The 443,644-nt window shown below is 38.8% G+C and overlaps 3 protein-coding genes and 1 non-coding gene across 15 annotated transcripts; 3 read left to right on the top strand and 1 right to left on the bottom strand.

The window, feature by feature from the left end:
• The first annotated feature begins 12,466 nt into the window (after positions 1–12,466).
• Positions 12,467–76,815, top strand: LOC5564892 (organic cation transporter protein). Of its 4 annotated transcripts, none has more exons than XM_021849716.1 (5): positions 12,467–12,718; positions 13,091–13,249; positions 57,813–58,185; positions 58,258–58,401; positions 75,528–76,815. In XM_021849716.1, the coding sequence occupies exons 2-5, from the start codon at positions 13,204–13,206 to the stop codon at positions 76,513–76,515; spliced, it is 1,551 nt and encodes a 516-aa protein (XP_021705408.1). In that variant the 5' UTR covers positions 12,467–12,718; positions 13,091–13,203; the 3' UTR covers positions 76,516–76,815. The 4 variants fall into 4 exon arrangements, with proteins under 4 accessions (XP_021705408.1, XP_021705409.1, XP_021705410.1 ...); XM_021849717.1 differs by having other exon boundaries at positions 13,107–13,249; XM_021849718.1 differs by having other exon boundaries at positions 13,116–13,249.
• Positions 76,816–88,636: 11,821 nt separating this feature from the next.
• Positions 88,637–383,566, top strand: LOC5564866 (organic cation transporter protein). 9 transcript variants are annotated; one of them, XM_021855313.1, is made up of 12 exons: positions 88,637–89,398; positions 131,074–131,342; positions 160,311–160,968; positions 328,500–328,951; positions 363,788–363,931; positions 364,082–364,334; positions 372,491–372,758; positions 374,016–374,316; positions 374,457–374,637; positions 382,393–382,538; positions 382,610–382,734; positions 382,800–383,566. In XM_021855313.1, exons 3-12 carry the CDS (start codon positions 160,647–160,649, stop codon positions 382,825–382,827), a joined length of 2,220 nt encoding a protein of 739 aa, XP_021711005.1. In that variant the 5' UTR covers positions 88,637–89,398; positions 131,074–131,342; positions 160,311–160,646; the 3' UTR covers positions 382,828–383,566. The 9 variants fall into 9 exon arrangements, with proteins under 9 accessions (XP_021711005.1, XP_021711007.1, XP_021711008.1 ...); XM_021855315.1 differs by having other exon boundaries at positions 160,410–160,968; XM_021855316.1 differs by having other exon boundaries at positions 160,498–160,968.
• LOC5564886 lies at positions 102,396–103,785 on the bottom strand. Its single transcript, XM_001649154.2, has 2 exons — positions 103,540–103,785; positions 102,396–103,482 (listed from the first exon to the last, which is right to left on the bottom strand). Exons 1-2 carry the CDS (start codon positions 103,554–103,556, stop codon positions 102,666–102,668), a joined length of 834 nt encoding a protein of 277 aa, XP_001649204.2. The 5' UTR covers positions 103,557–103,785; the 3' UTR covers positions 102,396–102,665.
• Positions 216,142–216,213, top strand: Trnav-aac. Its single transcript has one exon. It is a non-coding gene; the product is annotated as a tRNA-Val (tRNA).
• Positions 383,567–443,644: the final 60,078 nt, after the last annotated feature.

Genomic DNA, 443,644 nt, shown 5'->3' on the forward strand with positions numbered 1-443,644 from the left:
AGGTACAGAGACGGGGTGCAATAAACCTGGCGACGCTGGAGGTAAGGTAAATCCGGGAATGCCGGATGTTACGGGCCGGGGTGTTGCGACGCGGTTTGAACTGGCCTAATAAGTGAACAGGTCTAGTCGCGAGCATAACCGCAACATGACAGTTCGCATAGTAGTAGTGGTATGCGAAAAAGAGAGATGCAAAATAAACCTGTCGATGTGTAGATGGTAAAGGGTGAGGTTAATAAAAACCATTGGTAAATAGTAGAATTTCGCCATTTGGAAACTAGAGGAAAAGTCGATAGATTAGTAAGTGAACTTTATTTGCTTATATTAAATAATTTCCGGTGATAAAGTGTTCGAGCAGGATAAATCGTCGGTTACAGTTGTAAAGGGACCCGTGAGTACGACCTGGAAAGGATAGATAAGAAATATGTGAGAAATCAAGTGTAAACATTATATACTTACCTCTAGGCTCTGTGGAAACCCAACTCCTTCCGCCAAGGAAAACTGTGGTCGTTCCGGTGATCTAGACTGTAGACGTGTCTTTTCGGTGATTAAGACTGTAAGTAGACACTAGGATAAGTTGAAGGAAGAGAGTTTTCATTAGTTGTGATTGCATCTAGATTCCAAAATAACAACGAAACGCACTAGAAGTACTAGGGTACATGAGCGAAAATTGATTCCAAGGTGAATTGAATTGGAAAGTATTTGTAAACGGCAAGAGGAAACCACTTTATTGTAAGTAAAATTAGAGTGAATGAGTAGTTGATGAGTGAAATGATTAATTGATTTCAATAAAATTTTAGTTTGAGCGTTGCTGAAAACCAGTCAGCTGCTTTTGGAAAATTTGGTTTCCCTTCGGGAACACTGGCTACAGTGAAAAGTCGTTTGTTGGCTGAAGAACAGAAGCGAAACGGTCGTGATACATGCGGTACTGGCAGCAAGAACCGAGAAGCAAAAGAAAGGCATCCGTGAAGGTAAACCGAAATTTGCTGGAAAGTGCTACGGTTGCGGAGCCTTTGGCCACAAGCGGTCAACATGTCCGAAATCTAGAGACCAACGAGTACGAGCGCAAGCTGCAGAAATTCCCAGGGATCGTGAAGTCGCGTTGATTGGTTCCGTACCGACTGTAAGTTCAAGTGCGAAGAGCAAGATAGTGTGGATTCTTGATTCGGGTGCCAGCCGGCACATGGCCAAAGAACCTGGAGTGTTCTATGGAATGAAGACACTTGCTGAACCTGTCACGATTGAGAGTGCGCCATAAGCAAGGTTTTGTTCGTTCCAAATTTGAAATTCAACCTGATCTCGTTGGGAGCGCTGATGAACGTTGGAGTTGATGTCGAATTTATGAAGGATCGTGCCATCCTGACCAAAGACGGGGAGATCATCGGTGAGGCCACCAAGCAAGGTAATCTCTATTATTTGACCATGGATGTGTAAATCGTTGGCACTGCCTTGACAACCGATAATGGAGTCAGCAAGCACGATTTGTTGCACAAGCGCTACGGACATTTAAGCCATCGAAATCTATTGAAGCTCCAAAAAGCGGAAATGGTAACTGGAATGGGTAAGTTGAAAAAGGAGGAAGCCTTCTGTTTTGCCTTTCTGCAAAACTTGTGCGACTACCATTCAATGGATCAAGACCTCCTACCAGCAGGCCGCTGGAGAGAGTTCACACGGACGTTTGTGGAAAAATTTCACCGGCCACATTTGATGGTTACCAGTACTTCGTGACGTTCCTGGACGATTACACTCATTTCGCAGTGTAATCGTCCAGGACCAGGTGTTTGAATATTTCAAGATCTATCAAGCAATGGCAACCGCAAAATTCGGTGTCCAGATAGCAGCCTTGAGATGTGACCTAGGACGTGAATACTTTAGCAGCTCCCAGTTGGCTTATTATGAGCAACATGGCATCCAGGTGGAGTCAACGGTAGGTTATACACCACAGCATGATGGGGTCGCTGAACGTTTCAATCGGACCATTTCTGAGAAGATGCGAACGTTGCTGCTTGAGTCCGGGGCTCCAAAGTACCTTTGGGGTGAAGCACTGTATAACGCAGTATACGTCACGAATCGAAGCCCAACGGAAGCACTGGAAGTTGAGAAAACACCAGCTGAGAGTTGCGAGTATTCGGTAGCTTGGCGTTTTCGTGGATAGCAAAGCAAAAGCGAAGCAAGCTCGATCCAACCGGTAAGCGATGCGTGTTTCTTGGATATGCACCATGCGGCTATCAATTGTGGGATCCGAAGGCCAGAAAGCAATTTGTGGCACGTGATATAAGATGTAACAAAGTCGAGTTTCCGTTCCAGATTACACCAGCGGCGTAAATGAGTGGGTGTTTAACAGAACAGTCGATCCCACTTGTAGTTCCAGTATTCATTGAGTCAGAGGGGGATGGTGGGAGGTACCGGAAATCGACCCTGCCAATGAAATCGAAGTTGCTCTGGACAATATTACGATTGCTGACCCGCAAGATGACGAGTCGGAGCAAGAGGGGGAAGAAGCCGAAGACGAAGAAGCCGAAGACATAGTGTTAGAACCGTCGGCACTCCCACCACAAACGGTAGGTAAGAGTTCCTCCCAGGATGGGACAACTCCGAGGACCAGTGGTCGGGAGTGCAAGAGACCAGGTTGGTTCCGAGATTTTATGTCTTCTTATAGTGCAAATACTGCTGTAAATATTTCCACTTAGATTCCTATGTGCTACGACGACATCGATGACCATCCAGAAGCAACCCGGTGGTATCAGGCTGTAAATGACGAGCTTCGTGCGTTGAAGCACAACCAAACCTGGACATTGGTGAAGCGACCGGCGACTGTCGTTCCAGTTTCATGCAAGTGGGTGTTCGCTGTGAAGACCGACGCTGATGGCAAACCTGTTCGCTACAAGGCTCGCTTGGTAGCCAAAGGATTTATGCAAAGGAAGCACATCGATTACGAAGAAACATTCGCACCCGTCGCCAAGTTAACTACAATCCGGACCATTCTGGCGGTGGCAAAACTCGGGACCTCGAAATACATCAGATGGATGTTCGTACAGCGTTCTTAAATGGCAAGTTTACCGAAACGGTATACATGGAGGTACCTGAAGGCATAAAATCTAAACCGGACGAGATATGTTTGCTAGAACGTTCACTCTATGGCTTGAAGCAATTGCCAAGGTGTTGGAACAACCGTTTCAACAATTTTCTCCAGGATCAAGGCTTCGTTCAGTCGAATCATGATTATTGCCTCTACGTGCGTCAACAGAAAGAAGAGATAATTTATATCATAGTATATGTAGATGACTTATTGATCGTGGCGAAGACCAGAGCGACGGTGGAAGAAATCAAGCGAATACTCAAGAGCGAATTCGAGATGGCTGACATGGGTCCACTTCATCATTTTTTAGGGATCAAGGTGGAGAGAGACCACGCAAGAGGCGTCATGAAGCTTTCCCAAACCGGACTTATTGACAAGATGCTGCAACGATTCGAGATGCAAGATTGCAAAGCGTGCAAAACACCTGCTGAAGTGCGACTACAGCTGACACGAGCAAGTGGAGATTGCCAATACCCATACAGAGAGCTGATTGGAAGCTTGATGTACATTATGATGGGCACACGACCAGACCTGTGCTATATCGTTGGCTATTTATCAAGATTCCAAGATGAAACTGGACCTGATCATTGGCAACAAGCGAAGCGAGTACTTCGATACTTACAAGGGACAAAGCATCATCAACTGGTATACAAGAGAAATCCACATAAATCACCGACAGAGGGATTCGTAGATGCTGACTATGCAGGAGATGAATCAGATAGAAAATCTCAGGTTATCTACTTAAAGTATTTTGCTGTACCGTGGCTTGGTCTTCAAAGAAACAAGGAACCTTTGCTATGTCATCAACAGAGGCCGAATACGTAGCGATGAGTAGCTGCATCAGTGAGGTAATTTGGATGACCGGTCTAATGAGTGATCTGTCTCAAGCCAAGAATCTGGGGTCTGTTTCGGTATTTGAAGACAACCAGGGTGCCATTGCCATGGCCAAAAAGGAGGAAACCAAACGGGTGAAACACATCGACGTTAAATTCCACTTCATTCGGGATGCTGTGGCCGACGGACGAATTCAACTGGTATACACCCAATCCAAACATCAAGAGGCGGATATTTAAAAAAAATTGCTAGCTGCACCACTATTTCAAGAGCTGCGGCAGAAGATTGGACTATACGTAATCAACTGAGAGGGGGTGAAGAAGCTCAACTTAGTAGCAGTTGATACAAAGCTTACATCGTAGTAGCAGTTGATTTGTTCTGACAACCTATATAAGCACAGTTCAATTGTAAAATGTTCATCCCTCAATAAACCTTCCTAGAAGCTAGACATAACTTTAATAATAATGTTGATAATAATAAAATTTTATAAATGTTAAATAGTTTTCAGATTTTTCCGCCAAAATTTCCCTGCTGCTCTGGAAAGAATATAAGATTATAATTTTAATGCCACACAGGTTCAAAATTGTAGTCGATCTAATGATGAGAAAATTGGCCATGTTTTTTCAGTGAAAATGAAAAATGTTACAAACTAACGTAAACATTTGCTAATAAATCTTCGAGCTGTTTAGTAGAATACCTATAAGTAGATGAAAAAAAAAAACCGAATTTAGTACTATACCGTTTAATTCCACTAGAGTTTGTATCCTTTGACAGATACGCGTATTTCGACCTCAACTGTAAGGCCGTCTTCAGTGTCGTGTACTAGACTCGACTTGTGTATTAAAAAAGTTGAAATTTAGCGTGACATAATTTGTGTACCATCCCTTACTGTGACGCTCAGATCCTTACCTCATCTCGCTAACTAAATATCCTTTCAATGACAACTGTGGAGATGCAGAGGTATACTCGATCTCTAGTAACAATGACTGTCTAATTAATATTTTTCCACTCCTCGTCATTTATGCTCATGCTAATGCATGCTGTTCCCTTTCGATCTAATAAGATTATTTTAAATATTTGCATAACCTCATGATTAATTTTGATAATTTGCTTAGCTTAGCTTAGCTTAGACTGACTACACATATCAATGGTTGCTATTCCGTGATTGACCGAAGTCAGTGAAAATGCACAAAGAATCAACTAGAAGTTCGGCTGGGATTGGCCATAATCTTCTTCAGTGTGCATAATTCAGTGCCTCTATTTATACAAGGTCAATAACGGCGCCGGCCACGTCCTTGCAGTCAGGTGGGATTGAGGGAAGGAATGCTAGTGTGTAACCTTTGCTATTTGGAGACCGTGTTTGCCTCTGCATCTCCACAAAGGTTACTGGGAGGGATGTTTGTTAATGGGGCGGATCGTTGGGTCAAAGGATTCACTTTGATAAGTGATTAGACCATGATAAATAGTTATTTGTCAAATATAAATATGCTTTTATGAAAATATAATATTTTCATTTGATATTAACAATTTCTATGTAGAGGAAAATTATGCCGACACTTGAGGTGACGAACCATTCAAAGTTTGTTGAACAAATACCTAAATGTAACATTCCTACAGCTGTCAGGACGAAAGCATGTGTTATTATATTTTACTTATTTGAAAAGAAACAAAAACTCGATTGTCTGGAACATCATAGAACACTCTTATTCTTATGCCGACACTTACAGTGGCGAACCATCCAAAGTTTGTTGAATAAAGAACCTTTCGCAAGTCTACATTTGTAGTGTCGAACCATTCAAAGTTTTTTTTTAATTACAAAAATAAAGATAAAAAGAAATGAGTGTTTTGAAAACAAAAAAATGTTAAACATAAATACTTCTTGAATTAGAGTTTATGTCGACACGCACAGTGACGAACCATTCATAGTTTGTTGAAAAATTATATTTACGTCCTACCGTTGTATCGGTTAAATGTGCATTCATACACATTTTATAGATTAGAAATAGTAGCATGAAACGAGCTCACCAATTGATCCGTCATCCTTGACTGACAGCAACAATCCACATTCAGCTTAACTCGTTTGCTCGGCTATATAAAAGCACTCAGAGAAAATAGGCGCACGACTCGAGAGGGAAAACAGCTGACGACTGCTCGGGCTTTCTTGACGCACTGCCAAGGTCGAAGATCAAACAGAACTAACCGATCGTGGAACTTTTTCACTTCACTCGACCGACGCGCGACATGTTTGATCCTGCCTGTAGGATTTTTCGATATTTAACCAAATTACACTAATAATTCTACTCGCATTTTTTAATTTATTTTCTTTTTTCTTCATTTACAAAATTGATCGCGCACATCTAGCTTCAGTCACATCCTTCTTTAAACTAGTCACCGTTTCCTTTCTGTGTACTCAAAACAGCCCTAGATCTACTTCTCTCTCTCACACTCTTTCTTCCATTCACTATGTTCTTCCCGCTCTAGAGCGTCCACGTATCGCATTGAAAGCTCCCTTGTGTTGACTGTCGATCCATTCTAAATGATGGAGGAGGATTTCCGTACGCTTCTCGCTCGTTCATCCATACGATGGTTACACTGATGCAAATTGTTATCAAAATTCAAATATTTTATAATTACAACTTTCACCATACTTAATCTTATTCCTACATCTTTCTCCTCCTCTACTCTTTGTTCTTATTATTTATGTAATTTTCCAATACAAAATTTTTCGAAACGAAGTTATAATAAATAAAAAAACAAGAAAAAATTATAAGAAAACAAAACAGACTATGGTTTGCATAAGCTAAAATAACGCGTCTATGGGCTTAGTATACCAAAACAAAATATTTATTATCAGAGATAACCAGAAAAGCCGTAGTTTTAATATTCCTGTAAAAAAAAAACATATTAGTACTATTCTTTCTCAAGGAATACTTACCAACACAATCAAACAAATAACTGGAGCAAAACAGAAACTTTTAACGAAAATATGAGAAAAAAGCAAGCAAATACAAATGTGTTATTGCAGAAAAAAAAACAATCACTGGATTTCAGCACGCTCTTTTGATAGAGCATACCAGGCTCCAGAAGAATCTATCAGATTTCAATGGATCATTAAAATAACCAAAACGGCCGCTGTGGAAAGCATAGATAGCGCCACCGTAGCCTTGTGTGTTTGACAGAACAGCAATGCTGTCACAATGTTAAATCCCATATACAGTGGCGCCTTTGTTTTGATGCGGTGAGCACTGACAAAAACTACCTTCAATGATCCATTCATAAAATACTCAATAACTGAGTAGCAGACTTTCATTTATATGTTCTATCAATCAATTCTTGGATAGAGCTTACCAGGCTCTATAAGAAACAATCTTGCATCAAAATCAGAAAATTATCATCAACTAATAAGCAGTATTGTATTTATATATTCTACCAATCATGAACAATACAAGCTGATCTTTTTATACATTCTTCGATAGAGCATACCAGGCTCCAGAAGAATTCAAGCAACAGAACTAGTAAATATTGCAAAACACTCTTAGTCCTAATTGCGTTTATTTTCATTCTGAATGATAAAAACTGCATCTAGTCATGTGTTCTTGGGTGGAGCTTGCCAGGCTCCAGACGAGCAAGCAACAAAATCTGAAAATTTTCCAATAATAAAGTCAAATATTTTACATATTCTAATTCTAAACATATGAATTTGACTAAATCGAATTTTACAATGACTGACTCTAATCATGTTCTCCTGACTGGAGCTGATCGTTATCTAATCTTACACAGTGTATTTTTTACACATGATTTTCATTAACTCTCAGCACTTTACAATCACCAAATCAATAATGTAATCTTGGTTGGAATTTGACAATTTCCGAACAAATTCATTAAGTGCCAAAACTAGAAAACAGAAATATTATCAACCATAAATCAACATTTATTTACATATTCTTGTCGATACATGACTTTCACGAATTATCAACACACTTACTCATTGAATCTAATCATGTTCTCTTAGAAGGTGTATATCATTTAATAACAAATTTTGAAAACTAAAACTAATCAACTAACTAATCATGTTTTCTTGGATGATGCTCGACTGTCTCCTGGCGCAACAATCAAGTAGCAAAAACAAATATTTTCTAACAACTTCTTAGTCAGTTTCATCATCAACAATATCAGAAAATTTCCCAACAATAAAACGGAATTTATTAACATATTCTAATTCTTGATACATGACTTTCACTTAGTCTCAGCACTTTACAATCATTGAATCTAATCATGTTCTCTTGAATGGAGCATATCAGGCTCCAGATAAATCCATTACGTAACAAAATCAAAGATTTTTTACAATTTCCTTAGTAGTTATATTTAGAAATTCTAACTCTCAACGCTTTTTAACGATTGAATTGGACTATGCTCTATTGGATGAAGCTTATTAGCATCCAGAAGATCCATCAAGCAATAGAGGCAGAAAATTATTCAACAATAAATCAAAATTAATTTACACATCTCTCCGACGCATCTACTCGGGAAATTAATTCCCTTTATCAAGATTCACTCGGACGCACCAATCCACTCGAAGATTGAATTTCCTTTAACCTGATCCACCCGGATCATACCCCGGTCAACCAGTCAGTGATTTTCGATAGCGATCGATACAGATTCGTTTTGAACCGTTAGCGATCGCCATCGTTGGTCAAAGATCTATAAAGAATTATGAAGACTGGTTGGTCGGGACGCCATTTCTCAGACGCACCAATCCACTCGAGGACTGGATTTCCTTTAATCTGTTCAACCCAGATCATACGTCATTTCTCAGACGCACCAATCCGCTTGAGGATGGGATTTCCTTTAATCTGATCCACCCGGATCATACGCCATTTTGCAGACGAAGCAACCAGCTCGAAGATTGGATTTCCTTTAATCTGATCCACCCTGATCATACGCCATTTTGCAGACGAACCAACCAGCTCGAAGATTGGATTTCCTTTAATCTGATCAACCCAGATCATACGCCACTTCTCAGACACACCAATCCGCTCGAGGATTAGACATCCTTTAATCTGATCCACCCGGATCATACGCCATTTCTCAGACGCAACAATCTGCTCGAGGATTGGATTTGTTTTGATCTGATCCACTCGAATCATACGTAATTTCTCAGACACACCAATCCGCTCTAAGATTAGACATCCTTTAATCTGATCCACTCGGATCATACGCCATTTCTCAGACGCACCAATCCGCTCGAGGATTGGATTTCTTTTGATCTGATCCACTCGGATCATACGTAATTTCTCAGACGCACCGATCCGCTCGAGGATTGGATTTCCTTTAATCTGATCAACCCAGATCATACGCCATCTCTCAGACGCACCAATCCGCTCGAGCATTAGACATCCTTTAATCTGATCCACCCGGATCAAACGCCATTTCTCAGACGCACCAATCCGCTCGAGGATGGGATTTCCTTAACCTGATCCACCCGGATCATACGCCATTTCTCAGACGCACCAATCCGCTCGAGAATTAAACATCCCTTAATCTGATCCACCCGGATCATACGCCATTTCTCAGACGCACCAATCCGCTCGAGGATTGGATTTCTTTTGATCTGATCCACTCGGATCATACATAATTTCTCAGACGCACCGATCCGCTCGAGGATTAGATTTCCTTTAATCTGATCAACCCAGATCATACGCCATTTCTCAGACGCACCAATCCGCTCGAGCATTAGACATCCTTTAATCTGATCCACCCGGATCACACGCCATTTCTCAGACGCACCAATCCGCTCGAGGATTGGATTTCCTTAACCTGATCCACCCGGATCATACGCCATTTCTCAGGCGCACCAATCCGCTCGAGGATTGGATTTCCATTAATCTGATCCACTCTGATCATACGCCATTACTCAGACGCACCAATCCGCTCAAGGATTGGATTTCCTTTAATCTGATCAACCCAGATCATACGCCATTTCTCAGACGCACCAATCCGCTCGAGGATTAAACATCCTTTAATCTGATCCACCCGGATCAAACGCCATTTCTCAGACGCACCAATCCGCTCGAGGATGGGATTTCCTTAACTTGATCCACCCGGATCATACGCCATTTCTCAGACGCACCAATCCGCTCGAGGATTGGATTTCCATTGATCTGATCCACTCTGATCATACGCCATTACTCAGACGCACCAATCCGCTCAAGGATTGGATTTCCTTTAATCTGATCAACCCAGATCATACGCCATTTCTCAGACGCACCAATCCGCTCGAGGATTGGATTTCCTTAACCTGATCCACCCGGATCATACGCCATTTCTCAGACGCACCAATCCGCTCGATTGCATGCATTCTTCGATTGAGCTTATTCGGCTCCTGATGTATCCATCAGTCATCAAATTCATAAAACACTCAACAACTCAGTAGCAGACTTTCATTTATATGTTTTATCAATCAACAACATCAAACACTGATTTTTTTTATGTATTCTTGGATAGAGCTTACCAGGCTCTATAAGAAACAATCGTGCATTAAAATCAGAAAACTCTCAACAACTTATTAGCAGATTTGTATTTATATGTTCTATCAATTAATGAACATCAATAGCTGACCTTATTTATGCATTCTTCGATTGAGCTTATTCGGCTCCTGATGCATCTATCAGGCATAAATATCATAAAATACTCAACAAATCAGTAGCAGACTTTCATTTATATGTGTTATCAATCAACAAACATCAAACACTGATTTTCATATGCCTTCTTGGATAGAGCATACCCGGCTCCATAAGAAACAATCGTGAATTAAAATCAGAAAACTCTCAACAACTTATAAGCAGATTTGTATTTATATTTTCTACCAATCAATGAACATCAATGGCTGACCTTATTTATACATTCTTCAATTGAACTTATTCGACTCCTGATGTATCCATCAGGCATAAATTTCATAAAATACTCAACAACTCAGTAGCAGACTTTCATTTATATGGGTTGTCAATCAATTAAAAATCAAACACTGATTTTCATATGCATTCTTGGATAGAGCTTACCAGGCTCAATTAGAAACAATCGTGCATTAAAATCAGAAAACTTTCAACAACTTATAAGCAGATTTGTATTTATATGTTCTACCAATCAATGAACATCAATGGCTGACCTTATTTATACATTCTACCCGGCTCCATAAGAAACAATCGTGAATTAAAATCAGAAAACTCTCAACAACTCATTAGCAGATTTGTATTTATATGTTCTACCAATCAATGAACATCAATAGCTGACCTTATTTATGCATTCTTCGATTGAGCTTATTCGGCTCCTGATGTATCTATCAGGCATAATTTTCATAAAATACTCAACAACTCAGTAGCAGACTTTCATTTATATGTTCTATCAATCAATTAAAAATCAAACACTGATTTTCATATGCATTCTTGGATAGAGCTTACCAGGCTGCATAAGAAAAAATCGTGCATTAAAATCAGAAAACTCTCAACAACTTATTAGCAGATTTGTATTTATATGTTTTATCAATCAATGAACATCAATAGCTGACCTTATTTATGCATTCTTCGATTAAGCTTATTCGGCTCCTGATGTATTTATCAGGCATAAATTTCATAAAATACTCAACAACTCAGTAGCAGACTTTCATTTATATGGGTTGTCAATCAATTAAAAATCAAACACTGATTTTCATATGCATTCTTGGATAGAGCTTACCAGCACAGACAAACAAAATTACCTGTTTGCTTTTTTTTGCCAATCCATCCGTGATCCGACAAACCTATTGAAAACAGCACTACCGACTGTGCCATTGTAGGATTTTTCGATATTTAACCAAATTACACTAATAATTCTACTCGCATTTTTTTAATTTATTTTCTTTTTTCTTCATTTACAAAATTGATCGCGCACATCTAGCTTCAGTCACATCATTCTTTAAACTAGTCACCGTTTCCTTTCTGTGTACTCAAAACAGCCCTAGATCTACTTCTCTCTCTCACACTCTTTCTTCCATTCACTATGTTCTTCCCGCTCTAGAGCGTCCACGTATCGCATTGAAAGCTCCCTTGTGTTGACTGTCGATCCATTCTAAATGATGGAGGAGGATTTCCGTACGCTTCTCGCTCGTTCATCCATACGATGGTTACACTGATGCAAATTGTTATCAAAATTCAAATATTTTATAATTACAACTTTCACCATACTTAATCTTATTCCTACACTGCCCTCGTCACCCGCTCCCACAGGAGCAAGCGTCAAGGTCAAAATATCAAACAGAACTCGCAAAACCGAACTGTCCTGCTTGGGCTTCACAAAGCACTCCTCATGGTTAATTTTGATAATTTGTTGTCTGACCTGAAGTACCGCCAAATATGAGGCTTCCAGATGGACATATTCCACTCTGCCTTGCCCGCAACCCTAACAGCCATTCACTTTTGTGAAAATTATGCCTCCCGCGCGAGGGCAAGCGGTAAGCAAACGGATGGACGACGGGGTAGTTCACCCTCTTTCTGCCGGTTAGAGTAGGCAGTAGCGTTCAATGAAGATTCACTTGTCTTTTATTCGTGTGCCGGCCGTCGACGATTCAAGAAGTGACCGCACAGTTCCGCAAAAGTGCGACCCCGGGTTTGCTGCGGTGTGGTGGGCTGTCGCGTGTTGTTAAGGATCAGTTAAAGTTGCTGCAAGGAAGATCTACGGCGGCAACGAAATCCGGAAGGTGAACTGGAGTGATAGCTGCAGCGTGGAAAGTGCAAGTCCACGCCTTCGGATCAGTGGTTTAGATCTACAGTACTGGTAAGGATAAAGTACACAAACACCGGTTTTTATACAAAATTACAAATTAATACAAAGTTTGGAGATCTGTATCAACGGTTGGCCTGAAACTTGAAAAGCATGTCGAAAATGACTTGATTTTTTTCCGTGAAAAAATAATGAAATTCTATCAAAAAATTGTGATGTTCTACCAAAAAAAAAAAAAAAAAAATCACTATATATTTAATTTGAAAAATTGATATTTTTTAAATAAGAATATTTGGAGTTATTTCCAGCATGCAGTTCAAGTTGCAACCGAATTGCTAGAAGTAGAGATACAGGTGTCTAAACTTGACCATTTTGTATGAAAATCGGCCTTTGTGTAGTTTATTCTAACCAGTCTCTTACTGATAGAGGTGGAATATTCTAGTGGAAGTAGTTAGCAGTTTTTCACGCGAGGAAAACCGTACATCTGGTTAGTTTCGTTAGGCTGGTTGTGGATACCGTTGAGAAGTGGGTGGCGAAAGATGGGCGAATCTAACATTGAAATGCGCGGTCGAACGGAAGACGGAGGTAAGCACATATTGGAAGGTTATATTTCAATCGCATGACAGTGTAAACATTTAACCGTATCGATGTGCATAGAAATGCTTGACGGGCCAGATAGGCAAAGGGGTAAACGCGCAGCTTTTCAGCAAGACCAAGCTGAGGGTCGTGGGTTCGAATCTATGTGAGCAAGGATCTTTTCGTCATGGAAATTTTCTTCTGTCATACGATATACCCATGCAAAAATGGTAATTGTCAACGACAATTAATAGCTGTGGAAGTGCCCATAAGAACACTAAGCTAGGAAGCCGTCTCTGTCCCACTAGGGACGTAACTCCAGGAAAAACAAGAATAAGGATTGCTTAACCGGGTGAAATGGAACATTGTCCACCGTTCAAGTGCATTTGGTTGCCGTTGTCCGGGAGAAATTTGAACTGTTTGCGATATCGACCATCATCAAGTGGCAGTCAAAACATGTATATTGTATGTGATTCGTATACCTATCATAAGTGCTAATACTACATTCGAGACTAGGGGAACGTATCGGTTGTCATAATAAACCGTTATTAGAATGGGGTCAGTCACTTTTTTTTTTATAAAATATGTATATGTAAAACAAGGAATTCAATTGTTGATTTCAAACCTAATATATGAGATATGATTCTACTCCACAGAACGGAAACATCGTTTAATCTTTCTTAGTCCCTAACAAAAAATTAAAAATTGTGACTTAAAATCGTTCTCGACCCGAAAATTCAAACAGCTCGCAAAAATCAATGTGTAGTTTCACATGTAACCGAGTGTGTAGCTTGATGTTTCATGTCCATAGAGGACCACCGACCTTAAGCGAAGTATGCACTTCGACAGAAAAGTAATCGCCTATCTCGATGCGTGGGAAATTTCTTGCAAGAAATGCTCAAGAAAAGCATTTTTCTTTGATCGCAGTACGCAGTTGAAAAGAAATGTCAATTCAAATGGAGCTCACTGTAGATAATTTTTCGACCATTTCTTGCGCAGAAATTTTTACTTTTCTTGAGCGGAACAGCATACTTAGCTTTATTAGCGTTTTGTACATGGTGCATCCGGTACGGGTTGAATCTTTATCGATCGCAGCTTCTTATGGAGCCGATTTCCATAAATCTAGAGAATCAAACTACGCCATGTGCTTTTAATTTGATCGATTGGTCCACCAGTGACCAATCGATCTAATTTTTTATGGTTCTCTAGATTTGTGCTCTTTAAAATTGGAGGTTTGGCCTCGATGCATCTTCACTTAAAGAAGGATCCGAGGTCGACGGACTCATCAACCACCTCAAAAGTATTCCCGTCTATCGTGACACTGCTTCCTGAGTGCGTCCTGTCACGCTCAGTTCCGCTTATCAGCGTGTACTTTGTTTTTGACGCATTTACCACCAGACTTTTGCCACATTTCATATTTCAGGCGGCTGTACAGATCTGTCACCGTTCCAAATGTTCTGGCGACAATATACATATCATCCTCGGAGCAAACAAATTGGCTGGATAATCGGGGATAGCACTTTGTAGGCGGCGTTCAAGATAGTGATCGCACGATAGTTTTCACATTCCAGTTTGTCGCCCTTTTGTAGATGGGGCATATGACCCCTTGCTTACATTCCTTTGTAGATTTTCGTTTTTCCAGATTCTGACAATCAGCCGGTGTAGACAGGCGGTCAACATCTCCGGGCCCATTTTGTTGAGTTCAGCTCCAACACCATCCTTACCAGTCGCTTTGTTGGTTTTTAGTTGGTTGACTTAACTTACCTTCTTTCAATGTGGGTACAATTTAGTTTCCACTTTTCGCTGTGCTGACGTAGCCATTTCATCCGTCTGTGTTTTTCGTGCAATTCAGGTGTTCGTCGTAGTGCTGTTTTCATCTTTCAATCACCTTACGTCCTTACTAGAAATGGGCAAAACGATTAATTTTAGTGAACGGATCCGAACCGAATCACTCATATTAGTGAACCGGATCTTTTGAACGGTTCAGTGGCTCAGCGGCTCGCAAACAAAGAGCGAACCAAGCGCACGGAAAACAGAGCGGTTCACTCCCTGTTCCGCGACCTTTCGTATCTTTTGCTCTCGCATTATTTGTACATTCTCTCCCAGAAACTCACGATATACTCGGCAGATTTTCCCTACCCGAACCAAAAGGAAGAAGCTAAATGTGACTTGTCATTCAAGTCGGTACTTTCTCTCTCAATGTTTCATATGCCTGTATGCTAGTGAGCGGAGCAAGTAAGTTGTTTGGCTGCGTATGCTGAGAGTGCGGAACTGCAGCAAACTGTGTTTGCATGTGTGCGGTGGCGCGCAAAGCATGGCACGTGTCAAGCGTTATAATAAATCCGAGAAAAGAACGAAGCATAACTAGGGCAAAATAATTGGTTCCTTCTTTTTCCGGGTCATTTTTTGTCTGATCCATGCTGTTGAAATGATCCGACTCTTGCCAAACAAAGAGCCACGGATCACTCGTTCTTTTGAGTGATCCGGATCTTTTGAACAGCTCCGAATATTTTTGCTCATCTCTAGTCCTTACACCCTTATCAAAACACCTTTCGGCTTACGACACGACGCCGTATTTCTCGCGGCACGAAATTGGTGAAATATAGTAGTCTTATAATACGGATTTTCCAGGTTCCAGGTACCGTATATGAACACGTACATGATATTAGTCTATTTATCAAAGCCTGTTCAACCATATACGGAAGATTCAGATTACTTACTGGAACTGAAAATGACCCAAAAGATCTTACTTAGTTTAATATTGACGAAAAGCGCCATTAGCAGGCAGTGCCGAATTCGTTCTCATTTGATTTTCAAACAGGATCAAAGCAAGATAAGAAAAACATCCCATCTGTATCGGTCCATGATCGGCAATGTTTCGAAAGTTGTAACAAGCTTGATAAATAACAGCAGTTCCAAGTAAAATCCAGTTTTCCTTGCTTATTTGCCTTTGGGGGTACGTGTGATAAACAATCGCTTAAGGACATATCTCTTTGAGTACCAAAATGGCCTCTAATATGGCATCTTACTTCCCCCTTCAGTTTCCGCTCCATCCTCCTACACATCTTATAGTGTTTTTGAGAGCGATCACAAAAAATGATTAGTTGAAGTTACTAACCTTATTGTAGAAGGATGGTTTCTTAACTGAAATTCACCGATTTGTGCTCGAAAACCCCACCGGAACACGAATTCACTGAGTCAACATTGTTTATGACGGGATGCGCAGCTCTTTTTGATTGGAAGTGATGTCAGTTTATATGTTTGGAATTAACATTGTTTGGATAGAGTTCTGTTTGATCTTCCGACCTTGACACTTGCTTCTGCGGGAGCGAGTGACAGGATCAAACATGTCGCGCGCCGGTCGAGTGAAGTGAAAAAGTTCCGCGATCGGTTAGTTCTGTTTGATCTTCGACCTTGACGATTGCTCCTTGGCAGTGCGTCAAGAAAGCCCGAGCAGTCGTCAGTTGTTTTCCCTCTCGGGTCGTGCGCCTATTTTCTCTGAGTGCTTTTATATAGCCGAGCAAACGAGTTAAGCTGAATGTGGATTGTTGCTGCTCAATCAAGGATGACGGATCAATTGGTGAGCTCGTTTCGTGCTACTATTTCTAATCTATAAAATATGTATGACTGCACATTTAATCGATACAACGGTAGGACGTAAATATGATTTTTCAACAAACTATGAATGGTTCGTCACTGTGAGTGTCGACATAAACTCTAATTCATGAATTATTTATGTTTAACATTTTTTTGTTTTCAAAACACCCCTTTCTTTTTATCTTTATTTTTGTAATTATAAAAAAAAAACTTTGAATGGTTCGACACTACAAGTGTAGATTTGCGAAAGGTTCACTTTATTCAACAAACTTTGGATGGTTCGCCACTGTAAGTGTCGGCATAAGAATAAGAGTGTTCTATGATGTTCCAGCCAATCGAGTTTTTGTTTCTTTTCAAATAAGTAAAATATAATAACACATGCTTTCGTCCTGACAGCTGTAGGAATGTTACATTTAGATATTTGTTCAACAAACTTTGAATGGTTCGTCACCTCAAGTGTCGGCATAATTTTCCTTTACATAGAAATTGTTCATATCAAATAAAAATATTATATTTTCATAAAAGCATATTTATATTTGACAAAAAACTATTTATCATGGTCTAATCACTTATCAAAGTGAATCCTTTGACCCAACGATCCTCCCCATCAACAAACATCCTTCCCAGTAACCTTTGTGGAGATGCAGAGGCAAACACGGTCTCCAAATAGCAAAGGTTACACACTAACATTCCTTCCCCCAATCCCACCTGACTGCAAGGACGTGGCCGGCGCCGTTATTGACCCTGTATAAATAGAGGCACTGAATTATGCACACTGAAGAAGATTATGGCCAATCCCAGCCGAACTTCTAGTTGATTCTTTGTGCATTTTCACTGACTTCGGTCAATCACGGAATAGCAACCATTGATATATGTAGTCAGTCTAAGCTAAGCTAAGCTAAGCTTGGAATTAAAATTGTTTGGATATTATTCATACGCTTGCTTCAACCACGTATTCTACACTACAGGTGTACAATGTCACAAATGTTGCAAGACATTTTTATGCGTGAGAAAAACAATGTACGACGCAATTCAACAGCAAAAATGAATATTAGATATTATACAGTACAATTGACTGTAGAATTTGCATACTGATGGCAACTTTCTCGGTTCGTGAAAAGCGAGAGAAGAGAGTAAAAAACTGCCAAAAAAAAGTAAAAAAGCATGGTGTGAAATATGTTTATAATTTTGGTCAAAAAACATGTTTTCACTATCAATTGAAATAAATTTCGATTTTGAGCTTTTATGAAGTTGTTGATGAATTCATATCGACAATAATACCTTTGTATGAAACGTGTGCAAGTAATACTGCCTACATAATTTTGTGGAACACGATGATTCATTTTTGGCCGACGCACATAACATTGTGCTCCGCCTTATTGGGTGGCTCGAGAGAATGCTTTAGCGGGTGGCTCATGTTTACGTGCTCAATGAACTTTCACCTTAACATTGTATAGCAATAGTACATCCCCCAGGTTGGGAGCTTGTTTAGATGGTTTTTATCATTCACTGTTATCGCCCCGATCAATTCAGAGCTGTAGCAGAATATGATAAATAGACTCTCATAACATATAACATGAACATGATTGTTACAGAGAGTGGGAGATATTCTAAATTTTCTCTGCATTCAATCCATGTTCATTAGATTATTTTTGGCTGTAAAATTCTTAACTGTATTAGTTTTTAGAAGTCAACTTATAATGTCGAATGAAATTTAGGCAGTGTGCTCAAATTTTCGTCTTAGCCTAACCGAGAACGCAAAAGTTTCTCTGGATTTGTAATAATGATGTCCAATTCTGAAATATGCTATGGTTCTGTCAGAATCCCTCTATGATCTGTTTTTTTTGGAAATCTGTCCAGAGTTGTTTGAGTGTCATATCCTGGATTTAGTGAGAATACACAGATATTTTGCGAGAAGGTTATGTAGGGGTTTACTTATGATTTATTAAGCATTTAATCCATGATTCTTTATCTGGAATCTGGGAGAACGCTATTCAGGATTATAAGAGAATCTTACTCAGAATTCTGTCAGAAATTTATTTAGGATCATCTCAAATTCAGGTTTTTGTTAGAATACTGTCCCGAATTCTATAAAGACGTGTATGAAATCTGTGTAAATTATACTAAGATTTTGTTAGAAAACTGTGTAATTTTCGTAATAATCTTGTCTAGGTTTCTACATAAATCCGTTGCAGGATTGTGCAAAATAAACTACCTTCTTCGCTTCGCTGATCAACGGAAGTAGCACCGTTTTATTTGTATGTATGTATTTTATAAAAGGGAAATTGTTTTTTTCAAGAACATATTTGGTAGGTGTGATAGCCATCAACATTAGGTAGTACTGATTCCAAATATTTGTTTGAGAATAGTTTACAATTTCCAGAAGTAAATTAAGGACATTTCGTGTGACTGGTTTTGAAAAGGAGGTTTATAAAATTGAGAGGTGCTTTGGTCACGTCCTTGTTGGCTAGATAACAGGTTTGAAAACGTTTGGGTTTTCTAGGTTTTAAGAAATGTTCCTGGGATTGATATTATAGTCTTCTGTTTAGCAAGCTGACGCAGTTGCTGCAGTTCTTCTATCTATCTTTCTGGCATTACGTCACCACTGGGACAGAGCCTGCTTCTCAGCTTAGTGTTCTTATGAGCACTTCCACAGTTATTAACTGAGAGCTTACTGTGCCAATGACCATTTTTGCATGCGTATATCGTGTGGCAGGTACGAAGATACTCTATGCCCTGGGATGTCGAGAAAATTTCCAACCCAAAAAGATCCTCGACCGGTGGGATTCGAACCCACGACCCTCAGCTTGGTCTTGCTGAATAGCTGCGCGTTTACCGCTACGGCTATCTGGGCTGCAGTTCTTCTACAACATCCCTAATATCAGCAATCTGTATAAAATCTGATTGTTAGTTTTTATTTTCTATACCAAATTCAATATATTTCAATCGATTATGGTCAATTAATATCACATTACCATTATTTTTTACAGAAATTAAGGGTAATAGTACAGCTGGCTTAGATTGCTCCCAAAAGTCAAAGGATCCTAGGTTAGAACTCATTATTACCTATGATAATCGTAATCCATAATAACAGCCTATGTACAGTATCAATTCAACCACATGTTTTCATAAGGTACTATTATGAGACTGGAATAGAGCTGACAACTTTGATGTATTGCGTTTGAGACCTTTTCACAAACAATGTTCAACAATGGTGTTTATATACACCGAAGGCAATCGTCTTGCCATAAAGTTGGCTGTAGTAAAACGTCATGTAATGCCCCATACAAAATAATTGGTCTTTCACCATTTTCTCGATTATTCCGGAGATTTTCCTAAACTTTTTCCTCGCACTATCACGTCGCATCCCTTGTCGAGTGCAACTGTGAAAAAATACGACCATCGTCCCATCCGTTCTCAAGCCATTTCTTGAAACCATTCCATTTTTATTTATATAATTTGTGAAGCATCGACTGTATGCCCGACGTTTCGACACGGGTATTGTGTCTTCCTCAGGGATTAAATATTCGTTTTTTATTATTGAGCTCTGAAGAACCTTTCTTAAAGCAAAAATTGTTTCTTGGGCTGTCACCAACTGTAACTAAAAAACCGCACATTCGAAGGGCAGAGCGTGAAACACTGTCAACATTGAAGTAAAAGTAATTAAAGTGTTTTTCGTTTATTCCACATATTAAAAAGCTAAATACCTAAATATAGTTGTGTGTTGCCAAACTGTTATTGATTTTTTTATATTATTATCCTTTTTCATAGTGAACAACAACAAGTGAGTTTGATTTTGACCGTAATGAGTTTATCGGACCATTGTGCACAACCCAAGAATTGAAGAAAGAAGTCAAAGAAGGCAAGAACACATGTCAACTGTCAGTGAGTCCTCTGTCTCAGCTTTGAAGAAGCGAAATTGAGTGCGCTTCACAAAATCCAAGCAAGCGTATTCGTGTGTCGCGTTGCCGTAATGAAAATGTATTTTTTTGTGTATACACCTATAGGTTTTCCTATTTTGCTTTTTAGTACACCTCGTATTCTCGTAAAGCTCAAGAAAACGGGTTAGCTTTTTCATCGCCGGAGTGAGAGTTTTATTTCATTTTCGCGTTTCGGTTGGCAGCTTCTTGTTGGACATTCGATAGTATCGACTGGTGAGCTCTTTTCATACAGTCGATTCTCCACATCTCGATGTTCTATATCTCGATATCTATCCCTATGTCAATGATTTCATAGGTCTCTTCAGTCTGCATACATTTTCTCTTTCCATATATCGATATCTGCATATCTCGATGTGTTTCTTTTGATTTTTTGTTCTTCATTTATGACCGCAAAACAAAAAACAATATTCAAATCGCGATAGCTTTTTGCAAACGCGGTATTTTTGCATCATTTTCTGTTCTCAAAAAACTCTTCTAGTTTAAGAACCCATATCGATATCAATCATTGTGAAAAAAATGGTGCTAAAATATTGAAAAAAAAGTTATTGTGAATTAAATATTTTTTCATGGTATAAAATGATGTTGCTAGTAGAGGGGTTAATAACTGTGACGGTCAGATAGAAAGAAGAAAAAGATAACCTAGTTGAAAATGGTCATGAACGTAAAAAGTAGACTATTGTTTAAAGGTACTACAATTGTTTTGAATGTAAACAGGAATTGTCCCTAATGGAATGGTATAGCATTTGTAACCTATTGCATTACACCTACCGAGTAGGAAGCTTCATCAAGTATCTTGATAATAATGATGTATCTAGTTCCATTAACGTACGTTCCTCACCAGACAAGAAGCATTCATATGCATTAGCGGTAGCTGTTTCATACGGTGACCCCATTGTTTACCGTATATGGGTATATAGTTCAAGTTCAACACAAGTATTCGTGGTTCTGCAGAGACAAATGGACAATTCAAAGCAGAACGTCAACATCGTGCTGATAAGACAATCAGTAACATTTTTAACTGTGGCGGCAGTTTAGAACGGCAATGTAAACATGCTAATGGCCCGAGCTCGAGCTAATCAAAGTGAAAGCATACATAAAGGTGGACATTCTCAGCACATGCCTGATAACCAAGAAAAACATTAGCCACGAACCGGATTAAGCATGTAGATCTACTTCACTATGATCTTGAAACCGTACGTTCAAATTCCTAAATTGCATAGCCCACCTGTCAATTCCTAACCTATTTGTGTAACATGGGTGATTGAATAATGGCCTCTCATAGTTGAAGAATGGCAGCCAAATTTAGAAGCGTTTATAGAAAGCAAATTCTCTGTGTTTTAAAAAACCAATCACATTTTTTTAATAGCAATAGTTTGAATTTGTTTTTTGCAATACGCTTCCAATCAAAAAACGCAACATACTGTTAGCCATCTATACTTTGGTAGCGCAACTAGTCAGATGATGAGAGATTTGATTTTTCACGCATCCATCACATGCCGCTGTGGGGAAAAATGTTTTAATTTCCTGATATAAGACGGTTCACAGTGAAACAGTTAGGCGGAAAAGGTAGGAATAGCCATTCTCTATGTTCTACATACGTTTGTTTTTTGTATTATTGCACTACTTTCATAAAAAAATGAGATTCGGCTGGTAGGAGCACTAGTTTGAGGTTGGAAAACCAGGATATGTGAGGTTAGTTTCATTGGAACTTTCGCCTGAGCGATTTTTGCGCTTGAATAAAACACGCTTCGGGACATTCTCCACTGCCCCTAAAAATACCATTGGGTAGATAAATGAATTCTCTACCATTGGATCTCATTCAATTTCATACATAAGTGAAGTAAGCGGTGAAAATAAATATTTTGTTCCGAATGTTTTGAAATCATGAATGAGTTTGACATTGCTCTCGTCAACCATCATCATGACGACAGCAGCACACCCCACCGGACGAATTGTCGTCTTGGGAGCGAATTAGCACTGAAAAATTGGGAACAAGCAACAGGAGATTGAAAACCAGAATTTCTTCTTCTTCTTCTTGGCATTAACGTCCCCACTGGGACAGAGCCGGCTACTCAGCTTAGTGTTCTAAGAGCACTTCCACAGTTATTAACTGAAAGCTTTCTTTGCCTAAATTGCCATTTTGCATTCGTATATCGTGTGGCAGGTACGATGATACTCTATGCCCAGGGAAGTCAAGGAAATTTCCATTACGAAAAGATCCTGGACCGACCGGGAATCGAACCCAGACACCTTCAGCATGGCTTTGCTTTGTAGCCGCGGACTCTAACCACTCGGCTAAGGAAAGCCCCAACCAGAACTAATAAATTTGAATTAAGCTTTAAAATATTTTGAATATTCAAAGGAAATAAAAAACAAAAATGAGCACTAATGAATGAGCAATAATGAAAAAATAATGTTAAGCAATAAAAAATACTAATTTCTATGATTCATTATTGGCTTTTTGGTTCATTTTTTGATTCTTCTTAAAAAAATACTATTAGGATTGTATTTTTCCCAATTTATTCTTGGACAATATTTGAATTCTCGCATACTCTGAGATAACGCCCTAAAAGCCATTGGTGACCACGAGCGTAGCTCGTTGTTTCTGAGCAAACGAAGGAATAAGCATCCAAACCAACATCACGGGCAGGTAGATATTGATCCTTTCTTCTCCATAGCGTTATTAAATAACATGAAAATCCATTCAGATGCTCAGTAACAACGAGCTACACACATGGTTACCAATGGCTTTTAGGGCGAGATCAGAAGTTATGCGAGAATTCCTAATTGTTTTTTGATTTTACATTCCTATATTAAGAGAGTTTTTCAACGAAAATATATTCTGAAATGTTACATCGAACTTTTTTAATGCTATCTTGTACCAAACTACTCCTTATTCCAAAATAGTTTGGCTGCTTTTGTATTAACCTCTGATGGTTATCATTTTCCTAGAGCATGAATGTATTATTCCCCCGGAAGAACTCCGACGATGAAAGCTATACGAGCCGAGCCGTCCGTTTATCGTTTCTATTGACAGTAATACGCGTATTGTTTGCATCCAGAAAGCTCGTAAAGTAAGTGGGCAATGCAATAAAGATAAATGCTCACGGGATGATAGGTAGGAAGGTACGTAATTTGATACCATTTGGCTGTGCTAACCGACAATTTCGTCATTTGGCTACTGATTCTAGCTAGACAAATGCGACTAAACAAGCAACATGACTTAGTAGTACTTACACGCCTAAACACTGGTAATTCAGTCTGGACAGTTTGGAGTTGATACGTTAATTTGATGCATGTGTGGGAGGAGCTGAGAGATATAGATAGGTGTATTATCAACAAAATTCACTTAAGGAATGCGTTGCCTGTTCGTGAAATTGGTCTTGAACTTGAATTGCTGTTGGAGATGTGTGGCCATTCGCTGATAGTTTAATCACAGATAAGCAGACGTAACACTTACAACACTGTAACCATACATTTCACCCAATGCTCTACTTTTATTTAAACGTCAAACACGAATAAAAATCATGTGAGTGCTTTAAAAATAAGCCGCACCCTACTAAACAGGTACATTACATCTACAGTTTTTAATGTCAATGTATTATTTATTGAGTTGGCCATGCTCTGCATTCAACTTTCTCTTGGCTGCTAGCTTCTAAAAAGGGCACAAGATGTTTCAGGGGCCTTCCTTAGCCGAGTGGTTAAAGTCCGGGGCTACTAAAAATGCCATGCTGAAAGGGTCTGGGTTCGATTCCCGGTCAGTCCAGGATCTCGTGCTGAAAATTTCCTCGACATCCATGGGTATATAGTATCATCGTACCTAGCACACGATATACGAATGCAAAAATGGCAATTTTGACAAAGAAAGCTCTAAGTTAATAGCTGAGATGCTGGCTCTGTCCTAGTGAGGACGTAATGCCAAGAAGAAAAATGTTTTTGAAATCTTGACGTTTTAAAACAACCCGGGAAATATGCCAACTCCCCCCACCCTACCCTTACAAAAAAAGTTCCTCACTTCACAGCATTATATAAATGTCTCCTTTGAAGAATTCCACCATTTGCTAAGCTAAAAAGGTTCATGAGCAGTCGTCTTCTAGTAAAAGTTTTTGTAATAAATACGGAAGGTAATAATATTTTTTTGTAAAACAAGCCTCCCTTAAAAATTAAGTGGGGAGTATTGCCTCGTTGCCTTAGTGCGTTGTTCCATAGACGAAAATCAAATTTCAAGTTATTTTATTCGGAAAAAGTATCCAGAAATGTACATAAATAGCATACTAACGTAACAAGTATTGGGTTTATTTACAAAGCATCAAAACTATCACTGCATGCGTCGAAAGTGAATCAATCCATTCAATCAAAAACTAAATGAGAACATGGCTGAAGGTAGTGAGAATATTTAATGACACAAATTTGGACTTTGAATCTGAATGATCGACACATACAATAAGTTTTCAAATTAATCTTATGAAACGCTAACATGTTACTTTGTTTTCCGATTCAAAAAATGTTTTCACTCTAAATCATGCATAAACTTGTTTCTTACAGCTGCGACTTCCTGCAACTTTACGAGATTTTGAACTATTAGTAGGACACTCCTTAACCAGTATGAAAATGAATTGTTTTTGATAAAAAATCAGTAAATCTTGTGATGCTATATGGTTTCCGCTCAACCACCCATTATATCAAGTTTATTAAAATGGTGTATTTGAAATGTAGTTCTTAAGGTAACAGTTGGTTGAAAAAACGTTCGGTGTAAAGCGAACCGACATTTCGTCACAATGGATAAACAATGGGTTCTACTTGCTTGAAACATACTTCTTATCAAATGACAATAACGAGTCTTTATAAATGATAATTATTTAATTCCTAAGATTGACAACGATATTTGAGTGTGTACTACTGTCTATTGAGGGTAAATTGTTCTTGTCAATTATCATATTCTTCAGCTATTGTTGGATAGATAGATGGGCCATTCTATTTTGCTCAATTTAGTAGAACTTCAAAAGTAATCGTTTCGAATAATTTAAAATGTGTTTTCCAAGTAAACCACTGTTGATTATTTTGTTGAATTTATTATTCTTTTACAATATCATCATTCTATGGAAAAAATGCCTTCCAAATATTTTCGTTATCATTCAGCTATTGAAAATCAACTCATTCTCCTTTCTACATTTCATCGTTCTTCGAACAAATGTGAACAAGTGAATAGTATTTATTCTGTGTATCGGGTGATGTAAGACGAGTCGACAAAGGTGGTAAAATTTGACTTGCTTCCATTTGATACCAGTTTGTCGCGATTCATCCATCCCGTAGAACTAGCCTGAATGAGGAAAATTATAGCAAGAAAAGTAAAAATTTAAACAAACGCAATTATTGTGTATTAACGACAAAATGTCACTCTGTAAGATAATCCTAAATATTTTTATTCCAATGCCCTTTCGACCAAGTGTCATATGCTTCTCAAAGCAACTAAATTCTTTGCAACCAAATGTCTTTTCTTGCACTTAAGACCAAACGTCATTCGACTAAATGTCATTCTATCAAATATCATAGATTCATCTTATTTGGGGTTTTAGCGCGGAGTGTGATGTACTCAAGAAAACGGGATTTATGTTTTCATCACATTTCTTTTGATTTTTTCAAAAATCCTTGAAAAAGGCACAATAAGTGTGTCATGTGTGGATCAAAAAACTAAATTATTCAAATTCTCATTTTCTTCATACACAGTCAAGAAAAAAAAAACTCACACGCATATAAAGGGAATGGTGGTCGCGAAATTTACACTTCAAATCGTGTAAAATTACATAACCTACATGAATTTGTGTTCATGAGCGATTACGCGATGCATAGTGGGAATGTAGTAATATTCATATTTTCACATGATTTGTCGTGTGAATAAGTGCAAATTTGGTATATATGCATGATTTTATTGATTTCAAGTGTCACTCTAAATGGAATTTTCTTAACGTGCAGCATCACTCTGCACTCTGAATAGAATTTTCGTAACGTGCAAGCTCCAGTGGCACAGCCGAGAAACATTTCTGACGAAAAGTTTCAATGGCTGAAGTGGGAATCGAACTCACACCTCATGACACGATGCGCTTAAATGCCTGACGACACTAATCGCACGGCTACGAGCCCCACATATATATGCAGTTTTCGTGTAAGTAATATGTGGAACGAATTGAATTTAATAGAAAGCACCAAATTTGAAAAAAGGAAAACTATAGAGCATCCATTATAAATGTTGTTTCATGGAAAAAATGTTGACAAAAAGAGTTAGATTTTATATGTTTTGCTTAAACATTTGAGGCTTATCGAGAAAATTTGCAAATGTTAAGTACATGGGGCCCAGATAGCCGTAGCGGTAAACGCGCAGCTATTCAGCAAGACCAAGCTGAGGGTCGTGGGTTCAAATCCCACCGGTCGAGGATCTTTTCGGGTTGGAAATTTTCTCGACTTCCCAGGGCATAGAGTATCTTCGTACCTGCCACACGATAATACGCATGCAAAAATGGTCATTGGCATAGTAAGCTTTCAGTTAATAACCGTGGAAGTGCTCATAAGAACACTAAGCTGAGAAGCAGGCTCTGTCCCAGTGGGGACGTAACGCCAGAAAAGAAGAAGAAGAAGAAGTAAGTTGTACTAGCTATGCAGAATAATTTCCGATTGAACAGCTTAGCCACAGATAACAGATGTTTATGCTAGAACAAAAATTTTCTGAAGACCTGTGTAAATATTCAAATTGAAACTTCTTGCAATCGCTAGCGCCGCCACACAGCGAATTGCGTCAATCAGTGGTGACTATCAGTAGCTTGAAATATTTCATATTCACCTCTGACATCGTCATGGTCATTGCCATCGTCATCGCCACTACGATGTTGCTACTTGTGTTGCAACTAAAATAACAATTTTAGAAGAAAGGTTGTGATTCTTCTTAATTTACTTTCTCAAAACCGTATGAAAGTTACTTACGTCGATTTGAAAAAGTAATCGAGATTTGATGAAGATTTGTTTTCCTCTGTTTAACGAATGCAGAACGAATGTAGTTAGCCTCTTGCTAGAGAAAACAACGTTTGTACATGCAATTTAACTAAAATACTGTATACAAATCTTAAAACTAAAACTTCAAGTGACATCGGATAATGAAGGTCTGGGGCACTATGAACCATAGGAGCTTTCTCGTGTGTCTTTTAGTTTCAAACAACCTGATTGTTCAATTTGAGTGGATGATGTTGGTATTTTGACATGTGGCGATTCATAGTTGAAAGTCTTATCTTGTTGATCAGATCTACTACTCAACACATTATATAGTATGCATCTAACTGACGACTTATGATGAATGCATTCCGAAAACAGCTGTTAGTAATAATTGTTTTTAGTTTAGCATCTGGTGCGGTTTGTTCAGGTAGCTGGTCTGTCTGCCCATTTAGCTGTACATGTAGAATTTAAGTGTAACGTTTATATCCAGATTAACTATTCTGGTGCCTCAGTTATCATAAACATCTTCGCTAAGTAACAATAAGTAGCGCAGTTTATTGTTTGGTCTCAAAACAGATTTGAACTTTGTTTTTTTTATCTTGTTTGGTGCGGATGAGTACCAACTACAAACTACATCAATGAGTGGGAAAATCGAAAATTTCCAGTGGCACGGCGGTCAATGACATGGACACGTCGTCGGTAACAAGAAGCAACAAGTGTCCATATCGCCCTTGATAGGCTTGCATCCGTAGAATGGACTCGTGCGATAATTAATGTGACTAAATTGAACTTAATTGTGGTGTTTTAATTGTGCGAGTGTACTATATCTGCGCAAATAGTGGTCGGTGATGGATTACTCGATGGGAAAGGAACGCGAAATATAAGGAAAGGCTACAAATGATGGTTGGGTGCTCTTCTCAGCGCGCGTTCCAGATCAGCAGTTCAGCAACTTTTACGACTGCAAGTCATATATTTACTATCCCCTTTATCTACGGTATAACTTTTTTTTTACTTGGAATTAGTTTTAATCCAAAGAATTTGTTTGAATCACGATAACGTCATTTACCGTTTCCCAAAGATCTCTTCTGTTTTCGAATGTTTTAGGTCCTCCAAGTATTTCATCGATCATAGGCTTAAAGATCTTCATGGTTCAGTTCTTCTCAGATTTCTCCTGATGCTTCCAAAACTCAACTTATAATATTTTCATATAATCTAAAAGCTCTTTATTTGAAACCTTTAAGTAGACTTGTTGTCATGACGAGAGGATTTCAAATCAATTAGTCAGATGGAAATAGGTATCTAGGACTTATGCTAGATAAAAATATAACTTTTAAACAGCATATCAAATATTTAAAATGTGTGTATCTACTAAGATATAAGAACAAGCTTTTGATCTTCAGACAAATTTTTGGGCCAGCCATGTTGTATGCTATGTCAATATAAGCTGTTGTAATACCTTTATGAAAGCTCTGCAGAGGATTCAAGATAAAGTTTTGAAAATGAATGAATTAACTAAAACTAAGGCGCTTCGATTGTTGAAACATTGAATCAAATGTCAAACAAAATTATTAATAATTACAGACAAAACCGTTGCACTCTTCTATTGCCACAATAAATGCGTTATATATTGGTTAGGCAATTTAAATTAATTACGAACTTTGTAAAATAAGTTATGTTAATTGAACTAACGTAGAAAGACTTCGTTAAACAAAAATTTAGTTTACCAGGCAAGGCCTAGTAGCTTGTTTTAATAATATTTTACGATAATATTGGTATGCGCACCTTGGTCATAATTAATTGACGATTAACCCGATTCATGAAGTGCAACCTGACCGCTCAACATCAAAAACCTATCCTAGCTCAGGTTGATTGGTTGCTTGGCTCAACTTCCACCGCTATGGGATTTCCAGAATTTCTCAATCGTAGCGAACGACAACTCGATCGAATGGAACTGGTATGAACCGGTAAGCGCACTGCACGCTAAGCCATAACTTATTAAGCCGGGTACTCCACCAGTCAGTTTACTACGGACCAATAACTCGTCCGTCTTGTAGTTAGCACCTGTTCATAGACGTAGATTGGACTAGGTGAAACCACCATCGCATCCAAAAAGTCCACCAAGAGAGGTAAGTGTGTAGATATAGCTCGCGCGTTTTTCCCCCAATCGGTGGTACTTCCTCCAATCAATGGCATATGCGCATTCTCAGAGGGCTCGCTCTCTCAAACACGCGATCGAACCAAAACATCTTCGGGGAGAATGTTGTTTTTACTCTATAGGAGATCGCATGACTGAGAGCGCAACTAGATAAAAAATATCAGCTGAAACGAGCAGGGTGCTGCTCATAATATGTTCTGGGTGTGGATTTTTATGAAAATAGTTAGTTATATTAAGCACTAAATTTAAAATATGTTATATTTTCAATAGTATCTTTGGGTTAAGGATATGCAATATGCGACTGAAATTCAGATTAACGACCATTTTCACGAACTAAAATACCGCTTTTTCAAAATTGAGAGTTGCTGAATCCAATGCCGTTTTTAGAAATATCATAACACGTCTAATTTTCGAGATATTGACTGTTGAAATTGTTAAATTTGACTATTTCAGGCATCTTTGCCAGCTTGTATGATATTTATTCGCATAATTTGCCACATAATTCAAACTTCATGTGTATAACAATTATTATCCACAAAGTTTATAATACTTACGATGCTCAAAAGATATTTTTTGATGGTTTCAAAAAGTATTGTATTTTGCATATAAGAGAAATGGAGAATTTTGCATGGGGACTGTAAGCATGTTAAAAAATCGATTTGATCTAAATTTAATCGTGCATTATCAACAAAATTATACCTTAAATGAAAGTTGAAGTTCTACTTTACTTGCTTGGTGGTTTAGATCACTTCAAATTTGACAAATCATGCTATAAATTTTATGTAAACACCAATAAAAACAGTGTTTTATACAACTTTGGCGATCTGTAGCTAAACATTGTGACACGCTGGAACATGTCTGAGAACGGCATAAGATTCAGTAGCTTCTGATCTACTAGATGCACATAATTTGATCCTTGAGACACGCAAAAATGTCATTTTTTGTTACGCTGTGTAATCATTATGTTCACAAGTTTCAAAATAGATTATCACGATGTTTGGCAAAGTTGTAGAGAAACGTGAAGACCTTCTCAAGCTGCAATAAATGATGCATATTTTTTCAGATTCAAATTAGTAGTTTACGCAACAAGTTGCATAATGATGATTTTACAGCACGAGGCTTGCCTTGTTGAATAATAACGACGAGTGTGGTTAGAATTAATTGAGGTCTGCAACAAATTGCGTACAACATATTTTGAAATTTCGCGAAACACTATTTGAGGGTTTAAGAAATCATAAGGGGATGTAATCACCATTCATTCGGGATTTTTTTTATATTGTTGTGTATTGATTCAATACAGAACTCTAAACAATTGTGTAATGATTCATCGTCAGTATTTGGTTACAAACTTTTGTCACTGACAGTAGAAAATAATAAATAGATTGACGATGAAACCCCGAAAAAATAAAACGAAGTAAATGGTTGCAGGTATATTGAGTGGAAGTCCTAGTGATGCCGATACTTAAATAGACTTATTGCGGTTTGTGTGAAGTTGCTAAAGACTTTGTTAATCTTCGAATACTTGTGAAATATGACAATCATGTTTTCCGTGTAGTTTTAATCATGTTGTGGCTGAGAATGTTGAACAGGATATTTTTACGTAATGTGCTGCTAGCAATACTGGATGGAAAATTTTATTAGGCAAAATATATACGGCAGACTTTGGTGGGCTGGTCACTTAGTGTGAAAGTTGAAAAATGATCTGTTAATCAATAATACTCAGCATTAAATGTTTCACGTTTATCGAACGTAACATCAATTGTATATTGAAATTTATTTCTTAGATTTCATTCTATTAAACTAAGTTTACCGGTTTAAGCCATGCTTAAGCACACTTAAGCCACTCTGGTAAGTTAAGGCAGTTGTAATTATTTTTAATTATAACAACGGTAACAAACAGTTATATACTGTTATCATATACTGATCATCACGCGTCTGCCAATGTGAGGTCTATCGCGCTCGGTTCCTCCAGTTCAGTAACCACATGGAACGTTTTTCCGACAATGTCCACCTAGCCAACGAAACAGTTAAACTGGCTGGATTTTTTGAAGATCGTGCCCCGCATGTTGAAGCCCGCCCGTTTCATAAAACCTTCTAGCGCAATATTGAACAGGAGTCAGGAAAGACCATCGCCTCGTTGAAGTAGCGGCCCGATAATGCACCCGATATCTTCACATAGCACTGTACACTATCCATCGTTGCTTTGATCAGTCTAATCAGTTTCCCGGGAAAACCATTCTCGTCCATAATCTTCCATAGCGGTCGATGGTATCATGGGCTGCTTTGAAATCGATGAATAGGTGGTGCGTAGGGCCTTGATATTCGCGACACTTTTAGAGGATCTGCCGCAACATAAAGATTTGGTCTGTCGTCGATCGCCCGTCTACAAAACCGGCTTGATAACTTCCCACATATCTGCTTGCTAGCAGCGATAGACGGTGGAAGATGATCTGGGAAAGCACTTAATAGACTGCGTTAAGAATGGTGATCGCTCGATAGTTCTCACATTCTAACTTGTCACCCTTTTTGTAAATTGGGTATATTACTCCCTCCTTCCATTCCTCCGGTAGCTGTTCTGTATGCCAGATCCTGGCTTTCAATCGGTACAGACGAGTAGCCAACCTGTCCGAGCCATTTTAATAAGTTCCGCTCTAATACCATCCTTTCCAGCTGCTTTGTTGTTCTTGAGCTATTGGATAGTATCCTTAACTTCACCTATTGTGGGAGTTAGCACGTCTCCCTCATCCGCCGTACTGATTCCTCCTGCTGCCTTGGTCTTCTTCCTCTGCGTCATTCAAGTGTGCATCGTAGTGCTGCTTCCACCTTTCAATCACCTCACGTTCGTCCATCATGATACCTACATCCTTATGCTGGCATAAAGCCTTTGCGGGATGCATTGAGTTTCTTGTAGAACTTACGCGTTTCTTGAGAACGTTACAGCTGCTCCATCTCTTCCTTCTTTCAAAAATTACAAATTTTTTGGATTGTAATCAAGAGAATCTTTTTGCAGTGATTTCTCAATGAAAGATTAAAAAATTGTCAGCTATTCCATTTGAAGAGGAAACACCATTGTCAGTGACCATTTGAAGAGGAAACACAAATTTGAAATTTGGTGCTGCTTTCGCAAACATTCCATTATGATGACAGTTGTTTTAAATGACAGTGAGTATTCAATTTACCAAGATTATTATATTAATCTTTGACTGACGCAGCACTAGTGCAGCTGCTTTTTTGAGTATATCTTTAAGAATAGTTCTGGTGAATATTTCAGTGATTCTTCGCGGCGTTGGTCTAGGAATTACTTCAGAGGTTCTCTCTGGAAGTATACAAAGCATTTTCTGGATAACTTTTTCGCAGATATCTAAAAGAATTCCATCAGATCGGTAAAAAATAGACAAAGTTATTGCAAGTTGTAGAATAAAAATGATCATTTTTCAATGTTGACATTGTAAAGGTTAAAAACGTATTATATGATGCGAAAAATAACTTGTTACCTCTAAAATGTTTGGGAAGAAATTTCCCACGCATCGTGATCGGGGATCGTTTATCATAGGTACCATTGAAGTAAAACACCTACCCCCAATGGTAAACAAGGATTTCATCATCGCTCTCTCTTTGGGGCTCTCCTTCACTGCTGCTATTTATCAAGCTTGTTACATTTTTCGAAACATTGCTTATCATGGACCGATACAGATGTGATGTTTTTCTTCGCTTGAATTGAAAACGAATTCTGCAAAGCATGTTAAATATGGCAATCCAATTTTGTTAAAAAGGTATTGCAATTTTTCTGTTAATAATGAGCGAGCTTTCGATTCATTCTTTTAGAAACACTAAAATTATATATTTGTTTGTAGACTGTATGGTATCAACACCTACTTCAACTTTGTTGAGCATGCGATATCGTCATCGTCAAAATTCAATGATACATATCTGATTGTAAACACCCCCACATAATTGGCTGTTATGAAAATAATGCAATGTTGCTATCGAAAGGTTGGATGTGATGCTTGCTCCTGTGAGGTGAGCGATGTAAGAGGATCAATTATGTTCGGGTCTATTGTTCGCGCAGTGTGAAGAGGAAAAAGTGCCGCGAATCAGGCCAGTAGTGTTTGGTTATTTGATTCTGATACTGGCTGCAGCGAGCGATATGATCGGGATCACTCTATTTCGACGTGCAATGTGTTTATCGAGTTCTATTTCGAATTCGGCTAGGGGAAAATATTTCATGTGTAATATGACCAATTAAAGGTGACTCACTGAGCCTCACCTTATCCCACGAACTCTGCCACTAACCGTTTCCATGACAACTATTGAGATGCAGAGGTATATTCGGGCTGTCGTAACAATTGATGTCCAACTAACATTCCTTTCCTTCTCCGATGACCGTATGAACATGGCCGGCGTTGTTTTTAACTTTTAAATTTGGAGCTCTCAATTTGTGCACATTGAGAATGGTAAGCTATGGTTATCTATGCTTATACTCAATCATGAAGTGTTTCCGTCTAAAGCCAGAATTTGAATACATAAATGGCCTCTTTGAAAATCCTCAAACGATGCTTTGCCAAAAAATTTAGATCTGTTTTTTCAAAATTGATTGTTACATTAAAAAAAATCTTATTTATTTTACGGTCGACTATTGTTACAACCTCTCTATACTTATCGTAAAAAGAATTATTGGTCGGAGTGTACCAGAGAGCATAATCTCTGTACATGGAGTGTGGAACAACACTGCGCCCAGGTAAATCTCTCCTCAGCCCGCAAGCGCGATCGTTACGACTTTCGCGAGAGAGAATTGCCGCGGGATCGCTATAAAGGTAAAGGTAAACAAACCGTTCGGGTTCAGTGCTGTGGTAAAGTTGGGCACGATCGAGTCGCGTACTTGCAAGCGGTTCAATTTTGTCGGTTCGATCGTCGAGTGATCGTGGCTGGCTTTCCTACCGAGCACCATTGAGCGATCAAAACCTGAACCGGGTCCTGCTAAGAGTTTGCCCCGCAAGGCTGGTTTATCCGCGCAAAGTAGGGACCAAAAATAAAATTGCATTGCGATTTGAAGGCCGTTCGTTCCGTCGTTCGGAGGCACGTCTAGCGCGACGAACGTTGATTGATGGCTTTCTGGACGGAGTTACGGTGTGAAAAGTGAGAGTATACAGATCGAGTGATTGACGTTGTAATTCACTGTAGGTGCTTAGATATCCGCAACGGACTGTGAACCACGTGAAAGGAAGCGAAAAAGAATATTGCCATTCTGTGATACTTTGTGTGAGGCTCGTCTTGGAATCAAGATTGGATATATCGGATGAGCTGTGTTTAGCTGAAATTGTGATAAATATTAAGTAGGAAAAGTAAGTACCCATAAACAGGTTTCAATTCGATTGCTTTCAATAATAGTAATGGAGCGTAAACATTCGAAAATAAGACTTTCTTCTTAGTTATCCACTCCGATTAATGGGTTTTGCATGATAAATCTGTGTTGGTAAGTGTATCGTTATCAGTGGGGGAGTGCTCTTGGCGGTGCATTGTGTTTGAAGTGGCGTAAACGTGATATATGAATGTGCCGCTGGTTTTCGAATCGAATGGCGGAATGGTCATCGCGGATGTACTGCTCCATTGTAACGAGATGTATTGCAGAGTTTAGTGATTTGATTTTTCAATTGAATTGATTGGATTTTTTTGAGACAACTTTTATAAAATATGGAGGGTTACCGATCTGAAACGTACAATCCCGTGCAAAAGTGTGAGATCATCTTCCCTTAAAAACAAACAAAAGTATTTTGTTAATATCTCTGGAATTATACTTCTAATTGAAACTCTATGCATTCAAACGAAACATTTATGGAATTTCGTAAACTAATTTTTTACTTGGAGTTGTGACCTTTTTCAAAAATTACACCGGAAGGAACATGGTTTATTTTATCATTGCTGTATTAGAACCGTAATCTTATATTATTTCAAAAGCACTTGCAAAATTTTGGCGGAAAAATCTGAAAACTAAAATTTTTCATGTCCTTTTTATATAATATACGTAAGATTACGGATCTTCTGCAGCATTTATTCGAAATTTAAGTCAATCCAATGCTAAGAAAACTAGCATTTATTTTCAGTGCTTTTTTTAATTTCGAAACTGCAAATACAAATTTTGGAAACAAAATTCAAAAATATAGTTTTGTTTAAATACTTTCAAAGTAAGATTAACTCGTTGCCTATCGAAAAAGTTATAGAAAGTTCACAGAGATATGAAAAAAAATCGTATGTTTTGTAACTTTAAACTTTTGCAGAGAAGAGATGTAAAAATTTAAGCAAAATGGGTCTCTCGAGTGAAGAATATCTGTTAATTCTGAAATACAAAATAGCTAGGATTTATGCTCATTTAATCAAAAAGATTTTGTCATTTTAAAGGTCTGTCTCTTAAAGAAATGCGTATTTTACCGATTCAAACAACTTTGTAGAACATAAGAAAAAACTAAAAAATACGCAGAAAAATATATAACGAAAAAACAAGTTTTAGAGGTCGTTCACAATAAATTACCCATATCTCTTAAAATTCAATAGATAGAGCTAAAGTGTATTCAGCAAATTTTCATGCAGTGAAATTATCTACAACTTTGCAGATAATTTCACTGCATGACACCATTGCACTTCGTTCATTGACACCATTGCTGTATCATCACTTTTGCAAAAAAGTGAAAATCTATCTCACTGCTTGGTGGATTCATCACAAAAATAATACTTTCTTAAGAAGGGCTTCAACTTCTCTGAAGACACCATACCTATAAAACCAACTTTTCGGGTGCAAAACATTTTCGATCACGAATTTAGGCCCTTGGAAGCACTGTGCACTGGGGGGAGCTCCACGTTGGTGGCCGTCCGAAGGGCACTCTTCAGATTAGATAAAGATCCTGTCGTCTCCAGATGTTTTTTCGGTAATAGCATCAGATTTTCTGCAGACAGTTCACAATGGTCGGGCTCCATATGAAGGAGCGGCCAAAACAACCAAAACTTTTTTTTAGATTTTTATGTTTTTTATCATTATAAAATATACCTTATTCATTATATTATTACGATCCTTTATTGAAATTTTAATTGAAATTTAAATTTTTCGAAATTCATATTTAAGGAATGCAATATATCTCCAAAGTTATGCACTATCTGACAATTTATGGTTCAGCACTTCTATCGAGCATAAGAATATAAAAAAAAATGGTTGAAGTTTATTGTTATATTACACTTCAGTAATTTTGATGATTTTAAACATGAAAAACAACTCTTGTCGCGTCATGTCGCCGCCATTTCGAATATTGCACATCAAAAAGCATCCTTAGATCTTACACAAAAGTTTTTTTTTGCAGAAATTTGCTTATTTCCAATTTAGAGCTCTTTGAATTCTTCAATATTTTACATATATTTTGACGGTTTTTTCCATACAAAGTTCAATTAGAATATATTTAACAACTGTTGTTAGCTGCTTGAGTTTTGATTCTGACACGTATACAAATACATATATGCCACCGGGAAGGTAACTTAATACTTCGTTCATTGCCACCAGAAATAAGGTGACGGCTATTACGGAACCCTGTTTAACGCCGGTCTTTTACCGATATGATTCAGATAAATTCCATTGGACTAGTTGACTCCAATGGTGCTCCAATTGATTCCATGTCCGGTTGAACGCCTTCGATAGATCTAGGGAAACGATCTCGGTATGCAAGCCGCTGGAGTAAGCCGTTTGTAGGACATTGCCGAGTTGTCAAAATAGGTTGAAGTACCGTGCCCTGCTCTAAAAGCATGTTGTCTATGATCCACGAGGTCATGAGATTCCAGGAACTGTTTCAGTCGACGGTTCACCATCCGCTCCATCACCATTGACATACAGCACGTAAGTGCAATTGGCCGGAATTTTGATGGGCCACGGGAGTCACTGTTGGTTTTCGGTATGGGGACAATAAGGTTTTCACTCCATTCTGACGGAAAGTGTTCGTGAGCCATGTTTTATTGATGACATCTAGGAGTTGTAGTTTGCCGGAATGAGGGAGATTTTTTTTTGGAGGATAACTGATCCCATCTGGGCCAGCAGATTTGCCGGTACTACATTTGATTGCAAAAATTAGCTCACTGAGATTGAATGGCGCGTTATCATGATCATCAGCAACGGAAAAATCAGCCACAGAACTGAGACTTGGTTGAATACGGCGCTTAAAGAAATCGCTGTAGCTATCGATGGCTGCAAGCTTTGCGAAATATTCACCTAGAGTCATGGCTACTGCTGGAGGATCCGATACATCAGAGTCTTGAATTTGGAGTGATAGTGCCCGAGCAGAAGAAAATAACTACTGAATACCAAATTGAGGTATTCCATACCAGATAATTTCCAATACTTACAGCCTGAATGAGGTATAAATGAACCCTGCATAAGAGGTAAAATACCTCAAATAATACCTTCTTCATATTCTACACATATCAAACTAATAATAAGATCAGGTATTGTAATACCTAAATAATACATGATGGATTTTCATATAAAAGTGAAATTTTTCAACAGGAGTCCTCAATAGCTATCGAATACCAAAATGAAGTATTTTTAATTGTTTTAAACATTTTTTTCAAATACCATAATAATACTAAAATGAGGTATTGACAACTGGACAATACCTAATTGGGGTATGATACCAAAATTTGGTATGCATAAGTTATTGCGAGTTATTCTTTTCTCCTCGGGTGGTGTTGCTTTACGCTTGCCACTGAGAGCATTTACTTTGCTCCAGAGGTCAAAAGAAGTTTGTGTTGGATTGATGCTGTCCAAGAAATTTTCCCAGCTGGCTCGCTTGGCATCTGCAATCATCCTTTTACACTCCAGATGTCGCCGCCGCCGGTCAGTGCATTAGGGTGGCCAATGGGAATACGTTCAACCACGCGTAGGGTTTTCCTCCTAAATTTGACTGCTTTCCTGGTATCACCCGTCCACCAGTGTAGAGCCTTCTTGCCCGGTCGATTGCTTGTACGAGGTAGGTATGGATGATTCCGCGGCAATGTGCATCACTTTGCCCAGATCTTTCAAATTGGTGGGTGCATGATTTTGGGAAAGATCGCAAAAGCTTTGAGTGTACTCGTTACAGTTAGCCTTCTCGTAAATCCATCTAGGACGATGGGCCAAAGCCGGCTGGAACCTGCACGGATGGGATAGTTATCACTGCCGTACACCCCACTGAAAACGGTTGACGAAGGAGCGACTTACTGCGGCCACGTCGATGGCTGAAAAGGTATGCCCGTTAAAAAAGGTATTTGCACCGTTGTTAAGGACAATAAGGTCATGTTCCTCGAAAATATTTAGTAGGGAAATTCCTCTGGTATCGGAACGCTGCCCGTAACAAATAGGGTGGTGAGCGTTCATGTCGCCAACAAGAAGGGTAGGTCCGGATGTCGCTTCGAGGATTCGAACAATCCGCTCACGGAGGTTAGGAAGGGTTCCGCAAGGGAAATAGATGTTCAAAACGGAAATCCTGATAGGCCCATGAGGCGTATTCCGACAGCGGGTAGGCCCAAGTCGAACCTGAGGACCTCAAAAGGGATGGACGTCAATGCACACAGAGCGACTGAGTCTCAAGTCAAAACCACGGTACATAGTCCAACGACATTGGCCACGAAGCTGTTCACTTCCTGCAGAGTTAGGCACCACGTTGGAGTATCATGAACTAGAAGTTCGAGGTTTGCGAGGTTATTGTTGAAACCAATCATGTTCCATTGAAGCACAAAGGTTATTGGTTTTGGATGAGTTGGCGTGGGAAAAGAAGTCCGGGAATTCGATGAGCTTCTGCTGAGGTTTGTAGACGTTTGTCGTCTCATTCAGGTGCTGCAACTTAGTGTGCCACTAAAAAAGATCCATCTAAACAACCTTGCCCATAACAAAACTTTCAGTAATTTCAATAGTTTTTATAAAGCGAAATACAGGTCATCATCATTCTACTTGCAAATGATTTTAATGCGTTTAGAACATGAAGCCCATATACTGACCTCATGTCACAAAAACTCCGATGAAACTTGATATTTTAATATGCTCCTTCAGACGTAGAAATAGGAACTTTAGTAAAGTAAGCAAGCTTCTGTGGAAGCTGTGGAAGTGTTCCTGAGCAAAATGCTGGGAAGCACGTTTTCTCCAGTTTGCGGCGTAATGCCGAAAACAAGAAAAGAGGAGACCCACTCAAACTGAAACCCGGAAGAAACTCCATTCAATGAGATTTCACATTTCTGGAATGTACACTTGTTGATTCGCAATGTTTAGAGAATTTATTCCTTTTGTATTTCCTATTTACAGATTTCATTAGCATCTGCGATTTTCGACTTTTCCCCGCAAACGAGTAACGATCCCACACACATCTCAATCGCGCCGGTGAATAACTGAACAAACTCATGATGAGTAATGGTGAAGATCGACAAATTTGAATGTGGGATCACCACGTCTGTCACGCCTTTCATTTGCGACAAGTAGAAACCCCAAATTTATCACGTAATGCACCGCTTCTCTCCGTTAGAAGTGGATATAGTAGACGATTGTTGTACAAACTGCATAGTTGTTAACGGCCTGTCCGACAATGTATTGATGATGAACTTACCTGGCACAATGATGGTATGCTACCGTTTAGAAAACACGTGTTTCGTCGCCTCGAACGGATCGAGATTTGTTATGCACTCGCCTTGACAATCAATTTTGCAAAACGAGATCAACACTTGGATGCTAATTGGGTCGGTTGGTGTTGAGTGGACATTGTTATGATTGATTTGATAGCATTTTTTCAACAAGACGGAAGAATCTGTCAATTTCTTATGTTCTCTAACATCTGTTTGAAGTAATAATTTGTGTGGATTTAGATGTACGTCACATTAGTGTAAATTTATGATTGAGCTCGAAGCACTTTGAATTACTTTGTCAATTTCTATAGTTAGATTGCTCAAATACTGAATATAAATGAAACGGAATGGCACTCATATCATAATTGAGGTATGTTTTCCTTCGTCCATGGAAGAAATTGTCCCACTAACAGTTACATCAAACAACTTGTGTGTTCAATCGATCAGAGCCCTATTACTGAGGCTGTACCGCTCTACAGAGGGGAATTACGCAGCAGTTGAGCCTCCGACACATCCGACATGCCAATCCGACTGACCAACTCAACTTCCCGGCGGATGATGCGATAATAATTGCCAGTTACCTCTGCATATGTGAGCAAATGAATCACAAACGAGTGCAAAATCTAAGACCACCACGAGCCTATTGCTGACAGATTGAGGTGAAAGTATTTCCGCAACGATGACCGGCGGTGATGATAGCAAGTGGTAGCATGAGTAGCATCGTATTACAAGTGCTGTGCGCAAGGGGAAGTCAATAAAATTGAAGAGGTGAGAAAAATACATCTCTGTCGATTGATTGGATGTGTACAGTTACACTAGGAAAATAATACCTAATCGAGCTTATTTGTGTGAATGAACGTGCAATTCGAATTATTTAACTTTTGGGATTTCGAACTTGCCTCATTAGCAATTTTACCAGGAAGTTTTCCCTGGAGTTAATCTTTCAAAATACGAGTCCAAGAGTTAGAAGAATCCATCAGAAATTCTCCAAGAAGTTTCCTCCAGAAAAGACTATTACTGCTAGAGAAATCTCCAAAAGAATGTTTGAGGAAATTGCTTCATTAGTTTTTTAAATTAATGTTTCAGATATTATGAGAAGAGTGCTGAGAAGAAACTTAGGAGGAACTCCCTAGAAATCTCTGGACGTATTATTGTAAAATTTACTCAAGGTATCCCAGGATAATAAACTGCAGTTCTTTTAGAGGGTGGGATCTATGGATCATCTTCTGTAGGAATAATTGGAGTAATTACTGCAGTATTTACTGAAAGAATTGCTTGTGATATTAATGTAGCTCTTTGTTGTGGGAAACCAAAATGAAATCATGGAAGAATCTTAGAAAAAGTTACTGTTGAATCACTTTAGAAATCCATCGAATCTTTGACGAAATTCTTTGTGGGATCTCCGGAAGCGTGTTCATGAATCCCTCAAGATAACTTGGAGTCATTAGAGTGTTCCTTAGCCCTATGGTAATGACCAAAGCCATGCTGAAGGTGTCAGGGTCTGGGCAGTCGCGGATCTTTTCATAATGCCATCATAATTCATCAAAATGAGATCATTTTCAAAGAAAGTTCTCAGTTAACAACTGTAGATGTGCTCATAGAGCATTAAGCTTAAAAGCACTGAGTACATTATTTCAAGACGAATAAAAAGTTCTGGTGTGATCATTTGAGGATTCCGTGAAATGATGCTCTTAACGATTATCCTAGGAGAGTTTCTGCAAGAATTTCAGGATGATTTTCTATTAAAAACAGTTGTGGAATTCCTACACAAATTCAGAGATGGAACGGAGGTGTAGGAATTGCATAGGAATTCCTGGAGAAATTTCTGGAAGAACTTTAGGAGTAAAAATCTGTAACGAAGATCCTTTAAGATTAACTCTGGAAGAAAGAGTCAGATAAGTTTCTGGAGAAATATCTGAGGGATTCCTGCATGATTTACTCTATATCCATTTCTTCCCGATATTTTTGAAAGAAACCCTTTTGGTACAGGATTAAAATTACTTCATAAATGTATCTAAGGATTTGTTCAGAGATACCTCCAAATTACTAGAACTTTTTTTCTTTTCGGAATTTTTCACGAAATATCGTTAGGACACGTTTTTTTTATAAACTGATTGACAGATAAATCCAGGAAGTTATCCAAAAAATCTTACAACGAATCATCTGAGTGTTTCTCTATAGGATTCAGAGAATCTCTCAAAACAATTTCTAAGAATATCTTCCAAAAATTTATGGAGGAATATCCTAATGGTTTTCTTTTATGAATAGATACCTGCAAGCCTCCAAAATATGTCGGAAAGAAGTTTGGTATTCAAAATTCTTTGAAGAATTTCTAGGTTCATATAACACAAAAGCCGCATTCAATGCCCAACTCAGCTTCTTCTGGTGCCTCTGATGCCAAAATACAGGCTCTGTTTAATGGGTCTATCGTCTTTCGATTCAGAAAACTTTTTTGCCAATTGGAATGGTTAGAAATATTTGAAACTTTAATTTGCCAATTATATATATTAGAGTGTCCATCCCGGGACATCCCGGGACAAAAAAATCCGGGATTTGACAAATTTCGGGATTTCCCGTTTCCCGGGATTTTATTTCTGACATCCCGGGAATCCCGGGATTCCCGAAATGTACGAAGAATTTGATGAAAACCACTAAATTAAAAAAAAAACAATGGCATTTTTCCTCACTATCAACCTTATTTGATAAAGCAGAAAAGCATAATGAAAAAGAGAATAGACGAGTAATTATTTTTCACGAAAAGAACAATTTACCAAGTGAGAAACACATGTTTTTATTTGTCTACGTGCAAAGTTTTAATGCTTTTCTTATCAACATAAGCCGTTTTTATAAGCTTATGCTGAGATAACAAATTTGAAAGTACTCCTAAACTGCCGCAAATCGCAAGTCAGTACCATATGTTGAAAGTAGGCATTGAGAAAATTGACTGAGAAGTTTTCAATCTCGTTTTCAATACAAATATTAAAAAAAAAAATGCAGATGGGACTGACTTGCGATGCACGGCAGTAAACTTCAGTCAATAATTTTCAGTAATTAACTTTTAGCATAACTTACAATACCTTCAATGACCTTAATTCGTTTCTTTAATTCTAATGTTTTTAAGACTTTTCAAATGTTTGAAGCAAATTGCTTTAAAACTATGACTTAAGTTTTTATCATAATTCCATTCATAAGTGTTAAAGAGAATTAAAAAAAATCCATAGCAAACCCGTACAAATCCGTAATTTATCAGAATAAGAAAGACTTATCTGAAATGTGATTTTCTATAATTATCATATTATTTTGAAAAGTTTCATTATGTGTTTGTTTCGTTGAAAATAAATTGTATTGCTAAATTTGTACTCCCATTTCAACCGAAATGCTAGTTTTATTGAAAACTAGTGAGCCCGGCAAACTTCGTCTTGCCATCAAGTAGGCTGTTGAAAAATGTTATGGATCGTCCCATACAAAATGACAGTTCCGTTCACGCTCGTTTTTCCGACTTTTCCGATGAATATCCTGGGATTTTTATACACACAAACACGTCGGAACACATGACGAACAAAATGGAAAATTAATCATTCAAATCAGTTGACCCGTTCGGAAGCCATTTCGTGACATACAAACACCACTCCATTTTTATTTATATAGATTTGATAAATCCCGGGATCCCGGGATTTCCCGGGACAAGCATAGATTTTTGTCCCGAATCCCGGGACGAGCAAAATGGCCGGGAAATGGACACTCTAATATATATGTATGTATGTATGTAGCCACCAATCCTTGCTTGAGTCTTGCTCTGCATGCGGCTCCACTCAACAGTAAGGTCAAATTTTATTACCAATCTGCATTCAACATATCGCTGTATGAAGGGCCAAAAGGGGGGTGGCGGACCCGTAAGTAGAAACACTTACGCGAAACCCGCGGGAAATAGAGAATCTCCTTCCAGCCATATGATCCAACAGATTGAGTATTAGAATTTGCAATACTTGTCGAACTTTCCACGGAAAGGTTTGTTAGAAGAAGGGCGCGTCAAATCTTTTACAACTGTTGGAGAGAAAAGTACTTGACGCGAACGACTAACACTTTTCCTCCTGACTCCGATTGGCACTCCACTTCATTGTCCAGTTGTAAATTCAATGATGCCCTGATGCTCCCTCCCTCCCCAAAACATGATAAATTCAATTATAGTGATATGTTATATAGTAGAACAGATTATAATATATGTAATAATATAATAATAAAATATGAAAATAAAATGGTAATCACAATAAAATATGACGCAGTGAAACAGTATGTGAATGCATGCAGTATTATATCGGCTGACATATATTTTTCTTTTAAATATTTGTCCTACTGATGATATTATGCTGGTCGAGAGAAGAGTGATAAAAATAAACAAATAATTTGAATAAAAATAAAGTTTTTAGATATATCAAAATCAAAATTCCAGATTCCATATGTTTAGGGAGGACAAACAAAATAATATTACATCCGACGCTTCGTTTCATTCGCTGTAGACTACTGTAGTAAACAAGGACAATTACATTAAAGTCATTTTTAAGTAGCAGCACAGTAGTGCAAGGATGTTATGGCACATTCCCCTAGACTCCGGCTGACACCCTATTACATTGTCCATCTGTGACTTCTCTGATGCCCTAATTCACCCTCTCAAAACCCAGCATATAATAAATGAGATAATTATAATAAAATATATTAAATGGAATTTATAGTTGTATGGTGCAGAGCTACTTGGGCACTTCCATGATTCACTTTGGCATGCGGAGTTTTTCACGGCCGAGTTGTCTGAAACTTTGCAATAAGAAGCACTTCAAAACGATGCACATTGTGGCCAAACATGAGCTCAGTAGCTTTGAAAAAAACCCACTGCCAAAGTGAATCAAAAGTGCCAATAGGGGGAGATCCCCCAGTACCGGACACCTAAGCTTCTAAAATCATAACTAAAAAACTATTGATTTTTTGTGGTCTTGGTGCCCAATTATGATAAATATTATCATTATTGTAGCGTACAAAAATAAATATGGAAATATAAATATGAATTTTCACATTTTATTTTGATGATGTATTTTAGTACCAAATTGACGTATCATAAAAGGTGGCTCCCAATACCGGACACGATCTGGAAATGTCCCGAATTCTAAAAAATTGTATATCATCGAATGTTTTTACTTCAGGAATAGTATTTTATCAATAATTCAATGCATTTGCAACTTTCACAAGAATAATTTGAGCTTCACTAAGTCTGCAAGTTGGTCATCAAAAAACCTCTTTCATATATGACGAAAAACAACATTTTTTATATGTTGTTCTGAATTTTCATTCTTCTTATTTTTATTGCATGTTCGATACCAGGATCGATGAAATCCATGAAAAACGAATGTATTTTGAGTCACTGGTGCGAAAATTACAAAGATATCATGTAACAAATCAAACTGTCCGAAACTGGGGGACAGGAGGTGCTAGACCAAAATTGTAGTTTGATCATATTTAGTTTAAATATGGTACAAAATACATTCACACTTTCAAATTATGATTATATGCGATCATGCTTGCGTGTTTTAAAATATTTTGCTATGTTAAAAATAATAACTAATTAGGCTTAAATTTAGGGCGATACGTCAAATTTTTAAAAATTTTCATTCATCTCTACTTTTTTAAAAAGTCAAGCATATTTCAAGGATGTGATATTCTACGCAAACATTACTCTCCATTATAGCTTCCTTTTCTTCTAATACACCATCTTGATAGGATCATGATTTCTCAATTTTCGAACTTTGTCCGGTATTGGGTGCTGTCCGGTACTGGGGGATCTCCCCCTATTAGGATCCGGCTCCCTATGTGATATGAATATAGATGTTTCAGAATTTCCATTCTTTAAATGTGATGAATTGAACCTCATTAGGTAGTCTCCAAAATAAGGACGAATTACAATTTCCGGAATAGAACGACAAGCTGAAATATTAATAGCAGTGATTATTTTAGTATCTCCGATGACTCCATGATGCTTCTGGAAATTATGCCAATGAATTAGTTTAACAAACCAATTTAAAATAAGTTATTCGTGCACCTTTAAATACAATAATTTAAAATATTAAAAAAATGTAAGATATCATGTAATAACTCGATGATTTGACCTAGAATCGTTGAATGAAAGATGATTAATATTAAATAAATAATAACATATTGTTCCAACAAGCCTGAAAAAAAAAATACAATGACAATGTTTATACAAAATGTTTACAACGGATTCCTGCAATTCTATATTGCAATTATAAATCCTGAAAAAAAAAATGAATGAAATAAATCGTTTGCAGGTGCTTTTCGATGATCATGGGAAATGGTGCAGAAAATCTGTAATAAATTTTTGATTTAATGGTTTAAATTTGCAACTTAGCCAATGACTGCCATTCTCACATATAATTATAATGTGTAATAGAACTATAAAGTGAAGGCAGAGACACTTACGCGGAACCCAAGGGAAAAAGGTAATCTCCTTCCAACGTTATAATCGAACAAATAAAATAATGAGATTTGCAATGCTTTTCCAGCTTTCCACGAGATGGTGTGTTATAAAGGCGCATTACATTCATTTCAACAGTTGGAGATATGCACCCATCTACAAAGATGTGCATTTCTCCCCACACTCCGGCTTGCACTCCACTCCATTGTCCCGTTGCAACTTCAATGATGCCCTGATGCACTCTCCCAATTCTCAACACATTTTATAGCGATAAAAATGCAATACAATATATAAAAATAAAAAAAATGATGCTATTTTATGGAAATGATTGGTTCATTAAAGGTAAGTACTGGAAAAATCAATTTGTGTTTATACTGTATTGTATTCTTGAAGGCTCCAATATTCGCCAGCATACGAAGGACAGTGAAATTGAAAAAAAATATGTTCGACTTAGATTCTGTTGTAGATGGCGGCAATGATAATAAAAGTGAATGATCATTATTTATATTGTGAGTAACGAATATTTGTCGATGATCAGTATTTGCTGTTTTGATTTGAATCCGTAATGTAAATCGCTGTAAAATATTATGAAAAAAAACGCACAACAAAATAGCTGTACAAGAAATTGTTTGTTAAAAGTACAACTGTTGAAGTAGAAGAACCCCTCTACTAAGGATATTATGATATCTTCTCTCCTTGAATCCGGTTGGCAATCACTCGTCCAGCTGTAACTTCAATTATACCCTGATCTACCATCCTTAACCAAGAACATTAAATTGTTTAAAAAGTATGACAAATGCATAAATGTAGGATTAAAATGTAAAAATATATAAATCATAGACGTAAATGTACAAATATATGAATTTATATAATAATCAAATATAAAAATATAATGCCAGACTATAATAAAACAATATAATAATAACAGTTAACAAATCACGTCAAACAATTAGTCAGTACTTATTTCACATTGTTTAGAATTGATTGTTCGTGTTTCAATAAATGGTTAATTTTTTTGTTTGTATTTGTTCGACTTGTTATGTTATGCCGAGTTAATTGCAGTAATTAAGTTTTATTATAATTTGAAATTCTAACTCAATATTATGTCACTTTGTTTAAAGCTGGACAAATGGCGAATAACAATATGAACAACATGTAACTTAAATTCACATTTATAATCCACCTTCTTACCACTTCATGTTGTCATATTTCCTAGTGGAATTCTGAAAAAAAAAGTTTGTAGTGATAATGTAACGCATATTGTTATAATAAACATATAAGAAAATTGATTTCTCCGTCAACTCGTGCGCACTATAGTCCTATTGGAATTTCATACGATTTGTGATATAAAAAATGCACGATAAATTGAAATTAATTGATATTTCGGCTGTCCATATCTAAACCTATGAAATATTAAGCTTATGGATTACATGAATCAATCAAAACGGATATTATTTTTAAAACATAAGTACCAAAAGCATCCATATAAAATATGTGAATCATTGAATATTTTATCTTTGACTTCAAATTAATGACCCGTAGAATTTTTCAAGCGTGTTATAATTTTAGGAAGCCATCTAGTGATGACTAGAAAATTTGAGCTTTTTAAGATAGAGCTTTTATCCAAGTCACGACTATGGTATTTGTGATAGATTACGTTATCATAGCTTGAATGTTAGTAGTAGTGTTGGGTTAAATGAAAAGTGAGATATAAATCTCACACAAACCTATAAATGATATACAACGCTCTAATCATATAAGCACCAGCAATCCAATACTTAGCTATTTTTCAGATTTTGTCTGTGGAGAAGCTGTAGCAACCGTCGTAGCAAACACCTCAGCTGTCTTGCACATTCACATACCATCACACGCGGTTTCCTTTTCAAAAGCTTTTTTTTTTTCGGAACACTTATGGCTTCGTTTCTGCTCAATTTTCACTTTAATTTTTCTGTAATCGTGTCATGGAATAATTCTTCTCGTTTTCGTATTTAAGAACTATATTCTAAATCGCGACTAACTTTTCACTCCACACAAGAGATCTTTATTTTACACTATGCGAGCCGCCTCAATCAATGCAAACCGACCGGGAAACAGATGAAATACGTGTTACCACCACGAAAGCACGAACTGAGCAGGTGGACACTCTAATATATATATATAAAAAAACTATGGGTTTTGTGATTTGTCGTGTGAAACTTTTGAACAATGGAGATTGAAAAATTTTGAACAAAAGAACAGATAGGACAGAGAGAACAGAGAGAACAGATAGAACAGAGAGAAAAGAGAGAACCCAGACAACCAAAATGTACTTATAATGAATTCACCTTTTGCGCTATGCGATGATTATAAGTGCAAAGTTTCACGTATAAAATGTCGTGAAAAGGCCTTATGCGTACAAAAGTGGAGGCGATATACGTGTATATTTTATATGACGAAAACTAGCATACATTGCGAGTGTGTAGATTTTATTGCGAATTGATCTGTACTCTCATGCGACTTAATTTATGATAACAAAGCTTATTTGACAGCTGCTACGGGTTGATCCGACTTACTTTGTATGAGTATGCGGGACGAAAGTCAATGCATATAGGGGGAGATCCCCCAGTGCCGGACAGCACCCAATACCGGACAAAGCCGAAACATTGAGAAATCATGGTCCAATCAAGATGGTGTATTAGTAGAAAAGAAAGCTATTATGTAGACCAATGATTGCGTAGAATAACACATCCTTGAAATATGCAAGCCTTTTTAAAAAAGTAGAAAAGTTTGAAAATCTTTAAAAAATTGACGTATCTACTTAATTTTGAGCCTATTTAGTAAATATTTTGAATATGAAAAAATACTTTGGATCCCGCAAGCATGATCGAACATAATCCTAATTTGATAGTATGAATGTATTTTGTACCTTGATTGAACTAAATATGGACAAATTACAATTTTGGTTTAGCACCTCCTGTCCCTCAGTTTCGGACAGCTTGATTTGTTATATAATATATTTGTAATTATTGCACCAGTGTCTCAGAATACTTTCATTTTTCATGGGTTCCGTCGATCATGGTATCAAATATGCAATAAAATTAAGAATAATGAACATTCAGAACAACATCGTAAAATGTGCTATTTTTCATCATATATGAAAGAGGTTTTTGATAGGCATCTTGCAAACTAAGAAAAACTCAAATTATTCTTGTAAATGTAGCAAATGCATTGAATTGGTAATTATAAACTATTCCTATAGTGTACACATTCGATGATGTTCAAATTTACAGAATTCGAGGCATTTCCAGATCTTGTCCGGTATTGAGTGCCACCTTTCGAGATCGATCAATTTGGTACTAAAACTCATCATCAAAATGCAATATCAAAATTCATATTTATATTTTCAAATTTATTTTTGTACACTATAAAAATGATAATATTTATCATAAATGGGTAACTCGAGCCCATAAAATCAATATTTTTCGAATTATGAATTTAGTGGCTTAAGTGTCCGGTACTGGGGGATCTCCCCCTATAAACTAATAAAATAGCGTTTTATGCGAGGAAACTCATCGATCAAACGATTTTATCCGCCATTTAATGCAGGTGTGATGCAATTTGTATAAGTGAACGACTTTGTTCGTAAACTGTTATGCGACTTAAGGTTGTCTGGGAACAGAGAGAACAGTGATAACTGAGAGAACAGAGAGAACAGAGAAAACAGAGAGAACAGAGAGAACAGAGAGAACAGAGAGAACAGAGAGAACAGAGAGAACAGAAAGAACAGAGAGAACAGAGAGAACAGAGAGAACAGAGAGAACAGAGAGAACAGAGAGAACAGAGAGAACAGAGAGAACAGAGAGAACAGAGAGAACAGTGAGAATAGAGAGAACAGAGAGAACAGAGAGAACAGAGAGAACAAAGAGAACAGAGATAACAGAGAGAATAGAGAGAACAGAGAGAACATAGAGAACATAGAGAACAGAGAGAACAGAGAGAATAGAGAGAACAGAGAGAACAGAGAGAACAGATAGAGCAGAGAAAACAGAAGAACAGAGATAATAGAGAACAGAGAAACGAATGGAGAACAGAAATCGAAGAAAGAAGAACAGATACCTGAGAACTGAGAAAGAAGGGAATTAAATTCTTCCAAAGAATTGTTCAGGACTGCTTCTAATAAGCTATATTCTATTTGTTTTCAAGTTCAATGACAGCTTAAAGTTATCCATGAACTTCTTTCAAGTACAGGTCTTATGATCTGCAAGTAACATTGATCAGCTGATCATTTACTCATCTAAATTAAAGAAATTCAAATCAACATTGAGAAATGAAACATTTTCAAAGCAAGAATGGTGCTTCTCTCTATTATATTTATGAGCTAATACACATTAAGGTTTTTGCAAAAATAGCATTTATTTCATGCGTAAATTTGCAAACTTTTCGAAACAATGATTTCTATCATTATGGACGACGCTTCCGAAGATTCATGTCTTACATGAGTTCTGCAAACGATATGAGCTTAGCTTAGACTGACTACACATATCAATGGTTGCTATTCCGTGAATGACCGAAGTCAGTGAAAATGCACAAAGAATCAACTAGAAGTTCGGCTGGGATTGGCCATAATCTTCTTCAGTGTGCATAATTCAGTGCCTCTATTTATACATGGTCAATAACGGCGCCGGCCACGTCCTTGCTGTCAGGTGGGATTGGGAAAAGTAATGTTGTTGTGTACCCTTTGTTATTTGGAGACCGTGTTTGCCTCTGCATCTCCACAAAGGTTACTGGGAGGGATGTTTGTTAATGGGGAGGATCGTTGGGTCACAGGATTGACTTTGATAAGCAATTAGACCATGATAAATAATTATTGGTGATATATAAACATGCTTATATGTAAATATAATATTTTCATTTGATATGAACAATATCTATGTAGATAAAAATTATGCCAACACTTGACGTGACGAACCTTTCAAAGTTTGTTGAATAAAGTGAACTTTTCGCAAGTCTACACTCGTAGTGTCGAACCATTCAAAGTTTTTTTTAATTACAAAAATAAAGGTAAAAGGAAAAAGGTGTTTTGAAAAAAAAACAAATTTAGACATAAATAATTTATGAATCAGAGTTTATGTCGACAATCACAGTGACGAACCTTTCAAAGTTTGTTGAAAAATCATATTTACGTCTCACCGTTGTAACGATTAAAGGTGCAGTCATACATATTTTATAGATTAGAAATAGTAGCATGAAACGAGCTCACCAATTGATCCGTCATCTTTGAGCAGCAACAATCCACTTTCAGCATCACTCGTTTGCTCGGCTATATAAAAGCACTCAGAGAAAATAGGCGCGCGACCGAGAGGGAAAACAACTGACGACTGCTCGGGTTTTCTTGACGCACTGCCCAGGAGCAAGCTTCAACGTCGAAAGATCAAAAAGAACTAATCGAACGCGGCACTATTTCATTTTACTCGACCGATGCGCGACATGTTTGATCCTGCCCTCATCGCCGACCCGCGGGAGCAAGCGTCAAGGTCGAAGGATCAAACACAACTCAACATTAGTTCTGCAAACGATATGAGCAGAGAAAATGTGATTGTTACTAAAAGTGGCGGCGCCAAATACGATTCCGTTTTCAAAACTTTTATAAGTAGGGGAATTTACGTATTCTCGACAGTCTAAGCCGATGCCGCGCTTCTTTTGAAATTTTCTCGGACATCAACAGACAAATTACGTGTTTGTCTGTTTAGCTTTGGGCCCATTCACAAATTTCATAACGCTAAAGGGGGTGGGTGGGTGTTACAGCTCTAACTAAATTTGTAGAATATTCATACAAAATGCGTTACAAAGGGGTGGGTGGGTGTCCATTTTCAGCGTTATGAAATTTGTGAACGAAGTCTTTATGCACTGTTCAATCCTCTATCGATTCACGTCGGCAGACTTGTTGAAAGCTTTGTCTGTGTGACTATTTTCGGCAGCCCCATTCTCTTCGGCAGCTTTCCCATAAGAACTGCATGCAAATCTCTTCTGCAGTTCCAAATTAGTCGCATTTTGAGCCATGTTCATTTGAATTGATGACATCTCTGGTGAAATTGTGTGTTCAGTTTCGGGAATCTCGTCAGCGTGAAGCTGAGAGAACGAAGAATCATCTGAATGTTTTCATTGGTGTGTTTTGATGGAAAAATACTGAATATTTGGCATTTTAAATTTGGTTGCCAATAATAGTCGAAGCCCATAGGGAGACTTACCCCTATGCTCTATTAGTCAACATTAATCAATTACTATTAAGAATGTAGAATTCCATTAGGATATTGCCTACTTTAAGGCGTTTTTCGTGGTTTAACGTACTCTAAAACCTTAATTTACGAAGTCTTTTTACGCAACCTCAATGTAAGTCACTTTTTTTACGAAGTAAACTCAATTTACGCAGTGCGTAATAAAGTTAGAAGTGGGGATGTTGAAAATCGATATCCGACGCCATTTTGGAAATGGGGAAGACAAAAATTGATGTTCGACGCCTTTTTGGAACCGCGACCTCTGGATGGAGCAATTCGTTGGAAACTCATGCAATATGGGTATTTTCGGAACGGGCACGATGAAGGGATGACGAAAGTCGATGTCCTACGCTATTTTAGAATCCAATATGGTGACCTCTGGTTAGAGAAAATCTTTGAAAACTCATGCAATATAGGTATTTTCGGAACGGGCACGAAGTAGCGATGACGAAAGTCAATGTCCGACGCAATTTGAGAATCCAAGATGGCAATCTTTGGTTTGAGAAAATAGTTTAAAACCCATATCGGTATTTTCGGAACGGCAATGAATGAAGAAAGCGAAAAAAGATATATTTGCTAGACGAACCGAAATAACTGTTGGTAAAGTAATTTAAAATTAATATACTTGTATTGATATTAGTTTTATCACAGTAAGCAGAATCTAAGGAGTTGAGAAAATTATTCGCTAGAGCAGATTTTAAGTGATCCAGGCCCACCTTCTGGTTCGTTACCTTAGACAGACTTTTGGGACTTATATTTGGCTCTTGCACAAGATTGCATTTTTCATCGCGTTGTTTACATGGGTGATCAATGTTACCCCATATCTGCAGAATTAAAAATTACTTAAAACATGCTAAAATATAAATAAAAAAAAAAACAGAATCAGGAATATAGTCATAACCGATGGATGCCAGAACTTGTTTTAAAATATAAAACTGGCAACATTCACATTTTAAAACGAAACTTTTGAGAAAAATAAAAAAAAATATTTACAAGCGTTACTAGAGACAGAGAGAGTTCAACAAACAAATGCACTTGTTGTAAATCATCGATAATGGGCTATACCAGGGACGAAGCTATTAATCCACCCTCGTCTATAGGACTCTATACTCTAAGAAATTCTAGTACTTCCTTGCACAGTTGTTCAACTCAAAAACAAAAATCTGAATCCTAGTTGTACATGACCGTTGAATTATCTAAGATTTTTTCTTAGAACATCGGAATTCCTAGAAAATTTTTTATGAAATTTTCTTCAGCTTTTTTTTTAGAATTTCCTTCAAAATGGCATCAGTAATTGCCTCGACGTTCTTCTTGGAATTCCTTTAATTTCATTTTTGCGTGTCTCAAGGATCAAATTATGTGTCTCTAGTAGATTTGGGGTTGCTGAATCTGATGCCGTTCTCAGAAATTTCCCAGCACGTCACAATTTTTAGCTACAGGTCACCAAAGTTGTATAAAACATTGGTTTTATTGATGTTTACCTAAAATTTGAAGCATATTTTATCAAAATTTCTTGTGAATTTTATCCACGAAGCATGCAAAAGAGGACTTAAACTTTCGTTGTAGATATATTTTGGTTGAAATTTTACGATTAAATTTAGATTAAACCGATCTTTTTCAACATGCTTGCAGTCTCCATACAAAATTCTTCGTTTCTCTTATATGGAAAAATACAATACTTTTCTAAACCATCAAAAAATAGATTTTCCGCATCAGAAAAATTATAAACTTTGATGATAAGTATTGTTGAACACATAAAGTTTGAGTTCTGTGGCAAATTAAGCAAATAAATTACCTTACAAGCTGGCAAACTTGCATGCAAGTTGGCTGAAATAGTCAATTTCTGCATTCTCAACAATCAATATCTCAAAAACTAGACGTGCTATGATATTTCTGCAAACGGCAATGCATTCAGCAACCCTTAATTGAGTAAATAGAGGTATTTTGATGCTGGAGACAAAAACTTGTTCCGCAGTGGTATAATTCATATAATATTTCAACTGGAGATTTTTATATATTTTTTCCTAAAAACAGTTTGAAATTCATCCAGAAAAGTTATGAAGATTTTTACCGAATTGTTTTAGAAGTTTTTCATGAACTTCATCAAGAATTTGTCCTGGAATTGTTTTATTTTTTTTTTTTTTGATAGTATGAAAACCAAAAAATTATGTATTTAGATTTTTTTTAAGTTTCCGTATTTTTTTTTGTGTTCTTAGAGGTATTCATAAATTACATGCGAAAAGTCGTGAATAAATATCTGAAATTATTTATATGCGTATGGGATTATTAAAGGCTTGACAAAGATCTTAATGAAATTCCTGGTCGAATTATTAAAGAATCTCTTGAGAAGATTCAAACAAAAATCAGAAGTGAAATAAGAGGAATTTCTGAAGGAATCTCTAAGACGGTTTTGAGAGGAATTTTGAAACTATTGAACGATTTTTTTATGAGTCCTAGGCCAAACTCCACGAAGAACACTCTAAGCAAATTTCATCAAAATGTAATTTTTATGGGATACATTTAAGAACTTATGGCTCAAGAACTTTTTCAAGGAAGAATCCCAATAAAACATTAGGAGCAAAATTAAAAGGAAAATTTCGAGATATTACTGAAGAAACCCTGAAAGAATGTAGCAAGTAGTTAATGTAACTGAAGTCATTCCTTAAAAATTAAAATTACTTCATAGGAATTCCGGATGTAGTTTCTATACGAGTTCAAGAGGGAACACATGGGGAAATTTAATCCTGAACCTTGAAAAATCTCTTAAATTTACCCAATATGATTCTGGAACAATATATAAAATTATTACATTAATATTTTTGAAAACAAGTTTCATCAGGATTCAAAAGAACAATTTTTGGAGTGGTATTAGGTTGCATCAAAGCCAAGCCTCGAATTTTCAAGAGCACAAATGTAAAAAAAACCTGACAACCGTTCGCACTGAAAATTTGATCGATTGGTCACCACCAGCAAGTGAGCAGTGAGTTAAATTTCCAGCAAGATGTTTTTTAAAAAAAGCCTGATTGTTTGGTAGACTTTTTAAGTTTTATAATCTATCATGACGTAACTATTGTATAGATACGAGTGCTGGAGACAATCTTTGAAGAATTCGAACATAAGATTAATTCCTGCAGTAAAATTATTCTTTTGTACAGAGAGAAGGAGGATTGCTATTGCCCCTACTGGCTACGCCCATGCGTGCATGACATCTAACATCATCATCACTATTAATGTAAACGTGGTACAACATGACGAAGACAATTTTTAGATGTATTTAAAACAGGCTGACAAAATCGGGGGCTGACAAAATCGAGTCAGTACTGTAGTGTGAATCAAATTTATCAATCTTCATGAAAACAATGGTTAAGCTTGCTCAAAGGAGTTATGGAAGATCTCTTAACAATTGTAGAATTTATAATATTCCAATAACTAATGCAACAGATAGATCACTGATTACGCTTGTCATTTTTAACGTATAATCAGTTTTACTCAAAATTCTATTTAATTATCGCGATTCTTCATGAAAATTTCACTGTATTCAAAATCTGCTGAGTCAACTTAGGCGTGGGAGAATATGTATTTCAAATTATACTGATACTTTGACTCCAATGAGCATTCTGTTAACTAGTAACATAAATGTGATGGCATGATTGCCTTGAGGCACGTGGTAAAAGTATTCTTTTCATGACCTTTACCAGATGTAATTATTGTGTCAAAGAACAACCACAAACAGCTGTTCCTGAGCAAACAGAGATTCTTTTAAAAGTATATTACCAACGAGACAAGCCCAATTCATTTACATCACACAACCTTGACAAAGAAATGTCACGTAAAGTGCGGTTACCCGAGTTATTTCCACAACGAATAGATCCATCCGTTAGAGTGAGACAGTACGTAGGTACGTGTCAAGTCGCGGTCAGCATGTGGGGTTGAGAATTTCAGAAGATAAACAAATTTCGAAATAACTTTGGTTGTTTGATTGACGTGTTTGGTCGGGATTCGCAAATAGCTTCACGACACACCTCTCATATTTGCGTCAAAGGATATTCCGTCGTTTAGCAATATATCTGTGATCAATGCTTCAGTCTTAATACGTCACTAGATGCGCGCTGTGCCTATGAGTGGTCATTTAGCGAGCTAGGATGGCCTTGACATCGAACAGAGATTTTGAAGATGATCGGCTGTTGGGTTTTTAGAGATTTCATGAACCGGAATATGAAACAGTGAACATTCATATATGGCAAATAGCAGGCAATAACATTATACATGAAATATACTGATATAGCGAATATCAGATGGCGCGATAACATCTGTTTGTCTGTGATTTTACTATGATCATTTGAAATCGCATAGACATCTACGAAGACCTTTATTCCATAATGCAACCGGTTCTTTCTACAATTATACGCATTCGTAAATTCTCCATAAATGATTTGCGCTTGGCTCATCTCCAGTGGGTCAATGCTATTTCAATCTACGACAGCTTCAATGTTTTCTTGGCCCAACTAACTTGATGTACCTACCCTTGCACTTTTCTCCCCTCCAGTGACCGCAACTGCGAAAAAGAGCGACTCCAAATGGAACCTGGACCCGGTGCAGAAGGCCATGGGTCAGCTCGGCTGGTGGCACATCCTGGTCTGTGCCGTGGTGTTTCCGCTGAAGTTCCCGGTCGCGTGGCACCAGATGGGCATCATCTTCCTGGGGGCTGCCATGAACTACACTTGCTCCTCCAACAGCAGCCTGGATCGGTGTAGCAGTGAGTGCACCAGCTGGAATTACGACACCAGCGTGTTCAGCTCGACCATCGTCAGCGAGTGGAATCTGGTGTGCGAGAAGGCCAATTTGGTGAACCTGTCGCAGACCATCTTCATGTTCGGGATTCTCGTTGGCGGCGTGCTGTTCGGGTCGTTGGCTGACAAGTGAGTTCTATACTATTTGCGGAAAAAGAACGGTGGATTTAGATTTATGATGGTTTATTTATTCTCGAACAGGTTTGGGCGACGACCTCCGCTGGTGATTGCGGTTATAATCCAGCTAATTAGCGGAGTAGCAACGGCTTACATTCCATGGTTCTGGGGATTCGTAGTTCTGCGATTTATTACGGCCGTCGCCACGGGAGGAACTATGGTTACCAGGTAAGAGACCATATGTTATTTGATTTGATTATTTTTGCTTCTTCATTTTGTTTTTGCTTTGGCTGGTTTATAGTAGACTATAAAATTGCATTTTGTGCCAAGAATGGTCTATAGAGTACTTTTTAGCATTCAAAGATTCATCTATAAGGTATCGTTATAGGGTTCAAAATTTTTATATTGTTCAGCTCTACACTGAAATGAATTTCACTGTAAAAACTACTGAATCCATGGTAAAATTAAGAACTGCACCAACGATTTTCAACCGACTACATTAATCTGTTAACTCTACCAAACAAAAAAACAACACTACACAAGAAAATAAATTCGGTATATTTAATCAGAGTTGCAGCCTGTTTATGACTGAACACATTTTTGATTTGACAAGTTTGTCATTGTACTTTTAACCACATTGTGTTGTACGGTAGGTGTTACGGATTGAAATACAATACTTTGTAGGGAATGGTATTATGGACATGGTCACATTTACTGCTCCGCGCGGTGATTTTTACCAGATAATAGCAAACTTCACAGATTTTTGTAGTTGACTGAAAATCGTTCATGCAGTTCTTAAGTCTTCCATGGATTCGGTAGATTATACCACAAAATTTGTTTGCGTGTATGTAGTGATTCAATTTGATTATAAGACGTTCAAACTCATCCTTCTTCTTTTTATTTCTGGCGTTATGTCCCCACTGGGACAGAGCCTTCTTTTCAGTATAGTGTTCTCATAAGCACTACCACAGTTATTAACCGAGAGCTTTTTTTGCCAATTTATCACTTTTGCAATGTAATCATGTGACAGGCCATAAATCATCTGTATTCCACATTTGACCTCTTTCAGTATAGATACAATCCAAAATTTTCAATTTTTTCATCAATTCTGTTTGTAGATATTCTGTATGGTCTATCTTTTTATCCTTGACTGCGAATTTTCCTTGTTTTCCTTCCATTTCATTCCCCCTGCGAAATTAAAGGCAGGATTCTAGTGAGCAAGCACTGTGGACCTGTTGAGTGCCATGTGCCTCCTTTGTAGACGAAACGACCGGCCCACATCGTTTGAAGTTTGGAGCGAAAAATGACAGCGGGCATTTTTTCGAATAGACTAGAGTATTTAGGCATGGTAATGATTATTCTATATTGAAAAATATTTATCATATTTTTCAAACATGTGGACAACTGTAGAGTGTCCATTTCCCGGCCATTTTGCTCGTCCCGGGATTCGGGACAAAAATCTATGCTTGTCCCGGGAATTCCCAGGATCCCAGGATTTATCAAATTTTCAATAAAATTAGCATTTCGGTTGAAATGGAAGCACAAATTTAACAATAGGGTAAAAGCACCGGTTTTGGCCAGCCTAAGAGAAAATGTCAATAAAAATTCAATGGGAAGCCGTAATTATACTACCAATATGTCAAATGCAAGCTTCCAATCCATATTATGTTTTTGCTGTTTGGGCACGTCAGGAGTTAATCATCAATGTTAACTTCCTTTTCCCGAACAGCCTAGATAGCCGTGTAGTGTCGGTAGCGGTTGTTTCAATTGGCCAAGAATTAACACTACGGACTGCCTGTTCCGGTGGTATAAGTCCATCTCACAGGTGACCCCTAATTCATGCCGCTTTAAGCTTACCGTGCCTAAGAATGAATGGTTAGGGGGGTCTAAACAAAACCTAACCGCAAACGGAGCCTGTGGAGTACCAGGGCGCCCTCTACAGTATTGTGCCCTTCCTGTGCTACCCGGAGCAATGGTGCAGGTGACCTTGTGTTTCTCCGAGACAATCGGCTTCCCTTCTTCAGTCTCAAACCTGAGGCTAAATAAGGGTGGGATTATAAGGATGTTGTAAATTAGTTTAAATTTTTCACCCTTATGGCTTCGCATTATGCGTTTTTTTTGTTGGGGCAGCAGGGACGACAGTCCAGGGGCTTAACGGACCCCCCCCAGGACCTCTGCGAGTTGGGGAGTTGCCCAGGATGTGGTGAAGTTCGCAGTGGGCTCTGATGAACCTTCATAAAAACCACAAAAATCCGAATGCAACTCTGTCACAGCGACCGGTGCCGCTTAAAGTACCCTAGCCCAAACTAACAGGAGTGCCAACCGGCACATCAGGATTGATACCAGTGAGATCCTGATTATGGCATACTGGTCGCGATACAAACGGACAAGGCATGGAATTACGAGTAGGAGTGCTTCGAGCACATTGGGACCAACGCCAGTACGGCCCCAATTATGTATACTGGCAGCGCACGACAAAGGACAAGTAACGGTATATGTACTGGATAATATGCTTTGAGGCTGACAGCGGCGACATTCTACTCCCTTAGTAGGGTCGGGTGACACTGGCCCGAAACGGCGAGTGGGTTAATGGCGCAGGCTGCCCCCGTCCCGTAAAACCGTGGCAGGCCTTAGAGTACGTTCCAAATCCGTCGCCTGGTTGTTCCAACTGGGCGGGAGTAGGCTCAGATGCCATTACCTGACCTGCGCCGATCCGGCTCTGAACATAGTACCCCATAAAGGACTATGTCAACCCTAGCATGGCCTCCCTGCTTGCATAGATAACCATGGGATTATAAAGGCGACTATTCCAGCGGAGATGGATAGCGGCTCTTAGGGGGACCCATAAGAGATGATCAACCAAAACAAACAACTAGCGGAATGTGAAGGAGAGGCTTCTGGACATATCAGTAACCGGCTAAGGTTCCCGCCAAGGAAGGAGGCGACCAACTTTATTGAAAACAGTGTGGGCAAAAGCCTAGATACTGTGACGACGGCAGGCACTGGCCGCTCCAGTGCAACATGTGTGGTGACCGATGGCCCGGGACTAATCGAGGCCATGGATCGCAATAGGGAGTACCTCCCTAAAATGCAGGTAGCTGCTGAGCAACTTGATGTCATCATCGAATATGTTAAAAGCAAAACAAATATCAGCAAAGACTTGAAAACAAGTCTACTGAAATTGCGACAATCAGTCCTAGCTGCAAAGCAGGACTACGAGAAAGCCAAGGAACAACTGGGCAAGGTAGAAGGCCAAAAAGACACTAGGTCGTGTCAGACCGAAGTGTTTTCCTTCACAGGCAACGCGAATATATCTGATGATATTATTCGATACGCGATGCGGAAGAGGGAAGCTTCCGGGGATGAATACGTGGCGAAAAGACGTATGGTTGCTAAGGGAAAAGTGACCTACGCGGCCGTCCTCCAAAGCGGAAAAGCTGGCACGAGCCAAGCCCCGCGATCAAGAGGACATGGCAACAAAGGAGAGGCCAACACCAATCCTAAGGCCAAGAAAGCCAAGAAAAAGGAGCCACGGGTTAACCGGAACCAGGCAGTGCATCCACAGGAACCACGGGCGCAAGGCAACAGCAACCCGTGGATACGAGTTGGAAATAAGAAAAAACAGAGGAAACCGAAAACGGAGCCCAAGGAGAGCGCTAAACCAAAAACAGCGAAACGTAGGAATTTAGGCGAAGCCCTCGTTATCAAAACAGAGGAAGCAAAATACGCCGAGGTTCTGAAGGCGATGCGAAGCACAGAGAAGCTATCGCCATTGGGCGCAGACGTGCGAAGCATAAGGCGAACTAGGATTGGTGAAATGATCCTAGTCTTAAAGAAGGACGCCAAGGAAAAGGGTGCAGTCTATAAGCAACTGGCACAAGAAGTACTTGGTGACGAGGTTGATGTAAGATCCCTTACTGCTGAAGCGACTCTCCAGTGTAAAAATCTGGATGAGGTCACCGATGCAGCGGAGGTCTCGGCTGCCCTCAAAGAGCAGTGTGACATCGACGTAGCCAGTAAGGCCATCCACCTTAGAAAGGGCCCGCAGGGCACCCAGGTGGCGGCGATCAGGCTGCCGGTCGCAGAGGCCAACAAAGCGAAGAACTTGGGCATACTCAAGGTAGGCTGGTCGGTTTGCCGGCTGAGCATACAACAGCCTCCTGAAGTTTGCTTCAAGTGTTTCGGGAAGGGCCATAAGTCGTGGAATTGCAATGGTCCCGACAGAAGTAAGATGTGCAGAAAATGCGGCGCTGAAGGCCATAGGGCAAGCGATTGTAAGCAAATCGCTAAGTGCCTAATATGTGTCGACAGAGCAGACAACGGACACTTAACGGGCGGACCCAAATGTCCGGGCACAAGCGGAGTATCAAAGCAGCCAAAACGGAAGTAACACAGTTAAATTTAAACCACTGTGATGCAGCCCAGCAGCTGCTTTGGCAGTCAGTCTCGGAAACCAAGACTGACGTGGTGTTATTATCGGACCCATACCGCATACCAGCCAACAACGGGAACTGGGTGGCGGATAGGTCTCAACAGCTAGCAGCTATAGGGACGACAGGACGATACCCAATCCAAGAAGTAGTCTCTAGCTCAAATGACGGTTTTGCGATAGCAAAAATCAACGGCGTGTTCTATTGCAGTTGTTACGCGCCCCCAAGGTGGTCGATTGAGGAATTTTCCCACATGGTTGACAGGATGATGGCCGAACTAGCTAATCGGCAGCCAGTAGTGATAGCCGGCGACTTTAATGCATGGGCAGTGGAGTGGGGTAGCCGCTGCACCAATCAAAGAGGCCAGCTATTGTTGGAATCCCTGGCCGCATTAAATGTAGAGCTGGCAAATGTGGGTACAGTGAGTACCTTCCGCAGAAATGGTGCAGAATCGATCATCGACGTGACGTTTTGTAGTCCTAACCTTTTAGGTACCATGAACTGGCGCGTTGATGACGGTTATACTCATAGCGATCATCAATCGATTCGCTATAGTATAATACCAGGCGGGCAGAAGGCAGCGCGATGTAACTCGACCCAAGCCCGAGGATGGAAAACAGCGCGCTTCGACGGCGAAGTATTCACTGAAGCCCTGAGGCGCGAACGAAACACTCTGGACCTAAACGGTGAAGAGCTAGTTGCTATGATATCACGAGCGTGTGATGCTTCCATGCCGAGAAAAGCCCCTCCTAGAGAGAACAGGCCGCCAGTGTATTGGTGGTGCGAATCAATTGCAAATCTTCGAGCAATCTGCCTTCGGGCTAGACGAAGAATGCAACGCGCACGCACAGAAGCACAAAGAGAGGAACGCGGTGCAGCATTCAGAGAGGCAAAGTTGGCTCTCAAAAAGGAAATCAAGAGTCGAAAACGGGCATGCTTTGAAAGTCTATGCGAGAGTGCCAATTCTAGTCCATGGGGTGACGCCTACAGAGTGGTAATGGCTAAGACCAAAGGAGCCATAGCGCCCCAAGAGAAATCGCCCGAGTTGCTGCGATCGATAATCGATGTACTCTTCCCGCACCATCCCATAAGCCCATGGCCCCCAGCGCCGTATGCGGCAGATGAAGGAGAAGAAGTGGCGAGAGTGACGAACGAAGAGCTGGCAGAAGTCGTGAAATCATTCGCGTCAAACAAGGCACCGGGACCCGATGGTATCCCGAATGTTGCCTTAAAAGCGGCAGTGAACACGGATCCGGACATGTTCAGAACCACGATGCAACGCTGCATTGATCAAGGAATCTTCCCGGATGTATGGAAGCGACAGAAATTGGTGCTACTACCAAAGGCGGGGAAACCACCAGGTGACCCGTCGGCGTATAGACCTATCTGTCTACTAGATACGACGGGCAAGTTATTGGAGAGGTTGATTCTCAACAGACTAGTACCGTATACGGAGAGTGCGGACGGCCTGCCCAACAACCAGTTTGGATTCAGAAAAGGTAAATCTACTCTGGACGCCATCCAGTCGGTCGTTCAAACAGCTGAGGTGGCAATCGAGCATAAAAGGAGCGGCATCCGTTACTGCGCGGTTGTCACTCTGGATGTGAAGAATGCGTTCAACAGCGCAAGCTGGGAAGCAATAGCACACGCGCTTCACCGCCTCAAGGTACCGGTGCAGTTGTGTAAGCTTCTAGAAAGCTATTTTGATGGTAGGATTCTACTGTATGACACAGAGGAGGGGCAGAAAAGCGTTCGAATTACCGCGGGAGTACCTCAAGGTTCAATCCTGGGCCCGCTGTTATGGAATGCGATGTACGATGACGTACTGAGGCTGCCCCTTCCGACGGGTGTTAAGATTGTTGGCTTCGCCGACGATATCACCCTAGTGGTCTATGGTGAATCGATGGAGGAAGTAGAGTTGACAGCAGCACACTCTATTTCCCTGGTTGAGGAATGGATGAAGTCTAGGAAACTAGGACTGGCCCGTCACAAGACTGAGGTGGTGGTGGTCAACAACCGCAAGTCCGAGCAACGGGCGCTTATCTCGGTAGGTGATTGCACTATAGAGTCCAAGCGATCCCTTAGGCATCTTGGGGTAATGATCGATGACAAGCTGAGCTTCGCTAGCCACGTTGAATATGCCTGTAAAAGGGCATCTACGGCTATAGCGGCGCTTTCGAGGATGATGTCTAACAGCTCTGCTGTAATTGCCAGCAAACGCAAGCTGCTGGCAAGCGTGGCGCTATCCATACTAAGGTATGGAGGACCAATCTGGTCAAAAGCGCTTAGAACGAACAGAAACCTAAAGCGGTTGGAAAGCACGTACAGGATAATGTGCTTAAGAGTAGCAAGTGCATACCGGACGGTATCTAAAGAGGCCGTGTGCATCATAGCCGGGATGACGCCCATCGGGCTCATCATCAAGGAAGATGTTCATTGCTTCAACCAAAGGGGTACCAGAGGAGTCCGCGACACGTGTAAAGAGGAAACGCTCAGAAGCTGGCAGCAGGAATGGGATAACTCCACTAAGGGTAGATGGACCCATCGACTAATACCAAATGTGTCAGATTGGTATGGTAGAAGCCATGGGGAAGTGAACTTCCACCTGACGCAGTTTCTGTCAGGACATGGTTGCTATAGACAGTACCTGCATAGGTTCGGGCACTCAGAATCTCCTGCGTGCCCCAATTGTGCTGGTGTAGAGGAAACAGCGGAGCATGTCGTGTTCGATTGCCCCCGTTTCATTGTTGTGAGAGGTCGCATGCTCACTACATGCGGAGGGGACACGTCCCCCGACAATATTATAGAGAGAATGTGTGCGGATGCCGAGTGCTGGAATGCAGTAACTACGGCTGTCACTCACATTATGTTAGAATTGCAGCGTCTATGGCGCGCCGACCAAGAGTTGGCTGCAGAGGATTAGCCCTGCCGAGGCTGGTCCCTTGTAATATTGTTTAAGTCGGCTAGGAGAAGCAGTTTGCCTAGGCTACTTCTGCTACACGTGTTGTGCTATATGCACTGGTCCCTTCCCGAAGAAATACCGTAAGGTGGTTCCGGGGAGATGAGGGTCTGAGTCCAAGGGTCATGTCGATGCACTGTTCACCACTTGAGCAATTCTAAATGAATTGCTCATGCACAGTGCATAGGCTGGTTTTAGCGGGTCGTCGTTGGTGCGTCATCCCCGCATTCCCTGAGTTATCTTCTCAGGGGATCTGCTTGCAGATTTCCCCCTTGTAAAAAACAAAAAAAAAAAATCCATATTATGTGTGTAAAATATCAAAACTGAGCTAAAACCATTTTTTCGCATTGAAAATCCCGTTGGTCAATATAGGCCAAAGGAACCAGTTTCGGCCAGGGATTTAACTTTGATTCCTAAATTGGCCAATTGCATTGATTTCTCATGAGAGTGGCTGAATTAGGGGTGTCCTGGCCAAATTAGGTGTATGGGAGTTAAAATTATAAGGAAAATTAATTGTTTTTCTTGTGTTTTCAATCAATTTGGACGAGTAAATGAATGTAGATCTATCATATGAATGTGATTTACTGAACACAAAAGGTTTCATGCTGATTGGCTATGTAAAACGGTGTATAATCCACTATGGCTACAATTGGCGTATGGCCAAAACCGGTGCTTCTACCCTACAATTTTTTCAATGAAATAAACATTTAATGTAACTTTTCAAAATAATATGTTAATTATAGCAAATCACATTTCAGATAAGACTTTCTTATTCTGATGAAGTAACCTAACGAAAATCAAAACTTAGCCTGACTAATTACGGGTTTGCTATGTTTTTTTCAAATTCTCTATAACACTTATGAATGAAAATATGATACAATCTTAAGTCATAGCAATTTGCTTCAAATATTTGAAAATTCATAAAAACTTTAAAACAAAAGAAACGATTAAAGATCATTGAAGATATTGTTAATCATGCTAAAAGTTAATTATTAAAATTATTGACTGAAATTTGGTCAAAATTGGGTTGATATCAGTTTTCATTAGGTATATCCTCTAATGATCTTTCAGCTGCACTAACGAGAAATCACTTTTTGTTCAGTAAAATTAGGAAAAAACACCAAATCGAATTGTCCCATAATGAAAAGTAAACGCATGTCAGTCCCACTGCGGATGTTAGCATCGCGTAACACAAAAATTAATCGTTATTTGGCCATCTTTATATTTTTCTTGGAAAGGTAACGGAGTGAAAAGAACACAGAAAGAAAAATCTTTGTAAATTTCAGCGTAAAATCATGCACATGAAGAGAATGCCAGATATGTCGCAAATTTACACGTCGCATCATGTAGAACTACAATAACATCATGTAAGTTTCCGCTATACATCGTGTAATCTAGCATGGACTCAGCATGGACGATTACGCGACAATTTGCATGAATTTACATGATGTTGATGTAATTTTACACGATATATCAAGTAAATTTGCGACAAATCTAGCATTCCCTCTATGTGCATGATTTTACGCTGAAATTTACATGGAATTTATTTTCTGTGCAAATTATGAAAGTTTCATTGAGATCGAATCATGTCCCAATCTCCTGATTTTTTTTGAATATTTGTATAGAAAACGAGATTGAAAACTTCTCAGTCAATTTTCTCAATACCTACTTTTCACAGATGGTACTGATTTGCGGCAGTTTGGGTGTACTTTTTTGTCTCGGGATATGCCGGGATGGACACTCTAGACAACTGTGTTCCTATGTTTCAAAAAGTGACAGAAATGGGGCTCTGCACGAAAATAATACCTTCTCTCTCACTCCTCCATGAAATTTAAAAACAACAAGGCCAGTAAACGTCAAACTTCCATACTAAATTAAAACAGTGCAGAGCCCCATAGAAATTACTCTGAGAAAAATCTACACGTCAAGGTCGTGTGTTTTACTTATAAATTTGCTCAATGAGGATAACCACATGATTTGAGTGTGGTAGCCATATGGATTTCATCATTGATTTCACGGTATAATAACATGTGTATCAACATTAGGTTGTCATGTGAAACAAACATGAATTTCCAAATATTAAATCATAAAAACCAACTGATTTGCTTATTGAATTCGAAATGTAGTAGCTTTAGATAGTCATGTGTGATAGAACATAAATGTCATGGGACTGAAAGAAGAAATTTGGTAGAAGAACTTTTGCTCCCCAAAGTATGGATCCGAGGCTCCTCTGCTTGTCGCAAGCTCTCCTGATTTTTTTTCAAACCCGTGAGCCAGCAACAAGCGGGGCGCCACAAATCCATAATTTGGGAAGCCAGGGATAAGCATATTCCATTTTTTTTCTAAAATGAAAGCCAGGAAAATCTGTTAGTGGAATCCGATTTTTCTACTAAACTATACATTATAATCAATGTTTTCTTATAGAAAGGTAGAATTCTCGTATATCGGTCAACTTCACTAATAAAAGAAAAATCGAATTCACAAATTTTCATCTAACACTTTCAGCTTTAAAATTTGCTTCTTCTCTTTGGAAGCATGATGATGACTGTCGTTCGACACGAGATCCAACCGCAATTCAGTTCACTATGCATCCCATGGGTTGATCACAAACAATTTAGAAGCTTTGAACATGAAAATCGATAGCATAGCTCATGGATTTCATCATAACAATCTCATTGCGCATATCAATGAATCGACCAACTTGAACATGATGATTATGACACAAGATAACCATAAGCAAAACACACTGAATCCGTGTTGGAGTGATGATCTATGCGTCCATAGGTTGACACATACGAATCGAGCGTTTGGATTTTTATCAGTGTAGGTAGGAGTTCCCATTATGAAGGAACTATGCACGATTAAATTTTATTTAGCCTCTCAAAACACATAAAGCTCATTAAATGTGCATACAGTGGGGATTCGCTCGTTGGGGGTCCGCTACATGGAATGACTCGATGGTTGGATGTTCGCTGGTTGAAAAATATTCCAACTAAAAAGCACTCGAATGTCAACAGAAAATGTCAAACTGACTTTGACGTCTAAGTACCGTCGCATTGAAGTCTCCATATATAGAACAAATGCGTTTGTATATGTGCGTTTCGTGACGATTTGCTCTCCAGATGCGTTAGTGTGGAGCATTTTCACCAGCTGTCAGTCGTTCCAACTAACGGGTCGGATTCGCTAGATGGAAGGCAGTCGTGTTCCAACCAGCGAATCCCCGCTGTATTTTTTGTTGTAACGGGATTTTATGAGAAAATTTATTTCATAGCATAACTAACGGCATTTTGTCGCAAAATGATACGTCGTATTTTGTTTAATTAATTGCGATATATGTTTAATTTATGTTCTTGTAGGGCTCTGTGCCTTTTTTGATTTTGTATGGGGTTTTGACGTGTTCTAGCCTTGTTGTTCTCTAATTTTATGGAAGAGTAAAAGAGAAACCCAATCAACATGGACATGTCCCTTATCAAGCATTTTTCGTTAAAATACATCTACCATAAGATCTTATCTCAATGGAAGTACAGTGAAACCTCCATGAGTCGATATTGAAGGGACCATCGACTCATGGAAATATCGAGTCATGGAACAGCAATCCTTTGGAAAGCGGTTTGAAGGGACCATCATAGTAACCATGAAATTTTGTTTCCAGTATGGTTCCATGAGTCGATATCGAGTCATGGAACATCGACTCATGGAGGGACCACTGTAGTCGAAAAATGTGAGACAAAATTATTATTATTTCGGTGGTTTCCATACAAGAGGAAAACTCAATGATGGTGACGAATCTACCTGTTGTATAGAAACCAGCAAAATTTACCAGTGTAAACGGTCAAAATCATGCTGAGCCGAGTTGGTTGTTTGAAATGGTTAATTTTGTCACTATAATTCGGCTACTTATCACGAGAAAGCGCAAAATAGTTGCATGAAAAGTTTGGTCTCCACAGACGTTATTTTTACTGAGTTTTCGGCCTGATCCGTAATGTTGCAATATTAGAATCAAAAAGGGTCTGACGGTTACCGTATTTCGGTAAAAAGTAAAAATTATCACTAAACTTACAATCAAAAAGCTGAATGTTCATATTTTTATGATTGACAATTCACACCAAGTATAAAAAAGTACTGAACAAGCAAATCGTAATTGAGTATGTTCGCTTGTCTTACAAAACAGCAGCGTGGTGATTCTGACAGTAGAAAACAGCGCAGAAACTGAAAGGTTTATTATTCATTTACTTGGTGTTACATCAATTAGTATGATAAAACCTCGTTAACGTAGTAACGTCAATTTACTCGGTTCATGCCTGTGTCCCTCCAACTTTGATTTTGGCTCACGCTCTCCAAATCTTGTTGCACCTGATCAAGTCCCTTAGCTCGCTGTGATCCACGCCTACTAGCACCAACCGGATTCGACGCGAACACCATGTTTGCAGGGTTATTGTTCAGTAGTCGTGCAACATGCCCTGCCCAACGCACCCTTCCGGCTTTCGCAACCTTCTGGATACTGGGTTTGCCATAAAGCCTAGTGAGCCCGAGGCTCATTCTTCGCCGCCACACACCGTTCATCTGCACACTGCCAAAGATCTGAGCACTCGTCGTTCGAACACTCCAAGTGCTTGCTTCCAGCATGGTCCATGCTTCATGTACATAAAGAACCTTATTAGCATCGATCGCTGCTTCTCCTGGAGCCCATTGTAGGCGCGACTTTCACAGATGATGGGTCTCCGTATTTCATGACTGACGTTGTTATCAGCCGTTAATTAGGATTGGAGGTAGATGAGCTCATCAACCATCTCAACAGTATCCCCGTCTATCGTAACACTGCTTCCTAGGCGGGCTCTGTCGCGCTCGATTCCGCCTATCAGCATGTACTTTGTTTTTGACGCATTCACAACTAAGCCGACTTTTATCGCTTCACGTTTGTCACGTGTCACAAATGTTCTGCCGACAATATCCATTTCATCCGCGAAGTGAAAAAATTGGCTAGATTTTGTGAAAATCGGTCCTCGGTTATTAAACCCGGCTCTCCGCATGACACCTTCTAGCGCGATGTTAAGGCTCCCCCAAATCAAAGCGACTTTTTACGGCGACAGCGACAAACAATCGCTGCGATTTCGCTGATGTATTGCTGCTTGCACAGTTCGATAAGCGTGTCTAAGCCACAGTGACGCAATTCCACCACGATTTTCGTCACGACAGTCTAGATGGTTCCATCTTAGAGTGCTTGCAGCGACACAACAACTCGAATTCTTCACGCTATTCTGCACACCGTCAATCGTTGCTCTCATTACACGGAGAAATATTTTTACCTAATATTTGAGTTTACTTTACCCAAAATTAAGTATATCGATTATAGTTTCAACCCAAAATCTCTCGGTTTTTTCTTTCTCCCACACGAATGTTGTCAAAAATAGAGAGAGTTGCATCTACCCAATGGGGGTACTTTGGCCCAATAAGCCAAATTTGGGTAAATTCAACTTTTCTTATGTTTGCGTTTCAATTTTGCTTTAAATCAACCCAAAATTGAGTATATTTTTCTAATGGAATTAAAGCCAAACTACCTAGTGGGGACCTTGGAAATTTAGCCAAAATTGAGTTATTGGGCTCAACTACGGAATTGCGTTGAAACAAACCAAAATTGAGTTGAATTCCGTCTCCGTGTGTTATGTCAAATTCGTTTTGAACCTAGGTTGGAACTGGCGCAACCCGTTCTGAATCACAGTTTCAACCACAACCCGATTCAGGTTGGATCGAACCTGGGAGGGAGGCACCGATACTACACACGAAATATGACACAAAGTTATTTCGAAATGCAAGAAAACTCCAGCTTGCCAACGAAAATCAAGGCAGACTTGATGAAAATCGCTAGTTTTCATTTGTTGTGTTCCTTCGATCGTTCTGGACAAACATGGAAAAAGGGCCAAAGTTTTTGAGGCATTTCATTTTTTTTATTGGAAAAAGTAAAATGATGCGTTCCAAATACTTTATATGCAATCAGAATAAAAGTTGCTATTGTGACATTACTTTTGAATAAGCATGAATAGCTTTTTAATCGATTTTTTGTTACATTTGATAAAATACAAAAAATATGTTTTAATCAATTACGCGCTTCCATCATGTTTGTCCATTGTTTTCGATCTGGGCTCACAGTGACAGTTCGTGACAGCAGAATCTCGGCTCACCTTGAGGTACATAAATTTCGTATCGGTTTCTCCCTCCCAGGATCGAACTACAATTTGCTTGACGTTTGTTTGTTTATGTGTTGATCACCGACCCAGTTCGTAAAAACAAAAACGATATTGGTCTCGTGAGCTTTCCGGAAAATCTATACTCGTTCATGATTTTCCATAGCTCTTTGCGGTCGATGCTATCATCAACCGCTTTAAAATCGATGAACAGGTGATGCGTTGGGACTTGGTATTCTGGAAGGTTATACACTCCGTGCTGTGACGTTTCTCCGGAATGCGAACTTTCTTCCAAGGGTGAAATGGATAATGATGATAATTGCATCGAAATGAGCAATCAGTTCGATGCTCTAGAGTCTAGACAAATTTTCCGAACACCAAATCGAAGCAATCTCTAGCCCAGGCTCTTTGATTCAAGTAAGAAAACAAAGAGTGCCGCCCATCGTGGTCAGTTGTTCCGAATTTGGGGGATTTAGGCAGGAGATCTTGAACTCCATTAGAGGAATCAAGGTCTCCTTCCAAATCGTAAAGAAAGGAGACTGTCGCGTTTTGTCGGAAACTCTTAAAGATCGCGAACTTCTTCTCAAACATCTTAGCGGGGTGACTTGCAACACTTTATTTCAGCACATTTTTTCTACTTATGACGACAAAACTGAACGTTTGTTTAAAGTCGTCTTTAAAGGTCTCTCAAGTGACTATAAGTCACCTGAAGAGATCAAAAATTGAATAAATGATTTACTTGGATTTTCCCCAGTTCAAGTAATCATTATGAAAAAGAGAACCCAATCTGGCATTGTTTGGAAAGAGCTTTCTCAAAAATATTACTTGGTTTACTTTAACAAAAAAGATCTAAATAATATTAAAGCTTTAGAAAAAAGCTGTGACATGGGAACATTTCCAGAAACCTTGAGGAAATTACCAGAACCCCACTCCGTGCCGTCGGTGCCAAAAGTGGGGTCATAGAACAAAACATTGCCGCATGGATGCTAAATGCATGATTTGCGGTGGTTCTTCTCACGCTAAGGACGTCTGTCCAGTGAAGGAAGATACCGATAAGTTCATATGCGCCAATTGCGGGGCAATCATAAGTCAAATTTTTGGGCATGCCCTTCGCGTAGGCGAGTCGTCGAGGCTCGTGCCAGGTAGATGAAAGATAATATCCGTTACGATAACAGTCATTTCCGGAATTTTCCTGGTAGAGTATCGAACTATGTTCATTTGTCAGTTAACGGTCGCTTCATTAAGAATCATACACATCAGGAAGATTATTATCATGCTCATTCTCAAATTAATTTTAATCCGTCGGGAAGCCGTTCGACAATTTTAATTTCGAATGGATCTACCCAAGGAAGATCCTTTGCCGATATCGTAGCAGGTAATTTGAACTGCTCCCTCTTTCATACTACGAGTACCCGTTCTAATTGTTTCAAATCAAATGAAAAAAACCCCTGCCGCCACAGGAAACTTCTACTCTGCCTTTTCGTCTACCGAAAGTTCTAACGGAAAATCATCAGATAATGTATCCACTTCAAGTGATATGTCTTCCTCTGATTTTATTTTTTTAACTGAACAATTGAATCAAATGATTGATACAATGTTCAAAGCCACCACTATGACTGAAGCAGTCCAAGTTGGTGTAAAATTCACTACTTAAATTGTTATTGGATTACGTTTCTTTTATGGATCCAATAAATAATAATTTAAATATATTAAATTGAAATGCGCGTCGTTCAATTGCGCGAATGGTAAAAAGAACGAGCGGTCTAATTTTCTTACAGTCAATAACGTGTATATAGCAGTTATTGCTGGAACCTATTTGAAACCTGGATCCAAACTCAAAAGAGATCCTAACTTTTTTGTTTATCGTAATAATCGACTTGATAGGGCATGTGGGGGAGTTGCAATCATTATTCATAGGCGTATAAAACATCAACTGTGAAACTAAAGTTTTTGAAACTTTAGTTGTTTAGTTGAAACACAGCTTGGTAAATATACTTTCATAGCTGCCTATTTGCCTTTTCAATGCACTGGTCAGCAAGTGAATTTGCTCCAAATTGACTTGCGCAAATTGACTCGCATTAAGTCTAAATTTTTTGTCTTTGGTGACTTCAATGCCAAACATCGGTAATGGAATAATTCTCAAAGCAATTCCAACGGCAGAATTTTATTTGATGAGTGTTCTTCAGGATATTTCGCAATTCAATACCCTGATAGCTCTACATGTTTTTCCTCTTCTAGAAATCCATCTACGATTGATTTGGTCTTAACCGATTCTAGTCATCTTTGTAGCCAACTGATTACTCATGCTGATTTTGATTCTGATCATGTCCCTGTTACATTTCAAATATCCCATGAAGCGATTCGTAATCCTATCAGCTCCACTTTCAATTATTTTCGAGCCAACTGGAATATATATCAAACATTTATTGACTCTAATCTTGATGTTAATATTCCTTTATATACAAAACTTGATATTGACAATGCTCTTGAAACATTAACACATTCCATTGTTGAAGCCACGAGCATTGCAATTCCTAAACGTGAAGTAAAATTTGAATCCGTGATTATAGACGATGATCTTAAACTCTTGATCCGTCTTAAAAACGTGAGGAGAAGGCAATTTCAACGCACTCGCGATCCTGCTATGAAAATTATATGGCTGGATTTACAAAAAGAAATCAAGAAACGTTTTGCACAATTAAGAAACAAAAAATTTGAAAATAAGATTTCTCAATTGGACCCTGGCTCTGAGCCTTTTTGGAAATTATCTATAATTTTGAAAAAACCTCAGAAGCCAATACCGGCATTAAAAGAGGAAAACAAATTATTACTAACTAATTGCGAAAAAGCTCAAAAACTTGCCATGCAGTTTGAAAGTGCGCACAATTTCAATTTAGGACTTACTAGTCCAATTGAAAATCAAATTGCTCAGGACTTCGAAAATATTCTCAATCAAGAGAACGTTTTCGAAAATGCCTGTAAGACTGATTTGGAAGAAGTGAGAACTATTACTAAAAAAATCAAAAATATGAAAGCTCCTGGCGATGATGGAATTTTCTACATCCTCATCAAGAAACTCCCAGAAAGTAGCTTATCATTTTTAGTTGATATATTCAACAAATGTTTTTAATTAGTATATTTTTCTGACAAATGTAAAAATGCTAAGATTTTGAAACCAGACGAAAATCCTGCAGAAGCTTCTAGCTATCGTCCAATCAGTTTGCTCTCCTCCTTCAGTAAACTTTTTGAGAAGGTCATTTTGTACAGAACTATGGTCCACATCAACGAAAATTCAATTTTTGCCAATGAACAGTTCGGATTCCGCCATGGACATTCGACCACTCATCAACTCTTACGTGTAACAAATTTGATCCGTTCCAACAAATCGGAAAGCTATTCTACTTGTCTTGCTCTTCTACACATAGAAAAAGGATCCGACAATGTTTGGCATGAAGGCTTGATCGTAAAATTAAAAAAACTTTAATTTTCCAACACACATTGTTAGAATAATTCAAAGTCATCTGTCAAATCGTACACTTCAGGTTATATTTCCTAAACTGTAGTCTAAAAATACTAGAAATAGGAATCCATGAAATAGTTATTTGACGATTCATGAAGTAATTTTTGTCGCTTCCTTAGCAATTTCTTTGCCATTTTTTCATGAATTCCTGGATATGATAACTTTAAATTACCTTCGTATGAATTTTTTGTAAAAAAATTGTCCTGTAGGTAAAAAGTAAAAAAAAAAAATGACTAACATTTTACTTTTTTGTTCCCTTCCAGCTTTGTCCTGGTGATGGAGATCATTGGACCAAAATGGCGCGAGCTGTTTTCTGTTCTGTACCAGATCCCATTCAACCTGGGTCATCTAACGCTGGCTGGCTTCGCGTACTTTCTCCGCGATTGGCACCATCTTCAATTTGGGCTGTCGATCTTCTCCCTGTTGCTGGTGTCCTACTACTGGCTGGTTCCGGAATCTCCCCGGTATCTGTTTACCTCGGGCAACACCGAAAAGGCGGTGCAACTGTTGGAAACGGCCGCCAAACGTAATAACCTGCCAACGGAAAACATTCGATCCGATATAGAACAGTACGCCAAAACCAAGACCCATGGAGGCGTGGCCAAGGGAAATCTACTGGATCTGTTCCGGACGCCAAACATGCGTGCCAAGACGCTGTTCATGTGCTTCAACTGGTTCGTCTGTGGGTTGGCCTTCTTTGGCGTAGCTCAGTACATTGGCCATTCTGGTGGTGACATTTACACGAATGTGGCTATCGGAGCGGCATTGGAACTTCCCGGAACACTGATCTGCATCTACATGATGAAGGCTTACGGACGCAAGAAGACTTTGATCACCTCGAACACGCTTACCGGATTGACCATGCTGGCCATCGCTTTTGTGCCTTCAACTGTAACCTGGCTAAATGTGGGCCTTGCTTCGATCGGTCTTGTAGGAATGAGTATTTCCTTCCCGACTGTATACCTCTACGCCGGAGAGCTATTCCCGACGGTTGTGCGAAACGTTGGAATCGGTACCGCTTCTATGATTGCCCGAATTGGTTCCATGATTGCACCGTTCGTCGCCGGAATGGGCGTTATTTCCCACTGGCTGCCTCCAATGATATTCGGAATAACTCCACTGATCGGTGCCTTCTTCGTGTTTTTCCTACCGGAAACGCAGGGCCATCCGCTGCCGGAAACTATCGAAGATGGTGAGAACTTTGGCAAACGTAATCGACAATCGAACGGCGTTGAGAATGGAAAGCACTAGGATACTCCTCGCCCCTGATAATTGTAAATTCCTACTAGCACGTACATATGCCACCAGATTAGTGCATTTGATGCGCCCGAAAGCCACTCTATTTTACCTTGAACCAGTTTTACTACCTATCGTATAAGTTAGCGAGAGTTAGTGATTTGCCAAACGTGGACGTAAGGTCAGATGTTCTTGGCCACGTGTACAAACAATGACGACATTTGATCTAGATCTTATATCACCAAAAGTGCCCCGATACGAATGATATTGTTGTGTAAGTGTTCTGATCAAAATAAAAGTACATTTTTTTTAAAATTGGGCATGCGATTTTATTGTGAGAAAAAGTTCCTGAATATCTAATAATTCTACAGTAATTCACAATCTAAATCTTCTTTAACTTCAATAAACTTCAATTCCTGTCAATCTCTCAGACTCCTCAGACCACTGCTCGGTAATGGAAAAGGAAGATAGCTCACTTACTTTTGCTAGTGCAACGACCTTCAGAACCACGCTTGCGTTACACCGTTTCTTCAGTTTAACGTTTGGGGGATCTCTGGAACTTTTCATGAAAATATTAGTCTAAATCAGATAGCACAAAGTTAGGGAACTTTAGTTACTTACTATACGTAATTACTAATGTGGTAATTAAGTATAGTGAATAACTAAACCTAATTGCTACATGAACATCCGAGTTAGATAGGTATCGACTTACAGACCCAAGTAACATTGGTAGCTGAATAACATCTTATTCAGATCTGCTTCTTCTTCTTGGCATTACGTCTCCACTGGGACGGAGCCTGCTTCTCAGCTTCGCATTCGTACATCAATGATGCTTTATGCCCAGGGAAGTCAAGGAAATTTCCATTACGAGAAGATGCTGGACCGACCGGGAATTGAACCCAGACACCTTCTGCATGGCTTTGCTTTGTAGACTTTGTAGGACTCTAATCACACGGCAAAGGAAGGCCAGCTTATTCAGGATAAAATGCTAATTATTAAGCTCATTTCAGCTGAATAAACTGTTATTGAGCTTACTGTTACCCCAATGTTACTTGGGGATGGCTCAAAGAATGTTATGCTGGGACCACGCATTCTATTTATTTAGTAAAATATCGAGTTGCAGAAATCGAATAATGGAGACATGGTCAAAGTTGGTCAAGTGGTCAAAAGATGCAATTATAATGTACGCATGTTAGCCTGCAAGTTCAAGGCTATGAGATGATTAAAACTGGTTAAACTGTTAGAGACTGTAAGGCATAAAAAAAAAAACAAATTCAATTTGCCCTAAAATCTTTTTATTTTCAGTTGACGATCAGATCTTGCTTATTTTTGGATCGGAGGCTTTGCACAAAAGAGCTGGTTTACAGTGGTTATTGAGTAAAAAGTGAAACATTAGCTAGACAATGGGTGGTCTCGTGAAGAATACGCTGATGTTCGGTTTTCCGGATAATGCTCCCGGACCAAGCGTCGTATAAATTGCGCGTTTCGTCAAAGCGTTCGATGCGCATAAGTCAAGCAAAACAAAATTCAAAAATTCAACTCTGGCGTGCATTGCTTGCAATTTATGCCTTCACTAATTTTTACGCCTAAATGTATGCTTCCTCATGATGTTTCAAACACTCCTTAAATCGTACACACAAAACATGGATAAATTTATTTTGCGATGCAATAAACTTTCTTCAAGCAATGTTTGCTGTATCATTTTTTTTTAATATGTGGGACATAATAATTTCGATCTACTCAATTTTCTGTTTCGCTAATCGAATAAGAAATTCTTTGGAGTTCTTGTCGTTTGACCAAGATGTAATGATCGTTTATATACTTAATTTTGGGTAAAATGAAAACATGAATGCGTTAAGTTTGATTGATGCGATATCAAGGAATGTTGGGAAATTCGACACTGGCGATCTAAAGAATTTTTCAGGCGTGCAGTGTTGCGCTCATAATTATTGTATGTCACATGTGATGTTGTGTCGCGGAGCATTTTATCGCATGGAGCGAAAGATGTGAGTTCGAACCATGCGTTGCTAAGTATAATCAATTTGAATTTGATATTTGGGTAAGTGATCCTTACTTGTGGGTGATTCTATAGCTGCACTAGTTCCATTTATACTGATTTAAGTGCTCTTATTAATATATTGAATACTCTGAGCAGAATCTCAATAGAGAAACTTTAAAGTAGGTAGAGTATACTCTTATACTTATAAGTTACCATTGTAAAATTTCCACAAAAGCAGTGGCGTAGCTAGAGTTTTGGGGGCGCGGTGCGGAAGTAGATTTGGGGGCCCATCAAATAGAGGTTTGCAGATATGGTTTTTATTATCAAAATAAATATATTCTGTCGGTAAAAAATCACACATACGAGGTTTTTGGTGCTAATTCTTGTGAAATCAAAAAATCTATATGAGACAATTGCTTTATAAATTAATATATGCTTCTATTTATGTTTAAAAGGGTCTTCAAAGGTTTTCTTGGATATTCTGTATGTTGTACGGTATGCTTACTTGGGACGGTTACATTCGAAAGAATAGCCAATCAAGTAAAGAAGGGTGCATATCAGATGACCGGTTCATCCATCACCTTGAAACACAAAAAGTTATGACAATTATGAGAGCTAAAAACTTTTCGGGGAACTGGGCTATTCGTGAAAACAGAGAATTGGGGGACTGACGTTCAGGGAACCGACTTTCGGGGAAAAGTAGCATACTGTTTGAGATAAACTGCTCTTACATATGTCACACAATGTTTTAAGATTAAACTTGACTCAAGCTATCCGAAAAAATATGTGTTTTGTATCTAAAGAAGGTAGAATACTTCTTTTAAAATTGGCTGTTCTTTCGGTTTTGTATTTTCAAAAGGTGATTTGTATTACTGTAATATTATTTATATTCACAAAATAAATTGGAGGAATTTGTTTTTTTTTTGCTTTGATAACATATTCTCCCTTATTTTGAACATTGGCTGTTCTTCTTAGGTGCATTATCTTCGTAATTATGAAGAATAATAAAACATAAATACTTTAGAAAATTCCACAAGTCTTTGATAATTTCCTCTTACAGCAAACTACTCTAATTCATTAGAGGATGGATGCTGAGCAGCATTCATCCCTTATGGAACCTACAAAAACTGAAATTTGGTTTTCTTCAAATTTTCAACTTAATTGTGTTCCTCATTTACTATTTACCATTTATCTGGATTTTAACAGTCCCAAAAATCTCTTATAATTTTTTTTTCTGGGGAATGTCCTATTCTGGGAAATGTCCCATTCTGGGGAATGGCGTTCTGAGAAACGTCATTATGGGGAAAGGGTTTCTGAGAAATGTCGTACAATCTTTGAACAAATGGAGAAGTAAATTATATGAATGGAAATATTATATGTCCTCACATTGAAAAAGGAGGACATTTTCAGTCCAAGGGAGGACGGAAGGACATGTGATCAAAAAGGAGGACATGTCCTCCCAAGGGATACCATTTGGTAAGCCTAACCATTCACTAATCTACTCATATATTTAGCATAGCGTACATTACATTTGGGGTTTGAAGTGACTGATTTCGAATAAAAGAGTGGGATTACGTTGGATCGACATGGTGCCTTCGCCATAATCATTTGCCATACGATGAAGAATAAATGCAGCGTAGATAGCAAATCGATCCGACGTTATCCCGCACTATTTCAAACTTATGGAGAATACAGCTTGCAAAAGAGACACTACAATTTCAAAAACTAGCATGAAAACATGAATTGCATTATTGAGTTTTAGGTAGATGAATTTATATATGGATGCGTTAATGATGTGTGGTTCTGAAAAATGCACTCAAGCAGTGACTGCAAGATTTCAATACAATTCTACATACAAACTTGATATAAATTGCATAATATTGTTACACATACGAGAAATGAAAGGATACCGTCGATGGGGGTGACAATGGGTCTGGGGGGTGAGATTGGGTCAAAACGGAAAAATATGATTTATGAACATATGTTAGGGAGCATATTATTACACATAATGCATCACAATATACATTTTTAGAAAAAGTAGTTTTTGATTACTATATCAATAAACTTGTATGTTGAAATTAGATAAAATTTACAACATTAAATTTCTCCTGTGCAAAGTATCACGCATGTACTTTAACCTCTACCGTTATATTAGTAGAAGGTTTAAAGTCTTTTCATTACACTTCACACGTATTTTCCGGAATCTGTTTGATTTTTCAACAAAAATTTTATTTTTTTCGGTACGGTGTCTAAAACATCAAAAATGGGGGTGAGATTGGGTCAAGCAAGAACGACAGTAAATAAAATTGCAAGACCACTGTTTTGACATTTTACGGTGCCGGTAGTTCTCTTTTTCATTAAGATGTGTTAATTCCTTCCAAATACAGCATCTCTGAAACATGAAACTAGTCTACTTGAGTATTCCGTGCATTGAATAACAATACAACGCATTTTGACAACTTCTCAATTCAGCAACTGTGTTTCGTGCGCAGCAACATCGTAAAATTTTATCAAATGGATTGTTTTTTTTTTTAATTTAATCATTTATCAGTGCTTTCATATTATAGAAACATTTCCTGGAAGTACAAATGAGTTGGAACACTGAAATATCGTGATTATGACGTCAACATCTGCCTGAAATGTATTGATCGTGGAATGTCGCTCTGAAATTTAAATATTTGCGAAGAATTAAAAAAATCACTGTTTCAGTACACCTTTGGGGAAACTGAATTGGCTCAATGGCAATGGGGATGAGACTTTGAAGACAATATGAGGAAAAAAAAATAGAAAATTTATGTAAACTTGACGATGAATGTTGTGTTTACATATTTTTTCTCATAGCTCTTCAATGTTTTGGTATAATCGTTCTTTAAAGTGGGTTTATCATACTTGTGAAACATCTTAGATATCTTTTCATCTTGTTTGCATCGTATTTCATCAATATTCTTCAGCTGTGAATGGTTTTGCAACCATATTATCAAAAACAAGTTATTTCAATTACAGTGACCCAATGTCACCCCCTATATGGGGTGAGATTGGGTCATTTTTCATTCACTTGTGGTGCCGCTGTGAATAAATATTTTTCTTTAATGTTTTGAACAGTTGTTAATGTACCATCAAAGAACATACACACCAAATTTGAAGTTTATTGGAGTTAAATTGCGATAGTTATTCAATAAATAATTCGTACACATTCCTTTTTGACCCATTGTCACCCCCAACGACGGTACTACAAATTATTTTGTATTGAAATCCCACATTTTCTGTATATGTAATGATATTTTACAACATTTGTATCACTAGTTTTGAATGTATACAGAAAACATTGTAAACAACAAGACCCGTAACAGTGAAAATGAGCATGAGCATGAGCATGAGCATAGATGACCGTACAATTCGTAGTTGCTACACCGTGATTGACCAGAACAATCGAAGTTGCACAGGGAATTTATGAATGGGGCTTAGGATTAGCTTGCCATTCTGCAATGTGCACACAACGAGAGCTCAAATTTTAAAAGTCAATAACGGCGCCGGCCACGTCCTTACGGTCATCGGGGAAGGGAAGGAATGTTAGTTAGATAACCGTTGTTACTAGAGACCGAGTATACCTCTGCATCTCAACAGTTGTCATGGAAAGGATATTGGGTTGGTGGGAAAAGGTAAAGATCTGGGAGTCACCAATGGTTGGAGATGTGATCCATGATATAATCACTTCTAATCGGGTTCGCGATATAATTCGATAAACGCACTGTATCCCGAACAAGTGTTCATCACTCGCCCACGCAAGAGCAAGCGACTCGATCAATAGATCAAACACTACTAGCGATCTGCGGCGCTTTTCATTTCACTACGCTCGACATATTTGATCGTGCCCCCGTCACCCGCTCCCGCAGGAGTCAAGGTCAAAAGATCGAATAGAATTGACCGATCGGGGCATTTTTTCACTTTACTCGACCGACGCGCGACATGTTTGATCCTGCCCTCGTCACCCGCTCCCACAGGAGCAAGCATCAAGGTCGAAAGATCAAACAGAACTAAGACCCGTCACAGTGAAAATGTCACAAAAAATCGGAGCTGTGAAGTGCCCTATATTGTATCCAGCTTTTTACGAGCGCTAATGGCCGCTACAAAGAAGTACCCTTTCTGTTAGAGACTAGGAGATCTGACATTTGGCTTGGGTCGTTTGATAGCAAAGCGATAAGATCGGTTAAAAAAACTTATCGATTAGCTATCCAATGACCCAACCCAAATGTTTGATCGTTTCATCCCATTAGCACTCGTAAAAAGCTGGATAGATGTTTACATTTTTACAGTTGTATGTTATAGCATAATGTTATTACCTTTTCTACTTTTTGAGGAAGCTTCAACGAATTCCGATGATTCCAATTATTCAGTAGAATTGGGAACATTTATAAGATTGAAAAATTGTAGCATTGCAGTATGTTTACTCTAAATGCATATAAGACTATTTCAATAAGCGAAGCCGATAAAAACGGCACACAACTATGGGCTGGTCATATTGTTTGACTAGGTTGAAATAATGCTCAATTTTAAACGTCTGATAATTCATTCAAGATATGTCAAATTGATCTTTAAGCTGTTGAAATTCATCAAAATTAGTGTAACTCTATTATTCTCCTATGAACCCATATATAAAAAAGGTCAAAAATACAAAAATCGACTTTTTAAATTTTTTGCCGATGAAAGATTTTTTAATATGTCGCTAGCTTGTTTTGACTTTCAAGGCTGACTTTTAGTAAAAATATCGGAGGCTCATGCAAGTTCGATAATATGTGTGTTTCAGCACACCGTGCAGTAGGTAAAGGTTTTCAGCTCCAGTTGTCCAACTTCATAAATATTATAGCAGATATTGAACCAGCATGCATTGTAGAACACCAAAAAGGATTATCGATTCAACATGAAATTGACAGATTATCAAAGCAAGGGGACATTCAAATATTACGTCCATTGTTTTAAGTCTATTTAAAACCTTCCTATGCACACTATCACGCTTTTTTACAAGCCCCCTAATACATGCACTGTCCACTTTCATACACCCCCACACATCTAAAGGATTGACGTAATTTTAGAACGTTCCCCAAAAATTTTACTGTTTCTTAAACTTTGCCATAGGAGATTTAAGACAATAAATGTGATACCCAATATATTTCAAATATGGACATATAGAAAAAATTAAAAAGGTTTTAAACCAAAGCTATGGGTTTCTGTTACATAGTTTTTGAACGGTACATAATTTTTATAATTCGTATGTAATCGCACATTCATGTTTTAATGCAATATTATGCACTATTGTGGACATTAGCGCCAGATTCAGCCACTTAACTTGATCAAAATACTGAAAATGAAAATTAGTAGTCCACAACGAACATCACCCGGGTAAGCACAATTGTGCTGATCCCACTTGGTCCCTTCAGACATCTTTGCTGTGTGAATCAATTCACATTTGGTCTTCAAAGAAGAAAAAGCTCGGTACGAACAGATATGGCCACATCAGATCTGCAGGCGCAGGTTCCACGATTGCTTCTTGGGGAACATTTCCATTTTATGTCCAAAAACATACCGTGTGACATCTCAATCTTAATGAATTTTAAATAACTTGTCCATAAATGGAAAAAAAAACACGGTAATTAAAAGATTTGGCCACTCCAGAGCTTCTGGCACAGGTTCCATAAGGGCTTCTTAGGGGATATTTCTGTTTTTGTCTCAATCTTTGTGAATTGTAAAAAAACATGTCAATAAAAGAAGACTCAACTTATTAACATGTGATGTGGCCACTCCATAGCTCCAAGCACAGGTTCCACCAGGGCTTCCTTGGAGATATTTCTGTTTTATATCCATAACAAACCGTGTGACGTGTCAATCTTCGTGGATTCGAAAAAACATGTGAATTCATGAAGTTCCGCCAAAGCCTCTTAGGGGACATTTCAGTTTCATGTCCAAAACGTTTCAATCTACATGAATTCGACAGAACATGTCAATTTATGAGGAATAGACCTTGTGTTTCCACTCCTGAGCATCACGTACAGGTTCCAGAAAGGCCTATTTTATGACATTACCATAAAAAAAATATGTCAATAAATGAAGAATGACCTCGATACCTAGCTAGATCTAGCTACTCCAGAGCACAAGGAATAGGTTTCGCCGAAAACCTTTTTTGAAAAATTTCCGTTATTTGAACAAAACATGATGTGCCACGGGTAGAGCATAATGAAAATTCTGAAAAGTATTCAAATAAATCTAGGATAAAATACATACACACTGATGTGGCTCCTCTTCACTGATGAGTTTTAGGCAGGATCTTTCTAAACAGATGTTTTCCACGATTTTTTGGAAAATCTGTTATGCAGATCTTCATGAATACGTCGGGAATGCACTGTGCAACTAGTTAAAACTCAGCAGAAAGCTGAGAAGAAAACAAACAAGGAATTCACCAGTTTGTTTCGAACATCATCAGAAATCCAATAAGAATCCTAAAAAGGTTTTGGCTAGAATGTTACCAAGATTCTATTGAAAACTTCGAAGAAAATTTTCTATTTATCACTCAGAGTTCTCAATAAATTTGTTGATAAAAACTTAAAAGGAATTCGCTTTGGAACTCCTCATGAATACACCATAAAAACAGTCTTATGATTTATGAAATTCCTTTGGCTTACTGACCTTTGACATATTTATTGCCAAAAATTGTTTTAACAGTATAAAAAGAAGAGTAAATTCGACCAAACGTCGGTTCCGTCAATCGTACCGACTATTCATGAATGGAGGAATTCCACGTGCAACAGAACAAAAATTTTGCTTAGAATATGTTAAGGATTTCATCAGAAATTAAACAATAAGCTAGCCAGCAATTATCTAATTTGGAACCCATACGAGATTTCATCTATTACCCGCAAAGGATTTTCCTACAGATTAGTGTCCGGTCCATCGATTGTGTCGGGAGAGCGATGCAATAGAAATCAGACGTGTCCGGTTTGCGCAGTGCGAAGTAAAAGAGGTGTAATCCAGTCATAAAAGTTTGGTCCATCGATTGTATTTCTTGCTCCAGCTGGAGCACCCGGAAACACCCACTAACCCAATGTACTTTCCAAGACAATTGTGGAGATGCAGAGGTTTATTCAGTCTTTGAACTCTCGATTCGTGCTCTTTGAGAATGGTTCGCTAATCCCAAGCCCCATTCATTAAATCTCTGTGCATCTTCGACTGCTCCGGTCACTTTTGCAAACAAAATAAAATACTAAAATCACTTGTAAGGCGAGCAAATACCTTTAAACTCTAATATGTGTTGCTTATGTATGTCGAGTGCTCGACACTGAAGAAGTCTGTAAGTCGCAGTCGAAATAGGCCTATCTGTCAAGATAAGCAACACATATTAGAGTTTAAAGGTATTTGCTCGCCTTACAAGTGATTTTAGTATTTTATTTTGTTTGCAAAAGTGAAGTGTTAAAGTTCAATTTGTAGTTTTAAACATACTCTAATAATCCCTCCCCTAAATTTAATATAAAAAGTGTAGTGCTCCGGTCAATCATGCAGTGCAACTACGAAGCGGTCATCTATGCTTGAGCTCATGCTCATTATCCGTAAGGGTTTTACTTACAAATTCTTCATGCATTTTTTATTTTTTTAAGTTTCAAAATAAGCCAGTTCATTTGCCCCAATTCAAATAGCATTGCTCTGGAGTGGTCAAATCTTCGTTTATTGACAAGTTCCCTCAAATTCATGAAGACTGAGACGTCGCACGGTATGTTTCCGACAAGACACGGGAATGTCCTCAAAGAGGCCTTAGCGCAACCTATGTCAGGCGCTCTGGAGTGGCCAATTCTATGAATATTTAGTTTATTCTAATCGACATGTTCTTTTGAATTCAAGAAGATTGAGACGTCGCACGGTATGTTTTGGACATAAAACGGAAATGTCCCCAAACTGGCCCTGGCGGAACTACCATGTTTCGGAACGGTTCACTTATTCGAATTATGTTGAAATAATGACAATAGACCATTATCTTATATTTTACATAAAAACTTCAGTGTTGCAATAAATAAAAAAATAATCACATTTCCCAAAATTGACACCCTTGTGACCCCAGTACAATCCGGAATATCTCCGGCATGGTGCCGAATTCAGCATTCTCCATTTATGACAAATAACTGAAACCTTTTCAAAGTAAACTGAGGGGGGTTTCAAAAAAATCGAATGGAAATTGACGATATGGCAGCTAATTGAAAATGCCTTTTCGGAGGCCGGTAACGTAAAGGTTAACTGCAGCGATTGACAGTAGACTGGATGTCCCGATACATATGACAAGCCATGTTGTTCAATGTTGTCTGTGGTTGTAGTGTGTAGTTATAGCAGTTGAAGTGTTTTTCGCTTATTTGGAACAAGAAATCATTAGTCCTCTGGTCACTAGTGTTTAGGTCTGCAATTTTGCAACATTTAATCTTTGATATAGAAAAATCCGCTTGATCTGAGAACATTGATCGACATTTAGAACATTGCAAGTAATTTATGTAAACTATGTGATCAACAATGTGATATAACAAGCTGATATAGGTAGTCCCAGAAAGAAGAGGCACGACTTTCATAACAAGAATCATAATATATATATTTTTTTTAAACAAATATCTCTATATTTTTGTATGAATCGTATCACTGTAATAATTTTACAGTGTTATGATCCATACAAAGTGTAACGTTGCGCGAAGTATTAAATGGATGCCCCCTAATCAGTGCCTAGAACAATGTCTATAAAGTTAAACTTTATATCATAAGCATGATTTCATTTGAAGATACCCTCTCATAGAATCCCTCCGTTTACAATAATTGCGTATAAACCGCACACAGTTCGATTGTGAAGAGCCCTTATCAGTTCAGCTCTCTGTTACCTTCCAAATTACGAGCCGAGCTGGAACGATACAAAATGCATAGTTTTCTAGATTCTTGTTAGTGAACGGTGCACTCTGACCGGAAGAATCATGCTCATATATGCAATTGTGGCGGCGATGCCATCCAAATAACCCTCGTCCACAAACAAATCAACCGGTGCGCTCTCAATTTGTGTTGATCTGGCGATTACATGCCTTCGTAGTCTGCGCCAATCTCGGTTCTCGCCGAATACCTAACCATCGCATTGCATTGCATCGGTGCGAACAGGGGTAATTTGGTTCAATTGTGATTGAAATTAATTTCAACCCTCAATGGTATTCTTGTACCCTGTTATTGACTAAAATACTAAAAATAGCTCAGATGCCAGGAAGAAAGCACTGCAGAGGTTTCAATATAAATTTTTGAAACTGATTCTGAAGCTCCCTCCCTCGTATAGTACTAATGAACATTAGAACATATGTCGAATAGAATTTTTGATAATTTTAGACAAAAATCGTCTATTGTCAAGATAAATACGTTATATATCTAGGTTAAGTTAATTGAAAGCAAAATAATTAACTAATGACGCGTGGTAAAGATGGACAAATTATGGGTGAAATTATGAAAAATATCCACGTGCTCGGCTGGGATTTTAACCCAGGACTCTTGTATGCTAGACGAGTAGTCCTGGGTTCAAATCCCAGCCGAGCACGTGGATATTTTTCATAATTTCACCCATAATTTGTCCATCTTTACCATGTGTCAAGAGTTAATTAATTTAATAACAATGCGGATTGGATTACCGAACAGCTCAATATAAGCGTCAATTTAATTGAAGGCGTTTTTTTCTTTTTCATAAAAAGGTGAAATCAACTCACTTGTAAAAATTCTGAACTGCTACAACAAATGAAGTGTAATATGTTGTTAATAAATGCATATCTCAGTTTTACCAAAATAAGCTGATAGTGTTTTCTAACACAGACCACCTAGATATAAGTAATGAATGTAATGCTTGGAGTGATACTAATAAAGAATAAAAAAGAGCATACCTAAGAAAATAATTTTGACCATGATTGATCTAAATTACTCCTCTGTGCAGCGGGAAAACATAGCGCAGTGAGATGCAAAAAACACCACCCCTGGTCCAACAGGTCGTTCTCGAGGGGGAGCATTTGCCAAAGCTGTATCGAAGTCCGCCCCGATGATGGCTGCTGATGCTTTTCGACTATACAGTTGCAACAGCAACAGCGAGCTCTAATTGATTTTATTCAGCTCTATTCGCAGTTCGATGTCGGACTTCGTCGCGCAATGACTGACTGCGGGTCGCGTATTCGAGATTCGAGAGTATTTCGTATCGCCGTAGACACTCTGACCGATGATCTTCCGTTGTGGATTGTTTGGCTGTTTTGTTGATCGCAGGGTATTTTAAGCGCGATCGGTGTCCGACGCGTGTTTGGTTTGCTGAAATATATATGAAAAAAGTTCTCATAAGAAGATGAATATACACATGAGTTGAATGCGAATATGCGAATTGATGCTATTGAGTGATAAATAAATTTTAATTACCATTTGGCAATTGAGTGTGATCACACTAGAACGCGAAGAATACGACAACGGAGTCGGTATCGTTAGTGGTTCAGCAAAGAGATTGAGTTTGGGTATAGGAAGGTCTATGTGCTATAGGGGGAAGGAATGGGTGATGACCTGATCAATCGATGGTGAAGATATTCTGTAGTGAAGCTGTTTGATGAAGAATGGCAGCCAACATTTAGTGTCGAGCCGTGTTTCCAAAGTAGTTAGCAGTCTACGTTCCTGATGCTGGCAGCGAATTTCATTTCACCCTATCGCAAGTTCAAGTGTTAAATTAGTTCAATTATTAGTCGTTAATAACTGGCCAGTGGTCGTTCATTTGCCACGCAACAGCAGCAGTGCACTGAAAAGCTGGACCATCTCCGTCGAAGTGTTTGTTCCCCCGGAATACGTGTGTAGCCGAGTAATTGCTGTTATTCCTGAACTTCCAGCGTATGTAAAATTTGCTCAATGAACCTAAATTATGGTGTCGTAAATGGCGAAAATGCACCCGTCGCGTCGTTGTTACATTTACAGTGGTCGACATTCGTTAGGCCCAGTTTCCATTTTTCGAAAAACCAAGACTCCAGACATTCTACTTTGTATAGGAAACATTGTATACCAAATGTTTCAATGTTTGTCTTTCAAATGTTTCCATTTTTTTAGTATAGCAATTTCACTTTTTTTGGTGAAATCAAATGAATTCTTAAATCAAATCTTGTAAAGGGATTGGAAATATATATTTACTTCTCTGATAATCTTGCCGATGATTTTGTGAGAATTTTGCTCAAAGTTCCGTAAGAATTTAAATTTTGAATATATCTATTTACCTTTTATCTTCTATCTTATATCTTCTATCTTCTATCTTCTATCTTCTATCTTCAATCTTCAATCTTCTATCTTCTATCTTCCATTAAAAAGAAAAAAAAAATCGGCCAAAAATATGTCCCCCGCTATAGCTTGATCGCCTTTCCTGTAGCGTGTGGTGTACCTCCCGGAAACGGCTTGCAATGGTGTTTGTCGGATACGTGCGTCTCACAAGGCGTTGTTTTTAGCTCAAACCTAACCATCTAACCTGAGGTACCTACTACTTGAAATGTGTGTTGATTGGGCTGTTTGCCCGACTATAAACTGTAAGGGTTTCAATGGGAATCAAGGTGAAATCCAAGCGGTAATTCAATCACTCTAAATGGGGGTGATAAGCCCTCCGGATTTGTGTACTCTACTCTTGCTTGTTCTAAGTGTATGACACTTGACGAACGTCCTCAGCAACAACGCATTCGATCAGAGGTGTGTGCAGGGGTTCGTACTAAATTGCGAAATAGCGACCTTCAGATTTACTGAAAATATTGGACTTCAAGGTTCACATTTATCACAATTTGGGTCATTGCCCAGCCTGTTGTGTGTTGGCACGGTGGGGGACTCACGATAGACGTGCTTAACAACTAATTAATTCGCTTTTGGAGCTTAATGTCGTCAAAAACGCTGCTCACTACGACATTTCTACGGTGTCCTTGCGACTACTCGTTTTGCCCAATTGGCGATCGATGATCTCGACGGGGTTTTGGACAGCTTTCGGTGCGACTGAGCATACTTCCCTTGGCCTGGCCTCGCGTCAGAACCCGTTAAACTTCTACTGGATGCTCATGTACATTTCGTTGCTCTACGACGACTCATTCTCCGCTGCTGCTGTTCGAGCTCCCCTGGTTTATCAGTGTCAGGCACGATGATGCACTATACAAAGGGAAATCAAAGACATTTTCATCACGAAAAGATCTTTGATCGACCACATACTTTGACAGGCTTTACTTTGTAGTCGCTAGACTAAGGAAAGCTCTTTGAGTTTCACCCCTTAAATTTATTCATTCGGACCCCTAGAAGCCAAGAAGAAAGTTTAAGGACTGTTCGTTAGTTTTAACCAAATGTTTAGGTATGAATTTTAACGTTTTTGGTCGTCTCGTACATTTAAAATTATATACGCATGTTTATCGATCTACAGTGAATTATAAGCGTTTTCTTCGGATATTTTGATAGGTAATCTCAGAATAACACATCATGAAAATAATGCATAAAAAATTAATTCGATTTCATTATAGAAGTGTTCCCAATTTTGATGATTATCATTGTGTTTTGAGAGATCTTCTGAAAATAAAGCAGTTGTTTTTCTATTGCGATTAAAACATGACGTGAGGACTACATACCCAAGTACAATTTAGAAACTAAATAGTTTTATTTATTTCTATGATAGTTTTATCGTAGATTTCCATAGTCTTCTCGGTTTTATAGTAATTTTCACCCAGTATCTTATGTAAATAATCTTGATCTGATTTTTATTTTAAACACGTCTTCAAGAACACTTCAGATGCATCACATAAAACTTCATTTTCAATAAGTACAAGTGACTTTGGTAACAGTTCTACGAAACTCTCATACTTATCTAAAGGGAACGCGCTCGTGAGCGAGAGTAAGTACTCTTGGCCGAGAACATCATAAATTTCTCCCGTATCAATCAACGCACTAATATGTACATTATTTATTGCAGTATTATTAATCCTTTCGTTTACGGGGGTGTCTTGCGTGGATTTCCGATCTGTTCATAACGGAAGTCGTGCTAATAGTGCAGACAGTTCCAGTGGTCTTCCTCCTCTTAGCCATGAAACTGGACCACTGGACCTTCTTGCAAGGTGGACTTCTGAATGTGATTAAGGCCGCACGGGACGTCATTATAATCATCCTATCCATTTGAAGAAGCAGAACTCAAGTACCACTCCATATATGGATGTGAAAAATTTATCACTATATTCTATATATGTGGTGCACAATCGATTAAATTTTCAGCTTCATCGGTTCACTAAAACTCGAGATTTGCTTCGGCAAAGTTTTGATGATAATTGTTAGAGTGAGACAAAAGATAGGGAAAATAACCCTTAAATGTTCGATTGCTTGCCCTGCTCAACGTCTGGGCCTTGTTGAGAAGTTCTCCACAGCTGCATATACTTACCTTTAGTAGTTTTGTAGCTTTAAATTTCATGTCGTAACAAAATCTAGCATCAACACTTTTCTCCAAAAACGAAAAGTGTAACTAAACAAACGTCAAAATGTTCTTCTCTTGAAAAAAAAAAAAACGAATCCTATCACGTTCTTCAAGAAGATCAGTTTGTCTTCATCAAGTTCGCCTCAAGCCTAAGAATTCTCAAGTGATACTTTTTAAACTTGCTCGAGTGCAGCAAAATTTATTATGAGTCTATGACAGTGTTGAATAAAACTACAGCCATGATTGTGATTATCGATGTTTTGGAATGGAAGCCATGATGGGAGAATCCACGTATGCTGCAATATTTAACATTTACGGGCCCCAAATGAATGAAATTGTTTCCCTGATAATGCAATATTATCGTTTCGGGTGTTTCTTGTACGATATTCACGATGGAATTAGCTTGACAATCGTAAACATAGAGGTATCGAAAAAACGGAAAGTTATTATTATAGATGATTTTATGTGCATTTTGTGTTATTTATGATAAACAATATCATAAACCAGTATTTATTAGATGAAGAACCGAATTTAGTACTATACCATTTAATTCCACTAGAGTTTGTATCTTTTGACAAATACGCGTATTTCGAGTGTTATTGATCATTGATTAATGATTAATCATTCAATAACTAATGATTGAATGCCCGAAAATATGCACCAAACGACTTAAAGTGTGCAACCAACGGATACTTAGACTAGATTATGATGAATATTACTCATGATTAACAAACAGCAATCTTTTGAACTTCATTAATTAATTACAGTTTTTCATGACAAATCGTGATGAATTGCTCTGATTCAAGAACGTAGTGGCCAATATATTGGAGTTGTGAAACGTAACTTGTGACATATCAAACTTAATGACTTATCATGTTTTAAACCGACTTTTCAAGCGTTATTGAATAACTTAAACACATACCGGGTTGTTAAGGTTTCTCAATTTTTCGGGGAAAGTAGTCAAAATATTTGTAGAAAAAGATAGTATAGCAAAAAACATTAGCAAGGCGAGCAACTCCCGGTAAACTCTTATATGTTGCTTATCTTGTGAATATATCATACATATTTGTGATACTCGAATTTTATTTCTTGAGACCCCAGGAAATTTGTTTACCGACTAGAGTAGGTGTACCAGTTATGGCCATAGTGGTTCCCTATTTTGCCATACATGATAATTTGATTGTTTTCACATTTCAAAAGGTTTTGTGCGTTTTGTCAGTAAGATACAGGTTATATCTTGATGCTAAAACATTCAAAAATATTAAAAATGTGAAGGGTATCGAAATTTTACATATGTCCAAAAGGGAACCATTTTAGCCATAACACTATCGCTACTCGGCTGTGCGAATCTCGGTTAAAATTAGCCGTTGCGAATCTCGGTTAAATTAGCAGCATTAAGCGTGCTCATGAATTTAGCAAACAAAGTAATTGAATTCATTCTCGAGGAATTATTAAAGCATTAGATATTGTAGTGAAAAATGATCTTGGCGAAATTTGGGTGAAATCAGTTTGAACATTTGGTAGAAATTTCCTAATGAGATCTCCATGAAAAAAATTAAACAATGTTTGAAAGGAATTAATTTTTATTGAATCTTGATTTCAGTTAAAACGGTTTGTGATTGAGAATTGTGATTTATTTGCTAAAACGAAGTTCACAAGATTTTTATATCAGATTTATTGCTAATCAATTCTAAGCTTCATCATTATGTAATGTATAACCCGTTTGTTTCATACTTCAAGATATTTAGTGCATACTTTCGGGCATTTTATCATTAGCCTTTGAATGATTTATCTTAAATCAATGGTTATTAATATTGAACAACACAATTCAAATTGAAAAGCTTACAGCATGGTTTATCGTTTATAATCATCAAATGTTTAATCAAGGTTAACATAACGCTCTGATATATCTGCAGGCGATGTGAGATTACAAAAATCCAACATGAACAAAAACAACGAGGGAGCTGTTGACAGAATTACCACCTACTAGGGGAAAAGGACTTATTTTCGATCTACAAAAATGTTGTGCCAATTTTCGGATTTTCATACAAAGCATGCAAAATCTTATGAATGGCTTAAAAACTAGTGCTAGGTCAAAATTTGGTGATCTGTCCTTATAAATGGCAATCCTTCATGTAGAATAGTAGTCTCCAAACGGGTCTTTGGTTTCGGATCAAATACATCTAAGAACACCGTCCTACATGTAGGAAATACGTAAGGGTCTTTCTTAGTCTTAATTATATCCGCGGATAATTCAAAGCCATGCTGTACTTGGTTGGATTTGGAACTACCTTGGGCATAAACTATCACTGTGCTTGTCACACGATATAAGAAATGCAAATTTTTTTTTATATATTTGGAAGCAGTGTTGTAAAATTAGTTGGTTTAATTTTCTTCAATGATTGATTGATGATTTATTATATGTTTGACCTATGATTAAGATTATGATTACTGAATAAAATTAGGGATCTCTATGATTATGATCAATGATTATTGATTAAAATACAATATTGCAATGATTATGATTAATGATGAACATTTTCGATTAATCATAATCATTAATCATTAATCATGATCAAATTTATGATTAATCATTAATGCTCTGATAATAATACATTTTGCGCGGGTACTGAAATATTTTCAGAATGATGCTGAATTCTTCATAACCATTCTGCAAGTAGTTTCATTTTAAGTATTCAAATAAAAGTCAGTTTAGATATTTTGGAACAATTCATTTACCTTTCTTCACTAAATTAGAAACCATCTAAGCTTGAAATAATGCATTTTGTCTGAAGATTGTATTCCTCATGGTTTGTGAGACATAGCCGTACTAAGTGAAAGTCAAGCTATGCAATTGAAAAGGACGTGACTACCCAAGTAACCAGTAAGCCGTAAAAATCGACACCATGTCAGTTCTATGCTCGTTTTAAAGGCATGGCCAACAGAGCTTATTGGAACTATATCGTGATTAAGGGCTGCTCAAAAACCACATTTGGTGAATTATTCGGCCGATAAACGGAATGTTATAGCACGTGGGCTGAGGAAAAAGAAAAAAAAAATGTGTTTATTTCATGTAGGGTAATTCGCTAATTGAACGCTACCCAAATGTTGAACGATCTGTAGAAACCATGTTAAAACAGGAAATTAAATCATTTTCAAACAGTTTCAATAAATTATACAGATTATTTTGTAAGTTAGCTGTAGTATTGGACACAATAAATTTAATTTGCACATAAATTTCTGGAACGAAATATTTAATGAAAATTTTTATCGGTAGGTGGAACGAATTTTTCAATTCTCTTAAAAAATAACTTAAGCTGGGGCTGCTATGAAATAAGCTGTGTGGTAAAACATACTATGCATATTGGGTTAAGCAACTATTCACGATATCAGTAAAAGTCTACTTTAGTTATTTTCTAAACATCCGTACAATTTACTCGTACCTATTAATAACATAAAAACATTTTCAATTGCACTTTAGTTTCACCTACATTTTCCATTTGTTGAACACTAGCATAACATGAAAGTCTTGATTTCATCAACAGTATTGCCAGATTTTTTATTTTTGTACCAAATGAAATGGAATATTGCATAACACAATATAGTATTGTTTATTGCTTTAAATATATGTTGAATAATTATTATAAAAACTTCTATAATGGTGTCTGTTGCAATGGTGAAAAACGCCATTCAGTAAGTATAATTAATTGCATCCCTGGCAATATTCCGATTCTTTTATTGAATTTCACTATCTTCACTATGGCATCATTGCCATCACCGTTTGTTTGTTTACATCATGATTGAAATTACGCATCGGCTACCGACTCATCCGGAGTATAATCTCAATCTCGCGATTGTTGCTGTAATGTCAAAAATAGTGTACATTAGGAGAAGCTGCTAAAGTCTATGGAGTGCCAAAGGGGACAATTCACTTCCGTTTCAGCCCAAAGTGGTCAGGGAAAGTGCTTCGCGGACCTAGCCCTGCCCTCACAACCGACGAGGAGCGCGAACTTGCATGTTTAATGAATGCGGGAGTAAATCGGTCAACATTTAGCGACAATCGTTCAACATTAGGATAAGATGGGTTATGTATGTGTTCAACAATTGGTTATAGAACTATCAATTTAAAAATATATTTTTTCAATAAAAAATGGACATTACAGCGCCAAAAATATAACAGAAATAATGCTAAACAATCGTCTACGGTGTTGAATGCTTTTTTAGCAACCTTTTTATCAGAATTTCCATGAAAATTAAATAACAAAAAAACATCTATCTCAACCGTTCAACATTTGGCGATTTACCCTACTTTTTTCCTTTTTCTGTCTCATCTGATTCGATTTTTTGTTGAATGACTGCGGTTCAAAATAAAGTTTTCGCATCTCCTACTATTAGATGATTCCCATCTGCTCCATCGATGCCTTTCTGATTTACCTTGCTCAGCATCGTAACATCATGGATGCTGGGAGATGTAATTTCATGTGCCGTTTTGTCTCAAATTTCGAATAGACTCATAGGCCGAACACTCGGTTTTTGTATGGCGAGTTGGTTGAAATGTTTCACTGAAATAAGTCGAGCACTCGACACTGAAGAAGTCTGTAAGTCGCAGACGAAATAGGCCTATCTGTCAAAATAAGCAACACATATTAGAGTTTAAAGGTATTTGCTTGCCTTACTAGTGATTTTAGTATTTTATTCTTTGCAAAAAAGTGAAGTGTTAAAGTTCAATTTGTAGTTTTAAACATACTCTAATAATCCCTCCCCTAAATCTATATAAATAAAAATGGAGTGGTGTTTGTATGTCACGAAATGGCTTACGAACGGGTCAACGTATTTGAATGATAATTTCTACGTTTTGTTCCTCAAGGGTTCCGACGTGTTTTTCTTCGACGTGACATTCTTCGTGCTGCCTTTTCGTTATGCGGGGGATTCGCTTTTCTGTACTACTCTCTGTGAACATGAAATGAACACAAATATTTCAGCTACAGTGATTGGTAGATATTTCAATCAAATTTACTTCAATTTTACTCAACATGTAAAATTTCAATGTCATGAACATGGTTTGTTTTAAGAGATGTATCCAGTTTACACTTTGATTTAATATTTTTTTTCTGTGTACAAGTTTTGGGGACATCCTTCACGTCTGTCACTCTCTGGTACTCCCCGAATTCCATTACCACGAATGACTATATTACCATCTCTGATTGAGAAAACGTACCGTAATCCGAGGCCAAATTGATCACTATTTTACATATTTTTATTACCGACGTTATCAAGTCCACCCCAGTTATCAATAGACCATTTCCGTCAGATCTAACCCCCAGTTTTTGTATTTTTTTTCGAAAGACAATCATTTTTAATGAATATTAACGCTTTCAGATTTTGTTTATATGCACTCCTGATTTTCTTACAAATTTTTGAAAACATGGATACTCACCACATTTTGAAAAATAATTCGAGATGCGGCACAGCTTGTTCAACCCTATGGGTATCAGCGTGGTGATTTTGCAACAGTTTTTCGATTCTACCCCTGCATTGGGATGCTTGTGATCCCGGTCTGGGCGCCCCAAACAGGAGCGCCAACGAAACTAAACTGAAATTACTCAAGCAAACGTTTTTGAACCAAGTTGGAACTTGCGCAAGCCGTTCTGAATTACAGTTTCAACCCAACCCGATTCAGGTCTTCCTTTAGGAAAATGTATTTTCCTCCACAGATTCAAAATTCAAAACCACCCCCCAACAACTAAACTCTCATCCACCCAAAAGTTACGGTACCGGTAGTTCTATTAGAGGCTATTTTTTTATTATTCATGCCAACAAATGCCTAAATCTATCTGTTTGCTGTTGATCCGGAAGATTTCCGTCTTGAGGCAGCAACAGCCGCGCAATGAAATTTGCCTGCCTCTAAGCGGGAATCTTCCGGCTTATTCAATCCTCGTCGGCACAAAACACATAGATCAGGCATCTATCGACTACAATCCTTGCGTTTCAGAACCGTGTAGTGTTCGCCCGGTGCGGTCATAGCCGGCCGAAGCGGTGAATGTGGTTTCCGCGGTGATTACGGAGACTTCAGGAACCGTGAAGGAAGGAGGGAGCGAAACCAGCGGAGCATGATGAATGAAAACATAAACAAAAATCATCTGGTCATGCCAGCTGATCTTAAATTTACCACAACGTGGTGGCAAAACCATAGGGGAAAAAGGGGTCTGCATTTTTTCGAGGTGAAACAAATTGTAGGGGACCGAGGGGTGAACTAACGTGCCGCAAGTTTTTCATTGTTTTCTAATAGTTAAAGGCTCCAAAACATATCGGTTCTTTAGGAAAGTTTGTTCAGTAACTTGACAAAAAGCATATAAGCCAATAAAAAAAAAATCACGGAAATGGTCTATTTGCCCCCGGATTACGGTACTTGGCATCAACAGATACTGTTTACTGTAACATCCCAACTAACAATTTTAGCGCTATAAGCCAAGATTATTTGATTTGTGCTGTATAACAGTTGAATTGAAGCAGCGAACGCAGCAAAAAATGAAAGCTGTCAAAAATAGAACGATTAGCGTTAATACAGCTGTAACGCAAACGTTTTGCAGCTACAAATCTTAGCTGAATAAATTTCGTCAGTTATCGCTTTTGCTGCTTTCACTAAGCTGTAACTCAACACCGTAAAAGATAGCAACCTAATGATGTGGAATAAAACTCGCCATCATCAATCCGGCTGCTTCTATACAATATGATTTGTTATGCTGCTCAATATATATTTAAGAAGCGCTTTGTCGTCAGTTATACAGCGAGCATACAGCAGTAAGCTGTAAAACAACAACTTGTGGCGCATCTACTCAGCTTGTTAGATGTAAACATTGCGTTTGACATTTCGCACCCTTTTACAGCCTGATGAAGTGGTGTAAGCGCGGCTATGACATCTTTTACGATCATTATAAAATATTGTGTGAACCGTTTTCGATGTAGAACAAAACGGTGTGTTTTCTTTGCCTTTCGATATAGACTGTGGTGGCAACAAGGGCAGCGTCGTGACTTGTGGATGCAGAGATCGTGAGTTCGATTCCAAGCGATGGAAGGTAACGTTGGGAACATTAAATTCAGATAGTTATGATATGTATTCCGGAAGCTGTGAAACAGCTTGAAAATAATATTTAATCGATAATACAGCGAAGCTGTATAATAAGTATTCAACAGTTGCGAAATGGTTGAGAAAGCGCCTTTCGAAGATGTGACACAGCTACTTGTCGTTTAACTGTCGAGATAGAGCAATGATCGGTATGAATAAGAGCTGCCAACACAGCTTAAAAGTAGCTGAGTAGATTCGCCAGATGTGTTGGTAAAAGGATCGCATAGAAGCTTTCGTTCGTATGTACAGCGCCTTTACTCAGCATAAAGCCGTATAAAGAGGGTCTAGAGAATGTTTACATTTGCACTAAATGTTAGTTGGGATTGATATTGGCTTTCGCTAAAATCGTTAATTCACTAGCATGAATAATGTGCTCTGCTGCATGAAAAATCCACAGCACGCGATTATCTGCAAATGTCGATATACTGTCGCAGTGATAATAAAAATAACCAAATGTTGCAGATTTACCAAATTTGGAACTTTCGCGTCCTTGAAGAATCGAAGCTTACTTGAAAATCGTCAGAGTTGCGCAAATATTGTCTGCACGTTACCGCGAGCACCGAAATATTCTATTTCATTTCATTTCAGGGGTTCCACAGTGGCGGGCCTTCATTCAAAGGTCGGACAAAACTTTCTATTTATCTATTTACTATTTTGAATACCTGATACCATCCCTTTGTAAATAACTGTCAAGTCGAAAACTCAATTTTCTTGTGAAATTTATCCAAATTAAGTTTTTTATATCTATTCGAACAGAAAGGCTGTTTTCATAAACAGTTGATTGTAATGCAGCAATTTGTACATAAACCTGAATAACAGATACAAATTCAACTTCCTTTTACTAATTTAAGCAAAATTTTAAACGAGTTATGACACATGATGCAGATTTGATAACGATATGGATAAATTAGGGGGAGATCCCCCAGTACCGGACAGCACCCAATACCGGACAAAGTCGAAAAATTGAGAAATCATGATCCAATCAAGATGGTGTATTAGAGGAAAAGAAAGCTATAATGGAGGCTAATGTTTGCGTAGAATAACATTTCCTTTTTTAAAAAGTAGAAAAGTTTGGAAATCTTAAAAAAATTGAGGTATCGCCTTCATTTTGAGCCTATTTAGTAATTATTTTGAATATGAAAAAATACTATGGATCACGCAAGCATGATCGAACATAATCCTAATCTGATAGTATGAATGTATTTTGTACCATAAATGAACAAAATATGGACAAATTACAATTTTTGTTAAGCACCTTCTGTCCCCCAGTTTCTGACAGCTTGATTTTCTATATGATATCCTTGTAATTATTGCACCAGTGTTTCTAAATACATTCATTTTTCATGGTTTTCGTCGATCATGGCATCAAACATGCAATGAAATTAAGAAGAACAACATCGTAAAATGTGCTATTTTTCATCATATATGAAAGAAGTTTTTGATGGACATCTAGCAAATTGAGAAAAACTCAAATTGTTCTTGTAAATGTTGCAAATACATTGAAGTGGCAATTATATAATATTCCTATAGTAAAAACATTCAATGCTGCTCAAATTTACAGAATTCGAGGCATTTCCAGATCGTGTCCGGTATTGGGTGCCACCTTTCAAGATCGATCATTTTGGTACTATGCTGATATGCTGCTTATTAGTGAGTAACTCATATACACGAAACACTTTACATAAAACGTTCGATATTTTGAAAACTTATCAAACTTTTAGGGAAGGACTGTGAAATACATGTTTTACTACAAATAATATCTTAACGTGTTAAACATTATGTTATTATATCCAGAACAAAGGCTTAAGATAACGCTTTCAAATGAAGCCTATTCAGCTTATTCAGCTTAAATCGTTTTCATCATTCAATGGTATTGAAGCCTATAGAAATATTAACGAATGATTTTGAGAACATGAATTTTTGAGGTTTTGTCCGGCCATGTGCCGTAGTACTGCGAAAACGAGTAGAGGTTCAAGTCGGCAATCGCAACAACGATTTTTGGGTTCCGGGAAGAATTGATACCATTTGCTGCGATTTAATGTAATTTATTGTCACTCAAGACTTACCGATTGAAGTCTTACCCAAGTACGCCAGTGATCCAACCGTTCGCTGGAAGCACCTATCAAGCTCGATGACAACGATCACCCGTCAACAAACCGAGAAGCGGGTGTTGGGTACTGCAATTCAGACCAGTTGTTTGCATACTTCACCCTATGTGTGTATTGGGTGTTCAAACAATCACCCGAGCTGATTAAATTGTGGACATCCTGAGAACCGGGCAGTAGCGTGGTAAGACCAAATGCCCGGCAGTGGTGGAATTTGAGTCATCGCCCAATCAAAACAACGGCACACCACCCAGGCGAAGTAACGATGATGATAATGGCCCGTCATTGGGATGATGTTGATGATAATGGTGCAAATCATCTACATATTTTACTACATCACCACCCACAAACATTCGGCTGCAACAGCCTCCGGTGTCGAACGATCGGTGGTGTGACGCTTATTCTGATTGATGATGAGAATCATGACGAGTTCTGATGATGTGTGAAGATTGTCATTCCATTTACATTGCGTTCCTTACATTTTTGTTTTGCTGTAGTATAATTTCAACCATTGTGGTCATATTTTTGGTATTATGTGTTAAGCAAGGTAGGTAGGTATATGGGTAAGATAACTCAAAACTGACCAAAATATCGATTACACCCCTTTGCGTATGGGACCCTCAAATATGTGTACCCACAGTAAGATTGACGTAGGTAGCATAATCCGAATCGGACAAATTTGAAAGGTAGGAACAAAACTAGTAAGTAAGGGACGGATCTTTTGTAGGGGTTATAATACTCGCCTCTCACGCCGAGGACCTGGAATCGAATCCCATCCCCGGGATAGTCACTAATGACAAAAAGGTTAAAATAACGAGTTCCTTCAGAAGGGAAGTAGAGCCCTTTGGTCCTGAGATGAACTAGCCCGGGGTAAAAACTCGTTAATAAAGACATAAAAAAATAGTATGTTGATGTGCATGATTAAAATGCATACGATGATGAGTATGATTGTTATTCAAAAATGTGCACTGATTTTTTTTTATTGAATTTTAATCCATCTCGATTGATTTTACTTAATATTGTTGGTTCACAAATATAGTTGGTAGTCTTGTCCAAATTGACCCCTGTAATTATAAATTCAACTCATCTAATTAAGCCATAGTAGTCTCAGGAGAGATCAATGTGATTGGTCAATTCAGGAACTGAAGAATCTGGCTTCAACTGGTTCTGGTGGTCTATATTGACCTACGTGATTTTCAATGTTAAAATGCGGATTTAATTTCAATATTTGTCATACATTATATGGATTGAAAGCTTTAATTTGGCGTATTTGCAGTACATGTATACAAAACGAATATTTGTTTATGGATTTGTTCTCGTAGACTGGTCAAAACCGGGTTTTCTACCCAATTGTTGTACACGAAGGAATGTATCTGTAAGTCTGACAGCTACACTGATTTAAGCAAATATTCCGAACAACTGTTTTAAACCAACACATTTTATTCATTCCAGTTCCTATCCGGGCCTTTCATCACAGCACAAACCACCATTATAAATACCATTTTCGCAATCACCATCTCCGCCGTAGATCATAATCCAAGCTTTCATGATTCGCTTACGCACCTCGGTGACCCAATCGCAGTACCACATATTCCCGAACAAACTTAGCGTTCTAAGACCGGGCAGCGCCATTGGAAAGTTGTTCATCTCGTGAAGAAAATTATCCTCTATGTAGAGTTCTCTTACGCTTGCCAGCGTTACTTTCATTGGGATGTCAATGGTTATGATAGTGTTTTCTGCTAAATCCAGAACAATCAAGTTTTCTAATCTTCCCAATTGTTTCATGTCTATCGTGGTCAAGTTGCAACTCCGCAATATGAGCTTTTCCAGACCTTTTAGGTATTCTATGCTAAATGGAACAGCTACCATGAATTTTGATCGTATTTCCAGCGTTTTCAGCTCTCGATTCTCTTGTTCGGCAGCAAAAAACCGGAACAGGTTGGTGTCCAATACAGATAGCGATCGCAGTGATTCGGATAGAAAGTACACCTCCGTCACATTTCCATGATAGATTGCCAACGCTTCGATGTGAGGCGGTATCGCATGGAAGTGATTCGATCCAAATTGAGTGAAGCTACTGTTGACCAACTCCAGTACTGTATAGTTCTGCAAAGAATCGGTTTCCAACTCAAGGAAATTGTTTTGGTTGGAATTTAAGTGGACGCAGCTCTCCTCTTGATGCCACTGGACCACGATGGGCTCGTCTTGGCACTGGAATCGTTCTTGACGCGAATATGGAATCCATAAAAAGATAAGGTAGATGACGAGGGTCCTTGAAAATATCAATGATTACCATTCAGAAGGTCAGAAACAAAATAGATCTACTTACTTCAATGTCGGTTCCATTCTTATCAGCTCGTTCGGGACAACGGTTAGAATCGAACTACCAGGGAAGAAGGTAGAACTTTGCTTGCTGATAATCGAGCTTGTTCGTGCTAATCGTTTGCAAGGTTGTTTGTAAGCAATCGTCGATTTTCTAATCACTCGATTCTACGCTATAAAAAGTGAATGCGGACGAAAGGCATGGTTGTAAAGATTCCTTGACATAAGCACGAATTTCTACTCAACAGAATGATTTTCATTGGCATAATGGTTACTCTTTATAGAACGGATTATTATTATTTACTCATTAATTCATTTATTGTCTTATTAATTTTCATTACACTGCTCACACTGTTATGAGTCACCTAGTTACGATCATTAGTTACTTTACTTCACATGAAATTCAAACGGAATTGACCTGTAATAGTCTGACTACTGTACAATGAATAATACTCGATGTGCAGCTGCTCTCTCCCCGCTCAAGCATTGGTTGCGTCTAGCATTCTGCTGCACTTAGTCTGGACATTAGCTTTAGCTGGACTAAACCTTCTTGTACCCATTTTAATCAGAAGCGACTTAAAGTTCAGTTAGCTTGCAGTATGTCGTTCGCTATCAAAGACAGTACAGCGCCAAACTTAAAGTGCTTAGGGATGATTAAAATAGTACGTAATGCAATATTTGCTAATTTTAGAATCCCTTTCTCCCTCTTAACACTTTTGTTTGGAAAATTTAAACCGTAACACTACGAAAGCGCAGCGTCGTCCCCTTTTGCGTTAACTTAATATCTGAAGGGGTTTAGATATCTTACGCGCCACACAATTTATTTTTAATTTCCGTACAAAAAATCTATAAAATAACTTCGAAAATCGTCTCATGTTCTCAATGGTCAGACCTTAATGAGAAACTTGTTGACAAATTATTGGAGTCCATGAAGCTTCACTATCCTCCATAGATCGTATCATCAAGTTATCTAAAAAATAATAAAACTTCCTACAAAAAGTAGTCTTGGAAACTAACCAATTTTATGTGTTTAGTAGTCAGATATTTATGTGTTTTAGTAGTAATATATCAATTTTTCCCCACGTTAAACTATTCAAAAAGATTTTAAATGATAATCGTGCCTATTCTGCGCGGCGTGTGAGGTGACACGAGTCGAATGAGGTGACAATTGTCGACTCGCTCTCATTTGATTAACATTAGTCGTCTCACGTCACTCGCGGTGAGAGCGACTCGTCTCGACTCACACGCCGCGCAGAATAAGCACAAATATTTTTAAAAATTACATATGGCCAAATAGGGAACCACTATGGCTATAACTGGTACACTGTCCCTAATTATTTCATTTAAAAAAAAGAAAACCTAAGTCTTAAAACTAGAACTTCCTTCAAGAATATCGCATTGTTTTGCAGAACATGGAGTTCTTCCACAAATTTAGAGCGAAAAACCTTTACAACCAAGCTTTTAATAATCTAACAGGCTCAACTCATGAATTAAAATTACTTCGGATATTGCAAGAATTTCATTTAAGATTTCACAAGGCAATTTTCAATGATTCCAAAAAAAAAATCACATCTCTAAATATTTTGTAGTTAGGTTTCCCAAGAATATGTTTTAGAATTTGGCCAGAGATTTTTTTAAATCATTTTGTCACAAGTTTGTTTTTACTAGAATTCTTCTAAGACTCATTCAAAAAATTTTCGATCAATATCTCAAGAAGGTCTTCTATGGTTTCTCTCTGTTATTTTTCGGGGATTGTGTTTTCATGTTTTTTTTCAGAAATTAATGACAAAATCTCCAGATAATTTGACAGGAGTACAAGAAGCCTCATACAATTGCTTCATATGATCTCTTCACTATCACTTTTTTCACATATTCTATCTATTTGTACTTGAGACTTCATCAAGTGATTGTCATGTATTCTTACACAAGTGACACAAGTGACGTCATGTATTCTTACACAAGTTTTTCCATTACAGAATCAAGTGTAGATAGCTCTAAAATTACAGCTTGGAGCTTCCAAATAAATTCGTTCAAATGCATCTGGATTCCATTAGCAATTACTAGGAAACTCCTTGAGAGTATTTTTTTGGAAACATGAAAATAATGCTATCATTCTAGTTTTTTTCAAGAATTTTCAAGATATTTTCTTTCTATTTCTTCTAGAATTCACTTAAGCTCGAGGAAATCATCAAGAAATTTCTCCTGGGATTATTCATGATGTTTCTCGTCTGTATGACAGAATTGCTTCAAGCATTTCACCAAATTTCTTTCAAATTTCTAACTAGAAAATCCTTCAAAGATTTCTGAAGCAACTCTTCTAAAAATATATTTGCCACAGATAGCTGTAGTAATAATAACACTGTTATCCGCCAAAACCATGCTGAGAATCCTGGTATTGAATCCCAACGTCGAGGATCTCTTCGCATTTTTTCTTCACTGCCCAGGGCAAAAAAAAACTCTAAATTAATAATTGTGAAAGTGTTCATTAACACACTCAGCTGAAAAGCAGACACTGTCCCAGTTGAAACGTGACGCAAGAAAGTAGAATAAAACTTCCGCACAAATTCGTTCTAACAACATACCGTTGGTAAGGACCGGAAATGGGACATTTAAATTTGTTTATAAATATGTAAATACTTACCAAATGCTCTGCAGCAAATGTGAATTCTCAACCCATATCCAGTAAATTACTTTAAAAGGAACGGATAACCGCCAACAACTTCCGAAAGGTGCCTTGTTCAAATGTAAGTAGTAAAATAGAGAAATTGAGATCAGTGATGTGTTAATAAGAAATTATTGTAAGTAGCAACAGGTATCAGTGGAGGAATTAGTTTAGTGTAACAGAACCTAACATCAACCCACGGGAAAAGATAAAGAGGAAAAAGTAAGAGAGGAAACCACTTTTTGTGAGTATTAAAGATAAGTAATTAATTTATATGCAATTAAAGAAAATGAAATAAATTACAGTTTTAAGCGTTGCTGAAAACAAATCAGTCGCTGACGTAAATTTTGGCTTCCCTTCGGAAACACTCGGCATAAAGCACAAAGGGAGGGGTGCTCCCAGCAAATATGCCCTAAAGGTTATCAATAAACATTGCTTCAATAAAAAAATACTTAAAAAAGATTTTTTTTTTCTTTTAGCACATTTTTAAAGTGTATTCGAACTTATTGAACACCATGAATACTTTCTAAGTAAACCATTCGATGCCATAAGTTGAAGCTCGTTCATTTCAAGCAAACAATCCAAGCAACAAACGGTTTAAATCATCTGCATTAGAAACGAGAGCTGAACTGGCGCACAAACTGCATCCACTTCATTAGAGACGATCGTTACAATTTAACGCAGGCATCTGGCGCGGTTTGAAATCAACATTCTCAAGCCAATCTAGTACCGACGATCTCAGTTCATTTAGGAACTTCCTTTGGCATTCATTTGCTCACTGTAGGGCACAAGGTTCTGCTGCGCCTCCCACCTAGCTGCATAGATCCCGATTCGTCACAACCGTCCGCCGTTCATCACCCTGATTCGGCTAGTCGCAGCTTCGAACGAAGCTCTCAACGCTTCGCAGTGGCGCTTGGACGGACAAAAATATATGAATTTGTGAAGAATGTAATCCGGACAAAATACATTGAAAAATCCACATTTTAAGCCTCGCATACTCTGAGATAACGCCCTAAAAGCCATTGGTAGCCACCTGTGTAGCTCGTTTTTTCTGAGCAAAAGAAGGAATAAGCATCCAAACCAACATCACGGGCAGGTAGATATTGATCATTTCTTCCCCACAGCGTTATTAAATAACATGAAAATCCATTCAGATGCTCAGTAACAACGAGCTACACACATGGTTACCAATGGCTTTTAGGGCGAGATCAGAAGTTATGCGAGAAACTTTTGTTTATTTTCAAGAAGATACCTTTGAGGATCAAGTTCCTCTTCTACATTCCGAACAGAACCTGTTGCACAGCTTAGTGTTCTTTTTAGCACTTCCACAAGATAATAGATAGGATCCTATTCTTGTCACTTTTGATTCACTTCGGCAATAGGGGTTTTTAAAGCTTCTGAGCTCTTTTTCGACCTCAATATGCGTCGTATTCAAGTGCTTCTTATTGTAAAGTTTCAGACAATTCGGTCGAGAAAACCCCCCATGCCAAAGTAAATCATGGAAGTGCCCAAGTAGCTCTGCATGAGTATCGTTTTTTTCAAGAGGGTGGAAAGTTTTGGGAATGCCGCACTACCAACTCCCTAAATTCAGTCCATTCTCTGTTTATGGTGTGCAGAATGCACAGACCCTTCTTCTTCTTGGCACTTGTTCTCACTGAGACAAAGCCTGCTGCTCAGCTTAGTGTTCTCATGAGCAATTCCACAGTTATTAACTGAGCGCTTTCTTTGCCAAAGCTGCCATTTTTGTATTCGTGTATCGTGTGGCAGGTACGATGATACTCTATGCCCAGGAAAGTCAAGGAAATTTCCATTACGAAAAGATCCTGGACTGACCGGGAATCGAACCCAGACACCTTAAGCATGGCTTTGCTTTGTAGCTGTGGACTCCAACCACTCGGCTAGGGAAGGCTGCGCGTTTGCTGCTACGGATATCTGGGCCCAGGATCAAGAAAAGTTGGTAAATGATGTTTTCACTTAATTCGGACACTTCTGTGGTTTTGATCGAACTTTTTTATGCAGACACGCCACTGTGCGCTCTGCTTCCGAACTGGACCGTACGAATTCAGTCATCCTCACCATCTCGTCGTGGGACCGTCCGTCGGTCGGTCGGTCGTTTAGACGTCGACGCAAACGATTCGGATGTCGTGATTAGCATGTGACGTCTGTGATTAAATAATGATCACTCGGTACACTCTGTTTGTGTACTCATTTTCGCAACTATCCGCTCCGCAGTTGATAGACATGATCAACATCACATCGTGCGGATGGATGTTGTCGTCGGTTGGCCACAGCAACTCAGCAGTTCGAGACCCGGGTTGGATTGGAAGCGCTTAATTGGTCTGTCGTCTGCCCCGCGAGAGCACCAACGATACCTACGTTCGTACTAACTGCATACAATATTCACGATATAATTAAATCTCTGTCATGTGCTTGTGGACCGGATCAGCACGGCGAGAGAAGTCTACTACTGCCTTACCTATAGATGCCGAACGCCGAAAATGTCAATTGAGAATCACGCGACCGGCAGTGATGGAAGTGGTTCAACCGTAGAAAGCATTCTATCTCCGTGTGCAACATGTGGTTAGGGAAGATTATCAGGTATCGGACATCTATGATTATTTATCTTTTGAGCTGTGGGAAATTTCGTTTTTTTTGCTATCATATGATTCTCAGAAAATGAGTTCAAGACTGAACATAAGTTTGAATCGGAAATACGTGTCCTAGCCATATATTTTTGTAACTTAAGCAATGAACTCAATATTTAACAATAAATTCGAACAGTCGTCACCCTACTGATTAGATCTTTCTGAAATGCTAACAGTTGGCGCCAACATCCATTTTCTAAAAACTACACGGCGACATTGTAACTTGAATTCCATTCATTCAATGTGCTTCGCTCGGTTCTCAAATTGGGGATTCGAACCCACGACTTGTATGAAAGACGATGGCTTTACCAACTGAGCTCCCGAGAAGGTAAAGAAGGTAACAATTTTCGAATGCATTCTGTGAATTAATACAATTTTAAGTTTCTGTGGAATAGATTAGGCTATGACAGACAAACAGTGTTAATGACGTGAGCCTGCGGGAGACAGCTCTCTCTCTCTCTCTCTCTCTCTCTCTCTCTCTCTCTCTCTCTCTCTCTCTCTCTCTCTCTCTCTCTCTCTCTCTCTCTCTCTCTCTCTCTCTCTCTCTCTCTCTCTCTCTCTCTCTCTCTCTCTCTCTCTCTCTCTCTCTCTCTCTCTCTCTCTCTCTCTCTCTCTCTCTCTCTCTCTCTCTCTCTCTCTCTCTCTCTCTCTCTCTCTCTCTCTCTCTCTCTCTCTCTCTCTCTCTCTCTCTCTCTCTCTCTCTCTCTCTCTCTCTCTCTCTCTCTCTCTCTCTCTCTCTCTCTCTCTCTCTCTCTCTCTCTCTCTCTCTCTCTCTCTCTCTCTCTCTCTCTCTCTCTCTCTCTCTCTCTCTCTCTCTCTCTCTCTCTCTCTCTCTCTCTCTCTCTCTCTCTCTCTCTCTCTCTCTCTCTCTCTCTTTTTTTTTTTTTTTTTTCAAAGTTTCAAAAACCTGGCCTGTTAATTATTGGCACTGTGTGGGATTCACTTGCGTGCCTATCCACTAAAACCTAGTCCTCACTTTCGGCGGTAGCCTGGATCCCCCCGGATTCCACTACATGCGACTTCGTCGGGGGGGGCTATGCATCTGCACTTCTCTTACGTTCTTGACGTTTTCCCGCTCTGTGCTCTTGCACTCTGCGCAGTCTGCCAGTGGTTTGCTCTTGCATGTTGAGCAGACTGCCGTTCCACCTTCTTCCGCTTTTCTTTCTCCTTCCATCGTTCATCCCTTCTCGCTTCCTTCTCCTCCTGACTTCCCCCGGCGTCGGAGGTTGTCACCAGTACCGGTTGGGGAGACGTCCGCACTGATGGTGCCCCGACTACCGGCGGCTATCGCAGGGGAGATCTTCGCCTTCTTTCTTCGTCAGGCTGACTCGAGTGCCGAGGTCGGTCAAACGATTCCGGTTGGGGGTTGACTTCCGGTTCGTTAGCGCCCCGACGACCCGATGCCAGGCACTGCTCTCTGCCTCTCACTTCGCTGCTCTTCCCGCCAGTTTCTCTGCAAGATAGATGTTATCTCCACCACCATTTTTTCCACCAGATTCCAAAGGTTAGCATCGCCTATCATTTTGCTTACAATCATGTCTGCATTGAAATCCTGTCCAAAAGCAGCCACCGCCGCGCTTCGTTCCATGTTGAACCTCGGGCAGTCGAAAACAACATGTTCCGGCGTTTCCTCTCTTTCACTACACACAGGACAGAACGGTGACGGCGCGTGGCCGAACCGATGTAAATACTGCTTGAAGCAACCGTGACCTGACAGGAACTGTGTCAGGTGGAAGTTTACTTCGCCATGCTTCCTGTTTACCCAGGTCGACACATTCGGGATGAGTTTGTGGGTCCATCTACCTTTCTCAGAGGCGTCCCATTCTTGCTGCCACTTGCCCAGCGAGCCGATCCTCGCCAATTTCCTCACCTGACTAGTGCCTCTCCGCTGATAACACTCGATGTCTTCTCCCAGGGTGATGCAAATCGGAGTCATCCCGGTGATCACAAATACCGCCTCCGACGATATTGTTCTGTATGCGCTTGCTACTCTCATAGCCATGATCCGGAACGTGCTGTTGAGCTTATCCCGATTGCGCTTGGTTTGCAGTGCTGCACCCCAGGCCGGAACTCCGTATCGCAGTATCGACGATAATACGCTAGCCAGAAGACGCCTCCTACTGCTTCTCGGACCATGAGCGTTCGGCATGATCCTTGTGAGTGCGTTGGTCGCCCTTGCCGCCTTCTCACATGCATAGTCGACGTGGCTGTTGAAATTTAGCCGATCGTCTATCATCACGCCCAGGTGTCTGAGTGACCGCTGTGACGCTATGACATGTCCCCCGACGGTAATCTCAGCGTGTTGAACCGCTTTGCGATTGCTGACTAATAGCACCTCCGTTTTGTGGTGGGCTATTTTCAGCTTGACTGCATTCATCCAGTTCTCAACCGTACCCATTGCCTCCGTTGTTAGCACTTCCACTTCTTCCAGCGTTTCGCCTATTACAGTTAGGACGACGTCATCAGCGAAGCCGACGATCTCGACGCCCATGGGTAACTCCAATGATAGGACCCCGTCGTACATCCCATTCCACAGCGTCGGACCCAGTATGGACCCTTGAGGAACTCCCGCCGTTACTCTTAACTCCTTTCGGCCGGCGTCGGTTGCATACACCAACATCCGATTCTCGAAGTAACTCTGTAGAATTCGGCACAGATAGTCAGGAACCCGCATTCTATGCAGCGCTGTGGCGATGGCCTCCCAACTGGCACTATTGAACGCGTTCTTAACGTCTATCGTAACTACGGCGCAGTAACGATTCCCTCTTCGTTTTTGCTTCGATGCCTTCTCGGCCCTCTCCAGGACCGTCCGAATAGCGTCTACCGTCGATTTTCCCTTCCGGAATCCGAACTGCCTTTCTGATAGTCCGTTCGCGCTCTCCGTACATTTAGCCACCCTGTTTAGGATGACCCGTTCCAAGAGTTTGCCCAGTGTATCCAGCAAGCATATAGGCCTGTATGATGAAGGATCACCGGGTGGTTTTCCTGGCTTCGGTAGCAGCACCAGCTTCTGAATCTTCCATATATCTGGGAAAAGACCTTCGTCCAGGCATTTCTGCATCACTTTCCGGAACATATCCGGATACGCTGGAATCGCCGCTTTTAGTGCCACATTCGGTATTCCATCCGGTCCGGGGGCCTTTTTTACCTTCAATGCTTTCGCCGCTGCTACAAGCTCGTTATTGGAAACCTGACGATCTTCAGTGATTGCTTCTTCCTCGTCGACATACGGCGTGGGTGGCCACGGTGTCGGATCATGCGTTGGGAAGAGACCCTCAACAATAACCCTCAGCTTTTCAGCACACGTTTCAACCGGAATTGATGGACCCTTAACTTTTGCCATGACCACTCGATAAGCGTCCCCCCAGGGGTTGGCGTCAGCTTCTCGGCACAGCTGCTTGTAGCACTCAGACTTGCTCAGTGTTATCTCGCGTTTGAAAGCAGCTCTGGCTGCTTGGAAAACGACCTTTCGCTCCTCTTTGATTTCTACGTTCGTTGCTCTCTGGTAACGCCTCCTGGCTTTAAGGCAAGCAGCTCGGAGTTCGTTGAGTGTCTCGTTCCACCAGTACGCGGGACGTCGGTCGTTGCGGGGCTCCCGTTTCCGTGGCATCGTTGTATCACATGCCCTTGCCATCGCTGTTGTCAGCCCTACCGCATCCAAGTTCAGGGCATCGCTGTCGGCGCGAAGTGCCTCAACAAAGAGATCTTTGTCGAAAGCCTTAGTCTTCCACTGCCGGTCGCCAATTGGGTTCCTCTGCACTGCCGCAGTGTTCCGCCGGCCAATACTGTAGCGTATCGCCAGGTGATCGCTATGGGTGTACTCTTCGCTTACCCTCCAGTTCATGTTGCCCGCCAGTGATGGGCTACAAAATGTTAGGTCAATGATCGACTCCCGTCCGTCTTTCCGAAATGTGCTAACGGTGCCTTCGTTGCACAATACTACGTCTTGGTTTGCTAGAGCCTCCAGTAGGTTGTAACCTCTGGCATTGGTTACCCTGCTACCCCACTCCACGGCCCATGCATTGAAGTCACCTCCAATCAGCACTGGTTTTCGACCAACTAGCTCGTCGGTCAACTCCTCCAACATATGACCAAATTCTTCGAGCGTCCATCTTGGAGGCGCGTAGCAGCTGCAAAAGTAGATTCCGTTGATTTTGGCGATCACGAACCCCGCGTTTGAGCTGGCAACCACTTCCTGGATAGGAAACCTACCCGTCACTTGTATCGCCGCTGCGCCTGTACTATCCGCCACCCAATTGGCGTTATTGAGTGGTACTCGATACGGTTCAGCTATTATCGCAACGTCGCACTTAGTTTCTGTTGTCGACTGCCAAAACAGTTGCTGTGCGGTGTCGCAGTGATTCAGGTTGATCTGCGTTACCTCCGTTACTGTTGGGCTGCGATCGCCTTTTGGTACGCGCGGCAATTGAAGCTACCCGTCGAATGGGTGTTTCCTTCCTCCGATGAGCAGAGCAAGCACCTTGGTCTATTCTTGCAGTCTTTCCCAAAGTGACCTCTATCTCCACATTTCCTGCACAGTTCGGTTCTGTCTGGGCCTTTACAGCTCGCCGCCGGGTGTCCGAAGTCCATGCACTTGAAGCAACGCATCGGTGGCCTATCTGCTCGCGTGACAAGTCTCAGTGGGCATATCGACCAGCCAATTCTTATCTTGCCTTTCTCCACCAGTTTGTTCGCCGTGTCGACTGGTAGCCGAATTGTCGCTGACAGTGTGCCGTCGTACGACTTCCTCAGACGGATTGCCATGGCCTCCTCACCAAAGTTGCATTGCTTACGCAGCTCCTCACTCACTTCGTCCACAGTTGTAATCTCGTCCAGGTATCTGCACTCAACAACTGCTTCCTGAGTAAGTGCTCTAACGTCCGCCTCGTTCGCCAATGATTTCGCGACTAGCTCCTGATAGGCCGAGCTCTTGATCGCTGGGTCACTCTTCAGCTCAAACTGCATTTCCCCTTTCTGGGTGCGCCGCGTCCTAATCACGTTTTCTCCGAGGTCCTTCAAGTTCGGATCGTCCTTAATTTTCCGAAGGATATCTGCGTACGTTATTTGGTCGTTTGCCTTAACAAGTATGGCATCCCCTTTCGACCACTGCGGACGTCGCTTCGCTTTCTTCTTCCCGTCCTTTTTCTTCTCCACCTTCTCATTCTGTTTCCTTTTTTTATCTTTGGCGTTTACGACGGTTTGCCATCCTTCACCATTCTTGTCTTTTTTCGGCACATTTTTTCCTTGATCGTTGCGCTGCTTTTTTGGGTCTTCCTCTTCTCCTGGTGACTCTCTATCTCGCTTCTTCGTAGGCTTGTCACTACGTACCTTTGGGGTCCTAAGCTTGTCAGCCGCTGCTTGCTCCGTAACCTTCTTCAGTGATTTTTCGGCAAACTCTGCCCTCATGATCAGCGCTTCCTGCTCCTTCATGGCAGCGTTGACAGCGGATTTGATGCTCGTCAGCTTGCTCTTGATCACAGTATGCACATTGTGCCGGTCCTTAACGAACTGGATGAGTTCATCGACCTTATTCTTCACCTCAGTCAACCTCAAGTTTTCAGGTAGTTGGCCTCCTTGAGTGTTATTGCTCGATTTCGGTGTGAACACTGGACTTTGAATCCCTAATCCTCCTTGTGGTCCCTGTGTTTCACATTGCTTCGAGCTACTGCTAGCCGTCGGTATATTCTCCGTGGTGTGCACCGGCGATCGTGGCACCTTACCGCTTTTCTGGAACGCGCTAGCGTTCTCAACTCCTGCTGCATTAAACTCCATTGTTTCGGCATTGTTTTGGAAATTCTCCATTTTAGTGGGTCCCCCCTCTAAGCCGCTATCCTCGCCCGTCGTAAGTAGTCGCCTTCGTGATCCCATGGTGATGTTTGCCAGCAGTGACGCCATGCTAGGGTTGACCCGGCCCCTTATGGGGTGCCAAGTTCAGAGCCAGATCGGCGCAAGTCAGGAAAGGTTCAACTGAGCCTACTTCCACCAGCTAAGGTGGCGGGTTTGGAACGTACTTGGAGGCCTGCCAAGGTTTTAACGGGACGGGGGCAACCGTACCATTAACCCACTCGCCGTTTCAGGGAGGTGTCATCCATCCTTACTAAGGGTGTGGAATAGTACGACTGTCAGCTCTGTAGCGTAGTTCCTATGCGTGGTCCATAGTCGTGTCCATGTTCTTATGCTGCCAGTCTTCCATAATCAGGATCTTGCTGGCCTGGATCCTAATGCGCCGGGTGGCGCTCCTGGTGATGGGCTAGAGTACTTTGAAAGCGGTACGGGTCGCTTGTACGGAGGTGTGATTGCGGACCTGTGGGTTTTTGTAGGAGTTCAACAGAGCCCTGCATTGAACCCCCGCCACGCCCTAGACAACCTCCCCTTGGGCTGACTGGAAACCGGTAAACCGGAACCAGGGCCCGGTCAAGCGGTCTCTCTCTCTCTCTCTCTCTCTCTCTCGGGGCTTTTGAGTTATTCACTCATTAGGTGGCTCGATAACTTAGTAGGTAAAGCTCTCGTCTAGCATACAAGAGTCGTGAGTTCGAATCTCACCTGTATCATAGTACCTAAAAACATTGATGGGAAATCGAGCGTGATAAAAATAACAACGTGTGTTTTGTTCATGTTCCGTGGTGCTCTCTTTGCTTCAGCGTTTCGTTTTTAGTACTACGGGAAAATAAAACATCAGTTGCCATTTAACTTTTGGTTGCCATTCTATTTACAGTTTTGAAATAACCAAGGCGCCATCCACAAATGACATAACGATGAAGGGTTAATTGGTTGTCTAAAGCGTTACTACTCATACAAATATTTGAATTTTTCATACAAAAAGCGTTACGGAGGAGGAGAGGAGGACGAAAATTTTTAATTTTAGCATCACGTCAGATGAAGTTAAGTATCTAGGGCTCATGCTAGATAAGAATTTTAGGGCCTATTTTGTAAATCGAGCAGATTCATGTGACTCGTCTGTAATCGATGTCGATCAAAGTGAGCATGCATATTTCAGATGTCAGTGACATCATGTCACCCGTTGACTCCCATAGTAATCCAGTCGCATAGGGTGACAACTGTCGAGAAACTCGAGTGACAGAGCCGAGTTTAGCGATTTTTTCGGTCGACAATGACTCCAGTCGAGTCATTCCGATCGACTTATGAAATAGATCCCTTAACTTTCAAAAATCACATTGAGGGCATTCAAGCCAAATGTAATAAATATGTAAAATGTCTCTATCCCCTTATTAATAGAAAATCAAAACTTTGTCTTAAGAACAAGCTTTTGATATCCAAACAAATTTTCAGGCCAGCCATATTGTATGCTGTACCAATATGGACTAGCTGTTGTAATACCAGGAAAAAAGTTCTGCAGAGAATTCAAAATAAAATTTTGAAAATGATTCTGAGGCTTCCTCCCTGGTAAAGTACCAATGAGTTACATAGAATATCCAATGTTGAAACATTGGAACAAATGTCAAATAAAATAATTAATAATTTCAGGCAAAAATCGTTGCAATCTTCTATTGCCACGATTAATGCGTTATATGTTTAGGTTAAGTTAGGTTAAGTTTCAATTTTAGAAAATAAATAAACACTACCCAATCAGCGTAAAATTGAATAATATTTTTTTTCTTGCATGTGGTAAAAGTTGGAACCTAATTCCGGAAAAAAAAAATCTTCCAGGTGAGAGCCATGGGCAAGAAACAAATAAAATATCGAACCAACACCAAATATGCGGCTACTTGAACGTCATGAATGATCTCACAAACGCAATGTAATATATTACTCCTCAACATTAACAATTTGTCCTTAGATCGAAGATACCGGTTATAACAACTCAATACGAAATCGTCCTTACATTTGCTCATTTCCCATCATAGATGAAGCTTTGATACCGTGCATAGAGTTTTCAATCCCGGGAACATTTCCCGGGAAATGAGATTTCCCGGGATTCCCGTTTCCCGGGAAATGATTTCCTGTTTCCCGGGATTCCCGTTTTTCCCGGGATTTCTGTATTTCCCGGGTAGTTCTATTAAAAAAAGGATTGACCATCCATTTTCAAACCAAAACTATCGTATAATTTACTTTTCATATCAATCGAGTCAATGACCTTACTAGATCACTGTATAGCTATAACGATATTGATTTGTTGTATATTTTGCAATCAAATAATTGTTGCTAAAATGGATAGCTCTATGACGATATGTTTTTATTTTTTTCAAAATAAATTATATGCTATACAAAATACAGGATTTTTCGAGGGATCATCCATGATCTGAGTATGCTCATAGAGTTTTCATGGATTTAACCGTCACATTTTCCATCGTTAGACTCTAGTTGGTTTTTATTCTAGTGCTTGAAAGGTTTGATTTAATGTTGGTACAGGTCGGACTCGATTATCCGTTGTATCGACTTTTCTTTCACTCCGGATAATCGAATCTTCCTAATAATCGAATCAATAAAAGAAAAATTAAAATCTGCATTAAAAGAACTTAAATATTATCTTATTTCGTTGTTTTATTTATATAGTGCAGTGGCGTAGCCAGAAATTATTTCTAGGAACATTAGGGGTCTTTGAAAAAATAATTTTGACCGGCATAGAAACAACCTCTTCTTCAAACCCCCTTTTTTACCTACATACAAAGTTGCAAAACCATTCATATTGTATATTGCAATACCAAATTATCTCAAATTTATGCATAAAATCTCAAAAACAAGAATATCAAAGAACAAACTCCGGATAATCGAGTCTAAAAGTCCGGATAATCGAATCCCGGATAATCGAGTCCGTCCTGTACATATAATTTGAAATTCTTACGATTTGTCAAGAATCTCCACATGGACTCAATATCATAATTTGTGTTGTTCTGAAGCCTAGCGTACACAACAAGTTTACTGTTATAAAAAATATAACAAAAAATACGAATAATTAAAAAAACAAATCATCAAATTTACTTTATTTCCACGTTTTTTTTTTAATTTCCCGGGATCCCGGGTTTTCCCGGGAAATGGCAAATTTATTTCCCGTTTCCCGGGAAATCAAATCCCGGGAAATTTAAAAACTCTAACCGTGCACTCCCGCTAATTTAACAATACCTCATGTAATTCATCGGGATTTATTTTTAATTTGATCTTGTTATCACCCTATGAACACACGGTTCTGGTTACCTTTTTAGCTGTTTTGTTTTGATTCTGCGTTTTCTTTTTCATGACGTTCTATTTCGCTATTCTCTGTTTCATGGCTCCCTTAGCGTTCTTTTAAGCAGCATGTTGAATTCCTGATATTCTTAGTATTTAATGATATTCTAGTTATTTTGGTAGGGTTCCTGGTAGTATCCTTGGAATTCCTAGAATTAAAAATCAGTTTCTCACAACAGTCTCACAATGGAACTCTGGTAGGAATCTCCATTGAAAACTCTAGTGCGTCCAGTAGTATTGCTGAGTTTTTTGTTTGTTTTTTTTTTTTTAATATTGTATTGACCTTGTGGGAATTTTGAAATCCATATGGGAATGTTGAGTTTTTTATGGGAATTGTAGTGACTCCGATAGTAATCGTTAGAATACAATGATAAACCCCTGAACCACTAGGATTCCCATAGACATTATTAAGATTCTTATCGTAATCACAAACATTCCCGTCGGAAGATATCGAAAAGATATTTACTTTTTCATTCAAAAGATTTATGTCAAAGTTTTGCTCTGAAATCCCAACGAATCTGAAATTCAACTGAATCTCAAGGGTTTTCACAAGAACTCCAGAGATTATCACCAGAATTTGCACGAATCCCACCTAAATATTATTGATTCTTACAGAAATATCATTTCAATGGTATCACAATGATTCCAAGAGATTAAAACCGGAATCCATTTATCACCCGAATCCAAGGGTTATTGCCAGATTTAGAATATTTCTACAAAATACCTACAATGGCTTCAAAATTTCCAGAATTATCATAACTAATCCAGAATGCCTATCAGAGTCCCAAAATTCCTACAGGGTTTCCGAAATTCCAAAGGAAATCTGAGAATCCGAGGTTTCAGAAATCACACGTAAAATTCATAATTAGTTTATAAATTAGAAAAATTCCCACCGACATTCCAGAATTCTTAGGAAACAACATAATTATCGCAATACCAGAATTCACACGGAAATTAAAAATTCCTACGGGCGGTAATCCAGAATCTCAGAATTCTTTTCCAAACCTCAGAAATCACAAAATACCTTTCAAAATATCGAAACGCACATCGTTTTCCCATGATTTTCACTCAAATGCAAACTATTCCATTCAATTCCCCAATCTTAAAGCACGTATAGCAACGTCTAAAGTTAACTACCAGTAACTTTGGACTAAATGCTACCTCATTCATACCAATGAGTTGTTTGTAGTATGTTCGAAAGGTGGAGTGTAAATGACACGAACAAGTTCCACATATAGCATTTACTACCTACAATGAAGTAATCTCAACTTTACTACATTTTGTTCATACCGTCCATTATCCATCTGCAATTTACGTGATCGTTACCTACTAGCTGTTGTAGTCCTGTGATATTCATGTTCTGTAGTAGTTTTATACTTGTCGTACCATTTGTCCGCTCTGAATGTTTATTACATAAGAAGTGGCTGCATATTGAGCCTAGCATAGTGTTGTTTTAATTGCCAATAAATAACTCTAAATTTCACTCGGTGTAATAACTCTGTGTACTAAACACTGTTCCCAACAATCGGCAACAATACGGTAGACTGTAAATTTAAACAACCACTTTAGCCGAAAACGGGTTAGTCGTGATCGTTGATTTTTTTTCCTGTTGATCATATAATTTGTGTTTGTTAGTTGTTACAAGATTCATTTTCGTTTTTAAATTGCATAATTCCAATATTTGTTTCATCTTCATCTACTACTTACGTTTAGTGTCTTTGTTCCGTCACGTCCGGAAAGTGGAACCGTACGGTAGTTTTTGTTCCTTGATTTGATATTGCCTGTAGTATTGAATGGTTGCTTCAAACACTCCCACTGTGATACTGCGATCTGCTGAACTTTCGTTACACTAACACCTACTTTTAAGCTTACTGTGTAAGCAATCTAGTCAAGATCTAACACTATTTAATACTTTTTATCAAATAATTCAATTGATTCCGTATGAGGATTTGCTACAATTTACTATTTTGTAAAACGCCTTCGATCGATTTGTTTTGGAATTCATTCTTACTTCTCATTTATTCCTCTCGTCTATCATCTCGTTTTATGTTTGCCTACTACACAAACTGTGTCGTGTTGTACTAGTGGAGGCGAGTCCCGATTAGGGTCGTTGGTTGCGGTGGCGCATTCGCAGATTGCGGAACAAACACTGTAAAACATAACAAAATCGGGTCAACCAGCTAATTAGGAGGCTGACTAAATGTTGCTGGCCTACAGGATGTCCGTAAACTATTCGAACAATAAAATATGGGAAAAATGACCAGATATTGGAAATAATAATAAATCATGTGTCAAAACATTTATATGTCAACAACAAAAAATTAAATAATTTCGAAATTCTTACTTTGAACTGAGATAAGCAAATCAAATTTTTTCGGATATGTTATTCCTGAGGGCAGTGTTTGGATTTAGATTCGAAAAAGCCGATCGAACCATATTCTGAGAGTGTAACTGTTCATGGCAGTTCTTGGAACTTCGCAATCGGAGAGCCCTACGAATGTTTATATTCACTCTCTCGTTTGGTATGAGGTGAGAGAAATAACTTTCGCAGACTACAACGGTATTGAGCCATTTGGATGATTGATGTTTTGTATACAATTAGTAATAACTCTCATATTTTATATAACCTTAAACAACTTAATATTAAAATATTGTATCATCCAACACCACTTTACTTGCAAAGATAGCACATAAAAGGATTTTTTTGCCTCTGTTTCTTGATCAGAATGGTTGCCATTTATGAGCTCAGTAGCTTTCAAAAACCCCAATGCCGCAGTGAATCAAAAGCATTGGCGTAGGAACAGGGGGGGTCAGAGGGGCCAGGCACCCCCCAGAGTCTTCCAGGCCCCCTCCAGAATTTTTAATGAAAATATATATGAAAAAAAAATGTTTACATAATTCTAAAGTGAAGTAAAATCTTCTGAATCTATTGATAAACATTCTTCAGTAGTTACGTTCTTTTATTTTGTTCAATAATAATGGGAAAACCTAGATTGTCGTTCACAGCATTAGTGTGGCGGTTCTGAATTCGTTGAATTGTGCGACCATCGAAAAATTAATCGTCCTGCTGTCGCTCGACATCTCCGTTTTAAAATACTGTGATACTAAAAAGCGTCAGTATCCTAGAAAATCGGTTCCTTAAATTCGTATTTTCTGAGTAGGGCAAACCATACTATTTTAAATGTTTTAGCATAGTGTAGCCTTTTACCTGAATTACGATTTCCTGTGTCCTTGGAGGGTGCCCTGATTGAGGTGTCCGGTGATGATGATTGTCCCCATAAGATTTCTTTAAAGAAATTCATTGATAAAAAAAGGTCTCGGCAAAGAAATAAATAGTCAAAATTACTAAAGGAACTTCTAAGTCGTAAAATAGCTGGAATTTTTGGCGAAAAACAAGGCGTTATTCAAAACATATCTCTTCAAAGCAATTCGAACTTACCTAAGGCTTCAAAAAAAGTAAAAATATCGGCCATAATTTTTGATTCCAGCAATATGTTCTTTCTCTGTTTTCGCTTCATTTTTTTAATAATTTCGTATGAATAAACTTTTTAATTTATCTCTAAACTACGTTTTACCAAGTAAGTTTTTTACAGTCTCAAGAATTTTAGTGATCAAATTCGTTAATGTATATCGAAGAGTGGTTTATACCTTTTGCTTCAAATTTTTTAGAAAGTAGTCAAATAATATTGAGATTTGCTACAAATTGCTAAACCTTGAAAAAGTTCAAACTTTGCCCTAACATTTTTTTCTAAATAATCGTTGATTCTGTCAAATTCCTTCATATAGGGGAATTTACGTATTCTTGGCAGTCCAAACCGATGTTGCGCTTCTTTTGCAATTTTCTCGAACATCAGCAGACAAATTACGTTTTTGCCTGTTTACATGTATGCGCTGCTCAATATTCTATCAATTCACACCGATAGACTTGTTAAAACCTTCTTGGAAGCTTATTTCATGTTCATTTGAATTGATGGCATCTATGGTGAAATTGTTCGTCCAGTCTCGGCAATCTCGTCAACGGGAAGCTGACAAAACAAAGAAATATCTGAATGTTTTCATTGATGTGTTTTGAAAAAAAAAATCTGTGTATCTGGCATTTGAAATTTGATTGCCGATAATAGTCCAATGGTGCCAAAGCCGTAAAAGACTCTAGTTTTCCCAAAAAAGTTATTAACAACTTTTTCGCAAAGTTCATTATAAGTCCTTCACAAATATTTTTAAAATGCATTGTAAATTGCGTTACAAATTCTCCTTTATTTTTTTTTTGTAAATTCTACTTCAAATCCCCAGATTCTACAGGAATTATATACGAAAAGTATTTTTGGAATGTCTTTTGGCTTCGAATCTCCAGAAGAAATTTATTGAAATATCCCAGGTATATTTCAACTTCCGAAATTAACAATTTAGCGAAATAACTAGGCAGGGATTAATTGAGAAATTCATGAAGAAATTTATGAAGATCTTCCTTAAAACAATGTTTTAGAAATTGTTTTATAAATTCTGCAAAAAAATATATATTCTGGAATTGAATTCTTGTACATTTTCAAGGCGGAATTCCTAGAGGCTTCTTGACTTAACTATGAAGATTCTGATGGAGCTCCTTGAGAAATTTGTTTTTTTTTTTTATTATGATTTAAGCGATTTCAATTATCCTGCAGTTTATTGTTTATTTATCTAGCCCATTAATTCACCTCTAGAGAAAAAAAAATAGATAATCACTTATCTTTGGTTGTTTCGATCTGATTTAACATTTTGTTGTTTCTCCTTCCTTCACATGACGTATTTTTAGGCACCTTCGTACAAAAATTCGTACTCCAAAAAGCAACATTTTAAAGAATCTAAAGGAGAAAAATGAATTCCAGGAGTTTTAAAATTTTTCAGAGTTCTTATACGTATGGCTCCTGATTTCTGAAAATCCATCAGGAATTCCTCAATGAATTTTCAAAGTTATGCAAAAACTTACTCCAGGTTTTAAATTATGAATTATGTTATAAAACATTTTTAGCAGAGTTCTTGATAAAAACCGCCAATATTTTCACCTTCAACTTTTACAGTTCTACCACAATAGTTAAAAGTTTTTAGATTAATCTGCCATATTAAAGCTTCGGAGTTCATGCAAAACCTTTTCTAAAATGTAAGATACAAACACCGTCATAAAAACTCCATCTGTTTTCACATAAACCAAAAAAAAAATTTACAAGATTTTTTGTAGTTAGTCCTACAAAAAACGCCAAAGCTTTTTCTGTGAGTAACATCGTCAGGACGTCAGAAAGTTCCAAAAATTCTACGATTAATTCTTGAGTTTCCCGATTAGAGTTCAATATTTTTCCAAATTTAATTTGAACTTTAATAATAAAAAAGAGAAATCTCTGTACAAATTTCTCGAAATTTTTTTGAATATTTGCACGGAAGAGTTTATGAAAGAAAAGCTGAATCCATTCCACTAAAAACTTTGAAATGATTGAATTGAAAAAATATGGGTAAGGAATTCGGGGAATAATATCAAATTGATTTTAAGATAAATCTAAAGAAACACTTAGACAATTTCCTTTGAAAAAAAAATGCAAATAGTTTTGTTGAAAACTTCTCTGAGAAATCACTAAGAACATTTTCCCAGTTAAATCTAATTTAATTATTTATGAAAACCTTGTGGAATATTAGGAGAAATCAAGAGAGAATCAATAATTTTTGCTGTGAATTTTTCAAGCAATCCTCTACAGGGTGTCGACTCAATTTGGAAAATAAGTTTCCCTGACTTTCCCCGACCCTCCAGTAATTTTTCAGAAACATTTCAGAATACTGCATTTGGTTTAAGGACGATATAAAAATATAGTTGTCAGGCTCAGCTCTATATTTTGTTAACCAATTTTTGCATATCACAGTACACTTTCTACGACATTCTAGATTTTGATGTATTACTTCAAGTGCCGTCAAATTTTGAGCAACTACAAGGAAAATTAAGGCCTTAATTTGGACCGTAATAGGTCGTATAAAGAAAACGCTTTCGCTCAGTTTAGCAAAGGCTTTCACTTTACTCGAATACAACTGTTAGATAATTTTCTAGAGCGTGTCTTAAAGCTAGTATGATTAAACTGATCACTCGAGTGTTTTCTTTCAAAGCTTAAAGATTCGTATGAAACAAAAAATAGTGAAACCTGAGTAGATACCCAGAAAATCCTGATTCATCTACTTACTAATCATACTCGGTTAAAATCTTCAAGATTTCAAATTCTCAATGTTTTTCTCTACATGTATTTGTTTAATATAAGGAGATGCTATTTCATAAACTATTACAGAAAATCTTACATTATTCCTCCATAAACTAATGCGAATATTTCTTCAAGAATACTTAGGAAGATTTTATCAAGAGTCTCAATTTTTTTTTTCACTCAAAATGAATTCATTTTTTTTTCGAATAGGTACTTCAAATAATTCTTCGCGAAGTTTTGTTACAATTTATTTATTTTAATAAAAATTTTTGACTTTCCATATGAATTATGCCTTGGTTTTCTTCCCCGAAGAATTCATCTAAAGATGCTTTAAAAAAACATTCAGGGATTTATTATTGTTCTAATAAAAACTTGTGCCTCCAGCAATGCTGTGAGGAACTGCTCCAAGAATTCAATAATCGATTCTTCTAAGAGTATCTTCAAGAAATCTCACAAAATTTCAATCTATCATAGCATAACTAGGCAGGGATTAATTGAGAAATTCATGAAGAAATTTATGAAGATCTTCCTTAAAACAATGTTTTAGAAATTGTTTTATAAATTCTGCAAAAAATATATATTCTGGAATTGAATTCTTGTACATTTTCAAGGCGGAATTCCTAGAGGCTTCTTGACTTAACTATGAAGATTCTGATGGAGCTCCTTGAGAAATTTGTTTTTTTTTATTATGATTTAAGCGATTTCAATTATCCTGCAGTTTATTGTTTATTTATCTAGCCCATTAATTCACCTCTAGAGAAAAAAAAAATAGATAATCACTTATCTTTGGTTGTTTCGATCTGATTTAACATTTTGTTGTTTCTCCTTCCTTCACATGACGTATTTTTAGGCACCTTCGTACAAAAATTCGTACTCCAAAAAGCAACATTTTAAAGAATCTAAAGGAGAAAAATGAATTCCAGGAGTTTTAAAAATTTTCAGAGTTCTTATACGTATGGCTCCTGATTTCTGAAAATCCATCAGGAATTCCTCAATGAATTTTCAAAGTTATGCAAAAACTTACTCCAGGTTTTAAATTATGAATTATGTTATAAAACATTTTTAGCAGAGTTCTTGATAAAAACCGCCAATATTTTCACCTTCAACTTTTACAGTTCTACCACAATAGTTAAAAGTTTTTAGATTAATCTGCCATATTAAAGCTTCGGAGTTCATGCAAAACCTTTTCTAAAATGTAAGATACAAACACCGTCATAAAAACTCCATCTGTTTTCACATAAACCAAAAAAAAAAAATTTACAAGATTTTTTGTAGTTAGTCCTACAAAAAACGCCAAAGCTTTTTCTGTGAGTAACATCGTCAGGACGTCAGAAAGTTCCAAAAATTCTACGATTAATTCTTGAGTTTCCCGATTAGAGTTCAATATTTTTCCAAATTTAATTTGAACTTTAATAATAAAAAAGAGAAATCTCTGTACAAATTTCTCGAAATTTTTTTGAATATTTGCACGGAAGAGTTTATGAAAGAAAAGCTGAATCCATTCCACTAAAAACTTTGAAATGATTGAATTGAAAAAATATGGGTAAGGAATTCGGGGATTAATATCAAATTGATTTTAAGATAAATCTAAAGAAACACTTAGACAATTTCCTTTGAAAAAAAAAATGCAAATAGTTTTGTTGAAAACTTCTCTGAGAAATCACTAAGAACATTTTCCCAGTTAAATCTAATTTAATTATTTATGAAAACCTTGTGGAATATTAGGAGAAATCAAGAGAGAATCAATAATTTTTGCTGTGAATTTTTCAAGCAATCCTCTACAGGGTGTCGACTCAATTTGGAAAATAAGTTTCCCTGACTTTCCCCGACCTTCCAGTAATTTTTCAGAAACATTTCAGAATACTGCATTTGGTTTAAGGACGATATAAAAATATAGTTGTCAGGCTCAGCTCTATATTTTGTTAACCAATTTTTGCATATCACAGTACACTTTCTACGACATTCTAGATTTTGATGTATTACTTCAAGTGCCGTCAAATTTTGAGCAACTACAAGGAAAATTAAGGCCTTAATTTGGACCGTAATAGGTCGTATAAAGAAAACGCTTTCGCTCAGTTTAGCAAAGGCTTTCACTTTACTCGAATACAACTGTTAGATAATTTTCTAGAGCGTGTCTTAAAGCTAGTATGATTAAACTGATCACTCGAGTGTTTTCTTTCAAAGCTTAAAGATTCGTATGAAACAAAAAATAGTGAAACCTGAGTAGATACCCAGAAAATCCTGATTCATCTACTTACTAATCATACTCGGTTAAAATCTTCAAGATTTCAAATTCTCAATGTTTTTCTCTACATGTATTTGTTTAATATAAGGAGATGCTATTTCATAAACTATTACAGAAAATCTTACATTATTCCTCCATAAACTAATGCGAATATTTCTTCAAGAATACTTAGGAAGATTTTATCAAGAGTCTCAATTTTTTTTTCACTCAAAATGAATTCATTTTTTTTTCGAATAGGTACTTCAAATAATTCTTCGCGAAGATTTGTTACAATTTATTTATTTTAATAAAAATTTTTGACTTTCCATATGAATTATGCCTTGGTTTTCTTCCCCGAAGAATTCATCTAAAGATGCTTTAAAAAAACATTCAGGGATTTATTATTGTTCTAATAAAAACTTGTGCCTCCAGCAATGCTGTGAGGAACTGCTCCAAGAATTCAATAATCGATTCTTCTAAGAGTATCTTCAAGAAATCTCACAAAATTTCAATCTATCATAGCAGAAATTCTATTTAGAGAATTTCTGGATTCTTAAACATCTTGGAGCAGGGGAAAAGCACTAAAATTTCGACTCACAAGAATTCGGTTAACGTTTGGTAATTGTTACAATTTTAATTTCACCGGAAAAGGCCGATGAAATTGTCAATAAAATTAAATTTATGATAGCGGGTATGATCCAGACATAACAAATTGCAAAGAATCGCAGATTGAACACTTAAGAAGAATTTCAGAAGAATCTCCATAATATCTGGGAAATTTTTTGTGTTCATTCTGCGATTCTAAACATCAGTAAAGGAAAGCTCCTAATGAAAATCCTAAAGTAGCGCTTGGAACCTTATTCATCACATTTTCAAAATTCGAAATTCCGAGGATTTTTTTTTATAGATAGTAAAATATAGTTTACTTTACCATACATAACAGCGCTTTATTATTAGTTAATAGCTAAGATTGATTACCCATTTCGTCCAACAAATTTATCGTATTCAACAATTTGCAGATAATCAACTCGTTTGATGTTGTAATATAGTATTGATAGATAATTTTCCATGACCTGTAGTGAAATTCCCTGACTTTCCAGGTCAAAAATTGGATTCCAGGTTTTTCCAGGTAGTCGACACCCTAACTTTAAGAATTTCAGAGAGATTTTTTAACACAATTTTGGCAGTATTTATTGTAATATTTCTTAGAGAAATCCTAAGTATTTCCAGAAATTTACCAACTTAATGATATTTTCAACAATTAAAATTTATGTGTGATAAGTACGTAGTTTAGCTTCATGGAGAAATGTTTAAAATTCTGATGTCTTCTTTTGAGCAATTTGATACAATTTCTTCGAAAAATTCCAGATTTTAAGGCCAAAAGAAACTCCGGGAAAATCTGTTTAATAATACAACTTACTCCGTGGGAGTCCCAGCAAAATCTGAGGGAAAACTGGTAAAGGCGTTCTTGCACTGGAAAAGTACGGAAATAGTTCATGAAGAGATCCCCGATACTTGAAAAGTTTGTGCAAGAACTTCAAAGGGATATTCTTCGTGAGTTCTTTGGAAAAATTCTTGAAGGATTTTTTTAATGGATTAGACAAAGAATTGATATTTTCCGTAATTATTATTATTATTAATATTAAAATTTATTTAGGACACTTTACCATACGTGTGGCATTCGTGTCGAATTTTCCGTAATGAAAATTGTAATTTACAAGCATTACTGATATTCAGAGATAATAGCTGATATGAGACAAAAACACAAACAGATAAAATCAACGCAAACTACGAAATTTGCGAAAATCATGATTTTTACCGTAGTAATCTTCGGTAAATCAAGAATTTTCTAGGCCCCCCCTAGGCCCCCTCCAGGAAAAAATCCTAGCTACGCCAATGATCAAAAGTTCCAGGAATAGGATCCGGCTCCCTAGCTTAACGTTTTCTTAGCATGACAGTATAATTTTCAGATTTTTGCATCTCTAAATCGCGATAAGTTATTTATATAAAACTGCAAGGATATAATTTCGATCAGTAAAACACGGATAACATAATTACAGCTCACTTTTTACCATAGCTTTGAGTGGGTTCGATTTATCGTGCACAGTTTGTTTACGAATTGCAAAAAAAGTTTACCATGGCCTGAAGATTAAAACTAGATTGTCTAGACGAGCATGGTAAAGTTTGTCAATGCCATGTTATCTGAATGAAAATTTTCTGGAAAATAGATTCTGAGCTTTACAATGAAACATTAGACGAAAACGGTTATCTACAAAGTTGTTTATATTAGTTAGTCCCTTTGTTTGGTGTTATTCAAAGTTAGGGTGGTCAACATTTTCATACAAATGGTATAACTAGCTTCCTTATTTGCAGAAATTATATTATACATGCTTCAGCAAAATTGTAGATCATTCAATTTCAAGCAACTTTAGGAAAAAAATCTTTTATATTTGTAGCTCTTAAATTGACAGATTTATAACTTTTTTTTTCAGATTTAACCACATAAATATGTTTTATTTTTGGATCCAGCGTCATTAAAATATCCAAAACGGCCGCAATGAAAAGCATATATAGCGCCACCGAAGTCGTTTGTGTTTGACAAAACAGGAATGCTGTAACAATGCTAAATCCCTTATACGGTACCGTTGCGGTTTTGTCGAAACAGTTATCTTCAATGATCCATTCTAACATTTCATCTGGTCTGCTGAGTGAAAAAAATCGCTATCTCTTTCCGTTTTGAAGTTATTATTTTTTATTACAAAAACACGCCTAGTTTAATTGCGAAAACCTCTGATTAGGACAAATATAACAGATATCTTTCAACAGCATTCAAAAGACAAAATCTACGACTTTAATTTCTACAAATAAGAAAGTAAGTTATACCATTACTATGAAAATGTGGACCCCTCTAATTTCAAATAACACCAAATAAAAGGTCTAGCTAATACAAACAACTTTATAGAAAACCGTTTTTGTCTAATGTTTCATTCTGAAGCACTATTTGCATCTCTTCGCGTAAAACTGCTTTCTGGAGTACAGTGCATTGTTACTAGAGACCCACTGTACGTTTGAATATACAAAGTTGTCATGGCAAAGATAGAATGGATCCGGGAGTCATTTTTGGTTGATCCATGATCTTGATATATACACCCAATACCGGATATTTACTCGATTTTCGCATTATCCGCAGGAGCAGGCATCGGAATCAAAGGACCAAAAATCTACAAAACTACAAATACAGACTGAAATTTATACGAGCATTCTTTTTCTATGATCACATACTTTTCTGTTAGGAATTAATCAACACTCTGTATACCATCTAGAATTCCACCAGGATCTCACTGGATTCCTCCTCACAAGATTGTCTTTTGAGGTATTGCTTTGCTTACGGCATGAACTATATCAAAGAAATTACCACAAACTTCTATCATCTATAAACTACTTCAAGAAATTCTTCTGAGAATATTTTTCAATGGCTAGGCCATTATAGATGCCTGATGAGATCCTAAGCCAATGTGACATTAATAACTGAAAATTTCAATAGCGTTCTTACGTAAATTTCTTAGTAAAGCCTTTTCAGACACCTTGTTTATAACTAGGTCGTCGGTAACATCTTTTTTGAATTGTTCTAGATACTTTCTGTTGAGTTGCATGCAATGCATGCGCATCAATTACAAGTTAACACCAATTGAACCCCCTGCCATACTGATCTTACATGAGCACCGACAACCAAGAGACAAACAGACAAATAATAATTTATTGGATTGATCGATTGAACTATGCATGTTGTGCACCGCGATTTCTTGAACCGTGTGGAGCCGTACATATTGCTAGGGACTTTATGGGAGGCACACCGAAAGGCGATCGATTGGTAGCGTTTCCGAACAGACGGAATAAACAAGATTATAATGGAATGTGTTCCCCTGATACGATACTTTAAATCACCAGTTTATAACAATTTATACTTTATATTCATAACAAAATTAGTGCAGAGTGAGTTCGAAGATGATACAAACTAACAAAGTTGCGAATTATGTTACTTTTTTTAATTTTCTTATTAGTATCATTCCAAACATTACATTAATTTCTTATATCTAGGTGTTCTGTGTTATTAGACAACACTATCATCCTAATTTGGTAAAACAATTTTAAGATTTCATTAACATTTTGTTAACAACATATTACATTTCATTTGTCGTAGCAGTTCAGATTTTTTACAGGTGAGTTGATTTCACATGCTTATAAGAGAAAAAAAAACGCTTTGAATATACTTAACCTAAACATATGATCGCTTTAATCGTGGCAATAGAAGATTGTAACGATTTTTGTCTGAAATTATTAATTGTTCTATTTGACATTTGGGGCGAATTATGTTACTGTTGTAACTTCGTACCATGGTATTTACTACCGATTTCTAAATACAAAAAAAATATATCCATTTAAAAACAATGCCATTTCTATAACAACATTTTTTCAACCTCTGTAATTCTTAACAGCTGTCGGCATAAACGTGTTATAATCTTGTTATGTTATTCTGATCGAGTGTTTTCTACGCTCGGTGAAAACTCAAAGCGCAAATAAATCATTTGTCATTTTCAATTTTCGTTCTCTTTTGCAGATTCCGCGCGATCCGGACGAGTGATTCCAACTTGGGTCATATAGATGGTACCAATATGGTCGATGAGAAGTGATCGCGTCAATCGAAACACACCGCAGGAATAAAGTGATGTAATTTTAAATTACTGCCGTCTGCCATTAATCAGCGTCGTCACCTCTGTGCGTTTGTGTGTACCCAATGTGTGATCAAAGTGAGGACAGCCAATATTGAAAGATAGCCGCCCCGTTCGATTTGTTTGGGATGTACGATTCGAACGAGTGACGAATTAGGTAAATATTGACAGTAAACTGTTGTCGGTTGGTTGGAAAGAGGCTTGGACGCAGCGGAGAGAGGCTACCGGTGTTGAGCAGAAATCGTGCAATATTTTGCTGCTGAACTGCAAATTGATTTGCGTTGCTAAACGTGTGTTGTTTACCTGGAAGCAGGGGCATTTGAGGGGAAACAACATTCAAACTATTGGCAATAACTGCAAAAAAAAGAAATATAGCTGTTCCTGAAAAATAAATGAAACATCATGACGTGCTGATGTAGAGATTCTACTAATTTGTTTCCGTTATTTTTTTTTTCAATTTCTATATTGGTACCATTTTAAACATAAGTTCAGAATTTTTACAGGTGAGTTGAATTCACCTACTTATGAGAAAAAAAAGCGTTTTGATTAACTTAACCTATCATAACCTAAATACACAACTAAATTGTTGTGGCACTACAAGATTGGAACGATTTTTGCCTAAATTATTAATAATTTTATTTGACATTTGTTCCAATGTTTCAATATTGGATGTACTATGTAACTCATTGGTACTATACCAGGGAGGAAGCTTCAGAATCATTTTCAAAATTTTATTTTGAATCCTCTGCAGGGGATTACTGAACCCTCTGCAGAGGTATTACAACAGCTAGTCCATATTGGTACAGCATACAGCATGGCTGGCCCGAAAATTTGTTTGAAAGCTTGTACTTTAAACAAAGTTTTGATTTTCTATTAACCCATATCCGCCCAGCGTCCTAAAAATAGGACAGAAGCCCCGAACGCCTAGCGTCCTATAAATAGGACAGTACTTGTAGAGCAAATATCTTGAAAATAAAGAGGTTTAGGAGAAAACTGTGTTCTGCAAAGTTGATCACAGGACTGCTGACTTCCACTTGGTAACTATTTTAATTCAGAATTAACTCACCAGGTGGCGCACAGACGTCAACAAATGTCGCATATATAAGCAACATATGAAACAACTTTCCAGCGTACAAATATTTGCTTCGTTTATATCTCAGTCCAGCGATGAGATACAAAATTGGTGTCTTGGACAAAGTTCAATAACTAAATAATACCTATTCGCATAGAACCTTACAAATTCGGAAAACACTCCCAAGATGGCGCTAGTGAGCCAAAACTTTATTTGCTTATATCTTAGCCCAGTTATGAGATACAAAAATGGTGTCTTCGACAAAGTTAAACAACTAATTATCACCTATTCGCATGGAACCTTACAAATTTGGAAAACACTCCCAAGATGGCGCTAGTGAGCCAAAACTTTATTTGCTTATATCTTAGTCCAGTTATGAGATACAAAAATGGTGTCTTCGACAAAGTTGTACAACTAAATAATACCTATTCGCATAGAACCTTATAAATTCGGAAAACACTCCCAAGATGGCGCTAGTGAGCCAAAACTTTATTTGCTTATATCTTAGCCCAGTTATGAGATACAAAAATGGTGTCTTCGACAAAGTTAAACAACTAAATATCACCTATTCGCATAGAACCTTAAAAATTCGGAAACCATTCCCAAGATAGCGCTAGTGAGCCAAAACTTTGTTTGCTTAATATCTTAGTCCAGTAATGAGATACAAAAATGGTGTCTTCGACAAAGTTAAACAACTAAATAATACCTATTTGCATAGAACCTTATAAATTCGGAAAACACTCAAAAGATGGCGCTAATGGTCGAACATTTTGATTGTTTATATCTCAGTTCAGTGATGATATACAACGTTGGTGTCTTCGACAAATGTGTTTAACTGAATGAGATCTAGTCACCCGAAAACTTATTAGTTGGGAAAACACTCACTAGATTGCGCTAGTGGGCAAATATTGTATTTGCTTGCATCTCAGTTCTGTTATGAGATACAAAATTGTTGTCCTCGGCAATGTTGAACAACTAAATGATACTTAGTCACATAAAACCTTATAACACTCACAAGATGGCGCTAGTGGGCAAAGATTTTATTAGCTAATATCTCAGTCAAGTGATTAGATACAAAGTTTGTGTCATGGACAATGTTGAACAACTAAATGAATCCTATTCGCCTAAAACCATAGTAGTTCGGAAAACACTCACAAGGTGGCGCTTGTGGTCAAATATTTTATTTTTTTTATATCAGTCCAGCGATGAGACTGAAAAAAATCGAACTCTCGAATTTGGTATCTTCGTCAAAAGTGTTCAGCTGAATGGGATCTATTCACCCAGAAACATAGTAGTTTGGAAAATTCTCCCAAGGTGGCGCTAGTAGACAAACACATTATTTACTTTTGTCTCAATCTAGATTGGATACAAAGTTAGTGTTTTTGACAAAGTTGGAGAACTGAATGAGACCTATTTGTCTGGAAACTTATTACTTTGGAAATCACCTAAATGTCACTACTGGGCACACATTTTTTTCGCTTATATATCAGTCCACTGATTAAATCCAAAGAAAGCTATTCGCCTAAAACCTTCTTAGTTCGGAAGTCATTCTCATGATTGAAGTCCAGTGATGAAAAATTTGGTATCTTCGAAAACGATGATCAACTAAATGAGATATTTTCGCAAAAAAAAAAAACATATTAGCTGGGAATTGCTTTTATGTGCGAAACATCAAGGAAACAACCTATAAGAAATTGGTCTGCCTAGATCAAAACAATGGATACTTACTATCGATTCGAGCAACAATCGCTTATTTCGGATGCAATGCTCCTTACATTTTTAGATGAACCTTGATACCATTTAGATCTTTTGAAGAGAGTGAAGAACGAAAAAAACGACAAATTGACTTATCCATCCATGAACTGAACTCCAATGATGAAGGGCGGCTGTCAAATGGGAGTACAATTGAATAGCCGCCAACCTAAGTCCAGAACCAGTTTTATGACTTAAACGTGGAAAAGTAAAAATAATTATTCGCAAAATTACAGGTACTAAGCTGCAGTGCGTTGTTGCCAATTTAATCAGAAAATTCTACTTATTTCCCAAAATGAAAGTTTTCGAGAAAATTGATTACGGCTTCACCATTGTTTGGTCGTAGTTTTGTATGGCTGTTTACCTTTTAGAAGCAGTGACGCGTTGAGGTAGCTGTAAAGAGCCTTCCTTGCTGAACTCACTCGGTCCAAAAATTGTGACATTTGAGCGGGCACGCTTCCGTATGCTCCCCAGGTATTCTGGCCAGCTCTAGTGTCAAAAAGCTTGGACCGTGGATTCGGATCTATCGGTGAATAAGACTATATGCATCAGTGATGCAGTAACTTAAACGTTATAGCCGAATAATGTTGGCTTCAAATATTCACATCTGTAAAGCATGTAATAGTTGGAGTCCAATATTTGACTGTCATTGGACTGAAGGACTAACTTTTGATCAGCACTAACGAAATTCTGATATTGCCAAATATAAATTTCGATCATTGTCAGATCAGAGTCGCATTGTATACTGATAACTTGAGCCAGAAAAAATATTTTGATAGTTATGTTTCCATTTTATATAATCTTTTTGAAGACTATTCTGAAACATCTGTAGGTTTTTTTTTCTAAATTCTAAATTTGATGTAAGATTTTATTTTGTGTTTGGTATAAATGGCTTAAGTGTGCATTATTGTACATGTACATGTATGGAAATGTATGTAAGTCTGTATCTTACTTACGTGGTAGAGCAAAAAAATGAATTGAAGTCACTAAATGATTTAGTTCTGACATGCACCTGTCGCCTCTGAATTTTTTATTCTTTATGTTGCAATTTCTTAATCAGGGTACGTCCATAAATTACGTCACGCAATGTTTTGCCATATTCATCCTCCTCAATTTTCCTCTGTATCACATTTTTTGTATGGATTCCAATTGTTATATGGGTAGTCACGTTTCATTGTAATCTCCTCCTTCCTTTTCTGTACGTGACGTAATTTATGAATTACCCCTCACCAGCAGTTTTTTCCAACTTGTTTACATTGTAATGGGTCGAACTGCATGAAAATATATTTGATTAATCTCGAAAATAAACTTATAGAACAGCTAGATATGGACGACACACTTTCAAGAATTTTTTCGGATCCCCACCATAGACTTGAAATTTTTTGGTGAAATAAGGTTTGATTTATGGGAATACGACTATGAGTAACAAAAACGGAGCTGAATTCCAATTGTGAGATACCTTGGGCGTTAACGGGTTGATAAGGGGATATAGACATTTTACATATTTGTTATATTTGACTTGAATGCATTCAATGTGATTTTTGAAAGTCAATTTTTATCTAGCATGAGCCCAAGATACCTAACTTCATCTGACTAGTTTAATGGAACCCCTCTCATCGTGCCAACATGTCTAATTGAAGGTTTCTAATAAAAAACTTTTGCTTTATGTTGGAATATTATTAGATGAGTTTTCGAAGCATTAGGAGAAATCATCCATTTTTGCAAATATGAACACAAAATATCCAAACTTTTATTTTGCAATCTACTACAGATGTCACGCAGGCTTCGTCCTTTGGCGGAGAGGCCTGTGTCATCTGCAAACAAAAATGTTTGACATCTCTTAGGTAACTCAGGTAAGTCAGATGTGAATATATTGTGCAATGCTCTACCGACGCAGACTTCTTAGTACAGCGAGCTGGCAAGACAGTATCCGTATTTGGAAAGTCTTCCGATTGAGGAGTACAAGCAAGCGGTTCCAAAGATCCTAATAGGGATGGACAACAATCATCTCTCTCTTGCACAAGAACCTGTCGCTACAAAAACGAACTTAGGTTGGACAGTATGAGATTCAGCGAAGGTGAATGAATCGCGAGAATTTGCGAGTGTGAGGAACTAAAGGAAATTCACGAGCTGATAGAAAGTTTCTTTACGGAGGAAAGTCTGGGCCTTGTGGCTCCACGAACACTAGAGGGAGATGATGAACGCCGCGCAAGAGAAATTCTGGAAAGAAAAACGGTAGGTACGGTAGGTACAAGCGACCATTTTCCGCTTTGAGACTGGATTACTGTGGCGTTATACAAATTACAATTTCCACAAAGCTACGCCATGACTGAGGGAAGACTGTCCTGCCTGCACTGAAAGGTCCAGATCTTCTGTCGCCGCTACCAAAGGTCAACGACAGGTAGCGGTGGTGGGAGGTGTGCGAGAGCTGTTTCACCAACTTTTCATCCGGCAAGTTGATCGTTCGGAGCAATGCGTTCTCTGGAGTTCAGATCCGTCGCAAACCCCGGAGATTTTTGTAATGGATGCAACAACCTTCGATTCGACGTACTCTCCATGTCAGGCTAAGTTCATCAAGGATCTGAACGCCAAGAACTGGGCCAACGAGTTCCCGGAAGCAGCCGTTGCACTGGTAGCTGAAAGGTGAAAGTAGCTCAGCTTAAGCCACACGGAAAAAAATCGGTTGCCGGATTCGTGAACAAAAAGTCATGAATTCATAAAATATTATGTTCATGATTATATGACTAAAAGTCATGAAATCGTGAGTATTATGCAAGAATTTGTATGCTTAGGGCGTTACACAAATCTAACTGTCACTTTCTTTATCTTAGTCGTCGCGACTCATGGCGATCGGTGATTTTTTTCTAGAGAAATTAAAAAAAGTTTTGTTTTTTGAAAAAGTTTAAATTGAAGACACTGCTCTTCGGAAACTTGCCATCGTATCGATGACATTCTTGGCGAGATTTTCGTAAGTTCCCACATTGTGTCATGACACAATCAATCTGCCGGAGTTGTTAGATGTTCAAAAATATACTTACAAGCCTTCATCCTGATTTTGCAGAACCGGGCAATGTTTGACTTTGAGCGAAGATTTCGCTTCACAAACTCGTCGGCGATTTTAACTGTTCGGATGTGATACCTTCCCTATGTCCTATAGCAGAGCAGCTCACAAAAAGCCTTCGGCAGCCGGATGTACCAGTTCACTCTCCACATCCACAGTGTTGTTAAGGCGAAGTAGGCCGTCATTGGAATTTGCACGCGTCGATGATGATCGTTGCTAAATCAAGTCACAATTTTGAGTTAAAGAAAATCAATTGGTATTGCACTGATGCAACTGAAAGAGTATCAGTATACTTTCTGCACATCTTTTTTTTTTTTAAATAGCAAATATTAACTGGGATCTAAATTGACGTATAATTTTCCGTTTTCATGAAATGAGTTCATGATTCAGGGATCCTGCTTCATGATTGCATGACTCAACTTTCCACTTTTCAGCACCAAAATCGGAATCATAAATGACAGCCATCTAAATACATTAATAGTGCTTATGTTTTCATGAACTGTGTTCATGATATCAGATCCTGCTTCATGATTTCATGACCGAAATTGCCATTTTTCGTATCAAAAATAGGATTCATAAATGACAGATTACTAAGCCCATCAATAGTGCTTATGTTTCCATGAATTTTATTCACGGTTCCTGCATACATGCTTCATGATTTGAGGATTCCAGCTGACATTTTTCTTCACTTTAAATTGAAAACGTAACGTACAGCCTGCGTTACGGTAAAATGCTACATGATTTCATGACTTTTGGTTATTGTGTATTTCCATAACATGAAAATACACTTTCCTCCCGAAATCATGACTCATTCTCCTTATTTCGAGTGCCGCATTTTACCCGTGCATTATCGATTCTGCGACTGAAGTTGAATGCGGAGTCGCTTAGCGAAGTCCATTACCGACAGCCATTTCCTGGAAATCAAGAAGCGGTATTTATGGAGAGATTCCAGCACCGTTTTACTGTGGATACGGTTAGATGCCAGTATATATCGTCAGTTTGTTGTCGTGCGAATAGGTGAAATCCTCGACGACACCACGGTACTGGAGTGGAGATATGTACCGTCGGAACTCAACGTTGCCGATTTTGCGACGGAATAGAAAGACGCGCCAGATCTGAATCCAACCAACCGTTGGTTCAAAGGTGCGGACTTCTTGTATAAGATAGAGAGTGGATGGCCACATCATGGCATTGAATACGCCGAAGATCCGACAGAGTTACGGGAAGCCACCAACGAAGATTTCATTGATTGAAGCCGATTTTCGAAATGGAAACATCTTCTGCGATCAACTGCGTTTGTTTGGCTGTTCATTTGTCATGTGTCGTGGCAGACGAAGTACTGTGGAGGCATCTGGAAGATTGTATTAGGAGGATTTTCAGAAAGCGTAGCGTGCATTATGAAGAATCGCGCAGGAAGATGCGTATTCAAACGAGATAAATGCTTTAGAGCAGATAAGATTAGGAAATGAAAACGAAGTGATCAGCGAAGTGGAAAAGTGCAGTCCGTTGAGCAAGCTATCGCTGTTCATCCATGAAGGTGGTGTGCTGCGCACGGGCGCATTGGAGCTTTACCGTTTGTTACATACAATGCAGAATTTCCTATTGCCCAATATATTGCCCAAAAGACATCAAATTGCCGACCTTATCATCGACAAATACCATCGAATGTATCAAAACAGATCAGAGTCAAAAAAGCTTGCATGGCCTTCGGACAATGCCGGCGAACCTTTGGTAAAACTTGGGGCCTCAAACCCAAATATATCAAATGGATTTACACAACAGTTGTTCGACCAATATTGGCATATGGATGTCTTGTGTGGTGGCAAAAGGGCGAAGTGAGAACAATCCAATCAAAATTGGGCCATCTCCAAAGGATGTGCATGATGGCGATGTCTGGTGCGTTCTCTACAACTCCCACAGCAGCGGTCGAGGCCCTTTTCGACGTTGCGCTACTACACATATATCTTAAACAAGAAGCACTTTCTTGCTCTTACCGTTTGTGGGTACTGGATCTACTGGAGAAAAATCCAGTGAACCGTAGATCTACACACACTTCGTTGTTTCCACTTTTGGTGAATTGGGACAAAATTGTCCTTGCTCCAAGTGATCTCACAATTGCTTGTCACTTTCCTTACAGGACATTTATCACACAATAAGCCATTTTATGAGACGTTTCGAATCATATGGTTTCCTTTTGTTTACCAGCTTTGAAAGTTTCTGGCGGGCCGATTTATTTACGTTTCTTCTAGCGCTACATTTGGAAGGAGCATATTCATCAATGGCGCTGGTGGCAATGAAACAAAGTTTTTGATTTTCGCATGTAAAATTTAAATCAGTAGGCAGGGAAGATATTTTTCATCTACGTTACCTGTAATTCATGTAAACCTGGTAGAAACATGCGCTGAAAGAGACGGGGACGTCATCGCCAACAAAAATGTGACCAGCGCCATTCACATATCATGCTAGTTTTTTGAACAACAACAATGAGCGGCCCGCCAGAAAACGTCATTCGAACGTCTCGTAAAATGGCTTATTCCCTTCACGGGAAGAGTGGACGTCTGGCTATTTGGAAAGAAGTATATCAAACAATATAGTATGTTACACTGATGGCTCCCTTCTTGAAGGTAGAGCTGGTGCAGGAGTATATTCTCGTGAGCTAAGGCTGAATCAGTTTTACTCACTTGGTAGAAATTGCACCGTTTTTCAGCCGGAAATTTTTGCCCTTATGTGTGGAGTGCAATCAGCACTTCAACAGCGCGTAATGGGTAAAGTCATATACTTCTGTTCAGATAGTCAAGCTGCTATAAAAGCTCTCGCTTCGGCCAACTCAAGGTCGAAGCTTGTTATCGCATGTCGAACTCAAATTGAGGAACAGAATTCAGTCAACTCTGTAAACCTTGTATGGTACCTGGCCATTCTTCCATCGTTGGAAATGAATTGGCTGATGAGCTAGCTCGCGATGGAGCAAAACTTCATTGGCCCTGAGCCGGCTATTCCAATTTTCGAAGTGCTGGGTGAAGCTTCAGATAAATTCTTGGGCGGCAACTCAGCACAAGCAATATTGGAATAGTTTGGAGTCATGTCGTCAAACAAAATTGTACATTACTGAGCCATCTCCAAGGGTGGCGAAGTATTTAACAAATCTGTCAAAGCAGAATTGCAGTCTCTTGGTCAGAGCGTTGACAGGCCACTGCCGACTCAATTATCACATGGCAAATATTCAGCGTGCTGACTCATTTGTATGTGATAGTTGTGACTCCGATTATGGAACTTCGTATCACCTGATATGTAACTGTCCAGTTTTTGCGCAAATGCGATTCCAATTACTTGGTAAACACTTATTAAGTGAAACTGAATTCAGAAGCCTTCAGGAGATTCTGTTATTCTTAACCCGCTGTGGTAATGAGCTATAGGCTCTCTTTACGCTCATGCGTTTTGCAGTGCCCTTTTTAGGGCGCTGTTCGAACCCATTGTGGTATGGAGCTACTCTCATTTCGCTTATGCGATCTTCCCTCTTCAAGGGACCCCACTCCTATTTCCTCCCATCTTTCCCTTCCCTTTCCTCTCCCATCGGGTAGATGATGAAATAGGCTCAAATATGGCGATGGCACAAATCTCCCAACTGGTGGGGAACGTGCCTTTGGAGCCGGCCTTCTGATACCTGATGGGCATCAGATTGGGGAAACCATGGTAAACGACCTCAAACAGAAATACCACGTCTCGAACCTGCGCGCAGAAGTTCGCAGGGTTGCTAGTAGTGGTCAGTGGTGCCGCACTTACAAAGCAGAACCGCAGATCCCGCGGATGGCTTCACTGCCAAAGGAGCGTGTTACGCCATTTGTAAGGCCGTTTTCAAGTGTCGAGATAGACTCAGTGCTTCCCAAACTGTGCGCCGCGGCGCCCTGGGGCGCCTTAAATCTTTTTCAGGGGCGCCGTGGGCCGATTAAAAGTAAGGCCTGGCAAACCTTCTCAACTTATGTTATAATTGTATTACATTGATCGAAAGCATCAGACGAAAGTTGAATACGAAAATCGAACAAAGAAGACAATTAAGCTGCTCGCCACAGAAGTTGAATGCAACTTTTTGGGAGTGAAAACATTAAGATAGCTTTGAGATATCGCTCACCAGTTCTAAAAAAAAATTAATATCTATGTTCAAAGTTTTTCGAATTCCATGTTCCAAATTTATGTTGACAAACATAGTAAAGGTATATACAGTAGACGTTCGGTAACTGCAACATGTTTACGTTTCACTTAGCGAACGAAATTCGATAACTGCAACGACTGACAAACGTCAACAACCCATCAACTGACGTAAAATGAACGTGAAATTCATTCGACTGTTCATTTGGGCCAGTGCTTCCCAAACTGTGCGCCGCGGCGCCCTGGGGCGCCTTAAATCTTTTTCAGGGGCGCCGTGGGCCGATTAAAAGTAAGGCCTGGCAAACCTTCTCAACTTATGTTATAATTGTATTACATTGATCGAAAGCATCAGACGAAAGTTGAATACGAAAATCGAACAAAGAAGACAATTAAGCTGCTCGCCACAGAAGTTGAATGCAACTTTTTGGGAGTGAAAACATTAAGATAGCTTTGAGATATCGCTCACCAGTTCTAAAAAAAAATTAATATCTATGTTCAAAGTTTTTCGAATTCCATGTTCCAAATTTATGTTGACAAACATAGTAAAGGTATATACAGTAGACGTTCGGTAACTGCAACATGTTTACGTTTCACTTAGCGAACGAAATTCGATAACTGCAACGACTGACAAACGTCAACAACCCATCAACTGACGTAAAATGAACGTGAAATTCATTCGACTGTTCATTTGGGCTAACAGGGGCTAACATGGCGCACCATTTTGACGTTTGGTGGTGCGATAACTGGAGAATTGTTGCAGTTACCGGACGTTTGCACCGACCGAACGTCTACTGTAATAGAGTTTTCTGTAAGATTAGTTAGAACTTTCTCAGAGTTTATATATTGATGAAGTTCTGAAACAACCTCCTCTATAAATGATATCAAACTGTTTTTACGCTATAGTCACAACCTTGCTGGTAGGGATCTCAGTAACAAACAGATCTTCAGGCTGGATGGAGTTACATTGTGTTGTTAAAAGCTCCACTATGATTTTTTCATCTTGCTTGCTTGCTCTTCCTCTGTTTACCTGTGTTATACTACACATTTTCATAGAAACGGAAGAACTTATGTTATTATTTGCTTAAGAGAATTGCAGCCCTAGGCTGGCTCATTTCTGCGATCATATGTCAAAAAGTAAACTAACCTGGAAAATGCCATAATTTTTATTCTCCTTATCAAAATTAAAGTCGCTTAGTTATATCGAGAAGGGGGTTTCACAACACTGGGAGAAACAATTTAACTTTTCTTATTTCTTATTCTGATGCAAAAATGTTAACCATGTTAAAATCTTTCGCAAATGTAAAGACATTTTTATAGCCTCGAATTGAAAGGAATCCTTTGACGATTTTTTTTTAAATCCTGCTTCGCTCAAAATTTGTCGTTTTTTCTATTTTTATGCTTGTACAATACAAGCGGCGCAAATTTAGCATGAATTTAAAGTTCACTACAGGATCCAGAAACACCAGAAACTGTGATAGTTCAAAATATAATTTAATATTTTTTGCAGATTCCTATTTTTGTAAAAAAAATGTGCAATTGTTTTTCATATCAATAATTTTATTGAATTATCAAAGAACGTACTTTTTGCAAAAGTAGATTTTGTTCTAGCATGAAAAGTCTGGCAGAAACTTTGTCGAAAATATTCATGTATAAAATGATAATAGTGCGCCGCGCTTCTGATAAAAAAATGTCAAAGGGCGCCGTGATTACAAAAAGTTTGGGAACCCCTGAGATAGACTATTTTGGTCCGTATTTCTGCTTCGACGTGACAATATTAAGAACGGAGGAGTCTCGTCAAACGATGGGTAGTACTTTACACTTACCTTGCAGATAGAGCGGTGCATCTCGAGGCCGCGGCATCTCTGTCAACGGAGTCGTGTATGCTGGCACTCCGTCGATTTATCGCTAAACGAGGGGCAAGATTTTAACCGATAACGGTACGAATTTTGTTGACACAGAACAGGAGCTGGCGAAGCAACCTGAAGCTATTTAAACCTGGAAGCTATCAGAAAGTTTCACCTACAGAAACATTGGATTTTTATCCCTCCTGATTCCCTGCACATGGGCGTTGCGTGGGAGAGGATAATCAGGGCTTAATGTTAAAGCTGCCATGAACTTAATGAACCATTCAAGAACCCTTACTGAAGAAGTGTTCCTAATCATTCTGTGTGAAGCTGGGTACATGTTTAATTCACGGCCATCAACCTACATGCCATTGAAAACTTCGGTGCAGGAAGCAGTCACTCCTTAGACGGAGTGAAGCAAACTGGAATGATACCAACGGAGATTAGTACAATTCTACGAAGCGAATGGAGACTTTGTCAGCACGTTCTAGATCAGTTCTGGTGCAGATAGATCCGTGAGTATCTACCAGCCATTACAAGACGGACCAAGTGGGTTTGGAAGCTAAAGCGATAGCAGTATGTTATGTTGTCTTCATCGTGGACAAAGTGTAAGGAACCGCTAGAATCGAGGTGTGCTTACAGCTGTTTTCCCGGGAAAATACGGACGTATTAGGCAAGCGACAGTTCGCACTAGTTCTGGAACATTGCTCAGACCCGTCTCCAAGCTGGCGGTCATGGATAATCTTCCGGAGAGTAAAGCTGAAGAACCAGATCAGCTTTTTGAGATGGGAATATTGGCACAGCTGAATCTGTTGAAAACTAGAGTTCCGCAGTGCACTATAGGCCAGCGATGAAATCTGGCGAGACAAAATTAATAATTCGGTAACGAAGCATTTCCAACATTTGGTGTCTTTGGAAAAGTTTTTTGTAACACCGAGGACCATCTACACGGGAAAAAATTGTGTAGTAAAAAATACTATTTTAGCTGACTACGCCCATTCTTAAAACTACCATGGAATTTAAGAACAAATTACTATGTTTACGGCACATCCCACCACATTACTGATACATTTGACAGAAATAATTTTCATCAATCTGATTTCGACTACAGACATAGTAAAACCAAGCGCATTGCTGGTCTGCTGAAAATTGCCGGTGCGAGCGCTTAAGTTAACCCCCTAAAATGGTAGTGTACTGACATAAATGGATAATTCGTAAATCATCCACATAGGTGGCGCTAACTAACTTTTGACTGTGACGTGATAGAGTATTGGCATGTTCGGCAAAGTTGTTCATTTTGATAAAATAAACAACTCTCTCGAAAACGTCAAAATTCCACAGCCTACTGTTTTCGATTTATTGGCGAAATTAAGCCAAATTAGTGCAAACACGTTTTTTTTCACAGTATTTGACATTTTTCTTAAAAATCATGTTATAAAATGTTTTTTGTTGTTAAAAATATAACAATCACAAACTCAGGTGGAAAATTTTTAAAAATATAATGTTTAAAAATTAGGACAATTTAAGAAAAAATTGAAAAATAGAGCGATTTTTAAAACTTAATATTTCTAAAAGTGCACAAAATCGCAAGCTCATATTTTCAGGCTACATAGAACAATAGTAGATGAAACAGATGTCAAAATTTCAGAGAGATATATTTTGGTGTTTTGGATATATTTGCATTTTTGTTAAATGATTATATTACTCAAATATCGATCGATCTGAAGGGACGATCGACTATTAGAAATAACGAGTCATGGAACAAAAACTTTTAGAAAATTGTTTGAATATGCCATCATAGTAGCCATGAAATTTAGTTTTAGAGCAGTTCCTTGAAATGATATCGAGTAATGCAGATGAAAGTGTAGTTTAAAATTGGGTACATGTATGTTTTTCTCCAATGATTCAAATCTCGCTTAAACTAGGATGATGCCCTAAAAGCCATTGGTAACTACGTTTGTAGCTTGTTGTTCTTGAGCAAATAAATGAATAAGCATCTAAACCAACACCACCGGCAGGAAGAAAAGTATGCTTTCTTCACCGTAGCGTTGTTTATAACGTGTAAATAATTTCAAATGATGAAAAACATCATGCTACAACACATGGTTACCAAAGGTTTTAAGAGCGACATCATAAGTTATGCGAAAAATGATATAGTATGCCATGAAAAATTTGATCATGTGTCAGTTAATTGTTGTCATCAAGGTCATCAACCCAAGGTGAGAAATTTATTTCATGAATGTGTTACTTTCAATACGGAAATAAAATTATAAAGCATATCCCTGTCGATATTTCTAAATACTCAAATTTCAGAGCGCACAATCTCTTGTCATGAGCTTGTTTTTAAGCGGAAAGAATGTTAACCCTAGATGTTTTGAAACAGAGGATTCAGATCAAAGGTATCAATTTGTAGATTCCTTTGACTTTGGGAACTATTAGGTTGTTTAAGCTAAAATATGTCTTTAATTCCGGTAATTTGCTTAAATGGAAAGCTGCCCCATACTGTAACAGATGAATTACAGATGAAATCCAAAGCCATCTTGTACTGTATGCAGATATAATAATTTAATGAAAAAATAAAATATATTTTTTCCACTAAGGCCGGAACAAATCTTAAAATCTTCTTTTGTCACCTTGCATCAAAATGTGTCGAGGGGGGGACAAAAAATAATAAAATGGAAATTCAGGGAAATCCATCATTTTTTATTCTCATATTGTGAAAAACTATGTTTTGCCACATATATCCGTCAAGTCAAAATGTTTGAATAATAAACACGACATTTTTTCGATGTTCGTAACACTCTACTTGTACTCTAGCTAATAACAATTTCAAGATGACTGCGAAAATGTTGCACTTATATGCAACTTGAAATCATATTTAGATTGTATCAATTTGGTCCAACATGTGTAACATTAAGGCGATTCAAATCTTAAAAATGTTTGAAAATCCAATCTCTCATATCTTTCTTATAATCTTCACCATAAAAATAGTGTTCTGTAAAATTTTCAGCTTTCTAGGTGTTGATTTAAAGTTGGCCCAAAGACGATGTAGGTTTATATGAAAATTAATACGCAGAAATTCTGAAAAATGTTCCAATTACGTTAGTACTGGTGGTACAAACATATCATTCCATAGGGAAAACTTATTCTTCAAGTCTTAATGAAGGAAGTTGGTGAAGAAACAAATCCGTTTTGAGCAAATTTTGTTTGGGATTTTTGTAGATAATTGCAGGGCTGTGAAGCTAAATAATAGCTAATAAACTCATGAATATCTTTTCTCCTATCGATCGGATTGAATTGCTCTCTTCAGCATACTTCTTTATTATGGTTTGAAGAATGAGTTTTTACTATGGGATGATAAATCTGTACTTACATTCCAGTACTAACGTGGTTGGAGCATGTTTCAACATTTCTTCATAGTAATTTCCATATAAACCAAGATCGTCTTTGGGTCACCTTCAAATCACCACCTAGAAAGCTGAAAATTTCACCAAACACTATTTTTATGGTGAGGATTGTAAGAAAGATATGGGAGATTGAATTTTCAAACTTTTTTTAAATTTTGAACAGCCCTAATGTAACATTCCCGGTCGGTCCAGGATCTTTTCGTTATGGAAATTTCCTTGACTTCCCTGGGCATTAAGTGTCATCGTACCTTCCACATGATATACGAATGCAAAAATGGCTACTTTGGCAAACAAAGCTTTCGGTTAATAACTGTGAAAGTTTTCATAAGGACAATAAGCTGAGAAGCAGGCTCTGCCTCAGTAGTGACGTAATGCTAAGAAGAAGAAGAATTCATGTAAATCATAAAAAAAATCTCTTTTCATAGGCAACTCTGTTACAGTAAAACAAACAGATTTAGGACTTGTTATCCAATAACACCTGTTAGCTCATATAATACAGTAAATACGAATTACAAAGCTAGCTAAAAAACACAAAGAATAATGAAAATCTACACTGAAAATAAGATGTTTTATTTATTTTCCCCTTCTGATTTTTTGAAAATTTTGAAGGGGGGGGGAGACAAAAGTAAAATTTCAAATTTGTTCCGGCCTAATTGTAAGCGTAATTTAAACTTAAATATTTGCCACGAAAATATTGTTCGCACAATGAAAAGAAAACCGTAGAAAAATGAAAAAAAATCTCAAAAAGACCAAAATATTCCTGTCTGAAATTTTGACACCCGTTCTACCGATTATTGTTCAAAGTTGCCTGAAAATTTGAGCTTGCGATTTTTTGTATTTTTGGAGATATTGAGTTTTAAAAATTGCTGTATTTTCCAAGTTTTTATTATTTCTCAATTTTTATGCGGCGTATTATTCAAAATATTCCCCCAAATTTTTGTTTGTTATATTTTTATCAGAAAAAAAAATTATATTACTTGGTTCTTAAGAAAAACGTCAAACTCGGTGAAAAAAAGCGTTTTTATTTTTTCAATAATTTATGGTCTTATTTTGCCAATAACTCGGAAACAGTAGGCTGTGGAGTTTTGAAGTCTTCGAGAGAGTTGTTTATTTTCTCAAAACGAACAACTTTGCTGAACATGCCAAGTCTCTAGAACGTCATAGTAAAACAATAGATTGTGGCGCCACCTATGCAGATGATTTACGAACTATCCGTTTATGTCATCAGATGGTCCTCGTTGTTACAAAAAAAACTTTGCCAAAGAGACACCAAATGCCGGAAATGCTTCGTTACCGAGTTATTAATTTTCTCCCGCCAGATTGCGTCCCTGGCCGATAGTTCAGTGTTTGTTGACAGATTTACAGGTTTTCGTAAGGGTCCATGAATCCGTATTCCTACTTCGACGTGATAACCACTATATGTATGTTATTAGTTGTTAGAAAATTGAACAACTCGTCCTCTTACCGTTCAAAAAACGAGCAGTCCAATTCAAAATAAAACGTAATCCGATAACAATTTTATTAGTAAATTTTACAATAAATTGGCTCGCTTTAGCCATTGTGGTGGTTTTGAACATTGCATCAATCATTTGATTTAATCGTTCAGTTAAAAAAATCAAAACAAAAGGGAGACATGTTACTAGAAGTAGGTGCGTTTTCTAATGATTTTTATGTTGGTATTAACCATTGATAAAAAGACGGAATAGGAGTTGCCTGTGGTACTTCTTTTTGATTAGAAACAATTAAAACGGTTACATGTAGGAAGACAATTTCAAGAGTAGGAACTGAAACTGTCTACTACAATATTGACATAGAAGTTTCCTTGGATAAATCCGTTCATAATTTAAAGGTTCGAACGGCTACACGACGGATGAATATTAACTTATGAATGAGCATGATTATAATTTACCTGTTGGGTATGATTACTGAGCAAGCGATCGCACAGTGCTTCGAACGTATTGCACTTGGGACAAAAGTCATAACGGGATGTATTATGCGGTTTTGTCCTACGATGTTGAGGAGGATCTCGCTATACACAAAAAAAAAATCATTATTGGCATAATTGACACATATTATATCAGTAATGGCATGAGTGGCTTATACGTCAAATTTTACATTTGACACCATAGAACAGTACTCGCTTGGAAGAAATGTTCAAAATAAAAATACATGAAAAAGTACTTGAGTCGTTTTCATGAACGATGTATGTGACATGCGTAACCATAAAAGTGTCTCAATAACCAACTTTTTATAAAAATATTGAAGTATGGATTATTCCAATGAATAAAATGAAATCCAATAAAAAAGGTTGAATAAAGTTTTTTTATTAGCAACCCAATTCATTTACGAGCTATTAATCATCCGAGAACTGAATTATTGCTACAAAAGAAAATTGAAATGTCGTTTGACCGGAGGGTTTTATTTTTTTTATTTCGATCATTTTCAACAGAACGTCGCAATGGTTCCGGTCAGCAAACTTTCATACGATTTTCCTGCTTCTGAAAATGTTTGTTTGTACATGCTGTGTCCTGAACTTCTATCGAAGCCCCACTTGCAAACCAGTTTTACAGCAGTAGAAGCTTTCAACGAGATATCCTTCATGATACTGGATGCAGTACAATTCATGAGCTGTTGTAGATCGAATGTAGCAGCCAGAGCTGGGAATGGTAATAGTAGTAGGCTTGAGTTTTTGCGAAAATCACTTGACTATTCAAATGCAGTATTTCAAAGTTGTGAATCTCATCAAGTAGCCTATGTTAGGTACACGAATTTTATAATTCAGTAGTGTCATTGACGGCTGTAAATGCGGAAAATGCAGCGGGAAATACAACATTTTCCTACAGTAGTTTTGGGTTGCCCTTAGCAACGGGTGTTTTGCTATTTTCAAGGCATTTTGCCTACAGCAGTGATACGCGTAAGTTTCACTGGCTCCGCTGACTGTGATTTGCTACGCTTGCCTACTGTAGTGTGAATTTCAGAATTTTTCCCAACTCTGGTAGCAGCTGTTTCTGATGCAGAAATCGGTTTCGGAATTATTTTTTGTTTCTCTTGCTTTAGCGCATAAAGGCTAGGAAGCAAGTTCGGATGTAATTCGTTCAAAATGGTTCGAAGCAAATTGCACTTTCGTTCCGACAGATCTAAATCAATGTTCAAAGTTAATGCCTTTGCTGCAGTCATGACCTTTACTTGATCCTCACTCGAAGAATTTGATAAATTGTCAGTGAATGCGAGTTCTTCGTTGATAAGATCTGCAACACGTTCCTTTTTAGTTTTTCTTGAAAATTCATTGAACGGTTTGTGAAGCCCCATGCCAGCCTTTGCAGCTGAGCTGGAAATATCTTCAGTTTCCTGATTGCGCGGGAGCTGAACTGGTTTTGCTAACCAGTCGGAGTTTTGCTTCACTAAAATTTTGTATGATCTTCCACATTTACCCTAATTTTGGTTTATTTTGCAACAATAAAATTTGCAAAACGTCTTTAGCTATGGCACAAATCTCCCAACTGGTGGGGAACGTGCCTTTGGAGCCGGCCTTCTGATTGGCAAACATATGCAGCTGGAATCACTTTCAGAATCAAAAAAATACTTCACATTTTATTTTTAAGTGGATTTCAGAAAGGTACTTTGGGGTACTTTTTTGTATGGGCAAAAAGAAGATAAGTGTTTTAATTTTCTTTTGTATTAAAAAGCATGTAGCTCAGAAGCATCCTTTTCAACAATTGCTAAAATATATCACAGAAAATTGAATGGAATGACTCCTACTTACGTGTTCCAATACGGTCCAAAACGACTTTCATTTTGAAAATATAAAATAAGGATGGGAATGAAGCGAATTATAGAGGGACTGGATTGACACGAAAACAATGAATAATATAGAACGATGAAACAACTTGTCAACACGTGGTGTTTTGGTTTGTTTTGAAAATTGCACGAACTTTCTAATATCTGTACTACACGCTCAAAACATATGTTAACATCATGGCCTACTTGATTCGGTCGAATATGAAAGTTGATTTTTTGACTTTTGTCCAAGGGACGAAGCACTGTGGATCGTCAACTAAAAATTGAGCAATGTTGGATATTCTACCTGGGAAATCCCGGCTACGAAAAATGTGCCTAGAACATGCCTCAACGATTCGTTTACGCGAAGGGCAATCCCAAAAGTTAGAATTATGGTTGCCCCCGCAATTTGCACATACAAGTTTTTTGATATCTTCCTTCACAGGACCGACGTCCTTAGCGTAAGAAGAGCCTACGCAAATCATGCATTTGTCATTCATGCGGCAATGATTTGTACCATGACCCTACTTTTGGCGCCAACGGCACTGAATGATGTTTTGTAAATTTCATCCAGGTTTCTGGAATTGTTCCCATGTCACACGGACATCGAACATAAGTCTAGCTTTTTCTAAAGCTTTAGTATTACTTAGATCACTTTTGTTAAAGTGAACTAAAATATATTTTGAGAGTGCGGAAAAGAGTTCGGAAAAACGAAGAAGCCAGATTGGTTTCTCTTTTTCGACAGGGGTAAAACCAAGTGTATCATTTATTCCATTTTTGATCTCTTCAGGTGACTTATGGTCACTTGAGAGACCTTTCAAGACGACCTTGAACAAACGATCAATTTTGTCGTCATAAGTAAAAAAAATGGGGCCCAGATAGCCGTAGCGGTAAACGCGCAGCTATTCAGCAAGATCAAGCTGAGGGTCGTGGGTTCGAATCCCACTGGTCGAGGATCTTTTCGGGTTGGAAATTTTCTCGACTTCCCAGGGCATAGAGTATCTTCGTACCTGCCACACGATATACACATGTAAAAATGATCATTGGCATAGTAAGCTCTCAGTTAATAACTGTGGAAGTGCTCATAAGAACACTAAGCTGAGATGCAGGCTCTGTCCCAGTGGGGACGTAATGCCGAAAAGAAGAAGAAGTAAAAAAAATGTGCTTCTTCTCTTCAAGATGTTTGAGAGAAGTTCGTAATCTTTATGAGTTTTCGGCAAAACGTGACAGTCTCCTTTCTTTGCGATTTGGAAGGAAACCTTGCTTTCCCTTTCCTCACTTGAATCAAAGAGCCTGAGCTAGAAGCTGCTCCGATTTGATGTTAGGAAAATTTGTCTACAGTGTCGTACTGATTGCGCATTTCGATGTAATTAGCAAATTAACTTGAAAAAAAATTAGAATAGGGTGGTTCAATGTTGAAAAATCCTAAAATAAAAAAAAATAAAAAATCATGAATCGATTAATCGATTTTATATAGCGACAAATGAAATTTTCAGATCGAAGACAAAAATTTGGGTTGAGCTTGCATTGCGTTCAACGTATAGAGTTCTCTTATGTTTAAATTGAAACATATAGTCCAAGTGCACGAACATTCATTTCCCCACTCAGATGTTCACTTACCTACCTCTTATCAATTTAGTGCAAGTAGTACGAAAATCGACAAATAAAAATCGCAATACAGCGATTGATAATTTCATCTCTGAAAAGGCGCGTCTTCAAGTGTGGTACAACATTCAATATTGCGTTGGCCTGCCAGCAGATACGTCTTTATTCGGTCAGCAGCTACATACATGCATTTGCTAATTGCAACACAATAACAATCATCATCATCAGCATTGCCAAGTAGGTACCTACCTACTACAAATTGGCTACTGTAGAGAGAAACCTTCGTACTGTGGGGGCAGTATCGCTACTGCTAGTCGTCGCGTCGAGTTGTGCCAATCGGAAAAATTCATTCGAAGAAAAGTTCGCACTATCGGTAGGACGGAAGGTGCGTCGTTTGCACTGCCCCCTTCAGTGTTTAATAAAAACAAAATTTGTTGACTGTTTTCAGCAGTGAATGAACGTCCGCAGACAGGTTATTTACAAACAAACGAGTGAAAAAGCGGGACTTGGGTGCACAGTGGTTCCATTTATTCTACGAACATTCTATATAATATCTGATGAAAGAAACCATCAAAAATTGCCGAATATATCATGATTTGACTATCAACAACATTCTAGAGGCTATTGTCATCTGAGAAATGTTGTCTTCACATATAGCGAAGGCAGTGTTATTTAAAAGATTAAATGCGGTAAAAAGTAGGGACCTTCCTTAGCCGAGTGGTTAGAGTTTGTGGCTACAACGCAAAGCCATGCCGAAGGAGTCTGGATGAGATTCTCGTTCGGTCCTGGATTTTTTTTTGTAATGAAAATTTCACTGACTTCCCTAGTTATAGAGAATCATTGTGCTTACCTCACGATATACGAATGCGAAAATTGGCATCATTGGCAAAGGAAGCTTTCAGTTAATAACTACGAAGCTGAGAAGCAGGCTTTGTCCCAGTGAGGACGTAATGCCAAGAAGAAGAAGAATGTTTCTGCATACTTTAGAGTATAATTGATCCAAGTAACGATATGGCAGAGAAACACAAAACAACTTAATTTTAGATTTTTGGCCAATAGGCGTTACCACTGTGCGGTGTGACTTTTCACCATACGCCGCGGACAGTGTGGATTTAATAAAGACATTTATTGTTTAATAGACGCCAGTCGACCGGCATGCCGGTAAGATTAATTGAAATCGGAATCTTGATAATACGCGCGCGCACACGTTTTCTTCGATCAGAGCTCTCTTATAGGGGAAATCTGCCGGTGAGCGTCGTGATCGCGAATCGAGGAATCCCGCCTTGGCGCATTATCATGCAACAATTAATAGAGGGGGACCGGTCGGTGTAGTTGAATCAAAGGGTTGAGAGATCACTGGTGATAAAATATCGATAAAATGCTTGAGATGTTTGTTTTGAGCAGCAGAAGTATTTTGTTAAGATCTTTTGGAGTGGCGTGGGTTGGTGTTGCGCGATGATTGCTAATTGAAGGAACTTTACTGTTTGTAATTTTAGTCATGTATTGTTATATTGAATAATGATCTGTCGAGTTTAAACAATGTATGGAAGTTGGAAAACAAAGAGACAAATTAGTTAAGAATTATGTTGATTGTCTTTTTGCGATTACACAAGGTGTCCCAGAAAGTATGGGTATGGCTTTACCATACTACCATTTCATGACTAGTGCAGTTAAAAATCTGATTTTCACACATTCTGCACTTATCAAGAGCAGATTTTGAATTTTGAGCGATTTTTTTCGCTACCTGTCTGTTGATGGAGTTATCAGTTTTGCACAAATCGCGTTATATCTGAGCGACTTTGTTGTACGGAATTTGTGCTAGGTCTTAAAGTACGTACAATAAAAATCTGAAAAAAAAAACTAAAAATCATTGCCGATACGATCTCAAAGAATTCATTAAAAAACTTTTGAAAATAATTTTCAAGTGATTTCTCTAGAATTTTGTGCGTTACGACATACTCTGAAGAAACTTATGACCAGTTGAGATGAGCTCAAACTATGAAATTTTTCCATAAGAAAAAGTTTTATTTTACAAATGGTATTCTCATGAAAAACATTGTCCAAAATAGTCGCAAACTGGAATTGGACCATGAAAGGCAAGAGCGTAGAGCACGTGATTCACTTACACATCCATCGACGCTCCATAGATGTACTTGATTAAAACCTAATAAAAATGAACTTTAAAAGAATTAATGATCCATAGGTATACGTTGCGGTATGCATTAGACCTGAGTGCCTCCCCTCCCTTTGAACGATACCTTATTTTTACGGATAGGCTCACCACAAGGAGGTTGTTTGTACAATGATACAAGTTAAGCACTCCTCGTATTTCGTCCACGAAATACGATCTACTCTGAGTTTATTTGGGTCCCTTCACATTACTCGATTCTAAGTAAAGAGGACCCATTTCCGAAATAGAAGGACCAGTAAAATCGCGATTTTGAAAAATATTTATTTAAAAAAATATAACTTTTGAATTGTTTGACCGATTTTCAATTTTCTTGGACGAAATAAAAGCTAAAGATTTTGAATTTTCAAGAAAAATATAAAATTTCACAAAAAATGTTTTTTACACGAAAAAGACCAAACATTTCCGTTTTTTCGTGTTTTGAAGGCCTCGGGACAAGAGGGGCTATTGCTGTATTCATTTTTTTTTTCTTGAAAGTTCAGAGAATTTTACGTTAACTGTCAAATTTTCAACGATGTATGTTTTTTAGTTTTTTAAATATATTTTTTTGAAAATCAGCGCAGAGTTGTGTTTGATACGTTCAATCCGTTGCATGCTCCTTAGAGGGCGAGCGACGGAATCCAGATCAATTGTGTCCGGATCACGCGATCCGCGATTTCGGAAAAAAAAACGAAAACAAAGTGCGGGTGAAAAAAAAGAATCGACGCGTCAGTAGTGTTTGATCCGTTGAATCCGTTGCATGCTCCTTTGAGGGCGAGCTTTGGAATCCGGATCACGCGATCCGCGATTTCGGAAGAAAAAAACGAAAACAAAGTGCGGGTGAAAAAAAAGAAAAAAAAAGAATCGTCGCGTCAGTAGTGTTTGATCCGTTGAATCTGTTGCATGCTCCTTTGAGGGCGAGCGCCGGAATCCGGATCCATTGTGTCCGGATCGCGTTTTTTGGAAGAAAAAACGAAAACAAAGTGCGGAGTTCTGTTTGATTTTCCGACCTTGACGCTTGCTCCTGCGGGAGCGAGTGACGAGGGCAGGATCAAACATGTCGCGCGTCGGTCGAGTAAAGTGAATAAGTGCCGTGATCGGTTAGTTCCGTTTGATCTTTCGACCTTGACGCTTGCTTCTGCGGGAGCGAGTGACGAGGGCAGGGTCAAACATATGTGCAGTGCGTCAAGAAAGCCCGAGCAGTCGTCAGTTGTTTTCCCTCTCCGGTCGTGCGTCTATTTTCTCTGAGTGCTTTTATATAGCCGAGCAAACGAGTTAAGCTGAAAGATGATTGTTGCTGCTCAGTCAAGGATGACGGATCAATTGGTGAGCTCGTTTCATGCTACTATTTCTAATCTATAAAATATGTATGACTGCACATTTGATCGTTACAATGGTGGGACGTAAATATGATTTTTCAACAAACTATGAATGGTTCGTCACTGTGAGTGTCGACACAAACTCTGATTTATTAATTATTTATGTTTAACATTTTTTTATTTTCAGAACACCCCTTTTTTACCTTTATTTTTGTAATTAAAAAAAACATTGAGGGGTTCGACACTACAAGTGTAGACTTGCGAAAGGTCACTTTATTCAACAAACTTTGGATGGTTCACCACTGTAAGTGTCGGCATAAGAATAAGAGTGTTCTATGATGTTCCAGCCAATCGAGTTTTTTGTTTCTTTTCAAATAAGTACAATATAATAACACATGCTTTCGTCCTGACAGCTGTAGGAATGTTACATTTAGGTATTTGTTCAACAAACTTTGAATGGTTCGTCACCTCAAGTGTCGGCATAATTTTCCTCTACATAGAAATTGTTCATATCAAATGAAAATATTATATTTTCATAAAAGCATATTTATATTTGACAAATAACTATTTATCATGGTCTAATCACTTATCAAAGTGAATCCTGTGACCCAACGATCCTCGCCATTAACAAACATCCCTCCCAGTAACCTTTGTGGAGATGCAGAGGCAAACACGGTCTCCAAATAGCAAAGGTTACACACTAACATTCCTTCCCTAAATCCCACCTGACTGCAAGGACGTGGCCGGCGCCGTTATTGACCTTGTATAAATAGAGGCACTGAATTATGCACACTGAAGAAGATTATGGCCAATCCCAGCCAAACTTCTAGTTGATTCTTTGTGCATTTTCACTGACTTCGGTCAATCACGGAATAGCAACCATTGATATGTGTAGTCAGTCTAAGCTAAGCTAAGCTAAGCTATATTTTTTTGAAAATCAGCGCATTAGATTTTTTATTAAAAAAAAACATTACTTTTTAACAGCTCAACCGATTTTCAATACTTGTTTTTAATTATGAATCGTGGTTTACGACTAACCAGCCGAGTGGAAGTTTAACAACTACCGAAAAGCTAAACATTACATATAATTTGCAATTGGATTAGATGGACAAATTGATGTGATCACATGCAAATTATATGTAATGTTTAGCTTTTCGATTTTCAATCTTTTTTAAGGAATGAAAGCTTAAGATTTCAACTTTTAAGAAATGATGAAAAACAAAAATTTACATGAAAAAAAAATAAAAATTTCCTAAAAATATAGAATTGGCCACCGAGCCCCTACATTTTAGGGCCCCCCACAAATCTCGACAAACATATTTATAGTTAAAGTTTTACGAAACTAACGAATTTTAACGTGACTTTTCAAACTGTTACTAAAATTTTCTCAACGAAGTTTAAGACTATGTTCGAATGCAATTTATATATCTGTATATCAAGTAATAGGACTTAACCCCTCTACCGGCAGCTTCATCTTTTACCCCAAAAAAATATTCAAATCGCGATAACTTTTCTGTTTCTTGTTTTTTTTGCAGCAGTTTTTCACAAGCTCTCAAAAACTAGTTTTCAAACTCTTCTAGTTTTAGAATATGTGTCGATATTGATTATTGGTCATCTGAAACCGGAGATATTACAAAATTCCTTGGGGACCGACGCGTAGCCGTAACCCACGTGAATATCTAAGGCTACAGAATTTTTATGACATTCTGATATTCACTCATTAGAACAATACAATAACACAGCGAAACAAAAATAACATTTTTGCGTGTCTCAATGGTCAAACTATGTGTCACTAGTAGATTTGAGGTTCCTGTATCTGATGTCGTTCTCAGAAATGTTCCAGCACGTCACAATCTTTAGCTACAGGTCGCCAAAGTTGTATAAAACACTGTTTTAATTGATGTTTATACGAAATTTAAGGTATGATTTGTCAAACTTTTGAGTGATCTAAGCCACCAAGCATGTAAAATAGGACTTCAACTTTCAATTGAGATAAAATTTGATTGAAATTGTTCGAATAAATTAAGATTAAATGGTGTTTGAATTCTGCGGCAAATTAAGCGAATAAATTGCCATACAAGCTGGCAAACTTGCATGCAAGTTGGTTGAAATAGTCAAATTTAGCATTTACAACAGCGAATATTTCAAAAACTAGACGTGCTATGATATTTTTGAAAACGGCAATGGATTCAGCTACCCTCAATTTAGTAAATAGCGATATTTTGGTGCATGAGACAGAAACGTGTTCCGCAGTGTAATAAGAGTATGTTGTGAAAAAATGAAGAAATTTGGTGGAACCGTCTTTGAGTAATGAGCATTTATATTTCTGGTACCACGCTGGCCAAATAAAGATCTTGAAAACTTCAAAAAACCTCATATCGTAATTTTCAGATTTCTCCAAGAATACTGAACCGATTTGCATGTTTTTTCAGAGTAGCTCCTTATTACCTGGCAATGTATAGCCCACATATTATTTTTTTTTTTGGTAAATTGACCAAAAACAAAATGGCTACCAAAGACATAAAATATTATTTTACTTAAAAGTATATGTTGATTATCAATTAGTTACTAGTGGCTTTTCGTACTCATGTTGTGCACACTACAGCAGCGAGCTCGATTTGGTGCACGGAGGTCAACTACTCCTAATACCTTTAGGGTCGTTGGGAGACTACTTAGCGTCCACGTACGGACTTCAAATTTTTACCTGATTTTTTTCTAAACAAAACGAGCACTTTACAATGACGAACTTACAACATTTCGCATTTTCGAAAAATAAGTGACGGCCTAATGAACATTTGACCACTCGTCAACTTTTACGTGTAACAAATTTTGTTCGTTCCAACAAATCTGAATTCTACTGGTATTACTCTTCTAAACATAGACATCGACAGTATTTGGCAAGTAGGCTTGATTGTAAAGTTAAACAACTTTAATATTCCGACACGCATTGTTAGAATAATCCAAAGTTATCTGTCAAATCGTATCCTTCAGGTTAATTATCAGAAATCCAAGTCTGAAAGAATTCCTGTATGGCTCAAGGCAGCATTTTGGGACCAATATTATACAATATTTTCACATCTGACTTACCAGAGTTACTCAGGGATGTCAAAAATCTTTGTATACGGATTACACCGGCCTCTCCGCCAAAGACCGAAGCCTGCCTGTAGTAGATTACAAAAAAGTTTGGATATTTTTTCTTCATTCTTGCAAAAATGGAAGATTACTCCTAATGCTTCCAAAACCCTTATTAATAGAAAATCAAAACTTTGTCTTAAGAACAAGCTTTTGATCTTCAAACAAATTTTCAGGCCTGCCATGTTGTATGCTGTACCAAAATGGACTAGCTGTTGTAATACCAGAGCTTTGCTGAGGATTCAAAATAAAATTTTGAAAATGATTCTGATGCTTCCTCTCTGGTATAGTTACATAGAATATCGAGTGTTGAAACATTGGAACAAATATCGAATAAAATTATCAATAATTTTAGACAAAAATCGTTGCAATCTATCATCGCCTTCACACGACCTTGCACTTGCACCTTGAAGCCGCTATTCGCCTCGGTCATCCAGGTAGATTCCCAAATGCACACTCACCGGAGGGAACGCAATAATTCGTCATCCGTAATTGAGTCGAAGGGTAAACCGGGATCGATTTCCCCGCTGCAACACTACGACGACAGTTCGCAGACAAATTGCGAGTTGCTTTCTTGCCCTGCTGGCCTGCTGCCTGTTCTACCGACCGTCGTCGTCCAAGTCTAACAACACCCGGTCAACCCAAGCTTGCTGCACACAGTTCAGCTTAGTTTTGCATACAATTAGGTCGACGACAATTAACTCTAATTAACCGCGTGTGACTACAACGACGAGATGACGAGCTGGTCCCGATCAGGAAGGCATAACAAAATTAAAACATAACTGTATCAACTGTTGATATTAATATTAGGGTTTATTATTTTCAGACATGTTTATGAATCGTGTTCTGCAGACATTTTTTCTTTCTGAATGAAATTGTGAAAAAAAAAAAATTAAACGTGCTCGGATGGGATTCAAACCCACGAGTCTTGTATGCTAGACGAGTGCTTTATCAACTAAGCTACCGAGTAACTAAGGGACCTAAGCTTGGTGAAGCTATGTGCAAAGAGTGAAATTTTGTATTTGGAAGTCTGATTTTTTAACTATTCTGATATTTGACACATAGAACATCACTTTTAAAACCAATACATAGAAGGGGCCTTCTTTAGCCGAGTGTTCAGAGTCCGCTACTACAAAGCAAAGCCATGCTGAAGCTGTCTAAGTTCAATTCTCGGCCGGTCCAAGATCTTTTCATTATGGAAATTTCCTTGACTTCCATGGGCATAGAGTATCATCGTACCTGCCACACGATATACGAATGTGAAAATGACAACTTTGGCAAAGAAAGCTCTCAGTTGATAACTGTGGAAGTATTTATGAGAACACTAAGCTAAGGTGCAGGCTCTGGTTCCAGTGAGGACGTAATGCCAATAAGAAGAAGGAGAAGAAAAACATAGAAAAAATTAAAGTCACCAAAAAAATTAAATGTTCTATGATTTTGGGTTCATGGACAAAAGGTCGAAAGACAAAACGTCGAAAGGACAAAAGATCGAAAGACAAAAGGTCGAAAACAATTTTCATGATGGGAAATATATCCTTTTTTGAAAAAAGATTTTCGACCTTTTGTCCTTTCCTTTTTGTTCTTCGACCTTTTGTCTCTCGACGTTCTGTCCTTTCAACCTTTTGTCTTTCTACCTTTTGTCATAGATTCATGATTTTGAGATGATCGTTTCAATATCTGTTTTAAATTTGTTGCAATCAGTGTTTATTTTGTTTTAATATTTGTCATTTTGATACTGTTAAAAAATTGAAATTCATAACACCATTTGTTACAATTCTGTTATGCTCTTCTGTCCGGGATGTACCTCTTACCACGCGATGACGATTCCATATACCGCCGCCACCAGTTTAGAATACCGAACAAGTGATGATAGGTGTATCCACTCACAACGATTGAAAGTGGTAATTTGCAACTCCTGATTATTATCAACAAATTCCTGACCAAGGTGTAAGACCGCAGTTGACGGAGGTCGAGTTGACACTCGGGATTAGCGATTTGGCCGGTAAACATCGAACGTGGTTTTGATTTTGTAGTGTTTCGAAATACGGCTGCCGAAAATAGGATTGAAGAAACGAATGAAGAAGAGAAGTGAGTTTTATGTGATTTTCGTCAGCAGTGATTGAAGAGTCAATCGATACCTAGTCCAGATTAATCGGCTTGGATTTCGTGAGTGAGCGTGAAAATGGCCAAAAGGTGGTCCCTAACGGGTGCAGGCCCTGGCAGTAAAGAGTGCAGTGACGAGTTTGAAATTGCAGTTCTGTTGGATCGACCTGCTGCGAGCTGTTCGCCAGTACGACGAATGATTGACGACGATAGTGAAAGGGGTCGCCCGGAAACTGATTCCGTTGGTGTTGGTGGTGGTTTTGATGATTGTGATGATGACGAAGATGATGCTCGCTATGATTGCACTTCCGGTGGCGATCGTGATAGTGACGACGAGGAACGGATTATGATTTTCGACGAGCAGCGCCCCCTACGCGGCAAGCGACATTCGAACACGAAAGGTGAGTTTTTATGGACCTGTACTTTTCTGTATTTTCCAGTTTTGGGCAAAAGTTTGTTACACATTATAAATCACTATGTATATCGGTGGTTATTCATTGACTTCGATGAGTAAGCCAATCAGTAACTTAATTTCGTGAGGAAAAAGTCCGTTGACTGTAAGACTACTAGAAAAAACGACAACATTTCATAGGGTAGGGAGCCGGATCCTATTATTGGTACTTTTGATACACTCCGGCAGCGGGATTGTCCGAAAACTACTGAACTCAAATTTGGCCACAAAATGCGTCATATTGAAGTACATCTTATTGCAAAATTTCAAACAATTCAGCAAAGTAAAACCAAAAATGCCAAAGTGAACCATAGAAGTGCCCAAGTAGTTATTGTACTAATCGTATGGAGGAATTATGAACGATGTTCAAATGCAAACCGCATGTCAGTGTCCAAATCCTATATACCGTTTTGATTCATATTACGGACAGCTTCAAATTCCGGACACTCTCGTTTGTATGGGAAACATTTCACACGAAATGTTTCAATTTTCGCCGTCCAAAAGTTCTCATTTTCAAGGCTCGTTTTATTAGGTTTTTTCCATAAATATCGTTGCAAATTTATAATGCCCAACTACCTTAGACGTCTCTTAAGTGGTTGAACGATTTCAATTGATGATTTGACTGTTCCAATAATGATTATCATGAGCAGTCCGTAATTCGAATCAAAGCGTCCGGAATATGAGGCAAAAGTGAGGGAGCGTCCGGAATAAGAATCATGAAAAGGCCACACGTTTTGATTTATTTAAAATTATTCAAGTTGCGGACGTGTATTCTTTACCCACCATCCAAAAGTTAAGGGCTTCCGACGCTCGATAACGCTATAAAATCATAGAGAATGATTTATTTTGTATGGTCCAAGCTGGGTTATACTTCACTGAGGCCTTAAGTGTCCGTAATATGAATCAAAACGGTATTGGCGTATTTTGCAAACTCTTATTTATCAAGCATATTGTGAAGTGAAAAAAATAATTTTTAAATCAAACACAAATCTTTTCGACCTAAATCTGAAATTTTTCCTTTGTTTTTTATTGCGTTACTTTTTCATATTAAAGCGGTTATGCGGACCTATTTTTGTGATTTACAATAATATATTAAATATGAAATCAATGCTACACAATGTACGAAAATTGTAATAATATTCTCTCCATGTAAATGACACTTACGGTTTCGTCAGTTTATATAAAATTGAATAAAAAAAAAAGAATGATTTTCGATGCCTGTTTCGTCTTCTCGTCGATCAAATAACAAAAATAATCGCTAAACAACAAAAATGTTGATTCAAGGATACCCTACAATTGCCAAGTCTTGTGAGTATATCCACACTTTGACTGATGCGATACATTTTTTTACTGGAATCGTGTTGTTTCTTAGCTTTTTAACGCATATTCTCTTGTATATCGATGCCCACATATTGTTTTCAATGATTCGAAGTTTTAATTTAGTTTAAACATGTTTTGTATTTTTTATGAAATTCGTTTCGCAGATAGAGATACTGGTTAAACATCCAGATTCTCTATAATTCATCATTGAAATTTTGTTGGTTGATTGCTCAATTTCTCTTTTAAATTTAAAATTATTAATTTGTTTTAGCTCGGAAATTTCACGACCTTTCATAATCATCAATAATGTTTAAAAAATATGGAGTTTTCTATGAATAATGTGGATTTGATTCTTATATTGGATGAATAGGGACTACCACAATAATAGCCAAATTACCTATAATGATTATGATGCACCGCCTGAGATGACCCTTCTTTCTAATATTGGTTGTTCTTTCGAAATATTATGTAACTACAATTATAGTTATTACAGCTGTTGATTTAAATTTAAATGAATATCACATTCAAATATATTGTTCCTATAATTTTAGTTTTGATGGAGATATTGAACTTCCTACTAAAATGATGACGACAAACGAATACATTAGTCTGCCCTGGGAGGGAGGCACCGATACTACACACGAAATATAGAGCAATGTTTGTTTGAACTGCAAGATAACTCCAGCTTGCCAACAACAATCAAGGCAGGCTTGGGGAAAATCGCTAGTTTCCTTTGTTGTGTACTTTCGATATTTCCTGACAAACATGGAAAAAGGGCCACAGTTTTCTATGCACTAAATATTCATTTTTATTGGAAAAAGTAAAACGATGCGTTTTTCAATGCTTTATATTTAATCCGATTGAAAGGTGTTCACGTGACATTACTTGCATTGTGTGCATGAATTGATTTTCATTCGATTGTTGTCACTTCTGCTGAAATGCGAAAATGTGTTTAATCAGTTACGCGCTTTTTCCATGTTAGTCCAATGTTTGAGATCTGGGCTCACAGTGACAGTTCGTGACAGCGGAATCCTATGACGTACAGAAATTTTGTATTGGTTTCTCCCTCCCAGGTCTGCCCAAGTTATCAGCAATGAGAAAAATCAATATTGAGAAATCGATTACTATAGTTACGATGAAACTAAATGAATTTTTTACTATTCTTTCGTTTTCTTATATAGCAATTGTTTGTGGCGTTGAATCTTCTATTGTTTTTTTTTCAACACTGCTTGTTCTTTAGAGTTATAAGACATTATTTTGATACATTTTTATATTTTTCTGTTTGATTTATTCTTTTAAGCATCGCTGTTTTTCGATGAATTTGGATGTTTGGCATGAGTCCTAATTTTTGTCTTGTTCTGGATCTCTGGAATGTGAATAATACCTACCAACTTTTGCTTTTCTTGGTTGGTGAAGAGTCTTCGATAGGCCACCTAACAAGGGTTGCTAAAGGGGCTGCCTCCTTGGTGCTGACACGATACAGCATTGTCCGTTTGTTCTTTACATGATGACCACCACCATCTCTATCAGGGATTTGGACCTGTAGCTCTGGTTCTCGATAGTTTCAAGTTCTTTCGGAACTGCTACTATGGTAAGCCGTCATACGCTAGCGGTGTTAATAATACTAAATGGTTACAAAATCATTTAAAATTAATGTAACTCAACAATGAGTACCGAATCAACACTGGAAATTGAATACTTCCTTAAAATGCCAACTTGCAAATCACTCAAAATATAGTAGTTTTGAACATTCTTGAAGATTGAGTAAAATAATACCCAAACAGGCCAACACTCCCTGTTGTACTACATTTTGAGAACGTTTTTATCTCACATTTGAGTTGTAAGAAAAATACATATTGATTTTCTGTCGATAGATGTCGTTGTTGCTAAATGCCAGCATAGAGGTCTACAATCAAACTGGCATGAATACCAATGCACGATCAATCTTACACAAGTCGATTTCCTCAGAATGAAAACGTATCGATGTTTGTTTAACGTCATGTAAGCTTTCGGTCAACATCAGTCAAACAAGGAAGTGATTTCTCGGCAGCATATCTGTTTCTCACAACAAACAAAAGCAATGTTGTGACAGTTCTCACAGCAAACAAATTTTTTTTTGTCAACATTGCACTACTACGCCGGCAATTGGATTGGTCTACCGGGTACCCCCGTTGGTTTGACCGCATTTAATCTGAACACTATTTAATCTGTACCCCGCTAATTTGCACATCGTTCAAATTAAAAATGGTTCAAACGTCATTTAGCTCATGGAACGGAGTGAAGTGAGATGGAACGCTGTGGAACGGAACGCAGAATCAAAACAAAACAGTGTAAAAGGTAACCAGAAACACGTTTCTAGGGTGACTAGATGTTCAAATTAAAAATGAACCCCGATGGTTTGCATGAGATACCGTTCAAATTAGCGGGGGTGCGCGGTATATAAATCACAACTGTTGTACACAGTACGCGACATCCCGAAGGTTTAAATTGTTCTAACTAAAACTGAGTTAATATTTCTACACAAGTTTGTTCGGCCAAATCGTTACCAATATGTTTCAGGTTTATTGTCTTCTTCTTCTCCTTCTTATTGGCATTAACGTCCCCACTGGGACAGAGCCGGCTACTCAGCTTAGTGTTCTAAGAGCACTTGAACAGTTATTAACTGAGAGCTTTCTTTGCTTAAGTTGCCATTTCCGCATTCGTATATCGTGTGGCAGGTACGATGATACTTTATGCCCAGGGAAGTCAAGAAAATTTCCATCACGAAAAGATCCTGGACCGATCGGGAATCGAACCCAGACATCTTCAGCATGGCTTTGCTTTGTAGCCGCGAACTCTAACCACTCGGCTAAGGAAGGCCCCAAAAGGTTTATTGTGTGGCATTTATTTCTTCTCGACGACTATAGTTTTTCTGGAAATATTGATTATTCCTCTACCGTCAAACTTGTTCCCCACCATAATCTAATTGCTTGTTTTTTTCTTTGAAATTCTGTATAAAACTTAAACATTTTAAAAAAGGATTCTTTGATTAATGACAAAATGTTCTATTCAATTTCATATAATGAAGCTTCTAGAGGATATGTTAGCAAAAATCCCTTAGAGCAGAGTCCTCTTTGAATTTCTTCTAGAATTTCTTAAAATATAAAACTCGTTAGTTCACAAATTCTTCAAATCATTTTGCCAAAAAATCTTAAAATAAAAAAAAAAAATAAATGCAAAAACAAATCGGACAATTGATTATTTAAAGAGTTGTTTAAGAAATTGTCCTTGTTTTGTCAACAAAATTTGTCTAATGAATTGCATTAAAAGATTTACTGAAAATTTATTTTGGAATATTGACCATATGTTTAAGATACATATACAAAAATGAATGTTTCAGCCAGTGCCGTAGCTAGGGTTTTTGGAGCCCGGTGCGGAGTTGAATTCGGGGGCCCTTTAAAATAGGAGTATGCGTCGCTAGACTAACATACAATTGACATGTGAATAATCAACAGGGCTGGTAGCGGCTTAGTGTCTTGAATCTAGAAACCTCATGCCTGAAAAAAGTGATCAAAAGGAGACTGATCAAGAACCACGTTTTTATAAGGATTCCTCAAAGAATGCAACCAATCATCTCTCAAAGGGTCTATATAAAAAATCTGTTGGGGGTTTTTGTGACGTTAAGCCAAATATTACAACATATATTTCATAATTTCCTAAGAATGAAATTCAGGTGTTTGTTTAAAGCTTTCTTCAGTCAAAAACTCGAAGATTTCTTTTGAAGTACACTATGCGATTCCTTCACAAATTTCACAAAAAATTCCCTCTAGATTTTCGTTCGGGAAGGTTCATCCAGATTTTTTTTTTTCAAATAAACCCTCGGACATTACTCCAGAGATTTTTTTAAAGATTAATTTTCAAGGAAGTTATCTTTCTCGGAATCAATCCAGAAGTTCTCATGGTGTCCCGACGCACCGTTATTGTACATCCATCAAATCTGAGCACAGGGCTCGATTCCTAAGGTAATTCTGCACCTCTGGACCAATTTAAAAAAAATCCCTAGAAGGAATCTCGAAAAATCTTGATTTGATGTTTTGACCTCACACAAACAGAGCAACTATGAATGCAAATATGCCTAAATGAAACACCATTGTCAATTTGTCCTGTAAAAAACGCTTATTCTTGGCTCTCTAAGCACATTTATTTGAGAACAGGAGCGAAAACTATTGAGCGAATAAAATAGGCAAACTTCAGTGGGCTGGTCATTTAGTGAGAAGGCCGAAAGAAAAAGTTGCAGTTGGTGGAGGTCAGTGGCCCCGTAGGTTCTGCGTAAGTTCATTCTCATATTTACGTGAGCGTACCAGAGCTACCAAATCATCCCAAATTTGAAACAAATGTTTAATACTAGCTCTAATCGACTATAAAAGTATTCACATGGCTTATCTTCTTACTATGTTGTACAACATTTCTGAATGTTTATTTATTTGTTTTACATTTCAATCGGTTCAACATAGGAAACAACAATTAATTAAATTTAAACTAGTAAACTAGAAAAAAATACACTTCAGCCCAGACTCCGGTAAGTTAAGTTAGTTATAAATGTCTGATTATAGCAACGGTAACAGTTAAATACTAGTTGAGAATAGTTTAGCCAACTTTTTGAGCGTTTCAGTGTTATTGCGTTTCAGTGTTATTGCAAAATTTTAATAAGGATTACATTGAATTTTGAGGTCAAAAACATCAAATAAAGATTTCTCGATTTGATTTTTTTTTATCTATGCTGGAATCCAGGATCCACACTGGAATTGAAGGATCCACACTGGAAACTTAAACTCTTCACTGGTATCCCCATATCGCACTGAAATCCTAGGATCCGAATCTGAAATCTATACTGGAATACAGGATCCTCAGTGAATTCCAAGGATCTACACTGGAAATGCAAAATACTCACTGGTGCTCAAATATCTACACTGAAATCCCAGCATTCACATTAGAAAACAAGGACCCATATTCTAATCCTGCGGTTCACACTAAAACCGCAAGATCCATATTGGAGTATCAAGATACTGAAACCCCAAGGTCCCCACTGAAATTTCAGGTTTCACATTAGAATTACACGAACCATGTTACAATCCCAGGATTCAAACTGGAATTTCAATATACACAATGGAATACCAAGATCCACACTGACACACTATGATCTGAACAACAGTCCCAGGATATACATAAAAATACAACAAACCTAGTGGAATCCCAATATCCACGATAGAAGCCAGAGATCCACAATGCAGCAACACAATCTGCACTATAATCCTAAGATTCACACTGGAACACTTGGACCCAGACTGAAACACCAGGATCCACATTGTTGTTCCAGGATCCACACTGCAATCCCAGGATTCACACTGAATTCCCAGGATTCACACTGAAACCATATGATCCACATTGCAATCCCAGAATCCTCACGGGATTCCCAGAATCCTCACGGGATTTCCAGAATCCTCACGGGATTCCCAGAATCCTTACGGGATTCCCAGAATCCTCACGGGATTCCCAGAATCCTCACGGGATTCCCAGAATCCTCACGGGATTCCCAGGATCCTGCACTGGAAATCCTCGATCCACATTGGCATCCCAAAACATATTCTGAAATCTGCACTCTGGAATCGCGGAGTCCACACTGACTTCCGGCACAGGATCCATTCTATAATTGTTCAGGAATCTCTGATTTGCAAACCACGCTTATTACAGTATATGACGAGCGTGGTGATGCCGATAAGAGCTAGTGACATAACAGATATGTTTTATGCTGACAGCGCAACCTAGTGGAAGAAATCTGAATTGAAAAACTTGTCATTGGACTGCCCTTAAGATCTTTCACAACTTTGCCAAAGATACCAACCATCCATTTTGTCTAAAAAGTTAACTGTATTCAAAAATGTTACTGATCTCAAAATAGATCACTGGGCGTTAATGGGTTAAGACTGCGGTTTAAACTCACGATATAGCTCTCGATTATACAAATATAGTAATCTAAGTTTTGAACACACTTTTTACTTTTCCTTTTTTGCTGGAAGCGAAAGGATGGTGTATCAACAATTTTGGGCATAAATGGAAAAAATCACTAATGTTAACTAATGTCAGTGAATGGTGGAATATAATTCATTCCTTTAAAGTTACACCATTAGTAGAATAGTAAAGGATTCAAACATACAATGTGTTCATGAAAATGAGGATTTTTGTTTTGTGAAAAATAATGTTAAAGTTTGACAATCAGCTTTTCGTAGGAGTTTTTGGAAAAACTATTTAGCTCTTCAACCAAAAGCATTTTCTAAGATCTTATATTTTCATAGCATTGTAGAATAATGGTTGAACGATGCACAGAAAACCGATTACGATTTTATCAATAAATAAAAAATATACAGCATAAACAAAGTGTCAACTTTATAAAATGAACAGTCCTTAGATGATACAACTCTACAAGGGAGAAGCTTTTAAAAGATCTCCGGATTTCTTCTAGACTCTTGGGAGAGTCTTGAATAAGCATTCCGAGAAACTGATGAAGAAATGACATTAGAACTTTTCTTGTTTGATTTATTTATAAATTTTCTACACGAATGTTTTCAAACCTAGTATTCTTGTAGGAGGAATATTTCTGTAGTTATGACGCTGAGATAGTAATTGCTGGAATATCGGTAGAACTAAAAGAAAATTTCTAGGAAATCCTGTGAGAATTTCTGAGATAATTAGCACACTGATGAACAGTAATCACAAAATCATCACTGATGAAATCATTTAAAATTTTCAAATCAAATTTCTGAGAGAAACATTAGATTAATCTTTATAACAGTCCCTGTAGAAATCTTTATATGTATTCTTGAAGAAAATTCCTGAAGCTTTTTCATGATGAATATGTAAACTCATGGAATAATCGCTTTTAGGAATATATTCATTTTGAAAGGCTTGGAGACCGGTTTCGTTTAAAATATGGCTTGCAATAGAAATATTTTCAAAGCAAGTTCTGACTTCCTCCAGCTCAACTTATAGAGGGCCCGGATATTTTTTGATTAACAGAATTATGTATTTTTGAATAAAAAACAAACAGGACGTTCTGTTAAAAACTACTGTTTCATATGGTTAAAATAAACGCTTTTCATCAATATAACTAGATGCTACAGGGGCCCCTCCAAACTTGATTTTTTCTATTTGTCCACATTTTAGTTTGTCAAAAACCGAATTTCTACTGCTATAGGAAATATTAACCATGATTTTGGGGCCCATAGGAACCCGGGACCCGGTGCGGACCGCACTTACCGCACCACCCTAGCTACGCTACTGGTTTCAGCAAAGTCTACAATGATTCATTTTACACAAATTTTATTGAGATGTCAACGATGGTTTTTGTTAGTAAATCCAGTAGTTTCAGCAAATATCCTCTCTGGCCATAAAAATAGTAATTTTATTATCAATTTATTGATATGAAGATATCTACAAGGCACACCTCAAAACTTCTAGGGCACACATGTTAAAACCAGACAGCGTATCGTGTTGAAAACTTTATCTGTGAATCATCACCAGCTTTAATTGTCTCTGGTTCTAAATTTCATTTCGTAAAAAAGATATTCTACATATACCGCCAGTTACCAACACCATAGAAAATTTCATTTTATGTTTGTACTTGACACAATCTCGCGATTCAATAACATTATGAAATACCCGTGACATTTTATAATTTGTAGAAGAATGTTATCGTATTTTTTTCGTTTGTCTTCAACTACCGCTACTGGCACTCGATGAAAATTGTTTAGTATTACGAAACTAATCGTTTTCTATAACAAAATGGTTTCGAAGACTAATTTAATTTTGTATTTTGTTCCAGCTTATCGTATGTTTTGTTAACATTTCAGAGTAGAATGTATTTGCTTTGACAGATAAATGTATTTCGAAGAAGGCATTGAGTAAATGGAATACCAAGTGTGCATTTTATAGAAGTATGGGAATGAACTAAAATTTCCAAAAATACTGAGAATTAAAAGTGGTTATCGAAGGCTGATATTTTGTACAGCTAATATCACATATTGAGTGAATAGGCAGAAAATAATTTTGACAGAAACTTCATTGCTACTTCACTACGAGGCTCATGCATAATCTTTATGTGACTGTCATGTGGTTACAACTACCAATGTGAACTTAACGGTATTAGTTCGAAATTGACAAAAATGTCGAATGTGAAAAATATGTAGTTATGGGCAGTATATGATTCAATTTTTTATCAACTTGCAGATATTCCACTTAACAGCTAAACGATTTTTATTAGATATCTGGGGATATCCTTGAATAATTGAGAGCCCATGACAGATTTATTTATACATATAATTGGGCTTCCATGCACACGTAGTTTTTTATTTAGCTTGATGATAAATTTTTTTTGAAGTATCAGAGTTGCTCCGTTTTACAATACGATACAATAGAAAAGAAAATTTACTGCTTTATAAACTTTACAATGTTATTCCCCTTTGCTGCTGTTGACATATGAATAATTGCATCATTTGATTGATTTCACAATGTATCCATGTTCAGTACAACCTGCTAGTAGATACCGTGCAATTTTTACCACACAACATCTCGTTGACATTGTTACCAAGATGAAAACTGTCACGAAAGCGAACGAAAATCTTCCCACCGCGCACCGAACGTTAAAAATATGTACATGTTAAATCATATTTGCGCCGCGATTATGCTAATTCCTTTTGCATTATTCGCATATCATCATCACCCGTCTTGGCGCACGATGCAAAAGCAAAACTTTCATCCCACGAGACGTTCCATGGCCTCATCCGATCCATAGGAACCGCAAACCGTTGTTGGCAAATGGTTGAATCACATGATGTCTTTACTACCGTCTTGCAAAGAAGGTAATGTCCTCTATCGACATCGACATCGATATCAACGATGGGTTTGAAGGGATTCATCTTGTACTTTGGCTGTGAAAGGTGTAAAAACGAGAAGGCCCGACATGGTCGAGGAATAAATTTTAATATGATATTGAAGAGGATCGACAAAACGTTTTAGCTATTGCATTTAAATGCTAAAGTCGTGCTCAAAAAGTGAGAGTTTCATCATACACTGTAACCTCCGTTGACTTAAAAATTGCTTTAAACCAAACAGGCTTAATAAAACATATCACTGCGGACTACGTTTTTTTGTCTAAAGCACGAAAAACGCTATTTGCATGTTTTATTATTTATTTATTTGGTTTTACATCAATTAACTCGATAAAATCTCGTTAACTATATTTCGCCAATTGACTCGGTTCATGGCCGCTTCTCTCCTTCCTCGACTGCGACCCACACTCTCAAGTGCCTGGTGCACCTGGTTAATCCATCTAGCTCACTGTGCTCACGCCTTCTAGTTCCGACCGGACTCGTATCGATCACCATCTTTACAGGGCTGTTGTCCAGCATTCTTGCCACATGCTATTTGCATGTTGCAAGAATGCCCTGGTAAGCGTATCCTTCGAGCATTAGCCACCTTCAGGATACTGGGTTCGCCGAAGAGTTGAGCGAGCTCGTGGCTTATTCTTCGCCGCCACACGCCGTTCTACTGCACGCCACCGGAGATCGTCCTTAGCACTCGGCGTGCAAAAACCCTAAGAGCTTGCAAGTCCTCCTCGAGCATAGTCCGCGTCTCATGCCCGTAGAGGACTACCGGTCTTATGAGCGTTTTGTACACAGTGCATTAGGGCGGAGTGAATCTTTCTTGACCCAGTTTCTTCTGGAGCCCATAGTAGGCACAACTTTCTCTGATGATGCGCTTTCGTTGTTCCGTATAACATTGTTATCAGCCGTCAGCATGGATCCGAGGTAGACTAACACTGCTTCCTAGGTGGGCCCTGTCGCGCTTAGTTCAACCTACCAGCATATACTTTGATTTCGACGCATCCACCATGCATTAGCCAGACCCTTTTTTGCTTCGCGTTTCAGGCGGGTGAACAAATCTGCTACCGTTTCAAATTTTCTCACAATAATATCCATGTCGTCTGTAAAGCAAACAAATTGTCCGGATATCGTGAAAATCGTGGCTCGACTGTTAAGTCCGGCTTTCCGCATGACACCTTCAAACACAATATTGAACAACAGGCACGAAAGCCCATCGCACTATTGAAGTCTCCGCCGATACTCTTGTTAGCTTCCAGGGAAAGCTGTCGAGAAATCGATGAACAGCTAGTGCGTTGACATCTTGTACTCATGGCATTTCTGGAGGATTTCCCGCCCGGAAAAGATCTGGTCCGTTGTCGAGCGGCCGTCGATGAAACCTGCTTGCTTCCAACGAACTCGTCGTTTGCTATAGGTGATAGACGGCGGAAAAGAATCTGGGATAGCACTTTGCTTGTCGTTCTTTTTGTAGATAGGGCACATAACGCCTTGCTTCCACTCCTCCGGTAGCTGTTCCGTTTCCCAGATTCTGACTATCAGCCGATGCCGACAAGCGGCCAACTTGTCCGGGCCCATCTTGACGAATTCGACTCCGATACCATCCTTGCCAGCGACCTTGTTGTTCTTGAGCTGTTGAATGGCATCCTTAACTTGCCCCATCGTGGGAGCTGGTTGGTTTCCACTATCAGCTGTGCTGACGTAGCCATCGCCTTCGCTGTCCTGTCCTTCTGTGCCTGTGTTCTCTGCGTCATTCAAGTGTTCATCGTAGTGCTGCTTCCATCTTTCGATCACCTCGCGTCCGTCTGTTAAGATACTCCTATCCTTGTCCTGGCACATTTCAGCTCGTGGCACGAAGCCTTTGCAGGATGTGTTGAGCTTCTGATAGAACTATCGCGTTTCTTAAGAATTGTACAGCAACTTCATCTCTTGGCATTTTACCTCTTCCGGGTGACGCTTTTTGGCCTGGAATAGGTGAGTTTGGTGTTTCCGCTTTTATTTACTTGTTTAAGGGTTGCCAGAATAGCCGTAGCGGTAAACACGCAGCTATTTAGCAAGACCAAGCTGAGGGTCATGGGTTCGAATCACACCGGTCGAAGATCTTTTCGGGTTGGAGATTTTCTCGACTCCCAGGGCATAGCGTATCATCGTACATGCCATACGATATACAAATGCAAAATTGGTCAACTGGCAAAGAAACCTCTCAGTTAATAACTGTGGAAGTGCTCATAAGAACACTAAGCTGAGAAGCAGGCTTTGTCCCAGGTGGGACGTAACGCCAGAAAGGAAGGAAGGAAGGGGAACGGTTTCTGAATCCATTGCCATTTTCAAAAATATCATGACGCGTTTAATCTTTCGGATATTGGCTGTTTAAAACGCAGAATTTGTCTATTTCAGCCAACTTGCATACAAGTTTATCAAATTGTATGGCAATTTATTTGCTAACTTTACCACAGAATTCAAACTTCTATTAAACAGTAGCTATCAACAATATTAAAAATATTTTTGGTGCTTCAGAGTTATTATTTTGATTATTTGGAAAAGAATTGTATTTTGCAACTTAATCGTGCAAGATAATATATAATATTTTCGTCGGCACGCTTAGTCGAAAGCCGAAGAAAATGTAGAGTTGTGAAGGAGAATGTGGGGTCGTGACGGACTTTGGTTTAAGGTTGGCCGACGGCGCTGCAGAATCGTTATCCGTTCTGTGGCGTAGTTGGTGACGCGCCCAGTCTAGCGTATTGGGAGTCGTGGGATCAAAGCCCACCAGAATGATTCCATTGTTTTTCACAATTTTACTTTTGAACTTTTCCAAATTGACTTTTGCGATTTTTTGCGGTTATCCAGAAACTTCTTTGAGTGAAGGCGATCGTTTCTACAGGCGTAACCAGAGATATTTCGGAGGTTTATGAATAAGGTTTTTACTTGAGCACTCGTTGTACTCAAGACATTGTAAATGAGCATGTATGAGTATTATTATAGTTTAAATGGTTCTGGAATACCACTTGCCATACTTATACTTCTGATGACATGTACTCCAAGTTGTTCTAAGATAACCTTAAACGATCTCTGTACTCTAATCTAGGTAACGTATAAATAAAGAAGCCCATATAGGTATCAACCTTGTGCATAATTCTATGAAGATCACTAGTTATGCTTTTAGATTTGAAGTCCTGTACTCAAAGATGTTCTTGTATAACCTTCAACTGTCGTAGAACTCAAAACATGACAGAATTTATTTCAAATCTTTTGGAGCTGCTGCCCCTTTCAAGTTCTACAAACATCCCGCGGACCCCTGAAAATAAAGGTTCTTGAAATCAAAATTTATGGAAACTAAGGATTTCTCTGATTAGAAGCTGGTGATTGGAATGCAACTTACTATAAGGTTCTAATTAAAACGATAAATTACTGCATCATAAACAAAGGTTACACCAGCATTCCAAAAATCTCTAAGAATATGTCAATGATCTTATCATTCGTGGAAATGTATGAAGAAGCCTGTTTAAAAGTTTAGCAAAAACCTACCAAAAACCACGAATGAATCAACATATATCCTTGACTGGGAAGGGATACTCTGAAGAAATTCACTGAAAACCAAGCCAGGTGTCTACTAAGTATCTTTCTATGGAAAAAGATCTAGCCCAAATTCTACAATAGTTTTTTCTTGGGAAGACCCTACAACTCCATCAGCAATTCGTAATAGCTTTTCTCATCATCCATTCTAAAAGTTTTCTTGAAAAGCAAATATGAGGGTTTTTCAAAAATTTGGAATATTTCTTTAGGTGTATCTATTGGATTTCACCAGAAATCGTGAAGATCTTACCGCCAAGGATTTTTTGCGAAGATGTTGTAAGGAATCTAGCAAGCGAGCTTTTTAAGAGGCTGTTGGAAATATAGTATAAGAAATTTTAAAATCAGCTTCATGGTCCAATTAGATCCGTGGAAAAGCTTGTGAGATGTCCTCCAAAAATCTTCCCAGTAAACAACGAAGAATCACTACTTTGGGCATCATCATCTCACAAGAATCAAACATACATTTTGTTGACTTTGAGAGGTTTACGTCTATGTTTTGCGTGCAGTAAGTGAAGATTTTCCTTGTTTCTGCCGATTATCCCAAAGGATTTTTTCACAGATCTAGAAATGCCATCGTGAGAAGCGCGAGTGGGTTCACTACCGAAGAGGTCGCGGTGAAACAACGCTGCGGACGCTGACGGACTTCCTCATGGAAATAGCGGAAGATGCCTACAAAGCCACCCACAAGAAATTCTCCACCCGGAAGAAGCATACCAATGGAGAGAGGTAGACTTATTGGCACAGTGCAATGAGCAGTTCACCCACTATTACTGATGAGAAAATCCTGAAACCCTGCAACCAATGTCGGAGGACAAACCATCGGCTGTGGCAATACGGCGAATTCAAGAAGATGCGGTATGCTGATCGGCTGAGGTTGGTGAACCGTGAGAAGCTGTATCACATGTGTCTCAACGAACACGGAGGCCAGTGCAAGTTCAGAATTTGGTGTAATATCGGTGAATGCAAAGAATTCTACAATCCGCCAGCCCTGTCGTCCTGCTTAGTCGCGCTTAGTCGACGACTAAGAAGCTTTTCTCTGATTTTCCTAACGCCCTTTGGGATATCAGTTGAAAATTCAAGCTTTATCATCGACCTGAATTAATTTAACTTTGTTGCATGTAGATCAGGTGAAACTAAACGCCCTGTGTAACATCAATCGAAATTGTCAAGCTGTATCAACGTCCTGGAGTAATTTGACCTTATCTCAATTGGATCAGTTGCATTTAACGCCCTGTAGGATATCATTTAATAATTACAGCCTATAATAACGCCCTGGAGTAGTTTGACTTTATTCTGTGTAGATCAGGTGCATCATAACGGTCCGAAGACATCAATTCCTAGTTATATCAACGCCCTGGAGTATTTTGACTTTGCTCTATGCAGATCAGGTGCAACTCAACGCCCTACATGACATCAATCGTCAAGTTGTATCAACGCCCTGGAATAGTTTGACGTTATTCCACACAGATCTTGGCGAGATTGGGAAAACCCTGTAGAAAATCAATCGAAATTTCTTACCCGCATCAACGCCCTGTAGATATTTGACCTTATTATGTATATCAGGCGCATATTGATATATTACAGAGCGTAGGACATTAATCGATATTTTCAAATTATTTCAACGTCCTAGACTAATATGACTATATTCCATATATAGTTGCGAGATCTAGAGCATCTTTACGATTTGTAGAAAATACATCAAAATTTTCGAGCTGTATAAACGCCCTGGAGTGTTTTGACTTTTCCCTTTGTAGATCAGGTTCATCTCAACGCTCTGTAGGACATCAATTTAAAATTCTAAGTTTTATCAACGCCGTACAGTAATTTGATATTGTTTTACGTAGATCAGATGCATCTTTACTCCCTGTATGACATAAAGTGATCCATCTGTGTTGACGCCCTGGATTCGTTTGACTTTATAGATCTTTGCGAGATCTGGAATATCTCAACGCCCTGTAGAAAATAAATCGAAATGTTCATGCTGTATTAACGTCCTGAAGTAATTTGACCTTATTCCATGTAGATCAGGTGCATCTTGACGCTCTGTTGGACATCAATTGAAAATTCCTAGCTTTATCAACGCCCTGGAAAAAAATGGCTTTATTCCATACAGATCATTGCGAGATCTAGAGCATCTGAATGCTCTGTAGAAAATCAATCGAAACCTACGTGTTCCAGGGCGTTGTAAACTCTAAGCTGGATGAACGCCCTGGATCAATTTGAACTTTTTGACCGCCCTTTAAGACTTAATTTGATAATTCCAAGCTGTATCCAGTGTTGACCAGACTCATTTCCCCGAAATTCGAATTGTGAAGCCATGAACTGTTCTAACTGTGCGTTGTATTCCTGAGATGGAGGGGGAGGTGGTTGGGCTTGAGTGTTGCACATGGGATCCGACAGTTTCGATCTCGGTGGGCCGCAATTCAAGTTTCGGTGAAATGATTCGCACTCACTCACTCACTCATTTCATTTCACCGAAACTTGAATTGTGGCTCTCTGGGATCAAAATTGATCGATTTTGTGTGCAGTACTCAAGCTTAACCATCTGCTTTTCTATCTTAGGAGGATAGAGCATGGTTGTAGTAGTTCGTGGCTTCGTAGTTCGGAAAATGTTATTTTCGGGGAAATGAGTCTGAACAACACTGGTTGTATCAACACCCTGGAGTAAGAGTCCACAAAGATCTTGGCGAGATCTGAAGCATCTTTACGCCCTATAGCAAATCAATCGCATTTTTCTTGCTGTATCAAATCCCTACGGTTATTTGACTTTATCCTTTGTAGATCATGTGCACCTCATAGCCCTGTATAACATCAATCCAGATTGTCAAGCTGTATCAACGCTCTGGAGTAATTTGATTTTGCATCAAATAGATGGGCTGTATCTTAACGCCCTGTAGGACATCATTTAATAAATTCATTGTTGTATCAACGCCCTGGAGTAATTTGACAGTATTCCAAATCGATCAGGTGTATTTGAACGTCCTGTATCAAATTAAAATTGGTCCTACATCAATTAAAATTGGTAAGCTATATTAACACCCTGGAGTAATTTGACTTTATCTCACCTATATCTTTGCAAGATCTGGAGGATCTTAGAACCCGTTTGGAAAATTAATCGAGATTTCCTGCTGCTTCAACACACTGAATTTTTTTGACCTTTTGTTATGTGGATCAGCTGCATCTTAACGCCCTAATTAAGATCAATTGCAAATTCCAAGCGGTACATGCGACAAATTAGATCCTATGTAGATAAAGTGCGCCTTAACGCAATAAATCAATTAAAAGTACCAAGCTGTTTCGACGCCTTGGAGTAATTTGACCTCAAATCAAGAAGATTTGGTGCATCTTAACAGGCTGAAGGATATCAATATTGTAAAATACAATCTTTTTAAACGCATTAGGGTAATTTGACATTGTCTTATGTAGATCATTTGCATGTTAACACTCTGTATCATTTGAAAATTTCTAGCTGTATCAAGGCCCTGGAGTAATGTGACCATATCTTACATATATCAACTGCATAATTACGCCCTTGATGGCATCAATCAAACTTGTCAAGCTGTATAAATGTCTTGGAGAAAATTTTAGATCAGCTGCATCTTAACGCCCTCTATGACATCAATCGAAATTAACCCGAGCTGTATTAACGCCCTGGAGTAATTTGATATGGTCTCAGATCGCTCATCTTAATTCAGAACAATAATTTAATATTCAAAGCTTTATCAACGCCTTGCAGAAATTTGACCTTAATCCGCATAGATCAGGTGCATCTTTACGCTCTGTGGGACACCAATCGAAATTGTCAAGCTGTATAAACACCGTGGAGTAATAAGGAGCAAATTAACACCCTGTAGAAAATCAATTGAAATTTCCGAGCTGTACGAGCCCTTGTTACCACTGAATTCTGATATTCCTTTGGTATATAAATCACTTTTTCATGTGAAAAGAAAAATTATGTTGAAATTGCGACATAACTTCAGCATGAAACAATATCGATCGAACCATCTCAAGTAACTTTTAAAGTTTGATAAGATACATGAAATTTTGAAACAGAAAAAAATCATTTCATATATTCTAAAGACAATTAATTCGTATTCTTGTTAATTTTGAGGAAAAAGTTATCATGTGATAGTGACGAAAATTAATTATCAAGTAATGAATAATTATCAATTCTCAAATCCACTAGTAGATCCAACGTCAAACTACTATAATAAACAATAGCTTAATATTTTGAAATCCAGGGCAATTGTAAAATTTTTTGCACTTTGATATCACTTCAAGAGCGACATTATATTTTAAAATTAAGCGATATATTTGGCTGAAGTTCGAACCTCTTGTTTAATCCAAAAATAAGGTTCAAACTTTCTAGATGTCCTGCTTTAAGAAACCTTGAGCATTTAGGCGCGAACTCAATTTTTCGATTCTATGTTTCATTTGTAATTTTCTCGGACATACGCAGACAAACTAAATGTTTGTTATATTTATGTGCTGCTCAATCCTGTCTTGGATCACACAGGCAGGCTTGTTGAAAATTTTTTAGAAACGTTTTTACAATACTTCAAGTATCTCATGTAATTGTGACTATTGTCGGCATCCTCGTTTTCTTCGGCAGCCTTTCCCATCTGTTCGACAATTCCACATAAGTAAGCCGCATTTTGAGGCAATGACATCTTTGGCGAAATTGTTTGTTCGGAAATCTAATCAGGGGGAAGCAGGCATATTAGTGGAACCCTTTTACGCTAGCTCGCAGTTTGTAGAGAAGCTCATTTTTTGATTCACCTCACGTATCTTTCTTTTCATATATCCTTAATCACAAATCAAACTGAGAAAGTATGTAGCTTCCATATGCAATAATTATGGTCATTTTTAATTTGGTCATCTTGAATTTTATCAGAAATAAAATAATTTTCATCATTAGTGCAGCATTCGTTTTTAATTTTGTATGGTGACCACAAAATTAAAAACGAATGTAAAAACTTACTAAGGGGTCACCCAAAAATGACATTCATCATTTGAGAGAGGGGGGTGGTCTACGAAAGTGTGAGAGTGCATGTATTTGGTATTGGGAAAAGCGTGATAGAGGCAGGTGAGGTCTAGAAATCTCGAAACGATGGACGTCATACTCAATTTGAAACTTCCCTAAAAAATTAAGTTATAACAGCTGCAAAAACTAGGTGAACAATGGTATTAGGCGTTTGAAATGAATGATTTTATAAATTTATGAAAACAACATATTTTGTGCAACAAATCAATCGCTGGTTCTTTCCTCGAGTAGTTATTTAGTATGATGATACTTATCATGTTGAAATAAAATAGAAATTGAGTTGAAGCAAATACTTTCCATTTTGAGAATCTGTGTGAATTTTGATCATTTGTTCCTTTTTTTTTTAATTTCTTTATTAGTATCATTCCAAACATTACATTCATTTCTTATATCTAGGTGTTTTGTGTTATTTGACAACACTATCATCCTAATTTGGTAAAGCAAATTTAAGATTTAATTAACATTTTGTTAACAACATATTACATTTCATTTGCCGTAGCAGTTCAGTTTTTTTTTACATGTGAGTTGATTCCACCTGCTTATAAGAGAAAAAAAAAGTTTTTAATATACTTAACCTAACTTAACCTAAACATATAACGCATTAATCGTGGCAATAGAAGATTGTAACGATTTTTGCCTGAAATTATTAATGATTGTATTTGACATTTGTTCCAATTTTTCAACATTGGATATTCTATGTAACTCATTGGTACTATACCAGGGAGGAAGTCTCAGGATCATTTTCAAAATTTTATTTTGAATTCTCTGCAGAGCTTTCTTCCTGTTATTACAACAGCTAGTCCATATTGGTACAGCATACAACATGGCTGGCCTGAAAATTTGTTTGAATATCAAAAGTTTGTTCTTAAGACAAAGTTTTGATTTTCTATTAATAAGGGGATAGAGACATTTTACATATATATTACATTTGGCTTGAATGCCCTCAATGTGATTTTTGAAAGTTAAATTCTTATCTAGCATGAGCCCTAGATACTTAACTTCATCTGACCAATTTATTGGAACCCCTCTCATCGTGACAACATGTCTACTTGAAGGTTTCAAATAAAGAGCTTTTGGTTTATGTGGGAATATTATTAGTTGAGTTTTGGAAGCATTAGGAGAAATCTTCCATTTTTGCAAGTATGAAGAAAAAATATCCAAACTTTTTTGCAATCGACTACAGATGACACGCAGGCTTCGTCCTTTGGCGGAGAGGCCTGTGTCATCCGCAAACAAAGATTTTTGACATCCCTGAGGTAGCTCAGGTAAGTCAGATGTGAAAATATTGTATAATATTGGTCCCAAAATGCTGCCTTGAGGAACACCAGCTCTTACAGGAAGTCTTTCAGATCTGGAGTTCTGATAGTTAACCTGAAGTGTACGATTTGACAGATAACTTTGAATTATTCTAACAATGTATGTTGGAAAATTAAAGTTTTTTAATTTTACAATCAAACCTTCATGCCAAACACTGTCGAATGCTTTTTCTATGTCTAGAAGAGCAAGACCAGTAGAATAGCCTTCAGATTTGTTGGAACGGATCAAATTTGTTACACGTAAAAGTTGATGAGTGGTCGAATGTCCATGGCGGAATCCGAACTGTTCATTGGCAAAAATTGAATTTTCGTTGATGTGGGCCATCATTCTGTTCAAAATAACCTTTTCAAAAAGTTTACTGATGGAGGAAAGCAAACTGATTGGACGATAGCTAGAAGCTTCTGCAGGATTTTTGTCTGGTTTTAAAATTGGAACAACCTTAGCATTTTTCCATTTGTCAGGAAAATATGCTAATTGAAAACATTTGTTAAATATATCAACTAAAAATGATAAGCTACTTTCTGGAAGTTTCTTGATGAGGATGTAGAAAATTCCATCATCGCCAGGAGCTTTCATGTTTTTGAATTTTTTAATAATAGTTCTCACTTCTTCCAAATCAGTCTCCCAGGCATTTTCGAAAACGTTCTCTTGATTGAGAATATTTTCGAACTCCTGAGTAACTTCATTTTCAATTGGACTAGTAAGTCCTAAATTAAAATTGTGCGCACTTTCAAACTGCATAGCAAGTTTTTGAGCTTTTTCGCAATTAGTTAGTAATAATTTGTTTTCCTCTTTCAATGCCGGTATTGGCTTCTGAGGTTTTTTCAAGATTTTCGATAATTTCCAAAAGGGCTTAGAGCCAGGGTCCAATTGAGAAATTTTATTTTCAAAATTTTTGTTTCTTAATTGAGCAAAACGTTTCTTGATTTCTTTCTGCAAATCCTGCCATATAATTTTCATAGCAGGATCGCGAGTGCGTTGAAATTGCCTTCTCCTCACGTTTTTAAGACGGATCAAGAGTTTAAGATCATCATCTATAATCACGGATTCAAATTTTACTTCACATTTTGGAATTGCAATGCTCCGGGCTTCAACAATGGAATTTGTTAAAGTTTCACGAGCATTGTCAATATCAAGTTTAGTTTCTAAAGAAATGTTAACATCAAGATTGGAGTCAACATACGTTTTATATATATTCCAGTCGGCTCGTAAATAATTGAAAGTGGAGCTGATAGGATTGAGAATCGCTTCTTGGGATATTTGAAATGTAACAGGGACATGATCAGAATCAAAATCAGCATGAGTAATCAGTTGGCTACAAAGATGACTAGAGTCGGTTAAGACCAAATCAATTGTAGACGGATTTCTAGAAGAGGAAAAACATGTTGGGCTATCAGGGTATTGAATTGAGAAATATCCTGAAGAGCACTCATCAAATAAAATTCTGCCGTTGGAATTACTTTGAGAATTATTCCATGACCGATGTTTGGCATTAAAGTCACCAATGACAAAAAATTTTGACTTATTGCGAGTCAATTTACGCAAGTCAGTTTGGAGCAAATTAACTTGCTGCCCAGAGCATTGAAAAGGCAAATAGGCAGCTATGAAAGTATATTTACCAAACTGTGTTTCAACAGAAACACCTAAAGTTTCAAAAACTTTAGTTTCAAATGACGAAAACAGTTGATGTTTTATACGCCTATGAATGATGATTGCAACTCCCCCACATGCCCCATCAAGTCGATCATTACGATAAACAAAAAAGTTAGGATCTCTTTTGAGTTTAGATCCAGGTTTTAAATACGTTTCGGTAATAACTGCTATATGCACGTTATTAACCGTAAGAAAATTAAACAGCTCGTCCTCTTTACCATTCAGAGAACGAGCATTCCAATTTAAAATATTTAAATTATTATTTGGATCCATTAGAAAAACGTAATCCAATAACAATTTGATTTGTAAATTTTACACCTACTTGGACTGCTTCAGTCATAGTGGTGGCTTTGAACATTGCATCAATCATTAGATTCAATTGTTCAGTTAGAAAATTAAAATCAGAGGCAGACATGTCATGTGATTTCCCATTGAAATTTCCGGTAGACGAAGAAGCGGAGTTACCTGTGGCGGTAGGGTTTTTTCCATTTGATTTGAAACAAGTAGAATGGGTACCCATGGATCGAACAGGGGAATTCGAATTTCCTGCTACGATATCGGCAAAGGATTTACCGTGGGTAGATACATTCGTAATAGAAAAATTCGAACGGCTACCCGACGGATTAAAATTAGTTTGTGAATGAGCATGATTATGATCTTCCTGATGGGTATGATTCATGATCAAGCGATCGTTAACTGAAAAATGAGCATTGTTCGATACTCTACCAGGCAAATTCCGGAAACGACCGTTATCGTAACGGATATTATCTTTCATCTGCCTGGCACGAGCCTCAATGACCTTTTTGCGTGAAGGACAATTCCAAAAATTGGACTTATGGTTAGCCCCGCAATTACAACATATGAATTTGGTGGTATCTTCCTTCACTGGACAGACGTCTTTGGCGTGAGAAGAACCTCCGCAAATCATGCATTTAGCATCCATGCGACAATTTTTTGTACCATGACCCCACTTTTGGCACCGACGGCACTGAGTGGGGTTCTGGTAATTTCCTCCAGGTTTCTGGAAATGTTCCTATGTCACACGGACATCAAACAAAAGTTTTGCTTTTTCTAAAGCTTTAATATTATTTAGTTCTTTTTTGTTAAAGTGAACTAAATAAAATTCTTGAGAAAGCCCTTTCCGAACAATGCCAGATTGGGTTCTCTTTTTCATAATGATTACTTGGACTGGGGAAAATCCAAGTAAATCATTTATTCCATTTATGATCTCTTCAGGTGATTTATAGTCACTTGAGAGACCTTTCAAGACAACTTTGAACAAACGTTCAGTTTTGTCGTCATAAGTAAAAAATTTGTGCTTCTTCTCTTCAAGATGTTTGAGAAGAAGCTCACGATCTTTAAGAGTTTCCGGCAAAACGCGACAGTCTCCTTTCTTTGCGATTTGGAAGGAAACCTTGATTCCCCTAATGGAGTTCAAGATCTCCTGCCTAAATCCCCCAAATTCGGAACAACTGACCACGATAGGCGGCACTCTTTGCTTCCTCACTTGAATCAAAGAGCCTGGGCTAGAGGCTGCTTCGATTTGGTGTTCGGAAAATTTGTCTAGAGCATCGAACTGATTGCTCATTTCGATACAATTATTCATTTCACCCTTGGAAGAAAGTTCGCATTCCGGGGAAGCGTCCTTTCTTCCATTCTTGCCACGTGTAGTGACAGTTTTAAAACCCACTTTTTTGGAAGGAAGTAGTGAATTCAGAGATTCACCCTTCCTTTTGTTTGTTGTTGATACCATGTTTAATTAATAAACGAAAGAAGACGTGGCCTTCGAAAGGTTTTTTTTCCCAAGACGGTGTCCAAGAAGGATTACCACCGCTAGCTTTCGCCAACGGGTCCAACGAAAGATCGAAGGCACGGGTCCAAACAAGGATCGTAAAGGGATCAATAGTAGAAAAAATAGTACTGAAAAGTACTGTTTTAGTAGCACTGAAAAGTACCGTTTTTAATTTTAGCACTGAAAAGTACTGTTTTTGTAGCACTGAAAAGTACTGTTTTATTGCTTTGGGTAGTTTTTAAGAAAACTTCCAAGAGCAGAGAGAATTCGTGTACGCACAGCACGAAGGTACGATGCGCACTGATCATTTGTTCCTGATTTTGAAAATATTCCGATGTATCTAAAGAGCTCGAAACATTATTTTTTTTCTAAATTTAACTCGACTTAGGTGTTCCTTCCTTTCACATTTTAATTGGAATTAGCATTGAACACAAACTAAGCACATGCAAATGCATATTAGTTCTCATGTGTTTGGAATATATAATAATTTGATACAATTTTCTTGTGAGACTCCCTCATTAACGCCTGGGAGTACAACCGCCCTTTGGGCTATAGCAACGCCCTCTTCAAAAGGGGATGACTAAGAAGCTCAAATTTTACGACGACAGGGCTGCAATCCGCTAATGCATCCTGTTGGCAATATGGTCGGGCTCAGCGAATACATCCGGGCAAACTTCACGGCTCTCTTCCGGATCGTTCCAGTTCAGTTACACTGTGGTGGAAAATCGGCAACTGTGCTACACAGTTAAAAATTATGAAGATTACACGTCATGTAAACTTCATTTATGCGATGTAAACATGACGTCATGTAAATTTAAGTCTAAAATCATATAAAAATGTGTTCATGTCATGTAATCACAGAGAATCCTGCTGGATTACATCACACATAATTGAAGTTTACCTGACATATCATGTAAATATCCATGATACTACACGTTCCAATTATGTGCATGTCTCAGAAGTTTACATGTTTCGTTCGAACTGTGTAGTATTTCTGTACGAAGTCACGCTGGTGGAGAAAGGGCTCGCCGATTGCCTGGGTGCGATCGGATTACAAGAGCGACTGACCATCAGATGGACGAAAAATGTTTCGCGCGTGGTACACGGGCTAGCGCCGGCGACAAAATATTGCTGCTTTCTGTCCATACTGTCGGCAAGTTGATGCTACCGTATCAGAAGTAAGACTTCGATGAGATCGCAGAGCAGTACCCTAACATGCGAGGATTTTCGATCGATTCTTACGATGGACAGCCCCAACTACTCATCGGAGCGAACAATACCGTGGTGAATCAAAATCCGGACGGTACCAATATCCGGACACTCTGATTGTATTTATCAAATTAAATATGATATCGAACAATTGTAACAATTGTAGGCTTGAAATTTATATTCATAGCTTGCAATATTGCTCTTCATTTTGATTCATTTTTCCATCTAGTAATCCTTTGCAATTAAATATAAAAAATGAAAACAAATAAACAGCACCAGCTGAACGTCATTTCACCAAAGCATCGAATCCATTAGTGAAGAGTTTTCGACAAGAACGTCAGCTACTCTCGACTGACGTTGAAGCTAATTAATCATACAATTTTAATATTGTCCGTGTCAGAAAAGTGTTCGTAATGATAGTTTTAATGTGTAGTGCACGAAAAAAATGGGAAAATTAGTGCAAAAAAGCATTTGTGATGTGAAAATAGGCTGCCTCGAACGCTGTCCGGATTTATAGACTAGTGATCATTAACCCGGACGTATCGTAAAAAACTTATATTTATCGAGCTTTTGGTAAACATTTTAATGTGAATTGAAACAAGACTGTATAACAACAGAACAAAAGTGTAACTAGTTACCAGACAAAAGATCTACGCAGGAAAAGTATAAATATTGAGGATCATTTAAGTGAACCCAAAATGCAGGCTGTTGGCATGGAGTGCAGGTAAAACAATGGACCGATGCACGAGTTCATTAATTTGAGCGGCGCCGAATTCACTAGTTGCCATGATCACGTAAATAACACGGCACCGCTCAAAGGTCAAATAGTGACCTCGTGCATCGGTCCATAGTAATTTTACTCAACTTTAATTATATACATCAAATTCTATTGTATTGAAGATTGTAGGTTTAAGTTATGTGTCTTTTATTAGTTTTTCATACGTATTGTCTACCCAAACACTTCTGTTCGGATTTCGATTCAAAAGCGTCCGGCATTTCGGTGCATGTGTCCGGATTTAAAAACACGACATGCTTCATTAATTTAACGTTTTTCGTGTTTAACTTGCATTTTTAACTATATTTTTTGTCCATGATTCAAAGTTAAGACGTGTATCTATGTGAATAACAATAACACTTGTACTAGATGTGGCAGAAACATTTTTAAAGTAGTGTTTGAACTTTTGGTGTTGCTTAAGTGTCCGGGTAATGATGCATCACGGTATCCATTCATTTGTTCCGATGGAAGCAAGAGTGGGCAACACGATGGAACCGATCGCTGTCCGTACTATTCTAGGATGGACAGTGTACAGGCCAAGGCAGACAACGACGGCTAATCTCGGCAATTATCAGCAGACTACCGTTGGAAATTTGCAGCAGCTGGTTGCAAGCCAGTACGCGCTGGAAGAATCGGTGATGGTCGTACCGGAAGAATCGGAGGAGAAACGCGTTCGGGAAATACTGGAGGGTACGACAAAACGTGTAGGCGACCACTCCGAGATCAGATTGCTGCGAAATGTTGAAGTGGAAAAGCCGGTGGCGCTGGTGAATAAGTTTGTCAAAAGCTGTGTCAAGCGAACCATTGATCCGAATGTTCTGGTGCCCCTAGTAACGTCAACATTTACCATCCGCACCGGAGCCGTTCGAAACAGAATTGGCGATGGTTTCCAACCAAGTGGAACGTAGCAGACGTGCTGATGAAGTTGAGGCAAGGTCCGCAGTTGAAAAGTGAAGTAGGATCGTTAGACGAAACGTTGTTTCCGTACCGGCCGCAAACCATGTGGCCAACACAAAGTTCGACGATCGAAGAAACGAAGCAAGCAGCCGGATTTCACGCTGGACAACATTATTGTGGAGGGGAAGGAAGCAAGCATTGTGCGCTTTGTCATCAATTGCCGACAAAAAAGGGAGAGTGCCGATAGTAACTGCAAAAGCTGCGGAAAAAGATCGGTTGATCAATCAGGCGCAACTGGGCAGATTTCCCGTATGCGTACAAGCAGCTGGAAGTGCCAGCTGGGTGAACCGGCATGATGGAGAAGAGCGGTCCGATCTATCAGAGTTTCCTGGGCGACGGATGGAATCGGAAGTCATGGAGGCGAGGTGTTGTAACAGCTGAAATTCAGGATCAAGACCGTCAAGTGCCCGTGAGGACTGATGACAGGAAGGTGCAAAGACGAGGTGGTGAGTTCAGTGGTGATGAAGATAAGGCAAATCCGGAAATGCCGAATATTACGGGCTGGGGTGTTGCGACGCCACTTGAACAGGTCTAGCCCGGAAGCATAAACGCAGCATGACAGCTCGCGTGTGTGATGGTAGTAGTAGCGTAATAGTTATAGTAGCGAGATAGCAAAGTAAATGAATAGAGATGATATAGTTTCGAAGGGAATATCGCCATTGCGGGAAAACGCGAAAGATTTCAAAGTTATGAATGGTCCCTCGATACGCTTATAGATCTGTTGACCTGTACTCCAAGTTGTTATTTGAGAACCTTAAACTGTCATGAGCTCAAGTCTTGATAGAATATAAATAAATTAGCCTCTTAGGTTATCTACTTTATCCATAATCCTTCGAAAGTTCACTGGTTTGGCTTATGGATGTGAGGATCTATACTCAAAGAAGTTCTTGTATAGTCTTAGAAGGACATTAAACCCAAATCTTAACAGGATATATTTTTATGAGCCTACCCGGTTAGAAACGTATCATTCAGTGAATGGAATAAACCATTAATGTATCATTAATTAATATAACGTATTGGATACAATACAGCGTATTGTAATTGAATGTCGAAGCAACATTATTCTTGTTGAATATGAAATTAAAAAACAAAATAATATATTGTAACAGAACACTGTATTGTTTTTTATTGGTTTTATACCTTACAATTTTGCTCAAATTCCTATTTTCGCGTTAAACAACTGTTGCTTTTTTCTATGTAGCTTGGCTTAAAGGAGTAAACAAAACAAGTTCAGAAAGCAAGAAATGTTGGTGGAAAATATTCAAAAAGTAAAAATAAGTAGTTTTGTAGAAATCACTTGACATTAGCTGTTACGACGAATGCAACCATGGTAAATATCTTTACTTCTATAGGAGTTAAAATTATTTTGCTACTGTTGGCACGAATATCCGTAAGTTGGGGGACAATCCATACAAAATACAAATTCTATATAACACTAATAAATACAGTTCTTTGAATTGTTTTTGTATTGTACAACAATACACGAATTGCTAATCATGACAATACATGAACAATATATCGTATCGTATTTTCAAAATGTATGTGTGAGAAAATATCTATATTTGTATTGTTACGATACTTAACCACCCATACATTATATTGCAAAAATCTCATATACCATACAGTGAACTGTTCAAAACAATAAATTGTACCATAATTGTATTGTCATTTTACAATATACTGTATTGTATTTCCAATATATTGAATGGTACTGTTACAATACGTTATATTGTTTTTGTATTGTATTTTTTATCCGGGTATATGGGTATAAATGTTGTTCATTAACCTCCGAGAGGTCAATGTTTTTGCTTGTCAATCTGCAAGCCTGGTTCCTATGGCGCTTGTGGCTGACTTAGATCACCAAGGTAAATTGACAAATACAGTCGGGTCTCCTATTAAACGCATTCCTATAACGTGCACTCCCATTACGCTCACTCCTATAAGATACACCAGAGCGTTATAGGAGACCCAGGGCTTATGGGATTTCATCACTTTGGGGATGTCGTTGAATATCTCGTATGCCAAAAGAGATAGCACAGTACTGTCTTCGGCGAAGTTTCAGTGCTAAGTACGGTCTACCTTTAGGAGTTGAGGATCATCCTTTTAATTGAGAACTTGGCCGGTAGGGGCGCTTTTTCTGATTTGTCCTATATGAACCATGAGGGATAAAATGCAACATTTTGTAACATATGGTATCTCTAGATCCTGATGTTTTGGAAGGTTGGTGTCTTCGGAAGAGTTGTTCAGTAGCTCAAGGGCTGACATGCGGTGGTCATTCTGATACGGAATTACGCCACCAGGCGGCGGCGCTAGTGGGCATGGAATTTTTGTTTTGCGCATAGCTCAGTTGCCTGACCACTTAGAAAGATGACGTCTTCGGCAAAGTTGTTCAGTATCACAAGGGTTAACATTATTTGAGCCGAAAGTTTCGACATTTTGCCACTAGGTGGCGCTAGTGAGCAAAGAATTTTTGTTTTGCGCATAGCTTAGTAGCCTGACTACTTAGAAAGATGGTGTCTTCGGTAAAGTTGTTCAGTACCACAAGGGCTAAAATTATTTGAGCCGAGAGTTTTGTGATTTTATATATACGTAGAAATCGGGAGACAAGTTTTTTTTATAGGATTGAATTATCGTTATGAAAAAGAAGGTTTATATTTTAAAAATATTCAAACAAGAGTGTCGTGTAACTAAAGAGACTAAGACCAGTCCTAGTTATCTCATTAAGATTGTTAGCGAATGGATTTCCCAATATATTAGTAATGACTGACATTCCAACTTAACTTCATTTCAATCCAATCCATATCTTGGAAAATGTGGAGTTCATGCAATGACGAAATAAAAGTAAACATACATATTTTTTTCTTTGGTTCAAATAAATAGCTAACGATCACACATATGAGTAGTAAACGGATCCTCACTCTTTCTCATATCAAATAATTGATCAAAAATTCTCCCAATCCGTCGAAAATACTAGGATACTAGCCACACTTTTATCCGATTGTTAAAATTATATATGTATTTTTATCTAGGCACTTTAACTTAAACGTGACAATGCGATGAAAATCGATAGCCCTTATCATACTGAACAAGTTTGGTCAGGCTACTGAGCTATCCGCGAAACAAGAATTCTTTGCCCACTAGCATCGCCAATGGAGCAAAATTTCGAAACTTTACTGAGCACCTTTGCCGAAGACGCCATCTTTCTAAGTCAGGCTACTGAGCTATGCGCTAAACAAAAATTCTTTGTTCATTAGAGCCGCCTAGTGGCAAAATTTCGAAACTTTCGGCTCAAATAATGTTAGCCCTTGTGATACTGAGCAACTTTGCCGAAGACGCCATCTTTCTAAGTGGTCAGGCTACTGAGCTATCCGCGAAACAAAAATTCTTTGCTTACTAGCGCCGCCTAGTGGCAAAATGTCGAAACTTTCGGCTCAAATAATGTTAACCCTTGTGACACTGAACAACTTTGCCGAAGACGTCATCTTTCTAAGTGGTCAGGCAACTGAGCTATGCGCAAAACAAAAATTCCATGCCCACTAGCGCCGCCTGGTGGCGTAATTCCGTATCAGAATGACCACCGCATGTCAACCCTTGAGCTACTGAACAACTCTTCCGAAGACACCAACCTTCCAAAACATCAGGATCTAAAGATATCATATGTTACAAAATTTTGCATTCTTATCCCTCATGGTTCATATAGGGCAAATCAGAAAAAGCGCCCCTACCGGTCAAGTTCTCAACTAAAAGGATGATCCTCAACTCCTAAAGTTATATCGTACTTAGCACTGAAACTTCGCCGAAGACAGTACTGTGCTACCTCTTTTGGCATACGAGATATTCAACAACACCCCCAAAATGAAGAAATCCCATAAGCCCCGGGTCTCCTATAACGCAGATTCCTATTACGCCCCCCAACGATGTGTCTAATAGGAGACCTGACTGTAGCTCACATAGTTTAACACAAGTTTTATATGTAGGGTAAGCGTTCCCTTAGTTGTGGGTGTTCGTATAGTTGCGGTAGTGCCGCTTCCACTGATTTTATTACATTAGCCACAGAACCGACACTGCCAATCGACGTACTGGTTTGTTGAAACACAGAATAGTTGAAAAGAGCGTTCAAATTGCTTCAAAACTGCTGAAATATCACTAAAATTGCTTAAACTTTTCTTGCTTGTACCAATAGTAGCGGTAAAGTGTTCCTATAGTGGAGGATCCCATAAGAAAACAACGGATACCGCAACTATAGGAACACAAATTATAAATAAGTGTAGAACTAGCCCTCGTGCGTTAAAATACACTCAAATAAAGAAAAAAAAAAAAAAAAATTATAAATATACCGCAACTAAAGGAACAGTGTACCAATAGTGAAGGTATTATTTTTCACTGACATGCCGTGGATTACTGCGATGAAATCATTTTTCTCATTAAGTCAATGGTTGTTACTTCCCGTTACAACATTAACATGTACATTGATTGCGCTTTTTGAACTTTGGTGGTTAAATGGAAGTTCAATCGTGATTAGTACCTCCACTATTGGTACATCTACCCTAGTCTATTTTATATCAAACTGCACAATTTTACACCAACTTAATTTCGATTAAGAGATTTACCGTTTTGATTCATATAACGGACACTTAAGGACTCAGGAAAATATAACCCAGCATAGAGCATACAAAATAAATCCATCTGTATGATTCCTTAGCACTATCGAGCGTCGGAAGCCCTTTACTTTCGAACGGTGGGTGAAGAATACGCTTCCACAACTTCAATAATTTTAAATAAATCAAAATGTGTGGCCTTTTCATGATTCTTATTCCGGACGCTTCCTCACTTTTGCCTCATATTCCGGACACTTTGAATCGAATTCCGGACAGCTCATGATAATCATTAATGGAACAGTCAAATCATCAATCGAAATCGTTAAACCACCAAAGAGACATCTAAGGTAGTTGGGCATTATTAATTTTCAAAGATATTTATGGAAAAAGTTTACTAAAACGAGCCTTGAAATTGAGAACTTTTGAACAGCAAAAATTGAAACATTTCGCGTGAAATGTTTCCCATACAAAGTAGAGTGTCCAGAATTTGAAGCTGTCCGTAATATGAATCAAAACGGTACATTTACGTCACAAAACATCCATTTACGTAAAATTTCGTTTACGTATCCCATAACCACAACATAAATAGAGGTTTCAGTGTACATCTACTCCACGTTGACATCGGAACAACGCCACTGACAACAGTGGAAGTGTTATCTGTGTTGAGATTAAACGCAGCAGGTTAGAACTGGGTACTTTTCATTTGATAACAAGCAAACAGCAATGATTCTATTTATGAGGTGATGGTAATTTTCTTCTACTACGCCAAATCGCTTGCTAATGCACATCGTTGCTCAGAGCAGAAGGTAGTAAATGTTCGAGATTTAAATCGCTCAGTAACCCGTTAGCAGCTTGAACCAATCACATCTTGTGGAGCTCGTTTCGTGTGCTTGCTTGATTCATCTTTCTTCCTAATAGAATAAACGGCCTAAAAGAAATGGTTCTATTGGAAAATTGACTTTGCAGGAAGCGTTCGGTCGGCTCCTTTGCATTGGCCGACGCGATGTGTTGTTTCTTCCCGGTCGATTCCTCGAAATGAATTATAATCTGCATCGAAAGGATTGTTTCCAATGCCGAGCTTCAGCGACTGATGAAACCATTTCCGTTTGTCACTCAAAACAAACAAATGCCGTGGCATTGAGCGGGTTTAACGTGTCTGAAGGACATGGAATTTTGTGTTTAACGATAAATTGAAAAACAATGCATGGTGTTATTTCTAGTAGACCTTTTTCTTAGAATTCAACTTCAATTGATTTACCTAATTTGTTAACATTTTTAAAGTTAAACGTAAATATTTTTGTCATCCATATTTGATAAAACTAAATTAAGTTATTATTTACATACCCTGATATCTCAGAAATGGTTTTACCACAGACAAACAGACGTCACACTCTCATCATTGTCCATCGACCACCTTTTTAACGGTCGATTCAAAAATATGGTAGGTGGCCAATCCACCACCCGCAGCGCTCGCATCATTTTTGTTTGCGTTTGACGTTTACACACTGCCGCCATCTGTTGGCCCGTCGGCCAAATACAATAATTTTAGCATTGGGCGCACATGTCCTCGTGACTATGATTTTGATCGAGAGTTGTTCTAAGTGTTACGTCTGTTTGTCTGTGGTTTTACATAAAACTATACTTTCTTGGGTATAGATTTGCAACAGGGGAAAGGCTACTATGTTGTACATTGGCTAATTGGGAAATTCACCGCATGATGGCGCTATCTCAGAAAACTAGTGGAAACGCACCAACGTGTGAAAAAAAATCACAGATCAATTCACTAACAAAAAAGTTTCTTCTTTTCAAAGTGCTCTGGGGTCATATTGAACCCAGAGAACAGATAAAAGGTTGATCGATCATTGGACATAGCAAATCTACTTTGTTATACTTTTATTCCACGTTTTGGGTTCGAAAAAGTATTGATTTTAAGTTGGACTGAGTTTTTTATCAGACATTTTTTTTTCAATTTTTCATGAAAAATGGTCAACTTTGGATATTTTAATATACAGTGGAGGCTCGTTATAATGACAACTTTTATTGCGACAAAGGCTCTCTATAACGACATTTTTTGGACCATTGACCAGTGCACTATGGTCCAGGAATCAGTTTTACGCGGAAAGATGCATTTTGAGCTTTAGAATGAAACATTAGACAAAAACGGTCTTCTACAAAGTTGTTTGTATTAGTTGAGCCCTTTGTTTGGTTTTATTGAAAATTAGGGTGGACCACATTTTCATAGAAATTGTGTAACTAACTTTCTTATTTGTAGAAATTATATTATACATGCTTCAGCAAAGTTGTAGACCATTCAATTTCAAGCAACTTTGCCAAAAAAAGTTTTTTTGTATCTCATAAATTGACCGATATAGAGCTTTTTTCATACGGTGACATAGGGTGGTCCGAACAAAACTGGTTTTCTGGCTCTAGAGTTTTCAATTCAAATTTCTCATCAAAGTAGTCTATGAAACACTTTTAGAGCTTTGAAAAATGCGTAATTTGGTGAGTGAAGAAACTCGCTATCTCCTTCCGTTTAGGAGTTATTGTTGTTTTTCTCTCAAAAACATGCCTACTTTGATTGTGAATATCTCTGATTGGGGCAAACATAAAAAATATCTTTTGACGGCATTCAAAAGACAAAATAAAATTGTATATTATATCAAAAAATTACAGATGTGTTATTTTTGTAACTCTAATAAAATGCCTTGAAAAACAAAGGATTTTAAGCAGAAAAACTTTAATAACTTTTGAACTAAAATAGATATCATCAATATTTTTGCATGAAAATTTGCGTTTTGTTAAGTTCTTCAAGTCGTTCATAGACCGCTTTGACGAGAAATCCGAAATAAGAAAGATAGGGCTCTAAAATTATTTTGAAGATTTTCATAGTATGTATTTTTTTTATTATTTTGCATTTTGGGCATGAAAATGAAATTTGTATGTATAATATAATTTCTACAAATAAGAAAGTTAGTTACACAATTTCTATGAAAATGTGGTCCACACTAATTTTCAATAACATCAAACAAAGGGCTTAACTAATACAAAACAACTTTGTAGAAGACCGTTTTTGTCTAATGTTTCATTCTAAAGCTCAAAATGCATCTTTTCGCGTAAAACTGATTCCTGGACCACTGTGCAGTGTTATAACCATTTTCTAGAACGACTTTTTTCTATTACGACGGTCTCTTGCGATGTCGTTATAATAAGCTTCGACTGCATATTATTTTTAAACTATTTTTTCACAGCACTTTCAATCACAAATCTTTTAAATGGCATTTCCACGTAATTTCCCTTCCACACAAAAGTGGGTGCCACGGTTGAAAGTATTCAGTGAACCTAGCATCACTGCTCTCCCCCACACGCGCTAGAACATTTTCTCGCGCGCTTGCAGAACCACGTGCAAACGTTTCGTGGAACATTTCACCCTTCTGTTCAAATGACGGTGAGCGAATGAGCGAAACCTCTCCATGCTCTCCCGCTCCGGTCTCAGAATCCAACTCCACAAGACAGTATCAACAACACAATCCGAGAGCCGTTCCTTTCCGTTGCTTGTGGGGATGCTGTCTCGCCTTGCCGTGGCTTGATGGACCAAAATCCAACCAAGGCGCGTGGGCGTAGCCAGGATTTTCGTCAGGGGGTTAATGACCTTTGAAGTTTTTCACTTCTCGGAGGTTTTTAAAACTATCTATTTAAGGACTCCATAATTGATACCTTCATGAATTTCTCTTGATTCTAGATTTTAATTTGCATAAAATATTTCAGGAAATCTGGTGAAAATTGCTCTAACGATTCTAGATAAAACACATTAAGTGATTCATATAAAAAAACTTCTTTAGATACCATTCATAGAAAGCATTAAACAATTGTGAAAATTCTTAATAAACTCTTAGGCGAATTCATAAAGCAATTCTTGTAGGTTATTTTAGAGAGCCTTTATTCTACAAAAAATTGCAGAAACTATTGTAGTAATTATTGATGGTTGAAATTTTGCAGTAATCTCTGGAGACCCTAGAAGTGTTTCATTGTTTTATAAAAAAAAAGTTGACATTTAAAAGGAGTTCCTTACAAATCCTTAGAGGAGTTCCTAACCCAAGCTCTAAAGGAATTCTAATGATATCCTAAACGGAGTTCCTGACAGAAAAGTATCAGGAGTAGTCACTTAAAGATTTGTTGAAGAAGTTTTAGACATGTCTTGAGAAAAATAGCAGCGTGAAATCTAATAGAAATCTTCAAGGAATGCTTTAGAAATTCCAGAACAAATCCATAGGAATACCCTTTGAGAAATTCCGAAAAAAAAAATTAAGTCAAATTTGTGGAATTCAAGAAAAATATGCAGAGCAGTTTCTTTTCAGATAAGAGATTATTAGAGATGTTCTTGAATACATTTCAGTAGTAAGTATTGGAAAAGAATACCTGAAATAATGCATAGCTGTATGCTGAATGATTTCTAATTCTATTCATTACATAACCATGAACACATTTTGGAACAATTTTTAGGATAATTGTAGGTGAAATCCCCAGAAGAAAACCGGAATCTTTTCGAGTAGATATATGATGTTACCAAACAAACTTACTAACACTTTTAATCCTGGACAGTGGTGCATAGAGCTCACGTAAAATGTTTCCATCCTGAACGATTTGCCGATATTACCTTGACCTGTTGCCAGGTCAAAATTTGGTCAACTTATTTTATTTCTTTGTTGAGAATGCGGCGCCATGAGCCTCTGGGTCAACCTATACTACGATTTCCTGTTGGGTTCCAGTCTAACGCTAGCTTGCAGTTTTCGTATCCGCCCCTTCATAGAGTGTGACCGACGCATCTCCACTTTTGTTTTCATTGGCTTCTGGTATCGAATAGTATACCGCAGGTATTGATTGATAAACACTTGCAGCCGTTGAGTGTTCTCTGCTGATACCACCACGTCTAACTGGCGTATAACAACACAGATTTCACGTTGGAGTTGAATATTCGGATCTTCGTGCGTTAACTAATCTGACAATTTTCCCAGATGTTCTTAAACTCACAAAAGCAGACTTCGCCTTCTTGATCCGTGCACCTATGTCGATTTTGATGTCGCCGTCTGACGCCATCTGACTACAGAGATATTGAAAGCTTTCAACATTCTCCATTTTCACAGCTACCGTGAAGTTGGAAGCACTACATGTGTTCAGATCTAACGGTTGGTCTTTTTGACGTTGATTTGTATACCTGCCGCTGAGAAACGTTCAACAAGATCATCCAGCTTATTCAGCATATCCGAGCGCCCTTTGCATATCCGAAGTCACTTAGGTACTCCATAGTAATGGATTGCCACAACAACCCTCGATTTGGATCACGATAAATTCCTCCAACCAAGATCTCAACAATTAAGATGAGGAACAGTAGTGATGATAGTATAAATCTTTGCCTCACTCCAGCTACGATCTAGACAGAGTCGGACAAGACGCCGTTGTGTAAAACTCTACACGTGAGCGCCTCGCACTGTCCTTCAATGAGGCCGATGATTTTATCAGGGACAACCTTGCGCTTCAGGGCATCCCACATTTTTTCATGACAATATGGTCCACACAGGATCGTCCGGCACGGAATCTTATCTGCTGTCGCCAGAGAGTCACGTCAATCTTTTCTTGTATCTGGTTCAGGAAAACTTTGCACATATCATTGAGAAGTATACATAATAACATGATGCCTCGCCAATTATCGTAAACAGTCAGGTACCTTCACTAAGATGCGTTGCACCCAGTCAGCCGGAAAAGTCGCGTTTTCCCAGATATTGTAGAATAATTGATGCAACAGTTATGCAGATATCACGGGGTCAGCCTTGAGCATCTAGGCTGATATGTGATCGACCCCTGGGGCTCCATTTCACTTCATGCTTTGGAGGGCTGTTTCTATCGCAAGCACTGATGAAGCTTCGCTGTAGACACGAGTAATGCGTCGAACCCTTGGCAAATCGTGCCAAAAAATTGATGGCGTAGTTGACACTTCTAAAAGTTTTTCGAAATTCTCAAACAAGCGTTTCCCCTAAAGCGACTCGAAATATCGTAGAAGAGGGGAGTGTGGCTGGTTGCTGCGGCTTTCTCGCCTTCATCGGCCAGAGAATCTGCCCACGCTCGTTTGTCTTGTCTGCGCTTCACTTCCGTCTGAGCGTTTCACTTCCTTTTCTAAAGCCGATTATTGCCGATAAGCTGAAGCTTCGGCTCTTCGGGTTTTCGCTCGCTCAATCGCGGCTTTAGCATTTCTCCGCTCCTCTATCTGTCTCCAGTTATCGATCCACTGCTTTCTCTGGGTGCGCAGTTGTTATAGTTGTAACCAAGGCCAAAAGCCGTTACCAAGGAAAACACTAAGTTGGTATGAGCTAATGTTTTTATTCAAACATGCTTGGTTGGTGGTTGGCTAACTAATGATTATTCTATTTCTAATTTGCAGGCAGAGCCTAGTATGATGATTTCTAATTAGGCTAGGCCTGCTACATCCCCCCCTCTCCTTGATTCACGTCCGGAACGTCTCAGAAATTCTCCACTTGGGCCAGATGGCACAGCCGCGGGTGCGGACTGGATTTCTTCTACGTCTTCAATTGGTGGCACCTTCGTCAGGATAATCAACTTCGAGTGAAGCCGACATCAGAAGGCCAGCGGAAATAGGAGCTTCGGGAACACATCCGACAGTGGTGCTGCTCCAGCCGGTCTGGCGATTGCGACAGGCGATTGCACTTCCTCTATCAGGATTTCCCATGGTAGTTGTTGCGTTGCTGGCTCTGGCACGTCGGAATCGTAGCGTGGGCGCATTTGGTTGACATGCGAAATTACCTGCTTTCACCGCGTGTTCGTGTCCAGGGACACGATATAGTGAACGGAATCTTTCCGGTCGATGATTCGACCTGGCATCCTAGACTTGGTATTTCGGGAATGCTGTTCAACATTCACCAGGTCATCTTCTTAGAAGTCGCGCTTGACGGCTCCATGCCGACGGTTGAACTGGTCATTCTGCTTGTGGTTCAAAAGGTCCAACGTAGTACGTACCATTCGTCCTAGGAACGCTTCTGCCGGAGACATCGACTGTGGTGTGTTTCGGTTCGGTGTTGAACGGTACACTGAAAGAAATGTCTGTAAGTGCTCTAGTGTAGGCGAGCCTTCCCCCTTACTGAGCTTCTTTAGACTACGCTTGAGGAAATCGACGAATCGCTCCGCTTGGCCGTTGGACTGCGGGTGGTAAGGAGCAGTACGAAGGTGAGCAATACCATTTTAACTGCAATACTGCTGAAACTGCACACTGGTGAATTGTGTGCCGTTATCCAAAACCAAAGTATTCGGATTACCGAAACGGGAAAACGTCTCACGTAGCATATCCAATGTCGCAGTGTGGTGATGTACCGCGTACGGAAAATTTCGGGCACGAAATAGTCATCTACTGGGCCAGCAAAATCGATGTGGACACGTTGTCATGGCTTCACTGCGAGGGGCCACGATTCCAGGGTTGCTTTGGTAGGAGATTTTTCTTCTTCAGCGCACGCGATGCACTGATGAACAAATTGCGCTACACCGTCGTCCACATTAGGCCAGTAGATGTAGCTGTGAGCCAGAAATTTCATCCGGTTCATTCCTGAGTGTCTACGATGTAGCTATCGAACAATCCGTTTGCGGAATTTGAGTGGCACGACGATTCGATCGCCGAACATGTGGTCCTCGATTTGAAGTCCATCTCGTCTAGCGAAGTACTTCTTGACGTCAGGATCTTCAATTTGCTTCACATGGGCCGGCCAACCTTCTCAAAGAAAATTCATCACTTGCTGTAGAACTCGATCTTTTCGCGTTTCAGCTATCATCTGGTGTGTAACTGGAAGGTTGCTGATGGTGCCGTCGAGAATTGCTTTTGCTTCGGATTCGACGTGCACGGCCTGTATCATGTAATCTTCATCTGGTTTACGTTGTGCTGACATCAGTCGAGACAGGAAATCTGCGTAGCCGAAGTTCGTTGTCGATGTCGTACAGCAGGAGTATCAAGGCTCAGCGTTGCAACCGGTTTGCTGTATATACCGGAGTCCCCTCCATTGAACCGTAGAGTATTTCGTGGAAATGAGTGACCACGCAGATCAGGGCCAATGCTTCCTTTTCCACTTGGCCGTAGTTCATCTCTGCTGGTGTCAGTGAACGAAAGGCATGAGCGATTGCCTTCACCTCACAGATCGGGAATCGATGTAGAATGACTGCGGCAAAACCGTACTTCGATGATCTCCTTGCAAGGGTCGTAGTGGGTAAGCAGCAGATCGGAGAGGAGAATGGTCTTGAACTGATCGACGCAATGCTGGCAATCGTCGGTCCGATTACAGCGGGCATTCTTCATGAGCAGATTGTCCAGGAATGCCCAGAGCTTCTTCATGTGCTTGACGAACCGACCGAAGTAATTCACAGCACCGAGGTAAGAGCGGAGCTGCTGGACATCTTTCGGTGGCTGCATCATGGTAAGGGCTTCCGTTTTCGAAACGACATTTTTCAAGAAGTAAGTGAAAACCATACTAACGAATACGTTTGAGAACGGCGTGCAGATTGCGATCGTGTTCCTGCTTCGTGCGACCAGCGTTGAGGATGTCATCCAGGTATGGCTTGACTCCAGGTATGCCGGCCACTTGACTCCAGGGGGCAGTCGGTTGGAGAAGGCCACGATGAGTGTTCACGGTGAGCAATTTTCGTGATTCTTCCTCCATCTGTACCTGCAGGTAAGCATCGGATAAGTCGAGATGCGTGAAGTAGCGTGCCCCAGCCAGTTCCACAGAGGGGTCGTCAGGATGGGCAGCGGATGGTGGTCACATTCTAGCGCGTTGTTTAGCCTCGTCGAATAATCACCACATACGCGGACTGATATGTTGTCCGCCTTGCGCACGACGACTATTGAAGCTGCAAGGTCCGAGAATCGAACCGGAGAAAAGATTCCGTTGTTCGGGAGCCTTTCGAGTTCCGCATCTACCTTAGGGAGTACAGCGTACGCCATTGGTTTCTTGGGGCAATAGAAAGGACGTGCGTCAGGCTTCAGGTACAGCTTTACTTGCGTTTTGGTACACTTCTTCTTCTTTTTCTTCTTTTTGGCGTTACGTCCCTACTGGGACAAAATCTGCTTCTCAGATTAGAGTTATTATGAGCACTTCCACAGTTATTAACTGAGAGCTTTCTTTGCCGATTGACCATTTTTGCATGTGTATATCGTGTGGCATGTACGAAGATACTCTATTTTCTGGGAATCGAGAAAATTTCCTATCCTTTTTTCCCTGTGGCTTGCATCTTGAACAGGTGTGTGAAGCGGACATAGTGTTGGTCACCACATAGCAGTTTTGGGTACTTCCTTGCTATTCACAGGAACTGGTAACGGGAATGGAAGACCGACTTCTGTCATCTGAACAGGTTCTTCTGCTTCGTGACGGTCTCCTCTAGCGATTACTCCCGGGGGTGATTGGGAAGAATCGTGTTCACGTACTTGTCGTGCAAAGGTGTGCTTAGCTTGCGAAGAAGCAACCTCACACGGGCGGCATCGTCCAGAGATTGGCCGTCCTGCGTGATGACGTCCTCGTACCTTGCGTACCAGCGATCGAAGAAAACGCCTCCGTCCAGATCGTACTGGAAATCCTGGATTCCGCTTGATTCGATGATCTTATCGCTGCCAGCAATTGGATTGCCTCGGTGCCCCAGGTTTTCAATATGTTGCTGCTGAGTTTCAATCTGCTGCTGCGGCCGCGCAATGAGATCCGCGTCTGTCATTTTCTTCAGTGGTACTTGAGTGAAAAAATCATGAGAGTCTTCGAATTGCTTCGTTACCAGTCGTTACCAAGGAAAAAACTATGTTAGTACGAGCTAATGCTTTATTCAAACTTGCTTGGTTGGTGGCTGGCTAACTAATGACAATTCTTTTTCTATTTGCAGGCACAGCCTACTATGATGATTTCAAATTAGGCTAGGCCTGCTACAGCAGTTCACTCAAATTTTTCTCGCCGATAGCGATGAAGGCACTTTTGGTGGCGGTCTTTTGTTCTTCCACGTTGCCACTTTCGAGAATGTCTGCAGCGTCAGTCCTCAAATCTTCAACAAAGGACCTCTTTACTGAGTCGTCTTCTGGTTGGCGTGTGTTGAATCGTCGCCTCCTGACTATGGATACATTTATTTCGAACATAAAGAAGGCTCCGTCTCCAAATACGGCTGATGGAGATGTGAACTGGAGTGTTCGCCCAAGATCTTCACGCAGTTGTGCACACCGTCCATCGTTGCTCTAATCAATCTTGTGAGCTACCCGGGAAAACTGTTCTCGTCCATGATCTTCCATAGCTCTACACGGTCAGTAATGTCGTATGCCGCCTTGAAATCGATGAACAAATGGTGCGTAGGGACCTGGTACTAACGGCATTTCTGGAGGATTTGCCGCACGGAAAAGATCTGGTCCGTTGTCGAGCGGCCATCGATGAACCTGCTTGATAACTTCCCACGAACTCGTTTGCTATAGGTGATAGACGACGGAAGAGAATCTGGGATAGCACTTTGTAGGCAGCGTTTAGGATGATGATTGCACGATAATTCTCACACACCAGTTTGTCGGTAGCTGTTCCGTTTCCCAGATTCTGACTATCAGCCGATGCAGACAAGCGGCCAACCTGTCCGGGCCCATCTTGATGAGTTCGGCTCCGATACCATCCTTGCTAGCGGCCTTGTTGTTCTTGAGCTGTTGAATGGTATCCTTAACTTCCCCCATCGTGGGAGCTGGTTGGTTTCCACTGTCCGCTGCGCTGACGTAGCCATCGCCTTCGCTGTCCTGACCTTCTGTGCCTGTGTTCTCAGCGTTATTCAGGTGTCCATCGTAGTGCTGCTTCCTTTCGATCACCTCGTGTCCGTCCGTCAAGATGCTTCCATCCTTATCCTGGCACATTTCAACTCGCGGCACGAAGCCTATGCTGGGTGTGTTGAGCTTCTGAGAGAACTTCCGCGTTTCATGAGAACGGTACAGCAACTCCATCTCTTGGCGTTCCACCTCTTCCAGGCGGCGCTTTTTGTCCTGGAATAGGCGGGTTTGCTGCTTCCGCTTCAGTCTGTTTCGTTCCACGCGTACCATGCTGCAGCATTGCAGCCCGCACTGCATTCTTCTCCTCTAAAGCCTCCTGGCACTCTTCGTCGACCCAATCGTTTCTTGAGCTCCGTTCCACATATCCGACAATGCTTTCGGCAGCGTCGTTAATGGCTGCTATGACTGTCCTCCAGCAGTCCTCAGCCGATTGTGTAGTACCTACATTTAGCTGAACTAAAGTACGATTTTTTATTTCGGTTTCAGTTTTCAAAGATAGCTTTTTGAGTAAGCTGTCGAACAGTGTATAAAGATATGTATGAAATATTACGATTATGCAGTATATTGCATATAACGTATACCTTGTATTTGTACTGAATTCTTTGTTTTATTTAAAAACTCTAACTCTAGTATGCCACTATAACAATGAAACGACAAAGGATGTTGCTCTAGCATTCCGGGGATATCTTAATGTAAGTGTTTACTTCGTATTGATGTACCAGAAGAACCTATCAGAACTAGAATTTTATTCGATTATTTGCCACCTGATTGCTCATTGCTCATTTCAATTTTAATCATGATACAACCTTCTACAATTATGTTCGCTATACAGTCGACTCTCCACATCTCGATGTTCTACATCTCGATATCTCTCCTTATGTCGATGATTTCATAAGTCCCTTCAGTCTGCATACATTTTCACTCTCCATATCTCGATATCTCCATATCTCGATGTGTTTCTGTTGATTTTTCGTTCTCAATTTTCTCTCCGTATGTCGATATGACCAATATCGAAGGTTACTAGACCAAAGTTTTGGGATTCGAAACAAATTAGAAGCGCTTAATGACGTCTGTTTGTGTATTACTATCTTGGCAACGGAGTGCTTTTCAACCTAGTATTCATCAAAAATTTGTTCTTTGTCTCGATCTCTCCCTATCTCGATGGTCCCTTCGATATCGAGATGTGGAGAGGCGACTGTAGTATCAAGTAGTCTTTTTGACATTTTGGGTTCAATTAATAGCGATAATATTCCTGAACCAAACAGTAGATGATGTGCTGTTTCCCATAAGTTTGAGCTTGATATCCATAATTAACATCAATTCAAATGCGCTAGTTCATGGAACGACCAAATGAGCTGAAATTTTCAGGAAGTCTTTTTTTCAATCCTAAGGAATAATCCTGGGGGGTGCCCCGTAGAAATATACGACTTTATTTTTCTCTCATACTGAGCTGGGACGGTCTAATCCATATAGTCGCCAAAACTGAAAGCGAATACCGACCACAATTCCACAAAAAATGTACTTACCTAGAATCCGGCCGGAGCTCGGAGGGATACGAAACGAGCTAGATGGTTTACCAACTTAAACAGGGTCTTGGAAGTGTGGGACGATCGGGATATTGGAGGTAACCAGCTATAGACCAAGTTTGTTAGTGGCGCAAGTAATGTCTTGAAGAGCGTAACACTATCAAAACGCAAAGCGGGAATTAACTCGAAACAGTTTGTTTTGAGATAAATTGTTATTTTGATTAGAAGATTCTTAACAGAAACCTGGGGAAAAATCACTCTGGCTACGCCCATGCCAAGACTAACTGCCCCGACCAACTGTGGCAACGACGACGGAGACGACGACAACGACGACGACGGCGAAGTGCGCCTATCTCGGAATTGCTAAAATGTTGCAAAATATTACCATCAGGGTTCAGTTCACGCTGTGGATTCGTACGGTTACGACGTGTTTCCTTCGAGTGGTCCGTGCTTTCCGCGGGATTTCCACACACCCTTTGCTCACCTAAGGAAAAGGGGGGAGCGGCCGCCTATCTCCTTGCGTTGGTGTGTGGTCTGGCCGTGCGTTGGCCTCCGGAATAGGGATCATTGAATCTACCCGTATTACGTATTGCGGCGCCAAACGATCAAGTGGTGAATTTCGCGCCAATCAGTGACAGTTTCTGGACGGTTATTATTGCTACTTGCTGGGTTGCTTCCATTATCTTGGATCCCACGAGCGCTTCGGAGCGTTGTTGATAGACAATTTGAAGTTCAAGAATTCTGATTTGCGTTCTACACGTGTAGCTCGACTGATAAGACTGGAAACGTTGCGCTCTGTTTGGAAGGAAGAAATCCCAACTGTTTAACATTGGGAGAATTAAAATAGAAGCATTGCAGATTTCGGTTTATCTCCGGATGTCAGAAGAAAAGTGAAGTGGATGTTGATGTTCTTACGGAAGCCGAAGGGAAAAGGAAATTCGATTGATATAAAACCGCGAAGAGGCAGACCAGTTTGGGTCATTCGCCCGATGCAGCGTGAATCGGTTTGGTGATTTGTAAACTGTTTGAATATCTGTTTGTTTTCTGGCGCGGAAAATAAAGATAATTGGATGCTGTTTCGTCTTTGGGAAAAAGCAGTCAGAAAAGTTTGTGTAGTTTCTTGGGAAGACAACGACGACGGGTGGTAATCGAAGATTTTCTACAAACAGCTGTTGTTCGTTTGGTGTGCTGTAGAAGAAGCTGTAACCGGAAACCTGTGTTTGGTGGTTGTGTAGTTGTTTTGTATTGACGGTGACATCAGGTGATCCACCGGGAAGCGGCGAATTACTTACGGTTCAGGTAAAATGAAACATTATTTCGAGATCGTTAGCAGAACGTGAACAGTCGCCAAGACAAATGGTTCGGCTGAATTCACTTAATTTGCATCATTACAATGTACTACTGATTATCTGATATTTATTTTTGTTTGAAGATTTACCACTAATTTCTGTCAAATTCAGTGAGATATACAATGTTATTTTTACCTGTATAAAACATATTTTTCTCTGTTCTAGTTGATTCGACGTAGGATGTCTTCACAGATCCTGTGATGTTTTCTATTATTGAGTTTTCCATTCCTTTAGTAAACAGTTGAATAGAGTGGTATTTATTCAGATTTTATTTTTTACCTCTTTTATGTCGTTGCACTCTTAAGAAAACTTATTGAAAGTGTTATTATAAACAACTTTGCTAAATATAATATTCGTCTTATTCTTTAAATTTAAATTCGAACTCAATAAATCGTTTCTGAAAGTTTAGACTCAGTATTGCCTTTTGAAATATGTATTTGTCCTACATTTTTCATTTCTACGAGAATGTGGTCTTCAGAATAGTGGTCGAAATTTAACGTAAACATTTATGCTTGGACGAACCATCCACGGGTTGAAAGTCTCACAAATACAGTTTATAATAATAATAATAATTTATGCTGAAAATTATAAGTAACTAAATCTAATATACAAAATATAAAGATTCCGAGAATTCATTTAAATATTTCATCAAAAAATTATTAAATGATTCATCAAGGACTTCCACATAAACAATTTCCTATAGTTCTAATAGGAACCACACAACGGATACCTCCAAGAAGAAAAATCTATAACAATGTTTTAAAATCTTTTGAAGGAAATTTGAAACAGCGCAAGAAATTTTCGATAAAAAAATATCTGGAAATCGGAAGATGAGTGTTTCACAGATGTGTGTATATTTCATCACAATTTTGCACGTAGAGAAAAAGTTTATACGTCCAAGAAAAAAATGGGTAAAACTGGGTTGCCATTTCAGGGTTAACAAAAGTTTTTGTTGAATTCAACCTGAAATAGTTTTTTTGGTTTTAAAATCATTATAGTTGTCACTTAGTACGACATGTTTGACAATTCAACACTCATTTCGCGTCAAATCCACAATCATTTTTATCATGATGCCTATCTCGTTTGTTGGAGCGATACTGCTAGGTTTTATTAGAATTTTGTCAAAATTTTTTGTCAATCATTTTAAAAATCATTGTTTTCACGATTATTAAAAAGTTTATATAAATTAGAAATATGTTTACATGATTCGGTGTCCTTATTCATCTATAATACATTATGTGCTTGTATCTGCGATGTTTACACGATTGAATTTGCTTGTTGATCGCATGCACTATGGGTTACAGACTGGCGTCCAAAAATATTTTTTCCATCTCATGACATATTTATGAGATTTGTGATACAAGTTTTATGTTTTTATTTCAAAAACAAGTTTCCGAGACTAACTTTTGAATAGGGCCTATAGCGAAATACTAAGCTTTGTTACTAATGATGAATGTAAGCCTTTTATGCAATTAACTTTGTGCAAACCATTATAAATGTTGGAACTTACATAGAAATGATGATATGAATGATTTAGCGATATTGAGTTATTCTCTGAATTATTTTTTATCTGTTTTTAATAGAAAATAGTTAAAAATAATGGAAAAAATCAAAAAGCCCTGAATTAAAAAAGTGCAAATTTGTATAGCAAAATTTTTCACGATCCTTTGGTTTACATCTCAAAGTACCCTTGGAAATAAATTTTAGCTTGATACAACTAGGGACAAAAAAAATATGGGATGTGTAAGGTTTCGAGATTAAATCAAACATATTTGTTTTTCAGTGCACTCTCCGCATTTTCCTACCTAGAATACGAATTTTTATTTCATTTTATTTTTCTAAGATAGCTTTTTGAATAAGCTTTCGGACAGTGTATAAAGATCAGTATAAAATATCACGATTATGCAGTATATTGTATTCAATTGTTTGCACTGAATTTTTCTTTAAACTCTAACTTTGACATACTGTATCATTTAAAATATAAAAAATCTTGCCCTGATATTCCAGTTATTTCTTAATAGAAGTGTTTACTATGGAATAATGTACAAGAAAAACCTATCAGAACAAGTAATTTTTTCGATTATTGGCCACCTGATCTCCCATAGTGGCATGATAGGATGCCGCTTTGGAGCCAAAACATATGATACAAATAGTTCGCTGAAATATGCATATTCGTCTTATGCAATCCGTGTAGCACTTGAGCAACAATTCCTTGCTATTGCGTTGAATCTACGCCGAATGAAGAAGCCTTCTCCATTGGACCTGGTCCTGGGTCAATCGCTTCCAGCCGCCCTGAACGTTAAGCGACCTTAAATCCTCGTCAACTGCAAAAAGCCATCTGGTGCGCGGCCTTCCACGGAGGCGACTGCCTCTTCCTGGTTCCCTGCTGAATATTTGTTTAGCTTGACGTTCCTCCGACATGTGAGCTACATGCCCAGCCCACCGCAGCCTGCCGTGTTTTATATGCTTAACAATATCCATTTCATTATAGACTTGGTATAACTCGTGATTCATGCGACGCCGCCAGATGCCATTGTCCAATTTACCGCCGAGTATTGGTCGCATCACTTTACGTTCAAAGACCCCTAATGTTCTCCGGTCGACCTCTTTCAACGTCCAAGATTCGTGACCGTACAGGGCTACCGGAAGAATTAGAGTCTTGTACGACGCGAGTTTGATTTTCGTCTGTAAACTGCGGGACTTTAGCTGGTTACGAAGTCCCTAAAAAGCCCGACTCGCAGCTGCAATACGCCTTTTTACCTCGCGGGTAACATCATTATCGCAAGTCACTAGAGTTCCAAGGTACACAAATTATTCAACTACTTCAAAAATATCACCACCTATCACCACCTCACTACCAACATCACCTATGTGCCCACGATGTCTACCAGCGACCATGTACTTTGTCTTTGTGGTATTAATAATGAGTCCAATTCGCGTTGTCTCCCTTTTAAAAGGCACGTATGCCTCTTCCACGGCTCGGCGATCAATCCCGATTATGTCGATATCGTCCACAAAACCAAGGAGCATATACGAACGTGTGATAATAGTGCCATTTCTATGCACGCAAGCTCTCTTTATTGCTCCTTCTAACGCTTTGTTGAACAATAGGTTTGAAAGTGCATCGCCCTGCTTCAATCCGTCTAAGGTTACGAAGGATGTTGAAATCTCATCCGCAACCCGTATACTTGATTTCGATCCTTCCAACGTTGCACGAATCAGTCTAATCAGCTTCGTCAGAAAGCCATGTTCCATCATTATTTCCCACAACTCGTTTCTTTTAACTGAATCGTACGCCGCCTTGAAATCAATGAACAGATGATGAGTCTGCAAGTTGTACTCCCTTAATTTATCGAGGATCTGTCGCAGGGTAAACATTTGATCCGACGTCGATCAGCCCTCACGAAAACCAGCTAGGTAATCGCCGACGAAGGACTCTTCAAGCGGTCTCAATCTGTTGAACAGAATATGTGACATTATTTTGTACGCCGAATTGAGTAGCGTTATTCCTCGGTAATTGGCGCACTCCAATCTATGCCCTTTTTTGAAGAGAGGGCAAATGAGGTCATCCTTCCAGCTAGCAGGCAGTTCTTCTTCCTCCCATATCCTTAGTAATATAGGGTGAATTATTCTATGCAGCTGCTCACTACCGTGCTTGAGAAGTTCGGCCGGGAGCTCATCCTTCCCAGCAGCCTTGTTGTTCTTCAGCTCTTTAATCGCCTTCTTAACCTCATCTAGAGATGGAGGTTCCACAGCTTGACCGTCGTTGTCGATGTTCATTCTGTTCTCCGATGCTCTATCGTTCCCTCCATTCAGTAACGTTTCGAAGTGCTCTTTCCACCTGGCAGCCACCATCGTTTTATCTGTCAGCAAATTACCTTCACGGTCGTTGCACATGACGGGAGACGGCGCTGACTTTCTCCGCACGCCATTGACAGTTTCATAGAATCTTCGCATATCGTTCTATTCCATACAGTTTTGCGATTTTCACGTCGTGTTTTGGACACTCTCCATTGGCCTTATCAAGGCCTTCATAGAACGCGTCCTTCACGTCATCAGGTTTGTCGTTCGTCGGTGCATAGATGTTGACCAGGCAGTAGTTGAAGAATTTGCCCCGTATCCTCAGTAGACAGATTCGCTCGCTAATCGGTTTCCACTTCATAACGCGTTTCATCTGCTTCCCGATCACTATGAAGCCGACTCCATGTTCTGCTTTATCGCTGCCGCTGTGGTAGATGTTATATTTGAACGTAGTGTTGGCGATGGGATGAACCGCCCGGAATTCACGTTTTCCAGATCTTGGCCACCGCACTTCTTGAATGGCGGCCACGCCCACTCCAACCTTCTGCAGTTCACGAAGCCTCGCTCGTCCGAGTTCATTTAACGTCCTGACAATCCAGGTAACTAGTTTTCATTCATAGTCCTTATTTCGTTGCCAGGTCGGTTGCCGAAAATATCGTTCGTTATTCCTTCTTTCTCCATTTTTCGTGGGAGGTGAGAAACTCGGTATGCAACCTTACCGGGATTGCGCTACCTACATCACGTTGATGGGGCTGCCACCTTAGGTTAGTTGACGTGATACAACATTTCATACTCAGCCGCTAGATACCAGAACAGACGCTGTTTGAGCCGCACCTCCTGGTGGACAGACGCTCGGGACGCACCCCCTCACTCTAGCTGATGTCAGAAGGACAACAGTGCCCAGGTTGCACTACCAGCTAAGTACGCAACCCTTAGGTGGCGGTCTTTGTTATCGTTAGACCCGTGGATGCGTGAGGTACGGACTTGCGAGGACCAGAGCTATGTTGGGCGCTCCTTCCTGATTGTCGACTCATCAATTTTACAATCCATTTCAAAGTTATTTCGCCGTATTCAGTAAAACCAGTTTCAAAACTAAACACGAAACGAAAACTACTATGTTTGGGCTGAAAATTACACTGTTCACTGCATGCTTCAAACACATGCTCTGCCCAATTTCAAAAAATGTTTATGTTATGTTGAATGTCAATATTGTTAATTTGATAAACCATGATTATTGAAGTAATAAAATGATAGTTGTGATAACAAACTAGAGAAGATAAATTCATCAAAAAGTTTTGCTAATTTAACTTTTGGAAGTTTCTGCGTGTTAAAATAAATATGAAAATGAAAATCAAGGCAGAATCTTCTTAGATTGAAGTGAAGTGAACCAGGATAACCAAAGTTGTTGATGTAATATAGAAACAAAATGTCTACTGGAAGAATTTGGATGTGCATCTTCTTCTTCATTTTGGTATTAAGTTCCCCCTGAGACAAAACCTGCTTCTCAGCTTAGAGTTCTTATGATCACTTCCACAGTTATTAGCTTTCTTTGCCAATTGAAGATTTGTGCATGTTTATATGGTGTGGCAGGTACGAAGATACTCTATGTCCTAGAAAGTCGAGAAAATTTCCTTAACGAAAAGACCGGAGGGATTAGAGCCCACGACCTCTAGCTTTGTCTTGCTGAACAGCTGTGCGTTTACCGCTACGTCTATCTGGGCCTGTACATATTTCTGAAATAATCTTGTGAGTTCAGGATATAATTCCTGGATAGGTTTTGAGACGGAAGCAATTAGAGAATCTTCAAAGCAATGCACAAAGATGTCAATTAATAAGTATAGGATTTATCGCGAAAAAAAATTGAGAGAACTAATGGGGAGATTACCAGTAGTTGTAAAGCAAAATTTTTGATTGAAAATAGGAATTGGAGGAAGAACTTTTACCGTTCAAGGATCTTTTTGTATTGAAAGTATTCTCGACTTCAATTGACGAAGGAAGCTCTCAGCTAATAACTGTAAAAGTGCTCATAAACAGATACAAGAAGATATTTTTAACAATATGCTCACATTCATGTATTTTCCAGACTATAGAAATTTAGCTAGTAACGTGATTTTGTTTTCAAAAAGTTTCGTTGGTCCAATAAATTGATTATGCTTCTTTTATCGTATGCCGTTTCTCTGAACGCCAATTCCCCAAATGCTTGTTCCCAGAATGCCAGTAATTCGAATATTCGGTTTCTCCGAATCATCAACTTTCCCGAAAAGTTTTTGGCACTCATACTGCCGTGAATCGCAAGTAAGTCCCATCAGTAAAAAGTAGGCATTGTTAAAATGGACGGTGAAGTTTCCAAACTCGTTTTTCATACGAATATTCAAAAAATTCCAAAGGATTGGAACGTGTTCAAATCATAATGAAACTTTCACAATTTGCTTGTCACTATGATATCTTTCTGAGAAAAAATATAAAGATAAACTAAACACGGTTCATTTTTGTGTTACACGGTGCAGGAATCTGTAGTGGGACTGATATGCGGTTACTTTTGATTATGGGACAATTTGACTTGCTGTTTTTTTTCCTACTCTTTCCGAACAAATTTTATTATCTCATTAGGGCAGCTGAAAGAGTATGGGAAAATATGTTGAAAACTGAACTCAACTCAATTTTGATGAAAATGCAGATGGGACTGACTTGCGATTCACGTCAGCATAATTGTCACAACAAATTTCAAGGAGAGAATCGAACTGTTCATCTGATATGCAATATAAACTACTTTATTGGTGGTTCTTACGAGTTTCACCGGCTTCAGCGTTTTTAGCAACATGGGTTAAAGTTAGAATGACCATCAAATACCAAAACCTGCTTCCTTCTTTTCATGACTTATCGTTATTCCACACTTTTCACCCTGTCACTGAAGACTATCTTTGCATGTTTTTGAAATGCATAACTTTCCTGGGAAACGTATTGGAACCACGGTGGAAACAACCGCGAGATGACAAAGGAATTGACGGACCGGAACAAAAGCAAACAACTGTGTACTGCCATTATAACTTTTTAATGAATGTTCGAATCCTCTGAGCAGAATCTCAAATAGAGAAACTTAAAAGTAGATGGAGTACCGTGTACCTTTTAATTCCGCTCCTAAATGCTTATCTTTGACAGATACGCGTATTTCGACTACCACTTGCAGTCTTCTTCAGTGTCAGTTACTGCAAGTGGTAGTCGAAATACGCGTATCTGTCAAAGATAAGCATTTAGGAGCGGAATTAAACTGTGTACTGGTTGATGATACACGAACGAATAAAAAAAACTTTATTCACAATATAAAAACACTACACGGAGACGGAATTCAACTCAATTTTGGGTTATTTCAACGCAATTCCGTAGTTGAGCCCAATAACTCAATTTTGGCTAAATTTCCAAGGTCCCCACTAGGTAGTTTGGCTTTAATTCCATTAGAAAAATTACTCAATTGTGGGTTGATTTAACGCAAAATTGAGTTCTTTCGACCCAAACATAAGAAAAGTTGCATTTACCCAAATTTGGCTTATTGGGCCAAAGTACCCCCATTGGGTAGATGCAGCTCTCTCTATTTTTGACAGCATTCGTGTGGGAGAAAGAGAATACCGAGAGATTTTGGGTTTATTTTATTTTATTTTATTTTATTTTATTGATGTACAAGGGGGTCAGGGGCCAAGTCTCCAGCATAAGTTTGAAAACTCACACCGTCCATAATACACAGGGGGGTTTTGGAGTCTGGGAAGTAGGCAACGCAACATCTTTGACCAGAAAGTTCTTTAAGTTTTGTTTCTACTCTTGACTTCCAATACACGTATGAATGATGCAAGGTCAAAAGAACATGAATCAGTCATACATATAGCGGTAGTGAAGTGTTTTGCCTAAGGATATGGGAAAGGAGGGATTTTGGGTGGTGTTTTGTAAATAGCTCTGTGGAACAAGTTTGTTATTAGTTTAAAATTAAGTTAATCTGATTCACCTTGCAATCAGTAATAAGAATATTTACAAAAACATGATACTTAACTTTTCTCGGCCAATACGCCGCCATGTCTTTCCTCTCCAATGGATTTTTCCTCGTTGTAATGGCGGGTTAGATATGAAAACAAGGATAAAGAGAGAAGAAAAGTTAGTGATTGTTACATGCTTTATTGCTGTATTGGCCAACAATGAAATCATAGAAAATTCGCTCTTTGGATTCCCATGATAACAATCCCCATGCAGCTTACGAGAAACTCCATGGCAATGATCACTGTACGCCATGTGCGGCATTCAGGACATCTCAAAAATACTGAGGACGAACAACAAAAAATGAATCCAAAAGAGCGAAAACCTCAATGTTTCAACGTAGGACAATTCAGCTTTAATGCATGTGAGAAATTCTTGGTGATATTCTCACAACGGCCATTCAGAATGGTTCGACGGATGTAGATAAAAGATCATTATGATTAAATTAACGCGACGACATGTTAGTGAACTCAGAACGATTATTGTATTTGCAACTGTTAATTTCGATAGTTAAAATTAGGGTCGGTTATGGTATATAACTTTTAAGATAAGCAGGAGTAAAGCACGAACGCGAAGTAATGACCTTCCATCCCATCTTCAAGTGCTCCCCACAAGCACAACACTTCATTCTGGCACTTTAGAACGTCCATGTTGTAACTTGTTCACACAAGAAATCTGCCTCGACCGAGTTGGCAGAACGCGCCCATACCCCTTTCTGAACCAAAGGACAGGGAGAATACCGAGAGATTTTGGATTGAAACCATAATCGATATACCTAATTTTGGGTAAAATATACTCAAAAATTAGGTAAAAATATTTCTCCGTGTAGCATTTCGGCAACACACAACATGACCATGGTGTTTCCACTAAACATAAAGGTCGTCTCGAGTGCGAGAGATGTCGTTTGAACATACACGGAAACTAATATTCAACAAAACGAGTCATTCTTGAAAATGGCATTCGGGGAAAAGTAGTATCCAATGGAGGTGCGGCATTTCGCATAAGGACGTTTGGTATAATGAACATTTGGCACAATGAGAATTATATGCCTTCTTTAAAATGCTACCAGTTCTTCTATACATTATGCGAAAAGATTTTAGGTGAAATGGGTCACCCCCCAGTCCAATAACTTGTAGTCCTCGAAACGTTATTCATATTAAGTTACTTTTAATAATCAAAACTATTGAAGAATCTCAGATTTTGTCTTGTAGAAATACGTGAGGTAGCCTTGCGTTTGAGAAAATATCGCTGTCCAACAACGGAGGGAAACAAAATGGGCTCTAGTAAGTTTGTTTTTTTTTTCTCAATTAAGCGAAAACAGACTCGAAGGATTGACTACCTAATGTGCATATGTACGTTGAAGTTATTTAAAAAAATAAAAAAATATGCAGCGGTTCAGCAAATAACAGTAAAGGTACAACTGAAGAATTTTACCGAGAAAGCTTACAAATTGGTTGAAAAGTAGTTTAAAACTATTCGAAAAGTTTGGTTTCCCCTGATGAAGACGCTACACCTGCGTCTAAACGTAGGATTAGCTTGTTTCTAAGAAAAAAAAGAAGATTACTATGCAAATATTCTATTAATCAATGATTAGTACTTACTAAGTGTCAGGATCAATCGTACCTTACTAAAACAATTATCCCACCCGGTAACGTCTATGAAAATAAATTTGGTCCCCTGTATCTTCTTGCGTTGAACTAACATTCCTACCCAATGTGGTGCTTGATCTGTAATCCCAGTAATTTCCGGGATCCCGGAATTTAATCAAATTGTTTATAAACTAGCTGAAAACGGTTGAAATGTAACAGAAATGTTAATTCTAAATCTTCGAGCTGGTCAGTGGAATACCTATAAATAAATGGAAAAAATAAATAAATTTAGTACTGAACCATTTAATTCCGCCAGAGTTTGTATAATTTGACAGATACGCGTATTTCGACCTCAACTGTTAAGCCGTCTTCAGTGTCGTGTACAAGACACAACACTGATGACGGCCTTACAGTTATGATCGAAATACACGTATCTGTCAAAGGATACAAACTCTAGCGGAATCAAATGGTATAGTACTAAATTCGGGTTTTTATTTATTTTGAGAAATGTTAAATTTGGATTCATATAACGATTATGTATGATTAAATGTATGTTAAGCTTTTGAAAATATGCAAATTTTGCTAAATTGTATGTTGTAGTTAACCTTTACAGTACTGGGTGACATTAAAGCTTCAATATTCTGTATCTTCGCCATCATTTGATCGATTGATTCGCAGGAAAAATCATTGATCTATTTGAAAGACTATATCACCCGTTCTAGTTAGGCAATAATTGTGACCATTTACGGAACATGGTCATCGGATATCTAGAGTATCATCTAATGATACCTTTCGACGGCTCAAAATTTGTCTGTGGGGATTTGGATTCTAAACATGTAACAGACTGAGTTATTGGGTCACCAAGTGGCTCGGTAGCTTAGTTGGTAAAGCGCTCGACTAACATACAAGAGTCCTGGGTTCGAATCTCAGCCGAGCACGTGGATTTTTGTATAATTCCACCCATAATTTATCCACTTTTCCAACCGGTAATGAGGTTATTAATTTAATAACCATGCGGATTGGATTACCGAAAAAACTCAATACATGTGTTACCATATTAGATTTTATGATTTTTCATTAAAAAGTGAATTGACATCATCCCATATACTCCTCTAATTTATAGCGTTACATTCCAGCCTGTTTCTCAGTTAATTATTTCAAGGGCAGTTTCACATTATTGACCTAAGAATTTTCTTTGCCATTCTTGGTATCCAATAGTCTCCAAACTGAAACAGCTTATGTATTATGTCAAAAAGATCAATTCACAATTATTTTTGTTTTAAATTCTAATAAATTTTGTTGCATTCCCCTTCATGTTAATTTAGGAATAGCCTACCCAAGTAACAATTTCAGTGCTTTTTGATCTTAGATGTTACTTATGGAGATTTTATTATAGATGTATTCATTCCTAACAGATTTGATAATGCATTGCAAAGTGCTAAACGTTCTTTTAGGTAAAACTCACTTTAAAATTCTTTGTAGATAAATATAAGTTAAAACTTATTTGCTGGCAACATTTGTTGATAATAAATTGTATTTTGAAGAAGCTGTGTAGTGTCTATTAAAACCTATACTCAAAACCTCATCTTGCTTGCCTTATAAAGGCATAGGTAAAACTTGTAAGACTGCACTAAGTCATGTTGAAGCCTTCTTAAATCTCAACTTATTAACTCAATGTTATTAGAATGCAGTCTGCGTGTGGTTATCAAAATCATTATGTTGGTAATGATAAGCATGTAGTGAATTATGAGTTAATCAGAACGCAAACATAGAATTGGCAAATATTCCTCTCGTAGAATTATCAGACTACCGTATAAAGCATATTTTTCCCATTCTTGCCTGAACTTCCCGTTCTAGTGGGACAACTATGCTTCACACAACAGCTGAGATACACGAAAAAAGCTTTCATTTTTCAGGCACTTATCACTTACCGTTTTCTGCATCAGTACATCAAGCACAACGGGCTTTATTATAACAATTCATTCCAATAAAAACAGTTACATAACGGCATAAATTTAATAAAATTAATTGCATCATAAAATTAAATCTTCCGATTTGTTTACCTTTTTGACAGCACTATATTTCCTGAGTGCATCAAGTTTAAGTCAAGGCTCCCAAAAAACCTATTTGCCTTAGTGCAGAGCAAATATTATGATTTAGGAGTATTTTAGCCAGTGAAGGATTTTGCGCACGGGTTCTTAAGATCAAAAACGTTTATGAATGTATTGTTGGGAATAATCACCAATTGATCTTAAACCATCCCAGACAAGACCAGCAAGATTTAACTGGATGGAATCCATTTTTATCGTCGCCGTTTCGGATTGATAATTACAATATGCGTGGGAAATTTCAATTTATGATTGAGATTAGTATGGAATCATTCTGAAAATGGGATGGAGTAGAATATTAGATAGCCAATTATGATGTCGTAATTGTTGCGCGTTGCTGTAAATCGAAAAAAAATATGTCATTCCACCAATAAATTTTAATTGGCAGGAATGTCACGCAATCGTAAGGGAATTTGCTGCCACGCAAAAAATGATTATTTTAATTGATTACTATGAGCCGGCAGACATCATGATGGTTGCAATATTAAAAACAGGTTATGAATTATAAACAACTTATTGGTTGATGTTTGTCCAATCATAAGCTTGGTTTTATTCCGTGCAACTAAAGAAACAAAGGTATCAATAGTGGAGGTATTTTTTGTCACTGACATGCCGTTGGTTACTGACGTGAAATTATTTTTCTCTTTGAGTAAATGGTCGCTACTTCCCGTTACAACGAAAAAAAAAAAAACATTTATTACACCTTTTGAATTTTTGGCGATGAAACGAAGATGAATCGTGTTTAGTACCTCCACTATTGGAATATTTATCCTACGATTTCTAAAGTTGTTGCCTAACTGGTTCAAAAACTCGACTTTTACACAACTCATCGTAGTAATCTTCCTAATGATCATTCGTATCCTAATAATCTATGTTTTGTAACTATTGCTGTATTGCACATCTTTTCTGTGTCATTTTGAAACAGATACTATCAGCTCCCATAAATTTGTTTCATAACAAACAGCACTATTACTTTCAACTAATAACAGCAAACACCAAAGGCAGCGGCAACGATCCGTAAGCCGTTTATCTGCTCATTTCCCGGCGGTTATTGCGTTACGGCCATTATCCTGGCGTAAGATGCTTATCCCTTTTCGCCGGTAAGCGAAACAAAAAAATCACAAGTAATGCTACTTACACGAGAAAGGCGGGTGTATAGTATCGTTCTGAGGCGTGCGCTTCGTTCGGTATTGTAATAGTACTACCATTGTAAAAGCATTGCCATCAGGCTTGAGACGGGTACCCTTACGGCGAAAAATGTCCCAGTGTGGTACCATCATCTACATGAATGTCGTCAAGTTTGTGTGCAGATTCCCTGCTCCAATGCAGGAGAGGCAGTAATATGCGGGCGGACAGGGAATTTGCATCCCGATTCGTAGATTATGGCAAGATTTTTCTTGGTAGGTGAATTTTCAGAGCAACAAGTGATAGGCAGAGTTGGTAGACTCACACTCAAATCTCAATCATTGAGTTCTCCCGCAAGAGCAAACTCATTTGAGATCTGCTTCGAAAAACTCACTCATGAGATTTTGATGTAAAACAAGTGATTTTTGACGACCATGCCGTCAAAAATGATTCAATCACAAAACTCATCGGAAATCTGTCAAACTCCAATGTCATTAGAAAACTTTGCTATATTTCTAGCAGAAAAACAAAGAATAAACGTGAAAAAACTGTTAAGATACAAGCAAATGAGTTAAATTCATTCATGATTTTTTCGCGTCTGATAAGGAACTTAAAAAGTAACTTAAAAAACAAATTATTGGAAGCTCTTAACAGAAACTTCCATAATTTATATGAGTACCAGAATCCACGCAGTTATTGTCACGAAATATCTCAAGGATATGTTAGACATCCACCAAGCATTACTTCTTCAAGTTGTTTTGAGTATTTTAAGAAACTTTCTAATGGGCATCCTTGGATGTGTTGGAAAAGTTCATTAAAAATATTCAGGGACTTTTCAAAAACATTAGCAGTTATCCGTCAAAGATTTTGCTGAAATCTTTCAAGAATCACTACTAGAGATATCATACGGAAATTTCGTCAAAAACCCTGCTGATGGATTTATTTGTATCTAATGAAACACTGTTATCATCTAACGACAGAATATTCATGACAAATTAAGAGGGTCTTCAAATTTGTAACAACGTTGCGGAACATCACGACCATCTAGTTTGATACCTTGTAAAGATATTGATTATTTATTGAAACGATCGTTTTTCTCAATTTCGGCCGTGAGCAAGTGATCACAAACTGAATCTTAAAAAAGTCATAACACAGTTTGAAGTCTGCCACTAGTATACACCAATATTCGGGACATCGCATGGAGCAAACCCGCAGATATGAGTCGGAAAGGAAACTTTTTTCTGTGTTTCCTTTGTGGACTCACCTAGTTTTCCGTGAGGCATTCTCTGCGCCATGCGTCTCCACCCGATGGACCGTTTATCTTTCATTTTGCACGAACATTGTGCCCAGAATCTACCTACCTTTCCACAAAAGCAACAAGAGAAACCATTCGCCATTCCACTTGCCTCGGTGCGGTGCTGCTTGTAAGCACTCCGGGAATCAGCTTGTCTTTTTATGCTGCGGTAAATCCCATTAAGTAAATTGTGCTCAGCAAGTGATATGTTTATAATGACAATCGTTCTCGTCGTCCTGGCGAGTGTCTTTTTATCGTTTGCCTTCTTTACTTACGTTTAACGCAAGAAAAAAGAGCTTTGTATTGGAATGGAAAGCACATTCTTCAGGTGTGCTTTGTGGCTTTCCTCAAGATGTAATGATGTGTCATAGCTTTCTGTGTTGTAATAAATGCAATTCTCTTCACTTGCTTTCATTTTTGCATCATTACTGTGACGTGAAAATGTACCAAATACTACATATATATATGTAGATGATCAGAAGCTTGAAGATTAATATTTAGCTTGCTTTACATCATCAACTGGTGTTTTCAGGTTCGAGGGGGAAAAACTCCTTACTAATATCCCAGACCCGGACGGATCCTTTGATAAGTGGATAGCTTCTGTTTCGCTTTATAGTTAGCTAACTAATCATTCCCGTAACACGCGATTGCTGCAGGCTATTGATTTTCACTCTCCTGCAATGTGTCGCCTTTCTTTTGAAGCAGCGCGCTGCAGCGCTACGGTTTTAAGTCAGATATTCAAGCTTTAATGGAGCTTCTATTGAAAGTATGAGCGGGTGTTATTATACATAATAAGAGATAACTGTTTGTGTTATGAACCATGACAAACGTTTTTCAAACAAAAACTAGCTTCTACAAACTTTTTGTATTGGTTCAGCCTCGTCCTCATTTTCATAGAAATGAAGTAGCCAATTTTTTTTATTTGCAGAAACTTTGGTGTACATGTTTCAAAAAAGTAGATCATTCAATTTCAAGCAATTTATCTCAAAAGTTATTTTTTCTGTAGCTCTTGAATTGACAGATTGAGAGCTTTTTTTCTATGTTAACATAAGGTTGCTCAGAAAAAAAATAGTTATCTGGATCCAGTATTTTTAATTTAAATACCTTAGCAAACTAATCTTAACAGTGCGATTTTTATGCGTGAAAGAAGTCGCTCTCTCATTCCGTTTGTGAATTTGTGATTTTTTTCTTGCATTCCACTACCGAAGGGCCGACAAGACAAGCAAGTCTTTGGACTTCTGCTAGTGAAATGGCCCGGCGCTGTTTTTCTCCGTATGCCATTGACAGTTTCGTAAAATCTCCGCATAATATTTTGTTCCATGCTGTTTTGCGTCAGCATCTTCTTCATACTGCTTTTTATTCCAGCGGTGAATTCGTTTCTTGGCTGATTTAGCTTCTTTGTACCGCTCTCTATTCCGCCAGGTACCAGACACTAATAGCCGGCTTCTGGCAACATTCTTCTCATCCGTCACCTTCTGGCACTCCTATCAAACCAACCATTTCTGGGCCGTCTCTGAGCAGTACCTCTCGCGCTGCTGTGCTCATCGCACCGTGGATAGACTCCCACAGACTGTTGAGGTTGTCGCCTACGTTGAATCCCCTTATCCGCTTATCAAGCTTTCGGCGGTACTCGTCTGCTACACCTTCTGTTGATAAGCGCTGGATATTGAAACGCAACGGTCGCTATGTTCTTGTGTTCGCCAAGGTAGAAAACCGTGTAAGAATTTTATTAACAACGGGATAGTGATCAGAGTCGATATTTGGACCTCTGAAGGTTCTCATATAGATGACATCCGAGAAATGCCGGCCGTCCACCAAAAGGTGGTCTATTTGGTTGCAGAGCTCGCTATTTGGGTGCATCCAAGTGTGCTTTCGGATGTCTTTGCGTGCAAAGTAGATGCTGCTGATGGCTATCCTTCTAGCTGCAGCGAAAGTTATTAGTCTTAGGCCGTTGTCATTGGTGGCGGAGTGATGGCTTTACGTACCAATTATTGGACGGAAAAAATCCTCTCTTCCGACCTGAGCGTTGGCATCCCCGATAACATCTGTTACGTCATGTTTTGAGGACTCTCCGTAGGTCTTGTCGAGACAATCATTAAACGCATCCTTCGTGTCGTCGGGTTTATCGTTTGTCGGCGCATAAATGTTGATCAGACTGTAGTTGAAGAATTTGCCCCGTATCCTCAATATTCACGTACCAAAAGGCTCATTCGTCCGGGTTCATTCAACGTCCTGACATTCCAGGTACCGAGTTCACAATCATAGTGTTTATTTCGTTGTCAGGTCTGTTGCCGAAAATATGGTATGTTATTTATCCTTTCTCCATTTTTCGTGGTAGAAGATTTTCGATATGCTGCCTTACCAGGGTCGCGATACCTACATCACGATTGAGTTTGATTCAAGATGATTCTGATACTGTCTTAAGAATAGAATATCCATTCAATGTTGAAACATTGGAGCAGGTGTCGAAAAACAATACAAACAATTTTAGGCAAAATTATTGCAACCTTTATTGCTTTGTATATTTGATTACGTCCATCAAAAGTCATTTATTTTTGGTTTATAACCAGTTGAATTTACTTTCCCTGTAACAATTTTGAACTGCTAGAGCACGACATGTAATGTGCTGTTAATAATAGGTTAAATTAGTTCTACCAAATTAAGATGATAGTGGTACCCAACTTAACATCTAGATATGAGAAATGAAAGACATATTTGAAAGATATATAGGGTAAATGATGGCTTCGGCACCCTGAGGGTATTTTCGGCAGCACTAACTTATCGTCCTTGTTAAAATTTATCTACGGAACAAGAGTTATCTTCAATGTACTCAATGTATTCCTTGAACTATGATCTTCCATGTAAACCTCATCTTTCACAAAAATATGATATGACATGGGTTTTATCATTGAATGAAATAAATGCTTACAAAATTATCGTCATTCGTGAGCTGCCGAAAAAAACAACACAAGAACAGCTTAAGAAAAACTCACCACATTGGAAGGTCCAATTCTCCGCTCCAATACCAATTTGTCACAAATGCTACGCACCGATCACTCATGCACTATTAAACTTTTGATTCGTCTATAAAGCACTCGAAAATACTGAATTTTTATGCTTTAAATCACAAATTAAAATTAATGCACTTTGCTTTCCTCGGCAATCACTTTTTATTACGGGAATAGGTTGCCAGAAAACCATATTCAATTGCGGTGTATTTTTTATTCACAATTTAAATTCATTGAAAAAATCGAACACAACTAATTAATGCATTGGAATTAGGCAACAAAGCATGCATCGGTAATGATTGAGCATTTCAATACTTTCCTTATCTGAAGATTGTAGCGCATTAACATTGATATACTGAGAAACATATAAAATATACGTCTTTCAATAGGTAAACTATTTTGGCAACACTTCTGTTGTTCTACAGGCAATCAGAGGATGATGTTTTTGTGTCAAGTCATAAGTGCATTGATTTGCAAAGGGCCTATTCTGATTTTCTCATACACTGAGAATAATATGAACGTAAAAATAGCCTGTAGAATTTTCAATTTCGCGTTACCTTTTAGCAATTTTTGCGAGTGCGGCTTATTTTCCAAAAGTTTTCAAAACCAAAAATTCGTGTGCGCTTATGAATTCAAATCATATTAGAAGAGAAACCGCTAAGTTGGAGCCAAAAATATTAAGATTTTGTCAAATCAAATTTGTCTTAAATCGAAACAAATCTTTGTTAAAAGTAGTTTTCTCGAAATTTTTCTACATTTTACTGGAAAGTTCATATTAGTTTTCTCGAAATTTTTCTACATTTTACTGGAAAGTTCATATTTGTTTGACCATAACTTCATAAGTACTCAACCTATTTCAAATATTTGTACAGTCGAAGCTTGATATAACGACATGACAAGGGGGCATCGTAATAGAGAAATGTCGTTATAGAGGATAGTGATAACATTAAAATATTTTTCAAAGGATCGAAAAATGTCGCTATAGAGAGCTTTTGTCGCTATTAAAGTGGTCATTATAACGAGCTTCGACTGTACATGTTTTTGAAGCAAAAAATAGATGTTTCCATACTGTTCATACAACATATGTTTCTTAATTTTTTTTTTGGCTTAGTTTTGTAACAAAAACTACCCAAAAACATGATTTTTTAAGGGGACGGACCTGGTGTAGTGCTTAGAACACACGCCTCTCACGCTGAGGACCTGGGATCGAATCCCATCCCCGAGATAGTCACTGACAAAAAAGTTGTAGTGACGACTTCCTTCGGAAGGGAAGTAAAGCCGTTGGTCCCGAGATGAACTAGCCCAGGGCTAAAAATCTCGTTAATAAAAAAAGAAAAAAAAAATGATTTTTCAAAGAAAAAATCGAATTTCTTTGGATTATTTATGTTTTTTCGCCAAAAATTACATTTTTCATGTAAAACTTGTGTTTATAAAGCATTTTGTTTTATTTACAAGTTGAATAGTGCATATATTTTTTTTAACATGAGCAAAAATATTATTGTTTCAAAATTATTTAAAAATTGTTGACAAGTCCTTTCCAAAGGTTTCTCAAATGAGGAAAACCAGTTTCAGCTTTAAAAATATCGTTTAACTGACAAAAATTAAAAAAAAAACTGACGTTTTTCATTAATAAATCATGGTTTTGTTCAGTTTTTGTTGAATAACTTGGTCAAATAATTATCTTTTTTAGTGAAATGTGTCGAATGAAAAGTAAAAGATTTGGAATCGGTTGATTATTCATGAAGTTATGGTCAAACAAAGTTATTATTTTAGTAAAATGAGGAAACATTTGGAGTAAACTACTTTTTATCGAAACTAGTTTTGATTTTACACAAATTTGATATTCTACAAAGTTTTCATAAATTTAGTTTCTAAGATAATGGTGCTGCAAGTTTCAAAATTGGTTAGAAATTACCGAAGTTATGGTGACTTCACTGAAGGCCATTTTTTATAATTTAAAAAATTACCTTCAAGACGCTTGCCCCCCTCTAAATCTTAATAATTTTGGCTCAAACTTTGAGGTTTCTCTTCTAATATGATTCGAATTCATACGAGTACAAGAATTTTTGGTTTTGAGAGGTTTTGAAAAATAAGCCGCACCCTAATAAACAGTAGTGTGAGTAGCGAATAGGGGCATGTATGTAACCCATTCAAACGCAACTCTGAAATTCAAGTAATCCGATAATCGTGTTCCGTAGATTTTTCTTGCAGAGCACAATATTATGAATCAATTAACCATGACGTCAACTTCTAGGCTGGATTCGCACTTGCTGCAAGACCATGACATGGCAATTTTTACAGTCGAAATGCTGCCATAGTGAGATTGAATACAAAAAATATTCGATAAAATAAATGAAAACCAAATTAGGCAGCGTCCATTTATGACATAACGTTGAAATGTACAATTTTCGACCATTCCCCCCCTCCGCAACGGTCTTTGCAAGAAAAAAATAAATTTTGTACTTGTTTTTAATTATGAATCGTGGTTTACGGCTAACCAGCCGAGTGGAAGTTGGGCGCGTTAACCACTACGCCATGAGAGGACTACGCCATGAGAGGACTAGAGATCGGGGAGTCGTGAGTTCGATTCTCACTGAAAAGACGTGTAACTTTTTCGCAAATCTTCACATCAATTTGTCCATCTAATCCAATTGCAAATTATATGTAATGTTTAGCTTTTCGGTAGTTGATAAATTTTGTGTTTGAGCCGCAACGTTTGAGCCTACTCCCCCTTCCCCTAGAGCGTTACGTAATTTGTGGACGGTGACTTAGTCTGCATAAATTTAGTGGCGCTGTGTATTCAATTTGACTCTCTGCTATTCTATTTATAACTGCAATTCTGTTCTCAGTGTAGTCTGTATTTTTCTGCATTGGCTCTTTCAACGAGTAGAACATAATGAGTGACGTTTAATTTTAGGACTTGTCAACAAATACGAAATGTTACCAATACATAAACTAGTTTTTGCGCAGTTTTGGATTGCCGAAGTGAACATTTTTGTTGCCGACAATAGTAATTGCATTGCCGATAAAAGAACAAGTGCCTCGTGACTTTGGTGAGGAAAAATAGAAGATTAAGAGAATAAAATAGTGTTTTGTGTATAATAATTAACAAATGAAGTGTGCTCAAGTGTAGTTAAGGTGTCTGCTGCTAATTGTTGTGCTCTATTGTTGCGTAAAATTGCCCTCTTAAAAATTTAGCTGCTTAGGCTGCTGACAATACGTAAGTTCCCCTATAATGATTAAAACAAGTCAAAGTATCAAGAATCTCGTTCAGGCGAGGAAAATGAAAATTGGCACATTTCATCCTTCTCCAACAACCACCTATCATCTACTCGGTGACAGTTTCAAAGGTCATTCGTATCCGTTGCGTTCGCTTCAATGCCTTTCATGAAACATTGCAATCCAAACACCTCCATTCCTGTCGTCGCTTTCTGCAAATTTACTCATTTCCTAGGCATTGAATTGAGCAAACTTGAACCATCACTTACAATCGCTTCAATAATATCCTGTAGTGTAAGCTGTTTTTTTTTTTCGTCGAATTCAACCAACGTTGATGCGGGCGTCAATTGTCCCAAGGCACAGTGGCCACAGTCGATACATATGCTGGTCAAAAGTATAAATCTCATTCAAATAGTACAAAAATTCTCACAAAATAACAAAATTTGATTTTTGAAGGCAAATTTGATGGGAAGAATCGCTCTTAATTTTCATCTTTTTGAACACATTTGTATCACCTTCTTGAAAAGAACACCGAAGCATTTTTTCTCAAAAAATAAGAACCTCTTGAGTACGTATCACAGAGATAATATGTTAAATGTATAGTAAAAATATTTAAACAAATGAATTTCAAGTTTTGACACACGATTTTTGCCAATTGAAATGATTACAAGCAAGTGGGCACTTTATTTTGGTGATGACTGTAGAATTAGATCTATTATTTCGAAACAACTTCAACGAAATTTGAAAAATTCAAAAGAATTTACAAATGCATCATTCAATCTGAAATAATTGGGAAGAAAGAAAAATGTCTTTAAAAGAATTTGAATACCTATTTTTCGGGTTTTGAGCCACTGTGCAGCTTGTTCAATCCAGCATCGTATCCCGACGCTCGTACCATGCTGGACGCTAACAGAGTTTTCTCTGGATCAGAGCCATCGTATGTCGTCCTCCGTCCAACGGTCATCCGTGATTTAATAATCTACACTTCTCGACATTCCTCCATCATCTACTGGCTGGATGCTGCTGCCAGCTGATATCAACATCACCGGTCAGGATGGGGGCTCGTTCGTTCGTTTGTTTGTTTTAGCTGGAAATGCTTCGTCCTCTGCTGGACTGCCGTACTCTAAGCGCAACAGGAGGGCGCTCTGGCAGCCGGCCATATCCGGTCAAGCCAGCCGCTAGCAGCCATAATCATGGCTTGGCAAAACAAACATCAACTCGGGAGGAGGTAAAAAGACATGACCTTGAGCCAGTGAAAAGTGACAGAAAAGAAAAACGGTTCTGAAGGAAATGAAACGTTCAGCAGAAGACGGCGCTTGACAAGGGAATGGAATAGGTGTCGATTGGCACTGCATTGGAAATAGATTTTGATTTGAGCGTTCTGACTCAATCGGGGACGGTGTTGTCGATTATTTACGCATCCAGGTAGAGTGAGTATGGTTCTCCAATAAAAATGAATCCGTTTGACCATTGACCTGCTGCTAAACAGAGCAAAAAAATCTTTATTGGTTCCAATCGTCTTTTTCATAGGGTGCTGGTGCTACAAGTGGACTACCTAAGCTATAAAAAATCATAACAAAATAATAAAAAGCTTTAACAGAGATCTTTTGGCGTCAACAGAAAGATTTCAATCTCTAGTATATGGGAAAAATATAAAAAGAGTGATAAAACTATTTTTTAGCATTAAATCGCTTGAGCCACTATTGGTACACGTGTTCCAATAGTTGTGCTAGTGCTCCAGTAGTAGATGTTCGAGATTGATACAAGGAATTTTTAACAAAATGGTACATTTTTACATAGATTTAACATTTTTCCTTCGGAACATCAACTAATATCTTTCGAATGAAGCATAAAGATCATCTCTGGGACTTTTCTTCATTTTTATACATCCATTTTAAAAACTGCTTCCAACCGTTGATCCACTACTGGAACACGACGGCAACTATTGGTGCAATGGAGCATTTTTTTTGCGTAAACTTAATTATTTGTATGACTTTTTGATAGAATAAAAAGCTGAAATTTGGCAATTCGACTAAACTAGGGACGATCAAGCCACCAAAAATAACACATGTCGTTTTTTTTTTCGAAAAATGTACGTTTTATTCCATAGTCCAATCTACTGGTACATTACAACCATTGGTACCGGCACTCTACCGCATTCTGAAAAAGCATGTTATAGTTAACATCCATTTAAATGTTATAATACATCTCGTGTGTGTTCTGTTATATACCAACACACATTAGGGGCCCAGACAGCCGTAGCGGTAAACACGCACCTATTCAGCAAAATCACACTGAGGGTTGTGGGTTCGAATCCCACCGGCCAAGGATATTTTCGGAAAGGAAATTTTGTCAACTTGATAGTCCATAAAGTATTTTCGTGCCTGCCTATATACACATATACAATCGGCAAAGAAAGCTCTCAGTTATTAACAGTGGAAGTGCTTATATGAACATTAAACTGAGAAGCAGGCGTTTTGTCTCAGTTCGGACGTAGCGCCAGAGAGAAGAAGGCACATAAGATTGAACCAAAATACTTTTCCAGGGTTAATTTTATAATTGAATTCATTTTCACGTGTCTACGATGTTGTGACGAAAAATGTATTACCTATAGGACAATAGACTACGATGAGGGAGGGAGTGTCAAAAACTTGCCGAAAATGCTACTTCATGAATTTGTATGTTATTGCCGTTTGGCCGAAAGAATAAACCAAAGTACGCATGTTACGAATGATTCCCGAAACAAAAGTGCTATTCTGAATAATAGCAGCGTATGTCTATTTTCATACCAAATGTTTAACTTTGACATGTTCTTGTTTTGTTCCAATTCAGGCAAAAGAGAGAATTTTCACCACAGATCTACATCCGATCTTCTAATATGTTCGATTTTAATATAACAATAATTCAAACTTTTTGAGCCCCTGCAGGAAACTGACATGCTAGCAATTGTAAAACTTTGAATTCCCGCTTTCACATCTAATTAACAATCGTACACCAAACCAAAAATGGTAAACATATTTGTAGAAAAACCATTTTAAAATGGAAAACTGCTACCGTTTTGATTCGAATCCCGGACAGCTTCAAATTCCGGACACTCTACTTTGTATGGGAAAGATTTCACTCGAAATGTTTCAAAATGGGCCGTCAAAAAGTTCCCAATTTGAAAGATGATTTTTATAAACATGTTACATAGCAATCCATGAAAATTTACAATGTTCAACTAGTTTTGACGTCTTTCCAACGGATTAGTGCATTTAGTTAATGATTCGACTATCCTAATTGTGTTTTTCATGAGCTGTCCGGAATTCGAATCAATGTGTCCGGAATATGAAGCAAAAGTGTGGTTGTGTCCGGAATAAAAATCATGAAGCGGCCGAACATTTTTGTTGATTAAAGTGAATTAAAGCTGTGGAATCCAAATCATCACCCAGCATTCGAAATTTAAGTGTTTGCAAGGCCTGATTACGCTAAAGTTGTATAGGAAACGATTCAATTTATATATGTTTCAATTAGTTGAAGTTCACTGAAGCCTTAAGTGTCCGTAATATGAATCAAAACGGTATTTTTTCCAAAAAAGATCACATAGTTTCTCAGTACCCCATAGAGGCACACAAAAACTAAAAAAAAGCAGGTACAAAATTATGTTTAATTTTCATTTGTATTTGTGGTTCTGTAAAAAAAAATCAGCTCGAATTGGAAAAGAGTTTTCGATTGGAACGCAACTAAACTATACCACGCCAATGTTGACCATTTTGTATGAAAATCGACATGCGCTGCTATTGTTCAGAAAAGCACTGTACATTGCACGAATGTCTATAAATTGAAAGAATAGCCTTTTTATGAAAAAAGGTGACATCTTAGATAAAAATGTAATCATATATTACGCCAGTAAATATCAACTGTAAACAAACCTCGAATTTTCAACAGCACAAACCTAGAAAACCATACAGCTGAAAACTTTATCGATTGGTCACCATCAGCAAGTAACCATTTGATCAAGTTGATTGAACTGTTTTCGGGTTCTCTAGATTTGTGCTCTTGAAAATTTGAAGTTTGGCCTCGATTCATCTTCACCTTAAAGAATACTTTCGATGAACTGAACTGAACGAGCAGTAAGTTTTGATAGAACAGCCTATGATCAAAGAAGGAAAAATCTCTTATGAAAATATAAGCAAGTGTTATCAAATGATCTTTATAATAATGTCGATACAATGAGCTGCAAATGACATAAAGAAGGTTATATTATCAATTAAATATGAGCGATTTTTGCCAATAGTAATAACACCAGCAAAACTCGAGAGAATAGCCTTTGATCAAAAGAAGCAAAAATTTCTGATCAAATATTTAAAAATCAATTTTATCACACCGTTGGGAACATAAAAACGAACCAGCCGTCAGCCAAGAGTATTCATACGATGTGCGGAATTCACAAATTCGTCCTAAATTAACAAGTCGATTTAATCTTTCTCTCGGTGCTCCATATTGATATCAATATCAATCATTAGTATTATAGATATGTTCTGGCTTATCAATTAAAATTAAGAAGTTTTGAAAAGAATATCGCAGACAATTATTTTTTTATAGCTGGAAAATGTTTGAATATATTTAGGTGATCTGCAAACTTATAAGACTTTTTGGAACAATTAATAACCTGCATACACATTTAAAACAGGTTTAAAATTCTCCAAATAAGGTCACTTGGTCAACTTCCTGATTCTAATAGTCTTTCTTTTGATAGAACTAATAGATAAATTTTAATTTATTGCGGAATAATGATTTCTTGATGAATATTTCGATCCACTTACTAAGTTTGATTTTGTAGGAAATTATTTATTTTATTTTTATTTTTTGGGTTGTCGATGAAAACTGAAAACTTTTTGAGAAATATTTCGTTTAACTATTTTTTTTTAAATTTATTGTAAAACTTTCAGCCAACTTTATTCTTCGAATTAGTCATAAATTCTTTGAGTATTATTTGATCCATCGAAAAAATCGGTGTGGCGAAGATTTCCCAAATCTTAATGAAGCAGACCTTATGTTGTGGGTTAAGCTTTAAGCTAAAAATAGAATTATATTTAGTGATTCATTTTCAACAAATTACAGAGGTCGTCTTACAATTTTGGTGAAAATCCCAGGAAAACTTTTACGGATCGTGTCACAGACTGACTGCTACGAAGACCTAATTGAATAATTGTAGGTTAATTCAAAGCTACCTTAGTTCTAGTTATATGTAATTACCTCGAGTCTTCTATGTATTCAATTTGAAAGGTATAATAATCGAATTCACTGATTGAATATTCTTAGAGCATAACTACAAAGGGCAAAGAGTGAAGATATAAATAAACAATTTGTATAGGAGATCATTCGTAGATTACATACATAATTTCATAATTTCATCCACTGTCTTTAAACTACTTGTACATCATGTATCACTAACAATTCGAATGGGATCAATTTTAGATAATAGGTACTTTTACGTATAGTATGTAGATTAGGTAAGTTGTTGGTAATATGCTTCAATTTCTGCGAATCACTCTAGTCTGACAACGCACGTATGGTAACGTCAACGACGGCTCAGGTTGACAGCTCGGCTTTCGAAGCGCTGCTTGTTGTTTGCAGCTTTGACGCGACGAGGGGTTTCATCGTGACATCCCCCTTCCCGTAAATCCTGCTGATGATTCACCAGGTCATCGTGTTCACTGCTGGGTTTACCATTACCGTTGACGTCGAGAATAGCTAAGCGCACTGCTGGTCTTCGCAATACACCGGACGACGTGCGAACTAGAGCTTGACGCACTCTTCCGTCACGCCCGTATACCACCTTCTCCACTCGGCCACGAGTCCATTGATTTCTCGAAGTACCGCCTACTATTAGGACTAAGTCCCCCTCCTTTAACTCCCTTACTTCTTCGAACCATTTACTTCTTCTGGTTATAATGGGTAAATATTCTTTAATCCACCTACTCCATAAATGATTGGTAATGTGTTGCGCTAACTTCCAACTACTTCGGAGTACCGCAGGCTTACTTGGGGTTTCTAATGGTGCTATCTTTACTCCTGATGAACTTCCTAGAAGAAAATGGTTGGGTGTTAGTGCTTCATCATTTGCTGATTCAAGTGGCACATATGTAAGAGGTCTAGCATTAACCATCGCTTCCGCATCAAGAACTATAGTTTCAAGTGTCTCGTCGTCAGGTTTGCGACAAGACTCATTGATCGACGCGATCGCAACTTTAACAGAACGCACCAGGCGTTCCCAAACGCCTCCCATATGTGGCGCAGCTGGTGGAATAAATTTCCATGAGGTGTTTGTGCTGGTGAACGTTAAAGCCAGTGCATCATTTATCTCCCTTTGCAGCTCATTGCTAGCTCCCTGGAAGCACGTTGCGTTGTCAGAGTATATCTCCACGGGCGGGCCACGTCGTGCAACAAATCGTTTGACTGCCATTATACACGACTCTGTTGAAATACTATGTACGACTTCTAGGTGTATGGCGCGAATGGAAAGACACGTAAATAGTGCTATCCAGCGTTTTGCAGTACTCCTGCCAACCCGTACCAGAACTGGCCCGAAATAATCGAGCCCAACGAACGTAAACGGTCGCTCGAACGTCGACAGCCGAGCCTCAGGAAGAGATGCCATAGGAGGATACTCGGGTGTAGCCTTTGTTAGGCGGCATTTGACACAGTTCTTTATTATTTTACCAATGAGAGCCCGAAGCTTAGAAATTTCAAATCGTTGGCGAATTTCATTTACTATTGTCTCCCGATTGGCATGTTGGTATCGTCGGTGATACCACTCGATAATTAGTGTAGTTATACGATGTTGCCTTGGGAGAATCGCAGGGTATCGGGCTTCGACTGGAATGTAGAATGCTGAACCAAGTCTGCCTCGCATGCGCACTACACCATCACTGTCCATAAAGGGCCAGCTTCTGTAGATTGAACTTGATTTTGCAACTGTTGGATGACGTTCTTCTGGTGGTCCACGTGTCTTGGAGAGAGACTCAACTTCCACCGGAAAAGCTTCTAGTTGTGCAATTTTCCATAAACTTTGTTCCGACCTAACCAATTCCTCATGTTGAAGTAGTCCAATAACCAATGGTTGACGATTCCTCTTTCGACGTAGGTTATCTATAAACCGGAGAACGTAAGCCATAGCCCGGTGTAATCTTGTCCACTGACTAAATCTGCTCACGTCGATTAGAGGACTCGGAGTCCAATGTGTGTGACAACGTTTAATCTCCTCTTGGGTTGTGGAAATTGTTCGTTGTTGAGGCCATGTTAGTTCGGGATCGTATAGAAAGTTTGGCCCCTTGAACCATTCGCTGTCATTTTGAAAACTTAAACCTTTGTTCCACTTTGTTGCATGGTCCGCTACGTTGATTTTGGAAGGAACCCATTTCCAATCACAGGGATCACTCAGCATCAGGATTTCACCGATTCGTAGCTCAACAAATTTATTGTACCGCCTGTGGTCTGATCTGATCCATGCAATAACAGTACTCGAATCGCTCCAGTAATATTTCTGCGATACATGAAAGGTGTGATTGGCTTGTATTGATTCCATGAAGCGCGCCCCCAGTACTGCTGCTTTAAGTTCTAGTCGAGGGATTGATAAGGTCTTCAGTGGAGCGACCTTAGTTTTGGCGCCAATTAACGACACTTGAATTCCTGATTCGGAATCCAAACGAAAGTAGCCAACACATGAATAAGCTGCTTCGCTAGCATCAACGAATATATGAATTTGTAGATTGTTGAACTCAGTCGGAATCGCTGAAGAGAAGTAGCTTCTTGGTATCCTCAACTTTACTAGCTGGTCGAACATTTCTGTCCATCGATGCCAACGTTCGCAAATTTCATCTTTTATAGGTTGATCCCAATGTGATCCTGAGGCCCAAATCTCTTGAATCAACACTTTACCATGTACAAGAAAAAATGATGCAAAGCCCAATGGATCAAACAGGCTCATTACTATTTTCAAAACCTCTCGCTTCGTTGGAACATGTTCGGGGCAGAGAATTTGGTGGAATTCTTTACGTGGAGCGAAAGCGTAAATGAAGACATCTTCTTTGGGAATCCACTTCATCCCGAGTACTGACTCGATTGATTCTCCTCTTTCTAGCAACAGATCTTTACATTCATCGTTCGCGAGCTCTCCTATTCCGCGCAGTACGGCGACTTCATTGCTTTTAAATTTCCTCAACTGGAAACCTCCCTTTGAATGAATATGTTTCACCTCATTCACTGTGCGGATCGCATCCTCCACCGTGGCAAAACTATCGAGGTAGTCGTCCACGTAATGGTTTTCTAAAATTGCTCCTGCTGCACGTGGGTACTCGGATGCGAACTCTGATGCGTTAAGGTTCTTAACGTATTGTGCTGACGAGGGTGAGGAAGTTGAGCCAAACGTTAAAACGTCCATCACGTAGATGTGTGGTTCTTCTGCAGGATCTTCACGCCAAAGGAATCTTTGTGCTTGCTGGTCTGGTTCGATGACTGTGAGTTGATGAAACATCTCTCTTATGTCTCCACTTACTGCCACGGGGTACTGGCGGAAACGAGAGAGCACTGTTGGCAATGGTGTCAGCAAGTCCGGGCCTTTTAGGAGTTTGGAGTTGAGCGACACACCGTCGGATTTAGCTGAGGCATCCCAGATGAGCCTAATCTTATCTGGTTTCTTGGGATTTGTAACAATTCCCAACGGGAGATACCAGACACGAGACGGATCCGACGATTGGATTTCATTTTGTGTAGCCCTATGGGCATACCCCTTAGCCTCATATTCGTGAATCAGTTCATTTACACGTTCTCTGAGAGTCGGTTCTTTCGATAGTCTTCTTTCTAGTGATTGTAGACGACGTAGTGCTGTCAAATAACTATTTGGAAAATTTGGATTGTCGGTGTTCCAAAGTAGCCCTGTTTCAAATCCTCGCAACGTCCGCCGTGTGGTTTCCTTTAGTATACGCATCGCTCTTTTGTTTTCGTCTGATTCTGGTTTTTCACCTGCACCTGATACTCCTGACACGTCTAAGGCGAAATAGTCCCGTAATTGCTCGTTTAACTGACGAATCTGATGCGACACTCACATGGAAATTCAGAACGGGTTTATTTCCGGAAGGTGCTAGGGCGCATCCATAAATTCCCCAACCAAGGCGACATTTTGCTGCAATTGGCTCCCCAGCCGCGCCTTCTCGTATGGCTATCGGTACAGCAAGTCGCAGGTTTTCCAAACCGATCAGCAGCTTAGGTTGTACCTGTTCTTGATCTTCTATTGGTAACCCCCGTAGATGAGGAAATTGTTTAGCCAGTTCTTGATATCGAAATGTTTGGGTAGGCAGCAATAATCCATCGACCGTATGCACACTGATAAGCTTATGATAGGTGCCACTACCCTTTCCTGCTACATCTAGTTGAATTATTTGCGATTCGTTTTCTTCTCGGGTAATATTTCCAGTCCATTGTAGGGTAAGTGCCTCTGTTGGTCCGACCACTTGTAGTTGTTCTGCAATGGACTTTTCCAGGAGAGTCAAAGATGACCCTTCATCAACTAGCGCGTAAACCATTTCGGAGCGACCTCTGTTTCTCAACACAACCGGGATAATTCGAAATATTGGAAACAATTTTTCATTACTAGCAGAGCAGTTAGAAGAGATATTTACCGAATGAGATACTGCTGTGGTGGGTGGATGGAGCAATGTATGATGTTTAAGGCGGCAGTCCTGATGAGCGCATCCTTGCCAGGATTTGCATGGCCAATTACCATGGCCATTGAGACAAGTCCTACAAAGCCCCTTTTGTTGGACGAATTTCCATCGTTCATCCACATCGAACGTTCTAAATTGTGGGCATTCATGTAGTCGATGTCCCTCGCGTTCACATAATGCACATGGTTTGCTGACTTTCCGACTATCACGATTCGGGCGTTCCGTGCTGTACTGCACTGCAGTATGTGCTTGCACTATTCCCCACTCTTTCGACTTGATTTTCTCGTTTCTGGCGGGCTTGCTGTGTACCGGTAGATCGTATGTCACCTCGCTCGCTGCAGTAACCAATCTAGACATGAAGCCACCGAAGGTCCTCAGTGTAACGTTTGGATGTTGGCTTTTGTAAACTGCCCAATCTAGCCTTAGAGGTCCTGGAAGCTTTTCCACTAACTCTTGCATGAGTGTAGGATTAGCAAGATGATTCTCTTGGTGCGCCGCCGTGAGATGGTCGACTAAATTTTGCACCGCGAGACCAAATTCCATGATAGTTTCCAGTCTATCTTGTCTCGGTGCTGGAACACGGTGTACTTTCGCTATCAAGGAACGAACCAGTAATTCAGGTCGACCGTATAGTGTCCTCAGCGTGCTAATAACGTGAGGTACACTCGATGGGAGTAGCAGGCGACTCCGAACGGACTCCAAAGCATGGCCCTTCAGACTTCTTTGAAGGCGGATCAAGTTTTCGGCATCCGAATATCCACAAGCGTCTGTTGATTGTTCAAAACAGCTTATGAATATCGGCCAATCTTCAGCACTTCCTCCAAACGTAGGCAATTCTTTGCCTATAACTTGTCGTGCAGCGAAATGTTGTGTGCTCAGTGCAGTCGGATTTAAACTTTTAGAAGTACGAAACGGTGTTATTGTTTCCTCTTCTTGTACAGGCGATGGAGCTTGAAACCCAGGTCTGTGTGATCTGTTCTCCGACATCGGAGCCGCAGGCAACGCCGTTCCTCCACCGTTGTTTCGCTCTTGTTGATTTACTATGTGGGGGGCACCAGCACCACAATCATACGCGTCTTCGTCAACCACGGCGTGCTGCTGTGCCAGCCAACTGGAAACTTTTCCGCGTGAATCTACAACTGATCCGGGTCGACTACTAGCCTCTGCTATCTGGCGGAGTAGTTCATGTTTCTTATCGAGTGACTGCTGCCTTATGAGCTGCTGCTTTGCTTGGAACGCTTTCTCTTCTTGAAGCTGACGCTCTCGTAGTTGATTTTCTTCCTCTGCTAGTCGTCGTTTGTCATCCAATTGACGGCGCTCTTCCTCTATCTGCTTGACTCTTATCGCTTCCTGTTCCCTTAACGCTTGCTCTTCTAGAAGTTGTCGTTCTTCTATCATCTTCATCTGTGCCTCCAACAGAGCTTCTCGGACACTGGAGGTCATGCTGGGCACGGGTGTGTTCGAATTTTTCTTGGTTCGCTTAGATGATTTCGTGGATTTGTTGTCCGCACCGGGTGGCTTGAGTTGTTGCATTCCACTTGCGACTCCATCCAAAGCTTCACATACATTGCATACGTATTTACGATCTTTAATGGACTCGTCGACTCCAGCACATCCGAAGTGGGTCCATACATGACACTGATCGCAAGCCACCATATGGGTATCTGCCGAATCTCTCCGATTGCATTTTTTGCAATGATAGTTTCCAGCAGTCGTATCGTGACGTCCAGTTTCCATAGCTCCACGTACAAAATTCTTAAAGGAATTTGTGGCGAAGATTTCCCAAATCTTAATGAAGCAGACCTTATGTTGTGGGTTAAGCTTTAAGCTAAAAATAGAATTATATTTAGTGATTCATTTTCAACAAATTACAGAGGTCGTCTTACAATTTTGGTGAAAATCCCAGGAAAACTTTTACGGATCGTGTCACAGACTGACTGCTACGAAGACCTAATTGAATAATTGTAGGTTAATTCAAAGCTACCTTAGTTCTAGTTATATGTAATTACCTCGAGTCTTCTATGTATTCAATTTGAAAGGTATAATAATCGAATTCACTGATTGAATATTCTTAGAGCATAACTACAAAGGGCAAAGAGTGAAGATATAAATAAACAATTTGTATAGGAGATCATTCGTAGATTACATACATAATTTCATAATTTCATCCACTGTCTTTAAACTACTTGTACATCATGTATCACTAACAATTCGAATGGGATCAATTTTAGATAATAGGTACTTTTACGTATAGTATGTAGATTAGGTAAGTTGTTGGTAATATGCTTCAATTTCTGCGAATCACTCTAGTCTGACAACGCACGTATGGTAACGTCAACGACGGCTCAGGTTGACAGCTCGGCTTTCGAAGCGCTGCTTGTTGTTTGCAGCTTTGACGCGACGAGGGGTTTCATCGTGACAATCGGGTTGAAATTCATAGCTTTGCCTTATGAAACCAAAATTTGAAAACAAAAAATGTTTTCGCGGCAACGAATCAAACCAAGGACCTTGCGATCGATAGGCCCGTGCGTACATCATGTGCCTATAGACGCCTTTATGTGAGGTGATGCTAAACCGATACATAAAGCGTTCGTATTGCAATAACTGTTCCACCTTTCATAGATCGTTACACGCCTGACCTAACCTCGAAACTCCATATAAAAAAAATGTCAACAATTCCAGCAGTGATTGTCAAAGAGCAGGACAGTCAATTGAGCGTGATGAAAGAGGGACAGATAAGAAGAATTTTTCGTGACGTCACCATGCACTCTTCTATAAGGCCAAAATGTATGAATTTCGATAGTCTAGTTCACAGCGTGTACAGTTCTTGCTTCCAGTTCTGGCTCTGTTTTAAACATGACGTTTAAAAATCCCAAATCTATAATTAAAACATTTTATACTAAGTTCATACGTCTTTCTTGTATTTTAAAACTCAAATCGCTAAACAAATTCACCTGTTTTTCAAATTCACTTGGAAATACTGATTGAAGTTTTTAAAATTTCGTTTTTAGTTTTTAACTTATTTGCATACATATAAGCTTAAGAGGATTTAACCAACATTCTTATGAGTGCATTCACTTTTTTGAACATACCTTCTAACCACCTTGTCGTTTCTAGATGATGTTTTGAAATGGACGAGTTTTAAGGCTGTGAACCGTTTCACCAGTTCGTTTAACTATTAGTTAAAATTTGACATTTCAATAGTTATTTTCCCCTCAAATGGTTAAATTGAACATCGCAGTCGACCCATTTGAGCTTTGACAGTCGAGTAGTTATTTCAGAACAAAGTTGACAGATGGTTAGTTATTCTCAAATTTACGGGAGCAAAAAATAACTTTCGAACTGTCAAGTTTAACCATGCTCCAGAGCAGGGTTATTTCTAACCGGAGGGGAAATAACTATCGAGCTGTCAAATTTTAACTAAAAGTTAAACGAACTGGTGAAACGGTTCACAGCCTAAGAATATGGAGACAGATATGATCCATTTGACCAAACGACTAAGACGAACGTGATCGATGGTGTTTTTTTTTTGTTTTTTTTTTCAATAGTTGTCCTGTAACGTTGTTACAAAAAGTAACAAAAATATACAACAGTAGGATACTTCTTTTGATATTCAAATTTATGGTTTGAAAAAATACTGCTCTAATATAACTTGAACCTGAAGTTATCTGAACGCTGAAGTTATCAAACAGCAAACAAAATTTAACGAATTTGACGATATTGTCAGCCTTTAGCATACCATAGCTATTCGTTGGACTGAAGATTACTGGAAAATTTAAGAAACCTTACAATCCTAAATAGATGTTGAGCTGTTCATAATCTGATAAATACATCTTTAATTCCTGATAGTCTTTCTATTGCCCAAAAATACTAACAAGCTGCCCAAGGTCTTCATCGATTGCAAAAATGAAGAATTATAAACACTGTCATCACGAAAATTTCAACATGCGGGCCACATGACATTCCGTTGGCGGCCCGCACAAAACTCCCTCAAGAGCAGCATGCGGTCCGTGGGCCGCACCTTGGTGACCACTGGGCCAAACTATGGCACTCTACACCACTCTCAATACTTTTGTGATCATTTGTAGCATACATTCAAATATTTAGATTTTTCACAAATCTATAATTTCACCTATGGCTATAAATCAATCCACCCATACTCAAGCCAACTCGTGAGGAGTAAGCATCAATACTTGAAATGCGTTTAAGAAAAGTAAGAATTATTCGGTATTGTTTGGATTAATTGATTTTAAAATCATAACACTTGCAGAGCTTAGTTTTACATGTCTTCCTTAAAAATCAATGTTCAAATCAAACCTCTCTTGAACAGATTCTACTAGATAACCCCGAATTTCATTTCCCCGAATGTCATTAACCCAAGAGTCATCACCCTGGACGCGTCATTATGCTGAATGCTATTGTCCCGAATTAATAGTTACCTTAAATGACATTGCCCCGTGATAATGGAATTCGAAAAATACCATTCTAGGAACTGTAACTCGAGGTTATGGTATTCAAGTTCATGGTATTCGGGGTAATGAAATTCAGAGTAAAGGGGTATAATTTTCTAAAGACTTAACTTCCAGTTTTTGTTACCGGGAAAACTTAAATTTTTCTGTGGCTGTGTTGATTACTTACTAATCTATCTACCTCATTCCTTGCTTAGCGCTTGAACGAGTCGGTCGACAGGATCCCGGTCTCATCGTACGGCACTTTTTGCAGAGTTCATTTAGGCCTTTTTCCCCACCGCCCGCGTGGGTTTTTGGTTTAATTAGTGAGTTAAACAAGTTTCAGTTTTGTGCAAAGTGAGTGCTTAGACGATTGCGCTTTGCGAAGGAAGCGAACTAGTGAAACTAGTATCGTTCCACCGCAATAAAATCATCGCCCATCATCAATTATCGGTGATTGATTTTTCTCCCGCACCGAGAACAACAACAAGGCAGAAGGCCGACCCGGTCGGTCTACTACCTACGGCGCGTGGACGTTCTCCTGCTGTAGAACGGATAAGTATACATTATCTATTGAATTGCTTTCGCATCTCCGAACAACAGTGTTGAGTTCAAGGTTGTTTTTCGCTTCTCCTCTGTCTCTCTCCCGGTGCAATTTTGCCCGTATAGGGGAGTTGGGTACAAAATAGCCCACTGATTGGTTATTTTTTTTTCTTTTTTTTTTGTGAATTTGATTTACCCATCTAGGGGAGGTGTGTACAAAATAGTCCACTGATTAATAATTTTTTTTTACACATATTTTTTTTTTTGTTTTTGTTTTTTTTTTTATTATTATTTTTTTTTTCTTCATTTGGTTGCGGTTAAGCTTTTTTCCGCATGGATGAATCGGATGGAGGCGATACGCCTCCTAGAGATCTCGTTGCTCGAACGCGGTTCTATCAACCGTCTTCGGCTGGGCCTTGGGTTGTCTATTTCCGGCGCAAAAAGAAGATTTTGAACGTGCTCTCGATTTCTCGGGAGCTGACGCGTAAATATCCTGGGACCGTTATTCACCAAGTGAAAGAATCCAAGCTGCGTGTAACTGCACCTAGCTACAAAGCAGCGAATGAAATTGCTCAGCATGAGGCTTTTACTGTGGAATATTGCGTCTATGTGCCGGCACGAGAAGTCGAGGTGGAAGGGAAAATTATCGACGCGAGTCTAACATGCGAAGACATTAAGACTGGCAAAGGCGTCTTTGAGAACCGGTCCATTCCTGATGTGGCTATACTGGATTGTAAACAATTACAATCAGTTTCCATGGAAGGAAATAAGAAAGTGTTTTCGCCGTCAGCCTCGTTTCGAGTGACTTTCCCCGGTTCCGTCCTCCCGAAATTTGTTTGTATTGACAGTGCTTTTTACCCAGTGCGTCTTTACGTGCCGAAAGTATTCAATTGTACCAACTGCAAGCAGCTTGGCCACAGTGCTAGCTATTGCGACAACAAGCCCCGTTGTGGCAAATGCAACCAAGCTCACTTGGAAGATGCTTGCACACAGGAAGCCGAAAAATGTAGCTACTGTCGCGAGGAACTTCATGACCTGCAGAAATGCCCGGCTTATAAAAGACGCATTCGAAATGAGAGTCGCTCAATTGTGAAGCGCTCCAAGAAGACATACGCGGAAATGGTAAAATCTTTAAATCCGTCCGCAAAAGAGTCTTCATCAGCCATCCCAGTTGGTAACTCTTTTCAAGAGTTGTCTTCCGATGAAGCGAACGACGACGAAACCGATGGGGGAGATTCTTCGGAGGTACACGCACCCGGTAAACGAAAGTCTCAATCTTCTCCGGGACTGCGCCGAAAGGTAATGAAATCTTCCCTCAAAAGTTTGCCTAATTCAAAAGGAGGTGGGGCAAATTTGAAATTGCCGAAGAAACAGGTCTTTGATGCTTCCGTTCCGTGTTGCAGCAAAGATCTGCCGCCCCCGCCTCCACCGATTAAATATACTTCAAAAAGAAGCTCTAGACAAGATAGCAAGAAAAAAGCTACTGAAGTCCCTCGCTCTTCCTCGAAAACCCCCGGGGCCAAGCGAGGACTGATAACTTTTACGGCCCTTGTGGATCGCATATGCAATGCCCTCGGAGTTTCAGACTCATTCAGAGGCATACTCGACCTTTTTCTCCCCGCAATAGAAGAGTATCTCAGGGAATTGACTATTTCGTGGCCCCTCCTTGCTTCGATCATATCTTTCGATGGATAATTCATCGAGTGAGGTACAAGATATGATCACTGTGCTACAGTGGAACTGTCATAGTCTAAAACCTAAATTAGACACATTTAAGTTTTTGCTTCACAACTCCGATTGTGATATATTTGTACTCTGTGAAACATGGCTTTCTTCTGAAGATGATCTTAACTTCTACGATTTTAACATTATACGCCAGGATCGAGATGATAATTACGGGGGTGTGCTTTTAGGGATCAAAAAGTGCCACTCATTCTACAGAATCCCCATCCCGACTCATCCAGGCATAGAAATCGTTGCTTGCCAAATAAGCGTAAAGGGTAAAGACCTTTGCGTAGCTTCTGTTTATATTCCTCCAAGAGTTTCAATAAACCGCCGTCATCTCTGGAATGCAGTCTCCATGCTCTCATCTCCATTTTTAATACTGGGTGATATGAACTCACATGGTACTGGATGGGGCGAATCTTATGACGATTATAGAGCGGCTATTTTCTATGACTTATGCGACGATTTCAACTTGAACATTTTGAACACAGGTGAAGTGACACGTATTTCATCCGACGGCAAAGAAAGCCGCCTTGACCTGTCTTTGGGATCAAGTTCACTATCATTCGATTGCATGTGGAAGGTGATCGATGACCCCCATGGTAGTGATCACTTGCCCATAATAACTTCTATCAGAAATAATTTTGAAAGGTCAGAACAGTCAATTCAGGTTCCTTTTGACCTCACTAGGAATATCGATTGGCAAAAATTTGCATCAGCGGTAACCTTTGGTATCGAATCATTCAACACTCTCCCACCGTTGGATGAGTATCGATTCCTAACAGAATTGATTTATAAAAGTGCATTAGAATCCCAAAAGCAACGAGTTCCAAGTGCATTCTTCAAAAGACGACCAGCCACACCTGGTTGGGATGATGAATGCACTCAGTTGTATCGAGAAAAATCCAATGCCTTTAAAGCTTTTCGTAGATATGGTACCTCAGAACTTTATTTAGAGTACTCGAAGCTCGAAAAAAGACTGAAGAATCTTATTAAAGCGAAGAAGCGTAGCTATTGGCGACGTTTCATCGATGGCCTCTCACGAGAAACTTCAATGACGACGCTTTGGAGAGTGGCTCGCAACATGCGAAACCGCTCATCCTCAAATGAGAGTGACGAATACTCCAATCGTTGGATATTCAACTTCGCGAAAAAGGTCTGTCCAGACTCAGTTCCAGCTCAACCGCCATCCTGGGAAACCCAGAGAGACGATGCGTTGGACAGACCATTCACTATGCTGGAATTTTCTATGGCTCTTCTTTCATCAAACAACTCCTCTCCGGGACGCGATATGATTAAGTTCAATCTTCTTAAAAATCTCCCTGATATCGCTAAAAGACGGTTGCTTGACCTGTTCAACTTATTCATGGAGCACAACATTGTTCCACCTGAATGGAGACAGGTCAAAGTAATAGCTATTCAAAAGCCTGGGAAACCAGCGTCTGATCATAATTCGTACCGCCCGATCGCTATGTTATCATGTTTAAGGAAATTGTTAGAAAAAATGATCCTATCCCGACTCGATCACTGGGTCGAATCAAACAACATGCTTTCCAGTACACAATTTGGCTTTCGCAAGGGCAAAGGAACAAACGATTGTCTAGCGTTGCTTTCATCAGATATTCAACTAGCCTTTGCGGACAAGGAGCAATTGGCTTCGGTTTTCTTGGATATTAAGGGCGCTTTTGATTCAGTTTCCATAGAAATATTGTCAGAAAGCCTGCACAATAGTGGATTACCTGGAATATTGAATAATTTCTTGTACAATCTGTTGTCAGAAAAACACATGAGCTTCACTCTCGGTCAACTGACAACTTCCAGAATTAGCTATATGGGCCTTCCCCAAGGCTCATGTCTGAGTCCCTTGCTTTATAATTTTTATGTTAAAGATATTGACAACTGTTTGGAAGAACCATGCACGCTAAGACAACTTGCAGATGATGCTGTGGTTTCTATGAAGGGCCCACGAGCGGAAATCTTGCAAAGACCATTGCAAAATTCCCTTGATAATCTATCCACTTGGGCTAGAAATTTAGGGATCGAGTTTGCTCCGCAAAAAACTCAACTGGTCGTATTTTCAAGGAAGCGGAATCCTGCCCAACTAAAGCTTAAGCTTTTGGGAACAGACATCGACCAGTCTTTGACTTCAAAATACCTTGGGGTCTGGTTTGATTCAAAAGGCACTTGGCGAACTCATATTAGGTATTTAACGGAAAAATGCCAACAAAGGATCAATTTTCTACGAACAATTACCGGAACATGGTGGGGTGCTCACCCGGAAGACCTCATAAAACTCTATAAAACAACCATTCTCTCTGTTCTAGAGTATGGCTCTTTCTGTTTTCTCTCAGCAGCAAACTGCCACTTGATTAAATTGGAACGAATTCAATATCGTTGTTTGCGTATCGCCTTAGGGTGTATGCACTCGACACATAATGCGAGCCTAGAGGTTCTGGCAGTGGTTTTACCGCTACAAAACCGATTCTGGGAGCTCTCGCTAAGAATACTTATTAAGTGTGGAGTGACCAACACACTCGTCATCGAAAACTTCGAAGAATTGCTCAAACTGAACACTCAGTCAAAATTCATGAGAGTTTATCTCTACTACATGTCATCTGACATTAGCCTTCCATGTTATAACCCTCCACGTGTACGCTTCACCAATGACAGTTCCTCTGTTGAATATGATCTGTCCATGAAACAAGCTATTCATGGAATTCCAGATCAACTTCGATGTATAACTATTCCACGTATTTTCAACGCAAAGTTCCAGAATGTCGATTCCTACAGGAGATATTTCACTGACGGGTCACGTATAAATGGATCCACTGGCTTCGGTGTCTTCAATGAAAACTCTTCCGCCTTCCGAAAACTTCAGGAACCTTGCACGGTTTATGTTGCTGAGCTGGCAGCAATCAACTTCGCTTTGGGGATGATCTCTAACATGCCCGCAGACCACTTCTTCATCTTCTCGGATAGTCTCAGTTCTATTGAGGCACTCCGATCGATGAAACCTGTGAAGCATGCATCTTACTTTCTTACAAAAATAAGAGAGCAGATGTGTGCACTGGTCGAAAGATCATATAAGATTACCTTTGTATGGGTCCCCTCACATTGCTTAATTTATGGCAATGAGAAGGCGGACTCTCTCGCAAAGGTGGGCGCTGAGGAAGGTGAGATATATGATAGAGGAATTTCACACGATGAATTGTTTCATTTAGTACGTCAAAGTTCTCTTCACGGTTGGCAAAGCGACTGGCTAAATGACCAACTGGGACGGTGGTTACATTCCATAATCCCTAGAGTTTCCTTGCGAGCGTGGTGGAAAGGTTGGGATGTAAGTCGAGATTTCATTCGCGTGATGTCAAGACTTATGTCCAACCATTACTCGCTAGACGCACATTTGCACAGGATCAACCTCGCGCTGAGCAATATATGTAATAGGTGTGGTTCCGGTTATGATGACATCGATCACGTAGTTTGGCAGTGCCCGGATATGGACGTCTCCAGAGCACAACTTATGGATACCCTTGTGGCCCGAGGTAGACAACCCTATGTTTCAGTTAGAGATGTGTTGGGCTCCCGCGATCTCGTCTACATGTTGTCGATTTACGATTATCTTCGCTTGTGTTGTATAAAAGTTTAATTCTCTTGTGTTCTCTTCCCCAGTTTTTTTTTTTCTCTCTGTGTTATGTCCCATTTGTGTTGGATTGATGTTCCTGGCCATCCGGCAATCGAAAACCCACATGAAGTTGGTATACGCCATGATACGACAAACGAGCAACCATGAAATACCACCCGGATGAGCTGCAAAGAACCCTGTAACCCAATCCCAACCTAGCCCTTCCTAAAAATATTTGTGACCACTAACCTCGAGTTGCCACGAGTACCCTGGCTCCAACCCGGACTAAACTTGGTACTTAAGAAGTTAAACAATTGTAAAAAAGTACAAAAATGAATCTCGGCTCCGTAAAGCGTTAAACGCGATAGAGCCTTAAATAAATAAATAGGTAAAAAAAAAAAAAATCTATCTACCATAACAAGGTTTGAATCCCAGGGGACCAAGCCAAACATTTCAAATTAAGCTTTGTAAGTGCTAGGATTTTAAATTCAATTTAACAAAATAATATTGGATGTTCTAAACTTTGCGTTATTTTTTCCATTTTGTATCTCAGCTCTCGGCATCGTTAATTTCATCGGCTACGCATATCCGAAAATTCAAGTTTGAAAGTAATCTTTGACATCAACTTGCGCTTCGGTATACAACATGAATTGCCGGTTGAATAATCTGAATCGTGAGTTAATTGCTTCACGAAGCTATCCAGAACATTGTTGTATAAAAACTAATTTGGTTTCATGATTAAATTGTCTCCGTAATGTCTTATAGCACTTGAGCCTATGAAAAATCGGTTAATTGTAAAAGACTTTTGCGACATGTAAGAGCAATGTGTCATGGAAAATATTTCAACATGCTTACCGGTATTATAATGCCTAATTAATATACAAAAATTGATGTAGTTAATGGTTACACCATGTTGATGAACACCAACTTTGACCCAAATTTAGTTGGTATATATCTTCTGATAGTTACGGCCAACAAAAATCTGTTTAAATATCTCAGATTTCCTTTGAATTTGTGGATTTATACAATCAAAAGGGCGAAACTTCAAAACGGGCCCTGCGATTTTTTTTTAAATTTTAGCTATGGAAAACGACTGGTGAGCAGATTTGATGGATATTTTTTTCTGATAATAACGGTCAGGGGAGCACCGTGTCACCCATACAACCAGAAGTCAGATAAGAATTAGTGTAAAAAAACGTTTATTTGTACAAATTACATCGAACCTGCACTGCACAACTAACGAAATCAATAGGTTAACGATTTCCCTAGCAAAAAACGCTATTTTGTGAGTTTTTTTTTGTTTACAATATTATGACAAGCTTCAAAAGCTTGGCACCACTTAGAGTGTGACTGGCTTCAAGAAGTAGTGCTACAAGAAACTTTTCCTATGAGATTATATGGAGCTCTGTGGCTTCTCAGAGCGATCCATATTACTCAGCAATACTGATACACAGATACAGGGGATAGGCAAAATGATTGAGATAGGCAAAATTTTGCCCAAATTCAAATGCTTATAACTTTATGAAAAATGAATGAAATTGGATGCATCTGGAAGCAGTCGACGGCAAATTTGGTCCAGTTTCAGGAACTTCCTTGGCCATGCATATTGGCCACTGGACACCGGAGATGTTCCGGATTTTCTGAGGTCATGTCCAAATGTCATTTTTTCTGTCGCTTGTATTTTTGTGCGGTGTAAAGTTAGATAGATGTTTGCAATTTTCCTAGAAACTAGAACTAATAGGAAGTTGAATGCCACCGGACGCATTAAGATTGGTTGGAAATCTTCAGAAATATGACCATTTCCGTAAAACTGGTTCCGGAATGCATGGTCAGTCATGTTTGTATTTCCAATCATGTAAATATTATCCGGAGCTATATCCAAGTGGACATCAACCTTAAAAATGATGTTTCCTGCAGCGTATTCAGAACCATTAGATGCACAAACCTCTCTATAGAAGGTTCCAGGTGCCCTGGGGGAAGTGGTCAATTAGGAACATATCTGGAACCGTATCAATATGGGCATCAAACTTCATGATTTTCAAAGGTTATGCTTTCCGAAGCATTTCCAGCACCACTGGCTGCCATGACCACTTTATAGTAGATTCCAGGTGCCCCGGGGATGTGGCCAATTCAAAACATGTCCGAAAACACATCAATATGGGTAAAAACATCAAGATTTTTGAAGGTGATGCTAATAAAAGTATTTACAGCGCAACTTATTTATATGACCACTGTATAGTAGGTTCCATGGGCCCTGGGGGATGAGGTCATGTTTCGAGTTGGCCACATCTCTAGGAGCCCCTGGAATATACTATAGAGTGATTATTATATCTTGTGGTTCTGAAAATGCTCGCCATTTTCCAAGTCACATGGATCTTACTGTTTATGGTAGAATGTGATTCTAAACAGATGAACGGACATGTTCCGAATTGGCCACATCCCCCGGGGCACCTGGAACGTACTATAAAGTGGTTATGGCAGCCGGTGATGCTGGAAATGCTTCGGAAAGCATAACCTTTGAAAATAATGAAGTTTGATGCCCATATTGATATGGTTCCGGATATGTTCCTAATTGACCACTTCCCCCAGGGCACCTGGAACGTTCTATAGAGTGGTCTGTGCATCTAATGGTTCTGAATACGCTGCAAGAAACATCATTTTTAAGGTTGGTGTCCGCTTGGATATAGCTCCGGATAATATTTACATGATTGGAAATACAAACATGACTGACCATGCTTTCCGGAACCAGTTCTACGGAAATGGTCATATTTCTGAAGATTTCCAACCAATCTTAATGCGTCCGGTGGCATTCAACTTCCTATTAGTTCTAGTTTCTAGGAAAATTGCATACATCTATCTAACTTTACACCACACAAAAATACAAGCGACAGAAAAAATGACATTTGGACATGACCTCAGAAAATCCGGAACATCTCCGGTGTCCAGTGGCCAATATGCATGGCCAAGGAAGTTCCTAAAACTGGACCAAATTTTCCGTCGACTGCTTCCAGATGCATCCAATTTCATTCATTTTTCATAAAGTTATAAGCATTTGAATTTGGGCAAAATTTTGCCTATCTCAATCATTTTGCCTATCCCCTGTATGTTCTGAGTTTACAATAATTATATTATAACCTCCAGCTAGTTGGCAAATAAGCGTAAAACCGAATTACTTGCTTCATCAGTTTCCACTGGATAAACATGATGTGCTATCACTGCTGACAATTAATGATCTGTTGCTCCTTCTGGTTGGTTATTATTCATCAACATTTTGATCCAGACTTGGTAAAGATTTAGTTGAAAATGTCTCGCTGGAAATTGAAAAAACATACCTAGAGTTGAAACTGATTGAACAACGCTACATGCTACAAGATTACAGGAAAGATGTTAGTTTTCGAAACGACATTCAATTACTTCGATATACAATAGTATTCAATAATTCACCTTTGCATACCAAATTGCACCAAGTATTCTTAAAAGTAATGCAAATTCATCACAGTATCCTATTCACGGTTCATTGGAACCGAAAACCACTGACACCCTCCATCTACATATAAAGTAAATTGTAAAGTGCTACGATTTAACCGGTACCTGGTGGGAAAGCAAAATGAGATATTCCATCGAGACACAGCAGCCCAGTACATCCTATAGCATATCTACGTGTAGTTCGCCCATATCAGAATGTTTGGATGGCCAGAACATTCATTTAGATCTACTTCATGTAACATCCCATGTAGCTTTCCGTGTGTGTGCGTTATCCTCTGCTATCCATTGGCAGTAAAATATGTGGCATGTTGGAATGAAACAGTTTATACAGCAGTAGTAAGTCTGTATGTTCGTTCATTTCGAATGGGATGTGCCAATCCAATGAATGTTGCTCGGTGCACTTGACTTGGGGCTCGCTCAAGCACCGTCCCACTCGCACACATATTAGGGTGTCCCAGATAAAAGGACAATGTTTGAAAAGTCATGTTGCTCGACCCTGGAATGAAATATACGTGACAATAGTAGATTGCAACGATATTTGTCTAAAATTATTGATAACTTTATTCGACATTTGTTCCAATGTTACAAAATTGGATATACAGATATACAGAATCATTTTCAAAATTTTATTTTGAATCCTCTATTACAACAGCTAGTCCATTTTGCTACATCATACAACATGGTTGGCCTGAAAATTTGATTAAAGTTTTGATTTTCTGTTAATAAGTGGATGCAGACATTTTTTACATTTGTTACATTAGGCTTGTATGCAATCAATGTGATGGTCGAAAGTTCATGTCGGAATTGGAACTGTTCATTGGCAAAACAATATTTTTGTTGATTTGGATCATGATTCTGCTCAAAATGACCTTCCCTTAAAGATTTTTGATGAAGGAAAGCAAGCTAATTGGACGATAGCTGGAAGCTCCTGTAGGATTTTTGTCCGGTTGGCATTTTTCCGTTAAATTTTTCTACCATTGTTTTTTTTTCTGGAATACCCTATTACATCCATACATACATACGTGCGCTATGACAGTTTAATTGCTTTTACACATGAACAATTTCTTTTGCCGCTCGTGCTGGTGGGTGATTGTGGGTGCATTGCTGATACCATCAAAACCAACCCCCAATCCCAACACCCATCGATCCGTAAGGATGCTGGCTAACCGACTACAGCAGCAACAGCAGCAGAAGTGGTGCGCCGTTGAATGACCTTGGCTGTTGCGATGTGGTTTTATGATTAGTCGTTGTAACCCCATTTCCAGATTGAAGATTGCAGTACCAGAGGATATGACTTATCTGGGAAGAACCCACATCGGTCGATTTGATACGTCTACTGAAGCATGAAGACAATATTGTTATGTTTCTCTTCTAACCGACATTGCTTGTTGTTCGAGATGATGTAATTTGAATCTGTAAATTGTCGCACAACTAGGCTTGTTAACAATTTGTGGTATCACAAGATTCAAACTAATTCATATTATTTTGGAGCCACCTTCAACTCTTAAAAGGCGTGGGCGACGTTTTTGTAGTCTTTTGCTCATATATTTTGACACAATTGATCAATTTTGCACAAGATTACTCTGATAGAAAAATACCTTACTAATAGATACTAGTTCGCACAGCATATTATTCCGACAGTTTGAATTTCTTCGAAACAAGATGCATCGAACCAACAGACAACGTCAGCAGACATTTCGAGTGGTTCATTAAAAATTCTAACCAAATTATGAAACCCACCAGAGGATCCAACCGGGTGCAACTCTTCAGAAATTTCACTCAAAGACCAACGGGAGAAGGCATTTGACAGTCGTTTACCGAACCTCGAGCACAACTAGCCAAAAGCAAACGACACGTCGACGAGACAGGAAAAGCGTTTCACTTTTCGTGAAAACCAACTGCTGTGCGCACTCGTGTAGCTTGTAGCATGTAAATTCGTATCCAATTTCATTTTCCCACAGATTTTGCGCTTCGTTTAATTTATGACTCCACACCGGAAAGCGTAAATGAATTTTCTCGGGATGATAAAGCAGATCGGATTGATCGGATTCGCAAGAGTGCGCGGTCGGAGAAAACACATTAGCATGCATAACGCATTTCAACATTATCATACTGGGAAAGTGAGCACCGCGACGAGATTTCACCGAGGGACGACACAAATGGAATTGTTCACTTGGGCGCTAAAATTGAATTTGAATCCAGCTTATTGTGAGTATCAAATTACCACCGCTTGAACATCCCTAGAAGAAAGCGTTCTCCTAGAATCATTACTCATGCAAAGAGCGAGACCGAAAACTGAAGGAGTAAACATATCCCTCCGGAGAATCAACTTTCTTCACGGTCTACCTCAAATCTACTTGCACTCGTGTCGATGGGGCGCACTATGGCGCATTTTGGATGGGCAAAACTTACGAAAAATCATATTTTTATGTTTGATAAATTTCATTAATTTCATTTATTTAGTTAACATCTAAACAGATAACACTGAATCAACCATTTCACGCCACAATACTCGGTTCGTGGCCACCTTTCTCCATTCTCGGTTCTGCCCCACGTTCGCCAAATCGATGTACACTTGATCCGCCCAAAGTAATTTTCCATTGATTTTCGGCCTTTTTCCCCATGTTCTGTTGATCACGCCGGTTCGGTGCCTTCCGGGCCTTGAATACACGAAGCCCAGCTCGTTTCCTGGTTTGCCGAACAAACCAGGTGGAACACTTGGCCTTTAGAACCGCGAATCGAAAGGTTCGGATTACGCTTGAAATAATCCACACAGCTGTCTTCGATTTTCTTCCAATTCCAGCCCGCCGCTCGGTCGTCTGGGACTCCTTAAAAGATTTTACTACCCGAGAGACAGTTGTATGGAATCACTGGGACTGGGAATCAAGTTGTCTTCTGATCAATCTCATGCTAGCAGTCGAATTTTCCATGCTGGACGCAAAATTCTCCAGCAATTTTCTTCTTGTTTCGATGCCATCTCAATAATCACTGAACCGAATGTTATGACATTTTGCACATGTAAACAATACACTCCAATCTAGTTATACCCTGATTTGTATCAATTTTTACGGATATGAATGGTGCATTTTTTTTAGTATAGGCCTTATGACAAAACGCTTGAGCCTCCCCCCCCAATAGAGTGTAATGTGATTTGTGGACGGCGCCAAAAATAAGCAATAAAATTTGGGCTTACGTCGCAAAAAGTCAATTTTCAATCACTTGCAGAGTAACTTAGCTTACCTTCAGTTGGTAATTGTTTATCTAAGGGTACACGATCTGTTAAACAACAATATAGATTTGGATTTTGGGTAAATGTGTAAATTGTGAAGAATGGTGATAGAAGACACACAACAAATATATTTCGCTTGGTAAATCAAAAACTCAAGTTGTTTAAAATGAACTGTAACTAAATAATCACTAGCCTAGAAAAAAAGGAAAAGTTACAAATATTAGTAGATAAGAAAACCGAATTTAGTACTATACCATTTAATTCCACTAGAGTTTGTACACTAGGCCATCTTCAGTGTCGTGCACTAGACTCGACTGTAAATTATTGAAATGCATAAGTATGTATTTAATATTATTATATAGGTAACAACTAAAAATAAAAATAAATGTTTTTAAGTGGAATATAACACATTATTAGGGGCCTTCCTTATCCGAAAGGTTAGCGTCCGCGGCTACAAAGGAAAGTCATGCTGAAGGTGTCTGGGTTAGATTCCCGGTCGGTCCAAGATCTTTTCGTAATGGAAATTTCCTTGACTTCCCTGGGCATAAAATATCATCGTACCTGCCACACGATATACGAATGCGAAAATGGCAATTTAAGCATAGAAAGCTCTCAGTTAATAACTGTGGAAGTGCTCTTAGAACACTACGCTGAGTAACCGGCTTTGTCCCAGTAGGGACGTTAATGCCATGGAGAAGAATAACACATTATGGTTTATTTTAGTTCTAATATTTTCTGTGGATAGTGGTCCCGGGTAGAGGTGAATAACAATGTAACGATAAAAAGAACAAATATTGCAATCATATCTAGTTTAACCATTATTATGCTATTAATTCATTACATTCATAGCAAAACATGCAATCAAAGCAAAAATTGTAATTGGTGTGTTATTCTTGAAAGTCATCTTATAACTAATCAATAACAAAATCTACTATCATGATAATATTTGTTGTTTGTGCAAAATAGAAATAAATATTTAAAGTACAACAAACTTCACCATCACAGTAAAATATGTAATTAATTTGATATTTGAAAACTTATTTGAATTTACTTAAATAATTCATGAGAGTAAACCAATATCAAATTTTGCCATAATATCTTATTTTACTATTCGTATGATGTTTATCAAAGATTTAAATAGCTAAAGTTTTTTTCAGGTAGGCAAGTTCATTTTTCAATCATGCTAAATTTAGGTATTCAAGTCAAAGAAATAAATTTGCCATTATCTTCATCTACACGTTAATAGCTTATTTAGCTATTATTTTGCTATCAATATATTAATAATTATGAATTTGGTAATTTACCTTTTGTCTATATTTTAGTTATTATTTTATTATTACAATGGGAAAATAAGATATTATTTAGTTTTTATGTCATACAAACTTAGTTATTATTTTTGTTTAAACATTCAAACATTCTATTTTGATTATAAATTTTGTTATACATTTGCAATTCTCCTCTACCCATGGTGTCTAACAAAATTATATCATAATATAATATGCATATCATTTTCTGATAAAATTTTATTATATTTTTGTTATATACCTCTAGTCGGATATAATTTCATTGGACAAGTCTGTCAACAATACTTAAAATACCAGGTACATATTGGTCTTGGTGCGGGGCACAAGTACATTGAGAAAGATTGTGTCGTTGTCTTATTAAAACGTACCATGGTGTACCATGTTCCGATTACCAGGAATCGATGCAGGAAGATTCCTTCCAATTTGAAAAAGGAAACATTGAAGGCTAAACAGATCTCATTCATGTCTTTGAGTGTTTGGTCTCAATTGTTGATAGCTATTGATAATTCCTGATTGCGTTCTCTTAGGTCATTGTTAACGATTTTCCATGCGTGTCTCTGATCACTCCTTGAAAGCAGAGTTTTATAGTATTCAGCTTTTGCTTGTGCTTTTCTACTACGCAATAAATTTGATACGTGTTCTAGAGCATTCTCGCATTCACGTCAGTGGGGTTTCGTTTGCTTTTCCTCAAAAGTTTGCCTTTGATACGAATGAGCTTTCAAACGTCTAAGTTCATCCATGGACAATTCTCTTTTATCTTCGCTTGCATGCTCACTGTCCACGTATATTGGACAGAAGCGTTTTGTACAGGTTTACTGAAGTGATTAAGTGAAGCAGTTTGTCACTTGCTGAAAGAGTGTCTGATAACTCATTGATTGCCCACGAAAAGCGTTGAATCAGACGTCTATGGTCATTTTAAATGTCTAATTGACGGACAATTGTAGCTAATTGTTCAGAGCACACAACTTGGTCTAAAATGTTGTTGCTTATAGGTCTTGTCACGTTTTTATTAGTGGCGTACATATTGTAGGCCTCGAGCAGCTAAGATACTCAGTGACCAAAGGATTTGAAGCTTGATTTATTGGAATGTTCATATTTCATGAAACTCAACAATCGTTTCATTTTCGAGCATCTGAATACATTGGGTCCAATTCAGCGATGAACACCTTCTGCTATCGAATGACGGTGGCTTATTTATTGCATGCAAATCGAGACATCTACTTAATAAGAAAGCCGTAAATGAGTATGGTGCAGTCCATCTAATACGACGATGTTTTGAACATTTGATTTCAAATCAGAGCGTACAAATACTGCTAACCCTTCATGTCACACGTTTCTACTTGAGAACATACCGCTGTAACCATGAAGTTTGTACAATCCCTTTCGTTCTTCCTGAAGGTGAAGATGAATACCTCATATTTTCAAGAGCACAAATCTGGAGAACCGAACACCTGTTTGAGCTGAAAACCTAATCCATTTGGTCACCACCAGCTAGTTTTCAGGTTAAACGGATGCTTGGTTTTCCAGGTTTGTGCTCTTGAAAATTCGAAGTATAGCTTCGGCACAGACAAACAGACGTAACATCTAGAACAATTATCAATTTAAAACGTAGTCACTAGAACATTTACGCTCCATGCTAAAAATACTTCATTTGGCCAACCGCGAACTAGGTGGCGGTAGTGAGCAATCGTCAAACTGGAACAGAAGTGATGCGAGCGCCACAAGTGGCCAGTCGGCCAACTACAAAATGTTAGAATTGGGCGCTTTATTGCTGTGCGATGAAAAAAATAAGAGTGCTACGTCTGTTTCTCTGTGGCTTCGGTTCATCTTCACCACGGTTAACAAAACACGATCACATCAAATTGCATTCTATACCTGTATAGTATCTCTCTAATACAGTTCAATTTCGACATATCATTCATTTTTCTCATGTTCAATTGAGTAACTCGGAACGGTTTTAAGTTCGAAATGGTATATTTATTCATTACCCTATCTTCTACATAATCAAACATATAATTAGAAAACATAGACATTTTTATAATTGGAATACTGCCCATAACTGCATATATGTAACATTCGACAAAAGTAGGCATTGAGTAAATAGAATACCAAGTGTGCATTTTATAACAGTATGGGAGGAAACTAAATTTTCTAAAAATTACCAGGAACTAAAATGTGCTTATTTGAGGCTGATATTTTGTACAACTCATATCGCATACTAGGTAAATAGTCAGAAAATAATTCTGGTAGAAATTTCATTGCTGTTACATTATGAGGCTCATTTATAATCTCAATGTTACTGTTATGCGGTTATAATTACCAATGTGACAAAACAACTTGGTATTTTTTTCGAATTTTCTAGAACAATCTCACAGATTTCTGTAAGTTGATCGAAAGTATTTATCATTTGATGACTCTCCATGGTATTAACTCCAATTTGTCAAAAATGTCGAATGTGACTGTTATGCAGTTATGGGCAGAACATACGACATTCAAATATGGTGATGATGAGTCCGTACCGCCGCTACCAGAATTATTTAGCATGCTTATATCAGCTTCTCAATATCCTCGCTGGTAGGGATGATGTCGATCTTAGATCCTTCGCTTTTCTTGATGATAATCACCCCAATCCATCCTGGCCTGACGAATTCGATATCCGTCCAATCTTGAATTGCTCTTACTTTTTTCAACAACTTCATTCCGTACGGTGTTAGTCCATCTTACATTGTTATTTTTACTGTGGACGTGGTAAAAAGAGGATCAATAGTTGCTGACAGAGTGATCAATGATTCTTATTTTTGCTAAAAAGCTTTTCTTTGAAACGCTCTTCGGCGGAACACACTTTGACATGTAGTACTTCACACTCGTTCTGTTGAGGATCACTGTTAGTAAGTCGTCTGGATTCCACTATAGCTCCATTTGGAAGCTGACACGATGATTTCAACCTGAGACGAGACTCGCGAAGACGGTCTTCTTTTTCTGTGATTGCTGAGTTTTTTCTTATTCCACTTTGTGTTTATGCCAATCATGCGCAAGCCGTTCAAACTCTCACATGAATCTCTTTGCGAAAAATTATTGCGTTTGCATCACATCGAATCATAAATAGCCTTTTGAGTAAAATTTCATGCCAGCAAACGTAGCAGACTTTAGAAATAACTAATTTTGTGTTTAGATTTATCAGCAACAATGGAAAAAACTACTCCGTCGACTAAGGTTTTTAATAACAGATTATTGTGAATACAATACTTTTCACTTTTGCAGCCATAAAAAACGGCGGGCTGCATTTGACGTTTCGTGACAGTGGAATCTGGGCTGCATATGACGTTGAAATTATTCCTCTTCGCCAGTCTTTCTCAGGTTTCAACACATTCGTTCCTTTTCATGGAAATTCCGAGTAGAACAGCGTTATTCGACAATGATGCCCTTATCAGCCGATCGACTCCTAGCTCCAGCTGGTCCACTGTATTCGATGTCAGTAAATTTTCCGTCCGATGATGTAAATTTTCACTCGTGGAATTTAAGGTTTTTATGACTGAAACCATCAGAAACCGACTGAATTGCGTAGCAGATAATATCTTCAAAATATTTATAATTAGTAGATGGAAATTGAAAGTATTTTTATCTATTAAATTCTCAAAACAAATGATTTGAAGATGTTGAGTTTTTGGGAGTAAAATGAGTCCTCGAGATGGGGGTAATATGAACACCGGGGCAGGGTGAATACTATCGCATTTTATTCCAGATACCGAGAGTTTACCGTAGAAAATAACATAGACAGACATGGATAGCCATCTAAAGGGCGGTCCATTTTACCCCCAGTATATGTTCACATTTCCCCCACCACATGTTCATTTATTATAATATAAAAAATATGTAATATATGTTCATATTACCCCCGTTGCATGTTCATTTTACCCACATGTTTGAAACATTGACTCCGTGAAAAGAAATTTTCAATATAATAATAATGTTGGTAAAATTAAATTTCCATCAACTTGTTACATTCCATCCTTCTTCAGTTCTGAGCAATTTGGTAAGAATCTGACAGCTTTCTAAGCAAGAAACCATGAAAATTGTTTAGAGTGTTCATTTTACCCCCAATTCCCCTAGTTGCTGCTAGACCAGAGCAATCGAAGTTGAACAGAAATTAAATGAATGGGGCTTTGGATCAGCGTAGTGTGTTTTAACCCATTAACGCCCGAATTATTTCACATTAGTAGTAATCACCTGATTCTTTCTGGAGTATCACATTTTGATAAGAGAATACTTATACCGTCATTTAAATGGAAATCTACGGTCACATTTTGTCACAGTACACAGTGGGTCATATGTACGCAAAATATTGAAAAAATTAAAATACTTGATTATTTTTGCAAATTTTTGAAGGTGGTATGGTGCATTGAAAAGTGACAAGATATTATGACAAACATAATGTAAACGGTAAAAACATGATACCATAAATATAAATAACAAAACGAGGCTTATTTGAAAACTACACCACAGAATGATGCTGAATGTGACACGCGTACGAAACACACACACACGATCACATACACGTACATGCACAACACATACTCGTTTGCACATACAAACATGCATACATTCATACACACATAGCCGCAGTAATCGCATTCTCCTCCTTTATTTTACGCCAGGCTCGTTTGTATCAAATGGTTACGGGGTACACACTTATACAAATTTCCACGAATATGATATTTTTTGTCGAAATAAAAACCACTAAGGATTTAGCAGGATTCCTAACAATTACATATTGCTTCTACAAAAATCTTGAAGGCTTCGTACAGAATTCCAACAGGATTCCCTCAAGATTCTCGAAGAATATCACAAAATCCCCATTGGAATTTTTCAAGGATGCTCATGAAAAAACACACTGAATTCTCATAATGTTGACAATTCCCGCAGTATTTCTACACAATACCCAAATAATTCTTACAATTGACTTTTACCAATAAGACCAATCCAAATTTCCAAAGTATTTCTACGTGATTCTCTTAGGAATACTAACTGTTTGCTATATAACTATAATCAAGATTTCAACAGGGCCATCACAAGAATCTCAGCATTCTCGTAAGATTCTCAATGTATTTTAAAACTTTTTTCCCACTATTTTTGCAATTTTTTTACAAAATTTGCCAGACTTTCAACATAACTCCAACAGGATTCCCTCAGTATATCCTTGGGTTACCATTTAACAATTCCCACTGGAATGCCAGAATCCTCACTAGAATACAAGCATCTACACTAGAATCTCAAAATCCGCACTATAAATCCATGATCTATGCTGGAATCCAAAGATCCACACTGGAATTTAAGAATCCACACTGGAAACTCAAACTCTTCACTGGTATCCATCAATGAAACTCTAGGATCCACATCTGAAATCCATACTGGAATATGCCAGGACCCGCATTGAATTTCAAAGATCTACACTGGAAATGCATAATCTTCACTGGTGTTCAAATATCTACACTGAAATCCTAAAATCCACACTGAAATCCCAGCATTCACATTAGAAACCAAGGACCCATGTTCCAATCCTCCTTAATGCTTAATTCTATTAATGTCCCTTTAACCTGATTGCCGTAGCAAGGGAAGGTCATTCGTGACATTCCAATCCTGCGGTTCACACTAAAATCGCAAGATCCATACTGGAATACCAAGATACTGAAACCCCAAGGTCCCTACTGAAATCTCAGGTTTCACATTAGATTTATACGACCCATGTTACAATCCCAGGATCTAAACTGGAATTCCAGGAATTTCAATATCCACAAAGGAATACCAAGATTCGGAACTACAGTCCCAAGATATGCACAAAAATACAACAAACCTAGTGGAATTCTAATATCCACATTAGAAACCAGGGATCCACAATGCAGCAACACAATCTAAACCTAGAATCCTATGATCCACACTGAAACACTTTGAATCAGACTGGGACACCAATTGTAATTCCAGGATCCACAGTGGATTCCAAGAATCAACACTAAATTCCTAAAATCCACACTGGATTCCCAGAATCCACACCGGATTCCCAGAATCCACACTGGATTCCCAGAATCCACACTGGATTCCCAGAATCCACACTGGATTCCCAGAATCCACACTGGATTCCCAGAATCCACACTGGATTCCCAGAATCCACACTGGATTCCCAGAATCCACACTGGATTCCCAGAATCCACACTGGATTCCCAGAATCCACACTGGATTCCCAGAATCCACACTGGATTCCCAGAATCCACACTGGATTCCCAGAATCCACACTGGATTCCCATCCACTGGATTCCAGAATCCACACTGGATTCCCAGAATCCACACTGGATTCCCAGAATCCACACTGGATTCCCAGAATCCACACTGGATTCCCAGAATCCACACTGGATTCCCAGAATCCACACTGGATTCCCAGAATCCACACTGGATTCCCAGAATCCACACTGGATTCCCAGAATCCACACTGGATTCCCAGAATCCACACTGGATTCCCAGAATCCACACTGGATTCCCAGAATCCACACTGGATTCCCAGAATCCACACTGGATTCCCAGAATCCACACTGGATTCCCAGAATCCACACTGGATTCCCAGAATCCACACTGGATTCCCAGAATCCACACTGGATTCCCAGAATCCACACTGGATTCCCAGAATCCACACTGGATTCCCAGAATCCACACTGGATTCCCAGAATCCACACTGGATTCCCAGAATCCACACTGGATTCCCAGAATCCACACTGGATTCCCAGAATCCACACTGGATTCCCAGAATCCACACTGGATTCCCAGAATCCACACTGGATTCCCAGAATCCACACTGGATTCCCAGAATCCACACTGGATTCCCAGAATCCACACTGGATTCCCAGAATCCACACTGGATTCCCAGAATCCACACTGGATTCCCAGAATCCACACTGGATTCCCAGAATCCACACTGGATTCCCAGAATCCACACTGGATTCCCAGAATCCACACTGGATTCCCAGAATCCACACTGGATTCCCAGAATCCACACTGGATTCCCAGAATCCACACTGGATTCCCAGAATCCACACTGGATTCCCAGAATCCACACTGGATTCCCAGAATCCACACTGGATTCCCAGAATCCACACTGGATTCCCAGAATCCACACTGGATTCCCAGAATCCACACTGGATTCCCCAGAATCCACACTGGATTCCCAGAATCCACACTGGATTCCCAGAATCCACACTGGATTCCCAGAATCCACACTGGATTCCCAGAATCCACACTGGATTCCAATCCCACGGATCCCAATCCACACTGGATTCCCAGAATCCACACTGGATTCCCAGAATCCACACTGGATTCCCAGAATCCACACTGGATTCCCAGAATCCACACTGGATTCCCAGAATCCACACTGGATTCCCAGAATCCACACTGGATTCCCAGAATCCACACTGGATTCCCAGAATCCACACTGGATTCCCAGAATCCACACTGGATTCCCAGAATCCACACTGGATTCCCAGAATCCACACTGGATTCCCAGAATCCACACTGGATTCCCAGAATCCACACTGGATTCCCAGAATCCACACTGGATTCCCAGAATCCACACTGGATTCCCAGAATCCACACTGGATTCCCAGAATCCACACTGGATTCCCAGAATCCACACTGGATTCCCAGAATCCACACTGGATTCCCAGAATCCACACTGGATTCCCAGAATCCACACTGGATTCCCAGAAATCCACACTGGGATTCCCAGAATCCACACTGGATTCCCAGAATCCACACTGGATTCCCAGAATCCACACTGGATTCCCACTATCCACACTGGATTCCCAGAATCCACACTGGATTCCCAGAATCCACACTGATTCCCAGAATCCACACTGGATTCCCAGAATCCACACTGGATTCCCAGAATCCACACTGGATTCCCAGAATCCACACTGGATTCCCAGAATCCACACTGGATTCCCAGAATCCACACTGGATTCCCAGAATCCACACTGGATCCAGATCCCTGGTCCCAGAATCCACACTGGATTCCCAGAATCCACACTGGATTCCCAGAATCCACACTGGATTCCAGAATCCACACTGGATTCCCAGAATCCACACTGGATTCCCAGAATCCACACTGGATTCCCAGAATCCACACTGGATTCCCAGAATCCACACTGGATTCCCAGAATCCACACTGGATTCCCAGAATCCACACTGGATTCCCAGAATCCACACTGGATTCCCATATCCACACTGGATCCCAGAATCCACACTGGATTCCCAGAATCCACACTGGATTCCCAAGAATCCACACTGGATTCCCAGAATCCACACTGGATTCCCAGAATCCACACTGGATTCCCAGAATCCCACACTGTTCCATTCCCAGAATCCACACTGGATTCCCAGAATCCACACTGGATTCCAGAATCCACACTGGATTCCCAGAATCCACACTGGATTCCCAGAATCCACACTGGATTCCCAGAATCCACACTGGATTCCCAGAATCCACACTGGATTCCCAGAATCCACACTGGATCCCAGAATCCACACTGGATTCCCAGAATCCCACAACTGGATTCCAGAATCCACACTGGATTCCCAGAAATCCACACGGATTCCCAGAATCCACACGGATCCCAGAATCCACACTGGATTCCAGAATCCACACTGGATTCCCAGAATCCACACTGGGGATTTCCCAGAAATCCACACTGGATTCCCAGAATCCACACTGGATTCCCAGAATCCACACTGGATTCCCAGAATCCACACTGGATTCCCAGAATCCACACTGGATTCCCAGAATCCACACTGGATTCCCAGAATCCACACTGGATTCCCAGAATCCACACTGGATTCCCAGAATCCACACTGGATTCCCAGAATCCACACTGGATTCCCAGAATCCACACTGGATTCCCAGAATCCACACTGGATTCCCAGAATCCACACTGGATTCCCAGAATCCACACTGGATTCCCAGAATCCACACTGGATTCCCAGAATCCACACTGGATTCCCAGAATCCACACTGGATTCCCAGAATCCACACTGGATTCCCAGAATCCACACTGGATTCCCAGAATCCACACTGGATCCCAGAATCCACACTGGATTCCCAGAATCCACACTGGATTCCCAGAATCCACACTGGATTCCCAGAATCCACACTGGATTCCCAGAATCCACACTGGATTCCCAGAATCCACACTGGATTCCCAGAATCCACACTGGATTCCCGAATCCCACACTGGATTCCCAGAATCCACACTGGATTCCCAGAATCCACACTGGATTCCCAGAATCCCACACTGGATTCCAGAATCCACACTGGATTCCCAGAATCCACACTGGATTCCCCAGAATCCACACTGGATTCCAGAATCCACACTGGATTCCCAGAATCCACACTGGATTCCCAGAACCCCTCCCAAACACTGGTATTCCCAGAATCCACATCTGGATTCCCAGAATCCACACTGGATTCCCAGAATCCACACTGGATTCCCAGAATCCACACTGGATTCCCAGAATTCCACACTGGATTCATCCAGAAATCCACACTGGATTCCAGAATCCCACTGGATTCCCAGAATCCACACTGATTCCCAGAATCCACACTGGATTTCCCAGATCACACTGGATTCCAAGGATCCACACTGGATTCCAGAATCCACACTGGATTCCCAGAATCCACACTGGATTAGTATATCTATTATCTATCTTCGAGCTTCGTCGGCCCTGAACCCTTTTTGTGGAGTTCCTGAGAGTACTCTTAGGATGAACTAAGAACTTGGGAAATGTCCATGGTAGAAACTAATTTGAATGCCACGGATACAGCCAAGCAAGCGAAAAGATTTATTAGACCCAGTCTGTCAAAAGCCCGGGCCATATTAAATCTTAATAAAAAGAATACCAGGGTAATAACCGGTCTGATGACTGGTCACTGCCCGAGCAGATATTACCTTTACAAGATTGGAAAAATCCAATTCTCAGAATGTCGATTTTGTTTGAACGAAAACGAAACCGCTGAACACTTGCTTTGCAGCTGTGGAGCATTGTTCAATCAAAGGTTGTCAATATTTGGAAAAGGGTTATTGGAGCCCTCCGAAGTTTGGCAATGCAATCCAAACAGGGTAATAAACTTTATAAAACGAGTTGAGCCTAGTTGGGATAACGTGCTCCATCAACCATTGTCCACCACATCTCAATTGTGAGAGGATATTTGATGAGCACAAAATTAAATATGGGTCATACCACAATATTCCTAATTATTGGACGCAGTGGGTAAAAGGCTCTACAGACAAGGAAAAAAAAAAATAAAATCTATGGAAAAATCTGCCATAAATTTAATATGGAATGCAAAAGGTTCATGCCAAGGATCTGACAAGTTATCTTCCCCAGGAGTTCTGCCTGAGATTTATCTAGAACTTTTTCTTCCGATTCTTCAAGGAATTTCTTCAATAATCACTCCAGGTTTTATTTCCAGGGATCACTTATAGGAGTATCTCTTATTTCTACAAGCAAATCACAAGTAGCACCTCAAGGTACTCAATTGTTTCAAGTGTTAGTTAGAAGCTAATAACTGTCTGAGAAGTTCATAAGGATTCCTCCAAGTATTCATCTAAGATGACACCTTCGGGAATTCTACTGCATATTTTCAATGATTATCATGTATTTTCTCTTGAACTCGGTCAGCATTGTCAAATTTTTTAGCGTTATTAATTTCTGCTGACTTTCTAATACTACCATCTAGCCATTCGCTTAATGTTGCCACCAATACCATCACAAGGACCTTTTCCATGTGAGGTTGGGAAAAAGTGCCATTCTGCTTTAATTTTAAAATCATTTTCATGGTTGCATACATTTTTGAAATTTGACATTAAGCGAATGGCTAGAGATGCTAGTATTAGAAAGTCAGCAGAAATTAATAACGCCAAACAATTTTTCGACTGGGCTGTGTCGCAAAAGGTGAAGACCAATTTAAAAAAGATTGGAAATTGATCTATGCAACTGAAAATGACTATTCAGAGGCTGAAAAATTTCTTCAGGAAAGATTTTCTAACCTTGTTCCAATTCCTGGAACAAAAATATATCATTCATTTATACCAAAAGACGAACGAAGCATTTTTGCTAGTGAATTCTCAGATGCACATGAAAACCAAGAAAATACAGCATGCTTTGTTCTTAATAATACAAAGAAACGAAAATCTTCTGGTGTTAGCAACCAAAGACAATCTTTCCGGTTAAAAAATAGATAGTATTAAGATGAAAATGTAAGTTATATACTGAATAATTGAATAAATAAAATTAAAAAAATAATAATAATAATCTTATCTGGTCCATAGAAAAAAAAAGAATCCCTTTTCAGTGTAATGAAAAATTGAGGCAGAAACAGTTTTTTTCAGTTTTTCTGAGAGGTGTAATTTTTCATGAAAAATATCATCCATTGCGACTTATACTTCATTAAAACCAATCTTATATCTTTTTTTCCAGATGTTTTCGAAAATTTGCAATTGCTTTGATAAAAAATATTTGTTTTTCCGATGCTTCGATTGAAATATGGGTTTTCAAAGAAAAGGCCTATATGGTCAATTTCCACAAAATTGGCCATAACACAAAAACGAAAAAAAAAGTACAATTCAAAAATATCAGCGATTAAAGCTTATGAAATTACCTTCTCAAAAATATATTTTTGAAATTTTCCACGAGTTGGAGCATAGTTTTTCCGGCTTTTCTTTACGAATTTTCTCAACGGTGAAAAATTTTGTGGAAAACTTTTTCCAGTTAATATTTTTTTTATTCCTGAGAAAATTTGCTTTCATTTTCATAAAAAAAAACTTTGTTTCTATGATGCTTCGTTCTTGAGCTATGATTTTTCAAAGTAAGTAGTGTCAGGAGAAAACAAAAAAATTCCAACTGAATTTTCCGGGAAAATTATATAAATATTTCTCAATTTTTCTATTCATATATAGACGAGCCCTGTCTGTGGAAAAAGTTTCATGAAAATCTGAGACCTTTCGGCCCGAACCCGTACGGAAATAAAAAAAAAAATCCCCAGCAGTAACACCTGGAATTCTATTGAGAATCACATATATTTGTGAGATCACTTTGAAAGTTTTTATTCCTTGTTAGTTTTTGGAGGTATTTTTCTTTTGATATTTCTAGTTATTCTTCAAAATATTATTCTAGAAATTGCTAATGAAAATGTTCAGAGATACCTCTGAGAACTACTCCGAAAATTTGTTCAAACATTCTTACAGTAACTGTACGCCTTCTGGAATTTTTAAACCAATTTTTTATGGTTTTGATGGTCAAATTCCACCAAAATTGTTAAGATTATCGAAGGATTTATTCATGAATCATTCCTGGAATTTTTCAAAGAATCTCCTCAAAAAATTTTCCAGTGATTGTTCAAGTAATTTCCCTTTCAATGTTTTTGGATCTTATCCTTACAATACTCCTAGAAATATCTGTTAAGCTTCTTCAGAATATAATAATTAATATTTTTTTAATTAGCTTGTGATTGTTGAATTCAGTCATGTTTTACAAAAAATCAGAATGAAGAAATTTCTTTGAAAGACTTCTCGTAGAATTTCAAGGAACTTTCCCTTGAGTTGTCTGAAGGACTTCCAAAAAGTTCGCCGATGTTCCAAGGAAGGTTTCGAAGTTGATCGCACTGCACGTATCGAATTGATTTGTCCAGGAATAGGAATAATTTCAGTGATTTTTCTTCCGGGATTTTATCTAATGCTTTATCTCTGGTTTTGCTATCATATATGAACACAACAAAATGTCTTAATAACTCAAAGGATTTTTTACATTTTATTTCATATTGCTGGATATTTCTAAGCAACACCTGAATGAATTTTCGAAGAATTATTGAAAAAAAAAGTATAAAAATCTCTGAATGAAATTCTGGAATTCAGTATATACAAAAATTCCAAGACGAGCTCCCGTGGAATTTATTGGAATTATTTTGAAAGAGCTTTTAAAAAGAATGCGTAGGAATTCGGATGTATAAATCTCTAAAGAAATTTTGTCATGAAGAATTTTGTTGGAAATAGTGAAAAAGGTTTTGAAGTCTTTCTCAATGATGTCTTTATAAGAACTTTTGATAAAATTGCTGTTGTTCTGGAAAGATATCGATGGTAGAATCTTTAATAGAATTCGTGGAAAACTGATGGCTGACTCCCATGGAATTTACCATTTCAAAAAAAATCTTGAGGATATATAAAAAAACATAGGTAATTTGATAGAATTCAGAAAAAAAACTTGATATGGTCTCTGAGAATACATTAAAAGTACCGTAATCCGGGGGCAAATTGATCACTTTTTCACAATTTTTTGTCATGATTTTCTTTGGAATTCAAAAATTGCCAAATTTATTTCGGTAAAATCAGAAATTCATTGATCTCTATCAATTTATGTAATTGATTTTTTGCAATGCAATTTCCCTTGAAACAAGCAGTTTATTCAACAAAAACGGTTTTATGAGCAAAAAAACTATTCTTGTAATGCTGAACGATTTCAAAAATGATTTCAGCAGTTCACACTGAAGCTAACACAATATTTTAAACACTCAAAGTTTACATGCAGGCTCTGCACCAACAGATTGTTTAGTGCCGATATTTCCAACAGTATTGCTTACACCTTCAAAAACTGTGAATATTTCTATGCAAAACTGACCCTAATAAAAATGAAATAGTTTAAAACCATCATTAGACATCTATAAACTAGAAAACATGGAATGTTTGTGATGGAAACGAAGTATTAAGCATCTTTGAAAGGAAATGCTATTTGGTACCGACCCGATCAAATTCACCCCAGTGATCAATTTGCCCCCGGATTACGGTATTCCTGAATCAATTCTTACAGTAATTTCGAGAGTAATTCCTAATTCAAGAGGAATGTTCAGAAATAATTTAAGAAATAATCATTAGTTGAACTCTTTGGAAAATACTTAGGGGTATATACGGGAAAAAATATAAATTTTTGGAATAGTTTACGAAGGGATCCCTGCAACAAGTGATAACCCGTGCATTGTGTATTTGGAGCCATGATTTTGATAGAATTCATTGGAAAGATTTTGAAAGAATTCAGAGCAACACCTTCTGGATACCTGTAGAAATTTGGGAGTAATTCCTGGAAGAAATGCTGCACGAATGTATTTAACGAAGTTTTTAACAGAACTCTATTGAATTCACCGTAGCGTCCTAATGACCCTGCACCGTTCACTATTGATTGTTTTGATAAAAAAATGTTTCATCATGTTTTTATTATTTTCACCTAAAAGTATGGACTTACGTTTTGTTTAGAAAAATACCGCCGATAAAGCATCATAGAACAAGATACCATGGATGTTTATAAAATAGAAACTAAAAGGACAAGGTACTCAAATCTACTCGTATGTTTTTTTTATTGAGATTCTGCTCAGAGGGTTCGTGTTGGCGCGCAGGGATTAGCTGGCTACCCTACACAGTTAAAAATAATGAAGATTACACGTCATGTAAACTTCATTTATGTGATGTAAACATAATGTCATGTAAATTTAAGTCTGGAATCATGTAAATATGTGTTATATGTCACGTGATCACGCAGAATCCTGATGTATTACATGACATATAATTGAAGTTTAGATGACATATCATGTAAATATCCATGATACACCACGCTCCAATTATGTGCATTATATGTCTCAGAAATTTACACGTTTCGTTCGAACTGTGTAGATTATAGCTAACATTGTTTAGTGCGTGAGAATGACAGATCGTAAGGGAACTGTAGAAGCTAGAGTGAATTTCAGAAGTAGATAAATTTAATCCAGGTGCGAAACCAAATAAAAGGGCATAAGGAAGCAATGATAATTGTACTAAAATACTGTTGAAATAATTATAAATTAATAAATAAATATATTTGCAGTTCAAGCTGATCATCAAAAGTGAATGTGTTTTGATCTGCTTCGAAAAACGATGCATTGCTTTTGGTTGAACCAACGCAACAGTTCGAATACATTAAAAAGAGAAAAAGAAATTTCATATCTCTTTTTAATGTATTCGAATCCTCTGAGTAGAATCTCAATAGAGAAACTAAAAAGTAGAATGGAGTAACTTGTACCTCTAATTCCGCGCTAAATGCTTATCTTTGACAAATACGCGTAATTCAACTAGGATACAAGCACCGGTTTTTGCCATACGCCAGTTGTAGCCATAGTGAATTATACACCGTTTTACATAGCCAATCAGCATGAAACCTTATGTGCACAGTAGGTCACATCCACATGATAGAGGAACATTCATTCACTCGTCCAAACTAATTTAAAACTCGAGAAAAACTATTTGTTTTCCTTATAATTCTTATTTCCATACCCCTTATTTGGCCAGGATACTCCTAATTTGGCCACTCTCATAAGTAATCAATGTGATTGGCCAATTTGGGAACCAAAACTAAATCTCTGGCCGAAACTGGTTCTAGTGGCCTATATTGACCAATAAGATTTTCAAAGCGAAAAAATGGTTTTAGCTTAGTTCCGATATTTTCCATACATAATATGAATAGAAAGCTTGCATTTGACATATTTGTAGTATAAATAGGGTTTCCCATATATTTTTTATTTATATTTTCTCTTAGGCTGGCCAAAACCGGAGCTCTTACCCTACCACTTGCAGTTTTCTTCAGTGTCAGTTACTCGTATCCACTGAAGAAATTGTCGCATCTCTCTACCTTAAATAGGGTAGGTGTACCAGTTATGGACATAATGGTTCCCTATTTTGCCATACGTGATTACTTTCATGTTTTCAAATTTTGAAAAATGTTGTGTATTGTAGTAGTTAGAATTAAGATAGATCTTGATGTTAAAACATTCAAAAAGATTTAAAATGTGAAAGTTATCAAAATTTCCCATATGGCCAAATAGAGAACCACTATAGCCATAACTGGTACACTTTCCCTATACAATTATCATATCAGCCAAGATCTTCTTATAGATCTTAATGTATTTGAAACATCTGCTGCTGATATAATTCACTGTATTCGTATAGATCTGTACTTAGCGCGAATCATGCAAATACAACTTTCGATTGAGAGATGTGTTGCTTATCTCGATCCAATTTGCAATTGCGCGCAGCAGATGTTTCTCTTCCACAGTCCAATTGCGACCATTGATTGCGACAATAGCACATTTCACTCTGATGGCCGCATGCGTATCTCCGCAACACAATACCCCCTGGCTTATCAAGAGCAGTTGATTTCTGCCGCAGCGCTGTTGGCTTGCAAATCGTGACCAATCTAATTAACGACGGAAATAAATCTCAATTATTAAGCGTTGGTACTATCTTCTTGAATGTGATGGAATTCTCACATCCACATCACAACGTTTTGGATTCCGACTTGGGTGATAATTCAATTTAAGTTGCAAATTTTGCACGGCGTTGTTAAACTATTGAGAGATAATCATGACTTATTCGTAAAAGAAGCAAAGCAAAACCATAATTCATAAGCATGCAGACAATTTAAACAGAACAACTTTTAAGAACGGAGTATGTCACACAGCTCAAAGCAACTAGTTGCATTGACCTACCAAGAAAGTAAGTCTCTGTACATTACCGTGTCATAATCAAATTTTATTATCCATCGTTGATCCACTTCATATATCACTATCTGCATAATACACCCCTCAAGCTATCGTGACAAAGTGGTTCCAATTTAAAAAAAAAATGATAGCAAAAATTACGCATACTTAATATTTTGTTCATGATAAGTGTTGGGGAGAACGAATGAGGGGTACACACGCTTTTTTGAGCATAGTTACCATGTTTTGGTTTTCATAAAACAAAGTTTCAACCAAATTTATGTGTTTCACACATTTTGGGGCACTAAAATTATAAAAAAAAATGATGAGGCAAACTTTGGTAAAAGAGATTTTTTTTTTCAATCGATGAGTTAGATTCCTTGTTTGTTTTTGTATTTTTTTTTTAGCTTAGAACGTGATTGAGTTTTTGCTGGCTTTTAAAAAAATTGAACCGCTGTGCGTCGTCATAGGTGTATATTTAAAGTACCGGTTTATTGCGGGTTGCTATGCTCACTCATGCTCAAAGGGGAGGTGATTTTCTTTTTTATTACCCTCTTCAACGAGTTTTCGTTACCTCTCTGTCAAAGGGGTGAACGTGGGGTTGATGAATTGCTAGAGGTCACAGAGTGACAACCGCCCCCTGATGGATGGATGGATGGCTACTGGCAAACCAATTAAGTGCGCGAGCGCAAACTGTAGTACGTGAGGTGGAGGCAGTATGGTTCGGCTCTCAGTGGGATTGTCAATCAGGCTTGGAAGTTGTCTCAAAGTTCAATGTGTAGTTAACCAATGTAGAACGTAGGAAATAGAATTCACTTAACAGTGCAATTGATATTAATTTGATTTGAAAAAATCTACGAGGAGATCCGTCATTTTTGGGGGGGGGGGGGTGTTGTGGCTACCCAGAAAACGTATTGTTACAGTACCATTCAAAACATTGGAAATACAAAACAAATATACAGTTTTTCAAAAATCAACATTATGTTCTAACAAACCCAACATATAGACACACCACTCTGATCCATCGTCCACAAAGCAAATAATCCCGGAACGATTTCTTGTAAATTAATTTGGATTTTCATTAGACTTAAACCACACGCTGTCTGCAGTCGCTTTACCGAACCATTTAGATCAAAAGACGCCAAACGGTACCAGCCAACTTTCCCGTTGATGGAATCGTGTCACCGAAGAAGGTTAAACAAACTCGTCAAACATGTGTAGGTATGTCGGAAAACTTGCGGTCTGCCACCCATTCTACTGCTCGCACCAAGAACACACATTTCGTGGTAGCGGGAAAATCAAATCTCTTCATTGCAGCGTCTCCTTGCGTAGGGTAGAGGTACCGGTTTTGGCCATACCGGCAATTGTAACCTAAAGGGACAATACACTTTGTTACAGAGAAAATTTGAATGAATCGCTTAGCGCTTTGTAAACAACATTCACATGATTCACCTCCATTCAATCAATCGTCCGAATGTGTTAAAAAAAACTATAATAAAAATAACTGCGTGAACTGTTGGATTTTTAATTCGGAAGTGTCGGTAGCTCAATTGGTGAAGCACTCGTCTAGCATACAAGAGTCGTGGGTTTGAACCCCACCTGAGCACATGGTTTTTTTCAAAATTTTACTCATATATTTTTCATCTTTACCACGCGTAATGAGCTAATTAATTAAGAAATAATTCGTTTTCCATATTATTTCCACTGTCATGTACCTTATTTGGCTTGTGTATTTCTAATTTGACAACTCCGGCAAGAAAGCATTATGATTGGTCAGTTTTGGAACCCAAGTTAAACATTGTTTTGATCGTTTCTGATATTTTCATAAATAATAAAGATTTGACGTATCTACAGCACATTCAGGGTTCCCAATAAACCTCTGAAAAATAATTTCTTTTAGCTTGAGCAAAACCAGCGTGTTTACCCTATACCTTTGCTTTTATTACCTCCGGTTGATGGCACGACCGACAGCGATGTGTGTACACTCGACTCCGGCTGAGTTTATTTGCATAGCAAAATTGTGGAAAACCGGGAAAACCGCATCAATTCAGGAGGAAGAATTATCATCCGCTGTACGTATACGACATGCACTGAATGGTGTTTAGCAGTCGGGACACTGTGTGGCTGAAAATTTAAAACTTCAAGCCACATAATCAGAGAGTATTTGCATATCGATAATGGAAGTTGGAAGAGGTATGTCGTTGGCATAGATTAATTCGCATGACACATAGGTCAGTGATTCTTCATGGAGCTTACGATTTCTATTCAGAGGTCGTCAGATCAAAGCCTTCGCTTGTTAAAGACAAAAAATCTCAATAGTGGATAACGTGCTATGCCGCAAATCATCGAGAAAATCTTATGAAGTAAAGTTGTGCTACTTTTCCCCGAATGTCGGTTCCCCGAATGTCGTTTCCCCGAACGCCAGTTCCCCGAATGACAGTTCCCCGAATATCCCGTTTCCCCGAATAACCCACTTCCCCGAAAAGTTTTTGGAAATCATAATTCTCATATGTTTATACATTTCAGGGTGGTGAACGTACTGGTCATCTGATATGCACCCTTCTTTATTTGATTGGCGGCTCTTAAAAGTTTTACCGTCCTCAGCATTTTTGGCAACATGTGTATAGCCGAGAATGACCAAATACCTTCTTCTTTTGATTGCTTATCGTTCTTTCTAATTCACCAGCCTGCAATTGAAAACTATTATAGCGCCTATTTGAACTGCTCCACTTTTCGGAGAAAATGGCATTCGGGGAAATGGCATTCGGGGAAACGGGTCATTCGGGGAACCGACATTCGAGGAAAAGTAGCACAATCATGAAGTGATATTAGAATTTGCTAATATAGACAGCGATCCTTAGGACATAAATTCCGTCTTAAAAAAGAAGAGATGAAGCTAATCCTAACGTACTATGCTAGTTTAGTTATAACAGTTAAGGTGAAGATGAATCGAAGCCAAAGTTCAAATTTTCAAGAACACGGATCTGGAGAACCAAACATTCATTTGAACTGAAAACCTAATCGATTGGTCACCACCAGCTAGTGACCAATCGATTAAGTGTTCATCTTAAACGGATGTTTGGTTCATCAGATCCGTGCTCTTGAAAATTTGAAGTTTGGCTTCGATTCATCTTCACCTTAACACCGCTAGCGCATGACGACTCTCCATAGCCAGAGTTACAGGTCCAAAGTCCTGCTAAATGTGGATGGTTGCGATGGCAATGACCGTGGTCATCATGTAAAGAACGTGTCAGCACAGAGGAGGCAGGCCCTCTAGCACGATGTAAATAGCGCAACCCTGGTTAGAAGGCCTATCGAAGACTCTTCACCAACCAGAAGAGTCAAAAGTAGAGCAAACGAATAAGGTTCAACATTGATTGTCTTAAGCGAAGATTTGCCCCACCACACAGTAGGAAAATATAGATTCAAAACGTCATCTAATTAGGCAGCGTCCATTTATTACGTAACGCTAAAATTGGAAAATTTTTGACCCCTCCCCCCCTCCGTAACGCTTATTGTATGAAAAATTTAAAATTTTTGTATGAGCCGTAACGCTTGAGCCTACTCCCCCCCTCCCCCTAGAGCGTTACGTAATTTGTGGATGCCGCCTTAGTGCAGTTGCTTGCGGTACTCCAAAACCTCCATATTTCATGAGAGAAACGTCAAAAAATCGAATGGCGACAGTTGCATTCACCGGAATCGTATAGAATAGACTGGCCCAGCTCAGTATGGGAGAAAAATAAAGTTGTACGATTCCACGGGGTTTTCCACACAATTTTCCACCGTTGAGAAAATTCGTAAAGAAAAGCCGGAAAAACTATGCTCCAACTCGTGGAAAATTTTCAAAAAAATATTTTTGAGAAAATAATTTCATAAGCTTTAATCGCTGAAATTTTTGAAATTTACTTTGTTTTTCGTTTTTGAGTTATGGCCAATTTTGTAAAAATGTGCAAATGTGCCATTTTGAACCTTTTCTTTGAAAAATCATAACTCAACAAAGAAGCATCGTAGAAACAAAGTTTTTTTTTTATGAAAATGAAAGCAAATTTTATCAGGAATAAAAAAAAAATATTACCTGGAAACAGTTTTCCACAAAATTTTCCACCGTTGAGAAAATTTGTAAAGAAAAGCCGGAAAAACTATGTTCCAATTAGTGGAAAACTTTCAAATTTCAAAAATGTATGCAACCATGAAAATGATTTTAAAATTAAAGCAGAATGGCACTTTTTCCCAACCTCACATGGAAAAGGTTCTTGTGATAATATCGGTGGCAACATTAAGCGAATGGCTAGAGATGCTAGTATTAGAAAGTCAGCAGAAATTAATAACGCCAATCAATTTTTCGACTGGGCTGTGTCGCAAAAGGTGAAAGACCAATTTAAAAAAGATTGGCAATTTATCTATGCAACTGAAAATGACTATTCAGAGGCTGAAAAATTTCTTCAAGAAAGATTTTCTAACCTTGTTCCAATTCCTGGAACAAAAATAAATCTTTCATTTATACAAAAAGACAAACGAAGCATTTTTGCTAGTGAATTCTCAGATGCACATGAAAACCAAGAAAATACAGCATGCTTTGTTCTTAAAAATACAAAGAAATGAAAATCTTCTGATTAGAAAAGACAATCTTCCCGGTTGAAAAAATAGATAGTATTAAGATGAAAATGTAAGTTATATACTGAATAATTGAATAAATAAGATTAAAAAAAAAACATAATAATCTTATTATCCATAGAAAAGAAAGAATCCCTTTTCAGTGTAATGAAAAATTGAGGCAGAAACAGTTTTTTTTTTCAGTTTTTCTTAGCGGTGTAATTTTTTATGAAAAATATCATCCATTCCGACTTATACTTCATTAAAACCAATCCCATATCTTTTTTTTTAGATGTTTTAGAAAATTTGCAATTGCTTTGTTAAAAAATCTTTGTTTTTCCGATGCTTCGATTGAAATATGGGTTTTTAAAGAAAAGGCTTATATGGTCATTTTCCACAAAATTGGCCATATTTCAAAAACGAAAAAAAAGTACATTTCAAAAATTTCAGCGATTGAAGCTTATGAAATTATCTTCTCAAAAATATTTACTTGAAAATTTTCCACGAGTTGGAGCATAGTTTTTCCGGCTTTTCTTTACGAATTTTCTCAACGGTGGAAAATTTTGTGGAAAACTTTTTCCAGTTAATAATTTTTTTTTCCTGAGAAAACTAGCTTTCATTTTCATAAAAAAAAACTTTGTTTCTATGATGCTTCGTTCTTGAGTTGTGATTTTTCAAAGTAAGTAGTGTCAGGGGAAAACAAAAAATTTCCAACTGAGTTTTCCGGGAAAATAGGCGACCCTGAATTTTTCTCATATTTTTTATTCATATATTGATGAGCCCTGCCTGTGGAAAAAGTTTCATGAAAATCTGAGACCTTTCGGCCCAAACCCGTACGGATATAAAAAAAATCCCCATTGCTAACTTGTTTAATTCACTCGTTCTCGGTACATGTGTCATGCATGATTTAACTATCATCTGGTTGCGATGCGGTGTTCGATCTTTGGACATTTATTGTAATTAATTGCCTTGAGCAACATGTAATCTGTTGATGGTCAATGAATTCATAAGAGCTTTTATTGGTTTTATCGGTGAAAGCGATACTACTCAAAGTGGAAGGGAGCCAGGAAACTAATGAAAGAATATCTGGACAAACATTTGAAAAGGGCCCAAGAGGTCTTGAGCCTTTTTTCAGAAACGTTGCTGTTGAGCCCTTTTTAGCCCCCCACTATCAGAAAGATTGATGTTAGCTCTTCCTGATAGTGGTATTGGTGAGCGTGATCGAGTTGAATTGGGCTCAACAGCGACTTGCAAAGCCAATGTTTACCGATGTCGATGTGCCCTTTTGAAATGTTTGTCCAGATATGATGGATAGAATCGCAAGCGAGCGACGAGAGAAATGAATAGAAGTTTGAAAACTAACAGAGGGCCATATATGAACAACAATGATTAATGAAATAAGGTTTTTACTATGATCGATGGGATTAGTTAAAAGTACTGAGAGTGGGATTTTCAAACTGGAAATTCAGGTGTGGACATGTTTTTCAATTGTAAATAAGTGTTCCTTAGTCACAATGTTTACATTTTTAGCAACGACACCAATATTTAACGATACGTTTCAGTCATTTTTAGACTTTAAGAAACAGATCAATGCAAGAATACAACACTTGGTTTACTTTATTAGATGGGGCGAAAGTTGGAACCTGATTCCAACTACTTTCGAAGTAGGAGTCAAAGCCAAGGAATACATGTGAATTTGACCTAAAGCAACAATGGGGCTACTTGAACGTCATGAAACCTTCTCAAAACCATAGTGCAGGCCTTCAACTTGCAATATTATCAATTTTATCATATGGTCAAAGCTAGAGGTCACCTCTGGTGAACCAGGAGACAAACATGTATAATACGTATAATAGGTCACACATGTATCTTATCCAGTAGGAAGTTGGCCAACAGTTTTTCAGGCTAAAATTTGCGCCATTCTTGAATGTTCTGACATTTTTCATAAAAAGCGCTAGAGAAATGCTAATATGTGTATTTGTTAGAATAGCAAAGCAGTCGAAGACTTACCCATCAAGACTTGTTTGGGAGTGTGCCAAGCTGCTGTAGCAGTTGTCTTATAGTACCGATAATGTCACCAGTCACCGTGCGGCCTCCATTCGCCGTGCACATATACATATTTCTACAGGTCAAATAAAGTGAAAATATCAAGTAGTTTTCGTTAGATTTTAGAAAACCATGTTCGAAAATTAGAACTGGCATAACTTTTAGCTCGGGATTCTTGAGGTTTTTCAGTGAGGAGAATGTTGTTATGATATGATGTCAAATGTGATACCTTTAGCGAAAATACGAAACGAAATAGCTGATCAGTTAGCTAAACAAGGTTTTTCCATGCAATTTATCGGGCCTCAAACTTTCTTTTAAATGGCTTCTTGTGTTCTGAAAATTAAATAAAAAAGCTGGATGAAGGGAAAAAATAAAATTAACTGGCAGAATGAAATGGACTGTCGCAGTGTCCACACAGGCAAGAAACATTTTCTTACAACAAGGCGTTGGCTATTTCATGAAGTTTGAGCATACCTAGTTTTGAGCTTCATCCATGTTTGTTTCCTGGTTTACTGGAAGTGACTCTACAACCCTGCCTTGGCCACAGTACATAATGCATGATGCATTAAAGTGTATAATTTATGGAAAAAGTCACTTTCCAAAAAAAGTTTATAGAGCATGGTTTAGAGTTTAAACAAATACGCCCGACACCATTACTGTCGCCTACTTGTCCCATGTTCTATGTAAACCTTATGGACCGCGGGACAAATATGCATAGAATTACATGTTGATAAGAAATTGAATGAAAAAATATTATACCTATAATATCATTATTATAATAATAGATATCGATCGACACTTATGTTTCAGCATTGAATCCAGCATAAATCAATCGTTTTTGGAGTATGAATAAGTGTATTTCGTGTAAAATCGAACAAATTACGTTAAGTATATAGGACATTGCATACATCTAGGCGTTACACGTTCTATGAAAATTTCTGACTTTTGAGTACAAAAATGACCCAAATTAGTAAAACTGCTTGTTGGGGCTCACTGCAACGACATCTCCCATTTGACTCAATGCTAGGCAAGCAGCCCAATTGCTTTAATGCTGTTGCATTGGGCTGCGTGATGCTAGCCTGTTGGCGCATTACACCTATGTAATGTAAAGCTCATCCGTACTACCTCTAGGATATAAAAGAGGCACCCTTTTTGTAAAATTTTAGTTGTAAGTTGTCATCCGTATATTATCCCCCACCGAGCAAGAAAACGGCCTCTCGGTGGTGGGCAGTAAATTATTTAAAAGAGAATATCGTTCGTCATTTCGTCTGCCCTTTCGGGAGCACATAGTTAATCACAACGTAGGGCCTGGTCAACCCTGGACGAAACACTGCTTTTTGCTAAGAGATTTGAGACCAAAAATTAGTAATAATAATCGTTGAACCGTTATTTTGTAAGCATTCCAAAAATGCTAAAATCTCATCAATTTTTCAGATTAGTATATAAAGCCTTAAACGTTCTCGATTGTGATGTTTCTTTTTTCACAATGACAATGAATCCATATTTTCTTCTGTTTTGCTAGTATGCTGACAAAAGGTATCGAGTTGCAAACTTTTCGATATTTCATAACAAGAAAACAATAGTATGGAGACGCATGATAGTTCACAATTGTGGAAAAGTCCCATCTTGCTTAATTCCCATTCCTCTCACGGCCAATGCCAACGTAAGTCAGGTTTCATATAACATGTTGAATCTAAAATATTACATGAATAATGAAAACCGCAAGCACTTGCGGATATTGCTGTATCATCCCAAGAAACTAAAATTGAATCTTCTAACGCGGATGATGAGCTTTTCCGCGAGTGAGAAAAAAAAACCGCTATACATCCAAGATCGAGGTAATCATCATCATATTTTCCATCGTATGCATAAAACTCCGTAAGCTCCCGACGAAAAAGGACACTTATGTTCCCATTATGAAGCAGGAAGAAAATCTGGCAATATGAGCTGCTTAGCTTTGCTTACTACAACAACGTCTTGCGTCTTGGTTGTCTGATGGCGTAGGGGGAGATCCCCCAGTACCGGACACTTAAGCCACTAAATTCATAATTCGAAAAAATATTGATTTTATGGGCTCGTGTTACCCATTTATGATAAATATTATCATTTTTATAGTGTACAAAAATAAATTTGAAAATATAAATATGAATTTTGATATTGCATTTTGATGATGAGTTTTAGTACCAAATTGATCGATCTCGAAAGGTGGCACTCAATACCGGACAAGATCTGGAAATGCCTCGAATTCTGTAAATTTGAACATCATCGAATGTGTACACTATAGGAATAGTTTATAATTACCAATTCAATGCATTTACTACATTTACAAGAATAATTTGAGTTTTTCTTAGTTTGCAAGATGCCTATCAAAAACCTCTTTCATATATGATGAAAAATAGCACATTTTACGATGTTGTTCTGAATGTTCATTATTCTTAATTTTATTGCATATTTGATACCATGATCGACGGAACCCATGAAAAATGAAAGTATTCTGAGACACTGATGCAATAATTACAAATATATTATATAACAAATCAAGCTGTCCGAAACTGAGGGACAGGAGGTGCTAAACCAAAATTGTAATTTGTCCATATTTAGTTCAATTAAGGTACAAAATACATTCATACTATCAAATTAGGATTATGTTCGATCATGCTTGCGGGATCCAAAGTATTTTTTCATATTCAAAATATTTACTAAATAGGCTCAAAATTAAGTAGATACGTCAATTTTTTAAAGATTTTCAAACTTTTCTACTTTTTTAAAAAGGCTTGCATATTTCAAGGATGTGTTATTCTACGCAATCATTGGTCTACATAATAGCTTTCTTTGCTACTAATACACCATCTTGATTGGACCATGATTTCTCAATGTTTCGGCTTTGTCCGGTATTGGGTGCTGTCCGGCACTGGGGGATCTCCCCCTATACACATGCGACGTTTGTGGCAAACGGTAACATCGCTCCACGATTGCCCAGCATCTTGTTTGATGCCCGAACGCGTATAATGTTTTATTTATGTCTTTTAAATTTCGTTAAAATAACATCTACGACAAATCGTCTGACGGTGCCGTGGTCGTCATCAGCATAGTGTATTGAAGAAACACATTTGCTGCCATCTGTTTGGAAGCGTGATTGCGTGGCGGCAGACTGGAGAGAGATGTTCTTCCGGACAATGCTTCTACGCGCGCTTCTAACGTCTGTATTGTAACGACTATCTGGTTCACGCGCCGTGTGCCAGACGAGCCTCCACTTGTGTTTTGATGGACCAGGGCTGCCAGGTTAGATGCTTTCAGTCTTTATTATTATCGAAGTAAGCAAATGTAATTTGTTTCAATAACAAAAACAGTACCTAGGCTTCTTGCGAGCTAATTTATAGAATTCAGTTTGAAGCACATGAACTTTCCGTAAAAAGGCAGCCATGATAGTATATTACTTTTGCTGTGTTTCAAACCGGTGGTTTTATAAGTTCCCATTCTTAAAAGTTTGAAAAATAGGAATAGTTCTAATCTCGACTACACATATGCTCAGAATGTGAAACAAACCCGTTGGAATCATTACAAAAGCAGAACTTTCTCCAATGCTTTAGATGATTGTTTCCCAATTTCCCTGGCAACAATGTTCAATTAAAGAGCCCGCCGCAAACGTTTCCATGTTAGAATGCCAAACCAAAGCACCTAGCGATCCTTGTGACAAGATTTCTATAAACATTTAGAGATAAACTCCTTTCGCGAAGCATTTCACATTTGCGTGAACAAACACTCCACACCGCACAACATCGTACAAGACTGAGACTGAACGATTGACTTTGCATCCAGCATTCTCTGTCGATGATACGACCGAAGCACGAACGTGCATAACATGCTAATATAGAGCCACCTGATGGCAGCCTGGCTAGGAGAAAAGTTCACGGATCGTGAACTAGCATCGTGGCGAGGGCGGCGTCTTTCGCAAGATGTGATTTAATATGCTAAAATGATATACAACCGTGGACTAGTAAACACTGCGTTGTATTCCAAGGTGGTTTTCGCCAAACCCACCTGAAACGAGAACACCGGCGGCACACTGTGGGACAGACACCTTGTTTGGGTGGCCAAAATTTCTAGTGTTCTGAGGATGCTTCCGATGATGTCTGAGGCAAATATAATGGGTGAATCAGAGCTATAGTGTGACGTTATTTAATCTGATCGAAATAACTTACTTCTAATCTAGATCGGTATTTTAAGCGTACCAATAAAATATTTCTGACAAATGTTCCGTGGCATCTATACTCTTTTTTTTTTTTTAAAATATCGTTATTTGACATTAACCCATTAACGCCCAGTGATCTATTTTGAGATCAGATGCCTCGAACGCCCAGTGATCTATTTTGAGATCAGTAACATTTCTGAATACAGTTAATATTTTAGACAAAATGGATGGTTGGTATCTTTGGCAAGTTGTGAAAGACATTATGGGCAGTCTAATGACAGGTTTTTTAATTCATATTTCTTCCACTAGGTTGCGCTATCAGCATAATACATTTCTGTTTTGTCACCAGCTCTTGTCGACATCACCACGCTCGTCTTATACTACCATAAGCGTGGTTTGCAAATCAGAGATTCCTGAACAATTATAGAATGGTTCCTGTGCCGGAAGTCAGTGTGGGATTAAATTATGAGATTTCAGAATATATCCTGGGATGCCAATGTGGATCCAAGGGTTTCCAGTGCAGAATCCTGGGATTCCAGTGTGAATCCTGGAGTTATAGTGTGGATCGTAGGGTTTCAGTGTGGACGCTGGGATTGTAGTGTAGATTCTGGGAATCCAGTGTGGATTCTGGGAATCAGTGGGATTCAGGGAATCAGTGTGGTTCAGGGAATCCAGTGTGGATTCAGGGAATCCAGTGTGGATTCAGGGAATCCAGTGTGGGATTCAGGGAATCCAGTGTGGATCAGGGAATCCAGTGTGGATTCAGGGAATCCAGTGTGGATTCAGGGAATCCAGTGGTGGATTCAGGGAATCCAGTGTGGATTCAGGAATCCAGTGTGGATTCAGGGAATCCAGTGTGGATTCAGGGAATCCAGTGTGGATTCAGGAATCCAGTGTGGATTCAGGGAATCCAGTGTGGATTCAGGGAATCCAGTGTGGATTCAGGGAATCCAGTGTGATTCAGGGAATCCAGTGTGGATTCAGGGAATCCAGTGTGGATTCAGGGAATCCAGTGTGGATTCAGGGAATCCAGTGTGGATTCAGGGAATCCAGTGTGGATTCAGGGAATCCAGTGTGGATTCAGGGAATCCAGTGTGGATTCGGGAATCCAGTGTGGATTCTGGAATCCAGTGTGGATTCTGGGAATCCAGTGTGGATTCTGGGAATCCAGTGTGGATTCTGGGAATCCAGCGTGGATTCTGGGAATCCAGCGTGGATTCTGGGAATCCAGCGTGGATTCTGGAATCCAGCGTGGATTCTGGGAATCCAGTGTGGGATTCAGGGAATCCAGTGGTGGATTCAGCGAGGATTCAGGATCCAGTGTGGATTCAGCGAATCAGTGTGGATTCAGCGAATCCAGTGTGGATTCAGCGAATCCAGTGTGGATTCAGGGAATCCAGTGTGGATTCAGGGAATCCAGTGTGGATTCAGGGAATCCAGTGTGGATTCAGGGAATCCAGTGTGGATTCAGGGAATCCAGTGTGGATTCAGGAATCCAGTGTGGATTCAGGGAATCCAGTGTGGATTCTGGGAATCCAGTGTGGATTCTGAGAATCCAGTGTGGATTCTGAGAATCCAGTGTGGATTCTGAGAATCCAGTGTGGATTCTGGGAATCCAGTGTGGATTCTGGGAATCCAGCGTGGATTCTGGGAATCCAGCGTGGATTCTGGGAATCCAGCGTGGATTCTGGGAATCCAGTGTGGATTCTGGGAATCCAGTGTGGATTCTGGGAATCCAGTGTGGATTCTGGGAATCCAGTGGTGGATTCTGGGAATCCAGTGTGGATTCTGGGAATCCAGTGTGGATTCTGGGAATCCAGTGTGGATTCTGGGAATCCAGCGTGGATTCTGGGAATCCAGCGTGGATTCTGGGAATCCAGCGTGGATTCTGGGAATCCAGCGAAGCGTGGATTTCTGGGAATCCAGTGGTGGATTCTGGAATCCAGTGTGGATTTGGGAATCCAGCGTGGATTCTGGGAATCCAGCGTGGATTCTGGGAATCCAGTGCGTGGATTCTGGGAATCCAGTGTGGATTCTGGGAATCCAGTGTGGATTCTGGGAATCCAGTGTGGATTCTGGGAATCCAGTGTGGATTCTGGGAATCCAGTGTGGATTCTGGGAATCCAGTGTGGATTCTGGGAATCCAGTGTGGATTCTGGGAATCCAGTGTGGATTCTGGAATCCGTGTGGATTCTGGGAATCCAGTGTGGATTCTGGGAATCCAGTGTGGATTCTGGGAATCCAGTGTGGTTCTGGGAATCCAGTGTGGATTCTGGGGAATCCAGTGTGGATTCTGGGAATCCAGTGTGGATTCTTGGGAATCCAGTGTGGATTCTGGGAATCCAGTGTGGATTCTGGGAATCCAGTGTGGATTCTGGAATCCAGTGTGGATTCTGGGAATCCAGTGTGGATTCTGGGAATCCAGTGTGGATTCTGGGAATCCCAGTGTGGATTCTGGGAATCCCAGTTGTCTGGAATCCAGTGGGATTCTGGGAATCCAGTGTGGATTCTGGGAATCCAGTGTGGATTCTGGGAATCCAGTGTGGATTCTGGGGAATCCAGTGTGGATTCTGGAATCCAGTGTGGATTCTGGGAATCCAGTGTGGATTCAGGGAATCCAGTGTGGATTCTGGGAATCCAGTGTGGATTTCTGGGAATCCAGGGAATCCAGTGTGGATTCTGGGAATCCAGTGTGGATTCTGGGGAATCCAGTGTGGATTCTGGGAATCCAGTGTGGATTCTGGAATCCAGTGTGGATTCTGGGAATCCAGTGTGGATTCTGGAATCCAGTGTGGATTCAGGGAATCCAGTGTGGATTCTGGGAATCCAGTGTGGATTCAGGGAATCCAGTGTGGATTCTGGGAATCCAGTGTGGATTCAGGAATCCAGTGTGGATTCTGGGAATCCAGTGTGGATTCAGGGAATCCAGTGTGGATCAGGGAATCCAGTGTGGATTCTGGGAATCCAGTGTGGATTCTGAGAATCCAGTGTGGGATTCTGAGAATCCAGTGTGGATTCTGAGAATCCAGTGTGGATTCTGAGAATCCAGTGTGGATTCTGGGAATCCAGTGTGGATTCTGGAATCCAGTGTGGATTCAGGGAATCCAGTGTGGATTCAGGGACATCCAGTGTGGATTCAGGGAATCCAGTGTGGATTCTGGGAATCCAGCGTGGATTCTGGAATCCAGCGTGGATTCTGGGAATCCAGCGTGGATTCTGGGAATCCAGCGTGGATTCTGGGAATCCCAGCGTGGATTTCTTGGGAATCCAGCGTGGATTCTGGAATTCAGTGTGGATTCTGGGAATCCAGTGTGGATTCTGGGAATCCAGTGTGGATTCTGGGAATCCAGTGTGGATTCTGGGAATCCAGTGTGGATTCAGGGAATCCAGTGTGGATTCAGGGAATCCAGTGTGGATTCAGGGAATCCAGTGTGGATTCAGGGAATCCAGTGTGGATTCAGGGAATCCAGTGTGGATTCTGGGAATCCAGTGTGGATTCTGGGAATCAGTGTGGATTCTGGGAATCCAGTGTGGATTCAGGGAATCCAGTGTGGATTCTGGAAATCCAGTGTGGATTCTGAGAATCCAGTGTGGATTCTGAGAATCCAGTGTGGATTCTGAGAATCCAGTGTGGATTCTGGAATCCAGTGTGGATTCTGAAATCCAGCGTGGATTCTGGAACCAGGTGGATCTGGAATCCAGCGTGGATTCTGGGAATCCAGCGTGGATTCTGGGAATTCCAGCGTGGGATTCTGGGAATCCAGTGTGGATCTGGGAATCCGTGGATTCTGGGAATCCGTGTGGTTCTGGATCCATGTGTTTGGATCCAGTGTGGATTCTGGGAATCCAGTGTGGATTCTGGGAATCCGTGTGGATCTGGGAATCCAGGTGGATTCTGGGGATTCTGGGATCTGGGAATCCCAGTCTGGTCTGGGATCCCATTCTGGGAATCCAGTGTGGATTCTGTAGTGTGATTCTGGGAATCCAGCGTGGATTCTGGGAATCCAGGTGATTCTGGGAATCCCAGTGTGGATCTGGATCAGGTGGGATTCTGGGAATCCAGTGGGGGATCCAGTGATTCTGGGAATCCCAGTCGTGGATTCTGGGAATCCAGTGTGGATTCTGGGAATCCAGCGTGGGATTCTGGGAATCCAGTGTGGATTCTGGGAATCCAGTGTGGATTCTGGGAATCCAGTGTGGATTCTGGAATCCAGGGGGTGTGGATTCTGGGAATCCAGTGGTGGATTCTGGGAATCCAGTGTGGATTCTGGGAATCCAGTGTGGATTCTGGGAATCCAGTGTGGATTCTGGGAATCCAGTGTGGATTCTGGGAATCCAGTTGTGGATTCTGGGAATCCAGTGTGGATTATCTGGGAATCCAGTGTGGATTCTGGGAATCCAGGTGGATCTGGGGAATCCAGTGGGATCTCCAGTGTGGATTCTGGGCAATCCAGTGTGGATTCTGGGAATCCAGTGTGGATTCTGGAATCCAGTGTGTGGGAATGTGGTCTGGGAATCCAGTGTGGATTCTGGGAATCCAGTGTGGATTTCTGGGAATCCAGTGTGGATTCTGGAATCCAGTGTGGATTCTGGGAATCCAGTGTGGATTCCTAAGGGGAATCCCAGTGTGGATTCTGGGAATCCCAGTGTGGATTCTGGGAATCCAGTGTGGATTCTGGGATCCAGTGTGGACTGGAAAAGTGGGGGGGATCCAGTGTGGATTCTGGGAATCCAGTGTGGATTCTGGAATCCAGTGTGGATTCTGGGAATCCAAGTGTGATTCTGGGAATCCAGTGTGGATTCTGGGAACCCAGTGTGGATTCTGGGAATCCAGTGTGGATTCTGGGAATCCAGTGGTGGATTCTGGGAATCCAGTGTGGATTCTGGGAATCCAGTGGTGGATTCTGGGAATCCAGTGTGGATTCTGGGAATCCAGTGTGGATTCTGGGAATCCAGTGTGGATTCTGGGAATCCAGGTGATTCTGGAATGCAGTGGATTCTGGGAATCAGTGTGGATTCTGGAATCCAGTGTGGATTCTGGGAATCGTGTGGATTCTGGGGAATCAGTGTGGATTCTGGGAATCCATGTGGATTCTGGGAATCCAGTGTGGTTCTGGGAATCCAGTGTGGATTCTGGGAATCCAGTGTGGATTCTGGGAATCCAGTGTGGATTCTGGGAATCCAGTGTGGATTCTGGGAATCCAGTGTGGATTCTGGAATCCAGTGTGGATTCTGGGAATCCAGTGTGGATTCTGGGAATCCAGTGTGGATTCTGGAATCCAGTGTGGATTCTGGGAATTCCAGTGTGGATTCTGGGAATCCAGTGTGGATTCTGGGAATCCAGTGTGGATTCTGGGAATCCAGTGTGGATTCTGGGAATCCAGTGTGGATTCTGGGAATCCAGTGTGGATTCTGGGAATCCAGTGTGGATTCTGGGAATCCAGTGTGGATTCTGGGAATCCAGTGTGGATTCTGGAATCCAGTGTGGATTCTGGGAATCCAGTGTGGATTCTGGGAATCCAGTGTGGATTCTGGGAATCCAGTGTGGATTCTGGGAATCCAGTGTGGATTCTGGGAATCCAGTGTGGATTCTGGGAATCCAGTGTGGATTCTGGAATCCAGTGTGGATTCTGGGAAATCCAGCGTGGATTCTGGAATCGTGTGGATTCTGGGAATCCAGTGTGGATTCTGGAATCCAGTGGTTGGATTCTGGGAATCCAAGTGTGGATTCTGGGAATCCAGTGGGATTCTGGAATCCAGTGTGGATTCTGGGAATCCAGGTGGATCTGGGAATCCAGTGTGATTCTGGGAATCCAGTGTGGATTCTGGGAATCCAGTGTGGGATTCTGGGAATCCAGTGTGGATTCTGGGAATCCAGTGTGGATTCTGGATCCAGTGTGGATTCTGGGAATCCCAGTGTGGATTCTGGGAATCCAGTGTGGATTCTTGGGAATCCAGTGTGGATTCTGGAATCCAGTGTGGATTCTGGGAATCCAGTGTGGATTCTGGAATCCAGTGTGGATTCTGGGAATCCAGTGTGGATTCTGGGAATCCAGTGTGGGAGTTCTGGGGAATCCAGTGTGGATTTCTGGAATCCAGTGTGGATTTCTGGGGAATCCCAGTGTGGATTCTGGAATCCAGTGTGGATTCTGGAATCCAGTGTGGATTTCTGGGAATCCAGTGTGGATTCTGGGAATCCAGTGTGGATTCGGGAATGGGAATCCAGTGTGGATTCTGGGAATCCAGTGTGGATTCTGGGAATCCAGTGTGGATTCTGGGAATCCAGTGTGGATTCTGGGAATCCAGTGTGGATTCTGGGAATCCAGTGTGGATTCTGGGAATCCAGTGTGGATTCTGGAATCCAGTGTGGATTCTGGGAATCCAGTGTGGATTCTGGGAATCCAGTGTGGATTCTGGAATCCAGTGGATTCTGGGAATCCAGTGTGGATTCTGGGAATCCAGTGTGGATTCTGGAATCCGTGTGGATTCTGGGAATCCAGTGTGGATTCTGGGAATCCAGTGTGGATTCTGGGAATCCAGTGTGGATTCTGGGAATCCAGTGTGGATTCTGGGAATCCAGTGTGGATTCTGGGAATCCAGTGTGGATTCTGGAATCCAGTGTGGATTCTGGGAATCCAGTGTGGATTCTGGGAATCCAGTGTGGATTCTGGAATCCAGTGTGGATTCTGGGAATCCAGTGTGGATTCTGGAATCCAGGTGGATTCTGGGAATCCAGTGTGGATTCTGGGAATCCAGTGTGGATTCTGGGAATCCAGTGTGGATTCTGGGAATCCAGTGTGGATTCTGGGAATCCAGTGTGGATTCTGGGAATCCAGTGTGGATTCTGGGAATCCAGTGTGGATTCTGGGAATCCAGTGTGGATTCTGGGAATCCAGTGTGGATTCTGGGAATCCAGTGTGGATTCTGGAATCCAGTGTGGATTCTGGGAATCCAGTGTGGATTCTGGGAATCCAGTGTGGATTCTGGGAATCCAGTGTGGATTCTGGGAATCCAGTGTGGATTCTGGGAATCCAGTGTGGATTCTGGGAATCCAGTGTGGATTCTGGAATCCAGTGTGGATTCTGGGAATCCAGTGTGGATTCTGGGAATCCAGTGTGGATTCTGGGAATCCAGTGTGGATTCTGGGAATCCAGTGTGGATTCTGGGAATCCAGTGTGGATTCTGGGAATCCAGTGTGGATTCTGGGAATCCAGTGTGGATTCTGGGAATCCAGTGTGGATTCTGGGAATCCAGTGTGGATTCTGGGAATCCAGTGTGGATTCTGGGAATCCAGTGTGGATTCTGGGAATCCAGTGTGGATTCTGGAATCCAGTGTGGATTCTGGGAATCCAGTGTGGATTCTGGGAATCCAGTGTGGATTCTGGGAATCCAGTGTGGATTCTGGGAATCCAGTGTGGATTCTGGGAATCCAGTGTGGATTCTGGGAATCCAGTGTGGATTCTGGGAATCCAGTGTGGATTCTGGGAATCCAGTGTGGATTCTGGGAATCCAGTGTGGATTCTGGGAATCCAGTGTGGATTCTGGGAATCCAGTGTGGATTCTGGGAATCCAGTGTGGATTCTGGGAATCCAGTGTGGATTCTGGGAATCCAGTGTGGATTCTGGGAATCCAGTGTGGATTCTGGAATCCAGTGTGGATCTGGGAATCCAGTGTGGATTCTGGGAATCCAGTGTGGATTCTGGGAATCCAGTGTGGATTCTGGGAATCCAGTGTGGATTCTGGGAATCCAGTGTGGATTCTGGGAATCCAGTGTGGATTCTGGAATCCAGTGTGGATTCTGGGAATCCAGTGTGGATTCTGGGAATCCAGTGTGGATTCTGGAATCCAGTGTGGGATTCTGGGAATCCAGTGTGGATTCTGGGAATCCAGTGTGGATTCTGGAATCCAGTGTGGATTCTGGGAATCCAGTGTGGATTCTGGGAATCCAGTGTGGATTCTGGGAATCCAGTGTGGATTCTGGGAATCCAGTGTGGATTCTGGGAATCCAGTGTGGATTCTGGGAATCCAGTGTGGATTCTGGGAATCCAGTGTGGATTCTGGGAATCCAGTGTGGATTCTGGGAATCCAGTGTGGATTCTGGGAATCAGTGTGGATTCTGGAATCCAGTGTGGATTCTGGGAATCCAGTGTGGATTCTGGGAATCCAGTGTGGATTCGGAATCCAGTGTGGATTCTGGGAATCCAGTGTGGATTCTGGGAATCCAGTGTGGATTCTGGGAATCCAGTGTGGATTCTGGGAATCCAGTGTGGATTCTGGGAATCCAGTGTGGATTCTGGGAATCCAGTGTGGATTCTGGAATCCAGTGTGGATTCTGGGAATCCAGTGTGGATTCTGGGAATCCAGTGTGGATTCTGGAATCCAGTGTGGATTCTGGGAATCCAGTGTGGATTCTGGGAATCCAGTGTGGATTCTGGGAATCCAGTGTGGATTCTGGGAATCCAGTGTGGATTCTGGGAATCCAGTGTGGATTGGGAATCCAGTGTGGATTCTGGGAATCCAGTGTGGATTCTGGGAATCCAGTGTGGATTCTGGGAATCCAGTGTGGATTCTGGGAATCCAGTGTGGATTCTGGGAATCCAGTGTGGATTCTGGGAATCCAGTGTGGATTCTGGGAATCCAGTGTGGATTCTGGGAATCCAGTGTGGATTCTGGGAATCCAGTGTGGATTCTGGGAATCCAGTGTGGATTCTGGGAATCCAGTGTGGATTCTGGGAATCCAGTGTGGATTCTGGGAATCCAGTGTGGATTCTGGGAATCCAGTGTGGATTCTGGGAATCCAGTGTGGATTCTGGGAATCCAGTGTGGATTCTGGGAATCCAGTGTGGATTCTGGAATCCAGTGTGGATTCTGGGAATCCAGTGTGGATTCTGGGAATCCAGTGTGGATTCTGGGAATCCAGTGTGGATTCTGGGAATCCAGTGTGGATTCTGGGAATCCAGTGTGGATTCTGGGAATCCAGTGTGGATTCTGGGAATCCAGTGTGGATTCTGGGAATCCAGTGTGGATTCTGGGAATCCAGTGTGGATTCTGGGAATCCAGTGTGGATTCTGGGAATCCAGTGTGGATTCTGGGAATCCAGTGTGGATTCTGGGAATCCAGTGTGGATTCTAGGAATCCAGTGTGGAATTCCACACTGGATTCCAGAATCCACACTGGATTCCCAGAATCACACTGGATTCTCAGAATCCCACTGGATTCCAGAATCCCACTGGATTCGGAATCACACTGGATTCAGAAATCCACACTGGATTCCAGAATCCACACTGGATTCCAGAATCCACACTGATTCCAGAATCCACACTGGATTCCAGAATCCACACTGGATTCCCAGAATCCACACTGGATTCCAGAATCCACACTGGATTCCCAGAATCCACACTGGATTCCCAGAATCCACACTGGATTCCCAGAATCCACACTGGATTCCCAGAATCCACACTGGATTCCAGAATCCACACTGGATTCCAGAATCCACACTGGATTCCCAGAATCCACACTGGATTCCCAGAATCCACACTGGATTCCCAGAATCCACACTGGATTCCAGAATCCACACTGGATTCCCAGAATCCACACTGATTCCCAGAATCCACACTGGATTCCCAGAATCCACACTGGATTCCCAAATCCACACTGGATTCCAGAATCCACACTGGATTCCCAGAATCCACACTGGATTCCAGAATCCACACTGGATTCCCAGAATCCACACTGGATTCCCAGAATCCACACTGGATTCCCAGAATCCACACTGGATTCCCAGAATCCACACTGATTCCCAGAATCCACACTGGATTCCCAGAATCCACACTGGATTCCCAGAATCCACACTGGATTCCCAGAATCCACACTGGATTCCCAGAATCCACACTGGATTCCCAGAATCCACACTGGATTCCCAGAATCCACACTGGATTCCCAGAATCCACACTGGATTCCCAGAATCCACACTGGATTCCCAGAATCCACACTGGATTCCCAGAATCCACACTGGATTCCCAGAATCCACACTGGATTCCCAGAATCCACACTGGATTCCCAGAATCCACACTGGATTCCCAGAATCCACACTGGATTCCCAGAATCCACACTGGATTCCCAGAATCCACACTGGATTCCCAGAATCCACACTGGATTCCCAGAATCCACACTGGATTCCCAGAATCCACACTGGATTCCCAGAATCCACACTGGATTCCCAGAATCCACACTGGATTCCCAGAATCCACACTGGATTCCCAGAATCCACACTGGATTCCCAGAATCCACACTGGATTCCCAGAATCCACACTGGATTCCCAGAATCCACACTGGATTCCCAGAATCCACACTGGATTCCCAGAATCCACACTGGATTCCCAGAATCCACACTGGATTCCCAGAATCCACACTGGATTCCCAGAATCCACACTGGATTCCCAGAATCCACACTGGATTCCAGAATCCACACTGGATTCCCAGAATCCACACTGGATTCCCAGAATCCACACTGGATTCCCAGAATCCACACTGGATTCCCAGAATCCACACTGGATTCCCAGAATCCACACTGGATTCCCAGAATCCACACTGGATTCCCAGAATCCACACTGGATTCCCAGAATCCACACTGGATTCCCAGAATCCACACTGGATTCCCAGAATCCACACTGGATTCCCAGAATCCACACTGGATTCCCAGAATCCACACTGGATTCCCAGAATCCACACTGGATTCCCAGAATCCACACTGGATTCCCAGAATCCACACTGGATTCCCAGAATCCACACTGGATTCCCAGAATCCACACTGGATTCCCAGAATCCACACTGGATTCCCAGAATCCACACTGGATTCCCAGAATCCACACTGGATTCCCAGAATCCACACTGGATTCCCAGAATCCACACTGGATTCCCAGAATCCACACTGGATTCCCAGAATCCACACTGGATTCCCAGAATCCACACTGGATTCCCAGAATCCACACTGGATTCCCAGAATCCACACTGGATTCCAGAATCCACACTGGATTCCCAGAATCCACACTGGATTCCCAGAATCCACACTGGATTCCCAGAATCCACACTGGATTCCCAGAATCCACACTGGATTCCCAGAATCCACACTGGATTCCCAGAATCCACACTGGATTCCCAGAATCCACACTGGATTCCCAGAATCCACACTGGATTCCCAGAATCCACACTGGATTCCCAGAATCCACACTGGATTCCCAGAATCCACACTGGATTCCCAGAATCCACACTGGATTCCCAGAATCCACACTGGATTCCCAGAATCCACACTGGATTCCCAGAATCCACACTGGATTCCCAGAATCCACACTGGATTCCCAGAATCCACACTGGATTCCCAGAATCCACACTGGATTCCCAGAATCCACACTGGATTCCCAGAATCCACACTGGATTCCCAGAATCCACACTGGATTCCCAGAATCCACACTGGATTCCCAGAATCCACACTGGATTCCCAGAATCCACACTGGATTCCCAGAATCCACACTGGATTCCCAGAATCCACACTGGATTCCCAGAATCCACACTGGATTCCCAGAATCCACACTGGATTCCCAGAATCCACACTGGATTCCCAGAATCCACACTGGATTCCCAGAATCCACACTGGATTCCCAGAATCCACACTGGATTCCCAGAATCCACACTGGATTCCCAGAATCCACACTGGATTCCCAGAATCCACACTGGATTCCCAGAATCCACACTGGATTCCCAGAATCCACACTGGATTCCCAGAATCCACACTGGATTCCCAGAATCCACACTGGATTCCCAGAATCCACACTGGATTCCCAGAATCCACACTGGATTCCCAGAATCCACACTGGATTCCCAGAATCCACACTGGATTCCAGAATCCACACTGGATTCCCAGAATCCACACTGGATTCCCAGAATCCACACTGGATTCCCAGAATCCACACTGGATTCCCAGAATCCACACTGGATTCCCAGAATCCACACTGGATTCCCAGAATCCACACTGGATTCCCAGAATCCACACTGGATTCCCAGAATCCACACTGGATTCCCAGAATCCACACTGGATTCCCAGAATCCACACTGGATTCCCAGAATCCACACTGGATTCCCAGAATCCACACTGGATTCCCAGAATCCACACTGGATTCCCAGAATCCACACTGGATTCCCAGAATCCACACTGGATTCCCAGAATCCACACTGGATTCCCAGAATCCACACTGGATTCCCAGAATCCACACTGGATTCCCAGAATCCACACTGGATTCCCAGAATCCACACTGGATTCCCAGAATCCACACTGGATTCCCAGAATCCACACTGGATTCCCAGAATCCACACTGGATTCCCAGAATCCACACTGGATTCCCAGAATCCACACTGGATTCCCAGAATCCACACTGGATTCCCAGAATCCACACTGGATTCCCAGAATCCACACTGGATTCCCAGAATCCACACTGGATTCCCAGAATCCACACTGGATTCCCAGAATCCACACTGGATTCCCAGAATCCACACTGGATTCCCAGAATCCACACTGGATTCCCAGAATCCACACTGGATTCCCAGAATCCACACTGGATTCCCAGAATCCACACTGGATTCCCAGAATCCACACTGGATTCCCAGAATCCACACTGGATTCCCAGAATCCACACTGGATTCCCAGAATCCACACTGGATTCCCAGAATCCACACTGGATTCCCAGAATCCACACTGGATTCCCAGAATCCACACTGGATTCCCAGAATCCACACTGGATTCCCAGAATCCACACTGGATTCCCAGAATCCACACTGGATTCCCAGAATCCACACTGGATTCCCAGAATCCACACTGGATTCCCAGAATCCACACTGGATTCCCAGAATCCACACTGGATTCCCAGAATCCACACTGGATTCCCAGAATCCACACTGGATTCCCAGAATCCACACTGGATTCCCAGAATCCACACTGGATTCCCAGAATCCACACTGGATTCCCAGAATCCACACTGGATTCCCAGAATCCACACTGGATTCCCAGAATCCACACTGGATTCCCAGAATCCACACTGGATTCCCAGAATCCACACTGGATTCCCAGAATCCACACTGGATTCCCAGAATCCACACTGGATTCCCAGAATCCACACTGGATTCCCAGAATCCACACTGGATTCCCAGAATCCACACTGGATTCCCAGAATCCACACTGGATTCCCAGAATCCACACTGGATTCCCAGAATCCACACTGGATTCCCAGAATCCACACTGGATTCCCAGAATCCACACTGGATTCCCAGAATCCACACTGGATTCCCAGAATCCACACTGGATTCCAGAATCCACACTGGATTCCCAGAATCCACACTGGATTCCCAGAATCCACACTGGATTCCCAGAATCCACACTGGATTCCCAGAATCCACACTGGATTCCCAGAATCCACACTGGATTCCCAGAATCCACACTGGATTCCCAGAATCCACACTGGATTCCCAGAATCCACACTGGATTCCCAGAATCCACACTGGATTCCCAGAATCCACACTGGATTCCCAGAATCCACACTGGATTCCCAGAATCCACACTGGATTCCCAGAATCCACTGGATTCCCAGAATCCACACTGGATTCCAGAATCCACACTGGATTCCCAGAATCCACACTGGATTCCCAGAATCCACACTGGATTCCCAGAATCCACACTGGATTCCCAGAATCCACACTGGATTCCCAGAATCCACACTGGATTCCCAGAATCCACACTGGATTCCCAGAATCCACACTGGATTCCCAGAATCCACACTGGATTCCCAGAATCCACACTGGATTCCCAGAATCCACACTGGATTCCCAGAATCCACACTGGATTCCCAGAATCCACACTGGATTCCCAGAATCCACACTGGATTCCCAGAATCCACACTGGATTCCCAGAATCCACACTGGATTCCCAGAATCCACACTGGATTCCCAGAATCCACACTGGATTCCCAGAATCCACACTGGATTCCCAGAATCCACACTGGATTCCCAGAATCCACACTGGATTCCCAGAATCCACACTGGATTCCCAGAATCCACACTGGATTCCCAGAATCCACACTGGATTCCCAGAATCCACACTGGATTCCCAGAATCCACACTGGATTCCCAGAATCCACACTGGATTTCCCAGAATCCACACTGGATTCCAGAATCCACACTGGATTCCCAGAATCCACACTGGATTCCCAGAATCCACACTGGATTCCCAGAATCCACACTGGATTCCCAGAATCCACACTGGATTCCCAGAATCCACACTGGATTCCAGAATCCACAACTGGATTCCCAGAATCACACTGGATTCCAGAATCCACACTGGATTCCAGAATCCACACTGGATTCCCAGAATCCACACTGGATTCCCAGAATCCACACTGGATTCCCAGAATCCACACTGGATTCCCAGAATCCACACTGGATTCCAGAATCACACTGGAATTCCCAGAATCCACACTGGATTCCAGAATCCACACTGGATTCCAGAATCCACACTGGATTCCCAGAATCCACACTGGATTCCCAGAATCCACACTTTCCAGAATCCACACTGGATTCCCAAGAATCCACACTGGATTCCCAGAATCCACACTGGATTCCCAGAATCCACACTGGAATTCCCAGAATCCACATGGATTCCCAGAATCACACTGATTCCCAGAATCCACACTGGATTCCAGAATCCCACACTGGATTCCCAGAATCCACACTGGATTCCCAGAATCCACACTGGATTCCCAGAATCCACACTGGATTCCCAGAATCCACACTGGATTCCCAGAATCCACACTGGATTCCCAGAATCCACACTGGATTCCCAGAATCCACACTGGATTCCCAGAATCCACACTGGATTCCAGAATCCACACTGGATTCCCAGAATCCACACTGGATTCCCAGAATCCACACTGGATTCCCAGAATCCACACTGGATTCCCAGAATCCACACTGGATTCCCAGAATCCACACTGGATTCCCAGAATCCACACTGGATCCCAGAATCCACACTGGATTCCCAGAATCCACACTGGATTCCCAGAATCCCACTGGATTCCAGAATCCACACTGGATTCCCAGAATCCACACTGGATTCCAGAATCCACACTGGATTCCCAGAATCCACACTGGATTCCCAGAATCCACACTGGATTCCCAGAATCCACACTGGATTCCCAGAATCCACACTGGATTCCCAGATCCACACTGGATTCCCAGAATCCACACTGGATTCCCAGAATCCACACTGGATTCCCAGAACCACACTGGATTCCCAGAATCCACACTGGATTCCAGAATCCACACTGGATTCCCAGAATCCACACTGGATTCCCAGAATCCACACTGGATTCCCAGAATCCACACTGGATTCCCAGAATCCACACTGGATTCCCAGAATCCACACTGGATTCCCAATCCACACTGGATTCCCAGAATCCACACTGGATTCCCAGAATCCACATGGATTCCCAGAATCCACACTGGATTCCAGAATCCACACTGGATTCCCAGAATCCACCACCTGGATTCCCAGAATCCACACTGATTCCCAGAATCCACACTGGATTCCCAGAATCCACACTGGATCCCTGAATCCACACTGGATTCCCTGAATCCACACTGGATTCCCAGAATCCACACTGGATTCCCAGAATCCACACTGGATTCCCAGAATCCACACGGATTCCCAGAATCCACACTGGATTCCCAGAATCCACACTGGATTCCCAGAATCCACACTGGATTCCCAGAATCCACACTGGATCCCAGAATCCACACTGGATTCCAGAATCCACACTGGATTCCCAGAATCCACACTGGATTCCCAGAATCCACACTGGATTCCCAGAATCCACACTGGATTCCCAGAATCCACACTGGATTCCCAGAATCCACACTGGATTCCCAGAATCCACACTGGATTCCCAGAATCCACACTGGATTCCCAGAATCCACACTGGATTCCCAGAATCCACACTGGATTCCCAGAATCCACACTGGATTCCCAATCCACACTGGATTCCCAGAATCCACACTGGATTCCCAGAATCCACACTATTCCCAGAATCCACACTGGATTCCAGAATCCACACTGGATTCCCAGAATCCACACTGGATTCCCAGAATCCACACTGGATTCCCAGAATCCACACTGGATTCCCAGAATCCACACTGGATTCCCAGAATCCACACTGGATTCCCAGAATCCACACTGTTCCCAGAATCCACACTGGATTCCCAGAATCCACACTGGATTCCCAGAATCCACACTGGATTCCCAGAATCCACACTGGATTCCCAGAATCCACACTGGATTCCAGAATCCACACTGGATTCCCAGAATCCACACTGGATTCCCAGAATCCACACTGGATTCCAGAATCCACACTGGATTCCCAGAATCCACACTGGATTCCCAGAATCCACACTGGATTCCCAGAATCCACACTGGATTCCAGAATCCACACTGGATTCCCAGAATCCACACTGGATTCCCAGAATCCACACTGGATTCCCAGAATCCACACTGGATTCCCAGAATCCACACTGGATTCCCAGAATCCACACTGGATTCCCAGAATCCACACTGGATTCCAGAATCCACACTGGATTCCCAGAATCCACACTGGATTCCAGAATCCACACTGGATTCCAGAATCCACACTGGATTCCCAGAATCCACACTGGATTCCCAGAATCCACACTGGATTCCCAGAATCCACACTGGATTCCCAGAATCCACGCTGGATTCCCAGAATCCACGCTGGATTCCCAGAATCCACACTGGATTCCCAGAATCCACACTGGATTCCCAGAATCCACACTGGATTCCCAGAATCCACACTGGATTCCCAGAATCCACACTGGATTCCCAGAATCCACACTGGATTCCCAGAATCCACACTGGATTCCCTGAATCCACTGGATTCCCAGAATCCACACTGGATTCCAGAATCCACACTGGATTCCAGAATCCACACTGGATTCCCAGAATCCACACTGGATTCCAGAATCCACACTGGATTCCCAGAATCCACACTGGATTCCCAGAATCCACACTGGATTCCCAGAATCCACACTGGATTCCCAGAATCCACACTGGATTCCCAGAATCCACACTGGATTCCCAGAATCCACACTGGATTCCCAGAATCCACACTGGATTCCCAGAATCCACACTGGATTCCCAGAATCCACACTGGATTCCCAGAATCCACACTGGATTCCCAGAATCCACACTGGATTCCCAGAATCCACACTGGATTCCCAGAATCCACACTGGATTCCCAGAATCCACACTGGATTCCCAGAATCCACACTGGATTCCCAGAATCCACACTGGATTCCCAGAATCCACACTGGATTCCAGAATCCACACTGGATTCCCAGAATCCACACTGGATTCCCAGAATCCACACTGGATTCCCAGAATCCACACTGGATTCCCAGAATCCACACTGGATTCCCAGAATCCACGCTGGATTCCAGAATCCACACTGGATTCCCAGAATCCACTGGATTCCCAAATCCACTGGATTCCCAGAATCCACACTGGATTCCCAGAATCCACACTGGATTCCCAGAATCCACACTGGATTCCCAGAATCCACACTGGATTCCCAGAATCCACACTGGATTCCCAGAATCCACACTGGATTCCCAGAATCACACTGGATTCCCAGATCCACACTGGATTCCCAGAATCCACAACTGGATTCCCAGAATCCACACTGGATTCCCAGAATCCCACACTGGATTCCCCAGAATCCACACTGGATTCCCAGAAATCCACACTGGATTCCCAGAATCCACACTGGATTCCCAGAATCCACACTGGATTCCCAGAATCCACACTGGATTCCAGAATCCACACTGGATTCCCAGAATCACACTGGATTCCCAGAATCCACTGGATTCCCAGAATCCACACGGATCCAGATCCCACTGGATTCCCAGAATCCACACTGGATTTCCCAGAATCCACACTGGATTCCAGAATCCACACTGGATTCCCAGAATCCACACTGGATTCCAGAATCCACACTGGATTCCCAGAATCCACACTGGATTCCCAGAATCCACACTGGATTCCGAACCACTGGATTCCAGAATCCACACTGGATTCCCAGAATCCACACTGGATTCCCAGAATCCACACGGATTCCCAGAATCCACATGGATTCCCAGAATCCACACTGGATTCCCAGAATCCACACTGGATTCCCAGAATCCACACTGGATTCCCAGAATCCACACTGGATTCCCAGAATCCACACTGGATTCCCAGAATCCACACTGGATTCCCAGAATCCACACTGGATTCCCAGAATCCACACTGGATTCCCAGAATCCACACTGGATTCCCAGAATTCCACACTGGATCCCCAGAATCCACACTGGATTCCCAGAATCCACAGCTGGATTCCCAGAATCCACACTGGATTCCAGAAATCCACACTGGATCCCAGAATCCACACTGGATTCCCAGAATCCACACTGGATTCCCAGAATCCACACTGGATTCCCAGAATCCACACTGGATTCCCAGAATCCACACTGGATTCCCAGAATCCACACTGGATTCCCCAGAATCCACGCTGGATTCCCAGAATCCACGCTGGATTCCCCAGATCCACACTGGATTCCCAGAATCCACGCTGGATTCCCAGAATCCCGCTGGATTCCGAATCCACCTGGATTCCCACTGGATTCCCAGAATTCCACACTGGATTCCCAGGAATCCCACACTGGATTTCCCAGAATTCCACAACTGGTTTCCCAGAATCCACACTGGATTCCCAGAATCCAACACTGGGATTCCCAGAATCCAACACCTGGATTTCCCAGAAATCCGACGCTGGAATTCCCAGAATTCCACGCTGGATTCCCAAATCCACGCTTGGTTCCAGAATCCAGCGCTGGTCCCCAGAATCCACGCTGGATTCCCCAGAATTCCACGCTGGATTCCCCAGAATCCACGCTGGGATTCCCTGGAATCCACGCTGGATTCCAGAATCCACGCTGGATTCCAGAATCCACACTGGATTCCCAGAATCCACACTGGATTCCCAGAATCCACACTGGATTCCCAGAATCACGCTGGATTCCCAGAATCACGCTGGATTCCCAGAATCCACGCTGGATTCCCAGATCCACGCTGGATTCCAGAATCCACGCTGGATTCCCAGAATCCACGCTGGATTCCCAGAATCCACGCTGGATTCCCAGAATCCACGCTGGATTCCCAGAATCCACGCTGGATTCCCAGAATCCACGCTGGATTCCCAGAATCCACACTGGATTCCCAGAATCCACACTGGATTCCCAGAATCCACACTGGATTCCCAGAATCCACACTGGATTCCCAGAATCCACACTGGATTCCCAGAATCCACACTGGATTCCCAGAATCCACACTGGATTCCAGAATCCACACTGGATTCCCAGAATCCACACTGGATTCCCAGAATCCACGCTGGATTCCCAGAATCCACGCTGGATTCCCAGAATCCACGCTGGATTCCCAGAATCCACGCTGGATTCCCAGAATCCACACTGGATTCCCAGAATCCACACTGGATTCCAGAATCCACACTGGATTCCTCAGAATCCACACTGGATTCTCAGAATCCACACTGGATTCTCAGAATCCACACTGGATTCTCAGAATCCACACTGGATTCCAGAATCCACACTGGATTCCCTGAATCCACACTGGATTCCCAGAATCCACACTGGATTCCCAGAATCCACACTGGATTCCCTGAATCCACACTGGATTCCCTGAATCCACACTGGATTCCCTGAATCCACACTGGATTCCCTGAATCCACACTGGATTCCCTGAATCCACACTGGATTCCCAGAATCCACACTGGATTCCCTGAATCCACACTGGATTCTCAGAATCCACACTGGATTCCAGAATCCACACTGGATTCCCTGAATCCACACTGGATTCCCTGAATCCACACTGGATTCCCAGAATCCACACTGGATTCCCAGAATCCACACTGGATTCCCTGAATCCACACTGATTCCCTGAATCCACACTGGATTTCCTGAATCCACACTGGATTCCTGAATCCACACTGGATTCCCTGAATCCACACTGGATTCCCTGAAATCCACACTGGATTCCCAATCCACACTGGGATCCGAATCCACACTGGATTCGCTGAATCCACACCTGGATTCCCAGAATCCACACTGGATTCCCAGAATCCACACTGGATTCCCAGAATCCACACTGGATTCCCTGAATCCACACTGGATTCCAGAATCCACACTGGATTCCAGAATCCACACTGGATTCCCAGAATCCACACTGGATTCCCAGAATCCACACTGGATTCCCAGAATCCACACTGGATTTCCCTGAATCCACACTGGATTCCCAGAATCCACACTGGATTCCCTGAATCCACACTGGATTCCCAGAATCCACACTGGATTCCCAGAATCCACACTGGATTCCCAGAATCCACACTGGATTCCCAGAATCCACACTGGATTCCCAGAATCCACACTGGATTCCCAGAATCCACACTGGATTCCCTGAATCCACACTGGATTCCCAGAATCCACACTGGATTCCCAGAATCCACACTGGATTCCCAGAATCCACACTGGATTCCCAGAATCCACACTGGATTCCCAGAATCCACACTGGATTCCCAGAATCCACACTGGATTCCAGAATCCACACTGGATTCCCAGAATCCACACTGGATTCCCAGAATCCACACTGGATTCCAGAATCCACACTGGATTCCAGAATCCACACTGGATTCCCAGAATCCACACTGGATTCCCAGAATCCACACTGGATTCCCAGAATCCACACTGGATTCCCAGAATCCACACTGGATTCCCAGAATCCACACTGGATTCCCAGAATCCACACTGGATTCCCAGAATCCACACTGGATTCCCAGAATCCACACTGGATTCCCAGAATCCACACTGGATTCCCAGAATCCACACTGGATTCCCAGAATCCACACTGGATTCCCCAGAATCCACACTGGATTCCCCAGAATCCACACTGGATTCCCTGAATCCCACTGGATTCCCAGAATCCACACTGGATTCCCAGATCCACACTGGATTCCCAGAATCCACACTGGATTCCCAGAATCCACACTGGATTCCCAGAATCCCACGCTGGAATTCCCAGAATCCACGCTGGATTCCCAGAATCCACGCTGGATTCCCAGAATCCCACGCTGGATTCCCAGAATCCACGCTGGATTCCCAGAAATCCACGCTGGATTCCCAGAATCCACGCTGGATTCCCAGAATCCACGCTGGATTCCCAGAATCCACGCTGGATTCCCAGAATCCACGCTGGATTCCCCAGAATCCACGCTGGATTCCCAGAATCCACACTGGATTCCCAGAATCCACACTGGATTCCCAGAATCCACACTGGATTCCCAGAATCCACACTGGATTCCCAGAATCCACACTGGATTCCCAGAATCCACACTGGAATTCCCAGAATCCACGCTGGATTCCCAGAATCCACGCTGGATTCCCAGAATCCACGCTGGATTCCCAGAATCCACGCTGGATTCCCAGAATCCACACTGGATTCCCAGAATCCACACTGGATTCTCAGAATCCACACTGGATTCTCAGAATCCACACTGGATTCTCAGAATCCACACTGGATTCCCAGAATCCACACTGGATTCCCTGAATCCACACTGGATTCCCTGAATCCACACTGGATTCCCCAGAATCCACACTGGATTCCCTGAATCCACACTGGATTCCTGAATCCACACTGGATTCCCTGAATCCACACTGGATTCCCTGAATCCACACTGGATTCCCTGAATCCACACTGGATTCGCTGAATCCACACTGGATTCGCTGAATCCACACTGGATTCGCTGAATCCACACTGGATTCCTGAATCCACACTGGATTCCCAGAATCCACGCTGGATTCCCAGAATCCACGCTGGATTCCCAGAATCCACGCTGGATTCCCAGAATCCACGCTGGATTCCCAGAATCCACGCTGGATTCCCAGAATCCACACTGGATTCCCAGAATCCACACTGGATTCCCAGAATCCACACTGGATTCCCAGAATCCACACTGGATTCCCAGAATCCACACTGGATTCCCTGAATCCACACTGGATTCCCTGAATCCCACACTGGATTCCCTGAATCCACACTGGATTCCCTGAATCCACACTGGATTCCCTGAATCCACACTGGATTCCCTGAATCCACACTGGATTCCTCTGAATCCAACACTGGATTCCCTGAATCCACACTGGATTCCCTGAATCCACACTGGATTCCCTGAATCCACACTGGATTCCCTGAATCCACACTGGATTCCCTGAATCCACACTGGATTCCCTGAATCCACACTGGATTCCCTGAATCCCACACTGGATTCCCTGAATCCACACTGGATTCCCTGAATCCACACTGGATTCCCTGAATCCACACTGGATTCCCTGAATCCACACTGGATTCCCTGAATCCACACTGGATTCCCAGAATCCACACTGGATTCCCAGAATCTACACTACAATCCCAGCGTCCACACTGAAACCCTACGATCCACACTATAACTCCAGGATTCACACTGGAATCCCAGGATTCTGCACTGGAAACCCTGGATCCACATTGGCATCCCAGGATATATTCTGAAATCTCATAATTTAATCCACACTGACTTCCGGCACAGGAACCATTCTATAATTGTTCAGGAATCTCTGATTTGCAAACCACGCTTATGGTAGTATAAGACGAGCGTGGTGATGTCGACAAGAGCTGGTGACAAAACAGAAATGTATTATGCTGATAGCGCAACCTAGTGGAAGAAATATGAATTAAAAAACCTGTCATTAAGACTGCCCATAATGTCTTTCACAAACTTTGCCAAAGATACCAACCATCCCATTTTGTCTAAAATATTAACTGTATTCAGAAATGTTACTGATCTCAAAATAGATCACTGGGCGTTCGAGGCATCTGATCTCAAAATAGATCACTGGGCGTTAATGGGTTAATGTCAAATAACGATATTTAAAAAAAAAAAAAAAGAGTATAGATGCCACGGAACATTTGTCAGAAATATTTTATTGGTACGCTTAAAAATACCGATCTAGATTAGAAGTAAGTTATTTCGATCAGATTAAATAACGTCACACTATAGCTCTGATTCACCCATTATATTTGCCTCAGACATCATCGGAAGCATCCTCAGAACACTAGAAATTTTGGCCACCCAAACAAGGTGTCTGTCCCACAGTGTGCCGCCGGTGTTCTCGTTTCAGGTGGGTTTGGCGAAAACCACCTTGGAATACAACGCAGTGTTTACTAGTCCACGGTTGTATATCATTTTAAGCAATATTAAATCACATCTTGCGAAAGACGCCGCCCTCGCCACGATGCTAGTTCACGATCCGTGAACTTTTCTCCTAGCCAGGCTGCCATCAGGTGGCTCTATATTAGCATGTTATGCACGTTCGTGCTTCGGTCCGTATCATCGACAGAGAATGCTGGATGCAAAGTCAATCGTTCAGTCTCAGTCTTGTACGATGTTGTGCGGTGTGGAGTGTTTGTTCACGCAAATGTGAAATGCTTCGCGAAAGGAGTTTATCTCTAAATGTTTATAGAAATCTTGTCACAAGGATCGCTAGGTGCTTTGGTTTGGCATTCTAACATGGAAACGTTTGCGGCGGGCTCTTTAATTGAACATTGTTGCCAGGGAAATTGGGAAACAATCATCTAAAGCATTGGAGAAAGTTCTGCTTTTGTAATGATTCCAACGGGTTTGTTTCACATTCTGAGCATATGTGTAGTCGAGATTAGAACTATTCCTATTTTTCAAACTTTTAAGAATGGGAACTTATAAAACCACCGGTTTGAAACACAGCAAAAGTAATATACTATCATGGCTGCCTTTTTACGGAAAGTTCATGTGCTTCAAACTGAATTCTATAAATTAGCTCGCAAGAAGCCTAGGTACTGTTTTTGTTATTGAAACAAATTACATTTGCTTACTTCGATAATAATAAAGACTGAAAGCATCTAACCTGGCAGCCCTGGTCCATCAAAACACAAGTGGAGGCTCGTCTGGCACACGGCGCGTGAACCAGATAGTCGTTACAATACAGACGTTAGAAGCGCGCGTAGAAGCATTGTCCGGAAGAACATCTCTCTCCAGTCTGCCGCCACGCAATCACGCTTCCAAACAGATGGCAGCAAATGTGTTTCTTCAATACACTATGCTGATGACGACCACGGCACCGTCAGACGATTTGTCGTAGATGTTATTTTAACGAAATTTAAAAGACATAAATAAAACATTATACGCGTTCGGGCATCAAACAAGATGCTGGGCAATCGTGGAGCGATGTTACCGTTTGCCACAAACGTCGCATGTGTATAGGGGGAGATCCCCAGTGCCGGACAGCACCCAATACCGGACAAAGCCGAAACATTGAGAAATCATGGTCCAATCAAGATGGTGTATTAGTAGCAAAGAAAGCTATTATGTAGACCAATGATTGCGTAGAATAACACATCCTTGAAATATGCAAGCCTTTTTAAAAAAGTAGAAAAGTTTGAAAATCTTTAAAAAATTGACGTATCTACTTAATTTTGAGCCTATTTAGTAAATATTTTGAATATGAAAAAATACTTTGGATCCCGCAAGCATGATCGAACATAATCCTAATTTGATAGTATGAATGTATTTTGTACCTTAATTGAACTAAATATGGACAAATTACAATTTTGGTTTAGCACCTCCTGTCCCTCAGTTTCGGACAGCTTGATTTGTTATATAATATATTTGTAATTATTGCATCAGTGTCTCAGAATACTTTCATTTTTCATGGGTTCCGTCGATCATGGTATCAAATATGCAATAAAATTAAGAATAATGAACATTCAGAACAACATCGTAAAATGTGCTATTTTTCATCATATATGAAAGAGGTTTTTGATAGGCATCTTGCAAACTAAGAAAAACTCAAATTATTCTTGTAAATGTAGTAAATGCATTGAATTGGTAATTATAAACTATTCCTATAGTGTACACATTCGATGATGTTCAAATTTACAGAATTCGAGGCATTTCCAGATCTTGTCCGGTATTGAGTGCCACCTTTCGAGATCGATCAATTTGGTACTAAAACTCATCATCAAAATGCAATATCAAAATTCATATTTATATTTTCAAATTTATTTTTGTACACTATAAAAATGATAATATTTATCATAAATGGGTAACACGAGCCCATAAAATCAATATTTTTCGAATTATGAATTTAGTGGCTTAAGTGTCCGGTACTGGGGGATCTCCCCCTACGCCATCAGACAACCAAGACGCAAGACGTTGTTGTAGTAAGCAAAGCTAAGCAGCTCATATTGCCAGATTTTCTTCCTGCTTCATAATGGGAACATAAGTGTCCTTTTCGTCGGGAGCTTACGGAGTTTTATGCATACGATGGAAAATATGATGATGATTACCTCGATCTTGGATGTATAGCGGTTTTTTTTTTCTCACTCGCGGAAAAGCTCATCATCCGCGTTAGAAGATTCAATTTTAGTTTCTTGGGATGATACAGCAATATCCGCAAGTGCTTGCGGTTTTCATTATTCATGTAATATTTTAGATTCAACATGTTATATGAAACCTGACTTACGTTGGCATTGGCCGTGAGAGGAATGGGAATTAAGCAAGATGGGACTTTTCCACAATTGTGAACTATCATGCGTCTCCATACTATTGTTTTCTTGTTATGAAATATCGAAAAGTTTGCAACTCGATACCTTTTGTCAGCATACTAGCAAAACAGAAGAAAATATGGATTCATTGTCATTGTGAAAAAAGAAACATCACAATCGAGAACGTTTAAGGCTTTATATACTAATCTGAAAAATTGATGAGATTTTAGCATTTTTGGAATGCTTACAAAATAACGGTTCAACGATTATTATTACTAATTTTTGGTCTCAAATCTCTTAGCAAAAAGCAGTGTTTCGTCCAGGGTTGACCAGGCCCTACGTTGTGATTAACTATGTGCTCCCGAAAGGGCAGACGAAATGACGAACGATATTCTCTTTTAAATAATTTACTGCCCACCACCGAGAGGCCGTTTTCTTGCTCGGTGGGGGATAATATACGGATGACAACTTACAACTAAAATTTTACAAAAAGGGTGCCTCTTTTATATCCTAGAGGTAGTACGGATGAGCTTTACATTACATAGGTGTAATGCGCCAACAGGCTAGCATCACGCAGCCCAATGCAACAGCATTAAAGCAATTGGGCTGCTTGCCTAGCATTGAGTCAAATGGGAGATGTCGTTGCAGTGAGCCCCAACAAGCAGTTTTACTAATTTGGGTCATTTTTGTACTCAAAAGTCAGAAATTTTCATAGAACGTGTAACGCCTAGATGTATGCAATGTCCTATATACTTAACGTAATTTGTTCGATTTTACACGAAATACACTTATTCATACTCCAAAAACGATTGATTTATGCTGGATTCAATGCTGAAACATAAGTGTCGATCGATATCTATTATTATAATAATGATATTATAGGTATAATATTTTTTCATTCAATTTCTTATCAACATGTAATTCTATGCATATTTGTCCCGCGGTCCATAAGGTTTACATAGAACATGGGACAAGTAGGCGACAGTAATGGTGTCGGGCGTATTTGTTTAAACTCTAAACCATGCTCTATAAACTTTTTTTGGAAAGTGACTTTTTCCATAAATTATACACTTTAATGCATCATGCATTATGTACTGTGGCCAAGGCAGGGTTGTAGAGTCACTTCCAGTAAACCAGGAAACAAACATGGATGAAGCTCAAAACTAGGTATGCTCAAACTTCATGAAATAGCCAACGCCTTGTTGTAAGAAAATGTTTCTTGCCTGTGTGGACACTGCGACAGTCCATTTCATTCTGCCAGTTAATTTTATTTTTTCCCTTCATCCAGCTTTTTTATTTAATTTTCAGAACACAAGAAGCCATTTAAAAGAAAGTTTGAGGCCCGATAAATTGCATGGAAAAACCTTGTTTAGCTAACTGATCAGCTATTTCGTTTCGTATTTTCGCTAAAGGTATCACATTTGACATCATATCATAACAACATTCTCCTCACTGAAAAACCTCAAGAATCCCGAGCTAAAAGTTATGCCAGTTCTAATTTTCGAACATGGTTTTCTAAAATCTAACGAAAACTACTTGATATTTTCACTTTATTTGACCTGTAGAAATATGTATATGTGCACGGCGAATGGAGGCCGCACGGTGACTGGTGACATTATCGGTACTATAAGACAACTGCTACAGCAGCTTGGCACACTCCCAAACAAGTCTTGATGGGTAAGTCTTCGACTGCTTTGCTATTCTAACAAATACACATATTAGCATTTCTCTAGCGCTTTTTATGAAAAATGTCAGAACATTCAAGAATGGCGCAAATTTTAGCCTGAAAAACTGTTGGCCAACTTCCTACTGGATAAGATACATGTGTGACCTATTATACGTATTATACATGTTTGTCTCCTGGTTCACCAGAGGTGACCTCTAGCTTTGACCATATGATAAAATTGATAATATTGCAAGTTGAAGGCCTGCACTATGGTTTTGAGAAGGTTTCATGACGTTCAAGTAGCCCCATTGTTGCTTTAGGTCAAATTCACATATATTCCTTGGCTTTGACTCCTACTTCGAAAGTAGTTGGAATCAGGTTCCAACTTTCGCCCCATCTAATAAAGTAAACCAAGTGTTGTATTCTTGCATTGATCTGTTTCTTAAAGTCTAAAAATGACTGAAACGTATCGTTAAATATTGGTGTCGTTGCTAAAAATGTAAACATTGTGACTAAGGAACACTTATTTACAATTGAAAAACATGTCCACACCTGAATTTCCAGTTTGAAAATCCCACTCTCAGTACTTTTAACTAATCCCATCGATCATAGTAAAAACCTTATTTCATTAATCATTGTTGTTCATATATGGCCCTCTGTTAGTTTTCAAACTTCTATTCATTTCTCTCGTCGCTCGCTTGCGATTCTATCCATCATATCTGGACAAACATTTCAAAAGGGCACATCGACATCGGTAAACATTGGCTTTGCAAGTCGCTGTTGAGCCCAATTCAACTCGATCACGCTCACCAATACCACTATCAGGAAGAGCTAACATCAATCTTTCTGATAGTGGGGGGCTAAAAAGGGCTCAACAGCAACGTTTCTGAAAAAAGGCTCAAGACCTCTTGGGCCCTTTTCAAATGTTTGTCCAGATATTCTTTCATTAGTTTCCTGGCTCCCTTCCACTTTGAGTAGTATCGCTTTCACCGATAAAACCAATAAAAGCTCTTATGAATTCATTGACCATCAACAGATTACATGTTGCTCAAGGCAATTAATTACAATAAATGTCCAAAGATCGAACACCGCATCGCAACCAGATGATAGTTAAATCATGCATGACACATGTACCGAGAACGAGTGAATTAAACAAGTTAGCAATGGGGATTTTTTTTATATCCGTACGGGTTTGGGCCGAAAGGTCTCAGATTTTCATGAAACTTTTTCCACAGGCAGGGCTCATCAATATATGAATAAAAAATATGAGAAAAATTCAGGGTCGCCTATTTTCCCGGAAAACTCAGTTGGAAATTTTTTGTTTTCCCCTGACACTACTTACTTTGAAAAATCACAACTCAAGAACGAAGCATCATAGAAACAAAGTTTTTTTTTATGAAAATGAAAGCTAGTTTTCTCAGGAAAAAAAAATTATTAACTGGAAAAAGTTTTCCACAAAATTTTCCACCGTTGAGAAAATTCGTAAAGAAAAGCCGGAAAAACTATGCTCCAACTCGTGGAAAATTTTCAAGTAAATATTTTTGAGAAGATAATTTCATAAGCTTCAATCGCTGAAATTTTTGAAATGTACTTTTTTTTCGTTTTTGAAATATGGCCAATTTTGTGGAAAATGACCATATAAGCCTTTTCTTTAAAAACCCATATTTCAATCGAAGCATCGGAAAAACAAAGATTTTTTAACAAAGCAATTGCAAATTTTCTAAAACATCTAAAAAAAAAGATATGGGATTGGTTTTAATGAAGTATAAGTCGGAATGGATGATATTTTTCATAAAAAATTACACCGCTAAGAAAAACTGAAAAAAAAAAAAACTGTTTCTGCCTCAATTTTTCATTACACTGAAAAGGGATTCTTTCTTTTCTATGGATAATAAGATTATTATGTTTTTTTTTTAATCTTATTTATTCAATTATTCAGTATATAACTTACATTTTCATCTTAATACTATCTATTTTTTCAACCGGGAAGATTGTCTTTTCTAATCAGAAGATTTTCATTTCTTTGTATTTTTAAGAACAAAGCATGCTGTATTTTCTTGGTTTTCATGTGCATCTGAGAATTCACTAGCAAAAATGCTTCGTTTGTCTTTTTGTATAAATGAAAGATTTATTTTTGTTCCAGGAATTGGAACAAGGTTAGAAAATCTTTCTTGAAGAAATTTTTCAGCCTCTGAATAGTCATTTTCAGTTGCATAGATAAATTGCCAATCTTTTTTAAATTGGTCTTTCACCTTTTGCGACACAGCCCAGTCGAAAAATTGATTGGCGTTATTAATTTCTGCTGACTTTCTAATACTAGCATCTCTAGCCATTCGCTTAATGTTGCCACCGATATTATCACAAGAACCTTTTCCATGTGAGGTTGGGAAAAAGTGCCATTCTGCTTTAATTTTAAAATCATTTTCATGGTTGCATACATTTTTGAAATTTGAAAGTTTTCCACTAATTGGAACATAGTTTTTCCGGCTTTTCTTTACAAATTTTCTCAACGGTGGAAAATTTTGTGGAAAACTGTTTCCAGGTAATATTTTTTTTTTATTCCTGATAAAATTTGCTTTCATTTTCATAAAAAAAAAACTTTGTTTCTACGATGCTTCTTTGTTGAGTTATGATTTTTCAAAGAAAAGGTTCAAAATGGCACATTTGCACATTTTTACAAAATTGGCCATAACTCAAAAACGAAAAACAAAGTAAATTTCAAAAATTTCAGCGATTAAAGCTTATGAAATTATTTTCTCAAAAATATTTTTTTGAAAATTTTCCACGAGTTGGAGCATAGTTTTTCCGGCTTTTCTTTACGAATTTTCTCAACGGTGGAAAATTGTGTGGAAAACCCCGTGGAATCGTACAACTTTATTTTTCTCCCATACTGAGCTGGGCCAGTCTATTCTATACGATTCCGGTGAATGCAACTGTCGCCATTCGATTTTTTGACGTTTCTCTCATGAAATATGGAGGTTTTGGAGTACCGCAAGCAACTGCACTAAGGCGGCATCCACAAATTACGTAACGCTCTAGGGGGAGGGGGGGAGTAGGCTCAAGCGTTACGGCTCATACAAAAATTTTAAATTTTTCATACAATAAGCGTTACGGAGGGGGGGAGGGGTCAAAAATTTTCCAATTTTAGCGTTACGTAATAAATGGACGCTGCCTAATTAGATGACGTTTTGAATCTATATTTTCCTACTGTGTGGTGGGGCAAATCTTCGCTTAAGACAATCAATGTTGAACCTTATTCGTTTGCTCTACTTTTGACTCTTCTGGTTGGTGAAGAGTCTTCGATAGGCCTTCTAACCAGGGTTGCGCTATTTACATCGTGCTAGAGGGCCTGCCTCCTCTGTGCTGACACGTTCTTTACATGATGACCACGGTCATTGCCATCGCAACCATCCACATTTAGCAGGACTTTGGACCTGTAACTCTGGCTATGGAGAGTCGTCATGCGCTAGCGGTGTTAAGGTGAAGATGAATCGAAGCCAAACTTCAAATTTTCAAGAGCACGGATCTGATGAACCAAACATCCGTTTAAGATGAACACTTAATCGATTGGTCACTAGCTGGTGGTGACCAATCGATTAGGTTTTCAGTTCAAATGAATGTTTGGTTCTCCAGATCCGTGTTCTTGAAAATTTGAACTTTGGCTTCGATTCATCTTCACCTTAACTGTTATAACTAAACTAGCATAGTACGTTAGGATTAGCTTCATCTCTTCTTTTTTAAGACGGAATTTATGTCCTAAGGATCGCTGTCTATATTAGCAAATTCTAATATCACTTCATGATTGTGCTACTTTTCCTCGAATGTCGGTTCCCCGAATGACCCGTTTCCCCGAATGCCATTTCCCCGAATGCCATTTTCTCCGAAAAGTGGAGCAGTTCAAATAGGCGCTATAATAGTTTTCAATTGCAGGCTGGTGAATTAGAAAGAACGATAAGCAATCAAAAGAAGAAGGTATTTGGTCATTCTCGGCTATACACATGTTGCCAAAAATGCTGAGGACGGTAAAACTTTTAAGAGCCGCCAATCAAATAAAGAAGGGTGCATATCAGATGACCAGTACGTTCACCACCCTGAAATGTATAAACATATGAGAATTATGATTTCCAAAAACTTTTCGGGGAAGTGGGTTATTCGGGGAAACGGGATATTCGGGGAACTGTCATTCGGGGAACTGGCGTTCGGGGAAACGACATTCGGGGAACCGACATTCGGGGAAAAGTAGCACAACTTTACTTCATAAGATTTTCTCGATGATTTGCGGCATAGCACGTTATCCACTATTGAGATTTTTTGTCTTTAACAAGCGAAGGCTTTGATCTGACGACCTCTGAATAGAAATCGTAAGCTCCATGAAGAATCACTGACCTATGTGTCATGCGAATTAATCTATGCCAACGACATACCTCTTCCAACTTCCATTATCGATATGCAAATACTCTCTGATTATGTGGCTTGAAGTTTTAAATTTTCAGCCACACAGTGTCCCGACTGCTAAACACCATTCAGTGCATGTCGTATACGTACAGCGGATGATAATTCTTCCTCCTGAATTGATGCGGTTTTCCCGGTTTTCCACAATTTTGCTATGCAAATAAACTCAGCCGGAGTCGAGTGTACACACATCGCTGTCGGTCGTGCCATCAACCGGAGGTAATAAAAGCAAAGGTATAGGGTAAACACGCTGGTTTTGCTCAAGCTAAAAGAAATTATTTTTCAGAGGTTTATTGGGAACCCTGAATGTGCTGTAGATACGTCAAATCTTTATTATTTATGAAAATATCAGAAACGATCAAAACAATGTTTAACTTGGGTTCCAAAACTGACCAATCATAATGCTTTCTTGCCGGAGTTGTCAAATTAGAAATACACAAGCCAAATAAGGTACATGACAGTGGAAATAATATGGAAAACGAATTATTTCTTAATTAATTAACTCATTACGCGTGGTAAAGATGAAAAATATATGAGTAAAATTTTGAAAAAACCATGTGCTCAGGTGGGGTTCAAACCCACGACTCTTGTATGCTAGACGAGTGCTTCACCAATTGAGCTACCGACACTTCCGAATTAAAAATCCAACAGTTCACGCAGTTATTTTTATTATAGTTTTTTTTAACACATTCGGACGATTGATTGAATGGAGGTGAATCATGTGAATGTTGTTTACAAAGCGCTAAGCGATTCATTCAAATTTTCTCTGTAACAAAGTGTATTGTCCCTTTAGGTTACAATTGCCGGTATGGCCAAAACCGGTACCTCTACCCTACGCAAGGAGACGCTGCAATGAAGAGATTTGATTTTCCCGCTACCACGAAATGTGTGTTCTTGGTGCGAGCAGTAGAATGGGTGGCAGACCGCAAGTTTTCCGACATACCTACACATGTTTGACGAGTTTGTTTAACCTTCTTCGGTGACACGATTCCATCAACGGGAAAGTTGGCTGGTACCGTTTGGCGTCTTTTGATCTAAATGGTTCGGTAAAGCGACTGCAGACAGCGTGTGGTTTAAGTCTAATGAAAATCCAAATTAATTTACAAGAAATCGTTCCGGGATTATTTGCTTTGTGGACGATGGATCAGAGTGGTGTGTCTATATGTTGGGTTTGTTAGAACATAATGTTGATTTTTGAAAAACTGTATATTTGTTTTGTATTTCCAATGTTTTGAATGGTACTGTAACAATACGTTTTCTGGGTAGCCACAACACCCCCCCCCCAAAAATGACGGATCTCCTCGTAGATTTTTTCAAATCAAATTAATATCAATTGCACTGTTAAGTGAATTCTATTTCCTACGTTCTACATTGGTTAACTACACATTGAACTTTGAGACAACTTCCAAGCCTGATTGACAATCCCACTGAGAGCCGAACCATACTGCCTCCACCTCACGTACTACAGTTTGCGCTCGCGCACTTAATTGGTTTGCCAGTAGCCATCCATCCATCCATCAGGGGGCGGTTGTCACTCTGTGACCTCTAGCAATTCATCAACCCCACGTTCACCCCTTTGACAGAGAGGTAACGAAAACTCGTTGAAGAGGGTAATAAAAAAGAAAATCACCTCCCCTTTGAGCATGAGTGAGCATAGCAACCCGCAATAAACCGGTACTTTAAATATACACCTATGACGACGCACAGCGGTTCAATTTTTTTAAAAGCCAGCAAAAACTCAATCACGTTCTAAGTTAAAAAAAAAATACAAAAACAAACAAGGAATCTAACTCATCGATTGAAAAAAAAAATCTCTTTTACCAAAGTTTGCCTCATCATTTTTTTTTATAATTTTAGTGCCCCAAAATGTGTGAAACACATAAATTTGGTTGAAACTTTGTTTTATGAAAACCAAAACATGGTAACTATGCTCAAAAAAGCGTGTGTACCCCTCATTCGTTCTCCCCAACACTTATCATGAACAAAATATTAAGTATGCGTAATTTTTGCTATCATTTTTTTTTAAATTGGAACCACTTTGTCACGATAGCTTGAGGGGTGTATTATGCAGATAGTGATATATGAAGTGGATCAACGATGGATAATAAAATTTGATTATGACACGGTAATGTACAGAGACTTACTTTCTTGGTAGGTCAATGCAACTAGTTGCTTTGAGCTGTGTGACATACTCCGTTCTTAAAAGTTGTTCTGTTTAAATTGTCTGCATGCTTATGAATTATGGTTTTGCTTTGCTTCTTTTACGAATAAGTCATGATTATCTCTCAATAGTTTAACAACGCCGTGCAAAATTTGCAACTTAAATTGAATTATCACCCAAGTCGGAATCCAAAACGTTGTGATGTGGATGTGAGAATTCCATCACATTCAAGAAGATAGTACCAACGCTTAATAATTGAGATTTATTTCCGTCGTTAATTAGATTGGTCACGATTTGCAAGCCAACAGCGCTGCGGCAGAAATCAACTGCTCTTGATAAGCCAGGGGGTATTGTGTTGCGGAGATACGCATGCGGCCATCAGAGTGAAATGTGCTATTGTCGCAATCAATGGTCGCAATTGGACTGTGGAAGAGAAACATCTGCTGCGCGCAATTGCAAATTGGATCGAGATAAGCAACACATCTCTCAATCGAAAGTTGTATTTGCATGATTCGCGCTAAGTACAGATCTATACGAATACAGTGAATTATATCAGCAGCAGATGTTTCAAATACATTAAGATCTATAAGAAGATCTTGGCTGATATGATAATTGTATAGGGAAAGTGTACCAGTTATGGCTATAGTGGTTCTCTATTTGGCCATATGGGAAATTTTGATAACTTTCACATTTTAAATCTTTTTGAATGTTTTAACATCAAGATCTATCTTAATTCTAACTACTACAATACACAACATTTTTCAAAATTTGAAAACATGAAAGTAATCACGTATGGCAAAATAGGGAACCATTATGTCCATAACTGGTACACCTACCCTATTTAAGGTAGAGAGATGCGACAATTTCTTCAGTGGATACGAGTAACTGACACTGAAGAAAACTGCAAGTGGTAGGGTAAGAGCTCCGGTTTTGGCCAGCCTAAGAGAAAATATAAATAAAAAATATATGGGAAACCCTATTTATACTACAAATATGTCAAATGCAAGCTTTCTATTCATATTATGTATGGAAAATATCGGAACTAAGCTAAAACCATTTTTTCGCTTTGAAAATCTTATTGGTCAATATAGGCCACTAGAACCAGTTTCGGCCAGAGATTTAGTTTTGGTTCCCAAATTGGCCAATCACATTGATTACTTATGAGAGTGGCCAAATTAGGAGTATCCTGGCCAAATAAGGGGTATGGAAATAAGAATTATAAGGAAAACAAATAGTTTTTCTCGAGTTTTAAATTAGTTTGGACGAGTGAATGAATGTTCCTCTATCATGTGGATGTGACCTACTGTGCACATAAGGTTTCATGCTGATTGGCTATGTAAAACGGTGTATAATTCACTATGGCTACAACTGGCGTATGGCAAAAACCGGTGCTTGTATCCTAGTTGAATTACGCGTATTTGTCAAAGATAAGCATTTAGCGCGGAATTAGAGGTACAAGTTACTCCATTCTACTTTTTAGTTTCTCTATTGAGATTCTACTCAGAGGATTCGAATACATTAAAAAGAGATATGAAATTTCTTTTTCTCTTTTTAATGTATTCGAACTGTTGCGTTGGTTCAACCAAAAGCAATGCATCGTTTTTCGAAGCAGATCAAAACACATTCACTTTTGATGATCAGCTTGAACTGCAAATATATTTATTTATTAATTTATAATTATTTCAACAGTATTTTAGTACAATTATCATTGCTTCCTTATGCCCTTTTATTTGGTTTCGCACCTGGATTAAATTTATCTACTTCTGAAATTCACTCTAGCTTCTACAGTTCCCTTACGATCTGTCATTCTCACGCACTAAACAATGTTAGCTATAATCTACACAGTTCGAACGAAACGTGTAAATTTCTGAGACATATAATGCACATAATTGGAGCGTGGTGTATCATGGATATTTACATGATATGTCATCTAAACTTCAATTATATGTCATGTAATACATCAGGATTCTGCGTGATCACGTGACATATAACACATATTTACATGATTCCAGACTTAAATTTACATGACATTATGTTTACATCACATAAATGAAGTTTACATGACGTGTAATCTTCATTATTTTTAACTGTGTAGGGTAGCCAGCTAATCCCTGCGCGCCAACACGAACCCTCTGAGCAGAATCTCAATAAAAAAAACATACGAGTAGATTTGAGTACCTTGTCCTTTTAGTTTCTATTTTATAAACATCCATGGTATCTTGTTCTATGATGCTTTATCGGCGGTATTTTTCTAAACAAAACGTAAGTCCATACTTTTAGGTGAAAATAATAAAAACATGATGAAACATTTTTTTATCAAAACAATCAATAGTGAACGGTGCAGGGTCATTAGGACGCTACGGTGAATTCAATAGAGTTCTGTTAAAAACTTCGTTAAATACATTCGTGCAGCATTTCTTCCAGGAATTACTCCCAAATTTCTACAGGTATCCAGAAGGTGTTGCTCTGAATTCTTTCAAAATCTTTCCAATGAATTCTATCAAAATCATGGCTCCAAATACACAATGCACGGGTTATCACTTGTTGCAGGGATCCCTTCGTAAACTATTCCAAAAATTTATATTTTTTCCCGTATATACCCCTAAGTATTTTCCAAAGAGTTCAACTAATGATTATTTCTTAAATTATTTCTGAACATTCCTCTTGAATTAGGAATTACTCTCGAAATTACTGTAAGAATTGATTCAGGAATACCGTAATCCGGGGGCAAATTGATCACTGGGGTGAATTTGATCGGGTCGGTACCAAATAGCATTTCCTTTCAAAGATGCTTAATACTTCGTTTCCATCACAAACATTCCATGTTTTCTAGTTTATAGATGTCTAATGATGGTTTTAAACTATTTCATTTTTATTAGGGTCAGTTTTGCATAGAAATATTCACAGTTTTTGAAGGTGTAAGCAATACTGTTGGAAATATCGGCACTAAACAATCTGTTGGTGCAGAGCCTGCATGTAAACTTTGAGTGTTTAAAATATTGTGTTAGCTTCAGTGTGAACTGCTGAAATCATTTTTGAAATCGTTCAGCATTACAAGAATAGTTTTTTTGCTCATAAAACCGTTTTTGTTGAATAAACTGCTTGTTTCAAGGGAAATTGCATTGCAAAAAATCAATTACATAAATTGATAGAGATCAATGAATTTCTGATTTTACCGAAATAAATTTGGCAATTTTTGAATTCCAAAGAAAATCATGACAAAAAATTGTGAAAAAGTGATCAATTTGCCCCCGGATTACGGTACTTTTAATGTATTCTCAGAGACCATATCAAGTTTTTTTTCTGAATTCTATCAAATTACCTATGTTTTTTTATATATCCTCAAGATTTTTTTTGAAATGGTAAATTCCATGGGAGTCAGCCATCAGTTTTCCACGAATTCTATTAAAGATTCTACCATCGATATCTTTCCAGAACAACAGCAATTTTATCAAAAGTTCTTATAAAGACATCATTGAGAAAGACTTCAAAACCTTTTTCACTATTTCCAACAAAATTCTTCATGACAAAATTTCTTTAGAGATTTATACATCCGAATTCCTACGCATTCTTTTTAAAAGCTCTTTCAAAATAATTCCAATAAATTCCACGGGAGCTCGTCTTGGAATTTTTGTATATACTGAATTCCAGAATTTCATTCAGAGATTTTTATACTTTTTTTTTCAATAATTCTTCGAAAATTCATTCAGGTGTTGCTTAGAAATATCCAGCAATATGAAATAAAATGTAAAAAATCCTTTGAGTTATTAAGACATTTTGTTGTGTTCATATATGATAGCAAAACCAGAGATAAAGCATTAGATAAAATCCCGGAAGAAAAATCACTGAAATTATTCCTATTCCTGGACAAATCAATTCGATACGTGCAGTGCGATCAACTTCGAAACCTTCCTTGGAACATCGGCGAACTTTTTGGAAGTCCTTCAGACAACTCAAGGGAAAGTTCCTTGAAATTCTACGAGAAGTCTTTCAAAGAAATTTCTTCATTCTGATTTTTTGTAAAACATGACTGAATTCAACAATCACAAGCTAATTAAAAAAATATTAATTATTATATTCTGAAGAAGCTTAACAGATATTTCTAGGAGTATTGTAAGGATAAGATCCAAAAACATTGAAAGGGAAATTACTTGAACAATCACTGGAAAATTTTTTGAGGAGATTCTTTGAAAAATTCCAGGAATGATTCATGAATAAATCCTTCGATAATCTTAACAATTTTGGTGGAATTTGACCATCAAAACCATAAAAAATTGGTTTAAAAATTCCAGAAGGCGTACAGTTACTGTAAGAATGTTTGAACAAATTTTCGGAGTAGTTCTCAGAGGTATCTCTGAACATTTTCATTAGCAATTTCTAGAATAATATTTTGAAGAATAACTAGAAATATCAAAAGAAAAATACCTCCAAAAACTAACAAGGAATAAAAACTTTCAAAGTGATCTCACAAATATGTGATTCTCAATAGAATTCCAGGTGTTACTGCTGGGGATTTTTTTTTTTATTTCCGTACGGGTTCGGGCCGAAAGGTCTCAGATTTTCATGAAACTTTTTCCACAGACAGGGCTCGTCTATATATGAATAGAAAAATTGAGAAATATTTATATAATTTTCCCGGAAAATTCAGTTGGAATTTTTTTGTTTTCTCCTGACACTACTTACTTTGAAAAATCATAGCTCAAGAACGAAGCATCATAGAAACAAAGTTTTTTTTTATGAAAATGAAAGCAAATTTTCTCAGGAATAAAAAAAATATTAACTGGAAAAAGTTTTCCACAAAATTTTTCACCGTTGAGAAAATTCGTAAAGAAAAGCCGGAAAAACTATGCTCCAACTCGTGGAAAATTTCAAAAATATATTTTTGAGAAGGTAATTTCATAAGCTTTAATCGCTGATATTTTTGAATTGTACTTTTTTTTTCGTTTTTGTGTTATGGCCAATTTTGTGGAAATTGACCATATAGGCCTTTTCTTTGAAAACCCATATTTCAATCGAAGCATCGGAAAAACAAATATTTTTTATCAAAGCAATTGCAAATTTTCGAAAACATCTGGAAAAAAAGATATAAGATTGGTTTTAATGAAGTATAAGTCGCAATGGATGATATTTTTCATGAAAAATTACACCTCTCAGAAAAACTGAAAAAAACTGTTTCTGCCTCAATTTTTCATTACACTGAAAAGGGATTCTTTTTTTTCTATGGACCAGATAAGATTATTATTATTATTTTTTTAATTTTATTTATTCAATTATTCAGTATATAACTTACATTTTCATCTTAATACTATCTATTTTTTAACCGGAAAGATTGTCTTTGGTTGCTAACACCAGAAGATTTTCGTTTCTTTGTATTATTAAGAACAAAGCATGCTGTATTTTCTTGGTTTTCATGTGCATCTGAGAATTCACTAGCAAAAATGCTTCGTTCGTCTTTTGGTATAAATGAATGATATATTTTTGTTCCAGGAATTGGAACAAGGTTAGAAAATCTTTCCTGAAGAAATTTTTCAGCCTCTGAATAGTCATTTTCAGTTGCATAGATCAATTTCCAATCTTTTTTAAATTGGTCTTCACCTTTTGCGACACAGCCCAGTCGAAAAATTGTTTGGCGTTATTAATTTCTGCTGACTTTCTAATACTAGCATCTCTAGCCATTCGCTTAATGTCAAATTTCAAAAATGTATGCAACCATGAAAATGATTTTAAAATTAAAGCAGAATGGCACTTTTTCCCAACCTCACATGGAAAAGGTCCTTGTGATGGTATTGGTGGCAACATTAAGCGAATGGCTAGATGGTAGTATTAGAAAGTCAGCAGAAATTAATAACGCTAAAAAATTTGACAATGCTGACCGAGTTCAAGAGAAAATACATGATAATCATTGAAAATATGCAGTAGAATTCCCGAAGGTGTCATCTTAGATGAATACTTGGAGGAATCCTTATGAACTTCTCAGACAGTTATTAGCTTCTAACTAACACTTGAAACAATTGAGTACCTTGAGGTGCTACTTGTGATTTGCTTGTAGAAATAAGAGATACTCCTATAAGTGATCCCTGGAAATAAAACCTGGAGTGATTATTGAAGAAATTCCTTGAAGAATCGGAAGAAAAACTTCTAGATAAATCTCAGGCAGAACTCCTGGGGAAGATAACTTGTCAGATCCTTGGCATGAACCTTTTGCATTCCATATTAAATTTATGGCAGATTTTTCCATAGATTTTATTTTTTTTTTCCTTGTCTGTAGAGCCTTTTACCCACTGCGTCCAATAATTAGGAATATTGTGGTATGACCCATATTTAATTTTGTGCTCATCAAATATCCTCTCACAATTGAGATGTGGTGGACAATGGTTGATGGAGCACGTTATCCCAACTAGGCTCAACTCGTTTTATAAAGTTTATTACCCTGTTTGGATTGCATTGCCAAACTTCGGAGGGCTCCAATAACCCTTTTCCAAATATTGACAACCTTTGATTGAACAATGCTCCACAGCTGCAAAGCAAGTGTTCAGCGGTTTCGTTTTCGTTCAAACAAAATCGACATTCTGAGAATTGGATTTTTCCAATCTTGTAAAGGTAATATCTGCTCGGGCAGTGACCAGTCATCAGACCGGTTATTACCCTGGTATTCTTTTTATTAAGATTTAATATGGCCCGGGCTTTTGACAGACTGGGTCTAATAAATCTTTTCGCTTGCTTGGCTGTATCCGTGGCATTCAAATTAGTTTCTACCATGGACATTTCCCAAGTTCTTAGTTTCATCCTAAGAGTACTCTCAGGAACTCCACAAAAAGGTTCAGGGCCGACGAAGCTCGAAGATAGATAGATATACTTCGGACAAATGTAATGGCGACTCTCCGAATGATTTTCAAAATATTTCTTTAACTGGCAGAAAACTGGTTTCAAACTGGACTCCAAAAATTATTCAGAAAATATTACCTGACACTATTTTTTTTTATAAATATGTATGCCGGAAACAATCTTTGTAAGCAAAATAGTTGGTTTTATTTAAATTTTCCATGGATTTGGCAGGGGAGGAGGGTCAACGGCCTCCCCCTACCACCCTCTGGCTACGTCCATGGGACCGCATGAACACCATAGGAAAGGATAGGAAGAGTTGGGGTAGGGTATAAGGAATTAGAGAAGATTCAACACAGTAATGCGATAAATGCTGGAAAATGTAAATGTGCTGGTTGCAACTTAATTTGAGTTTTAAATTTTGATTTAAATTATTAATATTTCATTTTGAAAAATGAAGACGAAGAAGTTGTACAAGCAATAAAGAATGATGCTAAAAGGCTGCTGTTAATGGCAAGATGCGACGCTTTAGGAGCTTTTGAAAATGATTAAACATGTCTACAAATAATACAATTCAATTCAAACTATTTGTTATCATCATGATAGAAAAATATTATTCGGTGCGCTGATTGACAGTGCCGATTTCTATAAACAAATATTTGATATTATCAGTTTATTTGTTTGTGTGATCCATGAGATAATTCTTATTCATCATTATTGTCTACATACGACTTTTTTAGTACAGGGTGTACCATCTTTTACGGTATGTGAAACTTTGTGAAAAAACAGCCACATTCAAAACATTTATATCTAATCTGAACCTTTGCAATTTGTTTGGACTATTTCATTGAACAACATGCATTTTTTGGTCGAGGCAAAATTAGTTTTTTTAATGCATTTTCATTACACTTTAGAACTTTTTGGAGGGTGCTTTGATGACTCCGGTACTAGGGTCTGCCTTGAGCTCGTGAATGGTTCAAGATTTCCTGGCATACATTTTGCTTTTCAAATAGCACCCGATTAAGTTCAGGAGAGTCGAATCTAGATCCCCAAATTTATATCAAATGTTCATTCTTTCCGACATCAGATATTTATGGAATTTTGCAGTGAGACATGGAGCACCGTCTTATTGAAGCCAGCAACCGCCAATACCTTCTTTACGAATTTGCGAACAAACATAATGAGCCAACATCCAAAGGTATCGATTTCCATCGACTGTTTTGTACTGTTTGAAAAAATTGACCCATTGAATTGTTTGGTGCGAACGCCGAGCCAAACATTTAATATTCGATCATAGAATTGCGCTTTATAAATCTCGAATAAATTTTCTGCTCCTCGAATGTGGCACTTTTTGCTTATTAATGCAGCCAGATTAATGCACCCTGTTGATATCGAGGTCAATATCGAGATTTTCATGGCTATGAAATTTGAGTTAACACAGCTTAGCTTAGCTTAGCTTAGCTTAGACTGACTACACATATCAATGGTTGCTATTCTGTGATTGATCAAAGTCAGTGAAAATGCACAAAAAATCAACTAGAAGTTCGGCTGGGATTGGCCATAATCTTCTTCAGTGTGCATTATTCAGTACCTCTATTTATACAGGGTCAATAACGGCGCCGGCCATGTCCTTGCAGTCAGGTGGGATTGGGGGAAGGAATGTTAGTGTGTAAGCTTTGCTATTTGGAGACCGTGTTTGCCTCTGCATCTCCACAAAGGTAACTGGGAGGGATGTTGGTTAATGGGGAGGATCGTTGGGTCACAGGATTCACTTGTATAAGCGATTAGACCATGATAATTAATTATTTGTGAGATATAAACATGCTTATATGTAAATATAATATTTTCGTTTGATATGAACAATTTCTATGTAGAGGAAAATTATGCCGACACTTGAGGTGACGACCCATTCAAAGTTTGTTGAACAAATACCTAAATGTAACATTCCTAACACTCTTATTTTCATGCCGACACTTACAGTGACGAACTATCCAAAGTTTGTTAAATAGAGTGAACCTTTCGCAAGTCTACACTTGTAGTGTCGAACCATCCAAAGTTTTTTTAATTACAAAAATAAAGATAAAATTAAAGGTAATTTTTTTAATAATAATTCATGAATCAGAGTCGACACTCACAGTGACGAACCATTCATAGTTTGTTGAAAAATTGAAGTTATACATATTTTAAATGTGCAGTCATACATATTTTATAGATTAGACATAGTAGCATGAAACGAGCTCACCAATTGATCCGTCATTCTTGACTGAGCAGCAACAATCCACTTTCAGATCCACTCGTTTGCTCGGCAATATAAAAGCACTCAGAGAAAATAGGCGCGCGACCCGAGATCTTGCCATCATCGCCTGCCCGCGCAAGAGCAAGTGTCAAGGTCGAAAGATCAAACACTACTAACGGACAGCGCACTTTTTCACTCCTATCTACTGACGCGCGACATGTTTGATCCAGCCCTCATCGCCCGCCCCCGCAGGAGCAAGCGTCAAGGTCGAAGGATCAAACACTACTCACCTATGAAATTTGAGTTAACACAACTGCAAAACTATTATCATTTTGAAATGTCACTATATTGGTGTGTTATTCCAGTGTAAAGCTATTCATGGTTATGCTTGTAGTGAATTAACGTTTCCAAAACATGTCCTACTAAGTCGATCGATTAATGACTGTCAAAGTTATTCAATGTGCACATACCGACATAAAATATGGCGCACCCTGTACTTCTAAATCAGACGGTGTTTCTATTTTTCGACTTATTTCTTTGTTTTACACATAATTATTTTAAATACTGATTTGAACAAACCCGGTGCATCCACCTCACCGTGTACAAATAAAATTATTGATCCAGAATTTAAAAATTTAACATATATTGCGATTATTTCTCCCGTTTTGTTGGGTTTTGTGCAGAATTTTCTCACGTTTGTATTGCATTAATTTTTGCAAATATGTATTCAACTAGAAGCGCCACAGTAAATCAAAAGTAGCGGACAAATACTAAGTGAATAAGACTTGATTGACAGTATTTAAACGCATTTTCATTGATACACAGCCAAACCTCCCGGTAAGGGCAACATGCAGTTCTTTAATCGGGGCAGTATTTATGCACAATTGTATTGTCTTGCAAGCGAGAGTCATCCAAAACTCGCATGTTTTGATAAGTATAAGTATAAGTATAACACGATCGAGAGAACTTGTGAAAAAAGGGAGCAAAAATATTGAGAAACAAAAAGCCATTGGGATTTGAATATTATTTTTTGTGGTGAAAAATGAAGCTGCTGGTAAAAGAGTTAAACTTCTACTGTAGGAACAAAAGTTAGCCAATACCACTATTACTGGAACAGTACTTTATAGATCTTGATTTAATTTTACCGTGAAATGGTATAAAAAAGCTTTCAAAAGACATAACTAATGAGTTGAAGTTTGTAGGTACTTTTTTTTAATTGTTAAATATTCATAAAATTGTACAATCAATTTATCTTATTTTGATAGAAGCGTAATATTTTTCTTCTGTGATAATAACTAAAGTGTGATATCAATCGAAAGGTTATCGAATTCAAGTCTATAAATAAAACAATCAAACGCATATCACTTATTTATAACGATAGCCATCGCATTTAACCTCACGACCAATTTGACTTAAGTGGGCAAACAAATTATTCTGCTGCATGTTGCGCTACTCCCCATGGAGTGAACAGAATTTAACGCTGGGAAACAATCCGTCAAAATGCCGGCCGCTAGCCGGGAGCATCTACAATCAAAGCAAACCACTCGCTGGCTCCACCCTTTTAGTAAAAGCAACGTGTGTCCGAATATTTAGCTCTGGTAAATTGAAACCGAACAAACGCGATGAAATGAGATAAACATCAACTCGGTCTGCGTTTGTTGAAAGTGGAAAGTGCACCAAAGTGGCGCTACTTCACTGAAAATTTGGGAAAAACCTCAGATTGGGACACTTCGCATACGATGAATTACCAACACAACATCAAAAACAAACCCTACCAACCAAAATTGTGTGGGAAACGTTCTATCTAGTACAAATTAAAGCCATTTTTGATGAACTTTAGGCTAAAAATTGGTTCATTTCCACCAGTTTTGCTATCTATTCATTAACACAAATTTCAGACATGTTTCAAAAAGACCAAACACAAATTATATATAGGGTGAAATAAGGTAATTCAGAGATAAGAAGTTTGTTTGGATTTGATATTTACATCTTAAATAAGATCTATAACCCATTTTGAATTTGTTGAATATTGACTAATCTTTGTCTTAAAACAGAGACATCGTTTGTTTGCCGTTCATAAATATATTACTGTTTTATATTTGCTCAACTTTTCAAATCTCTGTATGAAGCTGCCAGGGAGGCGCAAATTATTTTGTTGGTTTTTGTTTTCCTTCCCGAACCCAATCACCATAGAAATATTATCCAAGGTAAAGGCTGTGAAAATAAATTTAATGGATTTTTGATGCGCATTTCGGATGCAGCGGTGTAACTTTGGAGCACGTGCCTCTAACGAGAAGGAAACCACTTCAACGAGCGGTGTGCAATTAAGTTGTAGTACCGTGTAGTCATAAAATTTCAAATGGAATCTAATGTATTGGACCCTTACATTATCCTATTAAAAGAGGCAAGCTGAATTTAAATCATGTATTATAAAATTAAAACAGGCATTTGAGTGCAACATTTAATTGTGTTATCAACCAATTACCCGTAACGAATCGAATTTAAACTATGAAATCCCAGTAGCAAACAAGCAGGCGAACATTTAATGTTCCATTGTTCTAAAAATAGAACTTCTCTGTGATCTTAATTGATTGCCTCTATTCACATGATCAAATCCCGGTCATTAGCAGGTGCTAATTTCCGCTTGATCGCAATCGTCCGGTAAGTACTAAATGAATGAAATCATTCATTTGCCTCTGTCCAGTAGCACTATAATAGCGAAATGTTCACATTCTAATCTCAATCGGATTCTGCATTACCGGACGGAACAGCGAGCACATACTACTGCTGGAATGCAGTCCATTCAAGATTGTATCAATTGATTCAGAGCGTAGCATTCATTCATTGTACAGTAACTTAGTAACAGCTTTTTTTTCTGCTAGGGTCATTAGTAATTTTCAATTGACTCTTGCACTGTACTTAATGGTTTGTAATGTGTCAAATAACTGGCTGTCTATCAAACCAGTGGTGTAGTCCGATCGCTTTTTTAAGAGAAGAGAAATTTTTGGGCACGAATAGAAATAAAAGGATTTCAATGGAAAGTACGGGGAGAATTTCATCCAAGGATGCAATAGACAATAATGAAAATTGCATCGAATATGGATCAACCCAAAGTATCTTAATAAGATTTACAAATATAACACCTAAAAAGACAAAAGATGTTCAAAACAAATTCACAAACAGTTCTTAAGTTATTTTTTGCGAGAATGTTGCATGCAACGCACTACATGCAATGCATTCATCATTATTCTTCGCTTTTAGGTGGATGCCTGACCGGATAAATGTTTGCTTTCGCGATTCAATTAGTTTCACTCAACCGACAACACGATGACAAGTGTGCGAGCGCCAGTTTTTGTGCGGATCCCACCATCCACGGCTGCACACCCAACCAACTACCCGAGCAAAGATTAATAACAAAATTACAACAAATTTTTGCGATCCATAGGTAATGCACATAAGCGTGGTAATGCAGCGTGATATTTCATGGATGTTTATCGCAACGGTTGTGCTAGCTTTCTCTGAACGCCAGGTTCCCGAAAACCCCTTTTCCCCGAATGACTCGTTTTCCCGATGCAGTTCAAAAGAGTAACGTAAGATATATAATATCAAACCATTTGAAATCTAAAGGATTAATTTTGCTTTTTAAAAAAGACATAATTTTCTAATTTGGTCTCAGCCTTTGCTCGGTAATCCATCTATCATGCTGTGTATATTCACAGTCCTATTTTTCCTAGATGACTTCCTGTGGATGATGATTTTGTGGCATAGGGAATATAGGGATTATTATTTACGTTCTAATGGCAAGAATATGAATAACCTGCTTTGACTTATTTCCAATTAAAATCTAAATCAATCTTCCCTTCTCCATTTCTCTCGCAGTGAAGATGTTCATGTCGAAAAACTCCTCAGTTGATCCACCGTCGGCGCCAATCTCGCGGGAAAATGAACAGCATTCGACAGCAGCGTTGAACCTCAACACCTCATCAGCCTCAGCAGCACTGAACAACAGCAGAAGCAGTAGCACCAACAACAGTCCAACTCCGACCCCAACCTCAAATAGCGCCAGCAACAGGATGAAGAACTCCGCCACAGCCACAGCCACCCCCAACAGTAGTAACAACAATAATCACAACAACGTCCCCACCAGTGGCAGTGGAAATAGCAACCGTGGCAAAAAGACACCCCACGGGAAGCATAAAAACCCCGACGAGGAATGCGACATCATCGGGGACCTGATAGGCGACTACGGCAAGTGGCAGTTTGTGATGACCTTCCTGCTGTCGCTGTTCCAGGTGCCCAACACGTTCCACATCTACTCGCCCACGTTTCAGGTGCGTTGTGTTTACAGAATGTTAATATTATCTTTCTATACCGCCTGGGGTCCATCAAGGATATGTGGTAGACCTGTTCATATTTGTGAACATATCTGGAAATCTACCGGTTAACCAATATTCTGAAATATCATGCTATGAACGAAGCATGATAAAATTTTTAGCTTATTTAACCCTCTTTCAAAAATACATATACCAGAACTCTATCAAGGATTTTTACATCGATCTCTATGGAGGAATCACTTTGGACATTTTAAATAAAAGTTCTTCTGGGGATATCTTTGGAAACAAATGTTTAAATTCTTTTATTTTTTTAAAATTTGCTTACGATTTTGCATATTAATTTTTGGTAGTATTCTTAGACATATTCACAGATGATTTATAGTTATATAGTTAGGGGCCTTCCTTAGCCGAGTGGTTAGAGTCCATGGCTACAAAGCAAAGGCATGCTGAAGGTGTCTGGGTTCGATTCCCGATTGGTCCAGGATCTTTTCGTAACGGACATTACCTTGACTTCCCTGGGCGTACCTGCCACACGATATACGAATGTGGAAAGGACAACTTTGGCAAAAAAAGCTCTCAGCTAATATATATATATAGAAGTGCTCTTAAGAACACTAAGCTGAGAAGAAGAATTTATAGTTATGAAAATAAAAAACCGACGGAAACTTTGGATGAAGTTCTGAAAAAAAAACCTGAACTACCCAAGTAACCAATAGCATTTGAAAGAGCATTTTATCTGCATTATATTCGTCTGCACAGCACGGTATTAAATGCTAAATTATATATGCTGGTAGTGCTGCATTAATGCAGGTTTTGGCGAAATAACGGGCTCTCTAAGTACTACACTTTTTTTTTAAATTTCTTTATTTATATCATTCCAAACATTACATTTATTATTTCTTATATCTAGGTGTTCTTTGTTATTAGACAACACTATCATCCTAATTTGGTAAAACACATTGGCGTAGCTAGGATTTTTTTCTGGAGGGGGTCTAGGGGGGGCCTAGCAAATACTTTTTTACAGAAGTAATATCGGTCGCAATAATCACGGTTTTCACAAATTTCGAAGTTTTATCAGATTTGTATTGATTTTATTTATTTGGTATTTTATCTCATATCAGCAAAAATTGATATTTACAAATATCACTCATGTGCCACAAATGAGTGATATTTGTAAATATCAATTTTTGCTACGGAAAAGATTCATTCGTTTTGTAATCCAGTCAAAAATCCTTCAAGAGTTCTAGAGAAAAAAAAACTCACAAGGAATGTCATATGTGATCCTTCCACGATTTTTTAAGGTATTCAACCATGTGCATTGAATTCCTGCGAGAATTTGTTCATGAATTATTTTCGTACTCTTCAGTGCATTTTCAAGAATTACTTTACCAGTAGCCACTGAGTTTGTCTTGCGATTCCCATGGAAAATCATTCACAGACTTTCTAATCCCACTAGAAACATCACGAAGGATCTTTTTCAAATTGCTTTCAAAATCTTATAAAGAATTCCACCAGAGAATGCCTTAGAAATTATTTTTATCATTTCTCCTGTAACATCCTCTCGTACTTATTAGATATAAAATCCAATTGTCAGTTTAAAATATCCTCCATTTGTTAATTTACAATTTGCTAATGATTTACAGGAATAACTGATTCTTCAAAAAATAGAACACAAAATTCTAGGAATCTCACCACCTTCAGTTTTTTCAACTATGCTTTTGAAGTTCTTCCTAAAGTTTCACTACAGGATTGTTTGAAAAAATCACAGCATAAATTATCCAGACTTCCTTAAAAAAGATGATTCTTTCAGGCAGGAATGGGAAAAATCTTGAAATTCACTCTACAGTAGCCAAGCAAAACAAATCACAGTCAGCAAAGCCAGTGAAATTCACGCACATCGCTGCGTTAGGCAAAAAGCCTTGAAAATAGCAAAACACCCGTTGCTAGGGGCAACCCAGCATTACTGTAGAAAAATGTTCTATTTCCCGCTGGATTTCCCGCATTTAGAGCCTTCAATGACACTAATGGTTTAGAAAATTCATGCACCCTACATAGGCTACTTGATGAAATTCAGTTTTTTGAACTACTGTACTGGAAGAGCCACGTGATTTTCGAGAAATTCAAACCTACTACTATTACCATTCCCAGCACTGCTTTCAGGTCCAGGGATGGGAAAAGTACTGTAGCAAACATTTACCGCCTCTACTTTTACATGTTTCTACACGACGATCAAAATCCAAAGCAAACCATGACCGTTCAAAACAAAAAAATGTCACGGCTCTTCAAAACTGTAATCTTCTTCTTCCCAACGTTTTTTCAAACCCGAATGCGAAATGACTCGAGCACAGTGGTGACACGATTTTTGCGGTTTTCGGGGTTTTGACTTTTCGCTCGGTAAAGGCGGCATTAAATTGAACTTGTTTATATGTATCGCGACAGAATGATTGTGCTCTTGCTGTTAGTACTAATAGATTTCAATTAATTGAAAACACAAGCGAAATATTAGCGATTGAATTATTTAACATTTATTTCAATCATTCACCTCGGGATGGCTGCTCGAAAACGATCATAGTGGAGAGACAAAAACATTCAAGCAGTGTGTGAACCGTTGGCAGCGCAACGCCTGATGGTATTGATGCTGCTGCTGCTTTGTGTTTTGGTTGACTGGCAGAATCGATGAACTGTGGTAATGAGTGATCACAGTTCCCAAAGCCTGTTCAGGTCTCTAAGGACTCTAAGGATTCCTCGTAATATTCCACAAGAATTTCATAAGCAATTGAAAAGAAATCAATTGGGAAAATGTTATCCTAATTTCTCACAGAAGTTCTCCGCATATCTATGTGCATTTTTTTTCACCGATAGTATTTTTTTAGATTTCTCTTAAATAAAGGAGCAACATCCCGCATTCCTTCAAAACTCTCTCAAAAAATTTTGTTTTATATTTTTTTTTTCAAAAAATGCCAAACTAAGAATTGTTTGAGGTACTCTAACATTCCTGTTTTGTCAAAAACTCTTCCGCAGTTTTTAGTTATAAATTTCCCGAGTAATTTGTTCAGAAATTTCTTAGAGAATTATTTTCAAGAGATTTTTTTCTTATAACCGCACTAACGATTTTTTTTAATAAATTTTGGAAGAAATTTCCATTAGATCAGATCGAAGATTTTGGAATTCATTTTTGAACATCTCAAAAAAATTGTTCAGGAGTTCCATCAAGTATTCTTTTAGGTTCTAGAAATCACTGCAATTTTTTCTTAATGGTAATCTCAGGATTCTTCCATAATAACATTTAAAAACTTATCCACTCTCCATTTTTTGGTTCAAAAACTACTCCAGGAATATCTCAATATTTTGAGGGATAGTTTTACAAAATCCTCTACAGATAACTTCATATCCAATTTCTAGAGGAACACTTACAAAAAGGGTTAGAGAAAACTTTGTTGGTAATTTTTTGAATAATTGCAGCTTAAATATAATTCAGAAAAAATTACCAAAATTCCTGTCGTAAAATGCAAGCATTGAACCGTAGAATTTCTGAAACTTGTCGACAATGTACCTCACAGAAAAGCTTAAGTGGTCTTTGTCGGATTTGCTACAAAAATTCTCGTTCTTTTGTATTCGTCTTTTATAACAAAAAATGATTTGTGTTGAAACGGATGGAATTTTTACTGAAGTATTTATAACTAAAATCTTACAATATTGGATAAGATTGAACTCCGAAGTTTCATGATACGATGGTAAACATATTGATGCAGAAAGTACTAATTTTTCCAACCTTTAGAAATTTTCACAAACTGTTTTGAAGGTTATATTAATAATTATTTTGAGCTACTGTAAAAGTTTAACGCGAAAATATTGACGGCATTTTTTCAAGAACATTACCGAAGATATGTTGTGTTAAAATTCGTTTTGTGTTAAAATTCGTATTTTAATGAATTTAAATCTTAGGGGAAACTTTTCCATTAATTTAAAAATTTGTTCACGAATTTCTGATAGACTTACAGAAATCAGCAACCGTACGTACACTCAGGCAAATGGACTATCGATAAACATAAGAACCCCTTATGAAAATTCGCCACAATCGGGTTGAAATTCATAAATTTATCTTATGAAATCAAAATTTGAAAACAAAAATAAGAAATAAAATGTCGCGGTAACCTGGAACCGAACCAAGGACCTTGTGATCGAAAGGCTCGTGCGTACACCCCGCGCCTATCAAAGCCTTGGTGAATGGTGATACTAAAACGATACATAAAGCGTTCGTATTGCGATAATCATTCCATGGCAAAATGTATGAATTTCGATAGTCCAGTTCTGCGTGTATAAGAGCTCTGTAATTTTTCAAAACTCTCATTATCTCTCTTTGAGATTCTTTAAAATGTTTCTTTATGGAGTATGGAAAGATTTTTGTACGAAGTTCCTCAAAGCATCATGCGAGAAGAAACAACAAAATGTATAAGTAGGTAGAACAATAGATGGGCAATGGTACAATGAAAGATAATTTATAATCTTTTCTTTAGAGGTAAATTACTGGATAGTTTAAACCTCTCTGATGAATTTACAAATTAAACATATTTCTCAAGAAGTTATATTTTCATCTGGTTCAGAAATTATCCTTGGAATCTATTCTTCCTTTACTTCTGGGTTTTCTAGAATTTTACCGGAAAACCTCTAGAAATTCCGCCTTCGTATCGCACAAAAAATCAAACCATAAATATGGATTCTGACATCAATTGATAGCATTCTGACATCAATTGATAGCATTAGTAGAAGTAGTAGATTAATACAAATTTCTTTATGAATATCAATAAATCTTTTCTCTCTTCCCAGTTACCTTGCTACATGTTTCTCTACAGATTCCTTTACCGCTGGAATTCACAGAAGAATTTATAGTAGAACTTTCAGCGAAATATCTTAGTTTAAGATTTGACAGAATCTATGATTTTTTGGAGGAATTGTAAGGGAAACTGAACTTTTGAATGATTAAGTAACATTGTTTAGGTAATTCCAGGAATATATTTCGGAATAAATTTGCTAATAAAAAGTGGACATAGAAAGAATGAATGTCCACCAGGGAAGTATGAACCATTCCCACAATATTATTAGACTAATTTCCAAGAGATTTGATTATACTAAAGTTCTATAAAGAACATCGAAGAGTTTATTTTTTTGAAAAATTTTGCTATAAATAATAAGATTTCTTGAAAAAATATTGTTTAATCAATAAATTTATTCAAGCGAATTGTCGATTTTATTACATTTTTCCACAATAGCCATTGATCTAAAGAAAACTGGGCTATGTCGAATTTCCTTGAAAGTTAAGCCTTATTTTTTGTTAAAAATGTTCGTCATGTATTGTCTGAGAAATTCCATTAGTAATTTTGTCTATTTCCTCAATTATTTTTTACGGAGTTGAAGTTAATGTATGGATTTCTTTAGTGAATTCTTGTAAGGGTGATCATCATCACTGAACACTTCGAGCAGGGTATCCTAAAAAATATGAGAAATCAGAATGCAGTGAATATGTTGCTTTTTGCTGAAATAGCATCATTTGCATTATTCATAAAACACAAATTCGGGAATTGAATTTCCAGGATATTGATGCTTTTTTATACCACGGTATTTTTCGCAACGGAGATGTCTAAAAATTGCGAATATCGCATACAACAAGATGCTAGTTCTAACAGTAATCAATTGATCGACAGCCTGGTGGATAGGCTTTCGGTTGTCGCGTGATTCACCGAAGTCAGAACCACGACGCTGATGCTGTGTGTGACAAGCGAGGTTTTCTCACGATAGATACAACAACATAAAATATCTATATTATATTTTTGATAATAAAAAGAGTCATGTTAAATTTGCTTCATGATTAAATTGTTTTTTTTATTACTACATATCAAAAATTCTGGGGGGGGCCTGGATGATTCTGGAGGGGGCCAGGCCCCCCTTGGCTTCACCTGTTCCTACGCCAATGGTAAAACAAATCTAAGATTTTATTAACATTTTGTTAACAACATATTACATTCCATTTGCCGTAGCAGTTCAGATTTTTTACAGGTGAGTTGATTTCACCTGCTTATAAGAGAAAAAAAACGCTTCAAATATACTTAACCTAACTTAACCTAAACATATAACGCATTAATCGTGGCAATAGAAGATTGTAACGATTTTTGCCTGAAATTATTGATTATTTTATTTGACATTTGTTCCAATGTTTCAACATTGGATATTCTATGTAATTCATTGGTACTATAACAGGGAAGAAGCTTCAGAATCATTTTCAAAATTTTATTTTGAATTCTCTGCAGAGCTTTCTTCCTGGTATTACAACAGATAGTCCATATTGGTACATCATACAACATGGCTGGCCTGAAAATTTGTTTGAATTTCAAAAGCTTGTTCTTAAGACAAAGTTTTGATTTTCTATTAATAAGTGGATAGAGACATTTTACATATTTGTTACATTTGGCTTGAATGCCCTCAATGTGATTTTTGAAAGTTAAATTTTTATCTAGCATGAGCCCTAGATACTTAACTTCATCTGACCAATTTATTGGAACCCCTCTCATCGTGACAACATGTCTACTTGAAGGTTTCAAATAAAGAGCTTTTGGTTTATGTGGGAAAATTATTAGTTGAGTTTTGGAAGAATTAGGAGAAATGTTCCATTTTTGCAAGTATGAAAAAAAAAATATCTTAAACATCCGACTACAGACGACACGCAGGCTTCGTCCTTTGTCGGAGAGGCCTGTGTCATCCGCAAACAAGAATTTTTGACATCCCTGAGGTAACTCGGGTAAGTCAGATGTAAACATATTGTATAATATTGGTCCCAAAATGCTGCCTTGAGGAACACCAGCTCTTACAGGAAGTCTTTCAGATCTGAAGTTCTGATAATTAACCTGAAGTGTACGATTTGACAGATAATTTTGAATTATTCTAACAATGTATGTTGGAAAATTAAAGTTTTTTAATTTTACGATCAAACCTTCATGCCAAATACTGTCGAATGCTTTTTCTATGTCTAGAAGAGCAAGACCAGTAGAATAGCCTTCAGATTTGTTGGAACGGATCAAATTTGTTACACGTAAACGTTGATGAGTGGTCGAATGTCCCTGGCGGAATCCGAACTGTTCATTGGCAAAAATTGAATTTTCGTTGATGTGGGCCATCCTTCTGTTCAAAATAACCTTTTCAAAAAGTTTACTGATGGAGGAAAGCAAACTGATTGGACGATAGCTAAAAGCTTCTGCAGGATTTCTGTCTGGTTTTAAAATTGGAACAACCTTAGCATTTTTCCATTTGTCAGGAAAATATGCTAATTGAAAACTTTTGTTGAATATATCAACTAAAAATGATAAGCTACTTTCTGGAAGTTTCTTGATGAGGATGTAGAAAATTCCATCATCGCCAGGAGCTTTCATATTTTTGATTTTTTAAATAATAGTTCTCACTTCTTCAAAATCAGTCTCACAGGCATTTTCGAAAACGTTATCTTGATTGAGAATATTTTCGAAGTCCTGAGTAACTTGATTTTCAATTGGACTAGTAAGTCCTAAATTAAAATTGTGCGCGCTTTCAAACTACATAGTAAGTTTTTGAGCTTTTTCGCAATTAGTTAGTAATAATTTGTTTTCTTCTTTCAATGCCGGTATTGGCTTCTGAGGTTTTTTCAAGATTTTAGATTATTTCCAAAAGGGCTTAGAGCCAAAAAAAATTTTTACTTATTGCGAGTCAATTTTCGCAAGTCAGTTTGGAGCAAATTAACTTGCTGTCCAGAGCATTGAAAAGGCAAATAGGCAGCTATGAAAGTATATTTACCAAGTTGTGTTTCAGCTGAAACACCTAAAGTTTCAAAAACTTTAGTTTCAAATGACGAAAACAGTTGATGTTTTATACGCCTATGAATGATGATTGCAACTCCCCCACATGCCCCATCAATTCGACCATTACGATAAACAAAAAAGATAGGATCTCTTTTGAATTTAGATCCAGGTTTTAAATACGTTTCGGTAATAACTGCTATATGCACGTTATTAACTGTAAGAAAATTAAACAGCTCCTCCTCTTTACCATTCAGAGAACGAGCATTCTAATTAAATCATACAGTTTTTTCAAGGATTTCTAAGTTAGATTCCACCAATATTTCTTCTACAAATAACTCTAGAATTTGCAGGCATCATCAAGGTAACCCGTCAAAAATTGCCCGAGAAAATTCTCCTGATTCCATTAAAGATTTGTCCAGGGTTTGTTTTCAGTTTTTCCTATAGTTATGTATTCCAGCAAATGTAATCCCTCTAAGAATTTTTTAAATATTTTTACCAATGATACATTCAATTGAATGCCTTCGAATATTTTCTCTTGAAATTATTCAGGAATTACAGTTGCAGTGATACTGTCAGTGTTTATTTTCGGAATAAATACAAAATTATTTCCAAATTTTCTTCTAACTTTTATCAATTTGTTTTCTTGGTAAAGCGTCAAAAGATTTTATTGGACGTTAATCCTAATATTTTGTCTGGGATGTACCATTTGGGCGATTCAAATATTAAAAATGTTTGAAAATCCAATCTCCCATATGCTTTCTACCATCCTTACCATAAAAATAGTGTTCTGTGAAATTTTCAGCTTTCTAGGTGGTGATTTGAAGGTGGCCCAAAGACAATGTAGGTTTACATGGAAATTACTGTGGAGAAATTTTGAAAAATGTTCGAAACACGCTTGAATTGTAATGTAAGTAGAAACTTATCATCCCACATTGAAAACTCATTCTACAAACCTTAATGAAGGATGTTGCTGAAGAAACAAATCCCTTTTGAGTTAATTTTGTTAGTGTTTTTTGTACATGTTTGCAGGGCTATAATGCCATAATAAGCTAAATAATAGCAAACAAACTCATGAATATCTCTTCTGCTATCCGTCGGAATGAATTTCTCTCTTCAGCAAATATCTCTATAATGGTTTGAAGAATAAGTTTTTACTATGGGAAAATAAGTTTGTACTTACATGACAGTACTAGCGTGTTTGGAACATCTATTAAAATTTCTCCATAGTAATTTCCATATATACCTACATTGTCTTTGGGCCACCTTCAAATCACCACCTAGAAAGCTGAAAATTTCACAGAACACTACTTTTATGGTATGGATGGTAAGGAACATATGGGATATTGGATTCTCAAACATTTTTAAATTTTGAATCGCCCTAATGTACCATACATATTCCAGAACTCCATCAATGGTTTTGCCATCGATCTCTTTGGAAAAATTTCTTTAGACATTTTTAACGAATTATATACGGCATATGCGGGTTTCTCAAAAGTTGAAAAAGAAATGTATAAATTTGTTGGAACGTTTTCGGAGTTGTTCAAGGAGTTCTCTATAGCACGCTGGGTTTGTGGTTAGGCGAGCTTAATGCTATTGTATTAAGAATTAGGCATTAGTTACAATTCCGAAAATTTATGTAATGATACAATTTCAGGACTTACATTTGGTCTCACAGTTTTAATTCGGTTTAGTTCTACAGGATGACGGTCTAATAAACGATAATTTACGATTTCTTGGCTCTGCCTGCTTGTCTAGAATACAAGGAATAGTTTTGAGAATGATTGCGCAATTAATAATTTTGGAATTTGGAATAATTAAGAGATTCTTAACAGTTATTTTCTCATTAACTGTTTTTAGAATTCCTTTGAGCATACTTCCAGATTTTGTTTTAAAGAGATTTATATATTCACTTTACACATGTTTGGGTTAAGGTTCAGTTTCGAGCGTTTCGGTTAGCACACTATAGGAACACTTTATGGCAACTATTGGTACAAGTAAGAAAAGTTTTAGCAGTTTTAGTGATATTTCATCAGTTTTAAAGCTATTTGAACGCATTACTTATATGCGTGTTATTAGTCAAAGTTTAAGTCAAAAATAAAATCATTTTGATTTCCGAACTACGAAAAAATACACAAAATTCCAAAGTGTACCCCGTCTTAACGCGGGATTGGGTATTATAGGGGTAAACAACCTTGTATTTCAACATTCAGAAATTATCAAGATTTTATAGATGAATTCTAAATGGTACCTTGAGAGATTTTTTTTGTTTAATTTGTATAGAGGTTAGAATTAGACAGAAATTCTCATATGAAATCAAGGATAAACTTCTAGATTGTTTTTCTAGAGACAGAACATTATCTTGAGCTGTTGCTGTGGGCTTGATGGAGAAATTTAAGCCAATAAATCATTAGAATGGTTTTTGAAAAAAATCCTTGAATAATCTTAAAAGAAATATAAAGTGGAAAATAAAGAGGAACCCCAGAGGAATATGTGAAGTTTTCAGACTTTTGGACCCAAAGATTGGACTCGGAAAAAATGCGACACTTTGTTTTGGGTGTAACTATTTATCGCGAAGTTAAAAATAATGAAATTTTGGGTAATATTACTTTAGAGTGTTATGTTTGTGTTTGCAAAATTTTATCGCGATCTGTCAATTAGTTTTCAAGATGCATTCGAAACAAGAAGAGCTACGCCAGCAAATATTGGGCACAGTGATCGATAATCCTGGTCAATCGCACAAATGGATCGGCAAAAGGCTTGGAATCCACCATTCAATCCGTGTCCCGCGTTGTGAAGATGTTCTAGGAGACAAAGACCATCGAGCGGCGCGCTGGAAGTGGCCGACACCCGGAAACGGAATACCCAGAGAAGGCGCGGAAGATAAGACAGTACTTTAAGAATAACCCAAATCTTTCCACCCGTTGCTGTGTAGTTTCCGGCTTATAGAATAGAACTACGGATGACCTGTTCCGGTGGTAAGAGTCACCCAAACGGGGTAACCCCAATTCAAGGTGTCAAGCGAAAAACCGTGCTGAGGAATGAATGGTCGAAGGGGTGAAAAAGATGTTCGGCCATTAACGGAGCCTGTGGGGTACCTGGGCACCCCTCACAGTATTTTGTCCCTTACCGCGTTAATGCAGGGCTCTGGCGTGGTGGACCTCTTTTCCCGTGCTACTCGTGGGATTCAATAATGAGTACAATATCTAATCAAAATAATAGCAGTAGTGCAGATAGTAGCAGTAGTAGGGAAGGGAACCCCTTCGCAAGAAGTGGGTTAGCTAGGTCTCCGTTGAGGAGAGAGGCAGCAGTGCACGTAGTGCCAGTGCTGGAAACCATATTTCATCCCCGGCTAACGCATCGGGTGAAGTTATGAATGGAGCGTGGTTGATGACGCAGTTCGCAGTGTCAGACGCACTCGTACAGGTGAAATGATCCTCGAGCTTAAGCGCGACAAGGAGCGCAAGGGCGCCGCCTACAAAAGTTTGGCGGAAGAGGTCCTTGGCGAAGGTGTTGAAGTGAGGGCTCTGACGCAGTCAGTGACTCTGAAGGTGATTAACCTTGACGAGATCACCAACGCAGAAGAGCTCGTCACGGCACTGCGGCAACAGTGCGAAGTTCAGGTGCCTACCGCCACCGTTCAGCTACGGAAAGGTCCGGCAGCTACTCAGGTGGCCTTAGTACACCTACCTCTGGCGGACGCAAATAAGTCCGCTAAGGTAGGTAAGATCTAGGTGGGTTGGTCAGTATGTTCACTGAACATACATGAGCAACCGGTGATCTGCTTTAGGTGTAGGGAACCTGGACACAAGTCCTGGGGCTGTAAAGGCCCTGATAGGACCAAGTTGTGCAGGCGTTGTGGTGAGGAAGGTCATAAGGCACTAGGCTGCAAGATCCCTCCCAAGTGCTTGATTTGTTCCGGCAAGTCCGTGAACAACAATCATCCAACGGGAGGCTCAAGGTGCTCGACCTTCAAATGAGCCATAAACGAAAAGTCACAGTGCAGGTAACGCAGCTGAACCTGAACCACTGTTGCGCAGCTCAGCAACTGCTGTATCAGTCAGTTGCTGAGTAGGGGACGGACATCGCCATCATATCGGACCCATACCGAGTACCCGCCGGCAACGGCAACTGGGTCGTGGATGGATCCGGAAAAATGGCGGCGATATGGACAACGGGTAAATACCCTGTCCAGCAGTTGGTGTCTACTACCTACGAGGGCTTCGTGATCGCCAAGGTAAACGGAGTCCTCTTCTGTAGCTGCTATGCGCCTCCGAGTTGGTCGACCGAGCGGTTCACGCAGATGCTGGACTGTATGACGACCGCGCTGACAGGGCGAAGGCCAGTAGTAATAGCGGGTGACTTCAATGCCTGGGCCGTGGAATGGGGAAGCCGTAACACAAACCAGCGAGGTCAAATCCTGCTAGAGGCACTGGCCGTGCTAGATGTCGATCTGGCTAATGTTGGTACCAAAAGTACCTTCAGCCGTAACGGAGTGGAGTCGATTATCGACGTTACTTTTTGTAGTCCTGGCCTAACGAGTAGTTCGAACTGGAGGGTAGACAATACCTACACTCACAGCGACCACCTGGCGGTTCGCTACAGTATCGACTACAACAACAGCAGGCAGCGGGTTGAGGAAGCGGCTAGGTCAAGGCCAAGCCCTCGTAGGTGGAAGACATCGTACTTTAATGATGATGTACTTAGGGAGGCACTCCGCCGTGAGCGTAACCTATTCGGCCTAAGCGGGGACGAACTGGTAACGGTGCTTACGCGTGCATGCGATGCGACCATGCCTAGAAAAGTCCACCCTAGGAATGGGAGACCACCGACGTACTGGTGGACTCAAGCTATTGCGAACCTGCGCCATGCCTGCCTACGAGCCAGGAGACGGATGCAGCGAGCACGTACCGAGCAGGAGCGTGAAGAACGACGGGCGGTGTTCACCGCTGCCAAAGTCGCGCTGAAGTCCGAGATAAGGGCAAGCAAAAAGGCCTGCTTTGAGATACTCTGTCAGAGTGCCAACGGGAACCCGTGGGGTGATGCCTACAGGATCGTTATGGCGAAGACAAGAGATGCAATTGCTCCTACGGAGCAATCTCCACAGATGCTGGAGGGGATCATCGAGGGGCTCTTTCCGCGCCACAACCATAGCCTATGGCCTCCTTTCGTAGGACAGCCGGGGATTGGGGCTGGCGATGAGGATAGAGTAACCGATGAGGAACTTGTAGGGATTGCAAAATCCCTAAGCATGGGGAAGGCACCAGGTCCGGACGGAGTTCCAAACCTGGCCCTCAAAGTCGCAATCTTGGAGGCTCCCGGTATGTTCAGATCTGCTATGCAGATATGCCTGGACGAGGGAGTATTTCCAGATGCGTGGAAGAGGCAGAGCCTGGTACTATTGCCAAAGGCGGGGAAACCACCCGGTGACCCGTCGGCGTATAGACCAATATGCTTGATTGACACGGTGGGGAAGGTGCTCGAGAAGATCATCCTCAACAGACTGTCGAGGTACACCGAGGGTGTAAATGGTCTCTCAAGCAACCAGTTCGGCTTCCGGAAAGGGAGGTCCACCGTAGACGCTATTCTGACGGTTAAGAAAACCGCTGAGATAGCACTTCAGCGTAAGAGGAGGGGTATTCGCTACTGCGCAGTAGTGACTCTGGATGTAAGGAACGCATTTAATAGTGCCAGTTGGGCGGCTATTACTGATGCGCTCCTGCGTCTGGGGATACCCGAGTACCTGTACAAGATTCTCGGAAGTTACTTCCAGTATCGGGTATTAGTCTATGACACAGAGGTGGGTCGGAAGTGCTTTCACATATCCTCAGGAGTCCCGCAAGGTTCTATCCTGGGTCCGGTGTTATGGAATGTCATGTACGACGAGGTGTTGAGATTAAAATTCCCGGCGGGTGTGGTCATCGTTGGCTTTGCCGACGATATTACGCTGGAGGTCTACGGTGAATCGATCGAAGAAGTGGAATTGACTGCAGCCCACTCGATCGCAATTGTGGAGGAGTGGATGAGCTCCAGGAAACTGGAATTGGCTCACCACAAAACTGAGGCTGTTGTTGTCAACAACTGAAAGTCGGTGCAGCAAGCGGTGATCAGTGTAGGCGACTGCACAATCATTTCGAAGCGCTCCGTCAAACACTTGGGGGTGATGATCGACGACAAGCTTACCTTCGGTAGCCATGTCGATTATGCCTGCAAGAGAGCCTCCACAGCTTTTGTGGCACTGTCCCGGATGATGTCCAATAGCTCTGCGGTGTACGCCAGTAAGCGTAAGCTTCTGGCCAGTGTCGCCTCGTCCATACTGAGGTATGGTGGCCCGGCTTGGGGCACGGCTTTGAGTACCGATAGCTACCGTAGCAAGCTAGAGAGTACTTATAGGCTAATGTGCCTGAGGGTTGCGAGCGCGTACCGTACCGTGTCTTACGATGCACTCTGTGTCATCACCGGTATGATGCCTATTGGTATCCTTATCATGGAAGACATAGAGTGCTTTGAAATGCGCGGCACAAGAGGCATACGCAGGACTGCTAGACTGGCCTCCATGGTCAAATGGCAGCATGCGTGGGACAGTTTCACCAAGGGAGTGTGGACTCACAGGTTGATTCCGAGGTTAGATATCTGGGTCAATAGGCGCCATGGGGAACTAACATTCCACCTAACACAGGTCCTTTCAGGCCATGGATAATTAGACAGTATCTACACCGTTTCGGTCATGCGGGTTCTCCCGAATGTCCAGTTTGTGCAGGTTTAGAGGAAACGGCGGAACACGTTTTGTTCGTGTGCCCGCGTTTGCGCACAATGCGTGACCGCATGTTTGCCACATGCGGTCGGGACACGACTCCTGGCAATTCGGTCCAGAGGATGTGCGAAGAAGAGTTTGACTGGAATGCCGTTTCATCGGCTATCACCCACATCGTCTCGGAACTCCAAAAGAGGTGGCGTGTGGACTCGAGGAGTGACTAGTGCAGACGCTAAACAACAGGTGGTCCAAGGGTTCGCAGTCGGCTACGTAGGTCATACGGGTGCCCTACGGTCGAAATCGACCCTTACAGCAATTAAGTGGCCGCGGGAAGAACATCCTGGTAGCGCTGCTGTCGTGGTGTCGGCCTACTGGGTTGGATACGAGCCTCTGGTTGTTCGGGGCAGGTGGAGGCCCCTTCGTCAGCAATCCCAGCTGGTGCTAGCTGATAGGGCCTGAGCCTTCAGTAGGTCAAATTGCGAAGCCCGCAGTATCAGTTCTTGATACCTGCGGTGCAGCTGGGCGCGGGCTTAGTGGTCGACCCTGCCCGCTTTCAGCGGAAAACGGGAGGTGAGGACCACCCGGGAAGCTGGCAATGCGCCAGCATGCTACCTTGGTGGACCCCCCTAAGCGTGTCATCGATGTTCGTTGCTGCATGGCTACGCAGCTAACCTGGAGGATGCGATGTGCAATAGCCCCTCTCCGAAGCAATGCCTTCTTGGTGGTCCCGGAGAGACGAAGGGTTTGGTGGCAATGGAAGGTTCCCGCATGAAGGTTCCGGAAATGTTCCGGAAGAGAAAGATGGACAAATTCGCGAAGAAGTACCTGTTATGGCAGGCGATCTGCGAGTGCGGACGGTACAGCAAGCCGTTCTTTATTACCGGCACCATACGTTTATGGCAGATGTATCGAGAGGAATGTTTGCAGAAGCGCTTGCTTCCCTTCCTCCGCTCTTACCTAGGTCCCACGCTGTTCTGGCTGGATCTTGCTTCGTGCCATTATGCCCAGCCTGCAATGGATTGGTACGAAGCGAAGGGCGTTAATGTGGTAGGGGGACATGGGGCAAGAAGGACACCCGGGGCAAGAGTGCCACCCCTAATTTCACATAGTTCAAATCAATTTTTTGATATTTAACGCAGGATAAGTATAAATTGAGTACTAATTGATGGTTGTGTAAATATTACGGTTGAAAATGTTTAGTACAAAAAATTTGAAAAATGCCTTTAACTCACCAACGCAAAATATGCGAAATATTATAAGAATGTAAGACTGGAAAACAAGGTTTGACTCCCAATAAATACAAAACATATTGATTTTTCTGCACAGTATTGATGATTTTCAATTGTTTAATATGACTGTGAGGAACTTTTTTTCGAAAAAATCCTTTTGACATTAAATTTTACATATATAATAACAGTATGTCTTATGGGGCAAGAGGGACACCGCAATTTTCTCATATAAAATCAAATGAACTTTTATTTTTCTTGTTTAATATTGCATTCAATCAATGTTTCCTACTAAATAAAATCAAAATAAATCATCTTGGACATTCAAAATGGTTTCTGAAAATGTTTACTATTATTGTTACAGTCAAATAATATGAAAACTAAATTAATTTCGTAAAATTACTTTTTAACTATAAGTCAACTGTTATCCCTCAGTTTTTATCTTTACTTACTCTACAATTTATCCTTTAGGCGGGGAAATAATAATATACAAAATTTGTGGCATTTTGCTCTGGTGGTCTTCTTGCCCCATACGAGTGGCACTCTTGCCCCGTGCCTCGTTTAACCTTCCGTCAGTCGCTCAAAAAAAAATTACACCATCGGTCGCATCGTGTACTGAGTACACGCGGAGCAATTTTGATTGTACATCCAAAGCTAGGCAAGATAGAATATGGATGTCTTCGGCAAATTTCTTCAGTCCAACGGTACCAATTGGTCAGTAGACAAAAAACACTTTGGAAACATCCTCATCTTCCTGTGGCCATCGGATTGTGCCCCGGGGGAACCGATGTGGTGGACATTTCGCAATGCAACATCTCGAACACAAATATCTCAGGATCTAGATTTTTTAGCAAGATGGTATCTTCGGCAAAGTTGTTCAGTAGGTCAAGGGCTAACATGTGATACGCTGCTTGTTTCGAAATTCTGCCACCAGATGGTGCTAGTGAGCATTTAATTTTTCAAACACCGATATCTCAAGACCCTGATTACCTAGAAAGATGATGTCTTCGACAAAGTTGTTTAGTAGGTCAAGGACTAACATATGATAAGCTACCTAACAAGAAAAACTGCCACAAGATGGCGCTAGTGAGCATGCAATATTTTAATCACGAATATCTCAGGATCCCGATTTTTTAGTAAGATGGTGTTTTCAGCAAAGTTGTTCAGTAGTTCAAGGGCTACCATGTGATGATCTTCTTAATTCGGAATTCTTTCAGAATATATGGCGCTAGAGAGCATGATATTTTTCGAACACAGATATCTCAGGATCCTGGTTACCTATAGAGTTGACGTCTTTGACAAAAGTGTTGAATAGGTCAAGGTCTAGCATGTAATATGCAACCCAACTTGAAATTCTACCACCATATGGCACTAGTGATCATGCTGTATTTTGATCGCGGCTATCTTAAGATAATTATATTTTAGCAAGATGGTGTTTTCGGCAAAGATGTAAACTAACGTAGGCCAGTAAAACGACCGAAACGTCCGGACAATCTGGCAATTTATTTGTACGTTAATTCTCGCCGAAAACAAATCGATGATTCACTGACACATCAAGTCGCGGCGATTGAACCATTGATATCAAAGATGTTTAGTACATCAAGGACTAAACATGTGATATACAGTTTTATTCGGAATTCTTCCACAATACGAAATTTTCGAATGCAGGCATTTCAGGATCCTGGTTAGGAAAATTAAATTACATTACAAAGATGGTGTCTTTGATGAAGTTGATCTGTATACTGCCCAGAAATACATAATTGTCCCATGTGAATAGAAAATCCAGCAAACATGGGACTGACATGCGTTTATGGGCAGTATATCACGGGCCAACGAGTTAAGTGTAAAATATACCTACCCAAAATTCTTCCACATTCAATTCAAAATGCAATGGGCTGCTAGATTTCCAATACTTCCATCAGGCTAGAGAAAGAGCTCCTGGTTCGATTTTTTTTTTTTCAAATACAGAATCTCAAGTTCCCGATTATTTTAAAACTTGACGTCTTCATCAAATTTATTAGGTAAGGAAAGTGCTCACATGTTATTGGCAATTATATTTGGCGCCAGGGAGCATTTAATTTTCTGAACATGTTATGATACTGATCATTTGGGCTCATCAATACACGTTTTGTCAAATGTTAAAACATTTCACTAACACTTAATTAATAGATAAGCACAAAATAAAATTAAAGATGTAGGGTTCATTCTACTTCAAATTCTAGATTTAAAATGAACAATATTATTTTTATATTTAGTAGAAAAAAAGGACGCAAACTTCTCGTTGCTGGTGATATTGATCATCTCGTGTTTTTTAGAGTCCGGCGGCGGCCGTACGCCCGCAGCCGTTAAAGCGAACTGACACCCGCAGGGTGGAATGAATGGAAAAACTTTCCCGCCTAAATTGAAAGCACGTGGTTTTCGCAGAATGACAGCACTGTATCTGTGTATTAATGATTTATATCAGGAGTCACTGAACACGATGAGTGCGATTGTTGTCGATTCTATGTAGTGTGTTTCGAAGTTGAAGGTTCTGTATGATCAGTGACCGCTGCGCTCATATTTGGAGACATGGGCAGATAACCGCGATAATTGAATTTATCTTGAGACAGGCAATAATCTAAATTCGTTGCTGCACAACTCGTGAGAACACACTCTCACAGTACAGATCTGGTTTGATATTATGGGACGTCTTTTTCCTCCGGAAAATAAGCTTGAGCGATAGGCTTATGATTATCGCCGTGACCGATAATTTCACTCCCTGGTTGTTTACAAATAAATTCAAAATGCTCTTTGTGCTAGTATAATCATAATATGGTTATACTAGCACAAAGAGCACTTTGAATTGATTTGTAAAAAAACATAGGCAATGACTATCACATTCGGGGTGATTCGAACAATGTTGGAGTGTGCGTGCCATCCCGTGAATCGCCATGAGAGACCGAGTTTCTCATATCACTTTGCACTAACACACTTCCATCTTCGTTTTTGTGTAACAGCTTTCTACCGCCCATTAAATATTAGATAGACCTTTTCATGGGACAGGTCCATGTTGTATTCGTTCCGACTGTCAAATGGAAGTTAAATTGAAAGGGTTTATTCACAAATTTCTTTTTGTATGCATATTTTAAAAATTTGTTATGATCCGTAATATCATGAGGACACCCACCTACCCCCTCCAGCGTCATGAAATTTATGAATGGGCCCAAAAGCCGTGTATAGGGGAACTGGGGGTAATATGCCCATAGGGGGCAAAACGCGCCACCATCGATTTGGGCGAACGTTGAGTTTTACAATGCTTTTTTTCACTCTAGATCATAGAAAATGGATGAAAATGCTTTTCCCAATATGTTTTTATGTGTTTTTCTCAACCAAATCGATAAAATCGTATAAAAACGTTTTTCGCTGTTTTCGTTGCAATTTTGTGCGATTTTCAATGTCAATTTTTAGGTCGATAAATAACCAAATTACTGAAACTATTGCCAAGAGCCTAGGGTTGTCGCAAAATCTCAATTAATCGATTAGTTGGTAATCGATTACAGTCCAAGAATATCGATTATCGATAACGATTAATCGACTAGTATTTTTCGATTAATCGAATTAATCGACATTTCTTCTGTAAATATGAGTTCTTACTGCTATAAGGTACACCGGAGTAGACTAAAACGTGTGGGGCAAAATGAAATATTAAGTTTTCGGGGATGAACCTGCCTACGGCAGAAAATCCCTAAATAAAAAAAAGAAAAAAAAAATGAAATATTAAGTTTTAAACCTGATGACAATAAGTGTTAGCAGGTTTTTCGTTCCTTAAAGTTGGTTTCATTTGTTAGCACAATGTTTCTGTAGTAAAATTTTAAATTATTACGAAATTTTACATTTCATGTAACCCCAGCTGTTTCAACTTGCCCGAAATTTGTGTGTGAATTCGGATGGACATGCGCGATAAAATTCTTTTAAAATTCAATAGAATTTATCCAATTTTCGAAGCTTGAAGCTGAGGTTCATGGCTTAGTAAATTGTTTCTTCAAGTTATTTTTTTTAAATCAAGATGAATTTAAGTATGTTATTAGTATACTATGTAGTATATTAGTATTTCGTTGAACCAATGGCCTACACCTATAATTCTGAAGCTTATCCTTTCCTTTCCCATTGTTCATGATTTCCATTATGGAAATGAAAAAAAAAAAACATGGAACTGACCCATTTATTCAGAACATACATGAACGAGAATAATTAGATCGAACTTCCATTGAAATTTGTGATATTTTTATTCATGGTAAATTGCAGGGAATAACTTAAAGAATTTGTAAAACAATTCGTATTTATCAGAACCACTAAATATGTTTACGGAATTGTTACAAAATTCTAAGGATATTGTGAAATGAGTTTCTACACGATTTTCGAATGAACTTTTAATTCGTTCTTCAAGAAATTTTAATATCTAATATCTTAATACCGATATTCAGTTTTCTCAGGTAAGCTCTGTTTAGGGTACTTCAGAGTTTTCTACCTTCTGAATATTTGTTTTACAATTCTGCAAGGAGGAGAACGGTAAAGATAAATAGAATTTTTACTATTAATCTATGCGTATGCTTTTTTTTACATTATAACCTAGCTATCCCGGCATACTGCACGTTTATGGGCGTTTATTCTACAAATTATAACACACAATTTCCTATGTTATCTATAAAGTTTATGGAATTTCCCCTCGCATGCGTCTGAATTCTGGACAAATGCATCAGTGAGAAAAAAAATACAAATCCGTTGACCCGCTCTCATGTCAACTCTTGACTAGGACTGGTATACTGCCCAGAACTGCATATTTGTCACTTTCGACATTTTTGACAATTTCGAGTTAATACCGCGGAGAGTCATCAAACGATAAACACTTACGATCAACTTACTGAAATCTGTAAGATTGTTCTAGAAAATTCTATAAAAAATACCAATTTGTTTGCCAGTTGTAATCGCATAACAGTCACATTGAGATTATACATGAGCCTCGTAATATTGTAGCAATGAAATTTCTATCAGAATTATTTTCTGACTATTCTCCCAATATGCAATATTGTCTATACAAAATGTCAATCTCAAGTAAGCATTTTTGAGTTCATGGTAATTTTAAAACATTTTACTTTCTTCCCATACTACCATAAAATTCATTGGTGTTCCATTTATTTAATGCCTAATTTTGTCAAATGTTACAAATATGCAGTTATGGGCAGTTAGGACTGGAACTTTTCAGGAAAGAGACACCAAAATGGAACCAGGAAAAAAACAATGAGAAACCACACAAAAGTTAAGAAAACAAAGAGAAACTTAGCAGGAAATAGAGGATATAAGATCGATGTATAAAAATAAGAAGAATAAAAAGAAGAAGAAGAAAAAGAAGAAGAAGAAAAAGAAGAAGATATCGATTAACCATAAAATCTGACCAGAAATTTCTATGAAGTTTTTTTTAGATTATTTTTTATAATTTTCTCGCGACATTACTATAAGTGTTACTTTTCGTATTACTGTATGCTTTATGTCATGATTTTCACTAGGAATTTCATCTGAATATAATTAAAATTTCGCAGTCTATTTTCTAAGTATGTCACCAGAGAAACGTCAAGGATGTTTTTCAGAAATTATTAGTATATGAAAAACTGAATTTAGTACTATACCATTTAATTCCACTAGCGTTTGTACCCTTTGACAGATACGCGTATTTCGACCTCAACTGTAAGGCCGTCTTCAGTGTCATGTACTAGACTCTAAATTCTAAAGAGAATTGTAATGACGAAAGCTAGACACACGAAAAATAGTCACATTGAATGGTACGAGGCGACCTTAACATGACATATGTAAACACAGCTTTGAGAATTTTTTTGTTATGCATAACAAATTTTAATTGTTTCCCTGTGTGCGATGCTTCGTATTGGTATACTAGTTCGCTTTAAATTATTTGGAAAAAATATACAATTTTTTGATGTGCAGATTTTGTTTTAATTAACAGGAAATCGTAGCTAGGCGGTAATTTAAAAATAAATTTCTTGATACTTTTGACCTGTGAAAATGTCCAGGCAAAACTGCTGGAGAAATCTTCAAGGAAAATTCCTGAGAAAATGTTGGATAAATTTCTAGAATTTAATCCTTTAAGAATTCATTGAAAATTTTTAATAAAAAAAAGGCAGAATTCTTGGAGTAAGACCTGGATATTTCCCCTTTTCTTCAGGAAACCTGGATATTTTTTTTTGTTGGTCCCATGTTAAGGTTATGTATTAAACAAAAATTCCACATCATGCATTGAGGGCGAAAATGGCCATTGGTTTTGAGACAATTTCAGCAGGAGTTCTACCAGAGAGTCTTTTAGGAATTCCACCAGGGATGCAACCGACAGGATTTTTTTTAGGGATTTCTCTCGTAATTTCACCATCATTCATGCTTCCAAAGATTCCTCCATGCATTTGTCCCAAATATTTCCCTCAGGCTCCTCCAGGATTTTTTACGGTAAATTCTCTCAGAAATTTTCTCAAGATTCCTCACGGAATTCCCTTGAAAAAATTCTCACAAGGATTCTTTCAGGGAGTTCTCTAGAAAATTTCATAAGATTCTTCCAGCAAAACTACCAAACAGTCCACATGAAATCCCTCCAGAGATGCCTTCATGAATACATCAACAAATTTTGCTTCAAAAATTCTCAGTAGATCCTTCGCGATTTTTTTTTTCAAATAGTCTACCAAAGATTCCCCTAGGCATTTTGTGTCAGAGGTTTCTTAACCCCTATACGAGCAGCTTCAATATTTTGCCATGAAGAAATATTGAAATCGCTATAACTTTTTTGTTTCTCAATAGGGAAGGTGTACCGGTATTCGCTATGTACCAGTTATTTGCCACCCCGGATTATATACTGTTTTACGATACATATGATTGCCAATTGTATAGTGCTCGCTAAATTGCTTTAAGATGTTACGGAAACATTCTTGGAAACCGCAAAATTTTCTCAGAAATTAATAGAAGTTTTTATACTTTCCCTGCTGAGCATGGATTGAAAGCTTTCGTTTGATGTATTGACAATAACCAAAGGTCGTTTGATTTATTTATAAACAATATTTTTACTTAGCGTGGCCAAAACTGGTACACTTCCCCTATATTTGCACCACCACAAGTTATCAAAAATCTCTTCTATTTTAATAATCTGTATTTGTTTTGATCATTGGTCATCTGGATCCGGAGATATTCCAAAATTCTTTGGAGAACCGGCGTTATATCTCAAGTTACATGCACGGAAAAAAATCCGTTGCCGGATTCATGAACAAAAAGTCATGATTTCATAAAATTTTATGTTTCATGATATCATGACTAAAAGTCATGGAATCGTGACTATTATGCAAGAATTCATATGCTCAGGGCGTTACACAAATCTAACTGTCACTTTCTTCACCTTAGTTAACGTGTCTCATGGCGATCGGTGATCTTTTCTTGTGAAATTATAGAAAAAAGTTTTGTTTTTGAAAATGTTTCAATTCTTCGGAACCTTGTCATCGTATCGATGACATTGTTGGTGAAATTCTCGTGAGTTCCCACATTGTTTCACGGCACAATCAATGTACTTACTCAATCCTCACTTTGCAGAACCGGGCAATGTTTGACCTTGAGCGAAGATTTTAATTGACAATCTCGTCGGCGATTTTAACTGCTCGGAAGCGATGCATTTCCGACGTCCTATAACAGAGCAGGTCCCAAAAAGCCTTCGGCAGCCGGATGTTCCAGTTCACTTTCCACATCCGCAGAGTTGTTAAGGAGTGTTCCATGACTCATGCAATCCACCAGCCCAGGGAACATTTACCAATTCAATTGATTTGCGTATCAACATTTTGCGGACAAACCTAGCCACCGAATGTTCGCGTTCCTGCTAAAGATGTCACACTCTTTAGGTTGATATTTATGGAAAGTTTTCACGGTTTATTCGGCACAAAAGCAGTAACAATTTTAATCTTTATTTTATTTGTTTACCAATGGCAAATATAAACTGGGATCTTAATTGACGTATAATGTTTCGTTTTCATGAACTGAGTTCATGATTCAGGAATCCTGCTTCATGATTTCATGACACAACTTGCCACTTTTCAGCACCAAAATTGGAATCATAAATGACAGGCAACTGAAAACATGAAAAGTGCTTATGTTTTCATGACCTGTGTTCATGATATCCGATTCTGCTTCATGATTTCATGACCGAAATTGCCACTTTTCGTATCAAAAATAGGAATCATAAATGACAGATGACAAAATCCATGAATAGTGCTTATGTTTCCATGAATTTTATTCATGGTTCCAGCAAACATGCTTAATGATTTGAGGATTTTAATTGCCATTTTTCTTCGCTAAAAATTGAAAACGTAACGTACAGCCGGCGTTACGGTAAAATGCTTCATAATTTCATGACTTTTGGTCATGGTGTACTTTCATAACATGAAAACACACTTTCCTCCCGAAATCATGACTCTTTCTCCTGTTTTGGAGTGCCGCATTTTTACCCGTGGTTCTATTATTGGCTTTTCAAAACTATACTATGACGAGAGTCTGTTGTGAAAAAATGAAACAAAACGGTGCAACCGTTTTTTGAGTAATAAGTTTTTATGCTTTTGGTACAACTGCGGCCGTAACAAGATCTTGAAAACTTAAAATACATCATATTGTAGTTTTGGACTTCTCGAAGGGAACTCAACCGATTTGAATGATTTTTTCAGTGAAGCTCTTTATTACTTGACACTGTATAGCCCGCATTTTTTATAAATCAACTAAATACAAAATAGCGGCCTAAGAAATTCCCCCAAGGAATACCGGATTATATTCAAAACTAGATGACCAATGGTCAATACCGACACAAAATCCAAAAATAGAAAAGCTTGTTGAGAATATGTGAAAAAATATCGAGAACCAAAAAAGTTATCGCAATTTGAATATCGTTTTTTGGTGATAAGATGAAGCTGCCGGTAGAGAAATTAAGAATTATACTTGGAATTATACGAGTCGTTTCTGTTTTGCTGCTACAGTTTTTCTTCTACGGATTTTACTATGAATTTCATTTGGGTTTCCTCTAAAAATTCCTGCAAGTATTTAGATAATTCATCCATGGAATCCTTTATAAATAGCTCTAGTACAACTTTTAGGGGTGCTTATGGGTCTCCTTCTGAAATTTGTTAAGAGATGGCTGCAAGTATTTTGTTTGAAATTCCTCTAGGGATTCCTTCAAGAATTTTTTTAGAAATTTTTTTAGGGATTTCTCCTACCAAAAACCAACCTGCTTCAAAAACATCACTTGGCTCCTCCGAAACATTTTCCTGTGATTCTATCAAGAGTTCCTCCAGGAATTTCTTCAGAGTTTTAAAAAAATCTCTTTGAGGTTCTTGAAAATTCCTCCAAAAAAATCCTAGGATTTTCCTTTATAAATTTATCCGGTGTTTCCTCTACGACTTATTCTAGGAATTGTTCCAGATTTTTTTTTTTTTCAATAGATTCTACCTGTTTTTTACAGTCATTTCTCCTAAAATCGGCCAGAATTTCCTCATGTTTTGTATTTCAATAATCCCTTACTTGTTCTTACAAGATTTCCGTGAGGTCTACCGATAATTTATCAACTCATCCTGATATTTCTTCCATGGTTTCTTTAGTAAAAACAACAAGTATTATTCCTGAAATTCTTTGAAGAATACCTGTAAAAAATCATCAATTAGGATGTATTAATGTACATCTGAAAACTCCTCCTGGAATTGACTTTTTTTTTTTTCTATCGGAATTACTCCAGTTATTTCTCCTGGGTTTTCTTCAAAAATTTCCTCCAGATTGTTTCCTGGAATTCTTTCAGGAAATACTCCAAGAATTTCTCCAAGAAATCTGAGGAAAAGTTTTTATTAAATGCCCTGGTTAAAATTGCTGAAGAAATCTCTTAGTAACGTCTGGAGGAATTTCTGAAGGAATTCTCGCTGGAATCCTAATAGGATTTTTTATGGGAATCCCTTGAACAATTCCTAGAAAAATCAGGAGGAATCTGTGGACGACTCCTGGTGAAATTCTTGGATCATTTTCTGTAAGGATTCTTAGGGCAAATACTGCAGGTGCACATAGAGGACGTTGTGTACGGTCTCATGAGGGTTTTCTTGTAGTGTCTTGCATAGGAATCCTAGATGAAAGTGACAGAGAAATATTTTGGAATGTTTTTGGGAAACGCTAGAGATTATTTCGACAGTTTTTTATTTATTTATTTTTATAAATGCCTGGAGGAATAGCCTTGAAAATAATGCCTGAAGGAGTCTTTAAATGAATTTCGAGACAATCTCTACCAACTTCCTGAATAAATTCCAAGAATCCTTTGAAGAAATGCCTGGACGAATCACGAAATAATTTGGGAAGGAATCCATAAAGGAATTTCTGAAGCGATTCCTGAAAAAAAAATGAAGGAATCTCATATTTGAAATTCGTGTTGAATTCCTAGGGACATCTACATGGATTACACAGCTATATCCTAGAGATCTGTTTGGAAAAATCTTCGCAATGTGATTCCTGGAGCAATTTTTGGATATATCTGTGGAAAAATCTGTACAAGTTTATAAATCTATGAATTCCTGGATAAATTAACGGGAGAATCACTCTGGAAATTTCATACGATATTTCTGGAGCAAATTATGAAGCCCTATCTGTACCGAGAACAGCTTTCCCGGGAAGCTCACAAGATTGATCAGAGCAACGATGGACGGTGTGCAAAACTGCGTGAAGATCTCGGGCGAACACTCCAATTCGTTCGAGTCTCGGCGGGGACTACGACAGGGCGACGGACTTTCGTGCCTGTTGTTCAATATTGCGCTTGAAGGTGTCATGCGGAGAGCCGGACTTAACAGTCGAGGCACGATTTTCACGAGATCCGGACAATTTGTTTGCTTCGCGGACGACATGGATATTATTGGGAGAAAATTTGAAACGGTGGCAGATTTGTTCACCCGCCTGAAACGCGAAGCAACAAGAGTCGGGCTAATGGTGAATGCGTCGAAAACAAAGTACATGCTGGTTGGCGGAACTGAGCGCGACAGGGCCCGCCTAGGAAGCAGTGTTACGATAGACGGGGATACCTTCGAGGTGGTGGACGAGTTCGTCTACCTTGGATCCTTGTTGACGGCTGACAACAATGTTAGTCGGGAAATACGAAGGCGCATCATCAGCGGAAGTCGTGCCTACTATGGGCTCCAGAAGAAACTGCGGTCAAGAAAGATTCACCCCCGCACCAAATGCACGATGTACAAAACGCTCATAAGACCGGTAGTCCTCTATGGGCATGAGGCGTGGACTATGCTCGAGGAGGACTTGCAAGCTCTTGGGGTTTTCGAACGCCGAGTGCTAAGGACGATCTTCGGCGGCGTGCAGGAGAACGGCGTGTGGCGGCGAAGGATGAACCACGAGCTCGCTCAACTCTACGGCGAACCCAGTATCGTGAAGGTAGCTAAAGCTGGAAGGATACGCTGGGCAGGGCATGTTGCAAGAATGCCGGACAACAACCCTGTAAAGATGGTGTTCGCCACGAATCCGGTCGGAACAAGAAGGCGTGGGGCGCAGCGAGCTAGGTGGATGGACCAGGTACACCAGGACCTGGAGAGCGTGGGTCACAGTCGAGGATGGAGAGAAGCGGCCATGAACCGAGGGAATTGGCGAAATATTGTTGGCGAGGCTTTATCAAGATAATTGATGTAAAGCCAAATAAGTAAGTAAGTATCTGTACCGATTCGGTACCGGTTTTACGTTTTTTTACTTTTGTACAGTGAATCAAATTATCATCAAAACAGACGAAAAACAAACAATAAAGCAAGCTCGCTCACAACCGTTTGTCACAACTGTTGCGGATAAGGACACAATCTAAAACAGAATTGTCATGACAATCACAGAGCGCAACCTTGTTGCAACCTTTTCAACTCGCGATTAATCAGTAATTTTAAACGCAAAACCAAATTTGTTTTACGGATGCTGTTTGATAATGTGTCAATATTTACCAGCACAGAGAAAGTTCTAGAAAATTGCAATGCGACGCCCAGAAAATCACCGCTCACATGTCGAGCGATCTTTGTCATATTCTGTTCAAGTGATGATAAACTCATGTTGCGTTATAAAATTGTTGCAACAAGAATAGGAGGTGACATTGTCTTTGTTCCTGCGTGTTGGGTGACAATTTATTCACTGCTTTTGTATAAAAATAATATAAATTTCGTTCTATTTTCGTGTTTTGTCATAAAATGAAGAATTCGGATATAACCTATTTAATATTTGCTATGGTATGACGTCTTTCTGAGTGTGGATAAAAATCATAGATTTTGAGCTGACGAATGATGGTACAACATGATGTTCAGGAATTGTCCACATAAAGATCTACCAGAACCGATATCACATGACCAAAATCAATCGTCCATGACTTGATGCTCTTGTGAATCAGAATAAAGAAGTGAGCCATACACGCTTATGAAATTCTGACCACACCATGCGTACAGCATGATCAAATTTGCAAAAACTGTTCAGAACTCTATTCTAGGGTCTCATACCTTTTCATTAGAGCGTAAAAAAAATTAAATTAGGTTCAAAAGTTAATTTTTGAGAGCGTTTAAAAGCATTGTAGCGCCGCTCACCGAGGTCACTGAAAGATTATTGCAGCATGGATATGATCGCTTTCCAAAGTTAGTTTTCTTAAGTAAGGAAATATCAGAACTATCTCTTTTTTTAGTGCCAATGTCCAAAAATCACCCCGATGTACAAAAAAAAGAGATTTTTTGATAAATTTATTGTAAACATTTGTAAACAATGTGGGAAAATCTCAAGAGACACTTTAGGAAGATCAAGAAAACGCTGAATGTGGAATCTTTCCAAAAGTGAATGAAGGAAATTGAGCAGAATATTTTTCTCTTCTCCCTGTAAAGTGTAAAACATGGAAACGGTAGTAAAAATTTGTGGCGTATGCAATGACATAATGACCCATGGCCATTTAATTGATTGACAATATACTGCTGTGAATCGCAAGTGAGTTCCATTCAAACGAATACTAAACATAAGTTCAGGAGATTGACACATGTTTGGATATCAATGAAACTTCATTCTGATCATTCTGATACCTTTTGAGAGAAATATTAGGATGATCAAAATACCGTTAATTTTTGTATAACACGTTACAAAACTATGCAGTGGGACTGAAATGAGGTCACATTTCATTATAGGATAATTCGACTTTGTATTTTTTTTACAAATTCTACCGAACAAATTATGCAGTCTCGTTAGTGTAGCTGAAAGGTCATAAATAATATAATATAATATAATATAATAATAATAATATAATAATAGGAAAATAATAGAATAAAATTGGACAAAAAATCAGATGGGACTGCCTTGCGATTCACGGCAGTATAGGAATATAGGACTGTGTTTGAAAAGGAAATGCATATCTCGATACGAGTAGATTTTCTTCCCAGAAATGACCAGGAAATTACATTTATCTGATCGCAGTACGCAGTTAGTGAGAAATGTCATTTCAAATAAGACTCTGTAGGAAATTTCTTGACCCATTCAGTAAAGAAACTTCTTTACTTTTCTTGAGTGAAACAGCATACTTAGCTTTACACAACACAGTGTTTTACAGGAAAACATAATCGTAGTTTGAATTGGTCATTTTATTTTGGAAAAATCGTCAAATAATCGAAGTCAATTAATCGATTATCTCGATTATTAAGTGAGTCAGCTATCGATGAAAAATTAATCGATTAGTGAGTCGATTAATCGATTAATCGAAATAATCGATTAATTTGCGACAACCCTACAAGAGCCAACTTGTGCACTGTCATAGTTTGTATTACGTGCAAAATATATGTTAAATTTGCCCTCAAAAAGCTTATTGAAGGACCTAAACTTTAATCAACTCTGGGGGCAAAACGCCCACCCCTATTTCATAACACCAAAACAGCCGTTTGAATTCAAATTCTACCAAACGTAATGCTACGTTGAAGTTACACAAAAATTTTAACCTTACAAATGTACATTTTTCGCATCAGCATGTATACTATTATTGAACAATAACATCTGAACAAACGCCCGGATGTATGCAACACATATACAAGCATGATTGTGTGCGTTCGTTTACAGCATGGCTAACGCCGAACTCAAGCGGGGCGTTTTACCCCGCAAAACAATACATATGCACTTAAGCAAGCATTTTTTAAAAATTAAAAATCAATTTGTCCATCTAATCCAATTGCAAATTATATGTAATGTTTAGCTTTTCGGTAGTTGTTAAACTTCCACTCGGCTGGTTGGCCGTAAACCACGATTCATAATTAAAACAAGTATTTATCGAGCAACGGACTCATGTTCCGTAACCGGTCGTTTGAGAACGTCGCGACCCATTGGAAGCCCACACAATAGAAACCTCAGCCAGCGCAGTTGCTGGCTAGTGTAGTGTGCTATTCCTATATCTAAAAAACAATGCGCTCTCGGGCTAGGCATTGGATATATATAGAAAGCGTTGTGTTTGGATGGGCATCTAATTCTTCCGAAAGAGGTGCACTTTGCGAAAGAGGACCACGTGATTATTGAGCTGAAATCGAATTCAGGTTAACTTCTGCGTTCATGAGTCCTCTCATGGCGTAGTGGTTAACGCGCCCCAACTAGAGATCGGGGAGTCGTGAGTTCGATTCTCACTGAGAAGACGTGTAACTTTTTCGCAAATCTTCACATCAATTTGTCCATCTAATCCAATTGCAAATTATATGTAATGTTTAGCTTTTCGGTAGTTGTTAAACTTCCACTCGGCTGGTTGGCCGTAAACCACGATTCATAATTAAAACAAGTATTTATCGAGCAACGGACTCATGTTCCGTAACCGGTCGTTTGAGAACGTCGCGACCCATTGGAAGCCCACACAATAGAAACCTCAGCCAGCGCAGTTGCTGGCTAGTGTAGTGTGCTATTCCTATATCTAAAAAACAATGCGCTCTCGGGCTAGGCATTGGATATATATAGAAAGCGTTGTGTTTGGATGGGCATCTAATTCTTCCGAAAGAGGTGCACTTTGCGAAAGAGGACCACGTGATTATTGAGCTGAAATCGAATTCAGGTTAACTTCTGCGTTCATGAGTCCTCTCATGGCGTAGTGGTTAACGCGCCCCAACTAGAGATCGGGGAGTCGTGAGTTCGATTCTCACTGAGAAGACGTGTAACTTTTTCGCAAATCTTCACATCAATTTGTCCATCTAATCCAATTGCAAATTATATGTAATGTTTAGCTTTTCGGTAGTTGTTAAACTTCCACTCGGCTGGTTGGCCGTAAACCACGATTCATAATTAAAACAAGTATTTTAAAAATTAATTTATAAACCCCAGAAAAGTTAGAATGGATAGCTGTTTCTACTATTTGGTAGAAAACATGTTTGTCTATCCGACCATAATAAAAAAAAGCATAAAATAATGTTTTTCACATCTAAAATCGCTATTCTCCTTAACGTGGGCAAACTACCCCCAGTCCCCCTACTAAGTTTAGCACCAGTTTACAGCTATTATTCGCATTATTTAAACCAATCAATGTGCTTGAAATATACTGTTTGAAAACAGAAAAATACTACGTGATACTGCAGTATGCGATTGACAATTTTATCAGAAAATTCAGTTGAATACACAGAATAGATGCTTTCTAGAAAACCGGTTGCGCCTTCATCATTATTTGATCGTTATATTGTATTATTGTTTACCTTTTAGAACCATCTCGGCATTTGCATAGAAGTACTGTCAAAGACCTTCCAAAACAGCTGATTTGAGACGCCTCGTGAAAAGGCCTATTGCTAAATTGTAACCTCCATTGATAGTTCTTTGATTTAAGAACAGACAAAAAGGCGTCACACTCTCATCGGCGTCCATCGATCATTTTTTTAACGACCGATTCGTATACATGCGACCAACCGCAGGCGTCGTTTTCATTCGTGTTTGACGTTTACACACTACCGCCACCTGTTGGCCAATCGGCCAAACAAAGTTATTTTAGCATTGGGCTTACACGTTTTCGCCGCAATGATTTTGATCGCCATATTTTTTAATATAGTTAAACCAGCATTAATCGATGTTCCATAGTTCGATATCGACTCATGAAATCATACTTAAAACAAAAAATCATAATTACTATAATTCTCCCTTTTATCAGCTTTCTAAAGAATATCTGTGCCATGAGTCGATGATCTTTTGAGTATCGACTGAAAATTTGACTGTACTTAGTTGAAGACGTCATTTTCATGATTGAGCAATCACAATCCTAGATATTTGGGTTGAAAATATAGCATACTCAGTAGCACCATCTAGTGGAAGAATTCCCAAACAAGTGTGGCCCATCACAAGTTTGTACTTGACTTACTGAACTTTTGAGCCGAGCAGTTTATATTTGGATTAGTGGTCCCGGCAAACTTCATCTTGTCATCAAGTAGGCTGTTGGAAAACGATTTGAATCACCCCATACAAAATGACAGGTCCGTTAACTCTCGTTTTTTTTTACTTTTCTGGTGAATATCCTTGGATTTTGATGCACACAAACTCGTCAGAACCCTTGTCGAACGAAGCGGAGAAAAATCATCCAAATCCGTAGTTATTTCGTGACATACAAACACCATTCCATTTTTATTTATATAGAAGATAGAAGATGTAATCGGGATCCTCAGATATTAGCAATCATAATATACATGTTCACTAGCGCCACCAGTTGAAAGTATTTTAAAGCTTGAGGTTCCTGGTTTCAAGATGGGTGGCTTATTACATGCTAGACCTTGACCTATTCAACACTTTTGTCGAAGACGTTATAGGTAACCAGGATCCTGAGATATCTGTGTTCGAAAAATATCATGCCCACTAGCGCCATCTATTGAAAGAATTCCGAATCAAGAAGATCATCACATGGTAGCCCTTGAACTACTGAACAACTTTGCCGAAAACACCATCTTTCTGAAATATCGGGATCTTGAAATATTCGTGATTAAAATATTGCATGCTCACTAGCGCCATCTTGTGGCAGTTTTTCTTGTTAGGTAGCTTATCATATGTTAGTCCTTGACCTACTAAACAACTTTGTCGAAGACATCATCTTTCTAGGTAATCAGGGTCTTGAGATATCGGTGTTTGAAAAATTAAATGCTCACTAGCACCATCTGGTGGCAGAATTTCGAAACAAGCAGCGTATCACATGTTAGCCCTTGACCTACTGAACAACTTTGCCGAAGATACCATCTTGCTAAAAAATCTAGATCCTGAGATATTTGTGTTCGAGATGTTGCATTGCGAAATGTCCACTACACCGGTTCCCCCGGGGCACAATCCGATGGCCACAGGAAAATGAGGAAGTTTCCAAAGTGTTTTTTGTCCACTGACCAATTGGTATCGTTAGAGCGAAGAAATTTGCCGAAGACATCCATATTCTATCTTGCCCAGCTTTGGATTTACTATCAAAATTGCTCCGCGTGTACTCAGTACACGATGCGACCGCTCGTGTGACGGGCCCGGTAAAAAAAAGTTACACGAGCGGTCGCACTGGTGTACTCAGTACACGCGTAAAAACTTAGATTAGAAACACGATGTTTTCGAATACTTTTCGTTGATTTTTTCGAAAAATTTCTACTCTGCAAGCAAGAAGAAGAGTAGATCTTGGAATAGGACCAACACCCGGATCAATTTGAAGCGATTTTCAACATGTTTTTCGACTTTTCGCAAAGTGCGTGTACTCAGTACACTAGGGCGACCGACGGTGGGTTAAAAACCTCATTAGAAGGGACATTTTCAAAAATCTCAAATCATCATGTGTTTCTTATATTTTTGAAATCTATCGATAACATCGTTTAGAACAAGAGCTTAGCTTGCCCCTACACTGGAATAATCTTCAAAAATTGTGCTTATCGACCATGATTTGAACCTATATATCTTAAGGTGTCCTTCTTGCCCCCAGCCCCCCTACCGCAGAACTTCGTCCGATCGAAAAGTTATGGGCGATAATAAAGACGAAGTTGAAGAAAAGCGGAAAAACATTCAAAACCGATGAAGCTTTTAAGGTGAAGGTGCATCGAAGCCAAACTTAAAATTTTCAAGAGCACCGTTCTGGAGAACCAACCATCCATTTAAGCTGAAAACTTAATCGATTGGTGACTAGCAGGTTGTGACCAATCAATTAAGTTTTCAGCTCAAACGGGTGCTTGGTTCTCCAGATCCGTGCTCTTTAAAATTTGAAGTTTAGCTTCGATTCATCTTCACCTTAAGAAAAACTGGGAGAAATTGTGTAAGAAAGATGGGCAGAGCCTCTCCCAAGATCTCATGAGCAGTGTTAAGAGAAATGTACGAGCATTCAGCGTGGGGGAGGAAATTCAACAATAATAATAGCTATAAGGTATATAGTTATTTATTCCTTAAAAATTTGAGAAGTATTGGTCCCTAAAAATTTTCATTATTGGTCCCTAGTCAACCAGTAGTTTCTAGATATTTTTGAGAATGTGAATAGGTCTAATATGTACCAGTACAGTATACACTGCAGAGAGCACATCAGAAAATGTGGGCAACAGGAGACGTATAATTGGGTTGACAGCATATGTTGATGTACCGACCCAAGGTTAACCGCCAGTGGTGTTTGCTACTAGAGCATAAAGTGACTGCATTTTCCACTGTTATGATAGTCAGGATGTCCATCATAGGAATGAAAATTGACGGATATTTATTTTTACCATTCGCAATGCAATATTCCTGTTGCAATATATTGAATCTTCTGCTTTGAATTCGTTTTCCCCAGATGGACTTCGCCTCATCAATCATTCCCTTCTGTGAATTTCCCACATAAGCAATAAATGGTAAATTGTAAATGGTAATTGAAATAGCTCGCTTGCGGTTTCCAGCTGAATACGATAATTAAAGGATGACAGTAATCACAGTCGCTTTATCCGTTTTTTCCTCGTCTCTTTCCATGTGATGGCCAACGTGTTCCGTCCCAAATGCTCGCAATTTGGTTTCGTCCCAGGCAGCAGAAAAAAGCCACTGGTGCCGACGGCCGTCGCATCTCAACGACATCTCGGTCGATCTGTGGCGAAACGTGACCCAGCAGCGGGAAAACTGCCGGATACTGAACTACGATTGGAACTCGGTCGGATCCGAGCAGACGCTGGTAGGTTGCCTATAACCCTAATATCACGTACCACCCACGTTTTGCACTAATTAGCACGCATGAATAATGGCAATTACCTTTCCGAGTTAAGTTAGGTGGTAATCATTCGATGTCTTCTTTTATTTCTCCCCGATGGTTGTTCCTTCACAGCGAAATTTGAGCATACCGGGCAATCTGTCACATGTGGGTTGCAGCTCGTGGGAGTTTGATCTCAACGATAATCTTGGCAACACGTGGGCCTCGGAGTGGAGTCTGGTGTGCGACAAGGAATACCTGAAGGATGTGGCGGAGATGTTCTTTCTGGTCGGAGTGGCCACCGGTGGCATTACCAGTGGGGTGCTGTCCGATAAATTCGGACGCAAGAAGATGCTGTTCATTTCGGCCGTTTTGCAGGCGATTTTCGGTAAGTTAACTATTGTTTCTGATTCAGCAATTTTCTTGAAAATGAATCGCTTTTCAAATATTAGCAAAAGAGTTTTGTTATACCTACATTAAACCCGTTTTTCATGTATTTTTTTTACGATGTTCGTAAATTGAGCTCATACGATTCTATGGAGAATAATGTACACTAAAACCTCCATAACCGTAAATTTATATTCATAATGGTCATTTGTCATAATGGTCATTTGGCATAATGATTGACTTAGAATAAATATCGGCATTCTCGAAACTTTTATCGAGATCAGTAATTATCATTATAACAGCACGTTTTGCAAGGATTGATGAAACAGCAAAATATAAAAATGGTTAACATTTAGCTTTACTAAAGAATAAAATTTAAAACAGAAAAAATATAAAGAACAGTCTATTTTTAAAAGAAGGCAAAATTTATGATTGAACCAATTAAAGATTGGACGCCGAAAACTATTGCGAAATAATAAAACGAAAATACATTAACAATTGCGTCCAGAATCATCGAAGTGATTGTACTACTTTTCCCCAAATGTCGGTTCCCCGTATGCCAGTTCCTCGAGTGACTTTTTTCCCAAATGACCGGTTTCCCCGAAAAGTGGTGCAGTTTAAATAGGTGTTATAATAGTTTTCAACGAGAAAGAATGATAAGCAATCAAAAGAAGGAGGTATTCTGTTCTTCTCGGCTATACACAAATTGGTAAAAATGCTGAGGACGGTAAAACTCGAAAGAACCGCCAACTAAATAAAGAAGGGTGCATATTAGATGGCCAGTTCATCCACCACCCTGAAATGTACAAAGTTACGGCATTTATGAGTACCACAATTTTTCGGACAAGTAGACTATTTGAGGAAGCGCGATATTCGGGGAACTGACGTTCGAGAAAAAGTAGCACATTTCATCAAAGTAACTGCAGTAATCGATTTTACTTTTCTCAAATAACTTGAGCAGATCAATGTTATCGATTGCCGCTCTTTTGTCAGTTGGAAGCAAATCAATATCTAAAAAAATATATATATAGCTTCAAAGAACAGTCTATGTATAAAAGTAAAATTTATTTAAATTTTAAATCAACAGTTTAATACCTATAATTATGCTTACATCATATTTAGAAAAGAAACATAGAAGGTTTGAAAGAAGGGTAAATTTGTGCTAAGTATACACAGTTAGAAAAAATCACCGACGTCGGTAGTTCGTTTACCGAAATCTCAACAGCTGGACGGTCGGTAATCCGTTCGGTAAACGAAAAAATTACCGAAAGGACTGTAATTTGAACCCGACGGATCATCTGTCAAAATTACCGGTAGATCGGTAGTGGTTACCGATGTTCCGCTTCTACCCTGTAATGGTATTTACCGAATCATCAGTTATTTTGGATTGAGGAAGCGAAATTGCAGATATTTTTGTAATGTAATAAATCAATGCATACGCTTATTTTTAAAACAAACATTTATTTACATGGCACACATAATCTCCTTTATGGCACAAATCTTCCAATTGGTGGGGCAAGTTCCCTCTCTCGACATTCTCTGTACCATCACGAAATGCTGCTGACTCCAGGTGCATCATTGAAGGGTGCCAAGTTATCTTTATTTATTTCTAATGGCATTAGTTTTATTTTGCATAAATCATTAAGATCTGATATTCAACATTATAAATGAATAGTTTTGCAACGTTTAGAGTGTACTAGATGCGGCCACTCGGGCTTAATGTCGAGAAGAACCGGCTCTAGATTTGTTAAGTATTAAACTGTTTCAAATCTCTAAAAGTATAGATCGAACAAATAGTTCACTAAAATGCGTTCCCATAAGCTTGACACAGATGTTAAGATACAAATTGTGCACTTTACCATAAATTTGAGGCATCCCTGGGGCCCGAAAATGGTCATTTGTAGGATCAATCAAATGCAGTTAAAATAATTATTCAATTTAATCGATTATCAGAAGGTTTACGTCGATGTGTTTTTCATAAAACTCCTTGATATAGTGGCCACATTATTGCCTATTCTGGAAATTATCTGTGACTTGAAATTTGCCTACCTCCAGGGGCACAGAAGCACAAAACACTTGTCACCCGACCTGACCCAGTGATGCACCGCAATAACTCCGACCACAGGAATATTTCCGAAATTCTTTGGCCACTTTTAGAAACTAGATATGTGTACGAATATACTGACAAAAAATAATTGAAATCCGTTAAGTATTCGCTGAGCGGTGAGAGTTTTAGTAATTTTTCTTTCACTCAGGCCTATACGGGTTAAGTGGATAGACAGTGGATGGATGCATTTTACATATTTGTTACATTTGGCATGAATGCCCTCAATGTGATTTTTGAAATTCTTATCTAGCATGAGCCCTAGATACTTAACTTCATCTGACCAATTTATTGGAACCCCTCTCATCGTGACAACATGTCTACTTGAAGGTTTCAAATAAAGAGCTTTTGGTTTATGTGGGAATATTATTAGTTGAGTTTTGGGAGCATTAGGAGAAATCTTCCATTTTTACAAGTATGAAGAAAAAATATCCAAACTTTTTTGCAATCGACTACAGATGACACGCAGGCTTCGTCCTTTGGCGGAGAGGCCTGTGTCATCCGCAAACAAGTATTTTGACATCCCTGAGGCAACTCGGGTAAGTCAGATGTAAAAATATTGTATAATATTGGTCCCAAAATGCTGCCTTGGGGAACACCAGCTCTTACAGGAAGTCTTTTAGATCTGAAGTTCTGATAATTAGCTGAAGTGTACGATTTGACAGATAACTTTGAATTATTCTAACAATGTATGTTGGAAAATTAAAGTTTTTTAATTTTACGATGAAACCTTCATGCCAAACACTGTCGAATGCTTTTTCTATGTCTAGAAGAGCAAGACCAGTAGAATAGCCTTCAGATTTGTTGGAACGGATCAAATTTGTTACACGTAAAAGTTGATGAGTGGTCGAATGTCCATGGCGGAATCCGAACTGTTCATTGGCAAAAATTGAATTTTCGTTGATGTGGGCCATCATTCTATTCAAAATAACCTATTCAAAAAGTTTACTGATGGAGGACAGCAAACTGATTGGACGATAGCTAGAAGCTTCTGCATCAACTGTGCAATTCTTACCAGTTCCGATCAATCACGGAGTAGCAACCATTGACATGTACAGTCAGTCTATGCTATGCTATGCTATGCTAATATTTATTAAAACAGTGATACAATGAAGTAATGGAAATATGCAAATAATTGTATGAATTAGAAAATCACAGATTTTTTAAATATAATAATAACAGAACTTTGAAAGGAAAATATGAGGGTGGACGATTTTCACTGTGACTCACTGTATGCATAAACAGAATAATATTAGATTATTTTGTAGGAGCCGGCGAAGTAAAAAAAAAAGTTTTATGCTTTAAAAATATTTGAAATATTACCGCTCTCTTGCAAAAAAGCTAGTTAATTTGTTATCCATTTTTGTTCATCAATCCAGGAGAACAACACTTACAGTACTGGACAGAATAAAGTACGCATTGGCCGTTTTTCATACAAAATGGATAAGTTTGGAGGCCTGGATCTTGGCTTATAGTGCGCTGCCTTGCGTAGTAATGGAGTAATATTGCATACTGAGAGCTTTCATGTTTTGTTTCCTCAATCTTATTCCGATGCTTATGGGCTATTTCAGTGTTGAAAAGACATGAGAGGTTCCATTGCCGGCCACGCCCATCTTCTCCGTTACTGGGATGATGATATAATAAGGTGTGGCCCACTTAGAATTGGAACAAACATCTTTGGCTCTTACAACGACTCTAGTGGTCCAATTCAGAAGCTGAACAGCCCATGCGTGCTGTATAACAATTATAACATCACATTTTTTTCGCAGCTTAATTCGAACGCACTTCTGAGAATTTCAACATGGAAGAAGAGAGAAGAGAAATAATAGAGCACAAAAAAAAAAAGTCTTGATTAGGAATAGAAATTGCAAAAGTGTTAGGTTTTTCAACAAATACTATGTGGCTCATACTAAATAAGTACGAAATAACTATTTTGACAGATCGCAAGCCACAAAGGAGACGTCGGGCAGTTACTGTGCACCGTCAGCTGTGGATTAAAATCAGGACCATTGATTCAAATCCAACCATTTAAGACCGCGATTTGGCCAAAAAGTTCGGTGCTGCCGTGTAGTATCGTGCAATGGATTCGACTTCGGATATTGAAGCCTCCGATCATACCATGCTGCAGACAACCAAATAGGGTACACATTTTGAGAAATGTGGCCAAATTCCGTACCATGAAGTTGTTTGATCAAGTGTTGACGAAATTTAAGGATTGTTTCATGATAGGATACCCACTTAATTGACCCCAACTCCACCCAATTAAGAGATTTCGGGCTATTATGAAGCGGAAGCTAAGAGCGAATGAAAATATCGCCAAAACATTGACTAACTGTAAACTGAATAGGATGAACTTGTCAAAAATATGGATGAAAATAGTGTGCGCAAATTAATTAACCGTATTCCGGGAAAAGTCCGACAATTTCTTGTAATAGGGGATGAATTTTTTCTCTTATTTTTCCTTTGAAGCTTACAGAATTCATTTTTGTTGAATTATATCCAAATTATTCCAATTTGTCTATGTTCCAATTCTAAATGGGCCACACCTTATCTACTTAACAAGAGGCCAGCGACTCACCGACGCCCTCATGGGTGTTGTTGAGTGATGGTCTAGGATTCACCATTAGCGAGTAATACGACCGGGTTATGGGTTATGAGTTATGTTGGGAGTGGTATTGCTAGAAATGGTTATTTGCGCTCCATAGTTATTCGATGGTCCAGGGGTCTTCCTAGTGTTCTGGCACTTATTATAGCCTAAGCTTAAGCGCCACTAGTCGCTCTCTGGAACGATAAAATTAAAAGAGAGATCTTCTAACATCATTCCGATAGTTTATATGTGATATTAGAATATTGTTCTTAAGGTAGTATCATACATTACGAAGACGAAAAATGATTGTTGTAGAATATCTACTTAGCAAGAGGTCAGTGCCTTTTTGACGCTAATATTTATATCAACAAGTTAGGTGAATGAGGAGGTATTGATCTACCATGCGTTTTTAAACTTCATTATTATTGTTATTTCCTTGAAACTAGAAAAAAAAAGAAATTTGTAATAATGAACCTAACACCTCAATACTGGATCGTCATCAGGATTACGTTATTCCAGTACCTTAAGGGATGGTCGTTAAATGGGACTGTTTTCGAACTCCTTTCTTTTTCACGCTTTTGTATGAGACCTCCAGAAAATTTTTTAGGCTTGTCACACTATACCTTACCCCCTCTTGAAGCATGACATAATTTGTGGATGATCCCTAAGAAATTCTAAGACGAATTTCACCCAGTATTACTGTTAAAATCTTTCGTTTAATATGCCTTTATAATGTAGGAAGTCTGAGTATTAGCGACATATTTACGGAAAGCATTTGTTTTTTTTTTTGTACCATCTGCATTTTGTCGGAATCAATAATTAACAGTTAGCATTGATAATTTATTCAATAATCAGCGTCAGATTCGTCCTCAGCTTTACCATAAATCTCTAAATCCTTATTTTATTTTTTTTTTTGTGGAGCTTGTCCTTGTTTTTTGCAAGCTATTTTCATTCAGCGTATGATAAGTCTCTATGCTGCTTCATGTTGGCTATTTAGAGTGTGTGGTTGGGTGGTCGTCGCATGACGTGTCCCTAATATCGTAGCTGGCCTTTATGGCGAAAAAGTGGTTTTTCAAAATGGATCTCGGCTTCTAGTGCTCCGATTAACATGTAGTTTTAAATGCTGCTCAGAAATAACTTGAATTTTATTTAGACAAAAAACTACTCATTTAAAAAACGAACTTTTCAGTTATCGCAAATATCAAATATTGCAAAAACGGAATAGCTCACAGTATTTTGAAAACAAGCTGTTACGGGAAAATGTTATTCTACAAACTTGTTTGTCTTACCAAATTGATCATATTTGCAGAAGAGTATATTGCTCTAAATATATTCATTAAAAAATAATTGCTTACTTGAAATATTGCCATTTTCGTCTAAATTTGAGTTTTGCGATAACTAGTTCGAAGTCTTTGAAATGAAGTAAATTTCAAACTGAACATATTTAAATATATTTACAAGCTACTGTGAAAATTTCAGGACAATCAAATTACTATAAGCCGAGATCCAGGTCTCCAAACTTGATGATTTGGTATGGAAAAATAACCAATGCGTACTTTATTCTGGTCAGTACTGTATGTTTAACCCCTCTACCGGCAGCTTCAGTTTTTACCACTAAAAAATATTCAAATCGCGATACCTTTTTTGTTTCTCGATATTTTTGCACCATTTGTTCATACGCCTTCAAAACCTCTTCTAATTTAACAATATGTGTCGATATTGATCATTGGTCATCTGGATCTGGAGATAATCCAATACTCCTTGGGGGACCATCGCGTAGCCATAACTTAAATATCTCAGGCAACAGAATTTTTATCGTATTCGGATATTCACTCCACGGAATGATACATTAATGCAGGTATGTTGTGAAAAAATGAAATATATTGGTGCAGCCGTCTTTGAGTAATGACCATTTATGTTTTTGGTGCCGCGCTGGACAAATATAGATCTTAAAAACTCTAAAAAAACTCATTTCGTAATTTTCAGATTTCTCGAAGAATACTGAACAGATTGGTATGATTTTTCTAGGGTAGCTCCTTATCACCTGTTATTGTATAATGCACATTTTTTTTTTTTTTTTGATAAATTGACCAAAAACAAAATGGCCGCCAAAGACATTTTTCATGAAAAATGTCGGTCCCCCAAGGAACATCGGAATAGCTTAGCTTAGCTTCACTCGTTTGCTCGGCTATATAAAAGCACTCAGAGAAAATAGGCGCGCGACCCGAGAGGGAAAACAATTGACGACTGCTCGGGCTTTCTTGACGCACTGCCCAGGAGCAAGCGTCAAGGTCGAAGGATCAAACACAACTAAGCGATCGCGGTTTTTTTTTTCACATTAACTCGACCGACGCGCGACATGTTTGATCCTGCCCTCATCGCCGGCCCCCGCAGGAGCAAGCGTCATGGTCGAAGGATCAAACACAACTCATTCCCCCAAGGAACATCGGAATATTTTCAAAACTAGATCAGCAATGATTAATATCGACACGGATTCTTAAACTAGAAGAGTTTTTTGAGATCTTGTGAAAAAATGGTGCAAAAATATCTAGAAACAAAAAAGTTATCGTGATTCGAATATTTTTAGTGGTAAAAAATTAAGCTACCGGTAGAGGGGTTAATGGCTTTGTGTACCTCCTGAAAAGTCGGCACGGCCCTCTGGAGGTCCGCGGACTCCGGTTAGTAAATGCTGGGTTGTGATGGATACTGGCCAGTTTAACCACCGATGTAAGATTTTCACAAGCTCCAGTCAATTTGTTTGCTTCGTTGATGAAAAAGAGTAGACGGTGAATGTATCGAAAACGATTCTACCCCATTACCCCGAATGTCATTAACCCGAATTCCATATCCCCGAACGACCCATAACCCCGAATGACATTATCTCAAATTCCAATATTATAGGGAAATGTCATCAATGTCATCAATGTCATCATGTCAAGATAATTGTTTATTCGGGGATATAGCATGGAATTCGGGGTAATGGTACATTTCGGATTTATGGCATTCGGGGAAACGGCATTTGGGATAATGGAGTAGGATCGTTGAAAACACAGTACAAAAACACCAGAAGACCCTGCAGCCAAAAAAGATTTCAGTCAAAAAAGATAACCAAATCCATAAACCAAATGTACCAGGAATGGTGTAAGAATATCAAACAACAACCCTGTGAAGAAGATGTTCGTTTCTGTGCTTTCTTTGACAATTCTAACCTCAAAATGTCCTCGTTCGTTAAAGAATTGAACCAGATGCGCTCAATGTGGTTTTTTTTACTGTTAGCTTTGACACACATAGTACCTTTTTGTATGAATATTTAACAAGCAAAATTCGAAACTCCAAAAGTAACGAATTGTTGTAAGAAACTCCACTTTAGATCATGAAAATAAATATTATTTGACATGCTGTTAGTCAAAAAGATATACTATTTCAAGTAATGTACATAAGTTATAATGTACTTATTCCCCCACAGGCCTTGCGTTGTATTTCGTGGATTCTTTGGAGTTCCTGTTAATTCTGCGCGCACTACTCGGCATCGTATCCGTTTCCGTCACATATGCAGGACTGATCCTGGCCATTGAGTACGTGGACGGTAAGTGGAGAACCATCGCCGGAATGTACAACTTGTTCCCCCTGCCGGTGTCCTACATCATGATCTCGGGTCTCGCCTATCTGACGCAGGATTTCAGAAGTCTGCAGCTCTGTATCGGATTACCGGGAGTGTTTCTCTGTTTCTTGTGGTAAGTAGTATCTTCCCATTTTCAGACGTCTAGTAATAATATCCTCTTTACAAGATGTGTTCACTCAAAACCGGGAAGAACGCGGTGCTATTTGCAGTGAAAACATTTTCTAATTCACACAGAACCCATCAACTAATTATCGTCCGCCTTACGTTGTCTGTCAAGTCAACCAATTAAGAACCGACACACAGTCGTAAACCCATTCTCTCCGTCACTCCTACGCACATTTCAAACCTCCATGATAATTTATGAAAAATAGGGAGTCCCAGAGAAAATCAATGTTCGAAAAGTCATGGTGCTCAACCGTAAAATGAAAGATAAGCGTATTTATAGCATTTTTTACAACAACTCAGAATTCTTATAAAATAAAACATTTAGAGGTTCGGCCAGATCAATTGATGAAATTTGGTAATTTTTAATGCAAATTGTCATGTTTTGGCATTTTGTTCAAATATTTTCAAAACCTTATATATTTTTAAATATCTTTTCATGGTCTTTTTGTAATATTAAGTATTTTTGCTGTAAATGTTTTTGTTTTTCATGTCCATAGAACTTTTCAAACATATAAAACATCTATTTTCTATCTATTTTTTTTGCTAATTATGACCAACATTCAACTTTAAAATATGTATAATATATTGTTCTAAAACTCTAAATTCTTGTCATATTATAATAGCACTAGCCATAACAAACCTCTTCGTTGAAAATATACTATCAGAGGGCTCAGATATTAACGTTTGAGTTAATAAGATACACATCACATTTTTTCCAATTCGTCTATTTATTAATTATTAGTGTCAAATTTGAAACACCATATTTTCTGGTCAATATTTGGTGGATATATTAGATCATATATAGCAAAACAACTAACGTTGCAATTGAATATTTTATAGCATACATGAAATTCTTATTATTAGTCAGCCCACTGACCAGAAAAATCGAAACTTTTATGAGATTTGATGGTCTAGTGAATTGACTATCATTAAAAACTAATATCGCCAGGACGCTTAATAATATCAGAAAAAAAGATCATTTTTCATGAATAAATATAGTTGAACCTCTAAACGATTTAAAATTTTGAGCTGCATAAATACTATAAATAAGCATATCATTCATTCTAGGGTTGAGCACCATACGTTTCAAACATCGTTTTTTAACTTGGGGCACCCTAATTCACAGTCTAAACAGAAGCAAATCGCTCCCCCAGTGTCTATTTTTAACCGGAATCCATCTTCGTCTCGCTGTTGCGCGTCACAGGTTCGTACTTCCGGAATCCCCCCGGTGGTTGCTCTGCAAAGGTCGCATAGCCGAGGTGAAGGAAATTGTGCGAAAGGCAGCCGCCTTCAACAATCGCCCGCTACCGGACAACTTGGACAAACTGCTCAAGCCCCCAACCGACGAGGAAGAGAACGTGGCCGGCGTCTGCGAGCTGTTTCGTTCCAAATATCTGCGGCTGGTCACGTTCTGCTTCCTGTGCATTTGGTTTACGATGAATCTCGTCTACTACGGACTGGTGCTCAACATGAACAGCTTCGGCGGCAACATCTACTTGAATTCGGTGAGAGTGAACGATTGCGCCAAAAGTTATGCAATGTCGCGCGGCGCAAGTGCTCGAGTCGTGTGACACGAGCAAGTGTTGCGCCATTGTCGCATGGGTCGCATGCATCATTGATGATTTTTTCTTGTTTCATTATACAGGCTCTGGCAGGTTTGGTGGAAATTCCGGCAATCGCAATGGCAATGTACATCATCAACAGAACGGGCAAGAAGTGGCTCTTCTGTGCGACATTCTTTGCAGCGGCCCTGGCGTGCTTGTGTGCAGCGGTTGTCGAGGGGAAAGAGGAATATTTATCGTTGAAAATCACCTTCCTCATGATTGGTAAGCTAGCTCATAATTATCAAACTGCTGAAATTGTAAACTACACCTCTTAAATTTGTTCATTTGAACTCCCAGAAGATACTGTGAATTTTTGAGGGCACTCCATCAAGTCCTGGATAGCTAACCGAGCTTGAAATTGTAATGGAGAAAATCGACCAAATATACAGTTGCCTCATAGTTGTGGATAACCCACAGATGTGGATCTATGTTGGATAAAAAAGTGTGCATGCAACTGAAACGAAGGGTTTACAAAACATGCAAGTGTTATCGGAGCTTTACATTTTCCCTTGTAGTCTGTAGGTCACTTCGATCACGAAACGTCACAAGCTCATGGTATCCAAAAAAACAGCTGATCGCAGCTGTCTAATAGATTGCCTTATTGATTTTCGACAAATTTGGAAAAAAATCGAATCAGATGAATACTTTGAAGTACAGTTAACTCTCCCTTACACGATACTCCGTATCTCGATATCGAGTTAGAGAACCATAGTAAAAGTTGCCGACACGAATGCCCTGACGAGGGTAAAGTGTCGTTAATAAATAATAACAATAATAATAGTAAAAGTTGGTTTTCATGGCTAACTCGATGATCCCTTAGATCGCAGTTGCACTGGTTTTGTGTTCTGTAACTCGATGCCTTCCTAACTCAATGGTCCCTTCAATATCGAGTAAAGGAGAGATGACTGTAGTTAATGATATGATTCCATACTTATCAGATTAATCCAATAATCAACTAACTGTTTCATTGGTAAATCAGAAAATCAGTATTGAATAATAACCAATTTTAAACTATTTTGAAAAGTTTAGCCCGTCCAATGAGTGATTTGTTCGGGAAGCCTTCATATTTTGATAAATATTTTTAACTGCCTCTAGACCCGAAAATTTTGAAGGAAAGGGACAAAAAGTGTATTTCCTTCAGATCGGAAAAATATGTCCTCAATCGATCAAAGGTCGATGGGATAAAAAGTCAAAAAAAAACTATTTGTATCGGCCTAATATGTATACGCAACTATGTTGTCGAAAACAGAACGAGACGCACCGACCCAGCGTCGAATGTCCATGGAATAAGCCAAATTTGGGTTCTTTCAAGTTCACCTAAATTTAAGTTGTTTTAACCCACTACTGAGACTTTGGAAGATAACGCTGGGTAGAATTTGTTTGGTACTGAGTTGATTTTTTTGCTAATGTCAAACGAAAATCACCTACACTCAAACAATGAATCCGTGGTAGAATCAAGTTGCAAGAAAAAAATGTACAAAAGTTAAAAATGAAAAAGCAGTTTTCTTTTTTAAAACAGACAAATCGAAGATAATAAAAACACACAGCTCTTTTATTTGCCAGATAAAACAGCTGTGTGTTTTTATTTTCTTTGATAAGTTGGTTTAACCCACCAGTCGTCGCGCGGTTTGCCACCGTCAGAACCACCACGCTGATGCTGTGTACGATAAGCGAGGTTTTTTCATTACTGTTGTACAAAATACAACAGCGCGACGACTGAAGTGTTAAAAGGAGAAAACTGCTCTTTTAGTTTTGACTTTTGCACCATTTTTACTTGGGCCTTAAGAACTGCACCAACGATTTTCAACCGACTACCAGAATCTGTCAAGTTTACTATAATCTGGTGAAAATCAATGAGCGGTGCAATAAATGTGACCATGTCCATTAGACTGATGCAAATTTTGAAGTTTTTGCTCCCCTATGCTTAAACGATGGTTATTATGGTGAAAATGATCCTCCCAAAATTTGAAGTGATTCGGAAGAAATTTGATTGTGCACACGCTATTTGAAGTTTATATGGAAATTACTATAGGAAAGGCAAACCTTTTGTGTTCAGTCCTCTAACTGCTCGTCATAATAATCTATGGAAAAGTGAACACACTCATCTCATGTGAAAACTTTCCAGCTACAACTTTGTTGAAGACCACATTTTGATGGGACGTAAGGATTATTTGTTATTATTGATAACAAAGTCTAAATCATGCTGAGATGATCATTCAATTACATTCAGAGCAACACTGCTTTTTTTGCTGTAGAACATAGTAGCCTGGATTACTGGATTACTCCTGCCAGGAGCACCACTGTTGCCTGCCGAACAGTTGGTGAAGCATGCTACATGCAAACCAACTTTATAATGATGAATAATAATTTATCCTGACGTCCAATCAAAAAGTGGTCTTCGGCAAAGTTGTAGCTAGGAAGATTTCACATAAGAAGCATTTGTTCACTTTTCCATAAAATACTATGACGAAGAGATAGAGAGCTGAACACGAAAGATTGGCGTTTTCCATAATAATCTCCATAAAAATTTCAAATGGTGTGTGCACAGCCAAATTTCTTCCGAATCATCTCAAACTTTGGGAGGATGCTATTTACTATAATTAAAATCGTTTAAGCATAGGGGAGCAAACATTTCAAAATTTGCATCACTCTAATGTCCATAGTAGCATCCACTACAAAGCGTTGTATTTCAATCCGATGATTCAATCAATGACACCCACCGTACCACAAAGTGTTGTCAAAAGTATAATGTCAAACTTGTCAAATCAAGAATCTTCCTAGTCACAAATACTGCATCTCCCGAATATATTTTCTTGTGTAGTAATGTTGACTATGTTTTGGAAAAGTTAACAGATTAATGTAGTCGATTGAAAATCGTTGGTGCAGTTCTTAATTCTACCATGGATTCAGTAGTTTCTACAATAAAATTCATTTTAGTGTACTGATAGGTACAGGGTGTCCGCAAATTTTCCGTACAAACTTTGAAGGCATGACTCCATGCAAACAAAGCCAAATGTACTGAGTAGTCTTAGAGAGAGACATTTTTTGAGCTTTATGACGGAAGATAAATGCCCATAAAGCTCACTGGATTTGAACTGTATAATTTTCTATTTCCATCTTTATCTTGAACCCAATGATCTTTAGATTATTTCTAATAATAATATGGCATCTGTTTTAAATTCTGAAGAGAAAATAACTCTAGTATGGCTAGCAGCTCTTCAGGAATATTTTCTCCAAAAATTTAAATTTGCCTGTCTCAGTAAGAAGCAATTATTTCAAAAGTATTCAACAGCCGAATTGAGTCAAAAGAAGTCAAAGCTGGGTTGATTTGTGGCTCCATGTAAGGTGATTCTAAATGGGCGTTTCACGGCGAAATTCCCTCTTTCGCTATTCAACAAAGCTTTAAAACAATGGTGCCAGTAACTTTGACAAGTTTTCTTATGAGTACCGACTTCCGTTCCGTTCACTTGTGAGTGAGTCTTTACTCTTCCATAATCGGTTGTTGTGGATGCGATGTAGGTATGACAGGCAAACAGTTTCAACACTAAACAAATCGCACTCGCTCTGCGCGCGTGTTAAGTAACATAAGATGGATGGATGTGGGTTATGAAATGCGTGGTCTGTGGGGATTTTAATTCTAAACTTGTAACAAACTGAATTATTGGGGCACCAAGTGGCTCGGTAGCTTAGTTGGTAATGCGCTCGTCTAGCATACAAGAGTCCTGAGTTCACCCATAATTTACCCATCTTTACCATGCGTAATGAGTTAATTTAATTTAACTTATTGTTATTTTTCTTGTATAAATGTATTGAAATATCCATTAATGTTTATTCAATCGTTCAGATGAAAATTCACTATATTATTTTTAACAGGTATTGCAGAAGTCGCTCTTATTTGATTTTGAAACACGATCGAAGCAAGCGAAGAAAAACATTCCATCTTTCCAGAGGTGCGGTTGAAAGAAACTAGCCGTCTCTTTTATTTGGTTGCGATCTAATGCAATGACAGACTTCACGTCAGGGACATTGATCGGCAATGTTTTGCAATTTGTAACAAGCTTGATAAAAAGCAGCAGCGAACGAGAGCCCCAAAGAGTTCGATGATATAACCCTTTATACTCGTTCATTTACAGTTGAGGCTAGATGTTTTATTTCACTGGCTAGACAAATAATCACCAAACATCTGATGACAATAGTGTCTCCCAGGTTTGGAGTTCATTTACATGGGTTTTATCATTCTGCGTTAGCCACACTGATAAAAATCCACACGTTTGATCTGTGTCTTTAAAATTATGGATCGGTCCATGAAAGTTCATATCAATTTGTTTTGATTTTCTTGCAAACATCGTATGTGTTGTACATTATTTTTCTAGTTTTGCTTAATGGAATAATTCAACAACCGACAACAAAGATTCCGTAATTTTTGTCAGTGTTGTGAAAAACTTAATTTCTCATAACTCACGCTTGATATTTTTCATGCGTGAGTTGTCATTTACGCAACTCAGCAGTCAAAAAATTATGTATGAGTTGACTCACCTTTTTGACTCGATGTCTGCATTTCCACAGTTTTCTCACACACGGCAATTATTTCTTGTTAGTCTGGAAAAATTATGGTAATCTCTTCAAACGTAAACAAAAACATTCGGGTTTCACGAGTTTTTGACGGGTTTTGCGACTGAATCATTTTTTTGGGGTTTGAGTTGATTGAGTGATTTTGCATCAAAATCTCGAGCGTGAGATTTGCGAAGCAGACCTCTAATGAGTTTGCTCTCACGGGAGAGCGTATTGATTGAAATTTGAGTGTGAGTCTATCAACACTGATTTTTGTACATGTACAAGTCCCAGAAACTTTCCAGTTCAGATTTGTATGCGTCAACCCAAAGGGCATATATCATCACCAAGCACGGATTCATAGTGTTTACTTATGTTTATCTTGTATCATTATCATTATGTTCAAGTTGGTCGATTCATTTATTTGCGCAATTTGTTTGTCATGATCAAATTGATGAGCTTTGCCGTCGATTTCCGTATTCAAAATTTCTAAATTGTCTGTGATCAACCCATAGCGAGCTAAATTGCGGTTGGATCTCGGGTCGAACGACAGTCACCATCATGCTTTCAAAGAGAAGAAGTAATTTCTGGAGCTGAAAGCACATAACATAAGTCGAACTCGAGCTCAAAAAGTGGCACCCACTTTAATATTTGCTTGCTGGTATAAGGACATCGAAATGTCAAAAGAATTACACGACCAATACATAAATCGGCGAAGTATTAAAGCGAACCAAAGATAACACATATCCAGAGCGGCAACAAACGAAATAAAAATAAGTATTTTTAAAACAAATTTATAATTAAATTCATGCCACTGATATCCGACGTAATTGATCCAATGAATCTATGTTTTTACTAGCAATAAAAAAAATATTTTTAGGTGAATGGAAAGATTTAGGAAAATATAATCTTTTTCACACAATGAAAGAGGAACTTTTATAATAGGAAATACTATTTTCGAAAAAATCACATTCTGTGATTATGAAACATGAATTTTGGAATAGATAACAGAAAACATTTACATTTTATGAAAAAATAAATGTGTTTTGTTTTCAGACATTGACATTGATCTTAATGTCTGCAATCTTTGCAGCAACTGGTCTACTCCTCGAATCATATGGTTTTTGTTTACCTTTGGTAATGACAGTTCGGTGTCTTTTATACTAGATATACCACTTGCCGGCAGCTGGAAGCGGGTACAAGATTTGAACTCGCTTTCACTTCTAAATTCAACATATGTTATGTACTGAATGATTTTTCCAGTTTTCGGGGTTTTGCATTTTTTCTCGGTACATTTCAATTAGTTGAAAACACAAGCGAAATATTAGTGATTGAATTATTTAAGATTCTTTTCAACCATTCATCTCGTGATGGGTGCTCGAAAACGATCATAGTGGAGAGACAAAAACATTCAAGCAGTGTGTGAACCGTTGGCAGCACTACGCCTGATGGTATTGATGCTGCTACTGCTTTGTGGTTTGGTTGACTGGCAGAATCGATGAACTGTGGTAAATAATGGTCACAGTTCCCAAGCCTGCTCATGACAATCACAGAGCGCAACATTGTTGCAACACCAATTACTCGTTTGTTTCAAACAACGCATCAGTTTATTTCAAAATGTATTTTGTTTGTTTCAAAAAAGTTCACCTGGATTGAAACAACCTAAATAATTGATTGATTTGCCACTGTCAAATAAAACAACCAATATTATGGTTGTTTGAAACTAACTTTTTGTTATTTCCAACTTTCTTGTTGTTTTGAAAACAACATTGAATCTTAGTTTGTTTCAAATAACCAAAGTGGTAAATTCAAACTAATAATATGTTTGGGCAAAATTCAACCTAAAATTTAGTTTGAAATCAACCGAAAATTTGTTGGAATTACTATTTTTGTTTCTCCGTGACCTTTTCAACTCGCTGTTCGATAATGTGTCAATGTTTACCGACACGGCGAAATTGCAATGCGAAGCCCTGAAAATCGCTGCGCACGTGGTGATCGATCATTGTAATATTATGTTTAAGTGGTGATAAACTGATGTTGTGGAATGAAATTGTTGCAACAAGAAAAGGTTATGACAATGTCTTGACAATTGATTTACTGCGACATCGTCTTCTGATGACATTGTTGCTGTTCTTTACCCTTAATCTTGTCTCTTGTTAGACTAGAATGTTATGTCAGAAAGTCAGGAAGAAAGTCAACGATAAAATTTATCTTGTTCCTAATGAACATTACTGGCTAAAATACAATTTTAATTTAGAATGTCGAATCGGCTTATTTTAACCGAGATCCGCACAGCCTATGCGTCGGCAAATAAAGCTCCTGGGATGTCAGTAAATAGAAGCCGAGTATCAGTAAATTATGCTTCTTTGCTCAGCTGGACAATTTGTTAGCTAATTCTCGGTTAAAATTGGAAAAACGAGATTCGCACAGCCGAACTCGTAAAAAAAGTTTGTGTGATCCTTTCTGATGGGTAAATCCACAAAATTCTACAAAGGATACTAAACCGTTATCAAATTTTGTATACGTCGACTATTTCCAATCAGTAGGAAACACCTTTTGTAGCTGGTGTTGCCTATTTCAACCCGAACTTAAGTATAACTCTAAGTATAACTGTTTTGTATCTTAACGGAAATACTTTTTTTTTTCAATGTTTTCTATTGCATTGGAATTAAAAATTAATACGAATAATGAAATAAATTCATCGATTACAGCTTCACTTATGGTCATTCAAACGAATTTCAAGCTCGTTTTGCCTCCCTTTCGACTTGATAGATTTCGCTACGAAATTCCGCAGTAGCTTCACGGATTCAAATGAACAATTTTGGGTAATCTAACTTCAGATTTTCACAAGTTGATGTTTTTATTGACACACATATTGAGCTGTTCGGTAATCCTATCCGCGTGTTTATTAAATTGATTATCTCATTACGCGTGGTAATTATGGACAAATTTTGAGTAAAATTGTGAAAAGAAATCGACTTTTGTATGCTAGACGAGGGCTTTACCAACTCGGTAGTGATTCGTCTAGCATACAAGAGTAGTGGGTCCAAATCCAACATAAGCACGTAGATATTTGTTTTAATAATTTCACTCATCTTCTTCTTTCTGGCGATACGTCCCCACTGGGACAGAGCCTGCTTCTCAGCTTAGTGTTCTCATGAGCACTTCCACAGTTATTAACTGAGAGCTTACTATGCCAATGACAATTTTTGCATGCGTATATAGATACTCTATGCCCTGGGAGGTCGAGAAAATTTCCAACCCGAAAAGATCCTTGACCGGTGGGATTCGAACCCACGACCCTCAAAGCTTGGTCTTGCTGAATTTCACTCATAATTCAACCATTTTTTGAGTAAAAATGGTCCCCCTTTTTATCCATCAGTCAGAAATTTACAACAAATACTAATACTTTTCTACGATGATTAGGTAAATTCACAATCAGCGCTGGCAACACCATAATGCCGGTTTACACGGCCGAACTGTACCCAACTGCCATCAGGAACGTTGGCGTGGGGGCTTGTAATCTCGCGGCTGGATTCGCTTTAGTGCTTACCCCTTATCTTTCCATGTTGGTAAGTTGCACGGTTTTATATTTTTTTAGTCAAACCTTCAATTAAGCCCAATTCGTTCAACATCATTACAGCCAAAGATCGAGGATCATCTTCTTATGTCCCTGCTCACGGCTTGGTGTATATTTGGAGCCATTGTGATTGTATTCCTGCCGGAAACTATGCAGCATCATGACCACGAGCAACGCGAAGAAGAAAAGTAAGTACGACTAGATAAATCGTGTTACAGTCTTAATTCACAGCTAACTTTTCAATTCATGACAGAGAAATTGATACGCAAGTGATGGCCTAAATCGATTTTATAAAAAAGGGGACTGATCGTCATCGCGCTAAACCATGAAGAACCGCTACTACTGCCATATCTAGAAGTTGTTCTATGTATTCTCAGATGTTGCCAACTTGATAAGTGAGATATTACGGAGCGAATGCGGAATAGGACAGGGTGCAAGAAGCAGTGAGCAAATTATTAAAAAAATGTCAATTTTTACGTAAGTATTTATAACCAAACCTGTGAATGTTTAGAGGAAAGTAGTCTTTCCCGTTCTGTATAATATGTGAGTGTTTGGTGGATTCGAATATTTAAAGAAGCATTTAAAACTCTGAGCAAGGAAAGCGAAAGGATTCAGAGAAATGTTGTCGATGCCATAACGAGCAGAAATCAATAGTCATTACCAATTTTACTGTAACGATAGGAGACGCTAGCGGTGTAATTTTATTTCACACTAATGAATTTCAAAATGGAAATAACCTACGAATTTTCGATGGATTTTCTGGCTGGCCCAGAAAAGACGGTTTTTATGACACTATATTCGAATAATGATCACATGACGATTATTTACACATAGAAACAAGTACAGCTGTATACGTTGATCGCCATACAACCATACGAACGCAATAGCCATGTCAGAGAAAATAGTATTTATAAACCGGAACTTCATTGATTTTGTCACCTTTCTCATCGATCGGCTTCGTGGAGCACGCAAGCATTCAGTATTACGGGAGGTTTTAGTTTGCCATTACAAACATTCATTCAGAATAATCGTGAATGAACTATAACGAGGATGCTAGGAGTAAGGAGAATCCATTATTAGATTTTAGGCTGAAAAAAAAAACACTCAGACTGGTGGAAAAGGCTAAGTTACGCGTATTATTTCCTTGTCATCGTAATTCAAAGTGCCATAATTTCGGGTGAAATTGATCATTTTTCACGGTTGTTTTGACCGTTTTCTAAAATTTTGACAATGATTAACAACTGAATGCAGGAAAACTAGTTCGAGGGTAAGCCTCGTTGGTTCATGTACCGCAATTTTCTTACAAATGTCATTTACAACTAAAAAATATTTGTAAAATAAAAAAAAAAATCGGGGTGAAATTGATCACTTGTCAATGCGACTATTATTAGTTTTCGTAACAACTCTACATATTGAATTTGAGCTTCCTGAATCCGAATATGCTTGCTAAATTCTTAACAATAAAATATTTATAGAAATAATGAATAGTTAAATTTTAAGAATTACGTGGAAAACACCAAAATGTATGCAATTTCCTAAGGAATTTACTGACATCTAACAGAAATTCAATTATTTCAAACGAATGAGCAAATTGATTACGATAAACAACGTTCATTCACTGCAGGTTACATTGATATTTGTGCTTCATTAGAAGAAATAAAATCGTGTGACACGGTGATCGAATTCACCCAACTGATCAATTTCACCCGAATTTACGGTAACATAAATCCTTTTAAATTCATAATGTCTAAACAAGTACCGACCAGTACTAAAGTTCAAATGTGTTATCTTCCATGTTGCTAATTTACGGATTTGCTGAAATTTGAACTAACAACATTTCATAACCGTCAAATTATGTTGCGCACTAGGGAGCTGGATCCTATTCTTGGCACTTTTGATTCACTTGGGCAGTGGGGTTTTTTTTTGGAAGCTACTGAGCTCATATTTGGCCATAATATGCGTCGTATTGAAGTGCATCTTATTGAAAAATTTCAGTCGATTTGAGCGAGAAAAAAAACCCACATGCCAAAAGTGAATCATGAAAGTGCCCAAGTAGCTCTGCACCCTATTAGCCTTTTCGACCACCAGCCAAAATAGCTATGATGCATACGTCCCATGTGACATATTAGCACCATGTCGCAGCGTAGTCATACACAAGTGTTGCATTTAGAGGAAAATAATTGTCGCATCGTTGGCAGTGACACGGTAAAAAAAGTTTAAATTAAATATAATGGTGCAAGAAAAAAATTTCATACAGATGATGGTAAATCGATGTTGCATTGTGATAAATTTGTCAAACAAAATCGATAAGTGGTAAATTTGTACGATGCTTTCAATGTCTTATCAATAAACAAGTAAACCTTTATGAGAAATTAAAAAAAATCTGAATTCAGTAGCTCAAACAAACTGAATACCAAGAATATATTTGAATGTACTTAAATTGTCATTAAGTGTATAACCGATAACCGATCTACAAACCGAGGTGTATAATTCAGTTTAACGGGAAAGAATCAAAATGAAGAAAAACCTTTTTATAGCAACGAAACTATGAACCTGTAGATCCGCCAGATGTTGTGCTTTCGTGTATTGGTTAGAGTTAACAAGCTTTAATACGTTTCGGATCACGAGATGCTGATTCCCCTACAAAGATGTGTTACCAAATTGAGGAGTTTTTAGATGTTTTTTAGGACGGTTTTGCTGCTAGAACGTAGGCGAGTGTGAGACACTAGAACTTTCGGAATCGATAAACCACGAGAAGAAATTTATAAGATTGTTGAACTTGTTGGTGAGCATTTAGTGCCCGAGCTGGAAAAAATCCGACTAGTTGGATTCGCTGGGTGGGTTGGATTTTATAGATTGTTTTCTGTATATTTTTATGGTTTGGTACTTAACTTATGAACGAGGAGCGTACAGGACGAGGTGCTGGCCTAAAGTCGCGCAGAAGATGTATTGAGATACTATGTAGAAGCTATCAGCGATATTCACACAACTAGAGCTAGGATGTAAGACCATTTCAAATATATTGTAATGAGATAGTACCTACTACAACAGATCTGTACATAATCCCATTCTCATTGTTTGTAATACCAAAGGAAAGCGACCGCTTGGTAGGCGTAACGTGTCATGCTGATTAGGATTATTATAATAAATGTGCTGAAAAAAGTTTTGGCGTGTGTTTTTCTTGTATCCGAAAGCTTGAGAATATCTTGTGCCAATCGGATCCGAAGCGAACACCATCTGTCAGACATTCTTGCAACATGCCCTGCCCATCGTATCCTTGCAGCTTTGGCTACCTTCTGGATACTGGGTTCACCGTGTAGTTGGGCGGGCTCGTGGTTCCTCCTCCGACGTCACGTCCTAAACACTCGGCATTCGAAAACCCCAAGAGCTTGCAGGCCCTCCTTGAGCATTGTCGTTCATGTTTCATGCCCGTAGATGGCTACCGGTCTTATAAGCGTCTTGTAGCACGTAGACTATGCCTGTGAAAAGACAGCGAAAGCAGTACGAGGCGTCTTCTGGCGACCATATCATCGTCTATATTGAGATACGGAGTTCCAGCTTGGATTGCAACGTTGAGAACCAAACGCAATCGAAAGAAGCAGGTACGTTCCGGCTCAAAGCTATTACGGGTGGTGAGCGCCTATCGCACTATATTATGGAGAAAGTGTGGGATGGTACACAAATTATGTCACGCTAAATTGTGACTTTTTCGGCCCCCTCTACCCCCCTTGTCACACTTTTCATATGAGACCTCCATTTTTTGTAAGGCCTGTCACGCAATGCAGACCCCCTCCCCCTCGCTTGGAGCGTGACGTAATTTGTGCATGACCCCTGTGCGTTATCACCGGGATGATTCCCATCTGCATCACTCTGGCTGAAGACATAGCATGCTACACTCTTAGATTTTTTTTCACGAACTCGGCAGTGCGAATCTCGGTTTTCCAATTTTAACCAAGACTCAGCTAACAAATTGTCCGGTTGCTTAGCAACGAAGTACGATTTACTACTCGGCTTTTATTTCCTGAGATTCATGAAATTTATTTGCCGACTATGGTACGAGATTCGGTATTCTAAATTAAGTGTGTACCAGCGAAGGGACACAAGAAATGTGAGGTTCAAATCAGATTGAATACAATGGCTGGTGGACTCACAGGCGCATTCCTAACGTGTCGGTGTGGACAATCAGAAAACATGGAGTAGTTTACTTCTATCTACCTACCTACCTACCAGGCCATGAATGCTTCCAAAAATATCTGCACAGATTATGACACGCATTGTTCGGCCAAATATCGAGGAGACACCGGAACATGTTATATTCCACTTCCTTCGATGCAGGGATGCAGGGACGAAGCTAGATTATATTAGAAACTGCAATCGTCATTAATCCGGACAACATCGTGTAAAATGTGTGCCAGCATGGAAGCACTCGAAATGCGGTGAACAGAGGGATAACTCATATTATGTCGTCGCTGCAAAATAGATGGAGTGAAGACGACAGAGCTCCGGCTCGCGTTCGGAGGAGGCTAGATCCTCTGTCAGGTACTAGACCGTGTAGAGCGGGCGTAGCGTAGTATCTCGGTAATAAATCGTCGGGGCGCCTGCAACCCGGAAGTCATCATCTAACCAAAATTACAGGATGGACCCGAGTACTTGCCCGACAAGCTATTCTTCAACCGGATCCCCCTGACCGATTTCGGCACTCTACTGGCTAGTATCTAAGCATGAGAAAACGCGAAGCGCGATTCGGGAGACATTCCTACGTCGGGGAATTCTCTACCGGAGTGGGTTAGCTCCATCGTCGAAGACTAGGCGGAGTGAACCGGAAGTCGTCCTCCAACCGAAATCGCTAGACCGACCTCGGCATCCAGCTTATAATGATACCTGAAGCTGACTGGCTGACTCCAATAATCTGTCGTACTTCACGCTTCCGAGCGGACACATCAACTTCAGAAAATCCTACAAATAAATTCCTCCAATAAACGACTGAGGACATGTTTTGAAGGCGAGGTTTTTACTCACAGGTCCAGTCCAAAACAAAGATCATATTTGTTTGCGCAACACCAAACGTAGGCAGTATTAAAGCACTGGTCTGCCTACGTTAAAAAGCGAAGTTTTTTTTTCTGTTCGGAACATAAACCACTGCGACCAATATATGATCTATTGTAGTATATCCCGTGTCCTTTGTTTAGTGCATGTCGTTTTACCTTATCACTTTTGAGAAGTGATGAGTTATTCGGTTTTCTTACAGTTGTAATTCCTAACTTGATCGCAGGAAAGGATTCTAATTGAAAGGTTCCGCTATTTATACCCTTTGAAGAATGTGGTGGGAACACTCTCCACAGGCGCGCTCCTTTATCAGTCAAAATCGGATCCCTTGATAAAGCCAAGAAATTACACCGATATCGTTCATGCATCAGAAACCTATTCCTTACTATTTCAAACAAGAGAACTAAATAAATAAAAGATTAGAAAACAAATTGTTGTATTCGACTCATTTTTTTTCCTTGTCTCAAAATCATTCTCGGCAACTGGGAAAACCGAGACTTGTCACTTCCAATAAGGTTTAAAATGTAACAAGGACTAAAAAATGTTTCTTTGATTACTAAAATATCCTGTTCTCTTCGTTTGAAGCAATCAGGACTAGGGTTCACTGGTAGATCTTTACCCCATAACGCACCACGAAAAGGTGATCTACCCGCGTTATGGGTAAAAAAGTTAAGTTAATCGCAAATCAAAAATCATCAAGGACAGAATGATGGATCTTAGAAACGAAGATTTTTCTTACAAGATCCGCTCTCTCCCAGGTTGTGCTAGAGCATTCTGGAAGGCGACCAAAATTTAAAAAAAAAAAACAAAAACAAGCCTAGGCCAATTCCTTTGTTGATCCCTGATGACTCCTGCTGCGATATGTTCGCATTTCGTCAGCTCACACAATATAGGGTAAAACAATCATAGCCCACATGAAGCTGCTGGCTCTGAGCATGCAGCTATTCTAAACCAATCTCCTAACGACTACTTGGAGGAGTTGGAGATTACTGCTGACGAACTTCTGGTCTATATCAAAACATCTAAAAACATGAAGGCCTCAAGGTTTCGACAACACACTGAACTTGGAGCTCAAGCCACTGAGTCTAAAATTCTATCAAAATCTGACCAACAGACAATAACAGAAAACAACATCCTACTAGAAGAAAAGTTTGGTTTTCGACGCGATCGTTCATCCGTGCACCAACTGACTCAAGTAACCAACATCCTCAGGAACAAGTCTCTCAAGAGCGATCGCCTGCCATGGCATTGCTCGATGATGAAAAAGCATTTGACAACGTTTGGCATGATGGCTTGGTGTACAAGCTGCACCGATACATACACCCCATGTATTTGGCGGAAATCATCAAAAATTATCTTTTTTTACAGGACATGCAGGGTTTTCCTTAATGGAGTCAATTCAGACCCACTCAACATCCCCGCAGGTGTTCCAGGGCAGTATTTTAGGTTTCCCAGGTTGACAAAACGATCGCCATATGCAACATCTTGCTTAAAGCACTATACTCACTGATCACCCGAAAGCCAACAACGCTGAGGAACAAACTTGCTGTCTACAAACAATTCAGTCTTGGAATATCAAATTCATCGTTTAAAACCTTCAATGCCAATTTGTCTTCAAAAGTACTAGAGTAGAACCACATCAATGAACACATGTTTGCTATAAACAAATCCAATTCATCTTGAAGCTGAAGGACCTCTCGGTTAATCTTTTAACATGTTAAAATAAATAATATGTAAAACTTAATGAAAATAGATATGAATTTAATTTACTGAAAAACATTTTTTGATCAGTTTTTTGACAGATGCAGTAAGCGACGCATCGATAATGTCTGAGAAGTACAGTAACTGTTCATCAATCAGAACATGGTTAGGGTGTATACACTCGACACAATATGAGAGCCTAGAGGTTCTGGCAGGGGCTTTACCACTACAGAACCAATTCTGGGAGCTCTCGTTAAGAATACTTATTAAGTGTTCAGTGAGAAACACACTCATCATCGAAAACTTCGAAGAAACGCTCAAACTGAATATTCAGTCGAAATTCATGATAGTTTATTTCTACTATATGTCATCTGACAGCCCAGAGAGCCGTAGCGGTAAACGCGCAGCTATTCAGCATGACCATGCTGAGGGTCGTGGGTTCGAATCCCGCTGGTCGAGGATCTTTTCGTAAAGGAAATTTTCTCGATTCCCAGGGCATAGAGTATCTTCGTACCTGCCACACGACATACACATGCAAAAATGGTCAATCGGCAAAGAAAGCTCTTAGTTAATAACTGTGGAAGTGCTCATGAGAACACTAATCTGAGAAGCAGGCTTTGTCCCAGTTGGGACGTAACGCCAGAAAGAAGAAGAAGATGTCATCTGACATTAGCCATCCATGTTATAACCCTTCACGTGTACGCTTCACCAATGACAGTTCATCTTTTTTTTTTTTTTTTTTTAATTTCTTTATTAGTATCATTCCAAACATTACATTCATTTCTTATATCTAGGTGTTCTGTGTTATTTGACAACACTATCATCCTAATTTGGTAAAACAAATTTAAGATTTAATTAACATTTTGTTAACAACATATTACATTTCATTTGCCGTAGCAGTTCAGTTTTTTTACAGGTGAGTTGATTTCACCTGCTTATAAGAGAAAAAAAACGTTTTTAATATACTTAACCTAACTTAACCTAAACATATAACGCATTAATCGTGGCAATAGAAGATTGTAACGATTTTTGCCTGAAATTATTAATGATTGTATTTGACACTTGTTCCAATGTTTCAACATTGGATATTCTATGTAACTCATTGGTACTATACCAGGGAGGAAGCCTCAGAATCATTTTCAAAATTTTATTTTGAATTCTCTGCAGAGCTTTCTTCCTGGTATTACAACAGTTAGTCCATATTGGTACAGCATACAACATGGCTGGCCTGAAAATTTGTTTGAATATCAAAAGTTTGTTCTTAAGACAAAGTTTTGATTTTCTATTAATAAGGGGATAGAGACATTTTACATATATATTACATTTGGCTTGAATGCCCTCAATGTGATTTTTGAAAGTTAAATTCTTATCTAGCATGAGCCCTAGATACTTAACTTCATCTGACCAATTTATTGGAACCCCTCTCATCGTGACAACATGTCTACTTGAAGGTTTCAAATAAAGAGCTTTTGGTTTATGTGGGAATATTATTAGTTGAGTTTTGGAAGCATTAGGAGAAATCTTCCATTTTTGCAAGTATGAAGAAAAAATATCCAAACTTTTTTGCAATCGACTACAGATGACACGCAGGCTTCGTCCTTTGGCGGAGAGGCCTGTGTCATCCGCAAACAAGGATTTTTGACATCCCTGAGGTAGCTCAGGTAAGTCAGATGTGAAAATATTGTATAATATTGGTCCCAAAATGCTGCCTTGAGGAACACCAGCTCTTACAGGAAGTCTTTCAGATCTGGAGTTCTGATAATTAACCTGAAGTGTACGATTTGACAGATAACTTTGAATTATTCTAACAATGTATGTTGGAAAATTAAAGTTTTTTTTAATTTTACAATCAAACCTTCATGCCAAACACTGTCGAATGCTTTTTCTATGTCTAGAAGAGCAAGACCAGTGGAATAGCCTTCAGATTTGTTGGAACGGATCAAATTTTTTACACGTAAAAGTTGATGAGTGGTCGAATGTCCATGGCGGAATCCGAACTGTTCATTGGCAAAAATTGAATTTTCGTTGATGTGGGCCATCATTCTGTTCAAAATAACCTTTTCAAAAAGTTTACTGATGGAGGAAAGCAAACTGATTGGACGATAGCTAGAAGCTTCTGCAGGATTTTTGTCTGGTTTTAAAATTGGAACAACCTTAGCATTTTTCCATTTGTCAGGAAAATATGCTAATTGAAAACATTTTTTAAATATATCAACTAAAAATGATAAGCTACTTTCTGGAAGTTTCTTGATGAGGATGTAGAAAATTCCATCATCGCCAGGAGCTTTCATGTTTTTGATTTTTTTAATAATAGTTCTCACTACTTCCAAATCAGTCTCCCAGGCATTTTCAAAAACGTTCTCTTGATTGAGAATATTTTCGAACTCCTGAGTAACTTCATTTTCAATTGGACTAGTAAGTCCTAAATTAAAATTGTGCGCACTTTCAAACTGCATAGCAAGTTTTTGAGCTTTTTCGCAATTAGTTAGTAATAATTTGTTTTCCTCTTTCAATGCCGGTATTGGCTTCTGAGGTTTTTTCAAGATTTTAGATAATTTCCAAAAGGGCTTAGAGCCAGGGTCCAATTGAGAAATTTTATTTTCAAAATTTTTGTTTCTTAATTGAGCAAAACGTTTCTTGATTTCTTTCTGCAAATCCTGCCATATAATTTTCATAGCAGGATCGCGAGTGCGTTGAAATTGCCTTCTCCTCACGTTTTTAAGACGGATCAAGAGTTTAAGATCATCGTCTATAATCACGGATTCAAATTTTACTTCACATTTTGGAATTGCAATGCTCCGGGCTTCAACAATGGAATTTGTTAAAGTTTCAAGAGCATTGTCAATATCAAGTTGAGTTTCTAAAGAAATGTTAACATCAAGATTAGAGTCAACATACGTTTTATACATATTCCAGTCGGCTCGTAAATAATTGAAAGTGGAGCTGATAGGATTTAGAATCGCTTCTTGAGATATTTGAAATATAACAGGGACATGATCAGAATCAAAATCAGCATGAGTAATCAGTTGGCTACAAAGATAACTAGAGTCGGTTAAGACCAAATCAATCGTAGATGGATTTCTAGAAGAGGAAAAACATGTAGGGCTATCAGGGTATTGAATTGAGAAATATCCTGAAGAGCACTCATCAAATAAAATTCTGCCGTTGGAATTACTTTGAGAATTATTCCATGACCGATGTTTGGCATTAAAGTCACCAATGACAAAAATTTTTGACTTATTGCGAGTCAATTTACGCAAATCAGTTTGGAGCAAATTAACTTGCTGCCCTGAGCATTGAAAAGGCAAATAGGCAGCTATGAATGTATATTTACCAAACTGTGTTTCAACAGAAACACCTAAAGTTTCAAAAACTTTAGTTTCAAATGATGAAAACAGTTGATGTTTTATACGCCTATGAATGATGATTGCAACTCCCCCACATGCCCCATCAAGTCGATCATTACGATAAACAAAAAAGTTAGAATCTCTTTTGAGTTTAGATCCAGGTTTCAAATACGTTTCGGTAATAACTGCTATATGCACGTTATTAACCGTAAGAAAATTAAACAGCTCGTCCTCTTTACCATTCAGAGAACGAGCATTCCAATTTAAAATATTTAAATTATTATTTGGATCCATTAGAAAAACGTAATCCAATAACAATTTGATTTGTAAATTTTACACCTACTTGGACTGCTTCAGTCATAGTGGTGGCTTTGAACATTGCATCAATCATTAGATTCAATTGTTCAGTTAGAAAATTAAAATCAGAGGCAGACATGTCATGTGATTTCCCATTGGAATTTCCGGTAGACGAAGAAGCGGAGTTACCTGTGGCGGTAGGGTTTTTTCCATTTGATTTGAAACAAGTAGAATGGGTATCCATGGGTCGAACAGGGGAGGAGTTCGAATTTCCTGCTACGATATCGGCAAAGGATTTACCGTGGGTAGATACATTCGAAATAGAAAGATTCGAACGGCTACCCGACGGATTAAAATTAGTTTGTGAATGAGCATGATTATGATCTTCCTGATGATTCATGATCAAGCGATCGTTAACTGAAAAATGAGCATTGTTCGATACTCTACCAGGCATTCCGGAAACGACCGTTATCGTAACGGATATTATCTTTCATCTGCCTGGCACGAGCCTCAATGACCTTTTTGCGTGAAGGACAATTCCAAAAATTGGACTTATGGTTAGCCCCGCAATTACAACATATGAATTTGGTGGTATCTTCCTTCACTGGACAGACGTCTTTGGCGTGAGAAGAACCTCCGCAAATCATGCATTTAGCATCCATGCGACAATTTTTTGTACCATGACCCCACTTTTGGCACCGACGGCACTGAGTGGGGTTCTGGTAATTTCCTCCAGGTTTCTGGAAATGTTCCCATGTCACACGGACATCAAACAAAAGTTTTGCTTTTTCTAAAGCTTTAATATTATTTAGTTCTTTTTTGTTAAAGTGAACTAAATAAAATTCTTGAGAAAGCCCTTTCCGAACAATGCCAGATTGGGTTCTCTTTTTCATAATGATTACTTGGACTGGGGAAAATCCAAGTATATCATTTATTCCATTTTTGATCTCTTCAGGTGATTTATAGTCACTTGAGAGACCTTTCAAGACAACTTTGAACAAACGTTCAGTTTTGTCGTCATAAGTAAAAAATTTGTGCTTCTTCTCTTCAAGAAGTTTGAGAAGAAGCTCACGATCTTTAAGAGTTTCCGGCAAAACGCGACAGTCTCCTTTCTTTGCGATTTGGAAGGAAACCTTGATTCCCCTAATGGAGTTCAAGATCTCCTGCCTAAATCCCCCAAATTCGGAACAACTGACCACGATAGGCGGCACTCTTTGCTTCCTCACTTGAATCGAAGAGCCTGGGCTAGAGGCTGCTTCGATTTGGTGTTCGGAAAATTTGTCTAGAGCATCGAACTGATTGCTCATTTCGATACAATTATCATTATTATTCATTTCACCCTTGGAAGAAAGTTCGCATTCCGGGGAAACGTCCTTTCTTCCATTCTTGCCACGTGTAGTGACAGTTTTAAAACCCACTTTTTTGAAAGGAAGTAGTGAATTCAGAGATTCACCCTTCCTTTTGTTAGTTGTTGATACCATGTTTAGTTAATAAACGAGAAAGACGTGACCTTCGAGAGGTTTTTTCCCTAGACGGTGTCCAAGAAGGATTACCACCGCTAGCTTTCGCCAACGGGTCCAACGAAAAATCGAAGGCACGGGTCCAAACAAGGATCGTAAAGGGATCAATAGTAGAAAAAATAGTACTGAAAAGTACTGTTTTGGTAGCACTGAAAAGTACCGTTTTTAATTTTAGCACTGAAAAGTACTGTTTTTGTAGCACTGAAAAGTACTGTTTTATTGCTTTAGGTAGTTTTTAAGAAAACTTCCAAGAGCAGAGAGAATTCGTGTACGCACAGCACGAAGGTACGATGCGCACTACTGACAGTTCATCTGTTGAATACGATCTGACCATGAAACAAGCGTCGTTTCCTACAGGAGATATTTCACTGACGGGTCCCGTATCAATAGATCCACTGGCTTCTGTGTCTTCAATGAAAACTTTTCCGCCTTCCAAAAACAGCAGGAACCTTGCACGGTTTATGTTGCTGAGCTGGCACCAATCAACTTCGCTTCGGGAATGATCTCAAACATGCCCGCGGACCACTTCTTCATCTTCTCGGATAGTCTCAGTTCTATTGAGGCACTCCGATCGATGAAACCTGTAAAGCATGCATCTCACTTTCTTACAAAAATAAGAGAGCAGATGTGTGCACTGGTCGAAAGATCATATAAGATTACCTTTGTATGGGTCCCCTCACATTGCTTAATTTATGGCAAAGGGAAGGCGGACTCTCTCGCAAAGGTAGGCGCTGAGGAAGGTGAGATTTATGATAGACGAATTTCACACAATGAATTTTTTCATTTAGTACGTCCAAGTTCTATTCACGGTTGGCAAAGCGATTGGCTAAATGGCCAGCTGGGACGGTGGTTACATTCCATAATTCCTAGAGTTTCCTTGATAGCCTGGTGGAAATATTTGGACGTAAGTCGAAATTTCAATCGCGTGATATCAAGCCTTATGTCCAACCATTACTCGCTAGATGCACATCTACACAGGATTAACCTCGCGCTGAGCAATATTTGTGGTTACGGTTATGATGACATCGATCACGTAGTTTGGCAGTGCTCGGATATGGACGCCTCCAGAGCGTAACTTTTGGATACCCTTGCGGCCCGAGATAGACAACCCTATGTTTCAGTTAGAGATGTGTTGGGCACCTGCGATTTCATTTATATGGTCGCAATTCACGATTTCCTTCGCCTGTCTTGTATGAAAGTTTAATTCTCTTGTGTTCTCTTCTCCAGTTTTTTTTTGCGTGTTGTACCCTTTGTGTTGGATTGAGGATCCTGGCCATCCGGCAAGAAATTGGTACCAACGCCATGATTAGATAATCGAGCTACCACGATATACGGGTGCAGGTCATTAGGCCGAATGTCGTTAGACCGAAGGTCTTTAGGCCGAATGCCGTTAGACCGAAAGGACCGTTAGGCCGAAAGGGTTCGGTAGGCCGAAATAACACTTGATCATTTACTACTATTTCAAATGGATAATACATACCTCCCGGATGAACAGCAGAGAACGCTGATCCCAATCCCTACCATGTCCTTCCTTCAAAAATTGTGACCACTAACATCGAGTTGCCACGAGTACCCTGGCTCCATCCCGTACTAATTTTGGTACTCAAAAGTGAATAAATTGTGAATAGCACAAAAAATGAGTTTCGGCTCCGTAAAGCGTTAAACGCGATTATGCCTCAAATAAATGAACTATCTGATTATGTATGCTGTGGTGATCTTCAGGTGTATCGGTACGGAAGGCTGTGCTGGAAGTAGGAGCAACGAATGGCCATATTCTTAAAGGCGGTATAGTAAATCAGTCGTAGGCCGTTTTCGTTCAGTAGCCGATGAGCGCTGAACTTTCCAATAGTCTGATCTTCTTCTCCTGGTCAACTTGAACATTTAGATCTTCTACGATGATTTTGACATCGTGGCTTGAGCAGCTATTACAATCGCGTTCGAGCTTCGCGTCTTTATCGTTATCAGTGCTTCCGGTGTGAGGATTGTGCATGTTTATTATGGTGAAGTTGAAGAACCGGTTTTGATCCTCAACTTACACATTCTCTAGGGGACCGTCCATAAATGACGTAGCATATTTTCACTGATTTTTTATACCCCCCTCCCCCCTTGTAGCATTTCGTCACAAATGCTGACACCCCCCTTGGAAAATACGCAGCATATCAAGCAACCCCCCCCCCCCTTCATTATTTTTTATTTGTTTTCCGCAGCGATTGGGCTAAAACGAAACCTTAATGTTCAGAAAGTCAAAACAAATTTTGATATTAATTACTGACTGGAACGTCACTATAAACTGACGAATAATCGTTCGATATACCCTAGCGTTGATAAGTCATTTGGAAAACAGTTTTAGACAAAGTTTTTTCTTGTTTAAGTTAAATATTTTTTGCTTTTCAATTTGAATTATTTTTTAACAGATTAAATTTAATTTTTAATAATTTTTCTGTTGTTGACCTAAAAGCATAACATCAGTTTACAGCTAAAAAGGTAGAAAAAAAAGTGAAAAATCTTTGATTGGATTGATCAAACTCACAATAATGAGTTTGGTACAAAATATTTTATATATTGAACAAAAATTTCGTAATATTAGATTATTTTTTTTTGTTAATTATTCGTCGTTTAGAAACATACGTCAAATATATGATAAAAACAAAAATCTTAATTTGGAACGGATCTTTGTCATTATCATCCAAGTTCAAATCCGTTCAGAAAATAGTGGCTTGTTAGAAAAAAATTGGAATATTTCGGATTTCTTAGCGATTATTCTACAAATTGTTCATCTTTAGTTATATTTCAAACATATTCCATTATTGTTCTCCATATTGGAACAATAAAATAATAATGCTTTCTTTGAATTACCGAGTGATTAAAAGAATAGATAGGGAAATTTCAATAACACTCGAATTTGATGTCCTTATTGTTATCCAGGCTATTCCGTCAAAAGCATTGATATATCGAAACAAAACGATGAGTTGATTGAGTGGAAATCTCCTGCAACATTGAACACATACACTGAATAAATATTTTCATTTATTGTGATAATTTGAATAACTGCCTAATTGAACATATTTTATTTTTTTGATAAAATAAAGATGCAAAAGGAAAATAATAATAAAACTAAAACATTTCATTGTATAACTGATACCAAATGGAAAAAAAGTTTTCCGTGTCGATAAAGCATTGGTTCATATTAATCTTATCAAACTTTTATTTTATATTAGTCAATTAGTTAATTTAGACACGAATACAACATCATATTCAAATATTTTTTTGTTTGAAGCTTTATAAAATTTGTTTAGTTGCATTTATTAGGGACAAAATTTCTAATATATATATATGTAGTATTTGTAATAATTTCATATGATTTTTTGAAGCTAAATCGTCATATTAAAGCCCGTTTGAAAACTCCAATTTACCGACATGATTCAAAATGCTACGTCCGCTAGTTGGGATCCCTCCCTCCCCCTCGTCACACAACGTAGCAAATTCGTGGAGCCCCCCTCCCCCCTAAAATGCTACGTCATTTATGGACGACCCCTAATGAAACGGATTTCACCCGATCACGCGCCTCTTCATATCACCCATTACTATAGAAGCTGTTCTAAACTCTGGTATGGTTAACTCGAAACGTTCTTACCATTGATCCCGTACACCAAACCTTTTGCAACGCTACGAAGTCGAATCCGCGGTCCTTCGGCACATCGGAGAGTATGCTCGTGCTCCCGATGAAGTTGAGAGATTTACAGTTCCACGTACCGAGCTTCCAATCGCTATAGTCCCTTTATGTTGCTGAGGTCTTCGCCGACTGTCCCGGTTCGTATTCTCTCGTTGATTGTTCGTTGCTTGGTTTTTTTGCAAGGCCTGACAACAACCCCAAGTTTTCCGGAGGACCATTCCCCCTAAATGTTTGGAGGACCAAAGTGCGCAATTTAGCTTAGAGTCCTTCTCTGGCACTCGGACGATGATCAGCCGCTCCTGACGCTGTTGTGAGCTGCTCCTAACATGGAGTACAGAGACTCCAGGTTTTCCCTGCCAGCATACGATCAAAGTTCCCATCGGGGTTGGTTACCCGATTTTCCCTAAGGTTACTCGTACCCCGGCCAGTACCACGTGGAGGTAGGGATATGAGCTGCTGGGCAAGAGGCTAAGAATCACACAAAGGGGTCTAATTTGTTCCTTCAGATACGAGAGTTACCAATGGTATGCCATGCCCAGCATTTATCAACCAATGTTCTTTCTAGCTATTTGTTAATTCTAAATTAGTAGAATTTTAGGAGTGTCAATAATTTACAAAGGTTCATCAATCTGCATAGTATTTTCACCCAAAATTAGTATTCTCCCGATAAATTAACAAAGTGCGTCATGTACTGGCGATGCACTTAAGCACTTAATTTACAATTTTTGTCATAAAAATATTGTAATAATCGAATAAGGAAATGCAATGTTTGTCCACAAATCCATGATAGGTAATAAGTTTGAATAATTGATAACTCAACATAAAAAACTGCTTATGCGGAAGAATCGATTCCATTTCCTACTTTGTTGCAATCAAACACATTCGGAGAATTGAAACTGATTGTCATTGCCAACCCAGTAAAGCAGGTGGTATCAATTTACGGTAATCGATCGGACCCAACATCATGCCTTTTCCACATTGTCAAACTTCTTAGTTGTTTGCCTAATGGATCTTCGTCCATAGTATATCATTGTCCCAGTGTCGCAAGCACTGGCAACAAAAAAAAAACACCAACTAATTAGGCGCACGTCATCTCACGTACCAATCTCGTTACTAAGCGGTATTGAAAATTAGTTAGAAGAATTAGTAAACCTAATGAGTATGGTAGTGGCTGGAACGAAAGAAATTTGCATTCAACAAACACAGCTGACAAATGTCTAGAGCGCGAGAAATTAACCAAGTTCGACTACACTAGGCAACACTACTGGTTCACTCTCTGAAATTGAATCTGTTTTCATAAAATGTCGTAGCAGTGCAGAATTTGCACAGGTGAGTTGATTTCACCTTGAAAGAGAAAAAAATGCTTTCAATTTACTTAACCTAAATATATAACGCATTAATCGTGGCCATAGAAGATTGCAACGATTTTGTTCTAGAATTATGAATAATTTTATTCCACATTTGCTCCAATGTTTCAACATTGGATATTCTATGTCACTCATTTGTACTATACCAGGGAGGGAGCTTTAGAATCATTTTCAAAATTTTACTTTTAATCCTCTGCAGAGCTTTCTTCATGGTATTACAACCGCTAGTCCATATTGGCAAAGCATACAACATGGCTGCCCTGAAAATTTGTTTGAAGATCAAAAGCTTGTTCTTAAGACAAAGTTTTGATTTTCTATTAATAAGGGGATAGAGACATTTAAGGTGAAACAGCTTGGAATCAACTTCTGAGATTGCACTAAAATTTCAAAGGCACAAATCTCGCGAAGCAGGCCTCCAACAACAGTGCACTTTTTATTTTGGCTTTGTGTACTAGCAGAAAGCTTAAAATAAGAAGATCAGGAACGTTTGCCTACTATTTCTCCAGTTTTGTGCCTTTGAAAACGCGAGTAGGATCACAAGTCGGCCATTGTGACGGCCATCTTTGGATTCCAAGATGTTTCACCTTAACAGAGTTCTGTTTGATCCTTCGACATTGACGCTTGCTTCTTTGCGGGCGGGCGATGAGGGCAGGATCAAACATGTCGCGCGTCATTCGGACGCAGCCGGCGCTGTTATTGTTTGTTATAATAATGAGAGCACCAGTAGATCAGGTGATCGATTCGAATGAGTTGAAGTTAAGTGCACCGCATAGTGTTGTTACTCTGCCTGTGTTGTCATAAGCCTAACGACGAATTCCATCTAGAATGAGTCGAGAAAAAATAAAAATCGTGCTCGATAGTCTTTGATTTGGATTAATTTTTACACATGTTTTTGCTATGGTAGAAGAAGTGTTTTCCATAGAAAAATTGATTTTTTTTTGACTCATTAATAACTTTTGAAAATGGCCTATAAATATTTTCATGAAACATATTTGAAAAATTCTAACTTCGAAACTGTTTACTTTAGAGCAAAATGTTCTATGAAGACGTTGTAGTGAACCGTTTGAACTATAAGAAAAAAATATACACTGAAAACATGTTTTTTTATTCCATAAAAAAAATCATAAATAAAATTTAAATTTTATATTACACTATAACCCCATTTTTAATACTTGTTTTAATTATTAATCGTGGTTTACGGCCAACCAGCCGAGTGGAAGTTTAACAACTACCGAAAAGCTAAACGTTACATATAATTTGCAATTGGATTAGATGGACAAATTTCACATCAATTTGTCCATCTAATTCAATTGCAAATTATATGTAATGTTTAGCTTCCCATTTTTTATATTTTCTAAATTTTCACACTAGAATCTACAAGTAAACAGGACAAAGTTTCATGGCAGAGAAATTTTCTATAAAAAAGTTTTTCCAAGAACAAATTTTAGCCGATTTTCAAAATTTTGATTTTCGTCAAAACAAATACGTTCTGATGATACAATTAGAATCTTGAAATTATTCGGAACCATAATGATTATATGGATAATTTCTATAGAAGAAGCCATTTTCAAATTATATCGAGTTTATTGCAAAAAATATGATCTGAATAAGATCTAAATAGGCAATTTTCATTAGTTGTTCGCGATTCTCCATCAAGGAAAATGAGTAAGTGGAAAGAAATATGGACTTTACTCTTGAAAACGTATTATTAATTATGGAGAATCGCGAATAACTAATGAAAATGGCCTATATTAACCTCTTTACCGGCAGCTTCAGTTTTTACCTCAAAAATAATATTCAAATCACGATAAAGTTTTTGTTTCTCGATATTTTTGCACCATTTTCTCACAAGTTCTCAAAAAACTCTTCTAGTTTCAGAATCTGTGTCGATATTGATCATTGGTCATCTGGATCTGAAGATATTCCAAAATTCCTTGGGGGACCGACGCCTAACTATAACCCGTATTCGGATATTCAGTTTTCGGAACAACACATTAATGAGAGTATGTTGTGAAAAAATGAAGCAATTTGGTGCAGCCGTCTTTGAGTAAATAGCATTTAGGTTTCTGGTACCACGCTGGTCAAACAAAGATCTTGAAAACTTCAAAAAACATCATACCGTAATTTTCAGATATCTCCACGAATTCTTAATCAATTTGTATGATTTTTTCGGAGCAGCTCCTTATTACTTGGTGTTATATAGTCCATATTTTATTTTTCTGATAAATTGGCCAAACACAAAATGGCCGCCGAAGACATTTTATATGGAAAATGTCGGTCCCCCAAGGAACATCGGAATATCTTCAAAACCAGATTACCAATGACCTTTATCGGCACGGCTTCTTAAACTAGAAGAGTTTTTTGTGAACTTGTGAAAAAATGGTGCAGAAATATTGAAAAACAAAAAAGTTATAACGATTTGATAATTTCTTTTGTGGTAAAAAATGAAGCTGCCGGTAGAAGGGTTAATATTTAAATAATATTTTTGCATTAAATTTGACATAGTTTGAAAATGGCTACTTCTAGAGAAATTATCGTTTTAGTCTTAATGGTTAAGAATCATTTCAAGATTAATTTACTTTGACAAAAAAAAAACAAAATTTTGAAAATCGGCCGAAAGTTGTTCTTAGAAAAACTTTTTTATTAAAAATTTCTTCATCATGAAACTTTGTCCCAATTTTTCAAAAAAGTGACATGCAAAAAATAATAGGTCATTTTCAAAAGTTATTCTCGAGTCATACCAAAAACATGTGAAAAATTTACTGCAAATCGAAGATGACCGATTTGGCATGGAATTCGTCTTATGAAGAATCATGATCCAGTAGTCATGATTTGTCATCCTGATATCACGACCTAACCAACTTATGAATGACTTATAAATCAGAATGTGGGAATCAGATTTTTATCCGTGTAGAATCACTTTAGAGGGATTCCTGAAGGAACCTTCAGAAAAAAAAAAACCTGATAGAATCCCTGACAGAACTTCTGATGGAATTCCAAAAGGTATTCATGATGGAACCCCAGGATGATCTTGTAATGAAATCTTAGAAGGTTTTCTCATGGAATCCATGAAAGAACTTCCTAGGGAACCTCTGCAGAAAGTCCAAATGAAATCGATTGAAGAACTTCTGGTGAAATACCTATAGAAACCTCTGATGTTTTTGGATAAACTGTTGATAGAATTCCTGTGGAAACATCTCTAGAAATATCAAGTAGAGATTGGCTTCGCCCATCGGTGGTTTGAGCAAAATCAACCTCGTTTTATTTTGGCCGACCGATTCGTCAACCGTCCAATCGGTTTCACAAACTGTCAAATTGGTTCGTCAAGCAGCATCGTACACGGTCATACATAACACCAACACGAGCATCAGCCTGGGGGCGGATTCAATGCTGGTCAAATCGTTTGAGCGTCTGTGGGCTGCATTATAGGGTGTCCCAGAAAGTATGGGCGCGACTTTGATAACGAATATCGAAATGTTTTTTTCCAAACAAATAAATATTTTTATATTTTTCCTACGGGCATTTCAAAAGCAGCTTACGATAATTTGATTTGTTAAACTAACCTTTCACATTGATTTTTGACATTAGAAAATCAATTATTATCTAGCCAGCACAGACCCTACTTTTATGTTTTGTTGGAACTTGACTAATAATAAAAATTTTTATCGAAATTCTTCGTGTGTTCAAATATATTGTATCTAAGATGTTCCACAAGAATTTTTGTTTGAAATTTTATTCGGCTTTGCTAGAAAGCATATAATAAAATGGAAAAATAATTCATTTCATATTTACTCATGCCAAATATCTATACTTTTGGATAGGCAACACAAATTGAAAATGTTTACATGGTTTAACGGATATACAAGGACTTGGTTTTCACCCTTTTAAAAATCGCCCACAGCTGAAATCGATGTTTTAGATTCTAGTCAAATTTTACATGCTTAAGTTTATAGTGATAGTCTTATCATTTATCGTATCGGCAATTATGAATATATTTTTTTTCAGATTTTTATTGTACGTCCTTCATGACCTAGCACAAATTATGTACAACAAAGTCGCTCAGATATGACGCGATTTGTGCAAAACTGGTAAGAGGAGCTTTCAGAACTGTTACACCATATAAAAACTGGTAGCGAATCACTCAAAATTCAAAATCTACTATTAATAAGTGCGAGAATAAAATGTGTGAAAATTAGATTTTTATCTGAACTACTCTAGAAATGGTAGTATGGTAATGTCGTGCCCATACTTTCTGGGACACCCTTTTGGTAGTTTTAAAAACTTCCGAGAGCAAAAATAATTTGTGTACGCACAGTACAAGGGTACGATGTGCACTGTGAAAACGTTTTAATTTTGTTGCCCAGTGCTCCACATGGGAAAGGAGCGACCATAATTATTGGATTGTGATCCATAGACAGCAGACACTTGACAATCGATGTGCTGTCGATGCTGAACATTTGATGATCTTGAGATCTGTTTGTCACGGTCACCTACGACATGCCGTATCAATCGGGATCAGGTGTGTCAATCGATGTGATTTATTACCCCTCTCTGATCTTCAACTGAACGTGATCTTTGACACGAAGGAAGGGAAACCGTTACACGTTGAAAGGTGGATAGTTAATCGCATTCATTGAAGTTTGCGCGCTTTGAAGTAAGCTGACTCGCGAGTCGAATCACTTTCGTTTTCGTAGAACCAGTGCCGTCTCGGATATCACGCCTTGTTGAATTGCTCAATCACGACACCCGCAACTACAGAACGAGACATCTTGACAGCTTCGGGTAATCGATATAACAATTACACACAGATGCGCTTAGTGGTCGTGTCGAATTCAGCAAATTCTCACCGGTTATCTGCCGAGCAAACTTCATGATCACGGTTACCGGTCGGTGGCACGTCTAAAACTGCAACACCCTAGAAAATTGAGAGACACCGATTTGCAATGATTGCCCCAACGACCAACGGTACGCCAGTTCCTGCCGTTTATGGACTTCAACAACATCATTGCAAGGTCGATTGAATGGTAGCTTCAGGCTTCGTGACTCGGAGACAACGTTTTCGCTTAGAAGGAACAATGCAACTTTAGATAGCCCGAATGCTGCAGAATAGGTTGCATAATCCCTCAAGATCACAAGAAGTCATCGCACATTCACGATTCTTTGAAAAGATTGATTCGTTAGAAAAAGAAAGTTTGTATGCATTTGTGCTTCCTACTCGTTTACAGCATCCAAGCCAGAACGCGTCTCATTACCAGCATTGGTAAGCACACGTAACAGTGTGTAGCGGTGAATTTACGACTGTTAATTGACAAGGAACTCAAGTCGGTAGGCGGATCGTCATCAGGTTACCTGTCTTATGACTTACACCTAGTAGATCAACTATTCGAATAGCTTTGACCTCCAGGAGATCCAGGTTGACAGCTATTGGGTGCCTTTATGTACGTTCATATGTACAATGTACATATGCCCGCGAGGCATTGGTGACGGCAACGCAATGACCCGTTAGAAAGAATATTACGCTGGGAAAATAATTAGTTGACTACTGTGCAACTGTAATATATGCAGTTCTTTGAAAAGAGTGGAACTTTTTCCCACTAAAGCATGATCGCTTGTATTTTCTGTTTATAGCTGTAGAATTCCATCGTAAATAAGATAGATGCAATGATGTTGAACAAACACGTATATCAATCTTTTTTGTTTCAAAATATTTAATCACGCTGATTCAATTTTACCTTACAATTTTACTTTATACACATGTACATATTAAGGCCTTCCTCAATCGAGTGATTAGAGTCCACGGCTACAAACTTTGCTTTGCTGAAAGTGTCTGGGTTCGATTCCCGGTCGGTTAAGGATCTTTTAGTAATGGAAATTTTCTTGACTTCCCTGGGCATAGAGTATAATCGTAGCTACCACACGATAATCGAAAGCAAAAATGGCAACTTTGGCAAAGAAAGCTCTCAGTTAATAACTGTGGAAGTGCTCGATGAACACAACGCTGAGAGGCAGGTTCTGTCCCAGTGAGAACGTAATGCCAAGAAGAAGTGCATATGTACACATTTTCTATGAAACCATGACTCAATTTGCAAATTGCTGTTTCCATTCAATCTGCCTATTCTTTATAAGTCTGTTTTCATGTGGAAACTATATCATATAGGTTTTTAAGTCAAGTCACTGCGACTAGCTGTTTGTGACACTATGGACCTATGCACGGGTTCACTATTTGACGTTTTAGCGGTGCCGTGTTATTTATGTGACCATGGCAACCAGTGAATTCGGCACCGCTCAAACGTCAAATTAGTGACCTCGTGCATCGGTCCATACCTATTTCGACAAATGACCTTTTTTTTCATTCTTTCTTTCTTTCTTTCTGGTATTATGCCACTACTAGGACAGAGCTTGCTTCGCAACTTAGTGTTCTTATTAACACTGCCACAGTTATTAACTGAGAGTTTTGATATGCAATCAACTATTATTTACACTCGTTTATCGTATGACAAGCAAGAAAATAATCTTTGCCTTGGGAAGTTGAGAAAACTTACAATACGAAAAGATCCTCGACTGGTGGGATTCAAACCCAACCATTCTATTTGGCTATCTATCTGGGTCCCAGTTGGTATATCCCAAAATTCTTGATATGTTAAATATACATTGGGCACAAAATACCGATTCTGGACTCCCTGCTCTTTTTCTCCGTGGACAAGCGTGGACATTTAGTTTACCCCTTCCTGTTCTCACAAATATCCACGTGGGCTCTTCAAAACATATTTTTCAAGTATAGTTTATAGAGGGGTCCGTAGCCTTGAGGTTACGCTTTCGCTTCATAAGCGGAAGGTCATGGATTCAATTCCCAGCATCTCCACAAAAACCCGTCCAGCCACTAGAAGACGCCGCACGGTGGACCGTACTTTGGGAAGCACATCCATCCTCCGTAAGTATCAGATGGTGACTGAGACAAACTGACCCTCTTCGAAGGCAGCTAGCCTCAAACGACTTAGAAACACGGCAAAAACGAACCACCGCAAGAGCAATGGACTATTGCCCATTGCACGGTGACGTCATCAGAAAATCGCTCTCTTTCCCTCCTCCGGGAAATCTGAAACAACGGTGCCAGTTCCTGTCAAAGTTGACAGGTACTGGCACCATTGTTTTTAAGTTTCGTTGAAGAGCGAAAGAGAGAGAATTTCGCCGTGAAATGCCTAATGGTTCAGGGGTCATACAAAAATGACGTCCATCGTTTGGGGGAGGGGGGGGGTGTCTACGAAAGTGTGACAGTACGTGTATAAGGTATTGAAAAAAGCGTGACAGATGGAGGAGGGGGGGTCTAGAAATCCCGGAAAAAGATGGACGTCATATTTGAACCGTCCCTTATGGAAATCGATTGGACTAAACAGCAGAGCTCTCTCCTACCTGCTCGGTGTGAGAGTAAAAGAGTAGAAGAGAGTGAAAGTAGATGTAAATATAGATTAATTAAAAATAGATCTGTATCGGTAAAGTAGTTACAGATGAACAGATTCCGGCGCAGTAGTGGCCTCAAGCACGGAGTGCCTTCTAAAAAAAAAGTATAGTTTATAATACTTTGCACTCTATTGTCACTCTTATGGTGGTAAGCTCCATCGAAGCTAATACGCCAATCGCGTATTATCCTCGATTTTACTATAGTAAAATCGAGGATAATATGCGATCGGCGTATTAAATTCTATGGAGCTTACCACCATTAGACATTGCATACCACAGCATATCCAAATTAAGGTGATTATAAAACGAAGCGAATCTTCGAATTTTCAAGTGCACAAGATTGGAGAAGCTGACAACAGTTCGCGTTGAAAATCAATCAAATTACTTGCTTGCTGATGGTGACCAATGCGATAAATTTACAACGCGGAGCGCTATTTGGTTTTCTAGTCTTGTGCTTTTGAAAATTTGAGGTGTGGCTTCGTGATATAAATACCTTAATCTCAGCACATCACTTTATCACGTCTCTTTATTTGACTACGGTGACATTTTTTTACCATTTCTAAGAAAAACATAAAGGAATTGAATTTAGTTTTCAATGCTGCTACCAAATAGGCATTTAATCTTAAACAATATACTTCGTCTTGCCATCAAGTAGGCTGTTGAAAAAAGCTAACAATCGTTCCATATAAAATGACAGTTCCGTTCACGCTCCTTATTCCGACTTTCCCGGCGACTATTCTATGATTTTAATACACACAAACACGTCGGAACACTTGACGAACAAAACGGAAATATAATCATTCAAATCCGTTGACTCGTTCGAAAGCCATTTCGTGACATACAAACACCAATTCATTTTTATTTATATAGATAGATAGATAATATCCCGACTAGAGGTACATAACAAAAATATAATAAAATTGTATCAGAATGTAATACAGTACTGACCCGATTTTGTCAGCCCCTGATTTTGTCTACCCCCGATTTTATCAGCTTTTTGACCCGATTTTGTCAGCCAATTTTAAATTTTATTACGGGAATTTATCTTGTGTTTGAATTCTTCAAAGTTTATCTCCAGCGCTCGATTTTTTTTACAAAAAATAACATCATGATAGATTGGAAAACTTATGAAGCCCACCAAACAATCAGCCTTTTGAAAAACATCTTGCAAGAAATTATTCGAAAGTTTTATCAAATCTGGTAGGAAACTCAAAAAGCTTCTGCAAATATATCGTCATTTTTTTCAAATCGCTTTAATAAAGAAAAAGAAAAAAAAGTATTGTCATCATAATATTATCATTGAAGTAATTAGAGAAAACTTCTCGTTTATTCCCAGGTTTTTTTTTTTTACAAAATAAAAACTAGATTCACACAGCACTGCTCATGACAAAAAACTAGGTGTATAGGTTAGTTCATGAATTCCTCCGAGAGTTTCTCCTAATACTATTCCAAACATAAATTTATGGAATCCTGCTGAATCTTGTTTTTTCAGAAATATTCATAAAATAATTTCCTAAATTGTTCCAGAAACATACTGGCTACACTGAAGGGTTTTTCATCTAAATTAAAGTTTCTTTCCAGACAGCCAGAATGTACGTATAACAAAATCGCCTTTTGCGTTATGCGATGCTTTAATGTGCAAAGTTTCACGTATAAGATGTCGCAAAAAGGCCTTATACGTACAAAAGCGGAGGCGATATATGTGCATATATTTTCTGTGATGAAAGTCGACATGCAATGCGAGTGTATAGATTTTATTGCGAACTTATATGTAATCTTATGCAACTTAGTTTATGATACCAAAGTTTTTGTTCGATAATTGCTACGAAACGAAACAAAATACATTAACGAACTCAAAAAAATAGCATTTGATGCGACGAAACTCGTCACTAAAACGATTTTCGTCACCGTTTTCGGGTATGACGTTATTTGTACTAGTAAACGAGTTTTAACGTTAATTCTTATGCGATTTCTGGTTGTCTCGGTTCTCTCTCGACTCGACCACAAACTACACCCAACATACCTGTAGAATTTTTTTTAAAGGAAAGACTTCAATAACTACCTTCTTTTACTCCTTATCAAATTTTTCAATATTGTTTTCTTCAGTATGTCTCGAGATAGGGAGCTGGATCCTATTCTTGGCACTTTTGATTCACTTCGGCAGTGGGGTTTTTTGAAAGCTTCATATTTTATATTTGACCACAATATGCGTCATACTGAAACGCTTCTTATTGCAAAGTTTCAGACAATTCGGCCGAGAAAAACCTCCCATGCCAAAGTGAATCATGGAAGTGCCCAAGTGGTTCTGCACCCTATTCCTTCAAAATTTGCTTCTTGAAGTTTTATGGAAATTGTGCCTATAACTTCATAAACTCTTTTAAAGACCCCTTCAAAAATACGTTTTGTTGAAGATTTCTTAGGAGTTTGACCTAGGATTCATAAAAATCTATTCTTCTATAATTTCGATATTTCTCTAACTGTTTTAAAGATTCCTTCAGATATTCGACAGGAATCATCTTACGAGATTTTCAGGAATTTGACCATAAATTTCACCAAGAACATATTTAAACATTTAATCATCCCATAGGTATAGGAATAATTTCTGAGATTTATTCACGACTTCATGTGAGGGATTCCACGGATGCATGCGAGTCGATTCTGATCGACCATTTCAAAAATATCTGAAACTTTGCACAGTTTTTCAGTTCCATCTAAATCGTCATTTTCCGATATCAAATCTTCAAGTTGAGTCACGGCTAACTTTTCAAAAGGGTGTATGTGAAAATGGTTCAAAAATATTCAAAAAGCTGCACAGCAAAAACGGTTTGTTCGATTGTTAGACAACTAAAGAAACAAAGTTAAACAACTAAATAAAGATTCCAAAAAAAATACACACAGTAAAAAAAATTTTTTTTTGTGCATTAAAAAACATCATTTTTGTCACAAAAGCTCAAATATCTCAAAACCCTATCGGAATACCAACGTAATTTTTTGAGGGAAAACGGTCCATTATATTAGCTATCTACCATAAAAATTTGGTGATGGTAAGCCAATAAACAAAAAAGTTATGACATTTCAAATATTTCACAAATTTGACACTTAGTGAAAAAAAATTTTTTTTTCATTGTTAATTTTTTTTAGGACCGCAGTTTGTTGCTGAATTTTTTGTTAAGGGTACCACATGAGGTTAACAAGTTGTTTTCATGATATTTTATTTAATTATTCATAACTATTATAGCATCTATTAGAAAGTTAGACGCGATCCAGTGTTGTGATCTAAAGTCTTGATAGTGTCATATTTTTTATTGTACGTAACTGAAGAAAAATTCTCTCAATAGTGTTGAAACCTTTTGATAAAAGAAACCTATAAGAAATCTAATATTGAAGACAAAAGCTACAAAAAAAGTTTTCTATACAGGTATACGACTAGTTTACCTCGTAGAGAACAAGGCGGGTCTATACCCAGGTGCTCTAGTATACGTAAAGCAGGTCGGTTTTCTCGGCGCTGGTTTTCTCCACAAAGTTAAAATCTGATTACACCTGGGTATAGACCCGCCTTGGTAGAGAATAGACTTGTTAATCATATTTGGGAGAAATCGAGTAACTTCAACAACATCAAAAACATGATAGGTACATACCATGAACATACTCACGAAAAAGCTAAAAATATACTACCACTATGGTTATAAAAGATTTAATTGTAAAATTTTTCTTCAGTCAAGCAAAAGACACCAAACTAGTCAGTAAAAACTTAAAAGTGATTTTGTTTATTAAAATCTAACGAGCAACATGAGTAGTCGCTTTCTCAACTGTTGCAGACCGTTTGCAGAAAAAAAGTGTTCGAAAGAGCTACGAAATCTCACCGAAAGCACCATAGATAAACTGAAAGCGGCTGGTTATGCTCCAATGTCTACATTGAATACAAATTTACGCATTTGTACGTCCTGCCGTTTAAACGTTGACAAACGGGCAATCTGTACATCATCGGTGGATCAGGTTGCAGGAACTTCGAAAACAACAACAACTGAGGAATTACTAGATGCACCGACAACAACTGAGGAGTTACCAGAAGTACCAAGTGCAGATAGTCTTGCCACGGTACCATCAGCGACATCTGTTTCAACAAATCAATCAGAAGATGAGTGCATCCAGAAGGTCAACATCGAACGCTTCAACGAAGGGATAGCTGGAATAAAAGTGACTCCGATTAAATGGACGAAGATGGGTTACGTCAATTATCCCGAGAAAAAATACCGTGAAATCAACGAAGCTGTACGAAGAAACCTCTTCAAATTAGGACCTGAGGATGTGGAAAATACAGACTAAGATGAGGTAATTATGAATATGAAGGAAAGGTTCTCGAATCTAGCCACGACAAGGAAAGAAAAATTATTGATTTTGTCGATGCTGCCAAGCTCGTGGTCTATTCAAGACGCCATTGATGAGTTCAAAACCAATAGAAATACAGCAGAAGAGGCAAAACAATTCAAAAATAACTGTCTTGCAACCAAAAATGCTAGGTCGAGTACTTCATTAACAGATGAGACAAAAGAAAAAATAATTCAATATTTTGAAGACGATGAAGTAAGTAGAGCTATGCCTGGCCAAAAAGATTATGTATCTGTAAAAAAAGATGGAAAGCGTCAAGCAATCCAAAAACTATTAATGATGACTACTTTGAAAGAAGCGTATACACGCTTCAAGGAAATTAACGAAAATATTAAGGTAGGTTTTTCCTCATTTGCAAGCCTTCGTCCAAGGCAATGCAAGCTTCTATCCAATTCAGGAACACATAATGTTTGTGTGTGCACAACACACGAAAATATTAACCTAATCTTACATAGTTTGAAAAGAATCAATTTATCAAAGGATATTAAAATGTTAACTGGTAGTCTTTTGTGTGAAAATACAACATCAAATTGCTATCTACGATCTTGTTCGGATTGTCCAGATTCTTCATCATTGAAAAATACTTTATTCGCTGAGTTTGAAGAAAATTATATTGATCAGTTATCATTTGAGCAATGGGTGACCACGGATAGGTGTGACCTAGAAACTATTGTAAAACCTGTAGATGAGTTTGTGTCATTTTTTTGCTTGAAATTGAAAAGTTTGATTCCTCACGACTTTATTAAAACAGAGCGATCCCGCTTTTTAAAAAATACGAAAAATACATTACAAGATGGTGAATTTTTAGTCATTTGTGATTTTTCTGAAAACTATAGCTTTGTATTGCAAGATGAAGTGCAGTCCCATCACTGGAACGTACAACAAGCTACAATTCATCCATTCGTTATTTATTTCAATGGAAGTACGCAAATTGAACATTTTAGTTTTATTGTAATTTCCGAAGATTTAAGACACGATGAATGATGGAGCAGCATCGCAGTACAAAAACCGTAAGAATTTTTCGAGCCTATGTCAATTTAAATCAAAGTACGGAATTGATGCAGAATGGCATTTCTTTGCTACGTCACATGGCAAAGGTCCTTGTGATGCTATTGGAGGAACCATAAAGCGCATGGCCACAAGAGCAAGTTTAGCCAAAGAACGTGAGCATCCAATTAAAACTGCAAAAGAACTATTTGATTGGGCGAATCGCAGAAAAGAAGAAGATTTAACAAAATTATCATTTTGTTTTACTACTACTGAAGAGTACGAATTAACGGCATCAGAGCTCAGCGAGCAATATAATAACGCGAAAACGATCCAAGGAACCCAAAAATTTCACTGTTTCATTCCATTGTCAGAAAATAAAATTAAAGCAAAACTATACTCGAACTGTACTGATAATGATGCAAAAGTGTTCGATATTGTAAAAAAATTGAATAACAATAAATAAATAAATAAGTATTAATAAAATGTTTTCATGATCTCATAACGCATACCCAAATCCAAAACTTTTAAAGTTTATATATAACATTTAGAAACTCATTGATCATACTCTAAAAAAAATATCCTGGTAAAAAAAAAGTTTATTTTCGTGTAATCTGTTAATTCATTTTAATTCATACATATATACATATACATATAATATTTATACATATACATAATATTTATACATATACATAATATTTATACATATAATATACATAATACTAATGAATACATGAAAACGACTTGTTTAATTCACGCAAGGCCCTTAACAATAAAATCAGCAATAAACTGCGGTTCCCGTAATGATTTACACCGAAAAAAAATTTTTTTTTTCTACTAACTGTGAAAATTGTGACATGTTTGAAATGTCATAACTTTTTTGTTTATTGGCTTACCATCACCAAATTTTTATGGCAGATAGCTAATATAATGGACCGTTTTCCCTCAAAAAAAAACGTTGGTATTCCGATGTTTTTTAATGCAAAAAAAATTTTTTTTACTGTGTGTATTTTTTTTTGGAATCTTACTTTGTTTCTTTAGTTGTCTAACAATCGAACGAACCGTTTTTGCTGTGCAGCTTTTTGAATATTTTTGAACCATTTTCACATACACTCTTTTGAAAAGTTAGTCGTGACTCAACTTGAAGATTTGATATCGGAAAATGACGATTTAGATGGAACTGGAAAACTGTGCAAAGTTTCAGCTCAATAGAAAAAAATGAATTAAAAAATTTACCAAATTTTGGTGCTGTTGCTTGGAATTACTCATGTAATGTTATTTATGAATACTGTGCTAAGAACACGCCAAAAAAATCTATGAAAACTGAACTAAACTAAATTTCTTGGCCTTCACACTGTTACAAATATTTTTACAAACATTCCAGCTCAAATAAAAAAAAAGGAAACAAAAGAAAACAGTAACAAAATAAAATGACCCGATTTTGTCAGGTTCCCCATTTTGTCAGCCTAAAATTCATCGAGGGGCTGACAAAATCGGGTCCTTACTGTATGCATATCTTATTATGATATAATTTTGTTAGACACCGTTATCCATAGAAAATATTGAAACAAAAATATATCATATTGTGTTATATATATTTTGAATTTCATTTTGTTTATTTTGTAACAATGTTATAATAAAATTCAATGTGTATTTTAATTAACTTAGTTTTTGAATTTAGCGAAATATATATATTTTTTTTGAGAAGAATGAAAGAAAATCCCCCGGGTTACAAAATGTGATCCTTATTTAATTATTGACTAATTGCAAGTGATTAAATGATTGTTCAATATCAAAACATAAATTTTTCTGTCTATTGCCGAATATGAAGTTTTATTAGAATTTGTATACATGTGATTGATAAAAAAAATTATTATAACCATATATGTTTCTGTCTATTGCACGGAATATCAAGTTTTGTTAAAATTTTCAAATAATTGATCAAAAAGCTCGCAACTTAATGAGTTACCCCGTATATTATACAGTATTATAATTTTGATATTTTGTATCAAAAATTAAAACTGGACTTGATATGTTTTGATAGATTAGAAACACAATTCATAGAACATTTCGTTATAAATTTAGTTATTTTAACAACATCCCGCATCAAAATTGTAACAACCTATATTCGATAAAATCTTCATATCATAATAACATAAACTGATATAATTTTGTTATGTACCCATAGTTGGGTAGTGATTCGGAAAAAGTCACAAGAAAAAACATGCAATTGTCAAAGTCACGTGATATTCATAACATTTAACAGCCCTGGTTGGTGAGCCATTTTTCGGGAATCCGTTATCTGGGAATTAAAGTACGTTCATCATGTACTTCGTTTTTGTGGTGTTAAGGCTCTGCCAAATCGACGCGATTTTTTACGGCGACAGCGACAAACAATTGCCGCGATTTCGCTGATGCTTCGCTGCATACACAGTTTGATGAGCGTATCTAAGTCACAACATCTTCTATGATGACAGAGGGCCCGATCGGCTTGCCAGATGGATAGGGCCCGGGACATCCAGTCAACTTGTCAATCACTGCAGTTGATATAGGGCATGTCGATAGTCTGGCTGAATGCCAGAACATACGCTGTTTGAGCCGCACCTCCTGATGTACAGACGCTCGGGGCGTACCACCTCACTCTAGCTAGGCGGGAGTAGGCTCAGATGCCATTACCTGACTTGCGCCGATCCGGCTCTGAACATAGTACCTATAAAGGACTATGTCAACCCTAGCATGACCTCCCTGATTGCATAGATAACCCATCAAAGGCGACTATTCTAGCGGAGATGGATAGCGACTCTTAGGGGGACCCATAAGAGATGATCCGTCAAAACAAACAACTAGCGGAATGTGAAGGAGAGGCTCCTGGACCTATCAGTAAACGGCTAAGGTTCCCGCCAAGGAAGGAGGCGACCAACATCAACTTTAGTGAAAACAGTGTGGACAAAAGCCTAGATACTGTGACCACGGCAGGCACTGGCCGCTCCAGTGCAACATGTGAGGTGACCGATGGCCCGGGACTAATCGACGCCATGGATTGCAATAGAGAGTACCTCCCTAAAATGCAGGTAGCTGCTGAGCAACTTGATGTCATCATCGAGTTTGTTAAGAGCAAAAGCAATATCATCAAAAATTTGAAAACAAGTCTACTGAAATTGCGACAATCCTAGCTGCAAAGCAGAACTACAAGAAACCTACAAGAAGGAACAACTTGGCAAGGTAGAAGGCATAAGAGACACTAATTCATGTCAGACCAAAGTGTTTTCCTCCACAGGCAACGCGAATATATCTGATGATATTATTCGATACGCGATGCGAAAGAGGGGACCTTCCGAGGATGGATACGTGGCGAAAAGACGTATGGATGCTAAGGAAAAAGTTACCTACGCGGCCGTCCTCCAGAGCGGAAAAGCTGGCACGAGCCAAGCATCGCGATCAAGAGGACATGGCAACAAAGGAGAGGTCAACACCAAGCCTAAGACCAAGAAAGCCAAGAAAAAGGAGCCACGGGATAATCTAAACCAGGCAGTGCATCCACAGGAACCACGGGCGCAAGGCAACAGCAACCCGTGGATACGAGTTGGAAATGTATGTATGTATGTAGGTAGCCACCAATCCTTGCTTGAGTCTTGCTCTGCATGCGGCTCCACTCAACAGTAAGGTCAAATTTTATTACCAATCTGCATTCAACATATCGCTGTATGAAGGGCCAAAAGGGGGGTGGCGGACCCGTAAGTAGAAACACTTACGCGAAACCCGCGGGAAATAAAGAATCTCCTTCCAGCCATATGATCCAACAGATTGAGTATTAGAATTTGCATTACTTGTCGAGCTTTCCACGGAAAGGTTTGTTAGAAGAAGGGCGCGTCAAATCTTTTACAACTGTTGGAGAAAAAAAGTGCTAGACGCGAACGACTAACACTTTTCCTCCTGACTCCGATTGGCACTCCACTTCATTGTCCAGTTGTAAATTCAATGATGCCCTGATGCTCCCTCCCTCCCCAAAACATGATAAATTCAATTATAGTGACATGTTATATAGTAGAATAGATTATAATATATATATATATATATATATATATATATATATATATATATATATATATATATATATATATATATATATATATATATATATATATATATATATATATATATATATAACAATAAAATATGACGCAGTGAAACAGCATCTGAATGCATGCAGTATTATATCGGCCGACATATATTTTTCTTTGGAATATTTGTCCTTCTGATTATATTAGGCTGGTCGAGGGAAGAATGATAAAAATAAAAAAATAATTTGAATAAAAATCAACGATTTGTTAATAAAGTTTCCGGATACATCGAAAACAAAATTTCAGCTTCCATATGTTTAGGGAGGATAAACAAAATCATATTACATCAGACGCTTCGTTTCATTCGCTGTAGCCTACTATAGTAAACAAGGACAATTACATTAAAATCATTGTAGCAGCATGTAGCGCAAGGATGTTACGGCACATTCCCCTAGACTCCGGCTGACACCCTACTACGTCGTCCATCTTTGACTTCTCTGATGCCTTAATGCACCCTCTCAATACCCAGCATATAATAAATGAAATAATTATAATAAAGTATATAAAATTGAATTTATAGTTGTATAGGATATGAATATAGATGTTTCAGAATTTCCATTCTTTAAATGTGATGAATTGAACCTCATTAGGTAGTCTCCAAAATAAGGACGAATAACGATTTCCGGAATAGAACGACATGCTGAAATATTAATATCAGTGTTTATGTTAGTATCTCCGATGACTCCATGATGCTTCTGGAAATCATGCCAATGAATTGTTATAAACCAATTATAAATAAGTAATTCGTGCACCTCCACTGGACTAGTAGCTATAAGGAATGAAAATTATCTGTTATTTTATGAGCCAAAGGAATTATTTGTATACCTATTTATTACCTATGAACAGTAGATATAGTACAACGCTACACAATGTGTATGTATGTAGGTAGCCACTATCCTAGCTTGAGTCTTACTCTGCATGCGATTCCACTGGATAGTAGAGTCAATTTTAATTAATAATTTGAATTCATAAAACCGTTGTACGAAGGGCTAAAATGGAACATAAAATAGTACCCATCTACAAGGATGTTACGGCGCTTTCTCCTAGACTCCGGTTGGTACTCCACTCCATCGTCCAGCTGCAATTTCAATGATGCCCTGATGCTCCCTCCCAATTCCCAACATATAATGAAATGAAATGAATATTATGAGATATATAAGAATAGTGATGGTGTTAATATATGATTGATATAGATGTTTAAATTAAATTAATTCTATCGATATGATGAATTCAACCTCATGGAATACACCCCAAAAAAGGACGAAATACATTTAGTATAGATGAACGATATGCTGAAAGATGAAGAGCAGTGATAAAATTAGTATCTTTGGTATCGGACTCCATGATGCTCCTAGAATTTGACCCAAAGGAATAGAATAATAAACTAAACCTATGTAAGTAATTCTCGTGCCTGAGAGAAAATAATTCCATAGCATGAACATTCAGGATGTAATATGTATGTGAATATTAGTCAAACAATTTAGTAATAGATAGAGGATTCTATTCGCCTTCAACTGTTGGAGACCAAGGCATAATGGTAAATGATCAAAAATCTCACTCCTGACTCCGACTTTCACTCTACGTCTTTGGCTACTTGTTAAATAATAAAATGTTATTTGTTTTGTAGAACATAAAATTGTGGATGATGTTGTAGCAAAGCAATACGATAAATGTGATGAAAACTATGCAATCTTCTATCCTTCTTCATGAACGAAAATGCAATCATATAAAAAATCACGCATTAGCCTCAGAGCGTGTTAGATTATTTCATTGCTTCCAACTAAAAGTCATAATAAAATAATTCTACTGTAAAATAATAAAATTGAAAACTTCACTATTAGTTTTACAGGATCGCTGTAAGTGGTGTTAGCACAATTAGTACGATATGGGAATATAATTTGATAATATAATACAAAATACAATTAAACACAAAAAAAATAAATAAAAACAATATTATATGTGATGCAACATATAAGAATATAATACAAAAAAAGGCTATAAATAACTATAATTATAATATCTTCATATTGTTTGTTCTTTGTTTCTTTGACCTGCGGAAACCTAAAAAATAAAATAGAATTTGTCCTGATCCTGTATACACTAGTAGCATAGAGTATTAAACCAATAATCAAAATGATTTAACTGTTGCTTGCGTCCTGAATTTCAATCGGTGTTTGTTTATCAAACAAATCAAGACTAAACGTAAAGGGAATCAAAAATGGCCAATTACATTATGTTCGAGAATATGTAGTAAATTAGAGAATTTAATATCGATCATGCAGAGTTGGCTGTATGTATTATAATAAAATATGACATAATATAATATATTATAATTTTTTTAATATAATACAATACAACATAATATAGTATAACAGAATACAATACAGCATAAAATAATACATTATAATATCATAAAATATAACGTAATATAGCATAATATATTATAATGTAATACAATACAATGCAGCAAGCTGAAAATCTTGTAAGAACGCAATTACCAGTGTAGGTCCGCAATTGATCAGCAACCCTACAACTTCGTGCTCTGTAAAAAATAAATTGAAACGTACACATATACACACTACGGTCGTTCGATAAAAAGAAAGAAAAACGTGCTGCTCCTTCCTAGCAAATATACCAATACAAAGATCTAGCGCGGGCTCAGTATATATGAGAAAGAGAAAACATTTTGGACACTAAGATAAGCAATACCACTACCAATAAGCATGTTCTGTGATGATGCCTTGCCCGTACGTTGCATCAACTTGGACCCCGTGAGTGTCGCATAGCTCGACCAAAGCTACAAGATACAAAATGCATGGATCAAAAATGTGGTTGTAATAATATCCGAATAAAGCTTATTTTTTAAAGAAAATGAAACGCATCGTCAGCGTATAATTTCTTTGTTGAAAGTAGCCGTAGCGTATAGGAGACTGAATAAATTTTTATCACTCCTTCATGACCACTCGCATATTTCATCACTGAACGGCTTCTGGCATGTACAAATATCAACACATCTACATAAAAAGTTTGCAAATCAGAACAAACTCACCGAATTCGCCACCCGGCAGTTTCTCCCCACTAATCGGAGTGCTCGCCGTCCAATGTTATGGATTTTACTCCTAAATCCCGAACCTTGCTCGCCGTCGTCGTTCCTCTGTCCACGCTACACTATGATGCAACAGCATGTCACTCTTTTCCACTGTAGCCGAACCACTCACACAATCATCTCACTTCTTTCGAATTCTGTTCAACTCTTTTTTCACTTACACTTAGAAAACAACGGATGGGAAGCTAAATTACTTCGCAATTGTCCACCCGGAAGCCAAATCAGCATTCATTTGCATTTAGGAAAAACGGAATCAAAACACCATCAAGATGCCTACGTAAACCACTCCTACTTTCTAAACAATTCTTCACACCAAACTCAAATTTCTCGCTGTCGGATAAAGAATTGGCTGCAGGGTAATAATCACCACCACTCGCGGAGACCACAACGGAGACGTCTGACCGTGGATACGAGTTGGAAATAAGAAAAAAAAACAGAGGAAACTGAAAACGGAGCCCAAGGAGAGTGCTAAACCGAAAACAACGAAACGTAGAAATTTAGGCGAAGCTCGCGTTATCAAAAAGAAGGAAGCGAAATACGCCGAGGTTTTGAAGGCGATGCGAAGCACGGAGAAGCTATCGCCATTGGGCGCAGACGTGCGGAGCATAAGGCGAACTAGGATTGATGAAATGCTCCTAGTATTGAAAAAGGACGCCAAGGAAAAGGGTACAGTCTATAAGCAACTGGCACAAGAAGTACTTGGCGACGAGGTTGATGTGAGATCCCTTACTGCAGAAGCGACTCTCCAGTGTAAAAATCTAGATGAGGTCACCGACGCAGCGGAGGTCTTGGCTGCTCTCAAAGAGCAGTGTGACATCGACGTAGCCGGTAAGGCCATCCACGTTAGAAAGCGCCCGCAGGGCACCCAGGTGGCGGCGATCAGGCTGTCGGTCGCAGAGGCCAACAAAGCGAAGAACTTGGGCTCAAGGTAGGCTGGTCGGTTTGCCGGCAGAGCATACAACAGCCTCCTGAAGTTTGCTTCAAGTGTTTCGGGAAGGGCCATAAGTCGTGGAATTGCAATGGTCCCGACAGAAGTACGATGTGCAGAAAATGCGGCACCGAAGGCCATAGGGCAAGCGATTATAAGCAAATCGCTTAGTGCCTAATATGTGTCGACAGAGCAGACAATGGACACTTAACGGGCGGACCCAAGTGTCCGGGCACAAGCGGAGTATCGAAGCAGCCAAATCGGAAGTAACACAGTTAAATTTAAACCACTGTGATGCAGCCCAGCAGCTGCTTTGGCAGTCAGTCTCGGAAACCAAGACTGACGTGGTGTTACTATCGGACTCATACCGCATACCAGCCAACAACGGGAACTGGGTGGCGGATAGGTCTCAACAGCTAGCAGCTATAGGGACGAAAGGACGATACCTAATCCAAGAAGTAGTCTCTAGCTCAAATGACGGTTTTGCGATAACAAAAATCAACAGCGTGTTCTATTGCAGTTGTTACGCGCCCCAAGGTGGTCGATTGAGGAATTTTCACACATGATCTACAGGATGATAGCCGAACTAGCTAATCGGTAGCCAGTAGTGATAGCTGGCGACTTTAATGCATGGGCAGTGGAGTGGGATAGCCGCTGCACCAATCAAAGACGCCAGCTATTGTTGGAATCCCTGACCGCATTAAATGTAGAGCTGGCAAATGTGGGTACAGTGAGTAGGGTAACGGTCGTATTTTGGACCCCCTAAGGAAGTGATTTTTGTTTTTTGACCCAATTAATTAATTGCACAGCGTAACCAAGTCAAAGAACATACCAAAATGTAGAGAAAAACTTCCTCTACGAGATAAAAATGCCCATACGGTCATGTAGTGTTCAAAAAACGTCGAAAATAATTGAATTGTGAAGCACTGTTTTTCATTATTTTGGACACACCAATACATTTTGGATCCTCAAAGTATATATTTCGGACCTCCGGTATTTTTTATCGTTTGGCGACAAAGTCCACGACACTGGTTGTATAATATGCTTGTCCATAGTCTAATCAATCGATTGACAATGGAAAACCGAAGAAATTCTACGCCTTTAGCTCGGAAATTTGAAAAAAGTTTTTGTTTACGTGTGAAAAATTTCTGACGGCTTCAATTTCTGTGTGTAACGTGTTGTAACGGATTCATGGATGAACCGATTAAATTAAATTAATTTCAGATGAAATAAACACAATTTCTATGTACAAACGGTTGATGCAAGTGCGGAATAGTCCTTTGTTTCTAAATGGCATGCGAATTGAGTTGGTCTTTCGATGTAAACTGGTAAATTTGCAGGAAAATGGGACAGGGGGTCCAAAATATATAGGGGTCCAAAATATATTGGTTACCCTACCTTCCGCAGAAATGGTGCAGAATCAATTATCGACGTGACGTTTTGTAGTCCTAACCTTTTAGGTACCATGAACTGGTGCGTTGATGACGGTTATACTCATAGCGATCATCAATCGATTCGCTATAGTATAATACCAGGCGGGCGGACGGCAGCGCGATGTAACTCGACCCAAGCTCGAGGATGGAAAACAGCGCGCTTCGACGGCGAAGTATTCACTGAAGCCCTGAGGCGCGAACGGAACACTCTGAACCTAAACGGTAAGGAGCTAGTTGCTGTGATATCACGAGCATGTGATGCTTCCATGCCGAGAAAAGTCCCTCCTAGAGAGAACAGGCCGCCGGTATACTGGTGGAGCGAATCAATTGCAAATCTTCGAGCAATATGCCTTCGGGCTAGACGCACGCGCAGAAGCACAAAGAGAAGAACGCGGTGCAGCATTCAGAGAGGCAAAGTTGGCTCTCAAAAAGGAAATCAAGAGTCGGGCATGCTTTGATAGTCTATGCGAGACTGCCAATTCTAGTCCATGGGGTGACGCCTACAGAGTGGTAATGGCTAAGACCAAAGGAGCCATAGCGCCCCAAGAGAAGTCGCCTGAGTTGCTGCGATCGAAAATCGATGTACTCTTCCCGCACCATCCCATAAGCCCATGGCCCCCAGTGCCGTATGCGGCAGATGAAGGAGAAAAAGTGGCGAGAGTGCCGAATGAAGAGCTGGCAGAAGTCGTGAAATCATTCGCGTCAAACAAGGCACCGGGACCCGATGGTATGCCGAATGTTGCCTTGAGAGCGGCAGTGAACGCGGATTCAGACATGATCAGAACCACGATGCATCGCTGAATTGATCAAGGAATCTTGCCGGATGTATGGAAGCGACAGAAATTGGTGCTACTACCAAAGGCGGGGAAACCTCCAGGTGACCCTTCGGCGTATAGACCTATCTGTCTACTAGATACGACGGGCAAGTTATTAGAGAGGTTGATTCTCAACAGGCTTGTACCGTATACGGAGAGTGCGGACGGCCTGGGTAATGATCGATGACAAGCTCAGCTTTGCTAGCCACGTTGAATATGCCTGTAAAAGGGCATCTACGGCTATAGCGGCGCTTTCGAGGATGATGTCTAACAGCTCTGCTGTAATTCCTAGCAAATGCAAGCTACTGGCAAGTGTGGCGCTATTTATACTAAGGTATGGAGGACCAATCTGGTCAAAAGCGCTTAGTACGATCAGAAACCTAAAGCGTTTGGAAAGCACGTACAGGATAATGTGCTTAAGAGTAGCAAGTGCATACCGGACAATGCTTCAACCAAAGAGGCACCAGAGGAGTCCGCGACACGTGTAAAGAGGAAACGCTCAGAAGCTGGCAGCAGGAATGGGATTACTCCACTAAGGGTAGATGGACCCATCGGCTAATACCAAATGTGTCAGATTGGTATGGTAGAAACCTTGGGAAAGTGAACTTCCACCTGACGCAGTTTCTGTCATGGTTGCTATAGACAGTACCTGCATATGTTCGGGCACTCAGAATCTTCTTCGTGCCCCAATTGTGTTGGTGTGGAGGAAACAGCGGAGCATGTCGTGTTCTATTGCCCCCGTTTCATTGTTGTGAGAGGTCACATGCTCGCTACATACGGAGGGGACACGTCCCTTGACAATATGATAGAGAGAATGTGTGCGGATGCCGAGTGCTGGAATGCAGTAACTACGGCTGTCACTCACATTATGTTAGAACGAACTGCAGCGCCTATGGCGCGCCGACCAAGAGTTGGCTGCAGAGGTTAGCCCTGCCGAGGCTGGTCCCTTGTAACATTGTTTAAATCGGCTAGGAGAAGCAGTTTGCCTAAGCTACTTCTGCTACACGTGTTGTGCTATATGCACTGGTCCCTCCCCGAAGAAATACCGTAAGGTGGTTCCAGGGAGATAAGGGTCTGAGTCCAAGGGTCATGTCGATGCACTTCACCACTTGAGCAATTCCAAAAGAATTGTGCTATAGCTGAGCTTGTAGATTATAAAAATCGAATAAAACGTCGAATTTTTTCTCGTATTTGGTATATATTTTCATAATCGGAAGGTTCTAAAATATTCCATCGGCGCCGAAAAACTGGATTTTCATGGGTTTTAGTATGAAAAATAGCTAAAAAGTGTAAAATTCAAAATTTTACCGATGGAATATTTCAAAACCTTCCGATTATAAAAATATAACCCAAATACTTAATTTAAACGAGAAAAACCCCAATGTTCGATTTTTATAATCAGCTGGTTCGAACATAGCGTGTGCTGGTCTGCAAAACTCAAAACAATTTTATTCATTTCTGATGCCGTCCTATTAACAACTGAAACATTTGAAAATAGCACTTTCCAAAGTTTTTGTCATTGAACTATCCTGCAGATACTTTTTTTTTGATAATATTATTAATTTGATAAAACAATTTCAGGTATCTTCGCAAAGTTTATGCATTTTTAACTTTTTGAGACGTGTGCAAAATGTTTGTTACACATAGGGTAACCAATATATTTTGGACCTCTATATATTTTGGACCCCCTGGGCCGTTTTCCTACAAATTTCCTAGATTAAATCAAAAGGCCAAATCAATTCGCAAGTCATTCAGAAAGATAGGCCTATTTCGCACTTGCATCAACCGTGTGTACATGGAAAATGTATCTATTTTATCTGAAATTAATTAAAATCAATCGGTCCATCCATGCAACCGTTACAACACGTTACACACAGAAAAAAAAGCCGTCAGAAATGTTTGAAATGTAAACAAAAACTTTTTTCAAATTTCTGGACTAAAAGCGTAGAGTTTCTTCGCTTATCCATTGTCAATCGATTAATTAGACTCTGGGCAAGCATATTATACAACCAGTATCGTAGACTTTGTCCCCAATCGATAATAAATGCCAGAGGTCCAAAATATATACTTTGAGGGTCCAAAATGTATTGGTGTGTCCAAAATAATGAAAAACACTGCTTCGAAATTCTATTATTTTCGACGTTTTTTGGATCCTACATGACCGTGTGAGCATTTTTATCTCGTAAAGGAAGTTTTTCTCTACATTGTAGAATGTTTTTTGACTTGGTTATGCACTGTCACAATTAATTGTGACAAACAACCAAAATCACTTCCTTAGGGGGTCCAAAATACGACTGTTACCCTAGTCCATCAACAAATATTTCTATCAGAGGTTTGAATTATGACTTTTCATGATAATCACTTCACATTATATTGTTTGAAAGTAACACAAAGATGTGTCGAAATATTGAATCAAAATTTAAACAAGTTAAAAAATTACAGAGCATTTGACCCATTTTTTTCAAAATTTGATAAATGTCATTTGGTCGACTCTGACTTAACGCCGACCAATAAATGGGAAAATAGCACCGTGGTGGAGGATATGCACAGCACATAGAACCATAAATAAGTTGATCGATCCAAATTTTCCGGGACAGTTGAAAATTACTTTTGGATACAGTCCTTATCGGAAGTTCTGATGCTAAGGATTATAGTAATAGCACAACTCTAGAATCATAAATATTTAAAAGAAGGGTTTATTTTTAATTGTGTAAGTAACCTTTCATGGCTAGCAGGTACAACCCTCTAGATCTTCAAAAAGTTTTGGCATTCTTAAAGCTTATAATTACAAAAATAAAGGCGCATGTGACTATGAAAAATAAATAAACTCCAAAAGCAATCAAATACCTTCCAACTACGCAACACCCATTACTACTGATAACTCAATTTAAGTTTGTTTGTTAAATTGCTTACAAATTGCTGTACAATGTGCAAAACGCCTCAACACGATAATGCAAAACCAATAAGCCCTTCGCTGTTGTTTTTTTTTTTTCAACATGAAACCTTACCACTAAACGAACACGTGACACAAATTCTTTAGTCACACGTGGCGAAATAAATTTAGTGATGTTTCCACACTAAAGAACGCGATTCCCATGTCACGTTGAAGTTACTTCCACCGCCCCGGGGCTAATAATCAAATTGACAGCTAATTTCGGGTAGACATTATCAACGGAACAAATCCTCTTCATTAGACGTATTTTATGGACCACCTGTGAGCACGATAGGCCAACCGATTACAACCAGTAGGTACTACACAGACGGGAACTCAAACTGTGCGTGATCACAGGGCCTACCGTTTTCCGCAATTTGTTTACTGCGGGTTTGTTTTGATACGCAGTTCCTTACGGGCAGACTAATCTTCGCTTCGATCATGTCCGTAGACAGACAACAAAAAATGCCAACTAGCATCCAACAGATAGGAAGGTACATGATTATTGGTCGTCGCGCAGTCTGTTCAAATAAAGAGATTTGGTTTAAAAAAACATTCACGGTGCTCCCAGAGCGTTATTAGTCGAAAAAAGATCCACCAGATTTGAGCGAATCAATCGATTTCTTTAGGTAAATTTGAATTATTGTAAATTTAAAGCTGAATATAATTGAATTATTTATGAGCTGGTGGAAGACCGTTTTCGTCTAATGATTCATTCTAATGCTCAAAATACCGTTTTGATTCATATTACGGACAGCTTCAAATTCCGGACACTCTACTTTGTATGGGAAACATTTCACAAGAAATGTTTCAATTTTTGCCGTTCAAAAGTTCTCAAATTCAAGGCTCGTTTTAGGAAGCTTCTCCCATAAATGTCTTTGAATATTTATAATGCCCAACTACCTTAGATGTCTCTTTAGTGGTTTGACGATTTCAATTGATGATTTGACTGTTGCATTAATTATTATCATGAGCTGTCCGGAATTCGAATCAAAGTATCCGGAATATGAGGCAAAAGTGAAGAAGCGTCCGGAATAAGAATCATGAAAAGGCCACACATTTTGATTTATTTAAAATTATTGAGGTTGCGGAAGCCTATTTTTTACCCACCATTCGAAAGTTAAGGGCTTCCGACGCTTGATAACGCTAATGTATCATACAGAATGATTTATTTTGTATGCTTTATGCTGGGTTATACTTCACTGAGGCCTTAAGTGTCCGTAATATGAATCAAAACGGTACATCTCTTCGCGTAAAACTGCTTTCTGGACCACTTACTGCAGTTTCAAAATGAATATCTTAAACGAACCTTCGCCCGACCGTTTGGGCAAGAGCTCGAAACTTGTGAGGAGAAAATGTTTACTGACAGACACAAATTATCGACACTTGTCTTCTTCTTTCTGGCGTTATGTCTCCACTGGGACAGAGCCTGGCTTCTCAGCTTAGTGTTCTTATGAGCACTTCCACAGTTATTAACTGAGAGCTTACTATGCTAATGACCATTTTTGCATGTGTATATTCGTGTGGCAGGTACGAAGATACTCTATGCCCTGGAAAGTCGAGAAAATTTCCAACCCGAAAAGATCCTCGACCGGTGGGATTCGAACCCACGACCCTCAGCTTGGTCATGCTGAACAGCTGCGCGTTTACCGCTACGGCTATCTGGGCTATCGACAATTGTATGACAGGCATTATTATGTTTGCAGAAAAATATACACTTATGTTTTTTTAATCAGAAATTTACTCTAAACTTGATGATTTCTAGTACGTACAAATATAACAGATTTACGCAAAACTATGGAAAACGTGAATATTTCCTCCCCCATAACCCCATACGTAATTAATGGCTCCTAACTGTTCCAAATCTCAGTTAATTTTCATAATATTCAGAACGAAAGTCGCTTACTTAAACAGCATTTGAATCCCCATGACATTCAAAAACATTTGTTAATCCTTTAAAAAATATTGTGCTTCCGCAACCCAGGGAAATCAGAACGGAAAAAGATTTTTTTTTCCTTGATAAAGCCTAATACAAAGAGCTGAAACGTCAAGCAAATGAAAACTTTCCGTTTTTATTTCTTCAGACGGCGAAAGCCTCAAAATCACAATTGAAATCCTTCCAGTCAAGCATCCTAAGTCTTGAAAATAAACTTCTGTCCCACTCCAATTTTTACATTAATTTATTGCATACAACAGGGGTTTCTGATTGAACACATTAAAAGCATTCAAATGCTACGTCATATTTCGAGTATGGAAATCGACTGATGACTAAATATTTAGTGCAAATTTTTATTTCTGATGTCAAAGGTCTGTGGAGCACCGTGCCTACCATCTGGGCCTAATCAATTGGATGTTCCTCCATTTCCTATACTTACCTGTGAACCCAATCAATCAGGTGATCTCGAAGGATCTCGGCATCTCGCTAACATCGATCGTTTTTTGACGTAGAAGTACGTCTTTCTTCTCTATACAGGAGTGAAATTGGAATTTCGAAACCAAGAGCGTTACGCTGGCATGAAATATTTTAAACGTTTATAACTTCTCGCTGGCTTAACGAAATTTCTTGATTAGCACCTCAATCGAAAGATAAGACATCAAAGCTTCATGTCGTTTACTTACTGGATCCCACATACCTGTCCAAATAGTTTAATAACTGTTTTAAAATAGAACGTTGATTTCAAGCAAATCTATAAATAGGGGTGGCTACAGAAAATTTGACGTCATTTGCTTTTCACTCTCCGATTGGCTCGCATCACAGATTGGCGACAGATTGGCTTGCTCTGACCGGGCGTGCTTCTCAGGCACAGACATCAATAGCGAAGGACGCCCCCGTTTGTCTTGCTTCGCTCAAATTAAACTGTCGAGCGAGCGAGAGAAGATGCCGTCCGAAGCTAAAGCCATCACCGCTGCCGCCGCCTAGAAGAAGAAGAGGAAGCAGTCCACAGGTGAATTTGCGGTCGAACTGTGAACACGGTCGGGCGAGTCATTCTCGCTTTGTGGTTCACCGCTTGTTTGCGTTCACCCAGCCATCGTCATCGCCGCCGCAAATTTCATCGGCCGAGGAGCTGTTGACCCGCGCTTCAAAATTTCGACTCGTGATGATATATCATCATTGATGGCCAAGAAGCAATCCCGTTAGGAGCAAATACCAGAAGTCCCCTGAGTTTTGCTGGTCCGAGCAGTGTTATTTATCCGTAACAACATCGAAGCCAACAAAGCCATCGGTTCTTTTCAGAGCCATCAAATTTGTTGAAAAGAGTTAAAAGAGAAATATTTCCGACTTTATTTATAACTTCTAATATTCCTAAATCAATTTCACGGCTTCATACAACATTTCATTTGTCATGAATAATTTATGACTCAACCATTTTAGATTGTACTCGCGGACGCTGCTGCAGTGCCGTCGGGGTGAGTGCTCAACATTTCACAACGATTGTAAAATAGAGTGGCTTTTCCAACAGCTTCTTTTATGTTCCATATTTTATGGGAACACTTTGATTAGGAAAATTATCCCATGTAACAAAATTGCGACATATTTAGAATGCTTTTGATAAGACATTCTCATTGAACAATTGTAATAATTTTGGCACCCATGGATCCGAAATTTACCGTCATAATAAAGAAAACTATTAATTATCAATAGCTCGAATTGAATATTTAGGGAATGTCAATTCATGTTCGACCAATTTCTCACGTATTAGTATTCTCCGCAATTTTCAAGTAATTCCAAACCCAACACATTATTGGCACATACCCATTTCCCAGATTGGTCGATCATAAAGCGAAGAGCACAAAAGGGAGGAGCATCATCTGCTATTCCAAGGTTATAAAACATGCTGCCTTCGTTGGATTCAGTTTCATTCCATTTCCGCTTTCGAGCTGGTAAGAGCTCCTCCGAACTTGCTTAGCGAGAAGTACCTCGCTGCTAGAAGCCTGCTGAGCTGTTTATCCAGAATCTGGTTTGTGAAATCGCTCAAGATTTCAAAATTGAGCTACGTTTCCAGATTTCAACAAATCCCTGTGATCCGCTACCCTGTTGCTATTGTGCACCCATGAAATATTCATCTGGTTTGTCGAATAAACAGAGAATTTATTCACATCTTCTTATTCTTCTTCTTGGCATTAACGTCCTCACTGGGACAGAGCCTGCTTCTCAGCTTAGTGCTCTTATGACACTTCCACAGTTATTAACTGAGAGCTTTCTTTGCCAAAGTTTCCATTTTTGCATTCGTTTATCGTGTGGTAGCTACGATTATACTCTATGCCCAGGGAAGTCAAGAAAATTTCCATTACTAAAAGATCCTTAACCGACCGGGAATCGAACCCAGACACCTTCAGCATGGCTTTGCTTTGTAGCCGCGGACTCTAACCACTCGGCTAAGGAAGGCCCCAACTTATTCACATGCATTTGAAACTTTTTAAATTTTTCCATACAAAATGACCAACTTTGGTAAGTTAGATCTCAGCTATTTATGGAAATATTTTCGAATGAAACTTTCACAGAACATCAGATGTAACTTGAGTTTTAACATATATTTTTGAATATTTTTTCCAATCACAATTTTATAAGTAATAACGGTTTGACTAAACTGTAATTTTCGACGAAAAATTCAAAACTTTTTATCTTAAAATCTGATAGCCTTACACAAAAACTGTCTTCAGCAAACTTATTCATCTCGTCAAAATCTACAACTTTGCTGAAGATACCATGAAGCTAAACCTTCAATATGTTTAGTTATGTCAATTATAAAAAATCGTCAACAAATTCACTTTAGTCAAACCGTTACTGCTTTTCAACGTGTGATTGGAAAAATCACTCAATAATATATGTTAAAATTTAAGTTATGTCTGATATTCTGTGAAAATTTCATTCAAATCGGTCCATAAATAACTGAGATATAGTTTATCAAAGTTGATCATTTTGCATGAAAAATCAAAAGAGTTGCAGTTTTTTTTTTCTCAGCGAAGAATCACACCATCAACGAAAATAGCGCGAAAGCAATAACCAATCGCGTGCGAGTAGCGAACGGAGTGACGAAACAACCAAGCGAGAACCCCACCACTCGCCATCGGTGAACGGAGCTCGAGCAAATAAAACCACTGGTTGTTCTGCTCCCAGCTCATTCACAAATCGAACGGCATAACGAACGGATCAAGCAGCGGAGCAGCAAAGAAGAGCGCGTGAAAGCCACAGCAGTGTGCGAGTAGCGAACGGAACCAGAGAGCAACGAAGCGAAAACAACAACTGAAAAACATTCAGTGGACGGATTAGTAGTCAGCGCCAACCGGCGACCTGTAGGAAAGTAACGCCAGCGAAATATACACCATCTGCCTCTCCTTACCATTCATATTCTTGTACTGATGAAGTCAATGAAATGGTTTGGTTTGGCGATGGAGCAAAGAGTTATTTAGGATGATTTTACTTGACAAAGAGTTGTTGATAAATATTCCAATCAATAAGAGTTGTTTTGAAAAAGTTCACTTTTAGCAGAATTTTCCTCGGAAAATTTATGCTTTACCAAAGAGTTGTTAATGAAATTCCTGCAGCAAAGGGTTGAGTTTCTCCCCACGAATATTTTCAGCCAGGACCAGTCATGGCCCCCGCTTCCAAAATTCTCGAGTACGGAATTTGGAAAATGTATTAAAATTGCGACAGATTTTAAATACTGTTCAATAAACTGTTTCTTGACCAATTGTAATAAGCAACTATTGATCTGAATTGATTTTTCTACATGTTGTCTATTGCGTTAATCTGAGAAATAGGCTTTATGAAATTGATGTCTTGGCAAGGGATGTACAAGATGAGCATTATGCTGTTATTGCATCCCGACGGCACTGTAGCAGCGTTCTCGGACCATCCTCAAATTGTCGTATTGTCGATTATTCGTGATAAATCAGATATTGTACGAGATGAATTAAGAGATTATAGCAAGTATGTGGTAAGCACATTAAGATATATTACTAGCTACACTGTGTTTATCACGAGACGTTCTTACTAGCTCGAAAGTGTAAATGAAATGAACCGAATCCTGTTGTTGTTACAGAGGGATTTTAATCCGAAGGTCATTCGTCCCTTAAATGAACCGAATCTGTCGAAGATAGTATGTTTTACATAATTTGAATTGCAGACGATACTCCTCCCTTTCGTATTCTTCGCCTTCTTCTGATTGACCAATCTAGGATAAGATACATGAAGTTGATGTCTTGGTTAGGGATTTACATATCTTGGAAAATTCACATGCGCGTTCGTATGGACAGTAAAAATATCAACATTATTTTAACAGCTTACAATAAATTAAAATCACGCATGTTTTGGTTTCGTGCAAATTTTAAATATTTCTGATCAATGTTCAATGTGTTCTGATATATACTATGACATTTGCAATAGACTAACCTGTAGAAAAATTTCAGATCAAAAGTTGCTCATTACAATTGGTCAGGAAACAGTTTATTGAACAGTATTTAAAATCTGTCGCAATTTTAATACATTTTCCAATTTCCATACTCGAGAATTTAGGAAGTGTTCCCCCATTATATGATAAATCAACGATGCTGTTAGAAATACCATACAATGCTGAGTAGTATGATGTTATTACGGTCCGACGGTGCTGCAGCGGTAAATTCTCAAATTCATGTAATTATGTGGGGTAAATTATGTGAACCAAATTATAGTATACCGCGATATTTAGATCATTATAGATAAATCAGTAAATATCATCCAATAAACCCTTTTAAGAACGTATGTTGGCCCTGAAAAGGGCCGATTGAGCTTGGATGCTGTGACCACGAGTTTACCACGAGTCGAAATTTAGAAGCGCGGATCGGTCAACCTAGAAATCTTGAGCGATTTCACAAACCAGATGCTGGATTGGCAGCTTGAAGATTAACAGCTCAGCAGATTTCTAGCAGCGAGGTACTTCTCGCTAAGCAAGTTCGGAGGAGCTCTTACCAGCTCGAAAGCGGAATTGGAATGAAACTGAATCCGACGAAGGAAGCATGTTTTATAACCTCAGAATAGCAGATGATGCTCCTCCCTTTTGTGCTCTTCGCTTTCTGATCGACCAATCTGGGAAATGGGTATGTGCCAATAATGTGTTGGGCTTGGAATTACTTGAAGATTGCGGAGAATGCTAATGCGTGAGAAATTGGTCGAACGTGAATTGCTGGAAGGGTTGACATTAACTAAATATTCAATACGAGCTATTGATAATCAATAGTTTTCTTTATTATGAAGGTAAATTTTCCGATCCATGGGTGCCAAAATTATTACAATTGTTCAATGAGAATGTCTTTTCAAAAGCATTCTAAATAAGGCGCAATTTTGTTGCATGTGATAATTTTGCTAATCAAAGTGTTCCCATAAAATATGGAACATCAAAGACGCTGTTGGAATACCACTCTATTTTACAATCGTTGTGGAATGTTGAGCACTCACCCCGACGGCACTGCAGCAGCATCCGCGATTACAGTCTCAAAATGTTTAGTCATAAATTATTCATGACAAATGAAATTTTGTATGAAGCTGTGAAATTGATTTAGGAATATTAGAAGTCATATATAAAGTCGGAAATATTTCTCTTTTAACTCTTTCCCACAAATTTGATGGCCCTTAAAAGGGCCGATGGCTTTGTTAGCTTTGATGCTCTTACAGATAAATAACACTGCGGGATGTTATCAGTTGATTGCCATGGTCTAACGGGGAATCCTCAACTCAAATGTATAAATTTGAGCAAGTTATTTGCTTAAACGACGAACCGAAAGTTTCGTGGCGTGGATGGCGCACAACAGTAACAGGTAGTGGATCACCGGGCTTAAGTCGAAATCTGATGATGGCGGCGATGACGATGGCTGGGTGAACGCAAACAAGCGGTGAAGCACAAAGCGAGAATGACTTGCCCGATCGTGTTCACAGTTCGACCGCAAATTTTCCTGTGGACTGCTTCCCCTTCTTCTTCTTTTTGGCGGCGGCAGCGGTGATGACTTTGGCTTCGGACGGCATCTTCTCTCGCTCGCTCTACAGTTTGATTTGAGCGAAGCAAGACAAACGGGAAGGTCCTTCGCTATCGATGTCTGTGCCTGAGAAGCATGCCCGGTCAGAGCCAGACGATCTATTGCCTGCTGAGATGCGATCCAAGCGGAGAATGGTAAGCAAATGACGTCAAATTTTCTCTAGCACCCCTATTTATAAATTTGCTTGAAATCAACGTTCTCTTTTAAAACAGTAATTAAACTATTTGGACAGGTATGTGGGATTCAGTAAGTAAACGACATGACCCTTTGATGTGTTGTCTTTCAATTGAGGTGCCATTCAAGGAATTTCGTTAAACCAGCAAACAGTTATAAGAGTTCAAAATATTTCATGCCAACGTAAGGCTCTTGGTTTTGAAATTCCAATTTCACTCCTGTATAGAGAATTTTTATTTTACTTTCAAACTGTGCGGCATAATCAAATGCAAACGCATTCAGTTCTCAATGGTTAGTACCTGTGCTTTTACTGTTCATAAGTCGCAAGGTGGAACTTTCCCCGAGGTCGTGTACGACTATGACAAAAGCCAGGATCAGCAATTGGTATTTGTTGGTTTGTCGCGGGTTACTTCATTGAAAGGACTATTTTTGACAAACTCTGCTTTTTTCAAGTTTCATCACGCCAAAGGCAGCAATTTTCCCAAGAGGATTGACTTAAGGCAATCATCGATTAGTGACGCTTTGAGACGAACTGCGTGAAATACTGGATCATAGCGGCCAAGCCTGCATATTGATGAGTATCAATGTACAGAGCCTAAATGCTCATGCAATGTATATTGCTACAGACCAAAGCACTGGACCGATTCAATCGATTATCACGATCGAAGCACCCGAGCTATCAAACATCTAATCTACTGGAGGAGTTTGGCGAACTACAGCTGGAGCCAGAAACCGATCACCCAACCAAGCAACACAAGGAAGCAACGACCGAACAAACAAATTCAATCATCTGGCATTATTCCTGGAACACCAAACACTGGTTCTCGGAACCACAGAACGACAAATGGTTCTTTTCAGGACTACCAAAATGAGTCCAAAAAGAGTTAACTTCTGAAAACTTCATCCGATCAATAACAACACAAAACTAGTACACTTACAAATTCATACACATGACAAATCAAATTATTAATCATCGTAGTTCTACGTCAACCCCGCGGTAATGTAATAGACATTACCCACCCCAAATTTTTTATTGTTCCGCTATTCCCACACTTGATCGGAAGCGAGAGCTCTTTCGCTTTCAACCAACGACCAGATCGTAGATATCCAACAAGACTCGAACGTGACACTCATGCTCTCGATTTAGCTCTCAATACGAGTGAGAACTAAGCGACACGATGCGAGACAACATTCTGCCCCTCCAACAACGGCAAAGAGTGCAACCGGGGTTCTTGGAGCGTGATTTTTGGTCGTTCGTAATTTACATGAAGTGTATCGGTTGATGTCTGAAGCGGTGCTTTAGCTACGTTTTGCTCTATCTTTAGATAGGGTGGTGTTAAATGCAAGTCGTAGGAGGAATTATTCGAACATGATATATAGATAAAACAAAAAAAATGTATATTCAGACAGGTTATCACAGATTCTTGTTAAAAAATAATTTGACAGATTTATTTATTTTAATATCCAGTTACTTTTAATTAAATTGTTGCAGCTGTTCTTGAACCACGTATTTTTTCGTTCTGACAATCAAACATCTCTCCCTCGTAATTAAAAAAAAAACTTTACATTTTACCAGTAATTCTCTCAAATATTTGTTAAAAATTCTTCAGGGATTACATAAAAAATTCAGCGATTTCCATACAATATTTTTTATGAATTTTTGCCATTTGGCTAATTTTGTATTCGTATATCGTGTGGCAAGCCCGAAGATATTCTATGCCCTGGGAAATTGAGAAACTTCTGCTACAAATAGATCCTCGATCGGCAGGATTTAAACTCTTGACCCTCAGCCTGGTTGCACATTTTCCACCACGGATTTTTGTACCCCAAACGGAAAAATAAGCAAAATAACACTGTTAGAGGATTGCCAAAAGTTCTAAAATCATTTCTGAACTTAATTTGAACTGATGGATACATTTGACATTTGCAATGCAAAAATGTGTAAGCGTATATGAAAAAATAATAATGGCAGAGGTTCCCAAACTTTCTTGGATCATGGCGCCCTTGGTAATTTTCTGGAAACGGCGCGGCGCACCGGAGCTAAAAACTGAAGGCTGAGGACTTTCTTATACATGAGATACCTTTTTTTGTATTTATCTTTACCAGAAGTATAATACTTTCAATATGGACAGAACAACACTAAAATAATTGGATGGAGGATTATTCGGGTGTTTTATGTATTTTGGACAGTGCGTTACGCGTATATAATTTAGCCACTTCCATTTTATTTTGCCGTGGATGACCAAATTATATTCGCATAACGATCTTTCTAAAATACTTTGATCACCTTAATTAAAACAATAAACTCAAAGTGATGTTCGCTGAAATTTTTTGACAGTTTGTGTCCTTTTCTAAGTACGACTTCCAAAGTTACACCTCTGTTTTTTTGTTCCTTTGTAGCAAAAAACATTTTACATTACGTATACATTTTATCAAAATTTACGGTGACAAACCTAACAATCTGAGCAAAAATAGTATTAAATGCTGTGTTTTGCGTCAATCAAATAAATATAGTCAACCTAATTGCATCCAACACTTTAATGCTTCCAGTGGACCATTTTGTCTCTTGAAAGAAGCACCACGTTAGACAACGGACCAGCACTCAACGCTCTGTTGACACAATCGGAAAACGTTCCTCATGAAAAGTTATCCGGATGAAGTGGGAATCGAAGTAACACTTATCAGCACAATGCTTGACGACACTGTGCGGTAGGCCTCAAATTCTAAAAACGAGTTCAAAAGTTCTCTACAATGAATGTTCCAATGACAGTCGATGAAAACAGATATAATTTGTTTAAAAGTCGTCGAAGAACGGTTTTCTTTAAACGAACCTGACCAGTACTTATTTTCGAAAATTTGAGAGGTTTTCTAAGATAACGGGAAGATTTCAAATTTAATCATGAGTTAACTTGCGGCGCCCCTGAAGAAGTGCTACGGCGCACCAGTGCGCCGCGGCGCACAGTTTGGGAAGTACTGATAATGGGATAATTTGAAGATGTTTATTTTCTGTGAGTGCCAATGATTTCTGGTAGAACATTTGTATCAAACAAGAATTTCTGACGTTTATGGATATTTTCAGTGGAGGCAACATATTACCTTTACATACCCAATGAACACACGATCGTATATAATAGGATATAATAGTACAAATGTGGAGGCGATATACGTACATATTGCATGCAGCTTAATGGCGCATGTACGTATATCGCCTCCACTTTTGTACTCATATGCACTGTCGTATACGAGTTTGTGTTTACTGGGTAACGAATTATGAGGAATAATTTGTTGGTAAGGTGATCTATAATCATGTAAATCATTGTTCAAACTTTTGAAAAAAAAAACTGTCATTATGCACAAAAGTCTTAGTTTTTCACGGCTTTAAAGTATAATATTAAGCACCATATATAAAAATTAATATGATTCTACAAATGCTGATTATTTGAACTTTTCACGAGGAGGGCCACCTCAATCAATGTTACCACGCTAATCAATGATATCCCATTTTACCAAACTAGTGGATGCGAGTAACTGACACTGAAGAAGACTAGTCGACATATTCGTATCTGTCAAAAAATAAGCAATTAGAGCGAAATCAACATGTACAATACTCAAATCTACTGTTTCATTCTGTTTGTTGAGATTCTGCTAAAAATGTTTCAACATATAAAAGAATGAAAATATTTTATAAAAGTCTGAATTGCGAAATATCCCAAGTAACAATGAAAGCTGCACAGGAAGAGTATTTGCTGAACAATGGCTGATTAATGGTGTACAAGACTGAACACCGTGACAGCTGAACAACAATTTGAAGAAAAGCTTAGTAAACACTCTTATTCAGCAGTATACTCAAAGCTGAATATAAAGTTGAACAAACTATCTACAATTTTAACTTTTGTTCAGCCATCCTGAATGATATTGAATAAAGGTTATTTAAACCATTATTCAAATCAACAGTCATTGTAAAAAGTGTCCAGCTGTTGGTTGACAAAAATATACACACCAACATTTGGGTAAAACACAAAATCGATGATTTAAAAACTGTTTCATCGAACTCACCGAACAACAAATTTTCACATCCCGAAGCGGACATGCCGTAAACACACACGGGCCTAGCGTTTGTAGAAAAAGAAAAACACTTGAATTCGGCATCCATGAGCTTGAGCAACAACAAGATAGAACAATACACTCGCTCATGAAGATTTCTTCGTCGCATTTGTAATTAACTGTACGAAATCGTAATCATTACCAACATTTGTTGACAACAATTAAACAGCAGTAATTCAAGGTTATCGAGAATTCAATTTTAAAACAAAAATCACAACACACAAAACACTAACTTTAGTGTTTTTGCAGAGCACTGATATCCTATCTTCAGCCTCAATGCAACCTTTAATATAACCCTTAATTCAGGCAAGTCAATAAGTTATTCCCGTGCTTTTAATAATGCTCACACAGTTTCATGTGGAGCAGCTGTCAAGGTAAGTAGTTATAAATCAGTGGATCCCAGTTCAATTCTCAGTTGTTAATATTTACTAATCTTCATCTTTAGATTTCAGCACACATCTCCCCTATGTGTTTGAAATTGTAAGTTGCGTTGATAAAATCCAAAACTATGAACCTGTAAATATTTTAACATTTTTTGGTTAATTGTTGCATAATGGATGAATAAGCGATTGTTAAGCTTTCGAAGGCTGCCATCTGTTCTAAAAATAGAATTATCATTATTGAAAGGGGGTTGAATAAGCGCATGATAGACCTTTATTCAGCCTTCAATTAAGTTTAAGGCTGAATAAAATCGCCAGAATTAGCTGAACAACAGTGTATGCAGGCTACGAACAACTTTTGTTCAAACAAAGGCTGAATTGAATTAGTTATATGAGCGTTTGAACAGCTTCAAATTGTTACCTGGGATGTTAACCTTGAATATTATTGTTCTTGTGCTAACTATTTTAAATTGCCATCAATCGAATAGTCGCAATGCGCCACAGCTAATTTTTCCACCTAATTATTCTTGAACATACAGCGGGGATTCGCTGGTTAGACCACGGCTGCCTTCCAACAAACGAATCCGACCCATTGGTTGGGACGCCGGATAGCTAATGAAAATACTCCAGACATGCGCATCTGGAGAACAAATCGTGAAACGCACATAAACATGTAGGGGAACTGGGTGTAAAATGCGCCGTTGGGATAAAACGCGCCACCCTCGTTGTGAACGAACGACGTGCTTTGGGACGTTTTTTTTTTTCACCCGAGATAATAGAAAATGGGGCTTTCCTTAGCCGAGTGTTAGAGTCCGCGGCTACAAAGCAAAGCCATGCTGAAGGTGTCTGGGTTCGATTCCCAGTCGGTCCAGGATCTTTTCGTAATGAAAATTTCCTTGACTTCCCTGGGCATAGAGTATCATCGTACCTGCCACACGATATACGAATGCAAAAATGGAAACTTTGGCAAAGAAAGCTCTCAGTTAATAACTGTGGAAGTGTTCATATGAACACTAAGCTGAGAAGCAGGCTCTGTCCCAGTGAGGACGTTAATTCCAAGAAGAAGAAGAAGAAGAAGAAGAAGAAGAAGAAGAAGAAGAAGGAGAAGAAGAAGATGTGAATAAGTTCTCTGTTCATTCGACAAACCAGCTGAATATTTCATGGGTGCACAACAGCAACAGGGTAGCGGATCACAGGGATTTAGTTGAAATCTGGAAACGTAGCTCGATCTTGAAATCTTGAGCGATTTCACAAACCAGATTCTGGATTTACAGCTCAACAGGTTTCTAGCAGCGTGGTACTTCTCGCTAAGCAAGTTCGGAGGAGCTCTAAGGAACAGCGACAGCGGAAATGGAATGAAACTGAATCCGACGAAGGCAGCATGTTTTATAGCCTTAGAATAACAGATGATGCTCCTCCCTTTTGTGCTCTTCGCAATCTAGGAAATGGGTATGTGCCAATAATGTGTTGGGCTTAGAATTACTTGGAAATTGCGGAGAATACTAATGCGTGAGAATTTGGTCGAACATGAATTGTTGGAATGATTGACATTCCCCAAATATTCAAAACGAGCTATTTATAATCAATAGTTTTCTTTATTATGAAGGTAAATTTGTGATCCATGGGTGCCAATATTATTACAATTGTTCAATGAGAATGTCTTTTCCAAAGCATTCTAAATATGTCGCAATTTTGTTACATGTGATAAGTTTCCTATTCAAAGTGTTCCCATACAATATGGAACATCAAAGGCGCTGTTGGAAATGCCACTCTATTTTACAATCGTTGTGAAATGTTGAGCACACACCCCGACGGCACTGCAGCAGCGTCCGCGAGTACAATCTCAAATTATTGAGTCATAAATTATTCATGACAAATGAAATTTTGTATGAAGCTGTGAAATTTATTTAGGAATATAAGAAGTCAGGGGCCCAGATAGCCGTAGCGGTAAACGCGCAGCTATTCAGCATGACCATGCTGAGGGTCGTGGGTTCGAATCCCGCTGGTCGAGGATCTTTTCGTAAAGGAAATTTTCCCGATTCCCAGGGGATAGAGTATCTTCGTACCTGCCACACGATTTACACATTGCAAAAATGGTCAATCGGCAAAGAAAGCATTCAGTTTATAACTGTGGAAGTGCTCATAAGAACACTAAGCTGAGAAGCAGGCTCTGTCCCAGGAAGGACGTAATGCCAGAAAGAAGAAGAAGAAGTCATAAATAAAGTCAGAAATATTTCTCTTTTAACTCTTTTCCACTAATTTGATGGCCCTGAAAAGGACCGATGGCTTTGTTAGCTAAATTTGAGCAAGTTATTTGCTTATACGACGAACCAGCTGAATGTTTCGTGGCTAGAAACGTTGCTCACTCTTGAAATCTTGAGCGATTTCACTAGTCCAATGCTCAATTAGCAGCTCCTTGGACCAGCAACTCAGGGGGCTTCTGGTATTTGTTCCTAACGGGATTGCTTCTTGACCACCAATGCTGATTTTATCACGAGTCGAAATCTTGAAGCGCGGGTCAACAGCTGCTCGGCCGATGAAATTTGCGGCGGCGATGACGATGGCTGGGTGAACGCAAACAAGCGGTAAACCACAAAGCGAGAATGACTCGCCCGACCGTGTTCACAGTTCGACCGCAAATTCACCTGTGGACTGCTTCTTCTTGGCGGCGGCAGCGGTGATGGCTTTAGCTTCGGACGACATTTTCTCTCGCTCGCTCGACAGTTTGATGTCTGTGCCTGAGAAGCACGCCCGGTCAGAGCAAGCCGATCTGTTGCCTGCTGAGATGCGAGCCAATCGGAGAGTGAAAAGCAAATGACGTCAGATTTTCTCTAGCACCCCTATTTATAGATTTGCTTGAAATCAACGTTCTCTTTCAAAACAGTTTGGACAGGTATGTGGGATTCGGTAAGTAAACGGCATGAACCTTTGATGTCTTGTCTTTCGATTGAGGTGCTAATCAAGAAATTTCGTTAGGCCAGCGAAAAGTTATAAACGTTTAAAATAGTTCATGCTAACGTAACGCTCTTGGTTTTGAAATTCCAATTTCACTCCTGTATAGAGAAGAAAGACGTAGTTCTACGTCAAAAACGGAAACATACTAAGACAAGGTGTAGCAGCTGGCTCCCTATTTGTTTTGTTAGCCTCTTATACGATCTTTGTGTTGCCAGAAATGTGGTGCGCATCGATGAAAAATTGAAAAAGAGAGATAAAAAAAAGTCGCGCATAGAAGCTGCTTATGTTACCGTAAAACAATCATTCCTGGCAACGCTGTTTGGTGGACCAATCAACAATGGTCCGAATCGACAATTTAGCAGGAAAAAAGTTGTCTCCATTCTCGTCGATTTTAGACGTATGATGTCTTCAGAGATGGGGCCCAGATAGCCGTAGCGGTAAACGCGCAGCTATTCAGCAAGACCAAGCTGAGGGTCGTGGATTCGAATCCCACCGGTCGAGGATCTTTTCGGGTTGGAAATTTTCTCGACTTCCCAGGGCATAGAGTATCTTCGTACTTGCCACACGATATACACATGCAAAAATGGTCATTGGCATAGTAAGCTCTCAGTTAATAACTGTGGAAGTGCTCATAAGAACACTAAGCTGAGAAGCAGGCTCTGTCCCAGTGGGGACGTAACGCCAGAAAGAAGAAGAAGATGTCTTCAGAGAAGTTGTTCATAATTAAGTTTGGCATTAAATTTAAATTTTTACCCAAATAATTTTTTTTAGGAAATTTGAGGTTGTGCTCTTTTGCAAGCTTTAAGAAATGTTATTTTTAACAACTTTGTCAAAAACACTTTTGTTCTATCTCTTCATTTGAGCTAATTGAATTGTTTCTTAAATTTTTAATCCAGGGTGTTTCATATTTCCCCAAAATGTTGTGTATGAGAAGTTGTAGTTAAATCTAGTTAAAACCTGCTACTTTGATGAGGGCAGCACGCTGATAACTTGAAAGTTTGTGAGCTATAGGTGAATTTTGAGTTTTTAAGTATATTTTGGAAGTAAATTATCTCAATTTACTAAAAGGAAGTTCTCACAGTTTTTGCAGCAAAAGTTGCCTAATGGCCTTTCGAACGCCGCCAAAAGAAAACACAATAGAGCTGACTCCATGCGTTATAGGCATCTAAATATTTCATAGTTATTCTAAATCAGAAGAGTTACAAACTTGCAACATTCAGCAAAAATGTGTATCATTACTTCCGCTACAACTCCTGATGCTCAAATTCACGTAAAACTGAGAACAAAAAAGTCAGACAAAAAAACTGATTTTTAGGGTCCATCCAAAGTTAAAACTTTCAAAATTCAACAATGTTGTTCATGGAGCGGTTTCTTATAATTGGCAGAAAAGCGTAACCACAAATATCTTCAAACAAAAAAAATTAAGCCAAAATTTGAAATTCAAAATAGACCACACAATTACGAACAACTTCTCTGAACACATCGTATGTCTAACATCGACGCACAAAGATCCAGGTTTAAAAATTAATGGCATAAATTACGCATTTCGCCGTGCGGGGTGACATTGGGCCTAGGGGGTGACTTTGACAGCCTCTTTTGATGTATCTCATGGCTAGTAGGAATGCCAAAGAACTAATCTATGACCATCTATTGGCTATTAGTAACGCAATCTTGAAGCTTGACCCATTGTTTTCATAGTTCTGCCATTAGCTTACTGTGAAAATATTGGCCCAAAGTCACCCTTATGGACCAATGTCACCCCACACGACGGTTCTCAATACTTTACTGTTTTTAGCCATCAGAAGAGTTTTGGAACATGATTTAGGGTTTGATACTCTATTTTGGGCATTATCACAAGTTGTTGGTTCTCATGGAGCAAAATTCTAACGAATATGCTGTTTTCGTGCATTTTTTGGCTTTCAACGTTTTCAAAAAACTATCGCTTAAGCAAACTGAGTTATCGACGAGAAAAAAAATATATGCTGAAATCCAAATTTGCACAAGTCTTGATGAAAATAATTTAGTAGGGTTTCGAAGCATAGTAGATGAATTTTTGACTTTATTTTCAAATTGAAGTTTTAGTTTGGAAATGGGGTTTTGACCAGCTATTTGAAAATCTGGACGATTGAGCGACGAGAACAGAGAAAACACTTTTTTCCTGTTTAAATGTTTATTTGGATCATTGTGCAATCATATACTGGTCCGTTTTGGCCCCAAATTCTGATACGCACATACGTTGTATGATATGTCTCTTTTTGGGTATGTTTCTATCCGGTTGCATGATTGATGTTTCAGAAGATGAGAGAAGTTCTTCCCTGCCTGCTGGTTTTTAATACACTTGAGAAGATTGGCAAG

The sequence above is a fragment of the Aedes aegypti genome, chromosome 3 (assembly GCF_002204515.2).
Source record: "Aedes aegypti strain LVP_AGWG chromosome 3, AaegL5.0 Primary Assembly, whole genome shotgun sequence".
Classification (NCBI taxonomy): domain Eukaryota; kingdom Metazoa; phylum Arthropoda; class Insecta; order Diptera; family Culicidae; genus Aedes; species Aedes aegypti.

Bases quoted from the DNA above. Each gene is read 5' to 3' on its own strand.
- LOC5564892 (XM_021849716.1), top strand. From the start codon at position 13,204: ATGGGCGAATCTAACATTGAAATGCGCGGTCGAACGGAAGACGGAG. The intron at 13,250-57,812 runs GTAAGCACATAT...TCTCCCCTCCAG, and splicing joins CGGTCGAACGGAAGACGGAG to TGACCGCAACTGCGAAAAAG. The intron at 58,402-75,527 runs GTAAGAGACCAT...GTTCCCTTCCAG, and splicing joins GGAGGAACTATGGTTACCAG to CTTTGTCCTGGTGATGGAGA.
- LOC5564866 (XM_021855313.1), top strand. From the start codon at position 160,647: ATGGCCAAAAGGTGGTCCCTAACGGGTGCAGGCCCTGGCAGTAAAGAG. The intron at 364,335-372,490 runs GTAAGTTAACTA...ATTCCCCCACAG, and splicing joins CGTTTTGCAGGCGATTTTCG to GCCTTGCGTTGTATTTCGTG. The intron at 382,735-382,799 runs GTAAGTACGACT...AATTCATGACAG, and splicing joins GAGCAACGCGAAGAAGAAAA to AGAAATTGATACGCAAGTGA.